Source organism: Podarcis liolepis (assembly GCF_965112155.1).
Source record: "Podarcis liolepis genome assembly, chromosome: 2".
Taxonomy (NCBI): Eukaryota; Metazoa; Chordata; class Lepidosauria; order Squamata; family Lacertidae; genus Podarcis; species Podarcis liolepis.
In genome coordinates, this window is record NC_139555.1 from 15,073,491 (window position 1) to 15,620,364 (window position 546,874).

At 46.5% G+C, this 546,874-nt stretch overlaps 9 protein-coding genes and 2 long non-coding RNA genes across 40 annotated transcripts; 2 read left to right on the plus strand and 9 right to left on the minus strand.

Moving 5' to 3' along the window:
- Positions 1-3,945: 3,945 nt before the first annotated feature.
- BAZ2A (bromodomain adjacent to zinc finger domain 2A) lies at positions 3,946-68,277 on the minus strand. Of its 19 annotated transcripts, none has more exons than XR_014522587.1 (30): positions 47,139-48,147; positions 39,398-39,535; positions 36,130-36,675; positions 34,333-34,497; positions 31,648-31,869; positions 29,866-30,063; positions 29,702-29,762; positions 29,477-29,585; positions 27,887-27,988; positions 27,204-27,414; positions 25,662-25,723; positions 24,248-24,328; positions 23,923-24,156; positions 22,083-22,337; positions 20,493-20,707; positions 19,727-19,801; positions 19,156-19,318; positions 18,429-18,488; positions 18,089-18,233; positions 15,906-16,483; positions 14,880-15,108; positions 14,214-14,369; positions 13,955-14,118; positions 13,008-13,291; positions 11,987-12,119; positions 11,469-11,615; positions 10,907-11,145; positions 10,168-10,311; positions 6,440-8,258; positions 3,946-6,375 (listed from the first exon to the last, which is right to left on the minus strand). XR_014522587.1 is itself a non-coding variant. In XM_083489799.1 (30 exons), exons 4-30 carry the CDS (start codon positions 36,659-36,661, stop codon positions 8,090-8,092), a joined length of 5,133 nt encoding a protein of 1,710 aa, XP_083345925.1. In that variant the 5' UTR covers positions 36,662-36,675; positions 37,317-37,400; positions 39,398-39,535; positions 67,858-68,037; the 3' UTR covers positions 3,946-8,089. The 19 variants fall into 19 exon arrangements, 17 of the variants coding, with proteins under 17 accessions (XP_083345925.1, XP_083345924.1, XP_083345922.1 ...); XR_014522588.1 differs by having other exon boundaries at positions 15,906-16,486; positions 47,139-47,504; XM_083489799.1 differs by lacking the exon at positions 47,139-48,147 and adding exons at positions 37,317-37,400; positions 67,858-68,037 and having other exon boundaries at positions 3,946-8,258.
- Positions 68,278-88,989: 20,712 nt separating this feature from the next.
- Positions 88,990-96,552, minus strand: ATP5F1B (ATP synthase F1 subunit beta). Its single transcript, XM_083490147.1, has 10 exons — positions 96,271-96,552; positions 94,482-94,664; positions 93,667-93,841; positions 92,824-92,945; positions 92,355-92,539; positions 91,816-91,974; positions 91,026-91,148; positions 90,497-90,709; positions 90,103-90,304; positions 88,990-89,225 (listed from the first exon to the last, which is right to left on the minus strand). The coding sequence occupies exons 1-10, from the start codon at positions 96,404-96,406 to the stop codon at positions 89,128-89,130; spliced, it is 1,596 nt and encodes a 531-aa protein (XP_083346273.1). The 5' UTR covers positions 96,407-96,552; the 3' UTR covers positions 88,990-89,127.
- A 1,107-nt stretch (positions 96,553-97,659) lies between these two features.
- On the minus strand, positions 97,660-106,880 carry ATG101 (autophagy related 101). Of its 6 annotated transcripts, none has more exons than XM_083490552.1 (3): positions 106,809-106,880; positions 100,260-100,512; positions 97,660-98,900 (listed from the first exon to the last, which is right to left on the minus strand). In XM_083490552.1, the coding sequence occupies exons 2-3, from the start codon at positions 100,509-100,511 to the stop codon at positions 98,496-98,498; spliced, it is 657 nt and encodes a 218-aa protein (XP_083346678.1). In that variant the 5' UTR covers position 100,512; positions 106,809-106,880; the 3' UTR covers positions 97,660-98,495. The 6 variants fall into 6 exon arrangements, with proteins under 6 accessions (XP_083346678.1, XP_083346676.1, XP_083346673.1 ...); XM_083490550.1 differs by having other exon boundaries at positions 100,260-100,516; positions 106,809-106,829; XM_083490547.1 differs by lacking the exon at positions 106,809-106,880 and adding an exon at positions 104,783-105,005 and having other exon boundaries at positions 100,260-100,516.
- Positions 106,881-160,341: 53,461 nt separating this feature from the next.
- NR4A1 (nuclear receptor subfamily 4 group A member 1) lies at positions 160,342-203,082 on the minus strand. Of its 3 annotated transcripts, none has more exons than XM_083490104.1 (7): positions 202,941-203,082; positions 172,777-173,606; positions 167,319-167,448; positions 165,829-165,980; positions 164,500-164,702; positions 163,305-163,483; positions 160,342-161,853 (listed from the first exon to the last, which is right to left on the minus strand). In XM_083490104.1, the coding sequence occupies exons 1-7, from the start codon at positions 202,963-202,965 to the stop codon at positions 161,597-161,599; spliced, it is 1,776 nt and encodes a 591-aa protein (XP_083346230.1). In that variant the 5' UTR covers positions 202,966-203,082; the 3' UTR covers positions 160,342-161,596. The 3 variants fall into 3 exon arrangements, with proteins under 3 accessions (XP_083346230.1, XP_083346231.1, XP_083346232.1); XM_083490105.1 differs by lacking the exon at positions 202,941-203,082 and adding an exon at positions 197,488-197,679; XM_083490106.1 differs by lacking the exon at positions 202,941-203,082 and adding an exon at positions 184,279-184,528.
- A 1,515-nt stretch (positions 203,083-204,597) lies between these two features.
- Positions 204,598-278,821, plus strand: LOC310700693. 3 transcript variants are annotated; one of them, XR_014522722.1, is made up of 5 exons: positions 204,598-204,854; positions 206,988-207,055; positions 239,288-239,357; positions 244,693-244,808; positions 257,283-258,322. It is a non-coding gene; the product is annotated as an uncharacterized lncRNA (long non-coding RNA). The 3 variants fall into 3 exon arrangements; XR_014522721.1 differs by lacking the exons at positions 244,693-244,808; positions 257,283-258,322 and adding an exon at positions 278,712-278,821; XR_014522723.1 differs by lacking the exons at positions 244,693-244,808; positions 257,283-258,322 and having other exon boundaries at positions 204,599-204,854; positions 239,288-239,841.
- On the minus strand, positions 253,082-292,490 carry TAMALIN (trafficking regulator and scaffold protein tamalin). The gene is made up of 8 exons (XM_083490395.1): positions 292,280-292,490; positions 271,386-271,435; positions 264,394-264,448; positions 261,925-262,027; positions 259,183-259,276; positions 258,994-259,060; positions 257,109-257,175; positions 253,082-255,480 (listed from the first exon to the last, which is right to left on the minus strand). Exons 1-8 carry the CDS (start codon positions 292,445-292,447, stop codon positions 255,014-255,016), a joined length of 1,071 nt encoding a protein of 356 aa, XP_083346521.1. The 5' UTR covers positions 292,448-292,490; the 3' UTR covers positions 253,082-255,013.
- Positions 292,491-307,231: 14,741 nt separating this feature from the next.
- ACVR1B (activin A receptor type 1B) lies at positions 307,232-350,096 on the minus strand. 2 transcript variants are annotated; one of them, XM_083490152.1, is made up of 9 exons: positions 349,818-350,096; positions 329,882-330,121; positions 324,240-324,488; positions 321,933-322,163; positions 319,283-319,450; positions 318,571-318,727; positions 316,932-317,056; positions 313,762-313,892; positions 307,232-311,205 (listed from the first exon to the last, which is right to left on the minus strand). In XM_083490152.1, the coding sequence occupies exons 1-9, from the start codon at positions 349,915-349,917 to the stop codon at positions 311,080-311,082; spliced, it is 1,527 nt and encodes a 508-aa protein (XP_083346278.1). In that variant the 5' UTR covers positions 349,918-350,096; the 3' UTR covers positions 307,232-311,079. The 2 variants fall into 2 exon arrangements, with proteins under 2 accessions (XP_083346278.1, XP_083346277.1); XM_083490151.1 differs by having other exon boundaries at positions 313,708-313,892.
- Positions 332,129-393,416, plus strand: LOC310700684. The gene is made up of 3 exons (XR_014522712.1): positions 332,129-333,499; positions 392,594-392,784; positions 393,312-393,416. It is a non-coding gene; the product is annotated as an uncharacterized lncRNA (long non-coding RNA).
- On the minus strand, positions 363,582-417,924 carry ACVRL1 (activin A receptor like type 1). Its single transcript, XM_083490167.1, has 10 exons — positions 417,395-417,924; positions 399,315-399,398; positions 397,806-398,027; positions 393,305-393,525; positions 390,903-391,002; positions 388,954-389,100; positions 387,366-387,641; positions 385,087-385,284; positions 372,098-372,228; positions 363,582-365,090 (listed from the first exon to the last, which is right to left on the minus strand). The coding sequence occupies exons 2-10, from the start codon at positions 399,391-399,393 to the stop codon at positions 364,956-364,958; spliced, it is 1,509 nt and encodes a 502-aa protein (XP_083346293.1). The 5' UTR covers positions 399,394-399,398; positions 417,395-417,924; the 3' UTR covers positions 363,582-364,955.
- A 20,421-nt stretch (positions 417,925-438,345) lies between these two features.
- On the minus strand, positions 438,346-458,395 carry ANKRD33 (ankyrin repeat domain 33). Of its 2 annotated transcripts, XM_083490254.1 has the most exons (5): positions 458,339-458,395; positions 449,615-450,041; positions 447,385-447,514; positions 443,635-443,775; positions 438,346-440,722 (listed from the first exon to the last, which is right to left on the minus strand). In XM_083490254.1, the coding sequence occupies exons 2-5, from the start codon at positions 449,924-449,926 to the stop codon at positions 439,944-439,946; spliced, it is 1,362 nt and encodes a 453-aa protein (XP_083346380.1). In that variant the 5' UTR covers positions 449,927-450,041; positions 458,339-458,395; the 3' UTR covers positions 438,346-439,943. The 2 variants fall into 2 exon arrangements, with proteins under 2 accessions (XP_083346380.1, XP_083346381.1); XM_083490255.1 differs by lacking the exon at positions 458,339-458,395 and having other exon boundaries at positions 449,615-450,064.
- A 10,854-nt stretch (positions 458,396-469,249) lies between these two features.
- LOC310699180 (transmembrane and death domain protein 1-like) lies at positions 469,250-470,316 on the minus strand. The gene has a single exon (XM_083486821.1). The coding sequence runs from the start codon at positions 470,170-470,172 to the stop codon at positions 469,318-469,320; it is 855 nt and encodes a 284-aa protein (XP_083342947.1). The 5' UTR covers positions 470,173-470,316; the 3' UTR covers positions 469,250-469,317.
- Positions 470,317-546,874: the final 76,558 nt, after the last annotated feature.

Genomic DNA, 546,874 nt, shown 5'->3' on the forward strand with positions numbered 1-546,874 from the left:
GCAAAACAGTGGATTTATTTGGACCCCCTAGGAGCAGTTGAACAGTCAAAAGACACAGCACAAGGGATCTTGCCTTTAAACCAGCCTGCCATGAACAGGCTTTCAGACTCCATACTCTGGGGCTCTAGCTAAATACTGAGTTTGCAGGAATTTGGTTTCCGTAAGAGAAAGGAAACCACTGGCCCCAGGTTATGCAGGTGGTGACTGCAAAACAACAAACTGAACTAGCAATGATCCCGTTAGCAAAAGATACTTGAGGGAATGAACTTTTTGCCTTGGGCTATGGCTTGCAGAATCAAAATGAGCAGAGGTCAACGAAATTTGGTGGGGTTAGAGTACTTTTGGTATTGCTGTGCTGTTAAGAATTTCTAGTACTGTCTCACTGGATAGGGAGCTGGATGTGTTTGTCTATGATACAGGATGGCTGCTTTAAGCTGCCCAAAAGTGATTGCACAGCCAAGTAAGACACTTCTGAGCTAATGGCTGTCAAACAGCAGCTGTTGCTCTTTGGGGAGCCTCTTCTATCCAGAAGTGATGCTCTTGACAAATACCAATACCTCAGCTCAGAACACACACGTACTCAGCACCATCAAAGCAGACAGTGGGGTGGAGGCAACACCAAACATGCTAGCAAATAAAGCAGATAGTATTCCAAGCCAATTCTATTCCAGCAGGGCCCAGGGTTGCACTGTGGCCTCCTGCTTCCGTTTTTGCCATGTATTTCCTCTGTCAGAGGCAGTACCCCTAGAGCTGTTGGCGATTGTGAGTTGGGCAAAAGGAGAAAAGTCAACGTTTCGTCTTCCAGAAATCTCACTTTTTGTCTCTCTAGGAGCTAAAACAGTTTACGCTACTAACATTCTGAGTGGCAAAAAAAGAAGTGAGGGGCAGTAACAAGTGTTTCCTTGAAATAATTTACTCGCTAGGATCGCACCAGAGTAACATTTTGTTTTTTAAAGAAAGGGTTTTCTTGATTGCAGAGCACTTGTTCTTCAGCTTCGCCTTCCCGTCTCTAAGAGGAAGCTCTGGCGGGGATTCCAGCTCTGCTTTGAGCTAACGCAAGGCCCAATCCACCCCATACCTTGGGACAAAGTTCATAGCTTGACGGCACTTTCCTCTGGAGCAATACGCCCTTGGTGGTTCAGATGGTTGCACTGATGCCTTGCCCTGTAGCAAATGGCCTTTAAAGCAGATAGCAATAGGCACCCACTCTTAAGAAATACCCATCTCATGCTGGTTCATGTCTACAGCAGGCTACAGGCTCGTGTGTTTTTTAACACCCAAGTTCGTCACCATAACATTGGAACATAACAGCTAAATTGTTGCTTTAAAAACACCACCACCACATGCTTGCCATGGATGCAAACGAGTCTCCTGTAAACATGCATTTGGCACTCTGAGCGATGCCTCTGCCCTGTTTCTGACTCAAGTCATTCAAAGCTCCCGGGAACTCTCCAAAGCAACTCTTCTGTGCTTCCATTTGCCACAGATACAGCGAGAGTTCTTGGCCCGCCCGCAACCCACAGTCTCAGTTCATTTTACCGGCTAGTTTTATTTATATACTTAGGACTATTTGTACAAGTTTTTTTTAATTGAGAAGTTTCTATAGTTTTGTATCTTCCATGCTACAGCCAGGCCTGTTTCTCTCTCTCAACCCCTGTACACCTTTCCCTCTGTGGAGCTCTGACTGGTCTCATTTTGAACAAATTTTTGTTTTTAAATAAAAGGTGAAAAAAAAACCGTGGCTTGACTGCTTCTTGGATAGTTACTTTTAGCTCGTCGTCATCATTAAGCAGTTTCAAGGAGATGCTGGTCATTCTCTCCCTATTAAAGCGATTTAAGACAAAATATGTGGTCATAATGATTTTCAAACTATGTTCCAGGAAACTCTTGAGGTTCTGTGGAAATTTCTTGGGGACAAGGTTAAGGATGGTGGACCAGTGTTGCTGGCAGACAACTTCACCAGCTCTACTGATCCTTTCACTAGTAGTGGGATTGCTACCAATGAAGAGTACCCAATAAATTCAATCAGTCTTGTCCCTGGGGCAATATTTGCAATCATCAGATGTATTCTAGATATACTCTGAAATGTGTGGGGCATATTGGAGGGCCAGGTCTCCTGTGAACTTGCAATCTGCTCTAGAACACCTTGGCAATGTAGATAGCAAGATTCCCTGAAGTGGTGGAGCACTGGAAAGTCAAGAGTTTCAACACAATCGAACTATCCTATTATGCACAAGAGGTTCAATGTTAAAGAACAGTAAAAAGGCTGCCCCCCCCTGAAATGTATGCTTGCTGCGAAGGCTGTTTCCCCCCAACTTGGAACTGAGGACTAATCCACAATCTAAGAAATGGTTGTGTGTGAAGTTTTGGTTTACCTAGAAGCTGATGTCTGCATCCAGCACAATATTCTGTAGCCCAGCCAGCTGTTAAAGGTCTTCATCTCAGCTTCTTAAGATTGCAAAAAAAAAGGGGTGGGGTGGGGCGGTGGAGCTACTTGAGAACTCTTTCTGCAAGCTACAAACAAAATTGCAATTGACTTTCCATACTGTGGTGGTTACTGAACTTTTTCTGTATGTTCATTTTACCATTTTCTATACACACTAATGGGAGTACAGTGGTGCCCCGCAAGACGAATGCCTCGCAAGACGGAAAACTCGCTAGACGAAAGAGTTTTCCATTTTGGAGGTGCTTCGCAAAACGAATCTCCTATGGGCTTGCTTCGCAAGGCGAAAATGTCTTGCGAGTTCCTGCGGGTCCCCCCCCCCCTTTTCTAAGCCACTAAGCCGCTTATCAGCTGATCCGATAAGATGATAAGCCACTAAAAGCCGCTAATAGCGCTAATCCGTCAATGGGCTTGCTTCGCAAGACGAAAAAGCCGCTAGACGAAGAGACTTTCAGAACGGATTCTTTTTGTCTTGCGAGGCACCACTGTAGCAACTGCCTTACCATGGAGGTAGAGAGAGGCTCAGGCTATGGGACTTTGGGTGCCATTCAAACCCACAGAATTTAAGATTTCTGAAAACTACAAGATGTCTGCAAGATGTTGCTGGGATAGTTCACTGCATCCAAGCCTCATCAAAATGTCACTGCCCTAAAGCACCAAATTTCAAAAGCCTCCATGAAATGTTGCCTGCTATCATGATGGAAACATTTCTCTCCACCACAGCCGGAGAAGCCTGGCTGATCTTTTGGGTTTTTCCACCTCAGATGACAAATTAAAAGTAGATAAGGCTGGGCTGGATTCCCGTTGTAGAGACTGGGCCTTCCTCCATGTAGGATCCACACAGCTCTAATTTAAGCTATACGTACAGGGTCCCTTTACCTTTTACACCCAAGGTGGAGATGGCGTCCTCTTTAAAAATCACAGATCACAGAATTCTAGAGTTGGAAGAGACACTGATAATCATCCAGTCCAACCCCCTGCAATGCATGCAGGAATATGTAGCTGTCCTATATGGGGATCGAACCTGCAACCTTGGCATTGTCAGCATCATGCTCTAACCAACTGAGCTACCCAGGCGCACAAAACACAGCTGGCCTGTATAAACATAAACAACACCCAACTTGTAGACCAGGGATACCAATGCCATGAAACATTCAGTGACCTCACCTGTATGGATCATGCAATTTGGAAGGAACTGGTCCCCCACTTGCCATCCTGCCTGAATTCTGCTGTATCACAATGAAATCATAGACTACAGATGCACCTGCCCAGTCTCTACTTCAACATTAAGAGAGTGTGGTGTTGTTGTTTTTAAAAAATGATGCATCTTCAAGCTTTCTGACACCCATTGCATAGGTCCACATCTTAACAGGGTGCTGAGGCAGGTTGCCAAAGAGCAGGAGGGGGAACAAGTCCATGTCTAGAGTGGTTAATGTTCAGCTTGTAGCAGAGCAACGCCCCTCCCCTCCCGCCCCGAGAAAAAGACAACATTCTCAAGCACATTCTTCTCTATCAAACGTGGGTTGTTTTTTTGTTTATTCTTTGAAACTTGACAAGCACTCTAACATCTGTACTTGTGGAAACATCACAAGGAAACAAACAGGAATTCTAGATTTTTTTTTCTTCCTTTTAAACCTTATTAAAAATGAGGTTGGTCCTAAAAATATAGAAAGAAATCAATTTAAATTCACAAAAAACTGTACATTATCAAAAATTCACTAAAACAAACACATTTGGTTATTCATATAAAAAGTGTGATGCCCCTCTTCCTGCTGTTCAGAGCATCTCACAGGATGTTGGGTTGGTTGGTTCCTTTCTGATATCAAATCAAGATGAAGGGGGAAGAAAAAGCCAGTAGTTGGATGATAAGGCCAATTATTCTAGTTGCAATTCTCAAAATCCAGTTGGGGGGAAAAAATGCATGTAACTTTCAAAAAACAACAAGGTATTTTATACACTGACTCCCCTAATGAAGATCAAGATTAGGACAAACCTGGATTCATTCTTTTAAGGTGTGAGGGTTTGAATCTAAAAATTTTAACATTTCCATAACAAAACAAAACAAAACAAAAGCCCAACAATTAACACTTCCAAACTCTCTAGAGCTTTCTCATAGCTGAGAAAAAAATCCCAACAGATCAGGGGGAAAAACATTGCTTTTAAAAAAAAAGACCCACCAAAAAGAAGCTGTTACAGCACAAGTTTAGATAAAATATAAATATTTATGCATAATATAAAGTCAGTTTCAAATAGACTTCAAATCTACCTCTTTATTTTAAAAGCAAAAACAAAACAAAACAAAAATCCCAAAATTTAAAATAAAATAAAGTTTGAGGTTATTTGATAGAAAAAGGCTACGTTTTGTTGAAAACAACTGGGGGTGGGGAGTGAGGTTGGGGTAGAGGAAGCACAGTAAGGGAGGTTTCAGTCTCCAGGCTATATCACCTGTGGCTGCATTTTACTTACATCAGTGCTCTTGCAACTGGATTGGTCGACGCGGGTAGGGGGAAAACACAAACACACACACACACCCCTCATTCAATTGTAGCACAGGTGGAAATGCGGGAGGAAGGCCATCTCCTGATGGGACCCTGCCAGCCGTTTATCTGCCCCTAAGTGATACCCGTAATTTACAATGGTTTGAGGAGCTAGGCTGGGTATGAAAAGCAGCTAGGGAGTTAAGGTTACAGGAGATGTCCTTCCTACCACTCCGATCCACCTGGGTGGTGGAAGAAAAGTGAAAGAAACAAGTCGTTTCCTCTTTTATCTCTCCTATATGCCTCCTTTGCATCTGCACCACGGCCAAGAATACTGGACCAGCATCCGGAAACAGACTGGAGAAAAACCAACCGCAGCAACGCCCCTGTTCCAGGACAGAGGCAGCTGGGGTGGACTAGGATGTAAGCCTATGACTCCTGAATACAAGAAGGGTCGGGTGAATCTGTTTCCCAGGCAGCAGTCTCCTTAGAAACCATTGCTCAGCAACAGCGTGAGGCTGCTGCTCTGGGACCAGGTTATTACTTCGAATACAGATTGCTAGTAGGCATCCATGCACCGTGAGGGGGGTGACTGATGGAGAGTTGCTGAATTGCAAGAAACGAGATGACCAATTATACTTGTTTAACAACTGCCTTGTGGACTGTTTGGGGTTTTTTTCTTTTTAAAAAGGCTAGAGACCTAAACATGTATTTTTAAAGACTTTGTTAAAACCGCATTCCCTCTTGCACCAAGTGGGAGCGGGAAGGATTGAACATGAGATCCCCTGGCTTCAGCCACAAATATTTGAATCTGCCAAGCGCTTAGCACCAGAAACCCAAATACAGAAAGTATCACAACTGCTTATTCGCATCAGGCTCCTTCTCATGCAACAATCCACCAGAATGTCTCTTGCATAGGTTGGATAGCTAAGAATCCCATACCTGTACATTCATCTCCATGGAAGCTTGTGCAAGAGCTGTTCTTGGTGGACTGTGCGGGTTGTTAAATCATTTCCCCGAAGCTGGAGCAATCCACTGCGTCAATAGAACAGGGCCTGGGGGTGGGACCCTCTACAGACCGCTCTATACCTGCTCAGGCAGCTTCAAAACAAATTCTGGTTTTGGTGGTTCTGGCACTGGAGTTAATGGTAGTTCATTGAAACAGGCTGCTCTTGCCCACGTGGCAAAAATAACAATGAATGGGACCCACAATTATTTCTCCTCTGAAAACCATCAAAATCCAGTTGGAAAAGGGTTTAGAAAAAAGGCTAAAATGTTAAGAATGTTCACATGGGGTATGTATGAGTGGCGATCTAAGGTAAAATGCTATATAGAAAATGTAGACAAACGCTGAAAGGAAATACCTATGAATTCCAGATCTTTAGATTGAGGGCAGCTGTGGACATCCTGCAAGGCCATAGTTGGTGGAGGGATGAGCTTCGTCCTTTCATGCTTCTAGCATGCACTTGCATGTGCCCTCCACAGCGGCATGCACCTCAAGAAGACACTCTCCCTTCACTTGCATGTAATGTCCAAAGCTGCCCTTCTAGATTGAATCTCAGTCAAGGTAACCAAAGGAGGCAGCACGATTTAGACCCCACAGGTTAAAAATATGGTCAGGAGACAGGAACCTAACATGGAGGAAGATGAAATGGTGGCAGTTTTCCCTCCCTTCTAATGGGCTTAATCCCACATCTTGTCTCAAGGAGGAAATACCTACGATAGATTGGGAATGGTGTTCCAAGGCAGGAAACAACAATCCTACCAAACGTACAGATAGATTGCAGATCAAACTTTGTAGACAGTAGCCATCCCTGAGGAATAACGCTGGGGCAGAGTTGGGGGACGGGGGACAGGGTGGGGACAACACTCAATAAGGCCAGAATCCCATGACATGATCTTCTGAAGAGCTGGAAGGGGGCATCAGAAAATCCTTCCTCCCAAAACGCAGGTTACATCAACCCCACTCCTGCAAGCTCCTTTACTTTGGTCCCTTGAAGCCTAGTGATACAATCCAGCAATGTTACCCACAACTAAGAGGGGGAAAGAGCTGTATTCTTGCAGCTGAGACTTGGGCACCGCAACGGACTCATGAGCTGCCCCTGCTGAAGTGTTCCCTGTGGAATCAGGGGTGGGGAAGAGGCTAGCAGGAAGGTTCATCCAGCTAAACTGGTTTGCGTGAGGGGGGATTATCTGGTTGATACTGTCTTCTTGGTACACACTCGTTCTGGATTATTCCCATTTTGTTCAACTCCCTTAGAAACTAAATCTGGAATAAACCAATATTGAGCAAGGGGGGGTGATGTAGATTAACCAAATATAGGAGTGCAAGACCCCATTTTCATACAAAGAGCTCAAGCTATGGCCACCCCTCTGGAAGCAGCCCATCTTAGTTGAACCAAGAGAATGTGGCTCACAGGGGTGAGACCCTTGAGAAGGGAGTACATCTTGCATTCACATGGGCAGAAGTACCTCGACATCCTAACTCCTCCAGATGAACACCAGCTCTAAGCCATATACCCTTGGTTTCAGAAAGATCATTGGAAACTGGGGGAAGGAACCGTCCACAGCTACAGTGGTTGTTCAGCAGTGGTGGGGAGAAGAGGCCGGTTGAGACAGAGTTGGAAAGGGCAAAGGGGTGGGGTGGGGGGTAGAAGCAGCATGTTTCAGTGTCATCAAGGTTGTCATTCCCAGAGGCAGGAGTGATCTGCTTTATACATTTTCAACGCGACTCTAAAAAGGAGAAAAACTTAACGTTCACGTTACTGGCCATTAATGCATGGTACTGACACTGCACAGAAAAAAGTGTTCTTACACATTCACTAAGAACTATTGCTATTATTAAATAGCCCCAGCTAAGCTGGGGTTGTGGGTGGTTGTTTCTCCATTTGAAAAAAAGGAAACTTTTTTTTTTTTTTGGCTTACACAGTTCAGAGAGTTTGTGTTGTTTAGAGCGAAGAAGTGAGGGGGGGGGGCTTCTGAGGATCCAGGCGGTGAGTGAAGCCGCCCCATCGTTAAATGCCAATCCAAGTCCAATCATTGTGAGAGGGGGAAACATTAATCAGCAGGTAGCAAGATGGAGCTCCAGAAGAGACAGTGTGCAGCACAGGGTTTTGAAATGGGAGGGCTTCGCCTTTGGCTCCTCTCATCTCTCCCCATTCTGCCGGCTTCATGGGTTTGTCTCCTGTTTTCCCTGATAAAACTCCTCCCACCGGCTCTCAAAAAACTGGCGCATGGTCAGCCCTGCCTTGCCCACCTCGGACTCATCCTCATTAAAGGTCCGGCAGTTGTCGAACACTAGGGCAGCATCAGCAGCAAACTCCTCACAACTTGTGTACCTGCGGAGGACAAAGAGAGCAGCAGTCAGCTTCCTGGAAGCAGCTAAGAAGTCCAGCACTCAGACAGAAACTGCAGGCGCCCTGCAACACCACAATCCCATCCCTTGGTGGTGAGGGCAGTCTCAATGCACACTGCTTTAGCCAGCTCTTAATTACTGTGAATCAACCCTCCTCTCAAGCTCTCCCCCTCCCCTTCCTTCATTTCTTCCCAATAGCTAGAATGCAGGGGCAGATTATCATCATGTTATTACATTTATACTACAACTTTCCTCCAAGTAGTGCACCTTTTCCCTGTTCTACCTCCACAACCACCCCTGTGAGGTAGGGTCTAGTCTTAAGTCACCTAGTGAGCTTCATAACTTAGTCGGGATCTTGTTTTTTGAATAAGCACTCAATAGTTCAGTTGATTAGAACGTAGTGCTGATAACGCCAAGGTTGCAGGTTCAATCCTTGTATGGGACAGCTGCATATTCCTGCAGGCATTGCAGGGGTTGGACTAGATGATCCTTAAGGGTCCTTTCCAACTGTACAATTCTATGATTCGACACCTGGTCTCCCAGGCAACAGTCCAACGCTACATTGCACCAGCTTCTTTTTCAACAGCAGTAAGCTATGGCGTAATTTGGATTTGGGACCTGTCAACTGTAGGAATGACTACAGGACTGCAGTATGGCATGTATACATTTGGGACAATTCCACCTGTCTTTCCCTTGCTTGGGCTACCACCATTTGCCGGTGTCATTAGGAAAGGGAGGCGGCTGCTGAGCTTGAGCAGCCAGCGGCAGGCTAATTTACAGGAAGGTTTCTCAAATCTGAGACGTTAATTTACACTGTAAGAAATAGAAAGGAAAGATCTTGTGGCATCTTAAGAACTAACACAAATTTATTTGTGGTGTAAGCTTTCATGAGCAAGAGTCCAGCTCATCAGATGTAAGTGCTTTCCAAGTTGGCAAGTATATACACATGGGTGTGGAAGAGGGGGAAATAAAGCCATGAAATCAGAGGGAAATAAATTTCTGAAAGTACAGACTGTGACAACTCTGATGAAACTTAAATATAGTCCGATCTTGCATATACAGTGGTACCTTGGGTTAAGAACTTAATTCGTTCTGGAGGTCCGTTCTTAACCTGAAACTGTTCTTAACCTGAGGTACCACTTTAGCTAATGGGGCCTCCCACTGCCGCCGTGCCGCTGCCATGCAATTTCTGTTCTCATCCTGAAGCAAAGTTCTTAAACCAAGGTACTATTTCTGGGTTAGCGGAGTCTGTAACCTGAAGCGTCTGTAACCCAAGGTACCACTGTCTATTCCTACCAACGTGGGGCAATGCTCCATACACCCAGACTCTGGTCCATTAATAAAGGGGTTAGTTTTCAAGATGCTACAGCACTCTTGGATGGTTTTTCTGAAGCAGACTAATACAGCTACCACCCCTCAAGATTTATTTTTTTAAAAAAATCTCTTCCAATATCATGCCCAGGTGGTGGATAAGACACTGCGCCTTTTTTCTAAAAAGTTTTAACTCAAATTTTGCATGACCGCAAAGGACACCAGCTTTGCGATCACTACCTCTGCCATTCCTACGTCACAACGCTTGACCTCCCCAAGGCAGGCCTCGTCACACTCTCCTTTCCTTGCGCAGCATCACCTTTCCCTCAGTAAGCCCTCTGGAGACCTCAAGTTTAGTAACTCTGCAAAAGAAGCCAGGCCCAAGGGCTGTGGTATACTGCATGGGACCACCATGAGGCGTACGCTAGCTCTACCTGCACAAAACTACCCCATTTGTAGCACACAAAACCCTCCAACCAGGACCAACCCCCACAATTAGAAAGGGGTTGTGTGAGCGCCATTTGGAATTGCAAACGCCTTGAGCTGGCCCTGCCACCAGCAAGCTCCTTCCCTGGACTCACCCGCCGCGCAGCAGCCGTGCCCTCATGGTGGCAAAGTCCATAGGGTTTTTGATGATCTTCCGATAGCCAGGCACTAGCCGGGGGTTAACTGGTTCCAAGAAAGGCCAGGCAGCTTCATGTGATTCCATCTCCATCAGGATGATCCTGACAAAAAGGGGCCAATGTAAGAGTCAGGGCTAAAGAAACTGGAGAGCTTATTGGTCAAGCTGAGAAGGCCTCCCAAGGAGCAAGAGGAGCCCTAGAGGGGATTTACTGACACTCTAACCAAATTATTTGGATCATTCATGCACCGCCTACTAACCGAAGAGGTTCTTGCGGCAGCTTACTAATGCAACTAAATAGGCAAGGGTTGCTATAGTGGGCAAACATATACACAAGTTTCCCCCTCCGCTGCCTCTCTGCTTCTGAATCTCTGGGCCACAGCACATCTGAGAGGAAACAGCTGCTGCAGAAGCCCAATGTAAGTCCCTCACAGAGTGGGGCTGCTTCACCCCATGTCCGCTGTGGATGTCTCTCTGCGTGGCAGATGCAAAAAGCCCAGGGGAAGCAAATTTACAAGCCTTCCACAGCCCTCAGATGCTCCAGGTGCCACTCTGCTTCTGAATCTCTAGGCCACAGCAAGTCTTAGAGCAAATGGTCCTTTCTCTTCTCCATTCGAACCTAACTGAAAGCTTATCCCTATAGCATATTCTGCTCCACACCCATCTCCCCTGGACACCAACTCCGAGGTGACACTTACTCGCAGAAGGTGAGGTCGGCACTCTGGCCTCGTGTAGACACTCTTCTTCGCTTGGAAGGAGACAGGCCTTCACCCGAGTATCGGGGCGGTACATTGGCCAGGTTACTGCGCTGCTGGTTTGCTGCTGACCGAGATCGGGGCCTGAGCTCCTCCTTTCCAAAAAAAGCCCCGGAACTTCCACCTTTTCTTTTCTTGCCGCGTCGTGGAGAGCCATAGTCATCCTGGTATTCTCTTTGCATCTGTACCATAGAGAAATTGGAGGGGCGACAGGGATGTGTGTGTGAGAGAGAGAGGGAAGTAAAGAACCATAAACTGGTGAATTTAGGAATCCCACTTCAGGGAAGGGTTTCCCAAAGGCAGCACAAAAAGCCTAGAGCTATCTGCTAGGGATACGGCACGGTCCCACACTGTTGCACACTCCCCACACGCTCCAACATTCAACACTCCCTCCCTTGGAATGCATCTCAGTACAAATTGTGGAGCAAAGGAAGCCCTGCCAGTCAAGGAGGAAGTATCAAAGAGTTTGGGATGGGACAGATTCTAGCCCACATGGAGCCAGCACCTGAGCGATGCAGAGGGAGCAGAACCAGTCACCGGCCGGCACCTCGGTCATCTTGGGCCGGTGGCAGTAGAGGTGGCAGCCACGATCGCAGCTATCGCATAGCAGCAGGTTCTCATCATCATCCCCTTTCCGGCACACTAGGCAAGTCTGAAGGGCAGGGAGAACAAGGAGGGGTGAGGACCAGCACCACATTCAGAGGTCCAAGGCCAAAGTTGAGCTCCGAGAGCTCTCCCTTTTCCCTTGTTCCCCAAATTGAGCTCCTTCCCAGCTAGATTCATCCAAGCCACGGCTCTGCTCTAGCCAACCCCTTTGGAACAGAGAGATCTTTCTGCAGATCCCACAGCTGCTTCATCTCCTCCTAGTCCAGGCTTCAGCACACATGGGCCTCTAAAGGCCACGCAAGGAGGATCAACTCTCTTCTCTGCACCAGGGATTTCACCAGTTACCTATGTTCACTCTGATTTCTTCATTTACGCTTCCTTCTATTTCCTACCCCCAACCCAGTGCTCCTTCCTCACCGCTCTGACAACGGACTTCTCCCAGGCAATAGAACGCTCCAGCTGGTAGATGCACAGAGAAACTTGGGCTGCGCTATGGCATCTCTCCAAGGTCTGGCGCCACGTTCGCATCCGCGGTGTGATCTCGTATGAACTGCAGAAGAAAAAAATAGCAATCCATTAAGATGGGGGGAAGTCAATCCTGCCCAGCAAAGGAAATTCTTCACTTGGGAGTCTCTTGGGGCCATTCCAAATGGAAACATACTGTGAGAGATGGCAGGCCTTTGGCGCATCATCTGAAGCTCCAGGATGGAATCGTCAGGGGAATCTATAACTTCTGGCTCAGAGTCTTACTGCTCTAAACCATCTACATCCCTGTTATATTTAGTTCTCATTAACGTCCATCGTCGCATAGCTCATAAGCATGCTGCGTAAACATTAGAAATCTGGTGAACTTTGACATTTATTGTTAAGCCTCAAAGACTTAAGTAGGCCCAAAAGGAAATCTAACAGTAGCCTTAAGTTCAAATCATTCTCATTTCCACCATATGCACCAAAAAGGATATTTATCATACCTCAGGACTGAGAGAAACAGATTCTTGCCAATAAGATTTCTGACATTTCCTGCTGGGCCTTGTAAAGCCGTAAGACTTACTGGTAAATGTCAACATTCACCAGATTTCTCTCTTTTGCTGCAATGCATACATTTACCACTTTCTATTGCCTAAAAAGCCTCATGTCAAAACAACCAACAGCAGCAGCTTTTTCCCTTTCATCTTAGTATCTTCTCAATGCAATCAGACTTGGAATTTATCAAGACTCGTGCCCCAACAAAGTCCATATTCTCCCATTTCCACAAGAGGTTTTTTAAATGTTAGTTCCGGTGGGTTTTTACTATTTTACTTTAATGTAAACTGATTTAGGAGTCCCTGGGTTAAAAGGAAAGGTATAAAAAAAGCTTTTTATAAATAGTGAGACGACCCTGATTCTCATTAGGAGTAAGGCCCTGGCAATTCAGTCAACAGTAAAAGAATACACCTACATTTCTGTGGTACCCAGCTCAAGGTTACTGGGGTTACTCAGCAAAGCTTTTTCTACCACCACCTCGTGAGGAGGCCAGAGGGGCTCTCTGAGGTATCTCCGCTCCAAGTTTTGCTCTAGCTCTGTCAGGCGAAGCACAGCTAGGTCTAAAGGGTTGGTGGTTTCACGCTTCATAGCTGGTCCTTCACGCCGGTTTTTTATGGTGATGTCTTCCAGAAGCTCCAGCTGATGCTCACAGTACTGCAAGTCGTTCCGAACAGAATCAGGTTCTGGACTTGTCCAGCCCTGGGGGGGAGGTAGAAAGCAAAAACGTGAGATCAGGGCATGGCAGGAAGAAGAGGGGGTTGTGACACACTCTGGGAACCCCAGATGCATTTGTGAATCTTCTTTCCATGTACCAACCGAAACCAGTTCCTGCAGGTACACAGTTTTCAAGGTTGTGCTACTCCTGTTGCCAATGAAAAATATTTGCACCAAATAATGATGGTGCCTCTGGCACAGATGTGCAAAAGAGCCCCCATGTACCAGAACACTCACAGTCTTAAGATAGCCCATCAAAACGAAGAAGCTTGAATCATCATATGGTGCTGCCAATGTACATGGACCTCTATAGGTGCCACAACAAAAAAAGAGAAGTCTTTGCTCTCAAATTGATTAGCTTTCTGCAGGGCAGTGTAGCTGCAAAGGTGCCAGCTGGGGAGTAATGCCCACATGCAAGAATGGAAATGCCAAGGTAGGATTTTAAGGTGACCTGGGTCATTTCTCTCCTCAGTTTTCCAACTCCAGAAACAAGGAAAGATCTGAATGTATGTTTTAAATTGTTACGACAGATCTTAGCAGGCACCCCCCAGGGTGATCTGTACAACGTGAGGTCATCCCCCACCCCACCCACAAGAATAAGAAGAGTTATCAGGAGGGACCCAGCCTACCCTGGATCATGGTACCTACTCGGATCTGTAGATCAGCCATGAGTACCCGCTGCTCCAGCTCCTCCACCCACTGCAGAACAGACAGGTCTGCCTCAAAGGCCCGCTCAGCCATCGACCACTGGGCCAAGGTTTCCTGAGAGACAGGGTGGGCGGAATCCTCAGGATGGGTCTGGAAGATGGGATCTAGGTGGGAAGACCAGAAGAGTCCATTAGAGAAGTTAGGGATGTGGTAACGTGGCTCCCTGCCTCACTCCAGCCATACGATGAGAAGTTCTTACCATTGGCAGCTCGGGCACACACCTCCCGTAGGTACTCCTTGTGCTTGATAAGGTGCTTGTGCAGGGCTTTCTCGCGGATCCCTCGTGGGTGCAGTACCTGCACCACGGCTTCCAGCTCTTCTGGATCCTGCAGCCACCACCAGCCACTCTGCATCTCTGCAAGGAAGAGAAGAATGGGGAGGGGGAGGTGAACCAGCTGAGTCTGGGCCCACTGAATAAGCCACCGTTTCCGCACAGCATGCCTGTTAGCTCCCAAGGTCTGCACTCTGGGTCTTGTGTCAGGTCAGCGTGCACACGAGGAACTGCACATCAGCAGCTTTCAAGGTTCAGGAAGCCTTTAAGTAATGTGGAAGACAACCATATCTAGTGAAGTACTTGAGGGGCTTGTCCTTAAGAACAGATTTTTTAGTCCTCATGGGGGAAATGTGAAACTGCATTGACAGTTTCTACAAGGTCCTACAAACTGAAGACACTGTGGGGTGATGCTTCCAGGGGTTAGGAGATACCTATGGTCACTCATGGCGGATTCTCAGTCGCGTCTTCTTACAAATGGTAAACCATTTCATCTTCCCTCTCAATCCTTTTCCAACCCATGGTATCAATAACTTCAGAGTACGCACATAGTACAAATTATACAGAAGAAAAGGAGATGTAAGTTTCCCTCACCTGGAGGTATAGGCTGTGCTGTCAACTGTGTCAAATATTTCTGCTCAATTTGCTTGAAGAGTTTTGTAGGGGGGCGCCCCCGCCGTCTCGGCTGCCCTAGAGGTTCCTGGCCTTTAACGGGGACGTCCTTGGCTCTTGAGGAGCAAGTACTGTGAATCCTGGAGCTGGAATGGAGAGGGGTGGAGGCCAGCTGTGGCAATGCTGGGCTGGCGGTGGAAAGGCCATTCAGCTGCGGAGAGGGAAAGATCAGGGTGCATCAGACAAGGCATGAGCTCTAACAGGGCTTTAAAGTCAATCTTCTAGTGGAGTTGCCATCTGCTCAAGGAGCTGCCTGGCTGTTTTTTCAATCATGCCAACACTTACAGGTTACTATGTGGGCTTGAAAAAAAACAGCTACTACCTTATCTGAAGTCATTTGTTGTCTTATTGCTAGCTATTATATACGAGTGGAAGGCACCAGGGAATGGTGTATATTAGCAGGGTAAGAGGATAACTAGATAGAGGACAATGAGATCAACAAAGGATGTTATACTTTATCTATACCAAGTTGTGTCCCGAGGCAGGACCATCTTATAACCTAAAGCCACTTCCACTTTTGCCTTGAAAGCTTCGCAGGAAGACATCTACCCACTCAACGAGAAAGCTCATTCTAAATGACTTTTCACGGTTAGGAAATCCTTCCTGATGACAACTCTAAATCTACCTCTTGAATTCTAATCTATTACTTTTTGTCCGATTCTCTATGAATAGTAGTTTCCAGACTGCTTCCTGTCTGAGAGTTCCTACCTTGAACAGATAAGAAATGCAGAGCAATTCAGAAATAGCGTTACCACCAGCAACCCCATGCTCTAGTTGTTACATGGAAACAGACCACTCACAGGGAACTGTCCCCAGGATTCAGGTAAAGGCCCTGCATTCAATTCCTTGTATTAATGCAGGCACCATGTCCTTTGCTCCTCCACTGACCCAGGCAAGATCAGAATTGGAGCTTGCATTTCCTGGTAAAGGTCTCTAGATGACACTCACCTGTCGGGTCGAGGCCTTTGACTGGTCCCTGGTCGGGGGCTTGCAGGTATGGGGGGCAGCTTTTATAGAGGGTTGTTCAACGGAGGTAGTAATTGGAGAGTCATTACAGGGTGCCCGGGGCAGCAGATTGAACCAGGCAACCTGTGTTTCTGTGGCACTTTCATCCTCTGCGGCAGAGTCTGGCAGCTCATCTGGGGGTAAGGGGTCCCCTTTGCCAGGGCTGCTGTCTGGGGTAAGCACAGAACTGTTGAGCAGCGAGGATGCCTGCTGGGTCTGGCTGAGCCAGGACAGGAAGGCCGACTGGCTGAGGTCATGCTGGGATTGGCCCATGGGCACACAATCCTCCAAAAATCCATTGACAGACATGGGGGCGGGCTCTGGCAACTTGGGCTCTGACGACTCAGGCAGCAGCATATTGTCCCTCCACGGCCGGCTCCATGACCAAGAAGTTGTGCCGTTTACATAATCAGTAACCGGTGGGGTCTCAGTGGTCTCTTGTTTGATGGGCAATGCCTCAGGTTCTTCCTCCTTCAGGGCCTCTTCCTTCTCTGGCACGTTCTTGGGTGTCTCAGGGGAAGCTGCTTGGGAGGCAACAAAAATGATATCTCCCTAGGTTTTGCCACAAGATGGTGCTAAAAACTTATCTCAAAAATACAATGTCAGGGGTGGGTGCGGGGAGAACCTGTGGCCCTCCAGATGCTCTTCCATCAGCTCCAAGCAGCATGGCTGATGGTTAGAGATGATGGGAGTTGGGGAGGGTCCAATGTCACCTAAAGGGCCACTGCTTCCTCATCTCTGTATGGAGTGAAGGAGGCAAGCACAGGTACAGCAGATCTTTTTTCTTTTGGAAAGTATCTTCCCTGCCTCCACCCCCTGACTGCAAGGTAAACAATGATTCAAATCATTTGTGGATGTGGGTGCAGCTTTCTTGAGCGGGTAGAACAATGAGAGAAAAAGCCGCCAGCGCACGAAAGATCAAGCATCAGCTTTTCAACAAGGGAGTCATTGGCCAAATGTTATATACAGTGGTGCCTCGCAAGACGAAAAGAATCCGTTCTGTGATTCTCTTCGTCTAGCGGTTTTTTTGTCTTGCGAAGCAAGCCCATTGAAGGATTAGCGGATTAGCGCTATTAGCGGCTTATCTGCTGATCGGATCAGCTGATAAGCGGCTTAGCGGCTTAGGAAAGGGGCGGGAGGAGGGGGGGAAACCGCAGTAACTCGCAAGGCATTGTCGTCTTGCGAAGCAAGCCCATAGGAGATTCGTCTTGCGAAGCACCTCCAAAACGGAAAACTCTTTCGTCTAGCGAGTTTTCCGTCTTGCGAGGCATTCGTCTTGCGGGGCACCACTGTACAGCTGAAGTCTAAAGTGAAATTTGGTTCGCAGATATAATGCCCTATTAAATTACTCCACCCATCCATATATCTCACATGCTGCCTCTGCACCCTCAGCAAACTTCAGTCAAATTGGCATTTCAATTTAAAAAGTGATATGTGGCCCACATGATTTAAAAACAGACACACAACCCTCCTGGCTCCACTTCCCACTTCTACTCTGGTCTTCTTGCCCCAAATTCTGAGTTGTCCCACGGCGCTTTCAAATTAGCCCATTAATTCTGATCTCTTTTGCCAGCTGCAACAATCCTCGTGGCCCCAAGTTCTGAGGAGGGAGCCACCATGTAACAAAAACAAGGAACACCACAAGAAACATGGGTTCTTCCTCGTCAGACCGGGATCTACAGTGCCATCTCTTGCTTTATGTTAAAAAAGCAAACCGATAAATAAAAATAAAATAAAATAACTATTAGGACGAGGCACATATTAACAAAAACCACAATTTGTACGATAAAACAGGAACTATAAAATCGCAAATCAATAAACTGTAAAATAAACGAATAGGCAGACGCCAACTCAGTAATGCCACCAGTACATTCCAAATGCCTGCATGAAGAGTCAGGTTGCAATTGAGCGCTGAAAAGAAGCCGCCATTGGTGCCTCCTGGGCCTCTGGGGGAAGGGAGAGAATTCCAAGACTCTCTCCAACATCCCCACATAATGTATAGCTCCCAAGGAGCCTCTCCCTGCAGGATAACTTAAATGTTCAGTCAGGACAATATAGGAATAGGAGTTCCTCAACTATCACGGTCCCAAGTGGTTTAGGCTTTGTACACCCTAGGCTCCACATACCTGCTGAAACCTCACAGCCTTCTACGAAGACCCCACCTAGGTGAGGCAGCACCCAATACCGACGTCGATATCGATCCTGCCCCAGGGATGAAGCCCGTAGCAGCTGTGAAGCATGGAGCAACTTCTTGCGGAAGAACATCTGGCGCTGCAGCAAGGAGGAGACCAGTAAGAGCACCGCGTGTTATAAAGTGTCTGTGCAAAGCTCTGGTTACCACAGCAAAGAGTAACACACCTCCCTGATTATTCTATTGACAATCCCCAATATACCCTTTTAAGTCTAGCTGCTACTACAGCTCCTTCCATTCCGTACTTGCTTATCTTTTCAAATACAAGCATTTACCTTGGAAAGCTTTTCAATTTGTCTCTCCAGCTCAGGCACACTGGAAACCGGAGTGTCATGCTGGGAAAGAAAGAAGATAACTTAGAGCCAAACCCTCATGTTTCCCAGCAAATCTAGGCTGAATTGCTATGCTTTGGATACATTAAAAAAGATCTAGAAAGAAGAAAGTGGGAAGTGATGAGCGGAGGGGAGGATCCAGCTGCTGCAACTTATGAAGTTGCAAAATTCACCAAGATACGGGGGGGTGTCCCTCTTATTCTACAGGAGGCAACGCAGAGAATATAGACTCACTTCCTAAGACTCTTGCATCTTGCTAAAAAAGCTGGTCGTTTTGACAAGCTTAGATCTGCCTCAACGTCCATGGCCAAACATGATTTTTACCAAGGGTCACACTACTTTGAAGTTATTAGAAAGCAGAGGTAATTTAAATCTGTTCTAAAATATTAACTTTTATATGTTTTCAAGGATGGTTGTGAATTTCTCTTGATTTTATTGTTTTATCTTTTTGCGAACCGCTTTGAGGGTTTTTTTACAATCAAGCGGTATATAAATTTTATGAAATAAAATAAAATTAGTTGGTCCTATAGAGGTTATTGCTCAAACTGTCCTGCATCTCATGCCATATGACCAACACTGCTCCCTCCAGACCTGCACTTTGCTATTAGGACAGATATTCAGGGACACTGCATACGCCCTTCTCAGTTTACTCGCCCACCCCTTCACCTACCTCATTGTCTTTCCGTGTCCTGCATGCTCTGCTTCTCTCCTCCTCCATTTCCATGTCCTCGTTCTCTTCATTGATGCGTGAGCTCCGCCGCCACCGCCCTTCCTCCAAGCCTGTGATTTCTGACTCAGGGCGTCCTGTCTTCTTGGCTAGAGCAATCTTTAACCTACAGTGCAACAACAAGGCACCAGTAAGGGAGAGAAAAGGGACACGATACATTACAGCAAGGGACTCTGGGATTGAGACTCAGGGCAAGTGTTATCCAGCTACTGCACCTGCATGAGCTGATGCACAACTACTGGCCATCTAGAATTATTTCCTTAGGTGACCCACATAGCAAAGGGAGGAGAACCAGAGGGGAAATCCTCTGGTAAATCCAAGAAGGTGGAAAATAAAGCAATCAATAATCACTTTGGCTCCTATAGTCACAGTAAGATTCCACACCACCAGAGGCTACTTGACTTAAATAAATATAAGAGTGAAATGATCTCAGCCTTCTTCATCGAAGTGCCCCTCCCACACCCACTGAGCTTTCTGGTTACACTGGGTCAAAACTAAATCCAGGGATATGTACCTGCGCAGCTTTCCTTCAATGATCCATTTATTTCTCCTGTGGTTAGACATGTTCTCTAGGGTCTTGTCAATTTCACTGCAAGAGTTAAACAAAAAATAAGAAAGAGAAGTGGGGTGGGGTAGAGTGTATATGACAGGAAGAGTCCAACTGCAGAGAATTGGAATATCAATATATGCACAATGCTCATTCAAGATCCATTACCCACCCCATTACACATACACAGTCCAGTCTACAAGGTAATCTGCCAGCGGAAAAGTAAGGTAGCCACTCATTTCTTTAAGTCAGACATGCAAAGCTTATGTAGGGACATTTGGACGTCCAAGACTATTGCAATCTGTTGTTCCCAGTGGTATCTTCCCAGAAAACAATTTGTTCTCTGTTCAGCACGTTTTCTACACAAAGCCCAGGTGCAATCTGGGTGGCCACATGCTAGAGTGCACAAAACCATTTATCTATTTATTTAACAGCATTTTTACACCAATGTTCGGTCAAAAAATGCTCCCAGTGCAGCTTGCATAAAATCAACAATGAGCAAGGTAGTCCCTGCCTACAGCCTTGGAATCTTACTGTGGTCACTAAACATCTAAGATATGTTGAACCATCTAGCTCCTCTGCTTGCTTTCCTCTCTCAGCTCAATACAGTAAGATAGCATCATGGGGGAGGATGCCTCCCCATCCATATCTACGTATTATGAGCTCAGACTGTCACATACATATGGCCATGAGAGACACAACTCGGCAACTTGCCTGAGCTATCACCACTTACTTGATGATAAGGGCACTGCTGTTAAGTTCATTGACGAGGAAGGCCAGCACAGCAGCCTTTTTGTCAGGGGCTAGTGCCTGGAAGGGTTTAGTGCGCAAGCAGTCACATAGGTTCTCATCTGCCCCATAGGCTATGAGGAAGCAGCGAAGGATCTCAGACACAGTGTCACGGTTCAGGCTTATCTCAGAGAGTTTCTCGCCAAGGATCTTCAGCGACTGGCAGGAGAAAGGAGAGGACAATAATCAAGATGTGTCTGCCATGCCAACAGGAGCATCCTGCACAGCATTCAAGACTCTTTCAGAAAACTACTACCACCAAGCCGAACCTTCACTTGGGAGTGATCTGTTCATGACAATGGGGTGATAATTAGCCTCCTCCACCACCTTCATGTCAACTCTAAACTGTTCTGTTTTTTAAAATAATAGAACAAGAGTATGGCTGGCAATATGTGTTGGGTCCATAATGTATTGAGACTGCCCCACGGTTAGAACAATGGTTCTAAGCAAAACAGGCAAATGTGCTAATACGTCCAATTTGCAGGTTTTAGACTGCACACAATTTATCTTTTCTTGGCGCAGAATTTTGATTAAGCTGCCTCCCTCAACCCTTTAAAGTACAAGTTTACATAGGGCTAGACAGAACTGATAGCAATAAGTAGAACAGATGCAAATAGATCACTGGGGAGGAAAAGAGCTATGAAGAGCAACAAAATCTCACACCATGGTCAATGAAGCCTCCCTCCAAGCTCCCTCTCATAAAAGTATTTAGCAGATAATTCCATGCAACTTTTAAGTTCTCCCTGAAACCTTGAATGCTAGAAGCATTCTTTTTTAAAAAATAAAATAAAATGAAAAATTATATTCTCAGGAACCTGCACTGCAAGCCATAGTCTGCCACTAGCAGCAGGCTTGCAGCTATAGCAAGCCAGGATCCCCGACAATGATGCTTCTTCCTGTCCTCCACAGACAGCAATCTAGTCTACATCCTATTCACAAAGTAGATACAGGAAAAAATCACAATAGTCAGGCCTGCATGTATACCACAATTCCACGGGAGAACAGGAAACTTGCATAATGTGGTATTGGGTGCAGCTTCCTGAAACGCTCGGCTTTCATTTCAATTAAAAATATACAACATTTTTCTAGCTTTCTGAGCTTTTCGTTTGCATAAAAGTGTGTAGGCAATGCCTACTAACATCTCAGAAGAAAGAGGGCTTGTTGAAACAGATTCTCAGTGTTTGGGGCAGAGTTTCAGTGCTTTGCACAGTTTGCTGCCCTTCCTCATAGTGAACTCGGAATATGCAAAAATAAGAGAAATTGTGCAAATGTATTCAATTTTCCTTGGTGCAAAATTGGGGTTGTCTAAACTCTCTCTCTCTCTCTCTCTCTCTCTCTCTCTCTCTCACACACACACACACACACACACACACACAGTTAACACACAGCTCTGATTATAGCATTTAGAATATTCGGCAAGCACCAGACTACAAACCCATTCCCTTTTCGCACCAGTACTTCAGTCCATATGATTTCTTATATTCAAACATGCAGATTGATGTGACCCAGAACATACATACATACATGGGCTTACCTGGCAGAAGGGAGGCAGGCCAGGATCATACAGTGCAGCCTTCACCAGCTTCACCAGGAGGTCTAACACTTCACCCAAACTATCGCCTACATTGAAGAGGCCCTCTTGCAGGGTACTCAGACTGGGAACCTCCCTGGCTACATCAAAGCCCAGCACCTTGCCATAGTTGTGTAGGAATTCCACAATGGCTAAGCAGTCTGAGAAAGCATGGCTGGGCAAAACCAATCCAGGGATGCGAGAAAATTCTGGAAGAGGCTGGGAAAGACAAAATATCAGTAGAGAGCATCAGTACAGACTTGTGATCTAGCAGAATAGCTAGCCCTGCTCATACTGCAACTCAGCCACACGAAAGGCTGATACTATACAGTGTCTAACAAGGTAGAAAATCACAGAACATTTTCCCAGTGTGGAAAGCCTGCCAGCCCTCCAAAGCCAGATGCCCAGATTTCCCTGTCTCAAACTATATTAAATTCCACCAGGACAGATCAAGTCCATTCAGCAACATGAATAGATACAGAGGAGAACTAAAATGCCACAGAAAAATACTTTACTGTCTTAGTGAGATACAACTAAATAGCTCAGAGAATCTTAGCCTTTTGGTGGAGGAACTAAATGAGCAACCCAGTAAATATATGACAGAACACTAAATCAGACGCTAAAATCTTATAATTGGCCATAGGTGACAGAACAATGTTGTGAGACAATCAAGTGTCTCAGCTGAGCAAATATAGGAAAGTACTGAAAGGTTCATATATTTAAACAAAAATGCATTGGTTGTTTAGTATTGGTACAATTAAGGAATCTGGTGCAGAAAACTGGCAACCTGAGATGTTAATGTCTGAGCCAGAGTCGCCGCCTCAGTTTCAGTGCCAGATATCATTTTGTGGCAAACCCAGAAGACCCGCTAAGCTGATGCTACACAACAAAATAGTGTTGCTTGGATGGGAGTGTCTTGGTAAGAGATGACGACTTTCATGTTACAATAAACACATAGCTGCTACAGGTTTGAAAATTTCCCCTTCATAATATTTGGAACAGCATGGTATAGGCATAGTGCACTGTTCTATGCTGCATTATTTGCTACTGTTAGCATGCGGCAGAGAAACATACCATACTGTGACTTCATAACACTGGCAAGCTCCTCTAGATATTAAGAGGTGAAGGTAGGAATTAAACATTCAACTGCTATCTTTAATAGTGGCTCTGCTTTTACGTATCATGTAATTCTAGCCAAAGCTGTACAGGATAGTTAATAGTCTGGTAGACGTTTAGAAGATAAGGAGATGCTTAGGGCTTCCTTCATCAGTTGGCAGGGCTTCAACTACCTACACAGCTTTCTCTACCCACCTTTGCCCATGACTCTTCTTCCCCCATCTCTACCCTTAATGCCAATCCACCCCAACTTTCGTAAGATTGTCCAAACCATACTGCAACCAACCAACCTCCCTCCGGACCCACCAATCTCTCGCAAGGCCAACAAAAATAAATAATTTTATAAAGGACCTACCCACGTGAGGCTGACACAAAAATCCCTGCACAAGCATTATGCAATAGATCATTATCCAATAAGATTCAATCAGATCATTATGTCCCCATCTCTCTCCCCTCTTTCCTCCCAATGCCTATGACAATAGTATCTCATACCGAAAATAAACAAACTGTGAAAAAGACACTGTGAATTGAAAGTGGAGACACTATATGTTCTTTTCCATGCTTATTTGTTTGTTTTACAAAACATTTTTTTTAAAAAAATAAAAACTGATTTAAATAAATAAATAAACAAACGAATGGAATAGGGGGCTGTCTCCCAACCTCTAAAAAGCCAAGCAATTCTATGCACCTGGTGGTCCCCTAGACACATATCTTCGGTGGGCTTCTTCATTTCCTCCAGAATCATTTGCTGCCGCTGTCGTTCTTCCTGACGCCGAGCTAGAAGATTCTTATCCACTTTTCGGGGAACCTTGGCTGGTACTGGCAGCTTTTTTTCCTTGGGCTTCACTTTTTCTTTCAGCTTTGCCTTCTCCTTCAGCTTCTCAGGCTTATTCTTTTCCGGCTTGTTCTTTTCCTTCTTTACCTGGAGAGGAGGAGAGACATGGCAAGGTTTACATGCAATTATTCAGGACCTGCCAACCTTCCAACTTTTCAAAGGGCCATTCCTGACCCACCTTCGGCTTCTTTTTTACTTCCTTGGCCTTGACCTCTTTGGGCTTGAGTGCCTTGGCCTCTTGCCTCTGCTTATTTTGCACCTATGGAAAAAAAATAAGCATGAGGAATTCTGTCAAGGAGAGAATCCACTCAAAAAGAAGAAACCTAAGGGGAAGGGGAAAGCCACTGCTCTGTCTTTACAGTAGTAGCTCCCAAAACATTTACTAGGAACATTTATCAATTAAAGTTTGACTGCTTTTCGACTTAACTAGGAGATTCTTTTCCTATCTTTCATTAATTTATTTTCAATATTTATAGACTGTTTTTCACTATGTATGTGGTTTCCAAGTGCTTTACAAAGCAATAAAGAAATGCACCACTGCATTGACAACACATCAGTCAAATAATAAAACAGGTGTTTTAAACAGTAAAATCCACAGGTACAAACCTAAAAGAAGTCTCACACAACTTACTTAAAATATCTAATTGAATAGAAAGCTCTTTGTCAAGAACCTGTAAGTTCAACAGAGAGGGGGCTTGTCTGATCTCAGCTAGGATGGGACTCCACAGAATTGGGCCCACAATAAACATGGCTCCTAGTGGATACAAGCTGAGTGAGGAGGGATCAATAACAGAGACTCCCCTGCTTATCTTGTGATCAGGCAGGGATATAAGGAATCAGGCTGTCCTTCAAGTATCCAGGACTCAAATTGTTAAGGGCCTTGGAAATTAATAAAAGAACCTTAAACTTGCCCAGAAATATACAAGCAGTCAGTGCAAACTTTTAAGGGCTGCAATTATGAACTGGTAGTGTGTCCCCACCAAGAGTTTAGCCACAACATTTTGCACCAGCTGGAGCTTCCAGCCAAGCCCAAGGGACAGACCCTTAATGCCCCGCTCCACAGCTAACTAGGGTAGCATACATTCACACACTGCTTAGATTCACCACACAATCAATGGTGGGATTTGGCATTCTGAGCATCTCAGCTGTGAGTAAATGCTTCTATCCCTCATGACTGTAGAGAAATGCCTAGAATCGCACCGAATTAGCGCACAAGCAGTGGGAAACTTATTCCTTGCTTTCCTGTCCCTAAAATACAAACCCATGTAATTTTTTTTCTGCATTCCACTATGCAATTCAAATCCTTTGCCAAAAAATAAATAAATACATCCTTTTAAAATGTGAAAGCAGTGTTATGCCAACTGACTTGGACATATTCCAGACTTGGGTGCACAATTTGGAATGTTTGTCTTGGGGTACACAAACATCCTTACTGGCAACCGAAGAAGGAAGCTCTCATCACCCCCCCCCCACCTTACCCCTTCAGCTTGGAAATGCTCCTTTCATCCCAAAAGCATCCCCCTCTTGCATAGGGAGAGAATACTGTGACCCCTTCCCACCAAGAATACACTGTCCTGTTCTACTGTATGTACCTTTTGCCTCATTTTCTTTTTGATCTTGCTCATCTTCAGCTTATCTTCATCACTGAGTACCTCTGCAAATACAAACGGAGAATGAGGAAATTTTTAAAAAATTGTGAGAATAGAACAGACCGCCATTCCATACCTAATAGTATCCTTATGCTTTATAGCAGGCTTCCCAAAGTTGGTGCCCTCCAGATTTTGGGAGCAAAACTCCATCCATGATCAGGAATTAGAGGAGCTGTTGTCAAACAACATCTGAAGGGCACTAGGTGGGGTAAGGCTGCTTTACATAAGGTACCACTTCTCCAAAAGATGTAGACTTAGGGTGATGTTCCTAAGATACACAAAAGGGGAGTGTGTCTCTATCTCAATTGTTAAAGTTTTATATCCTTCTCCAAAAATGCCTATTAATGACTGCAACCCTGAATGAGCATCCATAACCACAAAATCTCTCATTACTACCTGCTGTGCTATCAGTCTACATAAGATCCCAAGATAAGACATCAACCAACATGTTCTCTTTAGAGTTTTGTCAACTGTACAGATACAGTTGACAGGAATCACCAAATCATTTTTCACCCCTGAAAGTCACCACTTCTCTCTCAGGCACACCGCTATAGATGGGAGGTCTGTGTTCAGGAAAGCAGCAGTGCTCCTTCCCGTTTCCTCCTAGCCATAACCCATGTCTTTGAAAGGTAAGTAGAGAGAGCATTTTCCTCTCCCTGCCACCCCCCGCAGCCGTACTGCCACTCAGAGGACCTGTCTGTTTATCTATCTGTCTGCCTGAATGTGTGTTGGGGCGAGGAGTAGGTCTGAATGTGTATGCATGCTGAGTGTGTGTACGTTTGTGTGAACGCACATGTGTAACTTGGCCACGCACACTTCTGATCACATCCACTGCTGGCATGCAGCCCTCAAAGGGTTAGGAAAAGGTTAGCCAATGCTGACTGGAAGCTACTCATGATGCACCAGGATTGACCACAATCTGTTTAAAGATTGCTTGCGTGCAACCCACATAGAATTCTAGTCATATTTCTACTCCTGAAACTCTCAGCTAGTCTTTTAAAAATATATATATATAAAACACAAGTTTTTATTCCTCATTGCTGTGGAGACGCAAAGAAAGCTAGGAAGACAATGTCTGCAAGTGCTTCCAATCCTCTAGGGCAGAGCTTTTATGCCATGTTTAGCTACCTGCCCCTCCCCTCAGTCTCCAGTCATGTTCTCTTACCTATATACTTTTACTGCCCCTTGCTTATCCGTTTCTCTCTTCCTGCTGCCACACCGCTCCTTGACAAGAAATTCCAAATTTTGCAAAAACTCAAACATTAGTTTCCAGAAAAGGCATGCAAATGGAGATTGATGTAAAATAAGCAGATTTGCATGCATCTTGTTGATATATGCTTTAGTTTTGAGAGCAAAAATTGAATTTTCTTGGCACACAGAATGAACAGCCCTGCCTCCAGAGACTGACAAACAACTCCTGCCACAAACTAAAGCTCTTTCTTGTGAAAGCTCCCGGCATGCAGAAAGGGCTTGTCCAGCTGGTACCTTGGGCTTCCAGTCTTTTCAGAACCCTGGCATCCATCTTGCTCAGCAGGTCAGGCACTTTCACTTTGGGAGGACGGCCACGGCCACGTTTCACCTTGGGCATTTCCTTGGCCTTGGCTTTCTCAGTATTGCGGGGTCGGCCACGTTTGCCTGTGATGGCCTGGATCCGGGAAGGAATTTCCTCAGGCGTCAGCTGCACCCACTGCAGGCCCTGTGAAAGAAAGAAAGCGATACAGAAATAGAACCCTCCCAATCTCTACCAACTTCAACTGGTGCAGAGGTTTTCAGATTTTCCTCCTGCAAGGAAAAGTGATGCTTCCCAGTGGTGCTTCCTGTAAGTTCAGTCATTCCTGAACATAGATTCTAACTGATGTCAAGAAAGGGATTATGAGGTAGGGAAGAGGTTGGCAAACTCTTTCTTCACAGTTTACCAACCCATAGTGCCAAGGCCCTATGATGGCACAGGACCTGGTTTTGAAATGATGTCACAGGAATTGGAGAATGGATCTATGCTGTCCTTGTGTCACAGTTATGAAACTGATAACAGGCACAGAAACATCTTGCGCCTTATAAAACTTCATTTGTATTGCTTCCCCTGGAGCACATGATCACCTACAGACAGCTGTAAACAAGATTGGTGCCAGTGATCCCTAGCAAACTCCCGGACTAACATCATTACTAACCTGGGGTGTATCTCGCTCTTCAAAGAAGTCTCCTACTGGCATTCGAGGACTGAAGCTGAAGTGTTCACGACAGACATTCTGCACAATGTTTCTGCTCAGATACTGGAAGGGAAGTAAATGACCAAAATATGAGCTGATCAGATACTGTGTAGCATCTAGTCTCTTACTAGGGAGGGGCTCTCTGAGGTGGACACCATGACTTGGTGAATCCATCTTGAGAACGAAAACACATCCAAGAAATTCATGCTGGGTGTTGCCTAATGAAAGGGCTAATGCATTAACAAATAAGGCCACTTGTTGTCTGGTAGAAAGAATCTGAAGAGGGTGAAGCTGATTTCTGGACTGATGCTCTAAAGCAGAAATCACATTCAGCACAATTAATAGTTCCCAAGCTCCAAGTGAAGGAAATGGGAGTGACTACCGTGAGTCATGTCTGAGAGGAAGTAACAAGGCTTGAAGCAGGGGGCAGGGGAAGAGATTAAAGAGTCATAGGCTATCTGAGATGCAGGACCACTGAACAATAACAAAGAGAGATAGTCAAGTAGTGCTGATCCCCATACTACTTTGCTTTCCAAACAGTTCTCTATACCAGTGGTTTTCAACCAGTACGCCGTGGCACCCTGGTGTGCCTTGAATGGTGGTCAGGGATGCTGCGGGCAACACTGGCCTCTGTCCCTCTTTCCTTCCCTCCCTCCTCTGATGCTTTCTCACATCTCTGCCTCCCAAAGGCTTGTGCGGCTGTTTGCTGCATCAGCCCTGGCTACAAGTTCAGAAGGCGAATGGTGCCTCTGGGTCTGGCCAGGGGGTGCTGGCTGCCTGGAGCTGAGGCGGCCTCGGAGTAAGCAAGCAAGTTGGCAGGGGAGCCCAGCCAGCCAGCCAGCCCTTGCTCTTGGGAATGGGCAGACAAGTCCCAGGCCCCTGTGGGCCAATGTGAGGAAGCACCTCTCTTTGGGGTGGGGTGGGGTGGGGCAGCTCAGAGACCAGGGGCAGGGGCTGCCTGGAGGACTCCCAAGGAGAGGGGTGAGGAGAAGAGGCTGAGGGAACACTCCACAAGGGAATGTGTACAAAAAAGGCTGTCAGCTCTGCAGGCAAGGAGTCACATAACTGGGCTTCTGAGCCACACGGGAGTGCCACAAAAAGAATATAGTTGGTCAAGGGAGCCATGGCCTCAAAAAGGTTGGAAACCTCTGCTCCATACGGTATAAATGACAAAAGTTTATCAACTGTCACTACAAATATCATCTCAATATCAAACTCCGCGGGGCTGACTGCCTCCATCAGATCCAAGGCAAGGAAGAATCCCATAGCAAGTCAGCATCCTGTCTTCCTCTACCACTGTGGCACAGTAAAAACCAGAGTCCTGGTAGTTACATCAAATGATTATTTTGCTTTATTTATGACTCACTTCCCATGAAACGTACCAGAGAGATTAACTATAAAAACAATTATAGGATTTCAACGGCAAGTGAATCCACTCCTGTAGAAGGTCTCTTTGCCCTTGAATGAAGAAACAGGAACTGTGTCTAGGGAAAAGTGGCTCCCAGAAGAGCTCAAATCACCCCCAATTCCCCCCTGAGAACTACACTTTACCTTTATCACCTCCGGAAACTGCTTCATCCTCTTGCCACAGGGCCCATAGTACCAGGTTTCTCCCTGCCAACGGCTGCTTCCCTTCTTGATATACACCTCCCTTCGCCACCTAAACATAAAGATGGCCTGTTAAAGACGAGATACATGCACTGTCCAATTCAAGGCATCGATCAGCACCTTTTACAAGACAGAAACCCACCCCACCAAGCAGATGATGCTACCTACCCATGCTTTAAGGGGTACCGCACCTCTTCTGCTGTAGCTATCCGCCTTCTTGGAACATCACCTGAGCAGAAAGAACTACTGTTACCAACACTAACAAGCACCGGCTAATGTTTTAAAATGCAGTCTAGGCAGCTGAGAGGTCTTCAGGAAATGGGTCTACTTACTTTTTGCTGATACACTGAATGTTGAGGCCTCTTTACTGTCCCCCTCTATCATGGATGTGGAGTCTTCTGGGCAACTGCTCTTGGTTACCTCTTCCAAGGGGGTATCTAGAGCTTTTGGTTCAAGTGGTGCTTGTGAATCCAGAAATTCTGTGCCCTCTTGTCCTACTTCACTCACAGCTGTTAACTCCAGGCTGCTGTCTGCAGCAAAGAAGGCAAAAACAGGTAAATGGGGATGCAGAGAGGAAAATACCGTATTTTTCGCTCTATAACACGCACCAGACCATAACACGCACGTAGTTTTTAGAGGAGGAAAACAAGAAAAAAAATATTCTAAACGAAATAGTGGATATATGATTTTTGTGGTTCATGCTGTGGCCACAGACATGTGATCTGACAGTGAGTTTGGAGTAGCCCAATGCAAAAATCCTGAGGATCCATGTGGATCCATGCTTTCTAACCACGGAGGAGGAAAGGAAGGGGAACCATGGATCCTCTGCTCACGACTGCAGCAGATCCCCCCCCCGCCACCCGCAGGCATTCGCTCCATAACACGCACAGACATTTCCCCTTACTTTCTAGGAGGAAAAAAGTGAGTGTTATGGTGCAAAAAATACGGTAATTACAATCTAGAAAAGCGAACAGATGAAGAAGAGTAGGGGTTAACAGTACTTAGTTATACATCTACCTACACACTTAAAGAGTACTCACATAAATTACTCACTTTGCGCTAAGTCAGGGTTTGGAACCCCTGGCCTGTGGGTCAATCTTGGCCCATTAGGGGGTCCAATTTGACTTGTACCAACCCATCCATCAACTGATGACACTGGTGACATCAGCCGATGGGCAGGAGGTCAGGGTTTAATCCTGCCTTGGCTATGTGTTCTTTTCCCAGCATAGTTTTCCCTACTGTGCATTGTTTTAAGACACTTCCAAGCAGACTTCAAGGAAAGGAGGGGAGAAAACTAAAGGCCTCACAGTACAGTGGTGCCTCGCAAGACGAAATTAATCCGTTCCGCGAGTCTCTTCGTCTTGTGGTTTTTTCGTCTTGCGAAGCACGGCTATTAGCGGCTTAGCGGCTATTAACGGCTTAGCGGCTTTAAGAAAAAGGAAACAAACTTGCAAGAACTCGCAAGACGTTTCGTCTTGCGAAGCAAGCCCATAGGGAAATTCGTCTTGCGGAACGACTCAAAAAACGGAAAACTCTTTCGTCTTGCGCGTTTTTCGTCTTGCGAGGCATTCGTCTTGCGAGGTACCACTGTATATAAAAGAGACAAGTCATCTATACATTCCAAATTTAACCAATTCCTTATCTTCTATACTGAAGTTACTCAAGGGTTAGCACACATTTTCCATTCTATACTGTGGTTGCTATGAGATGCAAAGTCTACATGCACCTCAAAAAGTAGATATACTGCCTCTTCAATAATGGCTAATATATCTCAGTACAGTTTAATAACAATCTACTGGGCATTATCACAGCACCCCCCTCCAGGACATTATGAAGTTAAGATTATGATTATCCTCAGACAATGGAAGAAATTTAATCCCCATCTATACCAAAACAAAAACATAATCGCTGTATAACCCTTCATTTATACGTCTTCAAGTGAACATATGCTACAATGTTGCCAATAATTACAAGATAATTTATTACTAGAACACAGCCCACCAGGACTCTAGATTTCTTTTGTTACAACCCAGAAGAGTCAAACCATAAAATTTATAGTTCAATTTTAAACAAAGGGGCAGCTATATCTCTTAGAACCTGTAGTCCTTTCTCACCTTGCAGAACAGACTCTTCAAGAACAGGCGCCAAACTGGCATTTCCAAAAATTGAGGTGTCAGGCTGGCTGTCATCCGCCAATAGACTGAATGAGTCGGAAGGGTTGAGAGAGGGGCTGCCAGGACAATCCAGGGCAGAGATGTCAGAAGGATCTTCCAGAGGAGATTTGCCACTCACCAGCTCGGATGTATCCATTTCATAAAGATCTCCTGTCCCTGGGTCTGCAATTTATGAATCGGGAGAAACATCTGTTGCTTAGCATCCAACTCAGCAGCCTCACCCTCACAATACTCTCAGCTAGGATCACAGGATCACTTACATGCTCTAGAGCACTATTAATTTGCAAAGTGAGACTGGTCTTTAATACTACCCTTCTAAAGAGAGGGAGAAAACAGATTGCAACTTGGACAAGGCCAACCATGACTTACTAAGGATTTGAAATCCAGTCCAAGTTCAACTTTCTAATCACCTGGTCACACTGGCTATGCAATTCTTTTTAGAAAACCACCTTTTTAAGACAAGATAGAAAACCATGAGTGTCTGCTTGTTAATAATAGCATTTTTATAGCATACTTTATATCCTGCTCTGTAATCTCCACTACAGATGGAGCAGTATTATGTCCATATCACAGGGAGAAAACTGAAGCAGAGGGAATACAGGCACACCTAAGGCCAACAAGACCTTCATGGCAGAAGGGGATTTTAACCAGGGACTTCCCAGTTCACATGATTTTTCACACACGGAGAAGGGAATTGCCTGCGGTTTCATGAAAGTGAAAACCAACACAGTAATTAGATTTCCCCAGTTCCTGGGAGAATTCTCAGAAATGTGGAAAAACAAGATTATAAATTGGATCATCTATATATGAAAAGGTATTAGAAAAACTGATGAGAAACAACTTCATCATCAACTTTCATAAAATCTGATGTTTTTGTTTAGGAAAACAATGATGTTTTCATACCTCTTCCAATGTTGCAAACCTATTACCCAGGAAGGTGGATAAAGGAATAATATATCATTTTGAATTCAATTATCCTCAAGTGAGGTTGTAAATTGGGAAAGATGCTCAAGATGAAGGAATATATATGCCTTTATCAGTGTCAGCCACTTTCCTCATCTTAAGGGAGTTAAAATAATTAATTTGAGTGTTAATTGACTTTACAGTGATTAAAAAGTTTAGTAGCAAATACTGGAAAAGATGTGGTCAGGATAGTGGCTTATAAACACAAGGCAATGCATGATAATTGAAGCATATGGATATTAAAGCATGTTGGGGGACAGTGTTAAGAGCATGGTCAATTAACCTATATATTGATTAATTATTGGGATATTGTAAGTAATATATTTCCAGTAAATATATCTGATCCAAAATCTATTAGGAGCAACAAGAATTGTAATTTCATGGTAAAACAATAAATAATGAAGTTGTAACGACTGATAAAACACCTATTATCTATGGATAAATAATGGTAAGGATAGAGCTATTTAGGCCAATGAAGACAGAAGCTATTTTGAAGTTATTGGAATATGCATTGTGGACCTCAATTTATACATATAGCAGCGTGCATGCTCTTCTTGCTTTTGTGAAACTTGCAATATTTATTTTTCTTGGGTTATTCTGGATAAAGTTTAATAAAATTGATAGTATTAAAAATCTAATGGAGTTATATATAGACAGCTACAAGCATTCAGTTTGAATCTCTGGCTTAAGGTACTGCTGGAAAATAAGGATCCTGCAAGGAGGTGTTTATCTACCCTTAAGGCAACTTGCTTCCAAACACTAGTACAGTGGTACCTCAGGTTACATACGCTTCAGGTTACAGACTTGGCTAACCCAAAAATATTACCTCGGGTTAAGAACTTTGCTTCAGGATGAGAACAGAAATTTCGCTCCGGCGGCACGGCAGCAGCAGGAGGCCCCATTAGCTAGAGTGGTGCTTCAGGTTAAGAACAGTTTCAGGTTAATTGTAATAACCAGGGCCTCCGGAACGAATTAAGTACGTAACCAGAGGTACCACTGTATTGGGATCAAAGGTCAGGTATGAAGTTTAAGTAGTGGGTCAAAATTGGAGTCAATAACTCTTCCTGTGCCAAACTTACGAGCCAGCTGTTCTCTTCAGGGCAGCCTATTTGCCACCTGTCTATTGTTTTATACAGCACAAACTGATCCCAAATCGCTATTTTGGGACTCTCAAAGTGTCCATTTGGCATTATGTAGAAATATAGCTCAAGAGGAAATTCAAAAGTGAGCATGTGCCTTTAGTACCATTAATGCTAGACCGGGGTCCCTACACTGACGAGTCTCCTATTTAATCCTATCTGAATGTTTTTGCTTTAGCAGCTAGCCACAATCATCAGTAAGATGGAGAAAGGGCAAACACGCTTAGAACTTTTGCCCATAGCTGCCTAGGCTTAGAGGGCAAGTATCAAAAGGCACAAGGACAATGTTACTGCAGAGCCTGCACATCTGTAACAGCAGCAGCACATGCTCACACATGGGAGCTAGTTGCAGACAGCACACAGAACACTTTGTGATCAGCAGAGAAGTTGCTACTGACTGCATTTATACAGGCCTCAGGACAAACTATCTAGAGAAGCCCCTTATCCAGCAAACTCCATATAGCTGTCGTCATAACTGATGACTACATGGAAATGATGCAAAAGCAAAACCCCACCCCTTTACCTCTGTCCAGTGATTCGAATGGTTCCAAGGGGTCCTCCAGTGGAGGAGGAATCCGAGAAGCATCTTCCAGACAACCACCTCCAGCATCAGGTTCCAAGACAGAAGCTTCCTGGCTAAGAGGCTCACCAACAGGAGAAGGACCACTGTAGCCACATATTTTCAACTCTGCAAGAGATTTTTGTTTTTAAAAGCTAATATTATACTTTCCACATCATTAAAAAGTCAGCCATCAATTGGAACCAGAGAAGTTATGGAAATGAACAGAACATCACAAAACAACTAATCAGCATAGATGGCAACGTAAAGTCAGGAACTTTTGCCTTTTGTGGAACAAAGTGTCTGATGATGTCGCCAAAGCAAATCAATAACTTATCACTCCAGTGTACCTTCAAAGCTGCATCAGATAATGCCTTGTTGCTTGACAAAAGCACCCACTCTAAGAATAGCCTTTGACATGACACAGCAAGCTCCAAGTCCATGAGGTACTTCTGGGATTGCAAAGCTTTTTGAGTTAAGGTCCACACGTACAGCTTATCTGTAGTCATGGTCTTTTGACACTGAAACAAACTAAGTTATTCTGCTGCTCAAACACACCTCAGCCTAATTCCTCTTTCAAGGCTGATATGTGACTTGTATTTGTCTGAGTTCACACCCTCATTTTGCTTCCACAGGATTTTCCAAAAATCAATGAACACCAGCAGCATGGACTTGTCAGTCTCGTCCCCCTTAACTGCAGGTGCCTTCTGGTGACTTAAAGGGCAATTCATGATCAGCACAGGGCCTATATGACTGAAACTCCCAGGTATAAACTTAGGTGGTGGTAGTGGCAAAGAAAGATTGCTTCTCTGCCACCTCTGCATTTTCAAGTAGCTGTCCAGCAGATTTTTTTTCAGGTGGCAAACAGGCCTTTGAAATCTGGCCAGAGCAGGAAGGCAGCAAGACAGCAAAAGGCCTCCTAAAGCCAAGTCTGATAGGAACTATAAGTAGAAGGTTGTCTGGAATCACACTGAAGTAGACTCCATGGATAGGAATAGTCCAGGAGAAGCTTCACCTCATATTAGCCTGCCCATGGACCAAGATCAGCAGGGGAGGCTCTACGTGTGATTTCCCTGCTAGGTCAAGTTCAGGGGCAGTGATGCAACAGTGTCTTCTCTGTGGTGGGACCACATGTCTGGAATGTCCTCCCTTACGAGTTACGTCATGCACCATTATTTGCTTTTTGCCAGCAGGTGAAGACAGACCTGTCCGCCTAGGCTTTGGGAGGGTTGGGGAGGATTAATATTGCGAGTCACCAATTTGAAATTTATTTGATAGCTTTAATGAAACAGGGATGTTGAATATTCTAATTATTAGTTTTAAATATTCTAGGTGCATTTGATTTTTGAGTAGTTATCTAGTATTTTAATGATGTATATATTTCCACCCTCGGGCAAGGACAGGTTATAAATATTGTAAATATACTTTTAAAAATCCAAGTGAAGAAGGCGTAATGATTCATTCTCTCCATCACTGCTCCCTTAGCTAGAACATGCAATAGGAGAACAACCATAAAATTCTGAACTGTGAAGAATTTTAACGGCACTTGACACAATGAGCAGGATCAGCAAATCTCCATCCTAAGATGCTCTTAGATAATTACATTGTAATAAGACTCTCAGTCTAGCAAAGGCCCTGCCTTTTACCATAGCCTAATGATTAATCCAGACATGAGTGTGTTCTGGGGCAGACAGGCAGGGGTATCATATTGCAAAGGTAAGCTTCCTGAATAAAAAGTTTGGGTACCATTGGCAGTCATACCTGGCTGTGTGTTCTCCAGCTCCATGCTGCCAATTAATCTGGTGCCATTTTCTGAGACTGCCGAGGAGGTTTCCTTCACTGGCTCCTCATTGCCTGGTTCATCCTGCTGTGGTGAGAAGTCCTGGCTGCCAGAGCCAAGCATAGGGGAAGGCTGAGATGATGTGTAGAAGCTGGATGGGCCATTTTGCAGGATTTCAAAATTCTGATCATCAGGGAAAGAGTCATAGAGCTCTGTTGAATCAAAGTTAAGTCCCATGGTCCCTGGAGTGCCGTTTGCCCAGAACTCTTGCCCACTGCCACTTCCCCTCAGATTGGTGGTGTGCCCAGGGGAGCCTTGCCGATTGCCTCCAGCAATACCGTTCAGTGGATACTGGGAGAACAGTGGGCTGTCCTTGAGGTTGTTGCCATTGCCAGATGGGTACTGAGAATAGTTCCAGAGATAGTCATAAGGGTGTTGGAGGTGCGAGTTGGTTGAGGAGCGGGTCCCTGAAGTACTAGCATGAGATACAGTAGATAAGCCATTAACATTCATATCTCCATTCAAACCTGTAAACAAAAGGAAGGAAAGCAGCTATTAAAAATTCACAACAAATGCAAGGAACACTGACTGAGGAGAAAGTTCTATCCACCTTTGGGCCTGTCTCTTTTTACAAAATAGGGGTGGGGGTGGGGTGGGGAGATAAAACAAGACACAATGAAGTTGAGTAAACTGGATAAGAAATGTGTATTAACATGTACTTTGAAAAAAGGATTTTACAGTCTCTGTCCTCTTAACAGGCCTATGAGGTAGGTCACTATTCTCATTTTACAGAGGGGGCTCTGAGATTAATTCATCACTCGGTCTGGGTTTAAGATCAGCCCAAGCCAACACTCTAGCATACCTCAAGATGGTTGAAGGGACTGAATGAAATAACTTCATGAACTTTGCCCTGAGCTCCTTGAAGGGTGGGCAAGGCAAAAAGACACACGCATATCTCAGTGCATCTACTTCTCTCATATGCAGTATTTGAACCCATTCCCCTTTTTGCCAAACTTCCCCCCCAAATTATTTCCTCCCCTTGCCTACTGATTTCTATGTTTTTGCCACATTCTCAAGTCATGTTTCTAAGTTTTTCTTTGTAACTACAAATGATAAAAGATGCATTAGCCTTTAACAAAGGTTGACATGCCCCCCTTTCTCCCCTCACCTCCCAATGTATGTAGTCTTTTCCACCTAGTATGTCTTCAGTATGGGAAGAGCTGTAATCAGGATGTATTTTCTTTCTTGTCTTCTGGAAAAAGATGATGCTAATTTTGATCCGTTTCCATCCTTAATCAATGAGGACTGCAATGGCTGGGCTGACCTTTATAGCGCTACTATTTCTGGGGTGGCTGTATCTGTACTTATTCTAAAGGTTTTTGGAGGAAATTTTATCGGAATCTGAGTGGAAAAGGTAAAATAGGTGGTAGCAGCTAGGGACTGCAAACTAGACAGGGTCCTAACAGCCAAAACGGCAGAGGCCCACTGAACAACAGAAGCAGCAACAACAGAAGTGGAGTGTTGGTCTGTTTTGAAGACCTTTACCCTATATGACCAGATAGACAGAATTCTAGAAAGGCTACCAGCTCCTTGCAAGCCAGTGGGGAGAACATTTCTCGATAAAGAAAATGGGGTAACCCTGTTTTATTTTTTGAGCCTAGGTGGAAAAGAGGGGATATGGGGGATGATGTCTTGGTCATTGATGTAAAGATTAGAACTACTATCAATCAAAGACAAAGCAGCATTTCCATGCTCTAGAAGGAAACTGAAAAGTGTTTCATCCTCCAATACTAGTATTCAGTAGGCATCTTAAGGAGAAAAAGGCAGCCAGGTTAGGCTCCTCTTTTGAGTTAAGTGGTGTCATAACCCAAGCAGACTCTCTCCTTCCAATGTAGCTAGAAATATCTTCAACATCTATAAAGGGGGAGAGGAAAGGACAACATTTCCAACCCTCTCCTCCAAACAAGGAAGTGAACCTAAAAAGGTGTTTCTTCCTGAAAACTCTTCAATTTACAGTTACCTTCTTTATTTCTTAAAGTGCCTTCTTAAAGAGTGGTCATATTCCAACATCTGTAAATTGGGAATGTTTTCAGGAATACACACTTTTACTTCAGCAGCTTTTGAGCTTTGCCTTAGGTTGTTGCTGTTTTTAAAATATGTTCTCCAATTCCCAGCTCCTCTGTGCACTCTTTGTTAGTTTACAAGCAATAGCCTCACTTTAATATTCTGCCAAATTAATTAATTAAAATTAATAAACCTTTGGGAAGCAACACCACTACTGAAGAAATTATGCAAGGTCAGATAAAAACTGCCCACTGGGAAATGCCTTACACGGATTATCCTAAATCTTCACAAGCCCTTCCAAGCTTGCTTTAACTGAATTATAACATATTTGAAACAGCAACAACTCTTGAGCCCAGATACATGCAACTCAGCATGCTAGCAGAAACCAGCGCAAGGGCTTCCACAAGTGCAACAGGGCTTCCCCCCGCTTCCTCCCATATGCTCAAGAGCAGGGGTCAGCAACCTTTTTCAGCAGGGGTCCGGTCCACTGTCCCTCAGACCTTGTGGGGGGCTGGACTATATTTTGGGGGGGGGGGATGAACGAATTCCTATGCCCCACAAATAACTCAGAGATGCATTTTAAATAAAAGGACACATTCTACTCATGTAAAAACATGCTGATTCCCAGAAGGCGATTGGGCCAGATCCGGCCCCTGGGCCTTAGTTTGCCTACCCATACTCAAGAGGGTCAGGAGAATCCCCGGAACAGAATACGGTGGGGGGAGGGGAGAATATTCCACCTAGCAAGAAGAAATGCTTGAACTGACAGAATGTTCAGAAGAGTGCAAAGTTGAATTCCTCCCATAAGTTCGATTCCCAGCAGGCAAACAGCACTCATCTGAGTTTTTATTCCATGACTAGCCTTAATTCTTTCTCCCACCTTTAACAGTAAGAAAAAAAATATCAGATTTTCACATCATATCCAGTTGTGCTTTCACAGTGGCCTGTGAGAATACACACAACTTTGCCTGTTGCTGTGGTATTCAAATTCCTTACACTCCTCCTGAGGCACAACCATCATCCACACAGTTCTCCTTACCATTCTGCAAAGAGATACTCAGAAAAGAAGTGGAACCTCAATCTATAAAGGCAAGGGCTAGCAGTGTTTGCTATAAGACCATGTATGATCAATGCTGATGCCTGTCACTAAGGTCAAAAGACCCAGGTCCATTGCCCCATACTTACTTTTCCCTTGCTGAGGGAAGTTCATGGGAGATCCATTTGTGTAGACATTGTCCCCTGAGGAAGGCGCAGGTTTCTGTCCTGAGGCAGCAGGTGAAGAGGGAAGGCCAGTGAAATTAAAATGGTTGTTCGCCTCCATTTCTAAGGAGAAAAGAAAATGCAAAAGATGCAACAGAAAGTTAGTCATTACATAGATGCTGCTTTTCACAGGCAGCAGTGAAAAAATCCTCCAACATAACATGTTAGCCAGTGACTGAACAAAAGATACCAAGACATTTAGTGTTTTATCACATCTTATCCCAATAATCCTTAGAACAAGATACAGTGGTACATTGGTTTACAACCATAATCCATTCCAGAGGTCCATTTGTAAACCAAAACAGGTTGTAACCCAAGGCCCACGTTCGCCAATGGAGCCTCCAAATTTTTTTTGTTCGTAATCCAAAAAAAAAAAGAGGGGGGGTTGTAATCCAAAAAAAGGTTGCAAACTGGGACATGCACTTCCAGGCTTGATGTGTTTGTAATCTAAAACATATGCAAACCAGACTGTTTGCAAACCAAGGTACCACTGTATTGTAAGGTAAAACAATACTATAATCCCCATATTGCAAATGGGGGGCAGGCTGAGAGAGAATGGCTTACCTATGGCCAGCCAGGTGGTGCACTAGTGATTTCCTGGCTGACACCTCAGTCTTGCAGCTACTATGGTACACTAGCTCTCAAAATTAGCAAGCAGGGCAGATGCTATACCAATAGGACAGATAGTTTAATGTCCATATATTTAAAGCCATTGTGTCCCTTTTGATAAAACCCAGGCTTTCATCAGAAACTGTGCAACTAAGTTCACCATTGACTGATTGATCTCTGCCTCTTAGGAGAAAGGGAAATGTCCCCAAACACACAATGTAAGTCCTCACATTGAAATCCTTATAAGAAAAATATACCGTATTTTTCCATCTATAAGACACCCCCATGTATAAGCCCCCTATTTTGGGGGACTCAGATTTAAGAAAATGGGGGGAGACGGCCCAGAGTATAAGACGCCCCCTAATTTTTTACATTATTTTTTAGGGGGGAAACCTAGTCTTATACATAGAAAAATACGGTATGTCATGAGGTGACCAGCAGCAACTATTTCAACTTATCTTGAATGGGGAAAGTTCAGCCAGGGGTTCTGAAATCCACTCAGGCACTCCATTCTAATAGCAGAATCTATTTAAACACATTTCTTTTGCAAGCTTCAGGGTTACTCTCACTCAGCTATCAAATAGCAGCATGTCCACAGGATGGTTCTTAATATGTAGTTATAAAGTCCACTTGCCACACAAATAGGCCCCTAAAATGCTTTCCTTGAAGAGGAAACCTAAGGACCAAACAGTTTTGGAAAAGTGATTAAAAGGCTCCATTACTACTGAGAAAGAGGGATTCAGTGTATTAATGCAGAGCCGTTCCTGTTTTAAAAACATTTTACTGAGCAGGCTGACTGCAAAGTCCCTGCTCCTTCCATGGCTTTCTAGGCCTCATGCACTGCAAAGTAGTATGTGAAAATTCCTCATCAGATGATGCAAGCTTTACCAAAGCATCACCGCCCCCGCCTAGCTAGTCATTTTCTCATTCCACAGGGATGCAGATGAACTTTCGCCTCTCTGCAGCTCTGGGAAAAAGCCACCATTTCCTGTTACAGAAATTAATGCACTAAATAGATGCACTGTTCAAAGAAACTGGATGAAAATAAAGCAGAGGGCATAATCTCTTGGCATGGGGCCTAGTCCATTCCCTGCATGTCCAGTGGGACATCTGTGGCTCCCAAACATGGCATTCCTACCAGCTTCAAGCAGGACCTTTCCCTCCCCACCCCTTTGAAATAGAAGACTAAAGAGAAAATGCTCAAGGCAGGTCTGGACAGCTGCCAAGGAAGGCAACACATGGATGAATGAATGAGGATGGAGTTCAAGCTACAGATTCAGACCAGTCTGACAATATACATCTTCTGCATAAGTAAGCACGTACATCACAATAAGTCACCAAGGAAACTTCCTTACTAAAATAATTACGGCAGCCACAGTTTTTATTACATCTTGAATCCAGAAGCTCTGCCATGAAGCCTCACTATTAAATAATACTTCTTCCACTCAAAGCTCAGAACAAACTTCAACAAACCTTTAATATGGTGTGGCATCCTATATATATATAAGAGTATGAACAGTAGAAAGAGATGACACTTGCACTTGGGCAACTCCTATGGAATAACCTAATATTAGGATACCCCTCAAAAATAATGATGGCACAGGTCCATTTACTTAACAGGAGAGATGACACCAACCCTCTCAAACAGTTCACAGTCTGAGAACAAACACATTAAAAGGAAAGTCATGGGTATCTTTCCTCCCCCTCCTGTATTTGCTATTTGTTTCAAAAGTTTTACTGAACCTAGTGCCTACTTCATAAATTATGGCACTAAGAACAGGTGCCCATCCTGTGTGCCTCCTCAATACAGAACCAATACAGTGGTACCTCGGTTTACGAACTTAATCCGTTCTGGAAGTCCATTCTTAAACCAAAACTGTTCTTAAACAGAAGTGTGCTTTTCCTAATGAGGCCTCCCGTCGCCGGTGCCCTTCCACTGTTTGGATTCCATTCTTAGACCGAGGTAAAGTTCACAAGCCGGGACACTACTTCCGGTTTATGGAGTTCGTAAACCGAATCATTTGTAAACAGGACTGTTCTTAAACCGAGGTACCACTGTACCAGGAATTACCTGTTATGGTCAATGAACTGTCAAACCCCTCACACTGCTTATATGAAGGCTGCTGTGCCATAAGCATACAGTGAACATTAAGAATGACAGATAAAAGCTATATGGGGGGGACGGGACAAAAGGGAAAATAATTGAAAGACTTTTAAGAAGAAAGCTACAGAGAAGAGGACAAAAACCACCTAGCACATTCCAGAGAAATTTCCCCCTGCTACTGTAGTAGTAGGGACGCGGGTGGCGCTGTGGGTTAAACCTCAGTGCCTAGGGCTTGCCGATCGTATGGTCGGCGGTTCGAATCCCCGCAGCAGGGTGAGCTCCCGTCTTTCGGTCCCAGCTCCTGCCCACCTAGCAGTTCGAAAGCACTCTTAAGTGCAAGTAGATAAATAGGTACCGCTTTATAGCGGGAAGGTAAACGGCGTTTCCGTGTGCTGTGCTGGTGCAGGCTCGCCAGAGCAGCTTCGTCACGCTGGCCACGTGACCCGGAAGTGTCTCCGGACAGCGCTGGCCCCCGGCCTCTGAAGCGAGATGGGTGCACAACCCCAGAGTCGGTCACGACTGGCCCGTACGGGCAGGGGTACCTTTACCTTACTGTAGTAGTGGTTGAAAGAGAGCTAAGCAGTAGGGTGTGGGCTCCTCCTCTCTAGGCATGTGCATTCCTTCTGAGGGGTGGGCTCCATAGCCATAAAAGTTGTAGCCTTAACTCTAGAAGCGTCTCAATATTGCTTAAAACATACACCGTACCCCCCATCTGTATGCTTGGACAGAAAACATGAAGAACAGCACCTTTCCAAATGCCCTTGCACAGGGACAGAGCTTAGAAATGCTTCACTGCCAGGAAGAAAAGTGCTAGTGACCAAAATGTAAAGTCAAAAAGTCATTTAGAGAGAAAAAAACAGAATGCAGAGCTGCTTCTTTTTCAGAATCTTTACTTCTGCCAAGCTGACATACTTAGATAATTGACCAGGTCAAAATCAATCACCCTGCCCTTTTCTCCCCAGGAAGTAATCATTGTCAAAATCAAATTTATGTACCCAAACCAGGTGTAAAAATAAATAAACTAAATGTTAATGAAATACGCATTTCATCCATAGCTTCTGCTTCACTGCTTCAATCTCCCTCACATCACAAAGCTTCTCTCTCCCACACACACCTCTATTACTGCAATGTCATGCCAAGCTCCACCACCTAAACTGCAAGGCTTCTGTAGCTGCAGAGATGGGGGTGGGGAAAGCCTTCTACTAATAGCAGCAGGGAAAATGCCTTTCCCTCAACTCAATATGCACTGTCAGGAATCATCTCTGCAACGCACTAAGGCCACTATTCCACTTGCTGTTCCCCTTTCAAAAAGCAATGGATCCTACCCTGACAGTGCACAGCAGCTGAGTTGAACCATAAAATTACTGTGAATATCCCTTTAAGGGCCAGGGTAGTAGCAGAAAAGGCAGCTGCTGCTCCAGCACAGGGACAAGCAGAGCTGGAGCTGAGGTGAAGTGAAGTGAAGTGCTGGGAAGGCCTTGTAATTAAAGGGGAAGGCGGAATGGTTTGTTAGGAAAGAAGCCAAGCAAAATGGATGAATTAATTGCAGCCAACAAGAACGACAGAAACAGTTTAAAGGGAAGGGGTGTGGTTTGACAGGAGCTGCACATGCCAGAATAACACAGAACAGCTGATATAGACAGAGGTCCTATTTGTAAATATCTCAGACCTACGTCTCTCATGTGATCCCAGCAGAAGCAGATGTTTCAAATGTATGAAAAGGATGGGAGCAGGGAATCCTATAGCCTGAGAAAGTGGCAAAGGATGAAACCATAGTCGTTCATTTCTCCCCGTGGGCAGGGCAAGTAGTTAATAGTATGTACAGATGGGTTACAGCCTTGTCGAGTCAGGGCCTCTTCTGTTTTTAACTATTCTTAGTGAATGGGTGTGGAGTTTGATGCATGCTCATGCTCTCCAGCCACAGAAATGAAACACTCCTGTCCTAATCATAAAATAAGACCTCCTGTCCTAAGCTGTCAAAATGTGCTTCAGACAATGTGGTCAGTCCTGCTTTGAAAGTCCTACCTCCATACTTCACCATAAAATGCTCTTTTTGCCCTAGCAGAAAGTAACAACAAAAACCTTGATTTATTTTTTTTACTCACATAAGTACTTCTCATGTAGAATTTCTTTTTCTTTTTACAGTAACGTATTTGTAAGACTACAAATTGGGAACAGGAGTTAAATTAGATGCACTATCTTATTAAAGTTTTCTTTTTATGAAAGAGGGAGGTCCTGGGTATGTTATGACACTTGTGAAAGATTACAATTGGCTGAGGCCAAGAAGAATCTAGAACCTTTTAACCAGTAACTGTTTTTCAGTTGTTGAGGACTGCCAAGTTCTATATCTGTGCAATGCAACCAAGCCCCTGTAAACACAAAAATGTCTTAAAAGGTATGGGGAGCCTGTGGCTCTCTTGATGTTGTTCAACTCTGGCTCCTATCAACCCCGGGGCAGCATGGACAGCATTTAAGGATGAAGAGAGTTGTAGATCAACAACTTTAGGAAGGTCACAAGCCATGCCCCACCATCTGTGCTTTAAAATATAGGCCACGTGATTTAATTTGCAGGAAATCAAAGATGAAAAGGGATCATGGATAGACTTCTTTTAGGAAGGCTGCCATAATTTACCTCTAAATGACAATATATCTGTTAGTAACCTTACACTGTTTGGTTTTCCATGGTTATGTTGCTTCACTTGAAATCCAACAAAAAGGAAAGGGAGAATGCTCTGTGAATGCAACCAAGAATGACCCACTAACAAATACCTCAGGATAAATGGCAAATCATAAAATAAGTGTATACTTGAGAACTATATGTAAGTGTGACACGTGTGAAGATTATTTGTGGGGCATAGGAATTTGTTCATTTCTCCCCCCCACAAAGAAAAATATAGTCCTACACCCCCCCCCAAAGGTCTGAGGGACAGTGGACTGGCCCCCTGCTGAAAAAGTTTGCTGACCCCTGCTTTGTAGCTTCCCGTTTTGCTAAGTTAGAATACATATGACTGCCTCTTTAAATTCCATGTAACTTTAAAAAGAAGGTGGTGATAACCCTAAACTACAGGATCTTGTGCCAACTGGCTGCTGGGGAATAGGGCTAATCTAGCCAAGGAGTTTAGGGAAAGCCAGAAACAGAAACCAAATCTGATTAAAAAGGACATTTCAGAAAGCAACAAACACAGCTGCCATTTCCCGGCCAGTTCCTGCAAGGTTGGGGGAGGGAGCAGAGGAAAGAGGGCTGTTTGCATCAAGATGCTGTAAGCAGGGGAAGAGACAGCTCTGGTCTCCCACTCACCTCGCTGCCAGTCACGGGGGATTCCCTATGCCCACATCCCACTTCCACACATACACAAAGGGCTCTCTCAGCCCTAACCATCATCCAGTCAAACCACATTTGCAGCCTCCCTCATGGTACTAAGATCTTGGCCTCTCAACTTCCGAAATACATGGAAGACTGCCATCAGAAATTGCCCCATACCACCTACATACAAATAACACTTCCTGTACACATGCTAAACCACCAGTATCAGAAACAATCTTTGAAGGGGACCCACAGTAACTAGAAAATCCTTCCGGTGTCCAATATGAAAACTAGGGCAAACCCAAATTTCGGAGCCATAATCCCAGATTATAATCTCCATCCACAAAGCAGAATTCCTGGGTTTTCTTCCACAGACTTATCAAAAAGGCATTTCTGTCTCCAAACACCAGCCCTGTTCAGGATATTAATGACTTGTGTATGTGCTAATAAGATTCCCAGGTACCTGCATCCTTGTTTACAAACCATTCTCTCCATAAGCGGCATCACCAAATTTAGAGATCCCTAAAGGGAAGCCAGGATTCCCGGGTCACGTCCCTACTCCCAGGAAGGGAGCGACCTTTTCTCGTCGATCTAGTGGGATCCTTAGCGAAGCCCACAGATCCCATCTTCCCACAGCCTTATCTCCCCAGACTCAAGGACCTGCAGCCCTCCTCGCCGCCATGGAAGAAGAGCTGGAGCCCAGGGAGCGGCCGCGCAAAACCGACCGCCCCTCTCTCCAGGCCAACTAAGGGCACCCGACAAAACACTCAGGGCGCCTTTCCCCCAACTTCCAAGTGGAGTTAAAACACATCCAATTCCCACCTCCTATACACTAAGCCACAACGCCAACGCCAACGCCGCCATTCTTCTCCGGGAGCAAAACCCCAAACGTTTCCAGCCCAAAGGCCAGGCCTTGCCCTTCTTCAGTTCGCCTGCGGAGGTGAGCGAAGCGGCGGCCACGCTCCCCTCGCTCGACGCTGCCGCTACCGGGACTCGCCAGCCTCCTCCTCCCCCTCGACTACCGCGCCATGCCGGGCTGGGGAAGACGGGAGCCCCGCCGCATCGCCGTGAGGGCGAGAGCCGGTGCCCCGCGGGGCCTGCTCCCAACTCCAGCCCGTCGTCGTCGTCGTCGTCCCCACACGACTCCTGAGAGAAGTTGGCGCGGCGCTTCGAACACGCGCAGCCCCCGGGAGGCGTTATGTCTTCGGCAACGGGCTTCTCCTCCCCCACCGAAGGAGCCTCTTTTCTCCTCAGGGCTTTTGGGGTGGGGGGGAGGGGAAGAGGAGGAGGAGGAGGCCCCCTGTCTCACCCCAAAGCGGGAGGGCTTCGTGTCCTCCCTCACACTCCCTCGCCTTCCTCTCCTGACTAGGCCTTCGCCCCTCACTTCGGGAGAGCGGAATGAGGGAAACCAACCGCCGCCGGCCGCCCTCCCCCACCTACGATGAAACTTGCTTCGCTCCCTCCCCCCCCCCCACCTCACAACGACTCGGGCCAAACTTCTCTCGGCTCCCCCTCAGGGGCCACGTCTTTCTCATACGTCTTCCCCCCCCCCCGCCGTCCGCATTTTGGTTCAGCCCCACGCATTACTCTCTCTTTCCTCACCCCACCCCCACCCCTCGCGCGCGCACCTCACACTCCGGACGCCTCACCTGAGGGAGGTGTCAGCCGGCTCTTCACATGGCCCCGCCGCGCTGAGGGAAAGGTCGGACCCCGCGCCGCAGCATGGCCTGCGGGAAAGGGTGGGCGGCGGCGACGGCGGTCACCGGCTGAGGCTGGTGCGAGGGGAGGAGGGTGGCGCAGGCCGAAGCCGCACCAGGCGAGGCCGTCGTCGTCGTCGTCTCTGGCCAGGAAGCCGAGCTCAGCCAACGAACGAGCGAAGGAGCGAGCGCCGGGGCGAGCGTCGTCGGCTGAGGCGCCTCGCCGCCGGGTCCTAGCGCCCCACCGTCTGCGCCGCCGTGACCGCGCCAAGGCTTGACCCGGCAAACACCGCCGCTGAGGAGAGGAAGGGGAGGGGGAGCGAGCGGGGTTCCTCGGCGGGAGACCCTCCAAATAAACAAACCCGTAACCAGATGCACAAAGGCGTAGCGGGTAAAGTTGGCTGCGGAAGCGGAGGGAAAGCCCTGCAAAAGGAGTGGTTGGAATTGGAGAAAAAGACCTCTTCCTCTTCTGACACCGTGCAACTCAGCTCCGGGCGACAGGGATGCCCACGTTTCGTATGGAAGAGGAGGATCAGGGTTCGATTCCCGGCCTCTCCAGTAGGGTTGGGAAAGAAGAAGAGCCTCCTGCCTTCGACTATCTCAAGGGCTGGCCACGTGGGGAAAGGTAACGAGCTTGTTGTCTCCTGCTCTTCTCGAGGGTAGGACTCGAACCCGCGGCTCCAAGTTGCAAGGAAGGAGAGAGGATACCAGGAAGAACTTTCTGGCAGGAAGATCTGTTGGACAGTGGAATGGTCTGCCACGGGAGGTTGTGGGCTCTCCTTCCTTGGAGGTTATAAAGCAAGAGGTTGGGTGGCCAACAGTCATGGATGCTTTAGCTGAGATTCCTGCTTTGCAGTGGGTTGGACTAGATGACCCTCCGGGGTCTGCAAAATCTACAATTCTATGAAACCCTGCGGAGAGCCATTGCCACTCGGAGGAGCAGGCAAAACCAACCAACCAGGCCTGGCTCAGTACAGTGGTACCTCAGGTAACATATGCTTCAGGTTACATACGCTTCAGGTTACAGACTCCTCTAACCCAGAAATAGTGCTTCAGGAAGAACTTTGCTTCAGGATAAGAACAGAAATTGTGCTCCGGCAGCACAGCAGCAGCAGGAGGCCCCATTAGCTAAAGTGGTGCTTCAGGTTAAGAACAGTTTCAGGTTAAGAACGGACCTCCGGAACGAATTAAGTACTTAACTAAGGTACTACTGTATATGGTTGCTTCCTCCTGCCCTTTGAAAATGTCTTATCCTTCAAGTCAGGGGTGGCTAACCCCTGTTCCTGAGCTGCAATACTAGACCCCCCAGGGCAAGGGAGTAAATGGGATGGGGTGATGGGAGTTGTAGTCCAGCAACATCTGGAGGGCAACAAGTGAGCCACCCTTGAGCTGAATGCACACCATATGTTTAAAGAATCCTAGGTACTGTTGCTCACCCCTCATAGAGCTACAATTCCCAGCACCCTTAACAAACTACAGTTCCCAGGATTTCTTGGGGTGAGTGTCCTTTAAATGTATGATATGTACACAAGCTTGATTTAAGCATTTGTATGCCACCTTTCTGGGCTAGCGTCCTCTCATTCCATGCTAGGGTGGGACGGGAGCGGTTAAGGATAGGCACACTGTACCTGCTCTGAGTGTCTACCTATACAGGTTTGCCGTCTGCATTCACATTACTTGGTGAACAACACAGCAGCTGTTGCAATGATTTGCATGTGTGAGTGAACCATCACTGGTTAAACGCTACTCATATATATACTTCAAACACAGCAATCTTGGTGCAGAGGCTAGACTAGAGGGTTGGCTTTTTCAGAACCCAAACCTGGCCTTGAACTCTAGCTTGGGATTAACCTAATGCAAATGTGCTTTATGGGGATAAAAACAGGGAGAAGCCATTTAAACACTAAAGATACGGTTGCAAATCAAACTGTCAAATGATGGGAAAGCAAATGATGTGCTCCAGCTCTCAGTTTCTCTCTGTTGTTAACTTCACCTGTTCAACGGCCACATCCTGGCATTCTGTAAACAAGTTTCAGGGCAAAACCCTAGTTTGATGTGGAGAGTCTACAGCAGGGGTGGGGAACACGTAGTCCACATTGGTGGTCTCCAGCTCCTAGCACGCATGCGTAATTGTCAGGTTTAGTGAGAATTAAAGCCCACAGGTTCCTCATTTCTGGTCTAGTTGAGAGGGAGGAGCAGTGATTTTTAATTTTTTTGAGTGAGGCATGGTTGATGGAGGGGGACAATGCTAAAGCAATGAGGGAGGGAGAGCCTGATTACATGACAATAGTAGCTTCTCATTTTTTAGATGTATGACTGTGGGATTTGTGTCAGCATGGACAGTGGCTAGGAAGATGGGAGTAAGGATGTTGCAGTGTAGAAGGCTCATATTGCTGCTGTGTTGTTGCTGCTGGAATGGCATTTACTAGAATTGTGGTCACCTAGTGGCAAGTGGCAAGACTCTTGAGAGTCCCATGGACTGCAAGAAGATCAAACCTCTCCATTCTTAAGGAAATCAGCCCTGAGTGCTCACTGGAAGGGAAGATCCTGAAAGCTGAGGCTCCAATACTTTGGCCACCTCATGAGAAGAGAAGACTCCCTGGAAAAGATCCTGATGTTGGGAAAGATGGCGGGCACAAGGAGAAGGGGACGACAGAGGACAAGATGGTTGGATAGTCTTCTCGAAGCTACCAGCCTGAGTTTGACCAAACTGCGGGAGGCAGTGGAAGACAGGAGGGCCTGGCGTGCTCTGGTCCATGGGGTCAGGAAGAGTCAGACACGACTAAACAACAACAAATGCCGACCAACACTAAAGAAAGATTCCTTAATTCAAAGGAGCAAGAAGAATAAAAGGAAGATGGTTGATACTTATAAAATTAGAGGAATGACCCAGCTCCTTGTTTTGCCCACAGATGGCAACAAAGGGAGATAGATTAATTAATTAAATTTACAGCCCACCTTTCCTTGATACCAATACCAGGGCAGGTCACACTCCAAAATAAATTACAACAACCAAGTCAATTAAAAAGCAAATTCATCAAAATACAAAACAGGTGCAGCTAAAAAACCAACAACCCAGCGAAGGCTAAAATGATCACCCACTAAAGAGTTAAGATAATTAAGATACCCGAGCAAACAAATGCTGTGAATTGACACAATAGCAATGTCAGCACCTGTTGTACTTGTGACCAGGGCATTCCACAGACCATGGAGAAGGTTCCACCTCTTAAGGCACATGGGAAAGAGCCTCCTTAAAGCAAAGAGTGGGGGGTGTCACAAGGGAAGGCATGCTTTTCAATGCCATTGCACTGAAATAAATGGGAGACTCTCGTGTGGGAGGGTAGAAAGAAAGCCAGAGAGAGCCCAGGATGAGAACCTTTGACTGCTAAGAGACCTATTTCTGGGGTCATTGTGGAAATATAGAAATGGGTGTTAAACAACTTGCCAGACAATCTGCAAGATGGAAGTGTAGTGACAGGTCGTTCAGCAGAGGCACGTGAGGGATGTTCCTATAAAAAAACTGATGGAGGAAAGAAATTCCACAAGATAGGCCTTTTGATACCAGGAGGATGAAGGCGTAGTTACCAAGTTACAGGGGTCAGCACCCTGAGTCCAAAAAAACAATACAATGAGGAAGAATTTCTGTAGGCTGGTGATGGAGCACGCTACATATTATTAGTTCTTTGGGCTGACTCTTCAGCTCAGGAGTTATAACATTATCTTCTGCTGCCCTATAAGTGCCATCTCTGGATGTGACCAAGAAAAATAAAGTTTATGTGCCTATCTCCCCTAAAATGTACACTCACCATGGGCTTGGGAGTTCCATCAGCATATATTTGTCTGAGCACACTTTTCTAAAAGTGAATGAGGTATTATTTGTTCCACTCCTCTCACTACACTGGTGTATATGATGTTCCTCATACTTTTTTTTTTTAACGTGCCTTTGCTGCTTTGTGTGCCCACTGTGACATTTAAAAAAAATTCCTTCCAGTAGCACCTTAAAGACCAACTAAGTTAGTTCTTGGTATGAGCTTTCGTGTGCATGCACACTTCTTCAGATACAATGTGTATCTGAAGAAGTGTGCATGCACACGAAAGCTCATACCAAGAACTAACTTAGTTGGTCTTTAAGGCGCTACTGGAAGGATTTTTTTTATTTTGACTATGGCAGACCAACACGGCTACCTATCTGTAACTGTGACATTTTAGTTAGTCCTAATAAAGGCAAGTGACTTTATTTTAGACGAACATTTTATACTGGTGAAAAATGACATGTATCAAACTGTAGCTGTGGGAAAGACATATGGGGGAAAGTGTCTAAATTTCGTGCTACGAAAGGTCAAGTCTCTCAACCATGTGCAATTTCCTCCAATATGTTTTTGGTTTTCCTTTCTTTTCTTTTTTGGCTGCTTATATCCCCTTAGTGCTTCAACCTTTTGAAGAGTGTGTGTGTGTGTGTGTGTGTGTGTGTGTGTGTGTGTGTGTGCTGCTTTAAAGCAAATGATGGAGCTAAACGTCCCCTACTGAGTTCCAAGTTACTGAAGACTTGATAGCCCCAATCGCAATTTTGTGGGCGGTTGCTTCACTTCATGGCACTCTGATCTGTATAGTTCTAGGATTAACACAACTCACAGGCTGAAGTGCTAGCAAATCTTTCAGGGCTGGTATACTCTGAACAGCTTCTGACAAGCCCGCACAACGGAAGATGCGTATGTTGGGCCTTCAAAGCTGCGCTGCTCTCCCTTGTGCAGATACGCTCCACTCCCTGCCAGCTCTGGCGTTGCAGCACTTGTGGTTATTAGGAGACTGGAGCTGCCAGAGCCCTGCCAGCACCTCCTTCCCTGAGATGCAGAGGCCAGCATCAACAGAGCCCAAAAATTACATCTCTTGTGGCTTAAAGACAAGCTGAGCCAGAGGACATGGGGAAAGACACCAGAGGGCAGATGGAGGACACAGGAAGAACACACACACACACACACACACAATCCCACAAACAACAGAAGAGATTGGTAGAAAAATATATACATCCCTGTGCTCTCGCCCTGCCCAGAAAGGGCAATAGGGAAATCCAGAATTTACAGGGAGCACAGATATTTGGGGAGGGGGGGAGGAATGAGACAGAACAAACCTTCCTCAGTTCCCAATTAGCTCCATTCTGTGCTGAATCCAGGCAGCTGAGTCAGCCAGACGCAGCAAAACAACTCATCATTGTTATCTAGCCTCAGCTCAGCCTCCCACCTCAAAGCGTTGGAAGCCAGTCATTAATTAATCATTGTTTAGGGGTTTGGCTGTGCTCTGCCGAAGGAGAAACTGAGGCACAGATTGCTGCGGTGCGGCCCAGCACTCTCATCAAGGTCTCACGCAGTCAGCAGAAGGAGGGAGACTCCAGGGTCACAGCGCTGCCTGCTCCCTCTTATCACATGCTCACCGTAGCTCTGCAGGCTTTGCTGAAAGTGTCAGTATTTGCAGTCCACTTAAGGCTGGGTGCAAGCCTTTATGGAGAGATCCTTTACCTGCAAATGTGCTGCCCCCTCCGCCACCCACCAAGCAACTTCTACCCCACGAGGCTTTTAAGACAGCCTTTGCCAACTTGTGCCTTCCAGGTGTTTTGGAAGACAACTCACATCAACTCCAGCCATCACAGCTTAAGGGAATCCTACCACATAGGTCCTGGTGCTAATGGATAGTCAAATGAAACATTTGCTGAAGAACACAAAACATCATATTTCTTGGGGCTGGAGAATTAAAAGAGCCCCCTCATTTTATTTTATTTTTTAAAAACCCACAACACACCATCATTCTGTTCCCCGCTTCCACAAAACATGAAGGTGTTAAAAGCGTATTTGCCACTCCAATATTCCAATAAGGAATCCATGCTCTCGAAATCGTAATCCACTAGCAATAAGTTAAAGCTGCCAATAAGGCCCACAGCGTCACCACTGTGAATCAGGCTACCGCAAAGAAAAATAAGCTTGTGGTTTAGGATGTAACCCTAAATACAATTTACCTGGGAGTGAGTCCCATTTTTAACTCAGTGGGACTTGCATAGGATTGCACCGTAAGGGAGAACAGTCAATGTCCCATTGGAATCAACACTGACTTCTTTTTATTAATCTGGATTATACCTGCATCTGTACCATTATGTACTGTCCTATGTATTCTGAACTAAATACATTTGTGAACTATTGTGTAAGATGCCTGATGTGGATGATCAAGTGAAGATCACATATTTGCTGTCTGGATCCAGTAAGTTCATGAGTTGCAAGATTCGCGGTTGCAGCCCCAAAACTGAGAACGTTCATCAATATGGTGGACTGTAAAGACTGATAGGTAATGTAACATAGAAACTTATATACATTAAAATTCAGACCTACACAAATATGTATAACTCGGTTATCACTATTTTAAAGGGTATCTATACATATTCTATGCACAGCATGCATATAATACTCCCCCCCCTTTTTGGTTGCAATGACCAGGATGGTCACAACAACAAATAAACTTTGACTTGATACCCAACATTCCCGCCCCCAAACACGCAATGCAATGCAATCTCATTCAGCTATTAAAGGTAAACCCCATTGAGTTCAATGCTTCTTCCTCCCAGGTAAGTAAGTATAGGATTGCAGTTGCAATTTCATTAAAAGAGAATATGGGGGGGGGGGGGGCTAACTTGCCAGGAAGCCAGGTCATCTGCCAGTTGCTGGATCCTGCTTCTGGGTTTCTGCAAAGGGATCTGTAAGACCAGGATGCTGGACTAGACAGGCCATTGGCTTGATCCATCAGGCTTTTCTAATGTTCTTACAAGCCCCCACCCTTAATGCTGACTAAGTGGTGGCAGACTGTGGCTTCAGTTATGAGGAAAAGACACTCTATGCACACACAAACGTGCCTCTCTTTATTTCATCTCATATTTCGGGACAACCGTGCTGTTGAAAATAAAGGTCAATAGCACAAAAATCCCAGCTCTTAGGCTTAAAATACGATAATTTACAGCCCAAGTCTTTTGGACAGACATGCCATCCAGAGCAATGTTCTCTGGAGATGCAGCACATTCTGGAGTCTTGGTGCTAATGGCAAACAACACAACGTACCCCCAGTCATTCAGACATCACACAGATACAAGGGCACTGTCCTTGTAGGAGGAACACCGAGCCAGTGCCGAGTTCCTAGCTGCACAGGGTTCCTAGCTGTGGGTGGGAAAACAAGGGATATCCAGCCATTTTAGGAATACACGCCTACATGATGTCACCATCCAAATACTTCCTCTCCCATGCAGATAATGTAGTTCTAGCCATGAAAACACAGTGGCTCATCTTCCAGCCTGGGGCCATTCACCACTTGCCACTAATAATCCCAGTCTGCCCAGCACCTCCAGAACCAGACTCCCTGCAGGGGGTGCTGGGATGAACCAGACAGGCCCATTAAAGCAAAAGCAGCCAGCACTCAGATCCCTTTTAACCCAATGAGTGAAGCAAGAGAAATTTGCCTGTCTCCTTTGCTGGAGGCAAAAGTAGGTTATGGAGTGAGTTGCAGAAATCTTCCTGTGTTCTCTAGCTTAGGGTGGGGGATGGAGCAGCTCTGAGAGGCTGGCTGGCTGGCAGAGGGAAACACAAAACAGATGCAGGAGAAAACCCCATCACTTCTCTCCCCCCCCCATACACAAATATATGCCTGTCCATGCTGTGACTCAAAAGTGTGACATGTTTGCATGGAGACGTGACGCCTGTTTGCCAACACTTGTCTGTGATAACATATTTAGATCTGCACAAGAATGGTGTTTATCTTATCTTTTCCTGCTAGATTCAAGAGATCGCCCTGCAGGTTGCCAGTTCCAGAAAGAATTAAGCAAGTGAATAATTGCTTCAGAACTCGCAAGCCATTCTTTCCCAGTGCCCCCATGGCGATAATAACACTGGTCTACCATGCTGGACTGTTGTAAGGATTGCTGAGAACCAGGCAATATATGCAGTAGGTAAGAACACTGAAAGGGATGCGGGTGGCGCTGTGGGTTAAACCACAGAGCCTAGGACTTGCCGATCTGAAGGTCGGCGGTTCGAATCCCCGTGACGGGGTGAGATCCCGTTGTTCGGTCCTTGCTCCTGCCAACTATCAGTTCGAAAGCACATCAAAGTGCAAGTAGATAAATAGGTACCACTCCAGCGGGAAGGTAAACGGCGTTTCCGTGCGCTGCTCTGGTTCACCAGAAGCGGCTTAGTCATGCTGGCCACATGGCCCGGAAGCTGTATGCTGGCTCCCTCGGGCAATAAAGCGAGATGAGCGCCGCAACCCCAGAGTTGGCCACGACTGGACCTAATGGTCAGGGGTCCCTTTACCTTTACCTTTAAGGATACTGAACCCTGGGTTCAAGTCCTTAGCCATCAAGTTTGTTGGCTAAACTTGGGCTAAGTTTCTATCAAACTGACTTTACATGGTTGTTGTGATGATAAAATTGGTTACCGGCATGCACAATCCCACAGCATTTTAGAGGGAAGGCAGGAGGCAAATAAGATAAATTTAAGCTGATATATAACACAGAGGACGCATCGTTTCTTCTCCAGAAAGGATACTTGGAGTTGTAAAGCAGACAGGACTTAATCTCCTCGCTTTGCTTTATTTAGTTGCCACTCTAGATTCCATCAGATCTGTATCCAGGAATCCTAAACTTATTTGCAATCTCTCTCTGGAATACCTGATCACAAGAAAAACACCTGGTTCACCACATACCTTTCCATGTGGTACATAATATGGCCGAGACATGGTCCTTGCACAGAGACATGGTCCTTGCACCTGGAAATGCAGAGACAGTGTAGGATAGCCAAATATTGCAAGTGCAGACCCCAAAGCAGCCACTGTACCAGTGATTATGATGGGCTGCAGTGCGGATCCTCCTAAGGGTCAATTTATACATTATACACAGACAAGATTAAACCAACCCATCCTTCTATATGAACACTGGTGTGGACACAACCTACAGAGGAAGTGAAACAAAGGTGACGTGAAGAAGTATGGAGGAGGAATAAGGAAAAACATGGGGTTTTGAGACAATGAATCAAAATCCAAGCAGGGAATTAATGCCAGAAGAAAGGATTAAACTTGTGCAAACCAGCCCCTAACTGCTGAGTCCTTCCTGGAAGCTCCAGATTTTGGACATCAAGAGGCTCATGGGTAACATAACAGGTCTTTTTGTGCCTCCATCTTTTCTATCACCTTCAGAGCTGCACACCTGTTTCTGAGGATTGAGAGACAAGAGCCCTTTTCACCAGGGCCAGCCATTTCTTTTCCTGTCCGCAGCGTATGTTGTAAACCGGGCCCCTGAATAATTCATAATCACTATTATGCCATGACGTGGTACTCAAAAGGTAAAGGAAGCAGCAACTTCACTGAAGCTAAGCAAGCCTGAGCTCTGGTCTGTGTCCTTGTGGAGGCAGATTTTGCATGCCGCTTCATAAAAACTGGGAAGGCTTCTTCCACAGGGCAAATGGTGGTTTGTCCTCATGTGGTTGGTCCTATGTGTTCAGTGCCATCCTGGCTGAAAAAGACACTCGGATCGCATGGATCAAGGATGGCTAACCTACGGCTGCTGTGGGACAACAACTTCCATCTTCTCAAACCACTGGCCATTCCAACTGGGGCTGATGGAAGCTGGAATCCAAGATCATCTGGAGATCAACCACACTCCGGGCATAAACAATCCCTACTGGTACACATGTTCCTCAAGGAGTGAGTTGAGAGGGTGAAACTGAACGAGCCATCGCAGAACTCACTGCGCCTCTAACAAAATACTCCGTTCAGCTTTGAGACATCAAAGCCCTCTGTTGGGCATAGTCAGAGGATGGGGAAACACATGGCTCAGTCGGTAGAGCATGGGACTCTTAATCTCAGAGTTGTGGGTTCAAACCTCACGTTGGGCAAAAGATTCCTGCACTGCAGGGGGTTGGAGTAGATGACCCTCAAGGTCCCTTCCAACTCTACAGTTCTATGATTCTCTGTAGGTCTGAGCTGCAGGGCTGCACTACAGGCCCTGCCCCCAATGTTGTATGGTGTTGTTACTCCTGACCCTAATGTCCACAGTTTTAAGTGTAGACACCTGCAAAGGAAAGTCCACTTGCAGAAACCTGTAAAACATACAGACTTACTACGCATTCTGGAACCCAGCATGAAATCCAGAACACATGAAAACCTAAGTGTCTATGTGTGTAGGCTTTGCTTTCTGTGCTTTTTCGTGGCATCTGTAGCTGATATGTGGGGGCTGAGTGGGGGCTGCAGGCCCTTGCAGGGCAGGATGGCTTTGCAGCTTCTATGCTTGAAGGAGGTCAGTATGTTAAGTCACCAAGCGATGAGAAATCAAGCAACGTTACATGCATGTGTGAACCAGCCTCCCTCCCCACAATAATATGCTGGGGCAGACCGCAATCTCTTGTAACGGTGGAGAAAGGGGGCCACTCTTCAGTGTAACGTGCTACAAAATGCACGCAGAACACTGGATCTGACAGCTGCTCAGATCTCCTCCCCTCCTCTCTGCGACACAAAAAAATCGGGAAAATCCAGGTGTATGGCAGCCCAAGTCGGCAGTTCCGTTTCCCCATAAAAATAGCTCAAAAAGCGATTTTGCCCAAAAAGCTCAACAGCTTTTCTGTCTGAATTTTCACTGCTTGAAATATGGCAACCCTAGACAAGACACAGCAGGCCTCCTCTGGCTGCTGAGAGAGCAGAGGGAACTGCTGCATTTTTATACTCTTTGCAAGGACCACCCTTGCCTGTCCCCTTCTGACCTGTGACCTTGTTGACTGCAGGTTGCCCAGTGAGAAGGAGACATCTTCTATGGAAGGGGAATCAGTTTTTTGCCCCAGCCTACGGACAGTACTCCCTTCTGGGCAACCTTCCCCACATGCTAGTGGCGGGAAAGACCAGTGGGGTGGAGAAACAAATGTAAATTTTAAACTTTGGACAGTTGGCTTGCTTCTACAATCAGAAGGCATTGTCACAGTTCAAGGACACAATACAGTCTCACAAAAACACTGGTTTGGTGTGTGTGTTTTGCAAACTGGGGCCAGTGAGGGTTGTGTCCTTGGGAAGATTTCCAAAGGTCAGATATAGAGAGGCCTGTATTTGGCTCCCAAGCTGAGGTTCCTCGCCCTTCTAGGGTCAGGCTGATCTAAAGCAGAAACCTGGATTCAGTTCTGAGACCCTCTTGTTGAGCCTTTCCCCACGAGGTGCCCACCAGTCGTTTTAGACTACAACTCCCATCACTCCCAAACAGCACTGATGGGAGTTGTAGTCCAAAATGTACGCAAGGGCACCAAGTGGAAGAAAACTGCTAGAGCTCAGTCTTGGTCCTTCCAGAGACCAAAGGCATCCTTTGTCCTTGGTTCAAACTCAGCTATGACCTTGCCAGATGGCTTTACGGGAGTCACTGTACTCCAAAGCCTCAGCTTTCCTCCATTTGAAATGCAGGGGTGATAACAATGACCTAGCCTCCTGGGCTGTTGCTAAGGATTACTGGGATTGTGTGTATATCACCTCCATGCACCCGAAAAGTTAAAGCTTTCGAGAAAGGCTTATCACCAGGCTAACTCCAAAAGTTTAGGGCTGAGGGAGGTTTCTTGTGTCACTAATTCTAGAAACCTAGGGCAGAGTATTATGCCCATTTAGCAGATGGGGAAGTCAGCCGGAGTGTGACATCATACCCTCCAACATTTCTCCAATGAAAATGGGGGCTTCCCCCAAGGAAAAGCGGGACATTCCAGGATCCAATCAGAAACCAGGGCGGCTTCTGAAAATCCGGGGCTGTCCCTGGAAAATAGGGGCACTTGGAGGGCCTGTGTGGAAGACCCGGCAAGTAGTGCAGAACAGAACTCAAGTTGAGAAGTGAACCTCTGGATTAAAGGAATGAGGCAATCTGAGGCACAGGCGAGCAGTTTCGAGGTGCACTCCTCCTGCAAGTGGGGGGATCCTTCATAGAGGCTCTTTCCTGGCGAGATCCCTTGGGGTTCCCCCCCTTCCTCTCCCAGAGAGAGAGAGAGCTTTCTTCGCCAGCCGCCCACGCCGCATCATTCAGCCACCCGCTTCGCAGCCTCTGCAGAGAAGCCGACCGCCCTCCTCCTCGGGGCACGCCGCTGCCTTGCCATCTATTTCCTCGCTCCCTAGGAGGATCGAGAGAGAGGGAGATACAGGCGGGGCCGAGGAGAGAAAGCAAAGCATAAGGGGGGGGGTAGGCTTGGGAAGATGGCTGGGGATCAGCGGGAATCAAGACCTTCGCCGGCCTGCGCTTCGCATGTCCTGCGAAATACGCGCAGCGCTGCTCCTGGGTGGGTGGTCGGTGGTGATGGTGGCTAAGGACGAAGGTGGGCTGGACAGATCTAGATTGGTTCTCCCCCTGGCGGCTTGGAAACTCCTCCATCCCTCCCTCTCCCTCTCTCCCTCTCCGCTTTTGTGTGTCACAGGATCTGGTGAAAAAGCAGCCGCCCACACCCGCGCATACAAACAAACAACCCCCGGAGGCCATTGGAGGCTGCGCGCCCTGCACGGTGCGGCACTGCTGCAAGGTGCAGGCGAGGAGAGACAGATGGTTGGGGCTTTTGTAAAGGGAGCCCCTCCTCTTCCCCAGCTGCTGGAGCCAAACACTTCCTTTTCCATGCAGCCAAGAAGTAGCAACAGCAGCAAGCAAGCAAGCAGGAGGGCGGGCGAGCGCGCACACACACTTTTCTCCTCCAGGCCTTCAGCCAGAGCAGTCGTCTCTCCTCTTGCCTGCTTGTGAGTCACACGCAGGGAGAGAGAGAGAGAGAGACAAGCGTGACAAGCATCCCCGCCCCGAGCGACACCGTCTGATTGAGAAAGAGGTTGCCCTACGCACAAGGGCACTTAAAAAAAAGAGAGAGAGAAACCAGCAATGCATCCGAAATAAGTGGATCGGGTTAGCACCCCTGTTGTTGTTTAGTCGTGTCCCACTCTTGGTGACCCCCTGGACCAGAGCACGCCAGGCACTCCTGTCTTCCACTGCCTCCCGCAGTTTGGTCAAACTCATGCTGGTAGCTTCGAGAACACTGTCCAACCATCTCATCCTCTGTCGTCCCCTTCTCCTTGTGCCCTCCATCTTTCCCAATATCAGGGTCTTTTCCAGTGAGTCTTCTCTTCTCATGAGGTGGCCAAAGTATTGGAGCCTCAGCTTCACGATCTGCCCTTCCAGTGAGCACTCAGGGCTGATTTCCTTCAGAATGGATTGGTTTGATCTTCTTGCAGTCCATGGGACTCTCAAGAGTCTCCTCCAGCACCATAATTCAAAAGCATCAATTCTTCGGCGATCAGCCTTCTTTATGGTCCAGCTCTCACTTCCATACATCACTACTGGGAAAACCATGGCTTTAACTATATGGACCTTTGTTGGCAAGGTGATGTCTCTGCTTTTTAAGATGCTGTCTAGGTTTGTCACTGCTTTTCTCCCAAGAAGCAGGCGTCTTTTAATTTCGTGGCTGCTGTCACCATCTGCAGTGATCATGGAGCCCAAGAAAGTAAACCTCTCACTGCCTCCATTTCTTCCCCTTCTATTTGCCAGGAGGTGATGGGCCCAGTGGCCATGATATTGGTTTTTTTATGTTGAGCTTCAGACCATATTTTGCACTCTCCTCTTTCACCCTCATTAAAAGGTTCTTTAATTCCTCCTCACTTTCTGCCATCAAGGTTGTGTCATCTAGCCATCAAAGTTGTGTCATCTACCTCCCCTAGGTAAAGGTTAAGGGACCCCTGACCATTAGGTCCAGTCGTGGCCGACTCTGGGGTTGCGGTGCTCATATAGCACCCCTACTCACATACAATTGTAGAGTTGGATGAGGATCATGTAGTCCAACCCTCTGCAATGCATGCAGGAATATGCAGCTGTCCCATACAGGGATCGAACCTCCAACCTTGGCATAATCAGCACCATGCTCTAACCAACTGAGCTATCAATGCACAAGGATGCTTGCACAAGGGTGGCGGTCACCCTGGCCCTGACTTGGTTGTCAGTAGCACCGTGCGCTGGTTTGAGAAGCTGCGATTCTAGAAAAGCTTCCCTGGGAGTAAGCCCTGCTGGCAGCGGAAGATTTGCTTCTGCATAAAAATGCACAGGGTCGCAGTGGAAAGCAGGCTAAGGAGCACTCCCAGCTTGTGATCTTGAGTGTGCGAGGAGAGGGTTTTGTGGGACATTCTCCTCCCTACACTACCAGAGACACAGAAAGGCATATCTCCCACGTGGGCACAGGCTGCTGCCCACACACAGATGTTTTTGCTGTACTGAGCTACTTTCCAGTGGGAAAGTGGCCTTGGAGCAGGGATCTGTCCGGAGGCAGCGTCCCCCAAACAAAATACTTGAAAGCATTATCTCTCCTCGCCCTCTCTGTCCTCCGAAACAAGATTGCCCAAGTTTATTATCTGCTTCCCAACAGAGAAAAATGCAATCAAGTATTTCTGCACTTCACTCATGCAACTAACAACACGTCGCCTCCCAAACCTACCAGAGCTGGGGAACCGGTGTCCTTCCAGATATTGATGGATAACAGCTCCCATCATCATTTGCCAATGACCATGCAGGCTGGGGCTGATGGGAGTTGGACTACCAGCAATATCCAGAGGGCCACAGGCTCTCCATCCCAGATAAACATACACCTATCCCCCCCCCCCGACTATAGTCCAGAATCTTGCACACCTTTTCTCTCCTTATCACTTTGCCTCCAGGCTGTGGTTAAGTGGTCCTAGAGGATTCTTTCAGCGAATCACCCTACATTTTGGAAAACACTGAATGTTTATGGACCCGGCATGACTAGAACATGTGACATAGATGTGCCTTTGCTGGGACCAGAAATATAAACCTCGGAGGTCTCACCCTTGATTAACTTAAAACATTTATATCCCACCTTTCCACCTTTAAGGCAGCTTAAAACATCCATTATAACCAATGTCAACTTCGGATAACACTTCATCAGAGTCCGCAAAATACTATGCCATCATAAATTTGTTATTTAAGCAGCTACAGGCCTCATTTCATTGTTTTTACCTGGAGATTGGGGGAGATGAAGCTATCATAATATGGATGCATCTCCTCCTATTAAATTTATGTGAGTGTTTATCCTTGTTATGTTTTCTTGGATTATTTTAAATACATGGGGGGTGCAGAATAGGGCAAATACTTGAACTCTGAATATGTGACTGGGAGTGGACTCAGGCAGCTACAAAACAAATAGACAAAAGTTAACCCTGGCCCACAAAAAACCAAACTAGCTCACCACTCCACATGTAGCATATTTTTCCATGTATAAGACTAGGTTTTTTTCCTAAAAAAGAATGTCCAAAATTTGGGGGCGTCTTATACACGGATAGATCTCCCCCCCCCATTTTCTTAAATCGGAGTCCCCCAAAATAGGGGGCGTCTTATACATGGGGGCACCTTATAGATGGAGAACTACGGTACTTATATTGCTTGGTTGTAGCATTATTGGCTTGAAAGAATGAAGCAACTTTTCCAATTAGCAAATGCTTCTCTGCCCAGTTCCCTGAATTCCCAAAGGCTTTTTTTTTAATAGCCATAGGCAACCAGGCAAGCCAGGGTTAAGGCAACACTGGCACAATGCTAGCAGGCTGGTGTTTACTCAAAGAGAGAACAACATCAGAGCATGAGATTCTTAATCTAAGGCTGTGGGTTTGAGCCCCACATTGGGCAAAAGATTCCTGCACTGCAGGGGGCTGGACTAGATGACCCTCATGGACCCTTCCAGCTCTACAATTCTATGATTCTGTAACACTCACTCCCCTGACTCAGGCATACTGGTACGAGTTCACCAAGATCAAACACAGTTCTGTACAATTAACCCCACTGCAAAACTTTGCATGCTTACTTCAGAGTATTTTCCATTGACCAGGACTTACTTCTAATATCCATGCATAGGATCAGGTCATAAGACTCTTAGACCAAAAAATATTTCAGACTATGGCTGCTCTGTAGGTATGTGAAACATCCCATCATTCACGGTCATTTTGAAGACCTGATGCCATCTACCATTCAGATATCATTCTAAATTATGTTTTTTGCTGGTTTGGACTTCATCTTTTAACTGAGGTTTGGCTGTCAAGTCCAAGCTTCAGGCTTGTATATGCCCGTGTTTTCCAAACCCAAGAATTGGGAAATTAAAATGTTAAGCTATAGCTCAGTGGTAGGCAACCTAAGGGCCAGGGGCCGGATGCGGCCCAATCACCTTCTCAATCTGGGAATAAGCGTGTTTTTACATGAGTAGAATGTGTCCTTTTCTTTAAAATACATCTCTGGGTTATTTGTGGGGCCTGCCTTTTGTTTTTACATGAGTAGAATGTGTGCTTCTATTTAAAATGCATCTCTGGGTTATTTGTGGGACATAGGAATTCGTTCATTTCCCCCCAAAAAATATAGTCTGGCCCACCACATGGTCTGAGGGACAGTGGACCGGCCCATGGCTGAAAAAGGTTGCTGACCCCTGCTATAGCTGAACCACTCCACTGTTCAGAACTCAAATTATGGTTTGAGCACCCCAATGTACAGGCAAATCATGGTACAGTGGTACCTCGAGTTAAGAACTTAATTCGTTCCGGAGGTCCGTTCCGAAACTCTTCTTAACCTGAAGCACCACTTTAGCTAATGGGGCCTCCTGCTGCCACTGCACCGCCACTACATGATTTCTGTTCTCATCCTGAAGCAAAGTTCTTAACCTGAGGTACTATTTCTGGGTTAGCGGAGTCTGTAACCTGAAGCGTATGTAACCCGAGGTACTACTGTATAGGCCTGCTTGTCTATTTTTATTTCCCATCTGCTCAGCACTCTCATATCTAAGTGCAGTAATCTGGAGGTGAAGACAGGCCATTGCAAACCAATCATGCCAAACCCACTTAAAACCATGGCTTCCAGTTCTGATTTGTCGGCTGATGGCAAACCATGATTTGTCAATTCAGAATTCATGCTAAGCCACACTTTACTTCCTTAACTATTGTTTGGCAGGATGTCTAAACTGAACCAAAGGATGTGGCGAGGAATATGCTGAGGTACTCAAAGACTGAACGCACAGAGCAGTGGTACATATCCTCTGGTCCTCCAGATATTTGCTGGATTTCAATTCCCATCACCCCAACCACTGACCACGCTAGCTGAGGCCAGCAGGTGTTGTAGTCCAATAGCATCACAGGGCACCAGGTTTCCAAACCACTTCCACAGTGCATAGGTAAAGGTAAAGGGACCTCTGACCATTAGGTCCAGTCGTGGCTGACTCTGGGGTTGTGGCGCTCATCTCGCTTTATTGGCCGAGGGAGCCGGCGTACAGCTTCCGAGTCATGTGGCCAGCATGACTAAGCCGCTTCTGGCGAACCAGAGCAGCGCACGGAAACACCGTTTACCTTCCCGCCGGAGCAGTACCTATTTATCTACTTGCACTTTGACATGCTTTCGAACTGCTAGGTTGGCAGGAGCAGGGACCGAGCAACAGGAGCTCACCCCGTCGCGGGGATTCGAACCGCCGACCTTCTGATCGGCAAGTCCTAGGCTCTGTGGTTTAACCCACAGCACCACCCGCATCCACAGTGCATAGCTGAAAGGAAAACAACAGCTACTACTTATCAATTTGCCAATAATCAATTTGTCTCCACCCCCATCACTCAGCCTGGACACTGAGTTCCCTCCTTGCGAGAAGTGAGGTTACAAGGAACCAGGCAGAGGGCCTTCTCGGTAGTGGCACCCGCCCTGTGGAACGCCCTCCCATCATATGTCAGGGAAATAACCAACTATCTGACTTTAAGAAGACACTGGAAGGCAGCCCTGTTTAGGGAAGTTCTTAATGTTTGATCGTGTTTTTAATATTCTGTTGGGAGCCACCCAGAGTGGCTGAGGAAACCCAGCCAGATGGGCAGGGTATAAAGAAATAAATTATTATCATTATCATTATCATCATCATGCCTGAACGACATTATTCGGGTAAATGTTGTTCCATACCTTGGGATCTCCCTAGTTCCTTAAACCTCCATGAACAGTTATCAGCTATTGTGAAATCCACGCTCTTGCAAAAGACAGCCCTGTTTTGCACACAGACTAACAATATGCCATACAAATAATACTTCCTTTACCGTTTTAATAAAGAGGTCTCGCTCAAATGGGGGTCTGACCCTCATTTATAAGAAGGGCTGTGATTCTGCCAGAACACAAGGTTGTGGTATTCGGAAGAGAATACAGCCTCTTGCTAATTTCATCCCTCCCCCCCCCTTCTCTCTGCATGACGCAAAGATGTGTTGGAAAATGTGTAGGCAATGCTTGCCAAACGAGGTGGCTAAATAAGATTTCCAGTGGGTTAGAGGAGAGGCTTTTAATGCCCAGCTGGTTCATTACCCCTACTGATGATTAGCAAAACCAAAAGAAGTCATGCAAAATACAAAAATGCAGAATTGTTGGTTTTTTTAAAATGAAAAATATGCACATTTCTCTTATTATGTGTGTTGGGGGTTTTTTAATACAGAGGCATACAGAACCTGGCTTCTCCTGCTGCAGTTTTCTTTGCGGGAGGGGTAAGCCCAAATCATATACAGCCTTGTTTATAGTTGAAGTAATTTCACTCTTCCTAACACCAAGGATGAGTAGAATATATATATACAAGTCCAGAAGAACGCAAACAAATCCAAGATTCAAAGGAACTGGCTTCATGAAGTTCCCAAGGTCAGGGCTGGCCCTACCATTAGACAGAGTGAGTCAGCTGCTTCAGGCAGCAGTTGCTACTGGGTGACAATGAGGTGTTGGGAAGCAGAGCTGCTTGTGCCACCTGCCCTGCCCTACACCCCCTAAGGACACGCTGTCCCTCCTTTTGCTAGTATTGAAGTGAGAGACAGCTGTCAATCAGGTCAGCTTCAGAACAAGACTTTGCCTTCTTGTCTTTCCGCCTCAGGTGGCAAAATGACTTGGGCTACCCTGCCCGAGGGTCCTTTATTAACCAATCATTTGACTGCTGAGCCAACAGCCTTGGGCAGATAGGAAATTCAGGGACCCATCACTGCCAACCTGTCTCTCTTAGTCACGCCAAGAAGTGGCGCCCCGGTGGGTGGGTGCACACCCACAACCCAGTTTAATTCAGAGAATGCTATGGTCAAGATTGCAGAGTTATTATATGTCCGTGATGGCAGGTATTGATTTGGTGTGTCCTGGAAGGGCACAGGTGGTTTCATTATTTAATTTATTAGCATGATTTTTATTTTTTATTTTTTACTGCCGGGGCAGAGGATGAGTCGCTTATGGGATTCCCTGCCTCAGTCAAGCCACGCTGAATGAATAGCCCCCTGGTCGTGAACTACAAGCCAACAGCACAAATTCAGGAAAGCCAGGCGTGATGCCAGAGCCAGGAAGCCATTCAAAGAAGAGTATGCTTTGCAGCACTGCCAGCGTCAGAGGACGGCAAAGTCAGGCGTTTACTGGTGCCCAAATGCAAACCGCTTGCTGCCCAACAACACTCCCCCTATTTTCACTATAAACAGAGCACCCACAAGGAGATGTGAGATAATTCTCAGTTGGAATTCCCCACATATTCCAGGCCAGAAATGGAGGGGGGGGGAGGGTGTTGTCACCTGAACTTATCTTGCAAACTAAGGCCACCCAAGCCAGAATGTTCATTCAGTCAAAAGCTCTGCAAGCTCATTCATTTCCTGCATGGGGTGCAGAAATGGCACCCCAGTTTTCAGGGGGGGGGGGAGAGAATAGTGACAATGCTCAGCATGCAAAATAAATACACATACATTTTTTCCCCCAGAGCTGAAGGGGAATAGGCATCCAGTCACACTCAGCTTGTGACGGAAGAATTACAGAATTCTAGAGTTGGAAGGGACCCCCAATGGTCATCTAGTCCAACCCCCTGCAATGCAGGGATCTCAATACAAGGTTGCCCATCCAATCTGAAACCATACTGGACCCTGCTTAGCTTCGCAAACGTGCCAGCGGTTATATTGCTGCGCCCATTCTTACCCATGATGCCCTCCTGAAATTCAGGGTTCTGCTCCAGCTCTGCAGGGCTGTCCCCTTCTCACCCCACTGCTACTTCCTGAACAACGGACGATAAGTTGCCCTTGCTCTAACCACAAGGCCACATGTCCTCTGCAGAGGTATTCCCCCAACTCTTGAGAAACCCCAGAACCCCGAATTCCCAGACAACTTCCTCCAACCTATTACTACGTACTACTCTGTTTCCAAAGCCCTTTTCGGGATCCAAGATTAATTTTACTGATTTCCAGGAGGCCAGCATGCTTGCAGCTGGGGTTGCAGAGTGCAAGTTCCACTCCCAGCAAACCAAGACTTTACGCAGCAGCGCCAGCCAACTTTTATTTCCCTTCTGCAACTTGCACGGGGGGGGGGGGCGCGCAGGGTTTACCCCACCGCCCGATCTCCCGGCTTACTCTCTCCTGACTTTTTTAAAGAGTCATGGAAGACAGAACGCATCTGCCTTTGGGACCCGGGAGGCTCCAATCGGCAGCTGCTGCAGGCAGAAGAGGAGGAGGCAAAAAATAAAAAAGAGCCTTCTGATGGTGAAGAGAGATCTCCCAGGCTCCGCCTGGCTCGGATCGAGCTCGGTGGGATCATCTGGGGTTCCCTGCACGCAGAAAGCCAGCCCTCCCAACCCGGATGGCCCATGCAGCCGGCGCCCCTTACCTGGAGGGCGAGGGGTCTCCAAGGGATGGGATGGGTGGAGGGGAGATCTGGGAGATCAGCAGCAGCAGGAGGAGGATCCTCGGGGGTTCCCAGCAGTTTCCTCTCTCTTCCTCTCTCTGGCTGGGAGCAGGTGGCTGCTGAAGCCCTGGCGCTGATGTCACCAGGCTCGGGCGGCTGCTGTTGCTGCTGCCTCCTCTGCTGTCTCCTCCCCAGCCAGCCCCATGCAAGGAGGCAGAGGCAAAAGACAGGGCGATGAATTATTTAAAGGTGCAGAAGCCATTTGCAGGCGAAAGGGAAAGCGGCGAGGGGGATTGCAAAATAAAAATAAAAATAAAGAAATGGGCATAGGCGCGCGCCCGCGCAATCCGCGCCGCCGCCTCTTACTTCCGAAATGCGGGACACGCACATGAAGGAGAATCCTTGCAAGTGAACGGAGGGGGGAGATACCCACCAAGAAGGGACACCCCCGCCCCAGCACTCCTTTCAGGGGTGCCAACTTGAATATAATATAAAGGGAGGGGGTCCAAATAAGCTCTACCCTGCAGAATCTCTCTCTCTCTCTCTCTCTCTCTCTCTCTCCAGATTCTGCAGGGTAGAGCTTATTTGGACACCCCCATATTATTATATTATATTATATTATATTATATTATATTATATTATATTATATTATATTATATTATATTATATTATATTATATTCAACTTGGCATCCCAACTTGAAAACCAAATAAACAAATTAATATTATATATATATGTGTGTGTGTGTGTGTGTGTGTGTTTATTTGGTTTTCAAACCAGAGTTTTACAATCACATATCCAATATATAACATAAAAACAAGATTCCAAAGAATCTTCTGGGCTGCCCTCCTTGCCAGTGCCAGATTTACGTACAGTGGTACCTCGGGTTACATACGCTTCAGGTTACAGACTCCCCTAACCCAGAAATAGTACCTCGGGTTAAGAACTTTGCTTCAGGATGAGAACTGAAATCGTGCTCCGGCGGCGCGGCGGCAGCAGGAGGCCCTAAGTGGTGCTTCAGGTTAAGAACAGTTTCAGGTTAAGAACGGACCTCCGGAACGAATTAAGTACTTAACCCGAGGTACCACTGTATAAGCTAAACACGCTATAGCTTAGGACCCCATTCTCTCGGGTAACCCCCCAAAATTCACTATTAATATACTTCTTAATTGTCTTTCAGTTCAACAATTACTTTGATAAAATACATATTTTGTTAGGTGCAAATGGCTTTAGATACTTATTGGGTCCATAAATTACCATATGGCATATATTCAACACAAAAAACCCCGACCATTTGTTGTTGACAAAGGACAGCTGGACATATAAAGGGCCCCATTACTTTCAGCAGCTTAGGGCCTCATCAAACCTAAATCTGGCCCTGCTGTAAGTCCTATTGTTAATCATTTCCTCCTGCATCTTTTATAATAATCTGAATCTTTTACATCTCTGTTATGTCCAAAATTCACCATCAAACTACAAGTGTTAGTCCAGTCCTCCTGCAAACAGCTTTACCTCATACGCTGCAGAAATCAATCACATGACATGGTGCACTGCCATTTTATTGATTGGAAATGCCCATCAACTTGGGGGGCACCCCCTTTTATGGGGGCGGGGGAGGAAGGGTCCTCGGTCCCTAGGAATAGCTTCCTATGCCTCATCTAATGGTCTGTTGCAAGCAGGCATGTGGCGGCCATGGCCCCTCAAGGCAAGGCATGGAGGGCGAGGGTCCAGCCAGGTCCTGTTATTAGGCCCCTAGCCAAAATAAGGGTTTCCCACATACTCTCTTGAGAGACTCTTGAGAGTCCCATGGACTGCAAGAAGATCAAACTTCTCCATTCTTAAGGAAATCAGCCCTGAGTGCTCACTGGAAGGACAGATCCTGAAGCTGAAGCTCCAATACTTTGGCCACCTCATGAGAAGAGAAGACTCCCTGGAAAGACCCTGATGTTGGGAAAGATGGAGGGCACAAGGAGAAGGAGATGACAGAGGACGAGATGGTTGGACAGTGTTCTCGAAGCTACCAGCATGAGTTTGACCAAACTGCGGGAGGCAGTGGAAGACAGGAGTGCCTGGCGTGCTCTGGTCCAGGGGGTCACGAAGAGTCGGACATGACTAAACGACTAAACAACAACAACACACACTCTCTCTCATACACACACACAAAAACCATCTGGGAAATGAAGGCAACAATCCTCACTGTACACATTCTTGGCTGGAAGTAAATCCTGCCAAACACAGCCGGGCCTGCTCACAAGTCAACAGGCCTCAGGGGTGGCATAGTTTCTGTACCAACCTGGAGTGTGAGGCGAAAACCTAGCCTTGAAACCTCTCAGACGTTGTAACCTAGGCAGGCCACCCCATCATACCCTCCAAAACCTCTCTGATGAAAACAGGGGTGTCCTATTCTATTATTATTATTATTATTATTATTATTATTATTATTATTACAGTGGTACCTTGGGTTACAGATGCTTCAGGTTACATATGCTTCAGATTACAGACTCCACTAACCCAGAAATAGTACCTCGGGTTAAGAACTTTGCTTCAGGGTGAGAACAGAAATCGTGCAGTGGCAGCGGGAGGCCCCATTAGCTAAAGTGGTACCTCAGGTTAAGAACAGTTTCAGGTTAAGAACGGACCTCCGGAACGAATTAAGTTCTTAACCCGAGGTACCACTGTATTATTTACCCCACCTATCTGACTGTGTGGCCCCAGCCACTCGGGGCGGCTTCCAACATTAATTAAAATATAATTAAGCATTAGGAAAGTTCCCTACAGGGCTGCTGTCAGATGCTTTCTAAAAGTTATATAGTTACTCAGCTCCCTGGCTTAGGGATCGCTACCCTCCCAACATTTCTCCAATGAAAAAATAGGGACGTCCTAAGGAAAAGCGGAACTTTCTGGGATCAGGTCAGAAACTGGGATTGCTTCTGTAAATGCTCTTCCTGGGAAACAGAGACACTTGGAGGGTCTGCCCCATGTGGCAATGTGGGGCCGTAAATCTGCGTGGGCAGTGCGCCCCCCAACCTCTAGAGGAGTAACGGGAAGAGCCCTCAAATGCTTGCCCTGTACACACATAACTGGGAGAAAGCCCCACTGAATAATTTGTGGAAATTCTCATTCGGACCATGTTCTTTGGTAGATGTTTTATTTGCATTTAAGGAAAAGGAAAAGAAGTCCGTTCTCAGCTATCCCCCCTCAGCTATGAGTTACCGTATTTTTCGCTCTATAAGATGCACCAGACCACAAGACGCACCTAGTTTTTGGTGGAGGAAAACAAGAAAAAAAATATTCTGAATCTCAGAAGCCAGAAGAGCAAGAGGGATTGCTGCGCAGTGAAAGCAGCAATCCCTCTTGCTGCTCTGGCTTCTGGGGTAGCTGTGCAGCCTGCATTCGCTCCATAAGACGCACACACATTTCCCCTTACTTTTTAGGAGGGAAAAAGTGAGCCTTATAGAGCAAAAAATACGGTAATTTTAAACACCTGCCTGAGCAACTATTTCGGACTTTCTTAGTTCCACTGCCATCAGGAGAGTCCTATCTTGGTATCAAACCCAGGGTGGATCGTGAGCAGCCTTCGCAGGATCAGAGCCCAGGAGATCAATCTGCGCTGGATCAATACCATGAGCAAGTCAGGCTGCCAAGCAAAGAGTCAAGAGAGCTGATCGATACAGCTGCATCAAGGCCAAAGATGGGAGCCAAAGGCAGAATGAGGTTAAAGCCAGCTGGGCCTGACAGTCTCAAAGCAGGAGAATCAAGATGTCAAAGATGGAGGTCAGGCACTCAAGACAAAGGCTGACAAACAGCAGATTTAAAAAACAACAACAGAAGATACCAATCACAGACAAGATAGGTAGGATCCTGAGCAGGGCCGGATTTAGGTTTGATGAGGCCCTAAGCTACTGAAGGTAATGGGGTCCTTTATATGCCCAGCTGTCCTTTGTCAGCAACAAATTGTCACCGTTTTTTGTGTTGAATATATGCTATATGGTAATTTATGGACCTAACAGGTATCTAAAGCCATTTGCACATGTTGCCATGCAGAATGTAGGCACCCTATATATAGAAAGGAGCAAACCAGTGATATTTTAGGGAGCAGGCTAGCAGGCGGGGCCCATTACTTACATCATAGAAGCCTACACAACACAAAACACTGTAGCTGTATGCAGGTTTAATTTGTTTTTTATCTTATACAGTGGTACCTCGGGTTAAGCGTTAAGTTGTGGGTGAACGTATCAGACAACACAGAGATTCTTCAGACAGTTCTTGTTCATTCACAGGCCAGAACAGAACTGAACAGAAGGGTTCGGCCAACCTGCTTACAGTGGTACCTCGGGTTAAGTACTTAATTCGTTCCGGAGGTCCGTTCTTAACCTGAAACTGTTCTTAACCTGAAGCACCACTTAGGGCCTCCTGCTGCCGCCGCGCCGCCGGAGCACAATTTCAGTTCTCATCCTGAAGCAAAGTTCTTAACTCGAGGTACTATTTCTGGGTTAGCGGAGTCGGTAACCTGAAGCGTCTGTAACCCGAGGTACCACTGTACTTTTGTAAACCAAGAAAATCTTTAATAAAAATACATTTAAAAAAGAGAGAGAGTGAGTGGTGGAGATTCATGGTCGATAAGGTGGCACTAAAGGTTGTGCCTGGGATGCGGGTGGCGCTGTGGGTTAAACCACAAAGCCTAGGGCTTGCCGATCAGAAGGTCGACGGTTCGAATCCCTACGATGGGGTGAGATCCCGTTGTTCGGTCCTTGCTCCTGCCAACCTAGCAGTTCGAAAGCACGTCAAAGTGCAAGAAGATAAATAGGTACTGCTCCGGTGGGAAGGTAAACGGCGTTTCCGTGTGCTGCTCTGGTTCGCCAGAAGTGGCTTAGTCATGCTGGCCACATGACCCGGAAGCTGTACGCCGGCTCCCTCGGCCAATAAAGCGAGATGAGCACCGCAACCCCAGAGTTGGCCACGACTGGACCTAATGGTCAGGGGTCCCTTTACCTAAGGTTGTGCCTAACTCCCAGTGTCAGAGGTGATATGCCTTTCAATACCAGTTAGGAACATAGGAAGCTGCTGTCAGATAATTGGCTCATCTGAGTATAATAATAACAATAACAATTTATTATTTATACCCCACCCATCTAGCTGGGTTTCCCCCAGTCGCTCTGGGCGGCTCCCAACAGAATGTTAATAATAATAAAGTGACAAAACATCAAACATTAAAAACAGGGCCAGCATGGTGTAGTGGCTCAGAGTGATAGACTTGTAATCTGGTGAACTGGGTTCGCGTCTCTGCTCCTCCACATGCAGCTGCTGGGTGACCTTGGGCCAGTCACACTTCTTTGAAGTCTCTCAGCCCCACTCACCTCACAGAGTGTTTGTTGTGGGGGAGGAAGGGAAAGGAGAATGTTAGCCGCTTTGAGACTCCTTAGAGTAGTGATAAAGCGGGATATAAAATCCAAACTCTTCTTCTTCTTCACTGACTGGCCGGGTTTCAGGCAGGAGTCTCTCCCAGTTCTGGTTCTGAACGTCTTCTTTCCAAGCAAGATGCACTACCAATGAGCTACAGCCTTCCCCCAGTTGCTGCAGAGCACAAACAGAGAGGGTGCCATTGTATTCAGGTCCTGATGGTGAGCTTCTTGTAGGCATCTGTTTGGCCGCTGGTGAAACAGGATACAGACCTAGATGATGAGCTTTTGGCCTGATCCGTGCAGGACTCTTCTCACGTCCTTCGGGGAGGGATCTGTTATTTTTGCAGTTTGGCAGACCCTATGCAGCTTCCCCTGAGTATACGACATACCGTATTTTTCGCTCTATAAGACGCACCAGACCACAAGACGCACCTAGTTTTTGGAGGAGGAAAACAAGAAAAAAAATATTCTGAATCTCAGAAGCCAGAACAGCAAGAGGGATCGCTGCGCAGTGAAAGCAGCAATCCCTCTTGCTGTTCTGGCTTCTGGGATAGCTGCGCAGCCTGCATTCGCTCCATGAGACGCACATACTTTTTAGGAAGGAAAAAGTGAGTCTTATAGAGCAAAAAATACAGTAATTGCCGTGGATTGCCAAATGGCTTTGCAAGCTAGCACACCCAAGAGCCTGGAGTTTAGAGCCTGCCCTATAGAAATCTGCCTGGCATTTTAACAATTGCCCCTGCTGTCCTCTTTTGCTTCCTCTGGGACTCGCCATTCCTGCTGAAAAACCGGCAGTTTCAATCATTCTTAGCATATGATTTTACATGCTCACCAAGCGACTAATTGTCCTGCCCTGGAGAGCCGTATATCACCCCAGGAGCAGGCGTGTGGCACAGTGTCTGGATTCCCTTGGAAATAGGAGGGAAATGTAGGGAATGGGATGTTTTAAACCCCCAAGCACTTTAGACAGCCTGGCTTAGACTTCATGTCAACCTAACTCTAGTCCCACAATTGTTTGCTGTGCCAGAGCTGAGCACCAGAATTTATGAAATAATAATTCAGGGAAATGGTTCAGGTGTCACCGAACCTTTTCTTTCATAATGAGCCTTCGGAGCCGGTCTCCACACAGCAGGAACTGGGACGCGGGGCTTGATAGTACAGGCTTGAGGTTCAGCACCTCTCTTTAACGGGATTAAATCACTGGCCTGAACTGACTCGGCCTTTATAAGGAAGACAGACACTGTTGCTAACAGCAGTTGTCCAGCGTAAAATGCAGCCTCCTTTCCAGTGAGACGCAGGAGATGAAAGCGCACTATTAAGCACCGAAATTCAATTGCTTTGGATTTCGGTATAATTCAAAAGGAAAACACGAGCTTCAAGTTTGTTTGAATCCATTTATTTAGAGAGTTATCCAAATTCTGCCTTTCAGCTGAAGCTGTGACATAAGCTTCAGCAGAGAATTAATAAGCATAACTTCAGCCACTTCTTGCTCATCGGCATCTGACCCATTCTACAGCATAGCTGTCAAGTGTCCCTTATTCGAAGGGATAGTCCCTTATTCCAGCGCCATGTCCCGCTGCTGTCCCTTATTGATGGAAGTCCCTTAAATGTCCCTTAAATGATGTCCCTTAAATTTCAAAGGAAGCAGCTCCTCTCCCTCCCTCCCTGCCGGCCAGGGAGGAGGGAGGCTCCAACTGTGTTGCTTGGCTGTGTTGCTCACCCAATAAGAAGTCTAAGAACGACTGGGGGGTGGAGCTTGCATGCCCTGTGTGTGGCTAGTTAATGCAAGCTGAGGGGTTTTTTGAATGCTGGACGCCACTTTGTTGCACGTGCTGCTGCAAACTTTTCAGTGCAAAGCCTGGCCGGGGAGTCATCTTAAGTTGAGGCTGCATAGGCCTTGTGGTGCATGTGATTCAGATTCTATTCAGTTGAACCTCTGGTTACAAAGTTGGTTGGACAGTGTTCTCGAAGCTACCAGCATGAGTTTGACCAGACTGCAGGAGGACAGGAAGACTGGAGTGCCTGGAACAGGTGAGGCTGCAGGTCCCTTATTTTGGCTGCTGGTCCCTTATTTTCAAGGCTGCTGGTCCCTTATTTTCAAATCTGTAAGTTGACAGCTATGTTCTACAGATGTGGAGTGCTGAGGCTGAGAGAAAGTGACTCTCTCTCTCTCTCTCTCTCTCTCTCTCTCTCTCTCTCTCTCTCTTCTCCAGCCTGATACCCACCACATGTTTCGGACTATGCCCTCCACAAGCCCCAGCCAGCATGGTTGGGATGCGAGTTGTAGTTCACAACAGCTGGAGGGCACAAAATTACAGAAGGCTGCTTTAGTTTCTCCCCTGCATTCAAATGGTAGGAGGGGACGGTGAGTGGCGGACCTCAGAGTCTCAAATTTCAGCAGCGCCCCGTGCGATGCCAAAAGTTGGTGCGCACACACACACACACACACACACCAGCTCTCTCACTCCATTCTAAGTAATAGTTGTGGTATCACCTGCAGCACCCTTAAGGCTCTGTGCCCAGTGCAACCGAACTGGCCACGCGCCCCTAAATCTGCCTCTAGAACTGTAAACACCAAGCCCATAATCCAGTGCTGAGTTCCGTCATGGTGTGCCAAATCCGTTGATTTAAATTCACTTAAATGCGAAAATGTAAAAATATTAGTTTTCTGGCATGTACCCAATTCATTTTGAATCGGTTTCATGTACATTACTTAGCAATATGATTGCCACTAAGGATCATAGAGTTGGAAGGGACCCTGAGGATCATCTAGTCGGACTCCCTGCAAGGCAGGAATATGCAGCTTGTCCCATCTTGGGGATCGAACCTGCAACCTTGGTGTCACCACGCTGCAACCAACTGAGCTATCCAGTGCTCTTTAGAGCCCCTCTAAGCTGCATATCTCCTCCCTCAAAGAGAGTGCAACCCCTGTCTAGAGACAGTGCAAATACCCTTGTTCTCAAACCTGGGATCCACTTACCCACAGAGTCTCTGCAGGATTCAGCTTCAAGTCTATTGACCAGGCACTGGTTTGACTCATTCACAGCCTCTCCTACTAAGCTGCAAGGAAAGCCGCCCACTGATGGATATCAACTCTGCATAAGTTATGCTTTCGTTATAAGTAGTGAGGCAGTATCAAAGAGCGGAGGTCTCCAACCAGGGTTTTCTTACATAAAGTTTTGCAACTCTCTAATTCCGTAATTCCGAATTAGAGATCTCAGTTTATACCACACAGTCAGAAACTGTTTTAACTGCTATAACAAGGGTGTCCCTGGATCTTAAATCGAGGCTCATACAACCAAAAATAATATTTAGAATATACGGGACCCTATTACGTTTGTTTAAAAAAGGTGTATTTAACTTTAACTATGGTATTTAACTGTTGGAGATGAAATAGGGACAATGCTTCTCTAAAACATATGTTTCTTCATTGTCCTATATTGAGAATTTTTTTTTTAAACAATCAACAGAACCAGGGCCATCTTAAGCATATCTTCTGGTGCCGTGGTGCAAAGATCCCTCCAGCGCCATCCCCCTTTCCCAGAGTTGTCGACCTTTTTTTAGGGATGGAGGAAGCGGGCAGCGGCTGGAGGGCAACTTCTCCGTCAAGGAAGAGTGAGCGGGCCTGCGCTGAGCAAGCAAGGGCATGTACGCCGCTCCTGCTGAGCATCGGCTCAGTTTTTTCCCTTTTAGCCTTCTGACGCCCCACAGAATTCGGCCTCTGCAGGCTAAAAGGGAAAAAACCAAGCCAACACTCGGCAGGAGCGGCGCACTCGGTGCGCTCGTTCGGTGTTCCCTGGACTCTCACCTGGCACCCTCCAGAACTTGGCGCCCTGGCACCCCGCACCACTAGCCTCTATGGGTAAGACGGGCCTGGACAGAACTGTACGGAACAGCCTTACAGTTACAGAGCAAAATATCCTCTTGAATTATATACCCAGCACATGGAACCTTACGAAAGGACAATATAAATGGACTCTCCATTTATATCTACCTCAGCAAAAAGACTGATACTGATGAACTGGAAAAATAAAAACGCGGTTCCTTTCTATGATTGGATTGAAGATTTATATAAACTCACAACGTATGAACAACTTGCATATAAACGCAGACTTGCCATGGACAAATTCAATGATATTTGGAATCCATTCTTGCAAATACTGTAATAGGTTAAGATCTGGTGAAGTACAATAACAACCTTGTGAAATAAGCAGTTTTGGGGTTTCTTCGCCTCCCCCCTTTATTTTCCCTTCTACACAGGTTCTCTTTCTCTTTCTCTCTTTTATTTACGTCTCACCATGTTTAGTGCACATATAATTATGTACTTTTTGAACTTTAATTAAGATGGCTTTAAAAAAAAGAGAAAAAGATTTGCAATGCAAACTATGGATGATCAGGACCGCCTATCATTCTGCGAGCAGCACACCTACCAACATCCTCTGACATGATTGGCCTACAGTATAACAATCCCAACCAGGACTGGCAGCTCAGGGCATAAAATGCCATTGACCTGGAATGGCTGTTCGACAGGATTCTAAACCAGTTTGGATCGTCAACTGGCAGGAGCCCTATTTAATGTTTAATGGGTCGCTGCCAGGGAAGCGACTCCCTTAGGACAAGCAGGGGCCCTGCACCACCAGCCTCTGCCCTCAAGCCAGTCTGCACCTGCCTGCCTTTTTCCTTGTAACCAATCACGGGGTGGTGTAACTCTGCCTGCCATTGGCTCTGGCTAAAACACCTGTGCGTCTGCCTGCCTCCTGCTCTACCAGTCTTGATGGGCACCAACCAGTGCCAGATTTACATATAAGCTATGAGCTAAACAAGCTATAGCTTAGGGCCCCACTCGCTTGGGGGCCCCCCAAAAAATTAAAGGGAAGAAAAACAACTGGATGCACATTTTCAAAACACTGTATGTACAATCTCTCTCTCTCTCTCTCTCTCTCTCTCTCTCTCTCTCTCTCTCTCTCTCCCCCCCCCCCTTCAAGTAGCATTTTTTCAAATCAGTTTCATTTGTTGAGACACTGGGAAGAAAAGTGGCGAAAGAGGTGGAGGGGGGAAAGGTGAGTGGGATTGGGGTCGGGTGGCGATGTTTAGATTTGGGTTAAAGAGTAGGAGGTAGGTTGTAGAGAGTTTCCTATATGTAGTCATATAGGTGTTTGTTTGGGGTATTTTGGGCCATCTGGCATTTAGCCGGTTGGTCCTAGGTCTCAGCTGGCGTGAAGGGCCATGTTCAGGAACATGTCGTTTGCGATAGGGGGTGGTCAGTGAGACTGTGTAATGCATCTTTGTGACACCAATGTGGGGTATAGGGTTCATAAGCAATGTTGCCAATGTTATTAGCAACATCGTTGGTGTGTTGGGGTGGGGATGTGGGTGTTGGTACAATCTGGTGCCACCATCGTGCTGGTTGGGTGTCGGATTTTCTTGATCTCTGAACGCATAACCCAGAAGTTTTCAACCTTATGGGGTCCACGGCTCCCTTGACCAACTACATTCTTTCTGCGGCACCCCTGTGGGGCTCAGTAGCTCAGTTATGTCACCCCTTGCCTGCAGAGCCGGCAGCCCCTCACCCCTTTTTCAAACACCCTCCCTTGTGGAGTGTTCCTTCAGCCTCCTCTATTCTCCCCTCTCCTTGGGACTCCTCTGGGTAGCTGCAGCTGCCGCCCCTGGTCTCTGAGCTGCCCCCCCCAAAGAGATGCCTCCTCCCACTGCCCCACAGGGGCCTAGGAAGCACCCCCTGGCCAGCCCCAGAGGCACCATTCGACTGGGAAGATTGTAGCCAGGGCTGCCGCAACACACAGGTGTGCAAGAGGCAGAGATGTGAGAGGGCATCAGAGGAGGGAGGGAAGGAAAGAGGGACAGAGGCCAGTGTTGCCCGCAGCATCCCTGACCATCATTCAAGGTGCCCCAGGGTGCCATGGCACACTGGTTGAAAACCACTGGCATAACCCATCCAGGTTATAGTCCGATTGCAAACCAAACTGGCTTCCGCTGCTTAATTTTCCAATAGTGCTGAAGTCTGCCTCTTCTCCTTCTGCCCTAACCTGATCACCAAACAACAATCACAAAGAAGAAGAGTTTGGATTTGATATCCCGCTTTATCACTCCCCTTCAGGAGTCTCAAAGCGGCTCACATTCTCCTTTCCCTTCCTCCCCCACAACAAACACTCTGTGAGGTGAGTGGGGCTGAGAGACTTCAAAGAAGTGTGACTAGCCCAAGGTCACCCAGCAGCTGCATGTGGAGGAGCGGGGAAGCGAACCCAGTTCACCAGATTACGAGTCTACCGCTCTTAACCACAACACCACACTGGCTCTCCTCGGTTACACTTCTGAAAGTGTGCTTTGTGAAATGTTTTCTTTGGGGGGAAGGAGTGTCTTTCTAGTATGGGGAAGATGGCAAAGACATTGAACTGGGTGGGGTGGGGGTAGGGAAAAGACATGAAAAGATGGTCAAGCAAGGGTTAACAATCCATTTATTTATTTTAATTCTTGAGCAGATATAAGACTGCAAATCAGCGGTGCCTTATTTTCAGAGGGCTTGTTGTGGAAGAGTACAGTATGTTCGGATACCTTTGGACTTTGTGTTGGATCATGAGATCCTGGTAGTTACGCAATGCATTTTCCTTTGTTATATTAATTAGTCTCACCTTTTATTCTTCCAGAGACCCACCCACTTTTATATCTTTCCCCCAGAGGCATACCTAGGGTTCCTTGTGCAAGGAGCTGCATCGGCGCCCGCTCCCCTCCAGACAAAAAGCACTTTACTGCACACTTTTGGGAGGTTGAGTGAGGAGGACAGGAAGCTTCTCCTGAGTTTGATCTTGCTGCAACAGTGGCTTCCGTGCAGTCATACACTCCATAGTCTGACAGGTGATTTTTGCACCAGCACCTTAGGCCTGCGCCCGGGGGAGGGGCTGGTTTCACCAACTTCTGGGTTTTGTTGTTGTTGTTCAGTCGTTTAGTCATGTCCGACTCTTTGTGACCCCATGGACCAGAGCACACCAGGCACTCCTGTCTTCCACTGCCTCCACACTGTCCAACCATCTTGTCCTCTGTCGTCCCCTTCTCCTTGTGCCCTCCATCTTTCCCAACATCAGGGGCTTTTCCAGGGAGTCTTCTCTTCTCATGAGGTGGCCAAAGTATTGGAGCCTCAGCTTCAGGATCTGTCCTTCCAGTGAGCACTCAGGGCTGATTTCCTTCAGAATGGAGAGGTTTGATCTTCTTGCAGTCCATGGGACTCTCAAGAGTCTCCTCCAGCACCAGAATTCAAAAGCATCAATTCTTCGGTGATCAGCCTTCTTTATGATCCAGCTCTCACTTCCATACATCACTACTGGGAAAACCATGGCTTTAACTATACGGGCCTTTGTTGGCAAGGTGTTGTCTCTGCTTTTTAAGATGCTGTCTAGGTTTGTCATTGCTTTTTCCCCAAGAAGCAGGCGTCTTTTACATTTCGTGACTGCTGTCACCATCTGCAGTGATCATGGAGCCCAAGAAAGTAAAATCTCTCACTACCGCCATTTCTTCTTCTTCTATTTGCCAGGAGGTGATGGGACCAGTGGCCATTATCTTGGTTTTTTTGATGTTGAGCTTCAAACCATATTTTGCGCTCTCCTCTTTCACTCTCACTAAAAGGTTCTTTAATTCCTCACTTTCTGCCATCAAGGTTGTGTCATCTGCATGGGAACACCTCCGCTTTTCCCTCTCTCCATCCATCTGCCTCCCCCCACATTTTCCTCTCTTCCAGCTGCTGTAGATTTGGCTGTGGCCTTGAGTACTGGCCTTCTTCACAAAAGACTTTGGGAGTTAAAAGGAAAACAGGAAAGAACTGTGTGCATCTGTGAGTACCTCTGCCGCTGTTACACTGTCCTTTTGCATTGTTTTGACGGGGACTGGATCCCACACTTAGCATGGGGAGATTACTGCACAAGCAACCCAAAAGCAACCAGCAGGAAGCCAGCCATCCCAGGTCCTAGAATCAAAACCAGTCTTCAGATTTTGAAGCTGCAATTTATGTATGTATGTATGTATGTATGTATGTATTATTATTATTATTATTATTATTATTATTATTATTATTATTACAGTGGTACCTCGGGTTACATATGCTTCAGGTTACATACGCTTCAGGTTACAGACTCCGCTAACCCATAAATAGTACCTCGGGTTAAGAACTTTGCTTCAAGATGAGAACAGAAATCGTGCTCCGGCGGCGCGGCAGCAGCAGGAGGCCCCGTTAGCTAAACTGGTGCTTCGGGTTAAGAACAGTTTCAGGTTAAGAGCGGACCTCCGGAACAAATTAAGTACTTAATCCTAGGTACCAGTCTATTATTATAATAATAATTATTATTATATGCAAAACTCTGGCCAGTTCGCAACTGATGAAAGCTGGCCATCTTTGGGGTGAAAGGAATTAGGGCTTTCCCCTCTTAAACTAAGGTGGCAAAAGCTTTTGCTTGCAGTAGCAGCATGCCATGGCCTCTGGCTTAATCAGGAAACTCCCCAAAAGGAACATAGGAAGAGGCCTTATATAAAGTCGGACCGCCAAACTCGGAATTGTCAACACTAACTTGCAGCAGAGGCACCTGCATTACGCTGAGTTAGACCAATGTCCCATTCAGTTCTGTATTGTCCACAACTACCAAGGGCATCAGGCAGGGGTCTATAACCTCACCAGACCCTGAGTTCATCTTCTGAGGCCCTTCTTTGTGTGCCTCCTCCTTGAGAGGGCTGGAGGGGGGCAACACGAGAACAGGGCCTTCTCTGCAGTGGCTCCCCATCTTGGAATGCTCTCCCCAGGGAAGTTTGCCTGGTGCCTTCATTATACACCTTTAGGCACCAAGCAAAATTGTTCCTTTTTAACCAGGCCTTTGGCTGACCCGATTGACATCCTATACCCTTTTAAAATGTGGCACTTTTTTGGGGGGGGGTGTTATTGGGTTATTGTTCTTACTTTGATTTTATATATTGTGATCTTTTCTGTAAACCGCCCTGAGACCTCCAGGTATAGTTGAAGTCAGGGGTCAGCAAACGTTTTCAGACAGTGAAGGGCCAGGGTATACTTTGGGAAAAAAGTATGAATTCCTATGCCTCACAAATAACCCAGAGATGCATTTTAAATAAAAGCACACATTCTACTCATGTAAAAACACACTGATTCCCGGACTGTCTGCAGGCCGGATTTAGAAGGCGATTGGGACGGATCTGGCCCCCGGGTCTTAGTTTGCCTACCCATGGTTAAAGTCATCCGTATTGGTGGCCAAATTCTGTCATTTAACTATGTGCTTGGTTTGTGAAGAAACACCTCCTTTTGCCTGTTCTGAATCTCCCAACATTCACCTTCAGAACATGTCCCCGAGCCCTAGAACGATGAGAAAGTAAAGTTTGTCTGTATCCACTGCTCTGTACACCCAGCGCATAGTCTTAGACCAGCCTTTCTCAACCTTGGGTTCCTAGATTGTTGCTGGACTACAACTCCCATCATCCATAGGCGGCAGGGGCAACAGTTGTGGATGATGGGATTGGTAGTCCAGCAATATCTGGGACCCCAAGGTTGAGAAAGGCTGTCTTAGACACTTCTCTCATATTCCCTTTCCATGCACAACTAAAAAGCCCCCAACGGGAAAGAGTAAAGACCCTGCTGAACAAATGTCCCCTGTTCTCCCCACAAGGGTGTGCACTGTGCATATACCGTATTTTTCGCTCTATAAGACGCACCAGACCACAAGACGCACCTAGTTTTTGGAGGAGGAAAACAAGAAAAAAAATATTCTGAATCTCAGAAGCCAGAACAGCAAGAGGGATCGCTGCGCAGTGAAAGCAGCAATCCCTCTTGCTGTTCTGGCTTCTGGGATAGCTGCGCAGCCTGCATTCGCTCCATAAGATGCACACACATTTCCCTTTCCTTTTATGAGGGAAAAAGTGAGTCTTATAGAGCAAAAAATACGGGTGTCAATGGGTGGGGGGAAAAGACGACATCTCTTTTCACCTAGCGCAAACAATTAAGTAGCTTGTGCCAGCCCCAGCAGCCAGAAACATGTTGCTCGCAGCCAAATGCAATTTTCCATGCCATCTCCTGCATGACAAGAAAGGGAGTAATTAGCAGAGGACAGCTTTCTGTTCCACCTCCCCCCCTCTAGATGAGGACTTCGGAAGCCGGCGCTCAAAAGGAAAAGCCCAGACGTTGCTTTTCCTCTTTTCTGTTCAGCTGCACTGGAGACAGAGCACTCTGACCTCTTCCCATTGATCGGCCTCACACAGGCCTCATCATCTGGCTAATTAAAGGGGAGTGGAGGCAGGATAGCACCACGTGGCAAGGCTCTCCTGCAGTAATAGACCAGGCATTTCCCAGTGACAAAGCAGGCAGGGCTGGAGGTTGATTTTCTTTTTTTTTGCTGCCTGCCCTGGTGGTTAGCAGCTTCCCAAGCGAGCGGCTTCCCACGCAGGAAGAGGTCGTTTTTTCTTTTTTAAGATCTGCGCAAAGCTTCCAATCCTTTTAGCAGGGAGAAAAAAAAAAGACCTCTCTTTGAACCAATGCAAGCTTCTGCATCTCTGTGACTGGCTCTTGGGCGGCAGGGGGGGCATATAGACCAATGACGCCAGAGGCAAAGAACAGCAGCAGCAGGGCGTTTGGCTGCATGAAGGTTCTATGTAGGGAGAAGGAAAAAGCGAATTCAACATTCTGCACCAACGAGAACCAAATCTGCATCAACTAGACAATAGTGGCAGTGGTTCCGGGGGGAGCAACTAAAGGACGAGGCAGCTGGAACTGCTACTGGCATGAGCCATGACTTTAGGAACTTGTGCCTGAGCTTACCTTTCCCTCCCTCCTATTCCCCTTTTCCTCCTGCGTCATGGCTTTTTAGGTTATAAAGCCTGAGGACAGGGTCGGTCTCAGCACTGATTTTCGTGAGCTTTTTTGGCTAAAGGGTGGTGTCAGTCCTGTAAATAACATGCTAGAAAGTCTGATTGCATGCGTAGGAAGCTGCCTCCTGCCATGGCATACTACAGTGGTACCTCGGGTTAATTACCGTATTTTTCGCTCCATAAGGCGTACCTACTTTTTTTTGGGGGGGGGGAATTAAAGAAAAAAAAATGCGGCTCTTGGGGGCTTTTGCGGGAGGTGGGGGAAGTGAGAGAGCCTTGCTCTGTCCCTTCCCCCACCTCCCGCAAAAGCCAGGGATAGCCGCGCGAAGCCTCCCCAGGGCAGCAGGATGAAGGCTTCCTGCTGGCCTGCGGAGGCTTCCCGGGCTACCCCAGAGCTGCTTCACCCAAAGAGCCTTTCTGCTGCTCCCCGACCTGCTCTTTGGGGAAAGCCACTGCCAGCCCCAAAGAGCAGGTCGGGGAGCAGCTGCTCCCAGAGCTTATCAGGGCTAGCGGGGGAAGCCAGGGGGAAGCATTCGCTCCATAAGATGCACAGACATTTCCCCTTAGATTTTAAGAGGGGAAAAGTGTGTCTTATGGAGCGAAAAATACGGTACTTAATTCGTTCCGGAGGTCCGTTCTTAACCTGAAACTGTTCTTAACCTGAAGCACCACTTTAGCTAATGGGGCCCCCTACTGTCGCTGCGCCACCGGAGCACGATTTCTGTTCTCATCCTGAAGCAAAGCTCCTGCACTTTGGTCAAACTCATGCTGGTAGCTTCGAGAACACTGTCCAGCCATCTCGTCCTCTGATGTCCCCTTCTCCTTGTGCCCTCCATCTTTCCCAACATCAGGGTCTTTTCCAGGGAGTCTTCTCTTCTCATGAGGTGGCCAAAGTATTGGAACCTCAGCTTCAGAGTCTGTCCTTCCAGTGAGCACTCAGGGCCGATTTCTTTCAGAATGGATAGGTTTGATCTTCTTGCAGTCCATGGGACTCTCAAGAGTCTCCTCCAGCACCATAATTCAAAAGCATCAATTCTTCCGCGATCAGCCTTCTTTATGGTCCAGCTCTCACTTTCATACTGGAACCAAATCCTGGGAACAATCTGATGGGAGAGGACTGTTGCCCCCAACCCTGGTCTTCTGCTTTCCAGAGGCATCTTGTCTGATCCAGGAAGTAAATCCTTAAGTTCTGCACAAGCCTATTATTACAGGGGGTGTTTGTTTGTGCTTCCTTCCTTTAGAAAAGCTTTTAGTGTTTGACTGGGTAGTTGCAATATTCCCTTTGCATATTCCTTGTTAGTAGCGTTGAATTTTAGAGGAAACACGAGATACAGATGTTTTAAATCAGGCTTCCCCAACGTGGTGCTTTCCATCTGTTTTAAACCATTACTCCTGTCTGCCTCAGCCAGTGCTGTGCAGCTTGGAAAGTTTAGATATACAGAAACGAAACATCTGGAGGACACCACACTGGGGAAGGCTGCTTTAAATGAACAAAACCACTTTGCATAAATGGTCCCAACGTGCTTACATTAGCTAGTTTTGCTTAATGTATTCTGCTTCTACTGCTCATGGGGAGGAACAAAGAGGAAAAGCATAGCCCCGAAAGCACAGAGTACTGGAAATACTCTTAAACCTCTCCTTTGAGATTTCCACAAATATTAGCCACATGGGTTCAGGTCTGTCTTTTCAGGCTTAAGGGCTTTAGAGTCGCCGTGTAAAATATACTTAGAAGGCAGCTCCAATCCTACGCATATTTACTTTGAAGCAAGAGTACTTTTGTTTCAGTACTGATGCTTTAAAGCAGACTGTAAATTGCAAATGAGAAGACCTGCCCAGGGGTGTTCATAATTCCGTCTAGAAATAGCCCCGATAGAATCCAGCTATGCATGCCCCTATGCTGGCCTAAGCAAAGACCCAGTTATTGCAGTGATGTCTCATTGCAGCCACAAGGGGGCACTCTGAAACAGGCCCATTGCAAATGTACCGTAGGCCCTACCTGCTCAGGAGCAAGTTAAAGGGTAAAGGGACCCCTGACCATTAGGTCCAGTCGTGGCCGACTCTGGGGTTGCGGGGCTCATCTTGCTTTATTGGCTGAAGGAGCCAGCGTACAGCTTCCGGGTCATGTGGCCAGCATGACTAAGCCGCTTCTGGCGAACCAGAGCAGCGCACGGAAATGCCATTTACCTACCCGCCAGAGTGGTACCTATTTATCTACTTGCACTATGATGTGCTTTTGAACTGCTAGGTTGGCAGCAGCAGGGACCGAGCTCACCCCGTCGCAGGGATTCGAACCGCTGACCTTCTGATCGGCAAGTACTAGGCTCTGTGGTTTAACCCACAGCGCCACCCACGTCCCATGAGCAGGTTATGATAAAGATAACCTCAACCACACAAGCAATGGTTTTTTGTTTTTAAAATGGTGACCAGAGGCAATCAGCAACCTGCGCTCTCACTCCTGCCAGCAGATTGAAATGGAGCAGTAAGATGGTGAAATTGCCAATAGAGCGATTACATATCCCAAGGGCTTCATCTGAATTAATAACACATTACTTACACACCACAGCAATCATGACTTCTATTCTTTCCAGTGCAACCAAGCTTATTAATACATTTCAGCAACTTTACAGTGAGCTCCTGGTAACAGCTGTACTACCAAGATGTAGGGTTACCAGCCTTCAAGACAAGTTGAATACCATTCACTTTTGTAATTGGCATCTGTCTTGTCTCAGTAGACAATAGAGTGCACCTTTGGGTGTGAAGCCAAGCTGCAGGAAGACTGCAGCGCCTGCTGTAACTGTAGGGGCTGATACAGAGAGACATGTTTTGTTGCAGTTGGGGCAAGATGAAGGCATCAACAAGAGGTTAAAAAGCTGCTTTGAAACAAGCACTAACCCCAGTTAGATCCTTTAGAATAAAAAATAAATAAATATCTTCTCTTTAGCCTCCTTCCTTCCTCTTTTAAAAAGCTGTATAAACCTCTTACTGGCTGGATCATTGGTGTAACTTAACTTGAGTGTTTTAGGTTTTTATTAAAAGAGGCAGCCAGGGAAAAGGGTGGAGCAAGGGCTGGAAGATATATATGGAGATTGCCAGGCAATGTGGTTCTTCATTCTTGCTACTGAAGTGTTGCAAGAACCTTTTGATGCTTGAACACTTGATTTTTCTGGAACACAGTGAGTACTAGCTGCTCTGCAAAATACAGCTCCTTTCCGATACGGTATCATTAGCTGTGGTTTAAGAATGAAAAATATTATAGTGGGGAGGAGGGCAAGACCAGATGGAAAAGTCTCAGTGCACATATACTACTGTAGCATAGAAACTGCAGGAAGCTTATGTACAGGGCTGTAGTGCACCATGTTTTTTAGAGGAACAGCCTTCCATTAACATTAAGGATATCATGAGATCCTACTAAAATTATGTCCAACTTACTCTGTCTTAAGAATGTAGGCGGCTTGTTTCCTTCAGTTACCACTGATCTTAGGTCTGAAAGAAGTGTCTCAAAACCACCATGTGTCCTACAAGTTTGTAACTTGCAAGGGACGTTAAAAAAGGTAAAGGGGACCCAAGTCGTGGCTGACTCTGGGGTTGTGGCGCTCATCTCACTTTATTGACCGAGGGAGCCGGCGTACAGCTTCTGGGTCATGTGGCCAGCATGACTAAGCCGCTTCTGGCGAACCAGAGCAGCGCACGGAAACGCCGTTTACCTTCCCGCCGGAGCGGTACCTATTTATCTACTTGCACTTTGACGTGCTTTTGAACTGCTAGGTTGGCAGGGGCAGGGACCGAGCAACGGGAGCTCACCCCGTCGTGGGGATTCGAACCGCTGACCTTCTAGGCTCTGCGGTTTAACCCACAGCGCCACCCTTAGGGAGCACTTAAACGCACACCCAACCTACTCTCAGCCCGTTGAGATTTCTTATATATACTTGCTGGACTTGATGCTGCTTGCAACAGGCAAAATATGCTAGCTCTTCTATTTGTAGTGAGGCCAGTACTGTAATTCTTTTTTGACCAACTAGGCTTACTACCTATCTAATCAAGTTTGTGAGGTGTTACACTTTCTCTTTCACCTGGCCAGATCATCTACCACCTACTAGATGTCAAGGCAAGCAGAAGCCTACTAAGGATACAGTGGTGCCCCGCAAGACGAATGCCTCGCAAGACGGAAAACTTGCTAGACGAAAGTTTTCCGTTTTGGAGGTGCTTCGCAAAACGAATTTCCTATGGGCTTGCTTCGCAAGACGACAATGCCTTGCGAGTTCCTGCGGGTTTTCCCCCCCTTTCCCATCCCTTTTTCTAAGCCGCTTATCAGCTGATCCGATCAGCAGATAAGCCGCTAAAAGCAGCTAAAAGCCCTAATAGCGCTAAGCCGCTTATCAGTTGATCCGATCAGCAGATAAGCCTCTAAACGCCTCTAATAGCGCTAATCCGCTAATCCTTCAATGGGCTTGCTTCGCAAGACGAAAAGAATCACAGAACAGATTCTTTTTGTCTTGCGAGGCACCACTGTATCTGGATTTTTCTGCTGCTACTGATCCCAAGGTAAGTGCACATCCAATAAAAGTTGTACCACTCAGGATAAATGGGATAGAAATATCCATCATGTTTATCTGGTAATAAAGACATTCAAAAAACAGCTGAGATTGAAGAGGCATTTTAGGCCTAGTCTCCAGGGAATTTGAGCTTGCAGATGAGTAACTGGCTGCATGCCAGCACATTAATCTTAGGAATGAGCAGGTCTACTGCTGGGGAAATGACAAGCAGCAGTTAAGGGGCAGAGAGAGTCAGCAAGCTACAGCAGAAGTGCTATTACCTCCCACGTCACCACTTGCAACATGACATGCCACTTCTACGATCTCACCAGAAGTTTTATTGAAAACTTTAAATACTTTGCAGACATGTTACACGACTTCCCAGTTGGGAACCTGGACAATATGAACCAATGGAGAGTTTGATGCAGAACAATTTCCCCCTCAGCCACAGACTCATTGGTGCTCTTCAGCCAGCTTCTCAGCCTTTGCCACAGCTTCCTCAATAGGCCCCACCAAGTAGAAAGCCTGCTCAGGGAGGTGGTCATACTCTCCTGCAAAGGAAAAGATATGCAGCAAGTCAGACAACAAACTGTTCAGGAAAAGCAGCAGATTGGCAAACTTGTTTAAAGTGCTGACATGCAAATCTGCCCAGTTCCCTTTTTGGGGTTTCCTTCCATGCTACGGAGGATAGAAGTGGTAAATCAGTATGAACTGCCCGGAGCCACCTGCAAGTCCATTGTAGAGGGCCATTTATGATTACCCCAATTACCATAAATTGGGTGCGAGTGCAAACTGCTGACATTATATAGCTGCAGGTGTGGAATGCTCTCCCCAGGGATTATACCTTCATTATATACCCTTAAAAGGTAAAGGAACCCCTGACCATTAGGTCCAGTTGTGGACGACTCTGGGGTTGCGACGCTCATCTTGCTTTATTGGCTGAGGGAGCCGGCATACAGCTTCCGGGTCATGTGGCCAGCATGACTAAGCCGCTTCTGGCGAACCAGAGCAGCGCACGGAAACACTGTTTACCTTCCCACCGGAGCGGTACCTATTTATCTTCTTGCACTTTGATGTGCTTTTGAACTGCTAGGTTGGTAGGAGCAGGGGCTGAGCAACGGGAGCTCACCCTGTCACGGGGATTCAAACCGCCGACCTTCTGATCGGCAAGTCCCAGGCTCCGTGGTTTAACCCACAGCGCCACCTGTGTCCCACTATACACCCTTAGGAACCAGGTAAAAATGTTCCTCTTCAACCAGGCTGATTGATCTCCTATACCCTTTTAATAGTGTTTGTGGGAAAGGGAAGGGTTGCTTTGTTCTTGCTTTTATTATGTACTTTTGTGTTTATTCTGTGAACTGCCCCGAGATCTTCAGACGAAGAGCGGCATACAAATTTAATAAAAAAAATACCAGGATAACTTCTTACCTGCCAGGATTGCTTGGAAGCCCTTGATGGTTTCCTTTAGGGGTACCAGCTTGCCTGCATGGCCAGTGAAAACTTCCGCAACCTGGAAGGGCTGGGACAGAAACCTCTGAATTTTACGGGCACGAGCCACGGTAAGCTTATCCTCTTCAGACAACTCATCCATACCCAAAATAGCAATGATGTCCTGGAGGGACTTGTAGTCCTAGAAAGAACACAGGCATGTGACCAAAAGCAGCAAAGGCACCCTGAAGGAGAACAGACCATGCACACCAAATCTACATTCTGCCTTTTGAACAGCCAGTGGTACTACCAGTTTATTGGCACAAACTTCTGCAGAGATTATTTTTTGCACATGAGATATTAAGTAATTGTGTGCCTAATCCATCCTCCTCACCTGCAAAATCTTTTGCACCCCACGGGCCACATCATAATGCTCCTGCCCCACAATATTGGGATCCATGATACGAGAGGTGGAATCGAGAGGGTCCACAGCTGGGTAAATGCCCAATTCAGCAATGGCGCGAGACAACACAGTGGTGGCGTCCAAGTGGGCAAATGTAGTCGCAGGGGCTGGATCAGTTAAGTCGTCAGCTGGTACGTAAATAGCCTGTGAAGAGAAAAGACTTACTATAGTGCCATATTGCATATGCAAACACTGCTCTGCCTCCTTTCTTTTAGCAAATGTTTTGTGCCACTGGGGAAGCGGTAATTCTGTATTGATCTGTTTTGGATGTTGTATGTGATACCAATAAAAGGTTTGATGATGATGACTTTAAATGTTAACCATCTGAAGGAAGAAAAACAGCTGTGCTGGATCAAGAGGGAGAGCAATTGGATGAAGTTTGTTATTAAACAAAGCACACAGTGAACTTCGTGGGCAGTTCTGCCATCCTTAGAGAGGGACTTGTTTTAACAGTTGTTACCTGCACAGATGTGATAGATCCCTTGCGAGTTGTTGTGATTCTCTCTTGCATGGTACCCATATCAGTTGCTAGAGTAGGCTGGTACCCCACAGCTGAGGGAATTCTGCCCAGCAAGGCAGACACCTGGAAGAGAAGAAATGTGCAGTAATTGAACAGCAGTGTGGCTGACAAATATAAGATCTTCTAGGTAAAGGTAAAGGGACCTCTGACCATTAGGTCCAGCTGTGACCGACTCTGGGGTTGCGGTGCTCATCTCGCTTTATTGGCCGAGGGAGCCGGCGTACAGCTTCTGGGTCATGTGGCCAGCGTGACTAAGCCGCTTCTGGCGAACCAGAGCAGCGCACGGAAACACCGTTTACCTTCCCGCTGGAGCAGTACCTATTTATCTACTTGCACTTTGAGGTGCTTTTGAACTGCTAGGTTGGCAGGAGCAGGGACAGAGCAACAGGAGCTCACCCCGTCGCGGGGATTCGAACTGCTGACCTTCTGATCGGCAAGTCCTAGGCTCTGTGGACTATTTACACACCTGATAGTTACACACGACTGGCAAGAGCTGTAATTAGTTTTTCAAGCAGGCAGGAAACTAGTATGGCAAAAAACAGAGGTCCTAACAGGAAGAAGGCACCGAGAACTAGAAATTTCTGCCTTCAAGGGATAGGGGATCCTAAATACACCTGGAGGCATCCAACACTCAGGACAGGAACTCACATTTTTTAAAGACTGAGGCCTTCTCACTAGCAAGCTTAATTGAAGCTTCTGATGGAGGGTGACCTAGGACATCCAGCCTTACCTCAGATCCAGCTTGTGTGAAACGGAAAATGTTGTCAATGAAGAGCAGTACATCTTGACCTTCCTGGTCCCTGAAATATTCAGCCACGGTCAATCCAGTTAGAGCAACCCTGGCACGAGCACCAGGTGGCTCATTCATCTGTCCGTAAACAAGTGCGACCTGAAGGATAAGAGGAAATTCATTATGGGCTAGAAAATCTCTATGCCCCTCATCAGCCCCTCCCAGGTCACACCAAGGTAGCTTCAAATGACATATAAAAGTATTTCCTCCAAAGGCAGGCTCTTGCTACTACAAATGTTAACAAGAAAGCCTCTTCAGCCTGTGTACTTCAGTAATTCTGTTAGCTTCCTATGAGCAGTTGGTGCAAAGTCCAGACTAGATATTCAGAATTCTATAGGCTAGTCCCAAACACAGCAACCAATTTCTGGTGAAAGCTACAAAATTCCCTTTTGAGATGGCAGATAAAAGTCAACCAATACTGAATTCTTGGGGCCTAGATTGGTCCCTTCCCACCTGCGTAGCCTGAATAGCTTGCTCACCTTGGATGTGGTATCCTTCAAGTTGATGACTCCAGATTCAATCATTTCATGGTACAAGTCATTTCCTTCACGAGTTCTTTCCCCAACACCAGCAAACACTGAGTAGCCACCATGGGCCTTGGCAACATTGTTGATAAGCTCCATGATCAGTACTGTCTTTCCTACACCAGCACCACCGAACAGCCCTGGGAAAGAAAGCCAGTTTAGTATTCAGCCTTTGATTATGCACCCTCTATCATTTCCCTCCTTTTCCTTCTCAGAAATAAGAGTGGCTTCAGCAATCTCAGAAGAACGAAAGTCATAAATTTACTCATCAGTGAAGGAAACAAAGCTGTTGTCAGGATTTTAGGTTCTCACTGCCTAATGAAAGAGGAACACAAATTGTTGGGGCAGGAAACTTGGGCATTCAAGGCACTGACCACCCTACCCCAGATAGAACCTATCCCACATGGGTCCTCTGGTAACTTACCAATTTTACCACCTTTGGCATATGGCGCAAGGAGATCTACAACTTTAATGCCAGTCACAAGGATTTCTTGCTCAACACTCATCTCAACAAACTCTGGTGCTTCAGCATGAATAGCAGCAAGTCTGCGAAAGGAAGGAAGGAAGAAAAAAGAGTTGGCCACACATTATGAAAAATTGTGCTCTTAGGTATTCACAAAGTGTTCACCAATAATGCTTATACCCAGGCTCCAGTTTGGTATTTACACACTGTGCCTGCTTTAGGCCAAGAAGTCTGCAACACCATAGTTTCATTTGTGTTTTAATCATAGAAAAACTGTCTAGTTTTAGTTCAGTAAGAGTTGGAGCAGAAAAAGCAGGATTTGAAATCTATACACAAGGTTGCATATGAAAAATGCAATATCTAAAATATGTATTTTGAACAAAACCTTTTTTATTTTAGATTATATTTTCATTTTCTAGCATGGGGTGCTAAAACTAATGTTCAGCAATAGTGATATGTTATACAGGAACTGCTCCACAGCTGGAATGCTGCTATTAATTTGGTTTATAATTTAGCACTGCATTGCTTAGGCTAGCTCTTAATGGCCAGAAAATGCTTGTCCAGAACTTCTAAGAACAGCGAGATTAAAGAATGATCATGAAATAAATAACTGCTGGCATAGCTTCTGCCTTAAAATTCTCCAGACCCTCATAAACTGTAGGGGTGCTCTGCTATTTAAGCTCAACAACAGTTGAACATGAAGACAGCAAGAGTTCTATAAAACTGAAAATACGCTAATTAACATGCTTTTGCTACCAGCCTATGAATGGTTGCCTATCATTTAACCCTCAGATTCACACTTACTGTTTGGTTGTTATTGGGCCTCTTTCATCAATTGGCTCTCCAATCACATTCATGATTCTGCCAAGGGTCTCAGGTCCTACAGGAATTCTGATGGGTGCACCAGAGTCCAAAACCTTTTGGCCTCTCACCAAGCCTTCAGTACCATCCATAGCAATGGTACGAACCGTATTCTCACCTACAATGGAGAACAAACTTTGTAAGTTGCATTTCTCACTAAACCCCATGAGTTCAATATTTAGACGGGGAAAATACTCCATGTTAATCCCCTGTGGTAAATTGCTAAAGGAAGCTTTACTTCTGTTTGAGAATGTCATAAACATTGGGCATGGAAACCATGTACTTTCCATTTAACATACACAGAGAATAGAGCTAAAATTCAGTACATCGTGTTAACAGATTTATGACTGAAAAAGCACTTCAGTAAAGATTTATTTCAAGATTAAAACATTAAGCTCATTACAATCAGATACCAAGGTCAAGAAGGAAAGGCAAGGGATCTGTGTTTGAGAATATCAAATAGGTAATCTGCTCCTTATTGTGTTGGGCCATAAAATGCCAGTGCCCTCAAAAACTCCTACATTCTCCTGGGTTGGAGACTGATAAGTAAAATTGGGCCACAACACTAACCAATACCACCAGTCAACACGGCCCTGTGTCCAGTTACCTTCTGGTTAACAGTGGATTTAAAATTCCTTCTCAGATCATAAATATGGCTTCAGCAAGCTCAGAAGAACGAAAGTCATTTTACTGATCATCAAGGAAGGAAGAGTTAAAACATGACGAGAGAAAAGCCAAGGAATACAAATGGTGCTTACCTAAGTGCTGTGCTACCTCCAGCACCAGCCGTGTATCTCTGCCTTGCACCTCAAGTGCATTGAGGATCGGTGGCAGGTCATCATCAAACTGGACATCCACCACAGCACCAATGACTGCCACAATGCGCCCAGTGGCCACTCCACCTTTAGCTGCAGGAGCCGCCTGTGCAGCATAGTTCCGGCCTAGAGGACAACCATGGCAGACATGACGATTAAGCAGTTATCACAGAGTATTTCCCCACCCCCAAGGCTACAAAGGAAGCAAATGTGACAGGAGTTAGCTCAAGACTCCCACCCTTTTGGCCTGGAGAACCCTCTGAATCAAGGAGAACTTCAGGCTGTGACCTTGTAACCCTCATTCCCAAATCCTTGAGGTTACCAGTGTGAGACTAAGTCGAGAACAAGCTGCTCCCAAGCACAAAACATGGATCCCTTTATACACCTATAAGCCAGTTTCCAGCTACAGAGATCCTCCACTCCAGCAATATATGCCTTTTCTACTTGTCTCCCTGTACACTGCAGACACTCTGCAAGGAATCTCTCTATGCTGGCTTAGTTGAGTCCAGCACTGGCAACCCAGACCCACCTCCCTCACTACTCCAGGAGCAACCCCCCACCCCCACTTTCTGGCATAACCTTCCCTTAAAGCAGCGGTTCTCAACCTGTGGGTCCCCAGATGTTGTTGGACTACAACTCCCATCATCCCTGAGCTCTGGCCTTGCTAGCTAGGGGTGATGGGAGTTGTAGTTCAACATCCTCTGGTGACCCACAGGTTGAGAAAGGCTGTCTTAAAGGCCAGGCCCCTTAATACTGGCCACCTTGTCGAAGGTGAAAACAGAGGCACTAGTCTCGCATGCTTTGGAAACGCTTGCACACCAATGACCAGCCCTTTACCACCGCCACCCCGACACACTGCCAAAGCCTTTTCCCATCGCCATCTTCTTCGTCGGCTCCCCTGCAACAACCTCCGCAGTTAAAACAGGCCACCTTCGCTTCCCAGTTCCAAAAAACCCCGATCCTTGCCAGGGGCCACGCGTCGCGTGAAAGGGCAGCTTTGCGCTCTCACGTCCACGGGGCTTTCGCGTGCACACTTCCCCAACCGAAGCGCTAGGATTCCTACGTTAGAAATGCCTCCGAACGACGGTTGCTGGGAGGGGGCCCCGTGTCCTGCATTGGGGGGGGGGCACAGATGCGTGTCGTCCCTCCCAAACCCGTAATAGAGAAGTATAACATTTAAGGTAGCAGGTAAAAAGGATTTGAACAGAAACACCGTGGATGTTAAGACCGGGAAGTCAAAATGCTGCGGGAATATTGCAAATTGAATTTGTTAAATTGTATGAAAATCAATTAAAATTTACGTCAAAAAAGGAACGCGACCGTGGGCTAAGTGGGGCTCATCCAGAGGGGCCTCTTAGGTTTCCCCTCCCTAATAGTAATAGTAATAATAATAATAATAATAATAATAATTTTATATTTAGACCCCGACCATCTAGCTGGGTTTCCCCAGCCACTTTGGATGGCTTACAGCGCGCATATATATTATAGATAGATAGATAGATAGATAGATAGATAGAAAAGAACATAATAAAAAGCCTGACTGCAGAGATTTGACTTAAGCCAGCAGAAAAGGCCCTGCAGCCTGAAAGGCAGCTCCTCCCGCCGCAGAGGAGCAGATTTGCTGGGTGCGAGCCCCGCAGGCCCACGCCGTCCTCGCAGCGCTTCACACCCGCCACTAGGCCCCAAGGTGACCCCGCCCTCGGGCGCCTTCCCTCGCCCTCCGCTCACTCACGGGCCTCGGTGGCAGCTGAGGCGACCCCGCCGCGGAGCTTCAGGAGGTCCTGGAGCGGGCTCGGCGCGCTCCGCACGCCCCGCCGCAGCAGGGAGGCGGCCGAAGAGGCGCAGCAGCGACCCGCAAAGCCCAACATGGCGGCCACCGGCTGACTGAAAGAGCAACCGCCGCCGACAGCCTCAGTCAGCTCCGGCTGAAGGGTGGGATGGCGCCGTCCGAGTCGGCTATTGGCCGGGGAGTGTTCGGCTCCCTGAAGCTTATTGGGTCAGCTGCCTTGTCACTCACCCGCTGGAGCAATCGCTGGGCGGGAAGGGCTAAGCGAGAGGGGAGGTGCCATGGGGGATGTGCCCAGTTAGTAAGTAGCCTATTGGGCCAGGGATCTGCTCTTTATCACTATAGCTCTCCGCTACAGGCTAGAGCCGACGCCTTTCAAGGAAACCCGGCTTGATCATTGTTCGGAACTGTGGAAGTTCCCGCCCTTACGGATATGATTGATTAGTCAAAGTAAGGGAAGGCGGGTTTAACTTTTAAGCGTATACCAGAGAGACTGGATTGAGCACGTGTCCCAGATTTGCCCTTGCTTTAAACTGGAAGTTTTCAACATTTTGTTAGGTCGAAGGGCCACCAGTAAAAGTGAACCAGTAATTTCAGATTCCAATTAAGTTTGATATAAATGCTCGTGTATCTGCAAGAAAGGCTGTGATCCTATTTGAACACACTGATTTGTATGCATGTAAGGGGCGCGGGTGGCGCTGTGGTCTAAACCACAGAGCCTAGGGCTTGCCAATCGGGAAGGTCGGCGGTTCAAATTCCCACAATGGGGTGAGCTCCCGTTGTTCGGTCCCAGCTCCTGCCCACCTAACAGTTCGAAAGCACATCAAAGTGCAAGTAGATAAATAGGTACCACTCTGGCGGGAAGGTAAACGGCGTTTCCGTGCGCTGCTTTGGTTTCGCCACATGACCTGGAAGCTGTCTGTGGACAAATGCCGGCTCCCTCAGTAAAGTAAGATGAGCGCCGCAACCCCAGAGTTGTCCACGACTGAACCCAATGGTCAGGGGTACCTTTACCTTTTTAAGGCTGCACATGTGTATTTCCAGGTTGATTTGCCTAAGAATGACTGTTACATTTGTACTGCATCCTTCCTCCAAGGGTGTTAGGCTGCCACAGATCAATTTCCTTTCTTTCTTTTTATTTGCACAGGAAGCCCCTAAAGGCAAACTAGGCTGAGATGATGATTGGTTAAGACTCAATGGTGAACTTTCTAGCTGAATGTTGGACTTTGAATCTAGGTTTCTTCTGCCCAACTCCATACTGGTAGACACTTTCCCAACCTTTTCAGTGTATGGCATCTGAAAACTATTATTGTATAGCATATACAGAGGCAGAGATTTGGGTTTTCTAATTTTAATTCTCAGACTATTATACATTTACGTTACACTGGAAAAACAAATACAAGTAATTGAAGATCCTTATTTTTAGAAATGCAAGTGCCTGACTTCCAAACTCTACTGAGAAATTGCAACTGTGGGGTTGATGAGGACTAGATTGGCAAGTTAAAGACAGCCCTTTGAACAGGTCTTTTGGACTTAGCTCTTCTTTGCAACCAGGATTCACAAGGAAAAAAATGAGTCTGCGGCCCTCTACTGCCCTAACCGACATGAACAAGACAGGGAGACTTATAATCTTATTCAATTATCCTAAAGTCAGAGGAGGGTCAAGGAGGAGGAGTGGTTTATCAGGATGAAAGGCACCCATTTTGCCAAGATAGGTAACCCCAGCTCTGGCAGATTTCCATTAACGAAAGACTCTACAGTTAATAAATAAAGGCATCTGGTCATGGAGAGAACCAAGCTTGGAGTTATCATCTGTCCTATATTAGGGAAATGCTCACGAAAAAATACACACTATTTTCTCCCATGAAGAGGCACACCTTCTAAGCTTGTAGAGCTAAGTCTAACAGAAAAGGGGGCTGAAGGAAGAATCCTGGTTTCCTTTTCTGCTGTGAGCGTCTGGGTTCCACGTAAACTGGTGTACTGAACCCAGGAGTCAGGGCTGGTTCTGTCTTTGCCCTGGAGATACTTGGAAATTAATCAATTAGAACAGGGCACCTGGATATCAAGACTCCCAGATTATCTGGGAGAAAATATGTATTTGGTGCTTTTGGACAGAAAGCCAGTTGCTCATGTTGCCTCTCAACAATGTCAGGTCTACAGTCTCATGGAGATCAGAGTGCCAGGGTATCCTTGATGAGGCGCCGCATGGTTGTAGTGACAGAGGTTCCAAGTGAGTCAGTGATCTGGTAAGCAATCTTGTACAGGTAGGGCTGGACATCCCGCAGCCCCGTATCAAAGACATTGTCCACCTCGGATTGGGTGGGCATCTTGGGCAGGTACTCATGTCGGTTCATCACTTCTACAATGTTGATGATCTTCTCACAGAGCTTCTCACCAACCTTCTCACGACAGATCTGCCGCTCCTGCTCATTAGCCAGGCTCACCACGTTCACTTTGACCGTCCACACTTCCCATGGGATACACTCGTCAGAGAACGGCCACCGTGATTTCTTCTTCTGGTAGAACTCCAGCGAGATCTGGCCCATCCCATCATTGCCCGAGTTCCGCAGTGCATCCTGGGAATACAGAACCACCAATGGACATTTTGCAATGCTGATTCCCAAAGACCTTCACAACATACAGTGGTGCCTCGCAAGACGAAATTAATCTGTTCCGCGAGCCTCTTCGTCTAGCGGTTTTTTCGTCTTGCGAAGCAACCCTATTAGCGGCTTAGCAGATTAGAACTATTAGCGGTTTAGTGGCTATTAAAGGCTTAGCGAATTAGCGGCTAAAAGGCTATTAGCGGCTATTAAAGGTTTAGAGGATTAGCGGCTAAAAGGCTATTAGCGGCTTAGAAAAAGGGGGGAAAGCGGAAAAAAATCGGAACACTTGCAAGACGTTTTCATTTTGCAAAGCAAGCCCATAGGGAAAATCGTCTTGCGAAGCAGCTCAAAAACGGAAAACCCTTTCGTCTAGCGGGTTTTCCGTCTTGCGAGGCATTCGTCTTGCGGGGCACCACTGTATAGAAATCACTGCTCCCTGTATTGAGAATCGTGCTGTGCATCCACATTCAAGGTGGATAGACAGTTGTATGGCCAAAATTTCATACGATCCGAAAGCTTTTCAGAACTCTGAAGATCAAGCACGTTTTCTTGACTTCCAAGACTGAGGATTGCTCAAGGCAATATTTGCTAAAAGGAGTTAAGTCTGGTTCTAGTCATCAATCGGCTGGATGGTTTTACACTATACAAGACCCTCTCTTTCTACATTCATTCCAGTTCTTTCCCTTCAGCCCTACATGGGCATTGTCATTCACTGTGCCTGGCATCCATTTTACTTTCTCATATATTACCAAATTTCAAATTTAAACATCCTACTGCTAAGTTACCAGAATGCAGATTAAAAAATATGTCTTCCAAATTATGTACATTAATTGATAGTATGTGGGAGTTGTATGATAGAAATCTAACCCAATTCCACTGAACAGTTGAGCAAAACAATGTGCTTATAAAACTGGAGACAGAACTCCTTGGTGTCCTAAATCCCCTTATTTAAAAAGGGAACAACTATCACCCAGCCATGCTGTACAAAACACTTGTTAAGATATGTGGAGAAGCATTCCATGCAGACATGGGGACAACTGCAATAAAGACTTGCTGGACACAGAAAAGGAATGGAGTTCTTGAGCAGGTTTATATGGGACGAGGTGATTCTGCAAACTATCCAGTAGCAGGCTATTTAGGAAAATGAGCCTAGAAAGAACGTGGTCACCAGTGAAGGTGGCAAAAGACCAGCGTCACATGTTCCATTCTCTTGGTCACTGCCCAAACCTTGGTGGCTCAATTGCATTTTGGAAAAATTGAAGTTTTTGAACCGTCTTCATAGGCAGTCTCATGTACTTAAAAAAATAAACAGTGAGTAATAGCAAGCATTACCTTGAATTCCCCAACAGCTTTTCTCAATGCCCGGTCAAGCTCATCGGAAGTAACTCTAACATAGGTAAAATCAATGAAGTCACAGTCAACATCTTGTGTGCCGACTGTCCCAATGGAGTATGTCCCTTCTTTCTTGTAGTGGAACTTTCCTGTGCTGCGATGGAGCAATATGGTGTGCAAAACGGCGAGCATCGCTTCTTCAATCTGGCGCCCCTCCACTGATATCTCCAGTACCTCTGAACGGCAGTTCATCCTGGCTTTTGCAAAGGAAAATAGATAAGCTGCCCTCCCATTAAAAAAGCAGTGCAACCAAAACCGAGAATGGCAATATTTATGGAGGGTAGGAATACCCCACAGCAAAGTGTCAAGCTATGAAAGTGAACTGAGATGGTTTTAAATGAAAATAACAAGCCTGGGATAAAACAATTGTGCAAATGGGAGAAGAGGGGGATTTTGGTGGTGAAGGAGAATAAAAACACTTGATTCATTTTCTTTCTCTGCAAGGAAATCAAATTATCAGTTTAACACAAAGAACAAAATGGCAACACAGATTTGTTTTGTCGTCTTTCTTCCACATCAAGAATGGAATTCCAACTCCAAACTCTCTTTCCCTCAGAGAATTATGGACACTGTAGTTTACCCCTCACAATGTTACAATCCCCAGAAATCCTTGACCGAATTACAATGCCCAGAATTCTTTTGAGGGGGGAAACGTGCTTCAAGTGTGACTTAAATGTAGACCTTAATGTCAAATAGCAGCTGACTTCAAGCAAGTGTCCAGATTGCCCTCTAGTGGTTTCATGTGTGGCTTCAGTTTGGAACTGCACCTGAATATGCTGAATTTCATTGTGGAGATTCCTCGGTGATCATTTAGCAATACTTCTGCTAGTAAGCTTAGATTATTTTTGTTAACAATTCAGAGGTTTTATTATAATGAGAAACAGCACTGAAAAATAGCTTATTTTCCTTCATCCCTTTAATCCATGCTTCATATATTTTAATCTGAATTTTAAAATATCAGGAACGACACAGATATAGCCAGACTGTAGGCTTCCTATCTATTCCTGATTTAATATTAAAATTGAGTGTGGCTAAATAAGAAACCATTGCTTGAGTCCCCAGAAGGGGTGGGAGAAATACCCTGGACTTTTGCTCAACACTTCTAAGTTCACACAAAAACCTAAGTAGAATTAAAAGAAGCACAGATTAATCCTGTGAAACTAGCTTGTGCATACCATCCTCCCTGAACTATCCTGAACAGTCATGTGAACAGTTGCCCAGGGAGTCTTGTAGGAAGGTGCTCCCTAGGATGAACAGAAAACAGAACTTTTGTACTTTTTAGAGATGTGCAGAAGAGGGAATTTTGGAAGGTTCAGCAGTTCTTACCTTCATAGCACTGCCTGTGCAACGTTGTATAATAATAATAATAATAATAATAATAATAATAATAATAATAATAATTTATTTATACCCTGCCCATCTGGCTGGGTTTCCCCAGCCACTCTGGGCGGCTTCCAAAAGAATATTAAAATACTGTGATACATCAAACATTAAAAGCTCCCCTAAACAGGGCTGCCTTCAGATGTCTTCTAAAAGTCTGGTAGTTGTTGTTCTCTTTGACATCCGGTGGGAGGGCGTTCCACAGGGAGGGCGCCACTACCGAGAAGGCCCTCTGCCTGGTTCCCTGTAACTTGGCTTCTCGCAGTGAGGGAACCGCCAGAAGGCCCTCGGTGCTGGACCTCAGTGTCCGGGTAGAACGATGGAGGTGGAGACGCTCCTTCAGGTATACTGGACCAAGGCCGTTTAGGGCTTTAAAGGTCAGCACCAACACTTTGAATTGTGCTCGGAAACGTACTGGGAGCCAATGTAGGTCTTTCAAGACCGGTGTTATATGGTCTCGGTGGCCGTTCCCAGTCACCAGTCAGGCTGCTGCATTCTGGATTAGTTGTAGTTTCCTGGTCACCTTCAAAGGTAGCCCCACGTAGAGTGCATTGCAGTAGTCCAAGCGGGAGATAACCAGAGCATGCACCACTCTGGCGAGGCAGTCCGCGGGCAGATAGGGTCTCAGCCTACGTACCAGATGGAGCTGGTACACAGCTGCCCTGGACACGGATTTAACCTGTGCCTCCATGGACAGCTGTGAGTCCAAAATGACTCCCAGGCTGCGCACCTGGTCCTTCAGGGGCACGGTTACCCCATTCAGGACCAGGGAATCCTCCACACCTGCCCGCCTCCTGTCCCCCAGAAACAGTACTTCTGTCTTGTCAGGATTCAGTCTCAATCTGTTTGCCGCCATCCATCCTCCAACCGCCTCCAGACACTCACACAGGACCGTCACCGCCTTCACTGGTTCTGTATACAATCCTATGTAACTAATTTATGTAACAATGCATTTTAGGAATGACCATTTTTTCATAGAAAATACAGGGGCAGCAAATGTTCCATTATGGAAAATATTTCATGCCAGGTCGCTGCCTGAGCCCCTTTAGAAGCAGTCAAGCATGCAAAGAAATCAAGCAGAAGCTCTACCTATCATTTCATCTGCATGCCAGAAAAAAAAATTAATGTGCTTATCCTTCGCAGGTCAGCAAGTCAAGTAAAGTACACTCTCTAGGTTGTGATCTGACAACTTGAGAAGCTATACTGAGCTACTTGGCAAGATTGTTGTAAAAACAAATAACATAGTGCATGATTAAAGCAAGGTTGCCAGAGTAAGTGGGAAACCAGCATTCAAATCTCTGCTCAGTCATTAAGCTCACTGGGTGACTTTAGGACAATCACTACCTCTCAATCTAACTTACCTCACTAGCAGTGGCGTAGCGTGGGGGGTGCAGGGGGGGCCGGCCGCACCGGGCGCAACATCTGGGGGTTAGGGTTAAGGGGCGCAAATCCACGGGTTAGGGGGCGCAAATTACTTGCCTTGCCCCGGGTGCTGACAACCCACGCTACGCCACTGCTCACTAGTTGTTGTACAGATAAAATGGCAGAGGAGAACCACGTACACCCTGAGAAACTCAGAGGAAAGGTGGGATATAAATGTAATTAATTGTAATTGTGAGTTCTTAACAGGTGCCATTTAAGTACAGTGCCAGATTACTCAATAGGCATGTGCTTAGGGCAAAAGCAACACAGCCCTCCACCCAAAAAACCCATGTAGGCATTTTTAAAAGAATATGATTTTTTTAAACCCTTAAATCTGCCATCATGGGGGAAATCAGAGCTTTGCTAGACTTCCTTACTCTCCATTACACTCTTCCCCCATTTTTCTGTTCCCTTTTTATTACTTATCTAAAACAGGGGGCGTCCTAACTAACATATACTTAAATAAATACAAGAAAATTAGATCCTTTCATGTGTTGCACATGCCATACACACATGCATGTTGCAGCACACATAGAAGTTCTGCGTCATTTTGAAAAGCAACATTTCATTTTACAGCTTAGTAATATATATATTTTTTGTTTCGAATCACATATGGCAAGAGCAGACCCTGCCCCCTGACATCATTCAGACCCACTTAGTTCCCCTATTTTCCAGCGACAGTCCCAGTTTCTGATTTGATCCTGGAATAGCTTGCTTTTCCTTAGAATGTCCCTATTTTCATCAGAGAAATTTTGGACATCCCTATTTTCATCAGAGGCATTTTGGAGGGTATGGAGTTATGTGACCCCGATGCAAAGGAGATACAATCTTTAGAAGACATCTGAAGGTCGGTGGTTCGAATCCCCGCGACGGGGTGAGCTCCCATTGCTTGGTCCCTGCTCCTGCCAACCTAGCAGTTCGTAAGCACGTCAAAGTGCAAGTAGATAAATAGGTACCACTCCGGCAGGAAGGTAAACTGCGTTTCCGTGCGCTGCTCTGGTTCGCCAGAAGCGGCTTAGTCATGCTGGCCACATGACCTGGAAGCTCTACGCCAGCTCCCTCGGCCAGTAAAGCGAGATGAGCGCCGCAACCCCAGAGTCGGTCACGACTGGACCTAACGGTCAGGGGTCCCTTTACCTTTTTTTATTAATAGTGAAATAATTATTAAGCTCTAACTTAAAATGATTTTTTATTCATAGCAAACTTAATAATGCAAACACATTGGCATTTGGCAAAAACAAAAGTTCCTTTAGAAACGCAATTTACAAAGACACATAGTCTAGTCTCTTAGAAACTTGCTATTATAGGTGTAAGTATATGATGCAAACTGCTAATAATTATAAATAGCAGAATGTAGGCACCCTATATATAGTAATTAGCAAACCAGTGATATTTTGGCAATGTACAGCCAGTTCTTCCCCCTTTAAATTTTTTTGGGCCCCCCAAGAGAGCGAGGCCCTAAGCTATAGCTTGTTTAGCTTATACGTAAATATGGCACCGCTCGCCCCTTACCAGTTTTGTGGCTTATCAAGGCGCCATCAAAGGCCACGAAGCCACCGGCGCGAGCGGGTGGCGACGGTTGGTTACCAAGGCAACCAGCAGGCCGAGGGGAGGCGAGCTGTCCCCCAACCCCCCTTTGAGAATATGAACTGGAGACTCACCTGCCTCAACCGCTGATGCTTCCCAGGCCGAACAACTTAACCCTCGGACCAGCCCAACTAAAGGTGAATGGGAAGGGGGGGGAGACCTATAGCCTCTTAACGCAAGCCGATGCTATTCTTCCTGCCGCATCCTCTGAGATGTATGTAACGATAGAGGGGTTGTTACCTAACCGATGCAGCTCGTTTTAGGCGTGGCTTCACTCCTTTCTCTCTTCTAGGGCTTTGGGAATGCAAGCCTCCTCCTCCCCCCCCGTCGCTCGTGGTATGTTCCAACAAAACAAAACGACGCGCAGCGAAAATGGAACGTCACAAGGGCGCCACTTCCTGGTCCTGCGGAACGGACCAAGCTCTCTGCTGCCATCTATAGTTCCGGCGATGGGATCGTGCTGTCAATTGAAAGCTTTGGGGCTTTAAAAAAATACGCACTTATGTATACATTAAAAATACCTAAAGTTTTTTTCCCCCTTTTCAAAATCCGTATAAGGACTGAGCTCTGTGTTGCCACCTATAGTTCCGGCGACGGGATCGTGCTGTCATTTGAAAGCTTTGGGGCTTAAAAAAATACCCACTTATGTATACATTAAAAATACTAAAGTTTTTTTTTTTAAAAAAAAAAATCCGTATAAGGACCGAGTCCTGTGTTGCCACCTATAGTCCCGGTGATGGGATCGTGCTGTAAATTGAAAGCTTTGGAGCTTAAAAAAATACCCACTTATGTATACATTTTAAATATCTAAAGGTTTTTTTTCTTCCCAAACTCCATATAAGGGCAATGCCTTTATTAGTCCAACTATTCAATAAAAATGCAAACAAAAGAGCGTGCAAGCTTTCAAGTTTTCCAGAATCCATCAAGCTAGATGGTAACAATCCAAAGGAGGGCGGGCTTCTGTACAAAGTTCAGTACAAAGACATACCACCGTCATTGCCCGCAGCCTTACATTCCAGTAGATTTATGCTTTTGAGGATCAGGACATTGGGGGTGGGAGGTTTCCAGTGATGAACCACACCTTGGGGTGCAGTCCACACTGGAAACCGCTTTTGCTTATGAGGCATCACTGTGCTGGTACTTTTCTCAAACGCCATTGTCACGATGTATTATACCTTGTTTATAATGCCGTTCCGTGCCACGTGCAATTGTAAAGCGGAATAAAAAATGGGAAGTTCTTAGTTCGCTGCGCTGTCTTTATGACGCAGTGTGAGAAGTGAATCTTGCATGCAAAAAACCAAAACCACTTGCATGCCCACGTCCACACACAAGTCATGCAAGTTAACGGGCAGAATTCTCTCTCCACTAACATGCACAGGAGAAGGGGGGGATGAGGCTGAATCCGAAGAAATGGCTATGGGGAGGGAAGAGACTCTTATACACATCCTATCATCCTTGCTGGAGAGGGTGACACCCTGCCACAACACACACAACCCGCGTTGTTTCTGGCAATATAAATCCCCTTCCCTTTCTCCACCTTCAGTCGCCAGTTAGTGGCTACTAGACCTCTCATAATTCTAGACCTCTCTAGTACTAGACCTCTCATAATTCTTTTGAATTATGGTGCTGGAGCAGACTCTTGAGAGTCCCATGGACTGCAAGAAGATCAAACTTATCCATTCTGAAGGAAATCAGCCCTGAGTGCTCACTGGAAGGACAGATCCTGAAGCTGAGGCTCCAGCCACCTCATGAGAAGAGAAGACTCCCTGGAAAAGGCCCAAGGAGGAGGGGACGACAGAGGACGAGATGCTTGGACAGTGTTCTCGAAGCTGCCAGCATGAGTTTGACCAAACTGCGGGAGGCAGTGGAAGACAGGAGTGCCTGGCGTGCTCTGGTCCAGGGGGTCACGAAGAGTCGGACACGACTAAACAACAACAACAGACTTCACTCTCCCAAGTACAAGTTTTCTGCAGGGTCCTCCAGAAACAGCTGGGAATCGGGCAGGGCGGAGGGAAGCCCACCACCCTGCTAAGAACCTGTGGGGAGGGGGCGCCAAAAAGGCAGGCCTAGCGCCACAAGAACAGTACAAGTCCATCTTACGTATTCAAACTTTGCGGCGGCGGAACGTTGCCACCTGTCCCTCGCCTGCTCAGCCGGACACTTCCGGTCACTGGAACGGAGGCGGAAGCTGAAAGCGCGCGCGCGCTTCCCCCTCCGAAGAATGCGCAGGCTCAGAAAAGGGCGCGCGGCGTCACCGGAAGAGGCGGGGCAGAGAGAGGAAAAGAAAGAGGAGAGGGAGAGAGAGAGAGGAGTTTGAGCGGGAATTCTGAACTGCTTCCTCGGAGCTGTAGGTTCTGGGCGGAAGTGGAGTACAGTATTATTTCTGATTTATTCTCTGACTTGGGAGGGTCTGAGGGCTTTCGGAGTGCAGCATGAAGTCTGGATCGGGGAAGGAATGGTCTTTAGGGTAAGGTTGCCAGATTTATTTCAATGAATCCCGGGACACTATCAATCAATTTATTTATTTTTTTAAAGAGGAAAAATGTTATATAAAAAATAAAGAAGTAATAGCTTCTCTTCTGTGGTCTCCTCTGTTGCGCGGCCTTCCTCTGGGTCCCGGCCTTTCTTGGAGCGCTAGCCGTGCTCCCCCCCTTGCACTGCGATCCCCTATAGTCTTACTCGGGAGTAAGCGTTAACAGAACCCCCCCTCCTCCTGCTGCTGCCCTGCCCGTCTGTCTGGGCGTCTCCTGCGCAGGGATCGTCCCGTGGCCGCCCATCCCCACCGTACTTACCATCCCAGGCCGCCCATCTGCGGCCACATTATCCTTTATTTTATCATATCAAAATGATCAGACAACAGCAAAGGTTGCTAGGTTTATCGAGGGTGCAGTGAGATTAAGGGCCACTATCTAAACGATAATCATAGTCATTTGATTGCCCTTTTTACCCATTGTTGTCTAATAATAATAGTATTATTTATACCCCACCCATCTGGGCAGCTTCCAATCAAGTGTTAAAAACAATACAGCATTAAATATTAAAAACTTGCCTAAACAGGGCTGCTTTCAGATGTCTTTTAAAGACAAGATAGCTGCTTATTTCCTTCACATCTGAAGTTCCACAGGGCGGGCGCCACTACCAAGCAGTCCCTCTGTCTGGTTCCCTGTAACCTCACTTCTCACAATGAGGGAACCACCAGAAGGCCCTCGGCACTGGATCTCAGTGTCCGGGCTGAACGATGGGGGTGGAGACGCTCCTTCAGGTATATATTGCTTGTTTTATGTTGCTATGGCCGTTGGCTAACACAAATAAAGTTTATCTATCTATCTGCACTGTAGCATGCCCAGTCAGTGGGTCTGGGGCAGAGCTGGCGGCGAGCAAGCGGGAGGAGGCACGCTTGGGCCAGATCGTCCACAATGGCCAACGACGAGCTGGCCAACAAGCTGAGCCGCCGCTTGCAAGTTCAGGAGCACAATGGCGCAGCCGCAGCTGCCCAAGCACCACCCAGAGGCTGAGCCGATGGCCTTGGGAAGCGGTGCTGACAGCGAGCTGAGCCCAAGTTGCAGTGGTGCACCAAACTCAACGACCCTGCGCAGCTTTCGCCCAGCAGCAGCGCCCAACACCATGTCTTCAGCCGCTACTCCGAGTCCCTATATGATGTGTCTTGTGTGCAACACATCATATGGGGACTTCCAGCGAGGCAAAATGGCGGGCATCACGGTAGCAGGCAGCTCCTGAAGCTAGCCAGAGCCAACTGCGCTACCAGGCTGCTGAGACTGCCGCTGCTGCTGCCATGTTTCCTGGGGACATTAGATGAAATCTAGGGACATTCTGGGGATGGAATTTGTCCGGGGACAAATTTGCAAATCTGGGGACTGTCCCTGGGAAACGGGGACATCTGGTAACCCTACTTTAGGGTGGAGAGACAGTCACTGGTAAGGATATAAAAAAGCACCATTTTCTGTTCTGATCTGTGTTAGTTGCATGCAGTCGCTAGAACGTGCCACAACATCATCCAAGTGACCTCAGGGAGCATTTCAATTTCAAATATTCTGATAATTTCTGCTTTCAGTTAAGTATTTCGATTTTTGTTAAATTTACTTGATGGGAGGCAGTCCACCCATGGTTGGAAGAGACCAGTGCTATTTTTTCCAATAAACGAGGTGCCGGAATTCACCCTGAACACACCTGAGTGGTGGTGCCAGAACTGAGTTCTGGTGATTTCTGCCAGGAAAAAAAAAGCCCTGGAAGGGACCCTAACAATTCAAAGTGTTGGTGCTGACCCTTAAAGCCCCAAACAGCCTCGGCCCAGTATACCTGAAGGAGCGTCTCCACCCCCATCGTTCAGCCCGGACACTACGCTCTAAACATTCCATTCCTCTGTGAGACGCGATGGACCAAAAGTACAAAAGTATTGTAGTTTTCCAAGAGCATTTTGTGAGCACTGTTGATGGGTTGGAGAGATTATTGTTCAAAGGAAATAGCAACATAAGGAAAAAGGCCTTCCAGCTACATTGTGCTGCCACCAAAGCTCAATTCATCATTGCTCTGATAGCCAAGTATTCTGCCTTGGGACCTGTGGCAAATGCTCTGCAGTTCTAAAATCCTGCACCTGCTCCATTATTCAGAGCACATCAAACTGATCCTTAGACCAATAACAACTCTCTGCAGTGATGCAGAGCAAGTTGCTACAGAGCTCATAGAGGATGTCTACAAGATTGCTGTGGAAGTTGGAGTGGAATTGGTGGTGTCAAGATTTGTTGGAAGACAGCAACATGGCTCCAGCGTCCAGCCCTTTAGATACTGGAAGAGATTTCTAGTAATTCCTTACTTGAACTCTTTAGTGTCTTCGTTAGAGCAACATTTCTCAGAAGAGCATTCACCTGCCTTTTCAATTTTGGCTCTACACCGCCTTATGTTGGATATGAGCGTTCAAGATGAAAGCCAAGCAGTTCTCAAGTTTTTATAAGTTGCAAGACTTTGACTCCAAAGCTGAACTATGGTACTCCATGTGACAGGAGAAGAAACTCAGCAAAGAGCAATTAAAAGAGCTGAACATAGCAGACCTAGGAAAAGAGGCGGAAATCTTTTACTCTACAACAAAAAAAGGCGCTGCTCATCTCTCTTGTTCAGCCATGCACCGCCTGTACCGTAGAGCTGTCGTTCAGTACCTTGCAGAGAGTAAAGACCTGGCTAAAGTCAACGATGAGAGGGGAGCATCTTAATGGGTTATGCTTTCTGAGTGTACACACAAAAACTGCATTGGAAAAAAGGAATTTGAGAGAAAAGGTTTTCAGGAAATCTGATAAAAATTATTTCAGTTTACACTTGTTTTAAATAAGATGGAAAAAGGCGTGCTCTTTGTAATTTTGCAAAATATGCTCATTAACCACACGAAAGGTTCTCCCTGATGTTAATTTTTTATATAACTTCCTGGTTTTCAAACGACTGAAAATTTTGACAGATTTTTCTGAGCACTTGGGGTCAAAAGCAAGTAATTTAGAACAACTGTTGTTGAGACATTTCATTCCGAATCTGCTAGACAGAGCCAGACAGAGGTTGATGACAAGAGGGTGCCCCCCCCCCCCGCCAACATAAATCCTGGCTACGCCCATGCAGCCTCTGACCTCTAGCTTCTGGGGAGGAGTAGAGTATTATCTCTAACTTCATTCTCTGATTTGGAGGGTCTGAGGACTTCTGAAGTGCAACATGAAGATCAGAGAAGGAATGATTTTTAGTGTGAAAAGAAGTTCACTGGTAAGGATGTAAAAAGGCATCTGTTCTGACCTGTGTTAGTTGCATGCAGCGGCTGTTTACTTTCTGCTGCAGTTCAGTTTCCAACCGAAAAACCCCAACGTTATTTGTTTAGCTGTCCACTTTATGTAATTAATTGTATAATGCCACACAGCAGTCATTTAAAAGCAAAGGGAAACTCCAATGCAAGTGGCGGGTGGGGGAAGAGAAATCAGTTACATATCATTTGCAGACTATAAACAACAATGAATACAGATTCTGTTTGCTGGATTAATTTCTGTTCCAGACATGGGTTGAACTGGCAATTTCCTCTCCTGTTTCGTTTTGAATTCTCCTATGTCTCTAGTCACTGGCAGCCAAACTTGTGAACTGTTAACCATGACTGGAAAGCAGTGGTGTCCAAACTTTTTTCAAAGAGGGCCAGATTTGATGAAGTGAGGGGCTGTGGTGTTGTTGTTTAGTCGTTTAGTCGTGTCCGACTCTTCGTGACCCCCTGGACCAGAGCACGCCAGGCACTCCTGTCTTCCACTGCCTCCCGCAGTTTGATCAAACTCATGCTGGTAGCTTCGACAACACTGTCCAACCATCTCGTCCTCTGTTGTCCCCTTCTCCTTGTGCCCTCCATCTTTCCCAACACCAGGGTCTTTCCCAGGGAGTCTTCTCTTCTCATGAGGTGGCCAAAGTATTGGAGCCTCAGCTTCACGATCTGTCCTTCCAGAGGGGCCGTGAGGGCCGACCAAAGAGCCAACTAAAGTTGTTGACCTTTTAGGATTGAAGTTGTGGAGGTTTTTTTAGGATTTTACCCCAGGAAATAAACTGCCACAGGGGCCGGATTAAACCAACCGGCGGGCCAGATTAGGCCCCCAAAACGGATTTTGGACATGCCTGCTGTAAAGTAGTAGAGACATTTTACTTATGCAGTAGGGGGGGAAATATCATGGCTTGCATTTTGAGTGCAGCTACTTCTATGCTGTGCTCAGTGCGGAGGCATAACAAGACAGGTGACCTCTTTTGCATACATACAAAGTCCTCAAAACAGGGCTATAGACAGAAGAACAAAAATTAATGGCGAGGGCTAGTTAGCCTACTCACCTTGAATTTGTAAGCCCAGCATCAAAAAGGAATGTGAATTAGCCCAAAATAGGCTTTGATACAAATCAAGGAATTTGATTTTAACTCTGGGGCCTCCGCTCTGGAGCGTATAGAACAAGAATGACCCTGAGCTTGTGCAGAGTGACAGCCTTTCACTCATTATGGATCAGCTTCAGCCAGCCTTGTGTCCCCCTGTGCTTCAGGAGAAGTTTTCCTAGGCCATATGGTGTTACTCTGAATGCTTCTTCCATTAAAAAAATTGGGGTATTACCCCAACGTTTGAAATAAATTCTGAGGATTTTAACTCATTTCTAAAAGATATTTATTAAAGTTTTTTAAAAAATATAACAATGAAAATGAGCAATAAAAAGAAACAAAATACAACATAAAAACAGTTTAAAAAACAAATAGTTTTCCACAACATATCTTCCTTACACTTATTTCCCCAGACCTCCTCATACCTCCCTTCTTTGAATTCCACTTCAATTTGTTAGTTCAGCAAATCCTTACCATTAAGCTTTTACCCATTTGTAAACCTTTTTTTTTCGTATCTCCTAAAGCTTTACAGCTGGAAACCCCTTAGTTTCTATCCAACATCCTTCTAGCATTCATTAATTTTACAATATTTCTGTAAATAGTCTTTAAATTTCCTCCAGTCTTCTTCCACCAGCTCTTCTCCCTGGTCTCGGATTCTGCCAGTCATTTCTGCCAATTCCATGTAGTCAATCACCTTCATCTGCCATTCTTCCAGAGTGGGTAAATCTTGTGTCTTCCAATACTTTGCAATGAGTATTCTTGCTGCTGTTGTAGCATACATAAAAAAAGTTCTGTCCTTCTTTGGCATTTAACTCATTTCTGGTCTGGATCTGCACTTGTTGACATCCCCGAGCACAGGGTGAACCAAATACTATGTATTATTATTGTTTGGGTCTAGCAAAGCATCCTAGGAAAATGGGGAAATTATTAGTAATCTTGGAGATTAGAGGGTTTTAAATTACTATTGCATACATTAATTCAACAGTGCCGCACAAATTGCATTTCCCTTCACCTCAGCCTGACCCAAGTTGATTTGTAATGGCCTCTGTGATAATAAGGCCATTTACAACTCGATGCTTTTATTCGTAGACATGCATGTGCATAAAGTGAAGACCCAATTTAGTGTGTCTAGCCTGATGTGTATGGCCCTTACTGTCTCCCAATTGCTTTCAGCAGCTGTCTGATTACCTTGCCGGATCAATGTTGCTGACATGGACCGTGCAAGCGTCTTGAAAGTGTGCTTGTGACAGGAATCCTTTAAAACAGAACTTCCCCATTGCACCTGCCCAAAAGCCAGGCCCAGCGACTAGGCTCCACGCCAGGCTTAGAGAATAGTCCCTTGCATAATGGAGTACTACAAAGGTTGTTTTCTGCTGCTCCAGAGAAGCGGACACGGAGCAATGGATCCAAACTACAAGAAAGAAGATTCCACCTAAACATTAGGAAGAACTTCCTGACAGTAAGAGCTGTTCGGCAGTGGAATTTGCTGCCAAGGAGTGTGGTGGAGTCTCCTACTTTGGAGGTCTTTAAGCAGAGGCTTGACAACCATATGTCAGGAGTGCTCTGATGGTGTTTCCTGCTTGGCAGGGGGTTGGACTCGATGGCCCTTGTGGTCTCTTCCAACTCTATGATTCTATGATTCTATGATTCTATGATTCTACATTCTCTGGTTAATCTGCCTCTGGTCCAAGAGTGAACAGAAAGATCAGCAATGGCTAGAGAAAAACACAATGTGCAAAATGTTCCCTCTTTATTAAACCACTGTGATCTGCTGCTGTAATAAGCAGAGCAAAATAAGCTGGGATTTCCAATTTAGAACTAGTTATGACCATAAATTAGAGGTGGTGATGGTAAGGTAAAAAGCATACTCAGATAAAGGCACTTGTGTAGACAGGGGCACCCAGCAACTGAAGCCAGAAAAGTGTTTTCTGCTGTGAAAACCCAGAGTGTTATGTACTGAAGTTCTCACCCTGGGCCAGCAGGGGGATACTGTAGATAGTTTTCACTCAGGTCCACATATGGAAATAAGGGATTGAAAGTGACGTTCAGTGATTGGATAGTTACAGAAAGTGGTTACTGTTGCGTTGTAGTGGAGCTCTCTATAAGCAGGCTGGCTGAACCCTTCAGTTCAGTTCTGTTCTGGCCTGTGAATAAACAAGAGTTGTTTGAAGAATCGCTGTGTCATCTGATGTGTTCACCCACAACTTAACACAGAGGTTCGGATGCCCAGGCCTTTATGCATTCTTCAGCTGCATTATTACAAGCAGCAGAGCTGGTGCTGGTCTTTGAATTTAGCATTCCCAAGAACCCAAGGGACCCTTTTTATTATTTAGAAAGGAAACCCCAGCCCTTAAGTAGAGTTGCCTTGTTTTCGCATGAGAGCTGTGTAAACTTACATAAGAACAAAGCTAATTGAACTCGGGACTTGCTTCTGAGCAAATATACAAAGATTTTAATTGTTTGGCCATTTAGACATCTTGCAAGAGGTCCTCATGGATAGACGACTTACTTCTTTTAGAAAACAGAGCAAAGTCTGTGTTACTAATGACTTCACTTAACATGATCCTCCTCCTGGGAAATATGTTCCCGCATATTAAAAGATCATAAGGCATGCTTTCTGTCTGGTCTAATATTTGCCTCTCTTTATGTGTGGCGCTGTGGGTTAAACCACAGAGCCTAGGACTTGCTGATCAGAAGGTCGCCGGTTCGAATCCCCGCCACGGAGTGAGCTCCCGTTGCTCGGTCCCTGCTCCTGCCAACTTAGCAGTTTGAAAGCACGTCAAAGTACAAGTAGATAAATAGGTACCACTCCGGCAGGAAGGTAAATGGCGTTTCCGTGTGCTGCTCTGGTTCACCAGAAGCGGCTTAGTCATGCTGGCCACATGACCCAGAAGCTATACACCGGCTCCCTTGGCCAGTAAAGTGAGATGAGCGCCGCAACCCCAGAGTCGGTCACGGCTGGATCTAATGGTCAGGGGTCCCTTTACCTTTCCCTTTCCCTTTATGTGCACAAAACCGAACACACACGTCTCTGCAAACTGTCTCTCTTGTACCCCCAGCAATCAGGGACAGTGGAGGCAGTAAACATTTTCTGACCCAAATCTGGCACAAGTGTCTGTCCCAAGTGTTCTGCTCTTTATAAAAAACAACTTTGCCCAAAGAATCCTAGGATATGTGATGAGGGTGCAGAAAATCCTACGTTCAGATATTCCCACCCCCAGTCTAGGAACTGCAATTTCCAGGGTTCCTAAGGCCAAGTGAGTCACCGTTAAAGGTCTGTAGTGCAACCTTTTTTCCCCCTGTCCCTGCAGTTTTATTCTTCCAGCCCATCAAGCATCTTTTCTGCCCTTCCACCCTTTTTAAAGGTTTTTTATGTGCTTGGCTGGCTTGTTTGGGAGCAAAGAGGTCCCCCTCCCTGCTGCCCCTCTCTTAAAAATAACCTATGAGGCTCTCTGCTTTTGTCCCATTACATAAGCTAGGCAAGAACACACTCCATCGGCCATGGAGATCTCCCCTACACACACATTTTCAGAGATAATTCATGGTGTCCCAGTGTCATCAGCTGAGAAACTAGGAAGTGGAGAGGTGGAGGGGGGATTAATTAACTCACGATCCATTATGTCACCTTTGGAAGAAGAGTAGCTGCTTTTCGGCTGATGTCAAAGGTGGAATGATGGGTCACAAGTTAACAAGTGCCCTCCACCTCCTAGACACAGGTGTTTAGGCAAGCGCCCTGTTGATCACGGCCTGAACCTGACCAGGGTTCAGAGAGGGGTGTGTTTAAGTGTGAGCGAGCTAACTGCATCTCATGTGTCTTGTCTGTGGTCCAAAATGACTTTGTGTCTGGACATTTATGGTATGGGTTACTCGCCTGTTCTTTTTACAGTCAAGGGCACTGCTAAATGCGGATCTTGTTACTATTTCATTGGCCTGGCCTGCCTGCCAAGTCCTTCCCCAAGAAACCCACAGCGTGGAGAAGTGTCTTCTCACCCTGAATGCCTTTCCCATTACGCCCGGCTCTTTCTAGATGGGGCTTTTCCATGGAGCTGTTTTTCCTCTCCTAAGCAGGTGACTTAGCACATGGGAGGCTTCTAAGGTTGGGGATTTAAAATAGAAAAGCGATGCAGTTTTTGCACGGGAAAGGCAGGGATCCAAATGAGCGCTTCACAGAACTACAATTCCCAGAGTGGTTTAACAATCAGTCCTTCCTGGGAATTGTAGCTCTGTGAGGGAATTCTCAGCACTCTTAACAAACCACCGTTTCCAATATTATTTGAGGGAAGCCATGGCTATTTAAAGTAGCACAATACTGCCTTCAATGTATAGTGCATTTGGCTGCACACTCAACTGACATTTAAAGCACATTATTTCCCGCAAAGAATCTGGGAACCATTAGTTGTTGAGGGTGCTGGGAATTGTAGCTCTGTGAGGGGGTAAAGTACAGTTTCCAGATTCTTTGGTGGAAGTCGCGTGCTTTAAACAGTTGGCGTGTAGGCAGCTTAGGAAGGTGCAAACTTTAGAAAAATAAAAGCGAGAGGTGCTGAGGGTTTCCTTATACAGTGGTACCTCGGGTTAAGAACTTAATTCGTTCTGGAGGTCCGTTCTTAACCTGAAACTGTTCTTAACCTGAGGTACCACTTTAGCTAAGAGGGCTTGCTGCTGTGCCGCTGGAACACGATTTCTGTTCTCATCCTGAAGCAAAGTTCTTAACCTGAGATACTATTTCTGGGTTAGCGGAGTCTGTAACCTGAAGCAGCTGTAACCCAAGGTACCACTGTACTGTACAACTCCAGATCTGTGTGACCATGACCGCAATCTTACACCTGCTTACTTGGGGCATAAGCCCTAAGGAAGACAGCGGGACAGAGTCCTGAAGAAACATACACCTGACGGCATTGTAACTTTGGGTTTATTCGGTAGTGGGGGAGAAACACCACATGTTCAGGACAAATTAAGAGAACTGAAACAAAACAAAACAAAAACCCCAGTACTGAACTATGGCCTCTCTTGCAGTCTGCAGCAACCAAGCTATTTGCTTTTGTATTCCAAAGGTTACAGCAGGAGCCCGTGGTCTTTCCGTAGAGGAGCCAGCATTCTTGCATGCCTCACCTCTGTCCCTGCGACAGCAGCCTGCACATGTGCACATACATTTAGCAGGCAAGTTCTTTTTCTGGTCTGGAGACATGCAACAGGAAAAGCTGAACATCTTTAGTTTGTCAGACTTATCTTGAAGGAGCAGTAGCGAAGGGCAGTTAAAAAAAGGTGGCAACTCCCTTTTCAAAACCTCTTTGGTTCAAACTGCTGCCCCGTCCTGATACCAGGATGCCGTGCCAGTGAGCTGTGACAGCAGAGACGTGTCTGTTCTGATGTTTCCATGCGTCCGGGCTGTGCGCCAGAACAGTGCCGAAGGAACGTCCCCCTGTCTCACGTGCACCAAAGTTGCCTCGGGCTCCCCAGCTCAGGTAACATGTAATTACGGATAAATATCGGTGCGTTGCCAAGGAATAGGGTGTGCGAATGTCTCTTGAGCAGGATGTGAATGCCAGGCCTACATGTGGCAGCCAGGATGGGCTCCTGCTTGAGCTCCTGAGATCGGCTTGTTTTGTGGGCAAATTGTAAAACAATCCCTTTCCCCTAAGGTCAGGCGGAGGTCAAGAGGGAAAGGCTGGTTGGGCAAGGATGAGCTGGGGGGGGGGCACCCATGCGGTGGATTTTGGAGCGGCTCCCGATTACAGGGATGGAGGAGCATTGTTGGTGCATGGCAGAAAGAAGCCTGGAAAGGAAAAGAATAAATAAACTAGCTGAAGCAAATGGCTGCTGAGCATGATTACAAGAACTCAGCAGGACCTGACCCTGGCAGGTCATAAATAATGGGTGTTTGCTTACTCAGTGGTGCAAGTAGGGGGTTGCAGGTACTATTGGTCTTGCAGCGCCCCCTGTTCTCCCAGGGGGAGAATTTTTTTTCTTGTTCTCCCCCTCTAAAACAAAGTGCGTCCTATGGTCTGGTGCGTCCTATAGAGCGAAAAATACGGTAAGTATAATGCCAGGCAGAAGGGAGAGCACAACGCAGGGCGCTTGCGTGAGCCGATCAGCATGATGGATACAGAGATGGGTGCCTGCGTGAGCGGAGCAGTAGCCGGACGGCAGCAACAGTCCACCGCTGACAGGGTCCTAGAGCCGGGCAGTGGATGCCGGCACGTGGTTAGGCTATCTGCAGTGTGTGGATGGAACAACCATAAACAGACTTGCCTGTGGGGCCGGATGAAACTTCCTATCGGGCCAGATTAGGCCCCCAGACCAGACTTGGGACATGCCTGCTGTAGGTAGTAGAAAGCCATTACAACTACAGTGGTACCTCGGGTTACATACGCTTCAGGTTACATACGCTTCAGGTTACAGACTCCGCTAACCCAGAAATATTACCTCAGGTTAAGAACTTTGCTTCAGGATGAGAACAGTAATCGTGCTCCTCCGGCGCGGTGGCAGCAGGAGGCCCCATTAGCTAAAGTGGTGCTTCAGGTTAAGAACAGTTTCAGGTTAAGAACTGACCTCCGGAACGAATTAAGTACTTAACCCGAGGTACCACTGTGTTATAGAATTGTACAGTTGGAAGGGACCACGAGGGTCATCTAGGGCAACCCCCTGCAATTCAGGAATCATCTGCCCAATTTGGGGCTCGAACCCACAACCCTGTGATTAAGATCCTCATGCTCTACCGACTGAGCTACCCCAGCTGTCTAGAAGTCCTTGACAGCTTGCACCTCCCTGTATCTGCCTAATTTCCTTTTGGAGCAGCCCAAGTTGACACCCATCACTATAACTTGTGGGAGTGAATTCCTAGAACGAAAGTTCCTCCTCCCGCCTGTCCTGAACCTTCCAACATTCAGCTGCTTGGATGACCTCTGTTTCTAATAATATGGAGAGGTAGGAAAATGTCTGTCCACTTTCATCATCATCATCTTCATCATTTATTATTTATACCCCACCCATCTGGCTGGGTTTCCCCAGCCACTCTGGGCGGCTTCCAACAAAACACTAAAATACAATAACCTATTAAACATTAAAATCTTCCCTAAACAGGGCTGCCTTCAGATGTCTTCTAAAAGTTTGGTAGTTGTTTTTCTCTTTAACATCTGGTGGGAGGGCGTTCCACAGGGCGGGTGCCACTACCAAGAAGGCCCCCTGCCTGGTTCCCTATAACTTGGCTTTCGCAGCAAGGGAACCGCCAGAAGGCCCTCGGCGCTGGACCTCAGTGTCTGAGCAGAATGATGGAAGTAGAGGTGGGGCTTTCTGTTACCCCAGAGTTGTGCAGTCAGAAAAGCCACATCAGCTAAGCGCCCTGCCATGCAAGTACTAGAGACACAGAAGCATCCTTCAAGGCCAGCAACCAACAGCCATGTTCCTGCAAGACTGCTCTGCAGGCAGCCTAGTGACAGCTGCAAAATCCTCATTGGTTACTACTCATCCCTACGAAAAGGGCTCTGCCACTGTTGTGGCATAAATTAGCTCAATCACAGCCTCGTTTCTTTTCTCACCTAGGAGACGGCTGTGTTGCTTAGATACCTCCTGGGCTGCTTTGGGATGCATTCTGCTGTGCCCTAGAGGGCTTTTCTCTCCCCCCCTTTTTTTTTTTACTTAAGGGAGCTGGATTCCATGACTGTGTAATGTGCAGGGGAAAACTATTTGTTTAAACCTACTATAGAAGTGGGTTTTAATTCCTGGGAGGCAGGTGCCTCCAAAACCAAGTCTGCTTACTGAATAGCTAAAGCTTTGTTATTATATTTAAGTGTACTGAAAGCCAAGCGAATTTTGACATCTAGATCAGGCATAGGCAAACTCGTCCCCCCAGCTGTTTTAGCACTACAACTCCCATCATCCCTGGCTAACAGGACCAGTGGTCAGGGATGATGGGAGTTGTAGTCCCAAAACAGCTGGAGCGGCGAGTTTTTCCTATGCCTGATCTAGATGCTGAGTGGCAAGAAGACACGGAGAGTAGCCAGATCGCCAAACTTTTGTATTTTTCCTTTTCTTGTTCTGATAAATAATTAGCCAAACTTTCAGGATGAAAGTCCATCACTCTTTAAAGAGCACTGCGCTCTCCCAGGATCAGACAATGGGCTCAGCAGTTAAATTTGGGCACCATAATAATCCTTATGGGAAATTATTATTCCCTTTTGATCTGGGAGAAATAGAGGACACCATTATTCTGCCCACCCCGACCCCCCTGTATAAGATATTGTGATAGGAATTTTGAGGTCTTAGATATATGGTAATGTTCATAAGTGTACCAACCAAGCACATACATAGATCAGCACAGGAAGACCGACCTGGAACCATTTTGATTCCTAAACTGACCAAATGTTATCTCTGCAAGGTCAAGTGGGAAACCTCCCCATTGTCTCTTTCCTCAAATCCTGTCTTAAGGACACATTTAAGATATGAATAGGGTGTGAGCCTGTGACCTGGCCCAGGAACTAAGTATTTATCACTACAAAAGACTGGCCAGGCTACCCAGAAAATCCAATCAAGTAACCTGTCAGACTGGAGATAAACAACAACAGGAGAAAACCAATATTCAAATTTCTGTTTTAGACTGCCTTTTCTGTGATGTAGGTGTGATGTTTCTAGGGGTGGTCTTGATCTACAGGGTGGCAATTTCAAAAGTCTTTATAAGGCCTTGCATACCATTTTTATGGGTCCTCCTCCTTTCCTGCGAGTGAGGGGAGCACCCTGTTGCAACAGATCAATAAAGATCAAGCTTACTAGCTGCTTTGCTTCTCAATGTTCTCTGGTTGGCCTCTGTTATCTTCTCCTACCAATAGGGAACCTATGTAAGGACTCTATATGGGCTCTTGGATACCCCATAAGGGAAAAGGCCAATTTTTGTTTACAACAGTACAAATAAGGAGACCCCTATTCACACACCCCTGCCTTATTCAGTTCTAATGTGGCTAAAATGACAACTTTGTCTACAGAGTTTAAATTTATCTGTGTATGTAACAATACTGTTGAGTACATACTGTACAGTATCTGGTATTCAAGTAGTCTTTGTAATGAATTGATATACTGCATGGGTGCTGGATATAATTGAAATGATAGTTGTGTATATGATATTGAGATAATCCTTATGTATTTGTTTGGGCACCTATAATAAATTGCAAGGTTCATCTCCCTGCTAATTTGGGAGTAAACCCCATTAAATTCAAGGGGGCTTATCTCCAAGTAAACATGTTCTATTCTAAGCATGTTTCCCAGAAAGGAAGTCTAACTGAGTTCAATGGGACTTAAGCAGACATGCTTAGGATCAGGCGGTTAAATTGCTCAGTTGGGTAGATCATGGTGCTGATAACACCAAGATTGCAGGTTTGATGCTTGTAAGGGATTGCATTGTGGAAGTTGGATAGATGATCCTCAGGATCCCTTCCAACTCTACAATTCTATGATCCCTATGTAAGGTAAAGGTAAAGGGACCCCTGACCATTAGGTCCAGTCATGACCGACTCTGGGGTTGCAGTGCTCATCTCACTTTATTGGCCAAGGGAGCCGGCGTACAGCTTCCGGGTTATGTGGCCAGCAGGACTAAGCCGCTTCTGGCGAACCAGAGCAGCACACGGAAACGCTGTTTACCTTCCCGCCGGAGCGGTACCTGTTTATCTACTTGCACTTTGACGTGCTTTCGAACTGCTAGGTTGGCAGGAGCAGGGACTGAGCAACGGGAGCTCACCCCGTCGCGGGGATTCGAACCGCTGACCTTCTGATCGGCAAGCCCTAGGCTCTGTGGTTTAACCCACAGCGCCACCCGCGTCCCACATGATCCCTATGTTGATCTATGAAATTCACTATTCAGCTTCAGACCGCTACAATACGCAGCTAAGCGTTAAGCACCATGTTCAGGTGAAATGCAATCTAAGGGCTCATCCAGAATCACATTTTACGCAGCGTAAGTTGAAACCAATGAGAGTGTTACAAAGGGGAGCATTTGTGTCCTCTAATGAGCATGCCTGCCCAATTCAGAGGGGAAGTTCCTTTGTTATCTTGACTGCTGTTGAACAATGGGGGGGTCAGCACCCTGGCAAATCATCCAAGAGACCTAGCGGCAAATCCAGACCGACCTCCCGTCCACCCCATGCTCCTCTGCCTCGGCCTTCCTGTGCTTCCGTCCTGACAACGAAGAGGGAGGGAATGTTTGTGGCCAGCATTCGTCCATCAGGGGGAGCCAGCACTTTTGAAAGGCAGTCTCTTCTCCGCAGTTGGCAAGCAAGGGGAGAAAAACACATCTGAGTTGGCCGATGGCATCTGATTAGCTTCTCCAGGCTCTCCTGTTTTGTCGTGCCAGAAGGGGGTGTTCTGTTTTGCCTGCCAGGCCTCCCACCCACATGGCCTTTGCCCAGTCAGATTCAGATCATTTGTTACGAGCCTGCGTTCGGTATCCACAACTCCAGCTGGAATCCGACAGCGATACTTTTTCTCCTGAGAAATCAGAAGTTTATTTTTATATGAACTTGAAAAAGACTTCGGGGCTGGATTCAGCCACACGGTTGCACTTGCAGGAACCAGCACCACAAATCCCGCTAGTGAAACTTGGGCTTTTCATCTTCTCTCCCTCTGTGCCCCCCCCCAATTGTCTCTGGGAGAACCTCCTAGAACAGCGAGAGGAGAGGGGAGATTGTTCCGCCTGGCAAGCAGAAATCCTTGTGCAGATAATAATAATAATTTATTATTTGTAACCCGCCCATCTGACTGGGTTGCCCCAGCCACTCTAGGCGGCTGCCAATATATGTAAAAACATAATCAAACAGTAAGGTAAGGTAAAGGAACCCCTGGCAGTTAAGTCCAGTTGCTGATGACTCTGGGGTTGCGGCGCTCATCTCGCTTTACTGGCCAAGGGAGCCGGCTTTTGTCCGCAGACTAAGCTGCTTCTGGCGAACCAGAGCAGTGCACGGAAACGCCGTTTACCTTCCCACCAGAGTGGTACCTATTTATCTACTTTCACTTTGATGTGTTTTCGAACTGCTAGGTTGGCAGGAGCAGGGACCGAGCAACGGGAGCTCACCCCGTCGCGGGGATTTGAACCTCCAACCTTCTGACCAGCAAGCCCAAGAGGCTCTGTGGTTTAGACCACAGCGCCACCCACGTCCCTAATCAAACAGTAAGCATTTGTATAATAATACAGTGGTACCTTGGGTTACAAACACTTCGGGTTACAGACTCTGCTAACCCAGAAGTAGTACCTCGGGTTAAGAACTTTGCTCCAGGATGAGAACAGAAATCACGCACCAGCGGCATGGCAGCAGCAGGAGGCCCCATTAGCTAAAGTGGTGCTTCAGGTTAAGAACGGTTTCAGGTTAAGAATGGACCTCTGGAATGAATTAAGTTTGTAACCAGAGGTATCACTATAGACAAATCCAGTCTTCACCACCGGATGCTCCTTTGTGTTTTTATGACCAGAGAATTATTCCTCTTTTGTCAACAGTGGAGACACTTTCATTACAATGTTAGATTCACACCGTCTCCCCCGGAAACCTGGAAAAATGCCTGCTTGTTTTTTTGCAGTTCTGGCATATGTTCTCAGGTAGAAAATACAATGATTTCAGTGCAACACTGAATTCCACCCCGGTGTCGAAATGGACTCCCCCCAGTGTATGCATTTTAATAATTGCATGTATTAAATAGTCCCATGGTTGTGATATAATTACTATTTACATATAGGATAGAGGTTTCTCACCTGTGCTCAATGGCAGGGGCTCCCAAGCTGCTCCACAGACCCTTAGTGGTCCACAGTCTTCATTCAAGTGGTCCATGGTGTGTCTATGCCACAGCATAGTGCATTAAATATTTGTATTGATGTTTAATTGTATTGCTTCTTTTATTTCTTATATTGTATGTTGTTTTTGTTGTCTTTTGCACTGTAGTCTATGGAATCTAAACTATCACACTAAAATGCAATATAAGAAATAAAAGAAGCAATAAAAAAAATATCATGCAGCATCTAGCATGGCATATTACTGTTGCTACTACTGGCAGAAAAATCACCCTGTGATCCACCAGGATCTTCAGCAATTTTCAAGGAATCAGTGAGCGGGTGGCAGGGCAGCACTGCTCTAGGGCCAATGTATTTCAGATTCACGTACACCTTAAGAAGGAAGGTGCAACCTCACTTGCCCAGTATCACTGCCCATTCCAAATACACACCCTAAGCTGAAGCTGTTGTTTGTCTCAAAATTATATATGCCTTCTTTGATATGTGGGCAGATAGTTCAGAAAGACAGCCAGGTTGAATGTGGAAGCGGCTAGTTTGATACACCCTGTGGGCATTCCGGATTATAAATAGCCATGGCGAGATTGGGAATCTAGATTTCAAACATGTGCCAGAGGGTGGGTTTCACTTGCTCTCTGCCAGAGAATCAATGAGTGAGAAAAATGTGGCCAGGGCTGGCGCCTGGTCTCATCAGAGGGATGGGGCCAGCATTTTCAACCTCTTAAAGGGAGGAATCACTAATAACATTTTAGCTTCATTCATTGGCCTCGCCATCCAACCCAGAGGCTTTCCTAATACTGCCCTAGTTCTCTGAGAACACGGTGACAGCTCTGGTCACATGGTGGCTGACAAGAAAGAGGTGGCTGCTGGTTTTAGTGATACAGGAGATACAGGTCTGAGGCAAAGCCTGGTGGCTCAGCGTAGGCAGGTGTTCCGCTTCATAACACATCCATGTCTTCTTGCTTCTCTCCAATAATTTAAATATTTTTAAATATTTTTAAATATTTTTAAATATTTTTAAATAGTTTTAAATAGTTTTAAATAATTTTAATAATTTTAATAATTTTAATAATTTTAATAATTTTAATAGTTTTAAATAATTTTAAAAGCCGTTCTAGGAAATGCATTTCAAAATTTGCACCAAACTTGGACTCTTGTAATAACCCAGTCCTTCCAATAAGCATCATTGGGGGGGCATGTCCTAGAGCCACAGGGAAAGCACACTATTCCAACCAGCTGAGGGCAGACTTTCTCTCCCTTTGGCATGATATGGGCAGTGCCCCTTGCTGCATGTACAGTACAGTCAGTGGGCAGTGGAGCAGGGGAAGGCGGAGGAAAGAGGGAACACTGCCACTTCCAGAGTTCTACGGCACTTGCATAGGAATCGCCGTGTGCAGTTCACGTGTGCATGCTAGACATTTTGCCATTTTCGCCACGGGGCACAAAAGTGCTCTCTTCACAGGGCGCCATCGGCGGAATCCTGTTACGGCATCTTTCCAGGGCTGCTTCCCTCTGGCTTCTGCTGACTCAGGTGGGGTTGGCTTTGCATCTGACAGTATAGTTTGCATGGGATTACAGCTGTTACCACCTCTGCGCATAGCTCGGCACCCTGCCTGGCAGGGAAAGCTACACCATGATTGATTAGCGTGTCGGGCCCAAAATAATAACCTGCTGATTGCATCACTTCTGAACATGAGGCGTTTGTCATGCCACCTTTAGTAGGTCACCTTCAATCCCGGGCGGGGAGCAAGTGTGTCTTGGGATCTATAGAGAGATTTCACCCCATATCTCAGAAGCAGGAATTGTAGGCAGCAATAACCCTCCTCCTTTTTCTGAAGGACCAACATCTATTGTTTTAAAAACATGGAGGGAAATGGCGGTTCCTTAATCTCTTCGGGAAGAATGGTTGAAAGGCAATAATTCAATGAGGATCGAAACAAACCAGTTGGAAAGGTGGTGGTTTTTCTACGTTTCAAATAGGGATGTTGCGTCAATCATTTCCCAGTACAGTGGTACCTCGGGTTACAGACGCTTCAGGTTACAGACTCCGCTAACCCAGAAATAGTACCTCGGGTTAAGTACTTTGCTTCAGGATGAGAACAGAAATCATGCGGCGGTGGCAGTGGGAGGCCCCATTAGCTAAAGTGGTACCTCAGGTTAAGAACAGTTTCAGGTTAAGAACGGACCTCCGGAATGAATTAAGTACTTAACCCGAGGTACCACTGTAAAGTGGTACCTTGGTTTACAACCATAATCCATTCCGGAGGTCCGTTTGTAAACCAAAACAGGTTGTAACCCAAGGCGCGCTTTCGCCAATGGGGCCTTCCAAAAAAATTTCTTTGTAATAAAAAATAGGGGGCTTATAATCCAAAAAAAAGGTTGCAAACCAGAACACGCACTTCTGGGTTTGTTGTGTTTGTAATCCAAAACATATGCAAACCAAGATGTATGCAAACCAAGGTACCACTGTATCATGTTTTGAACTGCAGGAGTTTTTCTTCTCATATCTATTCCAGTTCTTGTGAGAACAAGTGGGAACCCTCACCTTCTGACAGGATTGGTCTTCTTCAGGGTATCATTCCTTCCCATCCTTTCCTTTTGATTTTTGTTTTCCAACTAGCACCCAACATCCTGCAGAATGGAGGCGAGCAATTGGGTTAAACCACAGAGCTTAGGGCTTGCCGATCAGAAGGTTGGTGGTTTGAATCCCCGCAATGGGGTGAGCTCAGTCCCTGCTCGGTCCCTGCTCCTGCCAACCTAGCAGTTCAAAAGCATGTCAAAGTGCAAGTAGATAAATAGGTACCACTCCGGTGGGAAGGTAAACGGCGTTTCCGTGTGCTGCTCTGGTTCTCCAGAAGCGGCTTAGTCATGCTGGCCACATGACCCGGAAGCTGGACGCCAGCTCCCTCAGCCAATAAAGGGAGATGAGCGCCGCAACCCCAGAGTCGGCCACGACTGGACCTAATGGCCAGGGGTCCCTTTACCTTTACCTTATGTTTTGCTTCAGAACTATGGTTTTCACCCACTTGCAAATATGTGCAATTATAATCAATAGATTCTTATCAGCTAAAGCTCATACAAGGAATTGACTAAGGTGTCCCCAACTGGGTGACTGCCATAGGAAATAGCCACCCACCCCCATCCTTCTTGCCTCTCATCGGCAAAGGTGTCCATCCTGAAATCAAGGTTACCTCTGACTTTGGAGATGTCTAACCCTGATATATGGCCCAACTGAGCCAAGCGTCTGGGGCTGTTGCAATTAAGGCATATTTTTAAACCTGAGTGCGATGTCAGACAGGTCTCCGGGTCATTTGAGTACCGCAGCAGCGGTGACTGCCGCAGTAAACTCCTGCGAGTGATTTATGCAGGAGGAGGAGCAGGGGCTAGGCTCATTTTTGTCACCCTTTGGCGAGCACGGAAAGATTGCTAGGGGGGTTAGTTTCCACCATAGAGCCTCTGTCCTCAGGTTCCTCCTGGCAAGCATGAGCAGGCTAGGCCAGGTTCCCCCTCTCCCTTTTCTTGATAAGTTGGCAATCCTAGTCACTGAACTACAGTTCCCAGGGTTCTCTGGGTTGAGGGCTTGGCTGTGTTAAGCCATTTCAAACAACAACAACCACAACAATAATAATAATTTATTATTTGTACCCTGCCCATCTGGCTGGGTTTCCCCAGCCACTCTGGCGGCTTCCATAAAAACCAAAAATACACTAAGATGTCACACATTAAAAACTTCCCCGAACAGGGCTGCCTTCAGATGTCTTCTGAATGTCAGGTAGTTGTTTATCTCTTTGACATCTGATGGGAGGGCGTTCCACAGGGCGGGTGCCACTACCGAGAAGGCCCTCTGCCTGGTTCCCTATAGCTTTGCTTCTTGCAGTGAGGGAACCACCAGAAGGCCCTCGGTGCTGGACCTCAGTGTCCGGGCAGAATGATGGGGGTGGAGACGCTCCTTCAGGTATTCTGGGCCAAGGCTGTTTAGGGTTTTAAAGGTCAACACCAACACTTTGAATTGTGCTCGGAAACGTACTGGGAGCCAATGTAGGTCTTTCAAGACTGGTGTCATGTGGTCTCGGCGGCCACCCCAGTCACTAGTCTAGCTGCTGCATTCTGGATTAGTTGTAGTTTTCGGGTCACCTTCAAAGGTAGCCCCAGGTAGAGTGCATTGCAGTAGTCTGAGCGGGAGATAACTAAAGAATGCACCGCTCTGGCGAGACAGTCCGCGGGCAGGTAGGGTCTCAGCCTGCATACCAGGTGGAGCTGGTAGACAGCTGCCCTGGACATGGAATTGACCTGCGCCTCCATGGACAGCTGTGAGTCCAAAATGACTCCCAGGACCAGGGAGTCCTCCACACCAGCCCGCCCCCTGTCCCCCCAAAACAGTACTTCAGTCTTGTCAGGATTCAACCTCAATCCATTAGCCATCCCTAAGTGAATAACTCAGACATTTTGAGCCTCCCCCTTTGTTGTGGTCCCACAAACGTTAAACCCTTAACGCAACTTGAGCCTATGGATATTTATGGAGAACTCAGTCATGCTGAGTTCAGTGGAGCTTATTCCCTAAGCAGGTTTGTGCCAGTAAATCCCATCGCTTTCAATGTGATAGTGAAGCATGTGCTTTCAATCTCCCCCCACTGATGCCTGCATCCCTTGAAATTGCTTGACAGGCTGGGTTGCGTCCATATTTCACTGATGATTCTTAGTCTGTTCTGATTAACAGAGCGTCCTTCTGAGATTTCCTCCACAAGAACCTAAGAGCTCAACTAGAAGTGGAACGACAGACCCACAAATCAGAATCTCTTGCGGTTGTGTTTCCTTCAACTCCCAAAGAGGTGTGTGAGTTTGCGGGTATGACTAGTGAAGCAGCAGCGGAGGAAGAAATGTTTTAATATTTCCCTCCTTTCTCATTTATTCAATCTCAGTTGCATCCCTTCCCCAGCTGCTGTTCAATCCACCAAGGAAAAAGAATGGGTGTGTTCTGCCCTCTGCCCTCTTGAATGGGTAACTGTAGATTTGAGAATTTGGAGATTCATATTGAACAAGGGGAAAGGAGGAGACCATGAAATACACTCCATTCTGAAGGAAATCAGCCCTGAGTGCTCACTGGAAGGACAGATTGTGAAGCTGAGGCTCCAATACTTTGGCCACCTCATGAGAAGAGAAGACTCCCTGGAAAAGACCCTGATGTTGGGAAAGATGGAGGGCACAAGGAGAAGGGGACGACAGAGGACAAGATGGTTGGACAGTGATCTCGAAGCTACGAACATGAGTTTGACCAAACTGCGGGAGGCAGTGGAAGACAGGAGTGCCTGGTGTGCTCTGGTCGATGGGGTCACGAAGAGTCGGACACGACTAAACAACAACATTGCAACACAGCCCCTGACCAAATTAGCAGCCCCATATGGCTACCCTGAAGTGAAATGAAAACAAAGTATCGTAGTTATAGATCTCCCACATTACGTCTTCTTTAACCTTCTTTTCAGGACATCATCATCAGAAGTACTGCAAAATGACAATATCTGTAAACCAAGATTTTTCAACAGTCTAGATGAGCTTCCTAGTGTTGTAAACAATATCTGCCCTATTTTCCCTTATGGGTATCCAAGAGCCGTATAGAGTCCTTAAGTGAGTTCCCTATTGGTAAGAGAAAACAACAGCGGCCAACCAGAGTATATTGAGAAGCAAAGCAGTTAGTAAGCCTGATCTTTATTAAAACTGTTGCAACAGGGTGCTCCCCCTACACGCAGGAGAAAGAAGGAGGACCCAGAACAAACGTGTGCCAGCCTTTATATAGACTTTGGAAATTGCCCACCCTCAAGACCACTCTCAGAAACATCATACATACATCACAGAAGGGGTGTAGCCCAGGACCCCCCCCCAATACATTATAAATACATCACAGAAAGAGGTGGTCTCCAGCAGAAATACATCACAGGGGGTGGTCTAAAACAGAATCCTGTGTTGTTTATCTCCTGTCTGCCAGGTTACCTGATTGCATTATCTGGGTTTTGGCCACTCTTTTGTTAAAATAACTACTTAATTCCTGAATCCAGGTCACAGGATCACCCTATTCATATCTTAAATGTGCCCTTAAGGCAGGATTTGTGGGCACAGAGACAATGGGGAGGTTTTTTTATTCCCTCCCTCCTTGCAGAGAAACATTTGGTCAGTTTGGCAGAGTCAAAATGGTTTCAGGACTGTCTTCCTGTACTGTTTCAGACATGTGGCTTATATATTTATGTACGTGTTCGCTTTGTACTTTTAATTTATATATTTGAGACCTTAAATTCTTATAACACTAGTTTCTCTGCCATTTAGAGAAACCAGAAAAAAGACAGAAAAATATACATACAACATGCTTCCTAATAGTCTCTCATCCCGGGAATTCTTGTGTCAGACCCTGCTTAGTTTGGGTATTGAAGCTGGATCTGCTGTCTCTAAGCTTTTCACTAGCTTCTGCAGAGTTAAGCTCTGCATCTAGGTGAGATCTAGTCCATCAAAAGTCATGTATGGAAGCCCAGTATACCTGAAGGAGCGTCTCCACCTCCATCGTTCTGCCCGGACGCTGAGGTCCAGCGCCGAGGGCCGTCTGGCGGTTCCCTCATTGTGAGAAGCAAAGCTACAGGGAACCAGGCAGAGGGTCTTCTCGGTAGTGGCGCCCACCCTGTGGAATGCCCTCCCATCAGATGTCAAAGAGATAAACAACTACCTGACATTCAGAAGACATCTGAAGGCAGCCCTGTTCAGGGAAGTTTTTAATGTGTGGCATCTTAGTGTATTTTTTTTAAAAAAACATAATTTTTATTAACAGGCCAATCCAATCACATTATTTCCAAATCATATTACTTCCAAATTATACAGCCAAATTTTTAAATTTTGTTGGGGGTACCCATACATCAAGCTCCGAACGAGGATCAAAACATCACTTCTGTTACTGCTTTTATCAAACAGTTCTATCCAGATCTGTCCAGATAGTCTCTTTATTACTTTCTTCATCTTCTTGTTGTTATCATGTATTCCTTTCTTTGCAATCTCTGATAGTCTTCACAAGCAGGTTAGGAACAAACAACATCTGCGTGGGTTTTGCACACTCCAAAAGTCATATCTCATAAGGACAGCCGCCATTCCTCCCCTTCTTCAAAGATTTGTCCTCGGTCTGTCCTATTAGTTTTCCGAAGCTTGCCACGTATATCACAAAGGGGCTCTGCCAGGTTATCACATTCAATCCATCATTCACATTCCAATGACCCTGGTCCTCCTCCCCTCGTCTTTCTTCGACAAGCCTGTCTTAGCAAGACGCCATTAAAAACTGCGTCATAGAATTTTTCCTCCGCTCTCCAATATTTACCAGTCCTCTCTTCAATCAATAATTCACTCCACACAGCTCTTAAATTCTTGCTTGCGATTAGTAAAAGGCGACGATTCGTCTCTCTGGAGTGGAGGTTTATAAATACTCACATAAGGCAAAGAAAATAAAAGTTTTTTCCTCCACCCACCCTCTTTTTTTCGCTCCACACGTACCACTCTCGTAATGGTGGTTCATCGCTTGATTTATTTGTCTCCTCCCGTCGCTCCAATCACAGAGATGCATTAATCAGCAGCCTTATCTCTCGAACTTTGCTTGATGTATGTGCTTCAGCTTCATTCCAATTATATATTTCCAATTGTATTTTCGAGCTGAAGCGAACCAGGGCGCTGATTGGAGACAACGTCAGGAAGAGCCGAGCTCACCGAGAGCTGGTGCCAAATGTCCTGCACCCCCTTCTTTCAAATCCGGGGGTGCATTCTGGACATCGCTGGCAAGGCTGACCCCCCCATCTCCTGGGGGGGGGGCAGGAAGACTGCATACTTCCCATAGCAGCCTCTTTATTACCTCGTGTGGGTCGGAGAGATGTTATTGTCGGCCATCTTCCAATGCCCCACCTGGTGGCCCCCGGCATCTTAGTGTATTTTTGGTCTTGTTGGAAGCCGCCCAGAGTGGCTGGGGAAACCCAGCCAGATGGGCGGGGTATAAATAAAAAATTACAGCGGTACCTCGGGTTACATATGCTTCAGGTTACATAGGCTTCAGGTTACAGACTCCGCTAACCCAGAAATAGTACCTCAGGTTAATAACTTTGCTTCAGGATGAGAACAGAAATCGTGCTCTGGCGCCACGGCAGCAGCAGGAAGCCCCATTAGCTAAAGTGGTGCTTCAGGTTAAGAACTGTTTCAGGTTAAGAACGGACCTCCAGAACGAATTAACTACTTAACCCGAGGTACTACTGTATTATTATTATTATTATTATTATTATTATTATTATTATTATACAGTTTTTGGTCCTCGCTCCATCTGCTGTCAAAGGCTAAGGTCAGAACCAGGAGGCTGCATGAATTTCAGTTGCAGCTACACTGGAAGCAAAGAAGGCAACTGAGGCTCCTCTCCAAGGTTACTCATCAATGTCATCATCACTCCTGCCGATAAATTTAGCCTTGACTTGCTTATAAATTAATATAAGCTGCAGCTGTAGGAGGGGCAGAGACAGTCTCGGAGGCTTGTTTCTCCAGAGTGTAAGAAGAGGAAGACGTGCCCTTTCCCTGCACATGCTGTCCTAGTGAAAACAGCTACTCCCAGCTGCTTCTAGACCATCGCCAAAAAGGCTGGGATTACAAGGAGATTTGATCAACATCATACAAACGAGGTTGATCCAATCACCTGCCTCAAAGAGCATCTTGCAGAAAGAGGTCTTTATGTGCCACGGCTTCATTCAGGTGGACTGGTTGCGTAGGTACCAACTGTCTCTGTTTACCAGGAACAGTGCCTGTTTCCTGGCCTTTGTCCCTTGAGGTACGTCTCTAGTTGCTGTATTTCTGCCTTTTCGGACTGCCTTGCTCAAAGGAATTTTCCTCACTCGCTACCATTCCCCATGACTGGGTACATGTTGTCACTAGTCCATGTGCATATATGTGCCTGCCAGTTGTGTTGTGGCACATTCAGGAGTGCGGGGGACCTTCAGCAGAGTCTTCTACAGAGAGTCATTTAGTCATGTCCGACTCTTCATGACCCCCTGGACCATTGCACGCCAGGCACTCCTGTCTTCCACTGCCTCCCGCAGTTTGGTCAAACTCATGCTGGTAGCTTCGAGAACACTGTCCAACCATCTCGTCCTCTGTCGTCCCCTTCTCCTTGTGCCCTCCATCTTTCCCAACATCAGGGTCTTTTCCAGGGAGTCTTCTCTTCTCATGAGGTGGCCAAAGTATTGGAGCCTCAGCTTCAGGATCTGTCCTTCCAGTGAGCACTCAGGGCTGATTTCCTTAAGAATGGATAGGTTTGATCTTCTTGCAGTCCATGGGACTCTCAAGAGTCTCCTCCAGCACCAGAATTCAAAAGCATCCATTCTTTGGTGATCAGCCTTCTTTATGGTCCAGCTCTCACTTCCATACATCACTACTGGGAAAACCATAGCTTTAACTATACGGACCTTTGTTGGCAAGGTAATGTCTCTGCTTTTGAAGACACTGTCTAGGTTTGTCATTGCTTTCCTCCCAAGAAGCAGGCGTCTTTTGTTACTTCTCGTTATAACTGAAAACTTAATATCTACTATACATTTTCCAAGGTTGTTTGTTGGAATGTATTTGGATACCTTGTACCCAATTTTGCACAACCGTTTCAGAAATAAAGGAGTGGGCTTCCATCTACGTTTGGATACAATTGGAGGCTATTTTGAATCAGGATGGCAGACTGAACCTTTCAAAACTACCAGTTTTGTTTTGGTTTCATGGAACTCCACAGCAGTGCTGGGCACGAGGCTGCTGTTCTCTAATAGAGTGTGTTGCTACATTTGGTGGCCGTTGAATATTTTAAATATCTAATGTGGTCTCTGCTTTCATTTTACAAAAGCTTTATTTCAGAGCGATCACATGCAAAAGTCAGCCCTGCCTTTGTAGCAAAACTAACAACATCTCATATCTATTGTCTACATCTTTGCAATTTCCCATGTGAAAATATACCATTTTATTGCCATTTTAAAGCTTTTTAAAAGTGGGCTTTTAAAAAAACTAATGTTCAAATGAATAAAAAATAGAGGCTCCCCCCAAAAAATATACCATTTTCCTGGAAGAGTTGATGTCGCAGATCTTTCTCCCATTTTTGATATAAACTTTAGTTTCTTTACAGTCAATATTTAATAAGACATGATGGATATACTCTCAGAGTTGATAGTCAAGTTTTTCAAATTCAGCTCTTGGATAAGATGTTAAGTTCCCTCCTCTGCAGATACAAAAGAAACCCTAATTTGAAAGTACTGTTAAAACAGGATAAATGTCCCCACCAGTCTATATAAGGAATGGCGTTATGATTGAGGAAAAGATCTTTATAATGATATAAATAACAATTTCCCAACATAGTGTTGAGACTGCTTTTCCTCCTAGCTTGTCTTTCTGCTTTCCTACCCAGTGCAAGCAACTTAATAGCCAAGACAGAGTCTTAAGACATCAAAGAATCCATGTCACTTTTATGGTTCAAGCCTGTCAGGACTGGAGTGTTTTATCCCTGCGCTGTGCTTGCAAGGAATCTCCTACTCCAGGGGTCAGCAAAAATTTTCAGCAGGGGGCCGGTCCACTGTCCCTCAGACCTTGTTGGGGGGGGGGGGGGCTGGACTATATTTTGAAAAAAAGAGAGAGAATGAATTCCTATGCCCCACAAATAACCCAGAGATGCATTTTAAATAAAAGGACACATTCTACTCACGTAAAAACACCAGGGAGGCCCCACCAAAAACCCAGAGATGCATTTTAAATAAAAGGACACATTCTACTCATGGAAAAACACACTGATTCCCAGACCGTCCGCGGGCCGGATTTAGAAGGCGATTGGGCCGGATCCGGCCCCCGGGCCTTAGTTTGCCTACCCACGTCCTATTCCCACAATCCTGATGATTGCTGGCAGCAGGTTTTCTTCCTTTCTTCCTGAGATTTTTCTTCTTCTGGATCTGCACGAAGTACCCCTGTTCTCCAAACATCTGGCTCCCACGAACCCATCCTGGAAGGATCTTGAAAGCCACGCACCACTCTATAAATATAATGAGATTTTCCATGGAACATCTTGACCTGGCAGATTTGCTGATGGGGGGGGGGTGTTTGCAGGCGCTGTATTGCTTGCACCCGGGACCAGTTTATAATCAACTGCAGATGTCACGGAGTGAATATGAAGTGCCCAGAAGCAGAATGCTTATGACTGGCAGTGGAGAACGTAATAGAAGATCCTAAATAAAGGGAAAGAGGAATAACTGTTAGGCTGTTGTAGCAAAAAGGAAAGAAAGAAATCAAAGAGACTTGCCTTGCACCATCCAAAGGTGGCCCACCAGTATAGTTGGACTCCTCCCATCAGCTTCAATCAGCATCACCAACGGTCAAGGATGATGGGAGTTGTAGTCCAACAACACCAGGAAGGAAGCAGGATCTCCACCCTTGCTTTATTATGAATTGTGCATTTGTCACAGACAATGTTTCATTGCATTTCATGGTCATTTTGCCCTATTTTCTTTCTGTGCACCTATAGATATAGACCTATAGATCAATATGCCTGCCAGCTGAGAATAACCAGAGTTATTGTTGTAAACTTCCTTTTTTTAAAAAAAAATATGATATTTATTGGAAATTTAAAAATTACAGAAAAAAGAAAAAAGGAAAACGATAAAAAATTTAACAGAACATACATTACAATACATAAAAAGAAAAACATAAAAATACAACAATACAACAAAAAGAAACAAAAACACACATCCAATATTCCATATCTTTACCTTTCATTTACTTATTTCATCGACCTCCTCACACCTCCCTTTTTTGTATTCTAGTTCAATTAACTATTTCAACAAATTCTTTCCAGCTTTCTCAATTTTTGTTCTATAATTTATCTTAACGGTCTAACCTTAAATTTTTTTCATTTTGGCTCATTATCGATCAGCTTTTACTTAATTCTTTATTACATTTCTGCTAAAACCATATAACTTCATTCCAGTATCCTTCTATAGAAGGATATTGTTGTAAACTTCCCAGGACGCTCTTTGGAATCTTTTAAGTTAAATGACATATAAATAAGCAAAACATTTAATGTAGCTGATGGAGTGCCCTCTAGCTCTCAAAAGCAGGTGCCACAATAAATCTGTTAGTCTTTAAGGAGCCGCAAGACTTCTCATGCTCTTATGTTTTTTTGCAAGGTTTTTTTTATTGCTAATGTAGAGTCAAAAGTACAAACACAATTGCAAAATGTGGGAGCTGTGCAAAAGTTGTAAATTCAAGATAATACAGAGCAGGTAATCTGTTTCAAACAACAACAACAACAACAACAATTTATTATTTATACCCCGCCCATCTGGCTGAGTTTCCCCAGCCACTCTGGGCGGCTCCCAATCAAATGTTAAAAACAGTGCAGCATTAAAAACTTCCCTGAACAGGGCTGCCTTCAGATGTCTTTTAAAGATAGGATAGCTGCTTATTTCCTTCACATCTGAAGGGAGGGCGTTCCACAGGGCGGGTGCCACTACCGAGAAGGCCTTCTGTCTGGTTCCCTGTAACCTCACTTCTCGCAATGAGGGAACCACCAGAAGGCCCTCGCCGCTGGATCTCAGTGTCCGGGCTGAACGATGGAGGTGGAGACGCTCCTTCAAGTATACTGGACCGAGGCCGTTTAGGGCTTTAAAGGTCAGCACCAACACTGAATTGTGCTCAGAAACGTACTGCAAAACACATCGTGCAAAACGTACTGCAAAACACATCATGAGAGCCAAATTTTGCGATTTGGCATGGGAAGAGAGTTTTGCCTATCTGAACTTGACACATAAGAAAGAAAATTACACCAAACAACACAGAAATGTTCCAGGCCTTCCTTTTTTGAGCAATTTTCTCTGCAATAGCCAAAGTTTGTATATGGCTTTTAACTGTTTTTAATGACGGCTAAGATGTCTGGTGGGACGCGGGTGGCTCTGTGGGTTAAATCATAGAGCCTAGGACTTGCTGATCAGAAGGTTGGAGGTTTGAATCCCCTCGACGGGGTGAGTTCCCGTTGCTCGGTCTCTGCTCCTGCCAACCTAGCAGTTCAAAAGCACGTCAAAGTGCAAGTAGATAAGTAGGTACCACTCCGGTGGGAAGGTAAACAGCATTTCCGTGCACTGCTCTGGTTCGCCAGAAGCGGCTTAGTCATGCTGGCCACATGACCCGGAAGCTGTACACCGACTCCCTCGGCCAATAAAGCGAGATGAGCGCCGCAACCCCAGAGTTGGTCACGACTGGACCTAATGGTCAGGGGTCCCTTTACCTTTACCTTTAAGATGTCTGGTAGATTAGTTTCCATTGTTTGCAGTCTATGACAAAACTGCACACAATTGCATTTGGATGTTGCTTTCATATTTTGCAGTTGCCTGTTTTAGATGTATGAATCACCTGTGGTTTTGTTGCTGTTTTAATGGTGCTTTCATTCAGGATACAGAAAAGTTGCTAAGGAATACTTTTTGGACAAGGCGTGTTGGACGTCAAGCTGAAGGTATTTCACACAGGGATACGGCAGAGCTTTGTGCTAAGTCATTTGTGGCGGGGAAGCCTGCGCCTTGAATTTTCACATGGATTTTCCCCGAGCACAGATATGATGTGGAGGCCATGGAATCTTACTTAACAGCCTTTTTCGCCGCAGTGCGCACTCACGCGCGCACAGACGCACACTGCCACCCAACAAAGGGGCCCGTGTTCTGGCCCAGCCAGCCGGGGGTGGATTGTATAACAAGGCAAAAGCACAAAAGGAGACTGATGCGCCGGGAACTCTGACAGCGCCCTTGCAAGGAGGCCCTTGTCTTTGGAGTGACCAAGGATTTCCTAAACCCACACGGCCAAAAACGTGTGGCATCTAGGCCTGGAAAAAAAGAACAGCCTGGGATTCCATCCCTGCCTTTACGTCAGATTCCCTTTTACTATTGTACGGTTCTGGAAATTAGCGATCAATACGGAACAGAAAGGCCGTTGTTCCAGAGAGGGCGGGGAGCCAGCTGTTTATCTCGGGCCATGTCAATGCCCCTCTTGTTAGCATAGCTATTGCCAGCCCCCCCGGGGCCCCCACCCTTACTCTCAAGAACCACATGCAAGGCAGAAGACAAAGAACGGCCAAGTTTCTGCTGGTGGCAGGGAATATTTCCTCTAGAGATTATGGAACTAGAACCGACAAAGCTGTCCGAAGCCGGGTCGACTGGTGGCAAGCGTAGCTGCAGCTAGAACAACAGACGGATAAGAGGGGCTCAGGAAATGGAGCGCTGGGTGGGCCAAGAGATGGGGTCTGACCCTTCCCCATCTGTGGGTAAGGAGGGAGAGCAAGCATACAGTGGTACCTTGGTTTACCTAAAGCCCTAAACGGCCTCGGCCCAGTATACCTGAAGGAGCGTCTCCACCCCCATTATTCTGCCCGGACACTGAGGTCCAGTGCCAAGGGCCTTCTGGCAGTTCCCTCACTGTGAGGAGCCAAGTTACAGGGAAACAGGCAGAGGGCCTTCTCAGTAGTGGCTCCCGCCTTGTGGAATGCCCTCCCATCAGATGTCAAAGGGATAAACAACTACCTGACATTTAGAAAACATCTGAAGGCAGCCCTGTTCAGTGAAGTTTCTAATGTGTGACATTTTGATGTACAGTGGTGCCTCGCAAGACAAAATTAATTCGTTCCGTGAGTTTTTTCGTCTAGCGAATTTTTCGTCTTGCGAAGCACGGTGTCGGGAAAGTTTTGGAAAAGCTTCAAAAATACCAAAAACCTCAAAAAAGGCTACCACACCACATTCTATGAGTTGCTCCTCGAAGTCAAGTCACAACTGTATTAACGGTGTTAAGAAAAAGGAAACAAACTTGCAAGACGTTTTCGTTTTTCGTCTTGCGAAGCAAGCCCATAGGGAAATTCGTCTTGCGAAGCAGCTCAAAAACTGCAAAACCCTTTCGTCTAGCGAGTTTTTCGTCTTGCGAGGCATTCGTCTTGCGGGGCACCACTGTATTTTTAATCCTTGTTGGAAGCCGCCTGGAGTGGCTGGGGAGACCCAGCCAGATGGGCGGGGTACAAATAATATGTTGTTGTTATTGTTGTTGTTGAACAGTCCTGTTAATGAACTATTCAGTTTATTAACTCCACAAAACCAGAAGCTGTGTTCCAGTTTGTGAACTTTACCTCGGTCTACAAACGGAAGCCAAACAGTGGAAGGGCACTGGCAGCGGGAGGCCTCATTAGGGAAAGCGCTCCTCGGTTTAAGAATGGATTTTGTTTAAGAACGGACTTCCGGAACAGATTAAGTTCGTAAACCGAGGTACCACTGTATTGAGTTGGGATCCAGATTACCTGATGCACAGAGAAAAGGGCCCTGTCTGCACCCTTCATTAAGGATCACCCTAGTGGTTGCAATAGTCAGAGGCTGAGGATGCCACAGGAGGCACCCAAATCTGAATGGATGTGAGAGAAAACGTATCAGCAAGATATGGTGTCACAGCAGGAGATGGAACAATCATTATTGTTCAGAGTGGGGGGGAAACAAGGACCAATTGGAACCCAAGAAGATCCATCACCCATAGAGGACAGGCCACCACCACCACCAGAGGTTTGGGCTGGATGACCCAATCTTACGGTAGTGTGGCTGGGCTACATGTTACACACTTTGATGTTAAAGTCATTCAATCCATTACCAGGCTATTGTTTTGGGGCAGGTACTGATCTCAGGCAAAGCAATGTCTGGTGCAGGTCCAGACAGGGCTCAGGCTATGCTATAGGAGAGCAGAACTCTGAGGCTGCTTCAGCAAGCATCACATTGAGACCGGACCTAATAGAGCAGAAGCAAGTACATCTTCACTCTCTGCTGAACATCACTTTTCAGTTCCTGCATCCTCGTCCAGTCTAGTCAGCCTCTGTGATGGAGTCTGAGGATAGAAACACAGGATCCTCAGGCCAGAGGGGGCACCTCTACCACAAGCTCCACCAGTGGAAGCACTTCTGGGGTTGGTCCTGCCTGTGTTCTTCCACTTCTGCTCCTCCTCCTCCTCCCCTGAAGACGAGGAATCTGGTTCCAGGCATCTATAGGTTTACTTTGGCGTCATGCAGACACAATACTTAGCATAATTCATAATGCTTAACGTAATAATAATAATAATAATAATAATAATAATAATAATAATAATAATTTATTATTTGTACCCCGCCCATCTGGCTGGGTTTCCCCAGCCACTCTGGGCGGCTTCCATAGAAACCAAAAAACACTAAAATATCATACATTAAAAACTTCCCTGAACAGGGCTGCCTTAAGATGTCTTCTGAATGTCAGGTAGTTGTTTATCATTTTGACATCTGATGGGAGGGCGTTCCACAGGGCGGGCGCCACTACCGAGAAGGCCCTCTGCCTGGTTCCCTGTAGCTTTGCTTCCCGCAATGAGGGAACCGCCAGAAGGCCCTCGGCGCTGGACCTCAGCGTCCGGGCAGAACGATGGGGGTGGAGACGCTCCTTGAGGTATACTGGGCCGAAGCCGTTTAGGGCTTTAAAGGTCAACACCAGCACTTTGAATTGTGCTCGGAAACGTACTGGGAGCCAATGTAGGTCTTTCAAGACCGGTGTTATGTGGTCTCGGCGGCCGCCCCCAGTCACCAGTCTTGCTGCCGCATACATAACCATGATTTGTTTTCCTCGACCATGGTTAAGCCTCCATTAAACTTTGAATACCTAAACCATGATTTAGACCAGGGGTTCAGAAACCTGGGTCTCCAGTTGTTTTTGGACTACAGCTCCCATCATCCCTGACCACTACTCCTGGTAGCTAGAGATGATTGGAGTTGTAGTCCAAAAACAGCTGGAGACCCAAGTTTGGGAACCCCTGACCATAAAACCAGGATGTGAAACTATGAGCTGTGGTTGGTTTGCAAACCATTACATCTCTATGAGCAAACAAATCTACACTGAGCAAACAAGTTTCCCCACCTCTCTAACTTCTGAGAGCCAGTGTGGTGTAGTGGTTAAGAGCGGTAGACTCGTAATCTGGTGAACTGTGTTCGCGTCTCCGCGCCTCCACATGCAGCTGCTGGGTGACCTTGGGCCAGTCACACTTCTCTGAAGTCTCTCAGCCCCACTCACCTCACAGAGTGTCTGTTGTGGGGGAGGAAGGGAAAGGAGAATGTGAGCCGCTTTGAGACTCCTTCGGGTAGTGATAAAGCGGGATATCAAATCCAAACTCCTCCTCCCCATAGGCAAGGACCCAAACCAATGGCTTCAAGTTACAAGAAAGGTGATTCCACCTAAACATCAGGAAGATTTTTCTGACAGCAAGAGCTGTTCAACAGTGGAACAGACTCCCATGAGAGGTGGTAGACTCTCCCTCCATGGAGGTTTTTAAGCAGAGGTTGGATGGTCTAGTTGAGATTCCTTCATTGTAGGGATTTGAACTAGTTGTCCCTCAGGGTGGGGTCCCTTCCAACTCTACAGTTCCATGATTCTATGAAATTCTGGGACGCGGGTGGCGGTGTGGGTTAAACCACAAAGCCTAGGACTTGCCGATCAGAAGGTCGGCGGTTCGAATCCCCGCGATGGGGTGAGCTCCCGTTGCTCGGTCCCTGCTCCTGCCAACCTAGCAGTTCAAAAGCACGTCAAAGTGCAAGTAGATAAATAGGTACCGCTCCAGCGGGAAGGTAAACGGCGTTTCCGTGCGCTGCTCTGGTTCGCCAGAAGCGGCTTAGTCCTGCTGGCCACATGACCCGGAAGCTGTATGCCGGCTCCCTTGGCCAATAAAGCGAGATGAGTGCCGCAACCCCAGAGTCGGCCACGACTGGACCTAATGGTCAGGGGTCCCTTTACCTTTATGAAATTCTGAGGCTGAATGGAGCTCCCGTGGAGCTAACCTGACCTCCTCCTGCTGGAGGGGAGCCCCCTTTCAGAGGGTCAGGGGGAGGGAAGGGAAACAGTTGCCTGAGCATGCTCTGAGTGGGAATGGGATTTATTCTGCCACAGATGTTCTCATTAAGATCAGGTTTCCTCCAAGTACAGTATGTACAGTCTTTGCCGGTCACACCCTTCACGGAAAAGCGTTTTGGCACGACCCGGGCTCATCTTTCATTATCTCTCCCCCCCCCCGCCCCGCTTGGAGAGGGCGCACGGTCTGGAGAGAGGCAGCCCATCTCACTGCCAGGGCCTCAAATTCGCGGAAATATGCAGGCATGCCCTCTCCAAGAATCTCCCCACTCTGCTTTAACTGGAAGGAAGACAATAAGATTGCCAAAAGCCTATAGAATTCGAATCCGCAGCACAGCGCTGGGGAGAGTAGAGAAAGAGGCGGGTGGGTTGGGGGGGGGGAGAAAATCCTATTTTGGGATGTGTTAACTTAACAGGAGCATTGTGCCCAAGTCATGAGATGCAGCAGCAGTTCCGCTTGGCTCAGGATTCCTCATACTTTGGCTATGGATCGGCATGCAGTCAATACCCCTGTATTGGGGTGGAAACAAAGGGGAGTGGTCCCGGGTTGTCCTCCCCACCAATGTTTCAAGGCTTCACACACCCCATACATTCAAAGTACTTTTAAGTTACATCCCACCCCCCAAAAAAGAATCATGCGAACTGCAGTTTACCCCATACAGAGCTACAGTTCCTAGCACCTTTAAAAGACTTACAGTGGTACCTCGGGTTACATACGCTTCAGGTTACAGACTCTGCTAACCCAGAAATAGTGCTTCAGGTTAAGAACTTTGCTTCAGGATGAGAACAGAAATTGTGCTCCGGCGGCGCGGCAGCAGCAGGAGGCGCCATTAGCTAAAGTGGTGCTTCAGGTTAAGAACAGTTTCAGGTTAAGAACGGACCTCCGGAACGAATTTAGTACTTAACTCGAAGTACCACTGTACAGTTCCCATGATTCTTTTGAGTGGGGAATGTGCTTTAAATGTACAGTGGTACCTCAGGTTACATACACTTCAGGTTACAGACTCCGCTAACACAGAAATAGTACCTCGGGTTAAGAACTTTGCTTCAGAAGAAAGAGGGGGGTTTGCCCTGCCGGACTTGAGGTTGTACTATGAAGCTGCAGCCTTCTGTTGGTTGAAGGATTGGTTTCTGTTGGAGAACACTGATGTCCTGGATCTGGAAGGGTTTGACAATGCTTTTGGTTGGCATGCATATTTGTGGTATGACAAGGCGAAAGTTCATAAATTGTTTAAAAACCATATTGTCAGGAAAACAATTTTTGCCGTCTGGATGAAGTATAAGGATTTACTAGAAGGTAAGACCCCGAGGTGGCTATCACCGATGGAGGCCAAGGCTCCAAAAAAAAGACCCAATATGGAGGCCTACTGGCCAAAATATTGGGAATTAATTGAAAGATCTGGAGATAATTGGAAGCTGCAGAGCCAGGATAAACTAAAAAGTAAGGTGCGAGACTGGCTACATTATGCTCAAATTCAAGAGGTTTTTAAAATGGACAAAAAAGTTGGTTTCCAGGTGGAAAAATCGAAATTGGAGACGGAATTGTTAGAACCAAAGACTAAGGTACTTTCGAGAATGTATAACTTGCTGCTTAAATGGAATACACAGGACGAGACAGTTAAATCTGCTATGATAAAATGGGCGCAGGATGTTGGACATAACATTATGTCTGAGGACTGGGAAAGGTTGTGGAACACCGGTATGAAGTTTACGGCATGTAGTGCCTTGAAAGAGAACATTATGAAAATGGTATACCGGTGGTACATGACCCCAGTCAAGCTAGCAAAGATATACCACCTGTCTGACAATAAATGCTGGAAATGCAAAGAGGCAGAAGGGACATTCTTTCACCTCTGGTGGACCTGCCCGAAAGTGAAGGCCTTCTGGGAATTTATATATAATGAATTGAAAAAGGTATTTAAATATACCTTTCCCAAGAAACCGGAGGCCTTCCTCCTGGGCATGGTGGACCGGAAGGTGTTAAAAAAGGATAGAACTTTGTTTATGTATACAACTACAGCAGCAAGAATTCTTATCGCAAAGCACTGGAAGACACAAGATTTACCCACACTGGAGGACTGGCAGACGCAGATGATGGACTATATGGAACTAGCAGAAATGACTGGCAGAATTCGAGATCTGAGCGAGGAAACAGTTGAGGAGGACTGGAAAAAATTCAAGGACTATTTGCAAAAGTACTATAAGTTGTTTGAATGTTAAGATTGTGCACGATTAGGAAACGATATGTTCCTGCAATTTGATTAGGTAAATGACAAAGTAAGTTATAACAGAGGAAAATAAGACAATTTGAAACAAATATATTATGTTTATTATAAAGGTACTAAAATGGAACTACAATTTTTTTTGAAATTGGTAACATAATAATTGAAAGGTACAGTAAGTGGTGAAACAAGGTAATAAATTGCTGATAATGTTAGTTCAAAGAATGCAATGTTGGGAGGACGTGAGGAGGTCCATTGGAGAGCAACCTATGGAAAGATAATTTGAAATACTTTCAATTTTTCTTGTTTTTTCTTTATATTTGTTTATTTCTAAAATTTGTTTCTTGTTTACTGTCTTGTAACTGATTTTGTGAGCCTATGGAAAGAAACGCAATAAAAAATTTATATATATATAAAAAAAGAACTTTGCTTCAGGATAAGAACATAAATCGTGCGGCAGCGGCACAGCAGCAACGGGACGCACCATTAGCTAAAGTGGTGCTTCAGGTTAAGAACAGTTTCAGGTTAAGAACAGACCTCCGGAACAAATTAAGTACGTAACCAGAGGTACCACTGTACTTCAAACATATGGTGTGTACACAGCCTCACCGTTCACAAAGGACACAGAACTTTGCTTTCTAGGGGCTTCCCTCTGTAGCCAGGCCAGGGATTGACAGATCTGTCAGTGCTGGTTCTCTCAGTTTCTCATTTTTCCAATCTTAAATTCAGCTGTCCACGTTTCCTCACTATATGGTTTTTAATCCTCATGAAAATTCACCAGCAGCTTAGTGCAAAATTGTCTCCTGATAAACACACTTTTGGTTTTGACTAACGCACACATTTTTGGAAACTGCTTCCCTCTATACAATGCATTTCTGGATGTTATTTGCACTAAATATATGTGTCTCTGCAGATATGCATCCTTTAAGTGCCTTGTTTTGATTGGAGAACGGCATTCGCAGTGCGAATTTCGAAGAGTCAAAGGGTACTTTCTGATTCAAAGGCGAACAAAATCGATTTGCTCCCCCCTCCCTGAGCCAGGAGCAGCTTGGTGCCTCCCAAGTCTGCCGTCAAAACAGAGGAGAGATGCCATTGCTTCTGGTTTTTGGCAAGAACTTGCCTTACCCATGTAGACCCAGCCTTTCTGGCTGCATGAGCTCTGTGCGTGCATCTCAATTTATGGCCCTCCCCTCCCACGCATTGTTCCACCGAGCCCTCAATGCTGCCACTGTGCAGGGAGCAGATACCCACGACCGGGCAGCATGCAAAATGCTCCCCCCCCAAGTCCCCTTCCTGCCTCGCCCGCTGTGAATTGAGATGGAACGGAACATTCCACACCCACAAAGCTGAACACCCTATATTATTCAGGGTCCTGTCTCAGAACACACACACACACACACACACACACACGTCCTGAAAGGAACTGGTTCGATTCCTTGCCAGCAGAGGGACGAAGCCACGCCTGTCTTTTCCTGGTACTAATCTGCCTCCATCGTAATGCTTCTCATGCTCTTGATGTGGTTGAGATCCTAGGAAACATGTTCCATATACCATTGCGATGTGGCACCTTTGAACGCACCCCCTTGATTTACAGTAGGGCCTTTTAGGGCAGCTCTCAATGACAAACCTAGACAGCATCTTAAAAAGTAGAGACATCACCTTGCCAACAAAGGTCCGTATAGTTAAAGCTATGGTTTTCCCAGTGGTGATGTATGGAAGTGAGAGCTGGACCATAAAGAAGGCTGATCACCAAAGAATGGATGCTTTTGATTTCTGGTGCTGGAGGAGACTCTTGAGAGTCCCGTGGACTGCAAGAAGATCAAACCTATCCATTCTTAAGGAAATCAGCCCTGAGTGCTCACTGGAAGGACAGATCCTGAAGCTGAGGCTCCAATACTTTGGCCACCTCATGAGAAGAGAAGGCTCCCTGGAAAAGACCCTGATGTTGGGGAAGATGGAGGGCACAAGGAGAAGGGGACGACAGAGGATAAGATGGTTGGACAGTGTTCCAGAAGCTACAAACATGAGCCTGACCAAACTGCGGGAGGCAGTGGAAGACAGGAGTGCCTGGCGTGCTCTGGTCCATGGGGTCACGAAGAGTCGGACACGACTAAACGACTAAACAACAACAACATTCGTTGTATTGAATTGTAGATTTCAACAGAAGGAGCTCATAAAGTTCAATGAAAAAAGTAGAAGACCCAGTGGATCAGTTCATTCTCTAATCAGTTTATGCATAAGGTCCATATATGTGAAAGTGTCTATTCCACCTGTTTGTTCATAGAGTCCAACAATTCACACAAAAGGTTGCAGTTCCACTGAATCCACAGCTACTGCTATGCTATAAGATCCACTGTCCTGTGATATCATATATGAGTTTGCACTACTGATGAAGCCCAGGACGGCGAAACAAGGCTAATATTCCGGAAATCCTTGTCTTAGTCTCTGTGAAAGGATTCTGTGCAACTGCAACAACCTTTTGTGTGGATTGTTGGACTCTATATAAGAATGCAATACCACCTCTGTCAAAGGGGCTGCTTTCATGGAAGCATGAACCAACCCCCAGAGCTGTAACCTCTTGTCTCCACGATTCAAAGTGCTGGTGCTGACCTTTAAAGCCCAAAACGGCCTTGGCCCTGTATACCTGAAAGGAGCATCTCCACTCCCATCATTCAGCCCAGACACTGGTCTTCCAAAGGCCTTCTGGCGGTTCCCTCACTGCAAGAAGTGAGGTTACAGGGAACAAGGCAGAGGGCCTTTTTAGTAGTGGCACCAACCCTGTGGAATGCCCTCCCATCAGATGTCAAGGAGATAAATATCTATACAACCTTTAGAAGACATCTGAAGGCAGCCCTGTATCGGGAAGTTTTTGTGTTTAATGTTCTATTATGTTTTTAGTTGCAGATAGGTAGCCGTGTTGGTCTGCCATAGTCAAAATAAAAAAATTCCTTCCAGTAGCACCTTAAAGACCAACTAAGTTAGTTCTTGGTATGAGCTTTCATGTGCATGCACACTTCTTCAGATACACTGAAACAGAAGTTGCCAGATCCTTCTATATAGTGAGAAGGTGGGGAGGGGTATTACTCAGAAGGGTGGTGGGAATGGGAGATTGGCAGATAGCTGAGATGAGCCTGTTGACGACTCTTAACGATTGTTTGTCCAATATAGAGAGCTGAAGGACACTGTTGGCCAAACCTTACGCCAAAGAATAAACAGACATAAATCTGACATCAAGAATCACAAAACAGAGAAACCAGTAGGAGAACACTTCAATCTCCCAGGACATTCTATACAAGATCTCAAAGTAGCTGTTTTACTACAAAGGAATTTCAGAAATAGACTGGAAAGAGAAGCTGCTGAATTGCAACTCATTACCAAACTCAAAACCATGGAGAGACCTGGTCTGAACAGAGACATTGGATTCTTATCTCATTATACATGACTAAGCCATTTCTCACCTTCTCACCCCTTGCCTTTTCCTGTAAGACCTATTACAGTCGTTAAGAGTCGTCAACAGGCTCATACCAAGAACTAACTTAGTTGGTCTTTAAGGTGCTACTGGAAGGAATTTTTTTATTTTTATTATGTTTTTGTATATGCTGGAAGCCTTCTAGAGTGGCTGGGGCAACCCAAGCAGATGGGTGGGGTACAAATAATAACATTAGTATTACTATTAAAGATTGCCACTTGATTTTTGCTTTTTGGGTAGGATATCCCCAGCTGCACTCCACCAAGGTGTATGGTTTCATCATGGAGGCACCATGATTGGCAGTGCTACATCTGTTGAGCATCTGCCTGTCACCCGAGTCTCCTTGAGTTACTTTTGTAAAAAAAAGAAAGAAAACAACTAATAAGTTTAATAAATATATGAAAGCACTTGCTTTTTTAAACAGATGATCTAATGAGGCACAGTGACCACTTTATTACTAAGAATAATATCTGTGCTGGTTATGTGCAGGTGTGAGACAGGCACACACATTCTTTCAGCATGGGCATCATGCCAACAGGTCACCACACTGTACAAGTAGTTCCATGCCATGCCTTCAAGGCAGGGGACCCGCTGAGAAGCTTAAGGTATATCACTGCAGCAGGGTGTTTTGCTGCGGCTTCGTCTCATTGGCTACATCCGACCGCCGGCCCATCACTCCTGATTTTCAAGATAACCGAGATGTTTCGCATAGGCAGGCCGCCTATTAACTGGCTCTGGCCAGAGGAGCTGCCGCCTCGCCTGGCATTGATCCTTGGAGGAAAGTTTTGTGTTGGCTCTTGGGTGACGGATTGAACTTCATGTTCTCCTGGCTCATCATAACGTTAAAGGGCAACTTGGGATTTGAAAGTAGCCTCAAAGATTTGGAGGCCCATGTTTTTCTCCAAGGGCAGAGCCAACAGAGTTGAAAGAACATGGCCGTGAGTTGGGCCCTCCCCAGCTCAGACCGATAGCTATAATTGTTGGCCAGTGTGGCTCAGAGACCTGGGTTGAAATCCACATACTATGTCCCGCTTTTCCTTAGGACATCCTATTTTCATTGGAGAAATGTTGGAGGGTATGTCAGCAGGTTCTTCTTATGTTCTTATCTACAACACAAAATTATATTGGTTTCATATTTATAATAATAATAATAATAATAATAATAATAATAATAATAATAATAATAATAATTTATACCTCCCATCTGGCTGGGCTCCCCCAACCACTCTGGGTGGCTTCAACAAAATATTAAAATACAGTAATGCATCGAACATTAAAAGCTGCCCTAAACAGGGCTGCCTTCAGATGTCTTCTAAAAGTCTGGTAGTTGTTGTTCTCTTTGACATCTGGTGGGAGGGCGTTCCACAGGGCAGGTGCCACTACCGAGAAGGCCCTCTGCCTGGTTCCCTGTAACTTGGCTTCTCGCAGTGAGGGAGTGAATAGTTATCATAGCAAAGAAACCTGCTATTTCTTCATTGGAGGTTTTAAAGCAAGTTGCCATAGATGCTTTAGTTGAAATTCTTGCATTGCAAAGAGTTGGACTAGATCACCTTCGGGATCCCTTCCAACTCTACGATTCTACAATTTGCAGTTTGGTGCAGTGGCGTAGTGTGGGTTGCCAGTTTGGTGCAGTGGCGTAGTGTGGGTTGCGTGGAGGGAGGGAAACGGACAGAGTTCACACGTGCATTTAACTGCCTAACAGTGTCTGCGTCACCCAGAAGATCACAGCGACAATGATAAGAAAAGAAGAGTCATTTCATTGTCTGGAGAGGTCACTTCCTGGTTTGCATGGTGAAGCCGTTTTCAACGGAGCCCAACGATGGAAGCGCACAGGTATATTGAAAGAGCACTGGGTGTTGAAATTTTGCGCCCGACGGGGTGAGCTCCCGTTGCTCGGTCCCTGCTCCTGCCAACCTAGCAGTTTGAAAGCACGGTCAAAGTGCAAGTAGATAAATAGGTACCACTCTGGCGGGAAGGTAAACGGTGTTTCCGTGCACTGCTCTGGTTCGCCAGAAGCGGCTTAGTCATGCTGGCCACATGACCTGGAAGCTGTATGCCGGCTTCCTCGGCCAGTAAAGCGAGATGAGCGCCGCAACCCTAGAGTCGGTCACAACTGGTCAGGGGTCCTTTAACAACTTGGCACCTGGGGCAACTTCCCCTGTGGCCTCCTGCACGCTGTGCCATTGGGGTTACAGTTTCTGCCCCTCTGATCTCTGGACTGAAATATTCACATTGCTATTCTTCCAACCCCCAGTGCTCTGTGCAAAGCAACCTTTCCCATAGCTGATTCAATCTCTCCCTCGTGGATTGCATAGGATATAGCTGGTGAGTCACATATTCCTCAGGAGGAGACGGGACTCTCTTTGCTTCCTCTCTGTATTTAAACACCATTCTTTCAGCGACCTGATGAAACCCTTACCCAAAGGAGAGTGCCACTACAGGCAGGGACACTGGGCAGCCTTTGATTTGGTGCCAGGTAGAGAATTATTCCAGCCAGTGGGGGAGAGCAGAGAGATCATGATTCCTGGCCTATTTTGGGGAGAACAAATCAACAGCACAACAGGTGGTGAGCCTTACAGCTGCTGCCTGGGGGATATTACTTACTGTTCAAGGGCATCAGAGTTTCCACATGGGCTCACCATCCTGTGATCCCACCCACCTCTTGGCAATGAGCTACTGTCCCATCGTAAAGCCACTCCTCGCACCCAGCTCTCTGTGAGCCTCAATTCCCATGGAAAGAGCGTGCCTGGCAAAAGATTCGGCTAGGTAGCTGGTCAAGCTCTGCAAGAGATGCTTCTCTCTTTCATGTCCATCTTGAAGGAGGTACTCTGTGCTGAAATGTTATTCATGCCTCAGCAAGGATCCTTCCATTTGGAGAAAAGTGTGTGTGTGTTGGCAACCTCCAGATGACCAGTTTATCAAGCATTCATTCTTATTTGCTCACACCATAATTAATACATCATTTGGATTATATCCAGAGAGCCTCCAGATTGTCGCTGTTTTCGGGTGGGTTATAATCACATTCTGGCAAACTCGGGGTGTGCAATTCTAGCTGATAAGGAGGTCTTGCACAACAAAACATTGCAAAACATTGGGGATTTCCCCACCCAACTAAGGAAAGTGATGGGAAGTGGGAGGTCACATTTGTTTTGATGCAGCAGCGTCTGACATCCCCTCAAACAAAGCAGAATGAATGCTCATTAAATAGCCAATGGTCATCAAGGTAAAAGGTAAAGGGACCCCTGACCGTTGAGTCCAGTCGTGGCCGACTCTGGGGTTGCGGCGCTCATCTCATTTTACTGACCAAAGGAGCCGGCGTACAGCTTCTGGGTCATGTGGCCAGCATGACTAAGCCGCTTCTGGCAAAGCAGAGCAGTGCATGGAAACGCTGTTTACCTTCCCGCCGGAGTGGTACCTATTTATCTACTTGCACTTTGACGTGCTTTCGAACTGCTAGGTTGGCAGGAGCAGGGACCAAGCAACGGGAGCTCACCCCGTCGCGGGGATTCAAACCGCTGACCTTCTGATCTGCAGGCCCTAGGCTCTGTGGTTTAACCCACAGCACCACCCATGTCCCAATGGTATCAAATCTCCCTTCAAATAGGGCCAATGCTCCATAATCAATGTGCCTGAGAAGACCCAAAGTCTTTGTTGAGCATTCATTCTGATTTGCTTATGGGGTGGTTATACGACAATAAGCACCCACTCCAGTTTGCTTGCAGGGTGTCTTCTTGTCTTCTGTCTCACTGTTTGTTCACCTCATCACTTTATAAATGGCAATAATTGGTTTAAAGGACAAAGGTGAATTTGTTGTGCGGTGCTTAGGTGACCGAGCCACTTTCATAGAATCATAGTGTTATGTACTAAGCTTGGATCCTAGAACAATAGGCAAGTAGGATCCTAGAATGCAACAGCTGATTGGCTTGCAGGAAAAGACCAATCAGGCTCCAGGAGGAAGTTAACCAGCCTGTTAGGCTGGTAGGATCGTAGAATGCAACAGCTGATTGGCCTGCAGGAGAAGACCAATCAGGCTGCAGGAGGGAAGCAGAATCAGCCAATCAGACGTGACTCATTGTGTAAATAATGTATATAAAAGCCTGAGGTTTGGGGGGCAATTGAATTACTGTTTTACAAGCTGCAATAAAGAGCATGAAATCACTATAAGACTCCGAGTATATTTCACATAGAGTCAGAAGGGACCCCGAGAATCATCTAGTCCAACCCCTTCCAATTGCACAAACAATATTGACAGTACAGCACAACCTGGGTGCAAACTGATTCCTGAAATTAAGAGAAAATCCAGGGACTGTGGGCAAGAGGGTCAGGAGGTAAGCAGAACTCTAATCTCCCGGCTGCCTGTTCAGATCCAAGCTCAGCTGCTTGCTCCTATCATTTACCTTACCTGAGACATGCCCATGAGGCTCCTCTAAGAGGAGCGGGGACTGTTACCGTGGCAACCAGATGCCTTCCCACCACAGTGTCCGGGTGGGGTTCTAGCATCTGAGAGGGGATTCCTTGCATTGGCACAACTCCCTGCGGTCTAATTATTTGCTTAGAGTCTTGACCGGGAACCGGCTCTATTGGAGGAGCAGAGGGGCAAGGCGGTAATTTAATAGCCTTTTTGGATGGTAGTGTGTATTACTTCACTGGCTTCAAAATGCAGCCCTGTTGGGTGGCTCGTTCTGCCAAGGGGGTCCCTTTGCCTTCTGACCACAGCTACTGCAGCTGCTTTTGAGAAGATACAAGGTAAGAGGGTGTTCAGGTCAAGGAGAGCAGTTCTCCTGACAAAACCGTCAACCCCTGAGGAAATTGCTAGGGCAGCCTCTCCTGCACCTTCCCTGGGGCTGTGTAAGGAAGGCTTATGTGCCTCAGTGACATCAGCTGATGGGCAGGTGGGTGTGGTTTGGGGGAAAGGGTCTCCTAGGGGCTAGAGAGGCTCCCCACTCCTGGCCCAGAGTCCCAACAACACACTTGTCAATTTCAGTTCTGACGTCACTCATTGGCTAAAAATGCTGAAAGGTGGGAGGAGGCATTTTGCCATTTCTAGTGACTTGGCCCTCCAGTTGTTTCTGGCCTACAACTCCCATGATCCCTAGCTAGCAGGACCAGCGGTCAGGGATGGTGGGAATTGTAGTCTCAAAACATCTGGAGGGCCGAGGTTGAAGAAGCCTGTTTTAAGACATCTGTTGAAGACCTTACCTTTTCAGCATCTTTTAAGTGGATATTTTTATTCCAGTTTGTGGACACTTCCAAACTCTTTTTAGGTGGGATTCAATCATGTACAGTGGTACCTCGGGTTACAGACACTTCAGGTTACAATCGCTTCAGGTTACAGACTAACCCAGAAATAGTACCTCAGGTTAAGAACTTTGCTTCAGGGTGAGAACAGAAATTGCGTGGTGGCGGTGTGGTGGCAGCGGGAGGCCCCATTAGCTAAAGTGGTACCTCAGGTTAAGAACAGTTTCAGGTTAAGAACAGTCCTCCAGAATGAATTAAGTTCTTAACCCGAGGTACCACTGTACCAGCAAATTTAGGTTGTGCAATTATAAACTGATTTGGGAATCTTGCAAAGCAAACCCGCTTTCTGAATAGATCGGACTTTTTGCAGCAAGGAAAGTAAAAGGAAAATGCATGGGGGAAAAAAATAAAATAAAAATAAAAATAAAAAATTTGTTAGTCATCTTATCTTGCCCAAGGCAAGCTCAAGTGACTTACAACCAGCCAAGCAAACAAGCAAGCAAGCAAACAAACAAACAAACAAACAAACAAACAAACAAACAAACAAACAAACAAACAAACAAACAAACAGATGAACAAACACACTGGAAAGTGTGAGATAATATTTTCTTTGATGCAATGTCACCTAAGCTTCCCACAAGCGAATCAGAATAAATGCTCATTAAACAGCCAACATTGTCTAGTCTAGTCTCCCTGCAAACAAATGATACTCAACAAACAGGTCATCCAGAAATGCCCGCTATCTGTATTGGATTTGAAATGATTTATATATATGTTTTATTGTTGGGATGTTTCATGCGAAGTGATTCGTAAATGAAATGAAATATTATCAAGCTTTCCACCTGCGTTTGGCTAAAACCATTCTCACCTGTTCTCCATTTCAAAAAGCTGCATGGGCCAAGAATTACCGTATAAACTGGCAACAACAGCAGCAATAACTGCGTAATGCCAAGATGAAAGGATGGTGATGAGGCATGAGAGGAACAACGGAGATATTGGGAAGCACTTACAAGAAGATAAATTTGAGAAGTCGGAGAATAGTAGTGGTAGCTTTTGTTAATTCACTGCAAGTTAATTTGCTTGTAACAAAGGACTGGCCCAGACTTGTCATATAATGGCTTCTCGCAGCGAGGAAACTGCCGGAAGGCCCTCAGCACTGGACCTCAAGGTTGCAGGTTCGATCCCTGTGTGGGGCAGCTGAATAGTCTTGCATAGCCAGGGGGTTGGAATGGATGATTGACAGGGGGCTTCCAACTCTACAATTGTATTATTCTAAGACATAAAACACACTGATTTCAGGATCATTTGATGCAATCCCTTTGACACTTTGTAAGGAATAATTTTGAAACAAGTCAAAACAACCCTTCCTTCCTTCCTTCCTTCCTTCCTTCCTTCCTTCCTTCCTTCCTTCCTTCCTTCCTTCCTTCCTTCCTTCCTTCCTTCCTTCTTGTTTAAGCAAAGGAATTTCTACCTTATGGTCAAACTGAACTAGGTATACATGCTGATTTTCAATGGTTTATATCAGCATGCAGATCAAATGCAGACCTATGGGATGCTTCAAGCCTCGTTCCACTTTTTCCTCAAGAGTTTTTGCCTAGTTCAAATCTTCCTGTCAGGGCAAGTGGCTGGACAGGTCAGCAGTAACTCACAGGGTGTTAGGTAAGGTTAACTCTTTATTCAAAGAAACAAAACGGCTTAGGCCTATTGAGCACAGCACGTCTTCCTAGATATTGCCCCAATTAGGCTATTGCAAGGCCCAAATGTCCCCACCTTCCCAAAGCTTTCTAAGACTTCTCCACTCCTGGGTCCAGCAGACTGTTAATCAAAAACGCTTTCTTGCATAAATTTCTGGGCAGGTTGAAATTTGACAAGAAAAATAAGCTGACACGTTAAAAAATATAAAGAGATCCTAGGATTCTCTGAGCATCTGCTTTCGTTCTTAAGTTGTCCTTAATATCTGAAGCTGCCAGATGGGCGTGGGTAGCAGGAAGCAGCAAGTTCTGATTATTGCTACTCTGTGCTGTGCTAAATATTGTTTTCTGTTGTATAAGTCTTAATTTAAGATTCAGTAAATACCTTAGATGCAGTGGTACCTCGGTTTACGAACAGCCCTGTTTGCGAACTATTCGGTTTATGAACTCCGCAAAACCGGAAATAGGGTCCCAGCTTGCGAACTTTACCTTGGTCTAAGAACGGAATCCGAACGGTGGAAGGGCACCGGTGGCGGGAGACCTCATTAGGGAAAGCGTGCCTCAGTTTAAGAATGGTTTCAGTTTAAGAACGGACTTTCGGAATGGATTAGGTTCGTAAACCGAGGTACCACTGTACAGTGGTGCCCCGCAAGACGAATGCCTCGCAAGACAAAAAACTTGCTAGACGAAAGGTTTTTTCATTCGCAATTTGCCTCGCAAGACAAATTCCCCTATGGGCTTGCTTCGCAAGACGAAAACGTCTTGCGACTTTGTTAAACCATTTAAACCGTGCTTCGCAAGAAGAAAAATTCGCTAGACGGCAAAAATTGCGGAACGAATTAATTTCGTCTTGCGGGGCACCACTGTACTTGGAATCTATTGGGCTCCTTTAAGGTTGTATAAAAAAGGACTAGCTAAGATAACTCTGTGTTGGATATGTGGCAGGGACAATACCTCCCTGAAACATATGTTTGTATAGTGTTCTACACTTAACCAAATTCTGGGAGATAATGCTGGGCTGTACAACTATGACTGCAAAAAAAGTCAAATCTTTCAGAGGAGTGTATTCTTTTGAACTATATACCTATTGTATGGAAATTAACAATGGGGCAACCAGAATTGATTCCACGTACCCTAATGATGGCCAAGAGAGACTGATGAACTGGAAGAATTAAAGATATGATCCCCTTTAATCAATGGGCCGACAATATGACAACTTATGAACCGAGTGCTTACAGGCGTAGACTTTGTTTGGATAAAGATGACAATGTTTGGAATGAGTTTGTGCCGAATGTAGCAGGCTATCAACATCTACATACGCATTAGGTAAGACTATATCAATTTACAGTGGTACCTCGGGTTAAGAACTTAATTTGTTCTGGCGGTCCGTTCTTAACCTGAAACTGTTCTTAACCTGAAGCACCACTTTAGCTAATGGGGCCTCCCACTGCTGCCGTGCCACCGGAACACAGTTTCTGTTCTCATCCCGAAGCAAAGCTCTTAACCCGAGGTACTATTTCTGGGTTAGCGGAGTCTGTAACCTGAAGCGTCTGTAACCCGAGGTACCACTGCATTTAAGAGTTTATAGGAGTATATTACATTGCATTTTTGCAGATTGTTTCTCTCTCTCTTCCTTATATACATATTTGTTCACCTCCCATCTTTTTTTCTCTGTATCACGTTATTTCTTTAAAATTATTATTTTTTCAATAAAAATATTAATTAAAAAAAAATCTCTGTGTTATGCTACTGCTTTCCGAAGCCAGATCCCTCTTTGCAGGCTGGGTCCTGGGCATGGGTTCACCACTGGTGTGATCCAGAACAGCTGTTTAGATGCATCTTGTAGGCTAAACATTCCAGTTGGTGGAACACAGGCATTGCCTAAAGGGAGGGAGACCCTACTGTGTCAGATCTGTTGCTATCAACGGGCTGATGGGAGGTGGGGTGGGGGAGCCCCCACTGAGCTGACAAATGCCAGGCTTATCTCTGCCACCCAAATAGCCCCTTCTTAATCCGCACCACAGGTGGTGCCGAGTGGGGCTTGGCAGGGAACACTGGGCAAGCCACATCAGTGCCAGGCCTTGAACCCCACCCGTGACATAGAAGTAGCGGGCTTGGAGGAGACACTTGGGAGGGTGGTTCCTCAGAACTACTCTGAGAATGCAGTGGCATCCCTACACAGAAATCATTCTGCCTTAGAAACAGCCTGCAGTCGAGATTGTATGGCCAAATAATAATAGTAATAATACAGCGGAAACTTGGTTCTTGAACACCTTGGCACTTGAACATTTCAGCTCCTGAACGCTGAAAACCTGAAACAAAATTTAAAAAATTCCTTCCAGTAGCACCTTAGAGACCAACTAAGTTAGTTATTAAGGGACACGGGTGGTGCTGTGGGTTAAACCACAGAGCCTAGAAGTTGCCGATCAGAAGGTTGGCGGTTCGAATCCCCGCGACGGGGTGAGCTCCCATTGCTCGGTCCCTGCTCCTGCCAGCCTAGCAGTTCAAAAGCACGTCAAAGTGCAAGTAGATGAATAGGTACCACTCTGGCAGGAAGGTAAACGGCGTTTCCGTGCGCTGCTCTGGTTCGCCAGAAGCGGCTTAGTCATGCTGGCCACATGACCCAGAAGCTGTACGCCGGCTCCTTTGGTCAGTAAAATGAGATGAGCGCCGCAACCCCAGAGTCGGCCACGATTGGACCTAATGGTCAAGGGTCCCTTTACCTTTACCTTTTAGTTATTGGTATGAGCTTTCGTGTGCATGCACACTTCTTCAGAATGCACATGAAAGCTCATACCAATAACTAACTTAGTTGGTCTCTAAGGTGCTACTGGAAGGAATTTTTTTATTTTGTTTCGACTACGGCAGACCAACAAAGCTACCTACCTGAAACGAAAACCTGGAAGTGTGTGTTCCGGTTTTCCAACGTTTTTTGGAAGCTGAACATTCAATGTGGTTGTTGGCTATTGTTTCCAGGGCGCCTGTGACAATCAGAAGCCGCACCTTGGTTTTCAAATGTTTTGGAAGTTGAACGGACATTACGTTTGAGAACCAAGGTACCACTGTAGTTTTATTATGTATACTCTACATATCCGCCACTCTGGGCGGCTTCCAGCACAAATAAAAACAGGATCAAAAACGTCAAACGTTCATAACCTCCTGATACAGAGCTGCCTTCAGATAACTTCTAAAAGTGAAATAATTGTTTATCTGACCTCTGACAGGAGGGCATTCCATAATAAAGGCGCCACTGCCGAGAAGGCCCTGTGCCTGGTTTCCTGTAACCTCACTTCTCGCAGTGAGGGAACCGGCAGAAGACCCTCGGAGCTGGACCTCAGTGTCCTGGCAGAACGATGGGGGTGAAGACGCTCCTTCAGGTATACTGGGCCGAGGCTGATTAGGGCTTTAAAGGTCAGCACCACTTTGAATTGTGCTCAGAAACATACTGGGAGCCAGTGAAGATCCTTTAGGGCTTGCTTACATGTGAGGTAATTGAGGTGAATATCTACACATGGGTTGCTTCCCAGCTGCACACAGTTGATGGCATTATTATTATTTATTAAATTTGTAGGGGTCGTCTTGTGGTGTTTGAAACTGCCCTCTGGCCGGAATGAAAAAGAGGCAACGCAGAGAGAGAGAGAAAAACTGGTGGATAAGGGCTGTCTTCTGTGGCAGCTTGTGGTTGCATCCTGCAATATTTAACCATGGAATGCAGAAAACTGTCATATCCAAATAGGGCATGAATCCCTCTCTCCCTTTCTCTCAAATGTTTCTTTCAAGAGAACTTATCCGTGAGGAGTGAGTTTCCAGGTTACAGATCTCCTAGCCCCATTCTCTTCTTACAGTATACGCAATGTTGTCTCCCATTTTCTTTTCTTTTTTATAAGATATTTATTAAGATTTTTTCACACATTACAATAAAAATGGAAAAATAAAAATAAAAATGCAAAATAAAAACAGTTAAAAACACATTGATTTTCCGTTTCTTATTTTCCTTAAGCTTATTTCCCCGGACCTCCTCATACCTCCCTTTTTCGTATTCCACTTAAATTTATTAGTTCAGCAAATCCTTACCATTAAGCTTTTACCCATTTATAGACCTTTGTTTCGTATTCTCTTAAAGCATTACAGCTAGAAACCACTTAATTTCCATCCAACATCATTCTAACATTCATTAATTTTACAATCTTTCTGTAAGTAATCTTTAAATTTCTTCCAATCTTCTTCCACCGACTCTTCTTCCTGGTCCTGGATTCTGCCAGTCATTTCTGCCAATGTTGTCTCCCATTTTCAGCACTGTTTCTACTTCAGGACAGAAAGCTTGCCACATACCAATGGCTCCCATTAGACGGTGGAACTTTGCGTCTCAATTCACAGGATAGATACATGAACAATATGAAATAAATTCCCTCTGTGCTTTTTGATTGCCTTTTCAAGATGGAACGTGTGCAGAGGAGGGCAACCAAGATGATCAAGGGCCTGAAAAGGATATAAAAGGAAGAATTGGCGGCACAATGGGTTAAAATCTATAATATAGATCAAGACTTGAAAGAGGGTAAGATATTTGCTGAACACGGTTGTGTAAAAAGGAACACAAAAAAGGGAGATGTGAGGAAGTCAGGAAGAAGGGTTATGAAAACAACAAGTAAAAAATTGGATCTTTATGTCTTTTTTCATGTTTGTTTTTTCTTTCCTTATTTCTTATCTTTTTTATGTTTTTTATTGTATTTTTCCGTTTTGTTTGAGTGTGATGATGATGTATGTTTTCTAGGTTTGATTGGAAGGTTTGTTTTACTGTTTAAAATTTCAATAAATAGCTTTAAAAAAAACAAAACACAAGATGATCAAGGGCCTGGAAACCAAGACGTATGAGGGAGCTGGGTATCTTTATCCTGGAAAAGTGGAGACTAAGAGGAGACATGATAGCAATCTTCAAAATATCTCAAGGGCTGCCACGTGGAAGATGGCGGAAGCTTGTTTTCTCCTGCTCTGGAGGGTAGGAATCGAACCAATGGCTTCAAGTTACAAGAAAGGAGATTTTGACTCAACATCAGGAAGAACTTTCTGACAGCAAGAGCTGTTTGACAGTGGAACGGACTCCCTTGTGGGGGCTTTTAAGCAGAGATTGGGAGGCCATCTGTCATGGATGTTTGGATGCCAGGGATTGGACAAGATGACTTGTCCCTTCCAACTCTCTGATTCTATGATTTTCAAAACCTCTTAAGCAGAACGTGTACAGTGTTACTTCTCAAAGTGACCAAAGTTTGCTTGCTTAAGGATGGAGATATCAACCACCTCAAAGTTGGCAAGTTCTATCATTTTATCAGATTTGTGCAAAATGAGCGAATACCCCTTTTTAAAGTAATGCTATTTATATTTTCATTAAGAGCAGCTGCTTAGGCTGAAGACAGCGAGAGATTCCTGCTTGGGGGAGTGAACGCACCTGGCATTTTTACTGCTGGTACACCGACTTTGGGGTCATAGCTCAGGGATAGGGGCACATAGGTTTACATACCGTATTTTTCACTCTATAGGATGCACCCGACCATAGGATGTACCTTGTCTTAGAGGGGGAGAACAAGAAAAAAAAAATCTCCCCCTCTCTGCTCAGCGCCCCTTCAGCAAAGCGGCAGGAGAAACGGAGCCCCTTCCATAGCTCTCCCTCTCTGCTGAAGCCGGGAGAGCAAAAGGAACCCGAAGCTTCTGGAGGCTTCAGGCAGCTATCCCTGAAGCCTTCGGAGTGCAGTGTGAGTTCCCGCAGCACGAGAGTCTTGCTCTGCCGGCTTCAGTGAAAGGAACCTGAAGCCTGCAGAGCACAGTGAGAACTCGCGCTGCGCTCTGCAAGCTTCAGGCGGCTATCCCTGAAGCCTGGACAGCGAGAGGGGTCGGTGCACACTGACCCCTCTTGCTCTCCAGGCTTCAGCGAAAGCAACGCGAAGCCTCCGGAGCACGGAGGGAACGCTCCCTCTGCGCTTCGGAGGCTTCGCATTGCTATTGCTGAAGCCAAGGAGCCTGCATTCGCTCCACAGGACGCACACACATTTCCCCTTAATTTTTGGAGGGGAAAAAGTGCGTCCTATAGAGCGAAAAATACGGCACATTAAGTCTCCAGGTTCGATCCTGGCCATCTTCTCTGAGAGAGAGAAGCTGCAGAGCTTTTGGGCTAAGTGGACAATCGTCTTAACGCTTTGTGAAAAGCAGCAGCTTATGTTTCACAAAACCTGTTTGACCAGGAAAGACGGCGACACAAAAGTGCCCACATGTCATAGGGAGGCAGTGCCTGACTCCCGCTTTAACCTTTCAAGTTAAGGTAAGCTGGGACAGGAGACCCAGAAAGAGACTGTCTCATTTTAAAAGGAAACTCCTGTTTCAAACAGCTCAGTTTACACCGGCATGCACGTCTCGCGATCAAGCAAAGAAACGAAGTCGCATTAGAAGTACATCTACTCAGGTTTTTTTTTTTAATTCAATATATTAAATATATATTAATAATTGGAAAAAAGTCACATACTGGAAATTGGAAAGGAGGGATAGACAAATATAAATGTCAAAAAAAAAAAAAAGTTTGGCAGACTTTACAATACAAAGTTATATACACAGAAAGGCAGAAGGTGTCCTGCAAATTTAGGGCGAAGCACATTTCTCAGCGGCTCATACAGAAGAGCCCCCCCCCCCGCTTTCCCTCCTCTGCCATTCATTCAACCATCCATTCATCTGTATTTACAAAGCCAACATGCCCATCCTCTTATATACAACTTTTACACACACAAAAAAGAACACAAAAACACCATCCGACAAAACTTGGCCGCCCCTGACGAAGTGGCAGGTGGGAAGAACAAGCTATCTGAGGGATATGTGCCTGCTTACGGCGAAAACTGGACCGCCACTTCCCCCAAGTTGCACCGAGTTCGAGATTGCAAGCAGCTTTTACGGAAGGGAGTTGGAAAAACTAAAAACAAAAAACCTCATCCAGTTCCCATACTTGAGAGGGAATTCTTTGCCAGGGCCAGGAACATGGATAAAGTAAGAGAAGGCAATTCTTTTTTTTTTTTTTAAATCCCTAACCAGCCTTTGACTATTAAAAAAAACAACAAAAAACACAAAACACCAACATATTCCACATGTATTACACAAAGCTGATCTGTGCAACTGTATGGAATTTAGGCGTCGCATTGCACGTGTGGAGCCGTTGGCAAGTTACATGGGAAAGGCAGCATTATTTAGGGATATTGTGCATGTAACCCTAGAAGGCACACCGGGATATTCCCCCACCCACCCCCCGCTCCCCACAAGGTTAAAAAAAAGAAGAACACAAACTCCAAAAAAGTTGTCCGAAGTTCAGAGAGAGGAAGAGGAGACGAGAGAAGGAGAGCAATGTCCCACTAAACTCCAAGATCAAAAAGGGTGGGCGAAAGGAGAAAGGGGTGTGTGGAGACATGATAACGCTAGTGGCCTTCATCTTCCGACCACTAGGCTTAAAAATTTTAAACATCCTCTGTAATGTCTCTGGGGGAGAAAAATGTCCCTGCAAAGTCCCCTCCAGGTGATGGGGTGGCAAGGAAATCCCCTCTGCCAGTTTCTGTCCATCAGCCACCACCCAAAAATATATATATATATAAAGCCACCCTCCCCCCAAACAGGAAGAACCACTGATTCACGGCAGCTTCCTTCCTTCCTTCGGAGTCCTCAGAAAGGCAGCGTGTCCATGAATATTTTGTCCACAATGGGCGGCGGGGGGACCAAATCCTCGAGCTTCAGGTAGAAGATGCGCTGGAGCCCTTGAGTGCACAGGGTGCGGAGTTCGGGAAGCTTGCCCAGCAGCTTGGAGAGGCAGTTCGGGTGGAGCTGCTCGTTGGTGGTGGAAGTCACGTGGTCTTTAAGGCAGCTGACAATGCGGTTCTGGAGGTCTTCAACCTTCTTTGGCTCTTTTAACCCATGGCGGTCTGGTTTGGAGACGCCGGTGAGAAGGAGGAAATGGCGGCGGCAGCAAAAAAAGAATAGGGAAGGAGCTGTTAAACACGAGAGTGAACCAAGGACTTCTCCTGGTATGCCCCGAAGAGGACCTTAAATAACCATAGTTTATAGAGGTCCCGGGCCCTAAGGAAGTCAGATTATCCTCCACCAGGGCCAGGGCCTTCTCAGTGATGGCTCCAACCTGGTGGAATGTTCTGTCCCATGAGACCAGGGCCCTGCAGGATTTAACTTCCTTCCGCAGGGCCTGTAAGACAGAGCTATTCCACCTGGCTTTCAATTTGAACTTAGCGTGATCTTTCCTTCCCTCCCTCTCCCCTTTTTATTAAGATTACCCGCTCCGGGATCCCACAGCTAATTCTCCCCTGGTCTCCTCGCTGGCCCAAATACGACTAATTTAGCCAGCTAGCCCTGGTAATCACCTAATGTTTATTGGATGGATTTCCCCCCTAAATTGATTTTTGAATTTATTGCTATTCACGTTTTATACTGTATTTTAGGCTGTTTTTTGTTGCATCAATTAAGTGTTTTAAATTTGTTGTTAGCCACCCTGAGCCCGGATTTCTGAACCGGGAAGGGCGGGGTATAAAAAATAATAATATTATTATTTATTATTCTCCCTGATGCAGTCAGACATGTTGGACTCCCTAAGGTCCCATAAGTATCTCATGGTGTTCCATGCTACTCAGGTGTCGGGACGTAGCGAAAGAAGGACCAGGGGGACTGTGTCCCCGGGCGCAGATTTTTGAAAGGGCGCAAGGGGGCACAACCAGGTGCCCCTACAACAGGCTCCCTCCCTCACCAAGCCACGCCTGGGCTCGGCCTTCAGGACTGGAGCGGCAGTGCCTTCCAGATATTGCTGGACAACCCCTCCCAGAGCAAGTAAAGGTAAATGGACCCCTAACCATTAGGTCCAGTGGCCGACTCTGGGGTTGCAGCGCTCATCTCGCTTTATTGGCCGAGGGAGCCGGCGTACAGCTTCCGGGTCATGTGGCCAGCATGACTAAGCCGCTTCTGGCGAACCAGAGCAGCGCATGGAAACACCGTTTACCTTCCCGCCACAGCAGTACCTATTTATCTACTTGCACTGGTGTGCTTTCGAACTGCTAGGTTGGCAGGAGCAGGGACTGAGCAACGGGAGCTCACCCCGTCGCGGGGATTCAAACCGCCGACCTTCTGATCGGTAAGTCCTAGGCTCTGTGGTTTAACCCACAGCGCCACCCGCGTCCCTCCCAGAGCAAGTAGATCTGATCTATCCCTTTCCCTGAAGGCACCTAGAGATGTCACAAACTGATTGGGAGCCTTAAGCACCTCCCTTCCAGAGATCTGGTGCTTCCTCGATCCTGCCTCTCAACCTGCGCTTTCTGCAGCCTCGCCCGTGCACCCCGGAGAACCACCCCAGTGATGTGGGCGCCGGGCCTACCTGTGATGATGACAAGCGCCGCGAGGCAGGAGAAGGAGGGCACATCGATGTTCATGCGGTGGAGGCTCTGGGAGAACTCAATGATGGAGTCGATCCACTCTCCAAAGCCTCGGACACACTGCATCCGATGGAGCACCACCCCGTTGCAGAATATCAGCTTGCCTTCTTCTGGCTTGGACCTGCAAGAGAGAGAGAGAGAGCACGGTTTGAGTTGAAACTTGGACAGTGTGTGTCGGCCACTGGAGGGAAGGGCATAGAGCCAGCAGGGCAAGCCATCGGAGTTTGCCGGGCAATGTTGGCTTGGACTGGGCAGTTGGAGCTCATTGCCAAACGCTGCTGCTTCAGTGGAACTTGGAATCCCAGGGTCACAGGCAGGCACAGCATTTGTTTCAGACAGAGGTCTTGAGTCAAGGAGCCTCCTGAACTGGCTGTGAAAGCCATGTCTGCTCTCACTGGGCTCTCCTACCCACCCACTTTGGGGCAAAAACAGCACCTGAGGTCTTCTCTCACCCACAATTCCCTTGTCCCAGCATGACACGCGGAAGCCCTTCCCTTCCAGAGTACGAAGGAGAGACTGTAAACAAAGGCTTCCTTTGCTCACAGCGTCCCCTATCAGATGTCTAAAAAGGTAAAGGGACCCCTGACCATTAGGTCCAGTCGTGGCTGACTCTGGGGTTGTGGCGCTCATCTCGCTTTATTGGCCGAGGGAGCCAGCGTACAGCTTCTGGGTCATGTGGCCAACATGACTAAGCCGCTTCTGGCGAAGCAGAGCGGCGTACGGAAATGCCGTTTACCTTCCCGCCGGATCGGTACCTATTTATCTACTTGCACTTTGTGCTTTCAAACTGCTAGGTTGGCAGGAGCAGGGACCGAGCAACGGGAGCTCACCCCATCACGGGGATTCAAACCGCCAACCTTCTGATGGCAAGTCCTAGGCTCTGTGGTTTAACCCACAGCGCCACCCACATCCCTATCAGATGTTTAGAGGGCCCATAATGCAATAATGTTCAATTCAAGGGCCCTGGGTCTATATATGGAGGATTCCCTTCTCCTCTTGCATCTGTTTGTTTTATTTTGCCGTACTGCCACCGTCCCTGCAACCCGATACGAGGTGACCTACTGAGCTTGCCCCAAATTTAGAGGCTAAGTGGATCACTGTGGGTTTCGTACGGCAGCCCTGCTGCTGCACCTTTACCTGTACGCTAGCCGGAGAATGAAGAGCTCCAAAAAAGCAGATTCCAAAAGCAGGTCTTGATCCTCTTTCGGAAGCTCTAGGAAGCCTTGGATCTTCTCCGCCCATTTCCGGATGACGTCCATCGAGCCTGTCAACAGGTCGTAGAACTGCTGGACGTCGACACAGTCCTCCTTCTCAAACTGGTAGGAGACAGATTCCTGGAACTGGGGAGGGGAGGAAACAAGCAAAAAGGTTGAAGAGCAGGCACAACCCAGCTCAAGGCCCCCATCCCTGATAACACACTCATTTTATTTTGGGAGGGGGTAGAGAGACAGGCAGGAGTGTAGACACTACCACCAGCACAATGACATTCTCCTTGCTAGCGCTGATAGAGAGGAATCAAGATTGATGAATGGCCAAATAATGCATCTCAAGCCAGAGATTACTAATAATGGCATAGGAGAGCTGAAAATAATGCCAATGTATTTCACATCTGGTAACCATTGCGCCCCTTGGGTTTCAGATAGCACATGGGTAGACGAATGCCCGCGACGGGGTTGGCTCCCGTTGCTCGGTCCCAGCTCCTGCCAACCTAGCAGTTCGAAAGCATGTCAAAGTGCAAGTAGATAAATAGGTACTGCTCCGGCGGGAAGGTAAACGGCGTTTCCGTGCATTGCTCTGGTTCGCCAGAAGCGGCTTAGTCATGCTGGCCACGACCTGGAAGCTGTACGCCGGCTCCCTCGGCCAATAAAGCGAGATGAGTGCCGAAACCCCAGAGTCGGCCACAACTGGACCTAATGGTTAGGGGTCCCTTTACCCTTTCCCACATTCTATCTGAAACCAAAGGGATTGCATTGTTTGCTAGGTGTGATTCCCCCCTCCCCCCAGCTGTCCTACCCCAATATATTGTATTCTCTGCTCACGAGCCATTTCAAGCCATTTCTAGTGTATTTTTAAGCCATTTCAAGTGTCACGAGCCATTTCAAGTGTCTAGGCAGTTGATTTGGGGCTGGAAGGTGTATCCAAAAACAAAAACCCCACTCCTTCAGCTCAGGCATGTTCCACTAACAGGACTTGCGGCATCTGTTGGGAAGGGCTTTGCCCTGCTGAATTCCCTAGCCCTTTGCTCCAAGTCATTCCATGGCATGTTAGACTACCTAGGCACTTAAAATGGCACCATTATTTCAGGGCATTTCAGCCTGCCACGGGACCATTTGGGGCATCCCACAAGGAACAAAGTACAAATGTGTTTTGTTTATCTGCCTGGCACATTCTCTCCCCCCCCCCCCCCCGTCCGCCCCAAGTCAGCCACGAGTGCCACAGACGGTAGGAACGCAGATCAGTAAGTACCTTGGAATAATCAAGCTTTGTTGCGCTGGGTATGGAATCTATGTGCGCTCTCACAAGAGAGGAGATGAGGCTGACTGGAGAAGTGTCTTGAGTTTGCTTGGGTTTGGAGGGCAAACGACCACGCCGGCCTTTCAAGCTGTCCGTCCGCACCACTGAGGGAAGGAGGAAGTGAAAAAAGACACACATTCAGAGAGGTGGGGAGCAGAGACGTGCGGGAACTATCGACAGGACTAACCATGGGGCTTAGGAAGGTTTTTAATCGCAGAATGGAATTTGGATACCGGCCAAAGTGGAGTAGGCATTGGTCTAATTGCCATATGCTAGGTACGTTTCGCAAGATGGCGGGTTGGGGTATTCTGTACAGTGGTACCTCTGGTTACGAACGTAATTCGTTCCAGAGGTCTGTTAATAACCTGAAACCGTTCTTAACCTGAGGGACCACTTTAGCTAATGGGGCCTCCCACCGCCGCGTGATTTCTGTTCTCATCCTGAGGTAAAGTTCTTAACCCGAGGTACTACAGTGGTACCTCGGGTTACATACGCTTCAGGTTACACACTCTGCTAACCCAGAAATAGTACCTCGGGTTAAGAACTTTGCTTCAGGATAAGAACAGAAATCGGGCTCCGGCGATGTGGTGGCAGCAGGAGGCCCCATTACCTAAAGTGGTGCTTCAGGTTAAGAACAGTTTCAGGTTAAGAACGGACCTCCGGAACGAATTAAGTACTTAACCCAAGGTACCACTGTATTTCCAGGTTAGCGGAGTCTGTAACCCAAAGTGTTTGTAACCCGAGCTGTTTGTAACCTGAGGTACCACTGTATTTCACAACTGCACAACAGAAGTGCGGAATGCGATACTTGTATTAAGTGGGAGACCTCTCTCGATGCTAGTGAACTACAACTCCCATCACCTCTGACCATTGGCCAAGCTGGCTGGGGGCTGATGGGAGTTGGAGTCCCACAGCATCTGGAGGGCTGCAGGTTCCACATGCCTGTTTGACATCTCAAGTGCTGATCTTGGTCAGTCAAAGGAAGCTTGCGACAAGAGTTGCTTCTCCTCCCCTCATGCTAAGTCATTTACATGTCCTCTCTCATTGGCTCATTGCTCTGAAAAATTCTGCTCCTGACCCCACACTTAAAAAGCCCCAAACCCCTTTATGTAGATCTCTCTGGCCAGAGCGAGGCAATGACACTAGCAGACTGTGGTTAACTAGTGCACCCAGTCAAAATATGGCACAGATCACATCAGCGCAGAACCTAATCACTCCTTAATCCTTCTGACAATTCACGGCTGAAGAGCAGATATTCCTGACTGCTTCAATGGACACTGATGACTGTAAAATGAGATTTAAATCTGCCAGTGATTGCAAGGACCAAACGCATTAAGGTGCTTGCCTTGGGCAAATAACACAGGCCACAAGCCGATTAAACCCCTGATCTTATTAACACTTTAACCTGCACATCAAACTCAACAAACAGGGACGTCTCTTACCTTCTTTGACCATTCCCACAGCAAGGCACTTCTGGAAACGACAAAACTGGCACCGGTTTCTCCTCCGCTTGTCCACAGGGCAGTCTTTATTGGCTAAGCAGATGTATTTGGCGTTCTTCTGTACAGTGCGCTGCGGGAGACAGAAGAGCAGCGGGGTCATTTAGGACTCATCACACGCATATGTGCAAAAACACAGGGGGCATCTCCAAGCTCGGTGTCGAGAAAAGACAAAAGGCCGGTTTATTTATTGCAGTGTTCCTACAACCCTGCCGTTTCCAGTTTCACAAGGGTGCGACAGAAATCGTACGCCACCTGAAGGCGGCCGCACCTTCCAGACACAGCTGTGCCTTCACATTTCCGCATCTTGAAAGACCTACATTGGCTCCCAGTACATTTCCGAGCACAATTCAAAGTGCTGGTGTTGACCTTTAAAGCCCTAAACGGCCTCGGCCCAGTATATCTGAAGGAGCGTCTCCACCTCCATCGTTCTGCCCGGACACTGAGGTCCAACGCCAAGGGCCTTCCGGCAGTTCCCTCATTGCGAGAAGCAAAGCTACAGGGAACCAGGCAGAGGGCCTTCTTGGTAGTGGCACCCGCCCTGTGGAACGCCCTCCCACCAGATGTCAAAGCGATAAACAACTACCTGACATTCAGAAGTCATCTTAAGGCAGCCCTGTTCAGGGAAGTTTTTAATGTGTGATATTTTAGTGTACTTTTGGTTTCTGTGGAAGCTGCCCAGAGTGGCTGGGGAAACCCAGCCAGATGGGCGGGGTGCAAATAATAAAATTATTATTATTATTATTATTATTATTATTACTGTTACCATAATGCCACAGAAATGGGGTGATGAAAGATGGAAATGGCACTGAGAAGGTCTGACGTCAGAGAAACCGAAGCGTACCTCTCTCCAAGATCTGCGATTGGCTCACGTCAACCACTAAAAGTCTGAAAGGTCTTTGTGTGGTATGCATAAGATCTGGGTCTTTCTGCATTCATGCAACTGGAGAACAGTTTAATGCAATATGCATTAAAAAGGGGGCAGGTCTGAGCAGCCGCATCCCTTACCTTTCCTGCCCCGACCTGGCCACAGTGATCCATGCGACGGTCACCTCCAGGCTTGACTACTGTAATTCGCTCTACACGGGGCTGCCCTTGAAGCTGTCCTAGAAACTCCAGTGGGTGCAGAATGCAGCAGCGAGGCTCCTCACAGGGTCTCTGCCATGGGAGCATATTCACCCAGTGCTTTTCAAACTGCACTGGCTCCCGGTGGAGTACAGGGTCAGATTTAAGGTGCTGGTTTTGACCTTTAAAGCCCTTCACTGCCTAGGACCCTCGTACCTACGGGACCGCCTCTCCTGGTATGCCCCACGGAGGACCTTACGGTCCATAAATAGCAACAACCTAGTGGTCCCGGGCCCTAAGGAAGTTAGATTAGCTTCAACCAGAGCCAGGGCCTTTTCAGCACTGGCCCCTGCCTGGTGGAACGCTCTGTCTCATGAGACCAGGGCCCTGCAGGATCTGATTTCTTTCCGCAGGGCCTGTAAGACAGAGTTGTTCCACCTGGCCTTTGGCTTGGAGCCAATTTGATTCCCTCCCCCTCTTTCTTTCTTTTTTCTTTCTCCTCCTGTGATGAGGCTGCTAATATTTTCATGTTTCAATATTTTAATGTTGTATTTTAATCTTGTTTTTAAGTTGTAATCATTCAACTTGTTTTTATTATTGCTTCCTTCCAGTAGCACCTTAAAGACCAACTAAGTTAGTTCTTGGTATGAGCTTTCGTGTGCATGCACACTTCTTCAGATGTGTATCTGAAGAAGTGTGCATGCACACGAAAGCTCATACCAAGAACTAACTTAGTTGGTCTTTAAGGTGCTACTGGAAGGAATTTTTTTATTTTGACTATGGCAGACCAACACGGCTACCTATCTATTATTATTGCTTGTTAGCCGCCCCGAGGCCGCCCTTGGCTGGGGAGGGCGGGGTATAAATAAAAATTAATAATAATAATAATAATAATAATAACAATAATAATATTTGAAGCTCTCGGTCGTGGGACAAGTTAGAAAGTCACACATCCCAAATGGGGCCGTTCAAAATGCAAATCAAACAACTCTGGGTAGAAATCTGAGCATTTTGAAGCAGCTGAATGTTGGGTCTGCTGCACGCCCAGCCAAAAATTATATAAATCTTGTAAGTAAACAAGCATTTACTATGCTGCCACCTCCTCCTCCCGGCTATTTTACAGGAGTAAAGTACCTGAATTACAAGCAACGGGTCACATGGCTGCTTCAAAGCGACAGGGACAACATGGATCCCCGCCATTCAAGTTTGGCCAAGAGAATTAGCTCAGAAAGTTTCAGGATTCAAAATGTCCCCAGCCACCCACCCACAGCTTTGCAAATTCGGAGATCTGGCCGTTTGACAATTGGCATGAGGCCACGTCTACCCACAAACAAGTTGGTATCGCAGCTATTCCGTCGCTTTGGCTGCAATGGGGAGGCAAGCTAAGAATCTCATAGGGAATTTCTTCCTCTCCACTGCCCAGTAAGGACATTGTGATCAGCAAATGGAACCTGGTTAAGTTTTGCCACGGCCAGATGATTATTAGCTTGTGGTAACATGGAGACGGGCTTTATCCTTGTGGCACCAGTGTTGTGGAATACCCTCCTTGCCGAGATGTGAGAGACCCCATCAGTATTGGCGTTCCGACGGATCCTGCAGACCCATTTGCTCAGGGACACATTTCCCTGAACTTGACCTTATTGTTTCAGCTATGTTTTGATTATCATGCTTTTTAACTGCCTTGATTTATTGTACATTTTAATGACAGATGCTGCAATGCTCTGTGTAATTTACTTATGCATAGATTTTGTAACGGATTCCATAGTTGTAAAAGGACTCAGAAGCCATTTTGGCATATAAGGGTTAAACAAACAAACAAACAAACAAAATGACTTTGCAGCATCTTCACAAAGCTACGGGTCCCGTGGAAGGAGTCACGAGACTTCAAGTGGTGCTAAACAAAACAGGTTTGTAATACAGATATACCCTTAGACACATATGCTGCTTTTAAGTACCTAGACTTAAAGGACTTTTTTTAAGTTCCTAGACTTACAGGGTGCTCAGGCACTGCCTCTCTTGTAGAAATGCCAGGGTCCATAATAAATAAACAACAACAACAACAATTTATTATTTATACCCCGCTCATCTGGCCGGGTTTCCCCAGCTACTCTGGGCGGCCTCCAGCAAAATATTAAAATACAGTGGTCTGTTAAACATTAAAAGCTTCCCTAAACACGGCTGCCTTCAGATGTCTTCTAAAAGTCTGGTAGTTGTTCTTCTCTTGACATCTGGTGGGAGGGCGTTCCACAGGGTGGGTGCCACTACCGAGAAGGCCCTCTGCCTGGTTCCCTGTAACTTGGCTTCTCGCAGTGAGGGAACCGCCAGAAGGCCCTCTTGGTTTGGTTTGCAAGACCTGCTTCTGTTCACTAACTCCCTCCCTACTCCTCTGTCACTGAGGTTTTGTGTCCTGAAGTTTATCACCTCCAAGCTTCTAAATGTATATGTTTATAATTTTCCAAAACTACAGTAGAAGTGGGAACTTTAGGAAATGGGGAGGAGGGTTGTGCTGTTAGCAGATCAGCCTCCTCCTGGCCACAGGCCCTTGCTCCAGAGTCACTACAGTTAATCCAATTAAATTGTTTTCATTAATTTGTTGTTGCTTGGTCTACCAGTGTTTCCCAACCTTGGGTCTCCAGCTGCTTTTGGACTACAGTTCCCATCATTCCTGACCACTGGTCTTGCTAGCTAGGGATGATGGGAGCTGTAGTGCAAAAACAGCTGGAGACCCAAGGTTGGGAAACAGTGGTCTATACGCTACTGTGTTTGATTAATTTGTTCTTGTTGTTTATCGATCGCAGTGTTTGTTGTTAGAGCATGGTGCTGATAACGCCAAGGCTGCAGATTCGAACCCTGTATGGGACAGCTACGTAGCAGGGGGTCAGACTTGATGTTCCTAAGGGTCCCTTCCAAATCTATGGTTCTATTATCTATTATAAGCAGAATACATATATTAAATCAACTTGATTCCAGAGAGAAGATTTGCAGGGAGGAGGAAGTTCTCAGAATTCCCCTGCTGAATTCTCAGAACCATAATCAGGGTAGGTCTTTCTTGGCCAGGAGATCAATAAAGGTAAGGGGACCCCTGACCATTAGGTCCAGTCATGACCGACTCTAGGGTTGCGGCGCTCATTTTGCTTTATTGGCTGAGGGAGCCGGCGTACAGCTTCTGGGTCATGTGGCTAGCATGACTAAGCCGCTTCTGGCGAACCAGAGCAGCGCACGGAAACGCCGTTTACCTTCCCGCCGGAGCAGTACCTATTTATCTACTTGCACTTTGACGTGCTTTCAAACTGCTAGGTTGGCAGGAGCTGGGACTGAGAAACGGGAGCTCACCCCGTCGCGGGGATTTGAACCGCTGACCTTCTGATTGGCAAGTCCTAGGCTCTGTGGTTTAACCCACAGCGCCACCCACGTCCCAGGAGATCAATACTGAGGGCTTAATACATAGAGACTGCTTGGCTACTTAAGCATCTCCCTGAACTTTCAGCTAAGAGCCAGGGCCTAGTCCAGGGACAAGTAGCATATGGCCCTCAAGATATTGTTGGACTACAACTCCCATCATCCCTTTGACCATTGAGCCAGGCTGGCTGGGGCCGATCGAAGTTGGAGTCTCACAATTTCTGGAGGGCCACATGTCCCCTTCCCACCCATGCCTGCTCTGGTCTATTTACTTGTGGAGATGTGTGCAGGCTGTTGCTTGCAGCAGAAAGGAATTCTGCACTCCAGGAAACAACACCATTCCTAACTTTTGTGGGTTTAATTGTGGAAAGTTACTAGATGGAACAAATGCGAACTTTTCAGCCTCTGAGAGATGGAGGGCTTCCTAAAGGTCCCGTAGCCTGCAGAAAGCTCATCTCCAACCTTCCAAAAATGCTCTTGCCACCTACCCCTGTGAGGGGACAGAGAGCTCTCACAAAGACCTCCTTTATTTGGAGAGGCCAGGGAAAGGTCCGATGACTCATCCCTGTAGCAGTCAACAGAAGAGGCTTCCTCCCTCTCGCCTCCTCCTCCAAAAAGTCCCAGCATGCTTTGCACTGCCTCTAGAGACACATGGAGGACTGGAATGCCTTGCCTAGCAGCATCCAGCAGACAGAAGCACGCCCCATACATTTAAAGCACACGACTCTCCCTTTTTTAAAAGAAAAAGTATCATGGGAACTATAGTTTACTCTTTCACAGAGCTATTCCCAGCACCCATAGCAAGCTACAATTCCCAGAATCCTTTGGGGAGGGGGAGTTAAGTGCATTAAACATAGATATAGCTTGAAAAACACCACCACCAGCACATGAGAATGTTCTCAGTTTTGAGGGCGAGCCAGAAAGTTGTTCTTCTTACCTTGAAAAACCCCTTGCAGCCTTCGCAGGTCCGGACACCATAGTGTTGGCACGAGGCGTTGTCTCCACACACGGCACAGCGCCCCTCGTTGGACCCTGGGCTGTGTGCCTTGCTTGGCGAGAGCGAACTGTCCATTAAGCCGGAGCCGTCCAGGACCGGCGAGGCCTGGCTGAGCGGCAAAGGGGAAAAGCTGACCGACGAGGAAGGTTGTGGAAGAGAGAAGACGTCTCCGTCCACCAAGTGTTGGTGGGTGGGCGGCTGCATCTTCAGGGGGCTCTGCGGAGGGACCCCGGGGCTGTGAGCCGAGGGGCCGAAGGAGAAGTAGGAGGGCTGGGCAGAACTACTTTTGGGAGGCTCCGTTGCCGCCGACGCCCAAGGCCTCATGCCCTCGTAGGCGTGCGTGGGGGAATAGGCCCCAAAGGAGTTCTCCCAAGATGGCGCCTGGGAAGTCTGGTAGCTTGGCGTGGAAGGGGAAGGGACGGAGCAGGGGCTGCCGTAATAGTCCGAGCCGCTGGAGGACATCGTCTCGTCCAGCTGGCTGCTGAAGGAGCCGGGGTAGCAGCCGTACACTTGGAAATCCTCCAGCTTGAAGGAGGCGGCCGTGGGGTTGGCGGCTGGGATCTGGTAGAGGAAAGCGTCAAATTCGCCGGTGTAATTGTCCATGAAGGTGCTGAAGCTGGGCAGAGAGGTGGCGGCGGCAGTGATCTCTGTGTTAACCAGGTCCATGGTGGGTTTGCCAAGCTCAGGGGTCAAGAGGTCCGCTGGGTAGCGCTCACAGGGGCCTCCGCTCTGAAGCAAGGTCCCATATTGGGTTTGGATACAGGGCATCTCTAGGAGGAAAGGGGAGAGGGAAAAGAGAAGAGAGTCGGCTGTCAGTTATGGGATAGTCGGTCCTATAATGTCCTCTGAGAGGGAGCAGCTGGCCTGTTAGGGAAACTGGGGCACTGCCCCACCAATCTCAGTGTAACCTCGGCCAGCCCCTTGCCTTATGCACAGCCCAGGCGAGTGGTATTGCCTGTTGTCGTCTAACTCTTTAATTTCAGTGTTGCCCCCTTGTAGGATGGGGGCAAAATTGGTTAGCTCTGCTTCTCATTAGCCCTGCCTGCACCTGCTGTTCAACTCTCTAGCTCCACCTGCTGTTGGCCTCCCTACCTCCCACCCAACCAGTCTCAAAGGGCACCAGCCAACAGCTGGCAGGGTGGGTGTTCCTAGTCTAGAGACACGTCCGGTAGCTGGTTAGCAGGAGACGTCAGTGGCTAAATGGCTGCTATGAAAGTGGAAGGGGAAAAGGGAGCCCTGCTGCTGGCGAGCGCCCTTACAAACAGGGCTGGCCCAGGACCTGAAGCAAGGGACAAGATGCCACCCCCTGTCCCCAACACCAGGGGGATGCTAACAGGACCAGCAGCTGAATCCTGCATCCTGACAATATAGGTGAAGCATCTGAGGGTAGCAGGAGGGTTGCTGAGGGGTGTCACACGACACACAAGAGCCTGGTTCTCCAACACCTTGCTGCTGCCCCCAGCGATTGCTGACTTGTTATGCCCAATGATAGGGCCTGCCCTGCTCATCTCATCAAAATATTGGCCCCCATTCATGCAAACAGTTTCTTCAGTTTCCCATACATGTAGGCATGCCAGCCTATTTCATTCATGCAAAGGAGTCCTCTGCTCAAAGGAGGCCTTTACACATTTGTGGGGCACCTTTTGTTCATGGGAGGAAGGAATTTTGTAGGAAATTTTATCCTGTATTTTCATCTTGTGAACCATTCTGGGATCTTCGGATGAAGGGCGATATATAAATTTAATAAACAAATCAGCAGGAAACAGAGCCAAGCACCAACTCTGGGCATTCCTAGAGATACGCACCTCCTTGGGGTAATAACAGCACTTTGGGTTAAATGAAAACACCTCCATTGCCTTTGTAAAATGCACGGCGCCAGCATTTTACTGGATGCCACTGTTGACTAGAGGCAGATGCAACATGCAGCCAACTTAAAAGAGACTGCCAGGGATCGCTCTTTTGCAACATCTAGTCTCTGACACCCCTGGCTAACAGCAAGAACAAGGTCTGTAGATCTAGCTGGTTATGGGGCATTGTGCATGGCGATGGTCATTTTTGTTGAAAAGGCACCATTATTTTTAAAGGATTTATTTCCTAGCCGTCTGATCCGATATCCAACAGGTGCATGATCACTGGGTGGAAAGACACAATAGGAAAGACCCTCCTGTTGTCTGCATCATGACTGTTGTGCGTGGGCGATGTTTATTGTTCCTTGCCTAATAGGAGGCATGCAGCTGGGTGAGCTCATTTCCACTCTTATTCTTCCACCTCGCACAAATTTGCTGGGAACCTGCTGTGGGCACAAGCCTTAGGCAACAGTTTCCTTGGTAATGCGGAGAATGCAACCGACAGCAGAACTGGGCAACCAACCAACACAAGATCCTTTTAACTTTGAAGCTGAGACAATGATCCTGGCTTGTGCCAACAGAGGATGAGCTTCAAAGGCAAGGAGGAAAGCAAAAATCACATCGCCCCACCTCCAGCAAAACCACCCCCAAACAGCCAGCTTATATAGGACCCAAGAGGCGTGCCTAGCAGCTTGCAGGAGAAAACACATGCTCCTTAAGGGAATGGGTATGCTTGTTCACACTATTTACTTCCTTGAGGAGGGCCCATGTGGACTGCCTGAAGCTGGCTCACCAGTGCAGGCATTTGGATGGGGATCATAGAATTGTAGAGTAGGAAGGGACCCCAGGGGTCATCTAGTCCAACCCCCTGCAGTGCAGGAACCTCAGTTTAAGTATCCATGACAGATGGCCATCCAACCTCTGCTTAAAAGCCTCCAAGGAAGGAGAACCCACAACCTCCTGAGGGAGAACGTTCCACAGATGGATGAGTGAGGGGAGAGAGCGAGAGGGGATGAAATATACCGTATTTTTTGTTCTATAAGACGCACCAGACCACAAGACGCACCTAGTTTTTGGAGGAGGAAAACAAGAAAAAAAATATTCTGAATCTCAGAAGCCAGAACAGCAAGAGGGATCGCCTGCGCAGCGAAAGCAGCAATCCCTCTTGCTGTTCTGGCTTCTGGGATAGCTGCGCAGCCTGCATTCACTCCATAAGACGCACACACATTCTCCCTTACTTTTTAGGAGGGAAAAAGTGAGTCTTATAGAGCAAAGAATACGGTAAATAAATAGGAGGAGGAATGGGGAAACAGATGCCTTCCCATTTGGGCGTCACTCCTGCTGGTTGAGGACAAAATGGAGATGCCAAAAGGCATTTGTGCAAGCAGCCATGTTCTGGAAGTGAAGGGACAGCATAGGAGCCTGGGGAGAAGTTTTAAGGACTTTTTATTCCAAACACAAAAGGTAGTTATCCAATGGGTTTGAACCAGGGCTGGGGAAACTGTGGCCCTACAGATCTTGCTGGAGCACAACTCCCATAATCCAGGAATTACTGGGCCAGGGCTGGTGGGAGAGTCTAACAACACTGGGAGGGACACAGAGGCAAGACCACCAAGGTACCGAGGCTGGACTCAAGTCCTTGACTGATGCTGTTTAGAGATTCCGCAATGCTTGGGACTTCCCAAGTCCACCTCCAGACCTTCAGCTCTTCCTTTCATCCTAATCTTCCCTGATTCCGGATCTCTCAATATTCCCACAATCAAAAGTGTGGAACATAACAACAGTGTGGACTTAAGTGCTCTCGGATATTAGGCTGTTTCCTTCCTATCAAGAAAAGAGTAGGGCTTGGAAACTATAATCCATAGTCAGACATCACTAACAGTAAGTACCGTATTTTTTGCTCTATAAGACTCACTTTTTCCCTCCTAAAAAGTAAGGGGAAATGTGTGTGCGTCTTATGGAGCGAACGCAGGCTATGCAGCTATCCCAGAAGCTTTCACTGCGCAGCGATCCCTCTTGCTGTTATGGCTTCTGAGATTCAGAATATTTTTTTTCTTGTTTTCCTCCTCCAAAAACTAGGTGCGTCTTGTGGTCTTACAGAGTAAAAATACGGTAGTTCACATGCATTTTTCTTTTCGCTTCCTACCCCCTTAACGATGGACAGCACACCTACAAAACTGAGAGGGAAATGCTGTCGTTTTGCAAAACGTATTTCATACGATTTACGGCTGGCTGATTCTAGGAGGGGGAAAGCTTGAGAGACACTCTTGCTCCATGCATCTCTCATGCACGTAATGAAGAGGAAGATTGTAAAAAAAGAAAGAAAGAAAGGATTATCTGTTGAGTCACACCTTTGCCTGATCACTGCTCACATTGACCTTAAAAAAGTGCTTCTTCTGAAGGGCTGTCCTTATCTCTTGAGGCTCAAGCTGGGCAGCAATTTAAGCACTGGCACAGACAAGATACAATAAATCAGGGTGCCTTTACCCCCCAAGAGGCACCCTCATGCTGAAAGTACGCTCTGTGGGGGTTTAGCAGCAAATGCCCCCCCGCCCTGTGGAAGAGGAGACGTAACAGGAGTTTTTGGCCCAGGCGAAAACCAAGACAGTAAGCAAGTTGCGGCAAGTTGATAATGTCATTCATATCGCAGACCTTTAAAGGTTAGATTCTGTTTGGTGAAGGAGCTTTAATGGGCAGTAAAGGATCACGGAATGCAGAGATACGCAGAGTTCCAAGGACAAGGTTAAGGAGCTCTCCTTGGCGGGAAACAAACTCCTCTTTGCTTGCAGTGGTACTGGGACAACTGCGGCTACGGACCGGTCAGAACCGCAATCCCTCTGTTAAGCTGCTGTTGGTTCAGCCGGCCTCTGGAAAAGAAGGTTCTCCCACTGAACTGAACCAGGATGCCCTCCCTCCTTGCCCAGTTTAGAAAGAGTGGCAGGAAGCACACGCCACATCCCTGTGGCAGAGCAGAGAACCACGTGGGCAGAGGAAGCCGGTGGAATGGCAGGTGCTTCGGCTGTAGTGAGAACAGGTCACAAATAAGGGTCCGTTTCAGTTACCTGAATGGGCACCCAAATGTCGACCTTCGCAACACACTTCCTTCCAGGGCAGGAAGTGGCAGAAGAAGCCCCCAGGGTTTCTGACAGTTTGCCACTCCAGTGGCATCTGCAAGGGAGTTGCCATCACCAGTGTTAGACATTCAGATCTATAAACTAGGCTCTCTTAATCCAAGATTACAGCCACCAAAGCAGAATGTCTAGTTGTCATTTTGGGGCAAGACAGCACTAAAGTCTTATTTTTCAAACGATGGACTGACCATGATGGCTTGTCAGCTAAACATCTGGCTAGATCAGAAGACAACCTTGAGATAGCTGAAGAACTTTTGAGAACGTAAAGAAGGAAAGTCACTTGATCCAGGGACAGCTCACATATATATTGGCTTATTCCGACCTCTTTTTCTGAATGGTGACACAGACCATTCATAATATAAGAATATTCTCCGTAACTGTGAGCAAGGCAGTGGGGTGGGGTAACTGAAGACAAGCCACAGCGTTTAACTACAAGATTGTTCACTGCTCCAGCTCAGCCTGCACAGAAAAAGCATTTCGGCTCCTGAAATTCATTCCGATTGTGCAGATAAAATATAACTGATAGAAATCTACAGGATGTGGTATTAGTGTGTAAAAACAGTCAAGATCCAGTGATCCCCAGGCACAAACCACCAGATGGTGGAAATGTCAGGCGCCTTCCTGGCACCCAGGCATCTTCAGTTGGTTGCAAGTGGCCGTTAGCCAGGTTCAAAATGCGCCTGGCTAATTTCGAACACTGATCAGGGCCAAAGGTTCCATTTGCCCAACGAGTGGGTGGGCAAGCCCCAATCTATTGCTTTCTAAAGAAGAACATTCGCTGCTTGATACCAGTGTGCTGCCACACTCCCAGCTTCCTTGCTGCCACATAGGCTCGTTATTCTGCTGCCCTAAAAATAGAACCCTGGTACTTAATTGTTAAAGCTTGTTAGGATTTACAGTGCTCTAACACAGCAACAGATGCTACCCTGGGCTCTTCCTTGTGACATAGTATTTATTAGCTCTCTTCCCCCCCAGAGGAAGGCCTGACGTCTGCAAATGCAAGAGGGCCATCTCCCTTGGTAGTACAAATCGAGATAGTTCCATTACACTCGCTGGAGATCAAATCTCAGGGATTGCGGCTGGGATGGCAGAGCACAAGATGACAGCCAATACCACTGGGGCTTCTCAAACAAGGAGGCCTCTTAGCAAAAGGAGGAACGGGGAAAGAAGGCTGCAAGGTGAGAGCATCAGTCGAATGGTGTGACAGATAATGCTAACTTTCTATTGATATTTCTGTTTATAGACTGAAGGAGTCCCATGGAGGAGGGATAGGCAATGTGGTCCCCTCCTAATGTTGCTGGACTCTAATTCCCATCATGCCTGGCCCTTGCATATGCTGGCTGCTGGCTGGGGCTGATGTTGCTGGTGTCTAACATCACCAAGAAGTTAGTACACCTTGGCTACCCCAGGTCCAGAGGTTGATCTACTCAGGTGAGACAAGCAGCCGTCACAGGTCCAGGAAAAGGGAACGCATCATTGACAATGCTCTGAAAACACACTAAATTTGGACAATTCAGGGGTCAGGAAATACTCCCTGCAACTCCTGCCCTGCCCCATAGACTCTAAAGGAATCTCACAGCTCTACACTTGCCTTCTGTAGAGATTCCATACATTTGCTTACTATCTTCTCTGTATGAAGAGCTTTCGAAAGGTAGCGCAGGAGATTTTCTGGATGCAAACAGGGCTGCTAGCTTGTGCAATGGGTTTTGTCCCCTTTATTCGCTCTAGCAGCCCTTCCAACCAGCCACCATAGCCGTACCTTCCAGCAGTGTTGATATATAAATACTGAGCAGGTGACATGCTCGATGCTAGTGTACGATTTTTGCTCAAGGCAGAAAAGCAGGGCAGCAAGGGCTTTCCTGGCCAGGTGGCATGCAAAACATGCCGGCAATACCACACCCACAGTTCATCCCCTTTATGACTGTTACCAGCATGACACGGGGTAGATAGTCACGGGTTTTAACAAAGAAGACTATTCTCACAACCTTGTTTATGTCAGGGCAGATTGCTATCCTGCTGCCAAAACGTAGGGCTGTATTCAGCTAAGTTGTACTCAGAGCAGACCTATTTAAATGAATGTGCATGGCTGCATTAGGTTCAATAATTTCTAGGGTTCTACTTTTATGTTTCTACAGAGCGGTTTGGATACACCAGCATAGGTTCTGCAACTCTTTCCCAAAGTAGGATTTCACCTTGCTCTTTGGGATGCTGCAGAAAGACATCTTTTGTGTTCATGCAAACTCTGGACCAAAACTCTTCCCCCAAAGCCTCAGGGACCGGCCAACTGAACCACAGTGGTACCTCTGGTTACGTACTTAATTCGTTCTGGAGGTCCGTTCTTAACATGAAACTGTTCTTAACCTGAAGACCACTTTAGCTAATGGGGCCTCCTGCTGCCGCTGTGCCACCAGAGCACGATTTCTGTTCTCATCCTGAAGCAAAGTTCTTAACCCGAGGTACTATTTCCGGGTTAGGGGAGTCTGTAACCTGAAGCGTATGTAACCCGAGGTACCACTGTATGGGAAAACCGGGCATTTGTGTGTTGCACTAAGGGACTCACAGCATCCAATGGGGCTTGTAAGTTGCACAGTTGCCTCCAACAGAGGCTCCAAATGCCAGGAGCTTGCCTTGCCTGGGTGCAACGGCACCCTGTGTACTGCTTCTCGCACACAGCCCTCCCCAGCCGTCCAAGAACAGTTAATGGGTGCAGTCTTTCCATAACAACGCATTCACCTCTCCAGCTCAGCCAGCCCTTTCCAGAGCCTTGTTATTTTCCCAAACACAAATGGCTTCTGTGGCACATCACAAACAAGCAATGGAGGCACGGCTACCTCTTGTACATTCGTGGGCTTGTTTGCTTTTAATTTTTTTTTACAGATGGACCTATCTTGGTACAAGTTGGCCTCTCTTGCATTTCACAGCTGGGGCATTCAGGTGCCGTGCCTCCACATTCCTTGTTTCAGAGAAAGACAGACACCAGGAAGCATAAACTACCTTGAAGCACATCTGGATAAATCTCATTAGTTTGGAGTTATTCCAGAGTTAGCCTGAGGATTAATGCTTATGTGTGTGTACACAAATCTACATTGGTGTAGTTGTTCTGGGTTAGACAGATCATCGCTCAAGCCCAGCAAACTTTCCCCAACAGTGGTCAGAAAATCTGAATGCTCACAGCATTGGCTATGCTGGCTAGTGTATGGAGGGGGCGAAAGATTTCATACCCCTAGTTTAGAGAAATCAACTGGGGACTAACAATATGACCTACTAGCTCCTTGCTTAAAATACTCCCTGCGTTCACAGACTAGACTGCTCAAGAGCACCCCCTGCCGGAAAGCCAAAACAGTAAGGATGGATCACTGTCTCTGTACATGATTACGGTTAGTGCAAATTAACCATGGAGGGGTTCCTAACTTCGGAACCGAAAACAGTAGCTGCTGATGCTCATGCATGTTTTAAAGCTAAGATGGCTTACAGATATCAAGGGGGCTTGGAACAACGAGTGCAATTTTTACAGTTGGTTTGGAACATATGGTTGAGGTTATCGTCCCACTCTAGGGAAAAAGAACCCCACTGTTTATTGGCCAAGACGTTCCAGCGATAACCGCTGGAAATAACTGCTTGTGCTCAAGCCCACCTGAAGGAGGTGGGTCTAGGTTGATTCCAACCCAGATGTACAACTATCTAGTGGTATTATAGATGGTGGCCACACACTCCCCTCCCCCTGCCTTTAACAGCTATGCAGAAGGCAGAAATCAAACAGGTGAAGCTTCATACAGTTACATGGATGGCATGATGAGGAAAGCTACGCCTGAAAGACTTCTGAAGAAGTCGACATGGCAATCAACTCTGTACTCCATGCTGTCAACAAGACACAAACACACACACAAGTTTCCAATAATTAGAGACCAGGCACAAAGTTATTGAGCTGTCAACATCAGATTTCAAGAAGCCCAGATCAGCCACCTGGGATTTTTCCTAGTTCTGATTGTCAGACAATTTGCCCCTTGCTTTAGCCTGCCAACAGCAGTTTCTCCTAATGGAGGGTATTTGGGTGAGATGTAATGAAAAGTAGGTCCCTTTTGTAACTGAGGCTACACGCATCTTTACCACTGAATCCAAAGGGACTTCTTTTTTTCTTTTTTTTAGTAAACCACATTCTTTGTTGTTTTAATTCCAGTAAAACAAAACAGACCAAGTAGACATCTTCGGGATGGCATCCTCGTTATTGAACACCACTTCCACAGGATGAGCTCATATTAAACTACGATGAAATCCCCCCATTTTATAATGATAGACTCAACTGATTCACGCACCTAGGTTTTTCACTTTTTCACCATCTTACGTGCAGAAAGTGGATGTGGCCCGGAAAAGAAGGTGCCCGTGATGAATTTGGAACCGTGACAAAAAACGAAACCCGCTGTGATCTGGCTCCTCAGCCTTTGAAGTCTAGCGCACCAACTTAGAAACAGGAGGAGACCCTGGTAGCTGTGAAAAAAACAGGCTGCCAGGTGCTCGAATTTGATGCTGCACCTGTTGCTCAGAACATGCCAGGAACTGCAAGCCCCTGAGAAGCCACATGAAAGAGGCCATGGCGAAAGGAGCCCTCCCTGATTTACGCTCCACACCACCTGTGCTGACAGCAAGCTGCTTTGCAAATCAAAACTTACAATTACTATTATTATTGAAAGAAGAGCATCTCTTTTTGAGAAGGAGGGGGAAGAAATTAGACGGATAAGAGGGTGCTTCAAAATCTTCCCTCTGCACACTTTGCATGCAAACAGGTCCCCCCCACCCCACCCTTTTCCATCTTGAAGAGGGATTTCTGCGTTCAGGAAACAAGGGCAGGACCAGCAATTGGCTTTACAAAAAAATTCTCCAACCCGATTAGGATCAAATGTCCCCGGGGACACTCTGCAAAGGCTTTACCTCACGCAGACAAGAATCTGGCACAAAGAGCTCTTCCTTGGTGGCCTCAGAATAAGGAAACAAACTTGAAGTCATGGAGAAACCTGTACCGGGGGGGGGGGGGCAGGGCACATTCAGCCTGATAAAGGAAACTTCTGCCTCACTGGAGAGTTGCAGGTGTCTAACAAATCAGTGGCAACCTCAACAAAGATGGAACTCATTATTTATTTCCCCCTCTCCAAAATATGGAGTATTACAAAAACCAAACCATGTTACCAGCCTTGCAAGGGAACTTTGCAAGAGAACAGTCTTCATTATTCAGAGCCCACTGAGGCTGGCTGCACATTGTATTTTTGGCTATCAAACGTCCACCAGGTTGCCTTCCAGTAATGAAAACTCGCTTTCCTTCCAAATCAGACACCATTAAACTTTTGCCCCAAAAGACACCCCCCCCCCGTCAGATTACACGGCTGTCACAATCGAGGTTTAAATATACATATATAAAGCAAAACCCACCGCTTAAAACTCACCAGCACACACCTGCCAAAACTCCCAGAAGCTCAGGTTACTGCAACTTCATCCTTTAAAATGCAAATGTGGGCTCCCTGAACACTTGAAACAAGTGCATCATTATAGTTTCCTTAGCCCAAACCCAGTCCACCCCCCCCAACCCTGCAAATCCAATCCCCTTGCACTTTTCCAGTACAAAAATGCCAACATCTCCTTCAATACATACCACGGGGGGGGGGGGGAGGAACATGCCCCAATACATCATTTCACACCTTCCTCATTGGATCATATATATTTTTGCACTTTGATTGAAATTCAGAAATAATTCTCCTGCGTTTATTTCATTTCAATATTTGCTTGCATCACTTTTATCCCACTCAGTTAACGACGTCCTCTGAGTCAATTATACCTAGGAGCCATATGCGGGACAGCTTTCAGAAGCTGCCAACGTAACGTCAGGTTTAATGTTTGCACTATGAAAATGAGCAGCCCTGCAGATCCTGGTAACGCACTGACTCCACCTTAGAGCAACTTTTCGAAGGCTGCAAGCCGAGACACACCTACTTAGGAGCCAATCACTGAGAAACTCCGTGGGGCTTAAATCTAAGGACCGAGTTCTGTTCACCCCCTAAGGAAGGTGCACCAGGATAAACGAGTTAGATCTGCAAGGGTCCGCTGCACCTGAAGTCCTGGATTTAGAATGCATACATGAAGCAGTGTCTATACCTAGCCTTCCCATTTTGCAGAAAAAACTTTCCGGAGTAGAAGCTTCCCCAGCCCAAAAGATATAACCGCCCCCGCCCCGATCTCCTGCACAGCCAACTTTTCACCGTGCAAGAGCACCCCGGGCACAAAGCAACGCTCTACAATCCGTGTACTACAAAGTTCTTTTTTCCGCCTTCCAAAACAAAACGCACCCCGCATCTCTCCGCACCCCTCCCCATGCAATCCCCCCTACATCTGCCAAAAAGTCGACCCTCGGGCGCGCATCTTAAGCACTTTCCGGGAGAGGGGAAAAAAAAAGCAGAGTTTTAAGAAAATCCACGTACCCAAGTCAGCTCAGAGATCGTTTTGCTGCAGTTCCTTCCACTTTTGGGTTTTCTTTTCGAAATGGGTTCTTTTTGGTGGTGGGGGAGCCTTCCCCCCCTCCAAAAAAGATAAATAAATAAGTCAAGCTTGCATCGAGGGCTTGGCGGCAGCGATTGCCTTCCTCCTGGTCCGCGGCAGCCCAGAGATGCGCGCGAGAGAGAGACCTGCACGCCGTCTAGACGCCGAGTAAGCCACTGGGGCTCACCAGCCCGTGGCCAGGAGATTCTCTTAAGCTCTCTGTGACGCACAGGCGGAGGGGTGGGCAGGGAAGGAGGGGGGATCCTCTGACGCACGCGCCGGGCTGCAGGCTTCACCATACAAGGCAAAAAGGGGCGGAATGTTCCGGCGCCCGCGGAGCGAGGGGAGGGGTTGGAATGTCTGCGCGGGTGACGCACGCGGGGTTCCATTGACGCACGCCTTGGAATTGTTTGATCTAAAAATAGAACGAGCTGCCCCCGGCTAAAAATAGAGCCCTTTCCCTAAGCCGGGGAGACGAGAGAAAGTGTCATAGGAAAAACCAAAAGGGGGAACGGGAGGATCCAGGGAACGGAAATGAAGGGGCGACGGCAAAATAATAATAATAATAAAAAAAGACCGGGCGATGCAAGAGGCGAGCGCGGTCTTGCAAGGCGAGCTCCTAGCAGCGCTCGGAACCGCGGCTTAGGCAGCTCTCGCAGCGGTGCAGACACGCCGGCAACCCCCCAGCCGGGCGGTGGTTGCACCCCTCCCTCCTTCCGTCCCTCCTTGCCAGCCACGAGGTTCTCAGGACAACCCCAAACTCCTCTCGCGTCTGTGCTTCCAGGGCCCTCCCCTCCTATAGTCGCCCGAAGCAGCGGCTCCTCCCCTTTCCTGGGAGCAGGGGCCGGCGGAACGCCCCGAGACTTGATTTAGAAGATGCCCACCGGAGAGGGAGCGGAACGGTGCCAAGCGGGGGGCGGGCAATGCTCTCTGCTCAGATCGCTGCAAAAGCCACGACGCCACCACCATGAATACAAAGAGCTGCTGCCCCCCCCCCGGAGTATTTGGGGATAATGCGAGCTTTGCAAACATGCGGGATTTGGGTTGCAACATTTTGAGCGTTATTTTGCTTGCAAGCGTCGTCCACTCCCTTCTTCAATAACAGCGCACTGTGAATTCAGACGAGACCCCCCCCCCCACTTTCTTGGCCTGGAGATGGGAAAACAGGATTTCTGCACCCCCCCGCTGCTGTGAAAGGCACAGGGGCAAAAGCCACTACAGAGAAATAAACAAAAGTTGCAATCCTATGGTGAGAGTCAATTTCAGCGAGGGCATGACTTTCGCTTTTCTAACCCCATTTAACCAAGGCTGGGATGTTTTCCAGGTTTTTGCCTTCTTGCAATGCAATTAATTGGCCCCTGCGGCATGGTTTTAAAAGGCACATGACTGAGCTGAAGCTAAGCGGGTCTGGCTACTGTATTGATGAGAGATGGCCTGGGAAGCTAAGGCCTTAAGTCCCTATCTTTGGGCGGGGTGGGGGTTAGCTTGGTTATAAAATTAAACAATTACATAAGTAGAATTTTTAAAATATTTAAAATATTTCCCCCCATGCTTTGAAAATGCACTATCACTAAGCCTACAACCCGATTGAAGAAATGTTAAAAATCAAGAGTTTCAATTCATTTAACCAAGAATAATATTCATATCTGTCAATTAAACAACTTTTCTAAAAAAATATTATGCACCCAAATCAACTATGTACTGTGTTTTCAGATGATGCACACATCCTTTGTAGTACATGTCCTTACTCCTCTCCCATACAACCCAACTAGGGGCAGGATATTTGTTAATTATTCACAAATGTTTAGTACTACTGGCAGCACTAAAAAGTTAGAAACAATAAATACCATATTTTTCGCTCTATAAGACGCACCAGACCACAAGACGCACCTAGTTTTTGGAGGAGGAAAACAAGAAAAAAAATATTCTGAATCTCAGAAGCCAGAGGTGCAAGAGGGATCGCTGCGCAGTGAAAGCAGCAATCCCTCTTGCTGTTCTGGCTTCTGGGATAGCTGCGCAGCCTGCATTCGCTCCATAAGATGCACAGACATTTCCCCTTACTTTTTAGGAGGGAAAAGGTGAGTAAAATATAGAGCAAAAAATATGGTAAATAAAAAAACCAAGAAAACCATACTCTGCACATTTATAACACTGGTGCTGGGGGAAAAAGCTGCAGCGAATCTGAAGCTCACTAGATCTCCAAAGTGGATAATAAATTAGGCTAGGGAAATGAGTGTAAAGACGAGGGCAGAGCCCTGCCAGCTTGCATCAAACATTTGCCCTTTATCACCATCTCTAGTTGGCTGGCTCTGTTTTGGGAAAAAGCCTGGTGGAAACCCCTCCCCCCCCCCTGCGCATGTTTTGCTCAATCAAACAAGGGAAACTAGAGACAAGGGTGACTCAGGAGTCCAGAAAACTAGGTCAAGCTTTCTGCACGTGCCCCCAGTGCACCTGTTGCTGGCTGGGTGGCTTTCCTTGCATGCCCCAACCATAAATAATTTTTAAAGAAGTACAGGGGTACCTCGGGTTACAGACGCTTCAGGTTACAGACTCCGCTAACTCAGAAATAGTGCTTCAGGTTCAGAACGTTGCTTCAGGATGCGAACAGAAATCGTGCTCCGGCGGCACGGCAGAAGCAGGAGGCGCCATTAGCTAAAGTGGTGCTTTGGGTTAAGAACAGTTTCAGGTTAAGAACGGACCTCCGGAACGAATTAAGTACTTAACCCGAGGTACCACTGTAGTTCTCAAAGCCTGGAACTCTGCCACAAACAAGGCACTGGCAGTCATCCCTGCCTCCACAAACTCAGAGAAGCCTCTTTCTCTTTACCTTCCCAGCCAGCTTTCTAAGCCCACTTCCAAATCTGATTTTGCTCTCTGCAATTTTGTTTACAAGACCTTAACAGCCCCCCCCCCAGCTTTTAAGGCAAGTTCTGGTAAAACTCTGGAAAAATGGAACTCTGGAATCACTCCCTCCTGTATTTTTTTAGAAACAAACAGGGGGCGTGGAAATAAGAAAAACTTGGGGGGGGCACACAGCCCCTCCTAATTCCCCTCCCCCACCTTCACATCTCCACAAGCTAAACTTAACGCAATAAAATCTAAATATATTCTATATGAACATCAGTAATATCAGATAAAACGCAACAATGAAAAATTTTGCTCTGAGCGGGAGTGAGAAGAGGCGGTAATAGCTTTTGTTAAATAAAGATGTTGTCTGTTCCAGTCTAAAAAAAATTGGGTAAAAAAAAATCAATGTTTATTTTTTTGCAAGAACCTTACGGAAACTGCTTTGGGAGGTTTGCCTGAAAAGCGCCAAACCAATAAATATTCAAAAACCTTAGCCTCCACCATCACAGCCTCCTCAAATCAAAAGAGTCAAAGTACCCATTAGGTGCTACTGCCAGTCCTAAATTGTCCACAAAAATTTCCAGGCTATAGTTTAGGTAAGATAACCTGGGAGACAAGTCATTGGAGCAAGCATGCCTTTAAAATACACTTTCTCTTTTCTTTACTTTTCATAGTTTGCATAGCCTGTTCTATTGGGTTGTAATAACCAAGAGTCATAAGAGGAAGCCAATAAACGTGTGAAGACTTTTCAGGGTTTGGCTCTAGTGGGATTAACAGATTTCATTCAGGTTCATTCACTGAGTCCTGGATTTTGGAATGAACAGGCAGCACAAGAAATCAGAGGGTATTACAATTAACTCTAGACTAGCTGAAAAGCATATTATCATCAGTGCGGGATCTTGCGGTCCTTTGCCAGTAAGAGAAAAATATTTGGGCTGATTTGCCTCTATGGTTCCCCACTACTTAAGTCCCAAATGGGGGTTCTCAATCTGTACCCACTTTCTTTGACCTACTACAGCTGTGCTAATGCTCCATAATGATGATGATGATGATGATGACAACAATAATTTTATTATTTATACGCCACCCATCTGGCTGGGTTGCCCCAGCCACTCTGGGCAGCTTCCAACATATATAAAAACATAAAACATTATTACAGTGGTACCTCAGGTTACATACGCTTCAGGTTACAGACTCTGCTAACCCAAAAATAGTGCTTCAGGTTAAGAACTTTGCTTCAGGATGAGAACAGAAATCGTGCTTTGGCAACAGCAGGAGGCCCCATTAGCTAAAGTGGTGCTTCAGGTTAAGAACAGTTTCAGGTTAAGAACGGACCTCCAGAACGAATTAAGTACTTAACCTGAGATACCACTGTATTATTATTATTATTATTATTATTATTATTATTATTATTATTATTATTATTATAAGACTTCCCTAAACAGGGCTGCCTCCAGATGTCTTCTAAAGATGGTAGAGTTACTTATCTCCTTGGCTCGGGGGTTGGATAACTCTGTACCCTCCAACATTTATCCAGTGAAAATAGGGGTGCCCTATAGAAAAGCGGGACATTCCAGGATGAAATCAGGAACGGGGGCAGCTTCTGTAAATCCGGGACTGTCCCTGGAAAATAGGGACACTTGGAAGGTCTGCCACTTTAGCTAATAATCATGACCAACTTGCGTTCATTAACTTCAATGGGTCTGCGCTGAGTAGGCCTTCACTGAATACAACCTCTCTGCTTTGTCAGAATACAGAAGCTGCTGTGGACTAGATTCCTGGGCTTAAATTTACTTGTTGTTGCTGTTTAGTCATGTCCGATTCTTCGTGACCCCCTGGACCGGAGCACGCCAGGCACTTCTGTCTTCCACTGCCTCCCGCAGTTTAGTCAAACTCATGCTGGTAGCTTTGAGAACACTATTCAACCATCTCGTCCTCTGTCGTCCGCTTCTCCTTGTGCCCTCCATCTTTCCCAATATCAGGGTCTTTTCCAGGGAGTCTTCTCTTCTCATGAGGTGGCCAAAGTATTGGAGCCTCAGCTTCAGGATCTGTCCTTCTAGTGAGCACTCAGGGCTGATTTCCTTCAGAATGGATCGGTTTGATCTTCTTGCAGTCCATGGGACTCTCAAGAGTCTCCTCCAGCACCAGAATTCAAAAGCATCAATTCTTCGGCAATCAGCCTTCTTTATGGTCCAGCTCTCACTTCCATATTTACTTCCAAATTTACTTGAGAATAGTACAAGTTCAGGAAAGGTTAAGTGAGTAGCCCAGGGCATGTCAGTATCTCTGCTGCAGGGCTCTTGCGAAGCTAAAATGATATTCTGAGTTGCTTATTCACAAGGAAATGAAGATGGGTGGGGAGAAAGATCACTTCACAGTGTGCCAGGCATTACTTGGTAAAGCTGCAGTGGCTATACAGAACCTCCATGTTTAGAGCAAGTTAGGCTGCTGAACAACAGCTGCTGGGGAGCAGAAGCGGGAAAGGTCTATTGCCTACAGGCCTCGTTCGGTGAACTTCCCAAAAGGCATGCAACTACCAGCCACTGCACATGGGACACGGGTGGCGCTGTGGGTTAAACCACTGAGCCTAGGACTTGCCGATCAGAAGGTCGGCAGTTTGAATCCCCGCAATAGGGTGAGCTCCCGTTGCTTGGTCCCTCCTCCTGCCAACCTAGCAGTTCAAAAGCATACCAGTGCAAGTAGATAAATAGGTACTGCTCCGGTGGGAAGGTAAACGGCGTTTCCGTGCGCTGCTCTGGTTCGCCAGAAGCGGCTTAGTCATGCTGGCCACATGACCCGGAAGCTGCCTGTGGACAAACGCCGGCTCCCTCGGCCTATAGAGCGAGATGAGCGCCGCAACCCCAGAGTCGTCCGCGACTGGACCTAATAGTCCGGGTTCCCTTTACTTTTACAGGCCCCTACTCGTATAGCCAATGCAAAGGCTGTCGTGCTAACATCATCATCATTATGAAAATTTGTACATCATCCTACACCCGCAGGTCTCAGGGCAGTTCACAAGATAAAATCACAATATAAAAACATAAATAGTAAAAGTAAAAACAGCTCAATAACGTTTTTGCCTGGCACCTAAAGGTGTATAATGAAGGTGCCAGCCAAACCTGCCTGGGGAGAGCATTGCACAAACGGGGAGCCACTGCAGATAAGGCCCCGTTCTTATGTTGCCACCCTCAGGACCCCTGCTGAACTCAGCGTGGCGTACTGTTGAGTAAACATGCATAGAAGATCAGGCTGTGTGTATGTGTTTATAAAGCTTTGCCTTAAAGATCCTTGCCCCAGCGGTCAAACCCCAGAGGCCCCAAACACTTTGCCAGGAGTTTAGTGTCACAAAAACAAAGTCAGCCCAGGGCGGAAGGAGTTTTTCCTCTGCCTGGTCTACTCCCACTCCCCCCCCCCCCGCTCCCCATTTTCCAACTTGGCGATACATCAGGGGCTGCAACCTCCAAGTGGAATTTTGTAGGCCAAGCATAAAAGACGCCGATAACTCGGCAGCCGGAAAGATTGATGTATTTTCCTATTGTTAAAAATATTTTTAGCCTCGGCAGCCTCTGGGTTTGCTTAAAGGCCTCGCGCCTGTTAAGACCGACTGCGTAACAAGATGCGTTTTTCTTGCATGTTTGAGCCGAAGACTTGGCCGGAATCCCAGAGCAGCTGCCGAGGAGAGGAATGTCATTGTCAATTGGTTGGTTACCCCAGCACTCTCGAATGCTGGGTTTTTTTGCGGGGGGTGGGGTGGGGGGGACAAACCCTAAAATTTCAGGAATTAAAACCAACGGTTCCTTGTTGGTTTGTTTTTAAAATGTTGGGTTGGTAAATAGATGATAGAGGGATACTACTAAAATCCAAGTCACAGAATCCTGGCGCTACTGGAAATCTGAAGATGACTTAGCTTAGGGATGCGAACTTGACACCCCCCAGATGTTGTTGGTACCAACTCTCATCGACCTCGGCCAGGGACAACCGAGTCCAGCAACATCTGGAATACCATGCCTTCTCCATCTCTGATCTAGCCAATCCTCTGTCCTCAGAGGGGCTCAATTTCTCTGTATCAGGTTCCCCATAGAACACTGTGATTTCAATATTTTTTGGGGGGAAGAATCATGAATCCAGGACTGGACTCTGAGCATAAAAAGAGCTTAGCCCCCCCCACCCAAAAAACCTTCTTCTTAGATCAGTCACTGATTTCCTTGGCCTAGCTCCCCTCAGAGGTTTTTTGCAAGGATAAAAAATAGAATAACCTCCTCTATGGCATCTTGAGCTCTTTGGGAGAATGAGAGAATCCTGATGTGACCAATGAATTTGGAAATGATTGAGAAGGAATTTTAAAAAATAAAAATAAAATAAAACATTAACTTTCAGTAAAAAATTCTACATATACATGCCAATACATATTTTTATTTTTTTTCGACTTCCCATCTTGTTTTCCATGAACCCCCCCCCGTTTTCTATCTCTTATGTCCTAACAATATTACAATAAGTCCTAATTCTTTCTTTACTCGTTATTCAAATCCTTCCCGCAAATTCATCAAGCTGTAACATTTCTTTAAATAGTCCGAAATCATTCTGTTGCTTTCAGCTGGCCAGTAAAAATGTACGGTAGTTGACGGCTACTCTAGAAGAAGAGCAGAAAATGAGAGGAGCACCCCCAAAAAGGCAAAAACCAGACTGCTAGGCAGGAGACCTCAGAGTTTAAAAAGCTATTTGAAAGACATGTATATGTAGACGACAACCAGTCCTCACATTAATTCAATGGAAAGTTCCACTCTGAAACAATTTAAGGGCACTTCGAAGTGGTTTGAGGTCTGCAGCCGTACTGAAGTCTCATAGCGAGGCAAGCCCTTCTCTTGAAAGCATGGAAATGTGGCTTGCCAGTGGGGGTGGAGACCAGGGGAAAACCTACTCCGATCTCTCTGTGCTTCTAGTAAAGCCTTTGTGCCTCTCCTACACTCAAAATAATCTCTAAAACCATCAAGCAAGGAACCTGCTATGTACACATGGAAAACGCCGCACACTGGGTTTCCACTCTTGAACAAATGCGTTTAAACAGTAATTATGTAATTCGAAATTCAGAAGGCAGATTGGTTTTTATCATCCGATCTGGTCTAGAAGTCAGAATCACCTAGGTAGAAAGCCTGAATTAATCAAGTACGTTTGGCATACATAAAGCAATGTTGCAGGGCGGAACAAACTGATTTTCAGGATTCCAGGCGCCCCATTCCCGTTCTCTGCCACTACCCATCCAGTTTTCAGCTTTCCCCAGCAGTCAATCAGTATTCCATGTGACTGGTTCTCTTTGGTTGCTCTGAGCTTTTTAAAGATTCCCCCACCCTCCCAAATATTTCTTGTACTTTTGCAAATCTATTGGGTTTCCCCAAAGCCTGCTGGTACCTTACGCAGGTGTCGGTTACATAAGGATCAGCACTCTGAGAATGGATATCACTATTGAAGAGGACAAAATTCTGTTTATATCATTATTAATATATATATAAAGGGAGAAACACCATCCCTGGCTCAATAATTTAAAAAGACACTGGAGAGAAGGAGGGAGAAGTCTTTGTATTCACGACCCCCCCCCCAGTACAAGATCAGTGCACAACTTGATGACTGCTGGATACTAAGTCAAAGATCAGGAACTCTTAGCCCTACAGATCTTGCTAGATTAAAGGCAAAGGTAAAGGGACCCCTGAACATTAGGTCCAGTCGTGACCAACTCTGGGGTTGCGGCACTCATCTTGCTTTATTGGCCGAGGGAGCTTCCGGGTCCTGTGGCCAGCATGACTAAGCCACTTCTGGCGAACCAGACCAACACACGGAAACGCCGTTTACCTTCCCGCCAGAGCGGTACCTATTTATCTACTTGCACTTTGACGTGCTTTCGAACTGCTAGGTGGGCAGGAGCAGGAACCAAGCAACGGGAGCTCACCCCGTCGCAGGGATTCGAAACGCCGACCTTCTGATCGGCAAGTCCTAGGCTCTGTGGTTTAAACCACAGCGCCACCTGCGTCTTGCTGGATTACAACGCCCATAATCTCTCCTACCAATTGATTTGAAAAATAGTTCAGTTCCAAACTCATGCTAAGGAGGGGGGAAAACCAACCCAAACTCTTGTTGTTATGGTTCTAGTGCAACAAAACAAGACTTTTTATTTATTTTTTACCCATCAGACAAGCAGCCAGCCCTATATCCACTGCCAAGTTGGACCCTGCTTTAACACCCAGCAACACCATGTACCGCCAGCCGCATCCAAGTCATCCCATAGAGAAGATAGATTAACTACACAAACTGTTCCGGCACAGTCTGGTTCTAAAGAAAAGATGGCTTGCGAGCCTGGTACTCGGGGTATGTTCCCAAGGCAACCCTTGCGTTTCAGAGTGTTCCCAACTTATGCGTCAGACTTCAGAGCTTGGAACTGGGTGCCAGGAAGGGTAGCAAGCCGCTTGCTGAGTTATTAAAAGTGTTTCCGTACCAGATGTCTTTTCTCGGAGGCGTCTCAGTGTTCTTCCACCAATCTCTCACTTACACACCCCCTTTAGAGACTTTGGAGTACCATTGTCCAAAAGGAGGTGGGGAGGGGAAAACGATGTGGCAGTCGCAGGGCCTTTTTGCAGTGGCCCCCAAATCCTTGTATGAACTTCCATACGAAGAATACAGAGAGGCATCAAACCGTGCGACAACATTATAGAAAACTTCATCAATGTTTCCCCTTGTGAGGCAGGATTTGGGTCGATTCATAAGTCTGCCAAATGGATCTTTTACAATATGGACTTTGTTACTGGTTGCTTATGTCCTCATCTGGCAAATTTTTATTTTTTTTGCAGAGGATCACTGTGAATGGGTAGTCAAAGGCTGGGTGAATTCTCATTACCACCACCACTGTCTCGCCTGTTTCCCTCTCTGCCATTGATGGGATGCAGTGGCGTAGCGTGGGGGGTGCCAGGGGTGCCGGCCGCACCGGGCGCAACATTTTGGGGGGCGCGTTTGGCCGGCCCTCCTCGAGGAAGCAGGAACCCCACTGTCCTCGGACCTCCTCCGAAGAGACCTCCTCCCGCCGAAGCCTGGTGGTGGGGCGGAGAGACCCACTCCCCACGCCAGCCTTCGGATGGCTGTCCTGAAGACTTGTGGTGGGAGCAGTGGTGGCGTAGCGTGGGGGGTGCAGGGGGGGGGGCCTGCCGCACCTGGCGCAACATCTGGGGGGGAGCACGGAAGAGACTCGAGTGCTAAAATCCACGGGTTAGGGGGCGCAAACTACTTGCCTTGCCCCAGGTGCTGAGAACCCATGCTACGCCACTGATGGGATGTGCTACTCATTCCATTCCCCCCCCCCACCGAGACACAGCAAATGAAGAAACAGTCAGAAGGAAGTCAGATCCAAGAACTTTTGGTGCTGCCACAAAGGACTCTGGGCATTGCCACCCCTTGTGCAAGGCAGCCAGGCAGCATTCAAAATCTGCCAGCTGCCCACACTCCGAGATGGAGATGCGCTGTGCAATTCCTGGATTCTAATGCACAAAAGCTACTCTGTCCCCAGGCAGAACAGGGTCCCTGCCATTCTGTTCTGCCCAGTGGCATCTCATTTTACAGAAACCCTGACTAGGCGCGATCCGATATTGCTCATTGTGCTTCGGGACTGAAGAGAACAGCTGGAAAGTGGGGGATTGTGCCCCCTCCCCGCAGCCCAGGTGCAAACCGGATTAACGAAAGGTACAAAGTCCTCCTAGCCTGCTAACTGAGTGTTCTAGACAAGAATGTTGCAAGAGGCTCCGAGTTCCTGGCTGGTGTTGCAGGATATTCGAGAGGGTACAGAAACTTCTACGGAGGGAAACATTCCCAGGATTGTAGGTGGTGCCTCTCTCTGATGAAGACCTCAAAGCTGGGTAACTAAACAAGCGGAGGCCCTAGGCCAGCCGTTCTCCCCAGATGTTGTTGGACTACAACTCCCATCATCCCTGAGCTCCGGCCTTGCTAGCTAGGGGTGATGGGAGTTGTAGTTCAACAACATCTGGGGACCCACAGGTTGAGAAAGGCTGACGTAGGCCTTTTACCTCCTCAAGACAGGCGTAGCAGGCAGATTTGAAGCTACAAAAGTCCTGTGGGCAAGGTGTGTCACAGGAACACCGCAAGGACTTGGGACAGCCTGGGTCGTAACCCCATTCAGCAACAAAGTGGATTTCATAATCTTGAGCCAGTCATGGTCTTTCAGCTTGGTCTACTTTGCAAAGCCGGTTTTTAGGATGCAACAAGTACAGTGGTACCTCAGGTTACATTCGCTTCAGGTTACAGACTCCGCTAACCCAGAAATAGTGCTTTAGGTTAAGAACTTTGCTTCAGGATGAGAACATAAATTGTGCTCTGGTGGCGCGGCAGCAGCGGGAGGCCCCATTAGCTAAAGTGGTGCTTCAGGTTAAGAACAGTTTCAGGTTAAGTACGGACCTCCAGAACGAATTAAGTACTTAAACTGAGGTACCACTGTACACCCTTCATTTGCCACCCCAAGGCCCTTGGAAGAAAGTTGGGATACAAATGCGATAAATAAATGAATGCTGGCAAGTTAAGCAAAATAGCTGGACCCTAGATTTTAGGCTCATGTTATCTGAGGAGGAATTTACCTGTATCCTGGTTTTTTACAGGTGGCACCCAGCGCTTCTCCTTTCTAGTACACGTTTGTGATGTGCTTTGTTTCAGCAATTGTGCTTTATCTAACGTTCCCTCTCTGATCAGTCACTGGGCCTGTATATCTGTTAGATTCAATCCAGGCCAGTGAATCTTGAATCGCCCAGCCCACCGCTTCCACTGATTCATGACAAAACTCTGGTAAAGTCTCTCCAGGAAGCAAAATTATTTTGACGTTGGCGGTTCTGTGCTCACGGGGAAAATTTGTGGCGGAGTCAGAACTGAAGTCAGTATGTAAAGCCCATCATTGAAGGAGAGGAGACTCTTAAACCTGTCTGGGGAGAAGCAGGAGATAGCTCTCTCCGCTTCTACAGAAGGAAAAACTAAAAAAGAGAGGCCTTCTCCAAAGCGTCCTGACCCCAAATGACTTCTTTATTGTTCAGGAAGTTCCCTTCCCTTAGGCAATGTACACCTGCGGCACATGTATCCAGGGAGTCCTGCCATAAGCATTTTGATTGGCAGAAAGTAAATGTATCTTTCCTGGCACAGGAACACAGGTAGAGGACAAAGTGTACGAACATGTCAAACTGGGTTTTGGAGAGAACTTCCAAGAAAAGCAACACCGTTAAGAGGAAGAGTCCGGATTTGCAATAAAGGCCGTCTTGTGTTTAGGAAACCATACATCCTTTGCCGTAATTGTACCCATCCCCTCTCACATAATCAGGGCGGCTAAACTGTTGATCTTTCCTATTTGCTCAGGTCTGGTTGAAGGGTGGGTGGGGGGAATATTCTCATAGTCTAATGTTGATATCTGGATTGCTGGTGGACTCCAACTCCAATCAGCCCTGGCCAGATGGTCAGGGATAATGGGAACTGTAGTCCAACCACATTTGGAGAGCTGCAAGTTCTTCACCCCTTCTTTAAGCGGGTGGCGCTGTGGGTTAAACCACAGAGCCTAGGACTTGCCGATCAGAAGGTCGGCGGTTCGAATCCCCGCGACGGGGTGAACTCCCGTTGCTCGGTCTCTGCTCCTGCCAACCTAGCAGTTCAAAAGCACATCAAAGTGCAAGTAGATAAATAGGTACCACTCTGGCGGGAAGGTAAACGGCTTAGTCTGGTTCGCCAGAAGCGGCTTAGTCATGCTGGCCACATGACCCAGAAGCTGTACGCCGGCTCCCTCGGCCAGTAAAGCGAGATGAGCGCCGCAACCCCAGAGTCGGTCACGACTGGACCTAATGGTCAGGGGTCCCTTTACCTCAGATCAGGGCAACCACCACCAATGACCCAAACTAACATCCTTGCTCCTTGGGCATCCCTTGGCAGAGTGGAGAATGGAGCCTTTAATACCGCTGCGCTGGATAAAAAAAACAGTTAGCATAATTATTTATTCCAGGGTAAATAGTTCTCCGGCACACTCCCCGCAGCTCATTTTAATTGGCCGAACTGTTTAAGGCAGTTTCTATTTGCAAAAAACACCCGTGACTCACAACCAAACAAAAAAGTAACAATGCGGCTCGATAAAATCGTGGATGGAACCATCAGCTCCTTTCCAGGCAGAAACTCAGCACTTCTATCTAAAGTGCATCGGTCTTATTTCGCTCAGAAGGCTTGTAGCCACAATTAGTTCCTGGGTCCCCCCCGGGCAAAAGGAATCCTTGCTTCGAAGTGTGACTCACCCGTAACAGAAAGTTCCATAGGTTAGGTTATTTGCTGTCTGAAAGGAGCGTTGCCTTTGATCGCACGGGAGCCGGACTGGTGTTCCTCGCTCTGTTCCCTCGCTCTCTCCCTCTTTCATCTCAAGCAAAGCTGCAGGTGTAGCGAACACCTTGGCCAAAAGGAGCCATCTGGCAGGCGGCCAGCGGCGGTGGCGGCGGAGGGCAGCAGCCCACAGCTGGTTTCAATCATCAGGGGCCGGGCCGGGAACTGCTTCGTGGGGTTTGGCAGGCAGAGCGCTGAATGCACGCATGTTTGTGTTTCAGAGGAAGCCAAGCCCACAGCGGCGTCAGAGAAAGCGTAAGGGGTGTCCCACCCACCGCTGGACGTCAGCAGCTGGACAGGCAGCGGCTCGCGTCAGCAGGTCTTGGAAGAACACGCCAAGAGCCATATATAGGCCATGTGGGGAATCCCTTCTAAACCAGGAATCTTTCCCTTCCCCTCCCAAGTTGACCTCCTAAAAACGTCACTTTCTAGCCAAAGCTGGGGGAAAGCATTTGGGAGTCCCAGAATGGCTGGCTGGTGCCGGAATAAAAAAACACACCCAACAACCCTGATGCAACTGAGCAGGCTGGTGACTGTTTTAGCACAGTTATGAAAGAGCTTGTTTCGCCAGAACTGAAGGCCAAACGTTGCAGCGTTGCCCTGATCCACACACTCTTTTCAGCACCCCTCAAAAGTGCTGCTGGTCTCAAACTGACCAAACTCAAATCACATTAAAACTGAATTCCAAGTACCGTATTTTTCGCTCTACACCAGACCACAAGACGCACCTAGTTTTTCGAGGCGGAAAACAAGAAAAAAAATATTCTGAATCTCAGAAGCCAGAACAGCAAGAGGGATCGCTGCGCAGTGAAAGCAGCAATCCCTCTTGCTGTTCTGGCTTCTGGGATAGCTGCACAGCCTGCATTGTCTCCATAAGACGCACACACATTTCCCCTTACTTTTTAGGACGGAAAAAGTGAGTCTTATAGAGCAAAAATACGGTACATACATGCACAGTTAAGGCACACTCCCAGACCCTTTGATCCCAGAATATCCCACTTTTCCTTAGGACAAGTTTCACCAGAGGGCATGGAATTATGCAACCCCCAAGACAAGGAGATAAGGAACTGTACAGCCTTTAGAAGACATCTGAAGGCAGCCTTGCACAAGGAAGTTTGTTTAATGTTTTATGATGCTTTTATGTATGTTGGAAGACGCCCAGAGTGGCTGGGGCAACCCAGTCAGATGGGTGGGGTATAAATAATAAAATCATTATTATCATCATCGTTATTATCGTTATGCAACAGGACATCCCTATTTTCATCGGAGAAATGTTGATCATCATCAACAATGGGGGGGTGATCTGAAACAATGCTACTTGAGTCAGTTACCCAGGGGTGCCAAATCAATCACGAGGCCCAAATTCCTACTTGGAGTTGTGCAAGCGGAATTGCCATGCGCACAATGTCTCCCTTTGTTGAACAGAGCAGGGAGGCTGCTCTGCCGTATGCCAACACCTTTCATTGCTATCTGCACCGAAACACCAAATGTAGGGCTGCCATACCTCTGGAATTTCTGGACATATATGGGAAAAGCTCAACAACTTTGCCAAAAAAAAAGATCTCAACAACTTTTGCACCCAGATTTTCACTTTTTGGAAAAAGGCAACCCTAACCAAATGAAAAGACAATGCTCCATCGCAACCCAGGAGGAGGTCAGGTACTACCAGACATTCAAGATGCAGGGCAGGGGACCTCCTAAGTACCGTATTTTTTGCTCTATAAGACTCACTTTTCCCCTTCTAAAAAGTAAGGGGAAATGTGTGTGCGTCTTACGGAGCGAATGCAGGTTGCGCAGCTATCCCAGAAGCCAGAACAGCAAGAGGGATTGCTGCTTTCACTGCGCAGTGATCCCTCTTGCTGCTCTGGCTTCTGAGATTCAGAATTTTTCTTCTTCTTGTTTTCCTCCTCCAAAAACTAGGTGCGTCTTGTGGTCTGGTGTGTCTTATAGAGCGAAAAATACGGTAGCTGGAGTTCCATTTTCATGACCTGCGGGCAAGGATCAAACACCAATTGGACTACAACCCCCATCATCGCCAACCATGGGCCATCCTGGCTGGAGCTGATGGGAACTGGAGTTTAGCAACATCGATAAGCCTACAGACCTGCTATCCCTGGCCTACCAAGAGGAAGCATGCCACAGGAAGAGCCAGCCACAGAGTGGGCACTGGGGCAGCCAGATCAAGGTATTTTACACAAGTCCAATATTAAATTGTAAGCCTTTAAATCAGCAAAAGCTATTTTGAAATTCGCTGCTTGTAAAGGTGGAAATCTGGTTAACCCAGTTAACCCAACAAAAACAATGGCCCAGATTTTATATGGTGCAGAGGTTTGGGGTACCTCAAAGGTCTCTAGTTTGGAACCCCATAGAATTATTTTTTAAGAGTCGTTGTAGGTTTACCCAAAGACATGCAATCTGCCATGGTCATGTTGTAAACTCGCATGTTGAGCATAGAGAGCCAAAAAGATAAAAGAATCCTCTGCTATTGGTTTAGAATTCAACAGATGGACAACACTAGCCTACCAAAAAAATGCCTGATTGAGCTCTCGAATGGATTACCCCTTAAAAACTGGGTACATCACGATGCCCAACTGATGGGCAAATATGACTGAGATCACAAGTCACCCAAAGGGGTGTTTGCACATCTGACATCCAGGAAAGGGTTCCCTGCGGTGCAGTCGCAAAGGAGAAGCACATCACTAACCACACTTGCTCTGAGCCAAGTCACTATCCTATCCAGACAAAAGATGTGCTCTCTAGGCCTTCCTCAGTGCTTCAGCGAGTTTCAAAAGGTGAGAGGCGTGCGAAAGAGGAAAAGAAAGAGAAAGAGAAAGAGAAAGAGAAAGAGAAAGAGAAAGAGAAAGAGAAAGAGAAAGGGAGAAACACACAGAGAGGAATCTCATAACTTTCTGAAGCCCATATCTAGGGCAGTGTGTATTTGCACCAAGTGGCAAGAGGCAGTACAGTGGTGCCTCGCAAGACGAAAAGAATCCGTTCTGTGATTCTCTTTGTCTAGCGGTTTTTTTGTCTTGCGAAGCAAGCCCATTGAAGGATTAGAGGATTAGCGCTATTAGCGGCTTATCTGCTGATCGGATCAGCTGATAAGCGGCTTAGAAAAGGGGGGGGGAGGAAAAAACCCCCGCAGGAACTCGCAAGACATTTCCGTCTTGCGAAGCAAGCCCATAGGAGATTCGTTTTGCGAAGCACCTCCAAAATGGAAAACTCTTTCGTCTAGCGAGTTTTCCGTCTTGCGAGGCATTCGTCTTGCGGGGCACCACTGTATTTGGGTTACCGGTATTTATTTCTTAAACTTATGCCCCACCTTGGATAAAAATATCCAAGGCAGCTAGAAGTTAACCAGTTAACAAAGTGAGTTCAGACAGCATTTCCACAGGAAGGAGCTACACTAAACACTAAATGCCCACTGCCCAACACACACACACACACACACACGACCGTGCTCATACAATTTCTGGCTTAACTTCGCATCAGCAAGTACTAGGGGCTTGGTTTGTTTTTTAATAACTAAATTTATTCTATGAGAAAAACCACATTTCGTGCTTAGCCAGCGTGATTACAGATACGCAAACACATACAGTCCATCTTAATTCTCAAGGAAATCTATATGACGGAGGGAAAAAATATAGCACGAAATGGTTTATCCTGCTGGGGACAACCACATTTTTTAAAAAAATATTTTTTTTGAAGCATTGTCAAGGCTTTGTTAGGCTGTCCATGTAAATATCAGCACTGAGGCTCTAGCAAGAGGAAGAAGCAACAGGAAAAAAATACCATATTTTTCGCTCTATAACACGCACCCGACCATAACACGCACGTAGTTTTTAGAGGAGGAAAATCCGTAGGCATGCCACTCGTAGGTATTCCCTCCATAACACGCACAGACATTTCCCCTTACTTTTGAGGATGAAAAAAGTGAGTGTTATGGTGCAAAAAATACGGTACTTCATTTGCCAGCCAAGCAAATATTCCTCCCCACCCACCCACCCACCCACCCACTGAAACATATACAATGATGTTCAAGGGCTTAAATCCTAAACATGAATGCTTTGGCATATATGCTACTGAACTCAGTGGGACCTACTTTCAAGTAAACATACTGAAGATTATAGTGTTAGGTTCGCTCCTATGCAAATGTATTTGAGAGTGACCACTCCTCTGTGAAGCAGCACGTTCACCAATACAAAATCTGTAGTAGCCCAGGAAATTTCCATTATGCAAACAAAATTAGCATCTTCATTTCACTCCAAACACAAGTCTAGAGTCTAGACACCCACACTACTATCCAGTGGAATACAGAGTATGCAGGCCACTCCGACATATGTGCCCAGCTCCAGAAGAGGGGTTGTGTTTTGTTATGCCAAGGTGGGATACAGAGTGCCAAACTGCGTGAAGGAGATCTACACTGCCTGAAAGCATCTCAATTTGCAATTCAGCTCACTTACTGGAATGGGGGGGGATCCCCCCTTAATTGGAACAATCTTGTAGAAAGGCAAGACCAGAACTAGCCTGGCCTTTGCCAACTCCAAAGAGAAAGAAAAATGATACAGAAGTAGTCAGGTGGCCAGAACCCTTCTAATATCCCATATATTGTTATTCAAGTGAGAACGGTTGGGCTCTTAGCTGCCAACTTTTCCCTTTTCTTGCGAGGAATTCTATTCGGAATAAGGGAATTTCCCTTAAAAAAAGGGGAACGTTGACAGCTATGGTTGGGCTGCCCTACAATAATACCTGCTCACTGTAGGAAAGAATGGTAGCTTTATGCAGGAGATCTCTCAGTAGAACCCAGAGATATTAAAAACTATGATCAACTAAACCAGTCCTTATGTAGGTTTTCTAAAACGCCATTGCAGGTACCTAGGAGTAAACCCCACAGAAAACAGTGGGATTTACTTCTATGTAGCCAGGCATTGCTTTGCCTTCCCAGCAGGGCTGCCACTCATAGGTGTAGCCAGAATTTATGTTGAGGGGGGGGCAGAATTTATGTTGGGGGAGCCGAACCAAGCTACCTGCGAGGCAACTGCTCAGTTAGTTAAGTATTTTATGTATCTACTTGATTTAGGGGAGGGGCAGCTGTCGTCTCCCCCCCCCCGCCTCCCTAGATACGCCCATGGTGCCAACTTGAACAAAATACTGAGTGGGGGGCAGGTGAGCCCTGCCCCACATAATCGATCACAAGGGACTATTTTAATGTCAATGTCCATCAACTTTTTGGGGAGCTGGCCCCCTCAAATATTTTATTGCGGGGAGGGCCGAAGGGATCTCCTCCACTAGGAGTTGGTTCCTATGCTTCCGAGAGAGAAAGGAAAATCGATCTTCCCCACCACCGACGCGCCTCTTCCCCACATCTCACCTGGCGGTCGCTGGCGGTCCTCCATTTGCACCCCTGCTTCCCCCGCTCTTCCCCAGGCGGGCAGTCCGGTGCTGGGATCTGGGCCGCGGCCTCCGGAGCCATGCCGAGCCCCCAGCCCGCCCCCCACCCACGCGATGGGTCCCTGACCCCCTTCTTCTTCTCCTCCGCCGCCTCCCGCCCCCTGCGCGCTCGCCCCGGCTGCTCGCTCTCCATCCGTGCGCCGCTTGACTTTCTGCAAACCCCGCCTCCCCGCCCCGGCTTGGAAGGAGCCTCCGTGACGTCAAGGCCGGGCTCCGTTGACGTCGTCGGAATCCCAGCCATCAATGGGGCTAAAAATAGACGCCTCCGAACCCAAAATACTACACGCCCAAGGACGCGCGAGGCTCCCCCGCACCGCGCGCCGAAGCAATGCGCGGCGTTGCTACGGAGCAGGGTGGGGCTGGCTGGGGCTGCCAGGGAAGGGGAGCAGCGCCGCGGCCTTTGTCCCCAGTGGGAAAAGAAGGGCAGGGAGCGCAGCCTTGCAACGCCGCCGGCCCGCCTGTGTGATAGGAATTTTATGGCCTTAGATATATGGTAAGGTTCATAATGTATGGAAGTAAGAGCTGGACCATAAAGCCTGCCACTCCCACCCCCAAATGTTGTTGTTTAGTCGTTTAGTCGTGTCTGACTCTTCGTGACCCCATGGATCAGAGCACGCCAGGCACTTCTGTCTTCCATTGCCTCCCGCAGTTTGGTCAAACTCATGCTGGTAGCTTCAAGAACACTGTCCAACCATCTCGTCTTCTGTCGTCCCCTTCTCCTTGTGCCCTCCATCTTTCCCAACATCAGGGTCTTTTCCAGGGAGTCTTCTCTTCTCATGAGGTGGCCAAAGTATTGGAGCCTCAGCTTCACGATCTGTCCTTCCAGTGAGCACTCAGGGCTGATTTCCTCCAGAATGGATAGGTTTGATCTTCTTGCAGTCCATGGGACTCTCAAGAGTCTCCTCCAGCACCATAATTCAAAAGCACCAATTCTTTGGCGATCAGCCTTCTTTATGGTCCAGCTCTCACTTCCATACATCACTACTGGGAAAACCATAGCTTTTACTATACGGACCTTTGTTGGCAAGGTGATGTCTCTGCTTTTTAAGATGCTGTCCAGGTTTGTCCCACCCCCAAATAAATTCTGGCTATGCCCATAATTGCAGCCTAACAAAATGGCCCCTCTGGAATTTGTCACACAAACATACACATGAATTTATAAATCTGTCCTCGGCTACCCAGAGCTTAAATACATGACCTTTCAGACACGCATTTGGAGAGGATCTCTAACTTGGCAGACAGGCACACAGACTTGGAATATGTAAAACAAAACTACTGTATCAATACAGGACGCAGCCTTTTGCATTGAAATAGGAGACAATCACAGGTGGCAACGCTACGCGCGGGGGCAAAGCAAGCACTCCAGATTATGGGAGGGGGGGAAAGCTCAACCCCAAAAACAAAGCCCCCCCCCCATTTAGCTACCGTCACGCCTCCTCCTTGTTGCACTTTTAAAAAACCAGGAGCCGTCATCAAATGTATGGGGGCGAAATGAGCTCTTGGCAATTTGGCACTGGACAAAAATCCCTTCCTGAATTTCTCAGGGCGGTTTTTAATAGAAAGCGGGGGCAGCCCCACTCGACGCTGACTTGCCGATGAACGTGTGTAGGAGGAGGACGCGGATCGCACTGCGCGGCCGCAGCCCTCCTCCGCCGGAAGCAACGCGCGTTTGGGGGAGCGGAGCAGCAGAGAGCCGGGTGGGATTTGCTTCGGAGCGAGTGCGCAATGGAAACTAGTAGGGAGGTTGCGCCCGGCGGCAGCCCGGTCCTGACTCTGTGTACCTGGAAGTCAGGTCCCCCCCCCCCCAATTGAGTGCAACGGGGCTTCCTCGTGAGTAAGTACGCCTAAGGTTGGATTTAGCCCTGTAGAACTTTACTGGACCCGACGGTTTCATAGTAAATGTAGTAGGAGCTTGTTGCAAGGCGGTCGTCCAAATGGCTTTTCCTTGGGAGTAGAGTTTATCAAACTGGGGAACTGGGGCAGAAACTTTACTATCGAGTAAAATATACAGAAGAGGAACGGCTTGTTGGGTGGGACAATTAAGGTAAGAGTGGGATGTGGTCTTTGCTTAGGGGTTCCCTGAAACTATCTGAAGAAGTGTGCATGTACACGAAAGCTCATACCAGTAACAAACTTAGTTGGTCTCTAAGGTGCTACTGGAAGGAATTGTATTATTTTGTTCCTGAAATGAAAGTTATTCCCCTCCCTTATTTTTTTTTATCCCTTTCCCTCCCACTCCTTTTGGGCAGCCGCCAAACAGAAGAGAAAGGTCAGCAGCCACCTTGTAGCCCCGCCTTTCCAATGTCGTGAGTTTCCGCCTTTGCAACGATTTCCCGAATCCTGGCTCGCCTCCAAATGTCTGACCGGTTCCGGTTTTGTAAAGATGCCATTGTCGCGCATGGGGCTAAACGCGGTTCACGTGCCGCCCTGCGAAAGGCGACTATCCAGAGCGCTCATTTCAATGATGTGTCTCTTCCGTTTTCAGTCCCTCATTAAAAACCACCCATTCACTTAAGAGAAGGGGGGGGGGGAGCCCAAATGTCTCATTGAACAGGTACAGTGGTACCTCGGGATGCGAACGGGATCTGTTCTGGAGCCCCGTTCGCATCCTGAACACAACGCAAGACGCGACGGCGCATCTGTGGGCCGCGTTTTGCCGCTGACGCGCATGCGCGTGACGCCATTTTGAGCATATGTGCATGCGCGAGCGGCGAAACCCGGAAGTAATGCTCTCCGTTACTTCCAGGTGGCTGTGGAGTGCAACTCGAATGCGCTCAACCCAAAGCACATTCAACCCGAGGTATGACTGTAGTGTCATTTTTCTAAAAAAAGAGGTGCTGGAACTCACCGCAAACTTTTCCTTGTTCTCTTAGCATGGCAATGGCGCCCACTTGAGAGGTCCTGCAGCTGAGCTCCAGTGAGCTCTGACTGAAAAAAGGGTCTCACATATACAGTGGTACCTTGGTTATCAAACAGAATGCGTTCTGGGAGTCCGTTCAACTCCTAGAACCGTATGAAAACCAAAGCACAGCTTCCGATTGGCTGCAGGAGCGTCTTGCAGCCAATCGGAAGCCGCGCCGGATGTTCGGCTTCCAAAAATCATTCGGAAACTGGAACACTCACTTCCGGCTTTCGACTGTTCGGGAGCCAATTTTTTCGGGAGCCAAGGCATTCAGCTTCCAAGGTATGACTGTGCATGTGTACACTGGAACCTTGTGTTACGTACCGTCTTCCTTGCGAACGCTACAGGTTGTGAGCTCCGCTAACCTGGAGGAAGATGCTCCCGGTTGTGAACTTTGCCCCGGAATGTGAGCGGAAGTTGCGTGCCTCATGTTACAAGCGGTTTCGGCTTCAGTACGGACCTCCAGAACGAATTAAGTTCATAACCAGAGGTACCACTGTATAAGATTTGTGCTCTGGCAGCGCATATACTAAAAATATACTATATATCCACACACATATACAGTGGTACCTCGGGTTACATATGCTTCAGGTTACATACGCTTCAGGCTACAGACTCCGCTAACCTAGAAATAGTACCTCAGGTTAAGAACTTTGCTTCAGGATGAGAATAGAAATCGTGCTCCGGTGGTGCGGCGGCAGCGGGAGGCCCCATTAACCAAAGCGGTGCTTCAGGTTAAGAACAGTTTCAGGTTAAGAACAGACCTCCGGAACGAATTAAGTACTTAACCCGAGGTACCACTGTAATGAACTCCCCCAGAAACGGACAATAAGGGAAAACTAAGACAAGCTGTTCAAAGGATATTAAGCAGTTCACCCATAATCCCCCAGCCTCACTCAGCAGGAAGCAATAAAACAGGCTGAGATTGCAAGTACTGTAGGTAGATTTTTCTTAACACTGGAAGAGGCCTTTGCTGAATAGGGCAGACCTTTGAGTAAACATTACGAAAGCGTCTTATCCGATAGGGAGCTTTCTGAGGATCGCCTTTTTTCATCCCACTTTCAGCTAAGTGCCGAAGAGAAGCGGCTCAGCGGTGCTGAAGGACGCCAGTGTAGAAGCAGTCTTAACTCCAGGTAAGTGTGCAGGATTGCAGCCACATGCAGAGCTTATTGAAACTCGCTTCTTGGGATGGCACTGTACAATTTTGCTCCTGAAAATGCCCCCAGGAGGGGGGCCAGATTGCTTCTTGGGACATGCCTGCCTGGTGCTTGTCTGGTTTGTTTTCACAAGTCACATTTTAAGCCGTTCTCTGTGCCTCTCGGATATGAAAAGGGATTTGCAAAGGCTAGTTTCACACGTGGCATTTACGTCACAGTGCCAAACAAACTAGAAGCAAAACTGGTTTTATTTTTGAGTAAGCAAGCTTTTCTAATGGGAGATTCCGGGCACTTTACCTAGGGTCCATGTTTACTTTTGGAATGTGGCACAGCAGAGACTCTGGTGTCTTTAGGATATATGGTTTATTTACACATATATAGAACCTGAGTCCACGATAGAGGGGTTCACAGCATCAACACCCTGAAAGGGTCTTGTTTCTCTTATAGCTGCAGCCTTGGATTCAAGCAGAAATCAAGCATGGCTCTGCCTCTCTGTCTTCTTCCGGCTTGCGGCTTTACATCTGGCCCACATCACTGCCAACTCCCAACCTAGGCTTTGTCCTTCTAACTCTGACGTCTAGCACAGAGCCCCCTCTCCTTTGTTCTCTTAATGGCACATCACCCAGGCGATCACCTTGACACAGGAAGCTAAAAAGGTAAAGGTAAAGGGACCCCTGTCTGTTAAGTCCAGTTGTGACCGACTCTGGGGTTGCGGCGCTCATCTCGCTTTATTGGCCGAGGGAGCCAGCGTACAGCTTCCGGGTCATGTGGCCAGCATGACTAAGCTGCTTCTGGTGAACCAGAGCAGCGCACAGAAACGCCGTTTACCTTCCCGCCGGAGCGGTGCCTATTTATCTACTTGCACTTTGACGTGCTTTCGAACTGCTAGGTTGGCAGGAGCAGGGACCGAGGAACGGGAGCTCACCCCGTTGTGGGCATTCAAACCACCAACCTTCTGATTGGCAAGTTCTAGGCTCTGTGGTTTAACCCACAGCACCACCCGTGTCCCACGAAGCTAGCCTGGCTTATATTTTAACACTTGCCGGTTCCAGGGTTTAGACGGATCTTGCATGCAGCCTACTTCCTCCCTGCCCCCCCGCAACTCATAACAATATAATCAGCAGTGGCCTGGTGCCCCTTGGGACTGGTAGGGCGGAAGGCGGGGACGCTAACAGTAGGTGGCGCCAGGGCTAATGGCAGGCAGATCCAAATCATGCTAGTTTTGCCCCCCACCCTCCTCCCTGCTGAGCTCTGCACTCCAGTGTCCGAAATCCGTGTGACATGGGAGCTGGTTGCAGGTTTTTTGCGGTGGCACCACACTCCCTAAAGCGCAACGAGTGGTTCAGATCTCTGGCTTCTTCCAAGGATGCAGCCCACAAGGCCCTTTGTTGTTGTTGTTTAATCGTTTAGTCGTGTCCCCATGGACCAGAGCACGCCAGGCACTCCTGTCTTCCACTGCCTCCCGCAGTTTGGTCAAACTCATGCTGGTAGCTTCGAGAACACTGTCCAACCATCTCGTCCTCTGTCGTCCTCTTCTCCTTGTGCCCTCCATCTTTCCTAACATCAGGAAAGTTTAGTTTAGTTGTTTAGTCGTGTCCGACTCTTCATGACCCCATGGACCAGAGCACACCAGGCACTCCTGGCTTCCACTGCCTCCCGCAGTTTGGTCAAACTCATGCTGGTAGCTTCGAGAACACTGTCCAACCATCTTGTCCTCTGTCGTCCCCTTCTCCTTGATCTTTCCCAACATCAGGGTCTTTTCCAGGGAGTCTTCTCTTCTCATGAGGTGGCCAAAGTATTGGAGTCTCAGCTTCAGGATCTGTCCTTCCAGGCCTTATTTCCTTCAGAATGGAGAGGTTTGATCTTGCAGTCCATGGGACTCTCAAGAGTCTCCTCCCTTTACACTATCGCTTTGTAATTTAGCTTCTGTGACAGGTCCGCTCTTTGTTGGCTGAGGATGTTCTCGCACGTGGTGTTAGAAACACCTCCTGGCACACACAAAAAGCACGTGTGCTGGATTGTGAACATCAGTAACATCAGTAATGCGAGGCCGGCCGGCATGCATGGTTTGCCTTCTCATTTCACACCAGATTTAAGTATCGCATAGGAAAATGTTGTGGTGCAGGGACCTGCGCATTGAGGGCGGAGTGGGTTGTGTTGTTTATGGCGAGTGATGTCATGGGCACTAGGCAAAAGGTGCTGTTGGTGTGTGCAACCTCGTTTCAGGCCGTAAACTGTATCACAATGACCTATTAATCGCTGGGTGATTAATTAATTAATGAAAAATGTGTAGATGTGAAGTTGTACAGTCATGCGGGAGAACTGCAGTTGCTGTGTATCAGGTGCAATATGCAAAGTCTTTCAGTGCAATCCAGATTACAGCACAAAATGTTAAAGCGGGGCAGGGAAACTGTAACTCAGAACCTTGTTCCTATTTTGTCTTTTGGAGAAATTGGTGAGGATGTTAAAATGTTGCTGCTGTAAATTACTAGAACTGCCATTCTTCAGATTTGAGGCTGTTCCTTTGGCTCTGGAAGTTAAGATCTCTTCGATGTCGCATCTAGCACACATTGCAGCAACTTGGAGGCTGCTTTTGAGGCAAAAATAAATAAATCGGAAATTTCAGCTGGTTCAGAATATATGCTGCTAACTGGGACCTGCTGTACAGAGCCTATTTTGCCAGGATTTAAAATCCTTTGCTAATTAAAAGTGATGCTATTAAGCTAAGCTCTGTCTGGGTCTAGGAGTTGTTCTCACCTTTTCCTGCATGGATTAGACTAGCGTTTCCCAAACTTGGGTCTCCAGCGATTTTTGTATTACGATTCCCATCCCTGACAACCGGTTCTGCTAGTTAAGGATGATGGGAGTTGTAGTCCAAAAAACCCAAGTTTGGGAAACCCTGGACTAGACTATCTGCTGAGACCATTCTCCGACAACCTGTTCCACATGCCCTACCTTAGACTGTGGCTATCCAGGACGGGACCTTTCCTGTGGTGGCACCCTGAGCGTTTTGACAACCTTCCCATGCATATCTGCCTGGCTTGCATCAACACTGTTCTCTCCCAGGCACCGTTCTGTTCTCTTGAACCTTTTAGAGCAAATAATATCTTCCCGTCTTTCCCATTTTCAATTTCTTCTATTTGTATCTCTTTACGGATTTGGGTGGTGTTTTGTTTCCGTTAAAATATTTTATCTTCGCATTGTTTTAGAAGCTGCGTGTACATCACCTTGAAGATCTATGGATCTATAACCATTTGTTAAATACAGTTGTACCTCAGGTTAAGTACTTAATTCGTTCCAGAGGTCCGTTCTTAACCTGAAACTGTTCTTAATCTGAAGCACCACTTTAGCTAATGGGGCCTCCTGCTGCTGCCGCACCGCTGGAGCACGATTTCTGTTCTCATCCTGAAGCAAAGTTCTTAATCCGAGGTAATATTTCTGGGTTGGCGGAGTCTGTAACCTGAAGCGTATGTAACCTGAAGCGTATGTAACCTGAAGCGTATGTAACCTGAGGTACCATTGTATTATAGAGAAGGCAGCCTGTGGCACCCCTGGGAATCCCCAGTGGTTTTCCTTTTGAATTGTTGCTGCAGGACAATTAAGTTTTTCTGGATCGGCTTTAACAAAACCGGCGCTTCAGATTTAAAACAACGAAAGGCACGCTTTTGCGGAGAGCTTTGTAATAACACTTCTCCACAAAATGCAGGACTTTTCAGTTGTTCCGTGTGCTTGCTGGGGAGAAATGACTGGTGGGAGGGGGACAACACCTCCAAACCACATACTTGCTAAGCATGACGCAATGTGTTACCTATAGTTGTGTGGTTCCATTTTTCTGCAGCCCCCGAGGTTGCAATCTGAAGTGGAAGATTGGCACAGGAAGAGGGAGAGGAGCTTCTAAACCCTTACCTCCCAGCCTCCTTTCCCACCACCACTGAAAATCGCACATGCCCACAGACGTCTTCTCCCCCCCTGTGGAAAAGACTTGCGTACCTATGTATGTTTCCTACCACAGCGGGGCTCAAAGCAGCTCAGAGGCTGGCGGTTTTAGGCAGGAAAGAGCAGCTCCAGGGGAAAGGGTTAAGAAACCCCTCTCCCCTAAGGGAAGGGCCATGGCTGAGTCACAGGGGAAGGGGCAGCGCAACTGCTTTCCCATACACAAGGTTCCAGATTTGGCATCTTCAGGTGGGACTAGGAGAGACCGCCGCCCAAAAGCTTGGAGTCACCACTAGTTATTGCATACCCTCCCAACATTTCTCCGAAGAAAATAGGAATGTCTTATTCAATAATAATAATAATAATAATAATATAATTTATACCCTGCCCATCTGGCTGGGTTCCCCCAGCCACTCTTGGTGGCTTCCAACAGAATATTAAAATACAGTTGTACCTCAGGTTAAGTACTTAATTCGTTCCGGAGGTCCGTACTTAATCTGAAACTGTTCTTAAACTGAAGCACCACTTTAGCTAATGGGTGCTGCCGCTGCACCGCTGGAGCACGATTTCTGTTCTCATCGTGAAGCACAGTTCTTTACCTGAAGCACTATTTCTGGGTTTGCGGAGTCTGTAACCTGAAGCGTATGTAACCTGAGGTACCTCTGTACAATAGTCTATTAAACTTTAAAAGCTTCCCTAAAGAGGGCTGCCTTCAGATGTCTTCTAAAAGTCTGGTAGTTGTTTTTCTCTTTGACATCTGGTGGGAGGGCATTCCACAGGGCGGGCACCACTACCGAGAAGGCCCTCTGCCTGGTTCCCTGTAACTTGGCTTCTCGCAGTGAGGGAACCGCCAGAAGGCCCTCGGCGCTAGACCTCAGTGTCAGGGCAGAACGATGGGGGTGGAGGTGCTCCTTCAGGTAATAGGTAAATAAAGGTAAAGGTAAAGGACCCCTGGAAGGTTAAGTCCAGTCAAAGGCGACTATGGGGTGCACCACTCATCTCACTTTAGGCCGCTTCGTCACGCTGGCCACGTGACCCGGAAGTGTCTCCGGACAGCTCTGGCCCCCGGCTTCTTAAGTGAGATGGGCGCACAACCCTAGAGTCGGACACGACTGGCCTGTACGGGCAGGGGTACCTTTACCTTTACCCTTAGGGTTGAAAGGGACAACGAGGGTCATCCAGTGCAACCCCCTGCGAAGCAGGACTCGAATCCACAACCCTGAGATTTAAGAGTCTCGTGCTCTATCGACAGAGCTGGTAAATCATTGTACATAAGTGTATTTCCTGCTGCAGATCCCCTTTACTTCTGAGCCTGATGTATATCCTGCCCATTGAGGATATTTGCTGGGCTCTTCTCACGCCCCCCCCCCCCGCCGGAACTCACTGGAACTCAGTTCCAGCACCTCTTATTTTCTAGAAAAAAATAGCACTGGGTTTTGCATATCCTGATTGCACAGCATTTGTTTGATTTCTGTTAGGGAGAAGGATCCAAGAACAATGGAAGGAAATGATGACCTTTGCAGTTCTCTTTGCAGCCTTAAAGGGGGGGGGGAGAGAACGCTGTGATGTTCAGGATGCCAAATATTGGCCCCCACTGCAATCTGCACATGAGAAGAAGAAGAGTTTGGATTTGATATCCCGCTTTATCACTACCCTAAGGAGTCTCAAAGCGGCTAACATTCTCCTTTCCCTTCCTCCCCCACAACAAACACTCTGTGAGGAGAGTGGGGCTGAGAGACTTCAGAGAAGTGTGACTGGCCCAAGGTTACCCAGCAGCTGCATGTGGAGGAGCGGAGACACGAACCCGGTTCCCCAAATTACGAGGCTACCGCTCTTAACCACTACACCACACTGGCTCTCAGTGATAACATGAGGAGATAATAATAATAATAATAATAATAATAATAATAATAATAATAATAATAATTTTTTATTTATATCCCGCCCTCCCCAGCCGCAGCTGGGCTCAGAGCAGCTAACAACAGTAAAAATAACACCGTTTACAAAAAATCACAATCAATTCATGGAAATACATTCTAAAATCAATTCATTCTGATGCAAGCTCATCAGATCCCGAATACACAGGAAAGTCCCCAATACACACACACACAATCTTTCACCTTGGGTTCGGGGCAGCATAGCAGGAGATGGGTTACAATTATTTGTTTGTTAAATTTCTTTGCCACCCTTCATCCGAGGATCACAGGGCGGTTTTCAATACAAAAAGACAAAAAACATAGAATTGGAACGGATCCGAAGGGTTGTCGAGTGCCCCCCCCCGCAAGGCAGGAATCGTTTGCCCACCACGATCCTGAGATTTAAGAGTCTCGTGCTTTCCCAACTGAGCTATCCATTTTTGTGCATAGAAACAAACAAAAACTATACTCTCCCCCCCACACCCCGGTCCAGTTTAAAAGGCTGTAGATTGAACATTTAGCCAGAGGCCAGGGAGAAGAGGAATGTTTTTGCCCGGCACCTAAATATATATAATTATATAATAATAACAATTTATTATTTATACCCCTCCCATCTAGCTGGGATTCCCCAGCCACTCTGGGCAGCTTCCAACAAAATATTAAAAATACAATAAAACACCAGACATTAAAAAGTTCCCTAAACAGGGCTGCCTTCAGATGTCTTCTAAAAGTCAGATAGTTGTTTATGTCCTTGATATCTGATGGGAGGGCGTTCCACAGGGCAGGCGCCACCACCGAGAAGGCCCTCTGCCTGGTTCCCTGTAACCTTGCAGGGAGGGAACCGCCAGAAGGCCCTCGGAGCTGGACCTCAGTGTCCAGGCAGAACGATGGGGCTGGAGACGTTCCGCCAGAAGGCCCTCGGAGCTGGACCTCAGTGTCCAGGCAGAACGATGGGGCTGGAGACGTTCCTCCATGTATACTGGGCTGAGGCCGTTTAGGGCCTGTGTCCAGAATTGCTATTCCTCTTGTGACACAGATTTCACCTTTTCCTGCAGCAGCAACCCCTTGGTGCATTCTCAAAATCTGCTCCAGGGGATTGGGGTACCCTCCAGAGCAGATTGGGGTTTGGAAGGGCAGAGGAATGAGACCTGCACGTATCGGGCAGTACAGTGGTACCTCTGATTACATACTTAATTCGTTCCGGAGGTCCGTTCTTAACCTGAAACTGTTCTTAACCTGAAGCACCACTTTAGCTAATGGGGCCTCCTGCTGCTGCTGCGCCACTGCCACAAGATTTCTGTTCTCATCCTGAAGCAAAGTTCTTAACCCAAGGTACTATTGCTGGGTTAGCGGAGTCTGTAACCTGAAGCGTATGTAACCCAAGGTACAGTGGTGCCCCGCAAGACGAATGCCTCGCAAGACGAAAACCTCGCTAGACGAAAGAGTTTTCCGTTTTTTGAGTCGTTCCGCAAGACGAATTTCCCTATGGGCTTGCTTCGCAAGACGAAACGTCTTGCGAGTTCTTGCGAGTTTGTTTCCTTTTTCTTAAAGCCGCTAAGCCGTTAATAGCCGCTAAGTCGCTAATAGCCGCTAAGCCGCTAATAGCCGTGCTTCGCAAGACGAAAAAACCGCAAGACGAAGAGACTCGCGGAACGGATTAATTTCATCTTGCGAGGCACCACTGTACCACTGTATATGATTCCTGCAGCCCAATAGAACCTGATCACACATTAGCAGGTAATGAAGAGCTGTTGTGGATCGGGCTGAAAAGGAAGTCCGCCTTGTTCTGCGTTTTGTTCTCACAGATGCCGACCAGAAGCCCATGGGAAACCCGTACGGAGGACATAAGCACAGCCACACTCTTGTGAATCCTAGCAACTGGTCTTCAGAGGCATGTCTTCCATCTCCAGCGCTGAAGGCAGAAAATAGCCACTGTAAGTATCCCGGGAGTGGAAGAGTTGCAGCAAACATTGCCTCCACTCCCCATCTAGAAGAAATCCCAGTGTGATTCAAGAATCAGCTTATCAAAATGTTCAGGTGCTAATGCTCATTTGGGGTGGTTCTCCACTCCAGTGTGCTAACCCTAGACTCTTCAAGTTTCCCTATTTTCCAGGGAGAGTCCCGGGTTTGCAGAAGCCGTCTCCTTTTCTGATTTGATTTCGGAATGTGCCGCTTTTCCTTAGGGCATCCCTATTTTCACCAGAGAAATGTTGGAAGGTACAGTAAAAGGTAGGGAGGCGGGTGGTGCTGCAGGTAAAACCACAGAGCCTAGGACTTGCCGATCAGAAGGTCGGTGGTTCGAATCCCCGCGATGGGGTGAGCTCCCGTTGCTCAGCTCCTGCTCCTGCCCACCTAGCAGTTCAAAAGCACATCAAAGTGCAAGTAGATAAATAGGTATCGCTCCGGCGGGAAGGTAAACGGCATTTCCGTGCACTGCTCTGGTTCGCCAGAAGCGGCTTAGTCATGCTGGCCACATGACCCGGAAGCTGTACGCCGGCTCCCTTGGCCAATAAAACGAGATGAGCGCCGTAACCCCAGAGTCGGTCACGACTGGACCTAATGGTCAGGGGTCCCTTTACCTTTACCTTACACTAAAAGGTAAAGGTACCCCTGACCATTAGGTCCAGGTAAACAAGCTATAGCTTAGGGCCCCACTCTCTTGGGGCCCTCCCAAAAATAGAAAGGAAAAACAACAACTGGATGTACATTTCCAGGATGTAAGATAAAAAAACACCCAAATAAAATAAAACCTACATACAGCAACAGTGTTTTGTATTGCATAGGCTCCTATGATGTAAGTAATGGGCCCCGCCTGCTAGCCTGCTGCCTAAAATATCACTGGTTTGCTCATTTGTATATATAGGGTGCCTACATTCTGCATGTGCAAATGGCTTTAGATACCTATTAATAAAGGTAAAGGTAAAGGACCCCTGACAGTTAAGTCCAGTCGTGAACGACTCTGGGGTTGCGGTGCTCATCTCGCTTTACTGGCCGTGGGAGCCGACGTTTGTCTGCAGACAGCTTCCGGTTCATGTGGCCAACATGACTAAGGCGCTTCTGGCGAAAGCAGAGCAGCGCACAGAAACATTGTTTTCCTTCCCGCCGGAGTGGTACCTATTTATCTACTTGCACTTTGACGTGCTTTCGAACTGCTGGGTTGGCAGGAGCAGGGACCGAGCAACGGGAGCTCACCCCGTTGCAGGGATTCGAACTGCCGACCTTCTGATCGGCAAGCCCTAGGCTCTGTGGTTTAGACCACAGCCCCACCCGTGACCCCAGGAAGGTACAGTAGGGTGTCCCTATTTTCATCAGAGAAATGTTGGAGGGTATGTTATAAGAGGACAAGGGAGGCATTCATGGTGAGTGCTGGTACCTCCATTTCTATAAAAATAGCACTGGTTATAGAACCATGAGCATCCATTTGATCTGAATGAACAATTAGTTCATTCCACACCTTTAAATTCATTTCTCCATCACTCAAGAGTACCTCCAGACTGTGACTCATTTTGCAAGAGGGGATTCAGGTGCATGTCCCTAGTTTTATCAGAGAAATGTTGGAGGGTATGGAATAGGGCCTCCCCAGGTGGGACTTGATGGAACTCAGTTCTGGCACCTCTCAGGTGGGCGCCATTGAGGTGTTCCCCGTGAGTCCTGTCACCTCTTTTTCAAGAAAAATAGCACTGGGCGTCCCTATTTTCATCAGAGAAATGTTGGAGGGTATGCAACCCTGTAGGAAAGGCCACTAGTCCCAGGGAACCTGCCCTTGCTCTTTCTCTCTGCCGCCGCCACCTGCCTAGGACTAAGGGAAAGGGATTCGCACAGCCGTACGGTGGTCTCATCAATTTCTTACAAAGGATGCACGGCCCTTGGGCCTGAAGCAAGGTGGATAAAAATCAATGATATTTTAAAAGTATAAAAATCGGGGGGTTTTCATTTTTTTAATTTAAATTAGATTTTTTAAATAAAATGCTTTTGGAGGATAAATCTTTCTAAAGATTTTCTATTTAGGTTACATTGTAGTCCAAAGGCTAAGGAAATAAGGATTTGTTTTAAGTTTTTCGTGTGTGTTAAAACTCAGTCTAAGTTTTTGTTTTTTTTTAAAAAAAAAGTTTAACCACATCAGTTAACAAACATGGATACATATGCTATGATGTTATTGCTTTAGTTAAATAAACTGTTTAAATTGTTATTAAGGAAATGATTCTTTTTCTCCTTCCAATAAAGTACAGCAGAAAAGTTTTCCAGATATAAATAAGTTAACTTATTAAACCTCAAATAATTTCATAATTATCTATGTATTTCTAATAGTATAACCAAATCAGTAATTTTTGATCTCACTGTAAAAGCTACTCTGAAAATTTATTATTCCAAAAACAAAACCTTCATCTGGTTGTAAATATTAAGATTATACCAGCAAGATTGTTGTTTTTCTGTAATATATATATATATATATATATATATATGCTTTCGTAGATTTTCACGGGTACAGGAATGCAGGTTTTGGTGTCTTCGGGTGTCTTCCCGTGTAAGAGTTGGGGTGTCTAGGCGACGTTTCGACGAGGTCTCACTCGTCATCTTCAGGCTGGTGCTTTCGGCTTCTTGTTACTGGAACAGAGCAGGATCTCAGTGTTTGAGTTCCTATAAATACTGTTGAGGGGGTGTGGTGTATAGCCTCCGACGTTCTGGGCAGAGAGGAAGTTCCCAGGTTAGTGTGCCTTTTCTTCTTTTGTTCCTTAATTACTTGAGGGATATCTTGAGTGATTTCTTGAGTGATATTCTGAGTACCACTTAGGAGGGTCATTAAGTGTGGATTAGTTGCTAAAGCTTTCGTGTCTTGACCTCTTGAGCTTGTGAAGAGTTTTTCTGAGAAGATGGCTGTACTGCACTTAGTTGTGCTCTGGCTTGGCTTCGTGTATAGGGGCGAGCTGTGGTTTTGTGCCCTGTGCCAGCCAGATCTGTGTAGGGATTGCAGGGGGGTGCAGCATCCGGAGGTGCCACTATGGTTTGGCTACTGGATGGTGTCTGTAATTTATCTGTGGAGAGGGTCTGGGTTTGGGTCTGGTGTGGTTGATTGGTGATGGCGTTCTGTGTGCCTCTGGTTCTGGTGTCGGTTTTTGTGGGGAGGGCTAATTTCCAGATGTCTGGCAGGCGGGACGTGTCGTCACGCTTGTTCATGTTGTGAGGGTGTTTCTCTATCTCGATGGCTTCCATGATTATTCTCTTGTGGTGATGTTCCATGTTAAAGAGCAATTTGGAATCTGCAAAATTAATTTCGTGTCCTGTTTCTTTCATGTGTTGGAAAAGAGAGGAAGTTTTTTCTTCTTTTTTGACGGCATTCTTGTGTTCTGCGATACGTGCATTTATTCGTCTGTTTGTTTGTCCAATGTACGTGGCTGGGCAGACTTTGCAGGGTATTTCATAGACCCCTTGGTTTTCCAACTGGATTTTATCTTTGGGGTTTATGAGGATATTGGCTAGTTATTTAAACCCCAAAGATAAAATCCAGTTGGAAAACCAAGGGGTCTATGAAATACCCTGCAAAGTCTGCCCAGCCACGTACATTGGACAAACAAACAGACGAATAAATGCACGTATCGCAGAACACAAGAATGCCGTCAAAAAAGAAGAAAAAACTTCCTCTCTTTTCCAACACATGAAAGAAACAGGACACGAAATTAATTTTGCAGATTCCAAATTGCTCTTTAACATGGAACATCACCACAAGAGAATAATCATGGAAGCCATCGAGATAGAGAAACACCCTCACAACATGAACAAGCGTGACGACACGTCCCGCCTGCCAGACATCTGGAAATTAGCCCTCCCCACAAAAACCGACACCAGAACCAGAGGCACACAGAACGCCATCACCAATCAACCACACCAGACCCAAACCCAGACCCTCTCCACAGATAAATTACAGACACCATCCAGTAGCCAAACCATAGTGGCACCTCCGGATGCTGCACCCCCCTGCAATCCCTACACAGATCTGGCTGGCACAGGGCACAAAACCACAGCTCGCCCCTATACACGAAGCCAAGCCAGAGCACAACTAAGTGCAGTACAGCCATCTTCTCAGAAAAACTCTTCACAAGCTCAAGAGGTCAAGACACGAAAGCTTTAGCAACTAATCCACACTTAATGACCCTCCTAAGTGGTACTCAGAATATCACTCAAGAAATCACTCAAGATATCCCTCAAGTAATTAAGGAACAAAAGAAGAAAAGGCACACTAACCTGGGAACTTCCTCTCTGCCCAGAACGTCGGAGGCTATACACCACACCCCCTCAACAGTATTTATAGGAACTCAAACACTGAGATCCTGCTCTGTTCCAGTAACAAGAAGCCGAAAGCACCAGCCTGAAGATGACGAGTGAGACCTCGTCGAAACGTCGCCTAGACACCCCAACTCTTACACGGGAAGACACCCGAAGACACCAAAACCTGCATATATATATATATATATATATATATATATATATATATATATGATCTAAATCAAGTCTTACTGACTAGTGATTTAAATCAAGTCTTACTGACTAATGAATAATAATAATAATAATAATAATAATAATAATAATAATAATAATTTATTATTTGTACCCCGCCCATCTGGCTGGGTTTCCCCAGCCACTCTGGGCAGCTTCCATAGAAACCAAAAATACACTAAAATATCACAGATTAAAAACTTCCCTGAACAGGGCTGCCTTAAGATGTCTTCTGAATGTCAGGTAGTTATTTATCACTTTGACATCTGATGGGAGGGCGTTCCACAGGGCGGGTGCCACTACCGACAAGGCCCTCTGTCTGGTTCCCTGTAGCTTTGCTTCTTGCAATGAGGGAACTGCCAGAAGGCCCTCGGCACTGGACCTCAGCGTCCGGGCAGAACGATGCGGGTGGAGACGCTCCTTCAGGTATCAAATCAAATTGATCCACCCAAAAATCCACCCTGGGCTGAAGTAATTTCTTTGCAGGAGTTGGGGGCCCAGGCTTTAGTTGAAATGCTGTGGAGTTGTAAGGATGAAGAAGCAGGAAATAAGAGCTGGAAGTTGAAGAAAATAAACGATCACTGTTTGTTTCTGGGATCGGTATTGCATATGCAATATCGAACCAGGATTATCTTTCTCTAGCTTCAGCAAGGCTGTGCTGCACTGCCCTCGTGTGGTGAGAGCTTTAATTAAACCTGCGTAGGATTTCTAGACGCAGTTCTGTATTATCCGACAGCTACTGCAGAATGAGGAACTCTGTTAGGACCACAGTACTGTATCACAATTATCCCCCCCATTATATTTTATTAAGTTTCAATATTTTTAGCATATATAATCAAAACACAATTATGTCTTTTTCTCTTGTTTTCGTTGCCTTCCCACCCCAATTTCCGTGGAGAACCAGTTGCACAAATATAAGATGGGGGACACCTGGCTCGCCAGTAGTACATGCAGAAAGGATCTAGGGGGTCGTAGCAAAAAGAAAAGAAAAGCTAATGCTATTCTAGGATCCAGTAACAGAAGTATAGTCCTGTGTGAGTGTCTGGAGGCGGTTGGAGGATGGATGGCAGCTAATGGATTGAGGTTAAATCCTGACTAGACAGAAGTACTGTTTTGGGGGGGCAGGGGGCGGGCTGGTGTGGAGGATTCCCTGGTCCTGAATGGGATAACTGTGCCCCTGAAGGACCAGGTGCGCAGCCTGGGAGTCATTTTGGACTCGCAGCTGTCCATGGAAGCGCAGATCAATTCTGTGTCCAGGGCAGCTGTCTACCAGCTCCATCTGGTATGCAGGCTGAGACCCTACCTGCCCGCAGACTGTCTCGCCAGAGTGGTGCATGCTCTGCACAAGTTCCAGCTCGTCAATATCATTTTTAAATTGTGCTGCCCAGAACTGGACACAGTACTCCAGGAGTGATCTGACTGAAACAGAATAGAGCAGGACTTCCCTTGATCTGAACATCATCATCATCTTCATCATAAATTTATTATTTATACCCCGCCCATCTGGCTGGGTTTCTCCAGCCACTCTGGGCGGCTCCCAATCGAGTGTTAAAAACAACACAGCATTAAATATTAAAAACTTCTCTAAACAGGGCTGCCTTCAGATGTCTTTTAAAAATAAGATAGCTTCTTATTTCCTTGACATCTGATGGGAGGGCGTTCCACAGGGCGGGCGCCACTACTGAGAAGGCCCTCTGTCTGGTTCCCTGTAACCTCACTTCTCGCAGCGAGGGAACCACCAGAAGGCCCTCGGAGCTGGACATCAGTGTCCGGGCTGAATGATGGGGGTGGAGACACTCCTTCAGGTATACTGGACCGAGGCTGTTTAGGGCTTTAAAGGTCAGCACCAACACTTTGAATTGTGCTCGGAAACGTACTGGGAGCCAATGTAGGTCTTTCAAGACCGGTGTTATGTGGTCCCGGCGGCCACTCCCAGTCACCAGTCTAGCTGCCGCATTCTGGATTAATTGCAGTTTCTGGGTCACCTTCAAAGGTAGCCCCACGTAGAGCACATTGCGGGAGATAACTAGAAGACCTTACCTGGAAGACCTTGGTACTTGTTTATTGCCGCATTGGAGAATCTGACTCATCAGAGACCTTGGAAGCCCAGCTGGGGTTTTGCTTACAAACAGGATTACTCTTATCCATCTTCTCTCTGTTGTTGTTGTTATTGTTGTTGTTTTTTGTCTATGCAAAAAATCAGTACAATGGTACATTGGAAGTCAAACAGAATCTGTTCTGGAAGTTCCTTCGACTTCCAAAATGTTGGAAAGCCACGTCAGACGTTCGGCTTCCAAAGAATGTTTGCAAACCAGAACACTCACTTCTAGGTTTGCAGCGTTCGGGAGCCAAAACGTTGGACTCGCAAGGCGTTCTGCATCCAAGGTCCAACTGTAATTATCTTTCTAGCATCACTGCTGCATTTGTCACTTTGACCAGCAGATGGTGCCAGAGAAGAACTGTTTGTTATATTGTCTAAGATAGGAGACCTTTTCCAGCCTTGGGCTGGTCCACCATCACTCAGACCTTGTGGGGGGCCGGACTATATTTTTTTGGGGGAAATGAACGAATTCCTATACCCCACAAAGAACCCAGAGATGCATTTTAAATAAAAGCACACATTCTACTCATGTAAAAACACACAGATTCCCGGACCGTCCGCGGGCCGGATTGAGAAGGCGATTGGGCCGCATCCAGCCCACGAACCTTAGGTTGCCTACCGCTGGTCTAAGGCACCTTTTACTGCCTTGTGTGTATTGGATAACTGCTGACTTGCATATGGTTCCAAAGATTGCAATAGTTTGAACATTTGGGACGTTTTGTGTGTATGTTTTGTACCACTTCATGCCAACGTTGCCAGCGAAAGAAGAGTGTCGTGTCTGTGGGCACGAGTAACATTTGAATGATGAAGCCATCACAAAAACACACACATATTGATGTTGAGAATGGGGCAACTATTTGTCTGCCCTTAGATGTCTCTCTGCTTATTTAACCTATATGCAGAATTCATCATGCGAAAGGCTGGGCTGGATGAATCCCTAGCCGGAATTAAGATTGCCAGAAGAAATATCAACAACCTCAGATATGCAGATGACACAACCTTGATGGCAGAAAGTGAGGAGGAATTAAAGAACCTTTTATTGAGGGTGAAAGAGGAGAGCGCAAAATATGGTCGGAAGCTCAACATCAAAAAAACGAATATCATGGCCACTGGGCCCATCACCTCCTGGCAAATAGAAGGGGAAGAAATGGAGGCAGTGAGAGATTTTACTTTCTTGGGCTCCATGATCACTGCAGATGGTGACAGCAGCCACGAAATTAGAAGACGCCTGCTTCTTGGGAGAAAGGCGATGACAAACCTAGACAGCATCTTAAAAAGCAGAGACATCACCTTGCCAACAAAGGTCCGTATCGTAAAAGCTATGGTTTTCCCAGTAGTGATGTATGGAAGTGAGAGCTGGACCATAAAGAAGGCTGATCGTCAAAGAATTGATGCTTTTGAGTTATGGTGCTGGAGGAGACTCTTGAGAGTCCCATGGACTGCAAGAAGATCAAACCTCTCCATTCTTAAGGAAATCAGCCCTGAGTGCTCACTGGAAGGACAGATCCTGAAGCTGAGGCTCCAATACTTTGGCCACCTCATGAGAAGAGAAGACTCCCTGGAAAAGATCCTGATGTTGGGAAAGATGGAGGGCACAAGGAGAAGGGGACGACAGAGGACGAGATGGCTGGACAATGTTCTCGAAGCTACCAGCATGAGTTTGACCAAACTGCGGGAGGCAGTGGAAGACAGGAGGGCCTGGCGTGCTCTGGTCCATGGGGGTCACGAAGAGTCGGACACGACTAAACGACTAAACAACAACAACACACCGTCTTTGATTAATCAGGCATCGTTCTAAAAGTGGTAGTCGCTCCTTCTTCCCCCCTCCCCTTTTCTAATTTGGGACCTGCCATTTAATTCTCCCCTTTCCCCCTCCCATCACATCTTTCCAGGCTTTTATTGGCAGAAGGAGCCAGACAGAGGCTTAATACCCCTTGCACTCTTGACGCTTTTGCAGCATGGAGTAGCTGGCATTGCAAGGGGAAAGGGGGCAATTTCCCTATCCCTATCGTCAAGGAGGGGACACGGGTAGCGCTGTGGGTTAAACCACAGAGCCTGGGACTTGCCGATCAGAAGGTTGGCGGTTCGAATCCCCATGATGGGGTGAGCTCCCGTTGCTTGGTCCCTGCTCCTGCCAACCTAGTAGTTTGAAAGCACGCCAGAGTACAAGTAGATAAATAGGTATCGCTCCAGTGGGAAGGTAAACGGCGTTTCCGTATGCTGCTCTGGTTTGCCAGAAGCAGCTTAGTCATGCTGGCCACATGACCTGGAAGCTGTACGCCGGCTCCCTCGGCCAATAAAGCGAGAAGAGCTCCACAACCCCAGAGTCGGCCACGACTGGACCTAATGGTCAGGGGTCCATTTACCTTTATCGTCAAGGAAGACGTCAGGCCGAACCTACCCATCCTGGCTAGTAGCCAATGGTAGCCTCTTCCTCCATGAAATTGTCTAATCCTGTTTTAAAGCTTCCAGGTGACCTGGGTTCTTCCAGATGACTCAATCACCCAACCTCATTTGTCCGCAGGGTGATTGAGCGATGTTTGTTATTTAATGAACATTTGTTCTGGGTTGTGGTTGTTTTTGGGTTTTTTTTGTCAATTAATTTTTATTAGTTTTCCAAATTTTTAACAAATGAACAACAAATTTAACACAGATTTAAAAACTGACTTTTCATTCCCCCCCCCCTTTCAAGGTGCTTCTTTCCCCTCCCTCCTGTGCTGCTTACAGTAAAATACTTTTTCTTAATTTCTAATACTTTTCCACCCACAGTTCTAATTTGTTCGCGGGGAGATGTGACTTTGCTTCCAAGCAAGCGCAACCCCACATTTCCCAGAGTGTTTCTACGTCACTCTCCTTTATCCGAAAAAGTCTGATCTTTCGTGCGAAGCAAGCTTTGTTGCGCAAAACCTCCCAAATATTCTGTAAAAACGTCACATCATGAATGTGCTGGTGTGAGATTGTATCCCACCAGAAAACTGTGACAGACTGTGAATTATACTCGGAGTTGAGAGTGGATTTCATGCTCTTTATTCGGCTCATAGCGGTGAGGAGGAATGGAAGTTCCCCCAGAATGTCTGCTTTATATACATTAATTACACAATGGGCTCCAAGTGATTGGCTAATTCCATGATTCACCTGTAGGCCAATCAGGTTGCGGATTCACTTCCACCTGGAGCTGGATTGGGTGGCTTCTGTGGACTAATCAGACTGCTGCATTCTAGATCCTATTGTTCCAGGACCAATCAGACCGCTGCATTCTGGATCCTATTGTTCTAGGACAAATCAGACTGCTGCATTCTGAATCCTATTGTTCTAGGACCAATCAGACTGCTGCATTTTGGATCCTATTCAACTCAGTACATAACAGACTGGAAGCACTTTTTTTTTGCAATGGAAAAACGAGAGCATGTGTTCCCCAGACACAGAGGCAGGGAAGGGGAGCGAAATGGTTCACAGTCAGCCCGAGATGTTCTTTAAACACAGCCTAGAATGGTCCCTCACTGCCACCGGAAAAGCTGGGGAGGGAGTTTCCAAGCAGGAATTCCACAAGATCCCACAGGAAAACAGGCAGGAAAAGACGCTGGATGAACCTAGAGTGCACCAAAAAAAAAAGTCCCGGACATGTGTCCCTTTGCAGCATTCAGAATAATAGGCTCAAGATGAGGTTTTGTTCTCTCTCTCTTCTCCCCCCCCCCCCAAGCCTGCCTGTCGCATTTGCTTCATTGCTGAATCTCATGCCAAAGGCCCTCCGTAACTAGCTGGGGACGAGGCACAAGTGTGAGTCACAAACAGAAAACTTAAGTCGGGCTCAGATATTTCAAGGCGCTGCCCGGAAAACAGAACCTCCAAGCCTCACGCTAGTGTGGAAGGGACAGCAGTCTAGGAGGTTATTCAGAGTCCATGGCCAAAACTGAGTTAACGTAGTTCACTTGACTGCAGCTGCACTTTGAAGCGGGGGAAATTGACAATGCCAAATTGTTGGGTTTCCCCACCCCACCCCCATATTTTATTTTATTTTTTAAAATCAAGTTTCTCGGCGGCATCGTTATGAGGAAGAGCTTGTGAGAACACATTGATGCAGTTCAGTAATAATTGCTCATTGCTGTTCAGCATGGACCTGAAGCTTATGTGCTGTGTTATCAAGCCTGCTTCGTCTTACTTCGTCTTACAGTGGTACCTCAGGTTAAGTACTTAATTCGTTCTGGAGGTCCATTCTTAACCTGAAACTGTTCTTAACCTGGAGCACCACTTTAGCTAATGGGGCCTCCTGCTGCCGCCGCACTCCCAGAGCCCAATTTCTGTTCTTATCCTGAAGCAAAGTTCTTAACCTGAAGCACTATTTCTGGGTTAGCGAAGTATGTAACCTGAAGCATATGTAACCCGAGGTACCACTGTATTAGTTTATTAAATTTCTACACAGCCCTTCGACCAAGGATCACAGGGCAGTTTACAATATAAAAACACAAAACATAGTAGCAAACAAAGAGCCAGTGTGGTGTAGTGGTTAGGAGCAGTGGACTTGTAATCTGGTGAACCGGGTTCGCTTCCCCGCTCCTCCACAAGCAGCTGCTGGCCAGCATGACTAAGCCGCCTCTGGCGAACCAGAGCAGCGCATGGAAACGCCGTTTACCTTCCCGCTAGAGTGGTACCTATTTATCTACTTGCACTTTGACGTGCTTTCAAACTGCTAGGTTGGCAGGAGCAGGGACCGAGCAACGGGAGCTCACCCGATCGTGGGGATTTGAACCGCTGACCTTCTGATCGGCAAGCCCTAGGCTCTGTGGCTTTAACCCACAGCGCCACCCGCTGTCCCTTTGAGCTGCAAAAGCCAACCCCAATTTTTCCTATAACGTTGACAAGCAGGGCAGCTTCCTGTTTCCTCCTGTGTTTCCAGAGCAAAAATGCAGCATGCCTCATTGCCATGTTTTTTATGCTGGATAAAGCTTGACGTTGCATTTCTACTTGTGCAGCTGTTAAAGCAGGGGTAGGTAATCTAAGGCCCGTGGGCCGGATGCAGTCCAATCGCCTTCTCAATCCGGCCCACGGACGGTCCAGGAATTTACATGAGTAGAATGTGTGCTTTTATTTAAAATGCATCTCTGGGTTATTTGTGGGGCATAGGAATTCCTTCATATATACCATATTTTTCACTCTATAGGATGCACCGGATCATAGGAGGGGGAGAACAGGGGGGGGGGATTCTCCCTCTCTCTGCTCAGCGTCCCTTCAGCGAAGCGACAGGAGAAACGGAGCCCCTTCCATTTCTCCTCCCGCTTCACTGAAGGGGCGCTGCGCAGCTCTCCCTGTCTGCTGAAGCCAGGAGAGTCTTGCTCTCCCAGCTTCAGCAAAAGGAACCCGAAGCCTCTGGAGTGCAGCGCGAGTTCCCGCTGCGCTCCAAAGGCTTCAGGCGGTTATCCCTGAAGCCTGGAGAGCGAGAGGGGTCGTTGCGCACCGACTCCTCTCGCTCTCCAGTCTTCAGCGAAAGCAACGCGAAGTGTCCAGAGCGCTCCCTCTGTGCTTCGGAGGCTTCGCGTTGCTATCGCTGAAGCCAAGGAGCCTGCATTCGCTCCATAGGACGCGCACACATTCCCCCTTAATTTTTGGAGGGGGAAAACTGCGCCCCATAGAGCGAAAAATACAGTATTTTTTTCAAAATATAGTCTGGCCCCCCACAAGATCTGAGGGACGGTGGACTGGCCCACGGCTGAAAAAGGTTGCTGACCCCTGTGTTAAAGGGACCTGTCAATCAAAGGAGGCTGATCTCAGGTGTCAGGGAGCCTTGATTTCTAGATCAGCATTTTGGTCTCCTGAGTTTGAGTGGAAGGCCTTGAAGGAAGAGCTTCCTTGCAACTAACAATATACGATATACAATATCTTTATTGTCATTGTCCCATGCAGAACAATGAAATTGAAAAACTACATAAAACATTCAAAAACCCCTAAAAACTCTGAAACCCCATTTTAAAATACACTATTACTATAGAGACCCCTTATGCTGCGTTTAGAACCAGAATTGCATTTGCGTAGAAACTGTTTCTCAGGCGGCTGGTCCTGGCCTTTATAACCCTGTACCTTCTTCCAGAAGGCAGAAGCTGAAAGAGATGATTTCCGGGGTGCGTACTATCCTGCGCTATCTCTGCCGCTTTCTTATGGCACCTGGCAGCATAGATTTGATCTAAGGTGGGAAGAGTGCACCCAATTATTCTCTCTGCAGTCTTTACAACCTTGGATAGCATTGTTTTTTCCCTGGCCGTGCAGCTCCCAAACCACACACACAGACCATAAGTTAATACGCTCTCCACAGTGCAATGGTAAAATGCCATCAACAGGTCCTTTGAGAGATTGTTTTTCCGGAGGATTCTCAGAAAATACAGCCTCTGCTGTGCTCTCTTCATCAGGTCTTTGCTGTTTTCTCCCCAGGTTAGGTCATCTCTCAACTCCATTCCCAGAAATCGAAACACCGAGACCTGTTCCACGCACTTCCCCTCAATAATAAGTGGCTGAATATTCAATTTACATTTCCTAAAGTCCACAGTGATCTCTTTTGTTTTCTTTAAGGTAAGGAATAAGTTGTTTTTCCTGCACCACTCCCCCAACTCCCCCAACCCCTTCTCTCCAGACTTTCTCAGCGCTTTACTGCTGCCCTCCAGTTAAATCTCCAGGCATGCCCAGGGTACAGGGCGTGGGATGCTCCCCGGTGCTAAATCCAGTTGCCTCCATGCCTCGCATGCCATTGCAAACCAAGCAGAAGGTGCTGGGCTGTCTGGGGCTCACTGGCCTGTCACAATGGGTTTGCGTCTCAGGACCGCTGCGCCTGCGTTGGCAAAGCTCAGAGCCTCTGGAATGCAACTGTTGTTTTTGCCTTGGCTGGCTGTTGGAACGCCAGGTGGGAAATCCACACCCAGAGACGCTGATGCGCACAGATCTCTGCACACGTCCACAGACATGCACGAAGGCACTGCCGGCAGAAGCAGGCAGAATTGCATTCAGAGGAGAAGCACTTATAACCACTGGAGTTTTCTTTGCATCACTGCGCTACAATTCCCAGAGCTCCCGGGGAAGAGTGATTGACTGTTAATCCACTTGGGGAACTGTAGCTTGTGGGGGGGGGGGATAGGAGCCTCCTAACACCCTACACCCAGTAGTGATGTGTGGAAGTGAGAGCTGGACCATAAAGAAGGCTGATCGCCAAAGAACTGATGCTTTTGAATTATGGTGCTGGAGGAGACTCTTGAGAGTCCCATGGACTGCAAGAAGATCAAACGTATCCATTCTTAAGGAAATCAGCCCTGAGTGCTCACTGGAAGGACAGATCCTGAAGCTGAGGCTCCACTACTTTGGCCACCTCATGAGAAGAGAAGACTCCCTGGAAAAGACCCTGATGTTGGGAAAGATGGAGGGTACAAGGAGAAGGGGACGACAGAGGACAAGATGGTTGGACAATGTTCTCGAAGCTGCCAGCATGAGTTTGACCAAACTGCGGGAGGCAGTGGAAGGCAGGAGTGCCTGGCGTGCTCTGGTCCATGGGGTCATGAAGAGTCGGACACGACTAAACAACTAAACAACAACAACCCCCTACACAAACTACAGTTCCCAGGCTTTTGTTAAAGTGGTATAACCGTGCTCTAAATGTTCAGGTCAGGTGTGTGCCTCGAGATATATTTTTTGATTAAGCGGTATATGAACAAAAAGGGTGTGTGAGCTTCCTTGCTTGCTCTTTCTATAAAGGCACATGGGCCGTTACAGCACAGGGTTTATATCAGGGGTCAGCAAACTTTTTCAGCAGGGGGCTGGTCCACTGTCCCTCAGACCTTGGGGGGGGGCAGACTATATTTTGAAAAAACACACCAAAACAAACAAATTCCTATGCCCCACAAATAACCCAGAGATGCATTTTAAAGAAAAGGACACATTCTACTCATGTAAAAACACGCTGATTCCCAGCCCGTCCACGGGCTGGATTGAGAAGGCGATTGGGCCGGATCCGGCCCCCAGGCCTTAGTTTGCCTACCCAGGTTCTGTTTTCAGAACCTGCCTGGGCTTCCTCTCTGAACGAGATGTTGCCTGGCTGTGTCAGAAGGGGGCGCTCTTGCTGCACAAGCCAAGGTCAAGGGTTTTGCCCAGACAGGCAGGAATGCGCTCTGCATTCCACATGCCCATTTTATACTTAAAATCATTGGAGTTGCATTAAAAGGTATGTCAACAAAGTATTAAGAGAGGGGCTCTTTGGAAGAGTGAAGAAGAGGGTGGGAGCATCTGAAGGGAATATCCCTACCCAGATTTTGGAAAACCTTCAACCTGAGCAATCTTGAGTTCTGGTAAAGAATGGCAGATAGCCTTGGTGTGTGATCGATCCTAAAGGAAGCCAAGGGACAAAGCGCAACACGCTAACTTTTTGTGATTTGGGTCAGCTTCATTTCTTACACAAACGAAACAGAACACAACCAGCCCATCCCTCCAGTTGTACCAAGGTATTTGGCTACAATAAACATGCAGTGATTGGCCATTTTGCTTTCTGCATTTTTTTTTAAATTACGCTTTTCAGGTTTATACATTTCACCAATTCTACAATCACTTTAACATTTCAAAGCTCGACTTCCTTCCCCCTCTTTCTGTGGTTCCTTAAATTTATTTCTAATACCTTCTGCATATCCAAATTAATTTAATTTGCTCATTTATTCAGCTGCTTTAAATGTGTACTCTTATAAAACTGCAGGTTATTACAACAATCCTGCCAATGTTCTTATCTATTTACAGTTTATCTGTAAATATTCAATAAACCATTTCCACTCTGTTATAAAAAGTTTGTTATCTGGATTTCTTATTCTTCCGGTAAGTTTCGCCATTTCCGCATATTCCATAAGTTTTTATATCCATTCTTCCTTTGCTGGGACTTCTGCTTCTTTCCATTTTTGGGCGAGTAACATTCTTGCTGCTCTGGTAGCATACATGAATAAGTTTCTATACAGTAGTTCTGTCCCTATAATTCTCAAAAGAAAAGCTTCTGGGTTTTTTTTGGTTTTTTTACAAAAGCTATTTTAAACATCCTTTTCAATTCATTATATATCATCTCCCAGTAAGCTCTAACCTTACTGCAAGACCACCACATATGGTCAAAAGAACCTTCTTTCTCTTTACATTTCCAACACTTATTTGATTTAGATTTATACATTTTTGCCAATTTACTCGGTGTTAGATACCTCCGACAGAACATTTTCATATAATTTTCTCTTAGACGAAAAAATGCTGTGCTTTCTGCATTTCTTTGCTATCCTTGCGTCTCCGCTCTTTGCTGTGTGACGCTTATTCGTTCTTATGTTGGTTTCTTATTGAAAATGCAATGAAAAATCTACATTTTTCCAAAAGGGAAGTGCCCACATCCCGTGCCTTCTTTCTTTTGCCTTCTCGGGTTGTGCTTTGTTCATCTCTACTGTACGTGGATTTGCTCAGGTGTAAGTCAATGTTGTGTCATCTGCATATCTGAGGAAATATCAACAACCTCAGATATGCAGATGACACAACATTGATGGCAGAAAGTGAGGAGGAACCTCTTAATGAGGGTGAAAGAGGAGAGCACAAAATATGGTTTGAAGCTCAACATCAAAAAAACGAAGATCATGGCCACTGGGCCCATCACCTCCTGGCAAATAGAAGGGGAAGAAATGGAGGCAGTGAGAGATTTTACTTTCTTGGGCTCCATGATCACTGCAGATGGTGACAGCAGCCACGAAATTAAAAGACGCCTACTTCTTGGGAGGAAAGCAATGACAAACCTAGACAGCATCTTAAAAAGCAGAGACATCACCTTGCCAACAAAGGTCCGTCTAGTTCAAGCTATGGTTTTCCCAGTAGTGATGTATGGAAGTGAGAGCTGGACCATAAAGAAGGCTGATCGCCAAAGAATTGATGCTTTTGAATTATGGTGCTGGAGGAGACTCTTGAGAGTCCCATGGACTGCAAGAAGATCAAACGTATCCATTCTGCAGGAAATCAGCCCTGAGTGCTCACTGGAAGGACAGATCCTGAAGCTGAGGCTCCAACACTTTGGCCACCTCATGAGAAGAGAAGACTCCCTGGAAAAGACCCTGATGTTGGGAAAGATGGAGGGCACAAGGAGAAGGGGACGACAGAGGACGAGATGGTTGGAGAGTGTTCTCAGAGCTACGAACATGAGTTTGACCGAACTGCGGGAGGCAGTGGAAGACAGGAGTGCCTGGCGTGCTTTGGTCCATGGGGTCACGAAGAGTCGGACACAACTAAACGACTAAACAACAACAACAAAGTCAGGAAAATGGGGCATCGTTTCTTTGACTTGGGGAGCTCCTTGGCAGGCCTTAAGCCACCTGTGCCCTTTTACTTTTCCGTTATGCCAACGAAAAAACGACTCAGTCGTAATAAATGTGCTGCGAGGTGTGGGGGAAATGAAGGCAGCGGAAAGATACTGGCGACGTCCCTCAGTTTGCTTCCCCCTCCGAAGGCTTCTAGAGATCACAGCCGAGGTCACGACAACTTCCCCTCCACGCCGACCGCCATTTTCTTTGGCGTCATCGTGGTTTCCCATCTCCGCCTCGACTTCCTCGACTGTCCATATATGTTTCTTTTCTCCTCAGCCCTGCCTCTTGTGGCTTGCGTTGAGGGAAGTCTCTTTCCTCACAGACGCGGTTTGTTAAAACGAGTAGGTGTTTGCTTCCTGGAAATGTGATGGTGCGGTTAAGCATTGAAAGATTGTATTTTTTGGGGGGGGGAGGCTGGTGGGCTAGGGCAAGGGGGGAATTCCCTTTGGGGCAACCTGAGGAGGGGGCGTCATCTCCCAGTGGTGGGCAGGACCTGAGGACACCCCCTCTGTCCTCTCCTATTCTAGGCAAGCGAAGACACATAATCAGGGTTCAAGGACATATTCCAGGTAGGCAAAGACACTCAAGGTGGGTTGGGTATGGAGCTGGGCTGGTGAGGAGTACGTATCCTCCAACATTTCTCTGATGAAAATAAGGATGCTCTACTTAACTCAGAACCTAGGGCTTGCTGATCAGAAGGTCGGCAGTTCGAATCCCCGCAACAGGGTGAGCTCCCGTTATTCGGTCCCAGCAGTTCGAAAGCACGCCAGTGCTAGTAGATAAATAGGTACCGCTCTGGCGGGGAGGTAAACAGCATTTCCATGCGCTGCTCTGGTTCGCCAGAAGCAGCTTAGTCGTGCTGGCCATATGACCCGGAAGCTGTACGCCATCTGGCTATGTTTCCTCAGCCACTCTGGGTGGCTCTACTCATCATCATCATCATCATCATCATTATAATAATACTAAAGCGATAAAATACCAAACATTAAAAACTTCCCTAAACAGGGCTGCCAGATAGTTGTTTATTTCCTTGACATCTGATGGGAAGGTGTTCCACAGGGTGGGCGCCACCACCGAGAAGGCCCTCTGCCTGGTTCCTTGTAACTTCACTTTTTGCAGTGAGGGAACTGCCAGAAGGTCCTCAGAGCTGGACCTCGCTGTCCAGGCAGAACGATGGGGATGGAGACACTCCTTCAGGTATACTGGACCGAGGTCATTTAGGGCTTTAAAGGTCAGCACCAACACTTTGAATATAGGGACGCCCTAAGGAGAAGCAGTTCATTCTGGGTTTGGTTTCTGTAAACCCGGGACTGTCCCTGGCAAATAAGGACACTTGGAGGGTGTGGCAGTGTGGTTGCCTAGGGAGAGGGGGTGCAGCCTGGAAAGTGTCCTGAGGGCCAGATAGACAGGCCTGGAGGGCTGTCTCTGGCCCCTAGATGCCTGAGGCCCCAAAATACAGGATGTTGCAGCTACCTTCTTTCGGGAATTTGTGTGTGTGTGTGTGTGTGTGTCTGTCAGGTACAGTTTGTGCTGTTGCTGCAGCAACTATGCCAGGAAAGGCTGCCCCTGACAGAAAATCCCTTTTCCCCATCCAGCTTTTCAAAAGACAGCAAAGGTATTTTGTCACTTGCCCTTTAGGACTTCTGTGGAGACGCTCTCTTCTCACCCACGTTTTTGCTCTGGATTTTATCATTCAACCGATTTCCTTTGTCAGCTCCACATCCCAATTTATGATAGGTATCTTGGCTGGCTAATGCCAAGCCGCCGCTATGTTTGTTTATTGGTTTGGCGAAGAGCTTTTCCCGACTGCTTAAGAAAAGAGGAGGGGAAAGGGAGGGGCCTTGCCTGGATGCAGGGCTTGTAACCCAAATACGGAATGACAACACGCAGGCCAGAAGAACGGCAGAAGGTCTGTCAGGAGCAGATGCACGCAGATGCGTCTTTTCCTCATTCCCTCGGTCAGGCGGCGTCTTGTCCTCGCACATTTTCTAAGTATATCGCGTGGTTCGCATTAGTCATTTGGTGTTGCCCACCTACACTTGGCAACGCTTCCCCAAAAGCCGAATGACGGAGGTTTTAATATTTAGCCCGCCGGAACTGCCACAAATAAACCTGCACAGAGTAGCTCTGCTGGTAGGCTTGTTCTCGACGTTTCTGCACTTCCAGGTCACTTGCATCCTAGGCAAAGGGACTTAGACAGAGTGAAAGGAGATTTCTTCCCTCTTTTCCCCACCTTCCTTGCAAACAAGCAGCAGCAGCAGCAGCAGTGATGCTAGAAGGCTTGTGCTTTCTGGGCCTGGTAATTGAAGGGGAAGGGTTCAGCTCAGTGGCAGAACACCTGTTTTGCATGCAGAAGGTGAGGGGTTCAATCCCCAGCCTCTCCAGATAGGGGAAGATGAGTCCCAGGTCTTAAATCCTGCAGCACCTCTGCCAGTCGGTTTTGACAATACTAAGGATTCAGAGCTGATGAAGCGGCTAGGCTGAAGCCGAAAGGTCGCTCAGTTGCGGATATGCCTGGAAGCGAAAGGAAAGTCCAATGCTGTAAAGAGAAATATTGCATAGGAACCTGGAATGTAAGACCCATGGACCTGGGTAAGTTGGATGTGGTCAAAAATGAGATGGCAAGAATAAATATTGACATCCTGGGCATCAGTGAACTAAAATGGACGGGAATGGGCAAATTCAGTTCGGATGACCATCATATCTACTACTGTGGGCAAGAACCCCGTAAAAGAAATGGAGTGGCCCTCATAGTCAACAAAAGCTGTACTGGGATGCAATCTCAAAAATGATAGAATGATCTCGATACGAATCCAAGGCAGACCTTTTAACATCACAGTAATCCAAGTTTATGCACCAACTACTGGTGCTGAAGAAACTGAAAATGACCAATTCTATGAAGACCTACAACACCTTATAGAAGTGACACCAAAGAAGGACGTTCTTCTCATTATAGGGGACTGAAGACAGGAGGGCCTGGCGTGCTCTGGTCCATGGGGTGATGAACAGTTGGACACGACTAAACGACTAAACAACAACAACAAAGGATGCGGGTGGTGCTGCAGTCTAAACCACTGAGCCTCTTGGGCTTGCTGATCGGGAGGTCGGTGGTTCAAATCCCTGCGACGGGGTGAGCTCCCGTTGCTCTGTCCCATCTTCAGTCAAAGGCGACTATGGGATTGCGGCGCTCACCTTGCTTTTCAGGCTGAGGGAGCCAGCGTTTGTCCACAGACAGCTTTCCGGGTCATGTGGCCAGCAGGACTAAACCGCTTCTGGTGCAACGGGACACTGTGACGGAAGCTAGAACGCACGGAAATGCCGTTTACCTTCCTGCCACAACGGTACCTATTTATCTACTTGCCTGCTTTTGAAAGGCTAGGTTGGCAGGAGCTGGGACAAAGCAACAGGAGCTCACCCCATTGCGGGGATTTGAACCGCTGACCTTCCTATTGGCAAGCCCACGATGCTCAGTGGTTTAGACCACATTGCCACCCACATCCCCTTCATAAAGTGGGCATCTAGTTCAACCCCCTGCAATGCAGGAATTTTTTGCCCAAGGTGGGGTTCGTACCCAGGACCCAGAGATTAAGAATCTCATGCTCTACCCAGGGAGCTACTGTGCTGACACCCTAGTGAAGTTTCCACCAACTGGTGGAGAAAGAGTCATTGAAATATTATTACAGTGGTACCTCAGGTTAAGTTCTTAATTCGTTCCGGAGGTCGGTACTTAACCTGAAACTGTTCTTAACCTGAAGCACCACTTTAGCTAATGGGGCCTCCCGCTGTCACTGCGCTGCTGGAGCACGATTTCTGTTCTCATCCTGAAGCAAAGTTCTTAACCTGAAGCACTATTTCTGGGTTAGTGGAGTCTGTAACCTGAAGCATATGTAACCTGAAGCGTATGTAACCCGAGGTACCACTGTATTATTAATAATAACAACAAGAACAACAGCAATAATAATATTTATACCCGGCATCTGGGTAGCTTCCAACACATATAAAAGCATAATAAAACATCAAACGTTGAAAACATCTTCAGATGTCTTCTAAAAGTTGTGTTGTTCTTTATCTCCTTGACATCCAATGGGTCTGGTCCTCCCAGTTTAGAGGCCCAAGCCAGCCTCTTCTTGCACCTTCTTTTGGAAACAGAGACAAAGGTTAAGGAAAGCAGACCCCCTGTCTGCTACTTGGTTCCCAAAATGAAAGGTCAAGGAAGATGTTTCCTCATACTCTCAGCAATTCTATATAATTCCTGTTGCGAAGCAAGAAGAGAAATGAGAAGTAAAGCAGAAGAGGTTTTTTGTGTGGTCAGCCTGACGACTCTACCAAACCCAGTTATTATCTGCAGTGGAAACGTTTGAGAGGACGTCTGCAAAGGGGCCCACACTCCAAAAGTCACACCCCACAGGCCCTTGAACCATTACAGCAGGGCAGGGGGAACCTGTGGGTCTCTCTGGATCCTACCTTCTGCCTGGCCAATGGGCAAGGTTGATGGGAGCCAGATTTCAACTACATTGGTACCTTGGTTCTCAAACTGAATCCATTCTGGAAGTCTGTTCCAAAACCAAATCGTTCCAAAACCAAGGTGTGCTTTCCCATAGAAAGTATAGTGGTACCTCGGGTTACATACGCTTCAGGTTACATATGCTTCAGGTTACAGACTCCACTAACCCAGAAATAGTACCTCGGGTTAAGAACTTTGCTTCAGGATGAGAACAGAAATTGTGCTCCGGCGGCACGGCAGCAGCAGGAGGCCCCATTAGCTAAAGTGGTGCTTCAGGTTAAGAACAGTTTCAGGTTAAGAGCGGACCTCCGGAACGAATTAAGTACTTAACCTGAGGTACCACTGTAATGCAAAATGGATTCATCCGTTCCAGACTTTTAAAAACAACTCCTAAAACAGCAATTTAACATGAATTTTACTATCTAACGAGATCGCTGATCCATAAAATGAAAGCGGTAAACAACGTACTGCAGTCGCACAATCAATCAATCAGTAGCTGAACTGGATTCCACACAAAACAGAAAGAGCCGCAAAAACCAAAACGAAAAATAAATAGCAAAAACAGACAGACCTCGGCGTAACACTCAAAACGGATATGTGGCACTCAAATCGTCAGCGTAACACTCCAAGCGGAGCACGTTTGGCTTCTGAAAAAAGTTTGCAAACTGGGTTCCAAGGTGTTTGAGAACCAAGGTACCACCATATTCCAAGAGAGCCACAGGTTCTCTCCACCTCTCCGTTAGAGAACATTGAAGGGGGCAACAGTAGCATGGCGAGAACCATAAAGCAAATGTGATAACCTGTTGGGAAACTGTGTACGTGCACCTACTCACACAGTCAATTAATTTTTGGCAGACAGCCAGAAGGCAATCTGAAGGAGTTAGTCTGCCTGGTGATAACAGAGACATGGAGACAGCTCCCTGATTGGTCAAGCTCTTTCAAGGGAGTGATAATGAATGGCCTACTAACTGGAATGTGTTAGTTCAGTGTTCAGAGGTTCAGAATTCTGTGTGTCAGTGTAGGAGTTGTGAGTCATGTCAGAGAGATCTAGCAAAAGATCCATGTTCTATTCCTGTAAACAGTCCACTGTATATAATAAACACCTAACTACAAGTTCCTGGTTCCTGCTTCGTCTATCCTGTCTGCAGCCAAGTCACCAATTGCTTCCGTGGATTCTGCATTAACTCTGCTAGGTCTGGCTAAGGTCCTGCAACTAGTCGGAAAGTTGCGAAACACCAATAGGTTTTCCCAATATAACCTGCCTTGGAAAACGATATAGGAGGAATGCAGAGAGCTGGTGCCCTCCTTGCAGTGGTGAATTGATCCCTCTCCCCACACGCTGCGGCCCCAGTCGGGAGAACAACGAGGCAGCTCTTTGAATTCTTAAAAATAAGCCTGTTAATTGCTTTCGCACAATTAAAAGAACCTGTTAGATGAGCCTCGGCAAGGTGTGGAACAGATTTCAGATTGCGCCAAGGACAGCTAGGATAACAAAACAATAAGAGCTTCTATGAGATTCTAAAATTTAGCAGTGCACTCCAATCCGTTTCCAGCACAGAACCCTCCACCTATGGGATAGTAGCAATTTTTCTTCTCAGGCTGGGAATAGAACAACCTTGCAGGAACTTGCAGTGCAGGAAGTGCAGGAATGGCACACTTTCCTGGTGAAATAAACTACAGAGTCTCAAGATGTGGTCTAAATGTAGGTGCTGCAGCCACCAGGCAGAAATCCAACAGGTGCAGGGAATCCCATGGATTGCCACTTTGAGTCCTGTGATGAAGAAAAGGCAGGATGTGAAAGTAGTAATGATTTTTACATAATGAATGAAAAATTAATAATGGCTTTCAATAGCAGGTTGGGATGTGTGGTATAATTGATTAAACTAAAAATATTTATATAAGGTTATGGCAAAAGGCTAGCCAGACAGAAGGTTTATGTTTGAATTCTGAAGTGTAGGATGTTGTACTTTACTGGGAGCAATTTAAGAAAATATTGATATATTTTATTTACATGATGTTTATTTTGCAATGGATCAGTTTTTATGATGTGTCCGACATTGTAAAGATTTATTGAATGTTATTTATATATCTTTGTCAATGCATTTTGCTTCTAAGTGCAATCAATAGATGTAAAGGCCCTTTAAAATGTGTTTTTTTGGGGGGGGCTATTGGGTTGTTGTTTAATAATAATAATAATAATTTTTTTTTATACCCCGCCCTCCCCAGCCAGAGCCAGTCTCAGGGTGGCTAACACCAGTAAAATTACAGTAAAATCATAATAGGAAAAGAACCAATTTAAAATACAGGTTAAAATGCAATTTGAAATGCAGCCTCATTTTAAAAGTAGCCCATAGATCAAAACCATAAGGGGAGGGAAACATAAGGGTCAGACTGAGTCCAAACCAAAGGCCAGGCAGAACAGCTCTGTCTTGCAGGCCCTGCGGAAAGATGTCAAGTCCCGCAGGGCCCTAGGCTCTTGTGACAGAGTGTTCCACCAAGTTGGGGCCAGTACTGAAAAGGCCCTGGCCCTAGTTGAGACCAATCTAACCACCTTGCGACCTGGGACCTCCAAAAATGTTGTCATTTGTGGACCTTAAGGTCCTCCGCGGCGCATACCAGGAGAGGCGGTCCAGAAGGTACATGTTTTGTGGTTTTATATCTTTGATTTTATTCTGCGAACCGCCCTGAGACCCCCGGGTATAGGTCGGTATAGAAATTCAATAAGTAAATAAATAACACACATGCCTCAACTGCAGAAATCTAGCAGGCAAAACCTCCGCTGGCATGGAGATGGCCCCGAGGTTTCACCCACAGAATTCCAGCCTATTGGGCTGCTGTTAGAGGAAGAGATGCTTTGCCAGAGACAAAGTTGGCGCTCCTTCTGCCTCAGTCCCAGCTTGCTGCTCACGTTATTTCCTCTTCACTTAGGTTACAGGAGTCGTGCTGCAGGAATATCATTGAACCGCCAGGCTCCAGGTACTATGACAACCAGGGCCAGGTGAGCATTGAGATAACAGCAACACCTGCTTGTTCCTAATGGCGTGACTCCTATTTATAGAGCCAGCCCCTTGCCTCTCCAAACTCCGCCAGCTGCAGATTGTGTGATTACCCAGCAACAATTAAGGCCTGCATCCTGACCTCCTCTTCACCCTCGCAACAACCCACCTGCTATGTAAGCTCATCAACCGAGAACCAGCCCTAGCCTCAGGCAACAACACTACCCGTGGCTGCGACAGGTGGCCAAAAGACTCGTGTGCTGCCTACTAAAGCAGGCAGTTTCTTGTTGTCATACAGGTGCCCAGGAAGATGTCTTATATCACATCAGGCCCTAGCTCAGTAGTTGTCTGCAATGACTGATAGTAGCTCTCCAGGGGTTCAGGCAGAAGACTTTTGAAGCTAGGGACGCGGGCGGCACTGTGGTCTAAACCACTCAGCCTCTTGGGCTTGCCAATCAGAAGGTTGGCGGTTCAAATCTCTGCGACGGGGTGAGCTCCTGCTGCTCTATCCCAGCTCCTGCCAACCTAGCAATTCGAAAGCAGGCCAGTGCAAGTAGATAAATAGGTACCACTCCAGCGGGAAGGTAAACAGCGTTTCCATGCGCTCTGGCTTCCGTCATGGTGCTCTGTTGCACCGGACGTGGTTTAGTCCTGCTGGCCACATGACCCAGAAAGCTTTTCTGTGGACAAACACTAGCTCCCTCGGCTTGAAGCAAGAAGAGTGCCACAACAACGTCGCCTTTGAGTGGACTTAACCGTCCAGGAGTCCTTTATCCTTTTTTATTATTTTACCTGTAAAGGGACCCCTGACCATTAGGTCCAGTTGTGGCCGACTCTGGGGGTGCGGCGCTCATCTCGCTTTATTGGCCGAGGGAGCTGGTGTACAGCTTCCGGGTCATGTGGCCAGCATGACTAAGCCGCTTCTGGCGAACCAGAGCAGCGCACAGAAACGCCGTTTACCTTCCCGCCGGAGTGGTACCTATTTATCTACTTGCACTTTGACGTGCTTTCGAACTGCTAGGTTGGCAGGAGCAGGGACCGAGCAGCGGGAGCTCACCCTGTTGCGGGGATTCGAACCGCCGACCTTCTGATCGGCAAGTCCCAGGCTCTGGTTTAACCCACAGCGCCACCCACGTCCCCTTTTACCTGTAGACACAAGGAATTGAACTTCGGCCTTTTTGCATGCAAAGCATGCTCTATATGCATGTACGACAGCCCTTCCCTCTTGTTTTAAATGCTAAATGGAAAGTACCCATTCATTTGCATGCTAAATGGAAGGCAACCCATTCATTTGCATGGGAGGGAACGTTGGGGCAAATGTGTTGCTTCTGCTCACACGGCACTGTGATGGGAGAAACTTTGTCCAGGGATCTGAAGCCACCACCTCAGGGCTTTTTGCAGACTCATTTCTGTATTCAGGACTCGGGGTGGATCTACTATGTAAATCAGTTGGTTCAAGCATGGTACTGATAATGCCCAAGGTTGCAGGTTCGAACCCCATATGGGACAGCTGCATATTTCTGCATTATTATTCTTTGGCAATCACTTGTAGTCAAGTATGATTGTCTTACATCAGGGGTCAGCAAACGTTTTCAGCAGGGGGGCAGTCAACTGTCCCTCAGCCCTTGTGGGGGGCTGGACTATATTTTGGGGGGGAAATGGAACAAATTCCTATGTGCCACAAATAACCCAGAGATGCATTTAAAATAAAAGCACACATTCTACTTATGTAAAAACACACTGATTCCCGGACCGTCCGTGAGCTGGATTGAGCCAGATCCAACCCCTGGGCCTTAGTTTGCCTACCCATGTCTTACATAAACATGGTTTTAAAAGTGAGTCGGTAAGTGACTGTGGAGGCCAATTCTGGATCCACACGTCCTTCCACAGTGGGGACATAGGTTTCCAGGCGGGAGTTGATCACACTGAGGGTTTGCCAAGCGTGACTTCCTCTTAGCATGTTTCCCCCTTTCATCCTAAGTTCAAGCGTCTTCAAAACCCATGACACCTTTGGTAAAGGCTGTTCTCCAACTGGAGCGCTCGCAGGCCAGTGTTTCCCAGTTATCAGTGTTTATACTACATTTTGTTGTTGTTGTTTAGTCGTTTAGTCGTGTCCGACTCTTCGTGACCCCGTGGACCAGAGCACACCAGGCACTCCTGTCTTCCACTGCCTCCTGCAGTTTGGTCAAACTCATGCTGGTAGCTTTGAGAACACTGTCCAGCCATCTTGTCCTCTGTCGTCCCCTTCTCCTTGTGCCCTCCATCTTTCCCAACATCAGGGTCTTTTCCAGGGAGTCTTCTCTTCTCATGAGGTGGCCAAAATATTGGAGTCTCAGCTTCAGGATCTGTCCTTCCAGTGAGCACTCAGGGCTGATTTCCTTCAGAATTGAGAGGTTTGATCTTCTTGCAGTCCATGGACTCTCAAGAGTCTCCTCCAGCACCATAATTTTTTTAGTACATTTTTTTAGTATAAACTAAACTATGGGACAGCTGCATATTTCTACATTCTTCTTCTTTGGCGATCACTCTTAACCATGTAAGATTGTCTTCCATAAACATGCTTTTAACGGTGAGTCGGTAAGTGACTGTGGAGGCCAATTCTGGATCCACACGTCCTTCCACAGTGGGGACATTGGTTTCCGGAGTTGGACGAGATGATCCTCAAGGTCCCTTCTAACTGTATGATTCTATAATGAAGCTTAAGCTTCCATAAAAAGGTAAAGGGACCCCTGACCATTAAGTCCAGTCATGGCCGACTGGGGTTGCAGCGCTCATCTCGCTTTATTGGCCGAGGGAGCCGGCGTACAGCTTCTGGGTTATGTGGCCAGCATGACTAAGCCGCTTCTGGCGAACCAGAGCAGCGCACGGAAACACCGTTTACCTTCCCGCCGGAGCGGTACCTATTTATCTACTTGCACTTTGACGTGCTTTTGAACTGCTAGGTTGGCAGGAGCAGGGACCGAGCAACAGGAGCTCACTCCGTCGCGGGGATTCGAACCGCCAACCTTCTGATTGGCAAGTCCTAGGCTCTCTGTGGTTTAACCCACGGCGCCACCCGTGTCCCTCGTGTATGTAAGCTTCCATACATAGCTGTCAACTTTTCCCTTTCCTTGCGAGGAATCCTATTCTGAATAAGGGAATTTCCCTCAATAAAAAGGGAAAAGTTAACAGCTATGGCTTCCATACCCTCCAACATTTCTCCAATCAAAAAAGGGTGTCCAGTGCTATTTTTCTAGAAAAGGAGGTGCCAGAACGCACCATGAACCTCCCTTGTTCTCTTATAATGGCTATGGTGCCAGAACTGAGTCCCGGTGAGTTCTGGCTGAATAAAAGCCCTGGGGATGTCCTATTCCATACCTTCCAACATTTCTCTGATGAAAACAAGGACTTCCTAAAGAAAAGTGGGGCATTATGGGATCAAATCAGAAACCAGGACAGCTCCAGGACTGTCCCTGGAAAAAAGGGACATTTGAAGGCTCTGAGCTTTGGGGCCTCTAATCCCGGAAGGGCCCCAGAAACAACTTTAGCTCACATTGCTTAAAATTGAGGGTGTCTAGTAGACCCAATTTGAGTCACACGACTCAAGAAGAAGAAGAAGAAGAGTTTGGATTTGATATCCCGCCTTTCACTCCCCTTCAGGAGTCTCAAAGCGGCTAACAATCTCCTTTCCCTTCCTCCCCCACAACAAACACTCTGTGAGGTGAGTGGGGCTGAGAGACTTCAAAGAAGTGTGACTGGCCCAAGGTCACCCAGCAGCTGCAAGGGGAGGAGCGGGGACGTGAACCCGGTTCCCCAGATTACGAGACTACCGCTCTTAACCACTACACCACACTGATGAATTCTTTGTTGTACAGTGGTACCTCGGGTTATATACGCTTCAGGTTACAGACTCCGCTAACCCAGAAATAGTACCTCGGGTTCAGAACTTTGCTTCAGGATGAGAACAGGAATCGTGCTCTGGCGGCAGCAAGTGGCCCCATTAGCTAAAGTGGTGCTTCAGGTTAAGAACAGTTTCAGGTTAAGAACGGACCTCCAGAATGAATTAAGTTCTTAACCCGAGGTACCACTGTATATATTTCAACAATCCCAAAGTCTGAGAGCCAGTAGCACAGATGTTGTAAAGTTGCAGCGATCTGTCTGGGAACAACTCCGTGGAAGAAGATAACAGTGGTAACCCAGGCCTTGTTTGTTGCAGGTTGCAAAGGGGACTCCAAGGCAGTTGCAGCTTCAGGAGCGCCCCCCCCCCCAAATGTAGGGCTGTTGCTGTCCTGGAGTACATTCTAGCTATGTGCAATGAGATGTGTCCCCTGAAAAGGGTGAAATAGCAGGAGGATTTGTCAGGACTGATTTGAAATAATAATAATAATAATAATAATAATAATAATAATAATAATACAGTAATAATAATAATAATTTATTATTTATACCCCGCCCATCTGGCTGGGTTTCCCCAGCCACTCTGGGCGGCTTCCAAAAGAATATTAAAATACTATGATACATCAAACATTAAAAGCTTCCCTAAACAGGGCTGCCTTCAGATGTCTTCTAAAAGTCTGGTAGTTGTTGTTCTCTTTGACATCTGGTGGGAGGGCGTTCCACTGGGAGGGTGCCACTACTGAGAAGGCCCTCTGCCTGGTTCTCTGTAACTTGGCTTCTCGCAGTGAGGGAACCGCCAGAAGGCCCTCGGCGCTGGACCTCAGCGTCCGGGCAGAACAATGGGGGTGGAGATGCTCCTTCAGATATACTGGACCGAGGCCGTTTAGGGCTTTAAAGGTCAGCACCAACACTTTGAATTGTGCTCGGAAACGTACTGGGAGCCAATGTAAAACTCCTAGTAGCACTCAAAGCTGGCTCATGTACCCCAGATATTAATGCCATGGTTAAATGTTCTTTGACTTGAAGCAGGTTTCTTTCCAATGTAGCTAATTCTCCATACAGCTGTGACCAATGACCAAGTAATCAGGGAATACCCATACAGCTGAATTTTGCAATTCAATGCTATTTAGAAATAGCCCTGGTCTTTTTATGCAGCATCGCAGAAGGGTTTTAGGATCCACAGCATTGGTGTAGAGTCCGCTGGCGGTGACTGCTCTTCAATTCCCCACCCCAGGTTGGAAAGGGCTCTTTAAATTTCCCACAATGCCCCAGAGCAATGCTACGTCAGAGGCATTGTGGGAAATTAAAACAGTGGCTTCCAAGCAGTACTGCTTTCACTGGGCTTCTGTTGCTGCCATTTAGCGACAGGGCTCATTCACAAAGGAGGAGGATTGGCTGTCCATAGGCAGAGAGAGGACATTGCATGCATCCAATTTCTAAAGGACAGTCCTTGGTTCAAAGGACTGGCTGGTACAAGTTCCTGATTTAAAGATGAAGATGGCAGAGGAATACAGAGCAGGATCCTTGATGTTCCCCATCAACACCCCACACCCTGGGTTGCAGTCTTCCCTAATATGGTGAGAAATATTGCATTTCTACTTACATGCTAATGCTAATTATTTCTAGATGTGCAAGGTTTTTGCTTATGTGTAAGTTGCTGCCTAAGGTTGCCCCTCCAGATGGTAGTTTGCAGAGGGGACCTCCTCAAAACTGAGGCTCTGGTTTTATTTATTTTTAGGGGGGGCGGAGTATTTCTGTAGCTGTATTTTGAAGCTAGGGACTAATTAGAGTTAGGTTTCCCAGATGATCAGGAAAAAACAAAGGCTGCTCCGTGTACCTTTAATACAGCATGAAGTGCAGAAATCAGCCTTTTATGCTTTTCCACAGCAGAAGCAGTAATGATTAGCACCTGCTAAGGTCTTTGACATAAAAAAAGAAGAAAAAAGATTCACCTGCTGATTTCTGCCTATCTTCAGCTGGTCACTAAAGGCAGAGCAACAAGGGCTTGCAGAAAAGTTGGCAGCCCCTACAGTGGTGCCCTGGTTCTGAAACGCCTTGGTACTCAAACAGCTTGGAACCCAAACACTGCAAACCCGGAAGTAAGTGTTCCAGTTTGTGAACTTTTTTCGGAAGCCAAACGTGCTCCATTTTGAGTGCCACACTTCCGTTTTGAGTGTTGCGCTGAGGTCTGTCTGTTTTTGCTATTTATTTTGTGTTTTCGTTTTTGCGGCTCTTTCTGTTTTGTTTTTATGACTGTGTGGAGCCCAGTTCAGCTACTGATTGATTGATTGATTGTGTGACTGCAGTACATTGTTTACCGCTTTCATTTTATGGATCAATGGTCTCGTTAGATAGCAAAAATCATGTTACATTGCTGTTTTAGGGGTTGTTATTAAAAGTATGGAACGGATTAATGCATTTTGCATTACTTTCTATAGGAAAGCGCGCCTTGCTTTTGGAACGCTTTGGTTTTGGAACGGACTTCTGGAACGGATTAAGTTTGAGAACCAAGGTACCAGTGTAATGGAGATAGAAGGGGTTAGTTTCAGATTCCCCCCCCCCTGCATTGAAAGGGACTTGCAGTAGGGGGCATAAAAACCTGGGATTCTGGGTGCTTATTCCCAGATGTACGGTGATTGTTCGTGGCAAGGGTTTTTGCTGAGAGCTCCCCACCCACCCAGCTAAATGTGTGTGCTTTTCTCTGAACAAGTGGAACAGTTGGTCTCAACCTGCCAGGTGACAGATGGGGAGTGTGTCTGTGTGCTTTCATTCAAGTAAGTCAGGCCCAGGATCAAGCATAAGCCTTAGCAGCCCCCCCACCCCTCCGAAACACAGCCAATTAGTTAGTTTGCTAGGTGCCCTTGGCAGAAGGATGAATATGGGGGGGGGCACTGCCTATTTGCAGCTTCAAAGGGGGGCAAATCAGGATGTTAAGAGGCCAACAATATCATACGCTCCAACTTTTCTCCGATGAAAATAGGGACGTGCTATTCAGCGATGATGATGATGATAATTTTGCTGTTTATACCCCGCCACTCTGACTGGGTTTTCCTAGCCACTCTGGGTGGCTTCCAACATACAGTGGTACCTCGGGTTACATACACTTCAGGTTACATACACTTCAGGTTACAGACTCCGCTAACCCAGAAATATTACCTCATGTTAAGAACTTTGCTTCAGGATGAGAAGAGAAATCGTGCTCCGGCAGCACAGCAGCAGCAGGAGGCCCCATTAGCTAAAGTGGTGCTTCAGGTTAAGAACAGTTTCAGGTTAAGTACGGACCTCCGGAACGAATGAAGTACTTAACCTGAGGTACCACTGTACATAAAAACACAATAAAAACTTTTCAAAAACTTCCCCATGCAGGGCTGGTTTCAGATGGCTCAGGAGCTGGACAACTCCACACCCTCCAATGTTTTCCCAATGGAAATAGGGACATCCTAAAGAAAAGCAGGATATTCTGGGATCCAATCAGAATCCAGGGTGGCTTCTGTCAATCTGTCCCTGGAAAATAGGGACATTTGGAGGGTCTGCAATATCCCCAACCCCATGTTACTTACTCTTGCACAAGGAAGGCTGGAAGTTCTAAACTCCAGAAACACCTCACACCACCCACCCACCATGGATCCCAAATTGGAATGAAGCATGGGATGGAGAATGACCTAGAAGGCATTGCCAGGGGATTGGCAAGCTTGGGTGGGGCTAGTCAAGGCAGAGGGCCTTCTCGGTAGAAGAGGAGGAGGAGTTTGGATTTGATATCCCGCTTTATCACTACCCAAAGGAGTCTCAAAGCGGCTAACAATCTCCTTTCCCTTCCTCCCCCACAACAAACACTCTGTGAGGTGAGTGGGGCTGAGAGACTTCAGAGAAGTGTGACTGGCCCAAGGTCACCCAGCAGCTGCATGTGGAGGAGCGGGGAAGTGAACCCGGTTCACCAGATTATGAGTCCACCGCTCTTAACCACTACGCCACTCTGGCGCCTGCCCCGTGGAATGCCCTCCCCATCAGTTGTCAAACAGAGAAACAACTATTTGACTTTTAGGAGACATCTGGTCAGTCTTGTTCGGGGAACTTGTTAATGGTTGAGGTTTTATTGTGCTTTTAATATTTAATATTTTGTTGGCAACAAAGGTCCGTATAGTTAAAGCTATGGTTTTCCCAGTAGTGATGTATGGAAGTGAGAGCTGAACCATAAAGAAGGCTGATCGCCGAAGAATTGATGCTTTTGAATTATGGTGCTGGAGGAGACTCTTGAGAGTCCCATGGACCGCAAGAAGATCAAACCTATCCATTCTGAAGGAAATCAGCCCTGAGTGCTCACTGGAAGGACAGATCCTGAAGCTGAGGTTCCAATACTTTGGCCACCTCATGAGAAGAGAAGACTCCCTGGAAAAGACCCTGATGTTGGGAAAGATGGAGGGCGCAAGGAGAAGGGGACGACAGAGGATGAGATGGTTGGATAGTGTTCTCGAAGCTACCAGCATGAGTTTGACCAAACTGCGGGAGGCAGTGGAAGACAGGAGGGCCTGGTGTGCTCTGGTCCATGAGGTCACGAAGGGTCGGACACGACTAAACAACTAAACAACAACAATTTTGTTGCAGTAACTCAGTCAGATGGGCGGCTAACAGCAAGAAGTAGCCTTCGCATTTGGAATACTAGACAATTTCTTAACACAGAGTCGGGCCACTGGGTCAATCTAGGTCAGGATTGTCAATGTTTGGAGCATAGAACATGTTGGTCCTCCAGTTGTTGCTCATCCTGGAGCATGGCCCATGCTAGTTGACGGCTGAACACTGGGAAGGCCACAGATTCTCCATTCCTGGCTTTTGCTACCTGGGTCTCAGGTGGACCTACAGGGTTTCAGGCAAGAGTCTTTTGCAGGCTTTCCAGGAGCTACCAAGCAGGTGAACTTGGGGCCGTTGCTATGCAGAGCAGATGCTTGGTTGCTGAGCTATGTAAAGGTAAAGGGACCCCTGACCATTAGGTCCAGTCGTGGATGACTCTGGGGTTGCGGCGCTCATCTCGCTTTACTGGCCGAGGGAGCCGGCGTACAGCTTCCGCGTCATGTGGCCAGCATGACTAAGCCACTTCTGGCGAACCAGAGCAGCGCACGGAAACGCTGTTTACCTTCTCGCCGGAGCGGTACCTATCTATCTACCTGCACTTTGATGTGCTTTCGAACTGCTAGGTTGGCAGGAGCAGGGACAGAGCAACGGGAGCTCACCCCATCGCAGGGATTTGAACCGCCGACCTTCTGATCGGCAAGTCCTAGGCTCTGTAGTTTAAACCACAGCGCCGAAAGCTCGGAATCGCATTTGCCAAGATACTGTGCTGTTCTAGCCGAAGGCTACAGCTAAGTGCTGCTGATAGCGCCAGTCCCTTCTCTACCTCTGGGAATGCCCCTCTCGCAAGAGATCGTTTTTGGTCTGCTGGCGGACACTATTTGAAAATGGTTCTCTGCTATCGTTGGGGTCTGTAATCCTAACTGCACTAAACTCGGGAGTAGCCTTGTTGAACACAGTTGGCAATACTTTCCCATAGGCACACATAGGAGTTGCATTGATAATTCATTTAAAAGAGCCACTGTGGAACTTATTAGAATCTGCACGAAATTCTTTGGCTAAGGCAAATTCACCCTAAAATGAACTCTAAGCATTTCTAAATAAAGATTTATTGCTGTCGTTTAGCAGAATTAGTGTAGCTAATGTGGAAAGTTTCCTTTCCCCCTTTGACTCTCTGAATTTTTTGTCACGAGCTCCTAAATTCGTGTTTTATGTGGTTTTTGCCCTTTTCTGCGTGCTGTCTTGAGCAGATGGGTGGACAGGGCCAAAAAAACTGGCAATAAGCACTTCTGAGATTATATAAACACACTCAAATAATCACTTTGCCGTTGGTGCTCTGGAAGTATTGGAGAAGCCATCTTATAATCAGAGACTCTTCTCTTTTCATCTAGAGCAATTTTATCACATTTGTATCCCATGCAAGCTGGGTTATATCACTTTCTTATAACCCTTAGGCAGGGTATTTAATTGACTACACTGACATCTCATATTTGTTATGGAACTTGAGTGTACATTTGGCCAAGTGTCTAGGCAGTGATTGGACCCAATCCTGTTTAATGGTGGCCTCTTTTGCACCACAAATTTAAAGCACTGCACCACTTTCGTCCTAGCTTTCCCCCCAAGAATCCTGGGAGCTATAGTTTAAGGGTGCTGTGAGTTCTGGGAGACCCATATTCCCCTCAGAGCTACACTTCTCATAGTGGTTTAATCACCAATTCCTCTTCACTGGGAACTCTTGAAATGGTAGCTCTGTGAGGGCAATAAGAGCCTCCTAACAATTCTCAGCACCCTTAAACTACAATTCCCAGAATTATTTGGGAGAAGCCACAAGTGGCATCATTAAATGTATCATGTGAATGGTTCCAGCTTCAGTTGCTTTCAGGTCTGGGTAGGCCAAGAAATTGTGGCTCCAGAGCAGCCTTTACCAGCCAGTGCCCTGCAGGTACCTGGGACTGTAAGTCCCATAAGCTCCACTGTCTGAAGCTGATGGAGGTTGTGGTTGAAAACACATGGCAGGAACCATGTTGGTGAAGGCTCATACTGATCTACCCAGGCTTGCACCAGAGGTGGAAAGCCTTTGGTCCTCCTGATGTCACTCCTTCTTTGGAGGTCTTTAAGCAGAGGCTTGACAACCATATGTCAGGAGTGCTCTGATGGTGTTTCTTGCTTGGCAGGGGGTTGGACTCGATGGCCCTTGTGGTTTCTTCCAACTCTATGATTCACTGAACTGCAATTCCCATCATCCCGGACACTGACTAGACTGCTGGGAGTTGTAATCCAACAGCATCTAGACACAAGTCCCCTAGTCCTGGGCTTGGAGCTTGGCCTTTTAATTGATAGTCCCAAAATTGTGAAATAATAATAATAATAATAATAATGATGATGATGATGGTACCCTGCCCATCTGACTGGCTTGCCCCAGCCTCTCTGGGTGGCTCCCAAGATACAGTGGTACCTCTGGTTACGTACTTAATTCGTTCCAGAGGTCTGTTCTTAACCTGAAACTGTAACTTGTAACTTCTTAACCTGAAACTTAACCTGAAACCTGAAGCACCACTTTAGCTAATGGGGCCCCCTGCTGCTGCTGCGCCACTGCCACAGGATTTCTGTACTCATCCTGAAGCAAAGATCTTAACCCGAGGTACTATTTCTGGGTTAGCGGAGTCTGTAACCTGAAGCGTATGTAACCTGAAGCATATGTAACCCGAGGTACCGCTGTATATAAAAACATAATAAAAAATTAAACCAACTTTCCAATACAGGGCTGCCTTCACATGTCTTCTAAAAGTCAGATAGTTGTTTATTTCCTTGACATCTGACAGGAGGGTGTTCCACAGGGCGGGCGCCACTACCGAGAAGGCTCTCCACCTGGTTCCCTGTAACCTCAGTTCTTGCAGTGAGGCAACTGCCAGAAGGCCCTCAGCGCTGGACCTCAGTGTCTGGGCTGAACGATGGGGGTGGAGACACTCCTTCAGGTATACTGGGCCGAGGCCATTTAGGGCTTTACAGGTCAGCACCAACACTTTGGTTCCCAGTACATTTCCAAGCACAATTCAATGTAGGTCTTTCAGGACCGGTGTTATATAGTCGTGGCAGCTGCTCCCAGTCACTAGCTGCCTCATTCTGGATTAATTGCAGTTTCCGGGTCACCTTCAAAGGTAGCCCCACATAGAGTGCACTGCAGTGGTCCGAGCAGGACATAACCAGAGCACGTACCACTCTGGCGAGACAGTCTGCGGGCAGGTAGGGTCTCAGCCAGCATACCAGATGGAGCTGGTAGACTGCTGCCCTGGACACAGAATTGACCTGCGCCTCCATGGACAACTGTGAGTCCAAAATGACACAGGGGCACAGTTACTCCATTCAGGACCATGGAGTGCCCCCCCAATAGTACTTCTGTCTTGTCAAGATTTAACCCAAATCCATTAACCTGCATCCATCCTCCAACCGCCTCCAGACACTCACATAGAAAGACCCTTTTCCTCTGTTCCCCACAGTTTCCAGGGATAAGGCAATCTTTTTCAAGTTGAGCACACTTCAGAGTAATTGTCTAAAGCTCTAAAACGGCTTAGGACATACTTTGGAGACCATTACCTTCCTATTTGTTGTGCGACCTGCCGAGCATTTCAAAAGGTCATCTCCAGGCTTGACTACTGTAATTCGCTCTACGTGGGGCTGCCCTTGAAGCTGTCCCAGAAACTCCAGCGGGTGCAGAATGCTGCAGCGAGGCTCCTCACGGGGTCTCTGCCATGGGAGCATATTCACCCAGTGCTTTTCCAGCTGCACTGGCTCCCGCCGGAGTACAGGGTTAGATTTAAGGTGCTGGTTTTGACCTTTAAAGCCCTTCACGGCCTAGGACCCTCGTACCTACGGGACCGCCTCTCCCGGTATGCCCCACAGAGAGCCTCAAGGTCCATAAATAGCAACACCCTAGAGGTCCCGGGCCCTAAGGAAGTTAGATTAGCCTCAACGAGAGCCAGGGCCTTTTCAGCACTGGCCCCGGCCTGGTGGAAGGCTCTGCCTCAGGAGACCAGGGCCCTGCAGGATCCGATTTCTTTCCGCAGGGCCTGTAAGACAGAGTTGTTCCGCCTGGCCTTTGGCTTGGAGCCAATTTGATTCCCTCCCCCTCTTTCTTTTTTCCTTTCTCCTACTGTAATGAGGCTGCATTTTAACATTTTACTGTTTCAATATTTTAATGTTGTATTTTAATCTTGTTTTTAAGTTGTATTCATTCAACTTGTTTTTATTATTGCTTTTTAGCCGCCCTGAGCCCAGCCTTGGCATAAATAAAAATTATTATTATTAAAAGCCAGTCGAGAAACTGGCTGCAGCCTTGTAACTCTGTAGAAGAAGCTAGCCGAAGGGGAAGGGTGATTAATGCTTCCATAGAGAGGCCACATAGCACCTGCTCTTTCCAAAGTTAAACAGGAGTTGCCTCTGATCTGGGTTTATTTTGGGCCAGGCAGGACAGTTCCCTATGCAATTAAGGGTGACCGCAAGGGACAGGAACGGAGCAAGGCAGCTGGGGCACGCCCTGCCTCAGAACACGGAACAAACCAAACCCCGCAGGGGAAGCAAAAGCTTGGACTCAGCAGTACTGAGGAAATGCTGAATTACTGGCTTGGGTGGGCCCTCCAGCACCCAGCTGGGATGGCTCAAAAGCTCGGACAGCAGGAGAAAAGATCCATCTGCTTCTCCCAGCCCTTGACGCCCAACTGCGCTTGGCTGTTGTCAAAAGCTTGACAAGTACTGCTCAGGTTTGGGAAGCAGCAACTGTTTGCTGCTTTGGCCATCTATGAAATTTGAAGATCTGTCTGGATCTTTTTCGCTCCATAAGGTGCACCAGACCATAAGGAGCACCTAGATTTGGGAGGAGGAAAACAAGAAAAAATTATTCTGAATCCCAGAAGCCAGAACACCAAGAGGGATCTGGCTTCTGGGATAACCGCGCGCAGCCTCTCCTGTGCGCATCGCTGAAGGGGCGCTGCACAGTTTTCCCTCTCTGCGCAGTGCCTCACCTTCGCAGGAGCATCGTGTGCAAAGAGGAAGAGCTGCACAGCGCCCCTTCAGTGAAGCCGGAGAAGGAACAGAAGGGGCTCCCTTCCTCCTGAAGGGGCGCTGCGCAGCTCTACCTCTCTGCGAAGTGCCATTCGCTCCATAAGGCGCACCCCTTACTTTTTGGGAGGAAAAAAGTGCATCTTATGGAGCGAAAAATACGGTTTCTCAGGGAAGCTAGTTCAGACAGACCACGGAGAACTTGGTGCAAAATGAGACTTGCCACCACAACTTGATTGCAAAAAGTCTTTACTATGTTTTATCAAAAGAGAACAAGCAAACACCTGAAACCATGGGTGCATGTTTGTAAAAAAGAACCCACTCCCCTTTACTTTTTTTTGCATGTATTGGGTGTGCTCAGTAACAGCAACCGCCTGTCCTAGCTTAAAGGTTTGGCATCTCTTTTTGAGACACAAATATGCAACTTTGCCTGTTCTTGACGCCGTGTCACCCGCCTCCCCCTTCCTGCAGCTACTTCCTCAGATAAGGTTGAGCTAGAGTTGCAAAAAAAGAAGTTCCCTTTTTGATTGCTTTTATAACCAGAACATTGCTTTGAACGAGAAGTATGGCTTTTACGGGAATAATGCCACCCTGTTAAGACATTCACTCAGCCTGGCTTCCATTTCTCAGGGACCCAGTAGTTCAGAAGGCCAAGCGACAGGGATCCTCTTAAAGGCTCTGAGGAGATGGAGCCTAAAACCGAAACAAACTCCAAACTGGGGTTCCTCAATGGACGTTTCGCTCTTATTTCCTGGTAGCTAGAGAAAGCCTTTAACGTGGCTGACAGGGAGAACACAAAACAACAAACGTCGTAGCCCTTTGCCGTAGTAGCCCTTCGCCTCCTTTAAATAGCCACTGTAGAAAATATCGAGACAAAAAGTATAAAAGCATCAGCTTCTTCTTTTTTAAAGTACTGGAGGAGGAATCCGGCCTCCTGAGGTGACGAGACAGGCAGGATGTGGCTGGTGGAAGAGGCCTCCTCTGAGATTAAAGAGAGAGATCAGCAGCTCAAAAGAAAAACCGCAATTGCACAGAACCCCGGGGTGGGGCGGGAAGAGGGATTCCCATACGTTGCTGCCAGATTTTCGATATTAGAAAAGCCATCGCAGTACGTGACAAGATATTTGCTGCCACAGATGGTTGGGGGCCTACTAGGGCCTACCTAATTTAATTTGGCATTTCTCCAACACTGACAGATATCACAGGGATGTGGCTACTTAATGCTGAAGGACCCTGGGCCTAAGCCCTTCCCTTGGTTCAAGGTCTGCCACCAAACACCACATACTGAAGTTTTTTTAAAGCCCCTCCCCACCAAAAGCCATTTTTATCCCAGGTCTGGGCTCTCCTCTAACTCTACCTTTTATATTTACCTCAAATGCTACTTCACGCCCTAGGGTCAACATGCCGTTTCCGCTAATACATCTTCCCGGTCCTAAATCAAAGCCCACAGTCTGCAGGCCACCCTGAACTCTCAATAAGTTGTTGTGTTGTCTCACCCCCCCACACCTTTAATCCTTGGTTGGTTGGGAGCTGGAGGGAGCACTCCATTTCCCAGTTCTACCCCCCCCCCTTCCTGGAATCACAGGTTTTCTCAAATTAGTGCCTCCTGCTGTTCTTGGACTACAGTTCCCATTATCCATAGCTAGCACGATGGGATTTGTAGTCCCCAAAAGAGCTAGAGACCGAAGTTTGGGAAACCTGACCTAACCCTTTCAATAGAGCAAGGAACAAACTGAGTAGCATTCACAGATTCGGTTGACCCTGCTCCGTGGAAGAATCTAACTCTTAAAAAAAAAACAAAAACCCACAATCCTTCCACGGAACAAAGAATACCAGATCACTCATGCTTCTTTGGCTTTACAATTTGGCGCGTTTCCTTCCGAGCTAATCCCCACCCCCACCCCCATTGCTTCTCTCCTCGAGGTTCGTGACCAGATCTGCCCGACGACCTGGATCCCGAGAAGCACAGCCTAATAATTGTTGGTGCTTTGGATCTTATTGGAAGCCTCGAATCCACCGAGAACCAACCCGGTGGGGTGCTTGAATCCACTTTGCGGGTCGAATAAATAAATAAATAAATTAGCCAACTTTATAAAAGCTGAGACTGCCGGCCACCCCACCCCACCCCACCCAAAAAAATGCCCTTGCGTGACGCTATTGCCTTTTACAACTGGCTCTCTTCTTCTTCCAGGGAACGGTTCAGCCCGGGGATAAATTTGAGCAGTCTCTTGCGGAAGCTCCCCGGTTTGCTCTTCCGGGGCCTTGGGGCGGCTGCGGAGTTCTTTTGGTCGCATGATCTGTCCCAGAACCGTGCGACTCCATTGCTGCTGCTGCTGCTTGTGCATTTGACGCTGGCGCTGCGGGTGAGCGTTGGGCGCGGGCGCGAGGGCTGGGCGGCTGCGGGGGCAATGTCCAGGGAGTCGGCAGAGTCAAAGAAGCAGGTCTGGTAGACTGAATCCTCGCTCTCGTCCGTGGCGGTGCTGACGCAGCCCACGCTGCTGTAGGTGCTCCCCGATCCTGGCAACAGCACCCCAAAAGGGGCAGCAGGGCCTCCGGCCAGCCTAGTTCCGTACAGGCAGGAACGCACAGATTCTAGGGTGTCATAGATGCTGGGGTCTTTAACCACGATCCCTAGCAGGGAAGAAGGGTTCCAGTTAATAATAATAATAATTTGTTATTTATACCCCGTCCATCTGGCTGGGTTTCCCCAGCCACTCTGGGCGGCTTCCAACAGAATATTAAAATACAATAATCCTTCAAACATTAAAAGCTTCCCTAAACAGGGCTGCCTTCAGATGTCTTCTAAGAGTCAGATAGTTGTTTATTTCCTTGACATCTGATGGGAGGGCATTCCACAGGGTGGGTGCCACTACCGAGAAGGCCCTCTGCCTGGTTCCCTGTAACTTGGCTTCTTGCAGCGAGGGAACCACCAGAAGGCCCTCGGCGCTGGACCTCAGTGTCCGGGCAGAACGATGGGGGTGGAGACGCTCCTTCAAGTATACTGGGCCGAGGCCATTTAGGGCTTTAAAGGTCAGCACCAACACTTTGAATTGTGCTTGGAAATGGACTGGGAGCCAATGTAGGTCTTTCAGGACCGGTGTTATGTGGTCTCGGCGGCCGCTCCCAGTCACCAGTCTAGCTGCCGCATTCTGGATTAGTTGTAGTTTCTGGATCACCTTTAAAGGTAGCCCCACGTAGAGCGTGTTGCAGTAGTCCAAGCAAGAGATAACCAGAGCATGCACCACTCTGGCAAGAGAGTCTGTGGGCAGATAGGGTCTTGGTCTGCGTACCAGATGGAGCTGATAAACAGCTGTCCTGGACATAGAATTGACCTGCGCCTCCATGGACAGCTGTGAGTCCAAAATGACCCCCAGGCTGTGCACCTGGTCCTTCAGGGGCACAGTTACCCCATTCAGGACCAGAGAGTTCTCCACACCTGCCCACTTCCTGTCCCCCCCCAAAAGAGTACTTCTGCCTTGTCAGGATTCAAGCTCAATCTGTTAGCCACCATCCATCCTCCAACCGCTTCCAGATACAGTTAGGGCAGATCACAGCGCTGGAAGGGACTATGGGCAATGCAGGAGTCTCAGTTGAAGCATCCATGACAGATGTGCATCACAGTCAAAGAACTTTTTCAAAGCCCAGTCCATTCAAAAGCCACTAACGAGAACATGGGAGAAAGAAGTACCGTATTTTTCACTCTATAGGACGCACTTTCCCCCCTCCAAAAATTAAGGGGAAATGTGTGTGCGTCCTGTGGAGCGAATACAGGCTCCTTGGCTTCAGCGATAGCAACGCAAAGCCTCCGAAGCGCAGAGGGAGCGCTCCCTCCACGCTCCGCAGACTTTGCGTTGCTTTTGCTGAAGCCTGGAGGGCGAGAAGGGTCGGTGCACACATTTTTTTGTGCACTCAAAACAGCCATTTCTCGTCCTTGCAGTTGTGAAATGGTTTAGCTCAGGGTTTCCCAATCTTGGGTCTCCAGCTGCTTTTGGACTACTGTTCCCATCATCCCTGACCACTGGCCCTGGTAGCTAGGGATGATGGGATCTGTAGTCCAAAAAACAGCTAGAGACCCAAGATTGGGAAACTCTGGTTTAGATCAGCCTTGACCTGGCACCTTTCAGGTGCTGTTGGGACTCCCCTCAGCTGCAGCCAGCATCACCAATGGTCCAGAGTGTTGTAGCACGACATCTGGAGGGTACCAGAACAGAGGAGACTGGCCCAGGTCCTGTTTACGCAAATGTATCTTTGTCACTCACCCCGGACCAAGCGCTGCTCCTGCACCATCAACGACCGATACTCCCCCCATTTTTCGTAGAGCGTTTGCTGCAATGGAGAGAGAGGCCAGCATTCATTTGTGTTTCAAAATCTGTTTGATTAATCTTGTCTAAAAGTGGTTCCCCAGGTCTGATTATTGCACATTTAATTTGCAGGTATACATAGGCTATAGAGCTTCACCCCCACTTTGAGGACGAGGAAGGCATGGCTGGATCCATCTATCCAGCCACAAAGGCCCAGCAACCCATTTTTTGAGAAGACACTAGAAAATACTAATTCGCAGCCGGGTACCACACTGGCCTTGCATTGTAAGTAAGAGGTCCAGCTGGCTGCTGTTAAAAGGAAAAGCCATCAGGGTCCCTCTCAGTACCAAACTACAGCTCCCTGCTATGTTAGGCCTGGGTGATATATCGCCCGGGACCGGTAATGAGTGGCAGACCGCAATGGTGGTTTCTCTAGGCAGTATAACGCTAGTAAAACCACCAGGGTTGTCCATTCCCTCCAGCATGCTGAGGGAGAAAGAAGCTAGACTCGCATGGGTAGCCAACTAAGGCCCGGGGGCCGGATCCAGCCCAATCGCCTTCTAAATCTGACCCACGGACGGTCTGGGAATCAACGTGTTTTTACATGAGTAGAATGTGTGCTTTTATTTAAAATGCCTACACCCAGAGGGTGGGCTCTGTCTTTCCTCCTGGGGTGAACGACAGGAGGAAAGATGTAGCCCACCTTGCCAGGTGACAGCAGCCAACCCCTTACTAGGAAACCAGAATGTGAGCCCACAAGGGAACAGTTTTCCTGTCGCCTTAAAAGAGACTAAGATGAGTACAGTGGTACCTCTGGTTACGAACTTAATTCGTTCCAGAGAGCCGTTCTTAACCTGAAACCGTTCTTAACCTGAGGTACCACTTTAGCTAATGGGGCCTCCTACTGCCGCCACGCTATTTCTGTTCTCATCCTGAGGTAAAGTTCTTAACCCGAGGTACTGCTTCCAGGTTAGCGGAGTCTGTAACCGGAAGGCTTTGTAACCTGAGGTACCACTGTACTACGTTTTTCTAAAAAGTTGCAAACTTTGTCCTAGCCCAACCATTCAGCTGCATGCACTCCCTGCATTTTCACTATTTTGTTTTGTATCGTGTTGTACAAGCCAGGTGTTTGCATTGACTGACTTATTTCAATAAAAACAAGCTCATCTCCAGTTCTGACACTTCTTCGTTTGTTTTGCTGTGTGTTCTTCACGGAAACGTCATGTGATGGCCTGGGAATCTTGATTCAGAGGCTGAACCTGAGGAATCCCAGCCTGCACAGGAGTCCCTGCCTCCAGAACCAGCTGAGCCAGGGCTGGGGCCTGAGCCTGAAGGGTCCTCACCTGTGCCGGATCCTCAGGTGCAGGCACCAGCTGAGTCTGCTTTGGCTCCTGAGGTGATGGAGGACCCATTGCCTGCAGGTGCTCAACTCTCAGCCCTGTCAGGGGAAGCTGAGGTTGCCTCTGGGTCCAGTAACCCTCCAGCCTCTCCTGAGCTGCAGAGGCTCAGGGCAGAGAGGCGGAGGGAACTAAGTTCCTGCAGGAGGAGTGCTTGCCTCCAGGCCAGGAGAGGCGAGTCACCTGTGGACCGGGGCCGCCCTATGCCTCGGGGCAGATAAAAGCCAGCCAGCCCCAGTCCCAGGTTGCGGGAGCAACATTGTTGGTAACCTGTTCCTGCCTGAACCCTGTCCTGCTTCTCTGCCAGAGTTCCTGACCTCACCCGACTCCCTGCCTTGGACCCAGCTTCAGCCTTGACGGACAGCCTCCATACCGCACCCTCGACCTCGGATTGGACTCTGACCACGCCGCACGGTAACCCCCCGTGACCAGCACATGTCACTCACCTTGAGGTACTGCAAACGGGCTTCCAGTTCTGCCCTGCGGATGGAAGTGCCGTACAAGGTCTCTAACCTGGACAGGGCAAGAATCTGATTAGTGGTGGCTGGTTAGGGACAGTTTCTCCACCCCTGTGGACAGGCAATGCCTTCTGGCTCGGCTGGCCCTTCCCCCCAAATAATCTCCCACACACTCACCTGAGCACGTTCCCAGACGCTTTGATGATCTCCACAATCTCACGGTGTCGGATCCCCTCCACATTGAGCCCGTTCACGCCTGTGATCGTATCCCCTGCGTTAACAAAAAGCCAGAGAGGCCGCTGTCATTTTCAAAGCCTGCAAAGGGATGAAGAAACCCCTGGCTCCCTTTGGCATTAGAGGATCTGGGCTGGGCTGTACGTGCTAACTGCTAGCACTTTTTGCAAAGCTAAGCAGGGTCTGGTCTGGTTACAAACTGGATGGGGGACCACGTGTTGAGATTCCTGCATTGCAGGGGGATGGACGACCCACGGGAGTCCATTGGAACTCTGTGATTATAAATCCCATCAGCTGTAGCCTGCATGGCCAACAATCAAAGATGATGGGAGCTGGAGTCCAATAGCATCTAGCGATCACCCCGTTGGTTACTGCTGTGCTTGTGCACCAAGGCAGGAAACTCGGTGATGTAAAGAGAAGCTTGTGACCTGTAGAAGTTATGCAAATGGGCATCATCGCTTCTCTTGCTTAATTTGTTCTGCTCTACTAAGTCATGGGCCAAGGAGCCCTGTTAAAGAGCAGAGACGCCTAAGCCAAGACAATGGGGGAGATGCTGCAATTTCAGATTTCACCCGGCACTGCCCACATACTGTATTTTTCTGTGTATAAGACGCCCCCTACTTTTGGGGAGTAAAAATTTAGAAAATGGGAAATGCCCAGAGTTGCTGAGATATTTTTTTTAGGGGGGATTGTGGAAAATCGCTTGCTCGCCCGCGTGACCTACACTGCCACTTGCACGCGTCATCGCAAACGCCACCAATCCACTGTCACCTCGCCTGCCCAGTTGCCGCACCAACAGCCAATCAAGCCCAGCCCTTGCCACAGCCACCAATAACACACCCAATCGCCGCGGAGGGTCTCCGGGTCCTGGAAGGAACATATAACATGTCCCTCAGACGCACTATCCGTGTATAAGACGAGCCCCACATTTTAATATGATAGTTTAATTTTAAAAAACCTCTTTAACACGGAAAAATACGGTACTTTCACACATCATGCTGCCATCTTCAGGGCTACAGAAATGCCACCTTCTAAAAATAAAATAAAAATAAAAATTGGAGGACAGATTCTTGATTTGGTAGCTGCTCCCGTTGCTTGGTCCCTGCTCCTGCCAACCTAGCAGTTTGAAAGCACGTCAAAGTGCAAGTAGATAAATAGGTACCACTCCAGCGGGAATGTAAATGGTGTTTCTGTGCGCTGCTGTGGTTCGCCAGAAGCAGCTTAGTCATGCTGGCCACATGACCCGGAAGCTGTATGCCGTCTCCCTCGGCCAATAAAGCGAGATGAGTGCCGCAACCCCAGAGTCGGCCACGACTTGACCTAATGGCCAGGGGTCCCTTTACCTTTAACCTATCGCATTCAGCAGCACTTTTGTGGAAGGTCGTACACACACAGAACCCTGGATCTATGTATGTGCCCTTTGAAAATCATCTGCAGTGCAGAGAGAAGGGTAAAAGACACCCTTGGAGTAATGGGAAGGAAGGAGAGGGAGCAATGTTAGCACAGCTCAGCCCTGCAAAACACCTGAGCTTGCCACTCCACCTGCTGCCAACGTGACCCGGCAAACACAACATCAGCTCTCCAGGGAGCAGAGCAGCTGGGCTCATTGTAGAGGGGAAAGTCACATGCGTTGCCCTTGGCTGTGACTCCCTCTCCCCCCCAGTCTGCTGTCTTATGGGGCTGCCGACAGCTTTGAACCTGCCCCTACAAGAAGCGAATCGGCGCGCCTTCGACAGAAAGTGTGGGAAGAAAAGGCAAACCACAAGGGCCCTCCAGAACCTGAAACCAGGCACAGCCCTTGACCCACCAGCCAGCGTTCCCCAAACGTGGGTCTCCCAGCTGTTTATGGACTACAACTCCCATCATCCCTAGCTAGCAGGAACAGTGCTCAGGGATGATGAGAACTGTGGTCCAAAAACAGCTGGAGACCCAAGTTTGGGAAACCCTGCATTAGGACTTCTGCAGCGTATCTAGAACTGCCAAAACTTCTGAAATTTGGGGGAGGGGAAAAAACATGCCCCACCCCACATAAAGGAGCTATGGAATATGCATTGAGATTTCTAGTGGACGCCAGGTTTCTTGCCTTCTATTTATTTCTCAAGAAGCTACCTAGAGCAGGGGTCAGCAACCTTTTTCAGCAGGGGGCCGGTCCACCGTCCCTCAGACCATGTGGGGGGCCGGACTATATTTTGGGGAAAAATATGAACAAATTCCTATGCCCCACAAATAACCCAGAGATGCATTTTAAGCAAAAGGACTCATTCTACTACTACTACTACTACTACTACTACTACTACTACTACTACTACTAATTTATTATTTATACCCCGCCCATCTGGCTGAGTTTCCCCAGCCACTCTGGGCGGCTCCCAATTAAGTGTTAAAAACAGTGCAGCATTAAATATTAAAAACTTCCCTGACTCATGTAAAAACACGCTGATTCCCAGACCATCCACGGGCCGGATTGAGAAGGCGATTGGGCTGCATCTGGCCCCCGGGTCTTAGGTTGCCTACCCCTGACCTAGACACATTGACTTTTGATCAAACACCACACGGATAAGGGTTTTGATCAGTATTTGCTTAGTTTCTCCAGCCCACCCCGTTTGAAAGCAAGTGAGTTTTACAAAGGTGAAAACTCACAAGTAGTCCATTAGGTTCAAGTTGCTAAAGCGTGGCATCTCTTACCTGGTTTCAGGCCAGCTACCTGGGCCGGGCTATCATCATGCACACGGCATACGAAGGTGAACATCTCCACCCGTTTTGTGTTCTGGTGGTGGAGCCCGTAGGTCTGAAAGGAGCAGAGGAAACAAGAGTTGGTTGGTTTTTAAAATGAGGTCAGACCGCAGTCACCCAAATAATGTGCAAGTTCCACCATAGCTTAACTGTTAGAGATGCAATAGGGATAATGCTTCTCTAAAACGTACCGTATTTTTCGCTCTATAGGACGCACTTTTTCCTCTCTAAAAATTAAGGGGAAATGTGTGTGCGTCTTATGGAGCGAATGCAGGCTCCTTGGCTTCAGTGATAGCAACCCAAAGCCTCCGAAGCGCAGAGGGAGCGCTCCCTCCTCACTCCGGAGGCTTCAGGTTCCTTTTGCTGAAGCCAGGAGAGCAAGACTCTCCCGGCTTCAGCAGAGAGGGAGAGCTGCGCAGCGCCCCTTCAGCCAAGCGGGAGGAGAAATGGAAGGGGCTCCGTTTCTCCTGTCGCTTTGCTGAAGGGGCGCTGAGCAGAGAGGGGGAGAATTTTTTTTCCCTCGTTCTCCCCCTCTAAAACAAGGTGCCTCCTATGGACGGGTGCGTCCATTTTTTTTCATTGTTGTATATTGAAACATTTTTGGCAGAGGGTAACTGAAACCATCAACAGAACTGTACGGAACAACCTTACATTTACAGAGCAAAATATCCTCTTGAATTATATACCCAGCACATGGAACCTTACGAAAGGAGAATACGAATGGACTCTCCGTGCCCTTACCAGAGCAAAAACACCCGTCCTGATGAATTCGGAAATTGAAGACTTAAGACAAATTCGCAACATATGAACAACTTACATATAAACGCAGACTTGCCATGGACAAATTCAATGATATTTAGAATCCACTTTTACAAATATATTGTAATAGGTTAAGAACTGGTGAAGTAAAACCACCTTGTAAAATATACAAGGTTCCCCCCCCCCTTTGTTTCCCCTCCTGCACGGGTTCTGTTTCTATTTTTATGTTTTTCTTTTTGGTTTGTGCCTCACCATGTTTAGTGCACATATAGTTATGTATTTTTGAAATTTCAATAAAGATGTTACACACACACACAAAGTTCCACTGTAGTTTGAGAGCTATCTGGCAAGGTCGATAAATACAAACAAAGAACAATTGCCTCCTAGCAGCTCCAGGATATACGAACACGTGGCAAACAGTAAGACAAAACCTCCCCTTGCCAGCGTTAGAAACTCAGATATATAAGCTAGGCACTAAATGTTTTCTTGAACCAGCGTTGCAGTCAGTTGCCTAGTTGCCATTTGGGTGCCAGGCTAGAAAGTTGTATTTCCCCACCCCCTCAAGAACCTTTATTGAACTAACAGAACTGAAAGTTGTATTTTTCAATTCCCTTTTTGGTTCCTTTTTTTTTTTTAAAAAAAATACTTTTTATTGTCATTTTCCAAAAAACAAAATAAAACAATCTTTACGTTCATTCTTAATGTCAACTTATTTACATTGCGCTAAATTGCGCCTCGACTTCCTTCCATCCCAGTTGCGGTTTTCGTAATATACATCTCTTACAGTTTCTTCTGCTTTTCTACACACATCACAAGAATTATCCTAGTCCTGCCGTAGTTCTTAAACTTCTACAGTTCAATTCTATATATGTCACAAATTTACTCCATTCTTCTGTGAACTTTGACCCTTTTTGGTGTCGAATTTTATTTGTCATTTTTGCTAATTCAGTATATTCAAAAAGTTTTGCCTGCCATTCCATAACTGTTGGAATCTCTGATGATTTCCATTTTTGTGCTTCAAGGACCCTAGCTGCCACCATTGCATATTGAAATAACTTATGGTCTTTTTTTATTTCGTCCCCTATTATCCCTAATAGGAATGTTTCTTTAATTCATCATATATCAGGTTCCAAAAATTTTTCATTTTCTCGCATACCCACCACATATCATAAAGGTCCCCATCTTTATTTTTACATTTCCAACAAGTTTTGTTTCCCGTTTTGTACATTTTCGCCAATTTGACCGGGGTAATATACCACCTTAAATTCATTCTGATTCAGGCATCATCCTGGCTCTCAAGCTTCTTCACTTGGTCGCAAGTGACCAAGCACCTGGTGAATTTTGAACGCTGCTCCCACCCCTCCCCAAAATTGGTACTATTTCCCAAGTAGGAAGAGATGGATTTTGGAAATTGAGAACATGATGAAATGCCTGAGTTGCCCGATTCAAAGACGCCCCCCCCCAACCTAATTACTGAGTTTAAAGTTGGAAATTGCCCTTTTGCTCCTTGAGATTCAACAGCTTAAAAAACGGCAGATCCAGAAATATCTTTTTTTTAAAAAAAAAAGGTACTCAAAGCTCATGTATTGCAACCCACAACACACCTGAACCCTTGTTGAATTCTGGACTCACTGGGTTAAGAGGGATTCCCTCTGAACTCACCTGAATCTCAAAGCCAAAGGCCTGAGCCTCTTCCTTCTCCAGTGTGATCACCTTCCTGGAATGAACAAGAGGAAAGGGGTCAATTGCTGAGATTTCCCAGGGGACGCCAAGAGACCATCTTTTCCATAGCTGTGTGTGATTTATCTTCATTTGCCTGCCTGCATGTGCTGAGCACACTTTGTCCCCAAACAACACACACCCCACCCTGGCTAAGCTACAGAAGCTTCCTTTGCTTGCAGGCTCACCAATTGCTCTCCAAAGAGACTCTTCCGAGAGCCTTCAAAATAGGGGCCGGTGGGAGGGGGAAAACAAAACAAAAAAACCCAATACGCTACACAGCATGGTTTACCAAACTTGGGTCTCCATCTGTTTTTGGACTACAAATCCCATCGTCCTTGGCCTCTGATCTTGCTGGCTAGGGATAATAGGAGTTGTAGTCCAACAACAGCTGGAGATCCAAGTTTGGGAAATCCTGATCTATGGTCAAGCAGCTGGTCCAAGTTTTTGCCTTGCACTAGGACGTCTTCTGATGCCTTACACTCCCTCCCTCCCTCCAGTTTTAAGCCGACAAAACAAACAGGATGGGAGTGGGCTTCTGTATAATCCAGCTTTGACAAATCCAGGCAGCGGCTCAGAGTGGGCAAAGTTGACTGTGGGTGGTTGTAGACACAGGAATCAAAACAGAAACCTAAGTACAGAAGGGGCAGGTGAACCAAACAGTAATGGCAAATTGGGATACCTACTGAGCAGGTAAACCAGGGGTGGAGAATGTGTGGCTCTCCAGAGTTTGAGGAACTGCTTACTGAATTTTAATTCCATGCAACTCATTGAAAAATGGTGCTGTATGAGTTTTTGCAGGAGCCACACTTCTGGGTCCCCATGAGTATTGTTAGTTCCCAAAGCTGAATTTTTGTGCCCATCTAGGAGTTTCTCATTTACTATTTGGTTATGATTTAAAAAACAAAAAGTAACTTGACATTTCAAATCATGGGTATTTTTGGCTTACAGAGGTTCAACACAAGAGTAGAGTAACAGGAGAATACAGTCGTACCTTGGTTGACGAACGCCTTGCGAGTCGAACGTTTTGGCTCCTGAATGCCGCAAACCCGGAAGTGAGTGTTCCGGTTTGCGAACGTTCTTTGGAACCCGAACATCCCACGTGGGTTCTGATTGGCTGCAGGAAGCTTCTGCAACCAATCGGAAGCCACACCTTGGTTTTCGACCATTTTCGGAAGTCGAATGGACTTATGGAATGGATTCCGTTCGTGAACCATGGTACAACTGAACATCTATTAACAGAATACGTTCTGAGCGAGAGTCACTGGCGATATTTATTAAACTGCACGAATAAAGATTTTAAAAAATGTCAAAGTTGTGCAATCCTTTTCGAGGTCCAGCAGAAAAGTTGCCAAATACAATACAATCCTAATTAAATAATAACATTTGGGCTGACTTCCAATTGGTGAGCCAAATGGAGAAAATTTTTCACATTTATGTTGTAAACTGCCCTGTGATGTTCGGATGAAGGGGCTAGGACACTTTCGCAAGTGATACCAAGAAGCAGCGGTTCCCAATCTTGGGACTTCAGCTATTTTTGGACTACAACTCCCATCATCCCTAGCTAGCAAGACCAGTGGTCAGGGATGATGGGAACGGTAGTCCAAAAACAGCTGGAGACCCAAGTTTGGAAAAGGCTGCCAAGAAGGGTATTTGACTTTCATGATCTGTGGATCAAGTGAAAGGGGTTGACGATTACCAGATGTCCTCAACTTGAAAACAATTTTAGCTGTGGCTTAAAGGGAAGGAAGATGGAGATTTGGGCTGCTCCCGGATTCCTGAACGATGTGCAGACACAGAAAGGCAGCCTATTTGTGGCACGCACTCGTTTCACACAACGTGCCGCCTCGTTGACTTGCCCTGAAGCATCTTCCTTGCTCAGGTGTGCGACAGACAAAAGAGTCTTCCTGCTCCTGACAAGATGGTTTAACGAGACGGATTCAGCCTATTCCAAGGCAGCTGGACCCAGTCAGCCTACACCTGATTACTCAAATTTTCTTTCCCCCTCATTAACAAATTAAATCAGCACCCAATCAGCCCCAGAAATAAACACACTGGAAGGTGTTTCTTTACACTTCTGCATGTGCCTGAGCAAGTTACCTTCTGTGAACCAGCATTCTCCCTCTTGTGTGAAAGCTGCTGTTCCATGCAGAGGCGTAGCAAGCCCAGGTGGTACCCGGTGCGAAAACATTTTTAGTCACTCCCCACACACATCGACAGCTTGGGGTAGGCTTGGGAGTCGCAGGCGGGCGCCGAATGTCCCCCCCCTCAGCGATGACACCTGGGGTAATCTGCCCCCCTTCCTATGCCTCTGCGCCCCCACGACTCCCAAGTACCCTTAGCCATTGGGGGAAGGGGGGGAAAGCTATGCCGCTTTGCTGGGGTGCTGGCAAAGCTGTACATCTCGTCCTCTCGGGAGCCACGGCTCCCGTCTGTCCCCCTTCCATAGATGTCAACCTTCCCTTTTTTTACAGGAAATTCCCTTATTCCAGCACCATTTCCTGCTGCTATCCCGGATTGTTAGATATCCCGTAGACTGTCCCTGGGACAGATGAGGCTGCTGATCCCTTTTTTCCGAGGCTTTTCTTGTTGTTTAGTCATTTAGTCATGTCCATCTCTTCATGACCCCCTGGACCGGAGCACACCAGGCACTCCTGTCTTCCACTGCCTCCCGCAGTTTGGTCAAACTCATGCTGGTAGCTTTGAGAACACTGTCCAACCATCTCGTCCTCTGTCGTCCCCTTCTCCTTGTGCCCTCCATCTTTCCCAACATCAGGGTCTTTTCCAGGGAGTCTTCTCTTCTCATGAGGTGGCCAAAGTATTGGAGCCTCAGCTTCAGGATCTGTCCTTCCAGTGAGCGCTCAGGGCTGATTTCCTTCAGAATGGATAGGTTTGATCTTCTTGCAGTCCATGGGACTCTCAAGAGTCTCCTCCAGCACCATAATTCAAAAACATCAATTCTTCGACGATCAGCCTTCTTTATGGTCCAGCTCTCACTTCCATACATCACTACTGGGAAAACCATAGCTTGAACTAGACGGACCTTTGTTGGCAAGGTGATGTCTCTGCTTTTTAAGATGCTGTCTAGGTTTGTCATTGCTTTTCTCCCGAGAAGCAGGCGTCTTTTAATTTTGTGGCTGTTGTCACCATCTGTTGATCCCTTAATTTCAAATCTGAAAGTTGACAGCTATGCCCCCTTCCTGGCTCGCCGTAAGCGGCTCCTGCCGGTAGCGGAGGGATCCCTCTGCCGTCCATACGGAGCTAGTGGCAAACTGCTACGCACAGCACATACGCGCGACACAGTGCATGCGTTGTACATAGTGGTTTGCCGCCAATGCCGCCTGAGCGTCGTTTGGACAGTGGCAGGATAATCCTTATGTGGCCGCGGCGGCGCGATGGCTGCTTGCGCTGCCGTGCCCGGGGTGGCGGGGCGAGCACCCCGCAGGATGTGTTCTTGTCACACACACCCCAGACATGGCACCCGGGGCGCACTGCCCCTCCCTCACGACGCCACTGGTTCCACGAGAACTTAAAGGTGACACAAAAGCATTTTGAAAATGGCAAGTGAATAAATTTTGTTAAAGAGGGGCAGGGGAAGCACTCTGTCAGTTTCATATCCTCACCTCTACACTTTAAAAGTAAAGGTAAAGGGACCCCAGACCATTAGGTCCAGTCGTGGCCGACTCTGGGGTTGCGGCGCTCATCTCGCTTTATTGGCCAAGGGAGCCGGCGTATAGCTTCCAGGTCATGTGGCCAGCATGACTAAGCCGCTTCTGGTGAACCAGAACTTTAAAAGTAGCCTTCCACAAACTTGTGTCCCCCCAAAAGGTGTCCGCCTACAACCCCGTCAGCATCATCAGGCAAAATGACCGATGGTCACAGATGATGGGACTCGGGGAAGTCTGCTTTAAGGTATGATCGCAAAGGGGTTTAGGTAGCGATTACACTTGCCACATGCCCATACAGCCTCCACCAGCCCCCAAACTTGAACAGGAAGTGGTGCTTTTGTTGATGTGTAACATTCCTAATTAACTTCTGAGCCTTCCGCCCTGAGGCAACAAAACTCAGCTAAATTGTTAACAGAAAAGGAGGCCTTCCAAACCACGCTCTCATCCCGAGAGGCGTCTAATGAACAGATTGCCAAACCGAGCTAGATCGGACTATGCACCCCAGACCACAAAGTACCACACACAAAAGGATTCTTACACTGTAATTCTCATCGGGGAACCAAGCCAGCCAGAAGACAATTAAACCAGTGTTTCCCAAACTTGGGTTTCCAGTTGTTTTTTTCAACTACAACTCCCATGATCCTTTGCTAGCAAGACAAGTGGTCAGGGATGATGGGAATTGTAGTCCAGGAGCAGATGGAGACCCAAATTTGGTAAACACTTAACTAAATCAAGGAAAGGGGATACTGAGTGGGGTTTTGTGGTGCGTGTGTGTGTGTGTCTCCTTCCAAGTGGTTACTTTTGGTGTGCCCAACCCTACATTTTTTGAACTGGGATCAAGCTACAGCGCTCCAAGCTCTGTTTCGGAAAGAGGGTAATATCACCAACAAAGGTAAGCTTTCTGCTTAGATTTCACTATCCTGGTGCCCTCCAGATGTTCTGGACTCCAACTCCCATGAGTCCCAGCCGGCGTGGACCAGAATCAGGAATAATGGAAGCTGTAGTTCACAACTTCTGGTCGGCCCCATCCAAAATCTGCTCCAGGACAGCTAAGAACAAACGATTTTGTGGGGTGCATGAATTGAAGACTGGCCTGGGTCATAGACTGTAGCAAAGACTGGGCACAAATCATCACTAAGAGCTGAAAATCCTTTTGAGAGGGGGGCTTCTTCCCAAGGACTAAACTGTCAAAGTGGGCCTGCCAATTAATGCTGCCTTCCAAATGGGAACCTGCAGCAGCAGTTAGTAAAACTGTATTTGTTTACATTTTAGAGAATTGGGGGGGGGAGCGGGAATGGAAGGACCTAAAGCAGGCACCCACAAATTTGCCCCTCCAGATGTTTTGGGACTACAACTCCCATGATCCCTAGCTAACAGGACCAGTGGTAAGGGATGATGGGAATTGTAGTCCCAAAACATCTGGAGGGCTGAGTTTGGGGATGCCTGACCTAGAGGGACCCACAAAACCTTTGGGCATCACATTAGGGGATGCACAGGAGATGTTTTTTTTTATGAAAAAGGAGTTATTTCATTTTTAAAAATCACAAATGGAGGGAAGGCAGGCGGGGGCAGGGACACAGGTCAGCCACGCTGCACTACAGTAACACAGCCACTAGCAGTTTGGACTGCATTCAGGATCTTAGAACCACAGGATTTTAGAGCTGGAAGAGACCACGGCGGTCATCTAGTCCAACCCCTGCAGCGATCTTTTTACCCAAAAGCGAGGCTCAAACCCACAACCCTGAGATCAAGAGTCTCCTGCTCTACCAACTGAGCTCTTGGGGAGTTTGCAGGGGTCAGCAAACTTTTTCAGCAGGGGGCCGGTCCACTGTCCCTCACACCTTGTGAGGGGCCGTACTATATTTTTTTTGGGGGGGGAATGAATAAATTCCTATGTCCTACAAATAACCCAGAGATGCATTTTAAATAAACGCACACATTCTACTCATGTAAAAACACCAGGCAGGCCCCACAATAACCCAGAGATGCAAATAACCCAGAGGGACCTACATTGGTCCCCAGTACGTTTCCGAGCACAATTCAAGGTGTTGGTGCTGACCTTTAAAGCCCTAAACGACCCCGGTCCAGTATACCTGAAGGAGCGTCTACACCCCCATCATTCAGCCCAACGCCAAGGGCCTTCTGGCGGTTCCCTCACTGTGAGAAGCCAAGTTACAGGGAACCAGGCAGAGGGCCTTCTCGGTAGTGGCACCTGCCCCGTGGAACGCCCTCCCACCAGATGTCAAAGAGAACAACAACTACCAGACTTTTAGAAGACATCTGAAGGCAGCCCTGTTTAGGGAAGCTTTTAATGTTTGATGCATTAGTGTATTTTAATATTTTGTTGGAAGCTGCCCAGAGTGGCCGGGGAAGCCCAGCCAGATGGGTGGGGTATAAATTATTATTATTAATAAAAGGACACATTCTACTCATGTAAAAACATGCTGATTCCCTGACCATCTGTGGTCCGGATTTAGAAGGCGATTGGGCTGGATCCGGCCCCCAGGCCTTAGTTTGCCTACCCATTGTTCAGATGAAGCAGGAGTCTGTTAAAAATGATGACACAGAAGTCTACTTATTATGAGTAGTTTAATCTTGGGACTGAGAGGGATGGACAGAGAACGGAATTCCACCCAGAGCCCTAAGCTCAGAGCAACCCCAGGCACCCGCAGAGGACCTCAGAGGACCAGGCGCCCGCAGATTAAAGCAGATGTCACTCTCGAGACTACCCTGCCAGGAAAGCCAAACGCCTTGCCTATGTTTTGGGAATTAACCCCTGTTCCTGTCAAGCGCACCCCAGGGGTGGGGGAGAATGTCAAAGACTCCCCAGATGATCCGCCTCCTTTTAGAAATCAGTCAAGCCATTGTCGCTATTGTGAAAGAGCAGCTCATTCAGAGGCCCTGTCATTAAAGCCCCTCCCCGAAGGCCATTCACACCCCCAGAGACCATCCGCTGAGCAGGGAATACCCTAGAGGGTGGCAGCACGTGTGGCAACAGCTGTGATCCGGGATTAAGGAGCCGCAGCGGAAAAAATGAACTAGAGAGCGCGGGGAGGCAGGGAAGGAAGAAGACAACCGTCTGGACGCACCATTGTGATTGGATGTGCTTTCTGTTGAGTCCACGGGGCAATCACAAATACCGCAAGGCTACATGCTTCGTCTGACTTACGAGATACACAGAGAGAGAGAGAGATAAGAGTAAGCAGCAAAGCCAGCAAACAGAATTTGCTGATTCCGCTTAAATTCTCCTAGAGGAAAGGAACTTACCTGTGTTGCTCGGGTGACTGGCTGAGAGAACGCCATTTGAATCCGGAGCCCTAAGGAAGAGATGGCAAGAGGTAAACAAAGACCGCAATTAGTCAAGGCATGCCTCAAAGTAAGTTCCCTCCCTCCCTCTCTCTCTCTCTCTCTCTCTCTCTCTCTCTCACACACACACACACACACACACAAACACAAAAGCTACAACACCCAAGATTGGATAAGGTAGAGGGCTGCACCGGGAGAACTATTTCACAGTTTCGAAGCCATGGAAAAGCCCCAGAGGAACAGGTGCTGAATGACATCTGTTTGCACATGATCACGATTTTATTATTTTTACTCTGCCCGTCTGACTGGGTCGCCCCAGCCACTCTGGGCAGCTTCCAGCATATAAATAAGAAACATAATAAAACATCAAACATTAAAAACTCCCCTAGTTGCCAGATCTAGTCGCCACCCCTTTCTATGGCTTTGAAGCGCACTACATAAAAAAAAGGAATTTGCCTGCTCCAGACTACAACTCCCATCAGCCCCGATCATTAGCCACGCTGGCTGGGACGGATGGGAGTTGGTGTCCATCAAAAGATGAGCCTATTGCTAGAGCTTTAGCATAAACCAGATTATTTAAGGGGGCTTTTCTTGGAACAGCCCTGGTTCAAATGTTTTAGATACTTGGCCCGGGACTGCAATTGCAAGGAGAGGGTCTTAACACCCACCACCGATGTTCAAGCATGCAAGCTCCAAGTCACGTCCTGAACATTGCAGGCTTTTAAAGCCAAATGGCTCGATGCCATGGGGGGGAAACGAGAAATCCTTGAGAGAGAAAGCCTGTTTTATGCAAAAAGCCCCATTTTTTGGGAAAAATGAAATCAATTGTCCGGCCCATCCCAAACAGACCCTCTCATTGTTGGGTGTTTGAGCAGAGCGGCCCACCCAGTGCATGCTGGGAGCCGGGGAGAGGGCCAAAGCAGCACATCTATTTGCATAAATAGATCCCACTCCCCACTCAGAGGTGGGCGGCAGATCCACATTCCGGTTCCCATTGAGCACTCGGAACGTAAGACTTCTTGGCAAAGCCGCCCGGCAGCAGTTGGACGGAGCGACAATGCGCCGTCTCTTGTGAAGTTTTCCAAGTTGCGCGAGCATGCAAACATATGCGTCTTTGGGGCGGGTTTTTTTTCCGGCTGAACTCCACATCGTTGCCGGGAGCAGCCAAGAGGCAGAGGCAGCAGGTTTCTATTAAAGAGCCACACATGCAATGGGGATCGTGCTTGAAAGTAAACATCTGCTCTCGCATGGGATGCAAACATTTCCGCACGCCAGCCAGAGCAAAATGTCTCTCTCTCTAAGCCGCTGTTTTACACCAGCCTAAAATGACCTCAGAGGGATGCGGGTGGCGCTGTGGGTTGAACCACAGAGCCTAGGACTTGCCGATCAGAAGGTCGGCGGTTCAAATCCCCGCAACGGGGTGAGCTCCCGTTGCTCGGTCCCTGCTCCTGCCAACCTAGCAGTTCGAAAGCACGTCAAAGTGCAAGTAGATAAATAGGTACAGCTCCAGCGGGAAGGTAAACGGCGTTTCCATGCGCTGCTCTGGTTCACCAGAAGCGGCTTGGTCATGCTGGCCACATGACCCGGAAGCTGTACGCTGGCTCTCTTAGCCAATAAAGTGAGATGAGCGCCGCAACCCCAGAGTCGGCCACGACTGGACCTAATGGTCAGGAGTCCCTTTACCTTTAAAATGATCTCAAGGCTTAGATCACGGCCTGTTGGCTCACAGATCCTCGTAATAGTTTTGCAAGTCTATCCAGTGTGAGCTCCTTGGAGCTGCACTGGGTTTTTGGGAAGAGCGTGCCACTGTTTTGCAGCAGAGATGAGGATTTAGCTCTCTGTTCCGGAAAAGGTCTAGACCCAGTTATTGGGCCAGAAAAAGCTGCTTCGAGTTTGGATACAATACAAGTGACTCGCCCATTAATGAAGCGGGATAACTGAAGGACCCAAATCAAAGGAGGCAGAGGGCCAGAACTGGACACTTATAGCCTAAGGCAGGGGTCTGTAAACTTTTTCTGCAGGGGGCCGGTCCACTGTCCCTCAGACTTTGTGGGGGGCCGGACTATGTTTTGAAAGAAAGAACAAGATCGAATTCCTATGCCCCACAAGTAACCCAGAGGTGCATTTTAAACAAAAGCACACATTCTAAGGTAAAAACACCAGGCAGTCTCCACAACAACCCAGAGATGCATTTTAAATAAAAGGACACATTCTACTCATGTAAAAACACGCTGATTCCCAGACTGTCCGCGGGCCGGATTTAGAAGGCAATTGGGCCGGATCCAGCCCCCGGGCCTTAGTTTGCCTACCCATGGCTTAAGTCAACCACTGAGTTAGGTACACCTAAACCCATTTATTCTGGTGGGCATCAACAGGCCTAACTGCGGTGCTGGATTGAGGCCTGTAGTTGCAGAAAATAACTTCCCAAGGTATTCTTGAATCCACTTGCAGAAGCAGATTGCCAGGGCAGGAGAAATCCCAGTTGCCTGGTGGCCTAAGGAACCTACACACCCAAAGCTACACACTCCTGGGATCGTTTTAGAGAAGGGGTGGGGATCTTAAGGCTGAGGGGGTGGGGGCCAATGTGGCCCACTGGAATTCTATATCTGGCCCTCCAGATTTTTCCAGTGAGGGGGTCTTAAAAATACGTTTTTGTGTGCGAGGAATTCAAATCTTATTATTTTTGTGTCTGCACAACATTTAGCTTGGTCAGTCTAGGCTTACAACATACCCTCCAACATTTATCCAATGAAAATAGGGACACCCTAGTCAACAACAGCAGCAGCAACAACAACAATAATAAATTAATAATAATAATAAAAATACCACCACACCCATCTAACAGGGTTGCCCCAGCCACTCTGGGCGGCTTCCAACATATATAAAAAAGTAATAAAAAATTAAAAGTTAAAAAACTTCCCTATACAAGGTTGCCTTCAGATATCTTCTAATGGTTGTAGTTACTAATCTCCTTGTCTTGGGGGTCACATAACTCCATTATCCTCCCAACATTTCTCTGATGAAAATAGGGACTAATGAAAAGCGGGACATTTTGGGATCAAATCAGAAACTGGGACGGCTTCTTTAAATCTGGTACTGTCCCTGGAAAATAGGGGCACTTGGAGGGTCTGTTATAACTGCAAACATTTTTAAAGATTTCTGTGCAATTTTATGCATGTTTCACTTACAAAGCAAAACCAAACGATATTAATTTAACCAAAGTCCCTTTCGAATTCCCTGGTCGCGTTACAACTTTTAAGCGGCCCTCATTTCTGGAAAGTTGAAAAATTCAACATGCCCTATTGCGCAGGCACCTCCGGTTTTGTACGGCTGCAGCGTTCCGTACAAATACATATTCATTGCTCCATCTACTCTGGCCTCAGGCCTCACCCATCACTGGCATGCAACGCCCCCCCTCAGAATTAATGTGGCCCCTCTGGGTGAAAAAGAGCCGCTCCTTCTGTTTTTAGAGCTCTGCTCCAGACTGATCCAGAAAAGTCAACTGGATCCAGTTTCAGTCTTCTGAATGCTTCCTCTCTTTGCACAGCCTTTCGAGTTAACTGCTCCCACGCTTTGCGGGGGGAGTCCAGCTCACTCGAGTCCCACTGAAAACCGCGTGGTTTGGTTTCTGGGTGTGGGCCGCCGCCACGTACCGCTAGCTGAGCAGGGAACAAGCCAATTTTGCTGCTCGGCAACTGCAGCCAACTGACCAGATACCGTATTTTTGGCTCTATAAGATGCACTTCCCCCCTCCTAAAAAGTAAGGGGGAATGTGTGTGCGTCTTATGGAGCGAATGCAGGCGGGAGGCTCTGCTCAGCGCTCCCTTTAAAGAGCCTCCCTTCGGCCAGGAGAGGCTGTGTGCGGCTATCCCATAAGCCAGGACAGCCGGTGGGATCGCTGCGCTGCGCTCCTGCTGGCTGTCCTGGCTTCTGGGATTCAGAATATATTTTTCTTGTTTTCCTCTTCCAAAAACTAGGTGCGTCTTATGGTCTGGTGCGTCTTATGGTCTGGTGCGTCTTATAGAGCGGAAAATACGGCAGTTGTGGCAAAGGGGAGAAAGGAAAAACCTGGGAGAAAGAAAACGGCCTGGTTCCCTGTAACCTCACTTTTCGCAGCGAGGGAACCGCCAGAAGGCCCTCGGCTCTGGACCTCAGTGTCCGGGCAGAACAATGGGGGTGGAGATGCTCCTTCAGGTATACTGGGCCAAGGCCGTTTAGAGCTTTAAAAAGAATAAGCAAACTGAAGAAGAAGAAGAAGAAGAAGAAGAAGAAGAAGAAGAAGAAGAAGAAGACAGCAACACCGACAGAAGCTGCTCCAAATGGCAACCAGCTGAGAGAAAGAGGATGCAGGAAAATCCCAATTATTCCCTTTCAAGCTTGCCTCCAACGCGGCAAGCCATCCCTCCACTCTGGTCCCCGGGAGCCCAAAGATGCAAAAAACGAAATAAGCCGTCTTGGACCTGCAGAGACTGCTGTCTCCACCAGTAATTAAACGCAGACCCCGATGTGAACATGTGCTTCCAATATCCAGCTGGAGGTGGAGGCGGCAGGAAAAAAAAGAAGACACATCTTTTGGGTTGAGGAGGGTGCGCGCTAGCAGAGTCGGAGCTGGGTGCAAGTAGGAATCACCCTTTAGATATGGGGCGGGGTGTGGGGAGGTTGAAGGCTCCCTCCCCCTGCCGCCAGGCTCCCTCAGATTGGTGGCACAACGCGAGGCACAACAGTCAAAACGCATGCAAATAATTCCACGCAGCCGTTTTGAAAGTGAAATGAGCTTCTCCTGCACAATATCTTTGTGCTCTGACTCCTCCCCATCAATGGGGCGGACGGCTCCATAAACAAACAGGCCTTTTCATCTCCTGGCCGAGAGAGCGGCGGTTTCCTGCCGTGAGGCGCAGGGTGTTTTTAATTCGTATTTTTGCCTTTTCCAGGGTCACAGTTTTACAGAGATCAGAGGCGGCAGACAGATCAGAGGCTGCGCAAGAGCAGGGCAAACAAGGAGAAAAGAGATCGGGAAGTCTGAAGGGGGGACCCAGATGGCACCCCACCCCTGCTGGGACACCCCGGGGGAGGCCCCTGAATCAGGGACTTCACTCTGGGAAAGGGCTATAGGTCAGCAGTAGCAGAATTTGGGCTCTCAATTTTCAGCCCCAATTTGGCGCACATGCTCCCTAGTAGGGCTGGGCGATATATTGATACAGTAGTACAGTGGTACCTGGGGTTACATACGCTTCAGGTTACAGACTCTGCTAACCCAGAAATAGTACCTCGGCTTAAGAACTTTGCTTCAGGATGAGAACAGAAATCGTGCGGCAGCGGGAGGCCCCATTAGCTAAAGTGGTGCTTCAGGTTAAGAACAGTTTTAGGTTAAGAACGGACCTCCGGAACAAATAAAGTACGTAACCAGAGGTACCACTGTGCCTTGGTTCTCAAACTTAATCCGTCCCAGAAGTCAGTTCCAAAACCAAGGCATTCCAAAACCAAGGAGCGCTTTCCCACAGAAAGTACTGCAAAACAGATTAATCCGTTCCAGACTTTTAAAAACAACCCCTAAAACAGGAATTTAACATGATTTTTACTATCTAACGAGACCACTGGTCCATAAAATGAAAACGGTAAACAGTGTACTTCATTCACACAATCAATCAACCAGTAGCTGAACTGGGTTCCACACAGTCACAAGAACAAAACAAGAAAGAGCCACGAAAACAAAAGCACAAAATAAATAGCAAAAACAGAGGGAACTCAGCCTAACACTCAAAACTGAAGTGTGGAACTCACATTGGAAGCGTAACACTCAAAACGGAACACGTTTGGCTTCCAATAAAAGTCCGCAAACCAGAACACTTACTTCCGGGTTTGCAGTGTTTGGGTTCCAAGTTGTTTGAGTACCAAGGCGTTTGAGGAACAAGGTATCACTGTATATTGGAGAATCACAGACTTGTCGAGTTGGAAGGGGCCACGGGGGTCAACTAATCGAAACCCGGCAATGCAGGAATCTTTTGCCCAGGCTGGATCTAGACACATCCAAGGAGCGTTCCAGTTAAACGCATTGCAAACTTCGAGAAATCAGGTTGGCAAGAAGGGATCTCCACAGCGCCATCTGGTGTCGCATTGTTAGAATGCATAAACAATACATAAAGGTAAAGGGACCCCTGGCCATTAGTCCAGTCGTGGCCGACTCTGGGGTTGCGGCGCTCATCTCACTTTATTGGCCAAGAGAGCCAGCGTACAGCTTCCAGGTCATGTGGCCAGCATGACTAAGCCGCTTCTGGCGAACCAGAGCAATGCACGGAAACACCGTTTACCTTCCCGCCGGAGCGGTACCTATTTATCTACTTGCACTTTGACGTGCTTTCAAACTGCTAGGTTGGCAGGAGCAGGGACCGAGCAACGGGAGCTCGCCCTGTTGCGGGGATTCGAACCGCCGATCTTCTGATCGGCAAGTCCTAGGCCCTGTGATTTAACCCACAGCGCCACCCGCCATAGCTTTAACTATACGGACCTCTGTTGGCAAGGTGATGTCTCTGCTTTTTAAGATGCTGTCTAGGTTTGTCATCGCCTTTCTCCCAAGAAGCAGGTGTCTTCTAATTTCGTGGCTGCTGTCACCATCTGCAGTGATCATGGAGCCCAAGAAAGTAAAATCTCTCACTGCCTCCATTTCTTCCCCTTCTATTTGCCAGGAGGTGATGGGCCCAGTGGCCATGATCTTCGTCTTTTTGATGTTGAGCTTCAGACCATATTTTGCGCTCTCCTCTTTCACCCTCATTAAAAGGTTCATTAAAATACAGTTATACCTCGGGTTAAAGTCGCTTCGGGTTAAATCTTTTCAGGTTGCATCCCACAGTGACCCGGAAGTAACGGAACGGGTTACTTTCGGGTTTCGCCGCTCGCGCATGCGCAGACGCTCAGAATGACAGCACGCGCATGCGCATTGAATCGTGACCCACGCACGCGTGGGTTGCGTTCTGCTCATGATGTGAACGGGGCTCCAGAAGGAATCCCGTTCGCATCCAGAGGTACCACTGTAATATATTATTATTATTATTATTATTATTATTATTATTATTATTATTATTATTATTACTACTACTATTATTATTAATGAGATATCTGCAGGAATGGCTGCTATGAAGTTTCCTCCTCCTAATCAGGAGGCGTGTTGAGAACTGTAAAAATGCACGAGGGGCTCTCCTTTTGAGGAGAGATAATAAGAATCTAGCACCCTTGAATCTGGCAGTTTGGGGTGCAATAGTAAAGCACATCTCTCCCATTTCAATTTTGAAGGAAGCAGAGTTCAGCTATCGGACATCTGAAGGACGCAGAGGTACGTGGAATGCCGCAAAATGCGAATAATTCTTCGCCTGCGGATTCACCCCAGAGGTAGAACCAGCAACAAGCCAGGTGGGTTTTAATAGAGCATCTGTAGAGCTTGATACAGAATTTGCACAAAATGGAAAAAAGAAGGAAAGTACACCAATTTCTGCTTTGGGGATTCATTACTGTTGGGGGTTTTTTAAGCTTTTTTCAGGAACATTGAAAAAACGTCCACAGTTCTGCTCCCAACCTCAGAACAGTTTCTGAAGGCTTGTTTTGAAACAACTTCGCAAATTAGCCGCCACCACACAAGTCCCTGACACAATTGTTCTGCTTCTTTACACTTATGTCATTCCTGTTCTGAAAAACAGTGATGTCAAGGTGTGGGGGGGGGGGCCTTTTTTTTTTTGCACTGACGTCATTCCCCCGCAGCAGTTGGGCCCCCGCTCCGTCTCCCGCCCCCCTATTAAAAGCAACAAATTGTATAACTCGTTTAACGGAACTTATTTCTAGACAGTTTCTCTGGCGCTCAAGCCCATTTGTACAATAGCTCACAGCATTCAAAGTTCCTTTCAGCAGCTGTTATCTCTGCGTGCAGTAACAGGCTGCCATAGCCACAGGATACTATTATGGGATGTGCAGAGCTGCACAGGAAATGAGTCCTTATTTCCCCCAACTGTTGCTGCAACCAACACAAACTTCGGCTCAGAGACATAGCGCTTGGAGGCCAAATTGCCTCTGCAGGGCTATATTTACGCTACAGCTTAGAGCAGGGGCCGGCAAGGCAGGGGCCGGATCACTCCTGCAGAGATCCTCCGAGGGCCGGACAGGCACAGTGCAACACTGGAAATTGTGTCTGTGCATGTCTATGGCGCCAGAAATCGCGGACATGCACAGAAGCGGTTTCTGGCACCGTGGACATGCACATAAACGATTTCTGGCGCCACGGACATGCCCGGAAGAGATTTCTGGCGTCTGAGCACGAGCAGAAGTGATTTCCGGCGTCTGGGCATGTGCAGATGCAATTTCTGGTGCTGCAGACATGCGCAGAAGCGATTTCTGGCATCTGGGCATGCGCAGAAGCGATTTCCGGTGCCGCAGACATGCGCAGAAGCAATTTCCGGAGTCTCTGCGCCGCACTGTGCCGGTTTAGTGCAGCATGTGGAGACTCACTGAGCAGGCGGCTCAATTAAATGGCCTCCGTGGGCCGCTAGTGGCCCATGGGCCACAGGTTGGGGACCCCTGGCTTATAGGCTAGCCCCGCACCATGCATTGAAAGCACATTTACATGACTTTAACAGTCGTGGCTCCCTGCTTGCAAAAAAAAATCCTGGGAATTATAGTTCATCACAGAGCTACAATTCCCAGCGCCCTTAAACTACAGCTCTCGGGGATCAGACAAATGAACTTGGAAAAAGCCAGATTTGGAGAGATAGAGTTTTGTTTGGCTTGGAGATGGGGGGCTGGATAGACCCCCCTATGCAGGGATGTTTTGACTTTTCAAGTCTGGCAATGAGCCGTGAGGAGTTTGGGGTTGTGGGGGTCCTCAACTCTGGAGGGACTTTGAAACATGCTTTTAAATACCACATGGAGTTCAGTGTGGACTATGGAAAAGGGGCTGATCTGTCGAGAAGGGACAAAAATACTGTCAAGTTGGAGTTTCCACGAGTGAAAGGACCAGGAGACAAAGTAAAGTACAGGTATAAATATGAAGAAGATCTGCGGAAGGGACATGGAAGAGACTTAAGGGCCTCGGACCTAAGATTACCAGGTTAATGAACTAGATGGATGGGATAGAAAGGACTGACAAAACCCGGGACCAGGAGGAAGAGACGTTGGATGAAGATTGGAAGAAAGTTTTTTTTTTAAAAAAAAATTATTTAGGATTGTTTTGTAAAATTAATGAGTATTAGAAAAATGTTGGAACGAAATTATTTGGCTTTAGCAGAAATGTTAAAAAGAACTATGCAAGAATATACAAGATCTCAAAGTAGCTGTTTTACTACAAAGGAATTTCAGAAATAGACTGGAAAGAGAAGCTGCTGAATTGCAACTCATTACCAAACTTAAAACCATGGAGAGACCTGGTCTGAGCAAAGACATTGGATTCTTATCTCATTATACATGACTTAGCCATTTTTCACCTTCTCACCCCTTGCCTTTTCCTGTAAGACCTATTGCAGTCGTTAAGAGTCGTCAACAGGCTCATCTCAGCTATCTGCCAATCTCCCATTCCCACCACCCTTCTGAGTAATACCCCTCCCCACCTTCTCTCTATATAGAAGGATCTGGCAACTTCTGTTTCAGTGTATCTGAAGAAGTGTGCATGCACACGAAAGCTCATACCAAGAACTAACTTAGTTGGTCTTTAAGGTGCTACTGGAAGGATTTTTTTATTTTGACTATGCAAGAATATGTTATGGTTATGAGAAATTGGTATGAATAAGATTTAAGTTTTAAGTTTTAGGGTTTTTTATAGTAAGATAAGGTTAAAATAGATTAAGGTACTTTAATGACAGAATATTATGAAAAATGGGAAGGATTTGCTGTGATAATTAATAGCTAGAATACAAAAAAAGGGAGGTGTGAGGAGGTCGATGAAATAAGGCAATGACAGTTAAGGATTTGGGAATATTGGATTTGTTTTTAAATTTTTGTTGTTTATTTTTGTTTTTTTATTTTGATGTGTTACGTGTTTTGTTTTTGATTTTTGATTTTTTATCGATTTGTATTGTTTGATTGCTGTTTGTTTTTCCCTTGTTTTTTTCCCTTTTTTGTCTCTTTGTTTTTTCTGTAATTTTAAAATGCTTAATAAATATTATTTTAAAAAAATAAAAAATAAACTACAGGATTCTTTGGACAGTTAAAGTGGTCCAATTGTTCATCGCAGTGGGCCTTCTCAGTAGTGGCACCCTACAGCCTCCCATCAGATGTCAAGGAGATAAATAACTACACGGCAGTTTTTAATGTCTGATGCCTTATTATGCTTTTTTATGTGCTGGAAACCCAGCCAGATTGGCAGGATATATATTATTATTATTATTATTATTATTATTATTATTACTACTACTACTACTACAGTGGACGCTTGGGTTGTGAATGTCATCCGTGCGGGATGCACATTCGCAACCTGCAGCGTCCACAACCTGCAGCAGCGCGTCTGCGCACGTTGTGATTCGGTGGTTCTGCGCATGCGCAAAGCGCGATTTAGCACTTCTGCACATGCGCGACCGCCGAAACCCGTAAGTAACCCCTTCCAGTACTTCTGGGTTTCGGCGGTCCACAACCTGAAAAAACGCAACCTGAAGCGTCTGTAACCCAAAGTATGACTGTATTCTTCTTATGTTTTATCGCTTTATTATTAATATTCTGCTGGGAGCCGACCAGAGTGGCTGGGGAAACTCAGCCAGATGGGCAGGGTATTAATAATAATAATAATAATAATAATAATAATAATAATAATAATAATACCTGGAAACTAAGTCTTATGAGGAGCGCTTGAAGGAGCTGGGTATGTTTAGCCTGGAGAAGAGGAAACTGATAGGATATATGAGAGGCACAAATACAAGATGGGTGACACCTGGCTTGAGAGCAGTACATGTGAAAAGGATCTAGGAGTCTTGGTTGACCACAAACTTGACATGAGCCAACAGTGTGACGCGGCAGCTAAAAAAGCCAATGCAATTCTGGGCTGCATCAATAGGAGTATAGCATCTAGATCAAGGGAAGTAATAGTGCCACTGTATTCTGCTCTGGTCAGACCTCACCTGGAGTACTGTGTCCAGTTCTGGGCACCACAGTTCAAGAAGGACACTGACAAACTGGAACGTGTCCAGAGGAGGGCAACCAAAATGGTCAAAGGCCTGGAAACGATGCCTTATGAGGAACGGCTAAGGGAGCTGGGCATGTTTAGCCTGGAGAAGAGGAGGTTAAGGGGTGATATGATAGCCATGTTCAAATATATAAAAGGATGTCACATAGAGGAGGGAGAAAGGTTGTTTTCTGCTGCTCCAGAGAAGCGGACACGGAGCAATGGATCCAAACTACAAGAAAGAAGATTCCACCTAAACATTAGGAAGAACTTCCTGACAGTAAGAGCTGTTCGACAGTGGAATTTGCTGCCAAGGAGTGTGGTGGAGTCTCCTACTTTGGAGGTCTTTAAGCAGAGGCTTGACATCCATATGTCAGGAGTGCTCTGATGGTGTTTCCTGCTTGGCAGGGGGTTGGACTCGATGGCCCTTGTGGTCTCTTCCAACTCTATGATTCTATGATATGATAGCCATCTTCAGATATCTTAAGAGCTGTCACTTGGAAGAGGAAACATGCTTGTTTTCTCCTGCTCTGCAGGGTAGGACTCGAACCAATGGCTTCAAGTTTCTGGAAAGGAGATTCTGACAAAATATTTAGAAAAACTTTCTGACAATAAGAGCTGTTCAGCAGTGGAGCAGACTCCCATAAGAGGCTGTTGACTCTCCTTCCTCAGAGGTTTTTAAGCAGAGGTTCAATGGCCACCTGTCATGGATGCTTTAGCTGAGATTCCTGCATTTGGGGGGTTCTTAAATAGCTAGCCTTTTCTTTTTAAAGAATTTCCAGTAAAAGACACATCACACTAACTTTCCTTAGAGGGGTTGTTGGCAAAGGGGGTTCCCAGGTGGTCTAGAAGATGCTTTTCATGTTGAACTTGAGCATGGATATCCATGCAGGCGCACATGCGCCAGAATATCAATGGAAACATCCCCCGGGTATCCCACAAAGTGAGAAATTAGTAATAGTTGGAATTTATGCACCAAATGATAGTTGGAATTTTATAAAACATTAGAAGAAAGAATGTTTGAATTAATGGACCAGAAAGTAATTCTACTTGGAGATACTAATGGGGGTAGTCTCCCTAGAAATGGATAGGACAATAAGGAAAAACGAAAATAAGGAAGGGAGACTATAATTTGATTGACATGTGGAGGTTTAAACACCCACTGGACAGAGAATTCACTTTTTTCTCAGAGCCACAATCAGTCTGCCGGAAGAATCGACTTGATATGGACATCCAGTGATTTATCATTGAGGATGAAGAAAACAGATACCGCCTAGGTCACTTTCAGACCACAATCCTGTGTTAGTGGAACTGAGAGAAGAAGGGAAAACTCCACAGAGGAGGTGGTTAAATGAAGGAATTTTGGACAACAAACACCTCACAAATAGTGGGGAAAACTTAAAGGGACTTTTAAAATTTAAATCCGGAAACGGACCTGAATGTGGTATGGGACACAAGTTAAAGCAGCAATGCGAGGTTTTTTTTTTCATACAACAGAATGCTCTTCAGGCGACTTTTAACCTTTTAAAAAACACACAGGAGCACTGAGCAAAGCATGAGAAGGGCCTTGTGCCTGTGAACTTTAAAGAGGAAAAGGAAACAGGCAAGCGTCCCTTTTTGCAACTGATGTGGTACATGCATACTTTGTGCTTTAGTAATTCAGCCCTGAAGGAGCCACGCCAAAGCCGGGTCTGGGATCCGGTAATGAGGGCATCAAGGGTTTTACAGGGGGAGGGGAGAAGGCTTGGAGAAAACTTTGCAAAAAAGGAAGCTTTGCCATCATAAGACCCAAAACTCTTATACTTTATTTAAAAATGGCACCTGTTGAACTAATATGTTGAAACTGGCACCGCTGATCAACCCGATGGGGTCTGCGGATGCAGGAAAGTTTCAAACCGATCCAATAAGAATTGGCAGAGGTCCAGCAATATAAAGGAGGTCTGAAATGGAGGCTTCCATCCACCTCCCATTTTAAAAATAGCCAGATCATTTATTTATTTCCCATTTTGGTGAAACCTAGTGTGATTCTTATTCAGGCCTCTCAAGGAAAGCAACTGGATGAAATTTTGAGCAGCGGTTCAAAACTTAAGGTTTTCCTGCTCCATTAAAGTCTATGGCAGTAAATACAGTGGTACCTCGGTTTACGAACTTAATCCGTTCCGGAAGTCCGTTCTTAAACCAAAACCGTTCTTGAACTGAGGTGCGCTTTCCCCAATGAGGCCTCCCGCCACCAGTGCCCTTCCACCATTTAGATTCCGTTCTTGGACGAAGGTAAAGTTCTCAAACCAAGACACTATCTCCGGTTTTGTGGAGTGTGTATACCAAATCGTTCTTAAACTGGACTGTTCTTAAACTGAGGTACCACTGTACTGGAAAAATAAGTACATAGCTCTGGGTTTGAAGTGAAGATTTTGCCAGGACCACCATGTTTGCGGAGAGAGCGCGTGCAGCGCCTATTCCTTTGGTTATGAAATATGCCAGTGTGGCGCAGTGATTAAATAAGGGCTTGCCAATCTTTTGGGGCCTGAGATCACCTTTGGAAACCTACTCCAGTCTCACTACCAGTGTTATAAACTCAGATATATAAGCTTGGCGCCAAATGGCTCCTTTAACCAGGGTTAAAGTTGCCAAAATGGAATGTCTAGTTGCCATTTTGTGGCAAGACGGCTCTAAAATCTTATTTTTCAAATGATGGACTGAATGTGATGGATTGTCAGTTAAAGATCTGGCTGGTTCAGGGGAGAACCTTGAGCTAGGTTAAAGAACTCTGAGAACTTAAAGAAGGAAAGTCACTTGATCCAGGGACGGTCGACATAGATATTGGCCAATTCCGACCTCTTTTTCTGAAGGGTGAAACAGACCATTCATAAAGTAAGAATATTCCTCATAACTGTGAGCAGGGCCGAGGGGTGGGGTAAGAGAACCTACAACATTTAATAATATTAATAATAATTTATTATTTATACCCTGCCCATCTGGCTGAGTTTCCCCAGCCGCTCTGGGCGGCTCCCAATCAAATGTTAAAAACAGTACAGCATTAAATACTAAAAACTTCCCTGAACAGGGCTGCCTTCAGGTGTCTTTTAAAGATAGGATAGCTACTTATTTCCTTCACATCTGAAGGGAGGGTGTTCCACAGGGTGGGTGCCACTACCGAGAAGGCCCTCTGTCTGGTTCCCTGTAACCTCACTTCTCGCAACGAGGGAACCGCCAGAAGGCCCTCGGTACTAGATCTCAGTGTTCGGGCTGAACGATGGGGGTGGAGATATAACTATAAATGTTGTTCACTGCTCCTGCTCAGGCTGCACAGAAAAAGCATTTTGGCTCCTGAAATTCATTCTGATTGTACAGATAAAATAGAACTGATGGAATTCCGCAGGATGTGGTATTGGCGTGGGGAAACAGTAAGGATCCACTGATCCCCAGATGGTGGAGTTATCGGGCACCATCCTGGTGCCCAGATATCTTTACTTGGTCTCAAGTGGCCGATAGGTAAAGGTAAAGGGACCCATGACCGTAAGGTCCAGTCGTGAATGACTCTGGGGTTGCGGCGCTCATCTTGCTTTATTGGCTGAGGGAGCCAGCGTACAGCTTCCGGGTCATGTGGCCAGCATGACTAAGCCACTTCTGGCAAACCAGAGCAGCACACGGAAATGCTGTTTACCTTCCCGCTGGAGTGGTACCTATTTATCTACTGGCCGATAAAAGTAAAGGTAAAGGGACCCCTGACCATTAGGTCCAGTCGTGGCCGACTCTGGGGTTGCGGTGCTCAACTCACTTTATTGGCCAAGGGAGCCGGTGTACAGCTTCCGGGTCATGTGGCCAGCATGACTAAGCCGCTTCTGGTGAACCAGAATAGTGCACGGAAACGCTGTTTACCTTCCCGCCAGAGCGGTACCTATTTATCTACTTGCACTTTGACACGCTTTCGAACTGCTAGGTTGGCAGGAGCAGGGACCGAGCAACGGGAGCTCACCCCGTCGCGGGGATTCGAACCACCGACCTTCTGATCGGCAAGTCCTAGGCTCTGTGGTTTAACCCACAGTGCCACCCGTGTCCCTGGCCGATAGCTAGGTGCAAAATGTGCCTGGCTCCTGGTTAATTTCGAACACCGCCTCCTGTATACCCTATTCTCCTTCTGAACCCTATCTGCCTCACACTTGATACCCAAGGTGACTGCAACCCCCATTTCATACACACCATCACAAACGCCCCACTCGGAATAGCCTGCAAATCTCCGCTGCAACCCTAATCGCCTACCCCACCTGGCAATCTTGCACACATAGACCCTTAATAGAATCTGCTATTTTAATAACTCTCCTTCTCAAAAACCAGAAGAATTCATTAAATAAATAAAAACACCCTGCCTTTTAAGACTGGCTACGGTTCTCTCCTGTTGGCACAAGCTCAACAAAAGCAAGAAATTAAAAGCGAAGTCGGGTGCTTTAACAGACCTGCCCTGTGATCAGTAATGACTCTGCTCCATGATCACAAATGGCACTCGCTTCCAACATGGCTTTTCCTTGGCCATTCAGTTTCCAAATGCACATGGGGAAGACAGACTCTCCTGGGACAGGGACACACACACACACAGAAAATACCCTACCTTTTCCTGGTCTTGTATTGCCCTATTAGAGCCTTATTGTACTGCTAATGTTCTTTTGATCAGTGAATCATTCTAATGATGCATCTCAAAAATGTCAAGTACTCATATTTTATCTGGAGAACTTGACCAAACTAATGTCCCAGGAATTTAGGCTACTAATATTGTTGGTAATTGTTCCCTTTCTTCCCTAAGCTGGTGATCCAAGTGGTTATCTAGCTTAACAACTGGAATAACATTTGTGCTTTTCAGAAAAAAATGATTATTATTTGTGTGTACGATGAGGGTAGGAGGATAAGTCAAATACGCTAGACACAAGAAGCATTTGAAGTTCTCCGCATTTTCCTTCACTCGGACCACCAACCCCTCCTTGTCAGATCAAAGAAAAGGTCGTAGGACACCTGGACATATTTTGTAGATAGGCTGGGATTACCGCCACATCAGTTTTGGCAAACCTCTGGCCTGGGCATTCGCCAGTTGTCAACTTTTCTGACACTGAAAAAGCACCGAATCTGCAAATTGCCCTGGTCAACAAGCTAAGCTGCTCAGCAGCTTCAGGGGGGGGGGAAGAGTCTGGTGTTAAGCCACTTTTAACTGCAATCCCGCCAGACAGAGTTTACCACAGGAGCCCGACGACTTGCCTGAAGCAACATATGTGGTTGAAAACCATATTGCATGCGACTGCAGAGCTCGTGGCACTAGCACCAGATGTACTGGCTTCGTATTTTGCCAACGGGACCGGCTTCAGTTCAGATTTAGTTGCTGCTGCAAAGTTCAGGAGCTGCTTTGAGAATGAAGCAGAAAAGCAATGAGAAAAGGCGCTAGCGACTTTGCAGTTTGCCGGCTGATTTAATTGCTTTCTGGGAGATCAAGCGGGAGCCACGAATATTCCAGGTGTGGGGGGTGAAATGAAGAGTTTTAAAATAACAGCCTTCCTCCAGGTAGCTCAGGGCAGCCTACGGTCACATTTTCTCCACGCATTTAAAGCACTTTTACACCACCGTTAGAACCATGAATCTCAGAAATCCTGGGAACTGTAGTTTGAGACGGGTGCTGGGAATTGTGGCTCTGCAAGGGGTAAGCTACTGTAGACAGGATTCTTTGGGGGAGCGTAAAAAGTGGTATACAGAGAGCCAGCGTGGTGTAGTGGTTAAGAGCGGTAGTCTCGTAATCTGGGGAACCGGGTTCGATTCCCCGCTCCTCCACATGCAGCTGCTGGGTGACCTTGGGCCAGTCACACTTCTCTGAAGTCTCTCAGCCCCACTCACCTCACAGAGTGTTTGTTGTGGGGGAGGAAGGGAAAGGAGAATGTTAGCCGCTTTGAGACTCCTGAAGGGGAGTGATAAAGCGGGATATCAAATCCAAACTCTTCTTCTTCAAATCCAAACCTCAGGTTACAGGTACAGAAATCGTGCTCCAGCGGCGCGGCAGCAGCGGGAGGCCCCATAAGCTAAAGTGGTGCTTCAGGTTAAGAACAGTTTCAGGTTAAGTACGGACCTCCGGAACGATTTTAAGTACTTAACCTGAGGTACCACTGTAAATGTTTTGAACGTATGTGACCTCTGCAGCTTTTTCTAACCAGTTTTATTTTCACAACAACCTTGTGAGTTAGGTTGGACAGACAGATGTTGACCGACTCAAGATCACCGATTGAGTTGTGTGGCAGAATGGGGATGCGAAATTGGGTCTCTTCCAACCCTCTAACCCAATCTCCAGATGTTGGATTGCAACTGCCATAATCCTTGCCCCTAGGCTATGCTGCCAGGGGCTGGTGAGAGTTGTAGTCCAGGGGTCAGCAAACGTTTTCAGCAGGGGGCCGGTCCACTGTCCCTCAGACCCTGTGGGGGGCCGGACTATATTTTTTTGGGGGGGAAAGCATGAATTCCTATGCCCCACAAATAACCCAGAGATGCATTTTAAATAAAAGAACGCATTCTACTCTTGTAAAAACACACTGATTCCTGGACCGTCCGCGGGCCGGATTTAGAAGTTGATTGGACCGGATCCACCCCCTGGACCTTAGTTTGCCTACCCATGTTGTAGTCTAAACACATCTGGAGAGCAGCACATTGGGGAAGACTGATCTAAGGCGTATCACATGGGGTAGAAATGGAGTACAAAAGAAAGTTAGAGCAGATGTAGCCACACAGACTACGGAAGCAGATGACAGTCATTGAAATGCAGGAAAACAAGGGATAAGTCCGTATACAGATGAGAGAGAAGGAAGTCCTTGCTATAGGAGGAGAATCAGGGTGTCTTTACTCTGTGGTTGGAAAAAGAGCGTAACCAAATGCTATTATTTTTATTTATTTACTAAATTTGCATGCCACTCTTCATCCATGGATCTCAGAGCGCCTCACAAATCATCACACTTCTCATTAGCTAATGGATAACCCCCTAATGAGATACTGTTCCAGTAATCACCCTAAGATGCTGGGATCAAGTAACCGGTGATCAGCAGGGTTCGATCTGCCTGTGAATAGATAGTGGGCACCTCAAGCTTATATGGCTCCTTGGCCAGAGATTTCTGATCACATTTAATTTCCCAAAACTGCTAAGCCTTGCACACTCTACACAGACCACAGTTCACCTGCAACTTAGAAGTCATAGTTGCTTCAATTCTCCCTCTCTCAAGTTGCTGTAGCTTTCCAAGGAACCCAATCATGTACCTCTAGAAGCAGGAAACGGAACGAGGACCACAAAGTTTGAAAGGGAGAAATTGCCGAATTAATACTGCATCATTTCCTCGCCCTATTGCTACTTCTCAATAGGTTCCCTTCAGATTAGGAAACATCCCATGCAAGCTTTGGAAGTCCCCAAACACCACAACTGTCTAACCCAGATGTCCATGTTCCACGTTAAACACACAAATAAAAATACCAGTGAGCTCAATAATATTGCCTTCTAGGTATTAAATATGAGGTGCATTTTTGCACGGAGTCTCTTGGGAACATTTGTGGGACAGAAAGTAGATGCCATTTTTAAAGGCGAATGGACATCCCAGCCAGGTGTGGCTGTAAGTTGCATCCCCACATGCCCCATGCAAAGAAGCGTTGTCTGGAACAAAAAAAGCACACCCCATATACCAGGGATAGTGAATGTGGTGGTCTCCAAATGAAGCTGCACTACAAGTCCCATCAGCCCCAACCAGCCAAGGATGATGGAAGGTGGAGTCAAATAAATATCTGAAGAACCCAGCGGGTCATAGGTCACATGCAAACATATCAAAAGTAAAGGTAAAGGGACCCCTGACCATTAGGTCCAGTTGTGACCAACTCTGGGGTTGCGGTGCTCATCTCGCTTTACTGGCCAAGGGAGCCAGTGTACAGCTTCCGGGTCATGTGGCCAGCATGACTAAGCCGCTTCTGGCGAACCAGAGCTGCGCATGGAAACACCGTTTACCTTCCCGCCGGAGCGGTACCTATTTATCTACTTGCACTGGCCTGCTTTTGAGCGGCTAGGTTGGCAGGAGCAGGGACCGAGCAATGGGAGCTCATCCCGTCGCGGGGATTTGAACCACCGACCTTCTGATCGGCAAGTCCTAGGCTCTGTGGTTTAACCCACAGCGCCACCCGCGTTCCATCAAAAGTACCCCTGTAAAAGGAGAGTCTCTTCTTTCTCTCTCTCCTGGTAAAAAGATTTTGGGAGGTCCAATGGCTGCATCACCAGCTTCAGATAGCAGCCACTAATTCCGTCTGCATAGCACCAAAAGCCACAAGTTGTGTTTGCATTTTACTTGTACAGTGGTACCTCGGGTTACATATGCTTCAGGTTACAGACTCCGCTAACGCAGAAATAGTGCTTCAGGTTAAGAACTTTGCTTCAGGATAAGAACAGAAATCATGCTCCGGCAGCGCAGCAGCAGCGGGAGGCCCCATTAGCTAAAGTGGTGCTTCAGGTTAAGAACAGTTTCAGGTTAAGAATGGACCTCCGGAACGAATTAAGTACTCAACCCGAGGTACCACTGTATTACTATTTTCTCACTTTGTGGGATACCCGGGGGATGTTTCCATTGATATTCTGGCGCATGTGCGCTTGCATGGATATCCATGCTCAAGTTCAACATGAAAAACATCTTTTAGACCACCTGAGAACAGAAATCGTGCTCCAGTGGCGCGGCAGCAGCAGGAGGCCCCATTAGCTAAAGTGGTGCTTCAGGTTAAGAACACTTTCAGGTTAAGAACGGACCTCCAGAACGAATTAAGTACTCAACCCGAGGTAGCACTGTACTCACAACCACCTTGCAAGAAACGCCGTCCATTTATATAGGACAGGCATTAAAAACCACCTGAACTAAATAAGTACAGTAGTCCACAAGAGAAAAACAAACAAACTATCCTTTTTGGGCAACAATGCGCAGAGCCCGGAAGGGAGTTCGACTGTCCCCACAAATGGCAACTTAGGAGAAGATGATTCCTGCAATTGCAGGCGGGCTGGGATAGATGACCCTCGGGGTCCCTTTCCAACTCTAGGCTCCCAGGTGAGCCACGTGGGCAAGCAAAGCAGCGCCAGCAGTCTTCCTTTTGTCCCTTGCGTCGCCCAAGCAGAAGGAGGCGGCAAGGGGAAAATCCGTGTCAAGAGACCTCGTCTCTCCTTCCGCACCAGGGAGCCCCGACCCAGCAGCACCCCGATTCCCACTTCGCCCCCCATCGCGGACTGGAAGCGCGCCTCGCAGGTGCTCCGATGATGCGGGGGAGGACTTAAGCAGGACTTTGATCTCGGGGGCGCGCATCCGAGATGGGGGGGGGGAGGGCGAGGGGAAAGCATGGCTGGGAGGCTTTGGAAGGAAGGAAATGTCTCCAAGAAAAGCAGCCGGGAAGAGGCGCAGGAGGGGGGCGACGTCCCCGCGTGTTTTTCCATCTCCCGTGGAGTTGAAGAGGGAAATCCCGGGCGGGTGTCATTCATTCCTGCCCCGATCCTCGGGGGGGAAAGTGATGGGGGGTGGGGTGGGAGGCGGCAGAGGCGTATTATTAGGGTCCGGAATGGGACCCGCCCTAGGACTGGGGTCTGTTGGCTTAGGGCGGCGGGGAACGCGTAACGTGAGAACGCGGCGCGTGTTCGCGAGACACGGGTCTCTGATCCAGCCCCGCGCTTCCGTCCGTGAAGAGGGGGGCTCTCACTCACCCTCCGGGCTCGGGGCAAGGTGCCCCCCGAGGCCGCCAGCGCCCTTTCCAGCTCCAGCTCCGACGCTCGGCCGCCGAGAACACCGGCGCCCGCCACACTCGACGCCGGCGCCGCTGCCTCTGGGTCGGGCTGCCCCGGCCGGAGCCTCCGGAGTCTCCGCAGGGTCATTGCCAGGGGGGCGGAAAGGAAAAGGGGGCGGCGGCGCTGCACGGAGCTATATGGGCGCTTGGAGGAGCGCCGGGGGCGGGGCGTCGCGGAGACCACGCCCTCCCCGGCCAAGCCACGCCCTCCCCTCAGCTTCTCTCGCCTGCGGTGTCTCTCCCCGCCTCTTTAGGGCCGGCGGAGCCACGCCCTTTCCAGTTAGGCCCCGCCCCCTCGAGCCCATAGCCGGGAACGTCCCCGCCTTCTTTCCGGAGTAGAATGGGAAGGGACCCCAAGTGGTCATCTAGACCAACCCCCTGCAATGCAAGAATCCTGCCGGGCTGGGCTCGAACCAGCAACCTTCTGGTGAACAGCCATTGCGCCAGGGACCCATTGCGCGGCCACAGAGGTTCAGGAGGAGGGGAATAGCCCCGTTGGTTAGAGCGGGGTGTTGATATTGCCGAGGTTGCAGGTGCGATCCCCGTATGGGCCAGCTGCATATTCCTGCCTTGGGGTGGGGTGGACTAGATGATCCTCAAGAGTCCCTTCCAGTTCTAAATGGGGGGCTCTCTGGCCGCTCTCCAAGCCCATGCAGCGGTTCTCAACCTGCGGGTCCCCAGATGTTGTTGGACTACAACTCCCATCATCCCCGAGCTCCGGCCTTGCTAGCTAGGGGTGATGGGAGTTGTAGTTCAACAACATCTGGGACCCATAGGCTGAGAAAGGCTGCAAGGAACCCTTTTGACGCTTTCCAGAGGTCCCCCCCCTTCCCAACCTTCTCCTGTGAGTCACGACCACCTCAGAAGAAACTCCGCCCCGCTTCCAGGAAAATAAAAATCCCCCTTATCCTTCGTAAAGGAGCCTGGATTGGGGACCAGAGGGCGCCCTCCCCCCCCCCCCGTCTGCCTCTTGAACTTCCAAGGCGCTAGACCTCAGTGTTCTTGCAGAGGGCGCCCCCCGTCTGCCTCTTCAACTTCCAAGGCGCTAGACCTCAGTGCTCTTGCAGAGGGCGCCCCCCGTCTGCCTCTTCAACTTCCAAGGCGCTAGACCTCAGTGTTCTTGCACAGCCCGCCAGGGGTGGGGCCGGAGAGTCCTTTCCCGAGAGATCCGGATTGTTTCAATTGTCTCCGGTGTGACGACGAGACAATGCTCTTTTTATGCGGTCCAGGTAGCGGGGCTTCCGCTGCGGGTCTTGCCTTAGCCTTAGGCTGGGAAACCGGATTTTGGCCCCCGTTTCTGCAGCCATGAATGCGATCCTTGTGACAACAAACAAAAAGCTCTCTCTCTTTTTTTGCTTTTGCATACAAATGCCTGCAAAGGAATTGTTTTCCGAACAAACGAGGATTGTGCTTTTGCTCTCTTGCAAACCCTGCCCCAATCTTCGTTTGTGGCAAGGCGACGAGACAATCCTCATTAGAATTTATTGATTTGCAAATTATAAGACAGCTCACTTCCCCCTTGGTCGTCTGCATATTTTGTTCCTGGGGACCGGAGGGCGGCGTGTGTGCATATGGGAAGGGTTGGACGTTGCTTGAAAGAAAGAAAGCAAAGGAAGAGAAAAAGGACTTGGTTTATTTATTGCACGCCGATAAATAAATATTGCACGCAGACCAACTCTCTCCTGTAGACAGATGCGGTTGAAATATGCCCCGGGACTGTATACCGGTAAATATAACCCTGTATTTCTGTATGTATGTATTTTTAAATTCTCGCTCGTGCTGCTTTCGCGTGCGATTATATGGTAACGTAGTGCCCTCTGCTGACCAAACGTCTCATTTTTATGGGAAATGTTCATAAATAGTTAGGGAAGCCCATAAGTGCGTAAGTATTCCCTAGCGGAAATTGAGATGGCCTGGTTGTATTAGTTACAAATCACACATTAGAAATGCGGATCATTTACCAATGTTCACAGCCATCACTTTATCCCTTTGCAATGAGTTCATTGGCTAATTGTGTTACACATGAAGGAAAGCTTCCTTTTGTTTGCTATGAACCTACTGCTAATCACTCTTGGGTGCCCTCTAATTCTAGTACAGTGGTGCCCCGCAAGACGAATGCCTCGCAAGACGGAAAACTCGCTAGATGAAAGAGTTTTCCGTTTTGGAGGTGCTTCGCAAAACGAATCTCCTATGGGCTTGCTTCGCAAGTTGAAAATGTCTTGCGAGTTCCTGCGGGGTTTTTCCCCTCCCCCCCTTTTTCTAAGCCGCTAAGCCGCTTATCAGCTGATCTGATCAGCAGATAAGCCACTAATAGCGCTAATCCGTCAATGGGCTTGCTTCGCAAGACGAAAAAACCGCTAGACGAAGAGAATCACAGAACGGATTCTTTTCGTCTTGTGAGGCACCACTGTATCTTGGGAGAGGATATATTCTCACTGTCCACTGTTAATGCTTTTATAGACTTCTATCATAGAATCTTTCAGGTTATTCCCCCCTCCCCAGCGTCTATTGCCCCAAACTTTGCCACGGTTCTACTACTGTAATTCAGGTGATATCTGCTGTCTGCAGCCTGAGATTTCTGTCTTCTGTGGCTTGCAGCACAGCTAGGAAAGTACGGTGGTACCTCGGGTTAAGTACTTAATTTGTTCTGGGAACACTTCTCTATGTTCCCTGATACCAAGATGAGGGATCCCTTTGGAATGCAGATAGAGAGAATTGATAATAATAATGATCTGTTGTGAGCTTGATGGAAGTGTACAATAGATGAACTTTCTTGCTTTGGCTCATCTTCCTTTTTCTTTCCCCCCCTATTTTTCTTTTTTCTTTTCTTTTATCTTTCCCATAGTTGCTTATGTTCTGCGTCATGTACTTCAATTTTTTTTGTAGTTTTTTGTAGGGTTTTTTTTTTTTTTGCATTACTATTAAGGAATTTTCCTTTGTAATTTTGGTTGTCTATATTTATATGCGAAAGGCTGGGCTGGATGAATCCATAGCCGGAATTAAGATTGCCGGAAGAAATATCAACAACCTCAGATATGCAGATGACACAACCTTGATGGCAGAAAGTGAGGAGGAATTAAAGAACCTTTTAATGAGGGTGAAAGAGGAGAGCGCAAAATATGGTCTGAAGCTCAACATCAAAAAAACGAAGATCATGGCCACTGGGCCCATCACCTCCTGGCAAATAGAAGGGGAAGAAATGGAGGCAGTGAGAGATTTTACTTTCTTGGGCTCCATGATCACTGCAGATGGTGACAGCAGCCACGAAATTAAAAGACGCCTGCTTCTTGGGAGAAAAGTAGTGACAAACCTAGACAGCATCTTAAAAAGCAGAGACATCACCTTGCCAACAAAGGTCCGTATAGTAAAAGCTATGGTTTTCCCAGTAGTGATGTATGGAAGTGAAAGCTGGACCATAAAGAAGGCTGATCGCCGAAGAATTGATGCTTTTGAATTATGGTGCTGGAGGAGACTCTTGAGAGTCCCATGGACTGCAAGAAGATCAAACCTATCCATTCTGAAGGAAATCAGCCCTGAGTGCTCACTGGAAGGACAGATCCTGAAGCTGAGGCTCCAATACTTTGGCCACCTCATGAGAAGAGAAGACTCCGTGGAAATGACCCTGATGTTGGGAAAGATGGAGGGCACAAGGAGAAGGGGACGCCAGAGGACGAGATGGTTGGGCCGTGTTCTTGAAGCTACGAACATGAGTTTGACCAAACTGCGGGAGGCAGTGGAAGACAGGAGTGCCATGGGGTCACGAAGAGTCGGACACGACTAAACAACTAAACAACAACAAAATTTATATGTACCTGTTTAAAGCAAAAAAAAAAGTTTTTTAAAAAAGTACATAATTTGTTCTGGAGGTCTGTTCTTAACCTGAAACTGTTCTTAACCTGAAGCACCACTTTAGCTAATGGGGCCTCCTGCTGCCGCTGTGCCGCCGGAGCACGATTTCTGTTCTCATCCTGAAGCAAAGTTCTTAACCCGAGGTAATATTTCTGGGTTGGCGGAGTCTGTAACCTGAAGCGTATGTAACCTGAAGCGTATGTAACCTGAAGCGTATGTAACCTGAGGTACCATTGTATTATAGAGAAGGCAGCCTGTGGCACCCCTGGGAATTCCCCGGTGTTTTTCCTTTTGAATTGTTGCTGCAGGACAATTAAGTTTTTCTGGATCGGCTTTAACAAAACCGGCGCGTCAGATTTAAAACAACGAAAGGCACGCTTTTGCGGAGAGCTTTGTAATGACACTTCTCCACAAAATGCAGGACTTTTCAGTTGTTCCGTGTGCTTGCTGGGCAGAAATGACTGGTGGGAGGGGGACAACACCTGCAAACCACACACTTGCTAAGCATGACGCAATGTGTTACCTATAGTTGTGTGGTTCCATTTTTCTGCAGCCCCCGAGGTTGCAATCTGAAGTGGAAGATTGGCACAGGAAGAGGGAGAGGACCTTCTAAACCCTTACCTCCCAGCCTGCTTTCTTAACCTGAAGCACTATTTCTGCCAAGTTCTTAACCTGTAGCACTATTTCTGGGTTAGCAGAGTCTGTAACCTGAAGCATATGTACCGTATTTTTCGCTCTATAAGACGCACCAGACCACAAGACGCACCTAGTTTTTGGAGGAGGAAAACAAGAAAAAAAATATTCTGAATCTCAGAAGCCAGAACAGCAGGAGGGATCACTATGCAGTGAAAGCAGCAATCCCTCTTGCAGTTCTGGCTTCTGGGATAGCTGTGCAGCCTGCGTGCGCTCCATAAGACGCACACACATTTCCCCTTACTTTTTAGGAGGGAAAAAGTGAGTCTAATAGAGCAAAAAATACGGTAACCTGAAGTGTATGTAACCCAAGGTACCACTGTATGCATTTTCCCACGATTGGCCACTGTAGTGCTTGTCATTCGAAATAAGCTAAATATGCTGTTCATCCTCTTCAGGGCGAGTTCCAAATCCCCCACATGATGTTCTCCATTTGAGAAGGTGTCTTAATCTTGCTGCACAGACTGCTAGTGAAGAAGCATAGACCCCTTTTCTAGTTCCCTTTAGTGGTTATACTGGTTGCCTGTTCGAATACTCACTTGAAAACGGAAACTCAAAACCAGGCTTCCTCAACCTTTGGCCCTCCAGATGTTTTGAGACTACAATTCCCATCATCCCTGATCACTGGTCCTGCTAGCTAGGGATCATGGGAGTTGTAGGCCAAAAACATCTGGAGGGCCCAGGTTGAGGAAGCCTGCTCAAAACCAACGCTTTCTTTTGTTACTGTCTCACCACAAAGCTGGTTTCCCCCTTACTTTGGATTCCTTCAAGCTGTTGCTGAACATGATTGCAAGGAGCTGTGGTCCAGGCTGGGGATGCTCAGTGCTCAGAAGTCAGCCCCCAAAAAGATGTGGTGAGATTTTAATTCTTTTTCAGACCAGCGCAACTCTTCTGGAAAGTGAAAGTTTTGTTCATAAATTGGCCGTTCGGCAAGAACCCAGCACCCAAGTCCCTTTGTTACTTCTTTCTCCTCAACTCTTTCCCTCAGACTGGCAAAGCAGTGAAACCAGGGAAGATCACAAGTGATCAACAAGAAATTGGGTTGCAGGGCAGAGGAGACTGGAGGTTCCCTAACCCTGCTAAAACCTTTTATTTCTTGCGGTTGTATTTTTGGGGGTGGGCTTGGCACATAGCTGTCAACTTACAGATTTGAAAATAAGGGACCAGCAGCCAAAATAAGGGACCTGCAGCCTCACCTGTTCCAGGCATTCCAGTCTTCCTGTCCTCCTGCAGTCTGGTCAAACTCATGCTGGTAGCTTCGAGAACACTGTCCAACTTTGTAACCAGAGGTTCAACTGAATAGAATCTGAATCACATGCACCACGAGGCCTATGCAGCCTCAACTTAAAATGGCTCCCCGGTCTGGCTTTGCACTGCAAAGTTTGCAGCAGCACGTGCAACAAAATGGTGTCCAGCATTCAAAAAACCCCTCAGCTTGCATTAACTAGCCACACACAGGGCATGCAAGCTCCACCCCTCAGTTGTTCTTAGACTTCTTATTGGGTGAGCAACACAGCCAAGCAACACAGTTGGAGCCTCCCTGGCCGGCAGGGAGGGAGGGAGAGGAGCTGCTTCCTTTGAAATTTAAGGGACATCATTTAAGGGACATCCATCAATAAGGGACAGCAGCGGGACATGGCGCTGGAATAAGGGACTGTCCCTTCAAATAAGGGACACTTGACAGCTATGGCTTGGCAAAGGGGAAGCAGCCAGAAGACACAGCCTGCGCCTATTAATGCCTCTGCGGCGGCTGCGTTTGGCCTGTACTGCACAAGGCCTGGCAATCCCTTTTGACAACGCCACAAGGCCTGTCCTCCTCCTGCTCAGCTTGGGCGCACAGCAGCTGGTCTTAATTTTTAGCAAGGAATGAACTCGTCGCCAGCAGCCAAACATTTCTTCGTTAAGAACAAACACAAGAGCCGGGTGTCTGGGGACAGCTGGCCAGCAGCTGTAGGGAGATTGCGCAAGAGTCGGGTGTTTGGCGTTTCGGAAGCATCTCCCAGAATGACGCGAGTCTCGCATGCTTTTCTCTTTTGGGGTTGTTCCTTGGAATGTTCTTTGGACGGTCCCAGGGATCCCCTTGCTATCGCATCCAGGGCTAGAAAAAAAACACAGCAAGGATTCCTTGCGCAGGGTCATTTACGTTAATATGATGCATATTATTCGTTTGAGCCAGAAAACTCTCTTCTCTGAGCCCAGAATGTTTCGTTGAGCCTTGGAAACAATTCTCATGTCTTTTTTGGGGGGTGGGGGTGGGAAGGAACTACAATCTCCAAATTCTTACTCAGACAAGTTTTGTTGTTTTTTAAAAATGCTTTTTATTGAGTTTTTCACAAACAAAAATAAAACAATCTTTTAGAGTCATCATTTTATGTCGTCTTATTTACACTGCGTATATTCACGCCCAGACTTCCTTCCTTCCCTGCTTCGGTTTTCTTAATATATGACTTCTCTTGTAGATTCTTACTCACCTTCTATACACATCACAGGATTTATGTTAACCCTGCTACAGTTTTTAAACTTCTACAGTTAGTTCTTATATATGCCACAAATTTACCCCACTCTTCTTCAAACTTTCTCCCTTTTTGGTCATTTTAGCTAATTTTGTATACTCAAAAAATTTGGCCTGCCATTCCATTATCATTGGGGTCTCCTGTAATTTCCATTTTTGGGCCACAAGTATTCTAGCTGCTGCAGTAGCGTGTTGGAATAATTTATGGCCCTCCTTTTTTACTTCCTCCCCTATTATCCCTAATAAAAAAGCCTCCGTTTTTTTCGGGAATGTATACTTGAGAAGTTTCTTCAGTTCATTATATATTAAATCCCAAAACTTTTTCATCTTTTCACACTCCCACCACATGTGGTAGAGATCCCCATCTTTTGATTTGCATTTCCAACAGGCTTCATTACTTAATTTATACATTTTTGCCAATTTAACCAGGGTAATATACCACCGGTACATCATTTTTCCTAAATTTTCTCTTAACTCTTAACTCAGACAAGTTTTAAAAGTTGATTCCTCCTTGAATTCATCTGGCTACCCCTGATACAGGGACACGGGTGGCGCTGTGGGTTAAACCACAGAGCCTAGGATTTGCCAATCAGAAGGTCAGCGGTTCGAATCCCCGCGACGGGGTGAGCTCCCGTTGCTTGGTCCCTGCTCCTGCCAACCTAGCAGTTCGAAAGCACGTCAAAGTGCAAGTAGATAAATAGGTACCACTCCGGCGGGAAGGTAAACGGCGTTTCCGTGCGTTGCTCTGGTTCGCCAGAAGCGGCTTAGTCATGCTGGCCACATGACCTGGAAGCTGTACGCCGGCTCCCTTGGCCAATAAAGCGAGATGAGCGCCGCAACCCCAGAGTCGGTCACGACTGGACCTAATGGTCAGGGTCCCTTTACCTTTACCTTACCCCTGATACAGTCGGTCCAGGTTTACATCTTATCTCAGGGCTGGGATAATCAACAGGAACTTGCTGGCACAAGTCTGAACGCTTGGCATAGTTGTGTAGAATAGCGACAACAGCCTGAAAAAGCGGAAGCTACTGCTGGTCATGCACCGAAGCATGTGCGCATGCAGAAAGAGGAACCCGGTGAAGCCCAACATTTTGAGGAATGCGGCAATCAGTATGCTCCTTGCAGTTGTGGCATATGGCTTCCACTTACCATATTGGCCCAAATATAAGCCGCACCTGGAAATAAGCTGCACCTTTAAAATTGAAGGGGGGGGGAGGAAAAAAGACAATAACCAGGCTGCTTCGGGGGGGGGGTGCCACTTTGCCGGCAGACTCCCCTCCCCTTCCCCCGAAAGCTCAGGGGAGGCTTGGGGGCTGTGGGCAGGTGGTGCGCCATTGACCTACGCTGGGAGAGCCGTAAGGTAGCAAATGTAAGCAGCGCTATAACTTCAGAGTCAGAATTTGGAAAAAAAAGGTGAGGCTTATATTTGGGCCAATACGGTACAGTGGTACCTCTGGTTACGTACTTAATTCGTTCCGAAGGTCCGTTCTTAACCTGAAACTGTTCTTAACCTGAGGTACCGCTTTAGCTAATGGGGCCTCCCACCGCTGCCGTGCGATTTCTGTTCTCATCCTGAAGCAAAGTTCTTAACCTGAGGTAATATTTCTGGGTTAGCGGAGTCTGTAACCTGAAACGTATGTAACCTGAAGCGTATGTAACCCAAGGTACCACTGTAGTTGCTCTGGCCTCTGCTTTGCTTAGTACAGTGGTACCTTGGGTTATAGTGGTACCTTGGGTTCTCCAATGCGGCAATAAACAAGGCTTCTGAGTGCCATCTGCCGGATGTCAGAGCTGCCGCCTCCTCCAAGCCTTGGGCAAGCCGAGCGGCAAAGATTGCGTAGTTGGCCAAGGTCTTCCAGGTAATGCTGGCTCTCCCAGGCACCCATCAAAGAGATTGCAGATGGAGTGATAACTCTTTCCCTGGTAACAAGACCAATCACCAACCGTTGCATCCCCTGAGCAAGGCCACCAGAAGTGCCTGTAAGTGCCTATCTCTCCATCTCAGTTCCACAGACATCGGATGTTACCTGCGTAAGTACATTTCCTGGATTCATGCTGATCTGCTGACATGTACAATATAATCATAATAATTGATTATCTCTACCCCACCCATCTGGCTGGATTTCCCCAGCCACTCGGGGCGGCTCCCAACAGAATATTAAAAACACGATAAAACATCGAACATTAAAAAATTCCCCTAAACAAGGCTGCTTTCAGATGTCTTCTAAAAATCAGATAGTTGTTTATTTCCTTGACATCTGATGGGTGAGATAGAAATATTCTACACCGGATGGGTGGGGTAGAAATAATCAATTATTATGATTATATTGTACATGCCAGCAGATTAGCATGAATCCAGGAAATGTACTTACGAAGGTAACATCCGATGTCTGTGGAACTGAGATGGAGAGATAGGCACTTACAGGCACTTCTGGTGGCCTTGCTCAGGGGATGCAACGGTTGGTGATTGGTCTTGTTACCAGGGAAAGAGTTATCACTCCATCTGCAATCTCTTTGATGGGTGCGTGGGAGAACCAGCAATACCTGGAAGACCTTGGCCAACTACGCAATCTTTGCCGCTCGGCTTGTCCAAGCCTTGGAGGCAGCAGCTCTGACACCAGGCAGATGGCACTCAGAAGCCTTGTTTATTGCCGCATCGGTGAATCTGACTCATCAGAGACCTTGGAAGCCCAGCTGGCCCCAGATGACGACGAGGCAAACTGGTGAGAATCCATGTTGCGGATGGACTAGCAAATTTTCCCAGCTCTTGATCCTTCTAAGGGGGAGTTTACCTTGCAGCACTTGAAATAATTTCGTTCAATCTGAGACCGAGTCCCTTTGAATGGCATAATCATCTTGGCTCTGGTAGGTCACTGGGCTGCCGAGACCATATAACACCAGTCCTGAAAGACCTACATTGGCTCACAGTACGTTTCTGAGCACAATTCAAAGTGTTGGTGCTGACATTTAAAGCCCTAAATGGCCTCCGCTCAGTATACCTAAAACAACTATTTGACTTTTAGAAGACATCTGAAAGCAGCCTTGTTTAGGGAAGTTTTTAATGTTCGATGTTTTATTGTGTTTTTAATATTCTTTTGGGAGCTGCTCAGTGTGAAACTCAGCCAGATGAGCTGGGTACAATGGTGCCCCGCAAGACGGAAAACCCGCTAGACGAAAGGGTTTTCCGTTTTTGAGCTGCTTCGCAAGACGATTTCCCCTATGGGCTTGCTTTGCAAGACGAAAACGTCTTGCAAGTGCTCCCCCCTTTTTCTAATCCGCTAAGCCGCTAATAGCCTTTTAGCTGCTAATCCGTTAAGCCTTTAATAGCCGCTAAGCCTTTAATAGCCGCTAAACCACTAATAGCGCTAATCCGCTAATAGGGTTGCTTTGCAAGACGAAAAAACCGCTAGATAAAGAGACTTGCGGAACGATTAATTTCATCTTGCGAGGCACCACTGTATATATGTATGTATGTATAAATATGTTGTTGTTGTTCCCACCCAAATGATGCCCGAATAAAGGTAAAGGGACCCCTGACCATTAGGTCCAGTCGTGACTGACTCTGGGGTTGTGGCACTCATCTCGCTTTATTGGCTGAAGGAGCCAGTGTACAGCTTCCGGGTCATGTGGCCAGCATGACTAAGCCGCTTCTGGCGAACCAGAGCAGCGCACGGAAATGCCGTTTACCTTCCTGCCAGAGTGGTACCTATTTATCTACTTGCACTTTGACATGCTTTCGAACTGCTAGATTGGCAGGAGCAGGGACCGAGCAACGGGAGCTCACCCCGTCACGGGGATTCGAACCGACGGCCTTCTGATCGGCAAGTCCTAGGCTCTGTGGTTTAACCCACAGCACCAGAATACAGCCTTGTAAATAAGAGCAATGGGGGCTGTCAGGAGAGGGATGAGGAACCTGTTGATTTTTATGCTGGGTCTAGAGGAGACTGCTCCCCCCCCAGCCATCTTGGTTTTGATGGTGGGCATAGAGGGACATGGGCAAGCCTCTCCACCCCTCCTTTACTGGCTCACTCATGTAGCTGCATAGAACTCCTAATTACCCTGGGAATCTGTACTCCTCCAATGTTGTTGGACCATAGTTCCCCCAACCCCTGACTGTGCTGGTTGGAACTGATGGGAGCTGGAGGGTCACTGCTTCCCCATCCTGGGGTACCAGGTGAACGCTACAATACAAGGCTGCCATAATATATGTAAGTCTTTAAAGCTCCACATTTTTCGCTCTATAAGACGCACCAGACCACAAGACGCACCTAGTTTTTGGAGGAGGAAAACAAGACAGAAAATATTCTGAATCTCAGAAGCCAGAACAGCAAGAGGGATCGCTGCGCAGTGAAAGCAGCAATCCCTCTTGCTGTTCTGGCTTCTGGGATAGCTGCGCAGCTTGCATTCACTCCATAAGACGCACACACATTTCCCCTTACTTTTTAGGAGGGAAAAAGTGAATCTTATAGAGCAAAAAATACGGTACCTTGTTTTTGCTTGTGGAGATGAACATTGCTACCTGCCTTATTAGGTGGGGACGGAGAAGCCTCCAAAAGTCGCCAGAGGGCAACTGCCATCTTCCCTGACCATCGGCCAGGCTGGCTGGGGCTGATGGGAACTGGAGTCAAACAGCATCTCACAAGGTCAAAGGTATCATGTCCTTTCATGTAAAAAAAGGTAAGATATTTTGATACACTTCTGTGGGGTTTTTGTTGGGTACACAGTGCCAGATAAACACCTTCAACCCAGGTTTTTACCTAAATAGCCACTGCTGCTATAGCTGCCCTTCTTCAGAGCATAATTAATTTCTGCTTGGGAGTTCAGGATTTGGCAGACTCTGGAAACTTTTTAAAATTGTGAAGTATAAAAAAGCGAGCAGTATATAGGCATTAGAAGGGTGGGACAGACCTCCCTCTAGAATTAACAAATACTGGAAGTAATTTGCAACGTTCGTGATTGCATGGCACCTGTGGACAACATTCAGGCTTTGCACCTAGAAAAAATATACCAGAGGTTGCTCAGCTGAACTCTTCTTTGTGACTACAGTTCCATTGTGGAACTGAAGAGGCATAAGAGTACCTTAAATATATGGTGTGGAAGTGACCTCTATCTACAAATCTAAGGTTGGGCTTACTTGCTTAATGCGCAATACAGCTTTGGGGGAGGAGGGGAGAGAGAGATACTTAGCTGTATATGCAAATAAAGCAAATATGGAACCAATATGTAGCGATTACAGGATCAGACTAGGAACAGCCCCTCAACCCGAAAGGGCCCAATCCTCTCAGCAATGAAGAGCACACCGGATAACCACATTCAATCTAACCTTCTTCACAGGGTTATTGCGGTAATAAAAGGGGGAGGGCACGTGTATATTCTCCCACATTTCCTGATGGAAGCGAAGGATAGAAATAGTATCTTAGTTAAATCCCCATCTTGTCTTGTCTTTCACTCCCTGCAATTGCCCCTTTTCTTTTGTGGCACCTTACAGGATTCCCTTTCCCCAGCCATCATCAGGAGGGTGCATACTGTACAGTGGTACCTCGGGTTACATACGCTTCAGGTTACATATGCTTCAGGTTACAGGCTCCGCTAACCCAGAAATAGTGCTTCAGGTTAAGAACTTTGCTTCAGGATGAGAACAGAAATTGTGCAATGGTGGCACGGCGGCAGCAGGAGGTCCCATTAGCTAAAGTGGTGCTTCAGGTTAAGAACAGTTTCAGGTTAAGAATAGACCTCTCCGGAACTAATTAAGTACTTAACCCAAGGTACCTCTGTATTTACTCAAGTCTAACACACCATTGAATCTGATGCGCAACTCGATTTTCAAAACCTTGAAATCCCCCCCCCCCAAGTATTTGCTGGTGAATGTAAATATGCCATCAAATCTAATGCGCATCTTAATTTCTGCAACGTAATTAGACAAAAAAGAGGTGAGCATTAGATTTGAGTAAATACGGTAATTTGTTCTACTTCTCATACAAATACAGAGTTGGAAGGGACACTGAGGATACCTAGTCCAACCCGCCCCCCCCCCGAACGCCGGAATGTGCAGTTGTCCCTTATGGGGATCGAACCTGCAACCTTGGCATTGTCAACACAACACTCTAACCAATGAGCTATCCCCCTCTAGTCATTCTGAGGATCAAGGAGGAGATTCACAGGGCACTGCATGCTCTTTTAGAAATCCTGCTCACATCGCTGTCTAGCAAGGTGTGCTTCCGTAGCGTCCTAACTTCACAGCAGCAAAATTAGAAACAGAAATCATGTGGAATGTGTAGTGCGCATCCATGCGCAAGTCTCTCCTGGCCTTGTAAAAGTAATGCCTTGTTGTTGAGCCTAAGCAGCATCGTGCAGTCTCCAACTGCATGTTAAAAGTATAGGAAAACAGAATTATAGGGCATTTGGGGAAAGCCGATTAGAATGCAAAAACTGAGGCCCAGATGGCGATCTCCCATTGAAACTGACCCCTAATTTCATTGGGTTGATGCTTAAGGGTGGATGAGGCACCATAATATTGTTAAGGGATAAAGGGGGGCAATCCTCTCTCACAACATGCTCCGTTCACGGGGGCTAGCAATGTGGTGAGGTTTCTAATCGCAGAAAATTGGATGAGCAGGTAACCCACACTTCTGCCATAAAAGAAGCTTAAAAGAAGCAAAATTTATGCTACCAGACTAATGGAAGGGTGGGGAGGGGAATTCTTAATTTCTGTTAAGCACACTCCACAGGCTTAAGGCTGGATAAGCTTGTTACTGCCACTGGAAACCCTCAAGCAGAAATCCAAGATGACACTTTAACATGAGTAAAAGATTTAGCTTTTTATTCCTCCTTCTTATGCTTCACATCTGTCTACTGCCAACAGTTATTAGTCAAATACCATAAATGGAGTGGAAATATGGGGCAAACATATTTGTTTGGCAGGAAGGGATAAGGAATGACAGGGTGACTTCCTGGTTTAGTAGTAACTGCTCCCCCAAGTCTCAGGTGAAGGTGCTCTGGCTTCCCCTTGCATAAAGCAATTTACCGTATTTTTCGCTCCATAAGACGCACCTGACCATAAGACAGACCTGGTTTTTAGAGGAAAACAAGAAAAAAAATATTCTGAATGAAACAGTGGATGTATGGATTTTTGTGGTTCATGCTGTGGCCACAGACATGATATGTGATCTGATGGTGAATTTGGGGTGACCCAATGCAAAAATCCTGAGGATCCATGTGCTTTTACCTCCCCCCTCCCAGGCAGCCTCCTTTATCGTTAGCGTCCCTTGTCTCCCTCCTGATCGCTTGCCGATCAGCTGCTCAGCGGCTTCATTTCAACACCCCCTTCCCTCTTTCTAAAACAAAAACAAAAATGCACAATCTGCTTTTCGCCCCTGGGCAATTCGGCTCCAGGGACCACACATTCGCTCCATAAGACGCACAGACTTTCCTCTTACTTTTTAGGAGGAAAGGTGCGTCTTATGGAGCGAAAAATATGGTGTGCATAATGTGCAGTGTGATCCAATACATGGTTACTCAGAATTAAGTCTGATTGTTTTCACAGGATCATACAACTATTAAGAGTTGGAAGGGGCCCTAAGGGTCATCTAGCCCAACCTTCTGCAATGCAGGAATCACTGCTAAAGAATCCCCCCAACAGATCCAACCTCAGTTTAATAACCTCCAACGAAGGAGAGTCCATCATCAATTTCCCAAAGAGTGACGGGTGGCTTGGTCCATTTGCAGTCTGTGTCAATGTCACCTGCGGCCACTCCTAAGTCTATGGTTATTAAGAGTACTGTTAGCTAGAATTAACCAGAAAAGAAAAGATCGCAGAGCTGAAGTGAATAAAAACAAACTTTTAATAATGTACAACAGAAAATTGGACAGCCTCATTCTTATATTAAAACAAAAGATTTCTTTACTATATTACATGTATTTACATTTGCATACTGAGGAGGTAAAGTGTCTAAGTGGCTATTTTACAGTCTTTTTCTAATAAAACATACAAAACCTGAACGAAATATAAAGATCAAGTAGGAATCAGGGGTAGGTGGACGAGAAAGTGGGAAAAGGGGGGGGGGCAGGGTAGAGACAGACAACAGTACCAGAATGATCTATTCTGAAGCCAGTGTGCCACCTGACAAAATCTTAATAGTACCAGCCAGGAACCCACACCTTCCATCTTCTAGATTTGAAAAAAAAAAAGCAGTGAATGAACTGTTTTCCATTTGGAGGTTTGACGTCACCAGATTCTTTCATGTCTGCCTTGATGCCAAGATGAAGCTAGTTGCTCGTTCCCAAATGGAATTAAGAACTCAAATTCCATCCTGTGACTTACCTGAACTTCAGACCAGTGGACTAAAAACTTCATGGTTGTCTGGCTACAGTTAAAACCAATAATTGGTTTTGGTTATTGGTTTTCTTCACTCTCCTAGGTGCCCTTAGTTTATGCCGTCTAAAAAAAGATCTCAGCAGTTATTGTAGCTGCACTGTTGGGTATGTCTTTTATTTGAACCTTTCACATTACTAAGAAGAAAACAAGCACAACGGAGTGCAACTGTGTCTGTTTGAATTTTAAGAAGAAACTAGTGGCCCTCCGACTTGCCCACTTCTTTCTGATCTGTGGGGAGTGGGACGGGAACAACAGTCCTTTGAATGTGACATTAGGATTTCTATTCCTATTTATCTTTGTAGCAGGTGAAGTGGGAGCAGGTGAAAAACCTGTCCTCCTTCAGAACTGCTGCAATTTGCAGTGCTGTAAATTGCAACCCCAGCCAACGTCTACCTGTCACTGGTCAGATATATGTTAGAAGAGAGAAATGTGCTAAACGAGCATTTAGCCATGTAATGGCCCAGTGCTTTTTAATGCTCTTTAGCTAGCTGCCTTGCTCCTCTTCTGATAGCGCTCCGGAGCAGCACTGAGCAAAAATGTGTTTCTGCTGCAAGAGGCTACTGCGGCCTCTTTGATAAATGCATATTATGATGACTCTAGAAGCCAATCGTTGTGATACAGCCTATCCCTTTTACCTTTCAAGGTGCAGCGCTACACAGTTGGCTTATTCATAAGGACACAACAGAAGTGTGTCTGTGTAGCGGTGGCAAGTTATTGTAGGATATCAATTAGGTGAGTTGTACTCCAATTCAAGCTGCTTTTACATCAGGGACAGTCATCAACATGCCCTCCAGATGTGTAGGCTACAACTTCCTTCATTCCTTGGCTATTGGCCATGCTTGCTAGGGATGACAGGAGGGCATCGTGCTGTCTGCCTCTGCTTTACATAGAAGTAGGTTCTCATCACACTTCCAAGTGGTGCGCTTAACACTGCAATGCCATAAAGTTAGAGTGTACAACTTGCTTCTTGGGGGAACACTCAGAATGTTCTTAGGCACCATGTTACACTACAGCTTCCTCAACTCTTCCAGCCACCAAGGCCAAGCAGTTTCAAAGGACAATGGCTCCCTTGTTACTAAAAAAAACAAACCCCAACCAACTAAGGAGAACTTAGCAATGGAATTATGTTACCGCTGCGAGGTGGACATGTGCATCTTCCAAATTTAAGCCTCCATGATGTACTATCTTCAGCCTCCAATGTCAGCAACTAAGTAGTCAATTTTTCATTGATGGGAATACATGATCTAGACAAATGTCGAGGTGCTTTCCATCTTAGAACCAAGTTGTAGAGGTGATTTGGTAAGCTGTGTCCATTTGCTGGAGAGGCTCAAAAGCAATCAGAAACAGAATCACAGAAGGCAGCGGGTTTTACGAGAAGGGCAAACGCCACTTGTCCCTCCGTGAATAAGAGCGCCTGAGATTTTCAAAACACAGCCCTGGAGGAAGCTACAGTTTGCTTCAAACCAAAAAGAGCGTGTAAAACTGACTCCAATACACAACACGACAATGCTTCAATTTTACACACTGACATAGTTGAGAACAAGAGAAGGGGCTGAAGGAGGAAGAGACAGAGACGAACACCTACACCCACAGACAGCAAAACACACAATGTTTTATATACGGTACTTAAAAAATGCCCTGTCTCAGAGTGGACATAATGTCTCCTCTCAGAAGTCAGGGCCCACAACTTGAGTAGAAACAGTTCCAGTGTAAAATTGAGCTGTGTGCATTTTTTTTCAGTATTTTTTTTTGTGTAGTGATTTCTTTAAAAAGAGAACGAGAGGTAATTATCAATTTTACTTCTCTTATAAAGAATAGTAAAAAAAGTTAAAATCCAGACCCTCCCAATTAAATAAGAATTAACAAACAATAGTCAAACCATTCCAGTTAAAAGTTATGGCTTCAGGAGTTATCTACCACAAACACCCAACCCACATACTATGGAGTTTTCAACGCATTATTTGCATCATAATACAGTCTTGGGCTGTTCCCAAAGCAAACACGACAGCCAAATCAGTCTTATTACACCCTGATCATTTAACTGAAACAAAATGCATGCAAGTTAATCCATTCCAAACTCTCCCCCCCACCCCATTCCAAGTGACACATAATCACTTCCAGAATACGGGAGACCATATACATATATATATACACACACACACAAACATATATATACACACATACATACACACGCACACACGTACACTTTTAATAATAAAAAGTTTAGTTTTGCAGTCATCATTCCTTAAGGGATAAATCTTCACAGGAAGCCTCTGAATACACGCTTTTGCCACAGATGCTTCATTAGAGAAATGTTTAAAATGCTAGAGTTGTTTCTTGAGAATTAGAACGGCAACGATCCTGAAAGGTCAACCGCTTCCCCCAGCCCTACTTTTGCCTTGCTTCCTTTAACCAGGAGCACCAGCACTGATTTCACCTGACACCTATTCCTTCTTCAGATTGGACTGCCTGCTAAGCAACTGTTGCCACCCAGCCCTGACAACACAGGAGGACCATGAAACTAAAAAAACCACACACACACAATAAAACCTATTCCCTGCTTTGAAAAGAAGGGAAGGATGGCAGTGAGATAGTTTTGCGTAGTGCCCCGATGGGTCTAAAAATTGGCAGGGAGGATACCCTTCCCTAGCGAGAGGAAAAAGAGATAATGATGCTCAACGTGTGGGACAAAGAGAGCACGAGCACCTGCACTTTCACACGAGGACACTCTACATTTGCACACGCACAGGGGCACAAGCGGACACGATCATACCAAAGGGGCACAGGGACACGTACCTTTGCACATGCTCACGCTGCTGAACACTAGTGGCTGCGGTGGCTTAGGATCTGTCAAACTAGGAAAGGACTAAGAGCTTCACATGGCCAGACAAGGGAGCACCCAAATCTTATGTGCGCATGTGTGTGCATATGGTGGTCCTCAAGCACTTCCCCTAAGCCAGAGGGCTGTCTCCGACAAGCACGTCGCCAGGATTTACAGGGATTTCCATCAGAGGAACAAGAAGATACGGTTGCGGTCAACTTCTCTCTCTATACAACAAGCCCATCCTTACGCTCTCCGGAGGGCATTAGAAAAAAAAAAAGATGACTTTCACTCGTGAATCAGGAAGGGAGCCAAGTCTGTGGGTGTCCACTTTCCTCACCTAACCTGCACACCACGTTGTCCAGCTGATAGGAGCAGGCTGTGTAGAAATACGAGGTAGACCTTCTCCACCATTCATCAATTCTAGCATGGCAGCTTTTGCGCAGCTTCCTCGGGAAAGGGGCTTGCGGACTAAACTTTCACATCCTCGTGGAGACTGAGATGAGAAAGAGTTTTCTTGATGCGCAACGCTGTTAGTCGTGCTGCTCCATTGGCATACCAGCACTCGCGCATCATTTTCCCCATAACTCGCAAAGACTAAAAACGAGGGGCGGGGGGGAGAGAGAGAGAGAGAGAGAAAAGAAAGACGACATCAGGGATCTCTCAATGGCATATTCAATGCAATGTCTCTTTCAGCCTACATAGGGCTCGTTGCATATGCTGTATGGGTATGTTTTATTTCGCTACAGACAGCATAGCATACGAAGATCGATCCATGCGCAGACATGGCCTTTCTAATTCCGTTCAAGTGGAGCATTTCTCTATCCCTGAGAGCAGGATTTTCCAGTCACCATGTGGCCATCACACAGGTGGTACCACCTGCATAAACTGGCTTCTGTTTACCGACACTATCCACTAGATTAAGGAGAGGAGCTACCGTATTTTTCGCGCCATAGGGCACACCGGACCATAGGGCGCACCTAGTTTTAGGGGGGGGGGAATAATGAAAAAAAAATTATTTCTCCCCCCCCCCAGCCCCAAAGAGCAAAGAAGCCAAGACAGCGAGCAGGATCCATCCCACTGGCTGTCTTGGCTTCCTCTTTAGCCGCGCGCAACCTCTCCAGCCAGGAGAGGCTGCGTGCGGCTTCGTTTTTAGCCGCAGGGCTGGGGCGGGGGAAGCCCGAGCTTCCCCTGACCCCAGCCCCCAGAACAGGTCCGGGAGTGGCGGCAAGGTTGCGCGCAGCCTTGCCGCTGCTCCCGGAGCTTGCGGGGCTGGGGGCGCGCTCCTAGGGCTTGCGGATAGCTGCCTGAAGCCTGGGGAGCGCAGAGGGAGTTGGCGCTGTGCTCCCCGGGCTTCAGGCTTCTATCCGCAAGCCTTCGGAGCGGGGTGGGAACTCCTGCTGCGCTCCGAAGGCTTGCGGTTGGCTGCCTGAAGCCTGGAGAGCGAGAGGGGTCGGTGCGCACCGACCCCTCTCGCTCTCCAGGCTTCAGTGAAAACAACGCGTAGCCTCCAGAGCGCGGAGGGAGCGCTCCCTCTGCGCTTCGGAGGCTTCCCGTTGCTATCGATGAAGCCAAGGAGCCTGCATTCGCTCCATAGGACGCACACACATTTCCCCTTCATTTTTGGAGGGGAAAAAGTGAGTCCTATAGAGTGAAAAAATACGGTAGATCTTGCAAAGGGGTTCTCAAGACCAGACAATCATCCAATTGCAAGTGCACAGCAAGACCAGACAAAGCACTGCACAAATGTCTTCAAAACTCTTTTTTCTTTTTTGGCTTGGTCAGATTTTTACCTGCCCCGATTCTGATCTCAGGTGTAGGGCAGGAGGGCATGGCTTGGCTGGAATGGCTAAGAATAAGAATAAGCCTAATGGTTTACTCCCAGACACATTAAATGCTCAGCGATAAACCAAATTCCTATTAGATTTAATTCCAATAATTATTATCAATATCAATAAAAACAACATACACGGCCAATGTGGAGAACAATTTTCTAAGTGTTTTCAAACTGCGTCAATCAGCCTAGATCAAATGGGAGTACAGTGGTACCTCGGGTTACATACGCTTCAGGTTACAGATTCCGCTAACCCAGAAATAGTACCTCGGGTTAAGACCGTTGCTTCAGGATGAGAATAGAAATCATGCTCTGGCGGCGTGGTGGCAGCGGGAGGCCCCATTAGCTAAAGTGGTGCTTCAGGTTAAGAACAGTTTCAGGTTAAGAACGGACCTTTGGAACGAAATAAGTACTTAACCCGAGATACCACTGCATGGTCATTCAAGTTTTCTAACACACACCATATCTCAGCTTAGTGTGGCGCTGGACCATTTCAAAAGAACCATTTGAAATTGCATGCTAAAAACAGGGTCCTTGGTGGAACATTAAGAGAACTGTTATACAGTGGTACCTCGGGATAAGTACTTAATTCGTTCCGGAGGTCTGTTCTTAACCTGAAACTGTTCTTAACCTGAAGACCACATTAGCTAATGGGGCCTCCTGCTGGCACCGCACCGCTGGCACCCGATTTCGGCTCTCATCCTGAAGCAAAGTTCTTAACCTGAAGCACTATTTCTGGGTTAGCAGAGTCTGTAAGCTGAAGCGTATGTAACTTGAAGCGTATGTAAGCCGAGGTACCACTGTATTGTGTTCACTCCACCATCTGGACCATAAATCACTGACCTGTTTCACACGTTGTTTTTAATCATAGTGAAAATAAATTATGCTATAATGTGAAATAGCAGGCACTTCCACAAGACGTGGTCTGGCTTGTCGTGTTGTCCTTGTGGTTTCTAATGGTTTAATGTGACGTGCGAACCAGGCCACTGACTGCCAATCAACTCCTTTGTCTCTCAGAGGAAGCAGAAGTTGCACTTTCAGAATCCCAAAAGATGATACTGGTCTCACATAGTTAGCCACCTCCTTTTAGCACACTGAAATCCTGCCTTCTCTAGGTAGTTTTGGTTCTCCATCACAAGAGCATTCAGGCTGCCATAAAAAGCTTGCACAGGCCTTGCTCACAAGAGTTATGAGAACAGAGGGCTAGTGTTTCCCTTTCTGCCCTAGCTAATGCGGCAAATTATTAGTATTAATATTGTCGGTACCTCTTGTTCAAGAAGCGTCAAGTTGTTATAGTCTTTGTCACAGTCTAACTGTACCTCGTAACTCTGCCACCAGTTGGGAACATTAGGCCGTAGCTTCTGGTCACATACAACCTTCCGCATTTCTTCTATGGAGGGGTCAGATGGTACAAGGTCATAGTATGGCAGCTGATATTCTTCATGAGTACCTAAAAGATTGAGGATGGGGAGAGAGAGAAAAAAGCTAGTCACACGCCCCAAACAAGAAACTATGCAAAACAGAACTATATTAATACACTGTTGCGTGTGTGTGTGTGTGTGTGTGTGTGATCTTCAACAAACTCAATCAGAAATTAGAGAAAAGTTTAATGACATCACATACATTAAAATTCCTACACAATTCATTGAAAAAGCACTGCTGTACCCACAACTGTATCCTATTTTCATTCCATTCAACCAGAGTTTTCCTCCATTCATGATCAATCTGTCTCCCAGCTTCTTTCCTTGCCGAAAGGCTCTGGACTATACCAAGAAGCCAAGCGGGAAAGGGTGCTCAGGGGCAATTGTGTCAATGGTCCGAGCTGTGCGGATGTTCCACAAGTTGGCCAGGGTTTTGACAGCAGCAGCAGCCGTACCTCCCCCACCATTTCTGCTCTGTATTCTGCTCTGGTCAGACCTCACCTGGAGTACTGTGTCCAGTTCTGGGCACCACAATTCAAGAAGGACACTGACAAACTGGAACGTGTCCAGAGGAGGGCAACCAAAATGGTCAAAGGCCTGGAAACGATGCCTTATGAGGAACGGCTAAGGGAGCTGGGCATGTTTAGCCTGGAGAAGAGGAGGTTAAGGGGTGATATGATAGCCATGTTCAAATATATAAAAGGATGCCACATAGAGGAGGGAGAAAGGTTGTTTTCTGCTGCTCCAGAGAAGCGGACACGGAGCAATGGATCCAAACTACAAGAAAGAAGATTCCACCTAAACATTAGGAAGAACTTCCTGACAGTAAGAGTTGTTTGACAGTGGAATTTGCTGCCAAGGAGTGTGGTGGAGTCTCCTTCTTTGGAGGTCTTTAAGCAGAGGCTTGACAAGCATATGTCAGGAGTGCTCTGATGGTGTTTCCTGCTTGGCAGGGGGTTGGACTCGATGGCCCTTGTGGTCTCTTCCAACTCTATGATTCTATGATTTCTCTATTTCCAGCACAAATCTGAAATATTTTTAGGACACAATCCAAGCACTTTGCAGAGCTGCGAGGCAACCACATCATCTGCAGCTTGTGGCAGGTGAGGAGCAGCAAGTTTCCTGCAATCAGGACAGAGTTGAGGACAATGCTACCAATGACAGTGAGACTAGCTTGATTCCTCCACTCCCTGGAATGCCCTGTTTTGGAGCCTTCCACAGGCAATGCTGCTGATGGCACTTGGTGTTAGGATATAGTTCCATTCCACCTTAAAAGGGTACAGGCATGACGTTTGTGTATCACATGCCTGTTTACTCCCAGCATAGTCTGCTGGGAACTTCCGTTGTATGTTGCTATTGCTATGCGCCTGTTTTCCTGGACACGGAGGCAAGCAGTCATGTTTTCCTTTGTTCCTGAACAACCGTATTCTTTGCTCTATAAGACTCACTTTTTCCCTCCTAAAAAGTAAGGGAGAATGTGTGTGCGTCTTATGGAGCGAATGCAGGCTGCGCAGCTATCCCAGAAGCCAGAACAGCAAGAGGGATTGCTGCTTTCACCGCGCAGCGATCCCTCTTGCTGTTCTGGTTTCTGAGATTCAGAATAATTTTTTTCTTGTTTTCCTCCTCCAAAAACTAGGTGCGTCTTGTGGTCTGGTGCATGTTACAGAGCGAAAAATGCAGCACGTTGAATAAAGCTGTAAATATGCTCTCACTGTCTCCATCGTCCGTTGTGGATGATTTATACACCCTGCTGACAGAGTGTGCACAGGTCTCGGAACATACCTGAGGCTCATGTCGCTAATTGACTGACGCTGTTCCACGGGAGACCGGTGATCGTCCGGAGCCAGCTGGGGACCTGCCTGATGCCCCCGTCTCTCTGGCAGTACCCCAACAACAGGCATTTGGAAGGGGAAGTGCTGTACCAGCAGAGTGACATGTGTCACTCTGTTGGTGGCTGTCGGCGGGTGGGCAGCACAGCTGGGGGAGCTGAGCAGAGGGATACCTCTGCCACATCCAGCATACCCACCCTGCAGCCCAGAATGGGGTGTTAAATTACTCTGCCCCTCGCTCACATGGGCTGCTTTTGCATAGTTCCCACTCAGCTTAAGTCCCAGGCTTTCCCTGTTCTTTCTCATCTCCTACTAAAGGTAAAGGGACCCCTGACCATTAGGTCCAGTCGTGACCGACTCTGGGGTTGCGGCGCTCATCTCGCTTTATTGGCCGAGGGAGCCGGCGTACAGTCATGTGGCCAGCATCACTAAGCCGCTTCTGGTGAACCAGAGCAGCGCAAGGAAACACCGTTTACCTTCCCGCTGGAGCGGAACCTATTTATCTACTTGCACTTTGACGTGCTTTTGAACTGCTAGGCTGGCAGGAGCAGGGACCGAGCAACGGGAGCTCACCCCATCGCGGGGATTCAAACCGCCAACCTTCTGATCGGAAAGTCCTAGGCTCTGTGGTTTAACCCACAGCGCCACCCACGTCCCTTCATCTCCTATTAAGACACCCAATAATTGGAGAAGCAATCAGCTTTACTCAGTCCATGACAAAGAATACAACGGGGGGGGGGGGATTAAATTATAATGCCCACTATTTCACCATCAAAATAACACAGCAGCATATTCTTGAAACTTTACTGAAACAAAATATGCCAATATGTGAATTACCAAACATGCACATGTGAACTCAGATTAGGTCAGGTGATGTTGATTAATACTTCATGTTAATGACTCAGTGCATCCAAGGAAACAGGAACAACCATTTTAAAAGTCATCTAGAACAGAGACTCCACCCACCAAAGACATGTCAATAATCCCCACAAAACCCATTAGTGAGAGTCTGATTAAAATGCTGAGTCAATGGGAACAACATGATCTTCTGAATCAGCAAGACTACTTCCTTCTCCAAACAAGACGGGCAGAGCTCCCATGCTCCTCCTAATTACATCTCTAGTCTACATCCTTTTAAAAATTTCTGTGCATTCGGATTGCACTGTTTTATTGCAACATTTGGAGCAGGCAGAAACCCTCTTAATTTCTATGCAAAGAAAAGAAAAAGAAAGCCATTACCTCCTGAGTTGCATCTCCGAGCAATTTCCCAATAAACTAGTCCCAGGGCATAGATATCAGCACATTTAAATGAATCAAAATGCTTCATGTTAATTGTTTCATCAAGAACCTCGGGAGCCATGTAGCTGAATCAAAATAAGAACAAATCACATTAATTACTATGACATCTATTGTGGCTAAAATCTAATGCTATTATGGTATCTGAGAGTAATACAGAAGTATCATTTGCTGTAACTATGGCTCAAGAATCACAATTTTCAGGGCAGGCCCCTTGTTTGAAAGCCCATTCAACTGAACTGCACATTATGACAGAAATTATTTTTAAAAAATAATAATTATTGCCTTTATGTTAAACCCCCCCCCCAAGATGACATTAGCAGCAGGGGGCGGAACTTAATGTTCAGTTCATATTTTGTGTGTGTGTGTGTGTGTGTGTGTGTGCATGCTCATGTTCTCTTGAGGGGTGGGTGGGTTTGTACATGAATGAAATGATGTGAGCAGCCATGTCCAGCACTTTCCAACAATTTCAAAATGATGCCCATTGTTTCTGCCACCTCCCAAAAATGCTTGAGAGACTACTCATGTCTAAAAAAAATAAAAAAGCTGTTGAAACAACTGAGAATAATAGTTGAAGTAAAATGCATGAAACACTACTGTAAGTCATCCCCAATTGCTTGAGAGTATTTTTGTGTGTGTGTGTGTGTGGGGGGGGTGATCACAGATAAAAGTGCAGTGCAAATTCTGCTCTTCTGAGTATGGGATTCAACTAGTCAAATGTCTAAGCCTAATGTTGCATGTAGGCAAAACAAACCAGTTAGCATTTGGCAAGCGTCTGATCTAGGAGAAAAGCAGAGAGAATATAAACCAGGGTTTGTCAGCAGCTAGGCTAGGCTAGGGCTGGGTGATACATCAATAAATCGTCCAAAACTGGATTGAAACCCATATCTGTTTCATAATTTTTGACCTGGCAATATATCACAAATCATGATGTATGCATGTGTGTGTGTGCGCGCACACGCTATGCAAAAAACACAATGTGGGAAAAACCGTGAAGCCAGCCAACGCCTCTAATTTCACACATTGTGACATATCAGTATATTGCAATGCTAAGCTGGTGATATCACGAAGCTGAAAACCAGATATCAGTCAGCCCTAGCCTAAGCCAATCCTCTCTCCCCAACCATAAGTAAAATTTTCTGGCCAAAGACACACCAATTTAGGCAGCAGTGGGGGAGGGGACTCAAGTAAAACAGAACTGGGATGGGCAGAGAAGTTTAAATTTCTCCCTGGTCTCCACCATTCAATGAGCAGGGAGGGGGTGAAAGCCTCACTTCACAGCTCATCTACGTTGATCAGCTGAGGGCTATGTGTCCCTCACCTCCGTATCTCTGTGTGTCTCATGTGTGTGAATTCTGCATGCCCGATTTGTGTGTGTGAGAGAGCATGGGATGACCACATTCACCATTGGTATGCTGCCCCTTGGCAGTTGGACAAGGGTCAATGTAGCCATTTGGCCAAAAATGGCCAGGCAGCCCTGCTATAGATGAAGCAACTGCAACGGCTTTTGGTCGTATTTTTGGCTCATCACCCAAAGCCGTCAACACTGAACCCCTGATCAGCTGAGCCACCATTTTCTTACCGCTTTGTTCCAACCCTCTGATTGGGGGCTATGTCAATTGTATCAGTAACAGCGTCATGGCGGACAGCCAGACCCAAGTCAGCAATGGCACAAGTTCCAGTCTTCTTCACCAGTATATTCTTGGATTTCAAGTCCCGGTGAGCAATCCCAGGTTTTCCTAGTAAAACGCAATGAAAGAGAATCCTACAATTGTCCTTCGGTGTAATGATAAAATTATTTGCCAGTAATAAAGTCTAAAAAGGAGCAGACAGCATCACAAAAGCCGCAAAGCTCAGTCAGTGTTAAAACTACAAACTACAAAGTGTTAGCTATGAAGGAAATAAACAAGATCTCTTATCAGACTCAGTGCAAGAGCCAGCCAAACTGCTCCTAGATAGGATAGCAGCCTTGTGCAGATATACATTGTTAAAACGATAGTTTAGCAGATATGAACAAGCACTGGAACGGTAACTCCTTGGGAAACGAATCCTGATCATCTCAAACTGCAGTTCCTCATGATGTCTAATGTAGGGAATTGTGGTTTATACAGGTTGCTTACTTGTTTTACCCTAAATTCTACTAGTCTCATTACCCGCCGACTTAAACTTCCTTCCTGCTTTCATCTAAAGAATGAGCTACTTCGTCTTCCTCAGTTTATGCTGATCTTAAGAGAAGCCCTGTCGCTTCCTAAATGACCTCTGTAAAATGTGCATCTGTCAAACCTGTTTCTTACCTTGGGTTCCCACAATTTCCATGTGCAGGTGTGCTAGTCCACTGGCAGCGGACAGAGCCAATTTAATCATCCCCTCGATGGTTACAGTGTATCGGTTGAGGTAATCAAACAGAGAGCCATACTCATGGTAATCGGAGACCAACCACAACTGAGTCCAAGTGCCATTATCTGTTGGCAAGGCAAACGGGAGAAGGGCCCATCAAAAGGGTGAAGAAAACAGCAGCCATACTTTTGCGCTAGAATTCATTGACGAGCAGCAGGCAGCATATACAACAAAAGGCGAAACAGTTGAGAAAAATCTGTTTACTGTATAGAATAACAGAATTGTAGAGTTGGAAAGGATCATCTAGTTCAACCCCCTGCAATAGAAACCTGCAACCTTGGCGTTACCAGCACCATGCTCTAATGGAGCTATCCGGCGTGAATATGTTTGCAGGCATTTACTATGGGATCTACTAGGTCACGTTCAAGGCTGCTGTGCTAGTAGTATACAAAGCTCTGAATCACTCAGTCCCACGATACCTTACTTTGTACACTCTATAAGTTGATCACCAATATCAGTTTCAACAATTTTTTATTGGTTTTTACACTATTTTCCAGCATAACATCCTTTTAAACATCATTTCGAAATTTTTGGCTATCCTAGCCCAAGACTTCCTTCAACCTTGACTGATGGTTTTCTAAAGTCTTTCTAATGTGGGAAAACCGTGAAGCCAGCCAATGCCTCTACATAGCTCCATTCATATTCCAGATGTTGTGATATATAGGTATGTCGCGATGTTTATAACAATGTTGAAAACCAGATATCACCCAGCCCTAGGAAAGGGACAGATCCCTGAAGCTGCCTGACTTGGCTGTCAAGAGAAGACAGTGTGTGATAAATCACATACAACATTATTTTGCTCCTGCTGTATGAACAGCTCCAAAGTGAAGCACATTGTTGTGGCATTACAGGAGCAAACGACTGGTGTCCCCAATGGCCAAGCACACATACGCACACACAACACTGCATACACTTGAAAGCAACTCATTTTATACCAGCGCTCCTTGGCATCATCAGACAATGAATACTCTTTAATAGCTACTAATAAGAGCAACTGTTAACCTTCGTTTCCTGTTAAGATTATCAATTTTGCATGAGAGGCGCAGGATCAGGTCTATAATGCAAGAGCTGTTTCTCAAAACTGGCAATATCCAAGCTGGTACAGAGAGATGAATTTTAAAAAGCGCACTAAGCTTAAGTGATTTCTATAGCAGCAGAAGCATCTGTGATGGGCTGGGTATGTTTTCCAGGTTGAGAAACTGAACAGCTTGGACAGAAACGGAGGAAGTCAGATGACTTTGCCGTGAATGAAGTCCTAGGACTTACTTGGCCCCAAGCCACCCCAAGGGAGGTTTTGCTTGAACACTCTCACAGAAAAACTAATAAATGAGCCAGTCACAAAACTAGAAGCTGGTGAAAGTCAAAAGGCAGGAGCCCTCACAGTGTGTGAGGTTAATTGTTTCTGAAGGCCCGGGAAAAGTTACTTGTACACTGGTCTGCAATAAAATCAGTTTTGAGAAGGGAGTTATTTGAACTACCGGTAGCTGAATTTGAATAACCTTTTGAAGGGGGAATGTGACATGCTGCTTGGGAAATGTGCCAGTGTAATACATCTGAACTCTGCACATATTCAATCACGTCAATGTGACCAATTCCGCTTTGTTACGACAGTTAGCAATCAGAAGCCAAAGGCTGTGACTGTTCCCATCTGCAAGAGCAAGAGGGATGGTTCTGGTTGCTCTATGCTTCACCCACCACCAGCCAAACGCAAAGCTGCCACTGTCATGGACAGACATAGGCAAAGTGATACTCAGAGCTGTTCTGATAGCCACTGCTGCAGTTTCCTGTGCTCAACTTAGAGCAGGGGTATGAAAACTGCGGCCCTCCAGTAGCTGTCAGACTCAAACTCCCACCAGCCTCAGCTGGCATGGCCATTGGTCATGGTCGAGGCAAGCTGTAGTCCAGAAACATCTGGAGGGCCAGAGGTTCCCCACACCTGGGTCTAGAGTTAACTCACCTAAGGTTGAGCTCTCTCTCCTCCCATCTGGTTAGCCCAAATTGATTTTTCACATTGAGTGCTTCATGATGACTCCCTTGAATTTTCCAGGTAAGGACCCTGAGAGTGGCCCTGTGCCTCTTTTATCATTGATCAGAAAGGAAGATTAAACCAGGTGGAGTGTCTATTATTGTATCATTGTGATATGGGGGGCAGGGAGAGGAGGGGAGAACTTCCTCAGTTAATTTTGTCTTATGGAAGCCTTAAGATACAGAAAGACAACAGTATACCTCCCTTGCCCATAATCCTTTAGCTTTCTAGTTTCTTTGCCTTTCTTCCTCCATCAGAGTCAGTGTGAGTTTTTAGCCCTATCGAAACTGGCCTCTCACCAAAAACAGTAAAAAAATAATTGTGCTGTGTTGTTGCTTTGTCTCTCAGCACTTAAGGCATTCACGAACATTTCAGGATGACACATCAGCGCAGTCAACAGACACAAAGGCTTCAACATCGCCATGAAACTATAATGTAGACTGCAGATAGCACAAAGCAATATTTTAAAATACAATCTGTAACTCTGGTTTGTTTACTGGAATGCAGAAGCAGCACGATACCTTTGTTGTCTGCAGCGATAAACCCCAAAATATTCTCATGGCGCAGCATGACCGTTTGGTAGATCTCGGCTTCTCTGAACCAGGATCTCTCTTCCCGCGAAGAAAAGATTTTCACAGCTACATCGCCGCCACGCCACCGGCCACGCCACACTTCCCCAAAACGACCTTTGCCGATTATTTCCTGCAGGACAATTGTCCGAGCCACAGTGCGCTGGACAAAGAGCGGCAAACCTGCCGGCAAAAAGTTAAATTAGAGATAGGGAAGACAAGGCCAGTATAAAGAAGAAAGTGGGCCAAGTTTGGTTATGACATACAGTGGTACCTCGGGTTACAGGCGCTTCAGGTTACAGACTCCACTAACCCAGAAATAGTACCTCGGGTTAAGAACTTTGCTTCAGGATGAGAACAGAAATTGCATGGCAGCAGCACCAGGAGGCCCCATTAGCTAAAGTGGTACCTCAGGTTAAGAACAGACCTCCAGATCGAATTAAGTTCTTAACCCAAGGTACCACTGTATTCAAGAGTCCAAATCAAAGATTTCCTGCTCTTATTAGGGCCTGATGCAGCAATTATCTTCTAAAGATCCAAAGTGTGGATATCCTCAAAAGAAGCATAGCAGCCACATCACTGAAACAGGAGCTTGAGTCTGCAGTCCTATGTGCACAACCGGCCTTTGCTATTGTGGCTGGCTGACAATCTCAATATGCAGAAAGAAAGGGTTGAATTCAACATTGTGCTATGCTGAATGTTCTGTCTAATGCCAGGCAGAACAACCCCCTACTCTCCACCTGTATGCCATTCTGGGGTTCTCCTGACCCCCGAGGCAATTTGGGGGGGTCACACATATGGGAAAAACCTGTTGCGCAAGTGGAAGCCCTTCCACAGGGCTTCCACTTACAGGGTTTGTTAGTGGAATACTCATGCAGTAAGAAAGGGAAGTGTTGAAAAGGATCCCATAGGGCAGGAAGCCAAGGTGGCTTGGCTTTAAGTACTCAAGAGCCTCTTAAGGCGTCATGTGCAAAAAAGAGCAGGTTCCTTCAGCTTTATAACAAATGTGAAGAGGGAATTTCAGCAACTGCCACTTGTCGTGCAGGAACCCTGTCTCTTTTGCATCTGACCATGCTATTGGGACGCGGGTGGCGCTGTGGGTAAAACCTCAGTGCCTAGGGCTTGCCGATCGTATGGTCGGCGGTTCGAATCCCCGCGGCGGGGTGAACTCCCATCTTTCGGTCCCAGCTCCTGCCCACCTAGCAGTTCGAAAGCACTCTTAAGTGCAAGTAGATAAATAGGTACCGCTTTATAGTTGGAAGGTAAACGGCGTTTCCGTGTGCTGCGCTAGTGCTGGCTTGCCAGAGCAGCTTCGTCACGCTGGCCACGTGACCTGGAAGTGTCTCCGGACAGCGCTGGCCCCCGGCCTCTTAAGTGGGATGGGCGCACAACCCTAGAGTCGGACACGACTGGCCCGTACGGGCAGGGGTACCTTTACCTTTACCTATAGGCAATCCATTTATAACTTCAGTGTCCTGTGTGGTGACTATGAGTAGAAAACTGGCACATTCTCAATTCAGATTCCATTTTAGCAATGGGTACAACTAGACCATATTTGCGGCTTGCCCATCGCTCAACCTCAGTCAGTCCTGTGTGCAAAATGGGGACACTGACAATCTATCCTATATGTCGTTGGCAATTACTGAGATATTGAGAAGCATTTTGAATGCTCTAAATGATACGCTAACTTGTGCCAAAGATATGCAGCAGATGTGAATGCAGCTATGCCAGGCCTGATTTGAACTATAATCTACACTGGGAAGGTGATAAGTCACATGGGCACCTATTGCAGCACATAAGGAAGTGGAGCAAAGGCACATCCTTCCTTTCCTACCCATTTTTACCCCTGCTGTGCAACAGAAGGGAAAGGAAAATAACTGCTGAGAACTTGACTTTGAGGAAGAAAGCGCTCTCTTCTTTAACTTCATAACAAATGCCTACTCCAGACGAGAACAGCAGCCAATTTAGGGCCACTTGCTACTTGCTTTCAGCACCTATTGTTTAAACTGCAACACTAAGAAGGAGAATGGTTCAGAATTCCATCATATTAAAGAAAATGATTTAATAATAATAGTAATTTTATTATTAATACCTCGCCCCTGTGGCTGGGTTTCCCCAGTCACTTTGGGTGGCTTACAGCATATATAAAAACATAATAAGGTGAATATACTGCATTTTTACTAAAATTAGAGCCATATAAAATAGCTTAGCAACATTTTAAAAAAACAAAATGTTGCATAAAAAGGAAGGCCTTTGTACCTGAGCCAGAGCCAGAGGTAGACAGATCATACACTAGATCTTGAAGGGTTTTGTCCTTGGATAGACACATCTCGCAAGATGGATCTTCCATGTCCAGCCGTTGACGATTGTGATATACTCGCTGGTGGTGGTGAAAGACAAAAACCACTATGATCAAAATGACGAACACAAGGAAGACCGGGCCTGCAATCACAGCCACAAGCTCCACAGGTCCCCAGCCAGAAGGTGTTTCGTCATCTTTCCGATGCCCTTGAGGAGAGACAAAGAACAAACGTTTCACCTTCAAATTCAAAACCAGCATGCATGCAATAATTTTAGGTTGTATTTTAAAAGTGCGCAGAAAGGTCTGTGATGATGATGAAAACCAAAGTATGGAGCAAAGAGAGATGAAAGATATTGGCAGGAATTTACACTGGTTACACTGAGGATGTGCACCCTTCCTTCATCGCAGAGACCATGAGAATCCTCTCCTTGTTTTCAACCAACTGCAGTTTGTCATTTCATCTGAATTAAAACAAACTGCAGTTAGGAGAAAATGGAAGGTAGGAGGAGGCTTTTGATCATAACACTAAATCAGGGTACAGCATTATATCTGAATCAGGCCACTATAATACTGAAAGGAAGTCTAAATGAATGGGATTTTTGTTTTCATTCTCTAGGTTTTCAGAAGTCTCTTCTCACACTGATATAGACAACTAATGGAATGTTGATGCAAAATAAGAAGACAAGCATTGCTTCAAAGTAACATAAGCTACTTCCATGGACTTATCCAGCATCTCCTTTATCCCCTCTCAAGAGTTTACTGCTTATTACTCAAACTGACTCCCTTTTAAAAATCCCAGAATCCTGCAGATTTGCTCACTTCTATTGAAAGAAAGCTCTCTTAGGCCTTAAGTAACTATATGGCAGAAAGGCGCTTCTCAGGTGTGGCTTTTGCTGTTATGATGTTTTATGAAAGTCAGAAACTACTTGCATAAGCAGAAACTTCACTCCAACATGCAGCAATTGTCTACTTAACAGAACATAAAGCTGTTGAGTCCATAGTAGATATGCAGGCTAAGCGTATTAAGCATAACTTCCATAGCTGAGAAAATAGTCCCTCTTTGTCTTTCCTAATTATGTAACCCAAATGTTTTGCTTTAAGTTAATTGACACGTAAGTCTTACACTGCATACACACCATATATTTAAAGCACATGACTTTCCCCAGCAATCCTGGGAAATGAGTTTACCCCTCACAGTGTTACAATTTCCAGGATTCTCCAGGGCAAATAATGTGCTTTAAATGTATGGTGTGCATATATTTTAAAAACTTTAATAAAATATTTTTTTAAAAAAATGTATGGTGTGCAGACAATCTAAGCCAAACCATAGCTTAGAGGAAACACACAAGTGAGTGGTTTCCTGGAGAAAAGATTGCAGCCTGTGTGTGTGTGTTCGTTCCTTCCTGTTGCTGCACTACTCAGATCTAAGCCATGGTTTGGCCAAATGTGTTGTCCAAATCTGGGCTTGTGGTTGGTCTCCTCCATAAGCTATAAACTCAAGAACAAACCTTGTGGTTTGTGTGTAAATTTACATATGTTTTCTAATTACAAAATAAACTTTTTTTTGGGGGGGGGGGAGAGACGCACAATTCATGGTTTGTCTGGAGTGGGACTAGCCATGAGTCCAGGTTCAGCAGACACACTAAGTCAAACCATGCTTTAGCTCATAGAGGAACCCTCACGCTCATGCATTTGTGCTAAGCCATGGTGTGGTTTAGCATTAGAATTTAAGGCACTGTAAATATGCATTAACCTTAATCCCCAAGTTTTACAAACACATTGCTTTTCTGTCAGGTCTGCCATGCAGAAAGGCTCTCTATGATCTGACAGGAACAAGGAGTTGCAATGGAACTTGATGTCACCAGGGGGAGCCAAAGGGATTCTCACGTGTACTTTTCACCCTCTGCAAATAAGAACAGAAGAGCAGCCGGGCAGCCTATCATCCTGTTTCCCAAAGTAGCAAACCAGACACCTACGGTCTGAACTGGTCCTTGCAGGCAAGCTACCTTGGAAACAGTACAGAGCCCTCATGACTACTAAACACCGACAGGTAAATTCATGGATGACAAGGCGAATTCCTTTTTAAAGCCATCCAAGTTGGTGGCCACCACAACATTTTATGGTAGTGAATTCCATAATTTAACTATGTGCTGTGTGCACTTTTTGTTTGTCCCAAATTTCCTACCATTAAGCATCATTGGATGATTCTGCAGTCTAGATTTAAGAAAGAAAAAAAAAAAACCTTTTCATCTACTTACTCTACACCAGGGTTTCCCAAACTTCGGTCTCCAGTTGTTTTTTGTACTACATTTCCCATCATCCCTGACCACTGATCTTGCTAGCTAGGGATGATGGGAGTTGTAGTCCAAAAAAACAGCTGGAGACCCAAGTTGGGGAAACACTGCTCTACACCATACACAATTTTATAAACCTCTTATCCTGTAGCCCCTTACCTTTAGTCTAAGCTAAAAAGCCCCAAACAATGTAAGCTTTCGTCATATGAGAGTTGTCTAGACCCTTGATCAAAAGCCTGTGAGGCAGCATTCAAGTGAGAGGGTCTAATATACAATCAAGGAATTTCATGCATAATTTAACTCCTGTCTAGGCCCTAAACAGGGTGCTAAAACCTGCATAGCTGTGAATATGCCAAAGGGCGGATAAGGTATTTAAATGAAAATCTAGCAGGATATGTCTGCTCAAACCTGTTTGGCTGTTCCACATAATATCTGCATTTATAATGCTAACTGTTCTTATCCATTCCTCTCTCTCCCCCCCCCCAATTTATATTTTATTATCTTCCGTCAAAAGAACAACACAATAAAAACACAGTCAGGATATAATCACAGACGCATATCAAAAGGGCAAAATAAAATTCCAATCAAACTCTGGTATCAAGAAAAAAAAATCTAAACATATTAAATACAATGTCACTAATATGAAACCAAATAAAGAATTCAAAAAAATCCCAGTTAAGAAACTATATCAGGCTCAGGTGCCTTCAGAGTATACAGCTGTAAGAATAAAATAGCTACTGTAAGTGTGCACATAAACCTAATTTTTTATTTAAATTGCTAATTTAAAAAGAAAACCCCCACCTTTGGTTAATCACTCTCTACTGCAACTGAAAAGCAAAATAAATAAATAAGTCAGAAGTTTTTATCTGACTTTCACAAGAAACACTCAGGAAATGAAGTCTTCATTCCCTATGTATTTCTGGTGAAAATCAGATAAAAACTAGGTAGGTGAACCATCAAGGCTTGATTTCTGTCAAAGTTTGAATTAACTTTTTCAAACCATTATCATACAGTTTAATAACAGTGTTCCAAGAACGTTTATCAGAATCCTGATATTAAAGTTCCAGATGAAAAACAGGTTCAGCTCTGGTTTTGGAACTGCTCAATCTCAAGAGGGTGGTAATTTTGACATTTAAAGCCTTATACAGCTCAGGATCTGTATACCAAAAGGACTGTCTTTCCCATATCAACATCAGAGGCCTTTTTGTGTGTGTCACCTCTGAGAGAGGTCCAGAGGATGGCGACAAGAGAATGACCCTTTGTGTAGCAGCTGCCTATCTAAGGAATGCTCTCCCCAAGGAGACCTGCCGGGCATCAACTTTTTCATTGTTTTGGTGCCAGGCAAAGACGCTTGCATTTTCCTAGACATTTTGGCAGAACAAATGACGGGACATCTGTATTATAATTACGTTTTTAATATGCTTATGTATTTTTATTATTGCATTTTCATTCTGCTAGTACCGTATTTTCGCTCCATAGGGCGCATGTGACCATAGGGTGCACCTAGTTGTCAGAGGGGGAAATCAAGGGGGGGTGATCCCCCCCCGCCCAGCTCTGGGAGCAGCGGACAGGCTGCAGGCAGCCTGTGCGCTTCTCCCAGACCTTCTCCCTGCTTTTGCGGGAGGTGGGGGAATTCCCCCACCTCCTGCAAAAGCCCACAGGAGCCGCGCACCCTTTAAGGAGCGCACGGCTCCTGCGGGCTTTTCTACGAGGAGGGAGAAGGGACTGACGTGGCCAGTCAGTCCCTTGTCCCTCCTTGGGGAAAAGCCCCCAAGAGTGGCACGCTCTTTAAAGGGTGCGCGGCTCCTGCGGGCTTTTCTAGGCGGTGGGGGAATTCCCCCACCTCCCGCAAAAGCCCGCAGAAGCCACGCGCTCTTTAAAGGGGCTGCGCGGCTTCTGCTGGTTTTCCTAGGAGGTGGGGGAATTCCCCCACCTCCCGCAAAAGCCGCGCGCTCTTTAAAGGGTGCATGGCTCCTGCGGGCTTTTCTACGAGGTGGGAGAAGGGACTGATGCGGCCAGTCAGTCCCTTCTCCCTCCTGGGGAAAAGCCCGCAAGAGCCGTACGGAGCTTGTGTGTGGCTCTTGGGGGCTTTTCCCGCCTGCCTCCCCCCTGCATTCGCTCCATAGGACGCACACACATTTCCCCTTGCTTTTTAGGAGGGAAGAGGTGCGTCCTATAGAGCGAAAAATACGGTACTTCATTTCAGGACATTTTGGAACAGGAAGTGGCATATAAATTTAATAAACCTAACCGGTCAGCTTCTTAATTTGGCTGTTGCCCCTCTGATACACAGCTTAAATCAGGGGTCAGCAACCTTTTTCAGCCGTGGGCTGGTCCACCATCCATCAGACCATGTGGTGGCCCGGACTATATTTTGAGGGCGGGGGGGGGGGAATGAACAAATTCTTATGCCCCACAAATAACCCAGATATGCATTTTAAATAAAATCACACATTCTACTCATGTAAATACACCAGGAAGGGCCCACAAATAACCCCAAGATGCATTTTAAATAAAAGAACACATTCTACTCATGTAAAAACATGCTGATTCCCGAACCGTCCACGGCCGGATTGAGAAGGCGATTTGGGCCACATCCGCCCCCCGGGCCTTAGGTTGCCTACCCCTGGCATAAATAATTTCCCTTGAGACTGGATTCTGTTGTGGGGCTAATCACATTTTCCCTCTACTCAAGCTCCAAAACTGTGTCACTAAGAATGTGGTGTTGGCTTTCAAAATAGTGCATCTGTTGCTTTTGGCTTTTCTAAAAATGGAATGTGGTTGTACAAGAGTCATGGGCATGTATTTGCAATGCCATTAGTGACAGCAAAACCACTAGCCCACTCCATTTTGTGAACTTTTACTGCATATTTTTCAAAAAATGTATTCCATGGTTGTGTGCTCTCCTACCAAACTCATAAAAAGAGGTAGGATACTAAATCTGCCTGTACCCTACTATTTCAGAATGGAGTATTGCTCATCTATCCAGCCCAACTTCCAAAGGGCGGGGGAAAGTGAGAGTTGCGAAAAAAAAGAATGGTTTTCTCATCCTCTTATATGGGAAATGGATGTTGTGCTCTGACAGCCATGTCTGAAGAGTGGTCAATAAATATTAGCAATTAAAAAATACACACCCAAATAAGTAAAAAATAAAATACCCCCATGATCCTTTTGGTATTATAAAACAAAAAAGAGAAATACTGGTGCTGGATTTAGCAAGCACAGCACTAAGAATAAAATCAGATGTTTCAAAAATGGTATTTTAAGAGACCCACGCACTGCACTCTTCCCTTCAGCTCACTTACCACTGGGTACCAGAGGATCAATTTTGTTACAGTAGTCTTCATAGCAGCAGTGTGTATTGCGCACATCTTCTGAACTCAGGCAGAAGAAGGGTTTTCCAGCAGGTATCAGCTTGGCTTTAGGGATACAGGTTCGGACATGATGCATCTGTCCATTCACATTTGTTATTGAGACCATGCAGGCTCCGTCTGTTTCACATGTGGTGTTGCCTTGGTTGCATTCGTTGCACTCGCACAATAAAGCTGAAGAGACACAGAAAAAGAACGCTCTTGTTAGCAAACTCCCAGCCGGAGCACAACTTGTGGTCCCACTACCCTGAGATGGGACTCCAGATTGCTCCAAAGTTTCACCAAGATGAACCTGGCTTCAAAGCAGGACCAGTAACATTACAGAACGTTTTGAACACAAATAGGCCAAGACTACATGTCCAACATTTACTGTTAGGTTCTCAGATTTCCCATCTGCTAAAATCCATAAAAGAATGACTCATTCAGTTCCTAGTTCCTATAATTCTATATTGCCACCAGGAATAAGACAAGCCTCTCACTCATAGCTACTCTTTATAGAAAACACTCCCATACTTAAGGACTCTTCAGTAAATTCAGTTTGGAGAATCTCTCAAACTGATGCACTTTCCCAATACATGTATGAACTACTGAAAATATATATATAATATAATATAATATAATATAATATAATATAATATAATATAATATAATATAATATAATATAATATAATATAATATAATATAATATAATATAATATAATATAATACAATACAATACAATACAATACAATACAATACAATACAATACAATACAATACAATACAATACAATACAATATAATATAATAATATAATATAATATAATATAATATAATATAATATAATATAATATAATATAAATATAATATATATAAATAAAATCAATGTATTACCGTGCAAAACACCTCCCATTAAACAAAACCCACCCCCCACTATCCACCCCTGAAAAGGACAGGTTCATTTCCTGTAAGATACTGAACAGCTGGGTTGAATATCAATGACAAAGGCAGGATTCAAACTGCTATCTGCAGCGAAAGACCCAGCATCCTGCCTGTTATTGGGAAACTTTAAAGCCATCAATAAGCTTTAGTACAGTACCAAGAAGTTATCTGAAGCCGCAATTCATTCTCTAGAACAATTTTTAAAAATAACTCCAATATACTGTTTACCATGGCAAAGCAGTTGGGGTGGGGAAGTCCAGAGAAACCAAAAACATCAACTGAGGACACACGGTGGCAGGTCAGCCTGCACCACTTTGGTTAAGTCAACTCAAAAAGGATCGTGGCAGTAACTGCAAACAGTTAAGTGTGAGATCCCAATAAGTATATCACAGTGGTTCCATTAATATACAGACATAACTCGGAAGTCGAACGGAATCCGTTCCAGAAGTCCATTCGACTTCCAAAAAGTTCGGAAACCAAGGCGCGGCTTCCGATTGGTTCCCGGTTGTGCAGGCGTGCTGGCAACAATAGCGGAAGCTGTGCCAAACATTTAGCTTCCCCAAAAAGTTCAAAAACCAGAACACTCACTTCCAGTTTTCGACCATTTGGGAGCTGGAACGTTTGACTCCCAAGGCATTTGGGAGCCGAGGTGCAACTGTATTCAAGGTCGTGTCCAGAGAAAAGCACTGGGTGAGTGTTCCTCAGCCCCATGGCATTTGTGCTATGGGGTTCTGCAGGGTACAATTCTTCCCCAGTGGTATTTAATATCTATATGAAGCCATGGGGTGTGGTCATAATAAATTTAATAATAATAATAATAATAATAATAATAATAATAATAATAATAATAATTTATTTATACCCCACCCATCTGGCTGGGCCTCCCCAGCCACTCTGGGTGGCTTCCATAGAAACCAAAAATACAGTAAAATATCACACGTTAAAAACTTCCCTGAACAGGGCTGCCTTAAGATGTCTTCTGAATGTTAGGTAGTTGTTTATCGCTTTGACATCTGCTGGAAGGGTGTTCCACAGGGCGGGCGCCACTACCGAGAAGGGCCTCTGCCTGGTTCCCTGTAGCTTTGCTTCTCGCAATGAGGGAACCGCCAGAAGGCCCTCGGCGCTGGACCTCAGCGTCTGGGCAGAACGATGGGGGTGGAGACGCTCCTTCAGGTATCCTGGACCGAGGCCGTTTAGGGCTTTAAAGGTCAGCACCAACACTTTGAATTGTGCTCGGTAATGATCAGTCATTAGGAGTTCTGGAGCGAGGTATTGCCAGTATGCTGATGACATGCAGTTCTGCTTCTCCATAACATCTGACTTGGGAGAAGCTGTGAAAGCTTTGGAACAGTGTCTTGGTGGACAGGATGAGGGCCAATAAACTGTGTTTAAATCCTGGAAAGGTAGCGGCTCTTTAGGAAGGTGGTTTCCATGTTTGGGAAATTGGCGAGCTACCCATTCTGGATGGGGTTGCACTCCCTCTGAAGGAGCAAGTGCACTGCTTGGATACACCTTTGTCATTTGAGGCCCAAATTTATTCTGTGGCTTTGACCAGTTTCATCCAGTTTGCCAACTACGGCCATTCCTGGACAGGGATAGACTGACCACTGTAGCCTTGTGGCTAGATTACTGTAATGCGCTCTATGTGGGGCTGCCCTTGGTTCAGAAGCTTCAGCTGCTGCAGAATGCTGCAGCCAGATTGCTGATGTGAGTTTCTGGTCAAGAACATCTGACACCATTGTTAAAACAGCTGCACTGACTGCCCATCTGCTACCGAGCCAGGTTCAAAGTTCTTGTACTGATTTACAAAACCCTGAACAAGATGGTTCCAGGATACCTCAGGGATCTCCAGAACCCTTATATTCCAGCTTGATCACCAAGATCATATGAAGGAGTGTCTTTGGTCACTCCTGAGCTGGTGAGGCTTGTTTGACAACAGTGAGAAATCAAGCCTTTCGTGTCATCAGCCCCATACCCTACCATTAGAGATTCAGAGAGCGCCTTCTGTGCCAACTTTTAAATTCCTGCTGAAAACTTTTCTGTTCTGCTGGGCAATTAAGATTGCATCCCCCACAATGGTCTACTGATGTTTGTTTTTAATTTATTTTTGCTTTTAACTTGTTTTTTTACCTTTTACGATGTTCTCATTTGGTTTTATGTGTTTTTATATTGCTGTAGACTGCTGCGATTCTTTTTTGATACAGCTGTATATAAATACATTTTATAAATAAATTAATAAGTTGCTGATGACATCTGGATATAGGCTTTCAACATAAACTGTACCACAAACTCCCCCGGCAGCCTAGGGCAAGCCACACTCTCTCAGCTTTCTTCAGCAAAGTACAGTGGTGCCCCGCAAGACGAATGCCTCGCAAGACAAAAAACTCGCTAGACGAAAGGGTTTTGCGTTTTTTGAGCTGCTTCGCAAGACGAATTTCCCTATGGGCTTGCTTCGCAAGACGAAAAATGAAAACGTCTTGCAAGTTTGTTTCCTTTTTCCTAACAATGTTAATACAGTTGCGACTTGACTTCAAGGAGCAACTCCTAGAACGCGGTGTGGTAGCCTTTTTTGAGGTTTTTGAAGACTTTGGTGATTTTTGAAGCTTTTCCAAAACTTCTTTTGCAGCCATTTGGTAAGTTAAACTTTTAAAACTTTTTTGGGGTTTTTTGGATTTTGGGTTGGGGTGTTTGGAATTCAAGGACTTGGTGTTGGGGAGGGGTTTGCAAGAATCTGGAAGCTTGTGTGTTTTTTTTCTGCATTTTTATGATTTTCTGTGACCATTGGGCCACTCTGCTGTTTTTTAAAAAAAATTCTGGATTTGAATTTCTTTGTGGTGGGGGCTGGGGGAACAGTTGAGGAGGGGGTTCTTCAGCAAGAAGCAAAGAGTGGAAGAGGAACCTTCTTTGAGTTGTCCCCCAGAGTCTTAGAAAATGTACTGTACACTTTGTTGATTTTTAAATGTTTTTCTGTCATGTTTAGAAACTTAACTTATTGTTCCTTCAATTTTTGAATGCTCTTTACAGTATGTGTGACTTTAAAGAGCACTTAATAAACTCTTGTTGTACCAAATTTGGCTTTGTTTGGACTTTTTTTGACCATAGGAACGCATTAATTGAATTTCAATGCATTCCTATGGGATTTCGTGCTTCACAAGACGAAAAATTCGCTAGACGAAAAAACTCGTGGAACGAATTAATTTCGTCTTGCGAGGCACCACTGTACAGTAGGGACCCACATTGCAGAGTTGTATTAAGGATTGCTGAGATCACAGATGAATTTAGATAATCCTCCAAACAATGGTTTTGAAGGTTGGCAATGTGGCACAGGCTTCCACTCTCTTCCTTCCTCTTCACATCCCAATCCCTTTCTCCATTTACAGGTTTTCTCCAGCTGTGAGAATTAGACAAACTACAGCTGCTAACTTCCAAACTAGTTCAAATACACTTCAAACCATGATTTTAGAAGTTAGTGCTACCCTGCCTAACGGATTCAATGTCACAGCAAACTGTGGCTGGAAGAAAATCAAACTGAAGATGGAACTGGCATGCAAGAAATGGGAATGCATATCCTCATGTTACCTCCTTACTACTCTAAACTATGGCTTGGACGATTGGGTTATGGTTTCTCAACTGTGACAATGAGAAAAAAGCTCTGAACAATTTTACAGGGCAATCCTACTCAAAGTAAGTCCCATTATGTTCAGTGGGTCTTCCGCCATATAAGTGTGCAATGAATATAATAAATGCTATTGTTAAACGTCATGTGAGAGCAGACTCATGCTGCAAGGGAAAGATAGAAAAGGGGATGGGAATTTCCAGATGGGAATTGGAAGACACGCCCCCCCCGTCCTGTTCTCCTATGCAAATGTACTCCAGGACTTCTTGATCAGTTATTCCCTTAACAGGGCTGAAAACAGGAAATAACCCTGACGTACGGATTTCAGGGGATAGAGGATTTACAAAGAACAAGGACACACAGAATGAATTACAGCCTCCTGCCCAACATTTCTCCCTTATAAATGTTCTCACCTTGCATTCATATATCAGAAAAAGCAAGTTTGAGAGGACACATTTGCCAAGAATGCACATAATTCCATCCTGAATCTCGCAGGTACATGATGCCACTTGTTTTCTATGAAGCAACACTTGCTACACTATGGGATAAAGACTGCATTCTACCCTTTATTCAAATGCAAGGCAGCTGCCAATTTTCGTATCTCAAGCCTCCAAGCAAAAGCTGTTCTTCTCTCAAGGTGGCTGGAAAAGAAAATGCAGCCAAATCCTGAAACAGCAAGGATGAATATAATAATGTCAAGGAGAAGGGTGGGTGCACGTAATGAGCACGCCATACTTTCTACAGCTGTCATCAGATCCTGTTTCCCCAGAGGGGATAAAGAGCATGTACGTACCTGCAGTGTGGAGTTCAAGGCAAAAAGTTGGTTGCAACTTTTTAAAAGGAGAAAGAAAAAGCTCTGTGATTAACTATTGCCCGCTCTTAACAACAAACTCTTCCAATCCTTAGGAAGACGTTATCACACTGTCAAGTCAGTTCAGAATACCCTTCAGAGGCAATGAATACATCTGACAACCTAAGCAGGGTCAGGCCCAGGTCAAGCCCTGGAACGGTGGTTCTAAGGAAATATCCAAGATGTTGCAGGAAGTGATGATGTGTACGCAGACAGTCTTCTGTATCAGCACCACAATGAAAGCTCTAGCCTAGCACACTGGCCTGACAGGCAGAGAGTGACATCTATAGTCTTGGTGAACTCTGTGACTCCCAGGGGAGAAACTGGATAAATACCAATCTTGTAATTACTGTATTTTTCGCTCTATAGGACGCACCGGACCATAGGACGCACCAGACCATAGGAGGGGGAGAACAGGGAATTCCCCCCCCCTTGTTCTCCCCCTCTAAAACAAGGTGTGTTCAAGGTGCATTCACCCAAAGCCTCCGGAACGCAGCGGGAGTTCCCTCTGGGCTCCGGAGGCTTCAGGTTCCTTTTGACCTGCTCTCTGGGGCTGGCGGTGGGGGGAAGCGCTGCTTTCCCCCACCGCCAGCCTCAAAGACCAGGTCGGGGAGCAGCGGGAAGGTGGTGAGCCGCCTTCCCGCTGCCCCCTGAGCTTGTGGGGCTGGCGGTGTGGGAAGCGCTGCTTCCCCCCACCGCCAGCCTCAAAGACCCTTGAAGCCTTTGGAACGCAGCGCAAGTTCCCGCTGCGCTCCAAAGGCTTCAGGCTTTGGGGACAGCCTTTGGAGCCTCCGCAGGGCCCCTGCGGAGGCTTTGCGCAGCCATCCCCAAGCTAGAACAGCGAGACGGAGCGCTCCACAGCGCTCCGTCTCGCTGTTCTGGCTTCGGGGACAGCCTTTCTAGCCTCTGCAGGGCAGCAGGGTGAAGGCACCCCGCTGCCCTGCAGAGGCTTTGCGCAGCTAACCCCAAGCTAGAAGAGCGAGACGGAGCGCTCCGCAGCGCTCCGTCTCGCTGTTCTGGCTTTGGGCTTAGCCGCGCAGCCTGCATTTGCTCTATAGGACGCACACACATTTCCCGTTAATTTTTGGAGGGGGAAAAGTGTGTCCTATAGAGCGAAAAATACGGTACATTAAGGTCTCGCATCTTCACCTTGCAGTTGCAACTGGATGCAGCTTTCTGATTTTCCCTCTCAAACAGGACCAGTAAGCTGCAAGACAGGGGCTACATTACAATGTAATGAAGATCCTACTTGAGTAGGATTTTGACTGGGCTAACCTAAGAGTTATGGAAGGTAAGCTATTAAGAAGAATCAGTTACAAACTAACAGAAGAAGTTAAAAATAAAGTTTTCAATAGTAGTTCACAAGAGATAAACATAGATTAGTACTTCAGCCCTGCTGTCTGGCACAGGCAGATATCCTTTCTATTTTGGGATTGGAAAAAGGAAATTGAAGACAAAAAGACTCTGCTGTTCCAAGATGGAGAGAGAGATACTATGCATTTGAATTATTTTGAAGGGGAGACCTCATTTTAATATGAAAATTCAAACAACTCAATTAAGGTTGAGACTGTTGGTGGTCTTTAGGTTAATCAGTTTTCGGCGGCAGCTGTGCTGCCTTCTCAAAAGCTCTCTGAGAATGCAGCTATGCAAGGCAACAGTAGAAACTTTCGCTCCTAAGTTTAGTTAAGAGAAACAACGGGTTTTGGAGTACACTTCCTTTACTATAAAGCCATTAAGTGACTTTGATTCTGACAACAAATGAAAGTCTAACAAATTATTGTTGGCATGGTGCAAGTTGGAGACAAGATTAAATTGAAGAGATAAGAAATAAAGGGGCGATTTTCTAGTTCTCTCTTCCTGAGCATCCAGCAAGTGCAAACACAATTTTAAATTCCAAGCCGTGGGGAGTGGAAAGAAAGGAGGGATCTTTTTTATTTTTTTGTAATGGCAAAACGACCACCATTAAGAGCAATTCCATTTGGTTTATTTCTGCTTTTGACGAATATATGCAGTTCGGCCCATGTTGTTTCTTAAAACACCTTAAAGTGACTAACATAGGCTTTAAAAGACCAGCAGATGCATGAAAAGAAGCAATCCAGAGTCTACAATTCTGGATTGTCAACATCAGGGCTTTCTATTTTAAGAATACAACCTTTGGGAGCCTGCTTGTATTCTCCCCTTGAAAGGAGTGCAAGATGGCAAAAATGTTGTCATCTCATTTTATAGATCCAATAACCCTGTGAAGTAGCTTTAAGCTAGGACAGTGACTTGTCCAACACTCCTGCCATGTAATCAGTGCACTACTAGACTTGTAGCAATTCCTGATGAGTCTTCTTAATGGGTTAATGCCTGTTAAAGTCCTGGCTCTGCCTGGCATACTAAATAGATGATACAAACATGTCCTGTTCTCTGACACAAAACGTCTAGACCATGCATGCTAAGCATGTACAGCACCCTGAATGCCCATTGGCTGGATTCCGCTGAATGTTTGGTTTTAACTGTGTCTATTCTGTTTATATGCATGAATGTACAGAAACATCTTTCAATGTTGGGTAGCATCTGATTGTAATCGTTGACACCTTGTCTGTAGTAACTGGTTTACTGAAACCAGTTTACATGAAAAAGGCTTCGAATTAGTATTTGTGTGTATCTTACTTGTGTTGTCTACAACAGCACTTGTGTGGGCACAGAACTCCCATATTAGAAACTGCACTAGTTTGGAGAGGAAATTTTAGCTTTCCATACTGCTGTACAAAATAGCTAACATAAATACCACAAATTAAAAACTGCAATTGTTATCTTTGAAAGCCAGTCATGTGCTACAGGTAGCTAATTTTCCTATATATTACTGAGTCGTCTGATAATTAGTAATATTGCAGGTTTTACAAACTATTGGGGAGAATGATATATAAACAAACCCGAGACACATACTTCCTTTTCACAGAGCTGCTATAAGGATGTTTGACTTAGGAAAGCAAGAGGAGAGAATATATTCTTATATTAAGGTGGGAAAACACTTTTGTCCCCCCACTTGCCAATCTGATTCTACCAGAAATCAACAAGACTTGCATTTGGTGCTGAATTTTAACAGCACTGAATTCAAGCCTTGCTGCAAATAAATAATTGGGAGTGCACTCTTAAGCTGTAACATCCCAATTGTTCCTTGGCAGTCGTGGGTTTACCTGTCCTGCAAATCAAAACTACAAAATGCAAATACAAATTTTCAAGGCTGTAGCCACTATTTACAAAACAAAGAAGTTACCCAAACAATACAGATGATTACTTATGAGATCTCTAGAATTTTATCTCATTTCATACTTCTTCAAAATCAGAATGGAGACTCATTCATAGATTGTACCCATAAATCCCCTTCAGTGCCTTGGTTTTCTCTCTTGCTTTCAAGAATGTTGTATTCCTATTTATCTTAAAAACATGATTCAAAATGTTATCATTCGTTTGATGATGTTGGAATGAATACACACATACACAGAGTCACAAAAAACTCTTCAATTTGTTTGATTTTTTTCTAAGTTCTTAATCATTTTCGTTCAAACCTGAATCATATGATAACCGGAGAGTGATGGCTTGGTATAGTTGGCCAAAAATGGTCTTGTGAGTCAAATTAGGTGGTCTGGAGGACCTCATTTGTCATATAAGCTAGAGCAGGGTTCTGCAACCCGCGGCTCCGGAGCCGCATGTGGCTCTTTTACACCTTTGCCGCGGCTCCGAGGCGGATACTAGCGAGGGGAGGAGGCGCATTGTGCGCCCCAACACTCCCCACTGTGGTGGGCGCTGTAATGGCTGTGACATCGCATGGGGGCGGTGCGTGTGTTAGTCACGCACCGTCCCGACGTCACCTTCCTGCCCGCCCGCCCGCCCGCTACATTGTAAGGGGCATGTACGCTGGTCACTGCATTGAAAGGGGGCATGTACGCTGGTCACTGTTTTGAAGGGGAGTGAAGAACACACACACAAAAAAGGTCACTTGTTAATTTAACGTTTATTTCTATGAGGAGGAGTAATTCTGAGGGGTCAAACAAAGAAATAATAAAAAAGTGACAAAAAAGTTATTTTTATAATGACGAGTTTTGCGGCTCCCAGTTTTTTCCCCCTTTGGAAACGGGTCCAAGTGGCTCTTTTTGTCTTAAAGGTTGCAGACCCCTGAGCTAGAGGTTCCCCACCCTTGTCTTAAATACACCAAAGGCCAGGACTTAGATGTTTTTGTACAAAATGCAAAAATGTAAAGCTTTTCCCCACTCTTCACTTGGGACTGGGCAGGATATCCTCTAAATCAAATACTGTACGTCAAATTTTTCTTACATAAGTGGTTGAGCTTTTATTCCAGTCCAATTGTTCACTGCAATAAAGTTTCCTTGTTGGAAAAGGGCTCCCAAGTCCCTTATATTTCTAACCAACAAAAATATACATCAACTTGCTTGCCTGTGTTAAATCACCTGTCCATCAACCACACTGAACTGACTCTCCTCCAATTTACAAAAGCTTCTTTGCCAGAAGTAGTGTTTTACTTGCCAATGTTTACTGCAGGTGGATAGGGACGGCTTAAAGGCCTTCTGCAATTCCTTTTCAATATACTCTAAGGCAGTGTTTCCCAACCGGTGTTCCGCGGCACACGAGTGTGCCGTGAGACATCAGCTGGTGTGCCGCGAGATGCCTGGAGGGAGGCGGGCGAGTCGGGCGGCGAGAGGCGGGGCGGCGGCGGCGGCGAGGAGAGGCCGCGCCTCCTGCTGCTGCCTGGCGCTCCTCCTCGCAGCCGGCAGCGCTGCCTGGGCGCCTCCGCGCGACTCTGCCTCGCTGGGTTTGGTCTCCCAGCAGAGACGGGTCACACGCGCCCCTCCCTCCCTCCCTCAGCCTGCGCGGAGGGAGAGTCAGAGAGAGGCATCGCTCCTGCGCGGCGGGAGAGGGAGCAGCCGGAGCGATGCCCCTTGAAATCTTCGCCCTGCCTTCTTCTGGAGCGACGGAGAGCCTCTTAAAACTCGTCCGTCCGCTTCTCTCTCTGCCAAGAGGCGTCCAGCAAGCCGGCTTTGCCAGCGGAGCCAGCCTTGGAACAGACCCATCCGTCAAGCGGGGATTGTGCGTCCTCCTGGACAGAGTGTAAGCAACCGGGTTTAATTTGGGTTACGCGGAACTCCAGCGCTCAGGGCGGGAGTTTAGGAAATCCAATCGGGTGGCGCCGCTCTTCCTTGGGACCCCATGGGGAAACACTGGGGACCTACTTCTAAGCAAACGGGTCTACACGCCTCTCTGCCCCCCCTTTAACCTTTAGCTTCAAAGCCAGAGCAAACCGAGGCTAAATCCGTATTTACATAGGATAGCTTTCGTGCGTCCCTCCCGGCGTGACGCTGCGCGCTGACGTCACGGGGCGGGGCTTTAATGGTGGTGTGCCGCGAGATTTTTTTTCAGTAAACAGGTGTGCCGTTGCCCAAAAAAGTTTGGGAAACACTGCTCTAAGGTTGTGTCCGGCAGCTAACCTTATAACTGATTTAATTTTTTAGAAGGGGGGGGGGAAAACGGGGAGTGAATATACCTCAAGTAAGAGGTACCAACTAGCAGAAGGGTTTGCATAGCTGTCCATATTTTGGATAAGTCTACTCTGGGGTTTAGGGTAAAAAGGTAAAGGTACCCCTGCCCATACGGGCCAGTCTTGCCAGACTCTAGGGTTGTGCGCTCATCTCACTCTATAGGCCAGGAGCCAACGCTGTCCGCAGACACTTCCGGGTCACATGGCCAGCGTGACAAGCTGCATCTGGCGAGCCAGCGCAGCACACGGAAACGCCATTTACCTATTTATCTACTTGCACCCGGGGGTGCTTTCGAACTGCTAGGTTGGCAGGCGCTGGAACCAAACGACGGGAGCGCACCCCGCCGCGGGGATTCGAACCGCCGACCATGCGATCGGCAAGTCCTAGGCGCTGAGGTTTTACCCACAGCGCCACCCGCGTCCCACACTCTGGGGTTTAAAGGTACCTTAATCGGCCTTCGGTATTGTTTTATTTTAAATTGTGATACACCTTGTCATTCTCTTTATAAACCACATTTTTTATGAAATAAAAAAAATACTATGAAATCCTTGCCTGTCTGCAACACCTAGATAATGCAGCCCTGTTTGCCAAGGTTGGTGATTTCACATGAAACAGGTACGTCAGCCTGAACACCCCAGGGCAGAAGGAAACATGGGCAGCGGGGGGCGGGGAGAGGGAGATTAGAAAGCAACTTGTGCGGTTCTGGTACTTCAAGTTTTGACTAGCGACGGGAAAAAATTCTCCCCGTGTCAATAAAAGCAAAAGAAAAGTTGGTATTATTACGATTATTTCACCTTGGAGAATGTTGCATGCTCAGAATCCAACAGGTACTTAAGAGGCCAGTGGCAAGTTTTTTTCACAGAATGATTGAAAGTGCAGCTGGGAATGTTTGGGCAAGCCCAATAAAAGAAATAACTGAACAAAAGCAAAATTCAGACCAGACTTTTTCTAGCAGTTAGCTTGGAAGCAGGGTAGAGACACCATTTATAAAGTGGAACATATAATCCACTTAATTAAAACAAAATTCCTGGGTTGGACACAATAAGGTTCATGTGATCTTTATCTACATCTGTGATAAAATGTCTAAAGATGCACTGAAAGAAAGGTGTAACACAAGCTTGCTGGGAATTGTATTTCTGTCTGTTTGGCATGTCTGTGTCTGACATTCTGCTCCAAGACAGACACAGCCCCAAAAGACGCTGTTTAAACAAGCCTAGCTAAGCTTCAGAGCCTCCGAATAAAAGCTTTGTTCTTGCTCAAGAGATCTATAGAGTATGCATTTCTGCTGAAGTGAACTAGCTGACACTGATTTCATCAGACCTAACATACATCTTGCGAAGACACAAGTTCAGTGAGGGACAGAAGGCCCAGCTCAACTTTGCTTCTGCCACAAAGCAAGCTGTAGAACAAATAAAAGGCGGGATTCAACTAAGTTGTTGCGTGTGTGGAACCAAGCCCACTAGCGCAACAGTACACATATCCCACATAGCACTGCACTGAATTCCACCTTGGGGCATCTTCAAACTCAATCAATCTGCACTGAAGGGAGCTTTTCAAAATGAAGACATACTTGGTGAATATACAAACCACCCTTTGGTAGAAAACTATCAGGGATTCATATAGTTTTAAAATAGTAAATAGTAGTAAAATAGCAAAACACCAACGCAGAACTGCAATAAAATATAAGAAACAACGCTCATAGCAGCTCAGATGGCTCAGTTGGTTAGAGCATGGTGCTGATAACACCAAGGTAGCAGGTTTGATCCCCATATGGGACAGCTGCATATTCCTGCATTGCAGGGAGTTGGACTAGATGATCCTCAGGGTCCCTTCCAACTCTACAACTCTATGAATAGCATTTAAACAGAATGGCTAAAATTGGCCTCAAAACCATGATTGAGTACCTGGGCAAATTATTATTATTTATTTGGAGTATTTACACCCCTGCATCAAGGTTGCAAGGAACGCGGGTGGAGCTGTGGCTTAAACCACAGAGCCTAGGACTTGCCAATCGGAAGGTTGGCAGTTCGAATCCCCGTGACGGGGTGAGCTCCCGTTGCTCGGTCCCTGCTCCTGCCAACCTAGCAGTTCAAAAGCACGTCAAAGTGCAAGTAGATAAATAGGTACCGCTCCGGCGGGAAGGGAAACGGCGTTTCCGTGCGCTGCTCTGGTTTGCCAGAAGCGGCTTAGTCATACTGGACACATGACCCAGAACCTGTATGCCGGCTCCTTCGGCCAATAAAGTGAGATGAGCACCACAACCCCAGAGTCAGCCACGACTGGACCTAATGGTCAGGGGTCCCTTTACCTTTTTATCAAGGTTGGTGTCAAGTGAGCTTCTCTGGGGAAGACATTCCAAATGAGCCACCATAATTGGAAAAATAATACACATAGCCTATTCCTGGTAACTACCAATCTAATTTCAGAGGGTAGGAGGAAGTGGACTTTAGGTACTTGAATCCAAAGCTCTCTTAACACTGTTATAATCAATACAAACTGAGGCAAAGGCTCCTATTTTGGAAACTGCTCTTAGAAATCCTCTTTTGACTTTCACACTAAATGTGCAGAGGTCCTATGTGCCCAAGTCACTTGGGCGGGGCTTCCATTTCTGCCCTTGTCCTCGTCTGCAGTTTGAGCCCTCATGTGTTTAGTTGAATATCTGCACCAGCATTCAAAATTCACGATACCCCAAGTGAAATTTTGCACCTGGCTATTGGTAACTTGCGACCAAGTGAAGATGCCTGGGTGCCAGGATGGTGTCTGACATCTCCACCATCTGGAGGTGCATACCTAGGGATTCTTGGGTCTTGACTATTTTTACACTAGCAACAGACCCTGTAGAATTTTATCTATTATATTTTATTTGCACAATCAGAATGAATTTCAGAAACCAAAAAGTTGTATTGAAAAATAAAACTTTTGAGCTGTCTGGCCCCCAAATGGCAACTAGGCATTCAGTTTTGGCAACTGTACCCCTGGTTTAAGGAGCCATTTGGCACCTAGCTTATGAGAGTTTCTAACACTGATCTGCACACGCTTTCCATGTCCAAAAAATATGCTACAGCTCTGTTTCTCTTCAAATTTAGGAAGCAGTGGCTCCTTTCTTTTTGTTGGCAGGACTGCTAAGAGTGAAGAGGTAAGATAACTTTTCCTCACAATGCACAAACATACATAGATAAACATAAAAACAGAATTTAAAACTTTAATGCAACCAATAATAATAAAGCGGCCAGCACAATGAAACAGAAACAGTCCAGTAAGACCATAAATATAGTAACATCAGAATAAATCAGCGCCATGAATTTCTGCATGTTTTCAAAGTCTGCTTTAAAACTGATAGGAATGGGGCTTATCTGATCTTCAGGTTGGAACAGAGTTCCACAAATGCAGGGCCACCAAGAAAGCCTTCTCCCACATGCTTGCCAACTTGATTACTCTCAAGAGGTGGGCCTGCAATCAGGGCCTCATAAGCAGGTCTCAATGTGAAAGCGGTCTGGTATGATTGAAAGCCGTCCTTCAAGTAACTTGGTCCCAAACTATTTAGGACTTTAAAGGTAAACAACATTCCAAACTGGATCTGTGAACTCACTGGCAACTAACACACCTGATCTAATGCAATACTTCCTGATTGCTTGGCAGCAATCACAAAAATAGGAATTTAGGGTAGAAACTGCAAGAATTTACAATAACTGCAATGTTTAGTGTGTCCCATGCCCTCCGGAGGAATAGATCCTATAAGATTGGTATGTCACATCAATCAACTAAGGTCAAATATTCCAAGAAGCTAAGAAACCACTCCTCGTTCAGCATCCCAGACCAAGAATGCTTGTTTATGTATGGCCTATTTTTTATTGCACCAGAGTGCCATCTGATAGCCAAAGAATTAGGACTCTTTGCTTTGAGGCTTGTAGGAGTCAAACTACGCAGAGAAACAGACACATTTTTTAAGATTAGTTGGGAGAAGGAAGTAGCAAGTGGAGAACAGTCTTTTAAGAGTGGAAAGGCTTAAACCTTTCTTTCCCACCCATCTTTCTGTTGCTTACAGTTGCAGAGGAAAATTATGCAACATGTAGATTGGCCCCAATGTTTTATCTCAACTAACAACAAATCTGCAGCATCTCTTGCTGTTGCTTCCTAAGTCCTGCTAAATGACACAATTTTAAAATGTGTACACACAAGATAATGTTAAGCTACCCCAAACAGATTTGTTTTTTAGAAGTGGTTATTATTGGAATCATTAAGTGAGATATTTCCTAGACAAACATATTCAACATCAAATATCTGTATGGAGTAAAAGATAAAAGGGATCATTGGGTAAGACAGTAGCTTATGAACAGGCAAGTTATTTCACTTTACTGTGTTTAAAATAACACTATAGGAATGCACTAACACACACAGAGTGATTTATGAACTATATTCTTTCTTCAATAATTAAGCATCTTTTAAAAACCTCATTTTAATTTGAATATTGACCAAATCCACACTGGCTCCATAGTACTCTGGGTTTATTCATAAATGGTCAATTCGGTAAGAAAACGTACAGCAACTAAGATTGGTTTTGAGGCTTTGATTCAAATACTTATATTATATATACAATATTGCTTTAAAGGCTTAGCAGAGGGGCCTTGAGCTGCTAACTCTCCACTTTAATTTGTTTATGTTATGCCCTCACTATTAAGTGAAAGCTCGCCTTAAGAGAAATTATCTCCTTATGGTCTGCACTTCGGGAATGCAGCTAAAGAGAAGCGCCCTGGATAATATTGTAAGAGGAAATAATCTTACTCGTGGACATTCTTTAAACTGCTTGTTTTACCATAGGGCTAAAGTTTTACTTGAGGCCATTTACAAGTGCAGTTTCCACAGCAGCATGCAGATTGGGATACCAAACCAGATGGCCAAAAGTGGGAGGAAAATCTCAGGGTTCTGGCCAAGATGTGTGAAAAGAAGTTCAAGGACAGTTTTTTTGGACAGTGCACCCAATTTCCAATTAAGTGGTATCTTTCTTGGAAAGTAATAAAATATAAATTACCGTATTTTTTGCACCATAACATTCACTTTTTTCCTCCTAAAAAGTAAGGGGAAATGTCTATGCGTGTTATGGAGGGAATGCCTACGGGTGGCATGCCTACTGATTTTCCTCCTCTAAAAACTATGTGCGTGTTATGGTCGGGTGCGTGTTATAGAGTGAAAAATACGGTATGTTCTCTTCTGAACTAACTAAATCCTTGTTCTGAGAAATATCAGCAAAGGAATCCACAACTTTTTACTTTCAAGTAACAGCTAAGCTTCTAAACATGTAGGTTTATTAATCATACAGGACACTGCATGCTCAGAAGCTACGGAAACAGCAAGCTGAATTATGTTTTCATACAAAGTAATTAGGAGGCTGTTTTATTCTTATGTAAAAATACATATACAGAACAAGTGAAAGCTACTGAAAATGAACCTTATTAGCAGAGCACAGAAAGCATGTTATGGTTGCTTAAAGAGACACCAATTACCACAGTTAAGCTTCAAGCAGTTCATGCTGTTTACTATTATCCTTTTAAAATTGGCTTTCACCCACCCACCCCTTTCTCTTGCAACTTGGCAAAATTGGTTCCTTGCACACACCTTTTCACAAACATCAGTTTTTATTTGCACATTTGTCCTTGCCCATAAAACCATGCTGCATACACACCTCACTGAAGAATCCTATTAGTAAAAACGTACATTGCAGCATTTGCTGAAAACAATTGCTGTCAACCAAAACAAAGCATCAAAGACTATGGAAGTCAATTTCCCCATTCCTATTTATTTTTTCAACAGGCATGAGTTTGAAGGAAACCAATAAGAACTTTTCAGAGCAGAGTGAAGTGTGACATGAATGGAGAGGCTCAGTCTTCAGTAGGCTTCACATACAAAGTTAATCTGCTCCCTAATAATTTCACATTTAACAGTTAGATGATAAGCACCCACTAGCTCTTCTGAAATCCAATTTCACCTTATGCTGGCAATCTGGATATTTTTAAAAATTGGTTTGAACAACCGAAAGCTGGAACAAATGAATTGAGAACTAAACTAAGAGATGGAGGATTAAAAAGACCAAAATATCACAACAATGCTATGAAGCAATATTATTACTGTCAATTTCATTGAATTCTCATTTGTTAGTTCCTGTATCATGTACAGTAGTCAGAACATCCAAGCACCCATACTGTATATGTTCTCATAATTTTTAAGTTTTTCTCAACACACAAAACTTAGCTAAATAAAATTATTGGAAAGAAGCAAATGAGATTTGTAGCCCAATCCTAGGCATGTTTACTTAGGACTGGCATACTGGTGTGAAGAGTTCAGTGGAGTTACTATCTGCTTAGCTGTGCATAGGACTGCAGCATTAGGGTGAAATTAAGCATGCTATTGACTGACTGACTGACTGATTGATTTTTATCTCCTGTTGTTATTTTTGATGCTGCCATTTTCTACTGTTCTTACTGTCTGGTTCAGACATTTTCGGATTTTCTATTTTTTTTAATTGTTAGCAGCTTATTTGTTAGCAAAAATTTGCCCATTTGTTAAGTTCTAATAATGGAATTGTTTTAGAATTGCGGCTCTCCTCTACACTGGGCTGTAATGTGAACCTTGTAGCATATCCTTTTAAAAAAAACTTTAATTTAAGGGAAAGCGAGTTCACAGAGTTCAATGCTAAAAAGCAAATGTTAATTAATCAGAAAAGGGAGCAGGGCTTTAGATAAAACTGATGGGAACACCTGATAGCAGAACCCCTTTAAAGCTGTGTTCTTTCCAATGGCAAACAACAACCTTCAGAAACCATGGCAATACACCCCTTTAAAAAAAGAAATTAAGCCACACAGCCTTGGACACCATCATTCAGGAACGTGGTAAGATTGTATTTATCCCTCTGCAAACTTATACTTCAGAGATAACATGCTGCCACCTATCCCTATATGTTGATCTTTTTTACATCCTCCTTTGAAGCACCCATTTTATATCTTTGTACCAGAATAAGCCCAGCTCTGCAAATGTCCTGGGGAATAATCTTGCTACCAGTGTTCTCCAAATTCAAAATTTCCAATTAGCTGAATGAGGCATTGCCAGACTCTGTCCTCCCTCTTCCAAGAAACTGAGATATCTTGCCACAGCAACTATCTGGCAGAAGAAACCAACTGGATACACGTGTTCCTTATTCACAACAAATTCTTGTACCCAGAAGACTTTCTGGAAGTGCCCAAAGGGAAGGGCAATGATATCTAAGCTGACTTTGCCATATAGTAAACTGACTGAGTAGCTTGATGATTTATTTAGTACATTTATAGCCTGTTTTCCCCCATCACAGAATCCAAGACAGCAGCACACACACAACTCCCAGAAGCTCTCCCATCTGGGCACTGACCCAGACCTGGTTGGTTTCCGCTAGGTGGCTGCCTCAGGTACCCTCAGTTCATGACCTGGGATATCCAGGTCACCAAAGAGATCCATAACAAGAAATGACTGAGAACTGGCCAACTTATCACAAGCTGATTGGTTCTACATGTGGCCACTTCACCTTTACCTAGTTAGCCATGTGGCAAAAATCACTCACACCGCATTCCAACATTTCAAAGTGGAATTGGCTTTTCAGGGTCTTGAACAAAACTCTGGGTTGTCCTGAGATGCATCAATATATAAGACTAGCTGTCTAGTGGCATACAATGCTTAGCCTTACCTGATCAAAAGCTTTGTTAAGAAACAAGACCTTCTCAAGGCTGATGCCCCACACCTCCCTTTGCAATACATTAACAAACAGGTCTGCAAATAAGGAACTGGTTTTTGACTGGCTCCTTATGTGATGGTGTCTTTGTTAAGACAGCAAGGGGGACTCTGGAGTCATCAGGCCTGAGGACACTTCATGGTGAAACCAAAACATTCTCAGAGGCAGGCTATTTGGGGTGAACTGGAACTCCACTGTGAGCCGATAGTGGGCTTTAAGTCTCGTACCATGCCCCCCTTTTTTTTAATGTTAAAATTCTGGAGTTCTACATACTTGACACAATTAACAACCATCACGCCAGCCTATTGATTAAAAACATGCTTTTAAAATTCATTCCTCGCCAAGTCTGATCTGCAGAGGGGTTGGCAGAAGCAAGGAGCCTGAACAGGGATTGGGTTCATGTGACCTCCATTACACTCCCTCCCCCCCCCCCCAATACACACACACACACACAAACACACGAGAAAGGCATCACAGATCTGCAAGGCCCCTAAAAAGAAACACAACCCTCCCTCCACCCCTCGAGGAAATCAGGTGTTCCTCCAGTTGGCCATTGTCTCTCTTGACGAATCGGGCTCCAGATTTCGATGCCAGACACCCGTCCCCCTAGATCAGGGCTGGGTAGATCCCTGCCAGTGTTTTTACGGTGGTTGTAGATCGCAGCCTCTTGGAAGTCGCACAGCCCTGCCTAGATGCATCACAATTATTTTTATTTTATAATTATTTTCTTTTTTTCAGACCTCCCACCCCATCCCAGCACACGTCCCACCCCCCAGCCTGCACCTCGCAACCCAAACCCCAACCCAACCCCCCAGCTCTGCTAAGGCACGGCAGCTCCTCAGCAAGCAGCCCCCCAACCCTCGCGTCCCACGGCTGCTGGGAGCGAAGGATCAAAGGCAGGGTTTCTATGGAGGGTCCTGCAGACCCCCCCTCCCTATAATCTGACAGCTTGAGTGGATTTCTCGGTGGATTTCTCTCTCACACACAGACAGATCCCCACCCCTCAGGGACGGGGACCCCGCCTCTCCACCCAAGAGACCCTTCCTCCCCAACCCCGCGACGCCTCCGCTCTCCCCTCTTTCGCCCCTCGCCCCAATATTTACACGCCCCACCCCGAGCTGAAGCCGCCGCCGCCATGTTGGATGAGGTCCCTTACTTCTTCTTCTTCCTCTTCCTCCTCCTCCCCTCTTACCTTGGGCCCCGCGGTGGCCCCCGAGAACCAGTAGGACGAGCAGCACCAGTAGCGTCTTGGGCCCCACGGGCCGCGGGCGGCGAGCCGGACCGCCCGCCATGGCGACGGCCTCGCGACAGGAGCTGAGGCGCAACCGGCGACAGCCTCGCTTTCGCCCTCAGCTCGCGCGGGGCGAGAGAGGCGCGAGAGGCGGCGGCGCGAGCGCGAGACGAGGCAGACACCAGAGCGGCAGCGGCGGCGCCTCAGCAGCTAGGGGAGGGCGGGGTGTGCGCATGCGCGAGAGAGAGTGCGCGGAGATAGGGCGAGAGAGGCGGCGAGGGGCTTAAAGGGGAAGCGGCCCTTTGTTAAAGGAGAGGGGAGTCGGGGAGGGAAAGGGTCCGCCGACGGGAAAGGCGGAGGGAGACAAAGGGGAGCGAGTGTGTTTGTGGACAGGAGCTTGAATAAAATATTGGGGGGGGGGAGGTAAGCCCCACCCCGCATAATCGATCGATGTGTTTTTTTAAAATAATTTTTATTAATTTTGACATATAAATGATAATACATACCACAAAACTTCATCACTTATATAATCATTTTTTTGGACTTCCATCAGCACCTCTGATGATCCACCGTTTTGACCCCTTCTTATGCATTTCTTAAATTCATATTGCCTTTAACTACCGTATTTTTCGCTCTATAAGATGCACCAGACCACAAGATGCACCTAGTTTTTGGAGGAGGAAAACAAGTAAAAAAAATTCTGAATATCAGAAGCCAGAACAGCAAGAGGGATCGCTGCGCAGTGAAAGCAGCAATCCCTCTTGCTGTTCTGGCTTCTGTGATAGCTGCGCAGCCTGCATTCGCTCCATAAGACGCACACACATTTCCCCTTACTTTTTAGGAGGGAAAAAGTGAGTCTTATAGAGCAAAAAATATGGTATTTGAACTAACCGTACTCCCCCTTATCCATTTTTGCAATAATTCCAATAATACTCCTTACAAAACTTCTTGCAAACCTACAAACGTAGTCTGATCATCACAAATATTTTTCAGATAGTCTGTAAATTTACTCCAGTCTTGTGTGAATTTCTGGTCCTGCCAGTTTCGAATCCTTCCTGTTAGTTTGTCCAATTCTGCATAGTCCATTAGTTTCGTCCTCCATTCTTTTGTCGGTAGTTCTTCTTGCTTCCATTTTTGGGCCAATAACATTCTTGCTGCTTGCACACACCATTTGAATGGCAATGCCCATCAGCTTTGACCTGGGTTGAGAGAAAGCCTGGTATATATAAAAAACCACATTTCTCTAGCTAGATTTTTCTAGTACAAGGAAACACTTCTTCAAGAGGGTAACACAAAAGCACACACTCAAGTACATTTGAATCAAGTAATTGTTACATTTGAAGCTCAACATCAAAAAAACGAAGATCATGTCCACTGGTCCCATCACCTCCTGGCAAATAGAAGGGGAAGAAATGGAGGCAGTGAGAGATTTTACTTTCTTGGGCTCCATGATCACCGCAGATGGTGACAGCAGTCACAAAATTAAAAGACGCCTGCTTCTTGGGAGGAAAGCAGTGACAAACCTAGACAGCATCTTATAAAGCAGAGACATCACCTTGCCAACAAAGGTCCGTATAGTTAAAGCTATGGTTTTCCCAGTAGTGATGTATGGAAGTGAGAGCTGGACCATAAAGAAGGCTGATCGCCGAAGAATTGATGCTTTTGAATTCTGGTGCTGGAGGAGACTCTTGAGAGTCCCATGGACTGCAAGAAGATCAAACCTATCCATTCTTAAGGAAATCAGCCCTGAGTGCTCACTGGAAGGACAGATCCTGAGGCTGAGGCTCCAATACTTTGGCCACCTCATGAGAAGAGAAGACTCCCTGATGTTGGGAAAGATGGAAGGCACAAGGAGAAGGGGACGACAGAGGACAAGATGGTTAGACAGTGTTCTCGAAGCTACCAGCATGAGTTTGACCAAACTGCGGGAGGCAGTGGAAGACAGGAGTGCCTGGCGTGCTCTGGTCCAGGGGGTCACAAAGAGTCGGACACTACCATGCTGGTAGTATAAAGGTCAAGGGACCCCTGACCGTTAGGTCCAGTCGTGGCCAACTCTGGGGTTGCGGTGCTCATCTCGCTTTACTGACCAAGGGTGTACAGCTTCCGGGTCATGTAGCCAGTGTGACTAAGCCACTTCTGGTGAACCAGAGCAGCGCACGGAAATGCCGTTTGCCTTCCCGCCGGAGCAGTACCTATTTAACTACTCTCACTGGTGTGCTTTCGAACTGCTAGGTTGGCAGGAGCAGGGACAGAGCAACGGGAGCTCACTCCATCGCGGGGGTTCGAACCGCCGACCTTCTGATCGGCAAGTCCTAGGCTCTATGGTTTAACCCACAGCACCACCCGCATCCCTGCTGGTAGTATAGGATTCAAATTAAAATGTGTCTGGTTGCAACAGAAAGTCAAAGCGCCATTCCTCCCTTTTCTAGCTACGGTACACGCACACACTGTGCTACTGGTCCCTTGGGGACCGTGTGTACTATTGGAGAGTTGCATTCCAGACTTAAAAGAAAATCCCCATCTTAAATTCTCTCTGAAGGCTCAGCTCATGATTCACTTGCGGAATTCCTCGTCTGCCTGTGTTCGTACACAGAGTTACACCAGGCCTCTCCGGAGCTTAAGGAGCAGAGATTGTGTCCAGCTGTAGCAGCCTTGCCAAGAGATGCACAAAGAGTGCAAATAAGGGATCGCTGTAAAATGAGAAATCTCCCTGGAATGAACGGAGGAGGAAGCGTTTCAGAGAGAAGTTGGCAATACTTCATCAAAACGAATTTGTTCCCTGTCCCTCCGCTGTTGTCACAGAAAAACATTTGTCCGTAGCCACAGTGCTTTGCTGGCTCAGCATATAGGCAAAGAGGAGATAAGCTAAATGAGTGGTCCACAAGGGGGGACATAGGCTTCCCTAAAGAAGCTGTATGGGCAATACCAGAGTTTCCCTGTTACCCAGCGTAGGGGAACCTGTGGCCCTGCAGTGATGCTGTATCACATTCAGCACACTGGCTGGGACTCATGAGAGATGAAGCCTGGAGGGCCACACGGTGGGGTCTTTAGCATATGCGCCGCTGGGATGTAAAGATCCACCCAGCGCCCCCAAATTTAGTTTAGCCCCCAAATTAACTTTCATTATGCTTATGTCAAAGGGACATGGGTGGCGCTGTGGGTTAAACCACAGAGCCTAGGACTTGCCGATCAGAAGGTCAGCGGTTTGAATGCCTGCGACGGGGTGAGCTCCCATTGCTTGGTCCCTGCTTCTGCCAACCTAGCAGTTCGAAAGCATGTCAAAGTGCAAGTAGATCAATAGGTACCACTCTGGCGGGAAGGTAAATGGCGTTTCCGTGCGCTGCTCTGGTTCACCAGAAGTGGCTTAGTCATGCTGGCCACATGACCCGGAAGCTGTATGCCGGCTCCCTCAGCCAATAAAGCAAGATGAGCGCCGCAACCCCAGAGTCAGCCAGGACTGGACCTAATGGTCAGGGGTCCCTTTACCTTTACTTATGCTTATGTCAGACACCATGCAACATAATATTTTGATGCAAAAGTTAATTTCGCGTGCACAGCACAGTTGAGAATGACAAGTGCCGCCATTGTGAGTGACAAGCACCGCCGGCGGTGTGGCGCGGCTTTGGTAAATGAGCGCACAAAGCCAAAAGTCGTTTAGTGGAACAGTAGGTATACATTTTAGTAATACCTAGGTATATATGTATTTTGTTTTTCTAGCTTGATCAAAATTATTTATTATTTCATAACAGGTAGATAGTTAAGAGCTTAGGTGGCTTCAGTGGTGGGCACCTGGCACCCCCCAGAATTCGGCGCCCGGGTGCCCCGCACCCTTGCACCCCCGGGTAAAGACGGCCCCGGGGCCACAGCTTAGTCAGCCCAGCTGTAAGCCTTCCCATTGGGTGTTAACCCAGAGTAACTTAGCCCTAGCTCTGTCTGATTCTTATTTTTATTGTTAATTCTGTTCCAGCACCAGTGTAATGGTCCTTTATTCGTTAAGACAGGTGTCAGCAACCTTTTTCAGCCATGGGCTGGCCCGCCGTCCGTCAGACCATTTGAGGGACCGGACTATATTTTAGGGAAAAATAACGAACGAATTCCTATGCCCCACAAATAACCCAGAGATGTATTTTAAATAAAAGGACACATTCTACTCATGTAAAAACACGCTGATTCCTGGACTGTCCGCGGGCCGGATTGAGAAGGTGATTGGGCTGCATCCAGCCTTCGGGCCTTAGCTTGCCTACCTCTGAATTAAGATAATCAAAGCTACTGGTCCTTGCCCCGAGGAGCTTGCATCCTAAGCATCAGATGATTGCGGTGGGGTTGCTTTGCTTGTTTGTCTAGCGGGAGGCTGATTATGACCACACTGAAGATGCTATGTTAGCTGTTTGATGCAGACCACTAGGACATTTTATGGAGGGGGAGGTATGAAATGTTGAGACAGCCAGAGTGATGGAGGACAGTTGTACATGCAGCAGGCGCAAGGAGAAGAATACCATTGATGGGAGGCATCGTTGCCCCTGCACAGGACTCTGGTATCAACAGGGTTTATAACAACAACAACAACAACAACAACAACAACAACAACAACAACAACAACAATAATTTATTATTTATACCCCGCCCATCTGGCTGAGTTTCCCCAGCCACTCTGGGTGGCTCCCAATCAGTGTTAAAAACAGTACAGCGTTACATATTAAAAACTTCCCTGAACAGGGCTGCCTTAAGATGTCTTCTGAAAGTCAGGTAATTATTTATCTCTTTGACATCTGATGGGAGGTCGTTCCACAGGGCAGGTGCCACTACCGAGAAGGCCCTCTGTCTGGTTCCCTGTAGCCTCACTTCTCGCAATGAGGGAACCGCCAGAAGGCCCTCAGCGCTGGATCTAATGCAGGGGTCTGCAATCTTTAAGACAAAAAGAGCCACTTGGACCCGTTTCCGAAGGGAAAAAAACCTGGAAGCCACAAAACTCGTGATTATAAACAGAACTTTTCTGTCACTTTTTAAAAATTATTTCTTTGTTTGACCCCTCAGAATTACTCCTCCTCATAGAAATGAACGTTAAATTAACAAGTTACCTTTTTGTGTGTGTGTGTTCTTCACTCCCCTTCAAAACAGTGAGCAGCGTACATGCCCCCTTTCAATGCAGTGACCAGCGTACATGCCCCTTACAATGTAGCGGGTGGGCGGGAAGGTGACGTCGGGACAGTGCGTGACTAACGCACACACCGCCCCCATGCGATGTCACAGCCAGTACAGCGCCTGCCACAGTGGGGAGTGTCGGGGCGCACAATGCTCCCCTCGCTAGTATCCGCCCCGGAGCCGCGGGAAGGGTGTAAAAGAGCCACATGCGGCTCCGGAGCCGCGGGTTGCAGACCCCTGATCTAATGTATACCTTCTTTGCTTTACGTTCCATTCATGCAGGCCCTTCTCCTTACAAGCCTATGGAACTATAGGTGTCTCCTTGCTTACTTGGGGGTTACGTTCCCAAGTACTGCACATATACCTATAGTGGGAATACCAAAAACTCCGCCCCAAATCCACAAAAATCCATCACAGTCGCTCCCTCCAAACCTCCTTTTGCAAACTCCGATTCTCCAGAGGCATCAACATTCGGTGCAAAGGCTGATGGGATTGCAGTTGCAAAGGCTCCTGGCATTTTACTGCTCTTTCTACGCCATTTTTGCACTATTCATGCTCTTTTCAGGCTGGTTTTTTTTGCTGTTTTGCGCCTTTTGGCCATTTAAATAGATTGATTTAATCCTTTCTCGGCACTGTGCGGTTGTGCACTAGTCAAGCGTGCGTTAAGTGGGGAGACTCCCGTACATCCATCCTGCTGTGGTGGGGAACCTCAGCCCAGTGGGCTGAATGTGGCCCTCCAGGACTCTGTCTGGCCCTTGGAAGTTTCCCCAGGCCACCACCCCCCTCACTGGCCCTATTTTGCACCCTGAGTGTCCTTGAAGTCTGATGATGCTACGCTCTCACTTGCCTGCTTGGAGCAGAGAGACAGATGTGCAATTGTGTGTAGACTCTAGCAGAGATAAAAATAAAAATTACAGTTGTTACCCCATTTGCTTTTGCCTCTGGGTCCTTCCCATCATGGGCATGTGGTTCCTCAGACACTTTCAGTTCCCTCAAACACGCTAATAAGACTTCATAGCCCTCTATCCTAGCCTACCAGCTCCCTTTCAGTTCATTTTCTGTGTGAGATAGCTGCCTTCTCTCAAAGTAACAAGCTGTCTTGCGAGAAGATACATCAGCCCCTCCAAAATATTTAATACACACCGAAACCCTTTACATGCTTTAATTGGATCATATATTTTGGATTTTCCAAGGTAGGAAACGTCTGTTGAGGTTGAGAGGGGGGATACAAGTCTATTCCAGAAGGAACTGCAGGTTTAGTTGTGTTTTACTCCTCCCCTCCAAAATATTTTTTATAAAGGGGAAAAAAAACATGTTTTCCAAATCTGTTTTTAAAGTTTGGCTTATGGAATTGAATATCTATTAGGTCACTTCCATTTTGTGTACTTCTTAATGTTTTGCAACATTACTGGAATCAGTGACAGGGGGAGCGGGGAAAACACATATTCCAGGAAATGTCATTGCACCATCTGGACTTTTATCAGAAAATCAAACCAAGGAGTCATTTCAACAAAAGATTTGGCCTAAGTTATTATTTCGTCTCCATCTGCTTTCCCACCCTTCTTCTTCTGGCTATGTTTGCTTCTGTTATCAGCAGGAAACTCCTAGATTCTAGAAGAAGTGAATTGGCTGATAAGCGCCTGGGCTATGCAGGGCATGCGAGTTCATGGGCTGTTCTGCTTCAAACAATGGCTTTGGCATTTCCAGTGGCTGCAAATGTGATGTGCGTACATTTGAAGCTGTATATTGTGGTGCTGTGGTCTAAACCACAGAGCCTGGGGCTGGCCGATCAGAAGGTTGGCAGTTTGAATCCCCATGTCAGGGTGAGCTCCCGTTGCTCGGTCCCTGCTCCTGCCCACCTAGCAGTTCGAAAGCACGTCAAAGTGCAAGTAAATAAACAGGCAGGAAGATAAACGGCGTTTCCGTGTGCTGCTCTGGTTCGCCAGAAGCAGCTTAGTCATGCTGGCCACATGACTGGGAGCTGTCTGCGGACAAACGCCGGCTCCCTCGGCCAATAAAGCGAGATGAGCGCTGCAACCCCAGAGTTGTCTGACACTGGACCTAATGGTCAGGGGTACCTTTACCGGGGGGGGGGAGTAAAGTCAGGTGTTGGACAGGTGTGTTTCCCCCCACCCACCTGTCAAAATTGGCACATGACTGTGCACGGGGGGGGGGATGGATGGATGGACGGATTGACGGACAGACAGACAGAGACTAAGCAGGATTAAACCCCCTGCCCACCAGCTAATAAGCAAGGAGCTCAGTCCTTCTGTCTGCATAGATTGGCGGCACATGCAACCTGTCTAGCCATGTCTCCACCTGATCTCGGGTGTGACGGTAATTGGCTGTAGTATGGGGAAAGGGAGGGACGCGGGTGGCACTGTGGGTTAAACCACAGAGCCTAGGACTTGCCGATCAGAAGGTCGGTGGTTCGAATTCCCGTGACAGGGTGAGCTCCTGTTGCTTGCTCCCTGCTCCTGCCAACCTAGCAGTTCGAAAGCACGTCAAAGTGCAAGTAGATCAATAGGTACCGCTCTGGTGGGAAGGTAAACGGCGTTTCTGTGCGCTGCTCTGGTTCGCCAGAAGCGGCTTAGTCATGCTGGCCACATGACCTGGAAGCTGTCTGCGGACAAACGCTGGCTCCCTCAACCTATAGAGCGAGATGAGCGCTGCAACCCCAGAGTTGTCTGACACTGGACCTAATGGTCAGGGGTACCTCAGGTTAAAAACTTAATTCGTTCTGGAGGTCCATTCTTAACCTGAAACTGTTATTAACCTGAAGCACCACTTTAGCTAATGGGGCCTCCCGCTGCCGCTGTGCCGCTGCCACACAATTTCTGTTCTCATCCTGAAGCAAAGTTCTTAACTTGAGGTACTATTTCTGGGTTAGCGGAGTCTGTAACCTGAAGCACCTGTAACCTGAAGTGTCTCTAATAAGCAAGGAGCTCAGTCCTTCTGTCTGCATACCTAACCTGAGGTACCACTGTATTTTGTTGGGAGCCGCCCAGAGTTGCTAGGCGGAGTATAAATTACAGTGGTGCCTCGCAAGACGAAATTAATTCGTTCCGTGAGTTTTGTCGTCTTGCGATTTTTTTCGTCTTGCGAAGCACGGTGTCGGGAAAGTTTTGAAAAAGCTTCAAAAATCACCAAAGTCTTTAAAAACCTCAAAAAAGGCTCAAAAAAGGAAACAAACTTGCAAGATGTTTCCGTCTTGCGAAGCAAGCCCATAGGGAAAATCGTCTTGCGAAGCAGCTCAAAAAACAAAAAACTCTTTCGTCTAGCGAGTTTTTTGTCTTGCGAGGCATTCGTCTTGAGAGGTACCATCGTAATAATAATAATAATAATAATAATAATAATAATAATAATAATTTCATAAGGAGTTACTTAGGTGATTCCAAGTTTATTTTGCAGCCATTGGCGTAGAAAACTGGCTGTTTCTGGTTCATTTTTTTTTTTTTTTTAATGAAAGCTGAGATTCTCAGAAATCTGCACCAGGATGATTTGGCCACTAGGGTCCATGCATTGGTAACCTCAAATCTGGATTGCTACAATGCACTCTGCGTGGGGCTTCCCTTGGGCTTGGTTCGGAAACTGTAGCTAGCACAGAACACAGCGGCTAGACAGTTTAGGGGAACCGATGGCTGACAACATGCAAGCTCTCTTTTCAAACATCTACACTGCCTGCCTATATGCTACTGAGCCAGGTTCAAGACTCTTGCACTGATATACAAATTATTCAACAACCTGGGTCCAGAAGTCATTAGATTTACAGAAGCCATCCCAGTTTCTTGACTTGATCCTAGAATGTCCTACTTTTCCTTAGGGTGTCCCTATTTTCATCATAGAAATATTGGAGGGTATGAAGTTACATGAACCCTGAGCCAAGGAGATAAATAATTATACAACTTTTAGAAGACATCTAAAGTTTTTTAAAAACTGTTTACTGTTTTATTATGTTTTTAATATACGTATGTTGGAAGCCACCCAGAGCAGCTGGGGCAACTCAGGTGGAATCTAGGTAAAGGTTAAGGGACCCCGGACCATTACGTCCAGTCATGGATGACTTTGGGGTTGCGGCGCTCATCTTGCTTTATTTGCCGAGGGAGCCGGCGTACAGCTTCCGGGTCATGTGGCCAGCATGACTAAGCTGCTTCTGGCGAACCAGAGCAGCGCACGGAAATGCCGTTTAACCTTCCCGCTGGAGCGGTACCTATTTACCTACTTGCACTTTGACGTGCTTTTGAACTGCTAGGTTGGCAGGAGAAGCGACCGAGCAATGGGAGCTCACCCCGTCGCGGGGATTTGAACCGCCAACTTTCTGATTGGCAAGTCCTAGGCTCTGTGGTTTAACCCACAGCGCCACCCGCGTCCTCAGGTGGAATCTAGACACATATTAAAAAACGTTGTGAAAACGCTTTTTTACAAAACAACAACAATATTGTGAAAAATATATTGAATTTGTCATGGCTCACCATTGCTATCTAGTGTCACATTTGTATAATTCTCTTCACAGCACACTTAAAACATTTTATAATAAGACAGCAGGGTCTGTTACTGCTTTTGCTGATTTGATGTAAGCCACAATTTAGCACACTTCTGGTAGTATGGGCATCAGTAGATATGGAGACAAGAGGTCTTTTCCAGCACATAGACCCCTGGAAGTTTGAGTCCAGTCAAAAGCGACTATGGGGTTTCAATGCTCATCTCACTTCAGATTAAGGGAGCCGGCGTTTGTCCACAGATGGCTTTCCATGTCATGTGGCCAGCATAACTAAACTGCTTCTGGCGCAAAGGAACACCTTGATGGAAATCAGAGCGCACGGAAACACTGTTTACCTTCCCACCACAGCGATGCCTATTTATCTACTCATGCTGGTGTGCTTTCAAACTGGGGCTTTCAGGAGCTGGGGCAGAGCAACGGGAGCTCACCCCATCATGGGGATTCGAACCAACAACCTTCCGATCAGCAAGCCCAAGAGGCTCAGTGGTTTAGATCACAGCCCCACCAGGTTTATTACACTCACGTTATTGATGTGCATCTGCATGCTTCTGATTAAAATTAATATGCAGCAGAGCTGCTGTACCAATGGGGTATGGGGGGGGATATCTTCGCTAGCAACTTGTTGTTGTTGTTGTTTAGTCGTTTAGTCGTGTCCGACTCTTCGTGACCCCATGGACCAGAGCACGCCAGGCACTCCTGTCTTCCACTGCCTCCCGCAGTTTGGTCAAACTCATGCTGGTAGCTTCGAGAACACTGTGCAACCATCTCGTCCTCTGTCATCCCCTTCTCCTTGTGCCCTCCATCTTTCCCAACATCAGGGTCTTTTCCAGGGAGTCTTCTCTTCTCATGAGGTGGCCAAAGTATTGGAGCCTCAGCTTCAGGATCTGTCCTTCCAGTGAGCACTTAGGGCTGATTTCCTTCAGAATGGGTAGGATTGATCTTCTTGCAGTCCATGGGACTCTCAAGAGTCTCCTCCAGCACCAGAATTCAAAAGCATCGATTCTTCGGTGATCAGCCTTCTTTATGGTCCAGCTCTCACTTCCATACATCACTACTGGGAAAACCATAGCTTTTACTATACGGATCTTTGTTGGCAAGGTGATGTCTCTGCTTTTTAAGATGCTGTCTAGGTTTGTCATTGCTTTTCTCCCAAGAAGCAGGCATGTTTTAAGCTAGCAACTAGAATGGGATAAATGCTGGGGAGGAGAAGGAACACCATGACATACCATCTAAATGTCCTTAGGTTTATCAGTTTGCTATCTTGCGGCTCAGCTTAACCTCCACTTTTGGAGCTGGAGCTGGAGCCCTTAATGTGCAAATATTTGTTCACCCACCACTTGATAAAAGCATCCAGCCATAACCACAGGGAACTCAGAACTTCCTAGGCAAATAAATTGTGGAGCCAGCCATAATATTTCAGATGCACATACAGCCTTGATAGCTAACTGGTTGCTGATTGCAAACTATTGCAGCTCTTTGAGCTCTTAGGAACATAGGAAGCGGAGTCAGGCCAATGCTCTGCATGAGAGACTGGAGTTTAGTATTACAGGGGTAGCAGTGTGTTGCCCTCTAAATGTTGCTGGACTACAACTCCCATCATCTCTGACCATGCTGGCTGGGGCTGATGGGAGTTTGCAGCAGCTCTCCAGAGTGGTAGGCAGGAGTCTTTCTGTTCCCTACCTGGAGATGCTGTGGATTGAATGTAGCATCTTCGGCATGCAAGGCCCTTTTCCAGTGGTGTAGCATGGGTTGCCAGTGCCCGGGACGGGGCAAGTGTTGGACCTCCCGGAGCACTGGGCAGCTGGGGTATTCAGAAGCATTACTGACTGACCATGGAGGCAGAGCATAGCCATCATAGCTAGTAGCCATTGATGATCTTATCTCCCATGAATTTGTCTAGTCCTCTTTGGGACCCATCAAAGTTAGTGGCCATCCTGCAGGAGCGAGCCCCTTAATTTAGCAACGCTATTCCCACCCTGGTTACACTTGGAGGCTGAAATTTCCCCCAGTCTTGAGCCCCACTTGTGTTCCAGGCTGCACTTGCAGTTTACTCACAGGTTGTCCCATTCATTTCTATGGAGAAAGCAAACCCGCTTTTCTTTATGCATGTGGACCAGATGCAGAAATCTCGGTGAGCACTGGAGCCCTCACTCACACCGGGACTGAAGCATGAGCCAGCAGATTCCAAGCGTAAGGATTTAGGAGCCGATGCCATTTTGCACGGGGCACACTCACTCAACAATTGGGAAACTTCCCAATTGTTTCCCTTCCTGCCGGAGCGGCACCTATTTATCTACTTGCACTTTGACGTGCTTTCCAATTGCTAGGTTGGCAGGAGCTGGGACCGAGCAACGGGAGCTCACCCTGTCGCGGGGATTCAAACCGCCGACCTTTTGATCGGCAAGTCCCAGGCTCTGTGGTTTAACTCACAGTGCCACCCGCGTCCTTTATGTGTCTCAGTACATTCTGGTTAATCCCAAATATAAAAAACATTTCAAAAGTACGTGTCTGATGGAGGGAATCCCAACTTCAAATTCCAGCTCAGCTATAGGCTTGCTTTCATGTCTCTGTCCCTTGGCAAATATATCTGCAAAGTGTACAAGCCCACCTTTTTATTTTAACTAGTCCACCTGTCTAAACATCCCTGTTGGCTATTTGCAACTTAAAAGAAATAGGGAACCATGGTAGGGTTTCAATGGGGAATCATTACTTGCCATAGGTGAGTGGAGAAGGATTTATTTACAAACCAGCAATTAGAGTTCTTAACTCCCACTAGCCTTAATGGGATTTAAACAGCCCTACGTTGAGATCCAGCTCTATTTTTGTCTTCTCCTTGTTATTAAGAAATTTTCTTTTTGAACCCTTTCTGCCATTTTCCATTCTTTTGTGCTCCTTCCCATGACAGATCATTTGATTACCTTCAGTTGCTTTCTTTCTTCCCAAACAAAAGCCTGTAATTTCAACTGTCAATGACCCCCCCCCCGAAAGTTCCCCCTGCAATTTTTCCTCTTTCTGCAAAAATAATGCGGCTTGTACAAAATGACAAACTTTGTGGGTGCTTTTTTCCGGTACAAATTTAATAAATATAAAACGCATTTCCGTGCAAAATAATTACATTTCTGAAGCAACTTGAGGTTTTTTCTGTGTGAAATGAGTTTACATGTCTTTCACATAGGTTCAACTCAGCTGCCCTGTCGTGGATATATTTTGAGTGGGAATAAATGTTTCTGAAGGATGGAGAGCAAGGGAGATTAATTCTTTCGGGGTGACAATACAGCTTGGCGTTTGATTAAAATGGGACAAGTCCTCCAACCCCAATTCCACCCCCCCCCCCAAATTGGCAGTGTTACATGCACCAGGGCATCCCGTCTGCAAGCTGCTCATGTGCACTGGCCTGATCATGCACAGGAAAACTAATGCACACAGTGTATGCAATGTGCAAACAGCCCTGCCAGGCCTCTAATCTTGGCTCACCGGGTTGTTTGGGGCAAACCTAAATTTCCTGGACTGGACATCATATATGACACCTGGAAGCTTCAAGGCGTGGCTGAAAGGAAGAAGAATCAGGAGTGCCCTTAAAATGAGCCCCTGATTCTTCCTTAAGAGTCATGGCTTGAATTCAAACCAGGGGTGCAAGGAAACATTTCCCCTTTGCAACCCAGCTTGGAAGTACAGTGGTACCTCGGGTTAAGAACTTAATTCGTTCTGGAGGTCCGTTCTTAACCTGAAAACTGTTCTTAATCTGAAGCACCACTTTAGCTAATGGGGCCTCCCGCTGCTGTGCAATTTCTGTTCTCATCCTGAAGCAAAGTTCTTAACCTGAGGTACTATTTCTGGGTTAGCGGAGTCTGTAACCTGAAGCATCTGTAACCTGAAGCGTCTGTAACCCGAGGTACCACTGTAAGGCAGGGAGAGCCCTTCTTGTCCAAGGCAACACATTTTATATGGGAAGCCTCTGGGGGTGAAGGATGAGGCCAGGGAGTTGCTAGTGACCATTATACTGGAATGTAGACCTTATCCCAATTGACAGAGCTCACCTGTTTGCTCATACTGTGCAGCACGATTGTATTAATTTTTTTAAAAAAAATTCGCACACACCCAGGGTTATTTTGTAGGGCTTTTCGTAGGGGAGTTGGGTTTAAATGCAACACAGAGAAAATAACACTTTTGCCTCTTCCTAACCATCCAGATGGGACGTGGGTGGCACTGTGGGTTAAACCACAGAGCTAGGACTTGCCGATCAAAAGGTCAGCGGTTTGAATCCCCGTGATGGGGTGAGCTCCCATTGCTCAGTCCCTGCTCCTGCCAACCTAGCAGTTCGAAAGCACATCAAAGTGCAAGTAGATAAATAGGTACCGCTACGGTGGGAAGGTAAACGGCGTTTCCGTGCGCTGCTCCGGTTCGCCAGAAGCGGCTTAGTCATGCTGGCCACATGACCCGGAAGCTGTACGCCGTCTCCCTCGGCCAATAAATCGAGATGAGCGCCGCAACCCCAGAGTCGGTCACGACTGGACCTAATCGTCAGTGGTCCCTTTACGTTTAACCATCCAGACAGCCTTCCATGCTTGTATATGTCTATACTCCCCAGGCTTAAATTGCGGTGGCAAAGAACAATTGTCTACATGTGCGTGTGAATCTACAGTGGTACCTCAGGTCACATACGCTTCAGGTTACAGACTCCGCTAACCCAGAAATAGTGCTTCAGGTTAAGAACTTTGCTTCAGGATGAGAACAGAAATTGTTCTTCGGCGGCGCGGCAGCAGCAGGAGGCCCCATTAGCTAAAGTGGTGCTTCAGGTTAAGAACAGTTTCAGGTTAAGAACGCACCTCCGGGACAAATTAAGTACTTCACCCGAGGTACCACTGTACTCCTGTTCTTGCAAGTCTGTGCCTCTTCTGCTCTCTCTTTCCTTTTGTAGGCACATATGTGTGTTGTAGACAGAACACACACACACACACAGAGATCCTATAGGCCCAATCTAAATACCGGCTTATGAATGGTCCTTAAACTGGTGTTTCCAAGGTAGCAGGCCCTTCGGCAGAACAGCTGTGCTCTTTCCAAGCAGGATCCCTCCCCATTTTTCAGGCGTTGGTGGCGAGACGGGCTGGCGTCAGGTTACAGATCCAGGGGGTATTTATATTAATGCATGTTCTCGGAGAAGTGGGTGTTTCTTTTCCCTCCCCCCCCCCCGCTCACCCCGCTTTTCGTTGCTAGAGAAAACAAATTAAAGACGCCCGAAGCAAGTCATCTGTTCCATGAAATTCTCCTGCAAAGGATCGATCCCAGCCAGGGGGCTCTAGACCAAATCCTCTTGGCCGGGTTTCAAACAAAGTTTGCTGCAGCCACAGACAGAGACCAGGACTAGCACACTGGAAGTGGAAGAAGTGACCTTGAACTTTCTTGCCGAGCCAAACAGTCAGAAATTTGATCCCTGGTCCCAGAGCTGGTCCCTGCAGTTACGAGTGTTGTTTGGGTTTGTCGAAGGAGTCGCTGAGTTTTTTCAGCGTCTTTTTAATCCTCAAAGCTGTGAGTCGGGCTGGGGGGCTCTGGAACCAGCATTCTTTCATGATCTTGGCCAGGGCGGATAAAGTCTGGGAAGCAGGGGTGAGGGGAGACAGAGAAAGAAAAAAAGGGGAGGGGGAGGAATATTATTTTCACACAGGAACAACTGCAACATTCAACTACTATAGGCTTTCCTCTAGTATAATTCTATGTGATCAGAATCCTGTATATGTATAACGTTGGTTAGGGATGTGTGGAACCCTCTTCCCCACCACTCCCAAATTTCACTAATCCATACCCTCCAACGTCCAGCTGATCCAAACTGGGACGCTCATTTTGTTTTGGTCCCTTGCAGGAAGCAGATGACTCACGCCAGAGGTCAAGACAAAAAGAACATCTTTGGGTCCAGCATTCTGGTGCGAACCAGCTGAATTGCACCAGAGTGCTGGACCAAAAAAAGAGAGACATTCCAGGATCCAATCAGAAGCCAAGAAAGGTTCCTATAATTCCAGGATGCCCCACTTAAATTGGTTAGAGCGGTATGCTAGTCACACCAAACCTTTTTTTCTTCTCTCAACATGCTTTGGATGTTTCTCCTGAGTGGGAAACTCCCAAATTACCGCAGCATTTCATTTTAGAAAAAATTAGGTGGCGACTCCAATCCCAGTTCTGATCACGTCTCATACAGCAATAAGCCAGGACATTGTATTTTGGGGAAATTGAGATGGCAGATGGGAACTGTGCTTGATTGCTATTTAAGGAGCATGTCCACCCTCATTGTTCAGCTCAGACACTGAGATCCATCTCTGAGGGCCTTCTGGTGGTTCCCTCACTGTGAGAAGTGAAGTTACAGGGAACCAGGCACAGGGCCTTTTCGGTAGTGGCACCCGCCCTGTGGAACGCCCTCCCATCAGATGTCAAGCAGATGAGTAACTTTTTAACCTTTAGAATACATCTGAAGGCAGCCCTGTATAGGGAAGCCTTTTAATGTGTAATGTTTTATTATGTTTTTATATATGTTGGAAGCTGGGTGAGTGAGAAGCTCTACCTGGCCACCTGCTGCCACTGGGCTTAAACTTTAGCAATGACAGGATCCTACAAACCTATGATTAGACGTTTTGCATTTATTTAAAAGGTCCCAGGTTCAGATTTGGCTGCTCCAGGCAGGGCTGAGATACACTCCTATCTGAAACGCTGGCAACTGCTTCAAGTTAAGAGTAGAGGCACATGGACTAATAGTGCGACTCAGCACACAAGCAGATTTCTGCGTTCCGAGAAACAGTTTTTGCCTCTCATTTGCAGACAGGAAAAGGGGAGGTCCGGAAAAATTACACTTATAAAAGCAGCCAGGAGACTAATTTGCACAAGGCTGTATTCCAAGGGAAGGGGCTGAGGGGTGTGTGTGGGATTTTCAAATAGGGTTCCAGTTGAAGTGGCAGTTAAATGTGGCTCAGTCTGTGTGAGGAAGCTGGATCTCTGAAGACTGAGGGAGACTCTCAATTTAACCGATGCGGACAGAAATATCTTTTTTCTGAGCGAGCCAGAGTAATTGATGCCATCTCTGCAGCCCTGGGGCCATCTCTCTACACATCCAATAATTCTCAGGGGGGAACTGCTTGGAAGCTTTCTAAGCATTCAGCCTAGGGTGTTGGAAAGTGAGAACAATGTGCAGATATCCGTACATAGCAGCACACTTCGGGGGGTGGGGGTGGGGTGAGGGTCCCATATGGACAGCAACAGCAAAAATGCCAGGGAGCTGGAAATAAAATGTCCACCCCACACCTCACTGACTCTCTGCGGGGTCACAATGCCCAGAGGGGAGCTGGGAGCTATCCTGGCTTTTGTGTTGTTTGTAATCTGCCTTGGAGATCATTAAAATGAAATGCAGAGTATACCTCTTAAATATATAAAAAAAATAATGATAATGATGATGATAATAATAATAATAATAATAATAATAATAATAATAATAATAATAATAATTTATTATTTATATCTTGCCCATCTGGCTGGGTTTCCCCAGCCACTCTGGGCGGCTCCCAACAGAATACTAAAAACACAATAAAAGATCAAACATTAAAAACTTCCCCAAAGCAATTTATTTAAATTGCTGTTTTTAGCTCTATTATAGAGAACGCAGGGAAGGGAGATGTGAGGAAGTCCAATCAGTTATATAAAAAAATGTTATAAATAGCTATGTTTTTTCCTTTATGTATTCTTTGTTGGTGTAAGTGTATGTCTTTTTTGTTTGTTATTTCTTATTTGTTTGGTGAAGGGATTGTATATGTTTGGTATATGGTTGGTGATTTTTTCTTTTATGTGTGAAAATTGAATAAAAATATCTATAAAAAACCACTGAAGAAGACTTATGGTTGAATTGCATTTGGTTTAGTTATGCTCAGGCCGAGTTGCATTTTTAAAACGAGTATTTAAAGGTTTTGTTAGTGTCAATTTGTTCATGCTATAAAATTTCCACATACTTAGTTTATATCATATTACTTTGTAGAATTTTATGTTCCGATCCCAATTTTTCTTTTTTTTTCTTTTGCTGGGACATATTTTCTCTTTGTCGGGTTTAGTTTGCGTGACAATAAGTTCCTTTACAGGCTTGGCATCAGTACTAATATTCCCTGGGCCCCCAGCACCTGGTGCCATTCGGTTTCCCACCCCCCACTTGCCAAAGCAATGCTCAGGAGAACGGTGGGAAATTAAAATGGTGGCTCAGTCCACCCAGTGCTGATGGCAGCTTTGCCAGTCTTCTGTCAGTGGCTTGTCCATAGCTGTCAACTTACAGATTTGAAAATAAGGGACCAGCAGCCTCGAAAATAAGGGATCAGCAGCCAAAATAAGGGATTTTCCCAACACAGGTATGTTCAACTTCTGAGCCCCTCCAAGCCAAAGGCAGAAAACCCAGCCAGCAGCCAAACGAAGCCTCAAGCGGTGGTTCCCACAGCGCAGCAACCCGGCAAAGGGGATGCAGCAAGGAAAACCACCTCTCCGCTGGGAAGCGCTGAGCAAAGGCGATTCCCCAGGCAACGCGGCCGATTTGATTGGCACAAGGCATGCAAGCTCCACCCCCCAGTCGTTCTTAGACTCCTTATTGGGTGAGCAACACAGCCAAGCAACACAGTTGCAGCCTCCCTCCTCCCTGGCCAGCAGGGAAGGAGGGAGAGGAGCTGCTTCCTTTGAAACCCGGGAAATTTAAGGGACATCATCAATTGGGGACAGCAGCGGGACACGGTGCTGGGATAAGGGACTGTCCCGCCAAATAAGGGACGGTTGACAACTGTGGGCTTGTCGCGGACAGGAAAGCCGGCCTGGGCTTACCAAAAGGCCCTTTGCTGAAGTCCCCCTCAAACAGTCTTCTCTTCATTCAATCTTATATGAATTTTCTAAAAAAAAGCAGCTCAATACTATTCATGCTTACTCCGATGGAAGCCCAGCAAAAATTTGTACTCCTAAGCAGATGTGTTTCTGGTGTCGCACAGCTTCAGTTCACACTTCTGGTCCGAAGCGTACAAAGAAAACAGCGACACACTTTTAAAATCCCATGTTGAACCTGATCCATTAGGTTTGCAGACTTTGTGTCTGTTCACAGTGAAAAAGCAGGAAGAACTGGTGGCAGCCCTTGCATTTTTTCCCTCCTGGGTGTGTGGTGGAAGGGTTATACAACTGCTTCGCCATGATAACAAATCTAAACAAAGCTCAGGGAAGGGTGGTGGAATGCGGTCCTGCAATGAAAAATCTGGATCTGTCTGCATAAGGAAGCAGACACACAATTCCTTTACCAGATTCTCATGGGTGAAAAGCCTCAAGCCACACTCACTTAGCCTATCTCCTGCAGGCACCTTAAATGTGGATTTGTGAATCAGTTCACATTGTGTGTTTTTTTAAAAAATAATTCCATGCCATAGGAAGCTGAAACGTTTCCCTTATAGGCTAGTGTTACAGGTATCAGGGGGTTGCTCGAAAGCAATAAGACAAATGCCTCCCTGGTCTGTTGTAAAGCATTGCTAAAAGGTAAAGGGACCCCTGACCATTAGGTCCAGTCGTGACCGACTCTGGGGTTGCGGTGCTCATCTCGCTTTATTGGCCGAGGGAGGCGGCGTACAGCTTCCAGGTCATGTGGCCAGCATGACTAAGCCGCTTCCGGTGAACCAGAGCAGCGCACGGAAACGGAATTTACCTTCCCGCCAGAGGGTACCTGTTTATCTACTTGCACTTCGTGCTTTCAAACTGCTGGGTTGGAAGGAGCAGGGACCAAGCAACGGGAGCTCACTCCGTCACGGGGATTTGAACCACGAACCTTCTGATTGGCAAGTCCTAGGCTCTGTGGTTTAACTCACAGCGCCACCCGCGTTCCTAGATAGGCCATGATAGCTGGGGCTAATGCAAGTTGGAGTCCAATAGCATCCTGGGGGTTGCCCATCTCTTCCTTGCACAAAGCAACCAAATCCTGGTTTTCATGTATTCACAGTGTGTGCACTTTTAATTCTTCTGCTGTGGAGTATAGGGTCAGGTTCAAGGTGCTGGTCTTGACCTTTAAAGCCCTTTGTGGCTTAGGGACCTCGTATTTACAGAACCGCCTCTCCTGGTATGCCCCGCAGAGGACCTTAAGGTCCATGAATAACCATAGTTTAGAGGTCCTGGGCCCTAAGGATGTCAGACTATCCTCCACCAGGGCCAGGGCCTTCTCAGTGATGGCTCCGACCTGGTGGAATGCTCTGTCCCATGAGACCAGGGCCCTGCAGGATTTAACCTCCTTTCACCGGGCCTGTAAGACAGAGCTATTCCGCCTGGTCTTTAATTTTAATTTTATTTCCCTTCTCTTCTCTTCCCTCCCCCTCCCCTTTTATGAAGATTACCTGCTCTGAGACCCCACAGCTAATTCTCCCCTGGCCACCTCGCTGGCCCAAGTAGGACAAATTCAGCCAGCTAGCTCTGGAGATTATCTAATGCTTATTTCCCCTAAATTGATTTTTGAATTTTATTGTTATTCATGTTTTTATACTGTATTTTATGCTGCTTTTACAATTAAGTGTTTTAAATTTGTTGTTAGCCGCCCTGAGCCCGGTTTTTGAACCGGGAAGGGTGGGGTATAAATAAAAAATTATTATTATTATTATTATTATTATTATTATTATTATTATTATTATTATTATTATTGCTGTGGAGGGCAGAACCACTCTGAGCTTGAGCCTTATCTCCCGACCACGCAAAGTCCTGGCCATCCTCTCTCTGAGCTCCTGAGATTCCACCCGGCAATGCCCACACAGATTCATATTCTTATCTTCGCAGCAAGGAATTTCCTTATTTAATTAACAGGAAAGATAAGTGGAGATCACCAGGGATGCAAATGTTGTATCCAATTGCTACAGGGTGATTGCAAATCTACATGTTATAGATTTGGCAGGGGGACCCCCCAAAAAAACCCCTAGAAATGGGAGGATTTTGACTATCTGGGATCTGAAGGGAGAAATGCGAGCTCCAGAGGAATTGTTGGGCTAGCTCATGCAAAAAACAACAACAATGACCTGGCCAAGCTAGGGCCATTAAGAAACAATACAGGGCCATTAAGGACCATTGGCAATGCAAGAGAACTGTCCCCACCCCCTTGCCCCAGGTGTGAACAGAGACAAGGGGTTTGGAAGAGTTCATTGGGTGTGAGGTGACAGGAAAAGAGAGTCTTGAACATGCGCTGCTGGGAAGAAGGAAGAAAGACTGGGATCCATCTTGGGCAGGCTGGCTGAAGGCTGCCAGGCAGAGATACCTTGGACTCTAGGGTTGCACTGCTGTGGGGTGCAAGCCCCTCTTGAAATGAACGTGTTGTAAGAGCTGGACTACCTCCATGGACACTTAAGGTGTAAACAGGTGGATAAATCATATTTCTTAAAGTGACGACAGTCTCCGCTGTGTCTCCGTTCTCCCAAGGACCACAGACCCTGTGTGAATGCCTGGAACCCCCTGGAATCTTGCTGCAACTCAGCAGGGAGAAGGGGAGGCACCCAATTTTTGTAACACACACAACACAGAATGCTGTGTTCCTTTGTTGGGTCCTTTGTTTCTTGCATACACTGCAGTGTGCCTTAATGAACTACAGTTTCCAGGATTCTTGCATGGGATTCTTGTGTATCCAGGGCAGCTGTCTACCAACTCCACCTGGTACGCAGGTTGAGACCCTATCTGCCCACAGACTGTCTCGCCAGAGTGGTGCATGCTCTAGTTATCTCCCGCTTGGACTAGTGCAATGCGCTCTACATGGGGCTACCTTTGAAGGTGACCCAGAAACTACAACTAATCCAGAACGCGGCAGCTAGACTGGTGACTGGGAGTGGCCGCCGAGACCACATAACACCGGTCTTGAAAGACCTATATTGGCTCCCAGTACGTTTCCGAGCACAATTCAAAGTGTTGGTGTTGACCTTTAAAGCCCTAAACGGCCTCGGCCCAGTATACCTGAAGGAGCGTCTCCACCCCCATCGTTCTGCCCTGACGCTGAGGTCCAATGCCGAGGGCCTTCTGGCGGTTTCCTCATTGTGAGAAGCAAAGCTACAGGGAACCAGACAGAGGGCCTTCTCGGTTGTGGTACCCGCCCTTTGGAACGCCCTCCCAAAGCGATAAACAACTACCTGACATTCAGAAGACATCTTAAGGCAGCCCTGTTCAGGGAAGTTTTTTGACATTTTAGTGTATTTTTGGTTTCTGTGGAAGCCGCCCAGAGTGGCTGGGGAAACCCAGCCAGATGGGCGGGGTACAAATAATAATAATAATAATAATAATAATAATAATAATAATAATAATAAAATGTATGGTGTAGATGTGACCCGAGGCTGCCGACTGACATCTTAGATGTTATGAACATCCTTTCTCTCTGGGCACAGAAGGTGCCGTTCAGTTTCCCCTAGGGCTGGGACCCTTGATTTGACATGGAAGCCCAGTTCACATCCAGCTATGATGTCAAACGCTCTCCTTGTTTCCTTATAAAGGTGGAGGACAGGGCAAGAGATAGAGACCTGGCTCACTGGTCTCCTCCCCTCGGCTGCATAGAGACCCTCCTTACTTAGAACAAAGCGAGTCTTCACGCTGTATCACTCACCACGTCTGAGTACAACCGATTTGGAATGGTGGGCGTCTGCTGGTCGATGCAAACCACTTTCTTCATATCGTCAAAGCTGGGATCAATTGGCACCATGTCAAAGAAAGGAGGCTTGTAATCTTCGACAATCCCTGCGATATGAAAAGATGGAGCAACAGGGAGGGAGGGAGAGGGAGAGATGTTTGAGGTCAGGGTGTGCAGATCTATAGGGAATTCCATCCATGTTGCTGTACACCAGACTGTCTAACTCATCTGCAAATGTGTGCAATATGTACCTTGGTGTGCTGCAGGCCAAAAGCTAAACTTGAGAATGAGCAAGAAATGGCACACAGGGTGAGGATTTGCAGACAGAGGGATAAGGTAAAGGGACCCCTAAACTTAGGTCCAGTCGTGACTGACTCTGGGGTTGTGGCACTCATCTCGCTTTATTGGCCGAGGGAGCCGGCGTACAGCTTCCAGATCATGTGGCCAGCATGACTAAGCCGCTTCTGGCGAACCAGAGCAGCGCACGGAAACGCTGTTTACCTTCCCTCTGGAGTGGTACCTATTTATCTACTTGCACTGTGACGTGCTTTCGAACTGCTAGGTTGGCAGGAGCAGGGACGGAGCAACGGGAGCTCATCCCGTTGCGGGGATTCGAACGGCCGAACTTCTGATCGGCTGGTCCTAGGCTCTGTGGTTTAACCCACAGCGCCACCTGCGTCCCTAGACAGAGGGATATGTTGATCCAAACAGAAGGCTCCATTTCCCTTTCACTTCTATGGGGAAATGGTCTGCAATCTGGCTGGGGGATATATGCAAAAGGAGTCTATCACACTAGACAATGGTGTCAGTAGGAACACAGGACAGATTTAGCTGTAGTTGCAGTGATGGTGTCTCTAAGTGAATCTCTTTACTTTCTTCCATATGAGAGAATGTTGCAAGGAAGGCACATTTCTGAAACTTGGTTGAGCAGTCTCCACTGAGAATAATTCAGCAGGGGGTACGGAGATACACTATACCTCTAGAGGCCCCTTGAAATATACATGACCTCACTGAAACCTCCCCCCTCCCCCTTCCTGTCATCACCATATCAGCATGGAAAGCCTTAATCCACAGAAATATTCTTTACAGCAATGATGAGTGTTTCATCTGTCAGCATATTAAGGATGCTAGTCAATTGTGCAATTTTAAAACAATACGTTTGCTAATGTTGCCTGGGAAAAGTTATACCGAACCTATCTGGCTGCTGTTCCTTTCGGCAGCTGTCAAAAGTGTTTTGAGAAACAAGTAAAGCGCTTCAAACCATTTCCTGTGTTTTGAAAACCCCGGCGAAGGTAGGAACTTGTGTCATGTTGATGGCTAAAGGCATGCAGACCTTAAGGGGGGGACAAAGCTTTAGCTTATGGGTCAGCAACCTTCTTCAGCCGTGGGCCGGTCCACCACCCCTCAGACCATGTGGTGGGCCGGACTATATTTTGGAAAAAAATAAAAAAAATGAACGAATTCCTGTGCCCCACAAATAACCCAGAGATGCATTTTAAATAAAAGGACACATTCTACGCATGTAAAAACACGCTGATTCCCGGACCGTCCGCGGGCCGGACTGAGAAGGCGACTGGGCCGCATCTGGCCCCCGGGCCTTAGGTTGCCTACCCCTGCTTTACCAGCTCTTTATCCCAGCACTGCCCCACCCTGTGGGAATCTACAAAGCATGCTATCAGCTCCACACAAATTCTGTTTGAAACATAAAGGGATCTGATAAAGTAGTAAGACCCTGAATGTTCTGATATGCCTCCGTTAAGTTTTTCGTGGCCATTATATTAGAGACGGGATGCGGGTGGCGCTGTGGGTTATATTACAGAGCCTAGGATTTGCTGATCAGAAGGTCGGCAGTCCGAATCCCCGCGATGGGGTGAGCTCCCGTTGCTCAGTCTCTGCTCCTGCCAACCTAGCAGTTCGAAAGCACACCAGTGCAAGTAGATAAATAGGTGCCGCTCCGGCGGGAAGGTAAACGGCGTTTCTGTGTGCTGCTCTGGTTCGCCAGGAGCGGCGTAGTCATGCTGGCCACATGACCCGGAAGCTGTACGCCGGCTCCCTCAGCCAATAAAGCGAGATGAGCGCCGCAACCCCAGAGTCGGCCACGACTGGACCTAACGGTCAGGGGTCCCTTTACCTTTTAATATTAGAGACAGTGAGAAGTGGGTGACAGCAGCTTGTTTGTATCTTTCACAGTGCAGGCTGTTCCACTAGGCCATGGGTAGGCAAACTAAGGCCCGGGGGCTGGATCCGGCCCAATCGCCTTCTAAATTTGGCCCGTGGACAGTTCGGAAACCAGCGTGTTTTTACATGAGCAGAATGTGTGCTTTTATTTAAAATGCATCTCTGGGTTATTTGTGGGGCATAGGAATTCGTTCATTTTTTTTAAAATAGTTCGACCCCCCACAAGGTCTGAGGGACAGTGGACCGGCCCTCTGCTGAAAAAGTTTGCTGACCCCTGTGGCTGACTGGGGAAGTGCCCCACCAACCTCAGTCTGGCGGCCTCAGACAGGCCTCACCTACCTGCATTTTTCTAACAAGCAGTGGAGAGGGTAGCAATGCCTGTCACATTCCTCCTCCTCCTCCTCCTCCTCCTCCTCCGTCTCAATGTTGCTTCTTGTGGAACTCAGCAAAGAGAAGGAGGGGGGACGGGACTAGAATTAGGATGGCTTCACCTGTCATTGGCTTTGGCGCCACCTGCTGTTGGTCTCCATGCCTGCTGCCCTACCAGAAACTAGCTGTGATTTTGTGAGATGATTTTCAAAGCCTGAAACAGACAGGCGATGATTTTTGGGGAGCAGGGGTTCTAGCAGATATATTTTCTGTTGCTACCTGCGGCGCATGTACAGCATCATCAGGTATGTAGCGTTAATTTGAGAAAGAAGAGCCCATGCACATTTTAGAAAGCACCAGGATCGTGTCTGCTCATAATTATCCTGAAGATGACCTTTCAGCCTTTCTACTGACTGCTGCTCGTATGGAGATAGCCAGATGTTGGAAAACCAGTCATGAGTTGAACATTGATTCTTGGTATAACTTAGTATGGTCAATAGCATTAGCTGAGAAAGTAACATGTCAGGTGAGAGCGGCAAAGGGCAAGCACAACCAAATTCCTTTTATAACATATGGCAAATGTTTATTGAATACATAAATTGTTCAGACTGTGGCAGGAATCCACCCAGCACTCATGGGAAAATGTGGCATGATCTCTTAAAGGACCCCTGACCATTAGGTCCACTTGCGGCTGACTCTGTGATTGCAGCGCTCATCTCGCTTTATTGGCCGAGGGAGCCGGAGTACAGCTTCCGAGTCCTGTGGCCAGCATGACTAAGCCGCTTCTGGCGAACCACAGCAGCGCACGGAAACGCCGATTACCTTCCCGCCAGAGCAGTACCTATTTATCTGCTTGCACTTGGACGTGCTTTCGAACTGCTAGGTTGGCAGGAGCAGGGACTGAGCAACGGGAGCTCACCCCGTCACGGGGATTCGAACCGCCAACCTTCTGATTGGCAAGTCCTAGGCTCTGTGGTTTAACCCACAGCGCCACCCGCGTCCCTGGCATGATCTCTTAAGAGTTCTTAAATGAAACTTTAACACATGGCATGATAAAAGTCTATAATTTTATCAGGACAACAATTGCTGTAACAATTGTTTTCTCAAAATTGATCTTCTGTACCATGAAAATAAATAAAAACAGTATTTAAATTTTTAAAAAGCAAGCAAGCAAGCAAGCAAGCAAGCAAGCGTTAAGATCTTGAAGATGGCCTGAAGACTGTGATCAGCTAGTCAGCACCCTCATTTTGCAATGCACTGACGTTTTTGATGCAAGGATATCCGGAAATTTCAAAGCTATGGCAAGCAAGATAACTGCTTGTTTTTGGCACATTGTAATCAATTCCATTCGCATTTTTCTGGTTTACTTAATACATTCAGTGGAACAGCATAGCCAGCATAAGATAATTGCCAATGAAGCTGAGGAGTTTGGCAAGAGAATACAGGAGGGGGAAAGGGCAATTTGTTCAAAAATGTCATAGCACTGAAATCAGCACAAGAAGAAATGGCGAGATTGCCGAAGAACAGTTGTATTGTTGATGGCGCAAACCCATCACATTGATACATGCCTTATGAGCCAAACGTGTGTATGCCTCTCATTAAACACAATCAAGCACACCCACCTGCCATGGTAATCTACGCTAGACTACTGCAATGTGTTTTCCATCATCATCATCATCATCATCATCATCATCATCATTTATTACTTATACCCTGCCCATCTGGCCGGGCCTCCCCAACCACTCTGGGCAGCTTCCAACAGGATATTTGAAGACTTGAGTGGAAACATATACAACTGTACCTTGGTTACATACGGTAATCCATTCTGGAAGACCGTTTGACTTACAAAAACATTCAAAAACCAAGGCGCGGCTTCCGATTGGCTGCAGGAGCTTCCTGCACTCAATCGGAAGCCGCATCGGACACTTGGGTTCCAAAGAAGATTCAAAAACTGGAACACTCACTTCTGGGTTTTCGGTGGTCGGGAGCCAAAACGTACGAGTACCAAGGCGTTTGAGAACCAAGGTATGAAATTGGAACCATTAGGCTTTGAAATGGGCTGGACTGTAGAGACCATATCTAATCCTTAAATAACTTCACTGGCTGTGGTTCCATTTCTGGGCACAATTAAAAGTCTTGGTGCTGATCTTAAAATCCCCGAATACCTTGGAACTTAGGTTCCCCTGAATGTGATCATCATCAGAGACCCTTCTTGAGACGCCCAGCTGCCTGAAGTTAGGTGTGTGGTGACTGGAGAGAAAGAGTGGCACTTTCATGAGTGGCACACCACATTTGGAAAATCTTTCCCAGGTAGAATTGCCCGATGCCACACACCTCACAACTTCCCAGTGCTGGGCAATCTTTTTATTTGCACAGGCATTCATAATAATAATAATAATTGTTATTTATACCCGGCCCTCCCCAGCCAAGGCCAGGCTCAGGGCGGCTAACAAGCAATAATAAAAAGAAGTTGAATGAATACAACATAAAAACGAGATTAAAATACAACATTAAAATATTGAAACATTAAAATATTAAAAAGTAGCCTCATCGCGGGAGGAGAAGGAAAGGAAAAAAGAAAGAGGGGGAGGGAATCAAATTGGCTCCAAGCCAAAGGCCAGGCGGAACAACTCTGTCTTACAGGCCCTGCGGAAAGAAATCAGATCCTGCAGGGCCCTGGTCTCATGAGACAGAGCTTTCCACCAGGCCGGAGCCAGTGTTGAAAAGGCCCTGGCTCTGGTTGAAGCTAATCTAACTTCCTTAGGGCCCGGGACCACTAGGGTGTTGCTATTTATGGACCTTGAGGCTCTCTGTGGGACATACCGGGATAGGCGGTCCCGTAGGTACAAGGGTCCTAGGCGAAGCTGCATGCTCCCGGTGCAGTGTGTATAGGGGGGTGGGCGGCGCAAATCTGGGGGGCAGCCGCGATGGTACCCCCCTCCCTGATGGTGCCAGGGGCTGTGTGCCCCCTGCCCCCCCGTTCCTCCGTCAGTGCAGGCATTCCAGCATATCAGCCAGCTGGTTTTAAAGTGGTGCCTCAGATTATTTCTGCTGTTTTTAAGTGGTACCTCGGGTTAAGAACTTAATTTGTTCTGGAGGTCTGTTCTTAACCTGAAACTGTTCTTAATCTGAAGCACCACTTTAGCTAATGGGGCCTCCCGCTGCCACCACGCCGCTGCTGCACGATTTCTGTTCTCATCCTGAAGCAAAGTTCTTAACCCGAGGTACTATTTCTGGGTTAGCGGAGTCTGTAACCTGAAGCGTCTGTAACCCGAGGTACCACTGTATTACTCTTTTGCATTATTTTAGATCTGGATGCAAAACTGTTCTGTAATTTGTGAGTTGCTCTTAAAGGTTGTTGGCCAAAGAGCAGCACCACAATTTTTGGACAGAGATATACGTAAGATTTACAGAAATCCGGAGAGAACCTCTGTTGAGCAGGGCCTATACCATGACAGCCGATGTGAACCCTAACATGAAAAAAACCTTGCTGTATTCTTGATGGCCGGGTACAACATCACAGCTCAAGCCAATTTGCAGATGGGTGAATATTGAACACGTGGGCTAGCACCATTCTGATTACTTCATAATGTTGCTTTTTCAAGATGTGTTTCTGAGGACTTTATCTGAAATGCATGTTGGAAAAGCAGTTATGAAATAGTTTTGAGTGGTGTTTGATGGACAGGGGTGTAGAAAAGATACAGACAGATGGTGAACAGTGGCAGTAATGTTTCATGAGAATTCTAAGGTCCTTATCACCAGAATGCCTCTTAGTTCCAAAAACAAACACACACAATTTTGAGAACTACTAGCAGGGAAAAGGTCATAAAGGGCTTGTGCTACAGCAGTTGTAAAGAGCTGCTTTGAACTTTGCTGGGTGTAAGCTTGTCACAGTGATTGCTGATGGCACTGATATCTTAATCTTGTTCCTATATCACGGGGAAAACATGTCTATGTAATCTACTGCAGGCAGTGACAAATTGTGATATTAAGCCATGGAATAATCAATGGCTGGCGGGTGCAAAATTACAGTCTTTTGCTATTTGCACACACCCTAGCCAAATTTGACAATACGGGTGGTTTGTTTGGCAACAGGAAATCCAGATCTGAAACGCTGAGAAGTGGGGCATTTCTGGATTCCAAGAAAATGTAAGGCTAAAGACCAGCGCTTTCCAAACTGTGTGTTGTGACACATTATTGCATGGGTAGGCAAACTAAGGAGGGACACGGGTGGCGCTGTGGATTAAACCACAGAGCCTAGGACTTGCCGATCAGAAGGTCGGCGGTTCGAATCCCCGCGACAGGGTGAGCTCCCATTGCTCGGTCCCTGCTCCTGCCAACCTAGCAGTTCGAAAGAACGTCAAAGTGCAAGTAGATAAATAGGTACCGCTCTGGCGGGAAGATAAATGCTGTTTCCGTACTCTGCTCTGGTTCGCCAGAAGCGGCTTAGTCATGCTGGCCACATGACCCAGAAGCTGTATGTTGGCTCCCTCGGCCAATAAAGCAAGATGAGCGCCGCAACCACAGAGTTGGTCACCACTGGACCTAATGGTCAGGGGTCCCTTAACCTTTACCTAGGCAAACTAAGGTCCACACGCCGGATCAGGCCCAATTGCCTTCTGGATCCGGCCCACGGACAGTCCGGGAATCGCCACATGGATCCCCAGTGCGCTCGTTCTTTCCCTCTCCCTCCCACTCCTTCACATGGCAGCGGCGGCGGCAGTGCCTCCTCCCTCCCTCCTCCTGGCTTCTCCCCGCCCTGCCTAGAGGAGGAAGGGGGCTGGGCTTTGTTGGTGCCAGCAGCAGCAGCGCTTGAGAGGCCGCCATTTTAAGCAGCCCCTCTCCGGAGCCCTTTTGTGCACCGCTCATCGTCCCGCCACTGCCGCCGCCAGCCCCCACCGCTCGCAAGACACAGGTAAGCAGTCACCAGGGCTTGTGGTGCTCTTGCATCATTCCTTCCCCCAAATATATTCCGGCCCCCTACAAGGTCTGAGGGACAGTGGACTGGCCCCCTGCTGAAAAGGTTTGCTGACACATTAGTGTGTCGGCTGCAGTGTGTCCTGCAAATGCTCCCTGCACTCCTCCCAGGGCTGGAAAAGGGTTAGTTTAATGCCTGTTTTGCTAATAAAACTGAATTACTGTGTTGTGAAATGATGCACGTCTAAAAAAGTGTGTCACCACCAACATGAAAAGTTTGGAAAGCTCTGCTATATAGACTGACATATCCCAAGATATCTTTGGGCGGAAGAAGCCTGATTATCCTCTCCCAAAACAACTACAGTGGTACCTCGGGTTAAGAACTTAATTTGTTTTGGAGGTCCGTTCTTAACCTGAAACTGTTCTTAACCTGAAGCACCACTTTAGCTAATGGGGCCTCCCGCTGCCACCACATGATTTCTGTTCTCATCCTGAAGCAAAGCTCTTAACACGAGCTACAATTTCTGGGTTAGTGGAGTCTGTACCCTGAAGCGTCTGTAACCTGAAGCGTATGTAACCCGAGGTACCACTGTACTCTATTCCGAATTTAAATATGGAAAGCCTAATGCTGGTGGTCAACAAAAGAGGTTTAAAGACTCTCTCAAGGCAAATCTAAAAAATGTAGTAGAAACACCGACAACTGGGAAACACTGGCCAGCAAGCGCTCCAGTTGGAGAGCAGCCTTTACCAAAGGTGTCATGAACTTTGAAGACGCTCGAACCCAGGACAAAAGGAAGAAACGTGCCAAGAGGAAGACACGCTTGGCCAACCCTCACCGTGATCAGCTCCCGCCCAGAAGCCTATGTCGCCACTGTGGAAGGACGTGATGATCCAGAATTGGCCTCCACAGTTACTTAAAGGTAAAAGGTAAAGGTACCCCTGCCCGTACGGGCCAGTCGTGTCCGACTCTAGGGTTGTGCGCCCATCTCACTTAAGAGGCCGGGGGCCAGCGCTGTCCGCAAACACTTCCAGGTCACGTGGCCAGCGTGACGAAGCTGCTCTGGCGAGCTGACACCAGCGCAGCACACGGAAACGCTGTTTACCTTCCTGCTAGAAAGCGGTACCTATTTATCTACTTGCACTTAAGGGTGCTTTCGAACTGCTAGGTGGGCAGGAGCTGGGACCGAAGACGGGAGCTCACCCCGCTGCGGGGATTCGAACCGCCGACCATGCGATCGGCAAGCTGAGGATTTACCCACAGCGCCACCCGCGTCCCTCCACAGTTACTTACGGACTCATTAATAAAACCGTATTTATGGAAGACAATCTTGCTTGGCTACGAGTAATTGCCATAGAAGAAGACGACTCGCCTTTCTTTCTAAGCTTACAAAACCCCATAACAAAAAAGGATTTGGTTGCAGAACTCAGCAGGAAGCTTCACCTGGGCTAATGGTCCTGTGAGGCTGACCAGGGTGCAGCCACCCCCCCTCAAAGCTCAAACTAGTCTCCAACTCTGACAAGTTATTTTCAAGGGGTTGCCAACCAAATGGCAAGAGGCCAGGTTCATTGTTCCCAAAGCCTTGTGCCTTTGGCGCCACCTGGTGGCCAAAATCTCCTCTCACCTAGAACCTCTGGCAGCTGGTCTTTTGTTTGTTAATCCATTCCAATGCTAATTGGCTCCATATGTCTTTAGCACTGGAGACTTTAACCATTTGGGGCTCGCTGACATGGTGTTTTCTGGGTTTCTTAAATACTGATTGCCCCAATGCCCAGTGCCTTGTTATAACTAAAAAAAGAACTGTCAAGGCAGTGGATGATCAGGACCATCAAAACAGTAATCAAAGCAAGCAAGGATTTCTCTATATTTTTTGTATAGGACTCCACATTTGGTAGAGATTGTGTGTGTTTCTGCCGGCATATGTGTGCAGGCATATAGCCACATTAGGCACTTAACAGTTAACAGGCATCCAATTAAGGTCGCGCACTGTGAATATAATAGGCTTATTAATGGGCAGTGCCTATTCCAAAAGAGAGATATAGGATTAGCCCGGCCAATCTGTGCTTTGACTAGGAGATTCTTTTTGCTTTTTAATTAACAAGTGTTTTCTTTTCAGCCTCTCATTTCTGGGGGCAGGTAGGGCTGAGAATTAGCAAGCTGTTGCTTCACCTGTAATATAAATTCTCCATTGGGAAAGGTCAGGGTGAACCCTGGCTGACATCATTGTAAACTCAGAAGCATCCAAGCCACAGGAACAAGCTAAACGTCATGTTCTCAGGACGCATGGTTCTGAATCTTGGACCTTAGTGTCAGGCAGACTGTGCCTCCAATACCTTCTCTATGGGCAAGAGATTGGGATGGGTTTATTATTACTAATAATAAATAATGTAGCTCCTTTCTCCAAAGAGCTCAGGGCAGTGCACATGGGTCTCCCTCAACCCACAGTTTATCCTCCTAACAACCTTGTGAAGTATGTTAGGCTATGAAAAAATGATTGGCCCAGGCTCATTGAAATATACTCAGAGTCGCAAAATGATTTCATGCTCTTTATTCAGCTCATAGTGGTGAGGAGGAATGAATGAATGTCCCCTCAAAGTATCTGCTTTATATACATTATTTACACAATGGGCTGCACATGATTGGCTAATTCTGGAATTCTACTGTAAGCCAATCAGGTTGTGGATTCACTTATATCTGGAGCATGATTGGGTGGTTCCTGCCAACCAATCATACTGCTGCATTGTTCTTGGACCAATCAGACTGCTGCATTCTGAATCCTATTGTTCTAGGACCAATCAGACTGCTGCAATTTGGATCCTATTGTTCTAGGACCAATCAGACTGCTGCAGTTTGGATCCTATTCAACTCAGTACATAACACTCATCTAAGATGGTTCCAGATGGGTTTTCTGAGTTGTACAAGATCTCGCTGTTATCTAGCACATTCCAGTGCAATTAATATACGGAAAATGATGGAAAACTGTGCTGTAAAGTGCAGAACAACAACCCCTAGCTGACAAGTTGTGTAACCACCACACAAATCTATCTGGAAGAATGCTCAATAAACAACCAGCCTAGAAGCTGCCCAAAATAACTTCCATGCCTGGGGGTGGAGATCAGAACTCAGGTCTCCCCAGTCCTAACCCATCTCTCTCACCAGTAGTACATTGTCTCTCATTTGGCATTCCCTTACTTTTTGACTCTGTTCTTCCCTGCATGAAGACTAAATAGCAGCTGCACCAGATCTCCGTCTACATCATTCCATTATTTACAGGGAACCTGCATGCACTGCAAAATTCAGGAAACCCTCCAAGTGTCCCTGTTTTCCAGGCACAGTACTGGATGTACGGAAGCCATCCAGGTTTCTGATTTGATCCTGGAATGTTCCGCTTTTCCTTAGGACGTTAAAAGCAGAGACATCACCTTGCCGCCAAAGGTCTGTATAGTTAAAGCTATGGTTTTCCCAGTGGTGATGTATGGAAGTGAGAGCTGGACCATAAAGAAAGCCGAAGAATTGATGCTTTTGAATTATGGTGCTGGAGGAGACTCTTGAGAGTCCCATGGACGGCAAGAAGATCAGACTGATCCATTCTGAAGGAAATCAGCCCTGAGGGCTCACTGGGAGGACAGATCCTGAAGCTGAGGCTCCAATACATGAGAAGAGAAGACTCCCTGGCCAAAACCCTGATGTTGGGAAAGATTGAGGGCACAAGGAGAAGGGGACGACAGAGGACGAGATGGTTGGACAGTGTTCTCAAAGCTACCAGCATGAGTTTGACCAAACTGCGGGAGGCAGTGGAAGACAGAAGTGCCTGGCGTGCTCTGGTCCATGGGTTCACGAAGAGTCGGACACGACTAAACAACAAAACTTTCACTGGATAAATGTTGGAGGGTATGGAATAGGATGTCCCTATTTCCTTCGGAGAAATGTCGGAGGGTATGAGAATTGCACAGCACCATATTCACCCTGCAAAGCTCCCTAGCGAAGATCAGGTTCTGGCCTCTTTCCTACATGCATGCATACGGGGAGAAACAGGACAAGAAGCCGTTTCTCGGAGGCCTCTGCATCCTTATGAAGACAGGAATGGCTTTGCTGCGATTCCCCTGCAGGACTGGCTGGGGGATAGCAGAAGTTCCATGGACGTGGCCCATTGCCAGACTGAGCTGCTATGCTGCTTGTTTCCTAATCAGAGCTGAACAAACAAAGTGCTGATTGAGTCTAATGGTCCCTTTAATCAGTAAGCCTGGCGCTGACACTAGATTACAGTGTTTATAATTTACAGCTAATCACTCGCGTGGAAAAGGAAAATAAAAGAGAAGCCTCCATCCAACTAGACCAGCCGAAAGCCTTCGCATTAACAAGCCTGATTAGTGATTATTTCTGTGCAGGGAGCCAAATGCAAAAGGAGATGGTGGTGTACGGCTGTCCTCCCCTTTGAATTCTCTGGCTGCAGCTGCTATTTTCAATCCTAAATTGACAATTTAGACAGGCTGGCTGCGTGAGATGTTACAGCAGGGGCGGGAAACTGGATCTGGCTAGGGGAGCCAGATCTTGATCTCCCTGACCCACCCACCTTTCAATCACATGTCAGCATGATTCGGGGGGGACGGGCGGGGGGACGACGACGACGACTGTTTTTTGCCCGCATGGTTTGAAATAAAACCGTGCAGGAAAAGGCACAGCTTGCAAAATGCCAACATTCAGCTGATCATTGGAGATTGCAAAGCCGGGCGCACAGCACTCCACGTGACTCTGGCCAGGGACAGATGAAGACCCATAGAGCACAAGAACCGGGTACCCCTATGAGAAACCCACAAACAGCATTCTCCACACTTCTGAGTCCCAGCCACTGATGTTCAGAGGCATGCTGCCTCCTATAGAGGAGAGAGGCATCGTACCAGAAGCCGAGCACTGCATAGAATGGTAAAATGCACATGGTCACTTGCTATGGGATGGAGACAGAACGTTCCAGAGGTATTTGCTGGCGGGGTGGGGGGAGTCCAGATGGGACTTTGGATGTCCTGGGAGGAATCTAGACACATATAAAAAACGTTGTGAGAATGCTTTAAAAAAACAAAAAACACTTTGAAAAATACATTGAATGTGCCATAGCTCACCATTGCCATCTAGGGTCATATTTGTATAACGCACCTTACAACATACTTAAAAGGTTTGATTTGCAGCTGTATAGCCGAGTCCCTGATCTAATAAGACAGCAGGGACTGTTACTGCTTTTCCTGATCTGATGTAAGCCACTCCGGGAACCCTTTTGGTTAATGAACTGGTTAAAAATGCTTAGCGCACTTTTAGAGAAAAGCTTGGAAAACGAGCCACACGCTATGGCTTAGGACAAGGTTGAGGAGCCAGCAGTCCCAACAACATATGGACAGCCACAGGTTTCCCATCTCTGGATGGAAAGAAGTCATTTATGGCCATCATAAAAAGAGTGGGATTGACGAACCAACTTGATTATATTTGAACCTTGAGATAATGGTCTCCTTACCGTTAACGACAGTTCTCCGGGCTATCTCCCAGAGGATGAGGCCATATGCCCAAATGTCGGTCCTCTTGAAGGATTCAAAGCGGTCCATTTGAATCTGTTCATCTAAAACTTCAGGCGCCATGTAGCGTTTTGTGCCCACCCTTGGGTTGTTGCCAATGTCCAAGTAGTCGCTGCTCTGGGAATGCATGACTGCCAGACCTGAGGGAGAAACAGGGCCAGTGGTTAGTCTATGATGGCAACTGATGAGCCTGTTACAACATCCTGCCAACTTATGCCAAGACTAAAGCATATACAGTGGTACCTCGGGTTAAGAGCTTAATTCGTTCTGGAGGTCTGTTCTTAACCTGAAGCTGTTCTTAACCTGAAGCACCACTTTAGCTAATGGGGCCTGCTGCTGCTGCCGCGCCACCGGAACACAATTTCTGTTCTCATCCTGAAGCAAAGTTCTTAACCTGAAGCACTATTTCTGGGTTAGCGGAGTCTGTAACCTGAAGCGTATGTAACCTGAAGCGTATGTAACCCGAGGTACCACTGTACTAGTAACTGAATTACCGTTTTAAGCCTGTCTGAACAAAGCTGCTGCACGTGTTACTCATCAACAAGTATTCTGAGTGAGTAAATGTTTTTATAATTTTACAAGACTGTTTGTGTGATTATTGTTTTAAGGGAGGGGTGGAATAGCAGGAGAATCCAGTCTGCCTTGGAATCATAGAATCATAGAGTTGGAAGAGACCACAAGGGCCATCGAGTCCAACCCCCTGCCAAGCAGGAAACACCATCAGAGCACTCCTGACATATGGTTGTCAAGCCTCTGCTTAAAGACCTCCAAAGGAGGAGACTCCACCACACTCCTTGGCAGCAAATTCCACTGTCGAACAGCTCTTACTGTCAGGAAGTTCTTCCTAATGTTTAGGTGGAATCTTCTTTCTTGTAGTTTGGATCCATTGCTCCGTGTCCGCTTCTCTGGAGCAGCAGAAAACAACCTTTCTCCCTCCTCTATGTGACATCCTTTTATATATTTGAACATGGCTATCATATCACCCCTTAACCTCTTCTTCTCCAGGCTAAACATGCCCAGCTCCCTTAGCCGTTCCTCATAAGGCATCGTTTCCAGACCTTTGACCATTTTGGTTGCCCTCCTCTGGACACGTTCCAGTTTGTCAGTGTCCTTCTTGAACTGTGGTGCCCAGAACGGGACACAGTACTCCAGGTGAGGTCTGACCAGAGCAGAATACAGTGGCACTACTATTTCCCTTGATCTTAAAGCACCCTGGATTACTAAAAGGCTAAAACTAGCCTATCTAAGCTTCCCTTTTAAGCTGCAAAGGGATGCACTCTGCTGGACTCACAAATACGAGAAAGGATAATATCCAATAAATATACCCTCACCTAGCAACTATTCACATCCCTACATGAAAACCACACCTCTATTCTGGCTTGGAGTGCATAGCAGCACTGACGGAGGAAGGCGGGTTCGGTGTGCACCGTATGTCAGTCATGACAGCAGGTGACATCGCCATGCCACCCCCCCCACGCTCGCTGCATGGGCAGTGCCCCCAGATGTTTGCTGCATGGGCGGCAGGTCGCTAGGGACGATGCTGCCGCAGGCGGCAAACAGTGCCCCCACACGCTTGCCATGCTGGTGGCAAGCCCCACCCCGTGGGCCGGCTAGCTCCGCCCCCGCGCCTCCAGGTGCCAGGGCACGTAGCTCCACCCCTGGCTAGCAGTCCACCTGCCTGCCTTTCTGTGTGCCCACTTGTGTGTAATCACTTGGAAAGGGGATGCGGGTGGCGCTGTGGTCTAAACCACTGAGCGCCTTGGGCTTGCCGATCAGAAGGTCGGCGGTTCCAATCCTTGTGACAGGTTGAGCTTCCGTTGCTCGGTCCCTGCTCCTGCCAACCTAGCAGTTCGAAAGCACACCAGTGCAAGTAGATAAATAGGTACCACTGCAGTGGGAAGATAAACAGTGTTTCCATGCGCTCTGGTTTCCGTTGCACCAGAAGCGGTTTAGTCATGCTGGCCACATGACCCGAAAAGCTGTCTGTGGACAAACGCCGGCTCCCTCGGTCTGAAAGCGAGATGAGCGCCACAACCCCATAGTCGCCTTTGACTGGACTTAACCGTCCAGGGCTCCTTTACCTTTCTTTTTAATCATTTGGAAGATGCGAGAGTCAGACTTCCCCATGACTCTCTTCTTCCCCTCAAAAGCTTCCTAACTCCTTAAGCAACGGTTGGACCAGCATTCCACTGTCCCACCTCAGCACCTAAAGTCTACTTACCCAGATCAGCGATGCAGCACTGCTTGTTGTTCTTGACTAAGATGTTCCTACTCTTTAGGTCCCGGTGAGCAATGGCTGGCTTGCCCTGGGTACCAAAGATCTCCACGTGGAGATGGAGGAGGCCGCAGATGATGGAGTTGGCGAAGAGCAGGCAGCTCTCCACATCCAGCGCTGTGTGCTGAAGGTAGTCGTAGAGGGAGCCGTGCTCATGGTAGTGGGTGATCAGCCACAGCTGGGTGCTGGAGTTCCTGGAGGTCATGTCGGAGGCAATGAATCCTGCGGACGGTTGAAGGAGGGCAGAAATCAGGAGTGGACCTCACACAAGGGCATGAATGATCAAAGTGCTTCAGAAAGAAATGCAAAATGGCTGCCTGTTTTCCCCTAAGGAAATTTTAGGAGGGGGTTGTGAGAATGAGGGGTATGTGAAATAAGAAGGATGGAGGAGAAAGGGAGAGAAGCAGGAAAAGGTGAAGCTAGGACAGCCATAGGCAAATTCGGCCCTCCAGATGTTTTGGGACTACAACTCCCATCACCCCTAGCTAACAGGACCAGTGGTCAGGGATGATGGGAGTTGTAGTCCCAAAACATCTGGAGGGCTGAGTTTGCCTATCCCTGAGCTAGGATAACTAGGAAGGGATTGCAGAGGAGCAGACAAGAGTAAAAACTGAAGGAGGGCATTGGTGAACTGAGAATAGATGCTATGCTGTTAGACGCACAGCCCATTATCCCCAATTCTCTGCTCTGACGGGGAGTAGGCCTCAAACTCATCCTTCACGATTCCAAAGAGAGGCATCTCCCAGGTTTGCTATCTGTGACTGCACAGAGGCAGAAGGAGGAGAAAATAAAGGAGATGTGAGGTAGGGATGGACAAATACTGCCATTGCGGTTTTGCTTAGTTCTTCATTTTTCCCAATCTGGAGTTTTTAACCTTTCTGTACTGGTTTGTGACCTCTGTTTTCAAAAGCACCTATTAAAATTCACCAGCATTTTAGGGCTTATTTCTCCTAATATACAGATTTTTGTGGCAATTTTGCCCAATATATACATACTGCAAAGCACATTCATATTTTTCCCTAATACAATGCACTTCTGTATGTTATCTTCCCAAGCACACGCATTTTATGCACTTTGCCTTAGTATATTCATTTCTGTACACGTTACTTGGTTAGTGAAACGAATGGCAAAATTCAGAGATTGTAAATTTTGAAGACTTTATATACAGTAGTGCCTTGGTTCTTGAATGTAATCCATTCCCGAAGTCTGTTTGACTTCTGAAACGTTCGAAAACCAAGGCGCGGCTTCCGAATGGCGCAGGTGCCCCAGAAACAATAGCCGACAGCTGCACCAGACATTTGGCTTCCGAAAAATGTTCAAAAGCCAAAACACTTACTTCTGGGTTTTCAGCGTTCGGGAGCCGAAATGTTCGAGTACCAAGGCATTCAAGAACCAAGGTTCCACTGTATATATATTTCGTGCTTTTTTAAAAATAAAGGTGTTGGAACTGCACTCTGGCTAAAAAAAACAAACATCGACAATACTGATTTATCTGTGCAGACATTTCTGGAAAAACTGCCCCATTTCTGCTCACCTAAGATGTTGTCATGCCTCAACAGCACTGTGTTGTAGATCTCTGTCTCACGGAACCACGACTGCTCATCCCGGGACGAGAAGATCTTGACCGCCACATTTTCCCCATGCCATGTAGCACGCCACACCTCCCCATATCGTCCTTTGCCTGTTGGGGGTGGGGGTGACAGTTTTCACATGAGGTTTTGCTTACCTCCATCTAGGTTCATCATCCTGAGCCAGTGCATAAACATACACTAAAGAATGTTAGCATACATCTTTCCTTTTACCCATTGTTGTCTTTTTAATTGTATATATTGCTTGTTTTAGGGACGCAGGTGGTGCTGTGGGTTAAACCACAGAGCCTAGGACTTGCCAATAAGAAGGTCGGCGATTCGAATCCCCACGATGGGGTGAGCTCCCGTTGCTCGGTCCCTGCTCCTGCCAACCTAGCAGTTCAAAAGCTCGTCAAAGTGCAAGTAGATAAATAGGTACGGCTCCGGCGGGAAGGTAAACGGTGTTTCCGTGCACTGCTCTGGTTTGCCAGAAGCAGCTTAGTCATGCTGGCCACATGACCCGGAAGCTGTATGCCGGCTCCCTCGGCCAATAAAGCGAGATAAAGGCCAATAAAGGGTAATAATAGAGATCTCTCAAGCTGACCTGGTTTATGGTGATCTGCAAAACTGGCAACCTTTGCTTGGACAGTCCATTCCCCTAAAATACAGGTCTCGCACAGCATGAAGAAAACCACAGGCCAGCACAAGGTGTGGTCATATCAACTGTGCTAATTGGATCTGGGCTTTGAGCATAGGATTTTCTGTCCCCAACCGAAAACTGGAAGGGTGACAGTTGCATAACTGAGCATGTGAGACAGACAACGTTTAGAAGATTCCTTATTGCTGTCAATACACATGCAATTTTTCCTCACTCAAAATGAGTGATGGATAAAGTGGTTCTGAAGGTACCAGTTCAGTCACTGTAAAAAGCGTAGAAGCCCAACTGTGATGACAGCAACTCGTGTCTCTCCCTGCAGTCCCTGGAAGAGTTTTTTGAACTGTTTTCAAAATGTTTGCTTAAAAAAACAAACATCCTTGAACACATAAACAAATTAAGTTCACCTTTAAGGTTAGCATCCAGTTGGATGAGTGGGTAATAATAATAATAATAATAATAATAATAATAATAATAATAATAATAATAATAACAACAATTATTTTTACCCTGCTCATCTGTCTGGGTTTCCTCAGCCACTCTGGGCAGCTCCCAACAGAATATTAATAATAATAACAATAAAGCGACAAAACATCCAACTTTAAAAACTTCCCTAAACAGGACTGGCTGCACAATCTGTGTGAACAACACCACCTTTCTTGGGCTTGCTATTTGTGATGGCAATTCTACACAATGCTGAGCTAAGGAATAGCTTGAGAGACCAGAGTTTAGGAGAGAGCTGGAAAATATGATCCTGTTTTCACAGGATCATAGGAAGTTCTCGGTTGGTGACAGTGGCGTAGCGTGGGGGGTGCAGGGGGGGCCCGGCCGCACCGGGTGCAACATCTGGGGGGGGGGCGCTCGCACTCGCAGCTCTCTGCCCCTACCTGGCTCACTCACTCTCTCACTGCAGTGCGGGCTGTGCGAATCTGATCCAAGCCGCTGGGTCGCCGCCCACTGTGGAGGGGGGGGTGGGTGCCAGGCGTGCGGTGCGGAGAGAGAGCGAGGGACTATCTTGGGGAGGGACAGTGCAGCGGCCACCCAGCGCAGCACTGAGCGCGGGAGAGAACCACACCAGACCAGCCCAGGCAGCAGCAAGAAGAAGCTGGCAGCGGCGGCAGGTTAGGGGTTAGGGGGCGCAAATTACTTGCCTTGCCCCGGGTTAGGGGGCGCAAATTACTTGCCTTGCCCCGGGTGCTGACAACCCACGCTACGCCGCTGGTTGGTGACAATTTGCACACCGGGTTTCTTGCTGCTTACCAACGCACTCGACCAGGCTGATCTGCCGAGCCACGGTTCTTTGGACGAGGAAGGGGAGCCCAGAGCCGCTCCCGGTGGTGCAGTCATCGTTCAGCAGGTTCTAAATGCAATTTGAAAAAAGCGGTGACACACAGAGGGACGGCAAGCGAGACACACTTCAGGGAAATGGCAACAGCTAACAAGAAGAAGAAGAAGAAGAGTTTGGATTTGATATCCCGCCTTTCACTCCCCTTCAGGAGTCTCAAAGCGGCTAACAATCTCCTTTCCCTTCCTCCCCCACAACAAACACTCTGTGAGGTGAGTGGGGCTGAGAGACTTCACAGAAGTGTGACTGGCCCAAGGTCACCCAGCAGCTGCATGTGGAGGAGCGGAGACGCGAACCCGGTTCCCCAGATTACGAGACTACCGCTCTTAACCACTACACCACACTGGCTCTCTACAAGGATCTTCCAAGCCGTATTCAATGCACTCTTGTCACAGAACCACCCAGAGATCTACGGCTGAAATGGCAAAAGAATCAAATAATCAGAATCATGAGAATCATTTCAATGCTTTCAATATCTGCCTTTCTCGTCCCAAACAAGCTCTACTCTAGAACGCCGATTTCAAAAACCGGCGCTGTAGAACTCTGTGACGTCATACACTCTGGGGCAGTTGTGGCAGTTGGTATAGTTGTGGCAGTTAGTTGAACAGTCCTAACAGTTAGAGCAGCGGGTTTGTTGCTGCCTATCTTGGTGTGTGAATGTTAGTTAGTCTTAGATGCAAATCTACGTAAGATATTTTAGCAACTTAAGAATCACCTACCTGAATTGTATACAGTGGTACCTCAGGTTACATACGCTTCAGGTTACACACTCCGCTAACCCAGAAATAGTGCTTCAGGTTAAGAACTTTGCTTCAGGATGAGAACAGAAATCGTGCTCCGGCGGCGCGGCGGCAGCAGGAGGCCCTATTAGCTAAAGTGGTGCTTCAGGTTAAGAACAGTTTCAGGTTAAGTACGGACCTCTGGAACGAATTAAGTACTTAACCCGAGGTACCACTGTATTTAATCTGCCAGTGCAAGTACATCAAGTCATATGTTATTTAAATTTAAAAAGAGAGTGTCTTGCATAGTTTTTATAAGTGGGAAAGAGGGAATTAAAGTGTCAAACGACCGAGGGCTGCCTTTTTAAAAACAATTTTTAATTTAATTGATTTTTAAAATTGATTTTTAAACAAATGCAATAACTATTAAACGCCCAGCAGTAAATCTAATGGTGTTCGATTGTATCTTGATATAGACTTCACATTCAACAAACATATTACTTTATGTAACCCATCCACTGAGAATATTGAGCGGTTGGTATAAGAAGGTCTTGATTTTGGTTAAAGAAAGGGGTCCACATTTCTTGGAAGGTTTCTCTATTTGTTATGCCTTTAATTGCCTTCCTGAGTGAGACCCAGGACTGTTTTCTGCAAAACTCTGCTAAACAGGAACTAAATTCCCACAGGAAAAGCAGGATGAGGGGAAAAGTCAGAGGCCCATGCAGCAATGGACTGCCTGTACTCTGAGCAGGTGGTCTACCTGCCATTTAACTTTCCCACAATGCCCTGGGGTGAATCAATTCCAGGGTCATTGTGGGAATCTCAAATGGCGGCTGTTCCCAGCTATACCCGGCAGAGATCAGAGCACCAGGCATTTATTTTTAAAGGAGGGTCCATCAGAAAGAGGACCTGCTGGAAAGTTTGGGCTCAAAGGATTCTTCCCTAAGGATTCTGGGAGCTGCTGGCACCGATCCTGGTTTGAAGCGCAGCTAGGAAGCTCAAACCAAAACCTTTCACCACCCCACCACCAGCAGTGAAGCGAGATTCTGGGAGATCACAGAAGCTCAAGGGACTTCAGGTGAGCTCGCATTCCAATGCCGGGTGGGACAGAGGTGCTATTACAGTGGTTCCTTGGGTTACAGACGTTTCAGGTTCCACTAACCCAGAAATATTACCTCGGGGTTAAGACCTTTGCTTCAGGATGAGAACAGAAATTGCGCGGCAGTGGTGTGGCGACAGTGGGAGGCCCCATTAGCTAAAGTGGTGCTTCAGGTTAAGAACAGTTTCAGGTTAAGAACGGACCTCCAGAACGAATTCAGTTCTTAACCCGAGGTACCACTGTACTGAGTCCAGTGGATCCTCGGGTTGCGAACGTGATCCGTGCGGGAGGCATGTTCGCAACCCACAGCGACGCATCTGCGCACGCTGGGTTGCAATTCGGCGCATGCACAAAGAGCGATTTAGCGTTTCTGCGCATGCGCGACCGCCGAAACCCAGAAGTAACCCGTTCTGGTACTTCTGGGTTTTGACGTGTCCGTAACCTAAAAAAACGCAACGTGAAGCGTCCGTAACCTGAGGTATGACTGTACAGTACTTACTTTTAAGGTACTGTCACCAAGCGTGGATGCCTTCAGTATGAAATCCATGTCCTCCAGATCTTCAGACCTCAGCCGTATCCGTCTCTGCCGGCTCTGGAACACCTTCCATACAGACAGCCCCACCAATGCAGCGAGAACCAGAAAAGCCAAGAGGGGGACCAGGGTTATCAGGAGAAGGTTCTCAAGAGAAGGACTCTCTTCTTCAGGCTGATTTTCTTCACCTGGTTGGAAATAAAGGAAATGAACTCAGTTATTGTCACTTCTCTAATGGTGAGGAGTCCCCTTGGCATTGTCACTTTTCATCTCTTAGTACAGAAAGTATTATTTCAAAATAATTTTTAAAATTGATTTTCTTTTCTCATAACAAATATCCAATATCATTACAAAATATTCATTTTCCAATTTCCCCCCTCCCTGTTGACTTCCCTCAGCTTCCATTTCTGGTTTATTACATCAGATGATACATTCTGCTGTTTGTATATAATACTGTGTTATCATATTGTTATACTTCTTGTCCTCTATAAATAAAATGGTAAATGTTTATTTAAATCCTGCCAATGAGTCCATTTTTTGTTGTTGTTTCTGCAAATATATTGTAAAGGGTTCCCATTCTTTTTCAAAATCACTATTGTCCTTTTCACGCAGTTTGCCCGTTAACTTTGCTAACTCTGCATAGTTCATCAACTTTTCTTGCCCTTGTTCTTTTGATGGTACTTCTCTGGTCTTCTAAAGGTAAAGGTAAAGGGACCCCTGACCATTAGGTCCAGTCGTGACTGAATCTGGGGTTGCGGCACTCATCTCCTTTATTGGCTGAGGGAGATGGCGTACAGTTTCCGGATCATGTGGCCAGCATGACTATGCTGCTTCTGGTGAACCAGAGCAGCGCATGGAAACGCCGTTTACCTTCCTGCCGGAGCGGTACCTATTTGTTACCTCCGAGGATGTGGACAGGCTGCTTGGACGAGTGAAACCAACCACCTGTCTCCTGGATCCTTGCCCATCCTGGCTTATAAAAGCTAGCCGGGAAGGGCTGGGCGATGGGCTTCGTGGGGTGGTGAATGCTTCCCTCCGTGAGGGAGCCTTCCCAGACCCGCTGAAAGAGGCGGTTATTAAACCGCTTCTTAAAAAACCATCTTTAGATGCGGCCACGATGGCCAATTATCGTCCAGTCTCAAATCTTCCATTCCTGGGCAAGGTGATTGAGCGAGCGGTTGCCGAACAACTCCAGGCACGCATGGAAGAAGCGGACCATTTGGATCCCTTCCAGTTGGGATTCAGGCCTCATCATGGGACTGAAACTGCCTTGGTCGCACTGGTTGATGATCTCCGGCGGGCTAGGGACAAAGATGAGAGCTGTTTCCTAGTTCTGCTGGATCTCTCAGCGGCGTTTTATACCATCGACCATAGCATCCTTCTGGACCGTCTTGAGGGGCTGGGAGCTGGGGGCACTGTCATACAGTGGTTCCGCTCCTTCCTCCTGGGCCGTGTTCAGAAAGTGGTGGTGTGGGATGAGTGTTCAGACCCCTGGGCTCTCACTTGTGGGGTGCCTCAGGGTTCTGTCCTCTCCCCCATGCTTTTCAACATTTACATGCAGCCGCTGGGAGAGATCATCAAGAGGTTTGGGCTGGGTGTTCATCAGTATGCCGATGATACCCAGCTCTACCTCTCTTTTAAATCAGAACCAGTGAAGGCGGTGAAGGTCCTGTGTGAGTGTCTGGAGGCGGTTGGAGGATGGATGGCGGCTAACAGATTGAGGTTGAATCCTGACAAGACAGAAGTACTGTTTTTGGGGGACAGGAGGCGGGCAGGTGTGGAGGATTCCCTGGTCCTGAATGGGGTAACTGTGCCCCTGAAGGATCAGGTGCGCAGCCTGGGAGTCATTTTGGACTCACAGCTGTCCATGGAGGCACAGGTCAAATCTGTGTCCAGGGCAGCTGTTTACCAGCTCCATCTGGTACGTAGGCTGAGACCCTATCTGCCTGCGGACTGTCTCGCCAGAGTGGTGCATGCTCTGGTTATCTCCCGCTTGGACTACTGCAATGCACTCTACGTGGGGCTACCTTTGAAGGTGACTCGGAAACTACAACTAATCCAGAATGCGGCAGCTAGACTGGTGACTGGGGGTGGCCGCCGAGACCATATAACACCGGTCTTGAAAGACCTACATTGGCTCCCAGTACGTTTCCGAGCACAATTCAAAGTGTTGGTGCTGACCTTTAAAGCCCTAAACGGCCTCGGTCCAGTATACCTGAAGGAGCGTCTCCACCCCCATCATTCTGCCCGGACGCTGAGGTCCAGCGCCGAGGGCCTTCTGGCGGTTCCCTCATTGCGAGAAGCAAAGCTACAGGGAACCAGGCAGAGGGCCTTCTCGGTAGTGGCGCCCGCCCTGTGGAACGCCCTTCCAGCAGATGTCAAAGCGATAAACAACTACCTGACATTCAGAAGACATCTTAAGGCAGCCCTGTTCAGGGAAGTTTTTAACGTGTGATTTTACTGTATTTTTGGTTTTATGGAAGCCGCCCAGAGTGGCTGGGGAGGCCCAGCCAGATGGGCGGGGTATAAATAATAAATTATTATTATTATTATTATTATTATTATTATTATTATTATTATTATCTACTTGCACTTCATGCTTTTGAATTGCTAGGTTGGCAGGAGCAGGGACCGAGCAACGGGAGCTCACCCCGTCGCAGGGATTCGAACTGCCGACCTTCTGATTGGCAAGCCCTAGGCTCTGTGGTTTAACCCACAGCGCCACCCGCATCCTTTCTGGCCTTCTAGTTTTGTGCCATTAATATTCTTGCTGCTGTTGTAGCATACATATATAATGTCCGTTTTTCTTTCGACAACTCTTGTCCTAAAATAGCTAACAAAAAAAGCTTCTGGTTTTTTAAAAAAACAAATGTTATTTTAAACATATTTTTTTTCAATTCATTGTACAGGGTGAGTCCTTTAAAAGAGGCCCCGTGGATACAGAGTACACATGTTCCATGGGGCCTCTTTTAAAAGACTCACCCTGTATATAATTTCCCTTTTTTAAAAAAAATATTCTTGTAATCCCACCACATGTGGTAAAATGTACCTTCCCCTTCCTTACATCCTAGTACAGAAAGTATTGATCTGATATATAGAGATCTTTCCTATTCTGATTAGTTTAGGACTGTTCTAGAAGGTTTATTTCTATGTGAGAGAAACAGGAAGAAGGTTTCTGATGGGTTATTTCTCTGGGAAGCTATAGATAGCTGGTTTGAATTGGTTCTGTTATGTTTCAGTCAAGGTCGTACTGACTATAATAGTAAGACCAGGAGAAGCAGGGGTCTCATTCACTTTCTACCTCTTTGTTCTGGTGTTCTGTTCTGTATGCTTAGTGTTAAGGTTAAGCCTTATTATCAATTTATAAGTTTTATTGTTTTTTGCTGCAACTGGATTTTTATGGACCATGCCAATCCTGAATGTACTGGATTTGTGACCATTAGATTTGTGACCAGAGAGCCAGTGTGGTGTAGTGGTTAAGAGCGGTAGTCACGTAATCTGGGTAACCGGGTTCGCATCTCCGCTCCTCCACATGCAGCTGCTGGGTGACCTTGGGCCAGTCACACTTCTTTGAAGTCTCTCAGCCCCACTCACCTCACAGAGTGTTTGTTGTGGGGGAGGAAGGGAAAGGAGATTGTTAGCCGCTTTGAGACTCCTGAAGGGGAGTGAAAGGCGGGATATCAAATCCAAACTCTTCTTCTTCTTCTCTTCATTATGTTCATTTACCTTCAGTATCAGTAAAGTTCTGCTGGATGAAGTACAATTACCTCTTTGTCTATTTTTTGGAAACTCTGCTATGTGTTTAAGTTTTTTTCCTGCTCCCCACCTTCAATGGACGACAGACATTCACTCCAATCAAATGGGAATCCAGCTGCTACCTGTGGGATCTCCTACCTATGGGAGCTAATAATAATCCATAGCTGTCAACTTACAGATTTGAAAATAAGGGACCAGCAGCCTCGAAAATAAGGGATCAGCAGCCAAAATAAGGGATTTTCCGAGCACAGGTATGTTCAACTTCTGAGCCCCTCCGAGCCAAAGGCAGCCAAACGAAGCTTCAAGCCGTGGTTCCCACAGTGCAGCAACCCAACAAAGGGGATGCAGCAAGGAAAACCACCGTCACCTCTCCGCTGGGAAGCGCTGAGCAAAGGCGAGTCCCCAGGCAACGCGGCCGATTTGACTGGCACAAGGCATGCAAGCTCCACCCCCCGAGTCGTTCTCAGACTCCTTATTGGGTGAGCAACGCAGCCAAGCAACACAGTTGGAGCCTCCCTCCTCCCTGGCTGGCAGGGAGGAGGGAGAGGAGCTGCTTCCTTTGAAACCCGGGAAATGTAAGGGACATCATCAATTGGGGACAGCAGCGGGACACAGCGCTGGGATAAGGGACTTTCCCGCCAAATAAGGGACGGTTAACAGCTATGTAATAATCCTCGAGGCTAGGTCCCTGCAAGAGAAAGCATAGCTGTACCTGGTAACTGGATGGTGCGATTCAAATTACACATGTCGGTTGAGCAACATATTATGGCAGTATTTGTCGTGTGGGAGCCTCTGCAGAACTCAGACATGGATTGAAGGCATCCTTTCTTGTGGATCATTACCCCTTCGGTCAGATGCTTGCTCACAAAACACAGCTTCCCTGTACAAGTGCTATTGAGACAGTTTGGTTGTTCACACACACAGTTCACCAGATCTGCAGGAAGACAAAAGAAGGACAGCGTTTCCCCCTGATGTTTGAGCCTTGATTCTTCCCTGCCCAGTCAGGATGATGGAGAAACGTGGTTCAGATTTTGCCACAAACCTACCTGATTTGTATTTTCCAAAACAAGATGTGCAAACTGAATCACAGCTAGCCTTTGAAATCTACACGTCTCTGAATTTTGGGATGCAGCTCCCCAGCCAAATTACATGTACAAAAACGTAAAAATTCAGGGAAAGTCTGCATAAAATGCATACACATTAGTAAAAATTCCCCTGCAATCAGCTGAGCCAAGTCAGGGGCCTGAGCCTGCCCTGGCTCTAGATTACCTCGTTGCCTCACTTACAGCTGCTCCACTACCAGTTGGGTCAGGAGAGGCTGAGGCGGCCCCTGGGTCTAGTAACCCACCGACATCTCCCGAGCTGCAGAGACTGAGGTCTGAGAGAAGGAGAGACCTGAGTACTCGCAGGAGGAGTGCTCACCTTCAGGCGAGACAGGGAGGTGAGTCACCGGGGGATCAGGACCGGCCGTTACCCCGTCAGAGACAAAAGGCTGCCGGACCCTGCCCCACATTCAACATTGCTGCTTGCTGGAACCTGCCTGTTACCCTGTGCTTGACCTAGCCCAGTTTCCTGCCTGGGCCCTGTTGGACTGACACTTCAGCGCAATCCTCCAGGGGTGAGGTCCGATCGCAGTGAGGCGGTGCAATCCTCCCGGCGGGGGGCTGACTGCAGCGTGCCGATGCAATTTGTTCAGGGGGGATTTTGTCCCCTCCTCCCGAGATGGCACCTGGGGCATGTCACCTCCACCGCACCTCCCTTCCTACGCCCTTGTCCATGCTCCTAGCCCAACCAAAGAACACTACAGCCACAATATGCTCAGTATTCTGTTTAAAAGGTCCCGGAGGCAGGAACAATGAAAGTGGTACATACAGTAGGACCAAGCGCTTGATAGAGCACCCTTGCTAAGACTCAGAAAGTCTAGGTGTGATCAGTTTCCCCCCAGGTGAGACTGCAAGACCATCTACTACATACTCTCCAACATATCTCTGTTGAAAATAAGGACAGGATCTTGAATATAAAATATGCTGATTTGGGGAGTATCCTTAGCAGCTGTAGCTACTCAGGCCAACAGATCACTGCTTCAGTGAGGCTTGGTCCTGAAGCTAAGTGTTTCTAAGAAACAGCAGCCTCTTTGGCAAACAGCTGTTTTTGCAAGTGGTCCCAGTGCTAAAGTCTGTGCCTCTCCCCACTCTGCCTGACACAACTTTCTCCCACTCACCTTTTCCTCCAGCCGCCTCCATGTTTCTTGGGAGGCTCATGATGGCCACGAAAAGGCCAGCGATAGCTCTTTGCCGCATTGTCTCTACAAAAAGGGCAGAATGAGTTAAGGAAGGGGATCCTGGAAGAACATTTCAGACACATAGGATAACAGCATTTGTCTCACCAAAGATATGCTACATGGAGATTTATACATTTACCTATTTTTAAATGTATTCAGTAATAATAATAATAATAATAATAATAATAATAATAATAATAATAATTATTATTATTATTATTATTATTAATTATTATTATTATTTATACTCCGCCTATCTGGCTGGGCTTCCCCAGCCACTCTGGGCGGCTTCCAACCAAATATTAAAATACAGTGATACATCAAACATTAAAAGCTTCCCTAAACAGGGCTGCCTTCAGATGTCTGCCCTAGAATATGTGGGGCATGGAACCAAACGGAGGGGAGGGGACCACAGTCTTAATCTCTCAGGACCTGGTGTGCGAAGTTGAGTCTTGTTGAACTGATGGGGAACACTGACCATAGTGTTATACAGTCGTACCTTGGATCCCAAAGGCCTTGCAAGGCGAACGTTTTGGCTCCTGAACGCCGCAAACCCGGAAATGACTGTTCCAGTTTGCGAACTATTTTTGGTAGCCAAACGTCTGATGGGGCTTCCGCAGATTCCGGTTGGCTGCAGGAGCTACCTGCAGCCATTCAGAAGCTGTGCTTTGGTTTCCAAACGTTTGGGAAGTCAAATGGACTTCCGGAACGGATTCTGTTTGACTTCCAAGGTACGACTGCATACTTATAGATTTGGGGGTGGTACCCCCTAAATCCTAGAAATTAATAAATGGTAGGATTTTGATTATTTGGGGTATGAAAGGAGAAAGACAAGGTGCAGAGGAATTCCTGAGCAAGCCTATGCAAAATGACCTGGCCAAGCTAGGACCATTACGAAAAAAATACAGGGCCTTTGAGAGCCACTAGTAATGCAAGAGAACTCTCCTTCCCCCTTGCCTTGAGGTGTGAACAGAGACTGGGAGTTTGGAAGGTTGGCAGGGTATGAGGTGACAGGACAAGAGAGTTTTTAGTGAGTGTTCTAGGAAGAAGGAAAAAGGAAGACCGGGCTCCATCTTGGGCAGGCTGGCTGAAGGCAGGCTGCAGTGCTGTGGGGGACTAGAGGATGCCAGCACAGTTAACCAGAAGAATCAGGTCACTATTAGAAGCAAGAAGGCATCCTTCAGAGAACAGGATGTCTTGTCCAAATGAGAACAGCACTTCTCGTCGTTCATGTTCAGCACAAAGGTGTTGAGCAGGGAGCTATTCTGCAGGTAGGTCTGCAAAGAGAAGGCAGGCTTTTGAGCAGCCACTGTCTTCTATTCACTGACTCTTCATGATAAAACCCTATCTGGAGATGATGGTGTGCTAAATTAGAAAACCTGCCCATCACATGGGGAGTGTTCTGAGCTGCAATTGTGGATATACAGTCGTACCTTGGATCCCAAACACCTTGCAAGTCAAACGTTTTGGCTCCCAAATGCTGCGAACCGGTGTTCCGGTTTGCGAACGTTCTTTGGAACCCGAACGTCCGACCGGGCTTCCACGGCTTCTGATTGGCTGCAGGAACTTCCTGCAGCCAATCGGAAGCTGCACCTTGGTTTTGGAAGTTGAACAGACTTCCGGAACGGATTCCGTTTGACTCCAGGTACCACTGTACTGGTTTTCAGTTTTGTTGTTTTTAAAGGAGAGAAGAGCTTCTAATTTTGCTTCTTGGAAAGATCTGGCCTCAAAGGATGCTGAGTTCATCCTGCACTGTTGAGCGATTGGATTCTTTTTTGTGCTACGCTGCCTGGCTGTGCTCCAAGCTGTCCCTTCTGTATCTCCATGAGCTGAGGCCAGCTGTTGATTTCAGGGACTCAGGGGTTTTGTCGCAGGCTTATCACTAACATAAAAATACTCTTTGCAGGAATCCAGAAATGTTCCAGCTGCTCCACTGAAGAGACAGGAGTGGGAAGGCGGTTGGGTGGGCTTTTCTGTTTTGTTTTTTTGGATTGCTTGTTTCTTCATTTCCTTGTGAAACAGAAACTCTTGCCAAGCTAAACCCATGGGAGTCTTGACCTCACCCATGCCCCTTCCAATTCCTGCAAGCTTCCCCTTCGTCAATACAGGCAAAATTTGGGTCCTGAGAGTCTGAGACCGTTCTTGTCCTGTGTCGCCCACAAATTCCTAGCATAAACAAGTCACCACTCAGCTTCCTGCTATTCAAGAATTCCAGTGTGTAGCCAGGGCGTTGCAGCCCGGACAGGAATCAAGATTGTTTAGATTCTGTCCTTGATGTTTGGGGGTGGAAAGGGAGATATGCAAGCAAAGGGAGCTCAACCAGTCTGCAAAGATCTATCAGAGAAAGGCATATGCTGCACGGCTCCAGCCTTGGAAGAATAGAAACTCCCCCAGAAACAGCTTGCTTTGTTTTTGCCGGTGGAGGGGAAGTTGAGGCTAAAGCTCAGAGAACATTGGCCTGTAAATAGTGATATCAGAAAGGAAGACTAAGATCAAGATCCTGTACAAAGGGAATGTTGGCTCCTTGCAAATCAGATGTCTGTATCGAGAGCTGGTCCTCCCCTCTCTTCTCTGGCACAACACCCCCCCCCCCATTTCAGTCTTTGGGCTCCTCCAGACAACCTGTTTACTGAGCATGCAACTTGATTTGCTTGCCCAAAGCATATACAGAGGTTAGATTGAGCATTTGTTCTGGTTTGTTTACATGGAGGTTATACACAGGGCTTTTTTCAGCCGGAACTTGCAGGAACACATTTCCGGAACCTCTCAGGTGGGCACCGTTGCCATTATAACAGACCTTCCAAGTGTCCCTGTTTTCCAGGGGCAGTCCTAGATTTACAAAAGCAGCCCTGGTTTCTGATTTGATCCCAGAATGTCCCGCTTTTCCTTAAGCCAGGGGTATCCAAACTTTTTTAAAAGAGGGCCAGATTTGATGAAATGAACATGCATGAGGGCCGACCAAAGTTGTTGACCTATTTTTTAGGATTGAAGTTGCTGACCTTCTTTTAGGGTTGAAGTTGTGGAGGTTTTTTTAGGATTAGGGACAAATTAGACCCTGGAAGTGGGGACCCCTGACCATTAGGTCCAGTCGTGACCGACTCTGGGGTTGCGGCGCTCATCTCGCTTTATTGGCCGAGGGAGCCGGCATACAGCTTCCGGGTCATGTGGCCAGCATGACTAAGCCGCTTCTGGCGAACCAGAGCAGCGCACGGAAACGCCGTTTACCTTCCCGCCAGAGCGGTACCTATTTATCTACTTGCACTTGACGTGCTTTCAAACTGCTAGGTTGGCAGGAGCAGGGACCGAGCAACAGGAGCTCACCCCGTTGCGGGGATTTGAACCACCGACCTTCTGATCAGCAAGTCCTAGGTTCTGTGGTTTAACCCACAGCGCCACCCGCGTCCCTCATGCCTGCCTTAGGCCATCCATATTTTCATCAGAGAAATGTTGGAGGGTATGTTATAAGAGGACAAGGGACGCATTCATGGTGAGTTCTGGCACCTCTTTTTCTTTAAAAAATAGCACTGGTTATACAACCATGAGCATCCATTTGATCTGCTTGCAGCAGGACTGTTATACGCCTTCCATAACAATTAGTTCATTCCACACCTTTGAATGCATTCCTCCATCACTCAAGTGTACCTCCAGACTGTGACTCTTTTTGCAAGATTCAGGTGCATGCCAGAGCTTTGCACAGGCAATTATGGATTAAAGGGCTCTGTTTCCCCAGCACAACAAATCCACTTTAAAAGAGAATTGGCCTTTTTGCGGCCTGGAAAGTGTGGGAGGAACAAATGATTAATGGGAATGTATGTAAACATAAATCAGGATAAATACTCATTGTCGTACAACTGCCCCGCTGACAAATCAGACTGGATGCTCAATAGAGACATTTTCTGTCTATCATCTTTCCTCCCACTCTGTTCTCTATTTCTGCTCATTTTCATCCTCTGGGACAGCCCGGCAGCTACAACACTTCAGCATTGCCTTTGCTCCAGCTGCTGAATCCCAGATTTTTCTGTCCGGGGTGGGGAACCTTGTGACCTCGTCATTTCACAACTGGCCTGATCTCTAGTTCTCATAGACACTGTCTGCATCAAAGTCTCTGGAGGATGCGCCAAAGAGGCGCCTTCTCGTGTCTACTGCTCTCCAGATCCTTCTTGGATGAGACCAGGGAATCGTCAAATCGAGCATTTCTATAAATTGGCTCCATCGCAGCCCATTAAAAAAGGTAAAGGACCCCTGGACAGTTAAGTCCAGTCAAAGGCGACTATAGGGTTGTGGTGTTCATCTTGCTTTCAGGCTGAGGGAGCCGGTGTTTGTCCACAAACAGCTTTCCGGGTCATGTAGCCGGCATGACTAAACCGCTTCTGGCACAACATGACCCCATAATGGAACCCACAGCGCACAGGAATGCCGTTTACCTTCCTGACTATTTATCTACTTCAGTGGTGCCCAAACTTTTTTCAAAGAGGGCCATATTTGATGAAGTGAAGGGCCGTGAGGGCCGACCAAAGAGCCAACCAAATCCTTTTTTTAGGACTGAAGTTGTTGAGCTTTTTATGATTTTAGCCCAAAGTTGTTGAACTTTTTTTAAGGGTTGAAATTGTGGAGGTTTTTTACCCCAGGAAATAAACTGCCACAGGGGCTGGATTAAACCGACTGGCAGGCCGGATAAGCCCCCCAAAATGGACTTTGGACATGCCTGATCTACTTGCACTGGTGTGCTTTCGAACTGCTAGGTTGGCAGGAGCTGGGACAGAGCAACGGGAGCTCACCCCGTCGCTGGGATTTGAACCACTGACCTTCCGATCAGCAAGCTTAACAGGCTCCGTGGTTTAGACCACAGGGCCACCTGTGTCTTTTTTACAGCCCTTGTACAGAGGAGGAGATAGGTGAAAAGTTGTGTGCATACTGTTTTGCCCTCTGTCAAGCCAAAGGAAACTACAGAGGAAACTCACTGTCACAAATTTTGTGGCAAATAACATATGGGTAGGGATGAAGAATCTGTCCATTTGGATTCTTTAAGTTTTGCATTTTTCCCATCATAAATTCAATTCTCTCACTTTCCTGCAGCAATTTGTGATTTTTTTAAAAGATAAAAACTGCTCGTGAAAAATTGTTAGTATTTCAATGTGAATTTCTCTTAATAACCACATATTTGTAGGCAGTTTTTACTAATGTACACGTTTTTGAAAGCAACTTCCTGTAAAGGGCATTTTTGTATGTTATTTTCACTAATATATGCATTTTACACACATTTCCCCCCAGTATATGTATTTTTGTATTCGTTGGTTGGCTAGAGAACCACACTGCAAAATTTGCAGACATGCAGATTTTGAAAGATAGCTGTGTTTCGGTTTGCACATTGATTCGAGAAGCACAGATTGGGTAGTTTCTCACCGAAAGGCAAACACAATTGAATTGCTTCTCCAGCTCTGCACATGGGCCCACAAAACGCATTGCCACAGCACATTCTGACAACCATCAAGTTTGGCTGTAACACTGGCAATAAACCAATATTAGGGAAGTCAGTCAGTCAGTCTGTGCTTGTGAATGCGCTTTGAGCAGTCCTCACTTTGCTCCACCCTTTCTGGAGTGGGGAAACATATAATGGAGCTGATGGCTTGCTATTACGTGCAAACCAGCACTTGCTATCTGATTCCTCCAAGCATGCCATGTGAGCTGGAAAACAAGAACAAACCTTGGCTTCCGTTTGTGTTACATCTGGAGATAAAAACCAATGAGTGCTGGTTTGTAGCAGTCAGCCAGCCACTCTTAAGTTTGTTTCCCCACGCTAGAAAGGGAGGAGTAAAGTGTGGACTGCCTGACCTGCACGTCCCAGTGTGTAGGTTGTGTGTAGAATAAGTTCCCCAACCATGATTTATGGCCAGCGTTTTATGTGGATGCAGCCAATGATGATGATGATGATAATTTATTTATACCCTGCCCATCTGGCTGGGCTTCCCCAGCCACTCTGGGCGGTTTCCAACAAAATATGAAAATACAGTAACGCATCAAACATTAAAAGCTTCCCTAAACAGGAATGAGTTCTGGTCCCAAACCAGGTGAAATCACATCGTATTCTTACAGTACCTTACTATGTAGTTCATGTTATTGAATGTGTTTTCTTCTCATTTACATATTATGTATCGAAACTTGAAAAATCAATAAGAATAATTGTTAAAATAAAGATATCTCATCCTGTAGCCTACTGTCCACAAATGATTGGTGGCAGCTCTTCATCCAGTCTCAAGTTAATTTTCCTGGACCAATCTGTGTGCAGCCAGGGAGCCGCCTAGCTCAGAACCTGTCAACCTCAGGTATTGACTTCTGCAAATTCACCCTGAGGCAGAAGGGTGAGCAATAGCAATCTGGTACAAGTGGATAACAGGAATGCAGCATCTCTCTCTTTCTCTCCCCTTCCCTTTTTATGACATTAAATAAATATTTCTATTTATATAGCCACAAGGGCGAATGTTTACTGCACCTTCGGATTTGCCAATTAAAAGAACTTACTGTAATGTATTTATTTTTTCATTACATCTGCTTAATCGTCCCATGTTCTACTAACAAGCATGCTTTTTGCCACAAGCTGCCAGAACAAGGCCCAGGGCCTCTTCAGGGCTAACACACTGGAAGGGGACTGTGCAGAATCTCCAGCAGTCAGGAAGTGGGATTTCCCGTGCCCTGGCATGGGCGGTTCTTGCAGGAGGGGATAAAGGATGCCGTAGCTATGACAGCAAATATAATAATAGTGTATGTGTGTGCACTTAACAGCTTTTGAATGGATTGCCATAGCATCACTTCAATGGTCTATCTATCTATCTATCTATCTATCTATCTATCTATCTGATAATCCCAGTCATCTATTGCATGCTAATGGGAACCGAATACCTGTATTTTTGGTCACTATATCACTGCAGATGGTGACAGCAGCCACAAAATTAAAAGACGCCTGCTTCTTGGGAGAAAAGCAATGACAAACCTAGACAGCATCTTAAAAAGCAGAGACATCCGTATAGTTAAAGCTATGGTTTTCCCAGTAGTGATGTATGGAAGTGAGAGCTGGACTATAAAGAAGGCTGATCGCCGAAGAATTGATGCTTTTGAATTATGGTGCTGGAGGAGACTCTTGAGAGTCCCATGGACTGCAAGAAGATCAAACCTATCCATTCTTAAGGAAATCAGCCCTGAGTGCTCACTGGAAGGACAGTTCCTGAAGCTGAGGCTCCAATACTTTGGCCACCTCATGAGAAGAGAAGACTCCCTGGAAAAGACCCTGATGTTGGGAAAGATGGAGGGCACAAGGAGAAGGGGACGACAGAGGACGAGATGGTTGGATAGTGTTCTCGAAGCTACCAGCATGAGTTTGACTAAACTGCGGGAGGCAGTGGAAGACAGGAGTGCCTGTCGTGCTCTGGTCCATGGAATCACAAAGAGTCAGACACGACTAAATGACTAAACAACAACAACAACAGACAAATGCATGGAGTATAGCTCTACCAATGGTTCTTCTTGGTCATGACAGGTAAATAAAGGTAAAGGTAAAGGTACCCCTGACCGTTAGGTCCAGTCGTGGATGACTCTGGGGTTGCACGCTCATCTCGCTCTATAGGCCGAGGGCGCTGGCGTTTGTCTGCAGACAGCTTCCGGGTCATGTGGATAGCATGACTAAGCCGCTTCTGGCGAACCAGAGCAGCGCACGCAAACGCTGTTTACCTTCCCGCTGGAGCGGTACCTATTTATCTACTTGCACTTTGACGTGCTTTTGAACTGCTAGGTGGGCAGGAGCAGGGACCGAGCAATAGGAGTTCACTCTGTCGCGGGTATTCGAACCGCCGACCTTCCGATCGGCAAGCCCTAGGCTCTGTGGTTTGGACCACAGCGCCACCCGCGTCCCTGACAGGTAAATGAACCCCCCCCCCCCAATTCAGTGTGCCTCTGAAGGCCAGTTGTTGGGAACAAAAGCAGGAGAGGGCCATTATTGCCCTCATGCCCTGCCAGTGAGCTTTCCAGAGATATTTGGTTGGCCATTGCATGGGACGCAGGATACTGCACTAGAATGACCCTTGTTCCAATTCAGCAGGGCTCATCGTACGGTCATCGTTTTTGACATTTAAAAACCCCTTAAATGACATGAAGCTGAGCAGGAAGTGGAACTGATTATTCAAGTCGGAACTTGCTGCCAGTGCAGGATTTTGCTGCTGAATGGAACGGGTGCTAACATTTGGCATGTGCTGATGTGGTCACCTTCAGGGTGCACTGAAGCCACACACCAGAAAAAATGCAGCGGTCATTGCGGTTTGAGGCTTGTGAGCCGACCGCATGGTGAAGCAATTGCACAGTTGCTCCACCGCAGGCAGAATTTGGCAGGTTTCCTCGTAAGCCACATTTCCTGCTTGCCAGCTTGCTTACGGGAACGGATCCCCATTTCCACACTCACAGGACCTCCTCTTTGTACCTTTGTCGCTGTTGGGATTCAGCCACATAGTGGGTAATTCGGACGGCACAATGAAAGTTGACTTGGCACTCTTGTGTAACAAACAATCCCCACCCCCGCACATATCCAAACCCACGCCCAGATTTTGCTATAAGGAAAGTGATGGGAAAAAGCACTAAAAAGTGTGGGATGACACGTGCTCGACACAACATCATATAACCTCCCCACAAACAAATCAGAATGAACGCTACATGTTATGTACTGAGCTGAATCCTAGAACAATAGGATCCAGAATGCAGCAGTCTGATTGGTCCACAGGAGCCACCCAATCCAGCTCCAGGTGGAAGTGATTCAGCGACCTGATTGGCATGCAGGAGAGGCCAATCAGACTTCTGGAGAAGGCGAATCCGCAACCTGATTGGCCTGCAGGAGCAGCCAATCAGGCTTCTGGAGGAAGTGAATCCGCAACCTGATTGGCCTATAGGAGCAGCCTGGAATTAGCCAATCACACGGGGCCCATTGTGTAAATAATGTGTATGCTGTATATAGCTAGACATTTTAGGGAAAGTTTCATTCATTGCTACTATGAGCTGAATAAAGAGCATGAAATTCACACTCAACTCCGAGTATATTTCCTTCTGGTGGTTCCCTTGCTGAGAGAAGCCAAGTTACAGGGAACCAGGCAGAGGGCCTTCTCGGTAGTGGCACCCGCCCTGTGGAACGCCCTCCCACCAGATGTCAAAGAGAACAACAACTACCAGGCTTTTAGAAGACATCTGAAGGCAGCCCTGTTTCGGGAAGCTTTTAATGTTTAATAGATTATTGTATTTTAATATTCTGTTGGAAGCCACCCAGAGTGGCTGGGGTATAAATAATAAATTATTATTATATTATTATTATTAACGGAAGTGGTGTGCGGTGTTGGCAAACTAAGTCAGCAATGCAGCCCCTGACCTGCCCCCGTTTCTTGGCTGGCTGCTTCTGCCCCAATCCCAATCTGTAATATGTCACGAGTATAATACTCGTTGTAGGATCTTTGTAAGGATTGCTGAGAAGATGATAAGAAGAAAAGTCCTCTAGAAACGCCAAGTACGATTCTGTGGCTGGAAACCTCCAACGCATTTGTTGGTTCTGCTTTTTGAAGGCCAAAATAGTACTCATGGCTTGGTTCCTTTTTTAAATGAAAAAAATAAATCCAGGGTGTGTGACTTCAAGGATGATATTTGGCCTTGTTTCAAGGTTAGGGGCTGGAGAATTTCCCACGGGTGCAGTCCTCCCTGCAATGACCAGCTATTTTTAAAAACCGAGTGCCTGTGATGGAGTGAAGTGTACACAACTGGGTGACAGATTCTCAACCTAAAGTCACATCCGCACCATGCTTTTAAGGTGCTACGATGCCACGTTAAACAGTCATGGCTTCCCCCAACCAATTCTGGGAGTTGTTCTTGAGAGCTTTCGGAAGGCCCCTCTTCCGCTAACAGCGCTACAACTCTCAGAGTTTCCTGTGAAGAGGGATTTATTATTACACCAGCCACAGCTCTGGGAGGAAATAGGGACCTCCTAACCATTCTCAGCATCCACAAAACTACAGCTCCCAGAGTTCTTTGGGGGAGAAGAAGACACAACTGTTTAAAGTGGTATCATAGTGCCCTTAAAATGTAGGTGGCCTAAGAGGACACCTAGAGTTTACCTCACAGGTTAACAGGTTTAGAATTGCCCAAGAAAGATGTTAAATTATTTTTGTATGTCACAACTGCTGCTCAAATTTTACTAGCTAAGAAATGGAAAATGCAAGAAGTACCAACTGTGGAAGTATGGCAGATGAAGATGATGGATTTTTTGGAGCTAGCTGACCTGACCGGAAGAGTCTGTGACCAGAATGAGGAGGAGTACCAGGAAGAATGGAAGAAATTTAATGATTATTTAGTTAAATTAATTGGAAAAAGCTTGCAAGTACCAAATAGGCTTGATTTATATATGTAATGTGATGAATTAATATGTTTAATGCTGAATTGATAAGAAAGAAAGATGTTAAGTGATCAAGTTAAGATTACAAGAATTTTGATTTGGAAAACCGTTAAAATGATATGCATTGAAATTCAACTAGGGAGATATGAGGAAGTCACTTAACAATGTTAACATGATTAGTCTTAAGGTTATGATTTATGTTTCTTTGTTTATTTGTTGGTGTGTTTGTGAAAATCAATAAAAAAAATTGGAAAAAAATAGAGATTACCTCACAGGTATTGTCATTTCAGCTGGCTTCCTAATTTTTTTTACAAAATGCATGAAAATCTCACCACACATTTTAAAAGTACAGTGGTACCTCGGTTTAAGAACAGCGCTGTTCACAAACTATTCGGTTTATGAACTCCGCCAAACTGGAAGTAGCGTCCTGGTTTGTGAACTTTACCTCAGTCTAAGAACAGAATCCAAATGGTGGAAGGGCACCGGTGGCGGGAGGCCTCATTAGGAAAAGCACGCCTCGGTTTAAGAACAGTTTCGGTTTAAGAATGGACTTCCGGAAAGGATTAAGTTCGTAAACCGAGGTACCACTGAACATTTTTTACCCTTTTGAGTTGCGGAAAGCTGTGTTCCAGATGCTGTTGGCTCCAACTTCCATCATCCCTTGCCTTTGACTATACTGATTGTGGCTTATCCAAGTTCAACAACATCAGGCTCCCCATGTCTGGGCCGCACAGCAACACAACTCAGAAATCGGCACAATGAACTTTCATAATTCACTGTTGCGAGATGAGTGTATGTGTGTTTGCACTTACAATTCTACAGACACTCCAAATGTCTCCATTTTTCCCGGGACAGTCCCAGATTTACAGAAGCTGTCCCGCTTTCTGAGTTGATCCTGGAATGTCCCGCTTTTCCTTAGGATGTTTCCATCTGAGAAACGTTGGAGGGTATGGAGTTATGCAACCCCTGAGCCAAGGCGATAATTAACTATACAACCATTAGAAGACATCTAAAGGCAGTCCTGTATACAGAAGTTTTTTTAACGTTTAATGTTTTATTATGTTTTTATATATCAAAAGCTGCCCAAAGTGGTCAGTCAGATGGACGGGGTATAAATATTATTATTATTATTATTATTATTATTAGTAGTAGTAGTAGTAGTAGTAGTAGTAGTATTGAATAGGATGACCCTAATTTCATTGGAGAAATGTTGGATGTTTTATTCAGATTGCATTTCAAGGCAAGCCTACCTAAATTCTTATTTCTTGAAACAGTACATGATCTGAAACATAATAATAATATAGTAATAAATTTTATTTATATCCCGCCCTCCCCAGCCGAAGCCAGGCTCAGGGCGGCTAACAACAATCAAATAATCTAACATTCTAAAAACATTTCATTATAAAAATTAATTAAAATCAAATTGATGGCAACCGTTAATTCTGTGCAGATTGCCAGAGGAGGGAGTCAGGCTGCGGAACGATGTCAAGTCCCGCAGGGCCCTAGTCTCTTGTGACAGAGTGTTCCACCAGATTGGAGCCACAGTCGAAAGCCCTGGCTCTAGTTGAGGCCAGCCTAACCTCTCTGTGGCCTGGGACCTTCAGGATGTTTTTATTTGCAGACCGTAAGTTCCTCTGTGGGACATACCAGGAGAGGCGGTCCCGTAGGTACGAGGGTCCTAGGCCGTATAGGGCTTTAAAGGTTAAAACCAGCACCTTAAACCTGATCCTGTACTCCACCGGGAGCCAGTGCAGCTGGTATAGTACCGGATGAATGTGATAGCCATTCCTTTAAATCCACACTTTTCCAAATCTTACAGTGCACTTCTCCAGCCTAGTACAGTGGTACCCCGCAAGACGAACGCCTCGCGAGACGAAAAACTCGCAAAACGAAAGGTTTTTTCGTTTTCGAGTTGCCTCGCAAGATGAATTTCCCTATGGGCTTGCTTCGCAAAACGAAGCTTGCCCCGGGGACAGCGGGTCTTCTCTTTTGAAGCAAGGGGCGGCGGGGAGAAGCGATCTTCTCCCCGCAGCCCCAGGTCCGGGGACAGCGGGAAGCGCTTCCCGCTGCCCCCGGACCTCTTTTGAAGCAAGGGTTTGCGGGGAGAAGCGATCTCCCCGCAGCCCCTTGCTTCAAAAGAGGTCCGGGGGCAGCGGGAAGTGCAGCGCTTCTTCCCCGCTGTCCCCGGACCTCTTTTGAAGCAAGGGGCTGCGGGGAGATCGCTTCTCCCGGTGCTCCGAAGCCGGGCGGGGGGGGGAGGGAACACCTTCTGAAGGCAGGCGGGGGGCGAAAGTCTTTGCTCCCCCCTGCCTGCCTGTCCTGGAGGGCTTTTGAAGGCAGGCGGGGGGAGCAAAGACTTTCGCCCCCCACCCGCCTTCAGAAGAGGTCCAGGACCTCTTCTGAAGGCTGGCGGGGGGCAAAAGTCTTTGTCCCCCCTGCCTGCCTTCCCAGGGGCTTTTAAATCGCCCCGGACAGCGGAGAAGTCCTCCGCTGTCCCGGGGCGATTTTAAAATGCCGCCCGCCAGCATTTTAAGATCGCCCGGACAGCGGAGAAGTCCTTCGCTGTCCCGGGGTTTTTTAAAATGCTGGGGGTGGGAAGAAAAGCCCTTGTCCCCCCCCCAGCCCCCAGTCTGAAGGCGGTTTCCCTAGGAACGCATTAATTGATTTTCAATGCATTCCTATGGGAAACCGTGCATCGCAAGACGAAAAAACCACAAGACGAAGAGACTTGCGGAATGAATTAATTTCGTCTTGCGAGGCACCACTGTAATGTGTACAAAAAAGCATATACTGAGCTAAAGTGTGCATGAAATGCATAAATTCGTGAAAATAGCACACCAAAATGCATAAATTAGTGAAATTACACACAAAAATGCATTACACTACACAAAATGGGTTTGTGTATATTAGAGGGAAATTGGACAGCAAAGTGTGTGTATTAGGAGACAATCGCACTAAAATGCTGGTTAATTTTTATAGGGATTAAAAACAAGCTACAACCCCCTCCTCTCCAACAACTCCTGAACTAATTTGGAAATGTGTAGAAGTGAACTTTACTCTAGAAAAATGAGCAGGTCAGAGAAACCCAAATTAACAGATTTTGCCCACTACTAATCTTGAGTCATATTCATAAATAGCATCCCGGCGAGGCACTGATCTCAGTTGTGCAATGAAACTTGGATAGCCCAGCACCACCCTGGTTAGACAATTAAAATAATATGCAGTGCCCTAAAGACGGATGTCCAAGCAACAATTTACAAGGACCATGAAATTAATTCGGTGCAGAGAGCTGTTCAACTCTTCATATCCAGCACCGTCTCCTGCAAAATGATTTCTCCTAATTTTTTTGCAGAAGGGTGAGTGCCTCCTGCATCGCAGAGTTCCTCAGTTCCTGCTTACATTTTCTTTGCACAGGGAGGAGGAGCCTACAGAGAGGGTCAACCGGCTGGCAGCAAGAGGGAGAGAATCGCTGATCAGTAATGTCGAGATCCCAGGGTCAGTGGGAGCCAATTTTGTTCATAAGCAGTGCTGCAACTGCATTGGTCTGGACCTTAGATTTAATGGAATACAGTGGTGCCCCGCAAGACGAATGCCTCGCAAGACGGAAAACTCGCTAGACGAAAGAGTTTTCCGTTTTGGAGGTGCTTCGCAAAACGAATCTCCTATGAGCTTGCTTTGCAAGACGAAAATGTCTTGCGAGTTCCTGCGGGTTTTTTCCCTCCCCCCCTTTTTCTAAGCCACTAAGCCGCTTATCGGCTGATCCGATAAGCAGACAAGCCGCTAAAAGCCGCTAATAGCGCTAATCCGCTAATCCGTCAATGGGCTTGCTTCGCAAGACGAAAAAACCGCTAGACGAAGAGAATCACAGAACGGATTCTTTTCGTCTTGCGAGGCACCACTGTATATAGGAAGCCCGTAACTTATGCAGGGGTTATGTTCCAGGGATTGCGTCTAAAGCCAAAACCGTGTATAGTCAGGGCTTTTTCTTCAGCAGGAACTCTCTGGAACTCAGTTCTGGTAACCTTTCAGATGGGCGCCATTGCCATTACAGTGGTACCTCGGGTTAAGTACTTAATTCGTTCCAGAGGTCCGTTCTTAACCTGAAACTGTTCTTAACCTGAAGCACCACTTTAGAAGAAGAAGAAGAGTTTGGATTTGATATCCCACCTTTCACTCCCTTTAAGGAGTCTCAAAGCGGCTCACATTCTCCTTTCCCTTCCTCCCCCACAACAGACACTCTGTGAGGTGAGTGGGGCTGAGAGACTTCAAAGAAGTGTGACTGGCCCAAGGTCACCCAGCAGCTGCATGTGGAGGAGCAGAGACGCGAACCTGGTTCCCCAGATTACGAGTCTACCGCTCTTAACCACTACACCACACTGGCTCTAATGAGGCCTCCTGCTGCTGCTGCGCCACCAGAGCACGATTTCTGTTCTCATCCTGAAGCAAAGTTCTTAACCCGAGGTACTGTTTCTGGGTTAGCGGAGTCTGTAACCTGAAGCATATGTAACCTGAAGCGTATGTAACCCGAGGTACCACTGTAATGGCATATACAGGAAGCCAGCAACTTATGCAGGGGTTATGTTCTGGGGATTGCATCTAAAGCCAAAACCGTGTATAGTCAGGGCTTTTTCTTCAGCAGGAACTCTCTGGAACTCAGTTCTGGCACCTGTCAGGTGGGCGCCATTGCCATTATTAGAGAACAAGAGAGGCGTTCATGGTGAGTTCCGGCACCTCTTTTTCTAGAAAAACAGCACTGCGTATAGCCAAACCTCATTTTTCCTGGAACCCTGTACCCTTTCTGACCTCTTTTTAATTGCTTTACAAATTTTTGCCACGCGCGTAAAGCTAAATGCGCACAAGTTAAATGCATGCAAATTGTGGGCTTACTGCAATAGTTTTGCTCAGGTCTGAGTTTTATTTACTTATCTGAACAATTTATATGCCACTTAATTATAATCAACTCTAATCAGGGTGCAAAAAGATAAAAACCAGATAAAACTATAAAACCAGAATTTCGTTAAAATGCCTGCGGGAATAGAAAGCCTTCAATAGGCCTGATGTCATCTTGTGCTACTTTTACACTGCTAAACTTTTGTTTTGAGAAGCTGTGATGGCTAGGTACAAATAAACTGATCTGATCCAATGGCCTTACAGGGGCTCCCTTAGATAGGCATGTGTATTACTTTAGTTGTGAAGCACACAATTCACATTCCCACCTGCCATTCCACACTTTACAAGGGTGTCTACATTCCTGATGTGTTAGACCAGATGTTTGTGTCTCTCCAGATGTTGCTACACTACAACTCTAATCAGCCCCAGTCAGCCTGGCCAGTGGTCTAGGAAAATGTGATTTGCAGAAATACTCCGAGCATGCGCAGTTTTGCATTGTAGAAATCAGGTAAATCACGGCATAGTTTCTGTTGTCATGAACGGAAATAAAATGAGATTCGCTTTTGCTCACAAAAGTTATGTGTACAGTATTAGGCAAAATTGCATAAAGGTGTGACTATTAGGGCAAATCTGTACCGTGACGCTAACAAATTTTTGCAAACTTAAATAAATTCACAGACTGGTGTGGAAATGCAGAGAATTGAACTTAAGGTAGGAAAACTGAGAGAAAGCAAAATTGATAGATTCACCTGTTCCTAGCTGGAACCACACATTGGGGCGCAAACCTGGGCCTATGAATATGAGCCTTTGCCAAACAGCTGCAAAAGCAGAAGGGGGAGGATATGATTTGAAGTGGAAAAATGAGGCGGGGGGGAGTGCTTAACCCTTACCCCACCCACTACCATCCTCCTGCAACCTCCTCCTTTCAGCTCTGTCTTCCTGCAACATGGGAGGAATTTAGCATCTCACTAAGGCAATTGTTTGATAGCCAGATGGAGCAATCCTCTTCTCCATTCCCTGCATAATGTTCTGGTGGTTCTTCTGACTTCTTCCCTGCCTCCAGCCAATTTTAGGGGGGGGCGCATGGGGGAGGAGAGGGGGGGAATAGCCCCATTGTGCAGGTGGAAGCCTTTGAACAGGGCTTCCGCTTTTGAATCCTGTGCAACGACTCACATCTGCAGTGGTGGCTGACTTAACTGTAGCTTCCTCAGGAACCAGTCATTTAGGAAATTAGAATTTCTCTATACTACCTGGATTAATAAAGTTGTATCCTGTGCTTTGTCAGGTTGCCCTTTCACTGTGTTCAAGAATGCTACACTAACTATATTTTTAACGGACATGCCTATCAATTTCAGATGAAGACAGAGACAAAATCACTGCAATGGGGGGGGGGGAGCCAGTGACCCTCTACATGTTGTTGGGACTCTCTGCTGCCATGAGGCCCAGCTAACATGGCCAATGGTCCAAGCCAATGTGTGTTGTTGTCTAAACACATCTGGAAGGCACAAGATTCTCCACCACTGCCATAAATCCTCTTAAAAGGTAAAGGTAAAGGGACACCTGACCATTAGGTCCAGTCGTGGCCGACTCTGGGGTTGCGGTGCTCATCTCACTTTACTGGCCGAGGGAGCCGGCGAACAGCTTCCAGGTCATGTGGCCAGCATGACTAAGCCACTTCTGGCGAACCAGAGCAGCGCACAGAAACACCGTTTACCTTCCCGCCAGAGTGGTACCTATTTATCTACTTGCACTTGACGTGCTTTCGAACTGCTAAGTTGGCAGGAGCAGGGACCGTGCAATGGGAGCTCACCCCGCCACGGGGATTCGAACCGCCGGCCTTCTGAATGGCAAGTCCTAGGCTCTGTGGTTTAACCCACAGCGCCACCCGCGTCCCATTACAATCCTCTTACAGCTGCTCTTATACCTGAAGGAGCATCTCCACGCCCATCGTTCAGCCTGAGGTCCAGCTCCAAGGGCTTTCTGGAGGTTCCTTCACTGTGAGAAGTAAGATTATAGGGAACCAGGCGGAGGGCCTTCTCAGTAGTGGCGCCCGCCCTGTGGAAACCCTCTCATCAGATGTCAGGGAAATAAACAACTATCTGACTTTTAGAAGACATCTGTTTAGGGAAGTTTTTAATGTCTGATCTTTTATTGTGTTTTTAATATTCTGTTGGGAGCCACCCAGAGTGGCTGGGGAAACCCAGCCAGATGGGCGGGGTATAAATAAAAAAGTCATAATTATTATTGTGGTCAGCTTTCACTGCCAGTGGTCTGGCAACCCCCCCCCCCAGATTCCCATGATCCACAAATGAAATATTTTAACCCACCCCTGGAAACATCTGTTTCGATTTTTCTCCGCGAATTGGTGCTGCTGTCTAGCATCGTCCTTGCGGCGTTTTTGCCCAAGGATTTCGCCATAATCCCCAGCTGAGCTGAGCTCAACAAGAGTCCAAGCAATGGCCAGTTGGTTTTGTGGAGGAGCTCAAGGGAGCTGGTCTGTCCTGTCTGAGAGCCAGGCTAGAAAAAACCGAAGATGCTAAATGCTGCTAGGAATTTGATTTCAGTAGTGATACGTTTCAACCTTTTCTCCATTCTTTTATGAGGGGCCTGGTGCCTAAAGATCGGATCTTAGAAATTCCTGTTTTGCTTGACAGCTTCTTTTAAAAAAAACAACCCTCAAGTAAAAATGAAAATGCCAGAAACATTGAATCCGACTTACCCAGAAGTCTATGTAGGTGGAAGAGAGTGAAGCTTAGGCACGTCCTGTATCCTGCTGCCTTCCTGCTTTCAACGGGCCTCGGCTAAAAGTTTTCTTCGGTACCAAAGTCTGAAGTGTTGTTGTTTTTTTAAAACACCAGCAGATGCATGTATTTAGATCACCCTGGGCAGCTCCTCACCATTCTCGGATGCCTGGCCTGATACAGAAACATGGGTCTCCTTTCCGATGACCGTGCGAACCTTCCTGAATTTTCCAACTTTAAAGGCGCAGTGTCCCCTGATTCAGTCTGAAGCTCCTTCCTGGCAAAGCGTATCCCAGGGAGGCCGGCGTATCGAAAGCAGGCTTGATTAAATGGGGAGCAGGAGCCAGGATTCTTTTCTACAGTCCCCTCTGCACTTTCCCTCTCGCTCTGAAAGCAGTGGTTTGGCAAGCTCTGGAGGTGGGAGAAGTTAAAAATGTTTCTTATTACTGCCTCTTCCTGCTTGGCTATTCTCCACCACTCCCAGCTAATAAAGCATTTCCTATTGCAAAGCACAGATCTACACACACACACACAGAGAGAGAGAGATTCCCTCCCTCCCTCCCTCTCTCCCCCCAGAACACAGTAGGGTCCTGCGCAATTATTCTTCATGATCTCCTATTTCTGACAACTAAGTGATTCTTATTGCCTCACCAGTGGCGTAGCGTGGGTTGTCAGAACCCGGGGCAAGGCAAGTAATTTGCACCCCCTAACCCATGGATTTGCGCCCCCTAACCCGTGGATTTGCGCCCCCTAACCCTAACCCCCAGATGTTGCGCCCGGTGCGGCCGGCCCCCCCTGCACCCCCCCACGCTACGCCACTGTGCCTCACCTTACTCTGTTCCATTCCTCCAGCTGATCAGTTCCTCCCCCCCTGTTTTCGTTTTCAGAATGCAATTGACTAATTCAGGGGGTGGGAGTCTCTGTTTCACCAGTCTGGGCAGAAAGATTATGCCCTATTTCTGTCAGGCAACCAGAACTGTGATCTAGCCAGCCACCAAAACCCACAGTCCTGGCTACTTTGTGGATAGGCTTTGTGGATGCCTTGGGCCAGCTGCCATCACCAAGTCTCTTAATCTGGAAGGACAGAGGTCTGTGGACCAGACGAGGCAGTGACCTTGAAGAGAGACCCTATGTTAGTTGAGAATTGGAGTATGCTTGGACCCCCAGAAAATGAACCACCACCTGGAGTTGCCTCTGTCCAGATTGTTCACCCACAATGCATCAGGTTCCACTCTGGCTCTGATAGTGTATCTCCAAATTTTGTCTTGGCTCTGTCCTCAGCCCAGTGGCCCTGTACGTATTATTGCAATCCAAAGCTGGCATTCCTTATTGACCCGCCGTATCACAGGCACTGGCATTTATCTGCTCTGGACATGGGATTGATAAGCGAATTTTGGCAACCCCTACCATTCTTTTTAAAGGACCAGTAGTACCAACCAGCCGCATCTCATGACTCTTCTGCTTTCATAGCTTCGGTAATTTTGTGCAAGCCAACTCTGGAGACTAAATATAAAGCTGACCAACATTCTTCACTACAGGGTGAATGTCAATGCCACACTGCAGCAACTCTTACAGAGCATTGATTGATTGATTGATTGATTGGTCGGTCGATTGATCGACTGCACTTCTAAGCCACCTTTACTCAGTAAAGATCCCAGGGCGGTTCACAAATAAATAAAACAGGCCAACAAAACACAAGTAAAATCCAAAACCCTAAACCAAACACCCACCCACAATTTCCAGCTGTACATACAGCTGTCAAAGGAGATTTCCAACATGAAAGGGCTATGAAAATGCTACTACATATATATAACTGGGACTGCAACAATTGGTTTTCAGTTCCCTCATCCAGTATTATGGGATGGCAGTGGCGTAGCGTGGGTTGTCAGCACCCGGGGCAAGGCAAGTAATTTGCGCCCCCTAACCCGTGGATTTGCACCCCCTAACCCGTGGATTTGCGCCCCCTAACCCTAACCCCCAGATGTTGCGCCCGGTGCGGCCGCCCCCCCTGCACCCCCCACGCTACGCCACTGTGGGATGGTGTCCAGTGGTCTTCTTTGAAGATGGGCACTTGGAAGAACACTTTTTGGCAAATTGAAGCTATGCGTACTGTACCATTAATATGTGACCATAAATTCTTGCACACTTACCTTTTACAGTGGTACCTCAGGTTTCATATGCTTCAGCTTGATGTTGATACCAGGATAGATCCTCAACAGTCTGTCTGTTAGCACTTAGAAAATGATGCAGTGATAGTAATAGACCCAGCATAGGTTTCTCAAAACCAAGTCATGCCAGATGAATCACATTTCCATTTTTTTTTTTTATTAAGCTTGGGGGAGCAAGGGAATGCTGTGGAAGGAGCTTTCAGTAAGGCTTTTGACAAAATCAGCCATGATATTCTTGCAGAGGAGCTGGTAAAATGTGGTCTGGATGAGGTCATTTTTAGGTGGATTTGTAGCTGGTTGACTGACTGAACCCAAAGACTGCTCACTAATAGTTCCTTGCCATCCTGGAAAAAAGTGGTAAGTGGGGTTGCGACACAATTCTGTCCTGGGCCCATGGTTGTTCAACGTCTTTGTAAATGACTTGGATGACTAGCTAGTGCTATTCTAGGCTGCATCAACAGAAATACAGTGGTACCTCAGGTTAAGTACTTAATTCGTTCCGGAGGTCCGTACTTAACCTGAAACTGTTCTTAACCTGAAGCACCACTTTAGCTAATGAGGCCTCCTGCTGCTGCCGTGCCGCTGGAGCACGATTTCTGTTCTCATCCTGAAGCAAAGTTCTTAACCTGAAGCACTATTTCTGGGTTAGCGGAGTCTGTAACCTGAAGCGTATGTAACCCGAGGTACCACTGTATAGTGTTCCGATCGATGGAAGTGATAGTTTTGCTCTCTTTTGCCTTGATCAGAATACACCTGGAGTACTGTGTCCAGTTCTGGACAACACAGTTTAAAAAGGATGTTAATAGACTATATGGAAATGGCGGAAATGACTGGCAGAATTCGAGACCAGGGAGAAGAGCGTGTGGAAGAAGATTGGAGGAAATTTTAAACTTATTTACAGAAATATTGTAAAATTTTTGAATGCTGATGATGTTGAAATGAACTGAAGGGGTTCTAGCAACAAGGTAAAATGTAAGATGGAATTGATAATAAGATAAGCTAAATTGGATATGAATTTGCTGAACCAATTTTTAAAAGGGATACAAAAAAGGGAGGCGTGAGGAAGTCAAGAAAATAAGTTTACTAAAGATGAGAAATTAAAAAAGAGGGAGTTTTGTTTTCTTTTATATGTGTTTTTTCTTTTTCTTTTTTGTGTTTAATGTTTGTATTTTTGTATTTTGTAATTTTGTTTTTTTCTGTTTTTGTATTTTTCTGAACTTTTCTGTTGATAAAACTTAATAAAATATTATAAAAATAAAAAATAAAATAAAAAGGATGTTGACAGGATGTTGAACGTGTGCAGAGGGCAACCAAGATGATTAAGGGTCAGGAAACCAAGCTTTATGAGGAACAGTTAATGGAACTGAGTATGTTTAGCCTGGATAACTGTTTATGGCTAAGATATGGCCTGAGACGAGATATGGTAGCCACCTTCAAATATCTAAAGGGCTGGCAAATGGAAGATGGAGGAGCTTGTTTTCTCCAGTGTGCTGTTTTGCCATTTGACTGCACATTTATCTCAATAACTGGACTAGTATGTTCTGTTGTGTGCCACTTGGATTAAATCAGTATATCCAGTGCTTTTCCTCCCTAAAAAAATGTTTAGGGGTACTGTCATTTTCCTACTCATATTAATAATAATAATAATAATAATTTATTATTTGTACCCCACCCATCTGGCTGGGTTTCCCCAGCCACTCTGGGCGGCTTCCAACAAAGATGAAAAATACACTAAAATGTCACATATTAAAAACTTCCCTGAACAGGGCTGCCTTAAGATGTCTTCTGAATGTCAGGTAGTTGTTTATCGCTTTGACATCTGATGGGAGGGCATTCCACAGGGCGGGCGCCACTACCGAGAAGGCCCTCTGCCTGGTTCCCTGTAGCCTCACTTCTCGCAATGAGGGAACCGCCAGAAGGCCCTCGGAGCTGGACCTCAGCGTCCGGGCTGAACGATGGGGGTGGAGACGCTCCTTCAGGTATACTGGGCTGAGGCCGTTTAGGGCTTTAAAGGTCAGCACCAACACTTTGACTTGTGCTCGGAAACATACTGGGAGCCAATGTAGGTCTTTCAAGACCGGTGTTATATTGTCTCGGCAGCCGCTCCCAGTCACCAGTCTAGCTGCCGCATATTGAAATACTGCCCCTCAATAAGGCTAAACTTAGATTCACAAAATGTTTGGGGTTATGCATCCCCCTGCATCCCCCCCACCTGTGAAAAGAAGCACTTAGCATATCTGATATAAAATAAAGACTATGCACATATTTATTGGAATGTATGAGAGTCTGAAGTGGTGGTTGTTTCCAACCACGTTTTGAAGTTGCTTTCAAGTATCGAAAAATTCAAATTTTGACAGAATGCAGAAAAAGGGCAAATAGTTAATTTAACGTAAGCTGGCAGTGACACGAGAGGAGTGGAAATAAAAAGGCCAGAATGAAATAGTCCTCTGAAATGTCCTGCTATGCAACTACAGCAGCAAGAATCCTTATAGCCAAATATTGGAAGGCACAGGAGCTGCCCACGCTGGAAGAGTGGCACACGCAACTGATGGACTACATGGAGCTAGCCGAAATGACGGGCAGAATCCGAGACCTGGGAGAAGAGGCAGTGGAAGAGGATTGGAAAAAATTTAAGGACTATCTTCAAAAACATTACAAGTTATATGAATGTTGAGAATTTGCTAAGTTTTGGGAAAAACATGCTTTAGCATTGAGATTTGATGATGCTGGAAATCAAGTTATGACTGTGAAAAGTTTAAATTTTTAGAGTTTATAATTAGATGAAAGTACAAAAACACATGAAACAAGGTATCAACTTGCTGTTTATTGTTTATTGTAAAGAAAGCAGGGGATGGAAGACGTGGGGAAGTCCAGTTGATTTTGAAAAAAGATCTGGAAAAATGAATTTTCTTATATTTAATTTCTTCTTTTTTTCTGTAAAACCGCTTTTGTTGTGTTATTGACGATGCATTCTGACCTTGGAAAAAAAGCAATAAAAAAAAATTATTAAAAAAAAAATGAAATGTCCTGCTATGAGAAGATGTGGGGACAGACCCTTTCCAGACACTGCAGAGTTATTTAAGAATAGGTTGCTAAACTCCCCTTATCCTGTTTCCCCAAATGTGTGGGTTGATACATATCAACTGAGTTTACCCGAATGCCGCTCAGTTTTTAAAGGGCTGTTTCATTATCTCAGCCAACGACTTTTTGGATGGGAAAGAAAACTTCGTTGAGTCTGCATCCCTCAATTGGAAATAAACAGTTTTGATCTGATAAAAAGCAGGTCTGTTGCCATGCAGGCAGGAAAAGGAAGTCCCCTCCTTGCAGGAAATGTGTCTTGGAATACCTTTTGCTAATCGCTTTAGCCATCTTTCCTCCTTCTTGGAAATCTCAGCTGCCCACCCCTTCATAATGGAGTCAGTTGGTCCCGGTCTATTTCTGAATCCATCTTTCATTACTGCTCCTTTTAACAGTGGAAGTGCATTTTTCAGCACAACCTCGTGACATCCGTAGGTTTTTCTTTTTTTTTCTTTTAAAGGATTATGTTGTGCAAGATTTCTCTCTTTTCAGTCTCCCCACTACCTCACTTTTCATTCTTTTTAAGTGTAACCCCCCCAGCACTCTAAAACCACAAGACAGAGAGAAGTGGAGTTGCTCTTTGTCAGATACCGACAGAAACTCATCATGTGAAGCTTCCTTGTCACCCAGCATGAAGTTTCGGCAATGAGAAAGCTTTATCTGTTAAATCAGCAGCAATTAAAAGCATAGGAGCCATGTTGGGGGGGGGGGGTAAAGGCAGAAACTCTAAAGAGAGATAGCATTCAAATGTCATGAAGGCTCTGACTGGGTCATGAGGCATAAATTAGGAAAACTATGTAAATAAACACTCTGATTGCTTATTGGTACATTATATACAGTGGTGCCTCGCAAGACGAAAATAATTCGTTCCGCGAGTCTTTTCGTCTTGCGATGTTTTTCGTCTTGCGAAGCACGGTCCGTCGCAACTGCGCCTCTTCAAGCGGCTTTAAGAAAAAAGCGCAAGACGTTTTCGTCTTGCGAAGCAAGCCCATAGGGAAATTTGTCTAGCGAAGCAACGCAAAACCGAAAAACCCTTTCGTCTAGCGAGTTTTTCGTCTTGAGAGGCATTCGTCTTGCTGGGCACGACTGTACATATAATAAAACACTAATACGGGTTAGTGTAATGGAGTCATGGCAAAGCGCAGGGAAACCATTCATTGAACCATGTGCTCTCTCATGTTCATGGTGCCATCTTAAACACTTAACTGTCATGGTTTCCCCCAAAGAATCATGGGAAATGTAGATGTTAAGCCTGCCGGGTATCGCAGCTCTGTGAGGGGGGTGTGTGTCTCCTAACAACTCTCAACAAACGAAAAATCTCAGGATTCTTGAGGATAAGCGATGATGGTTAAAGAGATATAAGAGTGCTTTTACAAGTATGGTTGTGACCTGTTATTAGGACTGCTCTATATGATCTCTTGGGATTGGTGTGTGTTGCTGTCTTTACTTTGCAAATAATTTTGCCCAGTATCCATTGGGATTCCCAGATCTCAGAGGGTTCTTGTGTCTAATTTCAAAGTGAACCACATGCTACCCCCCCCCCCCCGTTTCATTGCAGGATTTGGACAAACAAGCTAGGCGGTTGTTTTTTTTTTAATATATTAAAAGCTTTTATTTTGTTCTCTTTGTAAATGTTGTGCAGAATTAAAACAAATACTTCCCTGTCTGAGGCTATTCCCGTCACTGCAAATCCCTGATGGGAAGAGTTGAGTTTCCCTTGCAGACTTGTAGACTCATAGGGTTGGAAGGGACACTGAGGATCATCTAGTCCAACCCCCAGCAATGAAGTGTGGATTTCATGCTCTTTATTCAGCTCATAGTAGTGAGGAACGCTAATTCCCCCAAAATGTCTGCTTTATATACATTATTACACAATGGGCTCCACGTGATTGGCTAATTCCGGGATTCACCTGTAGGCCAATCAGGTTGCGGATTCCCTTCCACCTGGAGCTGGATTGGGTGGCTCCTATGGACCAATCAGATTGCTGCATTCTGGATCCTATTGTTCTAGGACCAATCAGACTGCTGCATTCTGAATCCTATTGTTCTAGGACCAGTCAGACTGCTGCATTTTGGATCCTATTCAATTCAGCACATAACAGGGGATATGCAGCTGGCCCCTACGGGAATTGAACCTGCAACCTTGGCATTACCAGCACCGTGCTCCAGCCAACTGAGCTATCCTGTTTATTTGTTTATTTGGATGGCAGATTTTAACCAACCCCTTCAAATAATGTTTTCCAGGGCGGCTTACCTAAGAATCAATAACCGTAATCCGCATTCTTAAATACAATGCAGGGCAAATAACAACAGGATTAAAAGCAGCAAAACAAAAGCAGCAAAAGTTAAATTGCATTTTAACCTGTATTTTAAATGTTTTTTCTGAGATTTTAATTTATTGGCGTTAGCTGCCCTGAGCCCAGCTCTGGTTGGGAAGGGCGGGGTATAAATTATTATTATTATTATTTCTAAAGTTTGGGCAAAAACTGTGGGAAAACCGCCTGTGCGTTGTTACAACCAGAGTCAATAATTTCTCATCAAGCGGACAAAAAACGGCAGCCGAACTGACTCCCACACACAAGCTCTTGAGGAGAAACATGACATCAGTCAGGCATTACAAAAAAGATTTAAATGGAGAAAGGGCTGGGAGGAGGGACATGCTCCGAGGGCGTAATATTTAGATTTCAGAAAGATGTTTTGTTCAAGTGTTCAGCTTGCCCCCTTATGTTGTTTGGGGGGTGGGAATGGTGGGAATAAGTGAAATTTTGCCTTATAAGGCCTGCCAAAATGAAGCGACAGATGGACTCGGCCTCTGAGGTAAAACAAAACGACTTCGAGGCCGATCCTGCTCTCTTCTGAGGAATGGGCGTTAAGGGAAACAGGAAGGCAACAGGGTTTGTTTTTAAAATGGAGGGCCTTGAGGGAAACAAAACAGCCCACATCCAAATAAAGAATGGAAGGGCTTGTGCTTCCCTTAGCAACTGAGGCCTGGCCTGACCATGAGGCGAAGGTCAAGATGGAAGAACAGAGAATACCACTTCAGGCAAGACTTAAGGGAACTACCTTTTTCATGCCCCCCGTGATGATGATAATAATAATATTAATAAAAAGTTTCCTGCAAATAGAAAACTAGCACAAGAAACGAAGGAATGGGCTAGAACTTTTCTACTGCGTTGGAAGTGTAAAAACGTTCTTCCGCATGTTGCGAACGTGTAAAAGGGTATTGGGAAATGATTTATAATGAATTGAAAAAAATGTTCAAAATTACTTTCCCCCCAAAACCAGATTCCTTTTTTTAAAAAATTGTTTTTATTGATTTTCCAATAAAAAACATCCAATTAATATATCCTATCATAATACTCCAATTAAAATTAAAAAGACCAAATTATAGTCCAGTTTATAATTATTATTTTTTCAGAGCTCTCCAAACCAGATTCTTTTTTGCTGGGGATAACCCAGATGGAAATTCCCAGGTGTCAGAAAAGGTTATTTATGTATGTTACAACAGCAACCTGTGTTCTGCTAGTCCCAAAATGGAAAGTGATTGAGGTCCCAACTAAAGAGGATTGGAAACTTAAGTTGACGGATTATGCACAACTTGCAGATTTAACATATAGAATAAGAGAGCAAGAAGAACATACGTTTGAAGATTGGAAAACATTGATTGAATATATGGAAATGAACTGTGTACAGCTGAAAACGCTGGCAACATGAAGATAAATTCAAAAGAGTAAATAATGATTGATGGATGTAAAAGTGGAAAATTGATTTGAATGGTTATACAGTGGTACCCCGGGTTACATACGCTTCAGGTTACATACGGTCCAGGTTACAGACTCCGCTAACCCAGAAATATTACCTCGGGTTAAGAACTTTGCTTCAGGATGAGAAGAGAAATCGTGCAGCGTCAGCGCAGCGTCAGCAGGAGGCCCCATTAGCTAAAGTAGTGCTTCAGGTTAAGAACAGTTTCAGGTTAAGAACGGACCTCTGGAACGAATTAAGTACGTAACCAGAGGTACCACTAGTAAAATATGCAGGGATGTAATGATATGTAAAATGAACCATGGAAAGAGGAGGGAAGTCATTGGATATTTTAAAGTTCGTAAAATGTTTATTTGAAATGGTAAAGCAGAAAAGATAATGAGAAATATTACAAAAAAGAACTTTTCTTCTCCGTGTGCTTGTTTTCTGTGTGCCAGGTATTCAGCAGGGGCGCATGACTGGGTGTAACAGCAGCAGGGCCCTCCTGGAGGCGATGTCCCCATCATCTGGGTGGGGATGAATTATGGCAACATAGCCACAAGCCTGGGGAAGCACCTGGGCTGTGGTTGCGGCCCTGCAGGATGCTCACAGCCCAGCAAAGCCGCCACCAAGCCTAATGCTGCCTCAACGTTGTGCCTCAACACCTCACCTTGCCTCATTCCATTCCCCCAGGCACTTTTCTCCATCCCTGGCTCAAGTTTGAGAAGTACAGTGGTACCTCTGGTTGTGAACAGGATCCGTTCCGGAGGCCCGTTCGCAACATGAAAAGCCCGCAACCTGAAGCGCTGTATCTGCGCAGGTGCGCGGTGCGATTTGGCGCTTGTGCACATGCACGAGCGGCAAAACCCGGTACTTCCGGGTTGCTGCGGGATGCAACTTGAAAAAACGTATCATGAAGCAAACGTAATGACTGTACCGGGAGCCAGTGGCATAGCAAGGTCAGGTGGTACCCGCCGCGGAAAATTTCTTGTCAGCCCCCCATTGAAATCTGGTTGGACTTCCAAGAGACTGTGATCTACTCACGGTATAAAAAGACTGCCTGTGATCTACCCATTGTCATTGCCCAGAATTGTTGAGCTTTTTTGCTTTTTTTAGGGGAGGGTTGGCCAAAGTTGTTGAGATTTTTATGGAGTTTCACGGTTTGGGTCCTGAGTTGAGGGAGATTCTGCTATGGGCTACTTTTAAAATGATCTATGGGCTACTTTTAAAATGAGGCTGCATTTTAAATTGCATTTTAACCTGTATTTTAAAACCCCCCCTTATTATGTTTTTACTGTAATTTTACTGGTGTTAGCCGCCCTGAGCCCGGCTCTGGCCAGGGTATAAATAAAATTTATTATTATTATTATCATCATCAATCTTTATTACGGTCCAGAGACCCAACAAATCGTTACAAAGCAATACACAATTCATACAGCCTACCTCCAGGTTAAGCAAGCATTTTGTTCAGAATATAGGGATCATTGGTTCTTGCAACCACCGATAAAAACTTTGCCACAATGTTCTAGCGTTTGTCCGGTCTTCCAATAGGAACCTGACATAGTGAGCCTCTGATTTTCCCGGTAAAGGTACTAGCAAGGGTAATATCAGTTCAGCCCTGGCTTGCTCTTATTTTGCACAGTGCAACAAAATATGTTTTATGGAATCGATGTCTTGAGCACACGAGCAAAGTCTGTCCTGGTAGGGAACTCCTCTCAACCTGCCATCCAACACTGCAGAAGGAAAGACGTTTAGTCTGGCTTTGGTGAAAAGCCTTCGATAGTTTGGTACTGTCAGGTTTTTAATGTAAGATGTTAAGTTAAAGACATGCCCATATTGTACTCCTACTGCCAGCGGACTACAGACTGTGTGTGATCGAGATCGCAAGTCACTGTGTGCATTATCCCATAATCTTTGCTTTAATGTCTTTAGGGCGTTACCCAGGTAATACAGTTGGGGGGGTTGACAGACCAATAGAGGTGGCTTTTTTAGCCATGGTTTTCTGCCATTTGCTGACAAATTCCTCATTGGTCAAGTGTTGGTACAAACCCTTCCCTAGATCAAACACGGAAATCCTGAGCCAATGTTTAAGGGCAGCCCACCAGGCTTTAGTTGAAATTGGGCATTCACCAGCTTCTAACAGAAGTATGGAGTTGGGGACTGCAGTTGGGTACCTGCAGCAGAGATTGTAGAAATTTTGCCTGAAAGCCATCTAGCTTTGGCAGGGTTATTATTATTATTATTATTATTATTATTATTATTATTATTATCTCCTTCCCTCCCCCCTCTGCTTGTTTACTTACCTGCCTCCTTCCCGTCCTCTCCCTGCCTGCTTGCATGCCTCCTGCAGCAGCCCAGGAGCGTGGGGCTGTCAAAACGAAGGGAAAAGGCCGCCAGCCAAATGGCACAGCTCCACCCCTTCCCCCAATGGATCGTGGTAGGCGGGAATCACGGGTGCGCGGTGCACCAAATGTCACCCCCTTGGTAATGACACCCCAGGCAGACTGCCCCCACCACACCCACCTTACTCCACTCCTGCCGGTAGCAGCCCTCCAAGGAGACCTGTGCTCTCTGAAATATACTCGGATTCGAGAGTGGATTTCATGCTCTTTATTCAGCTCATGGTGGTGAAGAGGAATCGGAGTTCCCCCAGAATGTCTGCCTTATATACATTATTTACACAATGGGCCCTACGTGATTGGCTAATTCCGGGATTCTCCTGTAGGCCAATCAGGTTGCGGGTTCCCTTCCACCTGGAGCTGAAGTGGGTGGCTCCTGTGGACTGCTGCATTCTGGATCCTATTGTTCTAGGACCAATCAGACTGCTGCATTCTGGATCCTATTGTTCTAGGACCATTCAGACTGCTGCATTCTGAATCCCATTGTTCTAGGACCAATCAGACTGCTGCCTTTTGGATCCTATTCAACTCAGTACATAACACTCTTTTTACTCTTTAAAAAACAAGACACCCCCCCCCCTTTATATACGAGAAAGAGTCAGACATGCCTGTTGTGCTCACAACCTGCTTGCAAGTTTCCTGTAGGCATCCGGTTGGCCTCTATGAGACTAGATGGGTCTCTGGCCTGATTTGGCAAGGTTCTTCTTATCCTTAGCTTCCCCCTTTCTCCTTCCCCACCAGACGCTGAAGACAAACTAGGACAGCGTGTGCAGAGCATCTATTTCCCACATCCGTGTGCCGCCCGCCCCCATCCCATATGCGTGCTGTGCTGGAGAAGTTAGATAAAGAAGAAAACAGGCACAGAGCATGGAGATGAAATTATAAATCTTCCCCCTGAAAGCACTTTTTTTTTTTTTTTTACACTGGATGGTTCTTCAGGTACTCAGGGCTGGGGGAATGGTCGGGAAGAAAGGGAACTTCTTCTGTGTCGCCAAGAATTGAATTTCTGTAATAATAATAAAAGGGGGGGGGGGCAGTCTTAAGAAAAAACCACCAGAACTGTTACTTGCTAATAAAAATATTGACAAATACAGAAAGCTGAATCATAGAGTTGGAAGGGACCATGAAGATCCTTTTGCAGAATTCTCAAATTGAGAGGAGGGCAGCTGTCCCAGGTGGCAGGTTGTGGGGACAGCTAACCCCATCCTGCTCTGATGACAACATTTGGGAGAGAGAGAGAGAGAGTCCTGTGAACCAGGCCAGAGTGACATTTGAATGAAGAATTGGGCTATGCAGCTATACCTTTAAAGCACACCCGAAGCACATTTTTCCTTCTCAAAGAATTCCAAGCACTGTAGTTTGTTAAGGGTTGCTGGGAATTTTAACTCTGCAACGGGGAAGACTACAGTTCCCAGAATTCTTTGAGGAGAGAAATGTGCTTTGGGTGTGCTTTAAAGGGTGCCCAAAGCCTGTGTCTACTGCAGCCCCACTCTAAACCGTTTTTTAGACACATCCATACTGTTTTTTCTCTTTTTAAATAATTTTTTTATTAGTTTTGTTTAATATATCATTTTCAACAGCACCGTATTTTTCGCCCTATAGGATGCACCGGCCCATAGGATGCACCTAGTTTTTTGGGGGGGAAATCAAGGGGAAAAAAATTATTTCCCCCCCAGGTTTGCGCAGCCATCCCCAAGCTAGAAGAGGGAGACAGAGCGCTCTGTCTCCCTCTTCTGCCTTCAGGGACAGCCTCTCTAGCCTCCGTGGGGCAGCTTGTGGGGCTGGCGGGGGGGGGGAGAAGCAAGCTTGCTCCCCCCCCGCCAGCCTTCAAATCAGGTAGGGGAATAGCGGGGTGGCGGCACTTCGCCTCCCCGCTATCCCCCGAGCTTGTGGGCTGCAGGCTGCTGCCCGCAAGCCTTGCGAGCCCGCGGGACCTCCCGCCAGGCTTGCAAGGCTTGCGGATAGCTTCCTGAAGCCTGGAGAGCAAGCACCGACCCCTCTCACTCTCCAGGCTTCAGCGAAAGCCTGCATTCGCCCCATAGGACGCACACACATTTCCCCTTCATTTTTGGAGGGGAAAAAGTGCGTCCTATAGGACGAAAAATACAGTAATTAAACATACTTTTACATCTTATTCATTTTTTTGTCTTCCATCAATCCTGTCTGAAAATTTTCCAATTTAATCTCTCAGTATGCATTTCTTATCTTCCCTATTACATTTCAAACTCATAACCAATATCTCTATCTTTTTCTACTTTGTAACACTTCGTATATTTCTCCTTACAAAACTTCTTCTAGTCCTACTTGTAGTCCTAGGACTACATACTGTTTTTTCTCATTCCGTTCGTCAGCGCTCTATCTTCATCCTTACCCCTTCGGGGTCCATAGTTTAAGGGGAGATTGGACCAGTCAGATTCTTAATCTTGATGGGTCCCTAGGGCATGTCGGATGGGCATTCTTGGCCTCCCCCGCACTGCTACAGCCCATTAATGCTACCGTCTGAGGCAACACTTCAGTCAGTTGCAAGCAGAATTAAAACATTGCATTCTCCGTAGCAATATTGCACTGCCCATCCCAACACAACAAAGAAACCCGAGGTAAGCCTCTTCCATTGCAGTAGGACTAGTAAATCAGAGAAACTGGGAGGAGGGGAAGAGAACCCTACAGCGGGCAGGTGGCTCTCATTTTCTCCTGAGTTTTTGATGTCAAAAATATTCTCCAGACATCAAGTGCTGCTGCTTTGGTTAATTTAGTGATATGTTGCAGTGATGTTATACATTACAGTGGTGCCTCGCAAGACGAAAAGAATCCGTTCTGTGATTCTCTTCGTCTAGCGTTTTTTTCCGTCTTGCGAAGCAAGCCCATTGAAGGATTAGCGGATTAGTGCTATTAGCGCTATTAGAGGCTTTTAGCTGCTTTTAGCGGCTTATCTGCTGATCGGATCAGCTGATAAGCGGCTTAGCGGCTTAGAAAAAGGGGGGAGGAAAAAAAACAGCAGGAACTCGCAAGACATTGTCGTCTTGCGAAGCAACCCCATAGGAAATTCGTTTTGCGAAGCACCTCCAAAACGGAAAACTCTTTTGTCTAGCGAGTTTTCCGTCTTGCTAGGCATTCGTCTTGCGGGGCACCACTGTATATTCTATCGTGTGTGTGTGTGTGTAGATAGATATATAAAATCTTTACTGTACTTGGGCTCTGATTTTTGTGTGAACCACTTTGAGCACTGCTTGTGGCATATCAATAAACTGACCGTGAAATTGACAACTGACCGTTTTCACAGTGACACATAGCTTGCTCGGGAGAAGACATCATAAGAACGTCAAGGGACTCCTAATGTGTATGACATGCACTCTTCTTATGCACACTGTGCAACCCCAAATTTTGAATTAAATCTTCAAAAAATATTTAACTACACCTTTCCAGTAAGTGGAGACTTTGGGTGCTCCCAGGGCTCAGTCACAGCTGGGGAAAGAGCCCTGAGCTGTTGATTCAACTTCTTTCCCTTACTGCTGTCTCCTTCCTCCCTTCCTCCCCTACTACAGTGGTACGTCGAGTTACAAACGCCTCAGGTTACAAACGCCTCAGGTTACAAATGCTTCAGGTTACAAACTCTGCTAACCTGGAAGAGTTACCTCAAGTTGAGAACTTTGCCCCAGGATGAGAACGGAAATCGTGTGCCGCCGGCAGCGAGAGGCCCCATTAGCGAAAGCACGCCTCTAGTAAAGAACAGTTTCAGGTTAAGAACAGACCTCCGGAACGAATTAAATTCGCAACTAGAGGTACCACGGCAGTCCCTCTGCTGGTCTTGGCGCAGCCTCTGCATGCAGAGATTTCCTCATTTAATTTGGTCTTTAATGACACACTTCTTTCGTTTGTTGCAGGATTATGTGATATATTGGGTCCTCACTTAAAGAGGGCACGTATTGCGGTGAGACCTGGACAACCGACACCCTGTGTTGTGGGTGGGTACATTGGTCAGGCACAACACCTGACTGGTAGGTCCCTCGAAGCTGGGAGCAATCTGGCCAATGGGACGCAGTCTAAACAGTTTGAGGGGCCTATTTATGCCCATGCAAGTGACCCAGAGCTTCCTCTTTCGGCGCATGCATTCAGAACACCCGCCCACCTCTCCCTACTTTTAGGGCTTTGCACTTGACCTTGCTATGCCGTCGTCTGTCGTTGGGACAGGGGCACGGCAGGAATTTTCCCCACTTGGCTGATTGGCTGTTGCCATTTGGGTTTCGCCTGCCGCGTAGCAAATCGTCACAACTTGTAAGGTTGCGGATAGGCTCTGGTTCAGGTGATAGGGATGGGAGAACGCTCTCGCCATCCCTATGTGAAGGGTATTCCATTAAAGGAATCCAGGGACTCGATATTTGGTCAACCCGTGAGAGGGGGTAGTGTCCATGCCTGAGTCCAGGGGGGCATTTGGGTGGCGGAGATAGTCTGTTCCCGGCTTTCGCTTATCCAGGTGTTCACCCTTGGCTGGCCTATGCTGGAACCCTGGGTCAGCGCTACCTGTATGGCAGGGAGCTAGTCGAACCAGAGCCTATGCAACCAGTCACTTTCTGTAATCAAAGTTGTGGCCTAAATTCTGCCAGAAACCAAACCAAAAATTTGAGTCAAGTGTGAATTTATTTAGGGGGGAGGTTTCTGGGTCTGAACACGCAAAATATGACACCTATGCAGTGGTGCATATGGGGTGAGATTCACCTAACCAGCCCCATCAGTGGAATCTCTGTGCAAGGACACAGAATATGTGCAGCCGGGCTTCTCCACTGGTTGCCACATGTCCTCTTTTTCCAGGACACGTCCTCTTTTTCATGGGTACAGTCGTCCTAGCGATCCATGGTTAAAAGTTGGCAAATATGTCCTCTTTTTTGCTCTTCAAAATATGGCAACCCTCTCTGTGTGCCCCCAGCAGGAAGAGGGGGTGTTGTTCTGTCTGGCAAGCTGGAATGTTTGTGCAGACGGAATGCTTGGAAGTGGGCATCACTGAATTCTAACCCTAGTCTTTAACATACACACCTGAGCATAGTTGTATGGAGTCAGGGATGGGCAGACCTGCAAATGTCATTTTCTACTCATGCAGTGTTTTAAGCGTGCAAGATTAATTCCACTGACATTTGAACCTGTTTGCAATTTATCATTCCCAGTATCCTTAGAGGGAAGTTGGCATGATCATCTGGTACAAAATGGATATAATTGGGTGGTTGCATATGCTCTGCGGGTGGTGCTGTGGTTTAAACCACTGAGCCTCTTGGGCTTGCTGATCAGGAGGTCGGCGATTTGAATCCCCGTGACGGGGTGAGCTCCCGTTGCTCGGTCCCTGCTCCTGCCAACCTAGCAGTTCGAAAGCACACCAAAAAAGTGCAAGTAGATAAATAGGTACTGCTGTGGTGGGAAGGTAAACGGCGTTTCACTGCACTGCTCTGGTTTCCAGAAGCAGCTTAGTCATGCTGGCCACATGACCTGGAAAAACTGTCTGTGGACAAATGCTGGCTCCCTTGGCCAGTAAAGCGAGATGAGCGCCGCAACCCCAGAGTCGGCCATGACTGGACTTAACTGTCAAGGGTCCTTTGCCTTTACCTTTCTATGCTCTGTAAGGGCCGCAGGTGGCGCTGTGGTCTAAACCACAGAGCCTAGGGCTTGCCGATCAGAAGGTCGATGGTTCGAATCCCTGAGACAGGGTGAGCTCCCATTGCTCAGTCCCTGCTCCTGCCAACCTAGCAGTTCGAAAGCACATCAAAGTGCAAGGACAGTGGTACCTCGGGTTAAGTACTTAATTCGTTCGGGAGGTCCGTTCTTAACCTGAAACTGTTCTTAACCTGAAGCACCGCTTTAGCTAATGGGGCCTCCTGCTGACACTGCGCTGACGCTGCACGATTTCTGTTCTCATCCTGAAGCAAAGTTCTTAAGCTGAGGTACTATTTCTGGGTTAGCGGAGTCTGTAACCTGAAGCGTATATAACCTGAAGTGTATGTAACTTGAGGTACCACTGTAGATAAATAGGTACCGCTCTGGCAGGAAGGTAAACGGTGTTTCTGTGCGCTGCTCTGGTTCGCCAGTCATGCTGGCCACGTGACCCAGAAAGCTGTCTGCGGACAAACGTTTGCTCCCTCGGCCCGTAAAGCGAGATGAGCAATGCAACCCCAGAATCTGGACTTAACTGTCAGTGGTCTTTACCTTTTCCTTTAAATGCTCTGTACCTATTGTACAAATGTTTCAGCAGCTGGGTTACATGCAGCTATTTTACTATCACATTAGCCTCTAAGGCAAGAAAGAATTCTGCATGATTCTGAAATACTCGTGGGTGTCTTTTGCGGTTTTAACTGTTTATGATATACAGCACTAATGCTGCAGAATTCTGTACAGGTTCAAAAACATCTCTGGAGACTGTGACAATTGCTTCATTTGTTCCTTTGAGAGCTTTCCTGACTGTTTTCATAGCAATGTTAACAGTTGCTTGGAGATATTTTGGAAATGCTAGGTTAGAAAAAAATGAAAATACAGAAGCTTGGCACATATAAAAGGTTTGGGAATTTGTATTCATTTGCTATTTCAGCATATTGTGTAATGCCGCTACAGAACATTCCCACTGAGCCATGTTTCTGGGATTTGGAGGAGAAGAAAACAGATTTTTTTTATTGTTTAGTTGTCTCTAAAAAAAAACCTTCAAGCGGTTTATAACAGCATCTATGGAGAGAGAAAGGGGCACGGGTGGCGCTGTGGGTTAAACCACTGAGCCTAGGACTTGCCGATCAGAAGGTCGGCGGTTCGAATCCCCGCGACGGGGTGAGCTCCCGTTGCTCGGTCCCTGCTCCTGCCCACCTAGCAGTTCGAAAGCACATCAAAGTGCAAGTAGATAAATAGGTACCGCTACGTCAGGAGGGTAAATGGCGTTTCCGTGTGCTGCTCTGGTTCGCCAGAAGCGGCTTAGTCATGCTGGCCACATGACCCAGAAGCTGTACTCCGGCTCCCTTGGCCAATAAAGCGAGATGAGCGCTGCGACCCCAGAGTCAGTCACGACTGGACCTAATGGTCAGGGGTCCCCTTACCTTTACCTACCTTATGGCGAGAGAGATCTTGATCAGCATCATGGTACATGATGTAGTGTTTTGTTTTTAAAACTCTTTCTACCTGTGCTGCAGTCCAGTAGAGACCATCTCCCCAGGCCTGGGAAGCTACCTTTGGCTTTCTTGGTGGTGACTGCAGTCCTAAGGAGTCCCTGCCCTCCTATGAATATGGTCAACTTGCTCATCTCTTCTCTGTCCAAAGTAAGTGGCTTTAGCGGCCTCATGGATTTTTATTTATGTTTAACACAAAGGTATCGGCACAGAACTATTTTGTAAGCTTCCTCTAATCTAATCCGTTCCTGTTGGCGGTGATGGGAACAGCAACAACCAAGCGGACACAGCTCTGAGGTTTTGTTTATTAATAAACGCACATACAGCAATCACTTTCAGTTTTATTAAGGGTTTCCTAAAATCAAGAAGACATAAAGGGCCCCTTCTCCTTTTGCCCTGGCCCACCCTACACACCCAGTAATATAGGGCGAGCGCTTAATCATTGCAAAAAGAAGAAGAGGAGGGCATGCATTACCAACAAAAGAGGACAAACAAGGGCAGATTTGCATGGAATGTGCGTATCATATATACCAGGCATAGGCAAACTGGGCCCTCCAGATGTTGGGGACTACAACTCCCATCATCCCTGACCACTGGTCCTGTTAGCTAGGGATGATGGGAGTTGTAGTCCCAAAACATCTGGAGGGTCGAGTTTGCATATGACCTGATCTATACAGATGCAAATTTAGAAATAATTACTATAGTTCACATATAAATACAGTACACCTCATCATAGCAGGGAGGACTGGAACCAGGTGACATCTCAGCCTGCTGCCCGGGTGCTAACTGTTGACGTGCACCTGTGCTATTTACCTCTTAAACTGGACTGGCACCAGAGAGCTCTTTGAATGGAGCAGGGACAGCCAACATGGTGCCTGATCGTAGGCCATGGGAGTTGTCGCTCACAACATCTGGAGGGCCTCCTGTACTCTTGGAATAGAGCACTTTTGTAAACTAGGACACAGAGCCACTCTAGCAGCAAAATAAGCTCTCTCTGGACAAGGCATCAGGAAGGGCTAGGACTGGGCTCCTGTTGCGCTGTGTGCAGCTGCCCCAAGTGAAGTACGTCTCTGGGCATTAAAGGATTCCCAGCTGCTGGGGTGACTCTGCTCACCAGGCTGTCCTTACTGAGAAGGTCTATAAAGGCCTCCTGGCTCCCTCTTGGAAGATCCCCTCAGGTCAGCCCGGACAACCTGTGTGCATAAAAGCAGAGCTAGGATGGACTGCCCTGTCCAAATTATCCAAGATACGTCACCATCATGGGGTTTTGCGGCACCATTTTCTGAAGTGAACTTTTGGTGGTTCCTACTTGGTCCTAAAAGCACCATACCGCAAGCAGGAGAAGAAGTCCACTTGCAGATGTATCCCTGGGGTGGAAGAAGGAACTCATCGACATTTGCAAACTCCTCTCAGCATTAAATTTGCTGCTGGTTATGTAGCTCCTGTTCTCTGGAGCTGTTTATTTCTGAAATTTGTGATCCTTTGTGCTTTTTCGGCCAGAGGGCTGAATTTTCTCAAGGCCAACCTTTTGGAGTCACATGGTAGTGGTGGGTGGGATCAAACCAAAAGTGGGTGTGGGCACAGTGGGAGTGGTTAAAGCTGGCAGTGGGTAGGGCCACCTCACCCTCTCTCTAGTGCCCCAACACATGCGTATACACATCCCATGCATCCATGCATACACATGTACAGCACACGCCACACACACACACACACGAAAAACAAACATACTTCAGTCAGTCATTCCTCCTCTCTGTCTCTTTCTCTCTCACACACTGGTTTGAAGGGGATCCAAAATTTCCGGGATTAAATAATGAACCTGCCCTCTCAGTCTCTCTCTCTCTCTCTCTCTCTCTCTCTCTCTCTCTCTCTCTCTGTGTGTGTGTGTGTGTCCCTTTCCTCTCCCTGCAAACAATAAGGCTTGGAAAAAAGCATTGCGGAGAAATTTCGACAAACCCCAACTTTACTGTAAGGCTTACGGTACAGATGGGATTTGTCAGGAACTTTTTGCCAAGTCAGCAAAATGCAAAACGGTTGTGAGACAGGGGTATAGTTGACAGGGCTATGGCAAAATCTGAGTCTCTTTGCATCAGTATGAGAACTGTGAATATTTTGAGAAGAGCACATTGGGGCCTTGCTAAGGGTGAAGACGGAAGTAATATTTGAAGTCGCTGGGGATTCTATACTTATAGAGACTGCGCTCATCTTCCTCCCAGCTGCACAGTTTTCAGGGTGTTAAATACGAGGACAAAACAGCTTTGGAGATATGGGAGGTGACATCACATGTGCTATTGTGCTATCTGGATGACATCACAAGTGCTAGCCACAGTCCACTTCTGCTGCCCACCGTCCCAGAGCTTGAAATCTGGTGCAAGAGAATGGTAAAGGTAAAGGTAAAGGTAAAGGTAAAGGTAAAGGTAAAGGGACCCCTGACCATTAGGTCCAGTCGTGACTGACTCTGGGGTTGCGGCGCTCATCTCGCTTTACTGGCCAAGGGAGCCGGCATACAGCTTCCGGGTCATGTGGCCAGCATGACTAAGCCACTTCTGGCGAACCAGAGCAGCACACGGAAACGCCATTTACCTTCCCGCCAGAGTGGTACCTATTGATCTACTTGCACTTTGACGTGCTTTCAAACTGCTAGGTTGGTAGGAGCAGGGACCGAGCAACGGGAGCTCACCCCATCGCAGGGATTCGAACCACCGACCTTCTGATCGGCAAGTCCTAGGCTCTGTGGTTTAACCCACAGCGCCACCCGCGTCCCAAGAGAATGGTATATACCGGTAATTTGCACTAATTTCCAACCCAGCCCTGCTTATCTACCAATGTAACTTCCATCTTCACCTTAACGTAGAAGGAGTTTCCTTGGAAGGAACAAGGGCTTGGTGAGATTGAAGTCTTAGGGGTGAACTATATGTCACACCATCAGTGTGAAAAGGGGTGGATTTTGGTAATATGGTGCCCTGAGCAAGGATATATTTTTTTTTGCCCCCTTTCTAATAATTCCTTTTGCCTCCTTTCACAATAATTCCTTTTGGTATGGTTGCTTTTTTATGGAACATCTCAGTAGGTACCTGTATAAATATAGGTTGTTGTTATTTTGCACCCCTTCAGCTTGGTGCCCTGAGTGGGGGAACTCCCCACACCATCCTAAATCCAGCGCTGATGTGAATGTATGTGGCCGTTCCCTGATTCCTTTTTAAACAGAACTGCTTTGAGAGAAGGGAAGTTAGAGAGGAGAAGTGTGTGTTTGTGTGCATTGGGGGTGTGTGTTCCAAATCCTCTCCAAATTCCCCTCTGCCCTAGAGCTCTGTACATAAGGGCAAACACACATCTGAAACCTGGGAGAATGGGAAATGAGGTTTGATGAGAATGGGTAATTTGGAGCTGAGAAATGGCAGGCAGGTTGGGGATTAAACACTTTTCACTTCCACTGCTCTACTCTGCGTTCCCTTCTGCAAGAAGCACCCAAGTCCTGTTCCACGCATCCCATTTGTTAGTCCCTTAGCCTGGCAAAAGATGGTCAAGAATGATGAGTGGGCAATAATGTTATCTAAAACCACTGGAGTAGAGACTTCCGGGGAGAGGAAGATGGCGGACTAGTCATCTACTGTCTACACTCCATTGACAGAGATAATTATGTGGTGATTAATGACAGCCAAGCCATAAATCTTGGTTATTATCACATTCTCTCTTGGGAAACAGGGAGAACAGGGATTAAGTTCTGATGCTCTGAAAAAGCTGCTTTCCACACTGGGAGATCAAGATGTTTTGGGGGATCTGGATAGGGGTGAGTGACTTAAAGCAAGGAACCTCGATTGTGCTCAAACACTACATAATAGTCCTTAGGGTCAGTCATCAGGGAATAAGGTAAACAAAACATCCCTTTTAAAAATTACTTTTGAGACTGATGAATTATGACGGAAGTGATCTATCTGCGAGTTGAAATTTACACTTGGAATGTGAGCTGACTGCAGTTTCTTTTCCCAATCTGTCCAGCTCCCCTCCGTCAAGCTGTTATGACTTTTTGCCTTTGCCTTTGCCTTTCCCCTTTCCCTTCCCTTTCTTCTTGGGTTTCCCTTCCTCCTCCTCTTTCTTCTTCTTCGCTTCTTTCAGCTCCTTATAGCGCCACTTTGGCAGCTCCAGCATGTGCTTGTCCTGAGAACGTGGTGGCACATTCTCCTTGGGTGGTGACTGAGCAGGCGACTTGGTGAGTTCAATTTTCGGGACGGGATAGATGCTGTTATGGCGCATGCGCAAGGGGAACGACAGCAACTTGACGATGGTGCTGGGGGGCCGGTAGGGCACCAGAACCCGGGTGGGTGTCATGAGCTGGCCATTGCAGGCCGACGCACTAACCATGGATTTGGCATCAGGATCCGGCGTGTACTCCTTGAGGATCTCGGGCACCGAGAGTCTCTGCTTCCCCACTTCCGGCGGGCTGTCAGGGCAGACGGTTTGGCAAGCAGTGCCCACGAACGGACTGGCCAAGCAAGTGGTCATGCGCACCATGTGGTCCATCACACCATCCGGCTCAGGGTCGTGCGGGAAATTTATGGTGAAGGTGGAGCATATCGTCTCCGACAGCCGCTTGGCTCTGGATTTTGTGGCCATTGCTTGCGCCACCAGCTCGGGCAGAGCGGGCCACTGCGGCAAGTACTTGCTGCAGAACTGCTCGGCGCATGGGCGCTGCAGAAGGGTTCGGATCCGGACAATTGTTTCAAAGCGCCCCGTCAGGGCTGCCCATTCCCGTGCTGTCTTTCCTTTCACCGGGTCCACAGCTGCGAGGTCGGCTCCTAGGAGAAATCGCAAGGTTTTAGGGAACCTGCCGTAGTCCATTCCCTTTCAGTATATAGTGCAGAATGAATGGGGCAGGAGATGGGGGTAGTTCAGTACTGAGACTCCGTACCCCCCAGGGAGAGCTTGGACTGGCTAGATGAACAAGAGTGCCCCCCAAGAACCCCCCCCCCCAGGGATAACACCTTAGAGCCTGGTGGTGGGAAACTGAGAAGAAATTAGTGGAAAGGATGAGCTGGAAGCTGATAAAAACAGGGCACTTGAACGATCAAGGGGCATCAGGAGAAGGAGGGTCCTCCAGGTCAGGATTAAAAGCTGAGAGTCATAGTGGGTGTGCAGACAGTCTCAGTCCTGCTGACTTTCCACCCCTTGTGACTCCCTGCTTGTGGAGGATTCTGCATGTTGCTAAGCAATGCGTCAGACTGGCCCTGAATAGGAGGCCATCCCCTCGAAGCAGCCTTCGTCCTCCAGGGAGGGATCCAGAATGAGCGGCTAGAGGGGAAGGGCATGCCTAGAGCTTAGTTTCAGCAATGCCTTCATTGAGTTAAGACAAACCAGGGACATTGCTTGATTGCTGTTTTTTCCCCTGCTAATAAAAAGCTAATTGCATCCTGTGCCTTTTGTGTGTGTGCCTGCTCTGCGCCTGCCCTGGCTCGTTGACAGCACCTTGACACCTGAGCTCCTCCTCAGTATTTGACCATTCCTGCCATGACACCTCCATGGGGCTCATTGCACATGGTACTGGCCATATAACTTTTGCATGCCTTAATTGCACAAGTCCTTTGGGCAGGAAAAGATCTCCCTAGTTCTCCTGTGCTGGAACCAGTCCTTCTGTGGGGTGAGAGCAGCTATTTTTTGGGGAGGGGGGTGACTTTCATCTGGTTCATGGTGGGTAAGGAAGTGGTTAAAAACCCCTAACTTGTAGTCTTGATCCTGAATCAGCGCACACACATACACACACACACACACACAAACGCACACCTCTCTCCTATTTGGACTAAATAGAAAAAAGGCACAAAACCTGCAAGCGTGTTTAATTTGGCCCACAGGTTGCCATTAGATGGCACTGGGGCACTCATGAACTGGTCACATGTTGTCCTTTGCAAGGGCCTGCAGATGGCAGTAGGTACAAAGTGAAAAGGCATCTACAGAGTTAGATCGAGAACGTGAGCAGACAGAGCTTCTGGTTTCCATCACTGGCACAGGAGTGGAAATACTGGAGTACAGTACTAGGACTGCAAATACTAAGGGGGCTTATCAGAAGTTATGCCTAATGTGAGTTATTCAGTGTTGACAAGAGGTGAGTGAAGAGTCACTAGCTATCGAGAGACTCTTTGGGAACTCAGTCTTGAATGAAACCTCTGCTTTGTGTTTTTGAACAATTCAGCCTTTTTCAAACACAGTCGTACATTGGTTCTCAAGTGGAATCCATTCCGGAAGTCTGTCCGGCTTCCGAAAACGTTTGAAAACCAAGGCACGACTTCCGATTGGCTGCAGGAGCTTCCAGCACTCAGTCAGAAGCCACGTCAGAGGTTCGGCTTCCAAAAAAAGTTTGCAAACCGGAACACTCACTTCTGGGTTTGCGGTGTTTGGGAGCCAAAATGTTCAAGTCGCAAGACATTCAAAAACCAAGGTACGACTGTGGATCAAACAGGAGAACTGTATTTGCTTTGGAGGCTGAATAGTAAGGGAAAAACATCCTTCCCTTGGATTTGTTTCCATAGGTAAGGCATGCCAGGGTGTTTGAGTCATCTGTCCCTCCTCACACTCAGGGCATTCTCAGACAGCTGGCAGGGCCCATTGCTGATGGGTTGATAATACCCTCCAACATTTCTCTGATGAAAATAGGGACGTCCTACTCAACAACAACGACAACAACATTTATACCCTGCCCATCTGACTGGGTTGCCCCAGCCACTCTGGGTGGCTTCCAACTAATAATAATAATAATAATAATAATAATTTTTTATTTATACCCCACCCTCCCCAGCCAAGGCCGGGTTCAGGCCAGCTAACAAGCAATAATAAAAACAAGTTGAATGATTACAACTTAAAACAAAATTAAAATACAACATTAAAATATTGAAACATTAAAATATTAAAATGCCTCATCGAAATGCCTCATCGCAGGAGGAGAAGGAAAAGAAAAAAGAAAGAGAGGGAGGGAATCAGATTGGCTCCAAGCCAAAGGCCAGGCGGAACAACTCTGTCTTACAGGCCCTGCGGAAAGAAATCAGATCCTGCAGGGCCCTGGTCTCATGAGGCAGAGCGTTCCACCAGGCCGGAGCCAGTGTTGAAAAGGCCCTGGCTCTGGTTGAAGCCAATCTAACTTCCTTAGGGCCCGGGACCACTAGGGTGTTGCTATTTATGGACCTTGAGGCTCTCTGTGGGGCATACCAGGAGAGGCGGTCCCGTAGTTACGAGGGTCCTAGGCCGTAATATAAAAGCATTAAACATTAAAAAACTTCCCTATACAGGACTGCCTTCAGATGTCTTCTAAAAGTTGTACAGTTACTTATCTCCTTGGCTCGGGGGCGAGATAACTCCATACCCTCCAGCATTTCTCTGATGAAAACAGGGAGGTCCTAAGGAAAAGTGGGACATTCCGGGATCCAATCAGAAACTGGGATGGCTTCTGTAAATCCAGGAGTGCTCCTGGAAAATAGGGGCACTTGGAGGGCCAGACTGCTGGTGCTTGGCTCTCTAAGCAGCACGAAGTGGCTGGGTCTAGCTGCCACCTTAATTTTCCACAATGCTACTGACACAGCGTCATTATTGGGGCATTGTAGGAAATTGCAATGGCAGCTAGATGCAGCAGCCACTGTTGAACACTTGAAGGATGAGCAGCAGGTGTTAAAAAACGGATTTAAAAATCCTTTCCTCCTGAACCGGCTAATGAGGAGTGACATACCTGCCATGAGCAAAGCCGCAACACAGTCGTTTCTCCCCTGTACTGCAGCCTTCATGAGTGCAGTCAGACCCCGCAAGTCTCGCACCTCCAGCTCCAGTGTTGGATAGTAGTTCAGAAGATAGTTGAGAATAGTGATGTGTCCTTCATGGAGAGAGAGAGAGAGAGAAAGAGAGAGAGAGAGAGAGAGAGAGAGAGAGAGAGAGAGCGCGAGAGAGAGAGCGAGAGAGAGATATTAAGGAAACCATGTTAGGCATTGAAATGTTTCCCAGAGGTTTAGCATGTACTAAAGACCACAAGAAATAATAATAATAATAATAATAATAATAATAATAATAATAATTATTATTATTATTATTATTATTATTATTATTATTATTTATATCCCGCCCATCTGGCTGGGTTTCCCCAGCCACTCTGGGCGGCTTCCAAAATAATATTAAAATACTATGATACATCAAACATTAAAAGCTTCCCTAAACAGGGCTGCCTTCAGATGTCTTCTAAAAGTCTGGTAGATAACACACAATGAATTATTTTCCCGTCCATGTAGACTTTCATTTCCTCTGGGAATTGAGTGGCCAGGGCTGTCTTAAGCATATGCGGCGCCAGGGTGCAAAGATCCGCCCGGCGCACCCCCCTCCCAGGTTGCCCAGTCCCAGGTGCACAGGATGGCAGAGCCAGCCAGCCACCTCAGCGTCTCACTGGCTCGGTCACCCCTGAACTCACGGCGCAGAGCCACCCGCAGCAGAAGAGACCACCGTGGTGTGCTGACCAATGGGTGGGCTCTTCCCCAGACTCAACTCTTGGGGCCCAGACTCTCGGCCTGGCGCCCCCGAGAGCCTGGCGCCCGGGTGCCCCGCACCCCTAGTGCCTATGGGTAAAACGGCCCTGTGAGTGGCTGATGTCTACCAGCGTGACACAAGCCCAAATCACCATTGTGTCCCTGTGAAGCCCTCCATAAGACTAGGTTCATGGCTTGGGGGTTGCTCCTTGATTCTAAATTATTGCCAGGGGCTCAGGTGTCTTCGGTGGCGAGTAATGCCAAGACCCAGGTGTGACTGATCCATCCATCAGCTGTGGCCATTCCTGGACTAGGACAGCTTGGCCTCAGTTAACCAGTGTTAATAACTTCCAAAATAGATTACTACAATGGGGGTGGGGCTGCACTTAAAAGATGTTATAGAAGCTGCAGCTGATGCAGAATGCCAACGCCTGACTGTTATCTAGCGCATTGCGGGGGATCACATTACCCAGATCCTCAAAGCCCTACAATGATTGCCAGTAAAGCTCCACTGAGCTTCAGAATTTGAATGATAGATGTAAATACCAGCCAATCAAACACTGGTTCAGCTGTCAGTCTTGGCCTTCTCTCCATGCTGCAGAAAGACGGTTTATTTCCCACCCCCACCCCTATTTTTAAAAGTGCTTTCCATTAAAATAAAATAAGGAAAAAGGAACCCTAACCCTAACCCTAACCCTTATTTTAAAAGGTGTGTTTGGGAGAAGAACACTAGAGTTCGTGGTAAAGTCACAGGCACCAGCCAATCAGTGCTATGCACAACTAACTGCTTCTGCAAAAAGCACTTCCATATTCTGCTTCTTTCTTGCAGAGTTCAATCCTGGAGAAAGAAAAATGCATTTGGATTGAACACAGTGGATACACTTCCAAACACACTCTTCTAGTTTAAACTGGATAGCTCAGTTGATTAGAGTTTCATGCTGATAACGCCAGGGTTACAAGTTTGATCCCCATAAGGGATTGCTGAATATTCCTGCATTGCAGCAGGTTAAAGTAGATCATCCTCAGGGTTCCTTCTATCTCTATGTTGCTTGACTACTATTATTATATTATATCTATCTCCTCCATTGTTTCATATCCCCCCCTCCCATTGCACTTTTGGTGAATTTAACCGTCTTGAGCTGTTTTTTAATTGGGTCTGTTTTTTGTGGTTCAGCCATCTATCAATCACAGGCATTGTTCACACATAATACTCAGCCAAACCATGGCTAAGCAGGATGAGGGTGCAAGACCAAGAGTGGCTGCTTTGCAGAGTTAAGTCACGGTTTAGCTTAGCATTACGTCCAAACCTGAGAGCACGGTCTGCCTCTTCCAAACAAACCATGGCCAATAAGCCAAGAACAAACTGCAGTAACAGCTTGTGGTTTCTTGGGAGCGAGACAAACCATTAGCCTGGATTTCCATAGAGCCAAACTATAGCTCCAGGTAGCATGTCGGCAGCAGGACTGGGGGGAAGAAAGAACCGGCAACCTTTCTTGCTCTGGGCAACTGCACCCTTGCCTGTTCGCACTTAGCCATAGTTTGGCTTTGTGTTACATGCAGTCTGGGCTACAGTCTGCACAAACAAATCACAGGGCGCTAAACAGACAAATAAATTAGGAAGGGAAGGAAGTGTGAAACGGTAACTCCTCTGCAAATCTGGAATGCCAACAGAGGCCTGAATTCAAATGTGCACATCTTGCCTTCACAATATTCATCAAATTTGATCTTTATTGAGCTCCAATTTTCACAGAGGAATGGCCATCTGCAACCTGAGCTTATCGTCACCTTTCAGTAAACCCCTTTTACTTCTCATTGCCAGAACGCTACTTCGAAATAATCACGATATCTATCTATCTATCTATCTATCTATCTATCTATCATCTATCTATCTATCTATCATCTATCTATCTATCTATCTATCTATCTATCTATCTATCATCTATCTATCTATCTACCATCTATCTATCATCTATCATCTATCATCTACCATCTATCTATCAGCTATCTATCTATCTATCTATCTATCTATCTATCTATCATCTATCTATCTATCATCTATCTATCTATCTACCATCTATCTATCATCTATCATCTATCATCTACCAGCTATCTATCAGCTATCTATCTATCTATCTATCTATCTATCTATCATCTATCTATCTATATCTATCTATATCTATCTATCATCTATCTATCTATCTATCATCTATCTATCTATCATCTATCTATCTATCTATCTATCTATCTATCTATCTATCTATCTATCATCTATCTATCTATCTATCTATCTACCATCTATCTATCATCTATCATCTATCATCTACCATCTATCTATCAGCTATCTATCTATCTATCTATCTATCTATCATCTATCTATATCTATATCTATCTATCTATCTATCTATCTATCTATCTATCTATCTATCTATATCTATCTATCATCTATCTATCTATCTATCTATCTATCTATCTATCTATCTATCATCTATCTATCTATCTATCTATCTATCTATCTATCTATCTATCTATCATCTATCTATCTAGCTATCATCTATCTATCTATCATCTATCTATCTATCTATCTATCTATCTATCTATCTATCTATCTATCTATCTATCATCTATCTATCTAGCTATCTATATCTATCTATCTATCATCTGCTTGCTCATAATTAAGCATATAAGAAGACCTTGCTAGATCAGGCCAGCAGCCCATCTAGTCTAGTATCCTGTTCCTAATGTGGCCAAAATGATGCCCATGGAAGCCCAAAAGAAGGCTCTTTGTGCTTTCCCACCCTGCAGTTTCCAGCAACCGGTACCCAGAAGCAGAGGAAGAACGCAGCCTGTCATCAGGGTTAGTAGCCCCTGAAGTCACTATTGGAAGTAGAGCAATCCTGGCCAGATGCCCAACCTTCCTTGTCTCTGTCTGCCATCTCTGCTCAATTGTCTAAAAGCAAGACACTTCCTACCTGCCTGAGCTGCTATCATGAGTGCTGTGTTTCCATCATTATCCTGATGATTGATATCTATGTAGGGACATTTGCTGAGAATGGTGACAATGTCTACGAAGCCTTTGAAACATGACACCAATAGGCCGTTCTGTGGAGGAAAAGGGAACAGGTGTTAAGGTTCAGCCACTTGAGCAAGTGATGCTACCTCTCGTACATCTTTCCTGCCTATCTTGCCCATTCCAGAAACACAGTCCTTTGGTCCCAACAAAATGGCACTTCCTGCCCCAGGGGTGACTCCGCTGCTCTCCCAGCAGCTACACAAAGCCTGAGCTCCAGCCACTGATTGTTTCCAGCACCTCAGCAATAACAGCCACTCCTATAGCATTCCTGCCACTGCTACCTGTCAGTCAGGACATAGCACAAATGTTTTGGTTGTGGTTTTTTTAATTTAACCCCCCCAAATTACTTTTTTAAAATGTTTTAAATACTTGTTATTAATTGTTAATTTTATTGTTCATTCCTTTTGCAAACTGCTCTGGGGTTTTATTACAATCAAGCAGTATATAAATTGTTATGAAATACAGCAGCACCTCGGTTTTCGAACATAATCTATTCTGGAAGACCGTTGGAGTTTTGAAACATTTGAAAACTGAGGCACAAAGGGCGGCCTGCAGATTTAATAGAGAAAAATGAGAAAAATAACATATACACTCAGTGGAAGCCGTTCAACTTCCGAGGTGTGTTTGAAAACGGAAGCATTTACTTCCGGGTTTACGGCGTTCGAAAACCAAAACGTTTGTCAACAGAGATGTTCGAAAACCGAGGTACCACTGTAAATACAAAATGAGGCTGATACTGTTCCTCTATTTACCGTGCATGGAAAGAAAGTACAACTGAACACATGAGGATGGCTGGAACGCCATGATAACACATTTCATTTTTTCCCATTCTTTTGCGATATTTATAAACCACTCAGGAACAAAGTCCCTTGTTTGCGTTATCGATAGCAGGGCATCAATGCTGCCAATGCAGGGGAGGGGATGTGGCTCAGTAAACATGATTTGCATGGAACAGTTCCCAGGATCAATCCCTGGCATTTCTGTATACGCAGATCTGGGAAAAGACTCTTGGTTTGAAACCTTAAAAGGGCCACTGCCAGTCAGTGTGGACAGTAATGACCTAGATGAACTGATGGTCTAACTCGCTCCTAATTTCAATCCCGGGATAAAGGGCTGGGGAGAAGCCGTGCATAAGCATGGGATTCTAGAACTTACATGTGGAATCTGCATAACTAAGCCCCCCCCCCCCCCCGGAAAGGCACAGAGGAAGAGGATTTCGAGCCTGGGGCCTGGTGGTGGGACACTGGCCACACCTCAGAGGAGGGGATGGGCTGGGAACTGTTCGAATCAGGGCTCTTGAGGGATAGTGAAGAGACAGAACAGGCTGAGGAGGTTTCCAGTTTGGATACAGGCGCCGAAAGACAGCCAGGACACAGGAGAGGTAGACCGTGCAGTTCTCCCTCAGAGCTACTCTGACAGCTTCTCTTTCCAGCCCCCAACCTATGCCTAGAATGATTGTTGTGTGTTGCCAAGAAGCGAGCCAGGCAGACACAGAGGGAGTCCCTTGCAGCTTGCCGTAGCAGAAGATCACAGAGGAAGGGGCCTGACACAGAGGGGACGGGAATGAAGGAGGGGCTACAAGCTGGTTCAAACAACTGGCTTTCCCTTTAGATATCTCTCTGTGTGTTTTGCTTTCCTTAATGAAGAAACTAACTGCAACTTTGCCAAGCGTCTCTCTCTCTCACACACACACCTGTGAATGACCTGCTCTGCCTGTTGGCTCCCTGACATTACCAGATCGGTTGTAGTGTGGACAAATGGCCTTCCTCAGGTAACTCTCTAATTCATTCATGCCTTTGACTGCTTTTTGTTTTGGTGCCACCCCGCCAAACACGTAGTCAGTCAAAATTGATGGAGCTAGCCACCAACACACAGTGGAGCGGTACAATGACCACTTTGCTGTGCAGTCGCCACCCCACAAGGCATGTCAAATTCACTGCATGGCTGGGATGGTTTACCATAGCTTCCTGTTAGGGACAGCGATGCTAGGGATGGTTTCTTGGACTAGAGAACAGCCATGATTGGGCTATGGCTCTGTTCTAAGGAATGGCTAAGAGTCATGGCCTTCTATTCACCCCTAGGCCATTTTATTGCTAGCTTTTAGGTGCTGCTGTGAGAAGTCCAGTTACCCGTCCGTTGATGTCCAGCTCCATGACTTCCTCCCTGGTCACCCCTCTGTCAAGTTTCTCCTGCAATAGCTTTGCATCGTTCTTGAGACAGATCTGGTAGAACGTGAGCGTCGTGCCATCACCACTGGCAGACGGAGCAGATTCATAGACGGGGTACACAGAGTCATCAGAAAGGATGCTGCAGGTGTCCGATTCTCCCCTCTCACCCTCCCTCCCTTCGTCCTCCTCATCTTCTTCATAGTCTAGATCGGGGTCTGACTCATCTAGGGCGGGCGATGTGTCTGGCTCTCCTTTCCTGCTGGCATCGGTCATCCAACCCACTCAACGCAAGCGGTGCTTGTTGTCGTTTTGGTTGCCCATGCTTGTTTCAGTCTCGATGACCTTTTCTCTTGTGCCTGACTGCCCTCCTCAGTTACACGCTGGGGATCTGTGAAGCAAAGATGATGCAGAGACAAAGATTAGCCGCTCTCAATGAACAAATACAACTCCCTGAACATTTCATGGGTTTGAGAGATCATTTGATAATCCCTTAATTGTACTGAGCACAAGCCATCTGTTCAGAAGCTACTGAAATAGTCGTTTTCAAACTCTGATCCTGGAAACACCAAGGTTCCATAGGAGATTATAATTGGGGGATAATCAGTGAGATGATCAGGAATGGCGGCAAGTTTTCTCAAGGATGCCTCTAAACTCTCAGTATTTGGTGAGAGGGATTCCAACACATACCAGATCTTTAGGTTTTTGCACAATTAAAGTGGGTTAAGGGGCTCCAACAACAACAACAACAGCAACAATAACAACAACAATGTTATCATTTATATGCCACCCATCTGACTGAGTTGACCCAGCCACTCTGGGCGACCCCAGCCACTAAGGAAGGAAGATAACAACATGATAAAGTTCAAAATGGTAACAATTAATTGCACATTTATTCAAAATCCAGTGAAAACTTTTTGGATCCACTTTGAAAAATGAAAATGAAAACAGGTGTTTGTGGCTTGGAAAGTGGCAGGAAAATGCACTGGAAATTCAGTTTCAGGGACGTCCCAAGAAAAAGTGGGACATTCCAGGCTCAAATCAGAAACTGGGGTTGCTTCTGTAAATCTCTGGAAAATAGGGACACTTGGAGGGTCTGTCTTGGCTTTCTATGACAGGCTTTCTATGCTAGCGATAGCCATCGCTGTGGTGTTTCAGTCAGGTCTGAGACTGCACCAAGAAGGCAAGAACCATGCCTTTGGGCAAACATTAGAGCAGCGCACAAATCTCCATGAACGATGGGTAAGGCATTTTCATCTTCCCCAAGTGTTCAGCGAAGCATAGGCTATTTTGCTGCCACTGACGGCTTTCCCAGTGTTTTCAAACGGGCGCTGAAAGCACCTGCTGAAACCTGGGTCCTCCAGCACCATCAATCTGTCAGTTTGCATTTCTTAGTGCAGAAAGTATTGATCTGATGTGTAGAGATCTTTCCTGTTCTGCTTAATTCAAGAGGGTTCTGGAAGCTTCTCTGTGTGAAAGAAGATTCCTGATATTTGGGTTATTCCTTCAGAGAAGCTGCGTACAGCTGGTTTAAACTGGTTCTGTTACCTCTTTCTCTCAAGGTCATGCTGATTATAATAGTGAGGCCAGAAGGAGCATGGGTTTTACTCTCTCTTTTTGTCTCTCTTTCTTTCTAGTGTGGCGTTCCGTATGTTGTGTTAAGTTGCTGTAAGTTTAAGTTAAGTCTGCTGCAACTGGATTTCTTAAGGACAGTGCCAATCCTGAGCGTATTGTGACCTTTATGCTCATTTGCCTTCAGTAGCAGTACAGTGGTACCTCTGGTTACAAACTTAATTCATTCCGGAGGTCTGTTCTTAACCTGAAACCGTTCTTAACCACTTTAGCTAATGGGGCCTCCCGCTGCTGCCGCGCCACCGCCGTGCGATTTCTGTTCTTATCCTGAGGTAAAGTTCTTAACCTGAGGTACTACTTCCGGGTTAGCGGACTCGAGGTACCACTGTAAAGCTCTGCTGCATGAAACACAATTGCCTCTTGTGCATTTAGGGGGGGGAATCCTGCAAAGTGTTTAAGTTGTTACTCTGCTAACTATACATTGGAATCTACAGTCATACCTTGGGTTACAGACGCTTCAGGTTGCGTTTTTTGGGGTTACGGACTGCCAAAACCCCGGAAGTACCAGAACGTTCATATATGATTATATGCACTCCTTTTTGGCTCATTGAGCCTTACCTGTTTAACACTGTTGTCATTTTAATTATTTGCAAATTGATAAAATATGGTTTGTTTTGAAAAAAAATGTAAATTCTCTCCTCCATTCCCCTGGAAAACGTTCGCAACCCGAGCGTCCACTGTACTCTGGATCAATACGGAGTAGAATTTCAATGTCACAACCAAGAAGTAGACCCAACCCACACAGCTGTCACAACCGCAAGGCAAGCTCTTTCCTCCTCCCAACCCCCAAAAGTCCCAGACAAATAAACGTCCAAAGTGTCAGGAAAGAGTTCATGCCACGGCCCGGGTCCAGTCCACACTTGGTGGGTCCCCATAAAAAGTTTGTTGCTTGGGTCCCGCAGGTCATTGCATATCAGGATGGAGCTGGCCTACTGCACTTAATAATAATAATAATAATATTTATATCACGCCCATCTGGCTGGGTTTCCCCAGCCACTTTGGGCGGCTCCCAACAGAATATTAAAAACACGGTAAAACATCAGACATGAAAAACTTCCCTTAACAGGGCTGCCTTCAGATGTCTTTGAAAAGTCAGATACAGTGGTACCTTGGTTCACGAACTTAACCCGTTCCGGAAGTCCATTCTTAAACCAAAGCGTTCTTAAACCAAGGCATGCTTTCCCATAGCAGCGGGGGACTCAATTTCCAATTGGAACACACTCAACAGGAAGCGGAACATGTTCTGCTTCCAAGGCAAAGTTCACAAACCAAAACACCTACTTCCGGGTTTGCAGCGTTCTTAATCCAATTTGTCCATAAACTAAGCTGTTCTTAAACCAAGGTGCCACTGTAGTTGTTTATTTCCTTGACATCTGATGGGAGGGCGTTCCACATGGTGGGTGCCACCACCGAGAAGGCCCTCTGCCTGGTTCCCTGTAGCTTCACTTCTCGCAGCGAGGGAACCGCCAGAAGGTCTTCAGCGCTGGACCTCAGTGGCTGAATAATGGGGATGGAGACGCTCCTTCAGGTATACTGGGCCAAGGCCGTTTAGGGCTTTAAAGGTCAGCACCAACACTTTGAATTGTGCTAGGAAATGTGCTTTATGAATTGCACAGGTCAGTTGCCCTCCAGCGCTGCAGCTAGCCCAGGCCTTTTTTTGCTGTTGTAGATGTAGTCTGATCCAAAACATTGCACTAATAGCTCAAAGCGGTCAAACGGCATATGGCTGTATCACATCAGGATCCTGACTTGAACGTGCAGCTTCTTTTAAATCAAAACAAATACAGTTGTACCTCGGGTTACATACGCTTCAGGTTACATACGCTTCAGGTTAAAGACTCCGCTAACCCAGAAATAGTGCTTTAGGTTAAGAACTTTGCTTCAGGATGAGAACAGAAATCGTGCTCCGGTGGTGCGGCGGCAGCAGCAGGCCCCATTAGCTAAAGTGGTGCTTCAGGTTAAGAAAAGTTTCAGGTTAAGAGCGGACCTCCGGAACAAATTAAGTATTTAACCCGAGGTACCACTGTACTGCCTTCCCGTAGAATTTTGCTGCTCATTTGGCTCCTGCTGTGTCTTGTTTGACTTCTGAATAGGGTCCAGCCCCACCTAATCTCAGCTTTGCCACAAAATCCTCTGACACAAAATGTATTTTGCTTTGGGTGAATCTACCAAAGGGCCTGGTGAAGTATACAGAACCAAATAGGGAGACAGGCGGGGTGGGGTGTGGGGTGTGGAATCTGTATATGATTACAGTGGTACCTCAGGTTAAGAACTTAATTCGTTCTGGAGATCCGTTCTTAACCTGAAACTGTTCTTAACCTGAAGCACCACTTTAGCTAATGGGGCCTCCTGCTGCCGCCGCGCCGCCAGAGCAGGATTTCTGTTCTCATCCTGAAGCAAAGTTCTTAACCCGAGGTAGTATTTCTGGGTTAGCGGAGTCTGTAACCTGAAGCATCTGTAACCTGAAGCGTCTGTAACCCGAGGTACCACTGTATATGCACTCCTTTTTTGGCTCACTGAGCCTCACCTGTTTAGCATTGTTGTCATTTTAATTATTTGCAAATCAATAAAATATGGATTTTTTTTAAAAAAATGTAAATTCTCTCCTCCATCCCCCTGGAAAACAAGTCACATTAAGCCTTTCCAAACTCCCCACCCCACCCCACCCCCCCCCCCGACCAATGCCTGTGATCAGATATTTCTGTAGAATTAGCAGCAACCACAATCTTCTTTTGCATGATTCTATAGCTTCCTTGGGGGCTTTTAAGCAGAGATTGCATGGCTACCTGTCATGTATGATCTAGTTGAGATTCCTGCATTTCAGGGGGTTGGACTAGATGACCCTCAGGATCCCTTCCAACTCTACAATTCTATGATTATATAGCATAGCAAAGCATGACAATACGAGTCTTGCAAAACCTTTCTGTCTGGTCTGTGAGCTCCTTTTCCACTCTTGAGAATTCCAGCTTTCTTTTCTTACGTTTCCTATTTGTTATGTTCTCAAGACTCATTCTTTCCAACAGAGTGTCAAGATTTTTCAGAGACTATACCAAAGTTTTCGCACTGAGGGCAAAGAATTATTGGAATCAAAGATGCACCCAGCATCTATAATATGTTTGGCATCTACAGTATCAATACATTTATATGAAAATTGGGGGAAATGGTTAAATCTGCTAAATTCATTCTTTTGTGGCTAACAGCAGCTTTGCAGTGATCTGAATTAGTAGCATGGTGCTGGGGCAAACAGTTAGACGCTTTCCCACACACCATGGACCCTATCCAAATCTCCCTATGGATACTTTCCCTAATAGAATCAGGCACTGAGAGTTAAAATCATGGAGCTTCAATAACATACTGTATTTTTCCGCCCCCATGTATAAGAGTCCTATTTTTGGGGACTCAGGTTTAAGAAAACAGGAGGAGATGTAGCCGTGTATAAGACGCCCCCCTAATTTTTGATATTATTTTTCAGGGAAAAAAACCTAGTCATGCACAGAAAAATACGGTACGTAGTCGGACGTTGTCAAAATGTAATTCTGATGTGATCCTTTAGCATTGAATATGCCTGCTCTAGAAGAAAAATAAAGCTTCTCTCCTGACAAAATTAACTAGTAATTGCCAACTATGGTTGGAATTCAACTAAGTTTTACACTGGTGATAATCATATCATGTATCCATAGCAGTAATCAGAGGAGGGATGATTGCAGCGAGGAGCCCAGAGGGAAGAATCGCCATAGTGCATCTGCAACAGCACAAACAGACGCCTTCATCTGCCCCAGCTGCGTCAAAACATGTCTCTCCTGTATAATAATCGTGATGACGATGATAATTTTATTATTTATACTCTTCCCATCTGGCTGGGTTTCCTCAGCGACTCTGTGCGGCTTACAGCACATAACAAATGGCAAAACATAAAAAATTTCCCGATACAGGACTGCCGTCAGATGTCTTCTAAAAATCAGATAGCTGTTTATTTCCTTGACATCTAACAGGAGGGCTTTCCACGGGGTGGGCGCCACTACCGAAAAGGCCCTCTGCCTGGTTCCCTGTAACCTTGCAGTGAGGGAACCTCCAGAAGGCCCTCGGCGTTGGACCTCAGTGTCCTGGCTGAACAATGGGGATGGAGACACTCCTTCAGGTATACTGGGCCGAGGCCGTTTAGGGCTTTAAAGGTCTGGTCTAGTCTAGCTGCTGCATTCTGGGTTAGTTGTAGTTTCCGGGTCACCTTTAAAGGTAGCCCCACATAGAACACATTGCAGTAGTCCAGAGCATGCACCACTCTGGCACCACAGTCCGCAGGCAGATAGGGTCTCAGCCTGCGTACCAGATGGAGCTGGTAGACAGCTGCCCTGGACACAGAATTGATTTGTGCCTCCATGGACAGCTGTAAGTCCAAAATGACTCCCAGGCTGCGCACCTGGTCCTTCAGCAGCACAGTTACCCCCAGCCCTGTCTTTAGCACATGTGTCGCCGGGGTGCAAAGATCTACCCAGCACCCCCCAATTTAGGTTAGCCCCCAAATTAACATAATTAATGCTTATGTCAGACACCACGCTTACACCTTATCTCTTGTGAATGACAAGCGCCATCACTGAGTCTGACAAGCGCCGCCGTTGTGAATGACAAGCACGGTGCGTCTTTGGTAAATGAGCGCACAAAGTCAAAAGTCCTTTAGTGAAACAGTAGGTATACATTTCAGCAATACCTAGATATATATGTATTTTGTTTTTCTAGCTTGATCAAAGTTATGTATTATTTCATAAGGGGTAGATAGTTAAGAGTTTAGGCGGCTTCAGTGGCGGGCGCCGGGCGCCCCCCAGAATTCAGCACCCGGGTGCCCCACACCCCTTCCACCCCTGGATAAAGACGTCCCTGGTTACCTTATTCAGGACTACACCTGCTTGCCCGCTGTCTCCCAAGAACAGTACTTCTGTCTTGTCAGGATTCAACCTCAATCTGTTAGCTGCCATCCATCCTCCAACCACCTCCAGACACAGGATCGGTTTCTAGAGCCACAACGGGCGCAGGAACTCTCCAATGGTTTGACTTCTTCCCCCCCCCTCTTTTTTTCCCTTTAAACAAGTACATGTAAATATAGACAACCAAAATTACAAAGGAAAATTCCTTAATAGTAATGAAAAAAACTCAAAAAAAATCAAAGTACATGACACAGAACATAAGCAACTATGGGAAAGAGAAAAGAAAAATAGAACAAAAATCAAAAGAAAAAGGAAGATGAGCCAAAGCAGGAAAGATCATCTATTGTACACTTCTGTCAAGCTCACAACAGATCATTATTCTTATCAATTCTCTCTATCTGCATTCCAAAGGAATCCCTCATCTTGGTATCAGGGAGTATTCAAGGGTCACCAGCAAGGGTTATAGTGGCAAAGCACTGGTAAGATAAAAAGACACCCACTAAAGAGGACTGGGTAGTCAAATTGTGCGAGTACTCGGAGCTCGCAAAGCTGACAGATGCAATAAGAGATGAACCTAAACAATTGGTGAAAGAAGAATGGGAATGTTTAAATAATTATCTAGGGGACAAGGGCTTCAATGGTTTGACTTTACCCCCGAAGGCACACCCTTCGATTGTCTTCCGAGACAGACAGATGCCAACTAATCATTACTCAGAGAAGAACTGTTGAAATTAATGGAACTAACTTCGTCTGCATAGCTCAGTTGGTTAAAGTGTAGTGTTGATCATGCCAAGGTTGCAGGCTGAATCCCTGTATGGGACAACTGCACATACAACATAGCCTTCCAACTATGATTCTACAATTCTTGTCATGTTCATTCATTTCAACAAGTTTACTCTGAGAAAAACTTAGTTGACTATCACCCAATATATAAATTGTTAATGGAAGGTGAAGAGAATTAACATGAAAATCAGGACGAATCGCATTCCTTGATTTTCCTCCAGTCGATAACTGTGAGAAATAAATGCTGTTGGAGAAACTCAAGTCAGCACCTCCCCATAGTTTTTCATGGAAGAATTACATGTGAGACCTTGGAGTGCATAGTACTGTACTGTATTATGTTCTACGCTAAGTGGATCAAGGATTTGACTTAGCATAAGGCAGATTTAAATGCACGGGTCAAGACATCCATTCCTTCACACTTTTCAAGGCATGAATTTGTTTCCTGGTCTTCTGGCAGATTGTCAGTTCTTTAACATTGGTAGGCTGCAAACGATTCAACAATTTGCGCGGGATGTGGTAGGGGCCCTGAAAACTGCCCCTGAGCTCTTGGTTGAGAACTCAAAGTTGAAAGGCTTACTTAACACTCCCAGGAGAAAGGACTGCCTACTAATAGCATGGACCTTACTGAACCGACAAAGCAATCTCTGCAAATTTCAGTCAATGAAACCCTTTCATTAGTCTCAAAATGCATTTAGGATTTAAAACCCTATTTCCTGATTGTCGGCTCTTCCTTGCATAGTTTTACTGTAGCTAAATCCAGTGCTTTTTTCCTAATTTTTTTTTAGGGGTACTCTCATTTTGACTCAAGAAAACCACCATTTTATAGTTCAAATCGGGAAAAACAAACACAGTGGTACCTCGGGTTACAGACGCTTCAGGTTACAGACTCCGCTAACCCAGAAATAGTACCTCGGGTTAAGAACTTTGCTTCAGGATGAGAACAGAAATCGCGTGGCAGCAGCGGGAGGCCCCATTAGCTAATGTGGTACCTCAGGTTAAGAACAGTTTCAGGTTAAGAACAGACCTCTGGAACAAATTAAGTTCTTAACCCGAAGTACCACTGTACACTTAATGGACAAAAGTACAAAGATTCACAAAATGTTTAGGGGTATGCGTACCCCTGCACCCCCCCAAAAAAAGCACTAGCTAAATCTACACACTTTCAGAACAAAATGCAACATCAAACAATTGAGGCCTCACAGATAAGGCAGAAATTCTGGTCGTGGTAATAGAGTGGTTGGGGCAACCCAGTTGGAATGAGTGGGGTATAAGCAAATAATAGTAATAGTAATAATAATAATAATAATAATAATAATAATGGCAGCAAAAGGAATGAACCATTGGAAAACCATACCTGAGGTCGATGTGGATTCTCCATTGCTTGTGGTCTTTAGAGAAAACTGGAATCTGTTCCCAGAGTTTGCCAGAAAGCTCAGTTTGATTCATTAACAGCGATCTCTGGGGAATATACACTGATCCAGTACCTGCTTTGAGACCTAGTCCTTCAGAAGGTGGTCTTTGCACCGCCGCTCCCTATCTCCTTGCCAAGACTTACCCTGAAGTACTCCAGTCTTCAGCCCTTGTTCCTCCCTTTGGTTTTCACTGCCGCATTCACTGGGTGGAGCATCACCCCGAGATGCGAAGACATGTGGAAGTTTTCGGACACAGCCTCCTACCGCCCCCAGGGATGAAAGGAGCTTCGGCCTTGGGCCCAAGATGGGGATTTAGACTCCGGAGCTGTGACAGCTTGCACGTTGCCGTAAGCTTAGCTAGGGAAGACATCTTAATTTGCAATGTTGCTTAAAACGGCTCTGAGCAGGATTTGGAAAGTATTTAAGTCAAGGGTTAAATTTAGCCTCCCGACTCTCATTTGCTTATTTATACATGGGGTTCCTGGACCTAACAAGTGGGAATGAAGCAGCTTGGAAGAAGGAAGCCCTTGGATCCAAGAGATGGAGAGTACTTCATGCTTTCTGATCTCCTACAGTTGGCGTTGACTTTGCACATGTGGTGTGTATTCTGGCAGCCGGGAAAGCAGTTGCCGGTTGATAAGGGCGCATCAGCAGCGCATAATAGGCTGCTGGTTGGTAAGTCAGTTGTCGGAACTGACCTAGAGGTAGATAAAAGCAGCAGGTTTCTGGAAATCCTGGCTCCAGGCCTCAGTATTCAGTCTCGGATTTACGTATCAGCTAAACAAGCTATAGCTTAGGGCCCCACTTTCTTGGGGCCCCCCAAAATATTTAAAGGAAAAACCCCCTGGATGTACATTTCCAAAATATAAGATAAAAAACAAATAAAATAAAACCTACATACAGAAACAGTGTTTTGTGTTGTGTAGGCTTCTATGATGTAATAATAATAATAATAATAATAATAATAATAATAATAATAATAATAATTTTTATTTATACCCCGCCCTCCCCAGCCAGGGCCGGGCTCAGGGCGGCTAACAAGCAATAATAAAAACAAGTTGAATGAATACAACTTAAAAACAAGATTAAAACACAACATTAAAATATTGAAACATTAAAATATTAAAATGCAGCCTCATCACAGGAGGAGAAAGGAAAAAGGAAAAAGAAAGAGGGGGAGGGAATCAAACTGATTCTAAGGCAAAGGCCAGGTGGAACAACTCCGTCTTACAGGCCTGCGGAAAGAAATCAGATCCTGCAGGGCCCTGGTCTCATGAGACAGAGCGTTCCACCAGGCTGGAGCCAGTGTTGAGAAGGCCCTGGCTCTGGTTGAGGATAATCTAACTTCCTTAGGGCCCGGGACCTCTAGGGTGTTGCTATTTATGGACCTTAAGGTCCTCCATGGGGCATACCAGGAGAGGCAGTCCCGTAGGTACGAGGGTCCTAGGCCATGAAGGGCTTTAAAGGTCAAAACCAGCACCTTAAATCTGACCCTGTACTCCACTGGGAGCCAGTGCAGCTGGAAAAGCACTGGGTGAATATGCTCCCATGGCGGAGACCCCGTGAGGAGCCTCGCTGAAGCATTCTGCACCCGCTGGAGTTTCTGGGACAGCTTCAAGGGCAGCCCCACATAGAGCGAATTACAGTAGTCAAGCCTGGAGGTGACCGTCGCATCGATCACTGTGGCCAGGTCGGGGTGGGAAAGGTAAGGGACCAACTGCTTGATGCGGCGAAGGTGGAAAAATGTCGCCTTGGCTGTTGCTGTAACCTGCACCTCCATGGAGAGGGAGGCATCAAGGATTACACCCAAACTCTTGACGGAAGGCAATGGCAAGTAATAAGTAATTACTGATGTAAGTAATGGGCCCTGCCTGCTAGTCTGCCTCCAACAATTTTAAAAGGGTTTTGGCTCTTGTTTGGCTTGATGCTCCCCATCACAACCACCAAGCCACATATTTATTGGTGGGAGAGCAAGCAAGATCTTTTAACAAACTTTGCATAACATCCAGGTAAAGAGCAACCTGCAGTGTCAATTGCCATCCCATCTTCTTTTTATCATATGTGGTGGTCTTGTAGTAAGGTTAAAGCTTACTGGGAAATGATATATAATGAAATGAAAAGGATGTTTAAAATAACCTTTGTAAAAACAAAACAAAACAAAACAAAACAAAACAAAACAAAACAAAACAAAACAAAACAAAACAAAACAAAACAAAACAAAACCAGAAGCTTTTCTTTTGGGAATTATAGGGACAGAACTACCTAAAATGTATAGAAACTTATTCATGTAAGCTACCACAGCAGCAAGAATGTTACTCGCCCCAAAATGGAAAGAAGCAGATGTACCAGCAAAGGAAGAATGGATACAAAAACTCATGGAATATGCAGAAATGGCGAAACTTACCGGAAGAATAAGGAATCGAGATAACAAATCTTTTATAAAAGAATGGAGATGGTTTGCTGAACATTTACAGATGAATTGCAAACAGATAAAAACATTGGCAGGATTATTGTGGCAACCTGCAGTTTTGTAAGAGTATATATTTAAAGATGAATAAATGAGCAAATGAAGTTAATTTGGAGATGGAGAAGATATTGGAAACAAGTTTAAGGAAGCGCAGAAAGACCGGGTAGGAAGTCAAGTGCTGAAATGCCAAAACGATTGTAAAATCAGTGAGATGTATAAACTTGAAAAGTATAAAAATAAAAAAATTAAGTCAATTTCTATCCCTTGCTCATCAAGCCAATCCCTTTCTGGGAGCTGTGGATGAAAGCAAAATGCGGAGGTGACTCTGACATGCAGTCCACGTGCTTCTGAGATAGACAATTAGCTAACCTTCTCCTCCTGCCTTAATGCAAGGAAAGGACCTGGAGCGGCTTAAGGGCTCACGGAGGTTATCTTAGGGAGCCCTGCATTATAATCCCCTCCCTATGAGCTCAGCAAGTTCTGAGCGGGTTATGTCACTTCTGAAACCTTAGCAGGCTGGAGGTTAGGCGTACTGTTTGCTCTTTTTCTCTTCCTGCGCTTGCAAGCGTGCTTCCTGCAACATCTCTGCACCATGTATATTTAGCATTGAGAGCTGCAATAAAGTGTTGCAGCGTGGAGTGTTCCTGCTGAGCATTCCTTAGGGAATACGCCCAATCCACATTGAGCTGTTTTAGGGTCATTTCCCCTTGGGGTTTATTTTCGAAAGGTTGTGTGTGTGTGTGTGTATAATTTTGCAAATCGCAAGAGTCCCCCCCCCCCCAGGCTGCTGAAAATAAGTTTGCTCTTGGTATACAGGATGTTGGTTAACATCTTGGGAGAACATTTGCATCGTGTTATTTAAATACAGTGGTACCTTGGTTTATAACCACAATCCATTCTGAAGGTCCGTTTGTAAACCAAAACAGGTTGTAACCCAAGGCGTGCTTTCGCCAATGGGGCCTCCCCCCCCCAAAATTGTTCATAATCCAAAAATAAAAATAAAAAATGGGTTGTAATCCAAAAAAAGGTTGCAAACCGGGACATGCACTTCTGGGTTTGACGTGTTTGTAAACCAAAACGTATGCAAACCAAGGTACCACTGTACAGCTATTAGACTATGGCAGCCAGGCATTACCCTAAATCTGAAAAACACGTCTTAAACAGCTCAGTTTCAGATTCTGGTAGGTAGCTGTATTGGTCCGACGCAATTGAAATAAATAAATAAATTTTAAAAATTGTCCAGTAGCACCTTAGAGACCAACAAAGTTTGTTCTGAGTATAAGCTTTCGTGTGCATTTTTTATTTAGCTCATTTTCCCAGTCTGTTCTGATCTGCTTTCTGCTTCTCCAACGGCGCCCCCTTCTGGTCCCTCCTTCAACAACAACACCACCCTCCCTCAGAGGAGAGGAACCAGGGGATGTTGGGATAATTACATACCCTCCAACATTTCTTTGATGAAAATAGGGATGTCCTATTCCATAAAAATAATTGAAAAAAATATTATTTATACCTGGCCTATCTGACTGGGTTGCCCCAGCCACTCTGGGAGGCTTCCAACATATATAACAACATAATAAAACATTAAATATTTTTTTTAAAAGACCTTCCCTATACAGGGCTACCTTCAGATGTTTTCTAAAGGTTGCATAGTTACTTATCTCCTTGGCTCAGAGGCGTCACCAAACTCCATTCCCCTCCAACATTTCTTCAATGAAAATAGGGCCGTTCTAAGAAAAACTGTGACATTTCGGGATCAGGACGGCTTTTGTAAGTCCAGGACTGTCATTGGAAAATATGGACACTTGGAGGGTCTGCAATTACTGGTGGCATCACACGCTGAGGCGAGCCTGCATAAAGGTAAAGAGACCCCTGACCATTAGGTCCAGTCGTGGCCGACTCTGGGGTTGCAGAGCTCATCTCGCTTTATTAGCCGAGGGAGCCGGCGTACAGCTTCCGGGTCATGTGGCCAGCATGACTAAGCCATTTCTGGCGAACCAGAGCCGCGCACGGAAACACCGTTTACCTTCCCGCCGGAGCGGTACCTATTTATCTACTTGCACTTTGACATTCGAACCGCCGACCTTCTGATTGGCAAGTCCGAGGCTCTGTGGTCTATTTTTTAAAAAAAGATATTTATTAAGATTTTCAAAATATTACAAAATAGAAAAAGAAAAATACAAAATAGAAATAGTTAAAAACAATTCAGTCTTTCAATCACTTATCTTTCATTTGCTTATTTCCCGGACCTCCTCGCGCCTCCCTTTTCTGTATTCCAATTCAGTTTATTAGTTCAGCAAATCCCTCCCCTCTTTGTTTGTCCTAGTCTTCAATCTTAAAGTATTGTAACATTAGATTTTTGCCTAATAATAGTCCATTTTTTCATATTCCCTTATATCATTACAGCTAAAAACCACTTAGTTTCTATCCAACATCATTCTAACATTCATTAATTTTACACTATTTCTGTAAATAGTCTTTGAACTTTTTCCAATCTTCTTCCACCGACTTTTCTCCCTGGTCTCAGATTCTTCCAGTCATTTCTGCCAATTCCATGTAGTCTATCACCTTCATCTGCCATTCTTCCAGGGTGGGTAGATCTTGTGTCTTCCAATACTTTGCGATAAGTATTCTTGCTGCTGTTGTGGCATACATAAAGAAAGTTCTATCCTTCTTTGGCACCAATTGGCCGACTATGCCCAGGAGAAAGGCCTCTGGTTTCTTCAAGAAAGTATATTTAAATACCCTTTTCAATTCATTATAGATCATCACCCAGAAAGCCTTAATCCTTGGGCACGTCCACCAAAGATGAAAGAATGTACCTTCAGTTTCTTTACATTTCCAGCATTTATTATCGGGCAAATGATAGATTTTTGCAAGCTTGACTGGGGTCATGTACCACCTGTATATCATTTTCATACAGCCAGTGTGGGGTAGTGGTTAAGAGTGGTAGTCTCTAATCTGGGGAACCGGGTTTGAGTCTCCGCTCCTCCACATGCAGCTGCTGGGTGACCTTGGGCTAGTCACACTTCTTTGAAGTCTCTCAGCCCCACTTACCTCACAGGGTGTTTGTTGTGAGGGAGGAAAGGAAAGGAGAATGTTAGCCGCTTTGAGACTCCTTAAAGGGAGTGAAAGGCGGGATATCAAATCCAAACTCTTCTTCTTCTTCTTCTTAGGGCATTACATGCCGTAAATTTCATACCTGTGGTCCACAACTGTTCCCAGTCAGCAAACATAATATTATGTCCAACATCTTGTGCCCATTTAATCATAGCAGATTTCAACGTTTCATCCTGAGTATTCCATTTCAACAGCAAGTTATACATCTTTGAGAAAATCTTAGTTTTGGGTTCTAACAGTTCTGTTTCTAGTTTTGATTTTTCTACCTGGAAGCCAATTTTCTTATCCAAATTGTATGCCTCCATTATCTGATAATAATGAAGCCAGTCTCGCACTTTGTCTTTTAATTTCTCAAAACTCTGCAATTTCAATTTGTCTCCTTCTTGTTCCAAAATTTCCCAATATTTCGGCCATTTGGCCTCCATATTGAGCTTTTTCTGAGCCTTTGCTTCCATCGGTGACAACCACCTTGGGGTTTTGTTTTCAAGTAAGTCCTTATATCTTATCCAGACATTTAACAATGCTTTAGTCCTAGGCTCTGTGGTTTAACCCACAGCGCCACCCATGTCCCGTTAGCCTGCATACTGATGTCCAAATACACATCAGAGTTACTAGAGATCAAGGAGCCTAACACAAAACTGGCCAGACCTGCAGAAAGACCATCAAGAAACTGGCAAATCGGGTCCTCCCTTGAAGAGACCTGGAGAACCGACACCCTGTGTTGTGGGTGGGTACAATTGGTCAGCCACAACACCCGATTGGTAGGTCCCTCGTAGCTGAGAGCAATCTGGCCAATGGGATGCAATCTAAACTGTTAAGTGGTGGGTGAACATATCAGACGACACAGCGATTCTTCAAACAGCTCTTGTTTATTCACAGACCCAGAACAGAACTGAACTGAAGGGTTCAGCCAACCTGCTTATATAGAGCTCCACTACAACGCAACAGTAACAACTTTCTGTAACTATCCAATCACTGAACGTCACTTTCAATTCCTTATTTGCTTATGTGGACCAGGGTGAAAACTATCTACATTTTCCCTTCTGGCCCAGGGTGAGAACTTCAGTACATACCATAAACGGGTTGAGGGACCTATTTATGCCCATGCACATGACCCAGAGCTTCCTCTTTTGGCGCATGCATTCGGAACACCTGCCCACCTCTCCCTACTTTTAGGGCTTTGCGCTTGACCTTGCTATGCTGTTGTGCGTCGTCTGTCATTGGCACAGGGGCATGGCAGGAATTTCCCCTACTTGGCTGGTTGGCTGTTGCCATTTGGGTTTCGCCTGCCGCGTAGGAAATCGTCACAACTTGTAAGGTTGCGGATAGGCTCCGGTTCAGGTGATAGGGATGGGTGAATGCTCTCGCCATCCCTATGTGAAGGGTATTCCGTTAAAGGAATCCAGGGACTCGATATTTGGTCAACCCCTGAGATGGGGTAGTGTCCGTGCCTGAGTCCAGGGGGACATTTGGGTGGCAGAGATAGCCCGTTCCCAGCTTTCCGCTTATCCAGGTGTTCTCCCTTGGCTGACCTATGCTGGTGCCCTGGGTCAGCGCTCCCTGCGTGGCAGGGAGCTAGTCGAACCAGAGCCTATGCAACCAGTCACTTTCTGTAATCAATAAAGTTGTGGCCTAAATTCTGCCAAAAACCAAAACCAAAATTTGAATCAAGTGTGAATTTATTTAGGGGGGAGGTTTCTGGGTCTGAACACGCAAAACAGTGATTAGTGGCAAGACTAGCTATGGGTTAGATCTCCCTCTCCATTCTATTGGGTTGATTGTTTGATTCTTTTTCATACATATTCTTGTAGGGTTTTGCAAGAAAGAATAAAACAATTAGAACGACTGGCAGGGTTTCACACAAGAGGGATTCTCAGCCATACCTGGAGATGCCAGGGACTGACCCTTGAATCCACAACCCCTCTTCAGATGTGTTTAATACATCTGTTTTTTTAATATGTATTTGGGTGATTTATATACGGCTTCAGTACTTCAAAGTACCACAAATTGCCACAAACAAGCACAAAAAAATTTAAAAAACCATTCTGAATTTTAAAGCAGCGCGGAACAAAATCTCACAAATAAGTGCAGGCAGTACAGTTAAAATTCCACATTTTAGAGCAGGGCAGAGCAATGAGAAACATTGATATATAAACATCATCATACTAGCAGTGCCCAGAATTTGAAACATCAGTGCAGCTCTCAAGCAGTTAAGTACAGCTTCCAGGAAAATGCTTAATGTGAACCACTATCTGTGCCTGGCAAAGACAAAGTGGATCCTGAATCTGGGCAGATGAACTCAAAACTACATCTTGGCAGCTCCTGCCTATTCAGTGGGATGGTTTTGTCTGTCACGGCCTACCATTCCCTCACTTCTGGCATCAGCTGCAGCAAAAGTCCAAAAGCACCACAAGGTGGAGTTGGTGGACTGCAAATCTGAAGGCAGCCCTATGCCCTGGATTTAGGATACATGTGATGTCCACTAGCAGGAGAAGCATGGCTGAAGGAGGGACAACAGAAACAATGTGAGTGGTTGCTGCTGCTACCCTTTTCCTTCCATTTTCCAGCCAGCAACTCAATGCAAAATCCTAAATATAAGAGGCAGCTATGCAACCCCCTGAGCCAAAGAGACATCTGAAGGCCGCCCTGTACAGGGAAGTTTTTGTAAAAAAAAATGTTTAATGTTTATTATTATTATTATTATTATTAATGTTGGAAGCTGCCCTGAGTGGCTGGAGCAGATCTGTCAGATGGGCAGGGTATGAATAATTAAATAATAATAATAATAATAATAATAATAATAATAATAATAATAATAATAATAATAGAATAAAAAGGTAAAGGGACCCCTGACCATTAGGTCCAGTCGCAGATGACTCGGGTTGCGGCGCTCATTTCGCTTTACTGGCCGAGGGAGCTGGCATACAACTTCCAGGTCATGTGGCGAGCATGACAAAGCCACTTCTGAACCATAGCAGCACACAGAAACACCGTTTACCTTCCGCCGGAGCGGCACCTATTTATCTACTTGCACTTTTGAACTGCTAGGTTGGCAGGAGCAGGGACCGAGCAACGGGAGCTCTTTCGTCGCAGGGTTTCAAACCGCCGACCTTCTGATCGGCAAGCCCTAGGCTCTGTGGTTTAACCCACAGCGCCACCCACATCCCTTTTATAGAATAGGACGTCTCTATTTTCATTGGAGAAATGTTGGAGGGTATGTTGTTCTACCAATGTGAAGGGTTCGTTATTACTATATTATCAAATGATTTGTATTGATTTTACAAATTCATTCACACCCCGAACCACAAATAATAAAAAATTACACAAGATTCTTCTGAATCGCAAGACTTCTCTCCGTGGGTTCTTTAACTAACATTTTCAGCTGCATTCAATCCTTCATTGTCTCCAAAATCTATAAATCTATGTAACATGACAAGAGTTTTTTAAAACCTGCCAAAGAGTTCAAGTGTTTACAGTGGTCCGTCAAATATAATATAATTTTCTCTCATTCTGAAGTTTTGATTTCCCCGGTCATTCTTGCCGTCTCTGCATAATCCAATACAGTGGTACCCCGCAAGACGAACGCCTCGCAAGACGGAAAACCCGCTAGACGAAAGGGTTTTCCGTTTTGGAGGCACTTCGCAAAACGAATTTCCCTATGGGCTTGCTTCGCAAGACGACAGCCCATAGGGAAATCTCCGGGACAGCGGGGAAGCGCAGCACGTCTTCCCCACTGTCCTCGGACCTCCTCCGAAGCCGGGCGGCGGGGCGGGGACGCTTCCTCCCGCCGCCGGGCTTCGGAAGGCTCCTCCGAAGCTGGGCGGTGGGGCGGGAACACCTCCCCCTGCTGCCCGGCTTCGGAACGATGCTCCGAAGCCGGGCGGCGGGGCCGCAAAGCCTGGACCTCTTCTGAAGGCTGGCGGGGGGCAAAAGTCTTTGTCCCCCCTGCCTGCCTTCCCAGGGGCTTTTAAATCGCCCTGGACAGCGGAGAAGTCCTCCGCTGTCCCGGGGCGATTTTAAAATGCCGCCCGCCAGCATTTTAAGATCGCCCCGGACAGCGGAGAAGTCCTCCGCTGTCCCGGGGTTTTTAAAAATGCTGGGGGTGGGAAGAAAAGCCCTTGTCCCCGTCCCCCCCAGCCTTCAGAAGAGGTCGGGGGACAGACTGTCCCCGGACCTGGTCTGAAGGCGGTTTCCATAGGAACGCATTAATTGATTTTCAATGCATTCCTATGGGAAACCGTGCATCGCAAGACGAAAAACTCGTAAGAAGAAAAAACTTGCGGAACGAATTAATTTCGTCTTGCGAGGCACCACTGTAGTTTAATCTGCCAGTCCACCCTGGTAGTGAAGGGTTTAGCTAACCTTGGAGTCAAAGCGAGCCTAGCCCTGGCTCTAGCTACTGCTACTCAGGCCTCTCATTACATCTGAGCAGCGACAGGAACTGGTGCTGGGGTGAGTTAAAAACTGTTGTGGACCTTTAAAGACACTATTGCCGAACTTCAAAATTCTGATTACTCTGACGGTCTGCCCCTTCTTAGAAGTCTCTCTCTCTCTCTCCCCCTTCCCTCTCTCTCTGTGTACCAGCTAACAGCCTTAATCCAATAGCACATCTCTCTTATTTCTGCCATGTGTGCTTAATGTTTGGGTGCGCTTTACTGTGTTAGGCTGCAGTCACAGGATCAACGAGAATAGGGCAAGGTAAAGGTAAAGGATCCCTAGACGGTTAAGTCCAGTCAAAGGGGGCTATGGGGTTGCGATCCTCATCTCGCTTTCAGGTCGAGGGAGTCAGCGTTTGTCCACAGACAGCTTTTCGGGTCATGTGGCCTGCATGACTAAAACACTTCTGGCGCAACGGGACACCGTAACGGAAACCAGAGTGCACAGAAACGCTGTTTACCTTCGCGCCACAGCGGTACCTATTTGTCTACTTGTGCTGGTGTGCTTTCGAACTGCAAGGCTGGCAGGAGCTGGGCCTCAGTACCACTCTATCTAGCCCTAAACCTCTCAGAAGTTTGCCATCTACCATCTTAAATGAGCACGTTTCGCTATTTCACAGACTGAAAAGAAAACATAGCAGCGTAATTAAACATTTTAATAACCTTCATTCCGTTAGATCATTCTCAATGGGCCCAGGGCATATGTCCTCCCCTTTTGCCCTGTGATATTCCTTCACCTACTGTCACCGCACAACAGGAGATTGTACCGTGCGCCCTGAGTCGGTGAGGTGTTCAACTGAGTCAAGCCTGAGCTAGGTAACGGGCTCAAAACAAAAGATCCGCAAGTGAATTTATTTAATGAGATCAACTTCCCTGCAGAATTCACCGGGAGCTGCTGGGGTCACTGTTCATCCTCTGTAGCATTCTCTTCTAAGGAACTGTCCGGGTCCTCCTCGTCATCTATAGAGTCTTCAACGGCTTGGTTGTTCCAAATCACCGTCAAGTTCATGTTCTGCCGAGCCGGGGTCGCACCGTAGCGAAGGCCGCTGGCAAAGAGGCATTGCCCCAGATTCCAGCAAATGACGTAATACACGGAAATTAGCCAGACGACCAGCCCTGCCAGGAAGCTCACAACAAGCAGCCGGGCTGCCGGTAAGACGCACTGCTGTAGGGTCAGATTCTGCAAAGCAACCGGGAACAACTGGAGGAGGAAAGCCTTGAGATCCCAGCTGCCCTCCTTCACAAAGGTCTTGCGGTGTTTGTGGATGGGCCCGTAACGGCTCCTGCGGGTGGGCGCCTTGTTTTCAACGAGGAGGGCCGACGGCTGAGCGTCCATCACCACCGTCCGATTTCCCTCTGCGTCCCACTTGGGTTCCAAGCTCCTGTTCTTACTGAGGTTCCTCTTCAGCTCCCTGGAGACATCGGGGCGCCCGATCTGCCGCAGGGCTCGCGCCAGGCGGTCCCAGTCGATGGCGCCTCTCTGCAACTGCAGCCACTGCTTTAGGCCTTCTTTGCACTGGTCCATGTCGGATATGCCTTCCCGTTGGCCGGCAGGGAAGAGGTCCCCCTCGTCCGACGGCCGCTCTGCATCCTTCTGAGGGGTGGCAAGCCGGATGTAGAGCTCGTGGCATTCTTCCGGGTTCAAGAGATCTGAGATGCAGCCTAGCACAGTGGCCTCGGGGTCATTAGCTGCCATCTTAATGTAGGTCATCTGTGTTGCCAGCAAGAAGAGAGGGAGTCCTGTTAATGCCAACATGGTAGAGGAGATGGGATTTATAGCCTAGGGTCAAGATCAGCTCTGGTCTCCTACATTTAGCATGGGGTGTGTGTGGCTGCTGGACTTGTCATGTTGCCCAGCTCCCTGTGTCTCTGTGCTTTGCACACCCCTGTTCCTGCAGCCTCTCTGGGCCCCTATGAGGTCAGTGAAACCTCATAACCTGAGCTCACAGCTCCTGCTCAGAGATTATTGAAGCTTTTGCTAGGTGGGCTGCTGAGGACTGTATAGACTCCAAAGGGTAACATCTGTTAAATTGTGGGTGAGCATATCAGACGACACAGCAATTCTTCAAACAGCTCTTGTTTATTCACAGGCCAGAACAGAACTGAACTGAAGGGTTCAGCCAGCCTGCTTATATAGAGCTCCACTACAACGCAACAGTAACCACTTTCTGTAACTAGCCAATCACTGAACGTCACTTTCAATCCCTTATTTGCATATGTGGACCTGAGTGAGAACGATTTACAGTATCCCTCTGCTGGCCCAGGGTGAGAACTTCAGTACATAACAACATCTGCCCGGATGTTTATGATCAGGAGCTGTGTTTACCTTGGTCAAACACCCACGGGTGATACTCATACTGACTGAGCTGTGATGCCTGGAACGCAATTCTCACAGGACCACCAGGAATAACTTTGTGGTGAGGTATGTTCAGTGGGTGGGTGGGTTCTAACAGCAGGGAGAGCCAACATGATGCCCTTCAGATGTTGTTGGACTACAACTCCCATCAGCCCCAGCGAAGGAGGCCAATGATCAGGGATGATGGGGGTTGTAGTCCAATATTCGCCCAGAGGGTGTCCCATTGGCTGCCCCTGTTGCAAAGCGTGTTCTCCTTCATGGAGAGCACATGTTGCGGTGGGGGCCACCAGGACACTCCAAAGTTGGGGGGCGGGCTAATTGATCGTTGGCCACTGATGCGATTGGGGCTTCCCTTGTTGTTGGGAAGAAGTTAATGTTGCCATTTATTGATTGACAGCCAGAAATACTAAAACTCCTTGCACGAGGCTAGGGCTTCCTCTTTTCGCCCGTGCATCGGATTGATCACAGCGAAGGGAGACGGTTGTATTTTTCTACTAATTACCCATTATCCTTGTGTCTTTGGCCTGCTTTAATTGCGTTAGCTCTATTTAATTCTTAATTTTGTCCTTTGATTAAGTTTCCTCTCTGTGTAATAATTATTAATTTTATTTTAATTTTCCCTCTCTCCTTCTAAAAATTTTACCCTTCATTCCCACCCCCCTTAGTCTTTTAATTTTCCCCTCCCCCCTCCCCCCCACTGTAGCTTATCTTAAAAGAGTGCGCCCAGCCGCAGGGGCACTCGCGCGGCCCCCGCAGGGGCGCAGCTGCCTAGGCCTGGTTCCTGGTTGGACGAAGGGCCTTTTTTCGGCAGCGCCTGGTGCCGCGCCGCAGCGGGGAGTGCCTTCGGCCCTGCTGGGCCTTATCAGGCTTTCCCGAGCCCCCTGCCCCCCCCCCGCTGATTTCCGAGGCCGGATCGGCCTTCTTTTGTCCTCAGTGGCCCTCCCAGCGAAGCGGGGAGGCCTGGTGTCTGGCGAGGCTGCAGGGAGGCAGGCGCGGCCTAACTTGGGCCTGGGTGCAGGCCCATTGTGTTCAGCCGCCTTTCCCTGCTCCATTTTGGCGGGAACGCCATTTCCCGGGCTTAAATTGCTCACACAGGCCATCTAGTGGCCGTTCTGAGGCACTGCAGCCTGTTTTATTATTGCTTTATTTAGGCTCATAATTGCTGCCATCTGGTGGCCGTTCTGAGCATTGCTGCCTCCCTGATTTAATTATAAAGACAGGTAGCCGTGTTGGTCTGCCATAGTCAAAATAAAAAAAATCCTTCCAGTAGCACCTTAAAGACCAACTAAGTTAGTTCTGAGTAATACCCCTCCCCACCTTCTCACTATATAGAAGGATCTGGCAACTTCTGTTTCAGTGTATCTGAAGAAGTGTGCATGCACACGAAACCTCATACCAAGAACTAACTTAGTTGGTCTTTAAGGTGCTACTGGAAGGAATTTTTTTATTTTAATTATAAAGAAATACTTTAGACTGTTAACCGCTGCCACTTTGTGGACATTCTGTGCATTGCAGCCTGTTGTTTTATTTTAGTACAGGGAAGCTAATTTGCTGCCAGCTAGTGGCCAATAAAGGAAAAGGCACCTTCTGGTTAATTGGATGTTCCTTAATTAAGTAGCTTACTGTTTTATTTTGGTTTATTTTGTGATCGCCAGGTATCTGGGGTGCATTAACTTCCTTTCTCGTGTTGATATTTCTCTTTCTTGGTAGCCATCATGTCTCCGAAGAGAGCCCCTTCTCAGTCGCTTCGATCCCCCTCGACTGGTCAAGCCTTAGGGCGTCTGCAATCTTTGGTTTCGAGCCTGGCGGGTGATCCAGCTGCTTTGGCTCGCTTTGCTTCTGAAGTAGATGGCCTGATCCAACGCTGTAGCACCGGGCCCCTCACAAAGGAGGGGAGGCGGACTTCCTTTTTACACCTTCCCCGATCGTACCTAATTCATAAAATTTTTCTTTACAATTCCAATTTCCGTACTATTCACGGGTTGTTACTTTAAAGTCCAATTTGCTCACAAGAAGAAGTCAGCGCTCTCCGACCATGGCATGCGGCTTCACTCTGCAGGAGAAGCAGTCGACTCTCAGCACCGCGCCGCTCACCCTGTCCCCGTTCCAAAGCCTTTAAAAAGGCTCCTTTGCAGCTCGGGGGGGGGGCGCAAATGGTGCCCGCCGAGTCACCACGCTCACAGGCTTCACCGCCTGTGATTTCTGAGGGTCCCCGCGTCGCCGCAGCGGCAAGACCCGATCCTGCGGAGCCGATTCCCTCCGGAGCTCAGAGGGAATCCGCCATTAGTCGATCGCGCTAACCCGGAAGTCCCAGCATCAGAGTCTTCTGAGGAGGACAGCCTACCTGTGCCAGCCAAGTCCTCTTCGGGCGGCACACGCCGCCGCAAGAAGTCTTCCGGAAAGCATGCGAAGAGAAGGCGGAGGGACACTTCCTCTTCATCGGCAGGTACATCTTCGCAGAGTTCAGAGTCTGAGTCAGAGGCCTCCTCAGAATTTTATTGGGGTCTGGGGGAATCGGCCTCTGGTTTCCCCAAATGGATTTGGGAGCGGAGGGCCAACTCCCATCGAGCAAAATACGGGGCCACTCAGGAATACTTAAATAGGGTGTTGTTACCTGATATTAAGAAGTCGACTAATTCGGCTAGGGATGGGATCCCAGGGTGTCACCTTTCAAAGAATTTGAGAACTAGGATATTGAATGGTCGCTATGTCGACATGTTCAAACTGAGCCCTCCAGTAGACAGTTCGCAGGCCCAAGAGAAGTGAGTTCTATCCTCTAAGAAACGGGCTGCTGATTCTAAAGTGGATAGAACCTTCGACCGCTGGTTGGACTGTTTCCAGGTTTTTGCCGGGATCGTTTCAGCATCCCAAGAGAGCAGTTCATTTATTTGTCTATCAGTCTATCGTACGTAAGGCGTTCGAAATGGCTGGTCAGAATGCTGCCATTTGATTATGATGAGAATTTCAGAAGAAGGGCAGCAAAAATTCCCAGGGCCCGATGGGATCGGAGGGATTTGGATGTATGGACCACTTATGTGGCCCCTCAGTTTGAAAAGAAGACCCCTGAACCTCAAAAGCCCAAAACAGGAGGTTTTAAAAAGCGCTTGTATTGCTGGGATTACAGTAAAGGCTCTTGCCAGCGACAATCATGTAGGTTTCCTCATGTCTGCGAAAAATGTGGTGGCAACCACCAGGGCTCCACTTGCTTTGGCGGCCACCGGCCCTTTCGTGGGGGAAAGGGGGGGTCACAAGCTGCAAAAGCGGCCCCCCCTCAAGCAGCTTCTAAGTGAGGCGGATATGGTTTTAGCTTATACGCCGGAACGGCTTCCAGAATTGGTTTATTGGTTGCAGTTTTACCCTAACCGTGAGGCAGCTGCTTATTTACAAGAGGGCTTTTCTTCTGGTTTTAGGATTCCGGTAGCTATGGTCCCCGTAGCACGGAATCCGGTTAATCAGCAGTCAGTTAGGGAAAGGCATGAGGTGGCACGTAAAAAGATTGAGAAAGAAATTGCCTTACGTCGTATGGCAGGCCCCTTCATGACTCTTCCTTTCGCTAATCTGCATCTCTCCCCCTTGGGAATTGTTCCGAAGAAAGCCCCCGGGGAATTTCACCTTATTCATAACTTATCACACCCCAGGGGTTCGTCAGTAAATGACGCTATCCCCCCGGAGCTTTGTTCGGTAAAATACGCTACTCTTGATCATGCGATCAAGATGATCAGAAAATTTGGGACAGGTGCCCTGCTGGCGAAATGTGACATTGAGTCCGCTTTTCGTTTGTTGCCAATTAATCCTCAGGATTTCTGGCTTTTAGGGTTCCAGTTTGAAGGGGCATTTTATTTTGACAAAGCCATGCCCATGGGCTGCTCAATTTCATGCGCAGCTTTCGAGTGCTTTAGTACTTTTCTCGACTGGGCCTTGCGTTTTAAAACCGGCCTGGATGGGGCAACCCATTTTTTGGATGACTTTTTACTGGCCTCGGCGAGGGGCACGGGTGACTGCCTGGCCCTGCTTCAGGCTTTCGCATCTCTTACGGAAGAGTTGGGCGTCCCATTGGCATCGGATAAAACCGAGGGACCTTCCACTCAATTGACTTACAGTGGTGCCCCGCAAGACGAATGCCTCGCAAGACGGAAAACCCGCTAGACGAAAGGGTTTTCCGTTTTGGAGGTGCTTCGCAAAACGAATTTCCTATGGGCTTGCTTCGCAAGACGAAAATGTCTTGCGAGTTCCTGCGGGGTTTTTCCCCTCCTCCCCTTTTTCCCAAGCCGCTAAGCCGCTTAACAGCTGATCCGCTAAGCCGCTAAGCCACTTATCAGCTGATCCGCTAAGCCCGCTAAGCTGCTAATAGCGCTAAGCCGCTAATGGGCTTGCTTCGCAAGACGAAAAAACCGCAAGACGAAGAGACTCGCAGAACGGATTCTTTTCGTCTTGCGAGGCACCACTGTATTTAGGTATCCAATTGGATACAGTTGCATCTACATCTCGCTTACCTGAGGACAAATTGGTTAATTTGCGAAGGATAATAGAGGAGTTGCTCCCATTACGTAAGGTGACATTGCGTCAGTTGCAATCCTTATGAGGCCACCTTAATTTTGCATGCAGGGTGGTGGCTCCTGGTCGCCTATTCTGTGCGCGCCTGGCCAGGCTTACGGCCGGCTTGCGTGCCCCTCATCATCGGGTGGGGCTGTCACCTGGTGTAAAGGCAGATTTGCAGTTATGGCTTGAATTCTTGAATGAATTCAATGGGGTGTCATTATGGCAGGACAATTTGAACCTCCATAATGACTTCCAAGTGCATTCTGATGCAGCAGGCTCTCTGGGTGTTGGGCTATACTGGAAAGGTTGTTGGTGCGCATTGCCCTGGCCGCCATCGTGGCGAGGGGAGCCTATTACGCGGGACTTAATTTTCTTGAGTTCTTTCCCATTGCAGTGGCAGTGCACCTGTGGGTCAAGGAATTTAAGGACCATCGAGTCTGTTTCTGGTCTGATAACCAGGCCGTTGTGAACGTGTTGGCAAAACAGTCGTCCCGTTCAGCCAGGGTATCGGCCCTTCTCAGGGCTTTTGTTTTGCATTGCCTGCGCTTTAACATTGTGTTTTCAGCTCGATTCATCCCTGGCGTTTCTAACGAAATCGCTGATGCTCTGTCCCGTTTTCAGATGGAGCGGTTGAGGTCCCTTGCTCCAGAGGCGAATCTGCTGCCAGAAAATTTCCCGGATCATCTCTGGAACCTTGGCAGCAATTAGTCTTACAGGGAGTAGCCGCGTCCATTTCACCTTCCACTCTGCGCTCATATAATCGAGCTTGGACTGACTTTTAAAAATTTTGTTGTCAGTCTTTGTCTATGGAGATTGTGTCATCTCCTTCTACTTCACAGGTGCTGCAGTATTTGGCGCACCTTTTCCAATTGGGTCGAGCGGCCAGAACGCTCAGGATCCAAGCAGCGGCCATTTCCTTTTTCTGTAAAGCCTTCTTTAATAAGGATCCTTGTGCCAAATTTGTTGTGCGCAGGGCTCTGGAAGGTTGGGGGAGGCTTGGAACTTGACCCCCTTTGGTAAGAAAGCCTATAACTTTTGATTTGCTTACCAGCATGCACTTGAAGTTGAGGAGCGTCTGCTGGTCCAGATATGAAGCGCGGCTTTTTTCAGCCGCCTTTTCTTTGGCCTTTTTCGGTGCCCTGAGGGTAGGTGAGGTGGTATTGGAGGTCATTCGGGGCAGAGAGTCTAGGGGTTTACTTTTGCAGGACATAACTCTGTCCCCTTCGTAGGTGGTCCTATCTATCCGGAATTCAAAGACAGACCAGTTAGGCAGGGGTGCTACTCTTAGGCTCCCCACCACTGGGGGTAAAGGTCCTTGCCCGGTTAAGGATACCTCCAAATATTTGAACCTTAGGCCTCGGGGGGGGGGTCCCTTCTTTATTCACGAGAATGGTGCCCCATTGGCCAGGCATCAATTTGCCAAGGTGATGCGCAAAGTGATTGCAGCTTGCGGTTTGACGACAGCAGATTACGCCCCTCATTCTTTCCGCATTGGTGCTGCCACTTCGGCAGCTCCTTGGGGGTTGTCTGTAGAAAGAATTAAGAACATGGGTCGTTGGAAGTCTAATGCGTTTCGCGGCTATGTGCATAGCCGTCGTTGATTGCTTGTACTTACATTTGCTTGTCTTTCTTAGGTGTGGCGGCTGTTCGCATTTATAATAATAATAATAATAATAATAATAATAATAATAATAATAATTTATTATTTGTACCCCGCCCATCTGGCTGGGTTTCCCCAGCCACTCTGGGCGGCTAAAATGTCACATATTAAAAACTTCCCTGAACAGGGCTGCCTTCAGATGTCTTCTGAATGTCAGGTAGTTGTTTATCGCTTTGACATCTGATGGTAGGGCGTTCCACAGTGCGGGCGCCACTACCGAGAAGGCCCTCTGCCTGGTTCCCTGTAACTTGGCCTCTCGCAGTGAGGGAACCACCAGAAGGCCCTCGGTGCTGGACCTCAGTGTCCGGGCCGAATGATGGGGGTGGAGACGCTCCTTCAGGTATACTGGGCCGAGGCCGTTTAGGGCTTTAAAGGTCAGCACCAACACTTTGAATTGTGCTCGGAAACGTACTGGGAGCCAGTGTAGGTCTTTCAAGACCGCTGTTATATGGTCTTGGTGGCTGCTCCCAGTCACCAGTCTAGCTGTAGCATTCTGGATAAATTGTAGTTTCCGGGTCACCTTCAAAGGTAGCCCCATGTAGAGCGCATTGCAGTAGTCCAAGCGGGAGATAACCAGAGCATGCACCACTCTGGCGAGACAGTCTGCAGGCAGATAGGGTCTCAGCCTACGTACCAGATGGAGCTGGTAAACAGCTGCCCTGGACACAGAATTGACCTGTGCCTCCATGGACAGCTGTGAGTCCAAAATGACTCCCAGGCTGCGCACCTGGTACTTCAGGGGCACAGTTACCCCATTCAGGACCAGGGAATCCTCCACACCTGCCCGCCTCCTGTCCCCCAAAAACAGTACTTCTGTTTTGTCAGGATTCAACCTCAATCTGTTAGCCACCATCCATCCTCCAACCGCCTCCAGACACTCACATAGGACCTTCACCGCCTTCATTTGGATGGTGGGCCACAGCATTGTCCACTGGGCCAGCATCAGAGCGAGGGAGTCTGGACTTGGACCCAGTCTTGGCCTGCCTCATCACGTGCAGGTGTCCTGGCTGACCAGGCGTGGAATGCTGCGGGCCGAATTGCTTCCCCTTGTTCGGAAGCACGTGAGGTTGGAAGGGTCCCCTTCAGTTATCGTGCTCCAGTTGGGGGAAAACGATCTGCCCGCCACAGACTGTTGTTCTTTACGCTTTACAATCCAAAGGGACTTAGTTGAATTGGCAGAGTTTTTACCGGGTGTGAAAGTTTTTTGGTCCCAGTTGCTGCAGAGGCGCACCTGGCGTGGCAGTCGCTGTCCGGCTGCCACTGAAGGAGCCAGAAAGCGCGTTAATAAGGTGGCAATGAAAACAGTCATTGCTCATGGTGGTTCCGTGATTGCGCACCCCAATATCACCTTCAAGGAGGACGTCCTTTTCAGGGACGATGGTGTGCATCTTTCCCCGTTGGGAAATGACACGTGGTTAAATTCTGTTGTGTTGGGTTTGAAGGTGGGGTTGCAGTTGTGAGTGGTTGAGTGCTCGGTGGCGGTTAGGCATTGGTTTATGGTTTGGTTGGTTGAGGGGCATGGATTGGCTGTGCCTGCCCCTCTAATGCTGCTGCTGCAAGGGATTCCGTTAAAGGAATTGGGGGCTAACTATTGCTTGTCCACTCTGTCAAGGGGGCTCGGGCCATAGCAATGAGCTCCTGGTTACATTTGGGGTGAGGGCAGGTTCCCTGCTCCGCGTAACCCCCAAGTGTATTCCCCCATTCTGACTTTCGCATCGTGCGGAATGTCAGTCTGTCCCCCATGGTGGGGGCAGATAGTCGCAACCAATGCCTAGGCAACCACTCACAAATTTGTATTTTAATAAAGTTGTGGCCAAAATTATGCCAAAAATCTTAAACAAAAATTTCTGTGTGATGCGTGAGTTATTGGGGTGGACCTGGGAACCTCGACACGCAAAGCACGCACAGTAGGAAATTGTTATGGGGAATGGAAAAGATGGAATCTGGGAGTTTAATACAAACAGGGGACTCGGCTACATCAGTGAAGAAACAGTGATTTGAATGCAACACCAGATGGCGCCAGAGAGAAGGAAATTTTAAAACACAATTTTCCATATAGATTTTTCTTTTCTTTTGTTATAACGATCTAAATTCTGGCTTATTTATAGTGGGGGTTTTCCTGTGTCTAGATCCACCCCAGAACTGTGTGGCTGATGGAAAAGCTATGATGTGTATAAGGCCATTATTGTACCTATGGGACCGCCTCTCCTGGTATGCCCCATGGAGGACCTTAAGGTCCATATATAGCAACACCCTAGAGGTCCCTGGCCCTAAGGAAGTTAGATTAGCCTCAACCAGAGTCAGGGCCTTCTCAACACTGGCTCCAGCCTGGTGGAACGCTCTGCCTCATGAGACCAGGGCCCTGCGGGATCTGATTCCTTTCCGCAGGGCCTGTAAGACAGAGTTGTTCCGCCTGGCCTTTGGCTTAGAATCAGTTTGATTCCCTCCCCCTCTTTCCTTTTCCTTTCTCCTCCTATAAAGAGGCTGCATCCTAATGTTTTAATGTTGTATTTTAATCTTTTAAATTGTATTTTAATCAACTTGTTTTTATTATTGGTTGTTAGCCGCCCTGAGCCTGGTCTTGGCTGGGGAGGGTGGGGTATAAATAAAAAATTATTATTATTATTATTATTATTATTATTATTATTATTATTATTATTATTCTGGAGATCATGGGAAGGGTCTCTTGAAGCCACTCCCCTGCCAGGAATCTGGCTGCTCCCTCTTCACTTTCTCCCTCCTTTGTTCACATTCCATTCTTCAAGCTAAATGCCATGCTAAGGCTGGCACTGCCATTATCCACATTTCTAACCCTTTATCGCTCTTCCTTGGATTCTGTTTGGTTTGTTGACTGCTTCTGTCTCTCTCTCTCTCTCTCTCTCTCTCTCTCTCTCTCTCTCTCTCTCTCTCTCTCTCTCAGTGTTAAACAACAGGAGTCCTGATCACAGATCTCATATAGCGTGGCCCTAAATTGCATACGTTTCTTTATCATTGCACTTTTATTACGGACAGGCAAAATACGTCAATTTCAGTTTCTATTTTTTTTCGTCTTAAGTTCACTTGTTCACACTCAATTTGCTTTTTTTTTTTAAAGTCCCCATGAAAGTTTATCAGCACTGTAGTGCGAATTACAGTGGTGCCTCTGGTTAAGAATTTAATTCATTCTGGAGGTCCGTTCTTAACCTGAAACTGTTCTCCCCCCCCTTTCCCCCCCAATTTTTAAAAATTGATTTTTCACATTTATAACAAAGATAACATACAAAACACACAACAAGAAAAAACACATTACAATACAATAAAACTAAACACAGAAAAGAATTATTTCTTCAAAATCTAATTCTCATAACATTGATAACTGACTTCCTCGATTCCCCTCCAACTGAATTTCATTATATCACCTGTATAACAGTTCTCCAAATTCATATTTCTAATAATATTAACTCCTATCATTTACTAACCTCTTCTCCTTTCTTAATATTCTAATCCTTGATATTTACTATCACATGTTCTTATTCTACCCCTAAACTGAAACTGTTCTTAACCTAAAGCACCACTTTAGCTAATGGGGCCTCCCGCTGCCGCCGCGCCGCCGGAGCACGAATTCTGTTCTCACCCTGAAGCAAAGTTCTTAACCCGAGGTACTACTTCTGGGATAGTGGAGTCTGTAACCTGAAGCGTCTGTAACCTGAAGAGTATGTAACCCGAGGTACCACTGTACTTCTAAAACACATATCTTTGTCTGCAATTTCCCCCAATGTACACATTTTCGCAAAGCCGCTTTCCTTTCTGTAATACATTCTTGAATGTTGTTTTCACCAAGGTGCATTTACGATCACATTTCTAATCACTGCCGGTGTTTCACGCTTGGGTTTCTTTGCACCGTAGAGCAAAGTCGTGCGTGCTACACTAAGAAAGGGACGGATCTTTAGCGCAGAAGGAACAAAAGTCATCAGCGGGTTGTGTGAATGACCATGGACGGTGTGTGTGTGTGTGTGTGTGTGTGTGTGTGTGTGTGTGTGTTTGGGACCTTTCTGGGTCCCAAATTCCACCCTACCCCCCACTTGCAAGATGAAGCCATTCTTTGGACATGGGAGCATGGGACTCGGGCACTAAATCATAGCCAACCTTCTTCAGGAATTAAAGACCTGATCTTTCACCTTTCTGATCAGGGTGTGGTGGAAACAGCGAATCTGGTGGTCTGATTTGAGGTCAGCTGCCCTTCAGTGCTTGGTCATCACCATCACAAAAAGGGCACTATAATTTAGCCAGGAAGGGAAGTTGGCCGATTGATTTAGATCCCTGGAGGTGTCTCCTCTAACCTCACCCCTCTCAGAACCAGGTCAGGGCTGGGTTATGGGCAAAGTGCAGCAAGCTGGAAGGGAGTCTGATATCCACCTTCCTACAGCTGGTGTATAAACACCATAGCTCCTGTGTCTTCTCTGTGGACAAGTAACCAAGCCTCCTCCGAACAGAATTATTTGACCTACTCAGTGGCCATTGGAACAAGTTCGGAAGGGATTAGCAGGGAATCATCCTCCTTGGTATCATTTCACCCCCCCCCCCTTTTGAATACTCATATTTATTACCTCTGTCCTTTGCTTTTTGGTACCCAAGGGCAGTTTGCATATCGCATTAGGAGCTTGAACTGAAAAGATATTTGAGTACCTGGGTAAGTGTAATGCAACAAGAAATTAAAATCTGCTTCAGGTAAACAGCAGAGGGGCTTGATTTGTGCTGGAGAGTCGTGTTGCTCTGGAAAATTCATTTTATCAGATGTTATTCCATCGGTTCTACACCCCAGTCAAGAGGAAGCTTAGAGGTGGAGATCTAATAAAAGCACTTTAAGCATATTTGGAAGTGGGGTTTTTTGAAATAAAAACAATCAAATGCTTAATGAACTTAAAGAGGTGAGCGATGGGAATAAATAGTATTGGTGCAAGGTGATTAGTGCAATGATTTGGGTTGCTACAAGCCACTGGGAACAACGAGGTCTTCTTTCAAACTAAGAAATGCCCAAGAAAATTGTGACAGGCAGCACTGATGTATAAGCAAATTGACATATTATAAAACACTGTGGGTTGGTTAAGAAACAATAAAAGAACCTTTTGGCGATTGGCGGCCTTTTCTTAGATATTGTGACATAGCAAATCTATTGGAAAATGCGAGGCAAGAAGTGTTGAATGTGATATAGAAGTATTATTGAACATGCCAAACAGAATATAGATTTTTGAGTTAATTTTTATGAGCTCCCCTTTAATTTACTAAATTGGATCCCTTATTTTATTGCTCTTTTCCTCCAGCGGTCCTTTGCTAGAGGAATAATTTGTAGAATGTGTACTCCTTGTATGGATGTCCTAAATGTTTTTGTGGCATAATACAAATGTAAATGAAAATCTATGAAACTGCATTCTAGCAGTTAAAGGAGCTACTTAGGGTGTTTCCAGACAGGGGCTCAATATTACAAAGGGGTCATTGAGATATTGCAAATGTTGGGAGAAAGTTTTTTATTTAGGTATCAGATTTTCCTCAGAAAGGGAAAATCCAAAGTAAATAGGGGGTGGCGAGTGTTAAGTTGTGGGTGAACGTATCAGACGACACAGTGATTCTTCAAACAGCTCTTGTTTATTCACAGGCTCAGAACAGAACTGGGCTGAAGGGTTCAGCCAACCTGCTTATATAGAGCTCCACTACAACGCAACAGTAACAACTTTCTGTAACTATCCAATCACTGAACGTCACTTTCAATTCCTTATTTGCATATGTGGACCTGAGTGAAAACTATCTATAGTATCCCCCTGCTGGCCCAGGGTGAGAACTTCAGTATATAACAGCGGGGGTTGGGAGAGGGCTGGCCTTTTGATGCCAACAACATTGTGCTGGAGTTGCAAAATAAATGATTCCGCAAGTACCTTGACAAAAGCACCCTTGTGTTAGGGGACCAGCCAGCAATAAATCACACGGTGTAAGTGAAGATAACTCTATATGAGGAGAAACAAGGCCTGCTCAGGAGAGTCATGCCTAATGAGCACAGCAACTCTTCTCAGTAGGTCTTGACCCAATGAGGTCCCCTGGGTCCTTCCCAAGAAATCTGAGACTCCATTGAGTGCCTATCTTTCCCACTCCCTCTCCATCCTATTTCTTGTCCTGGAACACCAGGAAGGAGGGAAGCTTGTCGCAGCATGACACCCAACTTGGGATGAATATGCACAAATGCAGCTACACATACAAGTCGGGCGCAAACTAATGTGGAAATGAATTAGACCTTATGTGCTGGAGAAGCTGTTTATTGGTTGGGAATGCGCTTCCAAATTCAAGACCTAGTAGAATCATGTCCCAGATGACTTCAGAAATAAAACCCTGAAACAGCTGGTGGTGCGTCATGAAATTCCGAAAAGACATTTGGTAGAAGCAGGGCACAGTTTTGAAGGAATCTTGGTTACTGTCAGGGGCTCAGGAACAGAGGTACAGGGGAGAGAGGGAATGGAGAGCGAAGGGGATGAATCTGAGGGCAGCGTAGGGGGGGGGTATGACAGTGACCCGAGAGATCCCATGAGCTTCTCCAGCGAATCAGAAGATTCCCAGAAGGAGGCGCCGAGGGTCAGGGCAAGGGGGGTCCCAGGAGGGACACACCAGAAACAATGGGCCAGCGGGGACTCCCAAAGCAGCAGCGGGAGATCAGGACCAGCTTCCCCACCAGAGCGTAGTGGGGGGGAAGAGTCCCATGTGTCAGGGCCAGCGTCTCCTCCAGCAGGGAGAGAAGATGAGTCAGGGCTGACCACGCCTCTATTGGAGAGTGAGGGAAGGTCAGGTCCAGCTAGCCTCCCCGAAGGGGGAAGCAGTGACAGGAGCAGTGTAACGGTCAGGAGGAAGGTTGCCAGCTGGGCGCGCGCGCCAAGTTCGAATGTACAGGCGTGTGGGACAGCAGAAAACCCGGATTGGGAACCAGGTCCTAAAGCCCGCCGGAGGCAGGGGGAAGACTCAGGGGACTCAGCGTCAGAAGAGTCTAGGAAGGGTGAGACCCCAGCTGACAGGCGGAGCCAGAGGAGGAAAGAGCAAAGGAAGAGGTGGAGCAAGGCTAGAGTCTTAAACTGGTGTCTGGGGGGAGGAGATTCAGACGGAGCTTCGGCGGTCTAGAGTTTCAGACGTAGAGCTGCACGCCGCGGCTGTAAAAGCGAAACTGAACTTCAATAAAGACTTTTGTATATAACAACGAACTGGCATTGGTCCTTTGTGAGCTGGGACCTAGGGCAGCTCTGACAGTTACCATTCCAGACGAATGGACGTATGTTTTCTTGAGGACATCGCAAGTGAATCAGTAATCAAACATTCCATGTCTCTGTTGACAAGGCATAGCAGACCACAAGCAATCAGAAGTGGATACACACTTGGATTTTGATCCAGAATTTTTCAGCATATTTGCCAAACATAAGAGGAGGATGTCTGTTATTTTCAGTACAGACCAGGCCTTCTCAGGGTCCTGGAGAGTCCACTTCCAGCTTTCAAGGCCCCGAATCAGTGGTGGCTGGTGCCCTCTGGAGCCAGAGGGTTTTCTAGGAGGTCAAGGGGCCATTGCCAATGAGGTCACAGGGCTTCTGGTTTTCTCCCCATCCTCTTCCCTTGTACTTAAGCAGTGCAATTTTACAAACACTTAGGACCTAAGGCAAGTTTGGTTCAGACACTCTCTCTGCTGACAAAGCTGCTTCTGCAGTAAGAAGAAAATTATGTGGTCTCCATTCTGTTCACTGAATCGTAGATATAGAGTTTTGCTGCCTAGGTGCGGATGGGTCTAACAATACTTTTGGATTGAGATTGGCTGAGTGGCACAGAAAACTCACTGATCAGAGAATGAGAGAGTTCCATGAATTTATCCAGGGAGAACATCTCTTAAGTACAAATGGATTACAGGAAGAATGTAAACAAACAGGAAGAATGTACCGTAATTTCTAATGTGGCTATTATGATAAAATGATTTTTTTTTTAAGTAGGGTGCCAATACCATTGCCAAGGGTGCAAGGGATCCTCTGGCACCAGCCAACAGGGCCAGGCAATTGATCCTAGACATCATTTTAATTTTCTACAATGGAAAATTAAAATGGAAGCTAGACCTTGTTCAAACCCAGACATGTCCTGGCAAGACACCGCTGCCTGAAATCCCAGGCGGCCACTTCCACTCACTGTAGACAGGTGTAGCCAACCTAGTGCACTCCAGATGTTGTTGAACTACAACTCCCATCATCCCTGGCCATTGGCCATGCTGGCTAGGGCCATTGGGAATTGTAGTTGAAGACCTCTTGAGCACACCAGGTTAGCTACCCATGGTGTTTCCCAAACTTGGGCCTCCAGCTGTTCTTAGGCTATAGTTCCCATCATCCCTGACCACTGGTCCTGCTAGCTAGGGATGATGGGAGTTGTAGTCCCAAAACATCTGGAGGGCCGAGTTTAGGAAATACTGGTAGGCAACACTGAACTAAATGCACCAATGGCATGAGTCTGTGTAAGGGAGTCCCCAATGTCCTTACGATGAGATAGAGGAGTTGACAGCTTCTGAAGAGCCAAGAAGCTAGTGAATATACCGTAACACTTGTTTATTTATTAGAAATTTTTATAAATATTTAGGAACAGCATGGCAGCATACAGTTTATTATAGGTGTTCCATTAAAATGTTTGTTCAATAGGATGTATCAAGCCACGCCCAAACGGTATTGTAACATTATGAATCTCTCTTGTGTGCCCCCACAGGGTGTTTCCTGACAGAGGGTTTAATTTTGCAAATATTGATCTATTGCAAGCAGGTCATTGGCAACATTTTTAACAAAATAAAAAAATTCCTTCCAGTAGCACCTTAAAGACCAACTAAGTTAGTTCTTGGTATGAGCTTTCGTGTGCATGCACACTTCTTCAGATACACTGAAACAGAAGTTGCCAGATCCTTCTATATAGTGAGAAGGTGGGGAGGGGTATTACTCAGAAGGGTGGTGGGAATGGGAGATTGGCAGATAGCTGAGATCTGGCAACTTCTGTTTCAGTGAATCTGAAGAAGTGTGCATGCACACGAAAGCTCATACCAAGAACTAACTTAGTTGGTCTTTAAGGTGCTACTGGAAGGAATTTTTTTATTTTGACTATGGCAGACCAACACGGCTACCTATCTGTAACTGGAACCATTTTTAACAAACTCATTGGATATCCCTCAGAAAGGGTAAATCTGGAATAACAGGTGGCAGGGCTGGAAGGGGGCAAATACGGGTTGGCATTTTGATGACGACGAAGCCATGCAGATGCCGCAAAAAACTATCTGGGCTAAAAATCATAGAATCGTCTCGTCTAACCTCCTCCAATCAGCAATCTTTGGCCCAACATGGGGCGAGATCAGGAATCTCATGCTCTAGCAACTGAGCTATCCCACAAGCTATGGAAGACTTCCCTTTCCCCCGTCAGCCGCTGTTCGATGTGCCTGTTTGTAGGTACCAAATAAATCCCAACTTCAGGGCTGAGCCTCTCTCTCTGAATCACCCCTCATGCCCCTCAAAGCCAGGAGAGCGAAGGCTGGAAGGGGCGCCTCTCTCTCTGTCTGTCTCTCTGTCTCTCTCATCCCCAAAAACACATGCACACGCATAAATGCTCTGGTGGGATCTCTGAGCCTCATGAATAAGCAAACAAAAGTGGCCGACTCTGGCCTCCCTCTGTTACGATGAATCAAAGCCCCACGGCCCAGAGTTGCTTCGAGAGGAGGGAAGGGGTGTGACGCCGCGAGCGACCCAGGGGCTGCAGGCATTTAGCGTGACTAACAGATTTACGAGGGGGAGGGAGCCCAGTGGCCGCATCGCATTGCCTTTTTAATGAGCTCTCCAGCCCATACAGTAGCCTCTTTGTAGCCGACAATGTAGCAGACATAAATTTTTGAGGGATGAAGGGGGTGGGTTGGGGGGCGCTTCTGAAAGATTGCTAGGCCAATCTCTGAGCCTACATTGTCCACCCGAGAGCACCCTCGGTCGGGCCGCCAGGAGGGCGAGATCAAGGCCTTGCCCCCCATCAATATCCCCCCATTTTCCTTCGGGGAAGTTGTGTGGGATGCTGCGTCCTGGATGAAGCCACACGCTTACAGGTGTTGCCGCGCCTGATTTGTGGCCTCTGATGGAGCGGCCTCTGGGGAAGAAGGGCGATGCTGTTGTTGAAGGGGCACTTCCTAGTCAGAGATCATGGTGAAGAGGGAAAGGCCACGGGCCCAAGGGACAGGACAGCGCGGGGCAGTCCAAGGGCAGAGGGAGATTAAAGGTTATGGGGCTGGCGCTTGTTGGAGACAAAAGGCAAGGCTCAGTGGATCACAGGGCTAATCAAATCTGGAAGTGTTTTATATCCTCGCACACATGCATGCACAGACATAAAAGGCAGCAACCTCAGGACAACCCTGCCGAATCTGGCATGGGAGTCCGCTCCCTCCGGCGTCCTATTTCCGGTGGTAGCCAGCCTGCCCAATGCTTCAGGGAAACCTACAAGCTGGGAGCGACGGCAACGAATGTCCTCCATGGTTTGTTCCCCCAGCAACTGGTCTTTGCAGATAAAAAGGTAAAGGGACCCCTGACCACTAGGTCCAGTCGTGGCCGACTCTGGGGTTGCGGCGATCATCTCGCTTTATTGGCCGAGGGAGCCGGTGTACAGCTTCTGGGTCCTGTGGCCAGCATGACTAAGCCACTTCTGGCGAACCAGAGCAGCGCACAGAAATGCTGTTTACCTTCCCGCTGGACCGGTAGCTATTTATCTACTTGCACTTTGATGTTCTTTCGAACTGCTAGGTCGGCAGGAGCTGGGACTGAGCAACGGGAGCTCACCCTGTCGCGGGGATTCGAACCGCCGACCTTCTGATCAGCAATTCCTAGGCTCTGTGGTTTAACCCACAGCGCCATCCGCGTCCCTGTCTTTGCAGATACACTTCCTGTGAAGGTGGAGGTTCCATTTGGAACCTGTAGCCGTAGCAGCTCTGGACAAGTGCCATGAGTGGCTCACTGCCACAGACCTGTGGCATCGCTGCCATGCACTTGGTACAGCGCAGGGGAGAGGTGGAATGGTGAGGTCAAGGAAGGGCAGGTGCCCTGGCAGAGCCAAACCGGTGCCCCCTCCAGTTGTGACCTCAGAGTCCAGCAGCACTCAAGCCTTGGAACTGGAGGCTGCAGAGTCTCCAGCTGAGGAGCTGAATTCTGAGCCCAAACTGGTCCAAGACCTCGAGCCTGCTCCTTGTATGAATTTAAAAAAAGCTTTAATGAAAACTGAGCGCACAGCACAAAACTCTTAATCTCAGGGTTGTGGGTTTGAGCCCCACACTGGGCGAAAGATTTCTGCATTGCATAGATGACCCTTGTGGTCCATCCCAGTTCTAAGATTCTTCTATGAAAGCTTGGGTCTACATACAAATTTGAACATGCATATAAAAAATACAGTGTGTGTGCTCCCTGGTACAGTGGTACCTCAGGTTAAGTACTTAATTCGTTCTGGAGGTCCGTTCTTAACCTGAAACTGTTCTTAACCTGAAGCACCACTTTAGCTAATGGGGCCTCCCGCTGCTGCCGCGCCACCGGAGCACGATTTCTGTTCTCACCCTGAAGCAAAGTTCTTAACCCGAGGTAATATTTCTGGGTTAGCGAAGTCTGTAACCTGAAGCGTATGTAACCTGAAGCGTATGTAACCCGAGGTACCACTGTATTTGTATTACCTGTATACTGGAGTGGGGAATGTGTTGCTCTCTAGATGTTGTTGAACTCCAGTCAGTCAACATAGCCAATGACCAGAGATGATGGGAGTTGTAGCAACATCTGCAAGATCACCAGTATCCCATCCCTGTTGTATATAGTCATACACACATAGGCCCATATCTTCCCTTCCTTCCTGGGCACTGAATCAAATTTTCCCCCATCCCCACCTAACCTTAAACTGTCAAGCATATATCTGTGTGTGTCTGTTTTGGGAAACTGGGATGGGCAGATGTGGATGAGTTGGGTCAGAGGGAAATTACGTGCAAAAAAGAACCAACAGTGATGGTTACCTGGAAGCTTAGATGCGTGGGGCAATTTTGCAGACCTGCCAAAAAAGAAGAGGAAATCTTTATGGGAAAGAAAGATGGGATTCCAAAACCCATCATTGTTCCCATTACCCTCCATGGGTGACTAAGCAAAGTGGGGAGCAGCCTGACTTTCCTGGGATGTGACCGAAAAAAAGTGAGTTTTGGAGTGTCCCTAGAATATGGTAGCGTTTCTCTTGGCAAACCCCAAATCACTGCCTTTGTCTAAATCTGAAGATGTGACTTTTCTTTTCCTGTCTCCCGAAAACCTATTTGAATTTCTGGCACGAAGTGATTGTGGGATGTGATCCATGAGAGGCAGTCAAGTACAACATTCCTTGTAATTGCTAGAGAAGACATGGGAGGGAATGTTTGGTCCAGCCAGTCGAAACTTCCTGTTCCTCCTGGCTGGAGCATCTTTCCTTTTGCATGTGATAGAAGGTGGGCGTGACCTAACCTGTCCAGGTAACAAAAGGATGAGTCACGCAGCACACCTCCCTCTTTTTGACTTCCTTCTTCGTTTGACCAGCTTCTAGCTAGGACTGCTCTGCTAGCTCTCAGTTAGCAGAAGCGAAGCACTGGGATTATTCCCCCATATGGGGTAGATGCGCATGTACATATTTGTAACTAAGTCTGCCTTCAGGGATCCAACTGTGAACTGATGTAATTAAACTTCTTTTATTGACTTTGAAAAAGATTGTCACATCTCTTTATTCTTTTAAGTGGGATTCAAGGGAACGTAGCAGGAACTTACAATTCAATATGAGACAGATTGGATGCTATACTACAGTGGAAACTTTACTTACAACCATAATCCGTTCTGGAGGTCTGGTCATAACTAGAAACGTACATAAGTAGAGGCGCACTCTTCTATAGAAAGTAATGGAAAAGTGAATTGATCCGTTCTAGATGATGAAAAACACCCCCTAAAACAGCAATTTAACATGGATTTTACTGTCTAACGAGCCCATAGATCCATAAAACGAAGGCAATAATCAATGTACTGTACAGTGGTACCTCGGGTTAAGAACTTAATTCGTTCTGGAGGTCTGTTCTTGACCTGAAACTGTTCTTAACCTGAAGCACCACTTTAGCTAATGACGCCTCCCGCTGCTGCTGCGCCGCTGCCACTGCACGATTTCTGTTCTCATCCTGAAGCAAAGTTCTTAACCCGAGGTAATATGTCTGGGTTAGCGGAGTCTGTAACCTGAAGCGTATGTAACCTGAAGCATATGTGACCAGAGGTACGACTGTACTATAAAAGAAAAAGACAGTATTGTAGATGAAAAGAATTAACTTATTTTTTCCTTACGTGTACTGAGGGTGGGTGGGCTTACCTGGCTACAAGCTGGGGATGGGGCAAGGGTCAGTAAAGAGCTGATTCACTTCAGCCAGGGTCACTTTTTCCCCCTTGCCAGGCCAGGTTCTTCTCTGGACTTCCTCAGGTTAGTTCCTCGGTGGGGTTTGGGGCTTCAATGCGCCCTTCTGTGCCTCTTGTAGGCGGCACCTCTTCCACAGCTTTGGGGGTGGGATGGGGGCCCTCTCCCCGGCAGCAGAGGCCTCAGTGCTGCTCCGCAGCCGGCGGGGTGAGCTCCGGCAAACCGAAGGCCTCTCCTTCACGGCAGAGGCCCCAGTGCTGCCCCGCAGCCAGCCAGGTGAGCTCCGGGCTGCTGGCAAGGCCTAGAGGAAAGTTCATAAGTCGAAGCACCTACTGAAGGTTGTAAGTAGAATTGTACGTAAGTAGAGCCGTACGTAAGTCGAGGTTCCACTGTAGTGAGAGGCTCACACGAGCCTGCAACCAGCTATCTGCTGTGCATATAAAAAGGGGGGAATGTAACTCTGCTGCATAAAGGAACTTGCTAGTGCAAGTTCGTAAAGGTAAAGGGACCACTGACCATTAGGTCCAGTCGTGGCCGACTCTGGGGTCATCTCGCTTTATTGGCCGAGGGAGCCGGCGTACAGCTTCCGGTTCATGTGGCCAGCATGACTAAGCCGCTTTAACCACAGCAGCGCACGGAAACGCTGTTTACCTTCCCGCCGGAGCGGTACCTGTTTATCTACTTGCACTTTGACATGCTTTCGAACTGCTAGGTTGGCAGGAGCAGGGACCGAGCAACGGGAGCTCACCCCGTCGCGGGGATTCGAACCGCTGACCTTCTGATCGGCAAGTCCTAGGCTCTGTGGTTTAACCACAGCGCCACCTGAACATTCCCACAGTGATTTTCAATGATGGCTTTAGGCTATGCACGAAGACCCAAGTGCCTGAGGGATGGTCTCTCCCCCCCCCAAGCCCTACAGAGCTGAGTGGCTGATGGCGAAAGTTTCCCCATGAAAGAGGCAGGCAACTCTGCCTGTCAGGAGGGGGAGAGTCCCACAATGGAGCCCAAATATCTGTCACACTCGGATGACCACCTTCCAGCGACAATGGGACCGGGGAGCAGAGACTCTGCCTTGCTGGAGGATTTGGGGAGGCACGAACAATAATCCCTTTTGTCCCATCCCACAAGGTAGCGTCATGCTGGCTTAGCTCCCTTGACCAGCGCCCCACTCCCTTTATAAATGGTGACTGACAATTTCACCCTGAGATACATTTCGCCATAACCTTCAGTACAGATGTGAGCTATCTCGATGCTGCAATTCATCTCATAGCCTCCTGTCAGCCAGCACAATGCAGCAGTGAGGAGATATGTCATTTACCATCCTCAACAGCCGATCTTGGCATTTTGATGTGCTTTATCAAAGAGTTACCTGTGAGAGCTGTGACAAAGAAGTAAACATCGGAGAGCTTCCAAGTCCCTGGAAGTTATTAGATTGCCAAATCTAGGATCTAAATTGGATCACTAAAATGGTTCAGTTTTTGCAACTCTTTAAATATAGGAAATAAACTTTGGAATATGTTGAAAGCGATTTCTGAACTAGCGGGCCAGTTCAGCTCAGAAAGAACAACTACAAGTGTTGTTGTTGTTGTTGTTGTTGTTGTTGTTGTTGTGTGTGAGAGAGAGAGATGGCCAAGCTGTTGCCCATGGGGCTGATGGAAGTTGGAGTTTAGCAACATCTGGAGTTGATTCTCAGCCCCGATTTAAATAGACAAACATCACAATCCTATAAATATTTTGAAATATACTCAGAGTCGCAAAGTGATTTCATGCTCTTTATTCAGCTCATAGTGGTGAGGAGGAATGAATGAATGTCCCCTCAAAGTATCTGCTTTATATACATTATTTACACAATGGGCTGCACATGATTGGCTAATTCTGGAATTCTACTGTAAGCCAATCAGGTTGTGGATTCACTTATATCTGGAGCAGGATTGGGTGGTTCCTGCCAACCAATCATACTGCTGCATTCTGAATCCTATTGTCCTAGGACCAATCAGACTGCTGCAATTTGGATCCTATTGTTCTAGGACCAATCAGACTGCTGCAGTTTGGATCCTATTCAACTCAGTACATAACATATTTGCTCAGCCTCTACGATCCTTTATACACTTAACTGGGATTAAGTCCCATTGACCTCTGTGGGGATAGACATGCATAAGATTGCTTTGGAACCATCCAATTCAAAACAGGGGTGGTTGATGTCCCTTAGGGATGGTCAGGTGGGTGGTTTCATGGACGGGTTGGATGTAGAGGAATAATGGGAGGCACCCCCTCGGCTTGATGCCCTATGTGGGGGAACTGGCCTAAATCTGGTGCTGTGGGAGTTGGTACCCCTCCATTCCCCTCACAGGATTACACATCTCAGGGCACTTTCACAATCAACCCCTCTTCCCAGGGAACTCTGGGAAATGTAGCCCTACTCCCTTCTGAAGCCATATACCCCTCCCCAGGCCCCAGGCCCTCCCCGACTCTGCCCCAGATCCAACTTGAGTGCTTTTGGCTGACTGAAGTGGTACTATTTTCAGCTTCGTAAGCTAGAACTCGAGTTAATGGAAGGAGCGGAGAAAGATTGGGGAAACTGAGAAGATGCGAGAGGAAGTGGAAGATAAAAGGAACCATGGAAGGAGTGGAAGGAAAGTCCGTCAGTTCCTTCCTTCCTTCCTTCCTTCCTTCCTTCCTTCCTTCCTTTCTTTTTTTCTTTCTGGGTGTAATAGAATATGTAATATGTAATTTTCCTTTTCCTATTTCCTATTACTTTCAGGGTTTTTTGTTTTGTCTTTTATTGCGTCAATACATATCCTAAATGCAAATAATAATAATAATAATAATAATAATAATAATAATAATAATTTTGTTGTTGTTTAGTCATTTAGTTATGTCTGACTCTTCGTGACCCCATGGACCAGAGCACGCCAGGCACTCCTGTCTTCCACTGCCTCCCGCAGTTTGGTCAAACTCATGCTGGTAGCTTCCAGAACACTGTCCAACCATCTCGTCCTCTGTTGTCCCCTTCTCCTTGTGCCCTCCATCTTTCCCAACATCAGGGTCTTTTCCAGGGAGTCTTCTCTTCTTATGAGGTGGCCAAAGTATTGGCGCCTCAGCTTCAGGATCTGTCCTTCCAGTGAGCACTCAGGGCTGATTTCCTTCAGAATGGATAGGTTTGATCTTCTTGCAGTCCATGGGACTCTCAAGAGTCTCCTCCAGCACCATAATTCAAAAGCATCAATTCTTCGGCGATCAGCCTTCTTTATGGTTCAGCTCTCATTTGGTATGCAGCTCTGGAAGACTTCCCTCCATAGAATTATTATTATTATTATTATTATTATTATTATTATTATTATTACCCTGCCCATCTGACTGGGTTGCCCTCTTGTTTCTTCAACACAGGGGCAGATGCGCCTTCAGTCCTCTACAGGTGACAAATGCAGCTGTGGGTAATCTTCCCTCTAGAAACAAGTGAGGACATAATCGGGGAGGTCTGTTCTTCTATCCCTCACACAGGACCCGTCAAATGGCTGCCATTACTTTTGCACGCCTTACCCATAGCTGTCAACTTACAGATCTGAAAATAAGGGACCAGCAGCCTTGAAAATAAGGGACCAGCAGCCAAAATAAGAGACCTGCATCCTCACCTGTTCCAGGCACTCCAGTCTTCCTGTCCTCCTGCAGTCTGGTCAAACTCATGCTGGTAGCTTCGAGAACACTGTCCAACCAACTTTGTAACCAGAGGTTCAACTGAATAGAATGTGAATCACATGCACCACAAGGCATATGCAGCCTCAACTTAAGATGGCTCCCCGGCCTGGCTTTGCACTGAAAAGTTTGCAGCAGCACGTGCAACAAAATGGCGTCCAGCATTCAAAACCCCCCTCAGCTTGCATTAACTAGCCACACACAAGGCATGCAAGCTCCACCCCCCAGTCGTTCTTAGACTTCTTATTGGGTGAGCAACACAGCCAAGCAACACAGTTGGAGCCTCCCTCCTCCCTGGCTGGCATGGAGGGAGGGAGAGGAGCTGCTTCCTTTGAAATTTAAGGGACATCATTTAAGGGACATTTAAGGACATCCATCAATAAGGGAAAGCAGCGGGACATGGTGCTGGAATAAGGGACTGTCCCTTCAAATAAGGGACACTTGACAGCTATGCTTACCAGTGAACAGGAAGTATTCCTGGGAGAGGGAGGGAATGGGATAGACGGTGGAGGCCTTGCAATGCGTGCTGCCTCCATCTGTACGTGCCATCTCTGTTAAGTTGTGGGTGAATGTATCAGACGACACAGCGATTCTTCAAACAGCTCTTGTTTATTCAGAGGCCAGAACAGAACTGAACTGAACTTTCTAAAACTATCCAATCATTGAACGTCACTTTCGATCCCTTGTTTGCATAACTATCTACAGTATCCCCCTGCTGGCCCAGGGTGAGAACTTCAGTACATAACAATCTCTATTTATTTTATAGGAATTGTCGTGGATTAACAAAGACACCCTGTGACAAACTGAGGTAGTAAATGGCTGTATGGGGAAAAAACAACCCTTCCCTACCATCGTTTAATACAGCCTCATCTGTCTTCTTCTCTTCCTCATATACAATTCCATCACTGACTTGCCAAGGCATTCCTCCTGCCCAGCCTTTAATTAGGACTTTCTGAAACAATCCCCCAGAAAACAAACATGAACAGGGATTTATTTTTATTTTTTTGCGGGGAGGGGGATCACAACGCGTCAACAGCACTGCCTTGCAAAACCCTCTTTGGAAATTCCAATTTATATGCACTAACTCTCTGCTCCTGCCTTTCCCACTCATGTACTCTAAAGGCTATAAACGCCTGTAATATAAAATGGATCTCTACTCAGTCTCCCAAGGGAGAACGAAAGCTCAGTTCGTCTTTTGTGTCCTTCCTAGGCTACAGAGGGTATTTGCTGTGTGGCGATAGAGGCCCCCTCCAAACTGGTGGTTGTTTGCAGCTGTGTTCTGCAACATGTCACTGATGCAATGATGGGACATTAGTGGTGTATTAGTACAGAACTATTAAGGGACGCGGGTGGCGCTGTGGGTTAAACCACAGAGCCTAGGACTTGCCGATCAGAAGGTCGGCGGTTCGAATCCCCGTGACGGGGTGAGCTCCCGTTGCTTGGTCCCTGCTCCTGCCAACCAAGCAGTTCGAAAGCACGTCAAAGTGCAAGTAGATAAATAGGTACCGCTCCGGCGGGAAGGTAAACGGTTTTTCCATGCGCTGCTCTGGTTTGCCAGAAGCGGCTTAGTCATGCTGGCCACATAACCTGGAAGCTGTACGCCGGCTTCCTCGGCCAATAAAGCGAGATGAGCGCCGCAACCCCAGAGTCGGCCACGACTGGACCTAATGGTCAGGGGTCCCTTTACCTTTACCTATCCACATATTATTCCACTTTATTTGGCGTTTTAGGGTCTTCCTCAATGTTACCACATTATTGCCTTTGGGAGGGGCACACCTGCACCGCAAGGCAATGAGCGTGGGACAAGAAAACCCCAAACCCAGAGCAGTTGCAGGAGGAAAAGTGATGGGATTTTTTTTTTAACAGGAAGTTACAGGACATACACCAATTGGAATTGCAGGAGTAATTTCTGCAGGAACAAAAGGCACTGAAAGCAGAATTACATATAACCACCCCGATCCCACCATGAACACAAATTAAAGCACAACAAAAAGGATGTATTGAGGGTCCCATAGGAAATGTGAGGTTGGATTATTGTTGAATTACAATTCCCATCATTCCTGGACATCAGTTATGTGAGCTACGTTTGATGGGAGCTGGAGTCTAGCAACATCGGGGGGGTGTGTGTGTTAATAGGTTCCCCTTCCCAGAGCGATATATTTATTCACACAGACTAATACATCTTGGAGTAGTGAGATAGGTTTCAAATTCTCCAGAACTCCTCTTTAGGGTGGGATAATCATTTTTGGAAAACAATTTTCCCTGATGTAATGCATTCCAATACAGTGGTACCTAGGTTCTCAAACTTAATCCATTCCGGATGTTCGTTCCAAAACCAAAGAGTTCCAAAACCAAGGCACGTTTTCCCATAGAAAGTAATGCAAAATGCAGACTTTTAAAAACAGCCCCTAAAACAGCAATTTAACATGAATTTTACTATCTGATGAGACCATTGATCCATAAAATGAAAGCAGTAAACAATGTATTGCAGTCACACAATAAGTCAATCAGTAGCTGAACTGGGTTCCACACAGTCACAAAAACAAAACAAAAAGAGCCGCAAAAACAAAAAAAGCAAAATAAATAGCAAAAACAGGCAGACTACAGCGTAACACTCAAAACAGAAGTGTGGCACTCAAAACGGAGCATGTTCGGCTTCTGAAAAAAAAACTCCTAGAGACTAGTGGAAGGTAGTGGATACGTGCATAAATCTTAGCAAAAAAATGCAAAAGGCATATTCCAAAGTTATTTCCCACATGCGAAGATCACAGAGGGGTTTGAAGCGTGAGAAAATAGCAGAATATATTATGAAACGTGTTAGAGAGGATGAAATTCGATAGGACAGAACCTTAAAACGCAATTGTATGTAAACTGAGTTATAAACATTGGCGTGGGGTGAGTGCGAAGTTATTTCTTTTGGTGAATTGGAATATGATTGTTGAGTAACAAATGTAATTTTCTATATAGAAAAAAGAATAAAATATTATTATTATTATTCTATAAAAGGCAAAATGCACACAGTATACTGATTTTTCAGGTATTAATAAATTGGAGCCGTAGAAACAGGCAGGCCTGTTTTAGGGGTGTTTACCTGGTGTCCGGCATCACACCTGTACTGAAGGTTATGGCAAAATGTATCTTGGGGCTAAGCTGCGTGGCTATTTGCAATGGGGTGATTTGCTACACTGCAGCATGGCAAATGGGTGGTATTATTGCTTTTGGTTCCTGAAGCAGCCTTCCATCAGAAAGGCAGCGTTTCTGCCCCCCCCCCCCCAATATGGGGAATATGATTGAATGGCAGCAGAAAGATGCCTGGAATATAATGCCTATAATAAAATAATAGCCCCCGCATTCCTCCCTCCCTCCTCCCTTTCCCCTTATGCATGGAATTTCATATGTTTTCCTGATTAAATTCCAACTGCCTAGTCAACAAAGGCGAATGATCAATTTCAATTTCTCTCCCTTCTGGGGTGGGCGAGAGGGGTGGTGGGTGCCGAATTACACTTGCTAATTCCAAAGCTGTGATTATACTAGGAGGGGCCGGATAGCTTCGCAGGCCCTGTGTGTGTGTGGTGTCGGAGGAGGGGGGGGGGAGGGAAAGCAATTTAGCAGAGCGGCATAAAAGCCGTGACGAAATTTAGCAAGGGAAAGGGGACTCTGGCTACAATAATTGTATTTTTGATGTCGCAGATGGGGCCAGCTGCGGATAGTCCCTATAAAGAAGATGGATCGCCTTTCTCGGAGAGAGGCAATCACAGATCAGTGGCTTGCCAGCAATCGGGTGGGTTGGGAGTGGTGGCGGTGGGGACTGCGCTCCCCTGCTTTTATTATGACCTGTGTTCATCAGGATCTTTATAAGGTAACAGGATATGAATCGGAGATGATTGGTCAAGTTAAAACGTTAGAGTGTGTTCCCTTTTGAATTCATCTCTTGTGTTGGCTATATCTTTCTAAACCTTACATGAATCTGATTTATCATCTATCTACCGTATCTATCTATCTATCTATCTATCTATCTATCTATCATCTATCTATCTATCTATCTATCTATCTATCTATCTATCTATTATTTATCTATCTATCTATCTATCTATCTATCTATCTATCATCTATCTATCATCTCTATCTATCTATCATATCTATCTATCTATCTATCTATCTATCATCTATCTAACTAACTATCATCTATCTATCTATCTGTCTGTCTGTCTGTCTGTCTATCTATCTATCTATCTATCTATCATCTCTATCATCTATCCAATAATAGTTATAATTTTATTATTTATACCCTGCCCATCTGGTTGAGTTTCCCCAGCCACTCTGGGTGGCTTCCAGCAAAATATAAAAAACACAATAAAAGGTCAGACGTTAAAAAACTTCCCAATACAAGGCTGGCCATCCTTCAAGGCACCCCAGGGTGCCGCAGCACACTGGTGGAAAACCACTGCTTTAAGGTACACAATTCTTTGTGAGATTGTGTCACTGCCAGGTTCCCTCCCTGCTATTTGGGGAACGGAACCAAATCAAAACAACTGGCCATGAATATGAGCTATTCTCTGTTCAGTGTGCCTTGTCGTTAGGTAATAAAAACAAGAAATCAGTGGCGGCCCTTCAGAAGTGTCATCTGTCTCCTGGCTTTTATCAAATTGGTAAAACTTGGGTGAAATGGATAGAGATAGCGATGGACAGATTTGTCAATTTGTGTTTTTCTCGCTTTCTCATTTCCCCCCCAATCTGAAGTCTGGGTCAACCTGTTTCTGCAGATGTTTGCAATTTAAAACAAAACAAAACCCAAGACATTTGCTTGATAATTTATATGCCTTTCATTCTTCCAATATATGTAATCCCCACCCTCTGCAATACAATCCATTTTGCATGTTCCTATCACTAATTCAGTCAACTGTAGATTTTGAAGAAGAGAGCTGTGTTTTGGTTTGCATATTGGCTCCGGAAGTATGAATTTGAAATGTCTGCATTCAAAAGTTTTAATGTTCCTTCCTGTCAGACCTTCCTGTAAGTAAAATAATAGCACGTCAAGGGATGGCAGGGTGAGTGGGGGGAAGTCCCCTAGTTTAGCCTTCTGGTTGCAAGAACATTAGGGAAGAATTCATGGAGGTGATTGTACACCTGCAACAGAAAGGGGTGAAGTCCAACTCACACGACTTTTCCAGCTCATTCCTGCTGCATGTGTAAAGTATGTCTTAGGCAACTGAGTTAGGGCTGCCACACATGGGTGGCGCTGTGGTCTAAACCACTGAGGCTCTTGGGCTTCCCGATCAGAAGGTCGGCGGTTCGAATCCCTGCGATGGGGTGAGCTCCCGTTGCTCTGTCCCAGCGCCTGCCAACCTAGTAGTTCGAAAACACGGCAGTGCAAGTAGATAAATAGGTACCGTTGTGGCAGGAAGGTAAATGGCATTTCCGTGCACTCTGGTTTCTGTCATGGTGTCACGTTGTGCCAGAAGCGGTTTAGTCATGCTGGTCACATGACTCGGAAAGCTGTCTGTGGACAAATGTCGGCTCCCTCAGTCTGAAAGAGAGATGAGCGCTACAATGCCATAGTCACCTTTGACTGGACTTAACCATCTAGGGGTCCTTTACCTTTACCTTTTTATCTATGTGTAAAGTATGTCTTAAGCACTTGAGGTAGGGCTGCCATATGTCTGCAATTCCTGGACATAGCCGGGATTCATCCATCGAAAATGGCGTCCAGGTGGAATTTTCGAAAATTGCTAAAAATGTCTGGGAAAACCTGAGCGTATGACAGCCCATATCAGAAGTGTTGCGAATTTCCTTTAAAAATAGCATTAACCCCCCTTCCCTCCTTTATTTGGAGATTTTGCAAAAAAAGGCCTTTGTGTCCAGATTTTCACTTTTTGAAATATGGCAACCCTACTAGAGCGCAGTAGCCCTAATTCGAGGATTAGGGTTATTTCAGCTTCAGAGCTGGTTCCTGCCCCTCACTTTCTGTTTCTCATACATTCCAGGGCCTTTCCATGAAGCTGCAGACTCCTTTTCCATTAATTTAAGGTTCAGGGTTTTCCGTGGGTTTTAATGTGATGTTTTCTGTGGCCTGGATCAATTAGCAGGTGGTCCCTTGTGAAATCTCCCCCTTTTGTCCCCTTTTCCTCATACTCCATTCTCTATTCCTCATTCGTGTTCAGCACCTAAAACAATAAAGCATATTGGGTCAACCTCTTTGGGGGGTTTTCCAATTCGGGACCAGAGCTCGTTGGGAGACTAAAAAATTAATTACCACTCACCCTTGAAGAGGGTGGCCTTTGCAGGTCGGGAGGTCATCCTTGTATCATGCCACTGAAGATTTTGTTTTAGCCGGGCAAGAGCGGACTGTGCATGGTCTGGGGCTAATGAATTTGTGATGTCAGGTTCCCAGGCTGTAATGCCTTGTGTTAATTAACCTTCCAAACACAGGCATGATATTTTGCCAAATCTAATAATGGACTATTTACATGGAAGCTAGGAAAATATTTTGCACAGGAATGGGCCGACAGGCAGTTTTGGCTAGTTGATGTAATGCGGCTAGAAAGAGAGATATTTTGCAACTTATTTTGCACAGCGGCGCTGTGAGGGAATTTTAGACTCTGGGTTTCGTGTTCTTACGGGGGGGGGGGAGCTATTTAAATGGTAATGTGTATTACTTTGCTGCCTTCAAAACACGGTAAGTGTATAGGGGGGAGGCTGAGAATGCATATGAAAATCGTGTGTGTGTGTGTGTGTGTGTGTGTGTGTGTGTATTCATTTTGGAAAAACAAATAAACACAAAAATAGAATAAATTATTTTTATATATATATATATATATATATATATATATAGTTTCGATTTCTTTCTCCCTCTTTCTGCGGTTCCTTCTGGTTATAACATTTTTAGTGCACTTACAATTTGAACCAAATCAAATTATTATTTATCCCATATAATCAGTATGTATTTTATACCACCTATACAGCATCTTAAAAAGCAGAGACATCACCTTACCAACAAAGGTCCGTATAGTTAAAGCCATGGTTTTCCCAGTAGTGATGTATGGAAGTGAGAGCTGGACCATAAAGAAGGCTGATCGCCAAAGAATTGGTGCTTTTGAATTATGGTGCTAGAGGAGACTCTTGAGAGTCCCATGGACTGCAAGAAGATCAAACGCATCCATTCTTAAGGAAATTAGCCCTGAGTGCTCACTGGAAGGACAGATCGTGAAGCTGAGGCTCCAACACTTTGGCCACCTCATGAGAAGAGAAGACTCCCTGGAAAAGCCCCGATGTTGGGAAAGATGGAGGGCACAAGGAGAAGGGGACGACAGAGGACGAGATGGTTGGATAGTGTTCTTGGTCCATGGGGTCACGAAGAGTCAGACACAACGAAACGACTAAACAACAGCAACAACATTTTATACCACTGCTAATGATTTAATCCGTTTACAGTAATTTTGCAAATATGCAATTAACGATTTCCACTCTGTATTAAAAACTTTATTGTCTCACTTTCTCATTCTTCCAGTGAGTTTTGCCATTTCTGCATACTCCAGTAGCTTTTGTTGCCACACTTCTTTAGTCAGGACCTTGTCTTCTTTCCATCTTTGGGGAACAGGTTCTCCAGAGAGGGGTTGGAACTGCAGGTGTGAAGAAACAAGTAGAGACCAAGGTTCTTTTTTTTCCAGCTGGAACTCTCTGGAACTCAGTTCTGGGAGAATGAGGAAGGTGTTCATTGTGAGTTTTGGCACCTATTTTCCTCGAAAAACGGCACTGGGGAGAGACCATTGTTAAGGACTATGGACACCTAACAAGGAATGCAGTGGATTCTGCTAAAAATAATGGTCTACACATTCCTTGGTTAGGGCTGCCGTATATTCAAATTTTCCTGGACACAGCCAAGAAACGGGCTTGAAAATGGCAGCCGGGTGGATTTTCATTGAACCTGCAAAACGGACATATGACAAGTAGGGTGTGTTTTTTAAATCATGGGCCCACCTCTGAAGATGATTCCTGAGCTAAATCAGCAATGACCAAGGCAACATCAGAATCTGGTGGCCATTCGGGGTGGTTGGGTTTGGTTAAGCACCCTCCCCAACTGCCATTTCAGAAGATCCGTTTCTGGTGATTCTGGTGACGTTGGGCAGAGATCCCGCCAAACCGTTTCCGGAGCCAAACCCCACGCCTCTGCCCAGCAGCTCTGCTAACAGAGGAGCTCTTCGATTTGTGGGTCACACCTTTTTGAACAGAGCTTAACATTTGGACTGGAGCTGCTCACCAGCTCCCAGTATGTTTCCAAGCACAATTCAAAGTGTTGGTGCTGACCTTTAAAGCCCTAAATGGCCTCGGCCCAGTATACCTGAAGGAGCGTCTTCACCCCCATCGGTCCACCTCCGAGGGCCTTCTGGCGGTTAACTCACTGTGAGAAATGAGGTTACAGGGAACCAGGCAGAGGGCCTTCTCGGTAGTGGCACCCACCCTGTGGAACGCCCTCCCATCAAATGTCAAGGAAATAAACAACTACCTGACTTTTAGAAGACATCTGAAGACAGCCCTGCATAGGGAAGTTTTTAATGTTTGATGTATTTATCGTGTTTTTAATATTCTATTGGGAGCCACACAGAGTGACGGGTATAAATAATAGCAATATATTACTATTACTATTACAGTGGTACTTTGGGTTAAGAACTTAATTCGTTCTGGAGGGCCGTTCTTAACCTGAAACTGTTCTTAACCTGAGGTAACACTTTAGTTAATGGGGCCTCCCGCTGCCGCCGCACAATTTCTGTTTTCATCCTGAGGTAAAGTTCTTAACCTGAGGTACTATTTTTGGGTCAGTGGAGTCTGTAACCTGAAGCGTCTGTAACCTGAAGCGTCTGTAACCCGAGGTACCACTGTACTATTATTTGTTTGTTTGTTTGTTTGTTTGTTTGTTTGTTTGTTTAGAGCATCTTCTGGTTGGCACCAGCCTCCCGCTCTTTGTCGATTCTGCCCAGTTCTCCATGCCTTCTGTTTGTTGTGTTACTCCTGATGCCTCCTGCCCTTTGTCTGTCCAATTCTCTATCCTCCTCCTCCTCCTCCTCCTCCTCCTCCTCCTCCTCCTCATCTCTCCTTCATCCCCACCTCTTATGTAATGCCTTTCCTGGATGCTCACGCCCGCCCCCTCCCCTTTCTGCATTGCTGGCTACCAATTAACCCCCTCCTTCTCTCCCCCCTCTCCCCATTCACGCTGCTCCTTCATCAAACCCTGTCATCCTCCTTTCAGCTTTCTCCAGCCTGTCTCAAGGCACACACTGCAAGGCCGCTGGGCTGGGAACGCATCACATCTGCGCTCCATAACCGTGCACATACAGCGTTGCTTAATATTTCATGGCAATGGGATGCAGATATTGAATATAGGCACCACGTCTTGTTGGTCAGCAGTCCGGCTCTCTCCTCGGCAACCTCTTTTCTTTTAAACAACTCTGCTGCCCTGGTTAAGTTGTGTGTGAACATATCAGACAACACAGCAATTCTTCAGACAGCTCTTGTTTATTCACAGGCCAGAACAGAACAGAAGGGTTCAGCCAACCTGCTTATATAGACCTCAACTACAACGCAACAGTAACCACTTTCTGTAACTATCCAATCACTGAACGTCACTTTCAATTCCTTATTTGCATATGTGGACTTGAGTGAAAACTATCTACAGTATCGCCCTGCTGGCCCAGGGTGAGAACTTCAGTACATAACAAGTCCCACAGAAGGGGGTCACCCTGGAGGCTACAATATTGTGCCTGAATTTCTGAAAACAACATAGATCTAAGAAGGCAAATGGTCTGGCTTTGGGTGCTGTTCAGCTCTGTAAAATATCTGCACACCTGATCATGCAAGTACATGATGCCATTCTCTGGTTCGGTTCAACATGAATGCATCCAAGTTATGCAGTGGGGGGAGGGGAGCCTATCTATAGGTATGCATGTCTCACCTCTTAAATTGGTCCTTGGGGCCACATTGCTCTTCAGCTGCCCAATGTCTTTAGCATATGTCATGCGGTAGATGTCAGGACCGGCCTGTGATATTTTTGTGCCTGTGGAGCAGCATCCTGTTTGCAGCCCCTTTCACTAAGGAACCCGGAGACTTAACCCACAGACCTTAGTGCAGTCCCTGCTCATTTCAGTGAGGATTGTGCAGGAGATTGTGTCCCAGTGATTATGTCCCCGCTATGGACCAGATCACTCGCTCTGTGGGCCTTACAGTGCCTATAACACAACACTTGAGGCAGTCAGTTTTTACCACCTCATGGCAGGGCTCAATAGCAACACCTGGAAGGGAGATGTACGGCCTGGGAACAAGCAGGAATACATCATAGCTCTATCCCTGGGACGTGGGTGGCACTGTGGTCTAAACCACGGAGCCTCTTGGGCTTGCCGATCAGAAGGTTGGCGGTTTGAATCCCCGCAATGGAGTGAGCTCCCGTTGCTTGGTCCCAGCTCCTGCCAACCTAGCAGTTCCAAAGCACACCAGTGCAAGTAGACAAATAGGTACCGTTGTGGCGGGAAGGTAAATGGCATTTCTGTGTGCTCTGGTTTCCATCACGGTGTCCCGTTGCACCAGAAACGGTTTAGTCAAGCTGGCCGCATGACCTGGAAAGCTGTCTGTGGACAAACTCCGGCTCCCTTGGCCTGAAAGTGAGATGAGTGCTGCAACCCCATAGTCGCCTTTGACTGGACTTAACCGTCCAGGGGTCCTTTACCTTTTACCTCACATCATGGCTGTTCATTAGGGATTTGCAGTTGCCTAAATATCCCAAGCGCAAAGCTTGTTTCCTTTTTAGATACCCCGGTGGGATGGACATTTCTTCAACATTTCTCCAATGAAAGTAGGGATGTTCCATTCCATAATGAAAATTTTACTATTTATACCCCAGCCGCTCTGGGCGCCTTCCAACATAAATAAGAACATAATGAAACATTAAACTATTTTTTTAAAAAAAACAACAACTTCCCTATACAGGATTGCCTTCAGATAGCTCAGGGATCAGATAACTTCATACCCTTCAACCTTTCTCCAATGAAAATAGGGACATCCTAAGGAAAAGCGGGACATTCTGGGATCAAATCAGAAACTGCGATGGCTTCTGTAAATCTGGAACTGTTCCTGGAAAATAGGAATACTTGGAGATTCTCCATTCTCTTTTCAGTCTAGATGTGGTCAGCATTTGGGGGTTTGCATACCCTCCAACATTTTTCTGGTGAAAATAGGGATGTTCTATTCAGCAACAAGGGGACGCGGGTGGCGCTGTGGGTAAAACCTCAGTGCCTAGGACTTGCTGATCGTAAGGTCGGCGGTTCGAATCCCCGCAGCAGGGTGAGCTCCCGCCATTCGGTCCCAGCTCCTGCCCACCTAGCAGTTCAAAAGCACCCCTAAGTGCAAGTAGATAAATAGGGACCGCTGACCAAGCGGAAAGGTAAACGGCGTTTCCGTGTGCGGCGCTGGTGCTGGCTCGCCAGAGCAGCTTCGTCACGCTGGCCACGTGACCCGGAAGTGTCCTCGGACAGCTCCCGGCCTCTAGAGCGAGATGAGCGCGCAACCCTAGAGTCGGTCACGACTGGCCCGTACGGGCAGGGGTACCTTTACCTTTACCTTTTATTCAACAACAAGAGCAACAATTTTATTATTTATACCCCACTCATCTGACTGGGTTGCCCCTGCAATTCTGGGCAGCTTCCAACACATATAAAAACATAATAAAATATTGAACTTCAAAAAACTTCCCTATACAGTCATACCTCGGGTTACAGACGCTTCAGGTTGCGTGTTTTAAGGTTGCGCACCACACCGAACCTGGAAGTACCAGAACGGGTTACTTCCGGGTTTCGGCACTTGCGCATGTGCAGAAGCACTAAATTGCGCTTTGCGCATGCGCAGAAGTGCCGAATCGCAACCCGCACGTGTGCAGACGCAGTGCTGCGGATTGCGAATGCTGCGGGTTGCAAACGTGCATCCTGCATGGATCACATTTGCAACCCGAGCATCCACTGCACAGATGGCTTCTAAAGGTTGTACAGTTCCTTATCTCCTTGGCTCAGAGGTCACATAACTCCATACCCTCCAACAATTCTCCAGTGAAAATAGGGATGTCCTAAGGAAAAGAGGAGGGACGCGGGTGGTGCTGTGGGTTATACCACAGAGCCTAGGACTTGCCGATCAGAAGGTCGGCGGTTCAAATCCCTGCAACGGGGTGAGCTCCCGTTGCTCGGTCCCGGCTCCTGCCAACCTAGCAGTTCGAAAGCACGTCAAAGTGCAAGTAGATAAATAGGTACCACTCCGGCGGGAAGGAGCGTGTGCTGCTCTGGTTCGTCAGAAGTGGCTTAGTCATGCTGGCCACATGACCCGGAAGCTGTACGCCGGCTCCCTCGGCCAGTAAAGCGAGATGAGTGCCGCAACCCCAGAGTCGGTCATGACTGGACCTAATGGTCAGCGGTCCCTTTACCTTTACCTAAGGAAAAGCGGGATGTTCCGGGATCAAATCTGAAACCGGGACGGCTTCTGTAAATCCGGGACAACTGTCCCTGGGAAACAGGGACACTTGGAGGGTCTGCATGTAAAGCGAAGGGGCTAAAAATAGGGCTACACATAATGCTTTCAATCACCTGTAGTTTTTTTATGTTTAGCACACACCATGGATCACCTCTAGATGGGCCTGAGTGACAAGGGGCTGGGAGGGGGGGCGCAGAGGGCTGTCTAAAATCAAAGTCCTGCAGAGAGATGGAGCATGTAACTCGACCCTCTCATTCCTGCCATATTTTGCACGGCTTAGCCATGTGGTTATATTTTGTTTGCTCTCCCTCTCTCTCTCTTGAAAAGGGGTAATGAAAGTGGGTTGGGGGGGAGCGCAGCGTGGCTGGGATCCTTTTCACCTAATGAGGGAGAGAGCAGCACAACAAAACAGATGCCTTTCTCTTAATCTGGCCTGTTCCTCTGTAAACCTCCTCCTCAGCTTTGATGTCACCTTGAAATATTCCATGTGTTTCCAATAAAGTGGGTTGTACATTGGGTTGTCCACCCCCCCTATTTTTTAAAAAAAATTGAAGCTGATCTCTGTGTGCTCCATCTTCCCATTCCACAGGTCTTATTTCTTCCTCTTCAAAATTCTGCTGAAGTTCAAATATCCTTTATGTCATTCAATAAGCTATTTATAAGGGTGTCTGTTGTATTTTTTTTTTTAAAAAAAGGCATTGCATGTAATATTTTAAAAATGTACGCGTAGCTGCATTTGTGCATATTTGTCATGCCAGAGACCAAGTTTGGGGAGAGCTGGTGTCATGCCTAACCCAGGCATGAGTCAGGATGATTTCATACCTTCCAACATTTATCCGACGAAAATAGGCACGTCCTATAGGGTCGCCATATTTCAAAAAGTGAAAATGCGGACACAAAAGTTGTTGAGTTTTTTGGACAAAGTTGTTTTTCTTCTTGCACACTGCTCCTTCTGACTACAGTATCCTGGCAATGTCCGGGAAATTACAGATGTATGGAAACCCTAATTATATCATCGTCACCAATGCTTTTTTCTGGGGGCATGCAGGGGTACGCACACCCCTAAACATTTTGTGAATCTTTGTACTTTTGTCCATTTACTGTATTTACTTTTGAACTATAAAATGGTCATTTTCTAGAGTCAAAATGAGAGTACCCCTAAACATTTTTTAAAGAAGAAGAAGAAGAGTTTGGATTTGATATCCCGCCTTTCACTCCCTTTAAGGAGTCTCAAAGCGGCTAACATTCTCCTTTCCCTTCCTCCCCCACAACAGACACTCTGTAAGGTGAGTGGGGCTGAGAGACTTCAGAGAAGTGTGACTGGCCCAAGGTCACCCAGCAAGCTGCACGTGGAGGAGCGGAGACGCGAACCCGGTTCCCCAGATTACAAGACTACCGCTCTTAACCACTACACCACAAAAAAAGCACCGATGATGATGATGATAAAACAGCTACCAGACCAAGGGAGGACCTCACCACATAATCAAATTCATACTTTCCCATGAAGTGCTCTCATTGTCTCTCAGCCTCTAACCTACCTCACAGGTATGTGAGGATAAAATGGAGGGACGGAGGAGAGCCATGTTCACTGCCCTGAGCTCTTTGTAGGGCAAATGGGATAAAAAATAAGATAAATACATTCTCACCCATTTCTCTGAGGAAACAGGTGTACTGTACCAAACTTCATGTCCTATCATTGGGGGAAGGTTAAGATATCCAGTAAGCTCTATGTATTTTCAAAAAGCTGAATGATGGCGCTGCCATTTCTCCTCATGAGCCGCAACTCACAATGGAAGGCTTCACATCACGGCCTATCGCTCAACATCCAAAAAACCCCAAAGTGCTGCACCAACAAGTACAAAATAACCTCTCTGCAGCGCCACAAATCTAACTCAGTGGTGCAACACTGGAAAATGTCCATCACTTCTCCTACCTATCTTTCCACAAGCGCTGACATTGATGCCGAAATCCAGCATCGCCTGAGCTCTGGAAGTGCAGCTTTCTCCCAATTGAAGTGCAGAGTGTTTGAGGACCAGGACATTCTCAGGGAAACCAAAATGCTTGTTTACAAAGCTATTGTACTACCAACCTAACTGTATGCTTGTGAAACATGGACCACTTATAAACGCCATCTCCAACTCCTCGAAAGATTCCATCAAACGTGTCTCCGAATTTTTTTACACATCACTTGGGAAGACAGGCAAACTAATGCCAGTGTACTGGAAGAAGCAAAGATCACTAGTGTCGAAGTAATGATTCTTCAACATCAACTTCGTTGGACTGGTCATGTGGTGCGGATGCCTGATGATCGTCTTCCAAAGCAACTACTCTATTCTGAACTTAAAAATGGAAAGCGTAATGCTGGTGGTCAACAAAAGAGGTTTAAAGACTGTCTCAAGGCAAATCTTAAAAAAATTATACTACATTTTTTAAGACAATTGGGAAACACTGGCCTGCGAGTGCTCCAGTTGGAGAACAGCCTTTACCAAAGGCGTCATGGGCTTTGAAGACACTCAAACTCAGGATGAATGGGAGAAACGTGCTAAGGGGAAGGCACACTTGGCAAATCCACACCATGATCAACTCCCGACTGGAAACCTATGTCTCCACTGTGGAAGGACGTGTGGGTCCAGAATTGGCCTCCACAGTCACTTACAGACTCATTAATAAAACCATATTTATGGAAGACAATCTTACTCGGCTACGAGTGATCTCCAAAGAAGAAGAGAATCGTCCTTCCAGGAGAATTGTGGGTTTAGGCTTCATTTCTGCAAAGTTTGCTTTAAAAGTGTTTAAATTGCCCAGGACACTTTTACAAGTCCACCACATATGATAGAACGTACCCTCAGCCTCATTGCATCTCCAGCACTTATCCGATTCAGACTTAAACATTTTAGCAAGTCTTCTCGGAGTTAGATACCATCTGTGAATCATTTATAATGAATTGGGGGGGGGGAGTTTAAAAGTACATTTTCCAAAAAAACAGAATCCTTTTTGTTTCGGATAATTCAGATGGAAATTCCCAGGTGTCAAAAAAGGCTATTTATGTATTCATAGAATCATAGAGTTGGAAGAGACCACAAGGGCCATCGAGTCCAACCCCCTGCCAAGCAGGAAACACCATCAGAGCACTCCTGACATATGGTTGTCAAGCCTCTGCTTAAAGACCTCCAAAGTAGGAGACTCCACCACACTCCTTGGCAGCTAATTCCACTTTCGAACAGCTCTTACTGTCAGGAAGTTCTTCCTAATGTTTAGGTGGAATCTTCTTTCTTGTAGTTTGGATCCATTGCTCCGTGTCCGCTTCTCTGAAGCAGCAGAAAACAACCTATTCCACTACCATGGCCTGTGTTTTGCTAGCCCCCAAATGGAAAACGAGCGAGGCCCCAACTAAAGAAGAATGGCAACTCAAGCTGATGGAATATGTGCAGCTTGCAGATTTAACATACACATAGACTAAGAGAACAAGAAGAACGTACGTTTAAAGAAGATTGGAAAATGTTTATTGACTATATGGGTGAAAATTGGGTACATTTAAAAACGCTGGCAGCATAAAGATAAATTCAACAGTGTAGATAAGTTTTGATGGTTGTAATAATGGAATACTGAATGGTTTAGTTTTTGTAAAATATGCAGGGATTTATGGGATGCAAATTGAACCACGGAAAAAGAATAAGGGAAGTCATTGATTTAAGGTTGTTTAAATGAATACTCTAAAATGTAAAATAGAAAAATTTAATAAAAATTGTGTGTGTGTGTGTGCATGTATGCATATATGTGTGTGTGTATGTTTGTTTGTGTGTGTGTGTGTGTGTGTGTGTGTGTGTGTGTGTAGTGTTTAAATTGCTTTCATATTCACAAAATTGAGCTGCAATTGCATCCTGCCTTAAAACAAAATGTGAACATTTTTTTAAATTTTTGTGAGAAACAGCAAAAGAAATCACTAGTGGTTTTTGACTGTCTCATACATAGATAGATAGATAGATAGCCTGTGCACAAATGCTAAATGAAGTCCTATGCTGCTTTGGCAGTCTGAGGGCACTGATATGATAAATTCTAATAGACGTTTTTTAAAAAATACTTGTATTTATTTATTTTCACCTTCCGGCAGAGCTCTAGGGTGAAATGCACAGGTCACCTGCTTCCAAACCCTCCCCACTGACCTTCTTCCCTGCGGTTCTTCTGCCCTTTCATACTTATAAATAATCTCTCATTAACAGAATTGCCCGAGGACCAAAAAAAAAATTGAACCTTTCTTCTTCAGCCTTACACAAATGAAGCTGAATTTATTAGTCCCGTTCCCCGAAGCAGTTCTGCATAGCCAATACACCAGCCACGGGACGACAACCGGCAAGTTTCTACAGGGCTCTGTGAAGCAGAGGTGGGGGGAGGAGGGGGGGAGCACCAAAGGCAGAACGGGGCAGGGAAGATGAAGATGCAGCCAGGTTGGGTATACCGAGATGGGGCGCTCCGGAGAAGGAACCTGATGCAATTCTGTATCAGAACATCCACAGGTCTGGGCCTGACTGTCTTCTGCTGGGGGAGATGACTTAAGCATCCCATTGATGTTGTTGTTGTTGTTTAGTCGTTTAATCGTGTCCGACTTTTCGTGACCCCATGGACCAGAGCACACCAGGCACTCCTGTCTTCCACTGCCTCCCGCAGTTTGGTCAAACTCATGCTGGTAGCTTCGAGAACATTGTCCAGCCATCTCGTCCTCTGTTGTCCCCTTCTCCTTGTGCCCTCCATCTTTCCCAGCACCAGGGGCTTTTCCAGGGACTCTTCTCTTCTCATGAGGTAGCCAAAGTATTGGAGCCTCAGCTTCAGGATCTGTCCTTCCAGTGAGCACTCAGGGCTGATTTCCTTCAGAATGGCTAGGTTTGATCTTCTTGCAGTCCATGGGACTCTCAAGAGTCTCCTCCAGCACCATAATTCAAAAGCATCAATTCTTTGTCAATCAGTCTTCTTTATGGTTCAGCTCTCACTTCCTTACATCACTACTGGGAAAACCATAACTTTGACTATCTGGGCCTTTGTTGGCGAGGTGATGTTACTCTGGCAGAAAGGGAAGGATGATGCTGTCAGAGGCAGTCAATGCTTCTGAACGCCGGTTGCCAGGGACGCGGACTTATAACAAATATTGGGGGGCCCCGGGAAAGCTCATGAATAATAAATAAGCTCATGAATATGCAAATAAAGTGGCGCCTCCTCCTCCTGAGCGAATAGGGGAGAGCGTGCTGCGCCTATTAATCAGCTCCAAAGGAAATTGGGTGGAGCTTTTGCTCGGGAGGGAGGGCAGGAGGCATGCAGCCCGACCCTCCCTGTGCATTTTGGGCTGGGGGAGGGGCGGCGATGGCGCTCTGCTGGAGGGGCGCCGGAGATTATTGGGGGGGGCGGAGCCCCCCCAACGAATTTTTGAGGGGGCTCGGGCCCCCTCAAGCCCCATGGAGTCAGCGCCTATGCCGGTTGCTGGAAACCACAGGAGGGAAGAGTCCTCTGGTGCTCAGGCTCTGCTTGTAGACTTTCCAAGTGTCCCTATTTTTCAGGGACGGTCCCGGATTTACAGAAGCCGTCCCGGTTTCTGATTTGATCCCGGAATGTCCCGCTTTTCCTTAGGACATCCCTATTTTCATCGGAGAAATGTTGGAGGGTATGGAGTTATGCAACCCCCCCAAGCCAAGGAGATAAGTCATAATGATGATGATGATGATGATGATGATGATGATAATAATAATAATAATAATAATAATAATAATAATAATAATAATAATTTATTTCTACCCTGCCCATCTGGCTGGGTTGTCCCAGCCATTCTGGGCTGCTCCCAATACAATATTAAAAACACGATAAAACATCAAACATTAAAAACTTCCCTAAACAGGGCTGCCTTCAGATATCTTCTAAAAGTCAGATAGCTGTTTATTTCCTTGACATCTGATGGGAGGGCGTTCCACAGAGCAGTCGCCACTACCGAGAAGGCCCTCTGCCTGGCTCCCTGTAACCTCACTTCTCGCAGTAAGGGAATCGGCTAGAAGGCCCTTGACGCTGGACCTTGGTGGAGACGCTCCTTCGGGTATATTGGGCCAAGGCCATTTAGGGCTTTAAAGGTCAGCACCAACACTTGTGGTCGGAAGCATACTGGGAGTAATTATACAATCTTTAGGGGACATCTGAAGGCAGCCCTGTGTAGGGAAGATTTTAAATGCTTAATGTTTTATTATGTTTTTATATATTTTGGAAGAGAGTGGCCGGGGCAACCCAGTCAGATGGGTGGGGTATAAATAATAAAATTGTTGTTGTTGTTGTTGTTGAATACGATTCCCTTGTTTTCATTGGAGAAATGTGGGAGGGTATGTGCTTGTGTGCTTCTCCCAGAAGCATCTAGTTCAGGGGTCAGCAAACTTTTTCAGCCAGGAGCCGCTCCACTGTTCCTCAGACCTTTTGGGGGGGGGTCGGACTATATTTTTTGGGGGGAAATGAATGAATTCCTATGCCCCACAAATAACCCAGAGATGCATTTTAAATAAAAGCACACATTCTACTCATGTAAAAACACGTTTATTCCCGGACCATCTGTGGGCCAGATTTAGAAGGTGATTGGGCCAGATCTGGCCCCCGGGCCTTAGTTTGCCTACCCATGATCTAGTTGGCTGTGTACCACCTCTAGGGGGTGACAGTGCCATCAGCCCCCTCAATATTCCTTAGCAGGGGACTCAGCCCCTCAAGTACTGAGGGGGCAGAGAAGGCAGAGCCTCCGAGTTGAGCTCAGCACAGCATCATCAGAAGGCTGCACTGGACGTACTTTGTATTCTTTGGCTTCCATGAGATGGAGGGCATCCATCCCCTCATTTAGGGGATAGGGGAGAGACTGGAGACTCTTCCAAGCAGCCTGAAGCTCATCCTCATCAGATTCCTTCTCCGCACAGTGGCATAGCGTGGGTTGCCAGCACCTGGGGCCGTGTGGAGGGGGTGGGTGGAAGGGAAGCAGATGGCGTACGCATGCGCATTCAACTGCCTATTGGCATCCGTGTCACCCATGAGATCGCAGCCACAGGGATAAGAAAAGAAGAGTTGTTCTATTGTCTGGAGATGTCACTTCCTGGTTTGCATGGAGAATCTGTTATCCATGGAGCCCAGCAACGGACGTGCGCAGGGCGACTAACAACCAATAATAAAAACAAGTTGATTAAAATACAATTAAAAAAACACAACAAGATTAAAATACAACATTAAAACATTAAGATGCAGCCTCTTCACAGGAGGAGAAAGGAAAAAGAAAGAGGGGGAGGGAATCAAACTGATTCTAAGCCAAAGGCCAGGCGGAACAACTCTGTCTTACAGGCCCTGTGGAAAGAAATCAGATCCCACAGGGCCCTGGTCTCATGAGACAGAGCGTCCCACCAGGCCGGAGCCAGAGTTGAAAAGGCCCTGGCTCTGGCTGAGGCTAATCTAACTTCCTTAGGGCCCGGGACCTCTAGGGTGTTGCTATTTATGGACCTTAAGGTCCTCCGTGGGGCATACCAGGAGAGGGGGTCCCGTAGGTTCGAGGGTCCTAGGCCATGAAGAGCTTTAAAGGTCAAAACAAGCACCTTAAATCTGACCCTGTACTCCACCGGGAGCCAGTGCAGCTGGAAAATCACTGGGTGAATATGCTCCCATGGCAGAGACCCCGTGAGGAGCCTCGCTGCAGCATTCTGCTCCCGCTGGAGTTTCTGGGACAGCTTCAAGGGCAGCCCTGCGTAGAGCGAATTACAGTAGTCAAGCCTGGAGGTGACCGTTGCATGGATCACTGTGGCCAGGTGGGGCGGGAAAGGTAAGGGACCAACTGCTTGATGTGGCGAAAGTGGAAAAAATGTCGCCTTGGCTGTTGCTGTAACCTGCACCTCCATGGAAAGGGAGGCATCAAGGATTACACCCAAAATCTTAACGGAAGGCAATGGCACTAATTGGGCCCCCGTAAGAGAAGGGAGTTGATCCCTCATCCCCATACCATCCCAACCTAGCACCGGGTGTTGAAATTTTGTGCCTCTAACAATCTTGCACCTCAAGCAACCACCCCTGTGGCCAGTGGCGTAGCGTGGGTTGTCAGCACCCGGGGCAAGGCAAGTAATTTGCGCCCCCTAACCCGTGGATTTGCGCCCCCTAACCCTAACCCCCAGATGTTGCGCCCGGTGTGGCCGGCCCCCCTGCACCCCCCACGCTACGCCACTGCCTGTGGCCCTCTCCCTGCTCTACGCCACTGCCTCCATGCGCTGCAAGGTCTCTGGGTCATGACGCACACTGGAATGCCATATGAGCAGGGCAGTTGTTGCAACTTGCGGCATACTTTGTCTCTATGACTGCCAAACCGCCCTTGCTGTCGAATGCTTCTCCGTAGACCGAAAGCTGTGCAAACCGTGAACCAGAAACCCTTGAGCCTCCCTTTCTGCAATGCCTTCATCCCCTCCTCCTCCTCCACCCCCACCCCTCCCCAGCAGTATCCGAAGGGCTCTGCGCTCCCGCTTCACTTGCTAATGACCTCCGCTGAGCCTATGACAGGATCCCCTGGGGGACTGCGTGCGGCGGGGGGGTGGGAAGGGTCTCAATCTGGCAGCAATTATAGGAGGGAAAGTTAACTCCTCTCCCCAGTTGCTTCCAACATCAATGTGTCAAAACAAAGAACTGAAACATTTCAAACGCCAAATTCAAATGTCACCAGCAATAAGGGCCTACACTTTCAAGCTGCAGCAAAACACCACCGCGGTCCTTTTTATCCTTCGCCAGCATCCCAGCTCAAAGTTGGCTTAAAGGCAAATAAGAGACTGTTCTGTCAAATGGAAATACGGGACGTGGCTGTCTTCACGACTCCCCATTCTGCTCTGGTCAATGCTGTGTTCCTTCTCTGAGTCGTAAGATGTTTTCCCCATCCCTGGGATTTCCTCGAGAAGGGTGAGGTTCTGTCTCATTTAAAAAGCAATAAAAATATCCCGTTACTTCAGGTTAGGCAACGATGGACAGGCAGCAGCAAGCGATTCCCCTGACCGCTTGCAAGATGAATGTCCGGTTCTCAATTATTTCTGCCTTTTAAACCTAGAGAGGCGAACAGTTGATTCTGGGGCAGGCCCTATCATTGGGCAGAGTGAGGAGGCTGCCTCAGGTGGCAGATTCTGGAGGGTGGGTTTGATCACAAGCTGTTGGAGGACAAAACGGAGCATGCCACACAGCTTGCCCTACAGCTGCTCTCTGAATAGCACAGAAGACTTGGGTTCCATGAGGTGCGTTCACCAATATCATCAACATTTTGCTGCTCCAGTGGCTGATGCTGGCAGACCAGCCCGGATGGGCTGAATAATGTCCAAGAAGGTGAGGCGCATGCTACCTTGCAAAAAAGGGAAGACCAGGTGTTATGATAAGCATATCAAATTGGTAGTGACCTAGAATAGTAAATGAGCTGGGAACCGGTGATGCAACAATGAGTTCACATGTCACAGTGATCACTTGATAAATCTGAACATCTGCATTTGCTACAAAATACTGCTAACATTTGTTAAAGATTGGAAACCTCTCGTAGACTTTTTGCATGAGAAAGCAATAATGATCTGTGGATTTGAGGACTGAAGATAATGTTTGCTTATAGAAAGTGGCTTTGTTGGGGTTATATTGGATTGGACAAAGTGAATATTGTTTATATATAGCAGACAAATGAAGAATTGGAAGTTGTTTCTGAATCTTATTTTCCTTTCTCTTTTAACTTCTTTTCTGCTCTTCTTTCTTTATTTCTCTCTTTTTCTTTTTATACCCCTTTCTTCCCTTTCTTTTCTTTATGTTTTTACTGTATTTAGATCAAAGTCTTAGTTCAGATAAAAAAGGGGGAAAAGATATTTGATATTAAGCTTTGTATTTTTTCACTATAAACCCTAATAAAACTTATATTAAAATTCTCTTATTTGCTACAAAATACAGACTCTCTTGGCCTTGTTCTCACCTGCACAGGAGTAAGACCCAACAACCTCCTCATGTGATATAGTGGAGCAAAACACTGCAATTTATCCAAATACAGCTCATTGGCAGACTCTAAAGCTCTAATTTTTTTTATAAGTCCCAAGGTGTCAGAGAGAAGGATTTCTGTTATTGATCCCTGTGATGTCACAGGCCCTGTTCAGGGCTCATGATGCCCACATGACCACTTTGCAGGACTCGTAAATAGGTTTTCACAAAAAGTGAGTGTGGGGAGGGCTACGTTAACCCCTAGGTGCAAAATAATATTGGAAATGCTGAATTCTCTGCAGTACAGATGTTAGCTGGGGGAAGTCATCAAAATCCTTTGCAGGAAATCACAAACCAAGGTGCGTATTAACAAAAGCTACCCTTACGGGTTGTAGGGACGAGGGTGGTGCTGTGGGTTAAACCACAGAGCCTAGGACTTGGCGATCAGAAGGTCGGCGGTTCAAATCCCCCCGACGGGGTGAGCTCCCATTGCTCAGTCCCTGCTCCTGCCAACCTAGCAGTTCCAAAGCACGTCAAAGTGCAAGTAGATAAATAGGTACATGACCCGGAAGCTGTATGCCGGCTCCCTCGGCCAATAAAGCGAGATGAGCGCTGAAACCCCAGAGTCGGCCACGACTGGACCTAATGGTCAGGGGTCCCTTTACCTTTACCTTACCCTTACGGGTTAAAACTCAAAAGCGGAAATTTTATTTTCTCAGTGGTTTGAAGGCTGGGAAGCCTGGACTTTAAAAAGGCAAACATCTTATATCCCTAATCCCTCTTCCAGCTGGGAAAAAAGGCAAGATATCAGTATGTCTACAATCCACTGGGAGAAACACCACATGAATTCAGTGGGACTAACTTCTGTGTAGGCAAGTACAGTGCTGTTTCAGGTTACATACGCTTCAGGTTACATACGCTTCAGGTTACATACGCTTCAGGTTACAGACTCCGCTAACCCAGAAATAGTGCTTCAGGTTAAGAACTTTGCTTCAGGATGAGAACAGAAATCGTGCTCTGGCGGCGCAGCAGCAGCAGCAGGAGGCCCCATTAGCTAAAGTGGTGCTTCAGGTTAAGAACAGTTTCAGGTTAAGAACGGACCTTTGGAACGAATTAAGTACTTAACCTGAGGTACCACTGTACAAGATTGCCCTACAAACCTACCTGTTGAACTCAACAAGACTCAATAAGACCAAAGGTACGACAAAAGAAACTCCCTCAAACTGGAAATGTTAAGTTTTTGCTTTATGTTTCTACCCATTGCTACCTACAATCCCTTCAGTAGAACATATGCTATTTGGGTGCCTTCCCTCTTTAAAGGATGCTCTCTCAGTCCTCTCCAGCAAAAGATCCAGAGCCACGCTCCTTGCAGCAGCCTTCATAGAGAAGCCAGCTGCCATATCAGCCCTGGAAACCTCCGTCAGGGCTTGACAGAAACCAGAGATTTGCTTGCTGCTGTCAAGAACTTTTTTCTCACTCTGGTCTCTGAGCATTGCACCCTAGTTGACCTCGGTGTGCTTCAGGATAAATTAGTGATATGCATGATACCCGCAACATACGCAATGTGGCAGGCAGCGAAAAGCAGCTGCAACACGCTTTGCTTTTCATAACAAGCCAGGAAAGGTGGAGGCTCTAAGTTGAGAAGCAACGTCCATTTCCTCGATATGCTATGCACAACTGGTGGAGAACCTGTGGCCTTCCAGATGTTGTCAGGATCCTACACCGAGCAGACACAGCAACTATGGCCAGTGGTCAGGCATTAAGGGGGATGTATTCCACGCGTGGCGCTGTAGGTTAAACCACAGAGCCTAGGACTTGCCGATCAGAAGGCCGGCAGTTCGAATCCCCGCGATAGGGTGAGCTCCCATTGCTCAGTCCCTGCTCCTGCCAACCTAGCAGTTCGAAAGCACGTGAAAGTGCAAGTAGATAAATAGGTACCGCTCCAGCGGGAAGTTAAACGGCGTTTCTGTGCGCTGCTCTGTTTCGCCAGAAGCGGCTTAGTCATGCTGGCTACATGACCCGGAAGCTGTACGCCGGCTCCCTCAGGCAGTAAAGCAAGATGAGCGCCGCAACCCCAGAGTCAGCCACGACTGGACCTAATGATCAGGGGTCCCTTTACCTTTACCTATTCCAATAAGGGGACATGGGTGGCACTGTGGGTTAAACCACAGAGCCTAGGACTTGCTGATCAGAAGGTTGGTGTTTCGAATCCCTGCGACAGGGTGAGCTCCCATTGCTCTGTCCCTGCTCCTGGCAACCTAGCAGTTCAAAAGCATGAAGTGCAAGTAGATAAATAGGTACCGCTCCGGCGGGAAGCTAAACGGTGTTTCCGTGTGGTGCTCTGGTTCACCAGTCATGCTGGTCACATGACCTGGAAGCTGTACGCCGGCTCCCTCGGCCAATAAAGTGAGATGAGCGCCACAACCCCAGAGTCGGTCACGACTGGAGTGGTACCTCGGGTTACATACGCTTCAGATTACATACGCTTCAGGCTACAGACTCCGCTAACCCAGAAATAGTACTTCGGGTTAAGACCTTTGCTTCAGGATGAGAAGGAGGCCCCATTAGCTAAAGTGGTGCTTCAGGTTAAGAACAGTTTCAGGTTAAGTACTGTACGGGCCTCCGGAACAAATTAAGTACTTAACCTGAGGTACCACTGTATTCCAATAAGGTCTGGAGGGCCAAATCTGTGGTGGGTCAGTTTTGTGGTCTGTCATTTTTGGTTCCTCTTAGCTTCTTGTTTTTCCAGTCTTAAATCCAGTTCCCAATATCTGTTTGTGAATTATTAATTTTTAATTCCTCATGGAAAATTCATCGATTTCTTAGTGCAAATATCTTCCAACATAGCATTTGCCTGCAATTTTGCTAAATATATACATTTTTGCAAGCAATTTCTACTTTTGGGTGTTATTTCCACTAATATATGCATTTACTTTCCCTACTATATGCATATTCATCTACAATACGTGGAGATGCACATTGCAAAATTCAGAAAGGTGCAAAATTCAAAGGATGCTGCAAGTTTTGCTCTCTTTTGTTTCAGGAAAAGTAAATTAGGTAGATTTGTCTACAAATGCAAGTTTGGTTTACTTTCTCCCTCATCCCTACCTCAGCTAGACCCCAGGAAACCTAGGTTTGATTCCTTGTTCCACGGACTCTTGACAAGACCTTGGACAAATGACTCAGGAGCCAATTCTTATTATTATTATTATTATTATTATTATTATATTATTATTATTATTAATACCCTGCCCTCCCCAGCCAAGGCCGGGCTCAGAGAGGCTAACAAGCAATAATAAAAGCAAGTTGAATGAATACAACTTAAAAACAAGATTAAAATACAACAATTAAAATATTGAAACATTAAAATATTAAAATGCAGCCTCATCACAGGAGGAGAAAGGAAAAAGGAAAAAGAAAGAGGGGGAGGGAATCAAATTGGCTCCAAGCCAAAGGCCAGGTGGAACAACTCTGTCTTACAGGCCCTGCGGAAAGAAATCAGATCCTGCAGGGCCCTGGTCTCATGAGGCAGAGCGTTCCACCAGGCCGGAGTCAGTGTTGAAAAGGCCCTGCCTCACTCTGGTCTTAACTGCCTGAGCCCAGATAGCACTCTTGTTTCCCTATATGAATAACAGAGACAGACATTTTCAGGTGATAATATCGTGCTTTGCAAGCTTGCGTCCCACCAATAGGTGCTTTGAAGTGCCATCTTTTGCTTCAGGAGTGTGCTATGCTGTGATAACCATTTCCCCAACCAAGCTATTGATAATAATAATAATAATAATAATAATAATAATAATAATAATAATAATAATAATAATTTATTATTTATACCTCGCCCATCTGGCTGGGTTTCCCCAGCCACTCTGGGCAGCTTGCAAAAGAATATTAAAATACTGTGATACATCAAACATTAAAAGCTTCCCCTAAACAGGGCTGCCTTCAGATGTCTTCTAAAAGTCTGGTAGTTGTTGTTCTCTTTGACATCTGGTGGGAGGGCGTTCCACGGGGGGGGGGGGGCGCCACTACCGAGAAGGCCCTCTGCCTGGTTCCCTGTAACTTGGCTTCTCGCAGTGAGGGAACCGCCAGAAGGCCCTCGGTGCTGGACCTCAGTGTCCGTGCAGAACGATGGAGGTGGAGGCGCTCCTTCAGGTATACTGGACCGAAGCCGTTTAGGGCTTTAAAGGTCAGCACCAACACTTTGAATTGTGCTCGGAAACGTTCTGGGAGCCAATGTAGGTCTTTCAAGATCGGTGTTATATGGTCTCGGCGGCCGCTCCCAGTCACCAGTCTGGCTGCTGCATTCTGGATTAATTGTAGTTTCCGGGTCACCTTCAAAGGTAGCCCCACGTAGAGCGCATTGCAGTAGTCCAAGCGGGAGATGGCACTGCTGTGTCATCAGTGTTGGCGTATGACTCTTTTTGACGAGGACATTTGTGCATTCGTTTAGCAGGCGATACCTCCATCCTGTGATAGACTGATACCACCTCCCATTGCAGAGAAATGTTCACAATTCCAGGGTTAATCAGGTGGAATTGTGATAGTGGAAGCTTCCTAGTTGTCCAGACCATCAAGTAAGCATTCATAATGGCCCTGGAACTGCCATTGGCCTCCTCTGTTGCTGTTGATGCAATAAGGCTTCCTTGTTCCAGAGCCCGCCTCCTGTAGTTTTGTTGTCCCCCCCCCCCCCAATTTTTTTTATTGGTTTTCCAAATTTATAACAAATAAGACACAAAATGACAGACAAATAACAAAACATATAAAAAAGAAAAACAAACATACAATACTTCTTACAGGTACAAATCCAAGTTAAATTCCATTATTAAAAGACTTCCTCAAAACCTAACTGATTTTCATTAAAGCTCATTTCAGCAATTTCCCAATATCCACTTTCTAATAAAATTACTTGTTCAAATTGCTAATTTCTTTTCTTTTCAAAATATTCTCAATCCATATTATTATACATTTCAACATACTTTAATCCTAAGCCAAATTTAGTACTTGCAAGTTTTTCCACTTATATTATATTATAATATTTTGCTAAATATTCCTTAAAATTCTTCCATACTTCTTGGTATTCCTCCTCTTTCTGATCGCGGATTCTTCCAGTAAATTGGCCAGCTCCAAAAAGTCCAACATCTTCATCTGCCAATCTTCCACTGTTGGTATTTCCTGTGATTTCCAATTTTTGGCTAGTAAAATTCTCGCTGCAGTTGTGGCATACAAAAACAATCTAACATCTTTTGGGGGCAATTCCCTTCCTATTATTGCAAGTAGAAAGGCTTCTGGTTTCTTAATAAATGTACATTTCAACATTTTTTTCAATTCATTATATATCTTTTCCCAGAAGTCTTTCACCTTCTGTACAATGCCACTGTATTCTGCTCTGGTCAGACCTCACCTGGAGTACTGTGTCCAGTTCTGGGCACCACAATTCAAGAAGGACACTGACAAACTGGAACGTGTCCAGAGGAGGGCAACCAAAATGGTCAAAGGCCTGGAAACGATGCCTTATGAGGAACGGCTAAGGGAGCTGGGCATGTTTAGCCTGGAGAAGAGGAGGTTAAGGGGTGATATGATAGCCATGTTCAAATATATAAAAGGATGTCACATAGAGGAGGGAGAAAGGTTGTTTTCTGCTGCTCCAGACAAGCGTACACGGAGCAATGGATCCAAACTACAAGAAAGAAGATTCCACCTAAACATTAGGAAGAACTTCCTGACAGTAAGAGCTGTTTGACAGTGGAATTTGCTGCCAAGGAGTGTGGTGGAGTCTCCTACTTTGGAGGTCTTTAAGCAGAGGCTTGACAACCATATGTCAGGAGTACTCTGATGGTGTTTCCTGCTTGGCAGGGGGTTGGACTCGATGGCCCTTGTGGTCTCTTCCAACTCTATGATTCTATGATTCTATGATTCTATGACCTTTGGACACGTCCACCACATATGGTAAAAGGTGCCTTCTTTTTCTTTACATTTCCACCCTCCTCCTGTAGTTTTGGGTCCATAGACGTTCTTCAGAATTCTGCCTTTGTTCTCATATTCCCTTAAACTGAAACAAGGCAAATTTTTCTGGTTTGTTTTTTCTCTCCCATATTTCTTGCAAACATTGCCATTATTGGTAACGATTCCTGGCTGACTCATTATGTGGTGTGAACATTCAATGCCTGCTGCTGATCAAAGACTAAGTGATTATTTCCCCAGTTTGCACCCATTTGGATTTGATGAACAACTCTTCAGTAGCCCTCTTGACTTATTAATAGACAGCTATTAATAGACAGCAAGGCTTTACTTCATTGGGAAAACTGCTGTTGGCTGACATTGCATGATCGTTGCTGGATTTTCTTTAAAACCCCAACTGAATATGTCTGATTTGATCCATCACCTCCTGCCTGCAATTACCTCCATTTTTTGTTATCTTACACCCACCCATTCATGTGTGTTCCACAACTGTATTGTCATTATAATCTGGAAACTGCAAATAAACTGACTCCTCTCTGGACAGTTTTGCTACTGTAAAGGCAATTCCCCCTATGTGATAGATTTAGGAGGCCCAGCCCCAGATCCAGGAATTCAACTATGCAAAGAGAGCAGGAAGTAATGATTTCTGAAACCTAAGACTGGCTTCCAACCTTGTATAAACTCCTTAAAAAAACTTCAGGCTGGTGACCTGCTGCCTGCCAGCTGCCTCACTCTGGTCTTAACTGCCTGAGCCCAGATAGCACTCTTGTTTCCCTATTTCCACCTTCTGTTGCCTGCCTCCCACTCTACTCCTCATATAAAGGATTGGCTTCAACTTTGAGGGAGTTCTTGACATGGTGCCCTCTGATAAGACCTCTCCTAAATTGAGGGCCTTACCTGGTGCCTCCTATTCTCCTTACAAAGCTGCAGGTCTCCAAATGGTTTAATAAGCAATCTCTCCTTACAAAGCTGCCGGTCTCCAAATGGTTTAATAAGCAATCTCTCCTCACAGAGAACATTCATTTGCAACAGCATCTCATACTGGAAGTTTGCCCATTCTTTATAAGATGATTAATTTTGAAAGTAAAGTTCCTCCATTCTATTTTCCTTTTAGATGTGTTCAGCATTTTGGGATTCGCATACCCTCCAACATTTATCTGATGAAAATAGGAACGTCCTATTCAACAACAATGACAACAACAGCAACTGACTGGTGACTGGGAGTGGCCACCGAGACCACATAACACCGGTCTTGAGAGATCTGCATTGGCTCCCAGTACGTTTCCGAGCACAATTCAAAGTGTTGGTGCTGACCTTTAAAGCCCTAAACGGCCTCGGTCCTGTATACCTGAAGGAGCGTCTCCACCCCCATCGTTCAGCCCGGACACTGAGATCCAGCGCCAGGGGCCTTCTGGCAGTTCCCTCATTGCGAGAAGTGAGGTTACAGGGAACCAGGCAGAGGGCCTTCTCGGTAGTGGCGCCCGCCCTGTGGAACGCCCTCCCTTCAGATGTGAAGGAAATAAGCAGCTATCTTCTCTTTAAAAGACACCTGAATGCAGCCCTGTTTAGGGAAGTTTTTAATATTTAATGCTGTATTGTTTTTAACACTTGATTGGAAGCCGCCCAGAGTGGCTGGGGAAACTCAGCCAGATGAGTGGGGTATAAATAATAAATTATTATTATTATTATTATTATTATTATTATTATTATTATTATATAACAATTTTATTATTTATACACCACTGATCTGACTGGGTTGCCCCAGCCACTCTGGACAGCTTCCAAAATATATTAAGACATAATAAAATAATGAACATTAAAAAAAACTTTCCTATAGAGGGCTGCCTTCAGATGCCTTCTAAAGGATGCGCAGTTCCTTATTTCTTAGGTTCTGTGACTGCATCACTCCATACGCTCCAAAATTTCTCCGATGAAAATAAGGACATCCCAAGGAAAAGTGGGACATTCCAGGATCAAATCAGAAACCGGGCTGGCTTCTGTTCCTGGAAAGTAGGGACACTTGGAGGGTTGGGATTTGTCAAACCTGTATGTCTTAAATTCCCTCCCCAATCAAAGGTGGGGGGGGGAGGAGGCTTTGCTAGCGAGCATGTGATTAATGAATCAGGTGCCGGCTAAAATCGGGTGGAAGTGGATGACTGATGGCTGAAATTTGAGGCTTCGTCAGCCTCCTTGTCATCAAAGCTCAATTTCTGCAGCAAATTAATAATACCCATTAAAATGGATTGATTGTCCTTGTCAGGCACTTCTGTCCCTTGCTCCCATGCGCTCCCTTATCAATGGCCCATTAGGTGAGCTACGCAAAGCGTTTGTGTCAGTGCCAAAGAATTTGCTCCTCATCCTTGCCAGATGGAGGCTTGACTGATCCTCGGTGCCAGGGACTGATAACAACCTCGCTCATCAATAGGTCCCCACGCGAAAGTGTCTACAGGATTTGTAATCATTGGCTGTCGATAGTCCCTCTCCCTGTAGCGTTATTTATTCCTCATGGCTACCGACCCTCGTCTGGTGTAAGTTGATGCAGCTCTGCTAAAATCAACAGTGCTGTGTGTCGATTTGCAATCTGCGGTCTTTAAGATGAGTTAATCCACTGTCCCATTGTAAAAAAAAAAGGAGCGGGAAGAGCTGTTTATTCATGTGGTTTTAATTTAATGTGTTTTGGTTTGGGTTGAAAAGCGTTTTATGGGCTGGCTTTCTTTGCCAATGAATCCATGAATCAGAGGGTGGGAGTAGAAGGCTGGGCTGATCCGAGATTTTAAATTTCCTCAAGTGAAATAGCTTCATTCACCTCCTCTGCCTGCTAAGAAAGGCGCTGCCTTTTAGCCACCGAAGCAGAGGTACAGAACAGGCAGCTGAGAGAGAGACAAAACCGTTGGATCCTATCTCAGATTGAAAAAGAGATCTGAGATTGGGGTAGGGAGAAGACACAGAGGGGAGCAAAAATTTTCTCCCTTCCCGACTTTTAGGTGGAGGGAGGGAATCTAGTGAGCTAGAAACCAAGGCCTCTTATGCTCTGTAACTAGTTCTGGAAGACGTGGCAGACGACGACAACGACGACAACAACAACAACAAATGTCAAAAACAAAATATAGCACAGCAGCAGCATGCTTTTAAAGAAAAGCTTCCCATGCGGTTTTATGGGGCTGTAGTGTTCCAGTCACATCACAGTGGATAGTTTTGGGTGTGGGCTGAAGAGTTCTGGGTTCAAATTAAGACACACACTCACTTTGGGAAACAGTCTCTCTGCCAGTCTCGGTTCCTTCATTTGCTCACATTCCTCGCTTGTTAGCTTTGCCTTTCCTGTGTCTCTGTTTCTCTCTGTTGCTTGGTGTCTTTGCTTCTTCCTTCTCCATGTTGTCTTCTCCCGGTATTCATTCAGACTATGCATTTTTAGGGCATAGTTTATCCTGTGAGCTGAACTCAATCAAATGACATAAATGCAGCTCATTCATTTTGTTTTTAAAGGGAATGCTGTCCCTGTTTTAAAGCCAGAAACTACAGCGTCTGTGTCACCTTAGATGTGGAAAATTATAATACGCGCCTCCTAGCTTTCAAAAATGGTGACCACTGTATTTCTTTATATATATATATATATATATAATATTTATTAGTTTTTTTAAACATACCATTTCCAACAGTAATTAAACATATTTTTACATCTTATTCAATATTTTGACTTCCATCAGTCCAGTCTGAAAATTTTCCAATCTAATCTCTTAGTATACGTTTCTTATTTTCCCTGTTACATTTAAAACTCATAACCAATTTCTCTATTCTTTATCTACTTTGTAGCACTTCATATATTTCTCCCTACAAAACGTCTTGTAGTCCTACTAGCATAATTTGTTGATTACAATTGCTCTTCAAATAGTTCATATACTTCTTCCAATCTTCTGTAAATCTCTGGTCCCGCAGGTTTCGAATTCTTCCTGCCATTTTGTCCAATTCTGCATAGTCCATTATTTTCATCTGTCATTCTTCCTTTGTCGGAATTTCTTCTTGCTTCCATTTCTGGGCTAACAGGTGACCACTGTATTTCATTGCCTTTCTTGGAACATCCGCTCACCCCCTCCCAAGAGGTGGGCGGGGTTTGCGACACCACGTGGGATTACCTGGCTGGCCTAGGTGCCACCCATCTTGCTACAGGGTAACCGTCACCCCGCCCCCATCTCAGCAGGACAATCGGCTGCCAGCGGGGAGTGGGGAGAGAGCCAGGAAAAAGGCTGATCCCCTTGGGCCCAGACTCACTTGGCTGCCTTCCCTTCTCCTTGGCTCAGAGGGTACATAACTCCATACCCTCCAACATTTCTCTGATGAAAATAGGGACGTCCTAAGGAAAAGCGGGACATTCTGGGATCAAATCTGAAACCGGGACGTCTTCTGTAAATCCAGGACTGTCCCTGGAAAACAGGGACACATGGATTACATGAAAATGATGTACAGATGGTACATAGCACCAGTACAGTGGTGCCTCGCAAGACGAAATTAATCCGTTCCGCGAGTCTCTTCGTCTCGCGGGTTTTTTCGTCTTGCAAAGCACGGCTATTAGCGGCTTAGCGGCTATTAGCGGCTTAGCGGCTATTAACGGCTTAGCGGCTTAGCGGCTTTAAGAAAAAGGAAACAAACTCGCAAGAATTCGCAAGACGTTTCGTCTTGCGAAGCAAGCCCATAGGGAAATTCGTCTTGCGGAACGACTCAAAAAACGGAAAACTCTTTCGTCTTGCGCGTTTTTCGTCTTGCGAGGCATTCGTCTTGCGAGGTACCACTGTACAATTAGGGGAAATGTTCAAAACAGGCTCAAATCTATGTTCGAAATGCAAGGAAAAAGAAGGGACTTTTTATCATATGTGGTGGGATTGCAGTAAAATTAAAATGTTTTGGGAAATAACGAGTTAAAGAAAATGTTTCATTTAACATTTGTGAAAAAACCTGAAGCTTTTTGGTTAGGGATTATGGGGAAGGACCTGCCAAAGAAACTTAAATAAATTTTTATGTATGTGACAACGGCGGCAAGAGTCTTAATAGCACAAGGACGGAAGAATGAAGAATGAAGAAACCCCGACGAAAGAACTGTGGCAAGAAAAACTGATGGATTATGCGGAATTGGCAAAACTGACACATAAATTACGTGACAAAGATAACTGTGAATTTAAAGATGAATGGGAACCTTTCACGAAATATCTGAAGAAACAACAATACGAATTGGACTCCTTGGCAGGTTTTGAATAAACATTCAACAAATCTTTATTGGTAATCTACAAGTAGATAAATTGAGGATCATTACAATTTCATAACATGCAGCTAAAAACATATGTTGAGAAACCAGAGATAGGAGCTGAGGGAAGTCGCTGGGAGGGATGGGGGGGGGAGAAATGAGGGGAAATGGGGGGGGGGAACAATGTGGATGATGTATTTTTGTTAAAATTATTGTGTTGAAATTCTCAATAAAAATATTTGAAAAAGAAAAAGAAAATAGGAACACATGGGAGGGGGTCTGCATAAAGCTATCTGCTGATTAGACTGATCAAGTAACTCCCGCTGATCTGCTGGGTTCACCTTAAGAACTGTGTGTGGCCAGGCCTAGTCTATGTCCCTCCTGTTTAACATTAGGAAAAGAACCTATAAATGTTCTTCTGGGGGCTGTAACAGAGCATCTGGTACTGTGCGATCACAGCCTCCAACAGCTGACATAACAGGTAAAAAGTTTATTCCGTGGCCAAGCGGGCATCTGTCTTTTTTACTGGGGTATTCTGGTGACAGGAGTATTTCTGTTGCACCGGCATATTTCTCATGGGCCCTGGCAGGTGGGCTGAATGGGCGATGTGCTCCAATTGCCCACGGTTCTCCCAAATGCATCTCGTCCATTCGGAGAGGATGTGAACCCACTGGTTTTTGTTTACATCATTTATATTAAAAGGTTGTGCTGCCTTCTGTATTAGAACTGGCCTTGATGAGGAAGTCCTAAAGGAACTGAGCATCGCCGAAGCAAAATGTAGGCAGGGGAGTTCAGAAGAGCTGGATCTTGCGGACTCTTGGTTCATGATGGGGAACAGTATAATTAAATGAGTACACACACACACACAAACCTCCTCTGTGCAAACAAAGGCTTTCTCATCCTTCAAATGAAGTGTGCATCCGGTCAATATGTGAGATCAAGGAATCGCTACAGGATATAGTGCAGTTTTGCAACAGTATTGTAATTAAAGCAGGGACAAAGTCGCTGGAGCGTCGTCGCTCCAGGCCACACAGCTATTGAATTATCTATACATAAAATATCCTCTCCCTCCTTCTCAACCTCATTTTTTACATTTTTATAGAGACGCCTTTGACCTTAGGTACACCAGCCCCAATGCCTTGGAAAGCGGAATCGTGGCTGGGTTATAATTTTTAAAATCCATACCTGGTTTCTGAAATACAGGGGCTGTTTCTTTTCTTGCAGCCCATCCTCTCCCCTCCTTATTTGATTTGAGAAGTGGAGTGCGACAACCTTCTCTCCAGGACAGATAATAACATGTGTCAGAGCAACCGTCTCATGGATGATATTATATTTCTCTCCTAAAGCTCTGGCGCAATCCTCTTTTTCTCCGGAGGATAGAAGGAGAGGAACGGGATTTGATTGGGTTTGTACGTAGAGAGTCTAAGCATCAGTGGTGATGTGTTTGGTGCCTAATTTATTTGGACATGAAAGCAGTGGAGTTATGTATTCTGCACTAAATGCAGACATATAGACTCACAACTGTTACTATCATATCAGAAGAAAACAATCCCACTTATTAAGTGTGGGGTGCTGCTTTGTCAAAGTAAAGGTAAAGGGACCACCGACCGTTAGGTCCAGTCGTGGGCGACTTTGGGTTTGTGGCGCTCATCTCACTCTATAGGCCGAGGGCGCCGGCATTTTGTCTGTAGACAGTTTTTCCGGGTCATGTGGCCAGCATGACTAAGCCGCTTCTGGCGAACCAGAGCAGCGCACGGAAACGCCGGTTACCTTCCCGCCGGAGCGGTACCTAATTATCTACTTGCACTTTGATGTGCTTTCGAACTGCTAGGTTGGCAGGAGCAGGGACTGAGCAATGGGAGCTCACCCCGTCACGGGGATTCGAACCGCCGACCTTCTGATCAGCAAGCCCAAGAGGCTCAGTGGTTTAGACCACAGTGGCACCCGCGTCCCAAGTATGCAGCAGCAAACCTCAGTTTCCCACATTCAGTGAGGAGCTGAGCCGGTTGTGTCTCTGTACAATCTGTGCGTTTGTCAACTCAGTAAGATGTGTGGGTATAAAGAGTAAAATAATCTTTATGGAATGGGACGGCACTATTTTCATCGGAGAATGTTGGAGGATACGCCTTCCCTGCACCCCTGTGGGACCAAGAGAAGAGTTTCCCCTGAAGATCTCTAAATCCGAGCAGGTTGTTTTGAGGGTATATGATATTTCAGCTAGGTGCTCTGTGTTGAGTGATTCTAAGTGTGTGCACTTTTATGAGAGAGAAGAAAAGACAGTGCCTTCTTGGCTCGACCACGATCTACCTAGTCCGCCATTTTTCTTTTCAAAAGATTCTCAGCAACCAGCAGGCTGGAGGCGATTCACTGAAAACTGACCACTAATCCACTCGCTGCTTGCCATCAGCAATGGGATATAGGAAGCATGTATGATACAACCAGAAGTCACTGAATTCTCTTCACCTGAGCAGAATATCCAGCCTGCAAGGTGAAGATGTTCTGAATGTTGAGACTGTAACAAACACATGCTCTTGTGTCCAGGCACATGTAAATTTATTGTCCCTTGAGTTCAGCATTGACCTAAGCTTTGACTTGGTTAATATTTACCTCTCTGGTCAATCAATATTGATGTTCTCTTTGACAGATGTCAATACTTGTTTAGTGTTTGTCTATTTTCCCCTGTTGCTAATTTCCTTGAAAGCTTTTATTTATTCCTTTTAAGTTAAATTAGTGGAAGGGCCTCCTTTTTTTTAAGGGTGAGCAGATGTGGGTCACCTTCTTTTACCTACCCCTTAACCTAAGATATACCTACATGCAAAGTTTTAAAAGGCTTGTGTGCATGCCTGTGTAGACACAAGCGTGACATTATTTATGTATTTTATTTAAATATGTATACCTCCCCCGAAGAGGCTTATAACAAAACAGCAGCGTAAATAATAACGTTAAGCAAACGAGGTATAATTTTAATAATGTAATCTGCTTTAAAAGAGCCAGTAATCAGCAAAAACCGAGGCTGCATAAAGCTTGATGGAATAGAAGCATCTGTACTAATTGCCAAAAAACTCCAACTGAGCAGTCCTGATGGACCTCGCTTAAGAGTGAGGGAGTGTTATTAACATAGGGGCCACCACTGAAAAGGCTCTTCTCCTAGAAGAAGTCAGAGGGTGGAGTCTTAGGCAAGGAGAAGAGTGTTTGCTTTGCATGCGAGTTATCTCTCGTTTGGACTACTGCAATGCGCTCTGTGTGGGGCTACCTTTGAAGGTGACCTGGAAACTACAACTAATCCAGAATGCGGCAGCTAGACTGGTGACTGGGAGCGGCCGCCGAGACTATATAACACCGGTCCTTAAAGACCTACACTGGCTCCCAGTACATTTCCGAGCACAATTCCAAGTGTTGGTGCTGACCTTTAAAGCCCTAAATGGCCTCGGCCCAGTATATCTGAAGGAGCGTCTCCACCCCCATTGTTCTGCCCAGATACCGAGGTCCAGCTCCGAGGGCCTTCTGGCAAGGAGCCGAGTTACAGGGAGCCAAGTTACAGGGAACCAGGCAGAGGGCCTTCTCAGTAGTGGCACCCGCCCTGTGGAACGCCCTCCCATCAGATGTCAAAGAGAAAAACAACTAGCAGACTTTTAGAAGACATCTGAAGGCAGACCTGTTTAGGGAAGCTTTTAATGTTTAATAGGTTATTGCATTTTAATATTCTGTTGGAAGCTGCCCAGAGTGGCTGTGGAAACCCAGCCAGATGGGCGGAGTATAAATAATAAATGATGATGATGATGATGATGATGCAAAAAATCCCAGAGTCAGTCTCCAGTCTCAGGACTGGGAGTGGTGGTGATTATCTTCAGATGATCTTAATTTACGTGTGTGTGTGGAGGAGAAGGCATTCTCTAAGGCAGTCATAGGCATGCCCACCAACTCTCATCCTCATAATTCCTAAAATTGGCCGTGCTGAGCCAATTTCACATATCCCTGCCCTAAAGCACCTCGACTGAAGGACTTTAAAAATCCAGCAATTTAACCCAGTATCAGCTGGCAAAGAACATGTGTAGTATGTGCAAACTCTGATTGACTCCAGTTAAGAGCTGATATTTGTGCGCTGCTACATTCTGCAACTAAAGCAAATTACCGTATTTTTCGCTCCATAGGACGCACCTTGTTTTAGAGGGGGAGAACAAGAAAAAAATTCTCCCCCTCTCTGCTCAGCGCCCCTTCAGCGAAGCAGCAGGAGAAATGGAGCCCCTTCCATTTTTCCTCCCGCTTGGCTGAAGGGACGCTGCGCAGCTCTCCCTCTCTGCTGAAGCCAGGAGAGTCTTGCTCTCCCGGCTTCAGCAAAAGGAACCTGAAGCCTCCGGAGTGAGGAGGGAGCGCTCCCTCTGCGCTTCGGAGGCTTCGCGTTGCTATTGCTGAAGCCAAGGAGCCTGCATTCGCTCCATAAGACGCACACACATTTCCCCTTAATTTTTAGAGAAGAAAAAGTGCGTCCTATAGAGCGAAAAATACGGTAAGTTGGTGACCATCACCACAACTTGTGGTAATAAATTCCATCGTTTAACCATTTGCTATGTGAAGAAGTTCTTCCTTTTGTCTGGCCTGAAACTCTCCCCGTACAGCTTAATTAGATGACCCGAGGTTCCAGGTATTATATGGGAGGGAGAAAAACAACTTTCCATCCACTCTGTCTCTACGACACATTATTAGTATACCTCTTACTTGCTTTTTAAAATAAACTGAGCCCCAAACTTTGTAACATTTCCTCGTTGTGGAGTTTTGACCCTCTTGACTTTCTCTTTCAACCCCTTCCACCCCAGTCTTCTCATTTTTAAAAAGAAATTTCCTCTTTTGAAGTCAAATGTGACCCGTGTCAATTGTCAACTTACATATATATTGAATTTAATAGTAATGTGGTTTCTGTTTCCAGTTGGTTCAACAAAAATTATGTCTTGCATAGGGATGGACAAATCCTTCCATTTTTGTTTGCTTCTAATTTCTCGTGTTTTCAGCATTGAGTCCAGCTCTCCACATTTTGCCTCAATCCCTTTGATAATTTTTTTTTTTAGTCCCCATGAAAATTCGCCACCATTTTAGTGCGATTTTCTTCTAGTGCTGTTTACACACCTGCATGCAATTTTGCCTAACATAAACATTTTTGCAAAGCAGTTACCCCCTACGATGTATGCTGTTATTTTCACTAATGCGTGCATTTTAAAGGGCGCTTCATTCCATCACATGCATTTTTGGAGACATTACTAGACTGGAGAAATGAGCTTCAAAATGTGGACAACTATGAATTTCAGAGGTCCATGTTTCAGTTCTCAGCTTGTTTTGGAAAGCACAAATTAGATTCCACTTTAAATGTGGACAGAATCAAATTTCTCCCTCCTTTACAACCTCTTGCAATTAAAATTCTGGCTGCTACTGTGGCATACATGAAAATTCTTCTGAATTTCTCTGAGATTTCATTACTCATTATTCCTAGCAGGAAGGCTTTGGGCTTCTTGGGGAAAGTGCATTTAAACATATATATTTTTTAAGTTCGTTGTAGATCTTTATCCAACTGCAAATTGTTACATACAACAAGCACCAACTATGGAATGAATGTTTGTTTATTTTTATTTTCTGTTGATTACTTATGTTACAAGGTTTTAAAACCAATACAGTGGTACCTCTGGTTATGTACTTAATTCGTTCCGGAGGTCCGTTCTTAACCTGAAACTGTTCTCAACCTGAAGCACCACTTTAGCTAATGGGGCCTCCTGCTGCCACTGCGCCACCACTGCGCGATTTCTGTTCTCATCCTGAAGCAAAGTTCTTAACCCGAGGTACTATTTCTGGGTTAGCGGAGTCTGTAACCTGAAGTGTATGTAACCTGAAGTGTATGTAACCCGAGGTACCACTGTAAAGCATATCAAAATTAAAAACAACAACAACAAATTTCTTCCAAGCCTTGCACCAGGGCTGGACTTCAGTCTTTCAAATTTTAGCAGCTCCCTGTGCAAGGCCAAAATTTTGCACCTCCTCCACCTCTTTCCTTCTGTTCTGCTCAGTTCATTACATAACAGTTGCAGTGCTCTGCGACACCCCCAAGACTCAGAACCCAGTACAGCAGGACCGGCCGTGCTGCCCTAATCCACCAGGATCTGAGTGCAGTTCAGGATTAAATTCAGGGAAGGCCAGTTCCACAATCAACTGTTCTAGGATACTGTCATTTAGGGCATCTAGAAATTTTATATTTTTGTTGAGAGCAGAACACACGTACAGTGGTACCTCTGGTTACGTACTTAATTCGTTCCAGAGGTCCGTTCTTAACCTGAAACTGTTCTTAACCTGAAGCACCACTTTAGCTAATGGGGCCTCCCGCTGCCGTCACGCTGCCGGAGCACGATTTCTGTTCTCACCCTGAAGCAAAGTTCTTAACCCGAGGTACTATTTCTGGGTTAGTGGAGTCTGTAACCTGAAGCGTTTGTAGCCCTGAAGCGTATGTAACCCGAGGTACCACTGTATACCCTGTCTATTTAAAGGGGAATTTAAGTCTCCCATCACTACTAATCTTCCCCGTCAGATACTTTCCCAATTTCATTCTGCATCTCAAGAGAATGCAATCTCTTGATTCCTCCGATATCCCCACCGCAAGGAGGACAGAAGTAACTTGCCCCAGTCTAGTGCTGAAGGAGGAAGAAACCAGACTCTTGAAATCATGTGACACTCTCTGCTGAAATGTGGAACAACTCTCCCAGCACCTGTATGCAAACATGGCCTTGTTGAGCAGCATTTAACATTGCCTCTGCTGAAAATGCCATCTTGAAGAACAGCCAGCTAGCAAAGGGATTTCTCTAGTGGGACAAGTATTCAGTTACCTCGTTCCCCTTGTATGGCAAATGTTTGATTGCAGCTGTTTTAAGTTATCGGCATTTCAGTTCTGTTCTCTGGTTCTCTCCCTATTCCCAAAATGTCTCCAGATATGGGCACTGAGAAAAACCAAATTTATTCAGCTGCCAAACGAATGCCTAGTGGCCTAAGTCAACGTTCAAACCCCTGATCCGAAATGCCTTATATATACCCTAATGTGCTTATGTGCAAGTGTGTGCTCACTCGCTCGCTCGCTCGCACGCATGCACACACTCTGCCAGGCTCTTCACCTTCTAAAGCACCTTCAATTAATCTCTGTCAGGGAGTAATCAAAAGGCGAGGGGACCTGGGTGAATATAGATGTGTTAGCAATTAATCTAACTCAGTTTAATGGGGAGGGGGTGGGTGCAGGGGGAACCAGGAGGCACGGTTGGATGGTAACAGGGGATGGCTTTCATTATGGAGGGAATAAAGGAGAGATTATACAATGCAGAAAAGAAGCAAGGTTGGGTTGCGTGGAAGAGGCCTGCCAGCAACACCAGATTTGGCATCAAGTCTTTCCTCGTTTCTTTAGGTTATTTCCACATTTCTTAATTGAGGGCGAGGAGGAGCCTATTCTGGGAAACGGCAAGCATATATCTGCCTGCTTGTTAAAAAAAGATCAACAAATCCTAACCTGGTAGAGGGGAAACCCCTTCCCTAGGCTTAGAAATCCCCATTGTATGGTCCAAGAAAACAATGCTATAGAAATAGGTCGGCTATTCTTGTATATGGATTTACTCAAATCCCTTTCCAAAAGGTATTTTAAAAGCAAACACACACACACATTTACACAAACAGCATGTAAGCTAAGAAGGGGTTTGTGTCTTTTTTTTTTAATAAAAAGATGTTGTGTTAAGTTTGTACATTTGCTGTCTTCCCTAATTAAAATGGATTTAGTATAACAGCAGAGGAGCACTTTTCCTCTTGTAAGATGCTTCTCTTTGAGCCAGTAGCTCAGCTCCTGCAAAACCTATCTTACTTGAGATCTCAGAGGAAGCGATGAAATAGAGACCAGCCATGTAGCTACCTACCAGAATGGCTGGGGAAGAAGTTCAAATGCTGTTCGCATTTAAAGGTGAACTTGCCTGATTTGCAGCTTCCAAAATGACGTGAGGACTGAATCACGGCCATGTTTTGAAATTCTCACTTCTCTGAATTTTGCAATGCATTCTTCCAGCCAAGTGCTGTGCATGGAAATGCACGTATTAGAGTAAAATGGGCACATAAATGCATACATTGGTGAAAATAACAAACAAGCATGCATAATATTAGAGGAGATGGCTTTGCAAAAATGTGTACAGTGGTACCTCAGGTTACATACACTTCTGGTTACATACGCTTCAGGTTACAGACTCCGTTAACCCAGAAATAGTGCTTCAGGTTAAGAACTTTGCTTCAGGATGAGAACAGAAATTGTGCTGCAGTGGTGCGACGGCAGCAGGAGGCCCCATTAGCTAAAGTGGTGCTTCAGGTTAAGAACAGACCTCCGGAACAAATTAAGTACTTAACCCGAGGTACCACTGTATATATGAAAGAAATTTGTACTAAAACACTGGTGAATTTTCATAGGGTCTACAACCCAGGGACCTTGGAACATGGAGCGAAGACCTACTAGTACTTTATTCTGGGCTCTTCCAGTCTTGGACACAGCCCTGTCATCAACTTCTGACACAGGCCACACCCACATTAAAGCACGATGATGCCTCTTTGAACAATTATGGCTTCCCCCAAAGAATTCTGGGAGCTGTTAAGGGTTGGGAGACTCCCATTTCCCTCAAGAGCTATGATTCCCAGAGTTCCCTGTGATGAAGGATTTATTGTTAAACCACTCTGGGAATAGAAGCTCTGGAAGAGGAATAGGGGGTCGCCTAACAACTCTCAGCACCCTTAACAAACCACACTTGCCAAGCTGCTTTTCATAGAATCATAGAATCATAGAGTTGGAAGAGACCACAAGGGCCATCGAGTCCAACCCCAACCCTTTTGGGGAAGCCATGTCTGTTTAAGGGGATCAATAGAATCATAGAAATTCAGAACTGGATGGGATCTATCTCCCCAATCATTCAGAAGCCAAAGACTGCAAAATACGGGGAGGGCCCTTTAAGAAGCAAAAGTCCTCCAGGTCCTCTAGCTCCCTGCAGGGACAACCTCTTCTGCAGATGTCCACGGAGCTGTCCAACGTCTTGTAGCTGACTAGATTCTGAATGTTTATTTTATGGGCCTCAGACTCCCATGGAATTGGACAGCCTGGTGGTAAGCAGGGGTCTGCTTGCCACCCAAATCCAGTTCCTTCCACAGTAATGGTGAAACCTACATTCACTTCCCCCACCCCCCAAAATATGAAACTCCTTATCGAAATTCCCAATTTTGAATGTAAACTACAAGCCTATAATATGCAAGCCTACAAGCCTTTAAGGCCCATATAGTTAAAGGTATGGTTTTCCCCGTAGTGATGTATGGAAGTGAGAGCTGGACCATAAAGAAGGCTGATCGCCGAAGAATGGATGCTTTTGAATTATGGTGCTGGAGGAGACTCTTGAGAGTCCCATGGACTGCAAGAAGATCAAACCTCTCCATTCTGAAGGAAATCAGCCCTGAGTGCTCACTGGAAGGACAGATCGTGAAGCTGAGGCTCCAATACTTTGGCCACCTCATGAGAAGAGAAGACTCCCTGGAAAAGACCCTGATGTTGGGAAAGATGGAGGGCACAAGGAGAAGGGGACGACAGAGGACGAGATGGTTGGACAGTGTTCTCGAAGCTACCAGCATGAGTTTCACTAAACTGCGGGAGGCAGTGGAAGACAGAAGTGCCTGGCGTGCTCTGGTCCATGGGGTCACAAAGAGTCGGACACGATTAAATGACTAAACAACAACAACAATATATTTGGGGAGGGGGGCAGCCTGCCCCCCAAATGTTGAGGGGCTGAAGAAGCTGAGCGCGAGAGAGGAGGAGCCGACAACCATTGAAGCTCCGCTGCACTCAGATCCGTGCTCGGCCCATAGCTGTCAACTTTTCCCTCTTATTGCAAGGAATCCTATTCGGAATAAGGGAATTTCCCTTTTAAAAAGGGAAAAGTTGACAGCTATGGGTCGGCCTCTTCCCAACGATGCGACATTGCGCTTGTGATGTTTCCTGAGCGATATCGGGCGCCCTCAAACTTTGGCACAAGTTGGCGCACCAATCCTGTTTTGCCTGTTGCGTGTTTACACCCCTTCCATTAGACACTTGTTCAAATCACTCATTTCCCTGTCACTTTCCAAACCATAAAAATAAGAGGGATGGCTGGGAAGGCTCTCAGCTCCTGGAACTTCTCACCAGACATTGATTATGGTTCACAACAGTATGTTGACATCTCCAGTTCTCCTCCCTGCATTCATTCTTGAACAGAATTCATTGCTTCAGTATCCTTGAGATTATTTTCCTGTATCATCTAAACGTAGGCTCTTGTATCAAACAAAGTAATATTTAATAATCTATTAGAATATAATAGTACACAATAAATGCTGGTAGCTTTTGTTCTTTTTAAAAATATATAAAAAAGGTAAAGGGTAAAGGGGACTCCTGACCATTAGGTCCAGTCGTGACCGACTCTGGGGTTGTGGCGCTCATCTCGCTTTATTGGCCGAGGGAGCCGGCGTACAGCTTCCGGGTCATGTGGCCAGCATGACTAAGCCGCTTCTGGTGACCCAGAGCAGCGCATGGAAACTCCGTTTACCTTCCCGCAGGAGTGGTACCTATTTATCTACTTGCACTTTGATGTGCTTTTGAACTGCTATGTTGGCAGGAGCAGGGACCGAGCAACGGGAGATATCTACAATGGTTTGGGGATGATGACGCATACACCAGTGACCTGGATGGTAAGCAAATATCTTAGTTTATATGTGTTTTGATTATGACCACTTGAATAAAAAAAGTTCATCTGCTGATTCTCCTAGGCAAATGCACCAAAAGAAGGGGGTGGAATTCAAACCTGAGAAGCCATGCCAGTGTTTAAGCCATGCTTACCCCTAGGGGCTGAGGTCCCTTTAGCCCCCCCAAAAAAATATTTGAGAGGGCCGCCCTCCCAAAGTTGATGGGCATTGCCATTCAAACAGTGTGTGTGTGCATTGTGTCATGTGATCAATTCCGCAAGACAAGGCTTACCTGACCCCCCCCCCCAATATCTTATTCAAGTTGGGACCCCTGTCCACTGATATATCTTCTTTCAGCACTGAATGGCGTTGGTCTCTATTTGAAATGCCAACGAACATTCTCTCTTAGCGCTAGCAGCTGAGTTTTGCCTTTAAATTAACGCCGTTTGAAATCCCACCCTCTTACAAATCTTGTGTGCCTCTTCTCTCTCTCTCCCCTTTCTGGCTCCCCCCCCCCCACCTCCAACCAGTCTTTCCCTTCCTGCCTGCCAGGAATGCTCTCGTAATCCCTGTGTCCCCCCCCACCTCCCACCCTGTGTGCAGAAGCGAGATTTAGCTCCCATCTCCCGGTTTCTGACTTGGACTTTTAATATTTTAATTGAGTGAATTGGCCCGGAGTAGTCTATTGAACTCTACCTGACCTCTTAAATAACAGGTCAAGGATTTAGCTTTTGTGACTTTGACCCCTTCCCTTATCTGATAATGCTGCTCCTCTCTCAATTAGCTGCCTGCCCCGCACTTGGCAAAAGTTTGAACCTCTTTCGCAGGCGCCTGGACGGCTTCCCATCGTACGCACGCGGATGGGATACAATTGTGGCCCAGCCACGGAGATAATTTACGGGGCCTGTGCCATTGGCTGCTGCCTCCTAGCCTCAGCTGGTTGAATCACACCTTTCCTGGGCTTCCTAGTCCTCCATCTTTGCCATGCACAGACCCTCCAGGTGTCCCTATTTTCCAGGCACAACAATACAAAGACAACACATAAGCTAATAGTTAGTAGAGAATACATAACAGAATGGACTGCAAGAAGATCAAACCTATCCCATGGACTGCAAGAAGATCAAACCTATCCATTCTGAAGGAAATCAGCCCTGAGTGCTCACTGGAAGGGCAGATCCAATACTTTGGCCACCTCATGAGAAGAGAAGACTCCCTGGAAAACACCCTGGTGTTGGGAAAGATTGAAGGCACAAGGAGAAGGGGACGACAGGACAGATGGTTGGACAGTGTTCTCGAAGCTACCAGCATGAGTTTGACCAAACTGCGGGAGGCAGTGGAAGACAGGAGTGCCTGGCGTGCTCTGGTCCATGGGGTCACGAAGAGTCGGACACGACTAAATGACTAAACAGCAACATATAACAGAATGATGATATCATTCAAATTATAGGAATAAGCCAATCAAAGTTCATATGTACAATATAACTGAGTGGTAGAGAGGACCCTCAAGCCATGGGTTCAAAGCAGATGTCTAAGGACAGTCTCACAATAGACTCTCAAAAATTTCAACAGAAGACGTCTCAAAAGTTTCAAAAGTAAAGTCTCTCAATAGTCTTTCAAAAGTTTCAACGGAAGACGACTCAAAAGCCTCAGAAGGACAGTGTCTCCGGAATAATACTACTGTTTTGTAATAGTCTTCATCAGCTGGAAATAAGATACAAGGCTATTTTCCAGGGACAGTCCCGGATTTACAAAAGGAGCCCTGGTTTCTGATTTGATCCCAGAATGTCCCGCTTTTCCTTAGGATGTCCCTATCTTCACCAGAGAAATGTTGGAGGGTATGGAGTTATGAGACCCCCGTGAGCCATCTGTACAGGGAAGTTTTAAAATGTTTAATGTTTTGTTATGTTTTACTGTATGTTGGAAGTCTTCCAGAATGGCTGGGACAACCCAGTCAGATGGGTGGGCTATAAATAGTAAAACTGTTATTATTATTAATTATTATTATTGAATAGTGAATCCCTATTTTTGTTGGAGAAATGTTGGGAAGGTATGCATACAAACAGATTGGAGCAAACCACAAACCTCGACATTTCAGATCTCTCCATCTTTTGCCTTTTATCATCATCATCATCATCACTGAATAGGGCGTTCCTATTCTTATTGGAGAAATGTTGGAAGGTATGCATACGAACAGATTGGAGCAAACCAGAAAACTCGACTTCCTCTGATCTCTCCATCTTTTGCTTTCTAGCGCCACAGTTCCCTTTCACTTTGCCCAAGAGCACTCAATGCACAGTGAGTTTTGAGCTGCTCGTACAGTGGTACCTCAGGTTACATGCGCTTCAGGTTACAGACGCTAACCCAGACTCCGCTAACCCAGAAATAGTACCTCAGGTTAAGAACTTTGCTTCAGGATGAGAACAGAAATCGTGCTGCGGTGGTTCAGCAGCAGCAGCGGGAGGCCCCATTAGCTAAAGCCCTGTTCAGGGAAGTTTTTAATATGTGACATTTTAGTGTATTTTTCATCTTTGTTGGAAGCCGCCCAGAGTGGCTGGGGGAACCCAGCCAGATGGGCGGGGTACAAATAATAAATTATTATTATTATTAAAGGTGCTTCAGGTAAGAACAGTTTCAGGTTAAGAACGGACCTCCGGAACGAATTAAGTACATAACCAGAGGTACCACTGTATTCATAAAATGCACAATGTTTTCTCAGGTTTTGGCCAGGTTGATGTCTAGTTTTCGCTCTGTTTAATCTGTTTTTATCGGCAGGAAAGGATCGCGCACTCGCCGCAGCTTCCTTGTGGTGATTTGCTCAGAAGCCGAGGGCTGGGGAAAGGGGACTAGGAGCAGGGGGGCAGGAGGGGGGCAGGCGGAGAGCGTGGAGTTAGTGAAACCATGACATTAGCTTGATCAAAAGGACCATTTCATATTAAGCTCATAAAACTGCAGCTGCAGCCAGAGCCCAAGGTCACGAAGTGTCATAATAATGCCTCCACTCAAAACTAATCTTGGCCTCCTCCATCACTGGTAATATCCAAGAGGGGGCGGATTCTGCTGCCTCCGAGTTAATCCTAGCCGGGTATAGAAATCCCACAGCAGCCTCAGTGGGAAGGCAGACCTAAAATCCTTAGATGAAGCTACAGTGGATTAAAAAAGAAAATAAAATTGACCCTACGACGTGAGTCTGGCATCACGGAACTCATCTTCCACATGCCCATATCGTGGAAGCCATTAGCTAGATTAGCTCTCCATGTAGCTCTTCCTCTTGCCCTTCAGATGGGCTCCCGGCAGTAGTTTTTTTTTTTAAAGGGAGGTTTAATAATAATAATAATAATAATAATAATAATAATAATAATAATATATTTATACCCTCCCATCTGGTTTCCCCAGCCACTCTGGCCGGCTCCCAACAGAATATTAAAAACATGATCAAACATCAGACATTAAAAACTTCCCTAAACAGGGCTGCCTTCAGATGTCAAAAGTCAGTTAGGTCTGATGCAGTCGAAATAAATTTTAAAAAATTAAGAAATTGTCCAGCAGCACCTTAGAGACCAACGAAGTTTCTTGTGGGTATAAGCTTTGTGTGCATGCATACTTCTTCAGATATAGTGTGCATGCATGTGAAAGCTTATAGCCAGAACAATGCTATGCTACTGGACATTTTTTTAATTTTTAATTTTATTTCTAAAAGTCAGATATAGTGGTACCTCGGGTTACATACGCTTCAGGTTACAGACGCTTCAGGTTACAGACTCCGCTAACCCAGAAATAGTACCTTGGGTTAAGAACTTTGCTTTAGGATGAGAACAGAAATTGTGCTTTGGCGGCGCAGCGGCAGCTGGAGGCCCCATTAGCTAAAGTGGTGCTTCAGGTTAAGAACAGTTTCAGGTTAAGAACGGACCTCCGGAACAAATCAAGTACTTAACCCGAGGTACCACTGTAGTTGTTTATTTCTTTGATATCTGATTGGAGGGCGTTACACAAGGTGGGCACCACTACCAAGAAGGCCCTCCACCTGGTTCCCTGTAGCTTCGCTTCTCGCAGTGAGGGAACCGCCAGACACTGGACCTCAGTGTCCGGGCTGAACGATAGGGGTGGAGATGCTCCTTCAGGTATACTGGGCCGAGGCCATATGAATTGCAGAGCTGCTCTGTGTGCTTTGGGGACAGGGAGGTATAATGAGGCAACTCCCTTATAATGAGGAAACTCCCTTATCGCAGCGCCCTGTCCTGCTGCTGTCCCTTATTGATGATGTCCCTTAAATTTCCCGGGTTTCAAATGAAACAGCTCCTCTCCCTCCCTCCCTGCCGACCAGGGAGGAGGGAGGCTCCAACTGTGTTGCTTGGCTGCGTTGCTCACCCAATAAGGAGTTTAAGAACGACTGGGGGGTGGAGCTTGCATGCCTTGTGCTGATCAAATCGGCCGCGTTGCCTGAGGACTCGCCTTTGCTCAGCGCTTCCCAGCAGAGAGGGGACGGTGGTTTTCCTTGCTGCATCTCCTTTACCGGGTTGCTGCACTGTGGGAACCACGGTTTGAAGCTTCGTTTGGCTGCTGGCTGGACTTTCTGCCTTTGGCTCGGAGGGGCTCAGAAGTTGAACATACCTGTGCTCAGAAAATCCCTTATTTTGGCTGCTGATCCCTTATTTTTGAGGTTGCTGGTCCCTTATTTTCAAATTTGTAAGTTGACAGCTATGCCCCAGGTAAAACCTGGCATTGGATCTGTGAGGGCCGGGTTCATATATACTGCTTTGGGAAAAGCCGGATGCCTTGGGAAAGTTGCAGTCCAAGTTTCCCATCTGATACAATAAAACAGAGATCCGCTGGTCCATTCACCAACCTCACCCTGGCAAGTGTTTCATTGCCTCTAGAGAATGGGCCTTTTCTGTGGTGGCTCCCCATCTGTGCTCTCCTGGCACCATCAATACATATCTTTACACCCCAGGTGAAAACATTCCTCTATACCCAGGCCTTCAGCCATTAAATAATCTATGGTCTGTTATATGGGCAGAGGGGGCGGTTATTATGATTATTTTGTAATACTGTGTGCTACTATGCTGCATACAGTGGTACCTCAGGTTACATACGCTTCAGGTTACAGACTCCGCTAACCCAGAAATAGTGCTTCAGGTTAAGAACTTTGCTTCAGGATGAGAACAGAAATCGTGCTCCGGTGGCGCAGCGGCAGCAGGAGGCCCCATTAGCTAAAGTGGTGTTTCAGGTTAAGAACAGTTTCAGGTTAAGAACGGACCTCCGGAACGAATTATGTACTTAACCCGAGGTACCACTGTACTACGTTTTTATTCTTATGCTGCATAGATTACATTCTTTTTATTTTACATTCTTTATTGAAAAATAAAACAGTACTAAATTACAAGAGCACAGAGAAAGAAAAGACACAAAAAAAGAAAAAAAAAAGAAATCCATGTAGAAAACAAAACAAGAAAAAAAATGTATTGTGTACAAAAAATTGTTGTTATAGTTAACCAGACCTTAATCAAATATGGTTTTTATAAAAATGAATTCTAGATGTTGTTAAATTTGTCCATGGCATGTACACAGCTTGTTCATGTGTAGCGAGTTTGTACATATTTCAATCCAATCATTCAAGGGAGCTGCATTTTTATTTTTCTAGTTTACAAAGACCAGTCATATTGCCGTAATAAGGGCTGAGGGAGTACATTCATATTGCCCCTTTGTAAGTTTCCATGTGTTGAGTATATAATTCAAAAGAATATTTTCCTCTGCAAATTTTAGATTGTTCTTTGTAGTCATGCTGTAGTCTATTACCTTCTGCCAGAAATTTCTGAATGTAGGACAGTGTCCTAACATAGTGTTCTTAATATTGTAGACCGCCCTGGGATCTCTGTATAAAGTGTGGTATAAAATTTCAAACAACAACAATATGGAACTGTTGTTTATCCCTCCCAGAGCTACAATTCCCAGGATTCCTTGCGGCAGGGATTGCGCTTCAAATTCATGGTTGTGTAGGTGGCATTCGTGTGCCTGAAAAACAAAACGCATACATGTTTCGCCCCCGTTAGGACAGAGGATCTTCCCTTTTCTCTTCTTGCCTTGGGCTTTGCAGCCGCGCCACAACCCTTCTAATTTTGCCGCTGCTGAGCATTGCTGCCATTTCGCATTTCTCATTAGCAGCAGCTGGCTTGTCCATTCAGGTGGCCCGTGAATTTATAGGGATTGTCAGCTTGGCTTTTTATGAGAAATTGGAGGGAGAGAAGGGGACAAATGCCAGGATTTGTAAGCCCCATAAACCTCGCCTGCTCCAGGTTTTTATCTCTGTGTCAGCCCAGTGAGCAGAGCAGCTTTTGGTTACCCCAGGCCTGTTAAATTAGTACTGGGCCCTGCATTCCAGGGTATAAATATCGGCCATTGTAATGCTCAGGAATGCAAGCGTGTTGGAGTCTAAAATTAAAGACCTAGGAATAAGGCTTCTCAAGTTACCAGAAACAAGACTCCATTGTGTCCCCTCTGGGCTCTGGCCTGATACCGGAAAGTTGCCTGTTAGTATTTAGAGACCACTCCAGGTTAAATGCACGCGCTGAGCAGCCCCTGCACGAGAAAATTAGGATACACGTCTTTAATTGAAACCCTATTGACTGCGCAGTTATCTTGTTCCAAAACCCCAGTCGGTCTGTGGAGAGCAGGATGCGTTTCAGGAATCTGAGCATATCCCAAGAGTTTGGTCTCCAGTTTGCAGTTTGTCCCGGGTGGGTGACCACGCACACCAGGACCTGTGTTTTGAAGGCTGCCTTGGGAACTGGCCATTTAAGGGTGCAATATATATATTAGAAATAATAAGAACGTCCATGTCTGCGATTCCTTCCATTTATGCAGCAGCACATCTCCCAAGATTGCCGATAAAACAAGATGCGAAGGTGAGGCCCTAAACCCCAAAGTAATACTTCTAGCTTAGGTAAAGGTAAAGGACCCCTGGATGGTTAAGTCCAGTCAAAGGTGACTATGGGGTTGCGGTGCTCATCTCGCTTTCAGGCCGAGGGAGCCGGCGTTTGTCCACAGACAGCTTTCCGGGTCATGTGGCCAGCATGACTAAACCACTTCTGGAACAACACCGTGTCGGAAACCAGAGCACACGGAAATGCCATTTATCTTCCCACTGCAACAGTACCTATTTATCTACTTGTACTGGTGTGCTTTTGAACTGCTAGGTTGGCAGGAGCTGGGACAGAGCAATAGGAGCTCACTTCGTTGCAGGGATTTGAACCGCCGACCTTCCACTCACCAAGCCCAAGAGGCTCAGTGGTTTAGACCAAAGCGCCACCCGCATTCCACAAAGAAGGTAGATGTTCTAGCAAAGAGTTGTAGCTCCATGGAATAGAACCTGCCAGGTTCATTCCAAAGCATCTTCAACCAAGGCTGGAATGCCCCCTATGTGAAATTATGCAGAGCGGCTGCCAGCCAGGGTGGCCAGCCTGATGGACCAATGGTCTTACTTGGTAGAAGACAGCAGACCAAGTGTCCCTATTTTCCAGGGACAGTCCTGGATTTGCAGAAGCCATCCCAGTTTCTGATTTAATCTGGAAATGTCCCACTTTCCCTTAAAGGTAAAGGTACCCCTGCCCGTACGGGCCAGTCTTGTCAGACTCTGGGGTTGTGCACCCATCCCACTTAAGAGGCCGGGGGCCAGCGCTGTCCACAGACACTTCCGGGTCACATGGCCAGCGTGACGAAGCTGCTCTGGCGAGCTGGCACCAGCACAGCACACGGAAACGCTGTTTACCTTCCCGCTATAAAGCGGTACCTATTTATCTACTTGCACTTATGGGTGCTTTCGAACTGCTAGGTGGGCAGGAGCTGGGACCGAACGACGGGAGCTCACCCCGCCGCGGGGATTCAAACCGCCAACCATACGATCGACAGGTCCTAGGCGCTGAGGATTTTACCCACAGCGCCACCCGCGTCCCTCACTTTCCCTTAGGATGTTGCTATTTTCATTGAAAAAATGTTGGAGGGTATGATAGAGCATCTTTATTTTCATTGGAGAAATATTGGAGGGTATGGAGTTATGCAACCTCCAAGCCAAGGAGATAAGTAATACAGTGGTACCTCGGGTTAAGTACTTAATTCGTTCCGGAGGTCCGTTCTTAACCTGAAACTGTTCTTAACCTGAAGCACCAGTTTAGGCTAATGGGGCCTCCCTGCTGCTGCTGCGCCACTGTTGCACGATTTCTGTTCTTATCCTGAAGCAAAGTTCTTAACCTGAAGCACTATTTCTGGGTTAGCGGAGTGTGTAACCTGAAGCGTATGTAACCCAAGGTACCACTGTACAACCTTTAGAAGACATCTGAAGACAGCCATCTCTGGGTAGCTTTTGTAACAGTTTATAAAAACAT

What these genes read in the sequence shown, in the direction of transcription:
- BAZ2A (XM_083489801.1), bottom strand. Translation starts at nt 39,533, where the DNA reads ATGGAGGCGAACAACCATTTTAATTTCACTGGCCTTCCCTCTTCACCT. An exon ending in AGAAGTCCGTTGTCAGAGCG is followed by an intron (nt 11,616 to 11,986) that starts GTGAGGAAGGAG and finishes CCTGCCCTTCAG; the next exon opens with ACTTGCCTAGTGTGCCGGAA. An exon ending in GCCGACCTCACCTTCTGCGA is followed by an intron (nt 10,312 to 10,906) that starts GTAAGTGTCACC and finishes CCTTTTTGTCAG; the next exon opens with GATCATCCTGATGGAGATGG.
- ATP5F1B (XM_083490147.1), bottom strand. Translation starts at nt 96,406, where the DNA reads ATGTTGGGCTTTGCGGGTCGCTGCTGCGCCTCTTCGGCCGCCTCCCTG. An exon ending in CTCAGCTGCCACCGAGGCCC is followed by an intron (nt 94,665 to 96,270) that starts GTGAGTGAGCGG and finishes GTTGTCCTCTAG; the next exon opens with GCCGGAACTATGCTGCACAG. An exon ending in TGCCAAAGGTGGTAAAATTG is followed by an intron (nt 92,540 to 92,823) that starts GTAAGTTACCAG and finishes TTTCTTTCCCAG; the next exon opens with GGCTGTTCGGTGGTGCTGGT.
- ATG101 (XM_083490552.1), bottom strand. Translation starts at nt 100,511, where the DNA reads ATGAACTGCCGTTCAGAGGTACTGGAGATATCAGTGGAGGGGCGCCAG. An exon ending in AAGCTGTTGGGGAATTCAAG is followed by an intron (nt 98,901 to 100,259) that starts GTAATGCTTGCT and finishes CTGTATTCCCAG; the next exon opens with GATGCACTGCGGAACTCGGG.
- NR4A1 (XM_083490104.1), bottom strand. Translation starts at nt 202,965, where the DNA reads ATGGAGGACCGCCAGCGACCGCCAG. An exon ending in CAAAGCTTGATTATTCCAAG is followed by an intron (nt 164,703 to 165,828) that starts GTACTTACTGAT and finishes TCCCCTCCCCAG; the next exon opens with TTCCAGGAATCTGTCTCCTA. An exon ending in ATTCTCCGGCTAGCGTACAG is followed by an intron (nt 163,484 to 164,499) that starts GTAAAGGTGCAG and finishes TCTCTCTTGCAG; the next exon opens with GTCCAAGCCAGAAGAAGGCA.
- TAMALIN (XM_083490395.1), bottom strand. Translation starts at nt 292,447, where the DNA reads ATGACCCTGCGGAGACTCCGGAGGCTCCGGCCGGGGCAGCCCGACCCA. An exon ending in GGTAGCTGGCCTGAAACCAG is followed by an intron (nt 259,277 to 261,924) that starts GTAAGAGATGCC and finishes TTGTTAACGCAG; the next exon opens with GGGATACGATCACAGGCGTG. An exon ending in GGAGCAGCGCTTGGTCCGGG is followed by an intron (nt 255,481 to 257,108) that starts GTGAGTGACAAA and finishes CTTCCCTGCTAG; the next exon opens with GGATCGTGGTTAAAGACCCC.
- ACVR1B (XM_083490151.1), bottom strand. Translation starts at nt 349,917, where the DNA reads ATGGCGGGCGGTCCGGCTCGCCGCCCGCGGCCCGTGGGGCCCAAGACG. An exon ending in GGGCCACCGCGGGGCCCAAG is followed by an intron (nt 330,122 to 349,817) that starts GTAAGAGGGGAG and finishes GTGTCTCTTCAG; the next exon opens with CTTTATTGTGCGAGTGCAAC. An exon ending in TGATCCTCTGGTACCCAGTG is followed by an intron (nt 324,489 to 329,881) that starts GTAAGTGAGCTG and finishes TCTCTCCTCAAG; the next exon opens with GGCATCGGAAAGATGACGAA.
- ACVRL1 (XM_083490167.1), bottom strand. Translation starts at nt 399,393, where the DNA reads ATGCGGCAAAGAGCTATCGCTGGCCTTTTCGTGGCCATCATGAGCCTC. An exon ending in TCGCACCATCCAGTTACCAG is followed by an intron (nt 393,526 to 397,805) that starts GTACAGCTATGC and finishes ATTTCCAACCAG; the next exon opens with GTGAAGAAAATCAGCCTGAA. An exon ending in CCGGAGAACTGTCGTTAACG is followed by an intron (nt 372,229 to 385,086) that starts GTAAGGAGACCA and finishes TTCATATCGCAG; the next exon opens with GGATTGTCGAAGATTACAAG.
- ANKRD33 (XM_083490254.1), bottom strand. Translation starts at nt 449,926, where the DNA reads ATGACCGATGCCAGCAGGAAAGGAGAGCCAGACACATCGCCCGCCCTA. An exon ending in AGCTGGACATCAACGGACGG is followed by an intron (nt 447,515 to 449,614) that starts GTAACTGGACTT and finishes TTTCCTCCACAG; the next exon opens with AACGGCCTATTGGTGTCATG. An exon ending in TGCGGCTTTGCTCATGGCAG is followed by an intron (nt 440,723 to 443,634) that starts GTATGTCACTCC and finishes GATTTCTCCTAG; the next exon opens with GAGCCGACCTCGCAGCTGTG.
- LOC310699180 (XM_083486821.1), bottom strand. Translation starts at nt 470,172, where the DNA reads ATGTTGGCATTAACAGGACTCCCTCTCTTCTTGCTGGCAACACAGATG.